The sequence below is a fragment of the Eurosta solidaginis genome, chromosome 2, assembly GCF_040869045.1.
Source record: "Eurosta solidaginis isolate ZX-2024a chromosome 2, ASM4086904v1, whole genome shotgun sequence".
Classification (NCBI taxonomy): Eukaryota; Metazoa; Arthropoda; class Insecta; order Diptera; family Tephritidae; genus Eurosta; species Eurosta solidaginis.
In genome coordinates this window covers 168,539,069-169,115,784 of record NC_090320.1, presented here as the reverse complement: position 1 = coordinate 169,115,784, position 576,716 = coordinate 168,539,069, and the positions used below count along the sequence as shown (strand labels likewise).

The 576,716-nt window shown below is 38.3% G+C and overlaps 3 protein-coding genes and 2 pseudogenes across 4 annotated transcripts; 2 read left to right on the top strand and 3 right to left on the bottom strand.

Moving 5' to 3' along the window:
- Nucleotides 1-94,497: 94,497 nt before the first annotated feature.
- LOC137240318 (acylphosphatase-2) lies at nucleotides 94,498-554,181 on the top strand. Of its 2 annotated transcripts, XM_067766383.1 has the most exons (4): nucleotides 94,498-94,855; nucleotides 252,669-253,108; nucleotides 270,343-270,469; nucleotides 553,979-554,181. In XM_067766383.1, the coding sequence occupies exons 2-4, from the start codon at nucleotides 252,889-252,891 to the stop codon at nucleotides 554,091-554,093; spliced, it is 462 nt and encodes a 153-aa protein (XP_067622484.1). In that variant the 5' UTR covers nucleotides 94,498-94,855; nucleotides 252,669-252,888; the 3' UTR covers nucleotides 554,094-554,181. The 2 variants fall into 2 exon arrangements, with proteins under 2 accessions (XP_067622484.1, XP_067622485.1); XM_067766384.1 differs by lacking the exon at nucleotides 252,669-253,108 and having other exon boundaries at nucleotides 94,506-94,855; nucleotides 553,979-554,177.
- Nucleotides 284,114-285,154, top strand: LOC137242453 (uncharacterized). The gene is made up of 3 exons (XM_067769734.1): nucleotides 284,114-284,296; nucleotides 284,385-284,565; nucleotides 284,624-285,154. Coding segments are annotated over exons 1-3 (690 nt in total). The 5' UTR covers nucleotides 284,114-284,294; the 3' UTR covers nucleotides 285,131-285,154.
- LOC137242452 (putative nuclease HARBI1) lies at nucleotides 286,870-288,084 on the bottom strand. The gene is made up of 3 exons (XM_067769733.1): nucleotides 287,957-288,084; nucleotides 287,459-287,891; nucleotides 286,870-287,395 (listed from the first exon to the last, which is right to left on the bottom strand). Exons 1-3 carry the CDS (start codon nucleotides 288,073-288,075, stop codon nucleotides 286,874-286,876), a joined length of 1,074 nt encoding a protein of 357 aa, XP_067625834.1. The 5' UTR covers nucleotides 288,076-288,084; the 3' UTR covers nucleotides 286,870-286,873.
- Nucleotides 456,458-458,797, bottom strand: LOC137240007 (tRNA-dihydrouridine(20a/20b) synthase [NAD(P)+]-like; annotated as a pseudogene).
- On the bottom strand, nucleotides 461,639-478,769 carry LOC137240003 (uncharacterized; annotated as a pseudogene).
- Nucleotides 554,182-576,716: the final 22,535 nt, after the last annotated feature.

Genomic DNA, 576,716 nt, shown 5'->3' with positions numbered 1-576,716 from the left:
TCGACGAAGAACTCTAACATTACTTCAATATAGCGGTGGTCTGAAAAGGAATGTTCCTCAAGAACACGCCATTTTTTAACCCACCCATAAACGCTTTCGCTACAAATAGTGAGGTCAATAACCTCTCTACGGTTTTTAGTAATAAAAGTTGGTTCATTACCTACATTGCAAACTACAAGGTTAGTTGTTAAAAGGTACTCAAAAAGTGACTCACCCCGAGTGTTTATGTCGGAACTACCCCACTGCACGTGGTGGGCGTTTGCGTCTGTCCCAATTAACAGATGGCTTGAGTCGGCCACCAGATCCTTTACCGTCTTTTGCGGAGGAGGTTCCTCTGCGTCGTACGGCATATAAACGGAGGCTAGCGTTAATTGGGTGCCTCCGCTTGACAAACTGGCCGCTGTGACGTCACCATTGCTATAATTAGGCAAGAGAAAGATATTTAGCTCAGACTTTACTAAAATGCATGTTCTCACTTTACCTTCATCTGCAGCTCGGATGAGCTTAAACCCAGTGGCCCCCAATCCGCAAATCCTTGAGTTGTTCACCCAGGGTTCTTGGATAAGGACCACTTCGACGTCGCCTTTAGAAAGGCGACTGATGAGAGCAGCCGAGGCTGCCTTACTTTTGTGCAGGTTTATCTGGAGCAACCTCAGCATGAGCTTGCTCAGACTCCCCTGCCTCCATCACCGTGATGTTGGGATCCTCTCCGTCGCTATCCAGCAGAGCATCCTCCATCGACAAATTGCCCAGAGCCCCTGCGCAATTTGACGTGGCGGAAACCAGGCTTTCGGCGTCGGAGATTTCCGCTTCCACTTCGGGTGCCTCAATGTCCGTGTCCAAAGAGGCACTCGAAAGGGATGCGCGCTGTGCGTCCCCACGGTATACGTGAATTACGACCTCCCCGAGGCCGTAAAACACTCTTCCTTTGCTCCGTCTAAGGGGCTCGAGAGCTTCCTTATTCAGGGCTAACACGACCTGTCTCCTAGGTCCTTCAGCGTCCTCGACTTGGATGACACTCCAGTCCTGCGTTGGGAGAGCCGGGTTCATCAGTTGCAGCATCCTGAGAATTCTCTCAGGTTCTGCTGGAACCGCTGGAACCCATGCCCTGGCCCTTGGCCGAGCCGGAATGTCCTTCCAGTCAACGACCTCGATAATCGCCCCGGGATAGACTTGTCCCAGCTTTGCGGCTGCTGCCTTGTACAGCGCAACAGACCTTGCGTCCTCGCAAGCGAGTACCTTGATTTGGCCCTGGTACCATCCTGCATCAGAACCTCGCGGCGGACTACCCGGAGACTCCATCAGCACGTCGAGAACGGCGTTGCCGATTTCATTCCGGACGTACGGCCACTGGTCTTTAGGGATTGCACCACGGTCATTCCCTCGGTCCAGGATTCCCATAAGGATCCGGCCCTTGGCTACCTCGGCAAAGCTGGGTTTGGCTACCGCGGGGTGATTCTGGTGCCTTTTCGGCGGTGGTTTGATATCCTCATCGGACCTTTGACGTTTATATGGGGTTGCGCTTGTTGGCAGAGAACCCCGAAAATTCGGCAGTAGAGCTCGCGCCCTTTCCACCGAATTCCTGGCGCTCTCTGACAGCGTTTCCAGCGGAACACCCTCATACCTTGACAGGACTTTTGCAGCCCTTCTTTTGTTCCTGTGGAACGATCCCTTGTGGGAATCTTCTTGAGAAGGGGTCCGACCCGTAGTTGCCCTCGCGGTCGTACCCCCGGATGATGTCTTCATTATGGCTCCTTTCTCCTTTGGCTCAGTGTGACCAGATCGTGGGACCCCTGTCACAGCCGTGGGGAGAACAGTCGCCATACCGGCGTCAGACGGGCGCCCAGCATCAGCAGGCGCGTCAGTGTTCGCCGTTGCCAGCGCAACTACCTTCGCCGCCATACTGGTGCTTGCCCCCGTCCGATCACCTAAGACTGTGTTGACTGAGGTTGCCCTCTTGTCGTCCATGGGGAGCCGACCCGTCGTTTCCAACGCAGTCGCTCCCCCGGTTAAAGTAGCTGTTGCGGCCCCGTTTTCCCTTGGCTCGGAGTGGCCAGGTCCAGAGAACCCTGCCACAGCCGTGGGAAAAAAAGGTTGCCGTTCCGGCGCTTGGTCGGTGTCCGACAACAGCAGGCGCGTCAGGGTTCGCCGTTACCAGCGCAACTCCCTTCGCCGCCATACTATTGCCGCCCCCCACCAAGTCGCTCTTCACTTTAGCGTTGGTAGCATTGGTAGCCCTCCCTCGTTCACTAGGGCGTATGGATGCCAATGCTGTTGTCCTTCTCCCTGTGGAGGAGAAAGGATTATCATTTGCTTGTTTATTTTTATTTTTGTTGTTCATCTTGTTCGTACGACCCCTTGCTAGACGAGGCCAGCTTAGGGTCACCTTATTGAAAGGGGGAAAAGTGTCGTCCGCCGCGGCAGAGCCCCTTACCGCGGTAAGACCATTTTTACTCTCTGAGGCGGCCCGGTGTCAGAGAGGCTCCGTACAAATACAGCCAGATTAACCTCCCGGCTGCAAACCATCCAATGGGCACGGTGCCGCATAACACCCTGGATTGGGAGGGGACAGATCTTGGTCATCGCTCACCCCAGGACTAGGCCACCGCAGCCATGGAGATCCATGTGAACCTGCATCCTACTGGGTGGCATAGTCCCGTGGTCAGCGACTAAGCCCTCGCATCGCGGCAAGATGTCTGCCCTTCGCGAGGGATTACCTTATGTTACTCCCGTTTTTGTATTAACACCTCTATATTTTACTTAGTAACTTTAGTTTTTTACAATTTATCGCGTGTTCAATTGGTGCCGGCTCAATTCTAACCGAACTGCTGAATCTTAACTGAACTTTTTATCAAAAGTGCTGACGCTTCCAAAAGCCATGTCAGCACTTTTTCGCATATCGGCACAATGGCGTGATGCCATGTGTTATTATAAGGGTTGAACTTGAGGTGGAGTTGCCTGCTTTTTTAACGCACTTAACGTTGACACTACATCATCCCCCTTTGGAAAAGAAGAATTTGACAAGGTAATTACTCTTGCACATTCTTCTTTATCCTTTAACATATTGTTGCAGTGTTTTGAATGAACGGTTTTGACCCGGGATTCGTTCACTGACCACAGTGCAACTTTTTAAAAAAAAATAGATTTAAAATTCAGGCTAGAATAATGAAATATGTAAAAAGGTAAGTTTAAAATATTTAAAATTTATATTATTTTGTTTGAAATGAGTGAAATGTTTGAAAAGTTAGTTTTTTCAGATTTTGATAAGTTAAAAAGTCTGTTTGAAGTGAGCCGTTTAAAAAAAAATTTTTTTTAAGTATACTTATTGTAATTTACTTATATGTATACGCTTAACGTAAGTAAATTTAATCTATTAAGCATTTCTGGTAACATATATATATTTTTTTGTTATATCAAAAATTAACATTAAAAAAAATTTTTTTTACTTCATTTGTGTGTTCTTAAAATATATTTATATTTAAATATTAATTACACCTATGGATTTAATTAATTTTTTTGGACACGATTTTTGTGTACAGATTTATTAATTTTATTAATTTCATCGAAAATCTTTATATTTGGTGCATCAATATTCTTTACAATGTAGGGACATTAATTTCTAATGGTCTAGACGTTTTATCGTATAATTCTTTATTTCTAATTTTGTGTTTATTAATCAAATTTGTTGCCATCTTATGAGATTTTTGCATTTTGTTCTTTAGTATAATTTTCTACATTAAAAATCGGATCGATTTGTTCCTTTTGTAATTCATGTGGCATTGTAGATTTTCTGCCAAATTTTAATTCCAAAGGAGTAAATTTATTATCAAAAACCGAACAACTTGTAGTATTATGTAAAAATGTAAAGTATTTCAAATATGTATCCCAATCTGAATAAGTTTCATTTAGATATGCACGTAAATATTCGTTAAAGGCTCTATGATTTCTTTCAACAGTACCAACAGTTTCATGGCGGTAAGCTGTTGAGGAATCATGATTAATTTTTAAAAGTTTTGTTAATTCCGAGAATAATTCATTTTTGTATTCCGTTCCTAAATCTGATCTAATGGCTTTCATTGTACAATATATGATATGAAGCTTTCAAATATAGCACGTGCTATAGTGTTTGCTGATTTATCTGGAACGGCTACCGTTACCAGGTATTTGGAAAAGTCACAAATCATAGTAACAGCTAACTTCGTAATTGAAAAATTATTGAAAAATATATCATTGTTTGGCCATTCTAATTGTTTAATATTGTGATTGTCGGCTGCTTTTTCAAGTTTCGAAAGTAACTCATCTAAATTCGTTATTTCGTTAACATTCACGAGATTAAGTATATTTTATATTTTTTATGTTTTAAATGCGCATAAATTTGTAAATTGGAGATCTCCTTATTTTTATAGTATTGTATGGTTGATTTTACTCGCGGTATTTTTTTTGACAAATCGTATGAAAATTTTTCATAAACTTGTACTTTATTATCGTTAGAAGTCGAATCAGTTAAACTTATTTTTTCGTTTTGAAATTCTTCCTGTTTAGTTTGTGATCGCGTTTTAACGGCTAAAACGCGGCTATACGCGGAAGAGCATCAGCCACAACATTGGATTTTCCTTTAATATATTCAATTGCACAGTTATATTCTGATAAATCTAATCTGATTCTAGAGAGTTTCAAGGAAGGATCTTTCATATTAAATAAATAAACTAATGGTATATGGTCAGATTTTACCGTCAAATGTGTACCGTAAACATACGGCCGAAAATGTTTAATAGCAAAATGAATTGCGAAAAGTTCTAACTTTATGATTGCCTCTCTCTGTTTATTTGAAAGATTTTGATGCAAAGCAAATCGGTAAATCATTATCTCCATGTTTTTGGCTTAATATAGTGCCACAACCACTCTTAGCAGCATCTGCATGATAATAAATTCTTTGGAAAAATCAGGGTATTGTAAAAGTTGAGGAGACATTAATGAAAATCTTAGTTTTTTGAAAGCATTTTCGCAAGCATCATCCCAAACAAATTCAACTTTTTTCCGACTTAGACGATTTAAAGGAGCTGCCAGTGACGCGAAGTTAGGTATAGAATGCCTGTAATAGTTTGCAAATGCAACGAACCGCCTTACAGCGTATTTGTCTCTAGGCTTAGTTTATTATACTCAGTTGAGCAGAGCTCACAGAGTATATTAAGTTTGATTGGATAACGGTTGGTTGTACATATATAAAGGAATCGAAATAGATATAGACTTCCATATATCAAAATAATCAGGATCGAAAAAAAATTTGATTGAGCCATGTCCGTCCGTCCGTCCGTCCGTCCGTCCGTCCGTCCGTTAACACGATAACTTGAGTAAATTTTGAGGTATCTTGATGAAATTTGGTATGTAGGTTCCTGAGCACTCATCTCAGATCGCTATTTAAAATGAACGATATCAGACTATAACCACGCCCACTTTTTCGATATCGAAAATTTCGAAAAACCGAAAAAGTGCGATAATTCTTTACAAAAGACAGATAAAGCGTCGAAACTTGGTAGATGGGTTGAGCTTATGAAGCAGAATAGAAAATTAGTAAAATTTTGGACAATAGGCGTGGCACCGCCCACTTTTAAAAGAAGGTAATTTAAAATTTTTGCAAGCTGTAATTTGGCAACCATTGAAGATATCATGATGAAATTTGGCAGGAACGTTACCCCTATTACTATATGTACGCGTAATAAAAATTAGCAAAATCGGAGAAGGACCACGCCCACTTTTAAAAAAAAAATTTTTTTTAAGTAAAATTTTAACAAAAAATTTAATATCTTTACAGTATATAAGTAAATTATGTCAACATTCAACTCCAGTAATGATATGGTGCAACAAAATACAAAAATAAAAGAAAATTTCAAAATGGGCGTGGCTCCGCCCTTTTTCATTTAATTTGTCTAGGATACTTTTAACGCCATAAGTCGAACAAAAATTAACCAATCCTTTTGAAATTTGGTGGGGGCATAGATTTTATGACGTTAACTGTTTTCTGTGAAAATGGGCGAAATCGGTTGATTTCACGCTCAGTTTTTATACACAGTCGTCCGTTTGTCCTTCCGCATGGCCGTTAACACGATAACTTGAGCAAAAATCGACATATCTTTAATGAACTTAGTTCACGTGCTTACTTGAACTCACTTTATCTTGGTATGAAAAATGAACGAAATCCGACTATGACCACGCCCACTTTTTCGATATCGAAAATTACGAAAAATGAAAAAAAAAAATGCCATAATTCTATACCAAATACGAAAAAAAGGATGAAACATGGTAAGGTAATTGGATTGTTTTATTGACGCGAAATATAACTTTAGAAAAAACTTTATAAAATGGTTGTAACACCTACCATATTAAGTAGAAGAAAATGAAAATGTTCTGCAGGGCGAAATAAAAAACCCTTAAAATCTTGGCAGATATTACATATATAAATAAATTAGCGGTATCCAACAGATGATGTTTTGGGTCACCCTGGTTCACATTTTGGTCGATATCTGGAAAACGCCTTCACATATACAACTACCACCACTCCCTTTTAAAACTCTCATTAATACCTTTAATTTTATACCCATATCGTACAAACTCATTCTAGAGTCACCCCTGGTCCACCTTTATGGCGATATCTCGAAAAGGCGTCCACCTATAGAACTAAGCCCCACGCCCTTTTAAAATACTCATTAACACCTTTCATTTGATACCCATATCGTACAAACAAAGTCTAGAGTCACCCCTGGTCCACCTTTATTGCGATACCTCGAAAAGGCATCCACCTATGGAACTAAGGCCCACTCCCTTTTAAAATACTCATTAACACCTTTCATTTGATACCCATATCGTACAAACGCATTCTAGAGTCACCCCTGGATCACCTTTATGGCGATATTTCGAAAATGCGACCACCTATACAACAACCACCACTCCCTTTTAAAACTCTCATTAATACCTTTAATTTTATACCCATATCGTACAAACTTATTCTAGAGTTACCCCTGGTCCACCTTTATGGCGATATCTCGAAAAGGCGTCCACCTATAGAACTAAGCCCCACGCCCTTTTAAAATACTCATTAACGCCTTTCATTTGATACCCATATCGTACAAACAAAGTCTAGAGTCACCCCTGGTCCACCTTTATTGCGATACCTCGAAAAGGCGTCCACCTATAGAACTAAGGCCCACTCCCTTTTAAAATACTCATTAACTCCTTTCGTTTGATACCCATATTGCACAAACGAATTCTAGAGTCACCCCTGGCCCACCTTTATGGCGATATCGCGAAACGGCGTCCACCTATGGAACAAGATTACTCCATTTTAAAATACTCATTAAAACCTTTCTTTTGATACCCGTATTGTACAAACAAATTCTAGGGTCACCCCTGGTCCACCTTTATGGCGATATCTCGAAACGGCGTCCACCTATGGAACTAATGATTACTCCCTTTTATAATACTCATTAACACCTTTCATTTGATACCCATATCGTACAAACACATTCTAGAGTCACCCCTGGTCCACCTTTGTGGCAATATCTCGAAACGGCGTCCACCTATGGAACTAAGGATTACTCCCTTTTAAAATACTCATTAACACCTTTCATTTGATATCCATATCGTAGAAACGCATTCTAGAGTCAACCCTGATCCACCTTTATGGCTATATCCCTAAATGGCGTCCACCTATAGAACTATGGCCCAATCCCTCATAAAATACTTTTTAATGCCTTTCATTTGATACACATGTCATATAAACACATTCCAGGGTTTCCCTCGGTTCATTTTCCTACATGGTTATTGTTCGATAAGAAGCTTTTTTCTTATTAATTTAAAATATTTAAGGGCGAGTGCAAAGAACGTATTACCAAATTTATAAAAAGTTATGTATCCAAAGATGGTGGAAAGAACAAAATGAGCCCGAGAGTTTATTATTCAGATCTTTTTATACAAAATGTAGAGAGCTTAATTAACAGCTAACTTAGTTAATACAGAGGTGTAATAAATCTTAGTAGAAATTGAGCAACTATGCTAATGCTAAGTTCACACTAATCTATAGTATTACAAAATTCAAATAAAGATAATCAAGAAATTTAACATTGTATGTACATATGTATCTGTAAGGATAAAAATGAAAGTAAATATATCTCAACTTAAATATCTGACTGAACATCCTGGCCGCCTTGAAAGATCCCTTTCAAGATAGTAATAGTGCAAGTTTGTGTATGGGCCGACGGATGAGACCCCTTGCAGTTTTTACGTTGACGACTCGTACACGTTGATCCTTTCCTGGAATTGCTTCAGTTACTCGCCCCATTACCCAACGTTGAGGAGGGACATTTTCTTCATGTACTAAGACAAGTGCGCCCTTAACGATATTATCGCTTGCGGTGGTCCACTTATTGCGCCTCTGTAGCTCATTTAAATAGTCGGTTGACCATTGCTGCCAAAATCGCTGTTTAATGGCACTGATTCGAACATAATGGTCTAGTTGGCTGATTTCCTTGCTTGTTGCTTGACGCTCTGGAAGAGACTTAAGTGAGCTCCCAATCAAGAAGTGACCAGGCGTGAGTGCTTCCATGTCGCTAGGATCGGAAGAGAGTGGCGAGATGGGTCGCGAATTGAGTATGGCTTCTATTTCAATCATGGCTGTTGTCAACTCCTCAAAGGTTAGACGTGCATTCCTAACAGTGCGAATTAAATGGCCCTTAGCAGACTTTACCGCGGCCTCCCACAAGCCGCCAAAATGAGGTGCCCGCGGTGGTATGAAACGAAAGTTGATGAATTCATTGGAACAAAATTGAGTTATGAAGTCCTTATTCTTCGGATTGAAAAGGAAAGACTTTAGTTCTGCCAACTGGTTACAAGCACCAACGAAATTAGTGGCATTGTCGCAAAAAATGTCAGTTGGTAGACCTCTTCTACCGATAAGGCGTTTCAACGATGCAATAAAAGCTTCAGTGGTCAAGTCCGAGACGACCTCAATATGTACAGCCTTGGATGATAGACACACGAAAATCGCAACATAAGTTTTGTAGGGTATCTTGCCACGAATTCGCAAATAGGTATTAATTGGTCCACAAAAATCAACTGCGCATCGAGAGAATGGGCGAGCAGGGTTGAGACGTTCGACCGGAAGGTTGCCCATCACCTGTTGCAACAGGCGGGGTTTGTAGCGAACGCAATGAGTGCATGATCTTACGATACGGCGTGTGAGATTTCTTGCGTTGACAATCCAAAATCGCAGTCGAATAAGTGCCACTAAAGCCTTTGCACCGGCATGGTAATTCGTAATGTGCAAATGACGAACATATCCTTCAACAAACTCGCTAGTGCTAGGTAAAAGTATTGGATGTTTTTGATCATACCTGACTCCTGCAAGTTCAAGGCGACCACCCACCCGTAATAAATCAAAGCCGTCAGTAGGCTCCAAAAATGGGTTTAGAAATTTTAATGAGCTTTGGAGGTCTAACTTCTTTTGTATTCGTCGGATATCCTCTTCAAAATAATGTTGCTGCAAATTCCACACAATGCATAAAAGCGCCGTTTCCAATTCCTGAGGGGCGAGAGAGTGCATGTCAAAATCATGTAGTTTACGTAAGCCCATTCTATGTACCCTTGAATAAAATCGAAACATCCACGCAACGATGCGTAGAATTTTCATATGCGAGCTATATCTTTTTATAACCTCCAGGATGTAGTTGAACCTTGTCGCTATTTGGAACACCGACTTTCTTTTTTCTTTATCTACTTCTGCGTAGTCAACTTTATCGATTTTGGTTTGGGGCCAGTGCTCCTTACTATGGGATAAAAATGGCGGACCCTGATACCATATTGAATTAGCGAGCTCTAAGCAAGTTGAGCCTCTCGAAACAATGTCAGCCGGGTTGCTACTTGTTGGAACATGCCTCCAGTGGCATGCCGCTGTCAGATCTTGAATTTCTGATATCCTATTACCAACAAATGCCGATAATGTAGACGAATGTTGCTTTAACCAGTAGAGAACTATTTGGGAATCTGTCCATAAGTACACTTCTGTCGTATATTTACCCGAGCATGATTTGATTTTATTGTAAAGTTGCGATAGCAGATGTGCTCCACAAAGTTCAAGCTTTGGCAATGACTTCTTTTTAGTAGGGGCAACTCTGGATTTTGCTGTGAGAAGTTTAACGCAAGTGACGTTATGAGAGTTGATTACTCGTAGGTAAATACAACAGCCGTATGCCCGTATGGAGGCATCACAGAATCCGTGTACCTGTACGGAAACTGCATTCTCTGCCAAACAGTATCGAGGGACTTTCAATGACGGAAGTAGTGCTAAATCCTGTACAAAATTTTTCCATGCGGTATGCAAGTTTTGGGGAATAGATTCATCCCAATCAATCTTTAATAGCCAAAGTTCTTGCAGAATAGTTTTTGCTACGATAACGAGAGGGGATAACAAACCAAGAGGGTCAAAAAGTGACGATGCTAGCGATAAAATTTTTCGTTTCGTACATTTGTTATCCACAGTCGATTTCGCTTTGAACGAAAACATAAACAAATCAGTACCTTGATCCCATTGTATGCCTAGGGCGCTTGTTACGAAGGATTCCTCTATGTTTAAATCCTTGACGGTTTTTTCCTCTCTGAAGCTTTGATGATTGGAATGCCATTTCGCTAATTCCATACAACCGCCTTTTAGAATTGCAGTAACTTCCTTCTTAATTTGAGCTAGTTGCTTCGGGGTTTCCGCCCCACCCAGAAAATCATCGACATAAAACGAAGATTTTATAACCTTCGACCCAAGACCGAACTCCGATTCATATTGATCAGCTAGGTACTGAAGACTTCGCACTGCAAGGAAAGGTGCAGCTGCTGTACCATACGTCACAGTATTTAACTTAAAGGTTTTAACTGGTTCATCCTCAGAATTTCTCCAAAGAATATATTGAAAACAATGATCGCGTGGATCTACAAGCACTTGGCGGTACATTTTGACAATGTCAGCTGTGATAGCGTAGCGAAAAAGGCGAAACTGAACGAGTAACATGTATAACTCGGTTTGAGTAGTTGGCCCTACCAACAATAAGTCATTTAGAGATTTTTGAGATGTTGTTGGACACGATGCGTCAAAAACAACTCTTAATTTTGTTGACGTGCTTGTAGGCTTTAGCACACAATGATGAGGAATGTAATAATGCGGTTCATCAAGCTTCGGTGACTTCACTATGCTCATATGTCCTAATTCTTCGTATTCCTTCAAAAATGACGCATATTGGTATTTAATTTGCAAATCTTTAGATAAACGGCGCTCCATTGCTTTCAATCTCCTCAATGCAGTATCATATGAGAAGCCGAGAGAAGAAGGGTTATCCTTAAAGGGTAATCTTACAATAACTCTACCATCGGTGTCTCGAGAAACTGTTTCCAAATAAATTTTTTCACAGACTGTCTGCTCATCTGTCATTCTTTTTGATTTATCATCTGTATCTTCAATTTTCCAAAGATACTCCAAGTTACGGTCAACTCTTTCGTCATATGTGAGTAAGCATGTTGGCGTAGATGATTTGCGTGGAACTGAAGGTTCGTATCGGCCAGAAACGACCCACCCTAACAGAGTCTTTTGTAGGGACGCAAATTTTCTCCGAGTTTAATTTGGCCAACTGACAAGATTTCAAAGAAGCTTTCTGTTCCTAGCAAAAGATTAATGCGTTTTGACTTGAAAAATTCTTCATCGGCCAGTTGGGTATTTGGAGGCAAATTCCACGTAGAAATGTCAATTTGAGATTCTGGCTGATACGAGATATGGGAAGTAACGCAAAAGGAAAGTTGTAGTTGTAACTGATTGAAACGAGATTTGACTGAAGTAGATATTTTATGCTTAATGTTTGTCCGTGACTCCCCTATGCTACTAATTTGTATGGAGTGTTTTTCTCTTGGCAAGCGCAACTTCTGTGCAAATTCCTCAGTAATGAGATTAATTTGTGAACAAGAATCGAGTAATGCCCTGCCTAATTGATAACCACCAGCTGAATCTCTCACGAGTACAAGTGCTGTTGCGAGAATCACTTGTTCCGCCGAGGATTGCCCACAATGAGTGTGAACTGTAGCGGCGGTACTGGCACTGACTTCATTTGACGCGACAAACGGTGATGACGATGACAACGAAGAGGGTGGTGCAGCAACAAGTGATTGATTGCGATGTAAGAGTGTATGGTGAGCCTGAGCGCACAGCTTGCACTTGAATGTAGAAGTGCAGTTTGTTACCTTATGATTTTTCGATAAGCAGTTTATGCATAGAGCGACGCGCTTAGCAAATGCAAAACGTTCAGCGACATCCATTTGTTTAAAACGGGGACATTGGTTTAGAGTGTGCTCAGCCTTAGAGCAGAGAGAACATACACGCTTTGAGCAAGAAATTGAAAAGCTATGTTTTTGCATTTTGATTTTGCTGCTACCTTTTTTATTATCGGTTTTACGATTTTCGAAGCAAAGAGAATGAGATGTGTCAATTGACTCTAAAAACTGGCAGCGCCTTTCTAACACCTTTGCGCAGCTTTCCCAGGAGGGTAGTTTTTGGAAGTCCAAAGACTCCTTCCATTTGCTTTGAGACTCTTCATCTACCTTTTCCATAGCTAAGTAGATGAGCATTGCATTGCATATATCTGTATGATTTCCCAAAGATAATAGTGAACTATAGAGCGCAGAAACATTGTCGAGAAGACTTCGTAGTTCACTGGCATTTGGCTTTGACATTGAACTGAGTTGAAATAATGAAGTGATGTTTTCCATGAAAATTAAAGTATTGTTGTCATATCGAACCCTTAGTCTTTCAAGAGCCTTTGGATAGTTTTCATTAGTTACTTGGAAAGCGTTGATAGTCTCTAAAGCTGCACCTTTGAGGCACTTGCGCAAGTGGTTGAATTTCTCAACATTTGACAAACTAATCTCGCGATCGATAATTTGCTTGAATGAAGTGATGAAATTTTTGTAATTAGAATATTTTCCGTCGAAAGTCGGTAATTCTAAGGCAGGTAATTTTTTTGCATGTGGCACAGGATATGAAAAGGTTGTATCTGATACAGTGATGTTGTGCACATCTTCCCCTAACTGCGATTGAATTTCGAGTTTAATTGACACATACAGATCTTCAATTTCACCCCGTGCATTATCCTCTGGCTCTAGTTTTTCAATATTCGATTGAATAGCTAGGATTTGTTTAAAATACGACTCTAATATTCCTAGGCGGCATTTCAACTCCGCTGTTGAGAGAGTCTTCCCTTCTCCTCTGCCATTTGCATCAATAATGGTTTTTATACGCGAAATATTTCTCTTGGTTGTTGTGCGTAGACTTTTGTATTCTTCCAGACTTGTAGCCATAATGGCTTAGTACCGCGAGTAATGAAATCAGGGAATATAGCGACAGGAATATAAGCGACAGAAATAAATGAATGATCCTACTATCAATGTGATGCAGGTGGCAGATCTGACCTCTTGAATACAGTGCAATGCTCCGATGAGCTTTCCGCTAGTATAATGTATAATTTGTTTCGATAAGAACTTACTTGTATAAATAGTCCTGGACCTTTGCACGAAAATGTTGCTATGTGTATACTGCGATGCAAATGTTACGATGAAATGTTGCGATGTAAAGGTTGTGCCTGTTGTCGAAGGTTAACTCTAGATCGCAGGATTTGAATGTTGGTATCGATTGGTTGATAGATGTCCAAAGTTGATTCCTTTGTATCGTTGATGTTGCGAAAAAACGTAAGGTGTTCAAATAGTGCCTATTTATGCTGTCTCATTTTTCGTCGTGACCTTCAATCGACTTCTGCGAATCTGGACAATTTATTATTTTGCACTGCTCCACGTTTGGGCGCCAATGTTCGATAAGAAGCTTTTTTCTTATTAATTTAAAATATTTAAGGGCGAGTGCAAAGAACGTATTACCAAATTTATAAAAAGTTATGTATCCAAAGATGGTGGAAAGAACAAAATGAGCCAGATCTTTTTATACAAAATGTAGAGAGCTTAATTAACAGCTAACTTAGTTAATACAGAGGTGTAATAAATCTTAGTAGAAATTGAGCAACTATGCTAATGCTAAGTTCACACTTATCTATAGTATTACAAAATTCAAATAAAGATAATCAAGAAATTTAACATTGTATGTACATATGTATCTGTAAGGATAAAAATGAAAGTAAATATATCTCAACTTAAATATCTGACTGAACAGTTATTTTCCCTTATGTTGTCACCATAGCTCTCAACTGAGTATGTAATGTTCGGTTACACCCGAACTTAACCTTCCTTACTTGTTTTTTAATTGCGTCAGTTTTTGAGTAATCTGGCAGCAGGCCATTTTTTTTTAAGGTACATTTATGGCCTAAAAACGTTACTTCGGAACGAAGGAAATTGCATTTATTGGGATTTAACTTTAAATTGAATTTTCTACAAGTTTCGAAAACTTGAGTGAAAAAGAGTTTGGTGCTATATTTAAACCGAAAGGTAAAACTTTCCAACGAAAAGCTCCCCGATCTGTACTGAAAGATGTAACGTCTCTAGAATTGACATTAAGTGGTATTTGGTGAAAACCAGAAAAAAGATCTAAGTTGAAAAATATTTGGCTCTGCCAATATTGTCGAGTATATCATCTACATGTGCCAAATGAAATTTGTCTGCGATAAGCTTTTTGTTGACTGTTCTGAAGTCAACGGACATACGATAAGACTTTTGGCTTGTAGGATCTTTTTTCGGTACCAAAATTAAAAGACTGTTATAATTAGAAAAGCTGGGTTCTATTAAATAATTTCGCATTAAATTTTCGACTTGTTTATTAATTTCTTCGCATTGTGTATATGGTAAACGATAATTTTTTTATATAGACTGGATTTTTATCAGTTAAACGTAGTTTTTGTTCGTAAAAGTTATTTAAGGTCATGCGATCAGTTTTTAAAGCATCGGCATATTTAAAGCATAAATCTAGTAATTGTTTTTGGGCATAATCTGGCATTTGATTTTTCAAAATTTTCGTTAATTCCTCTAAGCGTTTTTGATCCTTTGAAGGACCAGGGGTGACTCTAGAATCTCTTTGTACGATATGGGTATGAAATGAAAGGTGTTAATGAGTATTTTATAAGGGAGTGTGCCTTAGTTCTATAGGTGGGAGCCTTTGGAGATATCGCCATAAAGGTGGACCAGAGGTGACTCTAGAATGTGTTGTAGGATTTGGGTATCAAACGAAAGGTGTTAATGAGTATTTTAAAAGGGAATGGGCCTTAGTTCTATAGGTGGACGTCTTTTCGAGACATAGCCATAAAGGTGGACCAGGGGTGATTCTAGAATGTGTTTGTTCGATATGGGTATCAAATGAAAGGTGTTAATGAGTATTTTAAAAGGCAGTGGGCCTTAGTTCTATAGGTGGACGCCTTTTCGAGATATCGCCATAAAGGTGGACCAGGGATGACTCTAAAATATGTTTTTACGTTATGGGTATCAAATTAAAGGTATTAATGAGGGTTTTAAAGGGAGTGGCCCTTAGTTTTATATGTGAAGGCGTTTTCGAGATATCGACCAAAATCTAGACCAGGGTGACCCAGAACACAATCTGTTCGTTACCGCAAATTTATTTATATATTTAATACCACGTACAGTATTCCAGCCAAGATTTTAAGGGCTTTTGATTTCGCCCTGCATAATTTTTCATTTTCTTCTACTTAATATGGTAGGTGTCACACCCATTTTAAAAAGTTTTTTCTAAAGTTATATTTTGCGTCAATAAACCAATCCAATTACCATGTTCCATCCCCTTTTTAATATTTGCTAATTATGGTATTTTTTAATTTTTTGTTATTTTCGATATCGAAAAAGTGGGCGTGGTCATAGTCCGATTTCGGCGATTTTTTATACCGAGATAAAGTGAGTTCAGATAAGTACGTGAACTAAGTTTAGTAAATATATATCAATTTTTGCTCAAGTTATCATGTTAACGGCCAAGCGGAAGGACAGGCGGTCGACTGTGTATAAAAACTGGGCGTGGTTTCAACCGATTTCATCCATTTTCACAGAAAATAGTTACCGTCATAGAATCTACGCACCTACCATATTTCACAAGGATTGGTAAATTTTTGTTTGACTTATGGCATTAAAAGTATTCTAGACTAATTAAATGAAAAATGTACTCAAGTTGTCGTGTTTACGGACGGACGGACGGACATGGCTAAATGAATTTCTTTTTTCGCCCATATCATTTTGATATATAGAAGTCTATATCTATCTCGATTAGTTTATGCCGTTACGGATTGCCGTTATGCGATCAAAGTTAATATACTCTGTGAGCTCTGCTCAGCTGAGTATACAAATTTTGTTTTGAACTTAGCAAAAAAAATTATTTAATTCCATAAAAACAAATGTTTTAAACATTGAAACAACAAAAAAAAATTTTAATTATTTTACTACAAGCAATAGCATCGTTTGTAGTTACCGAAAAAGTGATTTTAATGTTTAAAAAATTTGTTTTTATGACATTCTAAATTTTGTTTTGCTAAGTTGAAGAAAGATTTTTTTTTGATATTTCCGTATACTACAAATGATTAAAAACACATTTCAAAACGTGTAAGGTTGCAAATTTTTCTACCACACCTTTCTGGGCATGCAGCCCCACACACGCACATACAAAGATATAAAAGAAAACTGAATTTAATTTATTTAGATTTTTTTATTTAATGTTTATCTTTAATCCTTTTTCTTTTACATTTAGTTTATCTTACACCTTTTAGTTTTACTACATAGCTTTAATATTTATATCTATAAATTATATTAACACTTTAGTTCTTTCAGTTTTTGTATTAACTTATCTATACTTTAGTATTAACACTTCTATAATATAGCATTACCTTATGTTACTCCCGTTTTTGTATTAACACCTCTATATTTTACTTAGTAACTTTAGTTTTTTGCAATTTATCGCGTGTTCAATTGGTGCCGGCTCAATTCTAACTGAACTGCTGAATCTTAACTGAACTTTTTATCAAAAGTGCTGACGCTTCCAAAAGCCATGTCAGCACTTTTTCGCATATCGGCACAATGGCGTGATGCCATGTGTTATTATAAGGGTTGAACTTGAGGTGGAGTTGCCAGCTTTTTTAACGCACTTAACGTTGACACTACATCATCCCCCTTTGGAAAAGAAGAATTTGACAAGGTAATTACTCTTGCACATTCTTCTTTATCCTTTAACATATTGTTGCAGTGTTTTGAATGAACGGTTTTGACCCGGGATTCGTTCACTGACCACAGTGCAACTTTTTAAAAAAAATAGATTTAAAATTCAGGCTAGAATAATGAAATATGTAAAAAAGGTAAGCTTAAAATATTTAAAATTTATATTATTTTGTTTGAAATGAGTGAAATGTTTGAAAAGTTAGTTTTTTCAGATCTTGATAAGTTAAAAAGTCTGTTTGAAGTGAGCCGTTTAAAAAAAATTTTTTTTTAAGTATACTTATTGTAATTTACTTATATGTATACGCTTAACGTAAGTAAATTTAATCTATTAAGCATTTCTGGTAACATATATATATTTTTTTGTTATATCAAAAATTAACATTAAACATTTTTTTTACTTCATTTGTGTGTTCTTAAAATATATTTATATTTAAATATTAATTACACCTATGGATTAAATTAATTTTTCTGGACACGATTTTTGTGTACAGTTTTATCAATTTTATTAATTTCGTCGAAAATCTTTATATTTTGTGCATCAATATTCTTTACAATGTAGGGACATTAATTTCTATTGGTCTAGACTTTTTATCGTATAATTCTTTATTTCTAATTTTGTGTTTATTAATCAAATTTGTTGCCATCTTATGAGATTTTTGCATTTTGTTCTTTAGTATAATTTTCTACATTAAAAATCGGATCGATTTGTTCCTTTTGTAATTCATGTGGCATTGTAGATTTTCTGCCAAATTTTAATTCGAAAGGAGTAAATTTATTATCAAAAACCGAACAACTTGTAGTATTATGTAAAAATGTTAAGTTTTTCAAATATGTATCCCAATCTGAATATGTTTCATTTAGATATGCACGTAAATATTCGTTAAAGACTCTATGATTTCTTTCAACAGTACCAACAGTTTCATGGTGGTAAGTTGTTGAGGAATCATGATTAATTTTTAAAAGTTTTGTTAATTCCGAGAATAATTCATTTTTGTATTCCGTTCCTAAATCGGATACAATATGTTGATATGAAGCTTTCAAATATAGCACGTGCTACAGTTTTTGCTGATGTATCTGGAACGGCTACCGTTACCAGGTATTTCCTCTGCGAAGACAGTCACCTTGTAGCTGTGCAGGGGCTTATGCCGATCGCATTTGATACTAATTGGTCAGATGGGAGCGGCGCAACCGCGCTCACCTGACAGATATGGTCGAATGCTATCGGTAACCAGGAACTGTCACCTCCTAATCCAGGGTGTCATGCGTCACCGTGCCCATTGGACTGGTTTGCAGCCAGGAGGTCCACAACACCGGCTGTATTATAACGGCGCCTCCCCAACACCGGGCCACCTTGGGGAGTAACCATGGCCTTACCGCGTCAAGGGGCTCTGCCGCGGCGGACCAACCCAGTTCCCCACTTAAATAATTGACAACTACGCTTGCCACGTCAAGCATGTTGTCGTACGACAAGAATGGATAAACAAACAAATAAAAAGAACAAAAAAACAAACAACAACAGCAACGCAATAAAGAAAACGGGCTCCAATAAGAGCAGCGGGCAAAGCAGTAGCAGGCCACGCAGATACTCCAGGAAATTCCTGGACAGCCTCTCTAGAGAGGAGGCAATGCTCTTTTTAGAGCATATGAGGGACGATGAATCTCCCTCCACCTGCGCTGGAGTGCGCAGAGAACCGGCTCTTAAACCCGCAAACCCTAAGGGCAATACAGAAACCCAAGGAAAGCAACGCGGGCCAGAAGAGCATAGTAAGCAAAATGCGACGAAACCCGCGATCCCCAGAGGCATCTCGGCCACTGGTGAGCAGCGCGGGCACATCAAAAAAGGGGAGCAGGAGGGGCAGGCGTCCAGGAACAAACCGCGGACCATGGAGGGCCCAGTACCACCATAGAGCAGCGCGGGTCCCCCAACTAGGCGTAGCTCCGACGGTACCTCTAAACAAATGAGCGAAGGTAGCAAAAACAACCATAGCAGACCCTCTATGGAGCCAAGTAAACATGGGCGCTCACCGTCGAGGCAAGATTCTGGAAGCAGCTCACAAGGCAGCTGCGACAGGTCCCAGAAAGGGAGCGACACCGAGCGAAACCGGGAAGAGTGGAAGCGGCCCAACAGAAGGCATAACAGGGGCAGGCAACCTGCACTACCACCACCGGGCAGACCAGGATCGCTTACAGAAAAATGGCGCCTGGGACTAAGTGGGTCTGGTACAAAATGGTATCTCCGATACCTTGAGGAGGGCCTGTCGCCCAGGGAAGCAAGAGCCAGGGCAGACGAGCACAGGCATAAACCAGCCCACGAGAACAGTACAGCGACCGCCGAACGGAGAAACAGAGTCGGAAGTAAAGAACAGCCAGCGGCAGCTGGCCAGCATACACCCGCTCCCGCTGATAAGCGTAGGATCGGGCAGATCACACCGGAGGAAACTCCCAGCTCAAAGAGGCAACGGGCCCATGCTCCGCAGAACACGGCAACCATGCGCCGGGAGAATTTGAACAGGGCGACTGGGAGACCCGCTGAAGTGGCACCAAGACAGCAGAGCTACTCGGATGCCCTCAGGGGTACCCGAGTGGCTGTGCTGCCCAGGAACTACCCGGCGGATGCCCTAAGTCAGGAGGACCTGACAAATCTCCAGGAGCTAATTATGGATGGAGTGTTCAGGGGGTGTGGGCATGCTCTAGTATTTTGCGGGGTGTACTTCCGAGCAGGGCTCCTCCTCGTTGACTGCGAGGACGAGAAAACCGCAAAGTGGCTCGAGGAAGTAGTGCCAACACTCGAGGGGTGGACAGGGGCACAATTATGCACAAGGCGCGGGGATGACATACCGCCCACGCATAACGTGACAATGTTCCTCCCCAGGAGTGCGGACCGCCCCAGAGAATTTGCGATCCGGCTCCTCGCTAACCAGAACGAGGGCCTTAAGACGCAGAGGTGGCGCGTTATAAATAACAGCGCGGAAGAAACGGGCCTACGTCTCGACGTGGGCATTGATGAAGAATCCTACCAGCTCACACGTAGGAATGGATTCAAGCTGCACTACAGGTACGGCTTGATCCAAGTAAGACCCTGGAGGCAGAAGCTACCAGGGAATAGTGAGCGGCAGGAAGACAAGGCGGTCGAGGACGCCGACATAGGCAAGATGTCGGACGAGGACATGTCAGATGCGAGCACCGACACCATCAAGGCTCGTGTGACTACAAACTCTCGTACCGCAGCGAGTATAAGCGATAGGCCGCGGAACAAACGGAACGACAAATACCCACCACACAGGAGCTCATTGAGGGCTTGGACCTCCAAGAGCTGGCACTGGACAAGCGGGAGGACAGCGAAAGCGGGCTGTCGGATTACGACGACCCGATGAGGCCGGCCGGGCCAAAATAACCGGCTTAAGCATACAGATAGCCCAGATCAACCTCCACCACGCCATTGCAGCTTCGGCTGTACTGGCGAGGAGGTTTGCCTAGGATGATCTGGGCATAGCCCTCATACAGGAACCTTGGGCATACAAGGGACAGGTGAGGGGCCTTAATGTAAGTAACAGTAGAGTAATTTGGGATCTCTCCCAGCAGAGACCTAGAGCATGTGTAATGCTTAAAGCAGATATTAACTATTTTTGTATTACAGAGTTTTTAAGTCGAGATCTGGTGGCGGTACAAATAGATGCGGAAGTCAATGGTGAAGACTCCAGCATTGTGCTAGCCGCAGCCTACTTCCCGGGGGACGATAACATGGTCCCCCCAGATAACGTACAGAAGCTGGTAGCTCACTGCAGGAGAGCGAAACTTCATCTAATCATAGGAAGCGATGCTAACTCCCACAATACGGAATGGGGCAGCAGTGATACCAACCAAAGGGGTGAGTGTTTGCTAGAATATATAGCCAGTAATGATTTAAGCATATACAACGTCGGGAGTAAACCGACGTTTGTTACGAGAGCTAGGGCAGAAGTCCTTGATATAACGCTCGGCAACAAGCTAACTGAGAATATGATCTCGAGATGGAGGGTCTCAGAAGAACCCTCCCTTTTGGACCATAGAATCATAAGGTTTGAGCTGGGCGCTATGTCGGGGCAAACCAACCCTAGAAGAAATCCCAGGAAAACAGACTGGGACAGCTATAAAAGTATTATAGAAGCTAACATAGATAGCCTTAAGAGTAAAGGCAGAAGTACCAATTGTACCGAGTTAGAGAGCAGGGTGGAAAGGGCAAATCAAATAATGATAGATGCCTATAACTCCAGTTGCCGGGTCTCCTTGATTAAAGGTAAGAAGGCAACCCCCTGGTGGTCTTATGACCTGACGTTGCTAAGGAGGAAAATCAGGAAACTCTTTAACGAGGCAAGGAGAACCGGCAACTGGGAGGAATACACCCAGAATCTGACTAAGTACAATAAGGAGATAAGAAAAGCAAAAAGGGAAAGTTTTAGGAATTTCTGTGAGGGAATTTCCAGCACGCCTGCAGCGGCAAGGCTACACAAGGCCCTAGCCAAAGAGCAGAGACAGACAAACCTAGCAATCAGACTCCCAGACGGTAACTATACCGAAACGGGGGAAGAGCGAGCAAAGGCCTTGCTGCAAGCGCATTTTCCTGAGGCCTCACCGCAAGTACCGGAACCTGTGTTCCCCAGAGTTAGACCAACCCCATCAGACTGGCAACTAGCAAACTCCCTCTTTTGTGAGGCCAGAGTCAGATGGGCAGTGGAATCTTTTGAGAAATACAAATCTCCGGGGGTGGATGGCATCTACCCGGCGCTAATGCAGCAAGGGACACAGATAATCCCACATCTCGCCAGGATCATGAGAGATAGCCTGGCACTGGGATATATACCCACGATGTGGAGAAGAGCAAGAGTAGTATTCATACCAAAAGTAGGTAAAAAGGACTATTCACAAGCGAAGTCCTTCAGACCAATAAGTCTAACCTCCTTTGTCTTGAAGGCAATGGAAAAGATAATAGACCGAGAAATCAGGTCGAACGCCCTCAAGAGCTGGCCCCTACATTATAGCCAGCATGCCTACAGAGCGGGTAGGTCCACGGATACAGCTCTGTACCAGTTATCATCTGAAATACAGAGGGCGTTCGAAACAGGGGAAACAGTGCTTTGCGCTTTCCTTGATATCGAGGGTGCCTTTGACAACACATCTCACGAAAGCGTAAACATAGCACTGCAGAGAAGAGGAGTTCAGTTGCCTATCCAGAGATGGATTGACAATCTACTCCGTACAAGAATCGCTGAAGCTCAAGTAGGCAGCAGCGCAGTTAAGATTATTACCACAAGAGGGTGCCCCCAGGGAGGTGTCCTGTCACCCTTTTTGTGGAGCCTAGTAGTGGATGAACTCCTGCAAAAGCTATCAGACAGTGGCATAAGATGCCAAGGATATGCTGACGACATCGTCATAATTGCAAGGGGTAAATTCGAGAGTACGCTCTGTGATATAATACAAAGAGCATTGAACATTACAAGGGAATGGTGCGCCAATGTGGGTCTTAACATCAACCCATCTAAGACAACCATCATCCCCTTCACCAGAAGAAGGGTCCTACCAGCCCTGAGAGCAATAACAATAGATGGCGTGGAACTAGAATATGGAACCGCAGTGAAATACTTGGGGATCATGTTTGACACCAAGCTCTTATGGAAACAACACTTCGACTCCATGAAGACTAGGGCCACAAGGACCATCATGGTATGCAAACGTCTAGCAGGCAAATCATGGGGCTGCAGCCCACACGTGTTAAGATGGATGTATACCATGATAGTAAAACCTATGATAACATATGGCTCAATAGCCTGGGCATCAAGAACAACTCGGGCGACGACGAGGCAAGCACTGTCGAAACTTCAGCGACTGGCATGCGTGTCCATCACGGGAGCTATGCGCACATGCCCCACAACAGCGCTGGAAGCTATCCTCGATCTAACCCCGCTGCATTTATCGATAGAGCAGTCAGCCAAGCGAGCCCTCCTTAATATCGTCAAGGAGGGCTCGGGCAAAGGTAGAGTCATATCGTCTCGGAACATGGAGGAATTGAGAGAGAAGTTCCCAATCTCTCAACTCCCGAGGGATGATATCCTCAGGCAGATAGTATATGAGAAAAGATATAAAGTAGAACTGGGAGACAAGGGTACGTGGGAAGAAAACAGAATTGAGAGCATTCAGCAGCTAAATAGTATAGTATGGTATACCGATGGCTCGAAGACCCCAGAGGGGATTGGATCTGGAGTCGTTGGACCCAGAGCCAAGATATCAATACCCCTGGGAGCATACCCGAGCATTTTTCAAGCGGAGGTATTCGCCATAAGCCAGTGCGCGGACCTGAACCTTCAGCGAAAATACTCCAATGAGAAAATTGCCATACTCAGTGACAGCCAGGCCGCCCTCAAGGCCATCTCGGCATTTGAAATAAAATCAGCACTAGTCCTTGAGTGCGTGGAAAGGCTGAATCAACTAGGAGCACACAATGAACTACTGTTGGCCTGGGTTCCTGGGCACAGGGGAGTCCAGGGAAACGAGCAGGCGGACAGCCTGGCCAGAGAGGCAGCAACGATACGACCTATTGGTCCTGAACATAATGCGTCCTACAGATGGCAATCTCGATAGTTGCACAGATTTTCGAATTTACAAAAAACTTTTTCTATTAATTATCAACAAATAGAGTAATATTTGTTAACAAAGATAGGCCTATGCACTGCGGCTGATCAATACGAATCGATTCATATAACTTTTATATGATTTTACGTATGCTAAGTATGCGAAACAGCCTGTCAATTGATTGTATGGAAATTTTGTTACCGTATTAATATATAGATAGTAGAGTAATATACGGCCTATGCAATATTTCGACCTAAAATCGAAAACGTTTTTGGGTCGTTTTTTTTTCGTTTAATATACAACGTGAAATTTTCCGATTCAATCAAGTTGCATTTAAATAATAATAAACTAAGTTGAAATAAAAGATAATATAATAAAATAAAATAAGAAATATCAAAATAAATTAGCATAAAAGACAATATACAAATTTTAATGTAATATCTTTGTAGCAAATTTAATATACAACGTGATAAAAGATAATATTATAAAATAAAATAAGAAATATCAAAATAAATTAGCATAAAAGACAATATACAAATTTTAATGTAATATCTTTGTAGCAAATTTATTTATTTTTTGTTCACTATAAGACGTGCTATATCTAAAATGAGCATAAAATCTGGAAATGCAAAAAACATTTGGGTCAAATTTGCAATTAATTGTTATAAATAAATAAATTAAGTGAGTTTGAACAGAAGTTGACTCATTATTTCTGATTTCATTTTTTTTAAAGCACCTAAAATGAAAAACAAAAAATCTCTTAAATAAAGACCTATGCTTTTACGTGTAAGTAAAATTTGTCCAAAAAAATAGGCCGGTTAAGTTATTACTTCTCTTTAAAGTATTTTTGTGCGCTAACAATTATTTTGGATCACTTTTTAAAGATTTTGGTACAAACTAATATAGGTAATTGGAAACAATGGGAAACAATATTTTATTTCAACAGAAAATGAGCGAAGCAGTAGTTCTCTCTCCGTTTGGCGTGTACAAATATATACATATGTAGAGATGAAACATTTGAGCAACGGAACATTTGAGAATTTGGAGCTATGTGCTCAGGGGGGTTTGTGAACATAATGCGTCCTACAGATGGCAATTTCGATAGTTGCACAGATTTTCGAATTTACAAAAAACTTTTTCTATTAATTATAAACAAATAGAGTAATATTTGTTAACAAAGATAGGCCTGTGCATTGCGGCTGATCAATACGAATCGATTTATATAACTTTTATATGATTTTACGTATGCTAAGTATGCGAAACAGCCTGTCAATTGATTGTATGGAAATTTTGTTACCGTATTAATATATAGATAGTGGGTAATATACTGCCTATGCAATATTTCGACCTAAAATCGAAAACGTTTTTGGGTCGTTTTTTTTTCGTTTAAACAAATGGAGTAATATTTGTTAACAAAGATAGGCCTATGCACTGCGGCTGATCAATACGAATCGATTCATATAACTTTTATATGATTTTACGTATGCTAAGTATGCGAAACAGCCTGTCAATTGATTGTATGGAAATTTTGTTAGCGTATTAATATATAGATTATTAAGAATTTATGAGCTTAAAACCGGCTTATAATAATTGAATATTCATTTTTTCTAAGAGAAACTGAAAAGAAAAGATAACATATTGCGATGGTACCATTTCGAAAATCGCCACAAATTCATCGTCAGGCAATTTCGTAATGTTATCAAAGGTTTCACCGGTTTTTAATGGCGTGTTCAATTTATATATTTATAGCATGTACTAACGCGTGTGTGAATATGTATATAGCATATATACATATATATATGTAGCAAGCATGCGTATTTATGTATTTACGTATTTACGTATATATATGGCAGCTACTTTCGTACAAAGCTTTCGATGGTGATTCGGAACAAGTTTTGTTTATTTGAATTCAGATTTAGGTTATTCTTATTTTAATTAATATTACTAAATATAGCAATAAAATCATTAGAAATGAAATGTTCTTATGTGTAATTTATACAAATAAAAAAAAACTACTTAAGTTTAAAAATATATTTATCCGGCTTTTATTTTGGTGTGATGCCATGTGTTATTATAAGGGTTGCACTTGAGGGGGAGTTGCCAGCTTTTTTAACGCACGTAACGTTGACACTACAAATGATGTAAGGCATTATAACTTATTTTTTCTGCTTAAAACATAATACATTATGCTTTTTAGCTCACAACAAAAAAAATATTTTACTACAATCAATAACGTTGTTTGCAGGTGTCGAAAAGGTGGTTTAAATGCTTAAAACATTTGTTTTCATGACATTTTAAACATTTTTTTTTTGCTAAATTGAAGAAAAAAGGATCAAAAACGCATTTCAAAACGATTTAACGCAGTATAACTAATTTTTGCTGTTTAAAACATAATACATTATGTTTTCTGGGTAACGAAAAAAAAGTTTTAAAAACTAAAATTCACTACAATCGTTTTCGCCGTTTGTAGTAATAGGCATGTGAAAAATTGTTGGTTTTTTTCAAAGCGGGTGCCAGCGCAAAATTTTTTTTTGTCTACGTCGTTTGTAGTAATAGAATTGTGAAAAAAAATTGTTTTTTTCAAGGCGGGTTCCAGCGTGACGGAGCTGACTAAATGACCATAATTTTAAATCTGGATTTCTCTTAGAGGTTGGAAATTTGTTAAACAAAGATAATAACGACTTAGAAAGAAATTGTAAAAATTTGTGTGAATTTTATAATACAGATCTCGAGGGAACAGAACTTTTTATGGAAATATGTGACTGCAAAATATTATTCAGCAGTAGAAAAAAATTTAACCTAAAACTCCGTTACTTACTTTTATAATCTCGTATGGAGAAAATGTTTTTCCAAACTTGCGAGTTGGACTTCAAATACTCTTGACTATCTTAGTATGAAAATTTTTCCCCGGGCGCAAGAAAACCTCACTACGCCACTGTGGTAGTTAATACGTTTTGCTGTGGTGAGTGGTGAATGTGTCCTACTAGAATTTTCTGAAACTTTCCTCACACTCTTTTTCGTGCATGGAATATATAGCTCAGCGTGCTAAAAGCGTACTGATGATGAAGGCTTAGCACCTTTCGAAATGTATATATCTGCGCAGCTATGGCAGGTTGTCTGAACATGGGCATATATTTTTGTTTGTTTGGGGTTGCTTTGTTAATATTCATTTATTTAGTTATATTTACGTAAGCAAAGTTCTGCTTGAGTCTTAAGATAGAAATATCGGGGTCGTACTGACATAAAAGGATAATGCTGGCTAATATTTATTGTTAACGACATTTCCAATGCTTGAAACACAATGCCGAGCGACGACGATATACGCCGCGTCGGGCGATGACATTTTTCAAATTACGGCCAGCCATTTCGTCTACTTAAAACACAATGACGGGCGAAAATTACGCCGTTTATTCAGAGTGACCATTATTTAGAAATAAAGATGAAAAAAATTAAAACTTTTTTAATTCTTTGCTTTAGCACTTGACTGCTAAAACACGCCCAAAATGTTAAAAGCTGTATTAATCCGGAGGGCGAACATTAATATTATAGCCCTTTAATTTAAAAAACAGTTTACATGTATACGGCGCACGTTACGTACGTTTTCATAAGCTTGCATGAGGTTAAATTTTTGACAGCGCACGTACCCGGTTAGTTGAAAACATTGATTGAAAAAACCTAAATTTAGCAAATGTTTGTGCTAATTACCTTTTAGTTTTTAATAATATTAATCAATAGTTGGTTGTTTTTAATAATGATACCGAAACACATCTTTCGATATCCCTCCCAATTTTTTTGAGAGTGCTACCAAAGTAAAATAAAGAATTATATGTAAAACAAAAACAAAAAATTAGTTTTCGGATATTATGTTTTCTTTTCTATACTTAAAAAAATTCACCACCAGCAACCCGTGTGATGTTTGTCGTCATCGCCCGGCGGCGAACATAGAAATAAATCTATCGTCGCAAAATGACGTCGCGTAACTTTCGCTCTTTGCTTTCATTGTGTTCACCTTCATGTACCCTGCAGTCAAACCATTTAGTTGTATACTAGAATAATACTAGTTTGCCAAAAATCCCACCTAGTATGAGTTCTGTCTTTTTTCCATATTAGCAACTGGTATTTTTAACACGGAGATGTCCTACGAAATATCAATTGCCAGCCTCTGCATCAGCATCATATCAATTGATAAACTAGTCATTATATATACCAACATCATACCCGATGATATACTAGTCAGCATACCCATCAGACTCATACCAATTGCCATACTAGTCAGTGTATTCAACATCAACATACCAGTTGGCATACTACTCAGTCTATGCATCATTGTAATAACAGTTGATATACTAGTCGATATTTGCATCAGCATCCTACTATTTAATATACTAGTCTCAGTTGGGATGAAAAATTACTTGATAAATTGGCTAAAATTTCTGTTATTCATTATATTTCATATATATAAAAGGTATGTATATATATACATATAACTGTAAAATTTATCACTTCAATACATTATACTTTGGAATAAATTTTAATAAAAATACGTACATATATATGAAAACTAAAAAGTAACGGAATAACACATGAATGTGACGCAATCTCAAGACGCAGGGCTAAGTTTATGGGTTCACCATGGCCAGAACATTCCCACATTAAATCCCTCAAGCCAAGATGGCAATCTCGATAGTTGCACAGATTTTCGAATTTACAAAAAACTTTTTCTATTAATTATCAACAAATAGAGTAATATTTGTTAACAAAGATAGGCCTATGCACTGCGGCTGATCAATACGAATCGATTCATATAACTTTTATATGATTTTACGTATGCTAAGTATGCGAAACAGCCTGTCAATTGATTGTGAACATAATGCGTCCTACAGATGGCAATCTCGATAGTTGCACAGATTTTCGAATTTACAAAAAACTTTTTCTATTAATTATCAACAAATAGAGTAATATTTGTTAACAAAGATAGGCCTATGCACTGCGGCTGATCAACACGAATCGATTCATATAACTTTTATATGATTTTACGTATGCTAAGTATGCGAAACAGCCTGTCAATTGATTGTATGGAAATTTTGTTACCGTATTAATATATAGATAGTAGAGTAATATACGGCCTATGCAATATGTCGACCTAAAATCGAAAACGTTTTTGGGTCGTTTTTTTTCGTTTAATATACAACGTGAAATTTTCCGATTCAATCAAGTTGCATTTAAATAATAATAAACTAAGTTGAAATAAAAGATAATATAATAAAATAAAATAAGAAATATCAAAATAAATTAGCATAAAAGACAATATACAAATTTTAATGTAATATCTTTGTAGCAAATTTAATATACAACGTGATAAAAGATAATATTATAAAATAAAATAAGAAATATCAAAATAAATTAGCATAAAAGACAATATACAAATTTTAATGTAATATCTTTGTAGCAAATTTATTTATTTTTTGTTCACTATAAGACGTGCTATATCTAAAATGAGCATAAAATCTGGAAATGCAAAAAACATTTGGGTAAAATTTGCAATTAATTGTTATAAATAAATAAATTAAGTGAGTTTGAACAGAAGTTGACTCATTATTTCTGATTTCATTTTTTTTAAAGCACCTAAAATGAAAAACAAAAAATCTCTTAAATAAAGACCTATGCTTTTACGTGTAAGTAAAATTTGTCCAAAAAAATAGGCCGGTTAAGTTGTTACTTCTCTTTAAAGTATTTTTGTGCGCTAACAATTATTTTGGATCAATTTTTTAAAGATTTTAGTACCAACTAATATAGGTAATTGGAAACAATGGGAAACAATATTTTATTTCAACAGAAAATGAGCGAAGCAGTAGTTCTCTCTCCGTTTGGCGTGTACAAATATATACATATGTAGAGATGAAACATTTGAGCAACGGAACATTTGAGAATTTGGAGCTATGTGCTCAGGGGGGTTTGTGAACATAATGCGTCCTACAGATGGCAATTTCGTTAGTTGCACAGATTTTCGAATTTACAAAAAACTTTTTCTATTAATTATAAACAAATAGAGTAATATTTGTTAACAAAGATAGGCCTGTGCATTGCGGCTGATCAATACGAATCGATTTATATAACTTTTATATGATTTTACGTACGCTAAGTATGCGAAACAGCCTGTCAATTGATTGTATGGAAATTTTGTTACCGTATTAATATATAGATAGTGGGTAATATACTGCCTATGCAATATTTCGACCTAAAATCGAAAACGTTTTTGGGTCGTTTTTTTTTTTTTCGTTTAATATACAACGTGAAATTTTCCGATTCAATCAAGTTGCATTTAAATAATAATAAACTAAGTTGAAATAAAAGATAATATAATAAAATAAAATAAGAAATATCAAGATAAATTAGCATAAAAGACAATATACAAATTTTAATGTAATATCTTTGTAGGAAATTTAATATACAACGTGATAAAAGATAATATTATAAAATAAAATAAGAAATATCAAAATAAATTAGCATAAAAGACAATATACAAATTTTAATGTAATATTTTTGTAGCAAATTTATTTATTTTTTGTTCACTATATCTATATCTAAAATAAGCATAAAATATGGAAATGCAAAAAACATTTGGGTCAAATTTGCAATTAATTGTTATAAATAAATAAATTAAGTGAGTTTGAACAGAAGTTGACTCAGTATTTCTGATTTCATTTTTTTTAAAGCACCTAAAATGAAAAACAAAAAATCTGTTAAATAAAGACCTATGCTTATACGTGTAAGTAAAATTTTTCCAAAAAAATAGGCCGGTTAAGTTATTACTTCTCTTTAAATTTTTTTGTGCGCTAACAATTATTTTAGAACAATTTTTTAAGGATTTTGATACAAACCAATATAGGTAATTGGAAACAATGGGACACAATATTTTATTTCAACAGAAAATGAGCGAAGCAGTAGTTCTCTCACCGTTTGGCGTGTACAAATATATACATATGTAGAGAGGAAACATTTGAGCAACGGAACAATTGAGAATTTGGAGCTATGTACTCAGGGGGGTTTGTGAACATAATGCGTCCTACAGATGGCAATCTCGATAGTTGCACAGATTTTCGAATTTACAAAAAACTTTTTCTATTAATTATAAACAAATGGAGTAATATTTGTTAACAAAGATAGGCCTATGCACTGCGGCTGATCAATACGAATCGATTCATATAACTTTTATATGATTTTACGTATGCTAAGTATGCGAAACAGCCTGTCAATTGATTGTATGGAAATTTTGTTAGCGTATTAATATATAGATTATTAAGAATTTATGAGCTTAAAACCGGCTTATAATAATTGAATATTCATTTTTTCTAAGAGAAACTGAAAAGAAAAGATAACATATTGCGATGGTACCATTTCGAAAATCGCCACAAATTCATCGTCAGGCAATTTCGTAATGTTATCAAAGGTTTCACCGGTTTTTAATGGCGTGTTCAATTTATATATTTATAGCATGTACTAACGCGTGTGTGAATATGTATGTAGCATATATACATATATATATGTAGCAAGCATGCGTATTTATGTATTTACGTATTTACGTATATATATGGCAGCTACTTTCGTACAAAGCTTTCGATGGTGATTCGGAACAAGTTTTGTTTATTTGAATTCAGATTTAGGTTATTCTTATTTTAATTAATATTACTAAATATAGCAATAAAATCATTAGAAATGAAATGTTCTTATGTGTAATTTATACAAATAAAAAAAAAAACTACTTAAGTTTAAAAATATATTTATCCGGCTTTTATTTTGGCGTGATGCCATGTGTTATTATAAGGGTTGCACTTGAGGGGGAGTAGCCAGCTTTTTTAACGCACGTAACGTTGACACTACAAATGATGTAAGGCATTATAACTTATTTTTTCTGCTTAAAACATAATACATTATACTTTTTAGCTCACAACAAAAATAATATTTTACTACAATCAATAACGTTGTTTGCAGGTGTCGAAAAGGTGGTTTCAATCCTTAAAACATTTGTTTTCATGACATTTTAAACATTTTTTTTTTTGCTAAATTGAAGAAAAAAGGATCAAAAACGCATTTCAAAACGATTTAACGCAGTATAACTAATTTTTGCTGTTTAAAACATAATACATTATGTTTTCTGGGTAACGAAAAAAAAGTTTTAAAAACTAAAATTCACTACAATCGTTTTCGCCGTTTGTAGTAATAGGCATGTGAAAAATTGTTGGTTTTTTTCAAAGCGGGTGCCAGCGCAAAATTTTTTTTTGTCTACGTCGTTTGTAGTAATAGAATTGTGAAAAAAAAATTGTTTTTTTCAAGGCGGGTTCCAGCGTGACGGAGCTGACTAAATGACCATAATTTTAAATCTGGATTTCTCTTAGAGGTTGGAAATTTGTTAAACAAAGATAATAACGACTTAGAAAGAAATTGTAAAAATTTGTGTGAATTTTATAATACAGATCTCGAGGGAACAGAACTTTTTATGGAAATATGTGACTGCAAAATATTATTCAGCAGTAGAAAAAAATTTAACCTAAAACTCCGTTACTTACTTTTATAATCTCGTATGGAGAAAATGTTTTTCCAAACTTGCGAGTTGGACTTCAAATACTCTTGACTATCTTAGTATGAAAATTTTTCCCCGGGCGCGAGAAAACCTCACTACGCCACTGTGGTAGTTAATACGTTTTGCTGTGGTGAGTGGTGAATGTGTCCTACTAGAATTTTCTGAAACTTTCCTCACACTCTTTTTCGTGCATGGAATATATAGCTCAGCGTGCTAAAAGCGTACTGATGATGAAGGCTTAGCACCTTTCGAAATGTATCTATCTGCGCAGCTATGGCAGGTTGTCTGAACATGGGCATATATTTTTGTTTGTTTGGGGTTGCTTTGTTAATATTCATTTATTTAGTTATATTTACGTAAGCAAAGTTCTGCTTGAGTCTTAAGATAGAAATATCGGGGTCGTACTGACATAAAAGGATATTGCTGGCTAATATTTATTGTTAACGACATTTCCAATGCTTGAAACACAATGCCGAGCGACGACGATATACGCCGCGTCGGGCGATGACATTTTTCAAATTACGGCCAGCCATTTCGTCTACTTAAAACACAATGCCGGGCGAAAATTACGCCGTTTATTCAGAGTGACCATTATTTAGAAATAAAGATGAAAAAAATTAAAACTTTTTTAATTCTTTGCTTTAGCACTTGACTGCTAAAACACGCCCAAAATGTTAAAAGCTGTATTAATCCGGAGGGCGAACATTAATATTATAGCCCTTTAATTTAAAAAACAGTTTACATGTATACGGCGCACGTTACGTACGTTTTCATAAGCTTGCATGAGGTTAAATTTTTGACAGCGCACGTACCCGGTTAGTTGAAAACATTGATTGAAAAAACCTAAATTTAGCAAATGTTTGTGCTAATTACCTTTTAGTTTTTAATAATATTAATCAATAGTTGGTTGTTTTTAATAATGATACCGAAACACATCTTTCGATATCCCTCCCAATTTTTTTGAGAGTGCTACCAAAGTAAAATAAAGAATTATATGTAAAACAAAAACAAAAAATTAGTTTTCGGATATTATGTTTTCTTTTCTATACTTAAAAAAATTCACCACCAGCAACCCGTGTGATGTTTGTCGTCATCGCCCGGCGGCGAACATAGAAATAAATCTATCGTCGCAAAATGACGTCGCGTAACTTTCGCTCTTTGCTTTCATTGTGTTCACCTTCATGTACCCTGCAGTCAAACCATCTAGTTGTATACTAGAATAATACTAGTTTGCCAAAAATCCCAACTAGTATGAGTTCTGTCTTTTTTCCATATTAGCAACTGGTATTTTTAACACGGAGATGTCCTACGAAATATCAATTGCCAGCCTCTGCATCAGCATCATATCAATTGATAAACTAGTCATTATATATACCAACATCATACCAGATGATATACTAGTCAGCATACCCATCAGACTCATACCAATTGCCATACTAGTCAGTGTATTCAACATCAACATACCAGTTGGCATACTACTCAGTCTATGCATCATTGTAATAACAGTTGATATACTAGTCGATATTTGCATCAGCATCCTACTATTTAATATACTAGTCTCAGTTGGGATGAAAAATTACTTGATAAATTGGCTAAAATTTCTGTTATTCATTATATTTCATATATATAAAAGGTATGTATATATATACATATAACTGTAAAATTTATCACTTCAATACATTATACTTTGGAATAAATTTTAATAAAAATACGTACATATATATGAAAACTAAAAAGTAACGGAATAACACATGAATGTGACGCAATCTCAAGACGCAGGGATAAGTTTATGGGTTCACCATGGCCAGAACATTCCCACATTAAATCCCTCAAGCCAAGAGAAATGCTAGGGTACATCATGGAAGTCGGATGGGATGAGGTGCTGACCAATGGTCGCAGTGCAATCCTCAATAAATTATCTATCTATCTAACGGAGAAGGAAAGAACCAGTAGTGGTTGACTGTGTCAAAACAGGCCAAGCTCCGTCCTGTTATGAGTGTTAATGGAGTTCAGAATGGTGGTAGTGATATGCACTTTACGGAAGTCATGCTGATGGCTGGATAACCGAACAATTTCATTTAATTGAGGAAATCATAACGGCGTTAAACGTTTCCGTTACTGATTAAAGGGATAATATCGGTACATACTGGCTGGGTTTCCGGTCATTCTCTGTTATTCTGGAAAGGCATAGGCTTTTAACGACAAGAAGAAAAAATATCCTAGGCTACTGATGCCCTCATGTTCAAGGTATTTTGGCATCGGTATAGGCCTTCCTTCTGAAACTATTGATATGGAAGGTTTGGCCTTTTCAATAACTTCTTTAACCTATTTTGCGGTAACGGTGAGGGTTGACTCGTCATGCTTGTGTTTATGTGCCCGTTGATTTGGACGATATCTAGCATTGTCAACTGAAGTATGCATTGCAAATTGGCTACAGAAAGCACTCGTGCATTTCTTTGAGCCGACAGACGAAATTCTAGTCAAATGAATTATTTAAATACTAACTAGTATTAATTACACCACAAAGTTATAGTCAATGAACCATTCTAAAACTGACCAGTATGATAACCGCCACAAAATTCTAGTCAATTAACTACTCATACCCTAACTAGTATGAATAACACCACAAAATTATAGTCAATGAACTATTCAAAAGCTGACTAGTATGAATAAACACACAAAATTCTAGTCAATGAACTAGAATGTTTGCTGACTACTTTGGCTTTTGACTGCAGGAAAGTAAGGAAGTCTGAGTTCGAGTGAAACCGAACATTACATACACAGCTATACACTTGAAATGCTGTTGTTGTTTGTTTTGTATGCTTAATAGTGTTACAAGGCTGCGCAATAATATATATACATATGGTTCTATTCTGAACTAATTTTTCTTCGAGTTATGGCTCCCGAAACATAAAAAAATTGCTTAGTTATAAAAGGGGCGGTGACACGCCCATGTTTTAAAATTTGAAGTTTTTCCTATTTATTTTTGTAAATCCACTTGCGGAATGAAATACCATTGACATAAAGCTCTTTTTTGCAAAGATATAGCTTATTTTATTCGTCCACGACCCTTTTAAAAATCTTTTATATAAAAGTGGGCGTGGTCCTTAACCGATTTCGTTAATTTTTCTTCAATGCATTCCTTATAGTAAGGGTAACCGCTCTGCTGAATTTTGTTACGATAGGTCCAACGATTTTTGATTTATGATTAATAGTATTTGTAAAATTGATTTTATCACAAGTGGGTGATGCCACGCCCATTACAAATTTTTTTTTTTCAAATTTTTATCAAGAGTCTCAATATCAGTCGACACGTTAAATTTCAACATTACTAAATAATCAGGTTTTTTGCATTTTCCAAAATGTTATATATGTAAAAAATGGGCGTGGTTATCATCCGATTTCGCTCTTTTTCAATATTATGGGTACAGATAAGCTCGTGTACCAAATTTGGTGAAGATATCTCAATATTTACCCAAGTTAACGTGGTAATGGACAGACGGACGGACGGACATGGCTCAATAAATTTTTTTTTTTCGATACTGATGATTTTGATATATGGAAGTCTATATCTATCTCGATTCCTTTATACTTGTGCAACCAACCGTTATCCAAACAAAGTTATAATACCCTGTGTACAAGTACAGCTGCGTATAATAAACATAATACCCACACTAACAGTAAAAGTAGGTGGGATTTTTATTTCATATCATTGCGCAGTTTCTTGAATTTACATATGTACCTGTGTATTAGAGGTTTACGCCGGTCACTTAATTGGCGGCGGCAGCGTGGCCGGCGCATCGACAAAGTGATCGGCGTAAACCTCTTAATTGAATGGCTGGACTTCAGAGTATCACATTAAAAAAAAAAAAAATAAATATAAGGCGCGATAACCTCCGAAGAGATCTAAGGCCGAGCTTCTCTTCCAATTTGCGTCGTGCTCCTCTTGATTTTTCCCTACAAATTGGCCGGACGGGACCTACATGTTTTATGCCGACTCCGAACGGCATCTGCAAGGCAGATGAGTTTTCACTGAGAGCTGTTCATGGCAGAAATACAATCGGAGCGCTTGCCAGAAACTGCCGAGGGGCGACCCCGCTTAGAAAAATTTCTTCTAATTGAAAAATCTTATTTCTAAAATTTTGATGTTGCTTTGCCCGGGAGTTGAACCCAGGGCATACGGTGTGATAGGCGGAGCACGCTACCATCACACATATGGAAACATACTGCTGACGTCAATGGTATGTTTGACGATCTGGAACAATATCATTAACTTGCGGATGAGCATCTAGTGGAGGTTTACGCCGATCACTTTATCGGCGGCGGCAGCGTAGGCTCTATTATATACCGGCGGTGGCGGCTTGATTTTTCTATTTAAAAAAATAATATTTAGGAAAGGTTTTGTTTTGTTTGTATGTATTTAAGGAAATCAACGTTTTGGCCATTTCGGAAAGATCCGGAGTTTTTGCCTCAAAATCTCGCAGATCGTTCAAAAATTTTCAGGAGTAGCTTCTTGCGGGGGGATTGTCCCTTGTTTACTTACTCCATAGAGGCTTCGAATCTAACACCGGTCTTTGGAATTGGTACTGCAGCGTCTGCTGAAAAGAAATAGGGATACATAAAAGGATCACACTTTTGTTGTTGTTGTCCCATCCAATAGGTGCGACCGATCACAAATTGTCATCAATGTCCTCTAACGGGAGTCCAAGGAAACTTGCTGTTTTAACAGTTGTGGACCATAATGGAAGGGATGTTAGAGGCGTTGGTTCCAAAATATAGTTAAAGAGATGGTTGGTGTCATGTGGGGACATATTACAAGCAGGACATATATTTTGTATGTCGGGGTTGATCCTGGATAGGTAAGAGTTTTACCTGTTACAGTATCCAGATCGAAATTGAGCTAGAGTGACTCGCGTTTCCCTAGGGAGAGTGCGTTCCGCCTCTGCTAGTTTTGGATATTGTTCTTTGAGTACAGTATTCACCGGGCAATTCCTGGCATAGAGTTCCGACGCCTGTTTTTGGATTTCACTGAGGACCTGCTTGTGTTTTAGCTTCATACGGCTGTGTTCTAAGGTGCCGTTTTTCCTCATATTGCTTACTTAAATGACTCCCTATGCCCCTGGGCGGTGTAGGCTCATCAATCAGATGTTTGCTGGGATGCCCAGGTTTCAGGGTATTCAACAGAAACTGTTTGGTTAGCAATTCATTACTCCCCCCCCCCCCCCCCCCCCCTAATGGGGAGTATTTCCGCCTCATTACGTAGATGGTGTCTGGGGACATAAGAAGACAACCCGTGACGGTTCTGAGGGAAGTATTTTGGCAGGCCTGTATCTCCTTTCAGTAATTAGTACTTAGGCTTGCAGACCATATCGGGGACGCGTAGCTTGCAATCGGCTGGCCAATTGCTTTCTAAGTGGTAATGAGCGTTTCTTTATCATTAATCCGATTATTTTCTTGCCAAGCTCATCGATCTGTGTGCCTGGCCACAGCCATTATTGTGCAATCATCGGCGTAGGAAACGATAGGGACCCCTTCTGGTGACGAACATATCTTTGATATGTTACTAGAAATTAAACAAAAGTGGAGATTGGACACCACCCTGTGGCACCTCTTGTTTAATTCTTCTTGGTTTGGATGTTGCGTTCCTGAATTGCGCCAATGCCTGCCGATCAGACAGATAATTTGCGGTCCACCTTTTAAGAAATGGAAGAATGGTAGACCCTTCCAGGTCCTGCAGTAACGTGCCGTTTTTAGCATCGGCATGGCTATGCCGTCTGGGCCCACTGCTTTATATGGTTTAGCATGACCGATAGCATCCTCAACCTCTTTGGCGGTGATGGCAATTTGGGACGCTCTGAATATATGTTTATGTGCGCGTCTGTTAGCCTGCCGTTTAACTTTTCCAACCGTAGAATGCATTATATATTGTCGGCAGAAAGCGCTCGCGCATTTTTTCGCATCTGACAACACCTTATCCCCAAAGGCGATGGAAATTTTGTAATTGTGTTTAGACGGATTCGATATGAACTTTACGGTGGACCAAAGCTTAACCACACCAGCAGAGAGGTTACAATCCCTTAAATTCTCCCCCCTTTTCGCCCGCTTGTGTTCATCCACAAGCAATCTGATGCGTTGGTTTATACCCCTTATTTGAGGGTGGCCAGGATCGAGCTGTCTTATAAGGTCACATTCTCTCGCTAAATTTGCGGCCTCCGCCGGAAAATGAGGCTCGATTTCGGGAATTCTTCCGGTGGGAATAAAAGGATCCGAGGCGGATTCAATGACCTTGCGGAAAGCACGATTCCCTTCGCGAGCATCAGTCGGGGTAGGGAGGGCAGCAAAGCGATTTAAAGTTTATGAAAGTGCAGTTTTCGGTGACGATGAAGTCGGCGGTTCGCTTCCCAAGGCAGCCGGTTCTATGTACCGAACCGACTCGGGATTTTTACCGACCAGGGGCTGTCATTTCAGCGTAACCCCATTTAATTTGTCACATTTTTGTCTGTATATCTCGTGAAAAGAGTAGTTTCTCCTGGGGTTAACTCCTAGAATCGTCGCGAACACAATTTCTTTAAATCATTTGTGGTTCGTTGGCGGTCACGCACAAAGGCGACTTACGGTTGCTATTAGTGGTCTATTAATACTCATGGCTCTCGTGGCACCGTGCGCATCCGGTTTTTTCGAGCTACAATTCCCGATGATTAAGAGCTACAATTCCCGATGTGCGAACAGTAGCAATCCCGACCACCAGTCGCTGCCACGCCTCCTGACCCTCACACTATATGCCAGGACAGAAGCTATAGGCGTGCGACTTCGAACTTACATGTACCTTCGTCGACGTCACTTTTAGAAGCTCTAGGTGTAGCTCTGCAGACTTTCTGTTCACATTTGTAACAGGAGCCGTCACGTGTAGGTCATGTTTAAACATGGTTGATACGCTAAATCCAGTGTGATTCACTCCAAGGTACTAGTTCGTAATAGGGCCGCCAACTTTAGGAAATGTCAAACCGGGAGGCTTGAGTGATGAATGAAGAACTGTGAAAATAAAAATAAAGATTTCGGACGCTATTTTATAGTTAAGCAAATAAAGTGATTGGCGGCCACAGTGGTGTGATGGTAGCGTGCTCCGCCTACCACACCGTATGCTCTGGGTTCGCACCCCGGTCAAAGCAAATTCAAAATTTTAGAAATAAGGTTTTTCAATTAGAAGAAATTTATTCTAAGCAGGGTCGCCCCTCGACAGTGTTTGGCAAGCGCTCCGAGTGTATTTCTGCCATGAAAAGCTCTCAGTGAAAACTCATCTGCGTTGCAGATGCCGTTCGGAGTCGGCCAACTTGTAGGGAAATCAAGAGGAGCACGACGCAAATTGGAAGAGAAGCTCGGCCGTAGATCTCTTCGGAGGTAATCGCGCCTTACATTTATTTATTTTTTATTTAAATAAAGCGATTTTTGAAACTTTTTCATACGTGTTGAAGATGTATGCAACTTAAGCGTGAGCTGAGAATCATTTCAAAGGAGAATTTAAACCACTGGAGCCTACTAAAGGATTTTGCATCGCTGATTTCGCTTATTCTTTCAGCCAATCGGGATATAAAAATCGGCACCTTTTTCGGGTAACTTGCTTGTTTAACAACTTGAAGAGAATTTGAAATTATGTTCGACATTTTGGAAAATTTTATTTAAATTCCTTGTTCTTTATTAATTTTTTGAAAAATTTATGCGAAGTGAGTATATAAATTTATTATATAACTTTTCTATAAGTGTTTTGTTTTAATAACTTGGTGAATTCGGTGATGCGAAATCCGTGTTAAGCTGGCATTGAAAGCGGCTGTTTCCTCAAATAACTTTAGAAAGGTTAGAATATGTTAAATTTCGCAATTAGATTTTTATAACTGGCAGTGATGCGCATCCCTTGATACCCCTTTCGACCATATCTGACCAATTTTCGAGATGAACAATAAATGGCCTAGACAGTCTTAAGACTAGAAAATATAGTAATCCGCCGGACGCCGTCGTCGCCGCCACCGCGCCGATATTTTTGACATTCGGCGGCGGCGTGCGAAAAACGTTGCAAATCGGCGGCGGATACGGCGTTTAGCGGCGGTGTACATATATATTAACATAAATTAATGGTACAATTAAAAATGATTAAATACAAATGTATATATTAAATTCGATCATACATAAGTATGTGAACAAATTGGCCTCTCTTCGCTACACTTCACAATCCAAAATAAAAAGGTTTATAGTTTTAGTTTTTTTTTTTCAACAACGTTATAAATTCACTATTTTTATTATTTAATCATTAGTAATTGACTTTGACAAATATATTTGAATTTTGTTAAAATATTCACTTTTTACAAACTGTAAAATATAGACACAAGTATTTTATATAAATATGTAAGAGAACGCGTTCGCGATTGCCCGTTGATAGTACAAGACTGCCGATTCTAAAATTGTTTGATGGTGATGGCCCCTCGTCGGTGTTGCCGCCTTCCAGTTCGCCGCGCACGGCTGCGCGTGAGGGTGGCGTGCGCCGCAGATTAATTTTGGGATGTAAGCGGCTTAAACATCCTGCCCGCCCTGCAGGGCGCGGATGGTCGTATCTAAGGCGCGACCAGCATTGCGCTGCTGGAATTGCGCCGCTTGTAGGCCTTGTGGGGTACGCTTGGCTGTCTTTGAATGTTTGGGGGTTGCCGCTGTTTTGTTTGCAGGGCACGCCTTTTGGGCCCTGCAGGCGCAGGTTGGTTCCCTCTCTCCGCGTTGCTTTTTCTTGGGTTTCGGCTTCCTCTACGGCTGGGTGTTTGTCTTCCTCTGTGCTGGGGCTTTGTGCTGCCAACGTCGACCTTTCGGTTCCTCATGTAAGAGGGTGTGGTGTGCCAGGCCACAAATTTTGCACGCCCCTCGGGAGTTACATTCCCCCATTGTATGCGTGGGGGCTAAGCAATTAAAACAATTGGCCTTGGCCCTGGCCACTGTTGCAAGCTGCGGCGGCCGCATCGTCTTAAAGGCCGGGCAGGTCCGCAGCGCGTGGTAGCGGTGGCAGAGCCTACACTGAAGGCTGTTGTCGGTCTCTGCCGTGGGAGCCGGTGGGCATGCTGAAAGTAAAGAACAGAGAGAGAAACGAGAAGTAGTTGGATACAGCAGATGGTAAGCGGAAAGTTAATACTGAAAGCTAGTTATCCGAGGAAAACGTATATAAGTTATAGCGCTGTGCGCGAAGAGTACTCCATTGGAACAAAGCATAGTTTTACTAAGGGGCGCTTGACGAACGCATTTTGGGTGCGAACCTCTACAACTAGGGCCAGGGCCGAGGCGAACGTTCTCGATTCGTCCAAGACGCCACTCGTTGGGTGGGAGTGAATATTCTTTGAGTGCGACGAGGTCGCCTGGTGAGGGGTTTCGCTGTGGCGTTTGCATTTATAACGCTTCTGAAGGTCCTTCAGATAATCTTCTTTCCAGCGTCGACTGAATTGGTGTTGAAGCGATTTGAGTTGTTCCCATCGATTTATCCAGGAGAGGTCTTCCGCGTTCTGCCAACGAATCGGGCGAATGCTGCTTCGGTGGTGAGGTCCGAGCATAGCTCGGTGTACTGCCTTTGTGGAAAAACAGAAAAATATAGCCACGTACCCTTTTATGATAGTGGTCGACCTCAGAACCGATGCTTTAATTTGGAATGGACCTGCAAAGTCTACTCAAGTGGTAGCGCTGCCATTATTTGCGTGCGCGTTTCCTGTTTGAAAAGCGTGCACGATTTGCATTGGAAAATGCATTTCTTACTTAGAGGCTTTAGTTTTGGTACGTAGTACTCTTGCCTCACCATTTGGAGCATTAACCGTATTTCCGCATGAAGCAGGCGGTGCAAGGCATAGTCTTGAATTCGGAGGAAGGATTACTGGATGCTTCACATTGTATGGTAATGTAGAATACTCCAATCTGCCACCGATACGCCGCCCCCATCGAGAAGGGGGGTTAAGAGCCAGAAGGGAACTCTTTTTGCTAATTGGAATTTTGTTTTGTAGGGCACTCTTTTCCACCCCGAAATGGCGAGATTGTGCCATTGCCACAAGCCGCGTTTTCACATGTTGCAACTCTTTGTACGTCATATGGGGATTATGTGTTGTTGCAACCGATTTTGATTTGTCGCAGGCGTTGTTCACAAAGCGGAACACGTATGCAATCACACGGAGAGCTCGAGAGTATGGGGAGAAGCGTTGAAGAATATCGTCCTCTTCCTCGAGTGCGTGATATGCTTCGACCTTGCGTTTCTCGGGTGGATAAGCGCTACCTGCTTTCGGCTTTGGTCATGCCGAAATGTGGCAAGAAAGCCATTGTGTTCCGTGCCACCAAAGGGAGGAGCCTAACAAATCATGCGGCTTGCAACCACGTGTGCCAAGATTAGCAGGGTGTTCTTGGCTAGATACATCGCCAGGTGCCGCTAGGATGATATTCTCGAATTTGAGTGGTACGATTGGCCACATAAATCTTCCAGGTCGATGGAGATTTTTCTAGCCATGCTAGTACAATCTCAGAATCTGACCATAAGAATGTATTGCATGCTTGTAAGTCGAGCAGTTTTCGAACAGTTGAAGCCAGTTTGGTGAGTAGGACTGGACCACATAGCTCTAAGCGGGATAAGCTTACAGTTTTTATGGGGGCAACTTTGCCTTTCGCAACCAAAAGAAAAGATTTTATTTGGTTGCCCACATGTGTGCGGATGTAAATCGCTGCGCAATATCCTTTTTCCGAAGCATCACAAAACCCGTGGATTTTGGTATCTTGCCCTGGAACGACATTAACCCATCGAGAGATTTCTATGTGGCAGATAGCTGGCAGATTTTCTGCGAAATGTTGCCATTTTGATAATGTTGCGGGCTTGGAGCTTTCATCCTAATCGCTGCCATCCAGCCAGATTTCTTGGATAACCATCGTGGCTTGGATCATAACTGGCGACAGCCATCCTGCCGGGTCAAAAAGTTTTGAAACAAAAGATAAAATTTGTCGCTTTGTGACCGTATTTTGGGTGCGTTCCGGCAGAATGGTGTATGAAAATTTGTCCGTGAACGCGTTCCATCGAATGCCAAGAGTTTTGGTATTAGAAGTGCTCTCAAATTTCAAGAATTTGGAGTCTAGAAGATCCTCCTTTGGAAACTGTCCCAATATGGCCTGGTGATTAACCGTTAATTTCTTTAGTATGAAACCGGCTGATTTTAGGGCTTTTATCACTTGAACGAGTGATGGTATGACTTCCTGATAGGATGTCGTCGACATACGTTTGCGTCTTGATAATTATTGCTGCCAACGGGAATGTCACTTTCGTGTCATCGGATGTAACCGTTTTTAGATTGAAATCGCTAACAATGGAGTTAGCCGATTCGCGAAACAGGATTCGCTGAAAATCTTGGATGTCCTCGCGCATGAGGATCTGACGGTATATTTTTTCAATGTCTCATTGAACACATACTTATGCATGCGCCACTGTAGCATGAGATCTGGTTGGAGAGTTGGACCAGTGTATAAAACATCATTCAGGGATTTGCCTGACCCAGACTTTTTTGAGGAGTTGAAAATCACACGAACTTTGGTGGTGACCTTATCTGATTTCACTACCGTATGATGTGGCAAGTAAAATGAGAAAACCTTACCATTCGAAGTTATTTCGCATGAGTCGGTAGATTCCATGTGATCAAGGACGAGATATTCTTGCAACACATTGTTGTACATTGCACCTAACTCCCCCTTTTTCTGAAGCGTTCGCTTCATACTGAAAAGCTGCTGTAGCGCAGCCGGCGGGATTTGCCAAGAGAGAGTTTTTCAGGAAACTCTTCCTTAAATGGAAGTCGCACAATTTATCGACCGTTTGGAGCACGTGTCGTGGTTGTTGCATATATCTGCTCACACGCTTGATCCTCGGGGGATATCTGTGGAGGTTGTGGAACTTCCGCTTCTTCCCAAAATTTTCTCAGTTGAGAACTGAATGTATCGTTTGCACTTGGACTTGTGTCGAGAATGACACAACATTTTCAGTTATTGGACCACTGAGAATCCAACAAAAAATTGTTTCTTGCGCAAGTATGCTACCGCATACCTTTTTTATACCTTCCAGCAGAATTTGTGGAAGTATGTCGCTGCCTATGACCATGTCAGTCTGACCTGGTATGTGGTTGGGATCAGCGAGCTCAAGGACTTTGAACTGCTCCCAGCTTTTGCGACTAATGGTGGATGTTGGCAGATTCTTTGTAAGTTGCGGCAACATAATGGCAGGAGCCTTTATCCTTTTCATGGCCATGGATGCAACCAGTGTCAAAGAATAAAGCTTGGAGGACTTTTGTACGACTTGTCCACACATGCCAGGTATTTCGAACTATGAATATTCGAATGGTAGTTTAAGCCGTTGTTGAACTTTCGAGGAAATGAAACTTCTTTCCGAGCCCTGATCGATAAGGGCCCTCAGTTGAAATAATTCGCAATCGTGATAGACTGCGACCATAGCAGTAGGAAAGACAATTGGGTTATCATTGGCTGCATGCATTGATTGAATGGGTGCATGTTTTGAACAACACATTAACTCGTTAGAATCGGAGCTATTGTCGAGCGTTTGTCGAACGGGAGATGTCGACTTGGCAGTTGTGTGCTGCATGTTTGATGCATTCGTTAGTGGGGTGGAACGAAGAGCTTGTGTTTTCGCATTCAACAGCGTGTGGTGCCGTTGATGACATGTCGAACATGAACACTTGCTAGTGCACTCATTGGTGATATGAGTGGTGTTAAGGCAGTTTGTGCACAACTTAGCTTGTTTTACGAATTATGTCCGGTTTTGCACAGACATTCTCTTGAATTGTGAACAGAATCCAGTAAGGTGCGGGGAGTTGCAATAATGGCAAGTTTTCTTTTTAGATTCTGCCAGAAGGGTTTGCGTCCTGTTGAAGGACCTGTTTTCCGCAGAATTTTGATGAGCGACTGATCTTAGTTTGCTTTGGCTTGGTTGAAGCCTATTGACCTTTCAACGACTTCATATCTCGAGGTGAGAAAGTCGTTCATTTGTGACAATGGGGGTAAATCTCTTCGCAAAGAGAGAGATTGTTCCCAAAGTGACAGGGTTGTTTCGAGGAGCTTTGATGAACAAATGTACACCAGAATCGGATCCCAACTGTCTGTCTTAACCCCATGGAAGTGAACGACTGATAGGAAGTTGTTGATTGTGTTTTGCAATCACTGAAGTTTCTCACTGCTTTCGGATTGAATAGTGGCAAGAGTCAATAAGGATTTGATCTGGTTGTCAACCAGGATACGCTTGTTTTCGTATCGTGACCGTAAAGCTTCCCAGGCAAGGTCAAAGTTATCATCGCTCAACGGATATTGCTTGACGATGGAGCCGGCTTTGCCTTGCGTTTTGTACCGGAGATGGTACAATTTCTGAGCACGGGAGAGCCTTGGGTGGTTAAGGTACACCGCAGTGAACATATCACGAAAAGCGCCCATTCTTCTTAGGCACCATAAAAGGTCTCCGTGTCGCATGCTGGGACGTTGAGGTAAATATTTGCATCAGCCGAGGGTTGCTCCACGCGGAGTGGTGGACTCGGCGTTGCCATCACTTTGATCAACGAAAGCTGATCGGCAATATTTGCTTTGGTCATTTCATACGTATCAAGGCAAGCACATTGTTTGCCTTGTACTGAACTCTTGAAGCCTTCAGGGAAACTTTCGTCTGGTTTCGAAAATACCAGATCGTAAACCGATTGTAGCCGTGCCCAATAATCATCTAGTGATTTGTCTTTGATCATGAGATGCGACTCAGTGTGGTCTTGAATCGGTGCCTCGTTAAATTTTGCACAGTATCTCATGAGACTGTCATTTTCCGCGATGCACTTTTACGCGGATATGTCAACTGATTTGGATATTGTGCGGGGGAAGGTTGCCCTTTCCTTGGCCGTTTCTTCTTTTGGGCCATCTTTTGGTTTTGTCCCGGTTTCAGAATTTTTGGGGGACTAGAGGCATTATAAGCAAACTTTTGGGTTTTCACCAAAAAAAAACCGAATAAATTATTTATACGTTCAGGGAACGTTCGCGAAATTCGAAGATAGAACTGCTCTTCGTGCCACAGAAATTTAAAATGGAAATTTAAATTGGTAGCGGTGTTTCCTTTTTTTTTTTTTTTGTTTTTGAAAAATAGAGTCAAACACAAGCACGGACAACGGACTTTCCTTAAATGATTTATGTATGTATGTTTTGTAAAAACAAACAAACAAAAGTTAAAAAAAAATCACAAACAAATTTCACTTATATATACGTGTGGAAAAAAACGTGTGTTTGTAAATTACTGGTATATATATGTATATATATTAGAAAATAATAATATGTACTTTGAAGTTTGTATGAATATTTTTTGGGAAGTTCTTATAGGGACGAAAATATCTCAAACTTAGTTTTGTACGCTAGAATAAGTACAAATGTGGATGCGTAATACACAATCGTATGTATATATTGTAACCAATTTAGTGAAATTCCGCTTATTCCAAATCTTCTGCTAACGTTCGAATCGCTAAACTGTTGAATAAATAACTCCAATATTCAATAATGCAAAAATGGTCTTTATTAGACTACTTTGAAAGTACTTCACAACCAATAGCGTGCTTAAATCAAACTGATTACGGACAACTCAGCTTCTGCTGCCTTTATACTCTCTGCCCAAATGTGTAGACGTTTCTTCTTCTAGAATCCTCTACCTGGTCACCAGCCATACGCGCGTGGTTTGGTAGTGTGTAACCATATGCGTGTGTATATGTGAGAGAAGTAGTAGCTGATGATGACCAGGGATGTTAATGGATTTTTTCATTTTGTGCCAAACGAGGTAAAAAAATGTACCCAATCATCCAACAATGTAACAAAAGTTTTCGGATGCGAATTTGAACAAAACTACAGTTATAATCTGCTTCTTTATCCAAAAACTGTTTTTAGTCAGGAAACTCTTTGAGTTCTACCTCAGTTAACAAAAGGCTTTTTTTCGTATCTATATTATGACAACTACTCTTAGCTGATTTCATCGAGTCTTTAGGTTTTATTAAATTCGAAACTGTGTTTATTTGAAGTATATTTCTGCACTTAATTTTAATTAAATTTTGTATATCCTTTCTACGTTTGTGGATGAATGTGGAATCGACAATATGCCTAGAGCTATTCTATAAATATTGGAAAACATTTGCGCGATTAATTCATTTTTAAATGATCTTAATTCTGCCCAAAAGCTGCATATATTTAAATTTTTAAATTTCTAAATCTCTCATTCTCTGCTAAAGCTCTAAATTCGGAATTAATTTTCTCTATTTTATAAAATTCAGATCTCGGAAACAAGTCCATAACAATAGGCACAATACTATTTGTTTCGCCGCTTAAAATACTTTCTGGTCAAAGCTTTGCAGCCCACAACAAAGTTGTATCATTTAAATTTACTTTTTTTAATAAGGTACTACGAATTTGTATATAAAATTGTTTAGCACAGCTCTTAAATATGTGTACGTCATCTTTTTTGAAAAGGTTGTTTGATAGAATAATATCCACATTAACACCTGTCTTATACTTACGAACGTTTTCCAATAATTAAATACAACTACGATTTTTAAGGTTTTAATGATCTGAGTAAGAATACTTTTAATCAGCGAAATTACAGAAGTATCTATATTTGGTTTTTAAATATCAATTTTTCCAAGCGCGTCTTCTTGTTCTCGGTGGTTCACTAAACTCTACAGGTTGCCGTCTTACTCAGCAGGGCTGTATTTTTAAGATGGTGGGAGCGTTGCCATCTGAGGTGACATACCGAAGTAAACTTAATCTGGGGTTAAGTGATTTTCGTCTGAATCAATATTTAACATCCAAATAGGACTGGAGTCTAAATAAGATTTTTTTATAAAATTTTTAATTTGGTAATAGGTAAGTAAATGTATGCGAATATCTTCAGACTGCATTTCTATATTCACATTATTTATTTCATTTAAAATATAAGAAAGAAATTTAAAATATACTTTATAAATAGGACATTGAAACATTTCAGATATAAAATTAATATTTTGATTACTGCTTTTTTTTCAAATACGTAAAGTTTTTGAAAAATCTCAGATATAAAATTAATATTTTGATTACTGCTTTTTTCAAATACGTAAAGTTTTAAATAATACCTGAGGGTATCCAATTGCTCAAGAATTCTATCTATGACTGCTTGTCCAGAAAGCCACCTTGTGGGGGCGTACTTTAGTATAACATGCATTTATCTACCGAAATGTTCTTGAAAACTCTGAAAGTCTGCCATCCTAAAGGGAGTTTATCCAAAAATCATAGTTTGCATTTTTCTTAAATTTATCAATTTTGTTGGGAAATACATTACAAGCGGCCATGAAGCGAAATTTAAAAAGTAACAAACATGCAGATTTGGAACAACTTGATTCAGCATTGCTTGCACTCCGCTTTTTGCTCCCATCATAACCGAGCACTTGTCGGCAGTGAAGCCAATAATTTTTTTAAGTGGTATTGAATGGTCTTTCAAAGATTTAATAATGGCATTAAAAATACCCTCCGTGCAACTATCGGTCAATGGTATGAAATCTAAAAATCTATCAATGCACTTTTTATCAAAAATTCGAATCGAAACTGACAGATTTTTTGATATACATATATCAGTCGTTTCACCTATTATTAGAGAGTAATAATTCTTCTGACAAAAAGCAATTATTGATTTATAATTTTCTGGTCCTGTTATTTGAGTTACTATTTCCTGTGCTTTAATTCTATTGATGTAAAATTTGTTCACAATTTTAGAATCAGTTATGCCATTTTTCATAAGCATATTTAAATGATCCATAATTGCAAATAGCAAATTGGGCTCGGCAACAAAACAACTTAACTATCTATATATTTTCCTCGACAAATTTTTAATTTTTTTGTACATTCAGAGCTGCTTTGCAAATGACTTGAAGTGTTGGGCGGTGTTTTACAAAAATGTACCAAATATGTCAATGTAGTAAAATGTACCAAAAAAGTACAAATATACCATGATTATCATCACTGAGCTGATGATGACATGCGTATGCTGCTTGTATGTATGTGTGTACATGATGATTAATTTATTTACGTACATACAAGTGTGGCAGCTTGCTATATTGTTGTTGTGGCTTTATTTACTTAGTATCAGATTAGTGATGTGAGTATCACTTAGTTTTACTAATATTCGTCACAATATGTTTGTTTGTGCGAACGTATGCACGTGAATCAAAGAAGCTGCTCTATTTTTGTTTACAAACATAGTTTGTTTTGATTTGCTTCTTCGTCGCTTTATGTTGCGTTTTTGTAGTGAAGCTGAGAGTGCAGTGAAGAAAGATGAGGAAATTACAAATGTGAGAGAGGTTGAGAAATTTGAGCAGCAGTACACACTCTTTTTGCTAATGTGCTATACGTGCTGGGACAATGTCGCTGGAAGAGCGACTTGAACGTGTGAGTAAGCACGTATGATGTTCTCAGAGTAGAGAAATAAAAATGCTGGAAAAGCAAATTGAAATTATTTGTACATGTATGTAAGTATGTACATACGTATGAATATTATAATTTTTTATATATGCTCCCAAGCAAGAAAAAATGACTTGGAAGTAAAGTTGAACTGTATCGCCAAGTTCAACGATCTGTGCGAACAGCGGCGTAAATTCAGCTGTAGAAGAAATTTTGCTGATATTGTTCTTGCACAGTGGGTTTTAGTAGGCAAGTAAATTGCCATTTTTGTTGGTTGAATACCACTGAAATTTTGTACATATCTATATGTATTGTAACGAATTTGCTTGCAAATCCTCTTATTTGCAATCCTCTGCTGAGTTCGAATCACTAAACTGTTGAATAAATAACTCCAATATTGAATGATGGAAAAATGACCTTTATTAAGTACTTCACAATAACACTTATACTTTGCTACTCGCTGGCTTAATAACCAAACTGATTGGTAACTCAAATGAAACTCTACTATTGCCCGCCAGATCGCGTGCTTAATCAAACTGATTGATAGCTCAACTCAAACTGAATTACAGCGCCTCTACATCTGTTGCCCTTTATACCCTTTGGTTTCCTCGTTCGCAATTTTCCAGAATCTACTAGCATTGTCCATAGCTCTCAAACTTCTCAGCTATATGCATGTGTTTGCGCACTGACTCTCCGCTGCTCGTATTCGTACATGGTACATATGTGTAGACGCATTTATTTATTCGTTTATGTAGATACATAAAGATTGATTTATTGATGTGAATGTTTGTAGTTTACAGTCTCTTGTGCGCACATAGGCGTATAAGTAAATGCATCTGTGTGTGACATCTCTCGGCTGCCTTATATATGTGTATACATGATTTGATTATTGACGTAAATATCGCTTAGCATGGCCTTAGTGATGGTATAGCTTAGTGATGCTAATATCCGTGACACTGCCCTCCACCTAAGTCTGATCGTCCCGATCAGACAAATCTCTCGATCTAAACGCTGCTAATCTCTCCAAATTAACCACTTTCATTTTGGTTCGTGGTTTGGTAGTGGTTTGTATGCGGTACACTACATCGTTGATCCGTTTCACAACTTTGTATGGACCTTCCCAGTTACACTGCAATTTTGGTGACAAACCTTTCTTTCGTTGTGGGTTGTATAGCAGCACCAAATCTCCTTCCTCTAACCCTTCCGAATTAATTGCTTTATCGTACCTCGCTTTCATCTTGTCACTCATAATCTTTGCTCGTTGCCTTACCAGATTGTGTATCTCTCTCAGCTCTTCTTCCAAGACACCAGTGGATTTCTTGACATTCCTCTCCGCATCGGCATCTATCCCATACTTCAAATCAGCTGGCAGTCGAAGGTCATTGCCAAAAATTACCTTTGCGGGAGTTTGGCCCGTTGTGTCATGTACTGCCGATCGGTAGGCCATCAAGAATAATGATATGTGTGTATCCCAGTCCTTATGGTACTTGTCTACTACTCTCCTTAAATGCTCCTCCAATGTTCTATTGAAACGTTCCACCATACCATCGGACTGAGGATGCAATGCAGTTGTCCGTGTTTTCCGAATGCCCAACTTCTTGCACATTTCTTGGAACACAGCTGATTCAAAATTCCTGCCTTGGTCAGAATGTAACTCCATTGGTACACAATACCTTGCAACCCATTCGTTTTTTAACCACTTCTGCTACTGTTTCTGCTTCTTGGTTTGGGATTGGGTATACCTCTGGCCATTTACTGAAATAATCCATAACCACCAGTACGTATTTCTTTCCGCGGTTGCTAGTAGGAAATGGACCTGCGACATCCATGGCGATCCTTTCAAATGGTGCACCTGAAATATACTGCTTCATCTGGCCATGACTTCGGGTTTTCGGCCCTTTCGCTCTGTTGCATACCTCGCAATTGGCAATCCACTCGGTGACCGACTGACGGCAACCAACCCAATAGAATCTCTGCTTAATTTTCTCGAGTGTCTTCGTGATTCCAAGATGACCTCCACTTGGACCATTGTGCAGCTCGCTGAGCACGTCAGGAATCCTCTTTCTGGGAACAACTATCAGTTTCTTCTTGCACTGACCATCCTCACTCTCCCATACTCGATGCACGCAACCGGATATCAATTCTAAACTGTTCCACTGTGCCCAATATGACTTCGCAATGGGACTCTCTGCTGACATCTCCTCTCTGCTTGGTCTTTCGTTTCGTTCGAGCCCTTGCATAACATGTGACAGATCTGTATCTTCTAGCTGACACTTTCTTAGTTGTTCCTTGTCCCATTCATCCGTACACGTTATAGTCATTAGCCGGACATCTATAAAGTCTTCTTTAGCCTCGGCCTTTGAGCAGTGCTTGCATTCCAGACTAAATGGTCTTCGTGACATTGCATCAGCATTTCCATGGGTACTACCTTTTCGATGCTCAATGGAAAAGTCATAGCTTTGTAGTCGCTCGATCCACCGTGCCAATTGTCCTTCCGGATTACGGAACTGCAGAAGCCATTTCAACGCTGCGTGATCTGTCCTGACACGGAATCGCTGGCCGTAGAGGTATTTGTGAAAATGTTTAATGCACTACACCAACGCCAACAGCTCTCTCCGTGTAACGCAATAGTTCCTCTCTGGTTTTCCAATTGAACGGCTGTAATATGCAACTATTTGAGCCAATAACTTCTCTCAGTGTGAAATATTATTTAATTTTATTCTTTCGCATTTTCATTATTGCTATTAATGCTATTTTCTTAACAGGAGTTTTAAAAGTGAATAGAGTAATTATTCTAGTACAGACGTATATTCTTTAATTTTCGGAAATTTCGGGGGTGGGGGGCGGGTTTGAACCTCAAACCCGTCCCCCCCTGAATACGCGCCTGCCTGGAGTAGTAAATATAAACGAAATGATAAGTTGTATTTCAACTTTAATGTCTAAGAAAGATTCTAGCTATTAGTCGTTAAAAGATGGACAAATTAAACTAGTGATACACAACGTAGATTCTTATAGGAAAGTTGCTAAATAATTAAATACTAGCAGTTAAGTTATCATACGTATCAACCGAAACAAGAAAGGTCATATAGAGTAGTACTAAAGGGATTACGCTCGAGACTGCTGTTATTAATACCAAACAACGTATATATACAATATTAAATAATAAAAGCCAAATCAATATATTTCAAACCGAATAACAGAAAATGTGGAACTTAAGACATAAATTAAAAGCTCAGTAGAACTCGGCCTTGCAGTTGAAAAGTTTACTTCATTAATACATGAAGCAGCTTTTTCATATTCCCAAAATAATCACACTAACGACATAACACGATCTCCAACTTGTATGCATGTATCTGCAGATATCAGAGCATTGATTCGATACAAGAGAAGGTTACGAAAGAAGTGGCAAAATAATAGAAGTGGTAAAAATTGAAGAATTTTAGAAATAAATCAATTTCAGTGTATATTGAAAATTTAAATTATAATAGCAACGATGATTATAAAATATGGAAAGCTACAAAATACCTTGAATGCCCAAAAAGAGAAATTTACCCTTGAAAGGTGTATGGTGTAGAACTGATAAGAGCAAGGCAGATGCATAAGCGAAATATTTGGGAAATACTTTCACACCCTTTACAATTGGTAATAGCAACGATTCTGACGTACTTCAATTTCTTGATGTCCCATATCAATTATCATTACCAATCAAACATATTACTCCCAAAGAAATCCGTAAGGGAATCGATGCTAAAGTATCTAAGTGCTTACCAAAAAAAGGTATTATGTTTTTGACACTAATATACAATTCTATATTAAGGTTAAACCATTTCCCTACACAGTGAAAATTTGTGGACATTGTTATGGTTCCCAAACCCAATAAACCAAAAAACGAAATACCTTGTATAAGCCTATCAGTTTACTGGCACTATTCTCAAAAATATTTCGAAGAATATTTCTACTAAGAATTTGGCAAATACTAAAAGAAAATAACGTAATACCTGAACACCAATTTGGTTTTTGGCGATATCATGGTACACCTGAACGACGCCACCGAGTTGTAAATTTCATCGTTGACTGCTTAGAACGGAAAGATTACAGTCCAGCAGTTTTTCTGGACATACAACAAGCGTTTGATAAATTTTGGCATCATGGTCTGTTATATAAACTGGAAAAAATTGTCTCCTGAAGTCGGATCTCACTAACAGATCATTTATGTGAAAGTAAATGATGAAACCGTGGTGTGATGGTAGCGTGCTCCGCCTATCACACCGTATGCCCTGGGTTCAACTCCCGGGCAAAGCAACATCAAAAATTTAGAAATAAAGTTTTTCAATTAGAAGAAAATTTGTCTAAGCGGGGTCGCCCCTCGGCAGTGTTTGGCAAGCGCTCCGGGTGTATTTCTGCCATGAAAAGCTCTCAGTGAAAACTCATCTGCCTTGCAGATGCCGTTCGGAGTCGGCATAAAACATGTAGGTCCCCTCCGGCCAATTTGTAGGGAAAATCAAGAGGAGCACGACGCAAATTGGAAGAGAAGCTCGGCCTTAGATCTCTTCGGAGGTTATCGCGCCTTACATTTATTTTTTATCTTTAAATGATGAAACCTCTACAATAACATACATCAAAGCTGGTGTACCGCAAAGAAGCGTACTCGGACCTCTTCTTTATACCATTTTTACATCAGACATGCCTGAAACTGAAAACGTATTTATTGCTACATATGCTGACGATACCCCGTTACTCGCATCAAACCACTTTACAATCGAAGCTACGAACTTAGTGCAGAAAGAACTGGATGAGATTCAGGCTTGGTTAAACCATTGGAAAATGAAGGTTAATACAAACAAATCTGTACATGTCCTATTTACATCAAGGCGAAATGACTGTCCTCTTTGTCTGATGAATGGAAATACGATTCCAAAACGCGACAGCGTAAAATATTTAGGATTGCATTTACAAAAAGCGACTAACATGAAAGTGTCATATTCAAGCCAAAAATCAACAATTGAAAAATAAAACTAAAAAACTATATTGGTTACTTGGGCGTAATCCAACTCGTATAGAGTCGAGACTAAACTTTGATTGTATAAATCTTTCAGGGCCGTACCGGAGGTGATTAGCGTTACAAAAAAATAAATATTCTTATATCACTACATGTGACTAGTAAATTAATAACTAAAACCCAATGTCAATGTCAGAAACATTATAACTTCAAATTTTCTTGCACATATTGTGAGTTTCTTGTGTCTCTCATTCTAGAAAAGTTTTTTTCTACTTTTCCTACTCGCAAAATCATCGATTGTTTTTGAAAAATGAATTTTCTGAGCTCTTTCATTTTCGATAGATAGGACTGCCCATCGAGCTTCGCAAATAATTTTTGATCAAGTTTAATTTTGAAAACGATCGTTCAGCGGTGGCAGTTGTTGCTGGGATGGTCATGAACATTATGCGAGCAGTACACACATCTGAAAAATTTTATATAAATGAACTGTTTTCAATTACAAGAAAATCTGCCATCTCTTTCATTGTTTTCATTTGACTTATTTTTGAATTGAACGCAGCTTTCATTGACATCAACTGAGCTGGAAACAATGGGTGATCTGGAATATTTTGAACGAATTTTTCTGCCTCTACTCTTATTTCGGATTCAGTTGAAGTAGCAATGAATTGACGTTGTACAACTCTATACATATCCAGAACCATAGTCCTTCAAATCTGTGTTTAAACTGTGAGCAAATCGTATCAACCATTAGATAGAAAATTGAAACCTTGAACAATTTTTCAGGATGAGTGAGTCTTTCATATTCGCGGAGCTCATCAAAAAATTTTTTGATTTTTCTTTTTATTTTTTCATCAAATTTGTTACTGATACTTAATTTCGCGCACAATTCAGAAGCTTCTAAAACCAATTGGTTAAAAGAATGACGAATGTCGATGACTTCTGAGAAAGCATTTTCCAGGTAGTCTTTAACTGTAAAAAGGTCAAGTTCTTTTGACTGAAGAGCTTTAGATGCAAGATTTACTTTTCGTAGGAATCTGCATTGGATTGTCAGCAGCAATACAAAGCAAAATCAAACTTTTCTAATTTTTTGTTTAATTTAGTGTATACATTTTTCGGTGAAACTTTTAAGACCCGGGGGTTTGGGGGCCCCTCGGAGCTGGGGGCCCTGGTGCACCGCACCGCTTGAACCAGTCTCGGTACGGCCCTGAAAGCTTTATTATGGCATACAGCTTTGGGGCACAGCCTCTACTTTATATATAGAAATCCTACCACGGTATCAGTTTAAAATTTTAAAAATAATTACAAATGCTCTCTGGTTCATTACCAATAAAGCAATCCATTCAGACCTGAATATTCCTTTTATAAAAAATTAAATTAAAAGATTCAGTAGAGCATATTTACGCGGAATCAGCTATCATGAAAACCTAATGGCAATCACATTACTAGATCAAAGTAACGAAATCATCAGACTCAAAAGACAGCATGTTTTAGACCAACCCTTCCTAATTAAGGGAAAAAGTCTTTGTGTGATACTAAAACTACATAAGTATATTATTATTGACCTCACTGGAGATCAATAATATACATAAGTCTAATTTCAAAAATGTTAAATAATTTGTTTATTGTTCTTAGAATAGATTGCAAATATAAATATGTTAAAAAAAATAATAATAATTTGATGTAAAATCCCAGCTGTTGAGTGGATCAAAAATATTCAACGGTGCGCACAGTGGCCAATTTGGCTTCGCTAGCGGCATTTAATTAAAATTTTCAAATTTGAAAAACCGTTAATTTTTTTTTAACAATCGATAACAAATACATTCACTAGATTTGTATCGATTTTTAAAAGCTCAGCTTACAGCTGATGAACAGCTGTGAGCTGTCAAAGTCAGCACATGTTTCTGCAAGTGTTGTGCAAAATATTTCCGCCTTTTTGATCATCGTTTTCGTATTCGTGTTAAACTTGCAAATTTTATTATTTTCATTAAAAGTTTTGTTATATACTAACGCCAAGGTATGTATTATATAAAAAAAACTGTGGTTGTGATCTGTGTATACTTATGTTATTTATAAAACGTAATCGTGTTTAAGTGTATTAGCAACTCGCCCATTGTAACGTACACCTGTTTTTCGTGGAGTAGAACTTTCAAAATTCACCTAGATTCAGTGTAATTTTAAATTTTCCTATATGTGTAAACCATTGTGTGTCCAAAATGAACTGCGAGTACCTGCGAGCCTTCAATTTATTGTACTTTTTAGGCAAAATGTCTGTGTCAAAACGCACCCTTTTTTAATATGGCATGAAGAAGCGTTCCCCACCAAGAAGTTTCTCGCCGTAGAAAATTATGTTTTTGGTGCCGTTTTGAGTAAAATTACCTATACTCAGAAGAAGCAGTGCAAAAATGGAAAGAAACTGCGCAATTTTGTTAGTAGGCTTATCCAAAAGTGGAAGGCCTGTGGCAGAAGTAAGGTGTTTTTCGAAAAAATTAATCAAGAATGGCTAGATACACCATTGGTATTGTTGGGAAAAAAAGCAAATGAAAATATTGGACGGCCGGAAAAAGAGCTTTCCAAGTGCTGCAGAAAAACGCAAGTCAATAAGATGTCAGGGCTTACAGAGGAAGTGTCATGTGAAGGATTGTTGGTAGCTGCAAGCTGCAGTTTATATAAAGCTGGAAAGCGCAGTGCTTCCAAAGTTGTAGAAATGGTAAATGGCGATGAGGAGTTTAGCTGAAAGGTAATACAAAATATAAACAAACCAAAGCCCCTTCCATCTAAATTTTCGGACGATAAAGCGCTTGCGCTATTTGTAGATCTTGGACATACCAGATACACTTGGAACTTGAATAAGAAAGCAGCAAAAAACCAAAACGCCGATATATATCCATGCTACGAAAAATTACGCTTCGCCAAAAAAAAGTGCTATCCTAGTGACATTACAGTCACTGATTATTATGCTGAAGTGCCACTACAAAGTCTTGTGGACCATACAATAAACAGGATCATGGAAGCACACTCTGAAAGTTTTGAAATCCCATCTAGAAGTAATAATAACACCCATTTAACTGCTGTCTACAAATGGGGTTGTGATGGCAGCAGCGGTCATTCCACATATAGGCAAAAATTTAACGACTGCGAAGGAAACATGAGAGACCAATATTTATTTTCAATTTGTATTGTACCACTGCAAGTGCAGTACGGACCACCAGTTTTATGGAAAAACAATCGACCTCTTCTACACGATACTGTCGACCAATCAAAATACTTTGCGACAAGGAAACGGCGGACCTGAAATTGAAAATATTAAGAGCCAAATATTAAATATTGTACCAACATATGTAAACTCATTGATTATTGATCACCAATTTCACATGACCATGCTTGATGGTAAAACTTTCAGCGTCATTTCAGAATCTTCTTCGCAAATATGCGGAATCTGCAAGGCAACACCAAAAAATATGAATGACTTAAATTTGGTGAAGAGCTTTCCAATTAAAGTGAACCTCTTTCAATATGGGCTATCCAGTCTCCACGCCTGGATAAGGTTTTTTGAATGTATTTTGCACATATCCTGTAGAATACCAATAAAAAAGTGGCAAACTCGTGGTGCTGGCAAGGATATTGTTGGACAAAATAAAAAAAATATACAGCAGAAGCTACGAGAAGAAATGCATTTGTTGGTCGACATACCAATGGCTGTTACTGGAAATACCAACAACGGGAATACGGCAAGAAGGTTCTTTCAACAACCAGATTTAGCCGCTCGTATAACTGGGATGAACGAAAATTTAATATATCGATTCAGCGTCGTCTTACGAGCACTTGCATGTGGATACGATATAAACACGGAGGCATTCAGACTTTACGCAATGGAAACTGCCGAAATTTCTGTTACTTTATACCCTTGGTTTTACATGCTCTCGTCTGTTCACAGAATTTTAATTCATGGAGCAGACATAATCAATCATTTTTCGGTTCCAATTGGTATGATATCCGAGGAAGCGCTTGAAGCCAGAAATAAAGATTATCGGAACATCCGTGAAAATAATACCAGAAAAAATACAATGGAAGATATAATTAACGCTCTTTTTGTTTCTTCCGATCCGTTAATATCTTCATTGTCCAACGGCTCATCAATTTCCTATTCCAGAAATATTAGTTTCCATAAGGAAGTTAAAAGCTTGCTTATAATGCATCATTTTGAAGATGATTTCTCTGAATCTGATACTGAAGAATCTGATTAATATTTCTTTTATAATATGGTTTCTCTTTGAGTTGACAATTTTTTTCTTATTTTATATATGAATATATGGTGGAAAATGTTTATTGAATTAAAAACAAATTATAAAATCTGAATTGAGAAAAAAAAAATTTTGAAGATAACTTCTTTACTTTGGAAGCTATGAATAAAATGCCGCTAGCGAAGCCAAATTGGCCACTGTGGTGCGTTCAGAAAATTATAGTTGATCGACGCTTGTGTTTGCTGAAAGTGCCCAATAAATTGAATTTTTTCCTTTTATCTCTATTCCTAAAAAGCCGATTTTTGGACTCAGAAGTGACTGCTGTCACCACCAGGGCCGTAGAGAGAAAATCCGGGCCCGGGACTAAACAATTTACGGGCCCCTATAAAAAATCCACTAATACATTTGATTAACTTGAATTAATGACATCTCATTCATTAATCATTATTGATGCATTACATCAAAACAAATTTTTGCCCCGTCAATTAAATGATTTTTGGACTAAGAGCTTAAAATGAAATTAACGCAGAATATTTACTATTTATACAGTTTTATTGTAACGTAGAAATAAAATTCTCTTTTAACAGCCACATATTGTTTCAATAATCTTTTCTAGTTATTTGGTAACATTTTAATACATTTCTGATAAATTTAATGATGATTATAAATTTTAATTATTCAATATAGAAAGTTCGGATAAAGTTAAAGTTAAAGTTAAAGTTAAAGTTAAAGCTAAAGTGAATGTTAAAGTTAAAGCGAAAGTTAAATTTAAAGATAAAAATAAAGTTAAAGTGAAAGTGAAAGTTAAAGTTAAAGTTACAGTTAAAGTTAAAGTTAAAGTTAAAGTTAAACTTAAAGTTAAAGTTAAAGTTAAAGTTAAAGCTAAAGTTAAAGTTAAGGTCAAAGTTAAAGTTAAAGTCAAAGTTAAAGCTAAAGTTAAAGTTAAGGTTAAATTTAAAGTTAAAGTTAAGGTTAAAGTTAAAGTTGAAGTTAAAGTTAAAGTAAAAGTTAAAGTTATAGTTAAATTTAAAGTTAAAGTTAAGTTAAAGTTAAAGTGAATGTTAAAGTTAAAGCGAAAGTTAAAGTTAAAGTTAAAAATAAAGTTAAAGTTAAAATGAAAGTTAAAGTTAAAGTTAAAGTTAAAATTAAAGTTAAAGTCAAAGTCAAAGTTAAAGTTAAGGTTAAAGTTAAAGTTAAATTTAAAGTTAAAGTTACTGTTAAAGTTAAAGTTAAAATTAAAGTTAAAGTGAATGTTAAGGTTAAAGTTAAAGTTAAAGTTAAAGTTAAATTTAAAGTGAATGTTAAAGTTAAAGTTAAAAATAAAGTTAAAGTTAAAGTGAATGTTAAAGTTAATGTGAAAGTTAAAGTTAAGGTGAAAGTTAAATATTAACTTCTCATTTATTCAATAAAAGTAAAAAATTTGTTTTCTTATCGGTCACCACGCTTAAAAATGTTAACTTGAATTAATATCAAAGACAAAACTTGAATTAATATCAAAGAAAACAAAATGTTGCATTATAATTGCATAAGTTGATAATATGCAATAGCTTTACCGCGGCAGTCCCCGAGTGCCACACTTCCTTTTTTTTTGAGGATGTCGCATCGTTGTGGAGTGCTGCTGAAAATAGTAAAACATTTTTGTACAACTCCGAAGAAAGTAATTGCAGCCATACAACATTCTGCAGCATCAACACCACATAAATTGAGACTGTGGGATGCACAAGGCGAGTAATCAGCATTCGAGTTTTTGAGAATATGACGTGTAAGCTCCTTTCATATTGGCAGCGTTATCGTACCCTTTGTGCACGACAATCTTTCAATGGGATTTCATGTTTACCTAGAGTATGGCAAATTAGATCAGCGACTTTCTGACCAGTTTTTTGGTTACAATTCACGAAAGCCAAAAACCGTTCTTGAATTGTAAAATTTGGTGCTTTCGAATTGAAATGGAGTTAGCGCAAAATGAATGTAGTCAACGTGACTAGCATCAGGCATAGCATCACCGATAATAGCAAAATACTTAGCTTTCTTGCCTAGATCTAATATAGTTTCCCTAACGTGCTTTGCAAAAATTTCTATAAACTCGTTCTGAATGTCTGGGGAAAGATAGTGAACTTGTAAACGCTTGTGCTGCTGTTGTCAAATCCTTACTTTCTCCAAATGATCTCTAAGTATTGGATATGGGCTTATGAGATCTTAGACGCCCAAAAAATGTCCATCGTTTCGTTCACCAAGATATATACTTTCTCCTTTGAAAATTTACCAACGCACTCTTTGGTACTCTGTTTTAAGCGCGCGTGCGACCCTTCCTCACCGTACGACCATCGAAATCAAACTAAAAGAGCCGTCGTTGATTTTCGCGAAGTAGCCATTGTGCTATCGCTTATCGTATACATATATGGTCGCTTACAAGCCAACCTAATAAAACCGCACTGCGTTTTTTTAGCGCACACAAACAACCGGCGTTTTTTTGCCCCAACCCGAATAAGCATGCGTTGCGACAATGTTAAGCATGTGTGCAAACGTGAAATCTAAATGTCGCGCAGAACAAAAATTGGAAATCGAGTTAGATTTTCACGCAGCAAATTCAATTTGAGTTGCTCTCATACAAGTTGTATGTGCATGAGAAATTTTTGGACAGAAAATGACTTGCGTGCGTTTATATTAGGTTGGCTTGTTAGCAGGTGCTAAGCTCACGCCCACCCCGGATCATAAAGTTAAAGTTAAAGTGAATGTTAAAGTTAAAGCGAAAGTTAAAGTTAAAAATAAAGTTAAAGTTAAAGTTAAAGTTAAGGTTAAGGTTAAAGTTAAAGTTAAAATTAAATTTAAAATTAAAGTTAAATTTAAAGTTAAAGTTAAAGTTAAATTTAAAGTTAAAGTTAAATTTAAAGTTAAATTTAAAGTTAAAGTTAAAGTTAAAGTTAAAATTAAAGTTGAAGTTAAATTTAAAGTTAAAGTTAAAGTTTTTTTTTTTTTGGTGTTTCGTGGAAGGAGGAAATGCTTTATGCACTGACCGGGATATTTAAGCCTCACTGCGAGACTCTCCGAGTGTAGGAATCCCTTCTTCCATGAAGGCCTACCCACTAAAAACTAACCTCCCACGGCCCGCGCAAATCCCCGTACCTGGGACCGCGTTTAGCATTACTTCGGGTACGGGTGCGCGCTACGTGAGCTCTATGGCTACTCTCACGCTAATGGGGTAGGCATCCGTCTTCTCGTTTACTGGTAAGTATATGTCTCACATATGTGCTGACCGTATCCCATCTGTCTCTTCGACAGGTCATGTTATTAATGACACTGCCCGGGGATAGGTCGCCAAGTACCTCTTCTATCCCCCTTCGCTGATGGGAGAAGTGCCTGCATTCGAAGAAGGTGTGGCGTACATCATCTATTTTCCCACAAAACAGGCAGCTCGGGCTATCAACCTTACCCATTCTGTGTAGGTATTTGCGGAAGTAACCGTGTCCCGTTAGAAACTGGGTCAGGTGAAAGTCTACCTCTCCGTGCGGTCGCTTCAACCATGGATTCAGTTCAGGGATTAGTTCCCTAGTCCACTTTCCTACGATGCTGTTGCTCCATTGATCTTGCCAGCGTCGGATCGATTCTTCTCGCGCCTGCATGGCAACGGCAGCTCTACTTGCTTGCGATCCGTTGTCATATATTGTTTTTCTTTCCTCAACGAGAAGATATATCGGTATGGTTCCCGCAACGACCGGGACAGCTTCAGCTGATACCGTGCGGTAAGCCGAAGATATTCGCAGCGCCCCTCTGCGTTGGACCGAGGTGAGGGCGACTCAGTTCTTCCGGTATTTCATTGCGTTCGCCCAGATTTCTGCACCATATAAGAGTATAGAATCCAAGGCTGATGCAAGCAACTTCCCTGTGCATGGCTTTGGGCCACCTGTGTTTGCCATTAATCTACTCAACTGCGCTATTATGCGCGCAGCTCTTTCGCAGGCCCCTCGTATGTGATCCGAGAAGTTGAGTCTGCTGTCTAACCTCACTCCCAGATATTTCGTTGAAGCGAGTGTTTCTATTGGCTGTTCCCCAACCATCATGTTCCTGGTAGTGGGAATACGTCTCTTTGTGAGGATGACGATCTCCGTTTTGGCTGTTGCTAACTGGAGACCGTGCTCAGCCATCCACCTATTTACATTACGCATGACCTGGTTTAATTTTAGCTGTGCCAGCTCGCAGTTTGGTGCTGTTATCACAGCTGCCACGTTGTCTGCAAAGGCAACGAGGAAGGTGCTTTCTGGCATGTCTAATCGAAGAAGACTGTCGTAAGTTATATTCCAGAGATCGGGACCTAGTACCGAACCCTGGGCTGCTCCACCTGTTATTTTTACCTTTTTTTGACCGTGAGTACTTTCATATATTAGATACCTCTCTCTTAGGTAGTCCCTAAAAATTTCTAATAAATATTGCGGTACTTTGAAAGTGCTTTCTAGTGCCTCAAGCATGTCCTCCCACCTAGCTGAGTTAAAAGCGTTTTTGACGTCCAGCGTGACCAGCAACACTATAGGTCTTGCTCTGTGGCACGCTGTCTCGGCTTTCTTGACTGCGTCTATAACTTCTGCTATGGCATCGATTTTGGAGTGCCCCCTCCGAAAACCATGCTGTCTGTGCGACAGTCCTCCGGCGTCCTGTAACGCTCTGGTGAGGCGTTGCTTTAGGAGACGCTCCATCAATTTCCCTGCTGTGTCCAACATACATAGGGGACGGTAGGATGATGGAGAGTTGGGATCTCCTTTCCCTTTTGGAATGAGACCTAGTCCTGCTGTTTTCCATATGGTGGGGAAAGTTCTTTCTTCGAGACATTTGTTGTACATGTGCAACATAAGTTCTGGGCAGTTATTTGCAGCTAGTCTAATTGCCTCCGCGGGTATTCCGTCGGGCCCAGATGCTTTCCTAGGTTTCATAGTTCGCACGGCAGTTTTAAGCTCTTCTTCTTGGAATGGTTCTACGTTGCGATTTTCATGGGTAACGTACCCGCCCTCCCTAGGCCGTTGGGTGGGAAACAGGCCATCCACAATGTTCCTTATTTGATTTTCGTCCATCAGCTGGTTTGGCGGACGGAACTTCTTCATTACTATCTTATATCCCTGCCCCCAGGGGTCTCGATCCACTTCCTCGCAAAGCGCTTTGCAGCACTTAAGCTTGCTTTGCTTAATGGCAGCACTAAGAGCTTTCTTCGCTCCTTTGTACGCTACCGACTTTTCTAGAGCCTCAGGCCTGCCGCGCGCGCGAGTTGCTAGCCTTCGCATCCTGTGGCATATTTTCCGTAGCTCTGCGATTTCGCTATTCCACCAGTATACCTGCTTTTTACCCCTCCACACTCCCCTCCGTGGCATAGAGAGGTTGCAAGCGTGGCGAAGACAGCTCATTGTCTTTTCAACCGTCTCTTCCGTCGGACTGGAGTTGTTGATTATCCGTCGGGCATCCCCCAGTACTGATGTGGAGAACGTGGCAGAGTCGACCTTGGATGCGTCCCATGCTTTTGTTCTGCGTGGCCCGTTCGGGATCTGCCTCTGACCGGGATCGTTTAGGTGGAACGTGATGTAGTTGTGATCGCTGCCAGTCAGATAAAGTTAAAGTTAAAGTTAAAGTGAATGTTAAAGTTAAAGCGAAAGTTAAAGTTAAAGTTAAAAATAAAGTTAAAGTTAAAAAGAAAGTTAAAGTTAAAGTTAAAGTTTTTTTTTTTTTTTTTTTTTTTGTGTTTCGTGGAAGGAGGAAATGCTTTATGCACTGACCGGGATATTTAAGCCTCACTGCGAGACTCTCCGGGTGTAGGACTCCCTTCTTCCATGAAGGCCTACCCACTAAAACCTAACCTCCCACGGCCCGCGCTAATCCCCGTACCTGGGACCGCGTTTAGCATTACTTCGGGTACGGGTGCGCGCTACGTGAGCTCTGTGGCTACTCTCACGCTAATGGGCTAGGCATCCGTCTTCTCGTTTACTGGTAAGTATATGCCTCACATATGTGCTGACCGTATCCCATCTGTCTCTTCGACAGGTCATGTTATTAATGACACTGCCCGGGGATAGGTCGCCAAGTACATCTTCTACCCTCCTTCGCTGATGGGAGAAGTGCCTGCATTCGAAGAAGGTGTGGCGTACATCGTCTATTTCCCCACAGTACAGGCAGCTCGGGCTATCAACCTTACCCATTCTGTGTAGGTATTTGCGGAAGTAACCATGTCCCGTTAGAAACTGGGTCAGGTAAAAGTCTACCTCTCCGTGCGGTCGCTTCAACCATGGATTCAGTTCAGGGATTAGTTCCCTAGTCCACTTTCCTACGATGCTGTTGCTCCACTGATCTTGCCAACGTCGGATCGATTCTTCTCGCGCCTGCATGGCAACAGCAGCTCTACTTGCTTGCGATCCGTTGTCATATATTGTTTTTCTTTCCTCAACGAGAAGATATATCGGTATGGTTCCCGCAACGACCAGGACAGCTTCAGCTGATACCGTGCGGTAAGCCGAAGATATTCGCAGCGCCCCTCTGCGTTGGACCGAGGTGAGGGCGACTCGGTTATTCCGGTATTTCATTGCGTTCGCCCAGATTTCTGCACCATATAAGAGTATGGAATCCGAGGCTGATGCAAGCAACTTCCTTGTGCATGGCTTTGGGCCACCTGTGTTTGCCATTAATCTACTCAACTGCGCTATTATGCGCGCAGCTCTTTCGCAGGCCCCTCGTGTGTGATCCGAGAAGTTGAGTTTGCTGTCTAACCTCACTCACAGATATTTCGTTGAAGCGAGTGTTTCTATTGGCTGGTCCCCACCCATCATGTTCCTGGTAGTGGGAATACGTCTCTTTGTGAGGATGACGATCTCCGTTTTGGCTGTTGCTAACTGGAGACCGTGCTCAGCCATCCACCTATTTACATTACGCATGACCTGGTTTAATTTTAGCTGTGCCAGCTCGCAGCTTGGTGCTGTTATCACAGCTGCCACGTCGTCTGCAAAGGCAACGAGGAAGGTGCTTTCTGGCATGTCTAATCGAAGAAGACTGTCGTAAGTTATATTCCAGAGATCGGGACCTAGTACCGAACCCTGGGCTGCTCCACCTGTTATTTTTACCTTTTTTTGACCGTTAGTACTTTCATATATTAGATACCTACCTCTTAGGTAGTCCCTTAAAATTTCTAATAAATATTGCGGTACTTTGAAAGTGCTTTCTAGTGCCTCAAGCATGTCCTCCCACCTAGCTGAGTTAAAAGCGTTTTTGACGTCCAGCGTGGCCAGCAACACTATAGGTCTTGCTCTGTGGCACGCTGTCTCGGCTTTCTTGACTGCGTCTATAACTTCTGCTATGGCATCGATTGTGGAGTGCCCCCTCCGAAAACCATGCTGTCTGGGCGACAGTCCTCCGGCGTCCTGTAACGCTCTGGTGAGGCGTTGCTTCAGGATACTCTCCATCAATTTCCCTGCTGTGTCCAACATACATAGGGGACGGTAGGATGATGGAGAGTTGGGATCTCCTTTCCCTTTTGGAATGAGAATCAGTCGTGCTGTCTTCCATATGGTGGGGAAAGTTCTTTCTTCGAGACATTTGTTGTACATGTGCAACATAAGTTCTGGGCAGTCGTTTGCAGCTAGTCTAATTGCCTCCGCGGGTATTCCGTCGGGCCCAGATGCTTTCTTAGGTTTCATAGTTCGCACGGCAGTTTTAAGCTCTTCTTCTTGGAATGGTTCCACGTCGCGATCTTCATGGGTAACGTACCCGCCCTCCCTAGGCAGTTGGGTGGGAAACAGGCCATCCAAAATGTTCCTTATTTGGTTCTCGTCCATCAGCTGGTTTGGCGGACGGAACTTCTTCATTACTATCTTATATCCCTGCCCCCATGGGTCTCGATCCACTTCCTCGCAAAGCGCTTTCCAGCACTTAAGCTTGCTTTGCTTAATGGCAGCACTAAGAGCTTTCTTCGCTCCTTTGTACGCTTCCGACTTTTCTAGAGCCTCAGGCCTGCCGCGCGCGCGTGTTGCTAGCCTCCGCATCCTGTGGCATATTTTCCGCAGCTCCGCGATTTCGCTATTCCACCAGTATACCTGATTTTTACCCCTCCACACTCCCCTCCGTGGCATAGAGAGGTTGCAAGCGTGGCGAAGACAGCTCATTGTCTTTTCAACCGTCTCCTCCGTCGGACTGGAGTTGTTGATTATCCGTCGTGCATCCCCCAGTACTGATGCGGAGAACGTGGCAGAGTCGACCTTGGATGCGTCCCATGCTTTTGTTCTGCGTGGCCCGTTCGGAATCTGCCTCTGACCGGGATCGTTTAGGTGGAAAGTGATGTAGTTGTGATCGCTGCCAGTCAGATCCTCTATGACTCTCCATCCAGCAGCGGTCAGCAGCAGGCTTTCTGACACTAGTGTTACATCGGGGATCGAGTATCCAAAGCCTGGCCGTCGGTATGTAGGGGTCGTACCAGTGTTAAGCACGTTCAAACCGAGCCTGGCTGCCATCTCAAGGACTAACCTTCCACGGGTGTTAGTCTGCGGCATTCCCCATTCGACGGCTCTTGCGTTAAAGTCTCCCGCCACAACCAGGTTACTAGTTAAGTCCCTCAGGTCGTCTTCAATAAGTTTAAGCTTGTCCCTGAACGTTTGAATGGGATCATTCGGGGACAAGTAGCAGCTTACTATTGTGGTATTATTCGTAGTTAGGCGGACGTAGCCTTGTCCGGCAACACGGTTCACAATATTGACGTTTGCATCTGTCATCCAGATTGCGGCGGTGCCGGTGTTGTCTATATGCCAATCATTTCGGGCTCTATAGGGTTCGCTGATGATAACGCTGTTAGCTTTATGATCTAAGACCAACTGTTGTAGTAGCTCATCAGCAAGTCTGCTCCGGTTTAGGTTGCCTTGGATAAAACTAATCACTATTGGATTGAGACTTTGGCCTTTGCAACAGCGAGTGCCGCTCTGAAGATGCTGCATGCTCCAGATCCAGGGACATGATCGAGCTTCTGTGTATTACACAGGTAACATTTTGGAGCTGCGGTACAGGCCGAAGCTTTGTGGCCGTTTTGCCACAAAGTTAAGGTTAAAGTTAAAGTTAAAGTTAAATTTAAAGTTAAAGTTACTGTTAAAGTTAAAGTTAAAATTAATGTTAAAGTGAATGTTAAGGTTAAAGTTAAAGTTAAAGTTAAAGTTAAAGCCAAAGTTAAATTTAAAGTGAATGTTAAAGTTAAAAATAAAGTTAAAGTTAAAGTGAATGTTAAAGTTAAAGTGAAAGTTAAAGTGAAAAATAAAGTTAAAGTTAAAGTGAAAGTTAAATATTAACTTCTCATTTATTCAATAAAAGTAAAAAATTTGTTTTCTTATCGGTCACCACGCTTAAAAATGTTAACTCGAATTAATATCAAAGACAAAACTTGAATTAATATCAATGAAAACAAAATGTTGCATAAATATTATAATTGCATAAGTTGATAATATGCAATAGCTTTACCGCGGCAGTTTTTGAGAATGTGACGTGTAAGCTGCTTTCATATTGGCACCGTTATCGTACCCTTTGTGCACGACAATCTTTCAATGGGATTTCATGTTTACCTAGAGTATGGCAAATTAGATCAGCGATTTTCTGACCAGTTTTTTGGTTACAATTCACGAAAGCCAAAAACCGTTCTTGAATTGTAAAATTTGTTGCTTTCGAATTGAAATGGAGTTAGCGCAAAATGAATGTAGTCAACGTGACTAGCATCAGGGATAGCATCAACGATAATAGCAAAATACTTAGCTTTCTTGCCTAGATCTAATATAGTTTCCCTCACGTGCTTTGCAAAAATTTCTATAAACTCATTCTGAATGTCTGGGGAAAGATAGTGAACTTGTAAACGCTTGTGCTCCTGTTGTCAAATCCTTACTTTCTCCAAATGATCTCTAAGTATTGGATCATATTGGTTTATGAGATCTTAGATGCCCAAAAAATGTCCATCGTTTCGTTCACCAAGATATATACTTTCTCCTTTGAAAATTTACCAACGCACTCTTTGGTACTCTGTTTGAAGCGCGCGTGCGACACTTATTTACCGTACGACCATCGAAATCAAACTAAAAGAGCTGTCGTTGATTTTCACGAAGTAGCCATTGTGCTATCGCTTATCGTATACATATATGGTCGCTTACGAGCCAACCTAATAAAACCGCACTGCGTTTTTTTAGCGCACGCAAACAACCGGCGTTTTTTTGCCCCAACCCAAATAAGCATGCGTTGCGACAATGTTAAGCATGTGTGCAAACGTGAAATCTAAATGTCACGCAGAACAAAAATTGGAAATCGAGTTAGATTTTCACGCAGCAAACTAAATTTGAGTTGCTCTCATACAAGTTGTATGTGCATGAGACATTTTTGACAGAAAATGACTTGCGTGCGTTTATATTAGGTTAGCTTGTTAGCAGGTGCTAAGCTCACGCCCACCCCGGATCATAAAGTTAAAGTTAAAGTTAAAGTGAATGTTAAAGTTAAAGCGAAAGTTAAAGTTAAAAATAAAGTTAAAGTGAAAGTTAAAGTTAAAGTTAAAGTTAAAGTTAAGGTTAAAGTTAAAGTTAAAGTTAAAATTAAAATTAAAGTTAAATTTAAAGTTAAAGTTAAAGTTAAATTTAAAGTTAAAGTTAAAGTTAAAGTTAAAGTTAAAGTTAAAGTTCAAGTTCAAGTTAAAGATAAATTTAAAGTTAAATTTAAAGTTAAAGTTAAAGTTAAAGCTAAAGTGAATGTTAAAGTTAAAGCGAAAGTTAAATTTAAAGATAAAAATAAAGTTAAAGTGAAAGTGAAAGTTAAAGTTAAAGTTACAGTTAAAGTTAAAGTTAAAGTTAAAGTTAAAGTTAAAGTTAAAGCTAAAGTGAATGTTAAAGTTAAAGCGAAAGTTAAAATTAAAAATAAAGTTAAAGTTAAAGTGAAAGTTAAAGTTAAAGTTAAAGTTAAGGTTAAAGTTAAAATTAAAGTTAAAGTTAAATTTAAAGTTAAAGTCAAAATTAAAGTTAAATTTAAAGTTAAAGTTAAAGTTCAAGTTAAAGTTAAAGTTAAAGTTAAATTTAAGGTTAAAGTTAAAGTTAAAGTTAAAGTTAAAGTTAAGGTTAAGGTTAAAGTTAAAGTGAATGTTAAAGTTAAAGCGAAAGTTAAAGTTAAAGATAAAAATAAAGTTAAAGTTAAACTGAAAGTTAAAGTTACAGGAAGGTGCTTTCTGGCATGTCTAATCGAAGAAGACTGTCGTAAGTTATATTCCAGAGATCGGGACCTAGTACCGAACCCTGGGCTGCTCCACCTGTTATTTTTACCTTTTTTTGACCGTTAGTACTTTCATATATTAGATACCTACCTCTTAGGTAGTCCCTTAAAATTTCTAATAAATATTGCGGTACTTTGAAAGTGCTTTCTAGTGCCTCAAGCATGTCCTCCCACCTAGCTGAGTTAAAAGCGTTTTTGACGTCCAGCGTGGCCAGCAACACTATAGGTCTTGCTCTGTGGCACGCTGTCTCGGCTTTCTTGACTGCGTCTATAACTTCTGCTATGGCATCGATTGTGGAGTGCCCCCTCCGAAAACCATGCTGTCTGGGCGACAGTCCTCCGGCGTCCTGTAACGCTCTGGTGAGGCGTTGCTTCAGGATACTCTCCATCAATTTCCCTGCTGTGTCCAACATACATAGGGGACGGTAGGATGATGGAGAGTTGGGATCTCCTTTCCCTTTTGGAATGAGAATCAGTCGTGCTGTCTTCCATATGGTGGGGAAAGTTCTTTCTTCGAGACATTTGTTGTACATGTGCAACATAAGTTCTGGGCAGTCGTTTGCAGCTAGTCTAATTGCCTCCGCGGGTATTCCGTCGGGCCCAGATGCTTTCTTAGGTTTCATAGTTCGCACGGCAGTTTTAAGCTCTTCTTCTTGGAATGGTTCCACGTCGCGATCTTCATGGGTAACGTACCCGCCCTCCCTAGGCAGTTGGGTGGGAAACAGGCCATCCAAAATGTTCCTTATTTGGTTCTCGTCCATCAGCTGGTTTGGCGGACGGAACTTCTTCATTACTATCTTATATCCCTGCCCCCATGGGTCTCGATCCACTTCCTCGCAAAGCGCTTTCCAGCACTTAAGCTTGCTTTGCTTAATGGCAGCACTAAGAGCTTTCTTCGCTCCTTTGTACGCTTCCGACTTTTCTAGAGCCTCAGGCCTGCCGCGCGCGCGTGTTGCTAGCCTCCGCATCCTGTGGCATATTTTCCGCAGCTCCGCGATTTCGCTATTCCACCAGTATACCTGATTTTTACCCCTCCACACTCCCCTCCGTGGCATAGAGAGGTTGCAAGCGTGGCGAAGACAGCTCATTGTCTTTTCAACCGTCTCCTCCGTCGGACTGGAGTTGTTGATTATCCGTCGTGCATCCCCCAGTACTGATGCGGAGAACGTGGCAGAGTCGACCTTGGATGCGTCCCATGCTTTTGTTCTGCGTGGCCCGTTCGGAATCTGCCTCTGACCGGGATCGTTTAGGTGGAAAGTGATGTAGTTGTGATCGCTGCCAGTCAGATCCTCTATGACTCTCCATCCAGCAGCGGTCAGCAGCAGGCTTTCTGACACTAGTGTTACATCGGGGATCGAGTATCCAAAGCCTGGCCGTCGGTATGTAGGGGTCGTACCAGTGTTAAGCACGTTCAAACCGAGCCTGGCTGCCATCTCAAGGACTAACCTTCCACGGGTGTTAGTCTGCGGCATTCCCCATTCGACGGCTCTTGCGTTAAAGTCTCCCGCCACAACCAGGTTACTAGTTAAGTCCCTCAGGTCGTCTTCAATAAGTTTAAGCTTGTCCCTGAACGTTTGAATGGGATCATTCGGGGACAAGTAGCAGCTTACTATTGTGGTATTATTCGTAGTTAGGCGGACGTAGCCTTGTCCGGCAACACGGTTCACAATATTGACGTTTGCATCTGTCATCCAGATTGCGGCGGTGCCGGTGTTGTCTATATGCCAATCATTTCGGGCTCTATAGGGTTCGCTGATGATAACGCTGTTAGCTTTATGATCTAAGACCAACTGTTGTAGTAGCTCATCAGCAAGTCTGCTCCGGTTTAGGTTGCCTTGGATAAAACTAATCACTATTGGATTGAGACTTTGGCCTTTGCAACAGCGAGTGCCGCTCTGAAGATGCTGCATGCTCCAGATCCAGGGACATGATCGAGCTTCTGTGTATTACACAGGTAACATTTTGGAGCTGCGGTACAGGCCGAAGCTTTGTGGCCGTTTTGCCACAAAGTTAAGGTTAAAGTTAAAGTTAAAGTTAAATTTAAAGTTAAAGTTACTGTTAAAGTTAAAGTTAAAATTAATGTTAAAGTGAATGTTAAGGTTAAAGTTAAAGTTAAAGTTAAAGTTAAAGCCAAAGTTAAATTTAAAGTGAATGTTAAAGTTAAAAATAAAGTTAAAGTTAAAGTGAATGTTAAAGTTAAAGTGAAAGTTAAAGTGAAAAATAAAGTTAAAGTTAAAGTGAAAGTTAAATATTAACTTCTCATTTATTCAATAAAAGTAAAAAATTTGTTTTCTTATCGGTCACCACGCTTAAAAATGTTAACTCGAATTAATATCAAAGACAAAACTTGAATTAATATCAATGAAAACAAAATGTTGCATAAATATTATAATTGCATAAGTTGATAATATGCAATAGCTTTACCGCGGCAGTCCCCGAGTGCCACACGTCCTTTTTTTTTGAGGATGTCGCATCGTTGTGGAGTGCTGCTGAAAATAGTAAAACATTTTTGTACAACTCCGAAGAAAGTAATTGCAGCCGTACAACATTCTGCAGCATCAACACCACATAAATTGAGACTGTGGGATGCACAAGGCGAGTAATCAGCATTTGAGTTTTTGAGAATGTGACGTGTAAGCTGCTTTCATATTGGCACCGTTATCGTACCCTTTGTGCACGACAATCTTTCAATGGGATTTCATGTTTACCTAGAGTATGGCAAATTAGATCAGCGATTTTCTGACCAGTTTTTTGGTTACAATTCACGAAAGCCAAAAACCGTTCTTGAATTGTAAAATTTGTTGCTTTCGAATTGAAATGGAGTTAGCGCAAAATGAATGTAGTCAACGTGACTAGCATCAGGGATAGCATCAACGATAATAGCAAAATACTTAGCTTTCTTGCCTAGATCTAATATAGTTTCCCTCACGTGCTTTGCAAAAATTTCTATAAACTCATTCTGAATGTCTGGGGAAAGATAGTGAACTTGTAAACGCTTGTGCTCCTGTTGTCAAATCCTTACTTTCTCCAAATGATCTCTAAGTATTGGATCATATTGGTTTATGAGATCTTAGATGCCCAAAAAATGTCCATCGTTTCGTTCACCAAGATATATACTTTCTCCTTTGAAAATTTACCAACGCACTCTTTGGTACTCTGTTTGAAGCGCGCGTGCGACACTTATTTACCGTACGACCATCGAAATCAAACTAAAAGAGCTGTCGTTGATTTTCACGAAGTAGCCATTGTGCTATCGCTTATCGTATACATATATGGTCGCTTACGAGCCAACCTAATAAAACCGCACTGCGTTTTTTTAGCGCACGCAAACAACCGGCGTTTTTTTGCCCCAACCCAAATAAGCATGCGTTGCGACAATGTTAAGCATGTGTGCAAACGTGAAATCTAAATGTCACGCAGAACAAAAATTGGAAATCGAGTTAGATTTTCACGCAGCAAACTAAATTTGAGTTGCTCTCATACAAGTTGTATGTGCATGAGACATTTTTGACAGAAAATGACTTGCGTGCGTTTATATTAGGTTGGCTTGTTAGCAGGTGCTAAGCTCACGCCCACCCCGGATCATAAAGTTAAAGTTAAAGTTAAAGTGAATGTTAAAGTTAAAGCGAAAGTTAAAGTTAAAAATAAAGTTAAAGTGAAAGTTAAAGTTAAAGTTAAAGTTAAAGTTAAGGTTAAAGTTAAAGTTAAAGTTAAAGTTAAAATTAAAGTTAAATTTAAAGTTAAAGTTAAAGTTAAATTTAAAGTTAAAGTTAAAGTTAAAGTTAAAGTTAAAGTTAAAGTTAAAGTTCAAGTTCAAGTTAAAGATAAATTTAAAGTTAAATTTAAAGTTAAAGTTAAAGTTAAAGCTAAAGTGAATGTTAAAGTTAAAGCGAAAGTTAAATTTAAAGATAAAAATAAAGTTAAAGTGAAAGTGAAAGTTAAAGTTAAAGTTACAGTTAAAGTTAAAGTTAAAGTTAAAGTTAAAGTTAAAGTTAAAGCTAAAGTGAATGTTAAAGTTAAAGCGAAAGTTAAAATTAAAAATAAAGTTAAAGTTAAAGTGAAAGTTAAAGTTAAAGTTAAAGTTAAGGTTAAAGTTAAAATTAAAGTTAAAGTTAAATTTAAAGTTAAAGTCAAAATTAAAGTTAAATTTAAAGTTAAAGTTAAAGTTCAAGTTAAAGTTAAAGTTAAAGTTAAATTTAAGGTTAAAGTTAAAGTTAAAGTTAAAGTTAAAGTTAAGGTTAAGGTTAAAGTTAAAGTGAATGTTAAAGTTAAAGCGAAAGTTAAAGTTAAAGATAAAAATAAAGTTAAAGTTAAACTGAAAGTTAAAGTTACAGTTAAAGTTAAAGTTAAAGGTAAAGGTAAAGTTAAAGTTAAAGTTAAAGCTAAAGTTAAAGTTAAGGTTAAAGTTAAAGTCAAAGTTAAAGCTAAAGTTAAAGTTAAGGTTAAAGTCAAAGTTAAAGTTAAAGTTAAAGTGAATGTTAAAGTTAAAGCCAAAGTTAAAGTTAAAGTTAAAAATAAAGTTAAAGTTAAAATGAAAGTTAAAGTTAAAGTCAAAGTTATAGTTAAAGTTAAAGTCAAAGTTAAAGTTAAAGTTAAAGCTAAAGTTAAATTTAAAGTGAATGTTAAAGTTAAAGTTAAAAATAAAGTTAAAGTTAAAGTTAAAGCTAAGGTTAAAATAAAAGTTAAAGTTAAAGTTAAATTTAAAGTTAAAGTTACTGTTAAAGTTAAAGTTAAAATTAAAGTTAAAGTGAATGTTAAGGTTAAAGTTAAAGTTAAATTTAAAGTGAATGTTAAAGTTAAAGTTAAAAATAAAGTTAAAGTTAAAGTTAAAGTGAATGTTAAAGTTAAAGTGAAAGTTAAAGTTAAAGTGAAAAATAAAGTTAAAGTTAAAGTGAAAGTTAAATATTAGCTTCTCATTTATTCAATAAAAGTAAAAAATTTGTTTTCTTATCGGTCACCACGCTTAAAAATGTTAACTTGAATTAATATCAAAGACAAAACTTGAATTAATATCAAAGAAAACAAAATGTTGCATAAATATTATAATTGCATAAGTTGATAATATGCAATAGCTTTACCGCGGCAGTCCCCGAGTGCCACACGTCCTTTTTTTTTTTTTGAGGATGTCGTATCGTTGTGGAGTGCTGCTGAAAATAGTAAAACATTTTTGTACAACTCCGAAGAAAGTAATTGCAGCCGTACAACATTCTGCAGCATCAACACCACATAAATTGAGACTGTGGGATGCACAAGGCGAGTAATCAGCATTCGAGTTTTTGAGAATGTGACGTGTAAGCTCCTTTCATATTGGCACCGTTATCGTACCCTTTGTGCACGACAATCTTTCAATGGGATTTCATGTTTTTCTAGAGTATGGCAAACTAGATCAGCGATTTTCTGACCAGTTTTTTGGTTACAATTCACGAAAGCCAAAAACCGTTCTTGAATTGTAAAATGTGTTGCTTTCGAATTGAAATGGAGTTAGCGCAAAATGAATGTAGCCAACGTGACTAGCATTCTTGCCTAGATCTTATATAGTTTCCCTCACGTGCTTTGCAAAAATTTCTATAAACTCGTTCTGAATGTCTGGGGAAAGATAGTGAACTTGTAAACGCTTGTGCTGATGTTGTCAAATCCTTACTTTCTCCAAATGATCTCTAAGTATTGGATCATATTGGCTTATGAGATCTTAGATGCCCAAAAAATTTCCATCGTTTCGTTCACCAAGATATATACTTTCTCCTTTGAAAGCTAGGCCTCTTTCACCCAAAAATAAAATAGTGTCCAAAATTCTATATAAAATTTTTTTCCACTTTTGAGTTTCAGTGATTAGCTGGTTATTGATAAGTGTATCAATTGTAGCCTCCTTTTGAATTAGATTTTGCAAAGCTCGCCATTGAATATAACATTTAATGTGGTCTTGAGTATTTTCGTATGATGGCAGTTTAACGTATAGCTTCTTCCATACTTGGAATTTGGAATATCCGCAGAACAAATTTTAGGTGGAATTAAAGTATTGGTGCTTAATAGACGACATGGTAGGTGATAAAAAGCATTGCTTCTGGCACTCCACACTAACTAGTCACGCTCCACTTTCTTTCCATTTGGCAAGATTCTGTTTAACAACGAGATAGGAAATGCCTCGTCATCACAATCATATGGAAAAATAACAGGACACTTTTGATGACCTCGACGAATTATTTCGTTGACTTCTTCAGATCGCTAAAACTCATTATTCATGGTACCGATATCGAAGTAGTTTGAATAATCTGAACTTTGATACAGATTTGGTGGTATTGTTGGAAGACTTTTTGAAGATGAACCTTTATTAGGGTCACTACGAAAACTTTACGATTTCGGATTCATGTAACCATACATTTTTATACCCAGCCACTCCCACTTTTTCTATATCGAAAATTTCGAAAAACCGAAAAAGTGCGATAATTCATTACCAAAGACGGATAAAGCGATGAAACTTGGTAGGTGCGTTGACTTTATGACGCAAAATAGAAAATTAGAAAAATTTTGGACAATGGGCGTGGCACCACCCACTTTTAAAAGAAGGTAATTTAAAAGTTTTGCAAGCTGTAATTTGGCAGTCGTTGAAGATATCATGATGGAATTTGGTAGGCACGTTACTCCTATTACTGTATGTCTGCTAAATAAAAATTAGCGAAATCGGAAGACGAACACGCCCACTTTGAAAAAAATTTGTTTTAAGTCAAATTTTAACAAAAAATTTAATATATTTACAGTATAAAAGTAAATTATGTCAACATTCGACTCCAGTAATGATATGGTGCAACAAAATGCAAAGATAAAAGAAAATTTTAAAATGGGCGTAACTCCGCACTTTTTCATTTAATTCATCTAGAATACTTTTAATGCCATAAGTCGAACAAAAATTCACCAATCCTTGTGATATTTGGTAGGGACATAGATCCTATGACGATAACTGTTTTTGTGAAAATGGGCGAAATCGGTTGAAGCCACGCCCAGTTTTTATACACATTCGACCGTCTGTCCTTCCGCTCGACCGTTGAACACGATAACTTGCGCAAAAAACGATATGTCTTAACTAAACTTAGTTCACGTACTTATCTAAAGTCACTTTATCTTGGTGTAAAATATCGCCGAAATCCGACTATGACTACGCCCACTTTTCCGATATCGAAAACTACGAAAAATGAAAAAAATTCCATAATTATGTCCCAAATATGAAAAAAGAGATGAAGCATGGTAATTGGATTGGTTTATTGACGCAAAATATAACTTTAGAAAAAACTTTGTAAAATGGGTGTGACACCTACCATATTAAGTAGAAGAAAATGAAAAAGTTCTGCAGGACGAAATCAAAAGCCCTTGTGTAACGACAGCCTGTCTCCATACTGGCTTAAATGAGTGGCAGAGTGTATATGCGTCTATGTGTTTATGTGTTTAGTGTCCAGGTCCGTGCCTTAGCCGCAATGTTGCCATTAAAATAATATTAACATAATAATATTAACATTGACATTGTACCTATAGTGAACACAATGTTGCAACGGAAATAAGATGTTGCGCTGGGCATCATGTTGTTATAATAAGTAAAATTTCACCATGTTGCTAACAACCTAGCAGCCTTGACGAATGATATGTAACTATGTGTTTGTTCTGTTCGGTATTATGTATGTGGATGGGTATTTGTGCAAGACTATGAGCGTGTGGCACGAACCAAATGTATCTGTGTAGGTGTTCGTTGTGTGGAGCGGTGAGCGTATGAATATATGAGTGCATGATTGTATAAATGGAAAATACGGGAAAGCCGAAAAGAAAGTTTGACATGTAATGGTAAAAATTTTCCGTTTCTGGGTAACGTTCCTTACCAAGGCGGTATCTATAAGAAGGGGCAAAATGAGCCAACGGGCCAAAGTATTATTTCATCAGTGCCAGTGAGTGTAAGTGGAAAGTGGTTAACAAAAAAAAATAAAAATTTTTCAATAAGTTTTTAGTGCGCGCCTCAAACCGAAAAAGCCTGTTTACTAAATTTTGTAGCGAAGTAACTTTTTTTAATTGTGTAGTGCGCGGTGAAAAGTGTTTCGCGACCGCTAGAACCAGGCAAATCTGGTTTGCCATCTAGCCCCCGATCCTGACCGTTGCAGCAGAAATAAATTAGACCACAAAGGCTATCGCCACCGCTAAAACCAGGTAAGTCTGATGGTTTTCACTGCCCTTGGATTTTTTTTGCCTTCCTCCAACCAGGCATGCCCACTGGGAAGCTGGCTTCTATATAGCCAATTTTCCAAGCAAGCCAAAAGCAAACTTGCATGCATGTATGCACGCCTTCATACAGATATATGTATGTCGGTGAGTATTTAATCACGCAGACAACAAAAAAAAAGGAAAATAAAAATAAAATAAATTTAATGGTAGAAATGCTGCAAGACTAACGTTTTTTTTTGTATCTTAACAGGGCACTGCCTGCTGGAAAGAAGCCGCTGAGAGAATTTAAAGTTTCGTTTTACGGCTTAAAAAGGCAAATTAGCGGCATCAAACTCCCGCGGTACTCCACGTCTACAACCACGTATACAACAACAACCACATCACCGGTTGAATTGGCTACATACCGCCCGGCAAGTACCCACACGCACTACACTATATTTTTAATTTGGTGGCACACACCACAACAACAACCACTACAGCACCTTTTTGGTATCGGAAATATCTTGTCACCACAACAACAACTACAACAACACTACCCTTTTGGCCTCTTAGCCGACGACAAAACGCCCAACAACAAACACATCGTCTTTTTGAAATTGGCGACATCCCGCCCAACAAAAGAAAAAAATACAGCATCATTTTGGTATTGGCGGCGCAATGCCAACAACAGTCATTACACCACTTTAATATAGACCACATATATACTTTTTTTCATCGGCGGCGCAACGCCAATTACAAGCACGACCACTTATTTTCTATTGGCAATTACAATTTTCACCAGCCACCACACATCATTATTTTATTTTGGCATCGGCGACGCAACACCAACAACAGACACATATTGTATCAGCAGATATCGCCACAAAAACAACAATACCAGCCACACATCCACCGACCAGTTCCACAGAATTAATTGTTACCAGCTCGTCAAGCCACTAGAGGCCAGCAACCAAATCACCAAGAATAGGGCAAGGTTATTAAAATATGCACATATTATACACAAGTGAGGATTTAGCGAAAACAACACTGCCAACAGGAAGAGCAGTCTAAAAGCGGGATTGGCGGAGATCACCAACAACAACAACACACCACAACGGCAGCAGCAGAAATAATCGTTAAACCTTAATGTCAGTAATTTTTCTATTGTTTCGAAACAAATTGGCTTTTTTTGTATTTTTTCTGGCTTATATCTTTTTTTTATAAGTATGTTTACTCACATAGGTATTTCCTTTTTTTTTTGATGTAGAATTTCTGGTAGGAAAAAGGGTTGGGCAAAAACAAAGGCTTGTGGTTATTAGCCCAAAAATTTTGCTAAGTAATTTGGGCTACGGTGTAACATTACTAATATTTTACTAATATTTCACTTTGTTTTATTTTTATTTTTTCATTTCACTCTTTTTGAAGTTTCTTTGATTAATTTTTCATTTGCATTTTTTTCGCTATTTTTGACATTCATTTGGATTCTTTTAGTTTTGATTTTCGCATTCCTTTTGTGGATAGTTACTATATTCAAAGTAAACCGATCTTTATCGTTGTGCTCTGCTTATAGTTCCACTTCCGTACATGCTTTTTGTTCCTTTTCGGTTAGACCGCAACTAACTCGAAATTATGGAACTTTGAATATTCCTTTTTTTTATTGCATCGGCACATATTACACTTATATATATTTGCCAGAACGCTTCCGGCAAACTTACCCTTACCCTTCCCGCATTTAACACTACTGGCTTGCATACAAGCACCCACATTAAATCCTTTTTTCTTATCTTGATAATTTTTTTCTTTGACTTTTACACACGTTTGGTTTTTTTGACATTGTCATCACGCTACAAATTTATTACTACCTCATATACGCTCATTATCCAAGATCGTAAGCGATCGATCTGGATCCGCGTTCGAACATATGTATGTTTGAGTTTTTTGTTTCAGCTACTCAACTGCAGCGGCGCCGTTGGATGAGAAGAGTAACTTGGTGAGTGTTTTGAGTGAAACATTAAAATTTATCAAAATACACCTGTTTAGTTGTATGTACATGTGTTAGCACAGATTCCTGCTCTTGCAAAAATAGAACAGGAATTAGCAAATCAGAAAAATAAAAACAGATTGCAACGAACATATGTACATGCATGAAAAACGTCACAAACGTACATTTGCACTTATATACATACCTTTTGTTTTCATATACACATAAATTCTTTTACTTTGATGACCTACTTTTGATGTGTACATAATTGATCTTATGTTTACTTGAGCGGTTGCGGTAGATCAGGGATTAGGGTACTTAATTTTTTTTTTGTTCGTCCTTTTATTTTACTTTATTTTATTTGAATTTGTATCTTTAGAATTTAGAATTAGCTCCTATTAATAATATTCCATTAGGGTGGCCCTAAAAGTTTAAATTTTTTTATTTGAGGCCAGACACTTTATCTATTAGTCGTAGGTATTTTTTTATAGAATTGAATTTGAAATGTATCTACTTCTTCTTGCACTCTTATGAATTTTTAATGTTCGCCAGTAATAAAATTTAGCATTAAGTTTGAGCAATTTTTTTATTGTTAATTTGAGTAAACTTTTGAAACCCTTGGAAAATTATTTTGTAGTAAACTTTGAGTTTAAAGTTTTATTGAAATTATTGAACTGGTCGTAGAGTGTTAGTCGGTAATTTGTAAACCAAAAATTTTGTAAATAAATTATAAGAATTATGTTCGGATGAAATTTTAATACATTCATTATGCAGGGCTAAAGTTTTAAGTTGGTGTTGGTGCTGCGCTTGTGCGCGGAAAGGTTAGGTGAAAGTGAGTGTTTAGGGAAAATGACTGAGTGACAGGGGACAGACTCATGTCAGGTTTGGGGGCACTGTAAGTAGATAGGAGTCAGCACAGTGCCCACGGTGCGGTGCAAGTTGCACTGCAGAGGGAGGGTAGATTCCACCTGACAGGACAGGCCTTCATCCTTTTCCCCCTCTTAACGTTTCCCTCACGTATGTTTCGATCTTTTTCAGCTTTCCCTTCTTTTTCTCATCATGCAGGTATGAACCACTATTTTGTTCATGTGGCTGCGGGTGAGGACGGTGGTGAAATGCCCCGCCCAAGACGACGAGCTAGCCTGGGCCCGCAAGCATACCTGCTTGCCGCCGCTCCTCTGCTGATAGGGATTAGCTGAGTGTCCATGTCAAGGTTCCTTTGTTGAAAGTGGTAACTGGTATGACACTTAGCTAGCGACAGACTTAGGTAGGAGATCGTGGCGAGCTGTTCAAGCTACCTTACCGGGAGTCCAGCACTGCCGGTAAGTGAGGTTTACAGTCGTCGCCACGATATTTAGGAGTAGGAGGTGTGGCATCCACTCATAGGAATAAGTTCGTGAACGTGAAGTGCCACACTTCCACGGACAGCACGATTGACCAGACTTCAAATACATAGAGACGGACTAACCACCTTCGCCGAACCTTCGCCAAGGCAGCACCACAGACACCAATACAAATACATTAAATTTAATTGGTAACTTTTGATTTCAAATTCAAAATTTAATATTCTTGAAGTTTCGAGATTATTCAAAAACTTTTTTTTTACTGAATATTTCTTAGGAGGAAACAAACATCTTGCTTGAATTGCGTTTTTTTCGAAAATTTACATCCAACTAGCTCACCCACACAAACATAGTGTTAGAGATTGGTTTTAGTTTTAGTTAAATTTTGTTTTCAGTTTTATCCCTGAGGTATTTTTTTTTTTGGATTCTGGGTCAGACCCTTAAATCGTCAAACCTAGATCACTAGGTATCAAAAACATTATTCGCATTTAATTTTTGATCCCTGAGTTATTTTGTTTTTGGTTTTGGATCATATTTTTGGGTTGGATACGAGACATTTAAGGCAGAAAAAAAAAAAAGGTTTGTCTTGCGACGCATACACACAAAAGCCAACATATAATTTGAATGCTCCCTTTTGCAAGTCCTAAGTTTCTATGTTTCGATTAGCATATACATAATATTTTACACCCAAACAAACCTTGTTTTAATTCTCACACACACACACACACGCACATAGCCCCTGAATTTAACTTCAGTTTTAATAAAATTTTTTTATATACTTAAGCATTTTTGTTTTTGATACTAGCGTGTAAGTTTTTTTTTTCCTCATACGCATAAACCCATAAATCACTTGAATTACCATACACATACATACATACACACAAACATATCACTTAATAATTGAATTGAATTTTTATATACATACATATATTGTAATTTTTATATCCATTATTTAATATCCTTTATTTATATATTTATACCTTTCATGAAAATGAAATGGTATATTAATTTCGTCACGAAACCGAAAATTGTAAGTCCTTAAAAGAAATAGATAGACCCACCATTGAGTATACCGAAATAATCAGGTTGAAGAGCTGAGTTGATTTAGCCATGTCCGTCTGTCCGTCTGTCTGTTTGTATGCAAACTAGTCCCTCAATTTTTGAGATATCTTGATAAAATTTGGTGAGCGGGTGTATTTGGGTGTCCGATTAGACATTTGTCGGAACCGACCGGATCGGACCACTATAGCATATATCCTCCATACAACCGATTTTTCAGAAAAAGAGGATTTTTGTAATATCTTACCCAATTTAACAGGTTGAAGCTTCAAACTTCACCATATAATTTCGTATATTGCACGTATTGTTGCCTGAAAAAATTGATGAGATCGGTCGTATATATAGTATATATCCCCCACAACCGATTGTTCAGATAAGGAACTTTTCGTAATTACTGCCCTATTTTAAGAGCTAGAGGCTTCAAATTTCAACGAATGCTTACGTATATAGCATATATTGTTGTCTGAAAAAATCATTGAGATCGGTGGTATATATAGTATATATCTCACACAACCGATTGTTCAGATAAGAAACTGTGCGCAATTTCTGCCCCTTTTTAACAGCTAGATGCTTCAAATTTCACCATATGCCTACGTATATAGCATATATTGTTGTCTGAAAAAATCATAGAGATCGGTGGTATATATATTATATACCCCATATAAACTCTAATTTTTGCCCCCTTTTTACGGCTAGAAGCTTCAAAATTCATCAAATTTCATCAAATAGTTACGTTTACGTCATATATTGTTGAAATACGTGATTCGTAGTCATAGTGTTTACACGCAGACCACAAAAAACCTGAAACTTTGCATCCTCACACAAAGTACCTACCTGTTTTTTATTTTATATTTATCTTAAAAATCGTTAAGGTATGTAGATCTGTTCACTATATATTTCTTATCTTATACATCCGATTATTCGGAGATTACGAGCGGAATAAGATTATTGTTCAGCCCCATTCATGAAAGGTATGAAGTCTTCGGCACAGCCGATTCTTTTATTTTATTTTTTTTTTAATTTTTGACATAAATCTATTGTTCAGACAGTGAATGTCTGATAAAGAGACAGAGAACCGCGTAATTGGGGGATTGGGGATTTTAAATTCCGATAGGCGTATTACGAGAAGTCACACTCGAGCGCTTGAAAATCAAATCGTGGGTTCAGTTTTCAACCAGATCGACACTGGTATTCCGAGGGCCGTCGACTTTGTGCCCACAAACTATTTTAATAGGTGCGCGTCGCGGATCTTCGGATCTTTTGGCCCTGAACGCCAGATTAGGATCTCTGTCGCGAACGGGGTGTCAGTCAGTGAGGCTGAAAATTCATTGAACTTTTCCCAGAAGATCGATTTGGTGTGCCAAATGTCGGATAGCGGAGATGAGGGTGCCCGAGGGGGCGATGTTCCAGTGATGGGCGCACCAGTAGGGGATCCCAGAGGTCTTAATGCCCCTCTTCCTGAAGCCACCCGCCAAGACACCAATGTCGAACAGCTGAGCCGAATGATGGCTATGATGGCGCAACAACAAGACTTGGTTGTGCAAATGGCAGGGGAGGTCAGGAGCATTAAGACCAATGTTGATATCCTTGATGGTCACGTAGCGGATATGGAGGCTTCTGCGCAACCTTCGGGACATCGGTCCGCCGTGGCATCAACGCCACAACCTCAAAACCAGAGGGGGGAAACTACTGTTCGTGACGGTACGCCGAATACCAATCGGACTGCCGAGCGGGACGGTGGTAACCCTCCAAGGTGGAAAAAATTAGATTTGGACAAGTGGCACATCAAATTCGATGGGACAAACAAGGGAATGAGCGTCGAAAGCTTCGTATTCCGGGCAGAGAGAATGCGGGAACAACACAACATCTCCTACTACCAGTTGTTCACGGACTTTCATTGTCTGGTTTCCGGCGGTGCCTTGAAGTGGTATTGGCAGGTGCTCGAAGACCATTCCGATGATCCCGATTTTGGGTATTTTGGTCTGAAAGCAGAACTGCTAAGTCACTTCAAGTCCGCCGAGTCCGACTATGAAATAATCCGTGAAATAATGGAACGAAAACAGCAGCCCGCAGAAGCTTTCGACGACTTTTATAGCGAAGTCCACAACCTGACGTTCCGTTTGCGGAAGAGGATCCCTGAGAGGGAATTGGTTGGCATAATTAGGGGAAATCTTAAACCGTACCTAGCCAACCTGACCTTCGCCATTAAAATGGACTCGTTGGCTGAGTGTAAGAGAGCGGAAAAACTCATTAGGGAAAATAAGAACCGGTCCAGACCAGTTAATGAGATAGGGTTCGAACAGCCAGATATACTGGGAGAGATGAAGTTAGAAGCTTTTGATAGGAAGCCTCAGCGCCCACCCCAACACCAATCCCAATCCTTACCCCAACACCAAACCACAGCCAAAAACCCGGCAGAAGCACAAAAACCAAATAAATGTTCGTCCTCGTTCTACAATATGGTCTGTTTTGCGTGTGGAAGTGATTCGTCCTTTTGCGTGTTTAAGCCCAAACAGGGAAACCCGAGGCTGGTGGAGTTGACCGGGGAACCCAGCCAGGAGTTAGGCAACCCGGCAGACCTGAAATGAAAATTTTGAAGAAAGAAGAAATAGAACAGAGAGAGAAGGTTAGGAAACCACAAGGGACGGTGGAAAAACGCGAGGTAAAGAGTTTACACCAAAGCAAGATAGAGTATGAAGAAGCAAGAAGAAGGATATTTTGTGAAACCATAAGTACTAATAGGAAAAAGAGAAATTTTGAGAAGATTCATAAGATGAGGGAGAAAAGGAGATATTTTAAGAAGTTGCGCAGCAAAATTGTCGCTACAATTGTCACTGTAAAAGGTGACAATAGATTTTTCGCCAAAAACGCGATAGGAGGTAGGGAAGTTTTAGCTCTCTTGGACTCAGGGGCGAGTGCCAGCTGTTTAGGGAAAGGTTCAGCGGCACTCCTGTGCGGTAAAGAGGCCTTGATTGTGCCAATCAGGGGCCAAAATATACGCACCGCGAACGGGGAGGAAACCGCCGGGGTAGGGGTCATAAAGTTACCAGTCGAGTGGGATAATACGACCAGCGAATTAGAATTTTTGATAGTTCCTGATCTGCAACAGGAAGTATATTTTGGGATAGATTTTTGGCAGGCTTTCGGTATGAGTGTTGTGAGTAAGGGTGTGAGTGGTAGTGTGAATGGTGCCAGTGTGGCGGAGCTCGTGCCCGCCGAGGGTGACTTGTCTTTCGATGCTGTGCAGCACGTTTTGACGCCCGAGCAAAATAATAGGTTGGAGCGTGTCAAAGCCCAGTTCCCGTCCTTCGCGGTATTAGGGTTAGGCCAAATAGATAAGGAGGAACACGTCATCGAGGTGGTTGACGAGAATCTGCCAGTAAAGCAGCGCCATTACCCGATTTCACTAGCTATTCAAAAACTCATATACGCAGAGTTAGATCGAATGTTGGACATGGGAGTCATCGAGGAGTCCAACAGCAGCTGGAATTCGCCGGCATCACTGGTAATAAATGGGACGAAAAACCGCTTGTGCCTTGACGCTCGCAAAGTCAACGAACGGACAATTAAGGATGCCTACCCCTTACCCCACATTGATGGAACCCTCAGCCGACTACAAAATACACGATTTATTTCCGCGATAGATTTGAAGGACGCTTTCTGGCAGATTCTTCTGGAGAAGAAGTCAAGAGAAAAGACTGCTTTTACTGTCCCTGGCCGACCCCTTTACCAATTTACCGTCATGCCTTTCGGGTTGTGCAATGTAGCACAACGAATGTGTCGTCTCATGGACAAGGTCATTCCGGCGGCTTTACGTGTTTTTGTTTACCTTGACGATTTATTAGTTTGTTCTGTAGATTTCGAGTCCCATATGTGTCTGTTGGAGAAGGTCGCTCGGTGTCTTCGCGAGGATATGTTAACAATTAATGTCGAAAAGAGCAAGTTTTGTTTCAAAGAAGTTCGATATCTAGGGTACGTAGTCGGGGATGGTTGTATTAGGACAGACGCCAATAAAGTGGTGGCTGTGAGGGACTATCCAGTTCCGAAAACCCCGAAGCAACTACGACGGTTCCTGGGTATGTCGGGCTGGTACCGACGTTTCATACAGGACTATGCGACTATTGCAGCCCCGCTGCACGACTGCCTCAAGAAAGACAAAATCAAAAAGTTTGCAATGACGGAAGAAGCAATAAAATAATTTGAAATGTTAAAGCAGAGTTTGGTTTCTGCTCCGGTGCTCACACATCCTGACTTTAAGCGTCGTTTTTATATTCAATGTGATGCATCAACGGATGGAGTGGGAGGGGTTTTGTTCCAACTAGACTATGACCAGAACGAAAGACCGATTGCCTACGTTTCGGCAAAACTAAATAAAGCGCAGAAGAACTACAGCATAACAGAACTAGAATGCTATGCTGCGATCGTGAGTGTTAAAAGATTCCGACCTTATGTAGAAGGAACCCCGTTCACCATCATAACTGATCATGCCAGCCTCAAATGGCTCATGAATCAGAAAGATCTTTCTGGGAGGTTGGCAAGGTGGAGTTTGAAACTCCAGGGTTATGATTTCGACATCCAACATCGAAAAAGTGCGCAAAACGTGGTTCCCGACACACTCTCAGGAATGCACATGGACGAAATACAGACGAACGACAGAGCCATAGACGTGTGTCTCGAGTCACCGTGCTTCGAGTCGGAGGAGTATACGGAGTTAAAAAAACGGTGACCGAGAACAAGGACAAACTACCCGACCTATGTGTATCGGACGGTTACGTGTATAAACGGACGCAATTCGACCGGGGGGACGATCTTCTAGCGGACCAGACCTGGGAGCTCTGGGTTCCGTCGGGGTTGCGACCGGGGCTTTTTGAGGCGTCTCAGAGCTCACCGTCTGCTGGTCATGGTGGCATCCACAAGACACTGTCCCGACTACGTCAAAAATATTATTGGCCAGGAATGGTCACCGACGTATGCGCACATGTAAAAGACTTCGAAACCTGCAAAACTAACAAAACTCAAAACGTTTTCAAACAACCGATGATGGGTAAACAAAAGCTCACAGAGCGACCTTTCCAACGTTTGTTCATTGATTTTATGGGTCCGTATCCGCGTACTGTAGATGGTAACGTGTATGTCTTTGTTTGTCTAGATCACTTTACTAAGTTTGTGTTTTTAAAACCTATGAGGGCCACTTCAGCTGAGGTTATAAAATTTTTAGAGAAAGAAGTCTTTCACGTATTTGGTGTGCCCGAATATGTCCATTCGGACAACGGCAAACAATTCGTCTCGGAAATATTCAAAGAGTTTTTGGAGAAATACGGCACGACACACGTGAGAACTGCATTTTATTCACCTCAGGGTAAAGCTGCGGAAAGAGTCAACCGATCTGTGCTGCAGATAATTAGGTCCTTCATAAAGGACAACCAAAAGAACTGGGACAAATGCGTCAGCGATGCCGCATTTGCACTACGCAGCGTTACTCACTCAGCCATCAACATGTCACTATACTATGCCACTTTCGGTGTGCCTATGATACGGCATGCTGCATCATATGAACTATACCGAAAGTTGACGGCGTTGAAGGATGGTGACGTGGAGATAGATACGGCTGGTGATAAAATGCAACTCATAAGAGAGAGAATTATGAAGGAGCTGAAGCTGGCCCACGATAGAAGTCAAAAGGTCTACGACACCAGGAGTAAGGATATAAAGTTTCAGATTGGACAAGTGGTATATCGCCGCAACTTCAAACAAAGCTCCCAAGTTGATAATTACAACGCTAAATTAGCACCAAAACAAGTCAAATGTATTGTTTTAAACGTTATAGGGAATTCTATGTATGAACTTGGCGATAGTAGTGGGAAAAAGATCGGCGTATACCACGCTAAAGACATTTTTGCAAAATAGTTTAATGTTTTTTGTAGTAGTTAGTACTCTTGTTCTATGTTATTTATTTATTTATCGACGTATTGTATTTATTAATTTATTGACGTATGTGATTATATTATTAAATTATTTTTATTTATTTTTTTTTACCTTTTTATTTATTTGATTATTTTTGCATTTATTTATTTGTTTAATTTTATTTATTTATTCATTTTACCTACTTGACTATTTGATCTGTGATATTTTTTTTTATACATTTTTTTGCCATCTGATATTTTATTTTATACATTTTTTTTTAATTGTTCTGCTAACTGTGATATTTTATTTTATTTTACTTAATTTTTTTATTTATTTTTTTATTTTATCTGCGATATTTTATTTACTATTAGATATGTAGAGTAGTATCTGTAATATACGTTTAAGTAGTTGCATTAGCCCAGTGATTAAGTTCGTAGTTAAACAGAACAAAAATTTAAAGGCGTGAAGAGAAATAGGCCCGGCATTGAGTCGTGGGTCGAGGCCACACGTTGGACGCGAGAAATAATACTTGCCAGGCTGCGTTTAAGCTTTTCTACGCACACGCTCCATAGTGCGGGCACCATCGGCGGTTGGGCGCCGTTGTTACGTGGCTGATTGTTTGGATGGCGAGGAGCGGCGGCAAGCAGGTATGCTTTCGGGCCCAGGCTAGCTCGTCGTCTTGGGCGGGGTATTTCACCACCGTCCTCACCCACAGCCACATGAACAAAAAAAGGGTTCATACCTGCATGTGTTTAGAAAGGGAAGCTGAAACAGATATAAATAGGCGTGAGGGGCAAAGTTATAGAGGGGAAAGCATAAGGGGCAGAAAAAGGTGAAGGCATGTCTTGTTAGGTGGAGTCTACCCTCCCTCTGCAGTGCAATCTGCGCCGCACCGTGGGCACTGTGCTGACTCCTATTTACTTACAGTGCCCCCAAACCTGACATGAGTCTGTCCCCTGTCACTCAGTCATTTTCCCTAAACACTCACCTTCACCTAACCTTTCCGCGCACAAGCGTAGCACCAACACCAACTTAAAACTTTAGCCCTGCATAATGAATGTATTAAAATTTCATCCAAACATAATTCTTATAATTTATTTACAAAATTTTTGGTTTACAAATTACCGACTAACACTCTACTACCAGTTCAATAATTTCAATAAAATTTTAAAATCAAAGTTTACTACAAAATAATTTTCTAAGGGTTTCAAAAGTTTACTCAAAGTAACAATAAAAAAATTGCTCAAACTTAATGCTAAATTTTATTACTGGCGAACATTAAAAATTCATAAGAGTGCAAGAAGAAGTAGATACATTTCAAATTCAATTCTATAAAAAAATACCTACGACTAATAGACAAAGTGTCTGGCCTCAAAAAAAAAAAATTTAAACTTTTAGGGCCACCCTAATGCAATATTATTAATAGGAGCTAATTCTAAATTCTAAAGATACAAATTCAAATAAAGTAAAATAAAAGGGCGAACAAAAAAAAAATCAAGTACCCTAATCCCTGATCTACCGCAACCGCTCAAGTAAACATAAGATCAATTATGTACACATCAAAAGTAGGTCATCAAAGTAAAAGAATTTATGTGTATATGAAAACAAAAGGTATGTATGTAAGTGCAAATGTACGTTTGTGACGTTTTTCATGCATGTACATATGTTCGTTGCAATCTGTTTTTATTTTTCTGATTTGCTAATTCCTGTTCTATTTTTGCAAGAGCAGGAGTCTGTGCTAACACATGTACATACAACTAAACAGGTGTATTTTGATAAATTTTAATGTTTCACTCAAAACACTGCCCAAGTTACTCTTCTCATCCAACGGCGCCGCTGCATTTGTGTAGCTGAAACAAAAAACTCAAACATACATGTATACATATGACCACGTTCGAATGCGGATCCAGATCGATCGCTTACGATCTTGGATAATGAGCGTATATGAGGTAGTAATAAATTTGTAGCGTGATGACAATGTCAAAAAAACCAAACGTGTGTAAAAGTCAAAGAAAAAAATTATCAAGATAAGAAAAAAGGATTTAATGTGGATGCTTGTATGCAAGCCCGTAGTGTTAAATGCGGGAAGGGTAAGGGTAAGTTTGCCGGAAGCGTTCTGGCAAATATATGTAAGTGTAATATGTGCCGATGCAATCAAAAAAAAGGAATATTCAAAGTTCCATAATTTCGAGTTAGTTGCGGTCTAACCGAAAAGGAACAAAAAGCATGTACGGAAGTGGAACTATAGGCAGAGCACAACGCTAAAGATCGGTGTACTTTGAATATAGTAACTATCCACAAAAGGAATGCAAAAATCAAAACTAAAAGAATCCAAATGAATGTCAAAAATAGCGAAAAAAATGCAAATGAAAAATTAATCAAGGAAACTTCAAAAAGAGTGAAATGAAAAAATAAAAATAAAACAAAGTGAAATATTAGTAAAATATTAGTAATATTACACCGTAGCCCAAATTACTTAGCAAAATTTTTGGGCTAATAACCACAAGCCTTTGTTTTTGCCCAACCCTTTTTCCTACCAGAAATTCTACATCAAAAAAAAGGAAATACCTATGTGAGTAAACCTACTTATAAAAAAAAAGATATAAGCCAGAAAAAATACAAAAAAAGCCAATTTGTTTCGAAACAATAGAAAAATTACTGACATTAAGGTTTAACGATTATTTCTGCTGCTGCCGTTGTGGTGTGTTGTTGTTGTTGGTGATCTCCGCCAATCCCGCTTTTAGGCTGCTCTTCCTGTTGGCAGTGTTGTTTTCGCTAAATCCTCACTTGTGTATAATATGTGCATATTTTAATAACCTTGCCCTATTCTTGGTGATTTGGTTGCTGGCCTCTAGTGGCTTGACGAGCTGGTAACAATTAATTCTGTGGAACTGGTCGGTGGATGTGTGGCTGGTATTGTTGTTTTTGTGGCGATATCTGCTGATACAATATGTGGCTGTTGTTGGTGTTGCGTCGCCGATACCAAAATAAAATAATGATGTGTGGTGGCTGGTGAAAATTGTAATTGCCAATAGAAAATAAGTGGTCGTGCTTGGAATTGGCGTTGCGCCGCCGATGAAAAAAAGTATATATGTGGTCTATATTAAAGTGGTGTAATGACTGTTGTTGGCATTGCGCCGCCAATACCAAAATGATGCTGTATTTTTTTCTTTTGTTGGGCGGGATGTCGCCAATTTCAAAAAGACGATGTGTTTGTTGTTGGGCGTTTTGTCGTCGGCTAAGAGGCCAAAAGGGTAGTGTTGTTGTAGTTGTTGTTGTGGTGACAAGATATTGCCGATACCAAAAAGGTGCTGTAGTGGTTTTTGTTGTGGTGTGTGCCACCAAATTAAAAATATAGTGTAGTGCGTGTGGGTACTTGCCGGGCGGTATGTAGCCAATTCAACCGGTGATGTGGTTGTTGTTGTATACGTGGTTGTAGACGTGGAATACCGTCGGGAGTTTGATGCCGCTAATTTGCCTTTTTAAGCCGTAAAACGAAACTTTAAATCCTCTCAGCGGCTTCTTTCCAGCAGGGAGTGCCCTGTTAAGATACAAAAAAAAAACGTTAGTCTTGCAGCATTTCTAGCATTAAATTTATTTTATTTTTATTTTCCTTCTTTTTGTTGTCTGCGTGATTAAATACTCACCGACATACATATATCTGTATGAAGGCGTGCATACATGCATGCAAGTTTGCTCTTGGCTTGCTTGGAAAATTGGCTATATAGAAGCCAGCTTCCCAGTGGGCATGCCAGGTTGGAGGAAGGCAAAAAAAATCCAAGGGCAGTGAAAACCATCAGACTTGCCTGGTTTTAGCGGTGGCGATAGTCTTTGTGGTCTAATTTATTTCTGCTGCAACGGTCAGGATCGGGGGTTAGCTGGCAAACCAGATTTGCCTGGTTCTAGCGGTCGCGAGACACTTTTCACCGCGCACTACACAATTAAAAAAAGGTTCTTCGCTACAAAATTTAGTAAACAGGCTTTTTCGGTTTGAGGCGCGCACTAAAAACTTATTGAAAAATTTTTATTATTTTTTTTTTTTTTGTTAACCACTTTCCACTTACACTCATTGGCACTGATGAAATAATACTTTGGCCCGTTGGCTCATTTTGCCCCTTCTTATAGCTACCGCCGTGGTAAGGAACGTTACCCAGAAACGGAAAATTTTTACCATTACATGTCAAACTTTCTTTTCGCCTTTCCCGTATTTTCCATCTATACAATCATGCACTCATACATTCATACGCTCACCGCTCCACACAACGAACACCTACACAGATACATTTGGTTCGTGCCTTGACCGCTCACACTGATGCACTCACACGCTCATAGCCTTGCACAAATACCCATCCACATACATAATACCGAACAGAACAAACACATAATTACATATCATTCGTCAAGGCTGCTAGGTTGTTAGCAACATGGTGTAATTTTACTTATTATAACAACATGATGCCAAGCGCAACGTCTTATTTCCGTGGCAACATTGTGTTCACTATAGGTTCAATGTTGTCAATGTTAATATTATTATGTTAATATTATTTTAATGGCAACATTGCGGCTAAGGAACGGACCTGGACACAAAACACATAAACACTTGGCAGGAATACTGTTCGTGGTATGACATACATACATAAATTAGCGGTACCCGACAGAAGATGTTCTGGGTCACCCTGGTCCACATTTTGGTCGATATCTCGAACACGCCTTCACATATACATCTAAGGGCTACTCCCTTTTAAAACCCTAATTAATACTATACTTTTAATTTGATAGCCATATCGTATAAACACATTCTAGAGTCATACAATTGCGATATCTCGAAAAGACGTCCACCTATAGAACTAAGGCCCACTACGTTTTAAATAATCATTGATACACATGTCATTTTCCCTTATTTGATCTCCAAAGCTCTCAGCTGAGTATGTAATGTTCGGTTACACCCGAACTTAGCCTTCCTTACTTGTTGTTTGATGTTTTTATTGTCTCCTCAGGCCCAGGCAAAAAATCATTATCAATATTCGTTGCTTTTGAAATTCGGCTTAAAATTTGCACATGGAACAACTAAAGACTCTCCTGAATTTAAAAAAAATATCTTAGTACTTCTAAATCGCGGGCCCCCTGAGAAACACATTTTTGTTTGATGTTTTTATTGTCTCCTCAGGCCCAGGCAAAAAATCATTATCAATATTCGTTGCTTTTGAAATTCGGCTTAAAATTTGCAAAGACTCTCCTGAATTTAAAAAAATATCTTAGTACCTCTAAATCGCGGGCCCCTGAGAAAAACATTTTTGTTTGATGTTTTTATTGTCTCCTCATGCCCAGGCAAAAAATTATTATCAATATCCGTTGCTTTTGAAATTCGGCTTAAAATTTACACATGGAACAACTAAAGAATTAAAAAAAATTCTTAGTACCTCTAAATCGCGGCCCCCCTGAGAAACCCCGGGCCCGGGGGAATCTCCCTCACCCTCTCGTCGGGCCTGGTCACCATACAACGAATTTCTAGTAAATGAATCATACCGAAGCTGTGACCATAATCTTAAAAAATGTCCAAATAAATTAAGAACTCTGTGTTTGTGTAAAAGCTAATAAATAAAGAAATACCCGATGTGCTGTTACCCTTAGCAAATCAATTTCGAATGCAAATCGTCTCTTATCGTCGTGTTTGAAGCGAATACACTAAGTTAATGCCAAGTAGTCGGCAGAATAAAAAGCGAAGGCCACGCAATTTTGTTCTTTTTTTCAACATTTTGGTTTAATAAAAAATCCAATAAGCTATTAATATATCGTCGTGTTTAAATTTAATATATAATTAGAAGTGCCTAGTAAATTAGACAGAGAGATATATTATATTGTATTTGATTCCTATATGTATACCTATACAAACTTGCATACATATATAATTATAAAAACAATAAATTAAATATAAGAACTTAGTCATGGGTATTCCTGAGATTCGAATGCTGATTTCAGTGGAGTTTGAAATATTTGGCCACGTTCAAGGTAAGCATTAATAATATTCAATATTCTATTCTGAGTATGTCAAAAATTATCTGCAGTTTACACCTTTTGTACTAAAATATTTTATAGATTCTGTTTTTAGAAAACCGCAAACGTTTAATGTGTCTATGAAAACTTTTTATGCATGGCAATTGCACAAAAATCAATTTAAACATATACATTCATAAAACTTGTTCGGATTTGTGTTTTTTGTATGATCTGTAGTAACTTTATTTGTTTCCGTTTTATTGAATGTATTTGCTGTTAATTAAATTTCAGTTCTTTCACACTAAGTATTATCACAATAAAGCATCATTATCAACTGTTTTTCACCTTTATTAGAAAAATATATAGTTCTAAAGAAAATAATTCGACCAAAATTTATACGATAAGTCAGTTCTTTTTTCGAGTTTTGCCTCCCGATATGCTAGAAACTTGTTTTTAAAAAATTATTGGCATTATGTTCTCTTGAGAATCTTTTAAAAATCTTTTACATAGAAGTGGGATTCGTCCCTAACCAATTTTGTCCATTTTTAACACAGAAATATTTACCATTATAAGGAAAATAAGCCTACGATCTGTGTCGCAATAAATTTATTTCACGGTGGTTTGTTGTTTCAGGCATATAATCTATGGCTCACGCTTAAGGTCCTCAGTTCAAGTCCCGAGCAAAGCAAAATTAAAAATTTAGGGAAACATTTTTGAAATTAGAACAAAGGTTTTCCGATTAGGGTCGCATTCGGCAGTGGTTTGGCAACCACTCCGAACATATTTCTGCCATGAAAAGCTTCCCAGCTTTTTGGAGTAGTCATTCAAAATTTTGATTTTAAAAAATTTTGAAAAATGGTCCGCCAACTTGTAAATTTTAAGAAGAATGTCAGTTTAAATTTGGTGAGGAGATTTTACTTACATTCACTTTATCAAAATTCCCAAAATCGGTTGGCAACCGAAAATTCGATACAGAAATTTCGGTAGTTCGTTACCAAAGATAGATAAAGTGCTAGGACTTGATATGTTGGTTGAATTATGACAGAAAACAGAAATTTTGAAGAATGGAGGTGACACTGCCCACATTTATAATTAGAAAATTTAAAAGTTAAGTCGAAATTTATTTAAATCATGGAAATTTAGCGTAGCCTTTCCTACATTTCTAAGAAGACAATTGAAATTAGAAAAAAGGTTTTCCGATTAGGTTCGCCCTCGGCAGTGGTTTGGCAACCACTCCGAGTATATTTCTACCATGAAAAGCTTCCCAGCTTTTTGGAGTAGTCATTCAAAATTTTGATCCCATTCCTCTAATCGGCGGCGGGAAGAGAAGCTCCGCCCAAATATGCTCAGGCGTGAGTTGCGCCAAGTATTTATTTATATATATTTTATTTTTCAACCTATTTTGAGAATAATATTGGTGATGAATTTTGTGATGTGTCTCTTGCTAAACGACCTACAAACTTACGCACTAAATTTGTTTATTGTAGGTGTATTATTTACTGAATTATAACGTTTATTGTATTCTTCAAAATTGTATATAATAAAAAGTGGGTGTGTCGATCGTCCGATTTTGCTCATTTTCAAAATTTACTCAAGTAAGTTGGTGGCCGCCGCACATAGGTAGATTTTCAAGTTTTAGGCGGCCAAAAATATTTGATTGCCTACACTCAAAAAAAAACAAGAATTTTCGTACTTGAATCAAGTACAAATCAAGAATTTTGGTCAGAAAAGTAGGGTAATACCGATAATTCTCATCCGAAGTACTAAATTCTTATTTCAAGAATTTTTTTTAAGACCGAAAATTCTCCTTTTAAAACCGTGTTTGTCCATATTTAAGAACGTTTCGGGGTTTTTCAAGAAAAAATACGTCTTAAAACAAAACTAAAAATTCTTAAATCAAAATCGTTGGAATCTCAATCTGAATCTTATTTGTTCTTAAATTAAATCCTTCAATTCTAGAATAAAGAACACTATGCTCTTAAAACAGGAATATTTCGTTCTTATATTGAACAAGAAACGGTCTTGAATCGAAATTTATCGAATTTGAAACAAGAAAATTTGTTCTTATTTTAAGAAGAATTTTTAATTAAAAGAAGAATATTTATTCTTAAATTAAGTCCCTGAATTCCTGAAAAGAGAATGTTATATTCTTAAAACAGGAATAATTCGTTCTTGAATTGAATGCCAAATGGTCTTGAAACAAGATTGAGCGAAGTTGATCCAAGAAAACTTGTTCTTATTTTAAGAATAATTCGGAATTAAAAGCAGAATATTTATTCCTGGATCAAATCCTTGAATTCCTAAAAGAAGATTTTTATATTCTTAAAATAAGAATATTTAATTCTTCAACTGAACACAAAATACCTTGTAGGAAAAATTAAAACGATGTTTAGTTTTTTTAATTTTTTAATTCACAACCAACTTAGAATTCACATTAATCTTGTGCACGTACACATAAAATACAATATATACGATTATACACAAAAATAGCAGCCTAAATTATTATCATATTTATTTTATTCTTATATATTTTCGTTGATACTAAAAGAAACTTTTATGAAAATTATAATAGTTTTTGCAGCTATTTTTTACACACAGATTTGTATCTATTTACACATATACTTTTATATATATTTCATTCTAACATATGACTGTACATTATTTGTAGGATATATATCTAAAGGTGGACTTGTGAACCCTTCAATTGGTTTTAAATACATTTTATCAATTAAAGAACCTATTTCATAGGACCTTTAATGTCTTTCAAATATTTCACTTCTAATTTTTGACATAGTATAAAAGCATTTTCTTCATGTATAACTAAACATTTAATGTTGTACAATTCAAAGCTTATGCGATTTAAAGATAAAGTATATAGATAAATAGTAGTTCGATTTATACCGTGTTCCCTTAAAAACTAGGTCGTTACAAACATTACATTTTTTTAAATCAATATTCACTAATTCGTTTATTTCATAAGAAAAATCATCTTTGATTAAATTTGACACCATCGTGGGAGAATAAGTTAAAATTGGTTCAATGAATTGATCATAGTCAATTAAAAATGTGGAAAACTTTAACCCTGCCTTAATTGCTAAAGTATAAGGCGTATTCATCTTAAGTTTGTGATATGGCAGTAAATTTTGGCTTCTTTGTGTTTGGCTTCAAACCTCATTGTCCATAAGTACTTTAATGGGCCACATTTTTTGATTGCTGTTGAATAATGAACAAGGAAGTGAGAGAACCAAAAAGTCTTAGATATATGGTATGATGCTTTTCAACTAACATTTGTAAATTCTTCAAGTCAACACTTACATATGTAACTCGGTTTTAAAATTAAATCAATAATATCTAATAAAATTAAAAAAAATTGCCAATATTCATTGTTTAGAGGTATTAAATTTCCAATCATAAACGGCAAAAATGTAAAAAACAGATTATTTCACTGGCTGTCATTTTTAGGTTGAATGCTTTTAATCTAGAAAAATCCAAAGGTATGGAAAAATGTCCAACCTCTGTTTCTCCAAATTGAAAAAAAGATTCTTTCTGCCATTAATATCATTCAAGGAAAGAATATTTGAATTAACTAAAGCAAGCAATACGTTACAAACATCGTAAACACATACTCCTTCGTACAAATCATGCATCATATCGAAGCAAAAATTATCCATTACATTGAAATTGTCCAATTTATTAAATACACAAACATTTTTCAATCCCGTTTCTTGAAAATTATTTTCCAGTAAATCATTTCATACTATTTTCATTTCGTAAAAACTCAGTAACTTAACCAACATCATTTTGCATTTGTTCTCTAGTTTTTGAACAGGCACGACAATATCTTTTTGAATTGAAAGATTGTACGAACCCCATTATATTGTTGACAGCTGTTTGAGCGACTGTCGTAGTCGCCAACAGCCAACCCTTCTATTTAATAGAAATTAGGCTTAAGGAAACCTAAACCTGAATTTACCTGAATTTTATATTGAATTTATTGATATATGTACCTTTTACGTATAAGTACGCATTCTGAATTATTTGCACGTACAAATACGTAATATCATATATTACGTACATATTTATTAAACTTAAGAATTTGAAATGTTTGTATTTTACGCTAACACGCGAGCGTATTTCACCTCTCTGGCAGCCCCAACAATGGGTTGACAGATGTGACTATGTACGTACATACATACATTTATATTATTGTTTTTGACATTTCTTTTTATTTTTACTTATTCGCAAATTTTGACCATCCCGGTGTGACTTGAACAAAATTGTAGTAAATTTTATACATAAAGATATCGTGAAGTTCTTTTAGCAATTGTCCAACTGAATAAATGCAGAAATAAACAAGTGCAAAGTTGTTATTAATGCAAAGCAGTTTGTGCAGATGTATAGCCGCTAGGTTTGTAGTGATCACCGCCGCCTCTAGCAACCACATCGCCACCGCCACCATAACCAGATCATCGCCAACACCAACCACCATCATAACCTCACCACAGCTATATCCCACAAGCAGAAAAAGCAGGTAAATTGTGTATTGCCAGCTCCCCTAAACAGTGGTCCTTCGACGCCACTAGGGAAACCAGCGCAGGAAAAACAAAAAATACCCATTTGCCAAAAAACCGTGAGTATTAAATGACATTTGAATACACCCTAAACACGGAAAAATATACATAAAAGAGAAAAATCAAGGCAATTTTCATTTTCGAGGATTAGAATTTCCCGCCAATAATCCTCATTTCCCGCCAATTTTCTCAAGTTCCCACTAAAATTGCACATACCATTTCGTATATATATATATATATATATACATATAGCAATAACCCCATATTGCAAAACTCAGTACGGTATATGTGCAAAGCAAAATAAGAAAAACTCAGTAGTTAGCTACAGTGGGCACACTTGCTAAAAGCACCCCTTATATTTTAATGCGACAAATCTCTTAATAATTTAAAATTTCCTCATTTTAAATTAAAATATCTCTTGTCGTTAATTAAATATATTGCACAACCTCTGCTAACTTCTGATTTATCCCCATTGAATTAAAAAAAAAAAAAAAAACGCAAGCAAATTTTCTCGGTTTCCTCATTTGCGTATACAAGAAAGCGACATAAGCGGTGAAACAAAATCTCATACAGTGGTACAAGAGTGGTTCAGTGCGTACACTAGCGTTTGAAAAATATATCTCTCTTGTGTAAAGCTAAAAAATTTTCCCGAGTAATTTAGTATTTCACTCTGTATCCCCATTTATACAGTCCACAAAAATATCGATAGTGAAAATCTTAAAAAATAATTACCCATATTTACATATATATATATTTGTATTTTTCCCACGTATATTTAACCCTCACGCATATATACATATTAAATACAGTGCACCGCGGCACAGTGGTCAACTTTGTCTCGTCATACCCTCAAATTTCAAATTAATTAAAACCTCTTTACTTCGGAAATTTGTCCCCCTCTCCCTATTAGGTTTTACACATACTCAAACCCCTCAAATAAATTTAACTAAAAAACTCTTTTTGGTTTTGAAAAGTATTCTCTCTTGCTATTTAACGTGAATATTTAAACGTAACTCCCTCACATAGTTAAAAGCAAATACTCTCTCTTCAAAAAAAAAAAAAAGTTTTCTCTCTGAAGTTAAATTTTTTGTTAATTCTCAACTCTAAGCGACATAAAATAAAGCTTAAAAATGAGTGACGATGAAACCAAAAAAGGTGGCTCCAAAACGCAAGGAGTTAAAAAATTTTAAATCTCGTCTGCCCCCAAAAAATTTACATCCGAAACGGACAATTTTTTGGAATATTGTGCTCGGTTTAGGTCGACGTCGCTCCAAGACAACACGGAGTCCTCACTCAAAATAAAAAACGCCAATATAGACAAATTTTGGAATAGAGTCCAAACAGTCTTCGATAAGATTGTCGAAACCCCAGATCAGGACCTGCCCGAAGATTTTCCAACATCTGCTAATAGCATATACAGGTCCTGTCTCATAGCATACGAAGACACAAAAGCCCAGATAGAAGACCAGCTTCACTTGCTTAAACAAGCAAATGCCCCCGCTCCCCCTACCGTCACACCAGCTCCATCTGACAACTCCGGTATTTCGCTAAAAATCCCTCCCTGCGATACCGAAATATTTTATGGTGGTTATGAAAAATGGCCCTCATTTCGTGACATGTTCACAGCCGTTTATATTAACCACCCGAAACTCACCCAAGCGCAAAAATTGTATCACCTCAGATACAAAACCCAAGGAAAGGCAGCTCAAATAGTCAACCAATTTCCCTTGACTGACGACAACTTTGCCTTAGCGTGGGAAGCCCTAAAGTCCCGATACGAGAACAGACGAGTTCTCGTAGATAACCAAATACGGGCCCTGATGAACTTAACAACTATCACTACCGAAAACAGTGAAGACATTCAAAGGTTGCAATCGTCGGTAAATAATTGCCTTCAAATTCTCGCCACGCAACAAGTCTCCACAGATAACTGGGACCCCATACTTATTTATCTGGTTACCTCTAAACTCCCAGAAAATACAGTCACGTTGTGGGAGCAATCTCTAACCTCAAGAAGAGAACTTCCCAACTGGTCCCAAATGGACCAGTTCCTCACAACGCGATACGAAGTGGTAGAAAGAGTTGATCAATGGCGCCCAAGTAAAAGTAAATTCACTCCTCCTCAAACTAGGCCGCCATTTAAACCCCAACAGTCGCATCCCTTTCAAAATAGATCGACCTCCCACACCCAATCTCATATGACAGAGCAGCGAACAATGTACAAGTGCGCTATGTGTAAAACCTCATCTCACCCCCTTATAAGTTGCTTCAAATTTAAGAAGCTGTCGACCTCTGATCGCAGAAGGTTTGTGAGAGAAAACAATATGTGTTTCAATTGCCTCTCTCAGTCACACATATTGAAAGACTGTTCCAGTACTCAAACTTGCACTCAATGTCAAGATCGGCACAACTCAGTTCTCCACGAAGACACATCTCAAGTGCCGAAAAGACAACCCTCACGATTGCAAAGGACAGCCTCACAAGCCACCACCACGAATTCCACAGTCTCACCCGGTAATACTCCCGATCAAGCCAATGCTCTGGATGAAAGCCCTTCATGCTCGCAGAAAAGCCAAGTGCAATCGTTTTATTCCGAAAACGATTGTGAAATAATTTTACCCACGGCTATCGTTCCCGTAGAGCATAAAGGAGAAATTTTTAAACTACGAGCTCTTGTGGATCAGGGATCTGAACGAACCTTTATCTCTACCAGAGCCCAAGATAGACTCAAACTCCCATTCAAACCCTCTAGATTTGAAATATCAGGGATGGGCGGCAAGGTAGTTCAGACCTCAAACAAATTGTGCTCTCTGACTTTGGTATCCCCCGATTTCAAAACCAGAATAAGTGCAGAGGCAATAGTATTACCCCGGCTAACAAAAATGCTCCCCTCGCTTAAGCTCACTAGCGAGCTTCAAGCAAAATGGGCACACCTCAACCTCGCAGACTCGAACTGTCACTCCCCCTCGCAAATAGATCTCGTCCTAGGCAGTGATGTAATACCGCAAATCATCCAAAATGGCGTTGAGAAACTTTCCCCCCATCTTCTAGCGCAGAAAACCATTTTTGGATGGATTCTGAGCGGTAGAGCTCCTGTGTTGGTAAACGCTTTCTGTATGCAAGTGTCAGAAGTGTCGAACGAAGATCTTCACTCGCTATTGCGTAAATTCTGGGAATTGGAGGAAGTTCCCACCAAACCCCAAATAATCCCAGAAGACGAGTTTTGCGAAAATTTCTATGCAGCCACAACCTCACGCGATGATAACGGTCGTTATATCGTAAGGCTGCCGTTTAAACCCAGCTTCCCAGAGTCAATCTCATTATCCCACTCTCGGTCTTCAGCTCTAAGCCAGTTTCTTGGAATGGAGAGAAGTCTGCAGAAGAAAGGGGATTTAAAGACTCAATATGATAGTGTTCTAGAAGAATACCTCACCCTCGATCATATGGAGGAAACCGGCTCCTATGAAAAATTTGACGGAGGAAAATGCCTCTCATTTTATCTTCCTCATCACGCAGTTGTCAAACCCGAGAAAAAGACATCAAAGGTGCGGGTCGTGTTTAACGCCTCAAAGAAGTCGGCATCTGGACATGCGCTCAACGACGTTCTGTATACCGGCCCTACCCTCCAGCCCGATCTGATGCTTCTGATTCTCAAGTGGCGTACCTACCAATTTGTTTTTAACGGAGACGTAGAAAAAATGTATCGTCAAATCATAATGCATGAAGACGACAGAGACTATCAGAGGATAGTCTTTCGCTCATCTCCGAGCGACCCCATAAAAGACTATCGTCTGAAAACAGTCACATTTGGTGTGAACTGTGCCCCCTACCTCGCCATACGTACTCTTCACCAACTGGCCAAAGATGTAAAGGAAACTTTCCCCAAAGCCGTCCCTGTTTTGACGAAAGAAACATATGTAGATGACATTCTCTCTGGCAGCCATGAAATTCTCTCTGCTGAAACATCTCTCTCCCAAGTCATCCAAGTGTTAGCGTCAGCAGGATTTCCATTACGGAAAATAACGGCCAATCACCCCAGTATAATAAAAAACATCAAAGAAGAGGACTTGCTAGATACCAATCTTTTGGAATTCGAGAAAGCAAGCAACACCAAAACTCTCGGCATACAGTGGAACGCTCTGACCGACACGTTTTCGTATACAGTGGACTCAATACCCCTCTCGTCCGCTAATACAAAACGACAAATTCTCTCCTCGGTCGCAAAACTTTTTGACCCCGCAGGGTGGCTTACGCCGATTATGATTCAGGCCAAGATTTTACTCCAAGAGCTATGGATAGACGGAACTGGCTGGGACGAACCAGTGAAGCCCCTCCGCTTCATTAAATGGACGCAGTTCGCAAAAAATTTACCCAACATCTCAGAGATAAAGCTACCTCGATGGGTTGACTATATGCCGAACCAGCATGTTGAACTGCATGGTTTCTGCGATGCGTCAGAAAAGGCATATTGCGCCACTATATATCTGCGAACAACCCACGGTGCCACCACGTCGTCCCACCTTCTGGTCGCTAAAAGCAAGGTTGCCCCTCTTCGCACTACCAGTCTTCCAAGACTAGAACTATGTGCAGCTCTACTCCTTGCCCGACTAATCGCCGTCGTACAATCCCATCTCGAGCTCTCTCTTAAAAATCTTTACATGTGGTCTGACTCGGAAATTGTGTTAGCATGGCTCGAAAAGCCTCCCCACGCTTGGAAAACTTTCGTATCCCATCGAACAGCTGAAATTATGGATCTCGTCGGAAGCGCCTCCTGGAAGCATGTAGGCAGTCGCGACAATCCAGCAGATATGGGCACACGAGGATGCAAACCCATGGACCTGGCAAATTCTTCGCTGTGGTGGAATGGCCCTGCGTGGCTGACCCAGCCCCCCGAAGCTTGGCCAAACCCATCTACCCGCAGCATCAACCCGCCTGAAATGCGCCGAGTCGAAGCACTATACTCAGCTGAAGATGACCCCGATGTATTGGATCGATTTTCGTCATTTCCTCGCGCCCTCAGGGTCATGGCATATGCCTTCAGGTTCATTAATAATCTCAAGGACCGAATTCGAGGCATTAAACCCGCTTACACTCCCTCTCTGTCTCATGAAGATCTCCGCAAAGCGAAAAATAAACTTGTGACGTTAACACAAACCCGATATTTTCCTCGCGAAAGAGCATGCTTGGAAAATGCAAAACCCATTGATCAAAGAAGCTCTCTACTAACCCTCAACCCATACCTCGATGAAAACGGGCTCCTCAGGGTTCATGGTAGACTAGTTCATTCGACGTTGACTTACAATGAAAAACATCCCGTTATTATCCCAGAAAAATCAAGATTCGCTGTCCTCTATATACAGTACCTCCATGAACTTCTTCTCCATGCCGAAATACGTCTCATGCAGCAATGCCTCAGACAGGATCTCTATATTCCACGACCTAAACCACTCATAAAGAGATGCATACATCAGTGCAAAACTTGTACCCTCCACAAGCAGCAAATGCGATCGCAAATCATGGCGGCTTTGCCCCCGAAACGATGCACATATGCTCCGCCTTTCACCACTACCGGTGTCGACTTTGCGGGGCCTTTTCAAATAAAAGCCTCCTTGCTAAGGTCTCACACCTTACTGAAAGGCTACGTGGCCGTTTTTGTCTGTTTCGTGACAAAAGCTGTCCACCTTGAGCTGTGCTCGGACCTAACAACAAATGCCTTTCTCGCAGCATTCGCTCGCTTCGTCGGACGTCGTGGATATCCTGCCACAGTGATGAGTGACAACGGCAAAACGTTTATTGGAGCTAAAAGAGCGACGGAAAAAGAGTTCGTTGACTTCATGAAAACTGCCTCTCAAGAAGTAATCGCAAAATACTCTCCCCAGGGCATTAATTGGAAATTCATTCCACCCGGAGCTCCCCACATGGGCGGCTTGTGGGAGTCTGCAGTGAAGAGTTTCAAACTGCACTTCAAGAGGACTGCAGGAACCCACAAGTTCACATTTGAAGAATTTACCACCCTCTTGGTAAGAATTGAAGCCGTATTAAACTCTCGTCCTATCTCACCTTTATCCCAAGATCCCACAGAGTTTACCGCGCTGACCCCCGGCCACTTTCTCCGAGGTAGCCCCCTCCTCGCTATCCCTGAAGTGGATCACGCGGATTTATCTCTTATAAACCGATGGGACAGGGTAAAAAGCTTACATCATCAATTCAGCAAAAGGTGGAAGGAAGACTACCTAAAGGATCTCCAGAAAAGGCAGAAGTGGAAAAATCCACAACCCCAACCCAAGGTCGGTGAGTGTGTCTGCATTCACGACGACTCACTTCCCCCGACTGAATGGCGCCTTGGACGTATTGAAAAAGTATATCCCGGACCTGACGGCCATATACGTGTTGTTGACGTTCGTACTCAAACCGGCACCCTCACACGACCACTTGTCAAGCTCTGTTTCCTCCCTCAGATTGAAAGCCCACCCTCTCGGGCAAACCCGGAGAATTCGTAGCTACTCTCAAACCACCTCTGACCACTCTTACCACATCACCGTCTCCAATATGTCGTATTTTGCAACATAATGCCAGCTGAAATCCCCTGTATCAGTATTTCTCTCCACTAAAATACTTTTACAACTGTAATTACAGATCGCTATGGATCGTGCAAATCAGTCGTCGTCACGAAGACCAGTGCGGTCGGAGATCGTTGCTCCCAACCGCGCCAATGAATCACGCAGCTCGACACTTATAACGGATTACCGACGGTGCCGCATATGCACCCGTCAGCACGCTCTTCGGAACTGCGTCATATTCAAAAAAATGAAACCACCCCAGAGATGGATGCTTGCACGAGCCCATGAGTTTTGCCTGAATTGCTTGGCATTATCTCACATCACCAGCGAGTGCAGCTCATACGACAGATGCCGGATCTGTGGAGCGCGACATCACTCCCTACTCCATCGGCGGGACGCTACCCCAAGCGCCCAGCGCGCCATCCAGGCACCCCGGCCTGGCAGATCCGCCGTACCGGCACCCCCTGCCGCCACCGGGCAACCCCGTTCTCGCCCGGGAAACAACATTCCCTCAGCAGCACCCAGCATCGCACGACGCACCATTCGATGCACCGCACAAGGGCTGCAAACCGCCAACGCTAGAGGAAGAGTGTCCCAAATCCTCGTTCGAGATGCATTGCGGACCCTTAAGGAGCTACAGGAGGCTCTAGCCGCTGAACGCGCCTAGGGCGGGGATGATGTTTGAGCGACTGTCGTAGTCGCCAACAGCCAACCCTTCTATTTAATAGAAATTAGGCTTAAGGAAACCTAAACCTGAATTTACCTGAATTTTATATTGAATTTATTGATATATGTACCTTTTACGTATAAGTACGCATTCTGAATTATTTGCACGTACAAATACGTAATATCATATATTACGTACATATTTATTAAACTTAAGAATTTGAAATGTTTGTATTTTACGCTAACACGCGAGCGTATTTCACCTCTCTGGCAACCCCAACAATGGGTTGACAGATGTGACTATGTACGTACATACATACATTTATATTATTGTTTTTGACATTTCTTTTTATTTTTACTTATTCGCAAATTTTGACCATCCCGGTGTGACTTGAACAAAATTGTAGTAAATTTTATACATAAAGATATCGTGAAGTTCTTTTAGCAATTGTCCAACTGAATAAATGCAGAAATAAACAAGTGCAAAGTTGTTATTAATGCAAAGCAGTTTGTGCAGATGTATAGCCGCTAGGTTTGTAGTGATCACCGCCGCCTCTAGCAACCACATCGCCACCGCCACCATAACCAGATCATCGCCAACACCAACCACCATCATAACCTCACCACAGCTATATCCCACAAGCAGAAAAAGCAGGTAAATTGTGTATTGCCAGCTCCCCTAAACAACAGCCAAGTTATCAATTACCACTAATGCCAAAACAAAATGAACTTTTGTTATTTCCTTTCCTATGCTAATGTCTATTCCATCTTCTAAGCGCTTTGGCTCTTCCACCAAATGATGAAAGGAGCGTTCATTCCCATACAATTTTAAATGTGAACTTGAAATAAATACAGCTGGAAAAATGTATTGAAGCTGGGATAAGAGATATTGCGGCATTGAAGGGAAATTTATATAGCAGCCAAAAATTGACAGTGTGTGACTTCCAAGTGGGTTATTGACTTGAAAATCGTCGAAGTATATGACAAATGGAATAACTATGGCATTACGAAATTTTTGAATTTTATATTTAAAAATACTTGCATTTATATAATTGCATATACTGCTTTGTAGTAAATTCTCTTGGGTATTTTTTATTGTTTTATCCAAAATTGTTGGAATTTGGAAAATTGATTTAAAAATGAAATCTAACGAGAGAATACATATATCATAGGTTTTGACACCTAAAGTGGGGTTACCTTGTGAGATTATTGTAGATATTTTTTTATCAATTGAAAACAGCTTAGGATGTTCAAAAATATTAAATTGTTTTAATATATTGAAAATCCTATGCTCACTTCGTATTTCTTCAAAAGGATCCTTGCAAAATTGTAAAAGTAATTTAAGCTCAGTAGAAATTTCATTTACATTAAATTGTGCTTCTATTCCTAATGCGATAGAACTTAAAAGTGAGGATATTTTACTTTGTATATTAATTACTTGCTTACCTGGCATAAAATTTTGATCGTACAAAATTAAACAAAGTTGCAAAGCCTTTTTTTCAAATCGTTTACATTTTGAAATACTGACGATTTTACATTCAATTTTGCATTTAAAATAGTTCCTGCCTGTTCAACAATTTGCGGTTGATCTACCAAAATATTTCAATGATATACATTTACTGATGGCGAAGATATATTTACTTTGTTTGACTTACAATGTAATTTATGTTTGTTTTCTAAATGTTTGCGAAAATAAGAAAAATTTGTAAAAGTTTGATTACAGTTGTTCTGAATGCATTGTAGTTTTAACAATTTTCTTTTTAACAAGTGACATTTTTTAAAATGGTTAATCAAAATTGCAGGTTCCGCAAAAGTTTTAAAACATAGAAATCAAATATATATTTTTTGTTTTTGTTTTAATCACATACAAGCAAATAAACACCCTTTTGTTATTATACTCAGTTGAGCAGAGCTCACAGAGTATATTAAGTTTGATTGGATAACGGTTGGTTGTACAGGTATAAAGGAATCGAGATAGATATAGACCTCCATATATCAAAATCATCAGGATCGAAAAAAAATTTGATTGAGCCATGTCCGTCCGTCCATCCGTCCGACCGTTAACACGACAACTTGAGTAAATTTTGAGGTATCTTGATGAAATTTGGTATGTAGGTTCCTGAGCACTCATCTCAGATCGCTATTTAAAATGAACGATATCGGACTATAACCACGCCCACTTTTTCGATATCGAAAATTTTGAAAAACCGATTATTGTAGATATTTTTTTATCAATTGAAAACAGCTTAGGATTTTCAAAAATATTAAATTGTTTTAATATATTGAAAATCCTATGCTCACTTCGTATTTCTTCAAAAGGATCCTTGCAAAATTGTAAAAGTAATTTAAGCTCAGTAGAAATTTCATTTACATTAAATTGTGCTTCTATTCCTAATGCGATAGAACTGAAAAGTGAAGATATTTTACTTTGTATATTAATTACTTGCTTCCTTGGCATAAAATTTTGATCGTACAAAATTAAACAAAGTTGTAAAGCCTTTTTTTCAAATCATTTACATTTTGTAAATACTGACGATTTTTCATTCAATTTCGCATTTAAAATAGTTCCTGCCTGTTCAACAATTTGCGGTTGATCTACCAAAATATTTGAATGATATACATTTACTGATGGCGAAGATATATTTACTTTGTTTGAATTACAATGTAATTTATGTTTGTTTTCTAAATGTTTGCGAAAATAAGAAAAATTTGTAAAAGTTTGATTACAGTTGTTCTGAATGCATTGTAGTTTTTACAATTTTCTTTTTAACAAGTGACATTTTTTAAAATGGTTAATCAAAATTGCAGGTTCCGCAAAAGTTTTAAAACATAGAAATCGAATATACATTTTTTGTTATACTCAGTTGAGCAGAGCTCACAGAGTATATTAAGTTTGATTGGATAACGGTTGGTTGTACATATATAAAGGAATCGAGATAGATATAGACTTCCATATATCAAAATAATCAGGATCGAAAAAAAATTTGATTGAGCCATGTCCGTCCGTCCGTCCGTCCGTCCGTCCGTTAACACGATAACTTGAGTAAATTTTGAGGTAACTTGATGAAATTTGGTATGTAGGTTCCTGAGCACTTATCTCAGATCGCTATTTAAAATCAACGATATCGGACGATAACCACGCCCACTTTTTCGATATCGAAAATTTCGTAAAACCGAAAAAGTGCGATAGATCATTACCAAAGACAGATAAAGCGACGAAACTTGGTAGATGAGTTGAATTTATGACGCAGAATAGAAAATTAGTAAAATTTTGGACAATGGGCGTGGCACCGCCCACTTTTAAAAGAAGGTAATTTAAAATTTTTGCAAGCTGTAATTTGTCAGTCATTGAAGATATCATGATGAAATTTGGCAGGGACGTTACTCCTATTACTATATGTACGCCTAATAAAAATTAGCAAAATCGGAGAAAGACCACGCCCACTTTTAAAAAAAAATTTTTTTTAAAGTAAAATTTTAACAAAAAATTTAATATCTTTACAGTATATAAGTAAATTATGTCAACATTCAACTCCAGTAATAACATGGTACAACAAAATACAAAAATAAAAGAAAATTTCAAAATGGGCGTGGCTCCGCCCTTTTTCATTTAATTTGTCTAGGATACTTTTAACGCCATAAGTCGAACAAAAATTAACCAATCCTTTTGAAATTTGGTAGGGGCATAGATTTTATGATGTTAACTGTTTTCTGTGAAAACGGGCGAAATCGGTTGATGCCACGCCCAGTTTTTATACACAGTCGTCCGTCTGTCCTTCCGCATGGCCATTAACACGATAACTTGAGTAAATTTTGAGGTATCTTGATGAAATTTGGTATGTAGGTTCCTGAGCACTCACCTCAGATCGCTATTTAAAATGAACAATATCGGACTATAACCACGCCCACTTTTTCGATATCGAAAATTTCGTAAAACCGAAAAAGTGCGATAATTCATTACCAAAGACAGATAAAGCGACGAAACTTGGTAGATGAGTTGAATTTATGACGCAGAGTGGAAAATAATAAAATTTTGGACAATGGGCGTGGCACCGCCCACTTTTAAAAGAAGGTAATTTAAAACTTTTGCAAGCTGTAATTTGTCAGTCGTTGAAGATATCATGATGAAATTTGGCAGGGACGTTACTCCTATTACTATATGTACGCCTAATAAAAATTAGCAAAATCGGAGAAGGACCACGCCTACATTTAAAAAAAAATTTTTTTTTAAGTAAAATTTTAACAAAAAATTTAATATCTTTACAGTATAAAGTAAATTATGTCAACATACAACTCCAGTAATGACATGGTGCAACAAAATACAAAAATAAAAGAAAATTTCAAAATGGGCGTGGCTCCGCCCTTTTTCATTTAATTTGTCTAGGATACTTTTAACGCCATAATTCGAACAAAAATTAACCAATCCTTTTGAAATTTGGTACGGGCATAGAGTTTATGATGATAACTGATTTCTGTGAAAACGGGCGAAATCGGTTGATGCCACGCCCAGTTTTTATACACTGTCGTTCGTCTGTCCTTCCGCATGGCCGTTAACACGATAACTTCAGCAAAAATAGACATATCTTTAATGAACTTAGTTCAGGTACTTACTTGAACTCACTTTATTTTGGTATGAAAAATGAACGAAATCCGACAATGACCACGCCCACTTTTTCGATATCGAAAATTACGAAAAATGAAAAAAATGCCATAATTCTATACCAAATACGAAAAAAGGGATGAAACATGGTGAGGTAATTGGATTGGTTTATTGACACGAAATATAACTTTAGAAAAAACTTTATAAAATGGTTGTGTATTAAGTAGAAGAAAATGAAAAAGTTCCGCAGGGCGAAATAAAAAACCCTTAAAATCTTGGCAGGTATTACATATATAAATAAATTAGCGGTATCCAACAGATGATGTTCTGGGTCACCCTGGTCCACATTTTGGTCGCGATCTGGAAAAAGCCTTCACATATACAACTACCACCACTCCCTTTTAAAACTCTCATTAATACCTTTAATTTGATACCCATATCGTACAAACACATTCTAGAGTCACCCCTGGTCCACCTTTATGGCGGTATTTCGAAACGGCGTCCACCTATAGAACTGAGGCCCAATCCCTTTTAAAATACTCATTAACACCTTTCTTTTGATACCCATATTGTACAAACAAATTCTAGGGTCACCCCTGGTCTACCTTTATGGCGATATCTCGAAACGGCGTCCACCTATGGAACTAAGGATTACTCCCTTTTAAAATACTCATTAACACCTTTCTTTTAATACCTATATTGTACAAACAAATTCTAGGGTCACCCCTGGTCCACCTTTATGGCGGTATCTCGAAACGGCGTCCACCTATGGAACTAAGGATTACTCCCTTTTAAAATACTCATTAACACCTTTCATTTGATACCCATATCGTACAAACGCATTCTAGAGTCAACCCTGATCCACCTTTATGGCTATATCCCTAAATGGCGTCCACCTATAGAACTATGGCCCACTCCTTCATGAAATACTCTTTAACACCTTTCATTTAATACCCATATCGTACAAACGCATTCTAGAGTCACCCCTGGTCCACCTTTATAGCGATATCTCGAAAACGCGACCACCTATACAACAACCACCACTCCCTTTTAAAACCCTCAATACCTTTAATTTGATACCCATATCGTACAAAGACATTCTAGAGTCACCCCTGGTCCACCTTTATGGCGATATTTCGAAACGGCGTCCACCTATAGAACTAAGGCCCACTCCCTTTTAAAATACTCATTAACACCATTCGTTTGATGCCCATATTGTACAAACAAACTCTAGGGTATCCCCTGGTCCACCTTTGTGGCGATATCTCGAAACGGCGTCCACCTATGGAACTAAGGATTACTCCCTTTTAAAATACTCATTAATACCTTTAATTTGATACCCATATTGTACAAACAAATTCTAGGGTCACCCCTGGTCCACCTTTATGGTGATATCTCGAAACTGCGTCCACCTATGGAACTAAGGATTACTCCCTTTTAAAATACTCATTAACACCTTTCATTTGATACCCATATCGTACAAACGCATTCTAGAGTCACCCCTGGTCCACCTTTATGGCCATATCTCGAAAAGGCGACCACCTATACAACTACCACCACTCCCTTTTAAACCCCTCATTAATACCTTTAATTTGATACCCATATCGTACAAACAAATTCTAGGGTCACACCTGGTACACCTTTATGGCGATATCTCGAAACGGTGTCCACCTCTGGAACTAAGCATCACTCCCTTTTAAAATACTCATTAACACCTTTCTTTTGATACCCATATTATACAAACAAATTCTAGGGTCACCCCTGGTCCACCTTTATGGCGATATCTCGAAACGGCGTCCACCTATAGAACTAAGGATTACTCCCTTTTAAAATACTCATTAACATCTTTCGTTTGATACCCATATTGTACAAACGCATTCTAGGGTCACACCTGGTCCACCTTTATGGCGATATCTCGAAACGGCGTCCACCTATGGAACTAAGCATCACTCCCTTTTAAAATACTCATTAACACCTTTCTTTTGATACCAATATTGTACAAACAAATTCTAGGGTCACACCTGGTCCACCTTTGTGGCGATATCTCGAAACGGCGTCTACCTGTGGAACTAAGGATTACTCCCTTTTAAAATAATTATTAACACCTTTCTTTTGATACCCATATTGTACAAACAAATTCTAGGGTCACCTCTGGTCCACCTTTATGGCGATATCCCGAAAAGGCGACCACCTATACAACTACCACCACTCCCTTTTAAAACCCTCCTTAATACCTTTAATTTGATACGCATATCGTACAAACAAATTCTAGGGTCGCCCCTGGTCCACCTTTATAGCGATATCTCGAAACGGCGTCCACCTATGGAACTAAGGATTACTCCCTTTTAAAATACTCATTAACACCTTTCTTTTGATACCCATATTGTACAAACAAATTCTAGGGTCACCCCTGGTCCACCTTTATGGCGGTATCTCGAAACGGCGTCCACCTATGGAACTAAGGATATATCCCTTTTAATATACTCATTAACATCTTTCATTTGATACCCATATCGTACAAACGCTTTCTAGAGTCAACCCTGATCCACCTTTATGGCTATATCCCTAAATAGCGTCCACCTATAGAACTATGGCCCACTCCCTCATAAAATACTCTTTAAGACCTTTCATTTGATATCCTATTGTACAAACAAATTCTAAAGTCAACCCTGATCCACCTTTATGGCGATATCCCTAAATGGCGTCCACCTATAGAACTATGGCCCACTCCTTCATAAAATACTCTTTAATGCCTTTCATTTGATACACATGTCATACAAACACATTCCAGGGTTTCCCTCGGTTCATTTTCCTACATGGTTATTTTCCCTTATATTGTCACCATAGCTCTCAACTGAGTATGTAATGTTCGGTTACACCCGAACTTAACCTTCCTTACTTGTTTTTGTTTTAATCACATACAAGCAAATAAACACCCTTTTGTTATTATACTCAGTTGAGCAGAGCTCACAGAGTATATTAAGTTTGATTGGATAACGGTTAGTTGTACAGGTATAAAGGAATCGAGATAGATATAGACCTCCATATATCAAAATCATCAGGATCGAAAAAAAATTTGATTGAGCCATGTCCGTCCGTCCATCCGTCCGTCCGTTAACACGATAACTTGAATAAATTTTGAGGTATCTTGATGAAATTTGGTATGTAGGTTCCTGAGCACTCATCTCAGATCGCTATTTAAAATGAACGATATCGGACTATAACCACGCCCACTTTTTCGCTATCGAAATTTTTGAAAAACCGAAAAAGTGCAATAATTCATTACCAAAGACAGATAAAGCAATGAAATTTGGTAGGTGAGTTGACTTAGGACGCAGAATAGAAAATTTCTAAAACTTTGGACAATGGGCGTGGCACCGCCCACTTTTAAAAAAAGGTAATTTAAAAGTTTTGCAAGCTGTAATTTGGCAGTCGTAGAAGATATCATGCTGAAATTTGGCAGTAATGTTACTCCTATTACTATATGTACGCTTAATAAAAATTAGCAAAATCGGAGAAGGATCACGCCCACTTTAAAAAAAAAATTTTTTTAAAGTAAAATTTTAACAAAAATTTAATATTTTTACAGTATATAAGTAAATTATGTCAACATTCAACTCCAGTAATGATATGGTGCAACAAAATACAAAAATAAAAGAAAATGTTAAAAGGGGCGCGGCTCCGCCCTTTTTCATTTAATTTGTCTAGGTTGTAGCGCAGGCCTTTCCTTCACATTGGCTAAAAGTGGCACGCAACATGTACACACAACCGCATACTGCCCACAACAGTGTTGCAGAAGTGCTGGCAACAGTGTGTAAGTAGTGTGGGCATGCATCATGTAGCGAAATTTTGTGCGCGGATGAGTATGTGAGTGGTTGCTACGGTATACGTGCGAGTGTGTGCTACCGTTTGCGTGTGGGTGAGCATGTACGTGTGAATACGGGAAAGCCGAAAGTAAGTTGCATAAGTGTTGGTGAAAATTTTTCATTTCTAACTTAACTTTCTATAGGCCGGGATTGGCTATAAAAGGGGGTGAAACAAGACAACGGGCCAAAGTTGAAAGTAAACTGTGCCGTGAAGTGCTAAAGTGCTTAGTGGAAATCGTTGATTGTCCTTAAAAAAAAAAACAAAAACAAAAAAAAAGGAACAAACTAGAAGTTGTCCGCGAATATATTGCGAGTGCGGTCCTTAAAGTAAATTGAAATTTAGACCAAAGCTTTGCGTCTCACGGGATTGCGGGTTACATCTCCCCCAGATTTGTGTAACCTCGGCAACTTGCCTGAGTACAAGGTAAGTTTAAACAATTGTGCTTCTGTAGACAATAGATATTTCCCTTGGCTTACGAACGGGGGTCTGGGATTCTCCATGCCCCTTCGCAAGCAAGGCAAATAAAAGGTTTCATTGCCCCAATCCTTGCCGCCATATAGGCTCACAGCTGTGCGGTTATGGATATTTGGGCAAACAAACAATAGACAAGAAAATGTGATTTGTAGCATGCGCATGCGCAAGATAATTCACTATGAGCTATTTCTAATGATTTTTCATTTTGGTTTTGTTATATTTTTTTTGTTAGATCGCACCACCGAAGAAAACACCACACACACTGCAAACCATCACTTGCTTAGCACGGAGCACATACCCAAACAGTATCACCAACTAGATCTCACCAAAGCCACAAGCCTAATGGTAATTTGATGCCACCAAACCTGAAGTAAATACGCCCAGTTCCAGTAAAACAAGGCAAAACCAATAAGTACCACACGACTAAACAAAAATTCTACCACGCCATCACCACTACCAAAAAACCTAAGTTGGAAGAAAGCCCAACAACCTTGAGGCAAAAGAAGCGACAGACGCCCGATAGGCAGCGGCAACTGCAGCACCATCACCACAACAACAACACCAAGGGACATCAAACCTTGGAAATTGGTCCGGAACCCAAATAAGCCAGCTCGAAAGATTTTTGTTGATGTTTGTATAATTCATTGTATTATATGTACACTTGGATTATCGCTTAGGATAGGACAGAGGGGTACGAAACCTCACTTTCTTTTATTTTTTTATGTCTAATTTAGAACTTTCTTCTTTTGGTATTTGAGCAAAATTCAAGTGGCTTTTTGCGTTAGGGTACCTTTTCTAGGAAAACTCTACGATTTTTTTTACACTTTTCTTCATTTAATTTTTGCTTTTGCATTTTTTTTTTTATTATTTTGTTTGGGTTTCTTTTACACCATTTTTTTTTTTAAGTTTCCGCATTCCGTTGAGAACTGCTGTAAAAATTCTTGCAGTATTTCTCCTTACTATCCACTAACCACTAAGCAGCAATTCCTACTTTTTAGCGAATAATTACTGGGATTTGCTTCCCTCGCACTTTCGTGCATAAGCACATGGCTTAGGCCCAATTAATCAACCGGGTCTTGGGCCAATTGTGGCCTGCCCTTTTTATGCCCTTACAAGTCTTTTTTGTATACCACTATCTCATCATAAATTTTACTAATGTTTTGTTACCTTTTTTTGGATTGACTTGGTACTCGTAGCACTTTTGCTCCCGGGCTCCGCCCAGCCATTGATAAATGCAGAAACCTCGGTCCCGTTGGGCATTACCAGCTACACAACTCATAGATTTTTTTTTTTGGTTCACCTTTTTATTTTTATGCATGTCTTGTTAAGCACTTTCCGATCGCATGCATTGAGGTCCACCGTGTAGAATATCATGAGTTAAATGATAGGTAATGGAGCGCAGTGACCACGCTCAAAAGAGGAATGTATGTAAAGCATATATGTTTTTGAGTTCTTTTTTTTCAGCAACAGGTACTCAAGAGCGACGGTACCGGAGCAACGGAGTGACCAGGTGAGTGCTAATATATCATACCAAGAGACATATATACAAATATGTATGTACATATATTAATAATTGCGCTCCTAACCCGCCGCTAACTTGTTGAACGATTTAGTAGCGAGGAAAATAAGAGGAAAATATATGTACATGCATAATTGCTCATACATTAACTTAGAGTTGGAGTGAGTGAATCTTTTTAGTCCTCCTTTATGCCCTTTTCCATCCTCTCAAAACCAGTTTTTTTTCCATAATAAATTCCGCTAGTAAATTGTGATAGGTCAGGGATTGTTCGCGAAGACAAGCTTAGGGCGTTTAAGCAAACGTGCTACAGCTTAGCGAGTATCTCGTAAGCGTTTTGATATGTGCAAACAGAACATTAAGGTGGGTCGCCGCGCACCGTCAACGATAGCATTCTTTTGAGTTTTTTTGGAGTTTGCATTATTCATTACTAAATCTTACCAAGTAAATTTTTTTTAGCTCGATTCCAGGTCTTATAGGCATGTCAAATTTTTTTTGTAGACAAGCTATTTTCTTGTTTTGGAGTATAGTTTTAAAATTTGTAATCTCTAAGTTTGTCCAATTGTTCAATCTTATTTTGTTTTTACTGAATTCTATTAATTTGAAATATTTTGTTATTTTCATGCAGGATAAGAGCATATATAAGTAGAGCTGAATTTATGAAGTTTAATATTAGGTTTTTCGGTCACATAATTAGTATTTTTCTTATTTTTTGGAGTTTTTATCTACTGTTCTAGTAATTTTTTTTATTATTTAACTTCTAGCAATTGGGATAGTAGAAATAGTAGGGCATATACATAGATATAAGAAAAGGAAAAATATTGTTTGTAAATAAAAAAAAAAAAAAGTGAATGATTGAAAATAGGTTGAGCAATTAATCATTAAACATGCAGGGCTAGGTTGGAATATTTTGGTGTGGGTGGTGCTTCTGTGCGCGCCGAGGTAGATGAAGGTGAGTACAAACGTGACTGAATGACGGAGGGACATGTTTCAGATTCGGGGCACTGTAAGAAGCAAGAGTCACCACAGTGCCCATGGCTTCGCGCAAGTTGCGCTGAAGAGGGTGAGAGGACTCCACCTGACAGGACAGGCCGTATCCTTGTTATTATATTCCCTTTCTATTAGATCCCCCCCTTAGAATTTTCCACCGAATTCCAGATCATGTTTCCTTCTCTGTATCCTTTCCAACAAATGCAGGTATGAACCTATTTTTTATTCATGCGGCTGTGAGCGGGGATGGTGGAAAGACTCCGCCCAGAACGACGAGCTAGCTGGGGCCCGCGAGCATACCTGCTTGCCGCCACTCCTTACCAAACAAACGTGCAGCTACGTGACAATGGCGCCCAACGTAATAGCCCAGAAATCCTTTCAATACTTACCACTTCTACGTTTCACTTTTATCTTCTATCATATATCTCCTAACTCTTTTTCAATTGCCATAATTTATCATTTCTTTATTCTCTTATTTCCATATCTTTATTTCCTTCTCTTGACATTGGACAAGGGCCGTCAAGATGACAGCGTCACTGGGGTTCACCTTGGTGACTAATGTTATCACGGCAAACGTGTGAGAGTTAGCTAAGTAACCATGTCAGGGTTCCTTTTCTTTTTGCTTCGGCAGTTTGGTTAAGTGGTACCTGACATGGCATTGCGCTAAGAGGAATAGTTTGGTAGGTGATCGTGGCGAGCTGTTCAAGCTTCCTTACTGGTAATCCAGCATTACCGGTAAGTGAGGTTTACAGTAAGTCGCCACGACAGAAGTAGGGAAGTGTAGCATCCACTCTCGGAAATCAGTTGACGGGCGTGAAGTGCCACACTTCAGCGGACAGTACGGAGACTGACGCAGGACAGGACTTTAGACAGATACGAACACCTTCGCATGCCTTCATCAAACCATCGCCAAGGCAACACCAAACACACCCAAAGCAACTAATAAGAATTTTTGATTTTTTTTTAAGGGCTTTTAACCTAGAAGTTGTAATAGGTCGACCTCTTCGCTTAAATGCCAGTTATTTAATTCTAGTAGAAAATCTATGCAATTTCATGATTAGCTCCCCTGTTGGAATCTAGAACCATTTTTAAATATATCTATTATACTTATCCTTTTCTTTACTTAATTAGCTAGTAGTATTCTAGTGTTTTTAAAAAGAAAAAAAAAAACAGAAAAACAAGAAAAAAAATTTTTTTTTATAGTTTTCACGGATAATATATACATTCACATATACGATTTGAATTTGAAGTTTTATAGTTGCATGCATTTTTTTAAGCAAACCCGTTGATACACAAATGATCATAGAAAGAGCCAATATAGCAAATACTTTCTAAATACATACGCCGTCAGTCCTCCGAATTTCACTTTCGGTGATTTTGAAGTTTTTGCTCGAATTTGTGCTGACTCATTTGTGTAACTAGAGTTATTTTTTTGTTGCAGCTAAGTTGGAATATACCTACATACATGTAGATATATGTATATGTACATTAGATGCAGTTGTACACATATAAGCTCGTTTATATTAATAAATACTTATATATACCTACATATTATTTCTGAATACATAGTTTTCTTGAATTTTTTATACTTTAGAAACAAAACCTTTTTTCTTAGAATATATTTAGTTATACCACGACGGTTGATTTGCCAGTGGGGTTGGTTTCATATGTTCCAGTGATCAGCTTTCTCCATCGTTTTTACAACATTATCTTGGGGAGTTTCCTCGTTCATAGGTGGGAGGAGAATAACAGTTCTTCACCTAGGGAGAGTTTATGGAACAAGAGGTGGTAGAAGAGATAGTGCCAGGCGGTCTGGGCATTTTAGATATAAATCGTAGGGTTACGAGGAGTGCGGCCAGGGCTCTGCAAAATCAGATCGCTGGGTCCATATTTACACAAATCGATACGGGGATACCACACCCCGTCGACTTCGTGCCAATCGATCTCCTCAATAGGTGCACTGCCAAGGATCAAGATCACAAACGAGTTTTCATGTAACACCACTAACAACAGTATCAGCTTTTCGCAAAAGACCGAGGAGATAGCAGCCATGGCAGATTCAGATGAGAGAGAAAGGAACGGTGCTGCATCCAACCGTTCGTTGACGTCGGGTACGGGGGCCGTAGGTGGAAAACCGAGTTCATCGGATACCCGTGTGGAACCGCTGAGCCAAATAATGGCGATGATGGCGCAGCAGCAGGATTTGCTAACGAAGTACGTGGACGAGGTTAACCACTTACGAGCCAGCGTGGCCGACCTCAACAAGCGCGCGTCTGGAGTAGGAGCATCAGCCCAGGTACCACAGGACCGACCCAGAAACACGTCTACACCAGAAATAAACAACGCGAGATATAATGGCATGGGGCAGTTCGGCGATGCAGAGAGGACGCAAGGCGAAAACCTGTCGCACTCTAGTGATTTTAGGCGCTGGAAGAAAGTCGACCTTGAGAAGTGGCATATCAAGTGCGACGGTTCCAGCAAAGGCATGAGTATGGAGAGCTTCATTTTTGGCCTTGAGAAAATGCGTGAACAGAACGCTATCACGTATAAGCAGCTGTTCACGGATTTTCACTGTCTGGTAACCGGCGGTGCCTTGAAATGGTATTGGCAGGTACTCGAAGATAATGCAGAAAATCCCGACTTTGGATATCAGGAACTAAAAGGCGAGCTGCTATGCCACTTTAAGACCGCTGAGACAGACTATGAGATCATACGCGAAATAATTGAGCGGAAACAACAGCCGAATGAGAACTTTGATGAATTTTACGGCGAAATCCACAATTTAACCTTTCGTCTGAGGAAACGTATCCCGGAAAAGGAACTGATTGGCATTGTCAGAGGAAACCTTAAGCCCTACCTGGCCCATATGACATTTACGGCCAAGATAGAAACCTTGGCTGAATTGAAAGTTGAATGCAAAAGGGCAGAAAAGCTTATCAAAGGAAATAGGAGTAGAGCCAAACCAGTTAGCGAGATTAATTTTGGCGAGAGTGAGTTGCTAGGAAATAGTGTTGAGGGAAAACCCCATATGGGAAAGTACAAACTCCATCTCAAAATCAGGATAGAAACGATGTGTTCCCGTCCTTTTGTGGTAACTCGTGTAAGTCCGCTTTGAAATCCTTTTGTCCTTCACATTTCCATCTCATGTTGTGTTTCGCTTGTGGCATGCCGGTGGATCACTTCGGGAAAAATCCGGCAGAAGCCAACAAGGACACTAGATGTAAGTCCTCGTTTCACAACATGGTGTGTTTTTCCTGTGAAAGTGACTCGTCGTTTTGTGTTTACAAATCAGATAAGGGAAACTAAAGGCTGGCAGAGATTTCCGGGAGCTCGTGTGAGGAGCAGGGAAACCCGGAAACAGCTTAAGCATTTTGAAAAATGAAAACTCAGATAGAAGTAAAATCAAAGAAATGGAAAAGAAAAAATTAGGTAAGAGTTTACATCAGCGTAAGATAGAATATGAAGAAGCACGTAGGAGAATTTTTAATGAAGAAATAATAGCTAAAAAGAAAAATAGGAATTACTTTAAGATTGAGAAAATGAGAGAAAAGAAAAGAAGTTTTAAAAGAATTAGGAATAAGGTTGTTTCAACTATAGTAACACTGAAAGGGGATAATCGCTTCTTTGCAAAAACGAAGATAGGAGATCTTGAGGTGCTAGCGTTGCTTGATTCAGGGGCAGGTGCCAGTTGTATTGGTAGAAATTCAGATGCGTTATTGCGGGGTAAGGAGAACCTGATAATGCCAATCAAAATGTTAGGATGGCGAATGGTGGAGAAACCGCGGTCACGGGGGTCATAACGTTGCCGGTTTTGTGGGATGATACAGTCAGGGACTTAGAATTTTTAATCGTACCCGATCTTCAGCAAGAGGTGTATCTTGGTGTTGATTTTTGGCAGGCGTTTGGGATGGATGTGGTCAGTAGGGGTATGAATGTGAAGAGGAATGAGTCTGATGTTGCAGAGCTCGTGCCCGCCGAGGGTGATCTGTCGTTTGACGCGGTGCAACACGAACTTTCCAACGAAGAAACCGTAGCCTTGGAGCGAGTAAAAGCCCAATTCCCATCATTTTCAGTCTTAGGGCTTGGAAAAACCGATGTAGAGGAGCATGTAATCGAAGTTATTGACGAGAACTTACCCGTGAAGCAACGATTCTACCCAATCTCGCCGGCCATACAGAAATTGATATACGCAGAACTCGATCGAATGCTGGAGATGGGAGTGATCGAAGAGAGCAACAGTAGTTGGAGTTCGCCGGTCTCCCTAGTAGTGAAAGGAACGAAAAATAGATTATGTTTAGATGCAAGAAAAGTGAATGCGCGTACAATTAAGGATGCTTACCCGTTACCGCATATGGATGGAATCTTGAGTAGGTTGCAAACAACGCGATATATTTCGGCCATAGATTTAAAGGACGCTTTTTGGCAGATACCGCTTGAGCAGAAATCCCGAGAAAAGACAGCGGTTACGGTACCTGGTGGGCCTCTATATCATTTTAAAGTTATGCCTTTTGGGTTGTGTAACGCGGCACAAAGAATATGCCGAATTATTGATAAAGTTATTCCTGCCTCTTTGCGTGAATCAGTGTTTGTATACTTAGATGATTTGCTCGTGTGTTTTGTTGATTTTCCGTCTCATTTGTGTCTGCTAGAAAAGGTCGCTAAGTGTTTACGAGATTCAAAACTTACGATTAATATTGAAAAGAGTAAATTTTGTTTCAAAGAGGTTAGGTATTTAGGATACGTAGTGGGCAACGGTTGCATTCGTACAGATGCCAGTAAGGTGACTGCCATGAGGGACTTCCCGGAGCCAAAAACGCCGAAACAGCTTAGGCGGTTCCTAGGGATGACTGGCTGGTACCGCAGATTTATTCAGAACTGCGCAACGATTGCAGCACCGCTGCACGACTGTCTCACTAAAGAACGAATTAAGAAATTGACTATGACAGACGATGCTAGGAGGGCTTTTGAGCGTTTGAAAGAGAGCTTGATATCCGCTCCGGTACTCACTCACCCGGATTTCAACAGAAGATTCTATATACAATGTGACGCATCAACCGACGGAGTAGGTGGTGTGCTGTTCCAACTGGAGGACGACGGGAACGAGCGACCAATCTCGTATATGTCAGCTAAGCTCAACAAGGCTCATCGCAACTACAGCATCACCGAGCTCGAGTGCTATGCGGCAGTGCTGAGTGTAAAGCGTTTCCGGCCATATGTCGAAGGATTACCCTTCACAGTTCTAACGGACCATGCGCGCCTGAAGTGGTTGATGAACCAGAAGGATTTAGCTGGACGGCTCGCACGGTGGAGTCTTAGGCTGCAAGGATTTGACTTCGACATACAACACCGCAAAGGAGCACAAAACATTGTACCAGATGCGCTATCTCGTATGGATATGGAGAAAATCACCATCAACAGCCGACTGTTAGACGTCGACATGGGTTCACCCTGCTTCAAAACTGACGAATATGAAGAGTTGAAGAAGACAGTAAAGAACAACAGCGACCGACTACCAGAACTATGTATCTCGGACGGATATGTTTATAGACGGACGCAATTCTTAAGGGGGGACGATCTTCAGGAGGACCAGGCCTGGAAACTTTGGGTTCCAACTGAGCTTAGACAGGGCTTGGTGGAAGCTTCCCATGGCTCACCATCAGCAGGGCATTGTGGGATACATAAAACTTTGTCAAGGATACGACAAAAATATTATTGGCTTGGTATGGTGACCGATGTGCAAGTACATTTAAAAGGGTGTGAAACCTGTAAAGTAAGCAAAACACAAAATTATTTCCATAAACCGCCTATGGGACAACAACATTTAACTGAGCGACCTTTTCAGCGTTTGTTTATTGATTTTATGGGTCCTTATCCACGTACGTCAGAGGGTAATATGTTTGTTTTTGTGTGTCTAGACCACGTCACTAAATTTGTGTTTTTAAAACCTATGCGAAAAGCCACTTCAGCCGACGTCATTAAACTTTTAGAAAAGGATGTATTCCATGTATTCGGGGTGCCTGAATACATACATTCAGATAATGGGAAACAGTTTGTTTCCGAATTGTTTTCTTCCTTCCTAGGAAAATATGGGACAAAACACATTAGAACTGCATTTTATTCCCCGCAAGGAAATTCTGCTGAGAGAGTCTTATAGGCATGTCAAATTTTTTTTTGTAGACAAGCTACTTTCTTGTTTTGGAGTATAGTTTTAAAATTTGTAATCTCTAAGTTTGTCCAATTGTTCAATCTTATTTTGTTTTTACTGAATTCTATTAATTTGAAATATTTTGTTATTTTCATGTAGGATAAGAGCATATATAAGTAGAGCTGAATTTATGAAGCTTAATATTAGGTTTTTCGGTCACATAATTAGTATTTTTCTTATTTTTTGGAGTTTTTATCTACTGTTCTAGTAATTTTTTTATTATTTAACTTCTAGCAATTGGGATAGTAGAAATAGTAGGGCATAGACATAGATATAAGAAAAGGAAAAATATTGTTTGTAAATAAAAAAAAAAAAAAAAAAATGTGAATGATTGAAAATAGGTTGAGCAATTAATCATTAAACATGCAGGGCTAGGTTGGAATATTTTGGTGTGGGTGTTGCCTCTGTGCGCGCCGAGGTAGATGAAGGTGAGTACAAACGTGACTGAATGACCGACGGACATGAGTCAGGTGTCAGGTTCGGGGGCACTGTAAGAAGCACGAGTCACCACAGTGCCCATGGCTTCGCGCAAGTTGCGCTGAAGAGGGTGGGAGGACTCCACCTGACAGGACAGGCCGTATCCTTGTTATTATATTCCCTTTCTATTAGATCCCCCCCTTAGAATTTTCCACCGAATTCCAGATCATGTTTCCTTCTCTGTATCCTTTCCAACAAATGCAGGTATGAACCTATTTTTTGTTCATGCGGCTGTGAGTGGGGGTGGTGGAAAGACTCCGCCCAGGACGACGAGCTAGCTGGGGCCCGCGAGCATACCTGCTTGCCGCCACTCCTTACCAAACAAACGTGCAGCTACGTGGCAATGGCGCCCAACGTAATAGCCCAGAAATCCTTTCAATACTTACCACTTCTACGTTTCACTTTTATCTTGTTTGGTTGATTTTCCGACAGGGTGGATAAATGATGTATATTGGAACGATTTTCCGTCATCCCTTGTCAAATTTGGTTTTGAGACAAACCGGTTTCGGCGTTGTGCCATCATCAGTGTCGATTTTCGTTCTGATCTGTTGTTGTCATTTGTCCTGTATTTATAGTTCGTAGGTATATGAGCAGGTATTGTCAAATTGATGCTTGTGTATATTTATTTATGTGTATGTGCTGTGTGTTCGTTCAGAACCGAGGATGGTTTACTAATCAATTTGTGTGGCTGACTGGGGTAGGTAGAAATCTGTGATTTTAGTCGTTTGACCTTCTTTGTCGGTTTTTTGTTTTGGTGTGTTAATTGTTTTGTGTTTATTTGTTGTTGTGTGTTTGTCTGTTGTACCTGTGTGATTAAGTTGTTTCCTGTAAACAAGTTTTAAAGGCTCGAATATTGTGTCAGAAATTGTGTTTATCTGTTCGTTTATTATTCTACCGTCGAATGTTTTCTGTTTGTAGATTTCCATGTTTTCGAGTACGTTGAGACGTCGGCCCTTTTCCTGTATGTGAAGGACCCTAACTGTTTTATTGATGATTTTCTTCCTTCCTAGGAAAATATGGGACAAAACACATTAGAACGGCATTTTATTCCCCGCAAGGAAATTCTGCTGAGAGAGTAAATCGGTCAGTTTTGCAAATTGTGAGGTCGTATGTAAAGGAAAACCAAAGGAATTGGGACAAGCATATCAGCGATGCAGCCTTCGCACTTCGTAGTGCAGTACACACCAGCATCCCCATATTTCACCGCATTTGGTATCCCTATGATACAGTATGCTGCATCATACGGGTTATACCGCAAGCTTGGCGCGCTTAAAGATGCTGACTGTGAAATCTTGACGACCGATGAAAAGATGCAAATGATTAGGGACAAGATCATGAAGGAGCTGAAGGTGGCCCATGAGAAGAACGCTAAGGTTTATGACACTAGATCTAGAGAAGTACGTTTCAAAATAGGACAAGTGGTATATCGCCGAAACTTCAAGCAAAGCTCGCAGATAGAAAATTATAATGCTAAACTAGCTCCAAAGCATGTTAAATGCATAGTATTGAAGACCATTGGAAATTCAATGTACGAGCTAGGCGATATGAATGGCAAAAGGATCGGCGTATATCACGCGAAAGATATATTTGTAGTATAATAGCCTTGTTGTCGTTATTGTTATAGATGGATCGAGGTGTAGATGTCGTTTCGTGTTCAAAGTTTTTTTAGACTTAGTAATTATTATTTATATCGATACTGAACTAATTTACTGATACATTTTTTATCTGTGATATTTTCTCATGTAACTCGCAATTTTCGATCTGTGATATATTTCTTCTTTGACCTTTCGATTCATTATTTATTTACGAATTTTTGTTATTATTTATTTATTAACTTATTTTTTATTTAATTATTTATTAATCAATTATTTATTTATTTTTTTTTTATAACTTTTCTAGACGACAGGCATATCATAGCTTGAATAGTAGATTTAGATACATCTGTGATATAGTTATAAGTATCTTTCTTTATCAGTGCTGGCATCATTCAGTTACAGTAGATTAGTTTAGAATACATGTTAGTAATGAAACCCCCAGACGGCTATATGTGGTAGAATGACGTTATACCCTCAAGAAGGAAATACCAACCCAGAAGGCAAAGTTTTACTGCCCGGCTTTATTCGTGGGTCGAGGCCACACGTGGGTTTAACAAGGCGTACCGAAAGGCTGCGTTGGAACTTTCTTTACGCACACTCTCCATAGTGCGGGCACCATCGGCGGTCGCGAGCTTGTAGCGCAGGCCTTTCCTTCACATTGGCTAAAAGTGGCACGCAACATGTACACACAACCGCATACTGCCCACAACAGTGTTGCAGAAGTGCTGGCAACATTGTTTAAGTAGTGTGGGCATCATGTAGCGAAATTTTGTGCGCGGATGAGTATGTGAGTGGATGCTACGGTATACGTGCGAGTGTGTGCTACCGTTTGCGTGTGGGTGAGTATGTACGTGTGAATACGGGAAAGCCGAAAGTAAGTTGCATAAGTGTTGGTGAAAATTTTTAATTTCTAACTTAACTTTCTATAGGCCGGGATTGGCTATAAAAGGGGGTGAAACAAGACAACGGGCCAAAGTTGAAAGTAAACTGTGCCGTGAAGTGCTAAAGTGCTTAGTGGAAATCGTTGATTGTTCTTAAAAAAAAAAAAGAAAAACGAAACAAGAAAAAAGGAACCAACTTGAAGTTGTGCGCGAATATATTGCGAGTGCGGTCCTTAAAGTAAATTGAAATTTAGGCCAAAGTTTTGCGTCTCACGGGATTGCGGGATACATCTCCCCCAGATTGTGCTTCTGTAGACAATAGATATTTCCCTTGGCTTCCGAACGGGGGTTTGGGATTCTCCATGCTCCGTCGTTAAAGCAAGGCAAATAAAAGGTTTCATTGCCCCAATCCTTGCCGTCAGATAGGCTCACAGCTGTGCGGTTATGGATATTTGGGCAAACAAACAATAGACAAGAAAATGTGATTTGTAGCATGCCCATGCGCAAGATTATTCACTATGAGCTATTTCTAATGATTTTTCATTTTGGTTTTGTTATATTTTTTTTTGTTAGATCGCACCACCGAAGAAAACACCACACACACTGCACACCATCACTTGCTTAGCACTGAGCACATACCCAAACAGTATCACCAACTAAATCTCACCAAAGCCACAAGCCTAATGGTAATTTGATGCCACCAAACCTGAAGTAAATACGCCCAGCTCCAGTAAAACAAGGCAAAACCAATAAGTACCACACGACTAAACAAAACTTCTACCACGCCATCACCACTACCAAGAAACCTAACTTGGAAGAAAGCCCAACAACCTTGAGGCAAAAGAAGCGACAGACGCCCGATAGGCAGCGGCAACTGCAGCTACAGTAACAACCCCCGTCACCATCACCACAACAACAACACCAAGGGACATCAAACATTGGAAATTGGTCCGGAACCCAAATAAGCCAGCTCGAAAGATTTTTGTTGATGTTTGTATAATTTATTGTATTATATGTACACTTGGATTATCACTTAGGATAGGACAGAGGGGTACGAATCCTCACTTTCTTTTATTTTTTTTTTTATGTCTAATATAGAACTTTCTTCTTTTGGTATTTGAGCAAAATTCAAGTAGCTTTTGCGTTAGGGTACTTTTTCTAGGAAAACTCTACGATTTTTTTACACTTTTCTTCATTTAATTTTTGCTTTTGCTTTTTTTTTATTATTTTTTTTTTTGGTTTCTTTTACACCATTTTTTTTCTAAGTTTTCACATTCCGTTGAGAACTGCTGTAAAAATTCTTGTAGTATTTCTCCTTACTATCCACTAAGCAGCAATTCCTACTTTTTAGCGAATAATTACTGGGATTTGCTTCCCTCGCACTTTCCTGCATAAGCACATGGCTTAGGCCCAATTAATCAACCGGGCCTTGGGCCAATTGTGGCCTGTAAGCAGGGTCAAAATCTCATCGCGAGATCTGCCTTTTTATACCCTTGCAAGTCTTTTTTGTATACCACTTTCTCATCATAAATTTTACTAATGTTTTGTTACCTTTTTTTTTGGATTGACTTGGTACTCGTAGCACTTTTGCTCCCGGGCTCCGCCCAGCCATTCATAAACGCAGAAACTTCGGTCCCTGAGCCCCATTGGGCATTACCAGCTACAAAACTCATAGATTTTTTTTTCACCTTTTTATTTTTTATGCAAGTTTTGTTAAGCACTTTCCGATCGCATGCATTGAGGTCCACGGTAGAATATCAAGAGTTAAATGATAGGTAATGGAGTGCAGTGACCACGCTCAAAAGAGGAATATATGTAAAGCAAATATGTTTTTGAGTTCTTTTTTTTAAGCAACAGGTACTCAATAGCGACGGTACCGGAGCAACGGAGTGACCAGGTGAGTGCTAATATATCATACCAAGAGACATATATGCACATATGTATGTACATATATTAATAATTGCGCTCCTAACCCGCCGCTAACTTGTTGAATGATTTAGTAGCGAGAAAAATAAGAGGAAAATATATGTACATTAGGGTGCGCCTTAGCTATATGGGAGAAAAAAAAATATAGCGTACAGGGCATAACACCCCCCCCCCCCCCCCCCCCCAAAAGTTGCATTCGAGTATAATATTATGTTCTGCAAAAAATTTTGGCGATGGATTATGGGAAGACGTGCCGCAACGAGGGTTAAGTTTGCAAGATTCATAAAAATTGCAATATAAACCAATAATACTACAGTGGTAATTTTATGAGCGATTTTATTTCTAAAATTTATAAGAAAAGGTATTTGCATTTTGAAAAAGAATAGCGAGTTTAATAAATTCATTTTGTTCATACAGTTTTTTATACATATAGGCATTTACACATAGTACATAATGCTCTTACTGCTAAAGTGTCGACTTTTTTGCGTCAGGGTAAAGTTTCCTATAAGCAGCTACAGTTTGAACAATATATTGCTTTTCTTCCTCATTTTTTGAAAGTACGTTATTAAATCTTCCATAAGCTTCACTGCTCTTTCTGCCGTATCATTAACAACATTTATTTTATTAACTATGTTTAATCCGATATTGTAAGACGACTCATCTTTCCATTCTGCAGGATTTTTTGCTAAAAAATCTGTTGGTATTCCGCATCTTTTAAAGAAAGTTTTGGTCTTTTGTGAAATGAAGTCTTCAATACTTTTGTCGGAATATAGGCTATAATCCTGTGAAGGTACTATCAACTTTTTTTCCTCGGTATCGTTAGCATTTTTCAAAGCGGTCACCATACGTTTTTTTATGTCATTGTTGATTTGTGGGTCAAAAAAGACAAATCCAGCAGCTTCTGCAGTTAAATACCATAAATGGTTACAAAATTTGCAGTTCCTGACTAGCCCTTTCATCTATGTATCTGTAAGCATACAAGTTCTTGATCAAAGCTAAATCTTGCCTCGGAGCTTCTGCAGAAACGGGTGCTCTTGTCCAGGCTCTCAAATAAACTTTTGCAACGAATATACAAATGTCCCGAATTCCATCTTCCTCATATTTGCTTAAATTAAACTCCTCCCGAAATAAAAATATTTTTAAGCAATAAATTGCCTTAGCCATCCACCTGGCATGATGAAATGCTCCAGGTGCCCGAAATACGAACTGGGATATCGTACCACCAAGAAAAACTACAACTAGCTGGATTAATTCTTTATAATCCTTTCGTGGTTGATTTTCATTGAGATTCTGCAAGGCGAATTCTATAATTTCTGATGCGTCCACAAGTGTATCTTTCACATAGTTATCCTCAACACCACATTTGAAATTCATTTGATTTATTTTCTGCCAACTCTGTTTAAATCTGTGAAATATTTGAACACCAGGACCAGAAGACACTTGCATTTTTTGTTCAAACATGCTCCGCAAAATTATTTCCAGAATGTGATGTCGGCAGGGGAAATATAAAAGGTCTCTCTCTAATTTTTGCTCTAAAATTATACACGCCCCTTGGAAACGTCCCATATTGGACGCTGTAGTATCGCAGCAGAGGGCTTGCACTTTTTCAAGAAGGCCCCATTCGCTGAGCAAGTTGTATATGGCTGACGCTTGTTGCTTTCCCATGCCTGCAGAAATAGCTGGGATTCCAAGCAATTGTTCAGTACCATTGAATGATATCACTACCGGTAGCCGATCAACGTTCTCTGAGTTGATCAAAGATGGTAAAATTTTACCATCCCAATGAACCATCACTGCAGTTATTTCCTGGTTTTTGAAGGCGCGATAAATTTTTTGGGCGGATTCAACTCGATATCGAAAACGACACCGTCGAAGGGAGGTTCCGTTTATAATAAGGTCGTTAGCGTCATGTTTTAAAGCTTTAGCAGTTGCTATTAGTATTCGTACCGCATCACGATCACTTACTTTGCATTTATCCAGAACTGTGACAAGCTCGGGTGTAATAAAGTTGATTCGCGCCCGACTTTTCTTTACATTACTGGGACCCGGCAAATCGTCGAAATCTTTGGATAAATCTTCATCATCTTGCTCATTTTCACTACTTTCATCTTCAGTTAACGTGCATACGGGATTTTTATACTCGCCTATTAAACAACAAAACAAAAAGAAAAAAATGTATACTTTTTGCAACACACTTGACACAAACAATAAAAACATGGCAAAACTAAAATTTTTACGCTAAACAACGTCAAACTCGAATCGTATTAAATTATATATCTTACCATGGATGTTAGCAACATATTCGGCGCTTTTACGTTTTCCTACAGCTTCGCGAAGGAGTTTCCTCTTTTCTTTTTCCAACAAGACGCGATCTGAACCAATCATTGAACCGGGTCTCCCTTCCTGCCTTTGGCTTAGAAGAAATAATTTATCTTCCTCAATCGTAATTAGTTGTAGGGCATCAGCGTGGGCAATGTCAAAAAGGTTATTAAAAGTTGAAACAAAATCTTGCTCCCGAGTTTCCTGCATTGTTGTCCGGCGATTAGAGCTCTTCAGCAACCCCTTCCATTCCTGATACAAGCCTTCAAGTTTTAAAACACTTTTGTCCACATTCTTCGTTGGTATTGGTGCTTTAGCCTAAAAAACTTCCACTTCTTTAATAACGAGGTAAGCAGCACCACGGAGACTTAATTTTACTTTACGAAGGTTATAAAAAAGCGAAAAACTTGTTGGTTGGATGGTAACTTAGCACCGACAATTTGGCTTTCATCATAGTCAAGGAGATATAACTTTTCTTGTGTCCTGGTTTGCATTTTTAACTTAATTTAATTTAATTGTCTTATTTAAATTACACGAGGTAGCACACTTTAAACTTCTTGATAAACCAAATAATTATCACGTCTGTATAAGTCAAGTTTGCAGCTCCAAAGTGATTTTTGGTACATTTTTTGATCTCTTTGGTACCCAATTTTTGATCTCTTTGGACACTTTGGAGCTTGCACTAATTTTAAACACTTTTTAGTTTTTATTTTTATTAAACACTTTATCACTTATTTCACTACTGCTTAAATGCCTACATTTTGGCCGCGCTTAAGTAGTTTCTTACCGACGACCTGTTCAGGTGTTTCGCGACACGATTTGGCTTCGGTTAAACCAAAGTTCGGCACGGAGAAAAAGTACTTAAGCGTGGTCTCGAATTGGTAGCAGATTAGTTGCAAGCTGCCAGCCACCGCTGTGCGAGCTACATACATGTAGGTTTGTGTGTCAATGCAATGCCTGCATATGGTTCCTGATTATGAATATTCATGTATGTCTGTGTATGTATTATGTATACTCTAATGCAACTTCGCAGAAGGTTGTACTACGCAGAAGGACTTGGCATGGCGTAGCCCAGGGTTGTTTTTAAAATAAAATTTGAAATTTTGCACATACGCGGTTTTGCACCCACAGCAGTGGTACTCAAATGAAAGGTAATTCAATTACCTATCCAATGCAAAAAAAGTTTTGAAAATCGGTTCAATAATACTGAAGATATTGTGATTTTAAAAAATTTTTTATGAATCTTGCAAACTTAACCCTCGTTGCGCCACGTCTTCCCATTATCCAATCGCCAAAATTTTTTGCAGAACATAATATTATACTCGAATGCAACTTTTGTGGGGGTGTTATGCCCTGTACGCTATATTTTTTTCTCCCATATAGCTAAGGCGCACCCTTTGCTCATACATTAACTTAGAGTCGGAGTGAGTGAATCTTTTTAGTCCTCCTTTATGCTCTTTTCCATCCACTCAAAACCAGTTTTTTTTTCATAATAAATTCCGCTAGTAAATTGTGATAGGTCAGGGATTGCTCGCGAAGACAAGCTTAGGGCGTTTAAGCAAACGTGCTACAGCTTAGCGAGTATCTCATAAGCGTTTTGATACGTGCAAACAGAGCATTAAGGTGGGTCGCCGCGCACCGTCAACGATAGCATTCTTTTGAGTTTTTTTGGAGTTTGCATTATTCATTACTAAATCTTACCAAGTCAATTTTTTTAGCTCGATTCCAGGTCTTATAGGCATATCAAATTTTTTTTGTAGACAAGCTACTTTCTTGTTTTGGAGTATAGTTTTAAAATTTGTAATCTCTAAGTTTGTTCAATCTTATTTTGTTTTTACTGAATTCTATTCATTTGAAATATTTTGTTATTTTCATGTAGGATAAGAGCATATATAAGTAGAGCTGAATTTATGAAGTTTAATATTAGGTTTTTCGGTCACATAATTAGTATTTTTCTTATTTTTTGGAGTTTTAATCTACTGTTCTAGTATTTTTTTTATTATTTAACTTCTAGCAATTGGGATAGTAGAAATAGTAGGGCATAGACATAGATATAATGAAAAATATTGTTTGTAAATAAAAAAAAAATGAATGATTGAAAATAGGTTGAGCAATTAATCAATAAACATGCAGGGCTAGGTTGGAATATTTTGGTGTGGGTGTTGCCTCTGTGCGCGCCGAGGTAGACGAAGGTGAGTACAAACGTGAATGAATGACGGACGGACATGTGTCAGGATCGGGGGCACTGTAAGAAGCAGGAGTCACCACAGTGCCCATGGCTTAGCGCAAGTTGCGCTGAAGAGGGTGGGAGGACTCCACCTGACAGGACAGGCCGTATCCTTGTTATTATATTCCCTTTCTATTAGATCCCCCCTTAGAATTTTCCACCGAATTCCAGATCATGTTTCCTTCTCTGTATCCTTTTCAACAAATGCAGGTATGAACCTATTTTTTGTTCATGCGGCTGTGAGTGGGGGTGGTGGAAAGACTCCGCCCAGGACGACGAGCTAGCTGGGGCCCGCGAGCATACCTGCTTGCCGCCACTCCTTACCAAACAAACGTGCAGCTACATGAGAAGGATACTTTGAATGCCTTAAGTCGAACAAAAATTTACCAATCCTTATGAAATTTGGTAGGGGCATAGATTTTATGACGTTAACTGTTTTCTGTGAAAATGGGCGAAATCGGTTGAAGCCACGCCCAGTTTTTATACACAGTCGTCCGTCTGTCCTTCCGCATGGCCATTAACACGATAACTAGAGCAAAAATCGACATATCTTTACTGAACTTAGCTCACGTAATTATCTGAACGCACTTTATCTTGGTGTAAAAAATGAACGAAATCCGACTATGATCACGCCCACTTTTTCAATATCGAAAATTACGAAAAATGAAAAAATGCCATAATTCTATACCAAATACGAAAAAAGGAATGAAACATGATAATTGGATTGGTTTATTGACGCGAAATATAACTTTAGAAAAAACTTTGTAAAATGGTTGTGACACCTACCATATTAAGTAGAAGAAAATGAAAAAGTTCTGCAGGGCGAAATAAAAAACCCTTGAAATCTTGGCAGGTATTACATATATAAATAAATTAGCGGTATCCAACAGATGATGTTCTGGGTCACCCTGGTCCACATTTTGGTCGATATCTGGAAAACGCCTTCACATATACAACTACCATCACTCCTTTTTAAAACTCTCATTAATACCTTTAATTTGATACCAATATCGTACAAACACATTCTATAGTCACCCCTGGTCCACCTTTATGGCGATATCTCGAAAAGGGGTCCACCTATAGAGCTAAGCCCCACGCCCTTTTAAAATACTCATTAACACCTTTCTTTTGATACCCATATCGTACAAACAAAGTCTAGAGTCACCCCTGGTCCACCTATATGGCGATATAAAGAAAAGGCGTCCACCTATAGAACTAAGGTCCACTCCCTTTTAAAATACCCATTAACACCTTTCGTTTGATACCCATATTGTACAAACGTATTCTAGAGTCACCCCTGGTCCACCTTTATGGCGATATCTCGAAAAGGCGACCACCTATACAACTACCACCACTCCCTTTTAAAACCCTCAATAATACCTTTAATTTGATACCCATATCGTACAAACACATTCTAGGGTCACCCCTGGTCCACCTTTATGGCGATATTTCGAAACGGCGTCCACCTATAGAACTAAGGCCCACTCCCTTTTAAAATACTCATTAAACCTTTCGTTTGATACCCATATTGTACAAACGCATTCTAGAGTCACCCCTGGTCCACCTTTATGGTGATATCTCGAAAAAGCGACCACCTATACAACTACCACCACTCCCTTTTAAAACCCTCATTAATACCTTTAATTTGATACCCATATCGTACAAACAAATTCTAAGGTCACTCCTGGTCCACCTTTATGGCGATATCTCGAAACGGCGTCCACCTATGGAACTAAGGATCACTCCCTCTTAAAATACTCATTAGCACCTTTTTTTTTGATACCCATATTGTACAAACAAATTCTAGGGTCACCCCGGGTCCACCTTTATGGAGATATCTCGAAACGGCGTCCACCTATGGAACTAAGTATTACTCCCTTTTAAAATACTCATTAACACCTTTCATTTGATACCCATATCGTACAAACAAATTCTAGAGTCAACCCTGATCCACCTTTATGGCGATATCCCTAAATGGCGTCCACCTATAGAACTATGGCCCATTCCCTCATAAAATACTCTTTAATGCCTTTCAGTTGAAACACATGTCATACAAACACATTCCAGGGTTTCCCTCGGTTCATTTTCCTACATAGTTATTTTCCCTTATGTTGTCACCATAGCTCTCAACTGAATATGTAATGTTCGGTTACACCCGAACTTAACCTTCCTTACTTGTTTTTTAATCATTCTTAAAAAATTTTAACAGTTTTTCAATCATTTCATAAAAAATTTTAATAGTGCTAAAGCATTGAAAGCAAATATACATTTTCTCTTTGTCATTTTTTTAATCATTCTTCAAAAAGTTTAATAGCGATGTAATATTTGGAGATTTGAAATCATACTTTGTGTGAATTTCAAAAAAATATTTTTGAAAAAAGAGCCAGGGCTCCTGACAAGCTTGTGGATATGTTAGGTCCATGACATGAAAAATTTTAAAACAAGAGTCAAGCCTCTCAATGAACGAATTAAACTTAAGCAAATTATTATCAAAATACACAAAAAAAACCGTTATATTGGTATCTGAAAGCCCTTCCACGATCAAAAACAGTTGTATAGTTAAACCTGCAGAATAGTATTTGTTTATTACTGCATTGACTTGTCGTTGGTAATCGTTTAAAGTTGTGAAACGCAAAACTAAACTTTCTTGGGAATCGACAATAGTTACTTTTTTCGTCTTTTTACCGCTTTCACTTTTGAATCTGAAACGTAATACTGAATTAAGAAGAATCTTAAACAAATAGTTCTATATATCTATAAAAAGGAAATACATATATTCAATTTTTATATTGAATGAAAATTTTATTGAATATACACACCTTTATTATCTGCTGATTTCGCCGTAACAATATTCGTTCGTTGTGTTTTTCTCGTAGTGACTAAACATTTTTGTTTTAAATGTCTCCCATTTAGAAAGCAATAAATGTGTTTTTTCTGGATATATAAACTGAAAATCGATTTCAATCTGTAAATTTTTAAATGGAAAATCAGTTAAGTATGTAAATGGTTTGCAGACTTATATTTATACAGACAGTTAGGAAAAAAGAATCATCTTACCAAATCAACAGCTTGTGCATTTGCAAATTTAGACCAAGCCTGAAAGAAAGCAGATGAACTCATATTATGTAAATCCCGCTGCCTTATGTGAATTTTTTTTCCATTTTTCGCATACTTGGACCCAATCCGCACAGTCTCTGTTTAAAGAAGTTTTGTATGTTTCGGAAACTGATTCATCAACTTCTGGAATTTAGGCAATAGTTTGGGAACAACAATTTTCATCAGGGCTCTCAGACAACTCGGATGAACTTTCAATTTTACGTCATTTCGATTTTAGGTTTTTGTATTTTGAATACAATTTACCAGATGGATTGTTTTTTCCTTGCCTTGGAATGAAATAATAATCATGTAAGACATAATATTAATTAGAAGAAAACTTTACTTAAGCTCAGTTATGAAATCACATATCTGACTTTAGTTTTTATTCAGTTTAAGAGATAAAATATACTAGAAAGAAATAATGTCTGTATACACCTGGTTTATTAATTCGTTAGTTTATTTACTATTCGATTTTTTTATAAAATCAAAGTACCCATAAAAATACTACCGACTAGCGAATTAACGAGCCAGTTGGGAAGTGCGCTAATGTTTAACGAAATAAGTTCATAACTTGAACAAAGCGCATATTTTTATAAAACACAGTTTGTGTACATTAGAGTGATTAAATTAATTCGTCTTTTCAGGAGATTCTTTTTATCGGCCATTCCATAACTTACTCAGCACCTAAAAAAAAATGGGGCATAGTCATAGTCAAGATAAAGTAGGTGCTAAAGTTAGTTGCAGCTTTTTGCCATAATTTCCTATAAGCTATCTTTCAAAAAAGCTACAACTAACTTTTTATCTTGACTATGACTATGCCTCAAGGTGCCTCCAATTTATCTAATTTATGAATATTGTAACGAATTTACTGCAAATCCTCTTATTTGCAACCCTCTGCTAAGTTCGAATCACTAAACTGTTGAATAAATAACTCCAATATGTAATAATGCAAAATGGCCTTTATTAAAGTACTTCACAATAACGCTCAAACTGTGCAACGAATAGCTTGCTTAATAACCAAACTGATTGATACCTCAAATAAAAATCTACTATTCAAAATAATACTGCTCTTGCTCGCTAGATAGCGTCTTAATCGAAATCTCAAATCAAACTGAATTCCAGCGCCTCTCCAATTGCCGCCTTTTATACTCTCGGATTTCAACGTTCGCATCTTCTAGGCGCTTCCAGTATCTACTAGTCCAGCAGCTCTCAAACTTCTCAGCTGTAACTACAATTGCACGATTTTATAGTTTTTTTCTCATTGCATACTTTCAGGAGTATCTTAGATATATGCATGTGTTTGTGCATTGACTCTCCGCTGCTCGTATACGTACATGGTACATATGTGTAGACGCAATTATTGTTTCGTTTATGTAGATACATAATGATTGATCTATGGATGTGAATTCACGTCACTGCTTAGCATCGGCTTAGAGACGATAGCATCGCTCAGTGCTGCTAACATTCGTTACACTGCCCTCCACCCGTCCCGATCAGACAAATCTCTCGATCTATACGCGGGAAGCCTGCTTAGCAATCCATCAATGTTTGGGATCGGACATGCATCCTTAACAGTCACCTCGTTTACTATTCCCGAATCTAGACAGAAACGAACTTTTCCAGGCTTCACGATCAAAACCACCGGCGAAGACCAAGACGAGTATGGAGCATCCTCTATAACACCTAATTCTATCATTCGATCGATTTCTTTGCACAATAATTTCTCCATAGCCGGTGATATTGGGTAGTGCTTTTGTTTTATTGGCTTGGCATCACCCGTATCAATGACATGCTCAATAACTGTGGTGAGACCAAGCCCATCACGCTCATAATTGGGAAAGAAATCGATAACTACTTGTAGTTGTTGCTGTTGTTGGGTAGTAAGAGCTATGGAAATAGACTCGTCGTCCGGTTTAATACACTCCAAGCTTCCTATATCTGAGTTTACTTTTATACTAATGTCGTCTATTTTCTGACGTTGGCCATCAGCCGTTCTTACAAAGCTTTTAAGCGGTCGAGTCCGCAAACTTGCTTTTGTTGTCAGTAGTTCCTTCGCTAGTTTTCCACCAATGACGCTTTTATTGGCACCACTGCCCAATAATGCCAGGACTGACCTACCCTCAATTTCTAACCTAACGTATGGTCTACACTCAGAGAAAAAATCGTTCTAAAACGAACGAAACAAGTTCAAAATCAAGAACATTCGTTGACAAAAGTTGGTTAAGTATGTTTTTTCTTAACTCGTGACCGATGGGCTTGTTTTAAGAACAGTTTTCCAAGCACACCGTTCGTATTTTATGACCAGTTTGGTATTGATGTGTGAACCTTCTGTGCTCATTTCAAGCACTATTTGGGCTTGATTTAACATTTTTCTTTCTCACGCTTCGAGAATGATTTGGGGTCGATTTAACATTTTTCGGTCTCAATTCAAGAACGGTTCGTGCTTGATCTTTGGTGGCAGGGGAAGTATTTTTTTCAATAGGTACCCATTTATTTTTTATTAATAATAATATTTTTGTCATAATTAAAAAATATTTATAACAAACAAATTTTTATTAAATTCCAAAATTTTACGAAAAAATGCATAATATGATGCATTTTTTCATGTTCCTCTTATTGAGAAATTATTCTTATTTGAAGACGTAATCTGCATATATACTTAAAACATTTCATAACAAGTTTGAGAATTATCTGTGCATAAGTGAATGGAAAAATAATTGAACGAAAAATAAAAGTTAAAAAAATTGTTTTAAACAATTCTTCAGTTCGATGGTGATCGAACTCGCGCCACGCGATCGCAACCACAACATCATAACCGCTGGGCCACTACGACCGCTTTATAGCTTTTGTCAAATGTTGTATTTAACATCGTCGTGCAGACGAATTGTACCGTTTCTTTTTTCTTTAACTTAATTTAAGAACATTGTTCTCATTATTAGGACATTTGTTCATATTTTAAGACCAGTCCTTCTCTTTTCAAGAAAATGGTGTCAGTTCAAGCACAAGGTTGTTGTTTTAAGAACTGGTCATTCGTTTTTCAAGAACCAAAAAGTAAGAACATGAAAAGCTTGAATTGAGTCCGGTGGTGCTGGATTTTAGAACGGAGTTTTTCTCTGAGTGTAGTATCGCAATTTTCTGAGTCGCCTTCTTTTGGACCAAAAATCCCTTATACGCATAGTTGATCGCGATCTAGGTAGTCGTATGTTTGGAAATAATTCGGCGCGTCGCTTCTGATACTCCCTCCATCTGACATGAAATGGTATCAATGGTCTAAATTTGGGGCTTTCTACGGTCTGCTCAGAGTTATCCGGAAATTTTGACAGTACCTTTAGGCGATTTGGTTCCGAGGCTGATTGGGTTGTGGATATCCGCGACCACGGATATCCGCTTTCGCGTTTCCCGCTGCCTTTTGGCAATTCGGACAGTTGGGTTTGTAAGTATTTATGATCCCGCAACCGTAACAAAATATTCGTCGTGTCGTGCTTGTGCAGTCTTGGTATCTATGACCTATTTTATCACAGTTCCAACACTTGTATTTGGATGTATCTACTTCCGATATAATCACAGCTCCTTCGTCATATCCCTTGTGTTCATCGCCTGTTTCGAACAAGTCAACTACTTGTCTTTTCGGTAATTCACGACGAGTATTATTAAAATTTGCGAAGAAATTTTCATGCTTATGGAATTTTTTGCGAAGCATCGCTACATCCTCGATTTCTAAATGGAGCAGTTCATGCCTAAGCTCCGGCTTAAGGTTTCCTAACATAGTTTCTATTAACTCGTTATCTGACATTGGAATACGCAATCGATCATTCATTGACAACATATCGTCCAGGAATTGATCAAAGGACTCATGTGGCTTTTGCTTTCGTCGCCGCATGTTCTCCTTGCGATCAAAGTCATTGAGATGGTCTTTGTATTTCTGTCTGAGTCCTTCACAAAGTTGGTTCCAGGTGATTTTGTCTAACTGACGGTGGCAACGCCAAAACCACGCTTGTGCATTACCGCTAAACAGCATGTGGGCATGTTGGCACAAAAGATCGAAGTCGCCATTTAGGGACTGTCTCGCCAAGGAATTTACACTGTAGATAAAGTCCTCTACCGACATTTCACCTGCCGTTCCGGTGAAACGGAAGTGCCAGCTAGAAATAATTTTAGTCACTTGGGCAGTCGGGGTATCCCACGAACGCGCATCTGACTGACGTGTATTTGCTTGTGATCGTTCGTTGCTAAGTGACGTATTTCGTGGCCCGTCTGGATGTGGAGCTGTTCGGGATGGTTCGGTGTTTCCCCCAACATTTAAGTTAGCCAGCAACGTGCTTAGCTCGTTTCCTATCTGTGCCGTTATTTGTTCGCGAAAATCGCTTAAGGATTCCCGAATAAGCTGACGTGTTCGTGCTTCTTCTTCGACGACTCGTAAACTGGGAGGAGTAGGATTAGTATGGTTTCTGGCTCTAGGAGAGTCAAGGGTATGGTGTCCCGCTCTAGGAGAGTAAATGGGTATTGTTTCGCGCTCTAGGAGAGTAAAGGGTGTTTAGGGTGACGGATCGAGTCATTATTCGAGACCTGCCGCCTCCATGATTTCTGTTATGTGATTCGTTCGACATACTTCCCTGTCCGGTGATTGAATTGGACGGATTACCGTCAGCAACCCCCGACGTATCTATATTCTCGTTCTCCTGTGCTCCTAATTCCAACAAATTCTCGCAACTGTGTCGGGCCGACATAATGGGTCGAAATGGTTAAATTTGGGATATATCACGAAAATGAGTGTGTTTATATATTTAGAAAAATTAAAACTCAACTACTAAGCTCTAAAGCTAGCTTAGCCTCTGCAAATTTTAGCAAAACATCAATATGTTAAATGACCTAAAGAAAAATAAAATAAAGCTGTTTTGTATTTGTAATAACGTGTTTGCAAAGTCGAACAAAATTCGTTCTCCTAACTTCTTTGGTTTTTTTACCGAAACTCAAATATAAATTGTGTGATTACGAGGACTTACATATATAAATAGAAAATATAAAGATATAGACACTTGTCCGGTGAGACAATTTTATTTAGCTAACAGATATATGTAGGACACGAAAAAAAAATCAAACTTTACAACGAAAATTTGTGTATTATTAACATTCGCTAACAACGGTATGTCGCGAGTAATTTTCCGAAATCATCCAGAAAAAAAAATCTCAAGCGAATACCTGCTCAAAAAAACAACAAATGTGTAATTTAAAAAAAAATTTATATTATCAAATAGCTGTGTAATAAGTATGTACTGTAGCATCGCGAGTAACTTTACGGATTTATCCAGAAATTAAAATCTCAAGCGATTTGAAAAGAAATTAGCAAAAAAAATTTAAATGGTGTATAGCGAGTAATCAGTCGAAATAATCCAATTGAAAAAGGTCTCTAGCTACACATCGTATAATATTTGTATAAATGATTGAAATAAATACATATATATATATATATATATATGTAAAGGATATGCTTTCGACGTTGTATCGCGAGTATTTTATTGAATCAATAAACAAAAAAATCAAAATCCTAAACGCCACATTATTCCTGGTTCGCAACCGAAATCTGCCAGTTGGCGACATTCCAAGTTATGAACATAACACGTTTAAATTCCAATTTATTGAAGATGGTGAAATAAGAAGGAAAAAAAAATGTAATGGAATCTTACTCCTCGTCGGCCCCATGGTTGGGCGCCAATTTATTTTATGTAACGAACCAGTCGGTCCATGTTGCCCAACACTTAGCCGACCTTCCTTATCACGGAATGAACAGCCAGCCTTACTACAACAAAAGACCAAAAGGACCTTAATAGGCAGTGCCACAGTACGGGGTCGAACCATGGATTGCCTATCCGACCGTTTAGGTATAGAGTTCAAGGAGCATACTCTGTTTAATGTCAACCAGCTATGCTTCAGCGAATGGGGTGGGGTTCTTGCTCCTACACTGACTTTTGGGTCGGCACAAGAAAATAAATAATAAACAGATATTCTTACTTTGCGTAGTTCGCAGATGAAAGGGGTAGTTTGGACCTACGAGGAAAGTTTTCTTCTCAAATACGGGAAATACCACAAAGAAAACTAAAACAGAACTAAACTGACCTACAACTACCGTTAAAGGACACATATCTGATATCAAAATACTCACTCACCGGATGTCTAGGAGGGCTTCCGCTGTCATTTGCCTCTCCGTCTCTTTACCCACCCTGCCTGCTAAGAGTACTCTTACCATGTCACTCTTAGCCCATTTTCCGTATATTGCCTCTCACACAATTAAATAAAATCTACTCCATCGTTATCTTATGTTAACAAATTCAAAATGATATTTTATTCATATTTACTTAGTTTTAAGTTGATTACCTTTCCTAAATAGCGATTTTTACATTTGTATGTGCATGCAACCATTTACATACATTTTCCATTTACGTATTTCATATTCTTTTTAATGTTGGTTAAAAACTATAGAAACCTAATTTAGCACTACAACCAAGCTATCGAACGCTGATCTAAACCAAATACGATAACAACATGTTCATAAGCATGCTCTCAATTCGCTCTTACATTCCACAATATTACCATCGAAAATGTGGAACATAAGTAGATAGTAAATTCTGACTATTAACTCATTTCTTTATAAACATTTTTAAATGGAAATATTTAAATATTACATAATCTAGGCGATATTATTTCATATTAAATTAAAATGTATATGTTCGTAGGCCTAACTTCTGACCCTGATTAAGAGGCGAGAGAGTTTAAACATGAAACGACAAAATGTATAAACCCATATAGTCGTGTTAATATATATGCATGTACATACATATGTACATAAACTAGTGTGTATACATAAATGTATTATCAATAGCAAATGCGATTGTCCACATCAAACAAAGTTATTAAATTCAAAATATGTTTATTGGAGCAAAATACATATGGACTTTCTCTATATCAGCTAAAATTTGCAATAAAGCGAAAACCTTGCTTTCATAAAGAAAAATAACGTTAATCCAAAATTTTATTTATTTAGATGAAAAAAAAAATAAATAAATTTTGGAAAAGAGAAAAAAAAATTATAAATGGAAAAATTTTAGTAAATAAAAATTTCCTACTCACATTAATTTCCGGTTTCCGGTTCCTCCGTCCACTGGCCAGCTGTCGGGGATTCGTAGACCTTTAAAAGTTTCGAAATCTTTTCACAAATAATCCTACAGTCCCTTTTCAAAATTAATACAAAAAAAAAAAAAATTCTTTTTGTATTATCTTATTTTTTTTTCTTCTTTTTGGTATGTATATGTGTATGTCCATACACATATAATTATATGGTTATTCGTTTAATTACTTAAACGCACTTTCCACTTTAACCCTTGAAGTATTAGTACCAAAGCTTTTTTTTTGTCAAATATTTAAGTAATTATTTCCGATTTTCAAATTCTACTTCATTTCACAAAATTTTCCTAACCCTTTCTCCTGCCTTACCAACACTATCACTTAAATAAATTTATAATTTATTTAATAATTTGGGAAAAATTTAAACAACGTGACATCAGGACGGACAAGGCGACAACTGTTTCGATTATACCTTGTAAATCTCTTCAAAGCCTTTTCTCCCGGGAGTGGGAGTCGAACTCGCACCCCTACGATAGTTGAAATGGTTGTAAACGCATTCAGCTACGTCATGCCTGTTGTGAAGTCTTTCCCAATTGCCTTCTTTTTTTGCATATTTTATTCTTTTGCACATTGCATACTTCGTATGCAATTATGTGTTAAAGCTATGCTTGGTACGGCGGTTTTCAAAGAAACTTTGGTTTTGTTGCTGTTTTTCGTTCTATTTATAGAACTACAACGAATTAACCAATTTTGTCTGTTTGTATGATTTTTAATAATCGGGGATTGCCCATATTGCTTTTTTTAAATGTATGAAAACATTTATTTGAAGCAATTTTTTTAATTTTATAATTTATTTAATAATTTGGGAAAAATTTAAACAACGTGACATCAGGACGGACAAGGCGACAACTGTTTCGATTATACCTTGTAAATCTCTTCAAAGCCTTTTCTCCCGGGAGTGGGAGTCGAACTCGCACCCCTACGATAGTTGAAATGGTTGTAAACGCATTCAGCTACGTCATGCCTGTTGTGAAGTCTTTCCCAATTGCCTTCTTTTTTTGCATATTTTATTCTTTTGCACATTGCATACTTCGTATGCAATTATGTGTTAAAGCTATGCTTGGTACGGCGGTTTTCAAAGAAACTTTGGTTTTGTTGCTGTTTTTCGTTCTATTTATAGAACTACAACGAATTAACCAATTTTGTCTGTTTGTATGATTTTTAATAATCGGGGATTGCCCATATTGCTTTTTTTAAATGTATGAAAACATTTATTTGAAGCAATTTTTTTAATTTTATAATTTATTTAATAATTTGGGAAAAATTTAAACAACGTGACATCAGGACGGACAAGGCGACAACTGTTTCGATTCTACCTTGTAAATCTCTTCAAAGCCTTTTCTCCCGGGAGTGGGAGTCGAACTCGCACCCCTACGATAGTTGAAATGGTTGTAAACGCATTCAGCTACGTCATGCCTGTTGTGAAGTCTTTCCCAATTGCCTTCTTTTTTTGCATATTTTATTCTTTTGCACATTGCATACTTCGTATGCAATTATGTGTTAAAGCTATGCTTGGTACGGCGGTTTTCAAAGAAACTTTGGTTTTGTTGCTGTTTTTCGTTCTATTTATAGAACTACAACGAATTAACCAATTTTGTCTGTTTGTATGATTTTTAATAATCGGGGATTGCCCATATTGCTTTTTTTAAATGTATGAAAACATTTATTTGAAGCAATTTTTTTAATTTTATAATTTATTTAATAATTTGGGAAAAATTTAAACAACGTGACATCAGGACGGACAAGGCGACAACTGTTTCGATTATACCTTGTAAATCTCTTCAAAGCCTTTTCTCCCGGGAGTGGGAGTCGAACTCGCACCCCTACGATAGTTGAAATGGTTGTAAACGCATTCAGCTACGTCATGCCTGTTGTGAAGTCTTTCCCAATTGCCTTCTTTTTTTGCATATTTTATTCTTTTGCACATTGCATACTTCGTATGCAATTATGTGTTAAAGCTATGCTTGGTACGGCGGTTTTCAAAGAAACTTTGGTTTTGTTGCTGTTTTTCGTTCTATTTATAGAACTACAACGAATTAACCAATTTTGTCTGTTTGTATGATTTTTAATAATCGGGGATTGCCCATATTGCTTTTTTTAAATGTATGAAAACATTTATTTGAAGCAATTTTTTTAATTTTATAATTTATTTAATAATTTGGGAAAAATTTAAACAACGTGACATCAGGACGGACAAGGCGACAACTGTTTCGATTATACCTTGTAAATCTCTTCAAAGCCTTTTCTCCCGGGAGTGGGAGTCGAACTCGCACCCCTACGATAGTTGAAATGGTTGTAAACGCATTCAGCTACGTCATGCCTGTTGTGAAGTCTTTCCCAATTGCCTTCTTTTTTTGCATATTTTATTCTTTTGCACATTGCATACTTCGTATGCAATTATGTGTTAAAGCTATGCTTGGTACGGCGGTTTTCAAAGAAACTTTGGTTTTGTTGCTGTTTTTCGTTCTATTTATAGAACTACAACGAATTAACCAATTTTGTCTGTTTGTATGATTTTTAATAATCGGGGATTGCCCATATTGCTTTTTTTAAATGTATGAAAACATTTATTTGAAGCAATTTTTTTAATTTTATAATTTATTTAATAATTTGGGAAAAATTTAAACAACGTGACATCAGGACGGACAAGGCGACAACTGTTTCGATTATACCTTGTAAATCTCTTCAAAGCCTTTTCTCCCGGGAGTGGGAGTCGAACTCGCACCCCTACGATAGTTGAAATGGTTGTAAACGCATTCAGCTACGTCATGCCTGTTGTGAAGTCTTTCCCAATTGCCTTCTTTTTTTGCATATTTTATTCTTTTGCACATTGCATACTTCGTATGCAATTATGTGTTAAAGCTATGCTTGGTACGGCGGTTTTCAAAGAAACTTTGGTTTTGTTGCTGTTTTTCGTTCTATTTATAGAACTACAACGAATTAACCAATTTTGTCTGTTTGTATGATTTTTAATAATCGGGGATTGCCCATATTGCTTTTTTTAAATGTATGAAAACATTTATTTGAAGCAATTTTTTTAATTTTATAATTTATTTAATAATTTGGGAAAAATTTAAACAACGTGACATCAGGACGGACAAGGCGACAACTGTTTCGATTATACCTTGTAAATCTCTTCAAAGCCTTTTCTCCCGGGAGTGGGAGTCGAACTCGCACCCCTACGATAGTTGAAATGGTTGTAAACGCATTCAGCTACGTCATGCCTGTTGTGAAGTCTTTCCCAATAAATAAATTTAATTTTTTAATAAATTCATAATTTTCGGCTTGTATCCTTTCGACTTTGTATATCCTTGCTGGTGCTGAACCTGGTCCGTACTGATCTTTCGTCCAAATGGCATAATATGTAGATTTATTAATTTTCGATTTCCAACTTTAAACAATTTTCTTTACTTTTCAGAATGGTGATCTTCTAAAACTTTTATAGTTCAACTGTGACATTTCTTTCTCTTCCCTTATTCAAATTTATTTAACCCTTTTGTGTCCTTTACGGATCTTGTTTAAGCCCAGTCACTGAATAAAATATATGTTTTTCATCCGACGATATTTCGAATATCTTTGGTGAAATAAGATTTGTACCATCAATCACATAACGCAATTGGACTTAAAGTCCTGACACATTTTCGTCAATTTAAAGATTTTTGTGTTTAAAACCACTTGTAATATTTAATCACCATTATTTGGGATTCGCTGCTTTTGCTATGGAGATTTTGCCTGCGAATTTATTGATTTCCATAACTATTTCTTCATTTCCGTGTACTTTTATAAATAGGGAATAGAATCCTTTTTGGCAGGATTAATTATATATTATTTTTAAACTGTCACTTCATTTGGTCATTCATCGACAATCTTTGAACCTTTTTACAAGTCCTAACAGACTTCTGTCGTAAATTAAAAGTGAAACTTCTAATTTTGGTATGCCACACACCAGTTCGTTTAAATGTATATCTTTTTTTTTTTCTACGTTCAAACTCTTGGCGAATTATCACTATATTTTTATTTTTTTTTCTGTTCGTGCGACTCGCGCCATTATAATCGAAATTCGAAATTTTCTTTTTTTTTTGTTTTTGCTTTCGCGGCACAATTTTATATAATATAATTTATGTACACATTTTAAAGTTTATAAGTCATTGTCCAATAATTTTCAAGTCGGACTCTAAGTCCTGACCGTCTTGATTGCGAATTTGTCCGGCACTGACTTCTTCTCATTTGTCTCCCTTAGTTGAAGCTGCTATTTTCATTGGAATTGCATTAGTGATCACCTGATTATTGTTTTCGAACTAACTCCTTCTCTATTCACTTCCTTTTGGGCCGAACCTACTGGGTCATTCCCCCTTCCGGTACCAAAAATCATACGATATCTGCTTATAGTTCGAATACACACCTAACCAAACACATGTATACTTGTCAGTCTTATTTCGTCTCACACTGTTCCTTGTTGAAGTGCCAATAGGGCTTAATGTTGCTATGGCTGAGACGGCGTATGTCAGCAATATTGATGGCGCTGTTAACTCGTATCTGTGCATGTTTGCTTATGGGTGATGTTAACTCGCCCTCACACAAACTCGCAATGACGTGCAATGTGACCTGGGTTGCCGCACTTGAAACATTTATTAACTGCGGCATTCTTCTGTTGAGATCCCTTCAGTGCTTCCAAAATTGTGTCTACCCACTCTGGCCTTTCTACTTCCACACGTCGTGCTTTGAAAACAGGCTTACACAGAAGCGACGCTGTTTCCTGAATCAGAGCTTGTGACACCGTTTCTGCGAATGTTGGCTTTGGGTTTGCGTATGTAGCTCGCTTTGTTTCGGCGTCCCGTATGCCATTTATAAAGCTCTGAATCTTTACCCTTTCGGTGTATTCCACGGGTGCGTCCGCATTTGCCAAATGTGCCAACCTTTCAACATCCGAGGCAAACTCCTGCAAAGTCTCATTCGCTCTTTGGTGACGGTTTTGCAACTCAATTTGGAATATCTGTTTTCTATGCTCGCTTCCATAACGTCTCTCGACAGCGACCATCAATGCTTCATATCTGTTCCGTTCGTACTCTGGAATAGTCTGTAAGATTTCGGCAGCTGGTCCTTTCAATGCTACGAAGAGTGCAGCAACTTTATCTTCAGCATTCCAGTTGTTCACTGTTGCGGTCTTCTCAAACTGTAGCTTAAAGACCTGGAAAGGAACAGAACCGTCAAAGGATGGTGTTTTTTACCTTCGTATTGCTTGCTGAAATAACTGGGCGATTTAGTTGCAGCTCCTGTATACGACCTTTTAAAGCATCTACCTCAGCCTCGATTTTGTTCTCAAACCGCATTATTTTTTCGTCCATACGGGCTTCTAGTTGTACAGAGATCTGCGATGATAGCTGTGCTCAAATTTGTCCCGACATTTCGGATATACGTGCCTCCTGTGCTTCAATCCTGGATGCTATTTGTGACGACATTTCGGATATACGTGCCTCCTGTGTTTCAATCCTGGATGTTATTTGTTACGACATTTAGGATATACGTGTCTCCAGTGATTCCATTTGGGATACCATATATGTCTTCTGTTCTGCCAGTTGAGTTTCCATCTTGGATGTTATACGTGTCTCTTGGGATTCCATCTGTGATGACATATACGTTTTCTGTTCTTCTAGTTGAGATGACATATACGTTTTCTGTTCTTCTAGATGAGATGACATATACGTTTTCTGCTCTTCTAGTTGAGATGACATATACGTTTTCTGTTCTTCTAGTTGAGATGACATTGTCGATGTTTGAGCAGATATTGCAGCCAAAATCATGTTCAAGTCTGTGCTCGTAACTGTCTGCGATGTTTCGTTTTTCTCTCCAATTTTTGTTGTTGTCTCGTCCCCATCAGGATAAAAGACATACTCGTTCACATCAATTCCTTCTGCTTCCATTGCCTCTCGTAGCCGTGCCTGAAGTTCGAGTTTAACGCCGCTTGTATTCAATCCACGGCTCTCCAACTACTTCTTCAGTTGCTGGATCATCAATTCACTGAACTTTGCCATATCCTTGTTGTCCTCTGGAATTTATTCAACAATTCCTCTTCTGACACCAATTGTAACGAATTTACTGAAAATCCTCTTATTTGCAACCCTCTGCTAAGTTCGAATCACTGTTGATAAATAACTCCAATATGTAATAATGCAAAATGGCCTTTATTAAAGTATTTCACAATAACGCTCAAACTGTGCAACGAATAGCTTGCTTAATAACCAAACTGATTGATAGCTCAAATGAAACTCTACTATTCAAAATAATACTGTTCTTGCTCGCTAGATAGCGTTTTAATCGAAATCTCAAATCAAACTGAATTCCAGCGCCTCTCCAATTGCCGCCTTTTATACTCTCGGATTTCAACGTTCGCATCTTCTAGGCGCTTCCAGAATCTACTAGTCTAGCAGCTCTCAAACTTCTCAGCTGTAACTACAATTGCACGATTTTATAGTTTTTTTCTCATTGCATACTTTCAGGAGTATCTCAGATATATGCATGTGTTTGTGCATTGACTCTCCGCTGCTCGTATACGTACTGGTACATATGTGTAGACGCAATTATTGTTTCGTTTATGTAGATACATAATGATTGATCTATGGATGTGAATTCACGTCAATGCTTAGCATCGGCTTAGAGACGATAGCATCGCTCAGTGCTGCTAACATTCGTTACAATATGTTGCAGGTAATGGCATTCTTAATCAATGTGTATTTTTTTGTTTTTTTTTTTTTGGTTTCAAAAAAACTATTCAAATAAAAGATATGGAAAATCGAATTTTTGACTTTAATTCCCATAACCTACAACGTATTCAAAAATTAAAAAAATTTGAGAAACAATTTTTTATGTGTTAAGTTCATAATGAAATGATCGATAGGTTTTCAGGGCGCACTTCGACATACCACGAAATTTTTGAGAAAATTTTTAAACACCCTAATATATTGGATATTTTACCTGCACATTAACTTCATTGGGAAAGATGGAACATATTTCTTCTACTATAAAGGGAAAGTCCTTCAATCTGAGACTTATATCATTTCCAATAACCTCTTCCAATATTATGTGAATACGATCATCTCTTTGGGCATTTGTGAGGATTTTATTTCTACATTCAGACTGAAGAATATTTTGGCCTCTAACTTAAATTTTTAACAAGCTAGTCAAATCCTGTTGATAGAATAGGTCAATATACTGCGGAATACAGCTTGTTTTAAAATTATGTAAACGTTTTTCATATTAAAAATTCCTTCATAAATTTGAGTAATATCACACTTTTTATAAGTTATGTTGATCTTCGAGTCGAGGGATATTTATTGAATGAAGATCTCGAGTTTTATGAAGGTTGTGGCCATAACCTTGCAGTGGTTCACAAAAGTTACCTTTTAATATGTTCGTATACAATTTTCACAAAAAAGGGGGGTTTACATTTACCTTTTTGAGGATGTGGTTTGTGTTTTGCCCTGCAGTTTCAAGCCAAGGACCCACGTTAGATGGTACAGAAATTGCATCGTCGTCTATTCCATACTACAAAACATAGAAAAATTAACAAATACTTATTTTAAGTGGTAAAAATTAAAACTGCATGTATACAATACCTCTCGTTTCTTCCACATAAAAAGTTTATCTAGGAATTCAATGCGAAGGCTTAGATGTGGTATGGCTTCCTTTATGTCTTCACTCCGGATATACTGAAAGCTTTTCAAAGTAACATGTGTACCTAAAATATATTTAAACGTGTGAAAAGTATCTGTCAGCCTATTCAAAACTTTTATGCTAAATTTTTTTACAAAGTTTCAAACTTACGACACTATTTAACGTTATTTCGATTTAGTTGATTTTACAACACCAACAACACTTCTAAGCCTCCCCAATTTAGGCCTAGCGCTTAATTCACAAAGTTAAATCGTTGCGTAAATTTAAAACTTTGTAGAAAAATTGGACATTAATGTAAAAAATCCGACACATTTGTATACATTTACATATACACATATCGCTAAAAATGTAAAACCGCCTATAATTTTTATAAACTTGAACAGTTTTGCACTTTCACCGACGATATGAATATATAAATATTCATACATGTGTAAAAGCCCACTTTAATATAATAAAAATTACTTAGGTACATACCTGTTAAATACGGCAGAACGTCTGGCAAATTAAATCCGTTTAATATTTTTACCAAACCGTCTGTGTCCGCTTGTTCAATTCCACTCATTATTATATTTTTTATTTATGGCACAATAAAAAATAAACGCACTTGGCACGCGACAAAAGAAAACTAAAATTTCCTGCATCATTTTGCTTTCACTGCGACTTCGCCAATTGCATATATTAGATTGATACGAATCTTTTGCTTGCGCTCTCATACTTTCGCTCTCACGAGGGATTTATCTTCTAGTTGTTGCTGGCAACAATCACAGATAAATCCCTCGCGCCAGCTGAAGCGGGTGCCAGAACAAAAAATGTGCCAGCCAAAACGAAAAACGTGCCAAAAATTTTGGTAAACTTTAGTTTGACCTACAACTGTAGAATAGCGTTCAAAAATTATGGGAAAAAGGATAAAAATACTTGTTTTAGAGTAAGTATTATTAGGTCGAAGGCGGATTGTAAATATTATTTCCCATTCAAAAGTTATCACTAAAAATAGGTTTTGTAAATATGAACTCCCGATGCAACCAGTCAATTTTGATCACAGAACCTGGAACGCCAGACATGTAGGACAAGCCTTATCCATTAAATAATGTTAACTATTATATCATAGGTCCGATTTACTGAAATTTCAAAAGAATATATGGTTTTCACTGCGAGTTAAATGCGTTACAATATTTGACTAATTAATTTAATCGAAATGTAAATTTTACTTAGATTTGTTTATATTTAACTCCAACTAGTCGTATTATTGTAAAATAACTTTAAGGAAATAAATATTTTACGACTATCATTTTATTAAATGATTGAAACTATAATCGCCGAAATTTATGTCAAAAATCCCCATTTTCAGATCTATTCATTTTTGTTTGGAGTGGCATCTTTGACAAATGTTATAAAAAATGTGCATTTTGACAGCGCTCTCTCGAAACAAAGAGTTGCAAATCCATTCATCTATGCCAATTGCATAAAAGCTCAAAAGCAACTACGATTGCTTAGCCGGTAAACGTTTATGAATTCCGTTTCTTGCGAGCAGACGCAACCGCATATGAAATATGTGTGTATGTATGTAGCTGTGTCGCTGCTTTCAAAATTATACCAACAAAAGTATGCAGTCCAAGCGTCAGATACCCATCAAAATTTGCTCCATATTTTCATTTGAACAAAAGGCTCACAACATTGGGACGAAAATTTGTTAGGAGCTCATTTGTATGCAATATTCTTTATATTACACCCAATTTTTGTGTGATTTCATCAGGCATAGAATTAAAATCTATCTCTGGGGGACAAGTCTTTGAATAAAGCTGATATTACATCGATTACCTTGTGGTTGTCGAAAATCTGGGCAAAGGATATGATACCTCATTCGACTTAATTCTAGCCTCCTAAATGTAGATATGTCCTAAAATGTGTCGGATTGACTCTAGTTTATGAGATATTGGTGTTTGAAAATATTCTGAAATTTTTACATATTTGGCAATAACTCGCTCGGGTTTGAAGTGATGTTGCTAAAGTTTTGCAAACTACTTCATTTGAATATTTTCTACATTGTTTCCAAAATCACTGAAATCGGTTTTCTGAGCATGTTAAGAAAAAATTTGTGTGGACTTTACCTGCGCGAGTAAATAACCAGTGCGTTATTAAATAAAAAGAGCGACCGATTTCACTGACAGAATTTATTCGAATGTCTTACAACTATACAATGTATAAATGCTATGTCAAAACTGAAGTTAAGAATTAGAAGTCAAAAGAAAATAAGTGAGAAACGGAATTTAAGATGCAGTTGGATTGTAGAGTTACCGTATCCAATTTATTTAACATACTCCAGCCCAATCCAAATGCATTTACAATATATATATAAAAAAAGAACACCAAAAATTTATATAAATTTTAAATTTAATAAATTACATGATTTTTCGTGTTTTTCCCTTGGAAGGATTTTAGTGAACACATCGGCTGCATTATCTTCAGATGCTATGTAGTCTGCTTCAATAGACACATCATTGAGGTTTTCCCGAATGTAGTGGTATCTGATGTCAATGTGTTTGCTTCGACTTTGTACACGATTATTTTTGATCATAAAAATGGCGCTTTGGTTGTCACAATAAATCTTGGTCGGTTTATTCAAATATTCATTGAAACCCATTTCTTTGAGTAGACTACGGATGAACACAATTTCTTTGACACCTTGATTTGCCGCCACATACTCGGCCTCCATTGAACTCAATGCGACCATTGATTGTGTTTTGGATTCCCATGCCACTAAACCACCAGCCATAAAAATAGCGTAACCAGTGTATGATCTTCGATCGGTGGAATCCGTACCCCAATCAGAATCTGTAAAACATAGAAACTCGTCCTGATTATGACAATAAGAGATTATACCTTTTGAAGTTCTTTTCAAATATCTGAGCACATGTTTAGCTGCCTGAAAATGCTCTTGGTGCGGATGCGAATTGAACTGTGAAAGCTTCGAAATTACGTGTGTAATGCCCGGACGCGATATTACGGACAAATACATAAGACCACCAATAAAACTTTGGTGCTCTGTGACCACAAGCTTCTGACATTCTTTTTCGCATTTTTGTAAAACCACGCCGTTTGCCCTTGGCGTTGTCGCCGCTTTGCAATCACTCATATTCCATCGTTTGAGTAATTCTATTGCATATTTAGCTTGGTGTATGCTGATATCGCCCCGACAGTCGTTTCTTCCAATTTCCATACCAAGATAAAATGATATTGGCCCACGATCATCAGCTTCAACATGCCGGTTGAAATACCCGATTAAAAGCTGCATTTCTGCTTCGGTTGATGCTGCCACCATCATATCGTTCACATATATTGCGATAAAACTCAACGTACCATTTTTTCGTTTAAAGTATACACAGCTATCTGTTTCACATCTTTTAAAACGCATAGATATCAAAATTTCCGCCACCTTTTTGTTCCATTCACGACCAGCTTGCTTTAGCCCATATAAGGCTTTCTGAAGCTTACACACTTTGTTGCGATTATTACGATCTTCAAATTCTGGTGGCTGACGCATGTACACTTCCTCTTCCAAATCACCATTAAAATAAGCTGCCATTATGTCAACATGATTTACCAACAAATTATATTTTGATGCCAATGCCAGCAGCAACCGGATCGCCGAATGACGCAGTACGGGTGAAACTGTTTCTTTGTAATCCACACTATAAACTTGTGAACATCCTTGAGCCACTAGCCTCGCCTTATACTTTTCGATTGATCCATCAGATTTCTTTTTAACGGAAAATACCCACCTAGAGCCAATAACATTAACACCTTCAGGCTTGTCAACCAAGGACCATGTTTGGTTTTTAATTAAAGAATTATATTCAGCATTCATTGCTCTTTTCCAAGATTCAGCCGCATCAGATTGTAATGCCTCCTCTACCGATTGTGGAAATTCTGATGATGAACTCAACTTTTGCTGTCTCGTATGACTTCGTGTTTGCCGACGATTCGTGCCAGCTTCCATTTGAGCTACTTCCAATTTAAGCTCTGGATCCAACTTGCAATCACTACACACACCGCTTGATGCCTTATTTTCGCGTTTTTCCATTTCACCAGAAACATCCACTACTTCGACCTTTTCCTCTTTATTTTCTAGTTCGATTGGTATACCGACACAAAATGTATCTGCTTCTTCTTCTTAATTTTTTCGTTCCTCCAACTTTCCAAATTAATCGTCGAAAAATGTGACATCTCTAGCCTTTATTACTTGCCGCTTTGACGAAATATAAAGTCTGTAACCTTTTGTTGCTGTCTCGTACCCAACAAATTTGTACACATCACCCTTATTCCCTTCTGCTCGAGATACGATTTAAATTGTAAATTGATGTATTCCTTCCCATTGTCTGTCCGTAATGACTTTACTTTATGATCACTCATATTTTCTGCCATCACCACAAAATTTTTAAAGGCTGTGAATGTCTCAGATTTTTGTTTCAAAAAATATACCGATATAAAGCGCGAGTAGTCATCAGTAAATGTAATGAAATAGAATGAACCTCCCAGTGATTTCACATTAAAAGGCCCGCATAAATCACTGTGTACTAACTCAATTGTCTGTTTGGTCTTTACTTGCGAATAACATTTATATGACTTTGAATGGATTTTGCATAAGGCACAGGTGACACACTCGAAGTTTGCAGGTATATTTATTTCTAAGCCGTTAACCATATTTTTTCAGATAATTTCCTAAGGTCCTTTGCATTTAAATGTCCATAGCGCGAATGCCATTTTTGAAAGTCATTTTTCGTCTGCACACTTTTACAATGTTCCAATTGTTTTTCACTTCCAAACGCTGCCAAAAATAAACCGTCTTTTTCTTTTGCCATAAGTAATTTTTGCCCTTTTTTGTTTTTTAGCAACACTTTCATTAAGAGAAATTTCATTACCCGCTTTAAGCACTCTCCTCATCGACAGAAAATTACAATGCAAGTTCGGAACGAACAATACATTTAAGAGTCATTTTTGAATATTCTGATTGCAATTGTATTAAGCCCTTTCCCTCTGAGTACAGGCAATCTCCAGGAGCTAACACAACTTTTTGTTTCCAGCTCTCAATCGTGTCAAACATCTCTTTATTTGTGCACATATGTGAAGTTGCACCGCTGTCTAAAACCCAGGTGTAGCTACATACGACGCCTGTAGCCGCGCCAAATGCCGACGATGCCGTCTCTGTCGCCTCTGCTGCCTGTGGACACTGTGAACGTATGTGTCCCTTCTGATGACATTTATAACATTCTATGTTATTTTTCCCGTTGTTGTGGTGTCGCGCGATATTACCGTTTGACTGCGATTTAGGCCTTTTGTTGTAGCCTCTATTTTTAAAACGGTTGTACTTGTTGTTGCGATTTTTTTCATATTCATTGTTCGATGTACTTGCCCATAAAAGCCGATCATCTTTCCCATCACTTTTAACACCTTGCATTCGTTCCTCTTCTAGAATCTTCGAAACGAGTTGATCATACTTAGGTAACTCATCTCGGCTTTCTATTGCAATTACAAAGTTCTCCATTTCCTCTGGAAAAGCACTTAACAACAATACCGATACGAAGTCATCATTTAATTCAATGTTCATGCCTTTTAGGTCATCAATTATTCCACAAAATTCACCGATTTGACTCGAAATTTTTTCTGTCGATTTAATTTTATAAGGCACAAGCTGTTTAAAGGAATTAACCTTTCGACATGCTGTATTAGCTTTATACATATTGCTTAATATGTCCCAGGCTTCCTTTGCCATCACACAATTTTTAATGTGAATCAACTCACTAGATTTCACACTTAAATTTATGGTTGCAAGTGCCTTTTGATCTGCCGCTATCCATTTAGCCTTTTTGGTTTCATCACCTTCCGGACACTTGGACACCACTGCGCTCCATAACTCCAAAGTTATCAAAAGGCTTTTTGCTTGCACCGACCATGTCGAGTAATTATATATATATATATATGGCGATAATTATCGCCACACAGTTTTTCAATATTTGAAACCGAAAACATTTTCATATCATACATTAGATATATTTATTTAACTTTAAATTCGATAAACTTATTACGCACTTGGGTAGACACCGTTACCTGGGCCCATAACCTGTGTTAAGAAAAAAATGTGTGTGGGCTTTACCTGCGCGAGTAAATAACCAGTGCGTTATTAAATAAAAAGAACGACCGATCTCACTGACAGAATTTATTCGAATGTCTTACAACTATACAATGTATAAATGCTATGTCAAAACTGAAGTTAAGAATTAGAAGTCAAAAGAAAATAAGTGAGAAACGGAATTTAAGATGCAGTTGGATTGTAGAGTTACCGTATCCAATTTATTTAACCGACCACATAGTAGCTTCTAACGGGGTTATAGAATCATAAATCGGACACAATCTTGCAAACATGGATCGTTATTAATCGAACTTTAGTTTTTTACGTGTAATGCCGCCCCAGTGTTGCTATATTGGCTTCAGTTTTTGAGATTAAGTATTTGAAATATGTTGAAATTTTAACATTTTTATTAATAACTCCTCCCATTTCGAAGTTGTATTGCTCAAAGTTTGCACAGTACTTTATTTTAAGATTATATACATTACTTACGAAAATCACCTAAATCAGTTTACAAGAATATATACACCTATTGAAAAAATGTCAAAATTATATCATACTTTCAAATACAAATACTGAAAACTAGTGCCAATCTGACAAATTTAGAAGTCTCGAATTAAATGGGATCCAATTTCAAAACCTATTTCCAAAAAAAGGTTAAAAATCCGGAGCAATGTTAATTTTTTGTTAAGATCGCTCACACAATTTTTGGATGGGTATTTGTATGTACCAATGTCGCTTCTTGTAAAATTATAACAACAAGAACACAGATGTGAGTACAGCCGAGCGAGCAAAAGCCGAGTGCTAAATTGCCCATCCATCTTATTTTAAGAAATTTGGAAACTTATATCAAGAATATTTATTATGTTCTTGATATGAGTACGACTTCGTTTTGTTTTAAGCTGATTTCTTCTTAATATGAGAAGCTTATTCTTATATTAAGACTTCTTCGTCTTGATTACTATAATCAAGAATGGAAAAATCTTATTTTAAGAATATTTAAGACCGAATCATTCTTAAAATTTTAAGAATTAAAAAGGATAGAATTAAATATAATAATTTGTGTAATTAATCGGTTATATTAAAAAAAATAGATATGTATTACACTGTGTAACACTAAAAACACCTGCGACATTGACTCTAAAACAGCTAGCTACCGCTAAGCTCCCAAACTTTCAGAGTTACTTGTTATACTCAGCTGAGCAGAGCTCACAGAGTATATTAACTTTGATTGGATAACGGTTGGTTGTACAGATATAAAGGAATCGAGATAGATATAGACTTCCATATATCAAAATCATCAGTATCGAAAAAAATTTGATTGAGCAATGTCCGTCCGTGCGTCCGTCCGTCCGTCTGCCCGTTAACACGATAACTTGAGTAAATTTTGAGGTATCTTGATGAAATTTGGTATATAGGTTCCTGGGCAATCATCTCAGATAGCTATTTAAAATTAACTATATCGGACTATAACCACGCCCACTTTTTCTATATCGAAAATTTCGAAAAACCGAAAAAGTGCGATAATTCATTACCAAAGACAGATAAAGTGATGAAACTCGGTAGGTGAGTTGAACTTATGACGCAGAATAGAAAATTATTAAAATTTTGGACAATGGGCGTGACACCGCCCACTTTTAAAAGAAGGTAATTTAAAAGTTTTGCAAGCTGTAATTTGGCCGTCGTTGGAGATATGATGAAATTTGGCTGGAACGTTACTCCTATTACTACATGTATGCTTAGTAAAAATTAGCAAAATCGAAGAACGACTACGCCCACTTTAAAAAAAATTTTTTTAAAGTCAATTTAAAAAAAAAAATTTTATATCTTTACAGTATATAAGTAAATTATGTCAACATTCAACTCCAGTAATGATATGGTGCAACAAAATACAAAAATAAAAGAAAATTTCAGAATGGGCGTGGCTCCGCCCTTTTTCATTTAATTAGTCAAGGATACTTTTAATGACATAAGTGGAACAAAATATTACCAATCCTTGTGAAATTTGGTAGGGGCTTCGATTCTAGGACGATAACTGTTTTCTGTGAAAAAGGGTGAAATCGGTTGAAGCCATGCCCAGTTTTTATACACAGTCGACCGCGTGTCCATCCGCTCGGCCGTTAACACGATAACTTGAGCAAAAATAGATATAACTTTACTACACTCAGTTCACGTACTTATCTGAACTCACTTTGTATTGCTATAAAAAATGGCCGAAATCCGACTATATACCCGACAGATGATGTTCTGGGTCACCATGGTTCACATTTTGGTCGATATCTCGAAAACGCCTTCACATATACAACTACCACCACTCCCTTCTAAAACCCTCATTAATAACTTAAATTTGATACCATATCGTACAAAAACATTATAGAGTCAACCCTGGTCCACCTTTATGGCGATATCTTGAAAAGGCGTCCACCTATAGAACTAGGCGTCCACTTATAAAACTAAGGCCCACTCCCTTTTAAAATACTCATTAACACCTTTCATTTGATACCCATGTCGTACAAACAAATTTTAGAGCAACCCCTGGTCCACCTTTATGGCGATATCTCGGAAAGGCGTCCACCTATAGAACTTAGGCCCACTCCCTTTTAAAATACTCATTAACACCTTTCATTTTATACCCATATTGTACAAACAAATTCTAGAGTCGCCCCTGGCCCACCTTTATGGCGATATCCCGAAAAGGCGTCCACCCATAGAACTAAGGCCCACTCATTTTAAAATATGCATTTACACCTTTCGTTTGATACCCATATCGTACAAACGCATTCTAGAGTCACCCCTGGTCCACGTTTATGGCGATATCTCGAAAAGGCGTCCACCTATAGAACTAAGGCCCACTCCCTTTTAAAATACTCATTAACACCTTTCATTTGATACCCATATCTTACAAATAAATTCTAGAGTCTCCCCTGGTCCACGTTTATGGCGATATCTCGAAAAAGTGTCCACCTATAGAACTAAGGCCCACGCCCTTTTATAGTACTCATTAGCACCTTTCATTTGATACCCATATCGTACAAACAAATTCTAGAGTCACCCCTGGACCACCTTTATAGCGATATCTCGAAAAGGCGTTCACCTATAGAACTAAGGCACTTACTTACTTAAGTCGCTCCTTCGCTCCGCCAACCGGCGCCAATTGGTCACACCAAGGGAGTTTAAATCGTTTTCCACCTGGTCCTTCCAACGGAGTAAGGGCCGCCCCCTACCTCTGCTTCCATAGGCGGGTTCCGATAGAAACACTTTCTTGGCCGGAGCATCAACTTTCATTCGCATAACATGGCCTAGCCAGCGCAGCCGCTGCGTTTTAATTCGCTGGACTATGTTGATGTCTGCGTATAGCTCGTACAGCTCATCATTAAATCTTCTTCGGTACTCGCCATCGCCTACGCGTAGAGGTCCATAAATCTTTCGAAGAATTTTCCTGTCGAACTCTCACAAAGCCGTTTCATCTGCTGTTGTCATGGTCCATGCTTGTGCCCCATATAGCAGAACGGGTACGATAAGTGACTTGTAGAGTATGATTTTCGTTCGCCGAGGGAGGACTTAACTTTTCAATTGCCTACCTAGTCCAAAGTAGCATTTATTGGCAAGATTGATTCTTCGCTGGATTTCAGTGCTGATGTTGTTGCTAGTGTTGATGCTGGTTCCCAAATAAACGAAGTCTTTTACTATTTCGAAATTATGGCTGCCAACAGTAGCGTGGTTGCCAAGGCGCATATGCGCTGACTCTTTGCTCGATGACAGCAGGTACTTCGTTTTGTCCTCATTCACCATCAAACCCCTCTTTACCGCTTCTTTTTCCAGTTTGGAGTAAGCAGAACTAACAGCGCGGGTTTTAGGCCGATGATATCAATGTCATCAGCATATGCCAGTAATTGCACGCTTTTGTAGTATATTGTTCCAGTGCGGTTAAGTTCTGCAGCTAGTATAATTTTCTCCAGCATCAATTTAAAGAAATCGCACGATAGGGGGTCACCCTGTCTGAAACCTCCTTTAGTTTCGAACGGCTCGGAGAGGTCCTTCCCAATTCTGACTGAGCTGATGGTGTTGCTCAAAGTCATTTTGCACAGCCGTATAAGTTTTGCGGGGAAACCAAATTCAGACATAGCGGCATATAGGCAGCTCGTTTTCGTGCTGTCGAAGGCGGCTTTAAAGTCGACGAAGAGGTGATGTGTGTCGATTCTCTTTTCACGGGTTTTTTCCAAGATTTGGCGCATTGTGAAAATCTGGTCGATGGTAGATTTACCAGGTCTGAAGCCGCACTGATAAGGTCCAATCAGCCGGTTCACGGTGGGCTTCAATCTTTCGCACAATACACTTGAAAGGACCTTATATGCGATATTAAGAAGGCTGATTCCACGATAGTTGGTGCATTTTGCAGTATCCCACTTCTTGTGGACTGGGCAAAGAATATTTAGATTCCAACCGTCGGGCATACTTTCGTCCGCCCATATTTTGCTAAGAAGCTGCTGCATGGGCCTTACCAACTCCTCGCCGCCGCACTTGAATAGCTCCACAGGCAATCCATCAGCGCCCACTGCCTTGTTGTTTATCAATCTGGTTATTGCTTTTCTAACTTCGTCATAATCGGGCGGGGGGACATATATTCCATCATCATCGATTGCGGGAGCGGGTTCTTCATCTCTGCGCGGTGAATTGCTGCCTCCATTTAGGAGAGCAGAGAAGTATTCTCTCCAAAATCTAAGCACTCTCTGGACATCAGTTACAAGGTCGCCGTTTTCATTCCTACAGGAGTTTTCCCCGGTCTAAAAACCTCCCGTCTGTCGCCGTATTTTTTGGTAGAATTTTCGGGCGTTATTCCTGGTTCTTTCGGTTGCAACGCGGCATTCTTCATCATACCAGTTGTTTTTTCGTGGCTGCCGGTAACCAATTTTTCCCTCGGCGGCAGTACGAAGTGCTTTGGAGATATGCTCCCACTGCTCCTATATTCCTTCAGGATGAGTTGTGCTCTCAGAGAGCAGGTGTGAGAGTCGAGTTGTGAAATCATTGGCAGTCTGTTGTGATTGAAGCTTTTCGACGTCTAGCTTTCCCTGTGTTTTTTGTTCCTTGGTTTTAGCCGCGTTGAGGCGGGTGCGTATTTTGGCTGCAACGAGATAATGGTCCGAGTCGATGTTAGGTCCTCGGGTCGTGCGCACATCTAAAACACTGGATGCATGCCGTCCGTCTATCACAACGTGATCGATCTGATTGCGAGTATTTCGATCAGGAGACAGCCATGCAGCAAGATGTATCTTTTTATGCATGAACCTCGTGCTGGTTATGACAATGTTTCGAGCACCGGCAAAGTCAATCAGCCTCAGTCCGTTAGAAGAAGTTTCATTCTGTAGGCTGAACTTCCCGACTGTAGGGCCAAAAACACCTTCTTTGCCCACCCTGGCGTTAAAGTCGCCAACCACGACTTTTATATCATGACGGGGGCAGCGCTCGTATGTGCGTTCTAATTGTTCATAAAAAGTGTCTTTCACCTCATCGTCTTTCTCCTCTGTCGGCGCATGGGCGCAGATGAATGATATATTAAAAAATTTTGCTTTTATCCGGATAGCGGCGAGACGCTCGTCCACAGGCGTGAACGCCAGCACTTGGCGACAAAGTCTCTCTCCCACCACGAATCCGACGCCGAAACTTCGCTTATTCGTATGGCCACTCCAATATATGTCACAATTTTTGATCTTCTTTCTTCCTTGCTTCGTGCAACGCATTTCTTGGATGGCGGTGATGTCAGATTTTGCTTTGACGAGGACATCAACCAGCCGGGCATCTGCACCAATCCCATTCAGGGAGCGGACGTTCCAGGAGCATGCCCTCAGTTCATTGTCCTTCAAACGTTTGCCATGGTCGTCATCAATAGAGAGTTTATTTATCCGAGGCTTGTTGTTATATTTCATTGGAGTACGGTTTTACGTGGCGGGTCCCAAGCCCAGCGCACAACCCGCTCAGCGGGGGTGAAAATATTACTTGGCAGGTTTATATAGCGAGCCGCTTGCTCCAAGACAGACGCCCGCTTGCAGCCGCACCTAGAGGTGGACAGACGCTGCCGATGAGATCTCCCCCGGCTAGCCCTTAAACCGATTATGTCAGAGTTGCCTAGCCAGGTTGTCGCCTTCTTACATTAGCTCTACCCAGAGGATACTTGGCCGCAAGCGACCGGCAGTAGTGAGCTGCTTGAACCGCATGCAAAAGAACCGCTCTGGCCATTCCCAGGTGAATGGCGGTAAGAAGCTTTCCCCACTTTCGTGGACTTCTACACACGGCCCTTTTAAAATACACATTAACACCTTTCATTTCATACCCATACCGTACAAACAAATTCTAGAGTCACTCCTGGTCCACCTTTATGGCGATATCTGGAAAAGGCGTCCCCTATAGAACTAAGCACACGCCCTTTTAAAATACTCATTAACACCTTTCATTTGATACCCATATCGTACAAACAAATTCTAGAGTCAGCCCTGGTCCACCTTTATGGCGATATCCCTAAATGGCGTCCACCTATAGAACTATGGCCCACTCCCTCTTAAAATAATCTTTAATACCTTCCATTTAATACACATGTCATACAAACACATTCCAGGGTTACCCTAGGCTCATTTTCCTACATGGTGATTTTCCCTTATTTTGTCTCCATAACTCTCTGCTGAGTATGTAATGTTCTGTTACACTCGAACTTAGCCTTCCTTACTTGTTTTTGTGTCATTTTACTTTATGACCCACTTAAATTTGCTTATGTTTACAACATTTCAATGGTTAATTCACGTTAAATTGTTGTGTGGCCGTAATTTATGATATAATGATAATTTTGTGCCAAAAAGGAATGCATTTATTTATGTAATTTTTATGTTCTTTCGTTTTATTTGTTTACATGTGTACATATTATGTTACGAATACTTAACGAAAATTACGAGCAAAGTGGAATGCTTTTATTTCTTTAAGTGTATGCTATTGTAATTAGATTTTCTAGTTAAACTATTTTGTTTAGTAATAATTTAGATTTATAGTAGTTTAAGCCTATTTTTATGAATTATTATTTTCTTATCTCTATTTGTGCTATCGCTATTTTCTGTTCTAGGAATTAACGTAAAATTGTTATTCTTATCAATATTTTTTACTCTATGGGATCCTTTATACCTATTATCTAACTTATGACCGGTTTCATATCTAACTACGCGTCATAGACGCGTACAAGATATTTCATGTAGTTATAATTCCTCTACGCTTCAAGATCTGCATACGTAGCTACTTCAAAGCGTCGCTACAAATAGAAAAATATTTCAAATTAAACAAATTAATTTATGCTCTATATTTGCCATTATACAAAAGTTGATTGTGTATAAAATTAAAAAGGAAAGTTTTTACAACCGCGCATAAGTGAAAACAAGAAATTTCAAATCAAAACGGTTTTCAACTACAATTTCTGATTGTATCGGTCAACATAAACATGTCCAGCGACGAAGAATTGGTATTGGTAAATTTCCTCCGTCGCAGAAAGGAAAAGAAAGCAAAGAGAAAATATTGGGCACATCTATATATTCTGAAAATGTTTAATTGTGGATTGTTTGTATGTTCAAAGGAGTTGTCTCAGGATGATACAAAGTTCCGGACATTTTATCGCGTGTCAAAAGCTATATTAAAGTATTTGGTTATGCTCGTTGGTGCTTCCATACTGAAGCAAAACACCAATATGCGTGAAAGTGTCGCTCCTGAAGAACGGCTTATGGTAACATTAAGATAGATTAGATTAGATTAGATTTATTCATTTTCTTTCAAATCAAAATAATTTTTTACATGTTTACATATATAAAATTGCCACTTAAATGAATACATTGAAATTGAAAGAAAAGTAAGGCATTCTGTAAAGTTATCTAAAACTTTAGTTTTGAATGCCATCTCAAAAAAATTAATAAATATATACAAATGTGTGTGGGGTGAAAATAGTTAATAAGTTGAAGTTAAAGTTACAAAATGTAAAATAAAATGTATAACAATAGAAAATAAAAATGTTGAAATTAAATTACTAAGTGGTAGAATTCAGCAAAGTTTTGATGTCGTCGTGTGACTGCTCTAATAAAAATGATTTGACATGTTTTAAAAATTCGCGCATATTTCTAATGAAACGTATAGACGCAGGTAGCGTATTGAAAGCTTTACAAGATACGATAGTAAAAAAGTTATTATAATGGGTAGTACGAGATGTGGGAACAACAACAAGTCCGAGTGAGTTTTGCCTCAAATTATAATTATCCGTGACTAGGCTGTGTAAATACCCACAACGAATAAAGAATATTTTTAAAGTCTTGTAATAGTACATGTGTTTTACTGGAAGAATTTTCAGCTCTCTAAACAACTCCATGCTGTGGTGGAAACGGTTCACATTACATATTTTCCTTATGACACATTTTTGAATAGTAAGAAGTTGCTGGATTTTACTGTAAGACGCACCACCCCAGCATATGCCATATTGAAGCTTAGAGTGAACCAAAGCGTAATAAAGCGTCTTCAGCGTTGCGTTTGAACATATATTCCTTAGACTATAAAAATAGCGCACAGTAGATCGCATGTATGCCTTCAGGCGAGAAATATGTGTTGACCAACTTAAGGATTGGTCCACAGAAACACCCAGATATTGGTAGGTATCAACTCTTTCAATTGGGAAACACTTATCGCTACAATTTGTTTCATGATTAAACGATGTACCAGAGCACGACATATTGCTAAGGGAGAAACGTCTGCAGTCAGTGGCGTGGAATATAATGGCAATATCAGGTGAGGTTCTTGGATGTAAATTGAAATACATCAGTTTAGTTTTATTGCCGAAGATCAGTTTATGTTTAGCAAACCACACTCTCAACAAATGAGCATCGAAGTTGACGCCTGCTACCAAATCCAGATAGTTCGATGAACTATAGGCTATAGCAAGGTCGTCTGCAAAAGCGGTAACCTTGCCATAGAACGGCAAAGAAAATAAAGAATTCGAATAAACAAGGAACAGTATTGGACCTAGAACAGACCCTTGGGGTACTCCTAAGGTAGTTGTCACAGAATTGCTTAAACAATTGCCAACCTTTACTTTCTGCACTCTTCCTGATAAATATGATTTGAGCCAATTGTACATAAAGCCACGAAAGCCTATGCAATACAATTTATCTAACAGTATTTGGTCATCGGGTCATTTGGGCATCTTCTGTTGAGAGTCCAGATCTAAATCCGTATTGCATCGAGCTGAAAAAATGTTTGTTGTTAAGAAAAGAAAGAATTCTACTGTTAACAAGCTTTTCAAAAGTTTTGGAAATAGAAGAAAGTAAAGAGATTGGTCGGTAATTGTTTATATCTTTTTTGTTCCCCTTTTTATATAAAGGAATGACAACAGCACATTTTAAATCAGTAGGAAAAGTTCCAGAGTACACGCTTTTGTTAAACAAATAAATTAAAATGTCAACCAAATTTAAAGCGACTTTTTTCAAAACCTGATTTGAAACACCATCAGAGCCACAATATCTGGAGTTGTCCAACGATTTTACTACCTTCAGTAATTCAGTGCCAGTAAAAGGTTCAAAGAAAAAACTACTACCTAAATTTGAAATATCTGAGTTATTCATTGAAAGTTCGTAGGTATAAGTAGTTATATAAGTTTGCCCGATTGCTGAAAAGTGACTATTAAAAAGGTTTGCTACAGTTGTGGGATCAGAAATATTTAGGCCACTATTACATAAAACAATTGATGAGTCAATTGATTTAGGACTCCGATTTAAACGGCTGTTTATAACATTCCATTCCTTTTTTGGGTTTCCAAACGACGACCTGAATTCATTTCGATAGAAACTGTCGCGTTCCAATCGTACTTCTTTTCTTAACCTTCTACAAAGATCTCTATGTCGACTACGAAGCCTTGTATTCGAAGGATTTTTAGTGCTCTTTCTTCCAAGCTTGTTTTTAAGGCGAATCTTTTTCATCAACTGCTTACTTATCCAAGGCTTTAACCTTATATCAGATCTAGGTGAAGTGACGGAGAAGGTTGCAGCCTGAATGTGGCTTATAAAAGTATTTAAAAAAATTTGGTATGCATTCGATACGTCTTTCTCAGCAAAAACTTTTCCCCAGGACTCAAACCGTAAGCTTTGATTAAGAAAACCGAAATTAATCTTGGTTAATTTTGAACTCGTGTTACTTCTATTTATGCTTTTTTCCATGCAATATTTATTACTATACCAGTCATAGTATGATCTGTAATTTTAAAGTCAAGGTTTATGCCGGAAATATTTTTAAAAGTACTACAGCTGCTGCGACCAAAAACATGGTTGATGCAGCTTCCAGAAACACTACGAGTAGTTACATTTAAGAATGATGTTAAACCATGATTAGCCATAAGCGTTAGGTAGTTATCAGTTGTATCACTCAGTCTGAGGATATCCAAATTAAAGTCACCTAAAATAATGAAATTGCCTGAATTCTCGCTACAAAGAAGAGTTGAAAACTCTTCCAAAAATGTCTGTGCAGAAACCGAATATAATCTATAGACACACATGAAATTAAAAACTTTGTCAGATATGATTAAGGAGATCTTTAATATATCTGCGCTTGTAATGTTATACTCGACATATTCACACTCGTAAATATTTCGAACAAAAACTCCAACACCACCTGCAGAATATTGGTCATTAGTGTTAGCAAAAAAAGTATAGCCAGGTATCGTAAAGTCTCGTATTTCATGAGAGTATATCCATATTTCAGAAACAAAAATTAAATCGGGTTTGTTTTTAAACAACTCAAAATGACAGACCAAAAGATCAAAATTTTTCCGAAGACTGCGTATATTTTGGTGAATAACAACAAAAGAGTCACTAGTACTACCCAATAAATTTAAATCATTAATAGGCGTGTTTATGGGATCGCTGTCATTATATAGGAAATTTAAAAATACCATTAATTTTGATGATAAATAATTATATGAATCTAAGTTATTTTTGACAAATCGTCAAAGGTTCTTAAAGCAACAGCCTCGCCATTATCAGCCTTTTTTATCATGATTTTTCCATTTTTCAGCCACAGATACTTATAACTTTTTGCTTTTTTTGTTTTTTTATGTGTATAACATTCATACGGAATTGAATTGTGTAGAGCCTCATTTTCGGGAAAGATTCAGTAACGGTATGCAGAATCCAACTGTTGAGCGAGCGATTGGATTTGATCGCGGTGAAAGCTCTGGGCCGTCACTATCAGTAAATAGCACATAAACGCCTAGGTCATTTAAGTTGCCGTGTAGAGTTGCGACGCGAAATCTCTTGCAGCACTTGGGGGAAAGTATAAAGAAACACCTTTGATGATGTAGAACGCAATTGGCCTACCGATCTGAATAACACGAACTCCTCCTTGTTTAGGATTGCAATGATATGCTAAAGAAGCTGCCGCTGAAATTTTGCAAACCGGGATTTCCCGACCGAAACCCGTTTTATCCAGATAAATACGTGCTGGCCCGCAAAGGTTTCCAAACACAGCTGGCTTAAACCGCATTTCTAAACATTGTAAACATTGCAGAAAAGCTGAGCCCGAGACTATCTCGCTTTTCATAATCTGGTGAAAGTACTTTCAATAGTGCTTAGTCCCTCAAAAAACTTCCGGGACCTTGTGTGAGTTCCTTGTCACCTTGTCACGTGCTCAGCTTCGATCTGGATACTGTTACAGCATAAATTCTTACTTATCCAGAATCACCCCGACATGCGTCATGTACATATATCTTGCATACGGTAGGTTCCCGCATGACATATACCACCGAATCAACTGTAATGTGGAACCGACAACTCTAAGAGAAATTTCTTTGTCGTCCAACTCTGTTGAAACTCCTAGTATTAGGTCTAGCTAAAAAGGGCTCATCCCTTGAAGCTTGCTCCTTAGACGTCCCAATTAGACTGGGCGAGATTAAGAGAAGCCGAAAGTTGCACATGATCAACCAAGCGGGAAAGGCGTGGGTTCAAGCGCGGGGCTGTAAAGTGTCGAAGATTATATGTAGGCCTTACAACCTTAGGCTAACAAAGTTGCTTCTATCATTAAAAAGAGAGGACTGCAGAATCATGACGGGTATTCTGACTGGACACTGCCTTCTGGCGTCACTTGCCTATAAATTAGGCTTGGTCAATGATAGCAGATGTAGGAAGTGCGGGTTGGAGGAGAAAACGATTGAGCACGTTCTATGCTCGTGCCCTGCGCTTGCCAGGCTAAGACTCCAGCTATTAGGAATGATACAGCTGTCAGATATAGAAGCAGCAAGTGGCTTAAGTCCTAGAAAGCTTCTAGTATTTGCAAAGAGGATGGAGTTATTTTATAACATAGGTCCCGGTTTTTAATAGGGTTTTTCAGTTTGGTTGTTAAAAAAAACTTCTGGTAACACTACGGACTCATCCAGTCTATGTGAGGTCCTTATGGACCGGCCAGTTCAACCAAACATAACCTAACCTAGTATTAGGTGTTGCTGCAACAATAACAACCCTTTTCTGCTGACAAATTCGATTGATTATAGGAAAACTTTCTGAGTCGGAGCTTTTCATTAGAAGAGCTACTCTACAACTGATTATCTTTGAATTGGGGCCACTACTGAGTTGGTGGCGAACCTGTTTTAAGTTCGTGGTCTAAATTCTTTATAACTTTTTGTTTAGGCATCTGGTTACAAAATGCACGTTCAATGCGCTCGCTTTATATTTTCAAAGAGGAGAACGTACAATCGGAGTAATTGTTGAAGAAACAACAAAAGCTATATGGAATTAATTAAGAGAATATTATATGACGTTGCCAAAAGTGGAAAATTATGGCGGGACGGTTCTCTGATTTATGGCAGTCTCCAAATTGCTTAGGAGCTATCGACGGAAAGCATATGCGAATTCAAAAATATCCAAATTAGGGTCCAGCTAATTTAAATTACAAAAACTACCATTCAGTAATATTGCTTGCCTGTGGCGATGCCGATGGGATATTTACATCAATAGAATGCGGATCTGCAGGAAGTAACAGGGAGTTTTTGGAATTTCGACGTTTGGACGTTCGTTAGAAAGTTACAATAATATACCACCGCCAAAGGAACTACCGCATGATGAGAGTGGAAATAAGTTTCCATATTATTTCGTAGCAGATGGCGCTTTTCTTTTAAGGAGCACTGTTATGTGGCCTTATCCGGAAAGAAACATCGTCAACAAGATGCGCATATTTAATTATATACTAAGTATCGGTAGGAAGAACATAGAGTGCAATTTCGGGATGATGGTAAAGAAATTTAGAGTTTTCTCAACACGTATGCGATGCCAGAAGTACGCAACAATCATTTCAATTATCCAAATTGCGTTCCTTGCATATTTTATTGTTTTTGCACAGTACATGTTTTGTATGTAATCATGTGCTGAAGTTATGCTTGTTGGTAAGGCGGTTTCAAAGAAACTGGTATTGTTTTTGTTTTTGTTCTATTTATAGAACTGAAAAGAATTAACTAATGTTGTCTAATTGTATGAATTAAGCGGGGTTGCCCTTATTGCTTTTAAATGTATGAAGACATTTATTTATTTGAAGCAACTTTTACTTTATAGTTTACTAGCAGACCCGGCAGACGTTGTTGTGCCCTAAATTTGGTCTGTCTGCATACATTTTTATAAGCTTTATCCATCTAACTCTGCCCTCCCTCTCTTCACTTTTCCTTAATCCTAAAGCAATCATCACAGCTTTAATTTGTTATCCATATTGCATAAACACATTCTAGGGGTACGCGGGTCCACGGTTTGGCCTATATCTCGAGACCTTAGTCACCATTGGGTATAAATATTACCCTGTACTAAAGCACTCATCAACAGCTTTCATTTGATATCCATATTGTATAAACACTGTCTAGGCGCCCAGGGGTATGAATTTACCCTCTATTAAAGCACTCGTCAACAGATTTCATTTCTTATCCATATTCTATAAACACATCCTTGGGGGACCTGGGTCCACGTTTTGGCTTATATCTCGAGACCCTAGTCACCCAGGGGTAAGAAAATTACTCCGAATAAAAGTATTCATAAATAGCTTCCATTTGATACCCATATTGAACAAACACATCCCAGGATCTCCCAGGTCCACGTTTTGATCTCAAAACCCTATCCAGAACGGTATGAAAAGTATCCTATGTCCGGCTCCTGGTTCTAAGCTACCTCTCCGCCAATTTTCAGCCAAATCGGTTCATCCGATCTTGAGTTATAAATAGTGTGTTTACAATGATGTACAAGGTCCCAAATTGAATCAGGCCTAAGTTAGGAGAGGTGACCCTAGAGGAGAAACCTTGTAAAAAATATCTAGGAATCATCCTAGACAGTAAGCTGTCATGGAATCTCAACGTGGAGGAGAGGGTGAAGAAGGCCTCAACGGCACTTTATGCATGTAAAAGAATGCTGGGGTGTACGTGGGGCTTATCGCCCTCTCTTTCTCATGGGGTTTTTACAGCGATTGTAAGCCCCATTCTATACTATGGAGTTACTGTTTGGTGGAAAGCCACACAAAAACAACCTACCTCAAAAATTAGAGGGGGTATCCAGACTATCAATGCTTAGCATTACGGGAACCCTGAAAACAACCCCGATGGCTGCACCGTATGCCATTCTGCACATTCCACCTGTAGACCTGGTAGCAAAGAACATAGCGTTAACAACTGCAACCAGTCTCGGTGCCTCGGGGCAGCTTGAGCGCCGACCATACGGCCATAGTAGTATAACGTCATCAACCACAAGACGAACAGACTACCTGGTTCCCTATTTGCAATTCGAGAGCGATCTGAAGGCCACAATAGAGGTGGACGGTTGGCGCAAGGGTGCTCAAATGGCGGACGAGGCGATACAAGTGTACACGGATGGTTCCAAAGTAGTGGAGGGAGTAGTGTCTGCGGTATACTATGCTGACCCGGAAATAAACAGGCCCTACAGACTGCCGGATTACCATAACAAAAGCAGTAGAAACCTGGAAGTAAACAGCTTAAGCTGCAAACGTGTTAACTTTTACATTGACTGTGAAGCAGCAATTAAGGCAATAATCTCGCATAGTACAGCCTCTAAATGCATGTTAGAGTGTAAGCAGTCCCTGGAGATAATCGGGACAGGGAGAAGCATACATCTATATTGGGTCCCAGGGCATATGGGAATAGATGGGAATGAAAAAGGGGATGAACTAGCTAAAAAGGGCTCATCCCTTGAAGCTTGCTCCGTAGACGTCCCAATTAGACTGGGCGAAATTAAGCGAAGGCGACAGGTGCACATGATCGGCCAAGCGGGAAAGGCGTAGGTTCAAGCGCGGGGCTGTAAAGTGTCGAAGATTATGTGTAGGTCTTACAACCTTAGACTAACAAAGTTGCTTCTATCTATAAAAAGAGAGGACTGTAGACTCATGACGGGTATTCTGACTGGACGCTGCCTTCTGGCGTCACATGCCTTTAAATTAGGCTTGGTCAGTGATAGCAGATGCAGGAAGTGCGGGCTGGAGGAGAAAACTATCGAGCACGTTCTGTACTCGTACCTGCGCTTATCAGGCTAAGACTCCAGCTATTAGGAGTAATACAGCTGTCAGATCTAGAAGCAGCAAGTCCTAGGAAGCTTCTAGTATTTGCCAAGAGGACGGAGTTATTTTATAACATAGGTCCTGGTTTTTGTTAGCGGTTTTCAGTTTGGTCGTTAAAACAAACTTCTGGTAACACTACGGACTCATTCAGTCTATGTGAGGTCCTCATGAACCGGCCAGTTCAACCTAACCGAACTTACTTCCTTGAGTGTACATGTATTCAAACTAGCATCCACTTGTAACACTGGTACTTTTTCGTTCACTATTGTATCGTCCAAAACATGACTATTTCTGCCTAGTAACATACATATGAGATCGGCCCACAGAAAACATACCCATTCTAACCTCTGTATATAACTAAATAATAGTATAATTATATAATAAATAATATACAAAAACCCAAGTTTACTCGTTTCTGTAGAAGGCTCTTTCGTTTTCATAATAAATTGCTTCAAATAGTATTGAAATATAGGTTGGAACATCATCTGGCGAAGCAGCTGGGGTGCAGACTTCTAAATTTTGGTCATTAGACGTTGCTGGATCAAACAGTTCGCGCCTGACATATTGTGGTCTTTGATCATTTAAATGCTCCTCTATCAGTAAGCATACTTTAGCACCGCCCCATCGACTTCGTCTCGGGATGTTTTTCTTCTTTTCTACGCACTAAATATTGGGTCAAAGACCCGTTCCTCATGAGGACACCATCGCTGTTATTGTTGTGTTAACGATAAATACAGTCCCCGAAGGTTTTGGGGAGTGTTATCGATGTTGATGGTACTTTGACGGATATAGTAGATCCGATACATTCCGGTAACACAGCACCATTAAGATACTAGCCCGACCATCTCGGAAACGATTTATATGACCACATTAAACCTTCTGACAATAACGCCCTCCACATCCCCTAGTTCCAAGAGGAACTTGGGGTCGCCAGAACCTTGGTTGTTAATGAAACATGATTCGCCGCAGGTAGGTGAGGTTGAAAATTGGGTTGGAGAAGCTATATGTTGCGCTGCCAACCCCTTGAGAGGGTTGCGCTACACAACCCCTTGAATCAATTTGGTATTTGAGTCGCCTCTTACGACAGGCATACCTGCCGCGGGTATATTCTAAGCCTCCTAACCCGCTGGGGGCTCACAATCGCTGTAGTTGTCGTCAGCATTTGATCCATTTTCAATTTCTTCCAAATATTGTTCTTCCATTTCTGATATTATAACGTTGCTGGTATCCTCAGAATGATGCACTGGTTTAACATATGGAAGAATGAATTGCATAATGTCGTGCAAATAGTAAGGCCTCTTCGCTTTAGCAGAAGATCCACTAGAAGATGGCGTGAGACTTCTTGCAAAGCCATTTCGCAAGTTCTTCCACTTTTCTTTGCAATCAGGCTCTGCAAGGGAATGTGTAATAAGTTTAGATATATTTACCCATATTCTTTGTTTTTATTTATAAAAAGAAATCCAACAACTACACACCTGACCAATTCATTTCCACACCAATTGCTGCGCAGGCTCTTTCTGTAACATCTTTCTTCGAATATTCTGCTAAATTGTTTTTGTATAGGCAAGGATAATTCTCAACCAGTTGAATCAATTTAGTCGCGTCGACCATTTTATATTTTTTATATGAAATAAAATCAACATATATTTTATTTTGGATAAGACAAGTGTGATAACTTCTGCATAGATGTCCAAATTACAAATAGAACCGATCACCTGATTTTTAATTGGCTATCGTGGTGTCATTCTGTAGCTCTTCCTATCACTCGCTGAAGATAGCCGGCCCTATGCGCAGCCATATTTAACATCCTGTCAAAACGCTAAAAAGGAACCATCTTGAACATTCTGTCGGGCAGTTGACAGATAACATATCACACTTGTTTTATCCACAATGATATATTTATAGCAACAGAAGCACAGCACACAAGTTTGCAAAAAAAAAATTGTAAACAAACATCTACTTCTCGCCTCGTGTGCACCTTGCCTAAGTCATATAGATTTATTATATCCTTAATGTGACATTTCTAACAAATAAACCTTTTGAATTGTTATTTTATTTCATTTAAGCCAGACTAAAATTAAAACATTTAGAATAAGATGATAGTTACAGTCATCATCGGATGGAAATCGACACTGCTCTAAAAGGAGAGGGTTTCCGAGCATATTACATACAAAAACATTTTTTTAGATGCAGTTGTTGCAAAAGCAAGGTAGTTACGTAATAGTTAAGCCAATGGATAAAAAATGGTAAGGTGGATGCAATTTTTTCTATATACTTTTTATATCATTTTTCATCTCTTGTTTGTCATGCTCTTTCATGATCTTGTTTGTCATGCTATTTATTCCACCCACCGGCCACCAAAAACAGGATCCTCATGATATTTATGAGGAATTCCTTTAATTTTTCTACATTTGTCACCTGCATAACTTCTGGAGTTAATGCAATTGTTAAATTTTTGAGAACTTTGGTACCTATTTCCTTAAATTGGCCTACTGCAGTATAATTATCTTTAAACAATTTGTCTCCTAAGAAAAACTGTATTTTTACAAGTTGTTGATTGCCGGCTTTTTTGGTCTAGTAAAGACTTGTCCTAAGTCAATCTTATCCTCAAAAATTATGTTGTTTGTATCTATAATGCGACATGGTTCTCTTTGTGACTCTTAATTTCTTCATTTCTATTATTGTTATTATTATTATTATTACTTTCGCGGAGGAAAAAATTGGTTACCAGCGGCCACGGAAAAACAACTGGTACGGTGAAGAATGCCCCGTTGCAACCGAAAGAAAGACGTCCCTACAGGGCTACGTTAAAAGCGAGCGCGACAAGAGGAGTGTGTGAACGCTATCGCGAGTTAAAAAGGGAAGCGATACGCCTTTCCAAGAAGAAAAAAGCAGAGGCAGAAAGGCGTGAGTGCGAGGAGCTTGAGCTGCTAACCACCAGGAATAACGCCCGAAAATTTTACCAAAAAATTCGGCTACAGACGGAAGGTCTTAAGACCGGGGAAAACTCCTGTAAGAACGAAAACGGCGACCTTGTAACTGATGTCCACGAAGTATTTAGATTATGCGGGGAACATGTCTCTGCTCTCCTATATGGAGACAGCGATTTACCGCACAAGCATGACGAACCCGATCCCGCAATCGATGATGATGGAATAAATGTCCCCCACCCGATTAAGACGAAGTCAGAATAGCAATAAGCAGATTGAAAAAGAACAAGGCCGCGGGCGCTGATAGATTGCCTGCGGAGCTATTCAAATACGGCGGCGAGGAGTTGGTAAGGCGCCTGCATCAGCTTCTTCGCAAAATATGGGCGACCGAGTGCATGCCCGACGTTTGGAATCTAAGTGTTCTTTGCCCAGTCCACAAGAAGGGGATACTGCAAACTGCACCAACTATCGCGGAATAAGCCTTCTTAATATCGCATATAAGGTCCTGTCAAGTGTATTGCGCGAGAGATTGAAGCGCACCGTGAATCGGCTGATTCGACCTTATCAGTGCGGCTTCAGACCTGGTAAATCTACTATCGACCAGATTTTTACAATTCACCAAATCTTGGGAAAAAACCTCGAAAAAAGGATCGACACACATCACCTCTTCGTCGATTTTAAAGCCGCCTTCGACAGCCTCTATGTCTTAATTTGGTTTCCCCGCAAAACTTATACGGCTGTGCAAAATGACGTTGAGCAACATCATCAGCTAAGTCAGAATTGGGAAGGACCTCTCCGAGCCGTTCGAAACTAAACGAGGTTTCAGACAGGGTCACTCCTATCGTGCGATTTCTTTAATTTGATGCTGAAGAAAATTTTACCAGCTGCATAACTTGACTACTCTGGAACAATATTCTATAAAAGCGTGCTATTACTGGCATATGCTGATGACATTGATATCATCGGCCTAAATACCCGCGCCGTTAGTTCTGCTTACTCCAAACCGGAAAAAGAAGCGGTAAAGATGGGGTTGGTGGTGAATGAGGAGAAAACGAAGTACCTGCTGTCATCGAGCAAAGAGTCAGCGCATATGCGGCTTGGTAACCACGCTACTGTTGGCAGCCATAGTTTCGAAATAGTAAAAGACTTCGTTTATTTTGGAACCAGCATCAACACAAACAACAACATCTGCTCTGAAATCCAGCGAAGAGTCACTCTTGCCAATAAATGCTACTTTGGGCTTGGTAGGAAATTGAAAAGTAGAGTTCTCTCTCGGCAAACGAAAATCATACTCTACAAGTCATTTATCGTACCCGTCCTGCTACATGTTGCAGAAGCATGAGCCATGACAGCATCAGATGAAGCAGCAATGGGAGTGTTCGATAGAAAAGTTCTTCCAAAGATTTTTGGACCTCTACGCGTTGGCGATGGCGAGTACTGAAGAAGATTTAACGATGATGTGTACGAGCTATAGGCAGACATCAATATAGTCCAGCGAATTAAAACGCAGCGGCTTCGCTGGCTAGGCCATGTTATGCGAATGAAAGATGACGGTCCGGTTAAGAAAGTGTTTCTATCGGAACCCGCCTATGGAAGCAGAGGTAGAGGGCGGCCCCCACTCGGTTGGAAGACCAGGTGGATTTAAGCTCCCTTGGTGTGACCAATTAGCGCCGGTTCGCAGAGAGAAGGAGCGACTGGCGCGCCTTGTTGGACGGCCATAACCATTTAAACGGCTAAGCGCCAATTAAGTAAGAATTATTATTATTATTGCCTGGTGTTCTGGTTTCTGATCTACTTTGGTAGCCTCTGTAGCTGTTATTTCGGTATCTTCTACGGAAACTACCGCGGTACAGTACCGAAATTGGGTTACCTTAACCTCAGTACCACTGTTTGTGAATTTTGGTATTGCTATTGCTTCATGATTATCTTTGATTTGTTCAAAGATATCAGGACCATTCAAAAAAATTACGCAAATTCTTTGTTTACCATCGAACTTAGACAGCGCTGATGAAGCTGTATCTACTATTGATTGAGGCATTTTGAGTGTTACTCTTTGTAAAGGTTCATTTTCAAAAATCGGATTGAGTTTGCTATAATAAGGTACTAAAGTCGGTGCTCAAATGAATGAGAATTTAGATACGATCTTCAATGCTTTTCAGCTGTTTCAATTTATTTTTTATATAGTTTTTGAGTATTATAGCTATTGCAATGATCAATAGCACAAATACGCAAATCAAAACAGTCAACCAAATATCTGAAATATTTGCGATATTTGTTGTTCCTACTTCATTCAGTTGGTGGCCCATATTTAACTATTCTATTCTTTGAATTTCCAGAGTTTTCTTTTCCTGTCTCATATCCGGCTATTGCTATCATAATGCCGTTTGCCAATTTTTTCCACCCAGACATTTTGTAAAGAAAATAAACATTTCCTTTAATCTGTTTCTTTGAAAAACAAAGGACTAATTTAAGCTTTAATAAAATGTCTTTGTTTCTATTCCTTATTCTATTATTACTGAATCTAGGCATTCCAATTTACTTTAAAAACTTTTATTTTACGTTAATATTTTTAACATTTAAGTATAATTTATTATTTTTTTTTTCTTATTTAATTAACTTTACAAAATATTGTTTAAAAATTAATTTCTATGCTATTTTTATTTCTGTCATTTTCCTTTCTATGCCATTTTTCACACTTTTTTTTTTTAGTGTGTGCCATTTTTCAAAGCTGGCATCAAACTCTTATTTTGTTATTTCTGTCATCTTAGAAAGTTCCTTAATTTACCCTAATCAGAAAAATATCTGCTAATTGGTGGGCAACCATTTGGTTGCCAAAGTGAAGCTAGGTTATACTAGGTTCAAACACACACAAAATTGGCAATTTATACTATTTGGGCAATTTATTACGCAATTTATCATATAATAAATTGTAATAATAAATTGCCAATTGAAAAAAAATTGCGTACTAAATTGTTTCAAACTGCAAATACAACCTTGTAAAGTGTGTTTATTGAGTAGATTTCAACGTCAGTTGCGCATGGCTGAACTATATGGTTGGCTCATCTCATCAGCTGATTTTATGTCTTTCATTTCACTGCAGTAGGGATTGTCAAAAGAAGATGGCAAACTCAAAATGAAACCAAAACATTGAACACATTTTCTTGCAACACACAAAAATTTCAAAGTTTTATGTTTTCATTCGATTTTTTGACAATCTGAACAAAGGTATCTTCTTGCTGTAGAGATGAGCCAACCAGCTATCAAATTACTATTGTGTAAGCTAAATCGAGTTGTATGAACAGCACTCAATTCAAATCGAAATTTCCTCAATTTATTTTTCTGTTTGAACATAGTATTATACTTATTAATTTAATTATTAACTTAACTTAATTGCTGCCAGTCGTGTCCATTGACCATTCATCACCATACACAAACTCTTCGTAATTGACATTGCTTTGCGTATCCTCTTGATTTATCATCCATTGTTCAACCCATCGGTTGATTTTTCGCCAAGCTTTTTCAGCTGATGAAATGAAACCAAAATGACGAAGCCCTCAAAGAAGTCATCAGCTGTATCATCTGAGTGTGCTTTCGAAATTACTTGATAAGTAGGTAGAAATACTTCAAAACTAATACGTTCATCGGATTTAAGTTGATGTTTGCATTTCTTTACATCCGATTCGGTGGGATTTTGGCCGATTGCACGCAAACATTCACCAGCTTGACTCAATTTAATTTTACCATCGCCACGGTTGTCAACGAGATTGAAGGCCTATTGGAATTCGTCCAATTGATTTATTATTGATCCTGCTTAGGGTTTTCAGCAGTCTGCTTCTAAAATAGCAGTCTGCGTTTTTCCAAAGCTGACAGGATCTCAGTAGTCTGCTGCGTGTAAGAATAGCAGTCTCTTTATTATGATCGGGGACGGATCGCCACGTAATATATAAAATACTTTTGTCCTTTTTGTGCTGCCATGATTTCAACACACTGCTGCAAAAGAGCGGTCCGCTTATTTAATCAAGGCAAGCTGGCAGGATCGCCATGAAATAAATAAAATACAATTATTGTAATGTTGGGTTTCGTTGTCGAACCAAATTGGCTCTTTTATACAAATATTTCCTATATACTAAAATACCTATTTACATTAATACTTATTAACTAAATGTACATAAATTCCTATATGCAAGTGAGCATATAGGGTCAGTATACAAGAAAATAAACTATTTAGATATATATACCCATACGTATATATATATATATACATATATGTACCCAGTTCGTCAGTCAATATGTGAATCATATATGCAAGCGCGGTTGCCACACCATTTTTTCATTTGGGACAAAAATTCATCGGAAAAAAGGACCAAATCTCAAAGAAATGGACCGAACTTTACTTACTTACTTAATTGGCGCTTAACCGTCTAAACGGTTATGGCCGTCCAACAAGGCGCGCCAGTCGCTCCTTCGCTCCGCCAACCGGCGCCAATTGGTCACACCAAGGGAGTTTAAATCGTTTTCCACCTGGTCCTTCCAACGGAGTGGGGGCCGCCCTCTACCTCTGCTTCCATAGGCGGGTTCCGATAGAAACACTTTCTTGGCCGGAGCATCATCTTTCATTCGCATAACATGGCCTAGCCAGCGCAGCCGCTGCGTTTTAATTCGCTGGACTATGTTGATGTCTGCGTATAGCTCGTACAGCTCATCATTAAATCTTCTTCGGTACTCGCCATCGCCAACGCGTAGAGGTCCATAAATCTTTCGAAGAACTTTTCTCTCGAACACTCCCAAAGCCGCTTCATCTGCTGTTGTCATGGTCCATGCTTCTGCCCCATATAGCAGGACGGGTACGGTAAGTGACTTGTAGAGTATGATTTTCGTTCGCCGAGAGAGGACTTTACTTTTCAATTGCCTACCTAGTCCAAAGTAGCATTTATTGGCAAGATTGATTCTTCGCTGGATTTCAGTGCTGATGTTGTTGCTAATGTTGATGCTGGTTCCCAAATAAACGAAGTCTTTTACTATTTCGAAATTATGGCTGCCAACAGTAGCGTGGTTGCCAAGGCGCATATGCGCTGACTCTTTGCTCGATGACAGCAGGTACTTCGTTTTGTCCTCATTCACCATCAAACCCATCTTTACCGCTTCTTTTTCCAGCTTGGAGTAAGCAGAACTAACAGCGCGGGTGTTTAGGCCGATGATATCAATGTCATCAGCATATGCCAGTAATTGCACGCTTTTATAGTATATTGTTCCAGTTCGGTGGACCGAACTTTGGTATTCTTTAATTGGTTTACGAACAGTTCGGCAATTCACAAATGTGTCGAATTCGTTGTAAAATCTTAAATTTCAGGAACCGTGGAATTCCTACAAAAAATTTTGATTAAACGAATATAAGACTTTGTGAGTTGCCTAAATTTGTATATGTTAGGAATAACAAAAATTTGCACAAACGAAACTAAAATGTACTTTTAGGTATTACGTTTCTACATTTCTAGGATTAGTATGCATTGGTAAAGTAAAATATCACACACACTTTCGTTTTTAAACGGTTTTATTTAGGTTGACTTAACAGGCTGGCTGGCACGAATTTTGTAATTGAAATTTAAGTAACTTCCCGATAAGCTACAAGCTTTAAACTTGGAATATAGTTCAGAACCCGATGACAATGCAATAATAAGAAAAATAATTGCCGCTAGGTGACACAAGGATCGAGATATTCACAAAAATCGTATTTGTGGTCCGATTTAGCTCATATTTGGAACACATATTACATACGAGAATAGAAAGCGACCTATGAAAAAAATCCCCGCTAAGTGGCGCAAAGATCGAGATATTCAAAAAAGTCGTATTTGTGGTCCGATTTGGTCCATATTTGGAACACATAATATATACATGAATAGAAAGCGACCTATGATGTCAAATTTGGCTCATATTTGGAACAAATATTACATGCAGTCCGGTAGAAATGACATCAAAATATCTTGGAGTTGGAGGAGGGACAAGCATACGTGGCGCAGAGTCGAGTAAAGTTTTTGGAAGGATTATGTATTGAGGAATTAGATTGTAACAAATTTTCAGGAAAGTCCTTTCAGTAATGATTCACTAAATGAACTAAATAGATTGAGAAATAATAGGCAACTAAATAAAGACTAAAAACTTGAAAATAAAATAATTTAAAAAAATTTTTAAGTTAAACGGTTTTATTGAAAAAAATACTTACATGAAGTAATAATAATACTAAAAGCTAGAAAATTATTAGGTAGGTCCTAGGTACTAGTCATCACCCTCCTGATCAATATAGGGCGTTGAGCAGACAATTAAATAAAAGCGTTGGACGCGTAAATTTATATTGATAGTCATATATAAGACCAACTGAACCCTAATCACATTTTTAGAAATTTCACGCATCTAACGCTTTTATTTAATTGTCTGCTCAACGCCCTAGATTGATGAGGAGTGTGATGACTAGTACCTGGGACCTTTCTTACTTACTTAGCTTAATTGGCGCTTAACCGTGTAAACGGTTATGGCCGTCCAACATAGCGCGCCAGTCGCTCCGCCAACCGGCACCAATTGGGTACACCAAGGGAGTTTAACTCTTTTTCCACCTGATCCTTCCAACGGAGTGTGGGCCGCTCTCTACCTCTGCTTCCATAGGCAGGTTCCGATATAAACACTTTCTTGGCCGGAGCATCATCTTTCATTCGCATAACATGGCCTAGCCAGCGCAGCCGCTGCGTTTTAATTCGCTGGACTTTGTTGATGTCTGCGTATAGCTCGTAAATCTTCTTCGGTACTCGCCATCGCCAACGCGGAGAGGTCCATAAATCCATAAATCTTACTTCCGTTTTATTTATATAAAAATGCTATTTTTAAACTGCCCCAGAGCATAAAATCAGTTCTAAGAGTTAAAAAAAATGTTTTCGATAGCTGGGTATTTAAATTTTGTTTAATGAAAAGCAAATTTAATTCTTTACTCTTCCGTTACGCTTCAATTTTCCCATCTATGGCCTAGGTTCAGTAAAATCGTGGTTGGAAAGGTAAAATTTTTTACATATATTTTTTTTTAGAGAAAAATGTACATTTTAAAACTCACATTTATGGAATCTAGCCACAGTTCTCTGATTAACCATTGAAAAGTCTAAAACGTATAAACTGTGTAGCAATGGAACTTTTTCACACTTAACTTATAAAAATAAAATGAAATTAGTTATCATTGTTATTATCAAAGGTTCTGGGGTTCTGCTCTCCCTGCCTTACTTCCAATAAAAATATTTCTTGGTATTCTAAATTATGCACACTGAAATTTTTTAAATATCCAATAATTTGATGAAATCATTGTGCCTAGAATTACTCAAAATGTACTTCACATTGACATTGACAACTTTTTCTGATTGAAATCTTTAGTGCAGGCCGGAAATTTATATCTATAAACTGTTAATTCTGTAGGTTAGGTTAGGTTGAACCGGAAGGTAAATAAAGACCTCACATAAACTGAATGTGTCCACAGTGTTACCAGAATTTGTTTGACGACCAAACGGAAGAACCCCAATTAGGTGCCAGGACATATGTTATAGAATAACTCCGTCCTCTTGGCAAATAACAGCAGTTTTCAAGACCCAGCTTAATTGCTGCCTCAAGATATGGCAACTCTGCCGCCCCTAATAGCTGGGGCCTTGACCTGGCGAGCGCAGGTCATGAACACAGAACGTGCTCAACCGTTTCTTCCTGCAGCTCACACTTGGAGGCCTAACTTATAAGCATGTGACGCCAGAAGGCAGTGTCCAGTTAGTATGCCCATCGTGAGCCTTAGGTCTTCTCTCTTCAGAGATATGAGCCACTTTGTGAGTCTAATATCGTAGGTTTTGCACATGATCTTAGAAATTTTGCAGCCCCGCGCTTTTGTCCTTGCCTTTCCTGCTTGATGGATCATATGCAACTCCTGTCTACTTTTGATTTCTCCCACATGGATTGAGGCGTCTATCGTCGACTCAGCGATTGTTGCACCATCCTTTGCCAACTCATCGGCCTTTTGGTTACCTTCTATCCCTTTATGACAAGGAACCGAGTAACCCACAGTCGGAAAGTTCAGCCTACACAATGAAACTTCTCCTAATGGACTCAGGCTGATTGACTTTGCCAGTGTTCGAAACATGGTCATATCCAGCACGAGGTTCATGCATAAAAAGATACATCAAGCTACATGTCTGTCTCCGGATCGAAATACCCCCAATCAGGTAAACCACGTTGTGACAGACGGACGGCATGCTTCCATTGTTTTAGATATGCGCACGATCCGAGGACCTAACATCGACCCGGACCATTTTCTCGCCGCAGCCAAAATACGCACCCACCCCTAAACCAAAAAACAAAAAACGCAAGGAATTGTAGACGTCGAAAGACTGCAATCGCAACAGACTGCCAACGATTTCGCAACCCGTCTCTCACACCTGCTCTCTGAGAGCACAATTCAACCCGACCGAATGCAGGAGAAGTGGCAGCATATCTCCAAAGCACTTCGTTATCGGCGACCAACGAAAAACAACTGGTACGTTGAAGAATGCCGCGTTGCAACCGAAAGAAAGACACTGCCTACAGGGCTACGTTAAAACCGAGCGCAACAAGAGGAGTGTGTGAACGCTATCGCGAGTTGAAAAGGCAAGCGAGACATCTTTTTAGAAAACAAAGCAGAGGCAGAAAGGCGTGAGCGCGAGGAGCACAGACGGCAGGTTTTATGACCGGGGCAAACTCTTGTAAGAACGAAAACGGCGACCTTGTAATTGTTATCCAGAGAGTATATTGAATATGGAGGGAACATTTCTCTCTGTACTCCTTAATGGAGACAGCGATTTACTGCACAGGGATGACGAACCCGATCGTGAAATCGGTGATGATGGAATAAATGCACCCCCCCCCCCCCCCCCCCCCCGTTTATGGCGAAGTCACAATAGCAATAACCAATTTGAAAAAGAACAAGGCCGCGGGTGATGATCGATTGCCTGCGGAGCTATTCAAATACGGCGTGAGGAGTTGGTAAGGCGCATGCATCAGCTTTTCCGCAAAATATGGGTGGACGTGTGCATGCCCGATGACTGGAATCTAAGTGTTCTTTGTCCAGTCCACAAGAAGGGTGATACTGCAAACTGCACCAACTATCGCGGAATCAGATTTTCACTTATGCCCCAAATCTTGGAAAAACCCGGCGAAAAAAGAATCGACACACATCACCTCTTCGTCGATTTTAAAGCCGCCTTCGACAGCACGAAAAGGAGGTGCCTAAATGCCGTTAATTTGGTTTCCCCGCAAAACTTATACGGCTGTGCAAAATGACGTTGAGCAGCATCATCAGCTCATTCAGAATTGGGAAGACCTCTCCGAGCCGTTCGAAACTAAACGAGCCTTCAGACAGGGTTACCCCATATCGTGCGATTTCTTTAATTTGGTACTGGAGAAAATGATACTACCTGCAGAACTTGACTACTCTGGAACAATATTCTATAAAAGCGTGCAATTACTGGCATATGCTGATGACATTGATTTCATCGGCCTAAACACCCGCGCCGTTAGTTCTGCGGTAAAGATGGGGTTGGTGGTGAATGAGGACAAAACAAAGTACCTGCTGTCATCGCGCGCAGAGTCAGCGCATATGCGCCTTGGCAACCACGCTACTGTTGGCAGCCATAATTTCGAAATAGTAAAAGACTTTGTTTATTTGGGAACCCGCATCAACACTAACAACAACATCTGCTCTGAAATCCAGCGAAGAATCACTCTTGCCAATAAATGCTACTTTGGACTAGGTAGGAAATTGAAAAGTAAAGTCCTCTCTCAGCAAACGAAAATCATACTCTACAAGCCACTTATCGTACCCGTCCTGCTATATGGTGCAGAAGCATGGACCATGACAGCATCAGATGAAGCGGCTATGGGAGTGTTCGAAAGAAAAGTTCTTCGAAAGGTTTATGGACCTCTACGCTTTGGCGATGGCGAGTACCGAAGAAGAGGGGGCCCACGATTTAGAGGTACTATGACATTTTTTTTTAATTCAGGAGCGGGATGGTGGCAGAGTCAGACGGAAATAGCTTATTACATGTATGCAGATAGGCCAAATTTAGGGCAGGACAACGTCTGCCGGGTCTTCTAGTTTTATATATTTTTTCATGGCAGCCGTAAATGTGTTTTTTCACGAATTTTCTTTATGAAATTTATTCGTAATTTGTGAAACTGTCCTCATAGCGAGTTAGTTTTATCATCACAAAACTGTTATTTTTTAAACTGAAATAAATAGTCCGAACAAAATGATTACAAGTGATCAATATTTTTCGTAAATAAAGTTTAAATCATCGCGTACATTTATCAAAATAGTTGCAAAGGGGTTCAGTGAGCTTTTCTGAAAGGAAATAAAAGAAAGGGAAGTACAGAAGAGGAAAGAAAAGAAAGAAGAGAAACTGAGAAACAGATCGAGTTAGATGTAGATATGCAGATAGAGATAGATGGAGCGGAGGAGTAAGGAGAGGGAGGTAGAGAGAAAAGAAGGTTGGGAAAAGCGGAGGTGGAGAAAAAGGCCCGGAAAGGGAAAAGGCAGAGAAGATAGTGAATAAAAGGATAGAGAAAATGGGGAGAGAGTAAGAATAAAAATTTCATAAAAGTTATGCAGCTAGATGAAAGTTAGAGTAGAACAAAAAAAATGTGTCGCTGCTAAACGCAAAACTCGAGAACGGTTGGACAGCTTTATTTCTGTTTTTAGAATATTCCTTGAGTGATTCTCACGGAGAGAAAATTCTTTCCAAGAAAACGCAAAGCTCGTGAACGGTTGGACAGATTTATTTCTGTTTTTAGAATATTCCTTGAGATAAGAGTTAAAACTTCTTAAGAGATATGCAGATAGGCCAAGGTTAGGGAATGCAACGTCTGCGGGGTCTGCTAGTATATATATAAATGTGAATGTTAGTACAAAAGCGCGATTGATTAAATAATACTTATATTATGTAAAAACAGTAGAAAAACAAGTAAAGAAGTCTAAGTTCGGTTGAAACCGAACATTACATACCCAGCTGTACACTTGAAATTCGGTTGTGGTGTGTGTGCTTGTGACGGACTTTTCCTTTGACTTTGCCGGGGTTGGCCTCAGTCCGTCCAGGGTTCCTGAAAGTATAAATTCCTACCGGTCCTTCTAAAATGTTAACCCTGTTTATTTCGTATAAAAAACGTTATAAAAGTATGTATTTAATAAAAATTATATTTCTACTCCTATCTGATTCCCTTGCTTTGCAAGAGGTGACTGAGGTAATAACGCCCTCGGCCAACGTCTGCGGTCGAATGGAGTAATAAAGCCTCCAGACGAATATACTTTTAGTACAAATGAAGTAAAAAACCTTCAGGTGTACTCTTGGTCGGTAGTCATAGAACCTACAGACTCGTATGCCTGTCTCCTAATCTCTCAATTTTAATGCGAACTCGTCGCCCTTATATACTAATTTTTGCACTCAGGCAAACGGTTATTTTATAATAACAACTTCTAACTAATAGTATTAACAATATAAAACAACTGTTATTCCGGTGAATATTTCCTTCCCATGAATTTCCACGCACCATAATGCTCCTTATTGAATACAATGCCTTTGTACTTGCTCATACCGTGCTTTCCAGCCTTTGCTTTAACTATTATGTGTTTGTACATTTGTTTGTGGTCACCTGATTCTAATGTTGTGTTTTGCTTTGCGCAATGCTTCTACCGTCTGTTGTATGGCGTGCGTTGATGTGTTGTATGCTAGTGCGTTAATATGTATAGCGAAATTTCAATTAGTGGCAGCGCTTACTTTGACGACTTGCTGCTGATCTCCGTTCACTTAAGTTATTATGTATGTTGTAGTTGTAGCTGGGTGTATTGGATTTTGAGTGTGCAAAGGGTTGATTGACCGCTGCATTTTTATGTTTTGTGCGTATATACCTCCCTTCCAAATATTCAATGCATGCTAGGGTGATCCTATATTTAAAATTTATGTTTGCGAAAATGTTAATATTTTGCTTGCGTGCAAAAGTGCGCAAGTCTAATTTGTCCTTCAATTTAATAATTATCAATTCAATGTACAACAGAATATATGTATTTAGGGTGTGATTCATAAAGGTATACATATGTATATTTCTGGTGCTTCATATAAAATGCATAAGTGATAAATTCAAATATTATTATATATTTCAAGTTATTTCAAAATGTATGTTCTTTAGAAAAATGTATGGATATGTGTATGTTGTTAGGATACAAAGGCCTCGGCTTTGGGGTCCTCACATGCTTAATAGTGTTATAGGGCTGCGCAATAAAACATATACATATGGCTCTATTCTGAACTAATTTTCGTTTAAAAGAAGCAATAAGAATACAGAAGCTAACACCAATGACCTTGGGCGGGTAATAATGCAGTGTGCCTTCAGATATGGGGATTTCCCTACTGTTTATTTTAAAATAAAGATATAATAGAACAATGAAAATACGATTGGTACAACACTATTTTCGCTAAGGTTTAACTTATTATTTTTGCCTACGACCCTTTTTAAAGTCATTTATATAAAAGAACATTTGACTACATATCATATCTTTCCTCTCAGATAGTTGCCAATAGAATGATTATAACATTCAATATCAAGCACCCCACGCTTTTTACTGTGAATTAAATTATTCTGTTAATAACTTAAATTTTATTATAATTTTATTTTGAGGTGATTAACTATAAACGATTGTTTGGCCTTCTACTACTATTATATAAACTCTTTTTAATTGAAAATTATTTTCTATTTTTTAGTTCGGTTTGCTATAAAAGCGTTTTTTTTAGTTTTTTTTAAGTATTATTTATTTTTAATTTTTTAGTTCAAGTAATTTTAAAAGTTTTAGTCGAGAGTGATGAAACCTCAAAACGCCAGCCCCACGGCACCGAAAAGGGCCAAGACGCAGGGAGGCTGCACGCGGTCTTTCGCCGAAGTTGCCAAGGGGTCCGCAGATCATTGGCATTATAGACGAGAGCAGGGAAGATGGCAGGATCCCGAAACAACAGTGGAAGTGGATCGAGGCCGCGCTCGCTACGGTGGCCGTTAAGGTTAAAAAGTCCACCGCCATCTAACACCGATGCAGGGTGGTTCCAGGGCAATGTCAAACTAATTGCTTGTGTCGACGTCAGGTCGGTCAACCTCTATAGAACCGCCGTCATGCTGATAGGGGTTGTATATCCGGGCGCGCGCCTCAAGGTAGTGGGGGCGCGTGATATCCCCTCACGACCAAGGGCTAGAGCCTGGGTTCCAGTGACGCCAACGGACCCAGCTGACATCCTGTAGCTGCTCCAGGAGTACAACCCGCCACAGATCTGGAAGTCAACCCGGATAAAACCGAGCTTGTTCTCTTCACGAGGAGATACAAAGCACCAAATCTTACATCGCCAAGAATTGGGGGTACGTTCTTAGCGTTTAGCGATCAAGTCAAGTATTTGGGAGTCATTCTGGACAGGAAGCTATTATGAAGTGGCCATATAGTGGAGCGATCCAAGAAGGCAGCAGCAGAGCTATTCACCTGCAAGAGGGCAATTGGAACCTCCTGGGGATTCTCCCCTAAATTGACCTACTGTATTTACATAGCCATTGTGCGCCTGATTCTTCTTTATGGTACCTTGGTCTGGTGGCCTCTAAAAGTACCTATCTTAAAATGCTTCAAAAGGTGCAACGGAGTTCGGAGCTCTGCATTGTCTGGGCTCTCGGCTCCACTCCAGATTCCGTTACATACATACATGGATACATAGATACATAGATAGATACAGGCCAAGCTAATAAAAGCGTGTTAAAAAGGGCTCCAGTATGCTCTTTCGTAGATGTGCCATGCATTCACTTCTATCATTAATAAAGGAATGCGTGTTTCGCATTATGTGCAAGGTTTCAAATCTATGGCCATTTGGGGTGGTCATAAGTTCAATTGACCTTATGTCCGTTTACCTTATGTCACCCCACCATAACATTATTGCATTGTCATCGAGCCTTGATACGTGTGCAAAGTATCGCCATTCAAAGTGGTAATAAGGCCAATTGACTTTATGGCCGTTGACCTTATGTCACCACACCATCACATTAATGCATTGTCATCGACCCTTGATACGTGTGCAAAGTTTCAATCAAACTTATGGCCATTCAAAGAGGTAATAAGGCCAATTGACCTTATGTCACCACACCATCACATTAATGCATTGTCATCGAGCCTTGATATGTGTGCAAAGTTTCAAATTAATCAGACTTCTAGAAACCGGTGAAAATTAAGCTAAAAGATACCGTCACATACAGGCCAAGCTAATAAAAGCGTGTTAAAAATGCAATTTAATGGTATCGTTGCCCAATTATATGGGCATGTATGTGGAATAAAAGTATTAATAGATGTGCAAATTGTAAGTGAAAGTGGCAAAATTTGCAAAGTTTAACAACAAATAACTGTTAAACTATAAGCCTGCAAACTTTAAAATATATAAGTATTTTTGTGATCGGAAGAACTCCCTCTTTCATTTGATATCAAGTTCCGGTAGGTGCTAAACTAAATTCATGCCAAGGCTCTTCTTCCAGGTCCACCGTTAATATTCGTCTCCACTCAAGCTGAAAATACGTCTTTTGACGAACATAGTTGCAACCTTTGTCGCATTCGTGTATGTTCTGTACATGCTGCTACCCTCTACAGCTGTTAATGTCACCTAAACTAGGGCTGCCAGACGTCCCGGTTTTCCGGGACATGTCCCGGTTTTAGGCCATTTGTCCCGGTGTCCCCGTCCAACCCTAAAATGTCCCGGTTTTCGTTTAGGTGTCCCGGATTTTAAATCTAATCGATTATAAATAGCCATGAAATCTACCAACTATTTGGTTTGCTTATAATGTGCGCTACAACTAGTCTGAATACAATACCAACGACCGACTTTAATTGTAAAATTCTAACATCGCTAGATAGTTGCACATTGCATAGTACTCATATGTATATCGATTATCGATGTAAAGCGTTCTTCCTAATTAGCTAACATAACTAAAGAAAAGGAGAGAAAAAAAAATTTACTTAAAATAGTTCAATATTTATATGTGATACCTGGTCATAATGCTAATGCGGAACAAATTTTTTCTCTTATTTCATATCAATGGACAAAGGACAGAAATTCGTTGAATATCAGTACCTTATACAGTATTATTCAATGCAAATTCAACTTAAGACTGACTTGCACAGAATTTTACAATTATATTAAAAATAAGCCAGAAGTTTTGGAACAAGTTCTGCGCAACGAAAAATATATGATTGTTTAATTTTTAAAATGTTCCATTGTATTTAGCATACATATATAGGTACATATGGAACTATTTATTTATACGACCCACTTTAAAAGTAAGGCGGCCGTCGTGGTGTCATAGTAGCGTGCTCCGCCTACCACACCAAGGATCCTGGGTTCACGCCCCGGGCAAAGCAACACCAAAAATTTTTAAAGCAAGATTTTACAATTAGAACAACATTTTTCTAAGCTGGGTCGTCGCTCGGCAGTGTTTGGCAAACACTCCGAGTGTATTTCTGCCATGACAAGCTATCAGTGAAAACTCATCTGCTTGCAGATGCCGTTCGGAGTCGGCATAAAACAAGCAGGTCCCGTCCCGCTGATTTGTAGGATAAATTAAAAGGATCACGACGCAAATTGGAAGAGGAGCTTGGCCTAAAATATCTTCGGAAGTTAACGCGTCTTACATTTATTTATATTTTTTTACTTTAGACCAGGAGGACCTGGCAGCCCTACCTAAACTCATGCCGCTCCCGAGGGGATATGTACAAAAATATATATGTATGTTCAAACAAAAACGAAAAGTACAAACAAGGTGTATGCCATCGTTTAAGGTGCAATTTATATGAGCGAAAATGCCTTACATGGTCTGGCTAATTTGTAAGGAGTTAAATGTTCGTTCATATAAATTGCCTTGAAAACCTATCAATCGCTTACATTTTGGCGACCTGTAAAGTGAAAGTTTCTGATTAACCCAGATTTATATTACGAATTCTAGTTCAGCAACTCAAAATCCAAAGCACGATTGATTTTTAACAGAAAATAAGCCTCTATTTTTATTTTATAATAATCAAAAAACGTGTAGCATTATGCGTCATGCCCACCTATGCAATACATTTGCGGCATTACGCATCATGAACTTCTATGCCAATACATTTTAGTAATAGCATAATCATATTACAATATCATACGCCATAAATTACATTGACCTAACACAGCGGTTAGCTAACATCAATGGAATGCCGAATATGAACCCCTTCTCAGTTCACACATAACAAATTATGCTTATCGTCAATGTTAGTTTGTCACCAAAATATTTACATACAACCAATAATGTGAATTAACCAAATATTCACATTTCACATGAATATCGATCTGCTGACTTTGCATACAAATCTAGATGTATGCATACCATGCATACAAATCTACATGTATGCATACCATGTATACAAATCTACATGTATGCATACCTCTATTACAAATGTACATATTTTTAGTTTGTTAGTATTAAAATAATTATGAATGTGTAGGTTAAGAAATTACCTATACAACCATTTCACATGAATATCGATCTGCTGACTTTGCATACAAATCTAAATGTATGCATACCATGCATACAAATCTGCATGTATGCATACCATGCATACGAATCTACATGTATGCATACCATGTATACAAATCTACATGTATGCATACCCCTATTACAAATGCACATGTTTTTAGTTTGTTAGTATTAAAATAATTATGAATGTGTAGGTTAAGAAATTACCTATAAAAGAGAAAGAATTTCTTTAATATGTAAAATGAATCATCATCAGACTACCAACGTCGAAACATTCTTTTTATTTAATAGTAACATTTCATGGCGATCCTGCCAGTTCAGATCAAATCAGCACCACTGCTAAAAACGATCTGACTGGAAAAGATCCTGCCAGTTCAATCTATTAATTAAAAAGTTGCTTATCAAGTAACACTAAAAAAAAGATTTTATCGGTAAAGATCCTGCCAGTTTGAAAAAGCAGGCCATTAAAGAAAGCCTGCAAAGTTGGCAAAACAAATACTTTGGAAGGAGCAAAGGATAAATAACGCATATGAATACCCAAATTGCAAACACAAACCACAGGAATTATGTTCAACCACCTAATAAAATGCATTAACGTTAAACAATCAACATACGAGCAATTTTGACAGGCGATATTTACATCTTTTACGACGCATATAAGGGTGGAATAAATCTGAGTAATTTAGCGGCAAAACAGGATACAACTAGCAGCATGACTGGAGAGCGGGCATAAATCAAGTGGAATATCTACAGTAACAATAGATCAGCACTAAGAATGGTAGCGTAAAATATAAAGATTGGTAACCAGCAACATTCTAACTGGCAGCAATTTAGATTAAAGTAGGTATACAATTTTAGAAACAAATTGGGCGGCCTTTACGGATGCTAAACTATGAGCAAAAACGAAAGTTTTTGCTTAGGCATTTTTTTTAAATATGGTAGGATGAACTAATTTTTTTTACAAAAAGTTTGATGTCAGCTTTGAAAATGACACAAACTAAACCTAACGAAAAAAATAGGGAAAAAGATTGAAGCCCAATGTGGCGTAGAAAAAAATAATAATAACAAGAAAAAATACTCTGAAAAAAAAATTTTTCAATTTTAAGAAATGTTACAATATTAACTTTAGGAAAATTTTTTTAAGAAAATCAAAAATTTTAGAAAATTTTGAACAGTAGTTTCTATAACATTAATTAAATAAGGAAAAATAATATTAACAAAATTATTCTTAGATCTTTATAATGCCAAATAAATCAGGCAAAAATGGCATAAAAACAAATTTTTAAAATATTGTGTAAATTGAAAAAAAATTACATTAAAATGCTAAAATTAAACAAACTTTTCCAACAAAATTTTTCTTAAACTTTTATGTCAACTAAATAAGGAAAAATAATAAAAGTAAAATAGAATGCATAGGATAAAGAATAAAATCAAAAATTTTATTAAAAATTAAATTTAGTTCATTTCTCACAAAAGCAGAAAAATAATTATAGAAAGTTTGAACATGGCTTGGTGGACAAAAATAGCCCAAGGCATTATGATAGCCATAACTGGCTACGAGGTAGGAAAAGGAAACTCCGAAACGTCAGAGAACAGGATAGCAAAATATGAACCACCAGCCGAGGTAGAAAAAAAATCACCCCAAAAATTCCAAATATTTGGCTAGGCGCAATGATTTGCGTACTCGGGCTATTGATCATTGCAATGGCCACAATACTAAGAAAATATATGAAAATCAAATATAGGCAAATGATAACGTGCAACAGCGCGTCTAAAAATTTTTTTTTTCTTCTACCCAAGTTTCCAAACTCAAAGCTGAGGAAGAGCAATAAACAATTGAAGTAAAATCTGAAATAGTAAGTTCAAAATGTCACAATCGACAGTAAAGGCAGCCCTGCCTAAAGCGAACAGCAAATCAAAAATTTGCATAACACCTCTGAATGATCCTGACAAAAATAGTCATGAAGCAATAGAAAATTCTAGGACAGTGGAAATAAGCAAACCCTAAGAATACAAAAATTTTAAAAACCAGCTCATAACAACAAGCATGAAGAAAAAGTCACAACGAGAACCTATATATATATATATATATATATATTAAAGCGCAAAAAAATAGTTAGCAGATGCTATCTGTGTTTTAATTTAAAAGGGATACATGATAAGCAAAACTCCACTATAATCTATAAGTTTTCTAGTTTTCATGTTTGAGATAAATTGTTTTTTATTTTCAAAATAAGAACGCCGATAAAATTTTTTAATAAGGAAATCTACTTTTTATCCTTTTAATGAACTCGTGAAAGATTTAAACTCTACATTCCACACTGTCTAAGAACTTCCTTTTCAAGTTTTTGGTACGTGTCTTACAGCGACTCCGAACGATATCTGGCAAATGAATTTTTGGAGGTAATATTTCATAACACTTTCTGGGCTGGCCGAACCACTGTCGATGAGTGACCCCCGTTTAAATAAATTTTGAAATTGGTTATTATGAATATAAAGTCATATGGTATCTTTTTATAAGTCCAAGCAATTTTATATTTGCAATAAAACTTATAATAAGGGTATACCATGATACAAAAAATGGAAGTAGTTCCATTTAGTGTGACGTTAGCCACTTGACTTTTGCGGGGACAATGACAATTTCACTAAAAGCAAGCTACCAGATCGAAAAATGTTACGAATTTTTCTAATTTTGATGGATTTTATATTAACGGATAGGACTAAATTACTTTCATAGTTATTTTAATAAAAAAGAAAAAAACAACAAAAATGAGCCGCATTCGTTGGAAATATTTTAATACGAAATATCAGCCTAGAAAAGAAGGTTTTGAATAAGTTTTTCGAGCTCCCGAAAATTACTTCGGTGAAAGAAACATGGTTTGAAGCATACAAAGCAAGGGAATATAGCTTTCTTAAGTGTCCGTACGTTTGCTCAGAACACGTTGAAAAAACATATACGTTTGTCAATCGATTGTCCAAAGGAGGTCCTTATAAACCGACAGCACAATTTCTAAAGAGTTTAGCATACTTAAATGCAATTTTTATAAAATGAAATGTTGATAAATTGGCTATAAGTCCAGATTTTTTATTTACTGTATAATTCAAGCGTAGCGCTTGAGGAGGGAATTGTTAAACCATTTTTTAGGGAGAACATTGCCCTGCAGCTCTACAGGTTAGCCACTAGTTATGAGAGTTCTTTCAAAAATCCCCAAATACGACAAAAAAATTTGAGTGGAACTACCTTCTTTTTTATACCATGAGTTATACTATGGTACACCAATCCTCGTTATTATAACAGTTTATATAAGGCGGATTTTGGATGGGCTATATATAAAAAAAAATAATAATAATAAATGTAAAGCGCGAAACCTCCGAATATATTTTAGGTCGAGCTTCTCTACCAATTTGCGTCGTGCTCCTTTTAAATTTTTTCTACAAATTGTGGAGACAGGAACTACTTTTTTTATGCCGTCTCCGACGGCATCTGCAAAGCAAATGAGTTTCCACTGAGAGCTTTTTATGGCAGAAATACACTCGGAGTGCTTTCCAAAGACTTCCGAGGTGCGACCCGCTTGTAAACATTTTCTTCTAACTGAAAAACTTGTTTCTAAAATTTAGATGTTAACTTTCCCGGGGCGTGATACCAGGATCTTCTTCTTATTCAAAAGGTTTTAATACAGCAAGTATTTTCTTTTAATAAGGCCTTATGTAAATAAGCCGTATGCCGTTTTCACACAGAAATTTAATCGAATCACAATCCTATTTAATTATAATTGTTTGTATGTTTAATTGTGTGTTCAATTTTACTTAAGATTTTTAAGAATTAATGAGCTTAACAGCGATAAATGATAATTGTTATTCAATTATTATTTTTGGTTTTATTGGGAAAAACTGAAAAGAAGGAAACGTTTACTGGCATATTGCGATGGTACCATTTCAAAAACCGCCACGTCATCATCGTCAGGCAATTTCGTAATATTTGTTTATTTCAACAGGTTTTACCAGGGCTGAAATCACAATCGCCTAACCATTGGGCTATTGTGTTGTATTTGCTTTCTTGGCTTATTTCAGTTTTATCCCATTTTCACGCTCTCGCAAAATTTAAGAAATTCTGTCTCTATATTAATTTGTACTAGGCGTGCTTTTTATACCCAGCTGTACTTGTACACATGGTATTATAACTTTGATTGGATAACGGTTGGTTGTACAGCTATAAAGGAACCGAGATAGATACAGACTTCCATATATCAAATTCATCAGTATCGTCTGTCCGTCCGTTATCACGATAACTTGAGTAAATATTGAGATATCTTCACCAAATTTGGTACACGAGCTTATCTGGACTCAGAATAGATTGGTATTGAAAATGAGCGAAATCGGATGATAACCACGCCGACTTTTTATATATATAACATTTTGGAAAACACAAAAACCTGATTATTTAGTAAATAATACACCTAGAATGTTGAAATTTGACGTGTGGACTGATATATAGGACTCTTGATATAAAATTTGAAAAAATTTTGTAAAATGGGCGTGGCACCACCCACTTGTGATCAATTTTACAAATGTTATTAATCCTAAATCAAAATCGTTAAACCTATCGTAACAAAATTCGGCAGAATGCTTTGAAGAAAAATTAGCGAAATCGTTAACGACCACGCCCACTTTTATATAAAAGATTCGTGGACGAATAAAATAAACTATATCTTTGCAAAAAAGAGCTTTATATCAATCGTATTTCATTTCCCAAGTAGATTCATAACAATAAATAGGAAAAACCTCAAATTTAAAAAAATGGGCGTGGCACCGCCCTTTTATGACTAAAAAATTTTCTATGTTTCGGGAGCTATAACTCGAAGAAAAATTAGTTCAGAATAGAACCATATGTATATGTATTGTGACGAATATTAGTGACACTAAGTGATACTCACATCACTAATCTGATACTAAGTAATAAAGCCACAACAACAATAAAGTAAGCAGTCACTTGCATCTACATAAACGATTCAATCATTATGTCTACACATATGAACGTACACGCAGCGGAGAGAAACGCACAAACACATGCATATATCTTATCTGAGATGCTCACAAAAGTAGGCAATCATTTGTGCAAGTATCACTCACATATACACGCGCATATGAGAAGCTATAACGTGCATCTGTAGTTATAGCTTGTAATTTTAAATCTGGTAACTAAGTTAAATTCTAGCGCCTAGAAGTTTGCGAACGAGAAATCACAGAGTATAAAAGGAGGTAAAGCTGAGAATCAGGAATAAGTTTGATTTAAGCACGCTATCTGTTGAGAAGTAGAAGTGTTATTGTGAAGTACCTTAATAAAGTACATTTTGCATTATTGAATAGTGGAGTTATTTATTCAACAGTTTAGTGATTTGAACGTTAATAGAAAGTTGCAAGTAAGCGGAATTTCCCAAAATTCGTTACAATTGGTGTCAGAAGAGAAATTGTCGAATAAATTCCGAAGATTGCGAATACAACTTGGATATGGCAAAGCTGAGTGAATTAAAGATCCAGCGACTGAAGAAGGAGTTGGAGTGCCGTGGATGGAATACAACCGACAATAAGATCGAACTTCAAGCACAGCTACGAGACGGTACGGCGTCAGAAGGAATTAATATGGACGATGATGTCTTTCATCCTGATTGGGACGAGACAACAACAAAAATTGAAGAGAAAAACGAAACATCGCAGACAGTTACGAGCACAGGTAGGTAGGTAGGTTGAACTGGCCGGTCCATGAGGACCTCACATAGACTGATTGAGTCCGTAGTGTTACCAGAAGTTTGTTTTAACGACCAAACTGAAAAACCCTATCAAAAACCAGGACCTATGTTATAAAATAACTCCGTCCTCTTGGCAAATACTAGAAGCTTCCTAGGACTTAAGCCACTTGCTGCTTATAGATCTGACAGCTGTATCACTCCTAATAGCTGGAGTCTTAGCCTGGCAAGTGCAGGGCACGAGCACAGAACGTGCTCGATCGTTTCCTCCTCCAACCCGCACTTCCTACACCTGCTATCACTGACCAAGCCTAATTTAAAGGCATGCGACGCCAGAAGGCAGTGTCCAGTCAGAATACCCGTCATGAGTCTACAGTCCTCTCTTTTTAATGATAGAAGCAACTGTGTTAGTCTAAGGTTGTAAGACCTACACATAATCTTCGACACTTTACAGCCCGCGCTTGAACCCACGCCTTTTCTGCTTGGTCGATCATGTGCACCTCTCGCATTCGCTTAATCTCGCCCAATCTAATTGGGACGTCTACGGAGCAAGCTTCAAGGGATGCGCCCTTTTTAGCTAATTCGTCCGCTTTTTCATTCCCATCTATTCCCATATGCCCTGGGACCCAATATAGATGTATGCTTCTCCCTGTCCCGATTCTCTCCAGAGACTGCTTACACTCTAACACGCATTTAGATGCTGTGCTATGCGAGATTATTGCCTTAATTGCTGCTTGACTGTCAATATAAAAGTTAACACGGTTGCAGCTTAAGCTATTCTCTTCCAGGGTTTCTACTGCTTTGGTTACGGCTAATATTTCCGCTTGGAAAACGCTACAGTAATCCGGAAGCCTGTAGGATCTGCTTAATTCCGGATCAGCGGAGTATACCGCAGACCCTACTCCTTCCACTATTTTGGAACCATCGGTGTACACATGTATCGCCTCGTCCGCCATTTGCGCACCCTTGCGCCAACCGTCCACCTCTATTGTGGCCTTAAGATCTCCCTCAAAGTGCAGGTAGGGAATCATGTAGTCTGTTCGTCTTGTGACTGAGGACGCTATACTACTATGGCCATATGGTCGGCGCTCAAGCTGCCCCGAAGCATCGAGCCTGGTTGCGGTCGTTAACGCTTTGTTCTTTGCTACCAGGTCTACAGGTGGAATGTGCAGAATGGCATACAGTGCAGCCGTCGGGGTTGTTTTCAGGGCTCCCGTAATGCAAAGCATCGATAGTCTGCATACCCCCTCTAATTTTTTGAGGTATGTTGTTTTTTGTGTGGCTTTCCACCAAACAAGAACTCCATAGTATAGAATAGGGCTTACAACCGCTGTAAAAACCCAATGAGAAAGAGAGGGCGATAGGCTCCACGTACACCCCAGCATTCTTTTACATGCAAAGAGTGCCGTTGAGGCCTTCTTGACCCTCTCCTCCAAGTTGAGCTTCCATGACAGCTTACTGTCTAGGATGATTCCTAGATATTTTGTGCAAGGTTTCTCCTGTAAGGTCACCGCTCCTAACTTAGGCCTGGTCCAATTTGGGACCTTGTACCTCTTTGTAAACAAGACCATATCCGTCTTCTCCGCATTGACTTTCAGCCCGACATTAGATGCCCAGGTATGAATATCCCGAAGCGCCCGATCCATCAAAGAACTAATCGTTGGAAGGCATTTTCCACTTATGACAATTGCAACGTCATCTGCGTAAGCCGTAAGTTTTACGGGTCCCTCATCGAATTGCCTGAGCAGTTGGTTGATGACCAGTGTCCACAGCAGAGGTGATAGCACCCCTCCCTGCGGCGTGCCCCTGTCCACTGATTTCGTGGCCTCGTACAATCCCCATTGTGATGTAATCTTTCTGCAATTTAACATGCAGCCGATCCATCTGATTAAGGCAGGATGTACTTTAATGTAATTAAGACCATCCATAATCGCCCATTTTGCAACATTATTGAAAGCCCCGGCAATGTCCAAGAAGACTCCTAGAGCATACTCCTTATATTCCAGGGATTTCTCTATGCTTATTACCACCCTATGCAATGCGGTGTCTACCGACTTGCCTTTGGTGTACGCATGATGTGTTGTGGAGAGCAGCTTTTCATCCACGTTGGACTTTATGTACACATCTATCAGCCTCTCAAAGGTTTTGAGCAGAAATGATGTTAAGCTAATGGGTCTATAGTCTTTGGGATACACGTGACCGATCTTCCCCGCCTTTGGTAGAAAAGCTACACGAGCAGTTCTCCAAGAATGCGGTACATGATTCAGTCTTATGCACCCATCGAATATTATTTTAAGCCATTCCACGACCGCCCTACTTGAGACTTGTAGCATGGCCGGGAATATACCATCTGGGCCCGGCGATTTAAACTTAGAAAACGTCTTCACTGCCCACTCGATCTTGGTATAGGTCACCAAGCCCGGCACCACTAGCTCCGTGATCGAAGTGTGAGTGATGTCTGCTGGTTCTTCTAAACCGTCTCCCGATGGGAAATGTGTATCGAGAAGCACCTCAAGGGATTCCTCACTATCACGTGATCATTCCCCGTTCTCTTTCTTTATTAGTCCCTGGACTATGTTTCCCTTTGCTAGGACTTTTTTCAACCGTGCTGTTTCACTGGAGCACTCTATGTCCGTACAGAAACTTTTCCAAGAGTTTCTCTTCGCCCTGGTAATTTCACGCTTGTAGATCCTCAGTAGATCCCTGTACTCGTCCCGACACGCTTCGCTTTCCGCGGTCTTTGCGAGTTTAAACATTTCTTTTACCTGTCTTCTTAGAAGACTCAGCTCATTGCTCCACCATGGCGGCTTTGCTTTTCCTCTGAATCTACTTAGAGGGCAAGCTTTGTTATACGCAGTCATAAGCGTCCTTGTTAGGAATTCATTCGACTCCTCCAGTTCCTCTACATTAGCAACCTCTTTGGGTTGTCCCAGTTTCGTTTCTACATGTTTCTGGAATTTAGTCCAATTCGTTGCCCTAGGGTTTCTAAAGGTTCCTCCCTTCTCTACCCTCTTTAGTGGGATGCTGAAGCTTATATACGCATGGTCGGAGAAGGATGGTCTATCGAGAACCATCCAATCATACCTTGATATATCACGCTCGGAGCTCAATGTAATATCCAGAACATTGCTGGATGTTGGACCAATGTATGTAGGAACATTTCCCCTGTTGGCTATCTGCAAATTGGTTTGCAGGATGTAACAAAATAGAGATTCGCCTCTCTCGTTCGTATCTGCTCCTCCCCACGCATTGTGGTGCGCATTTGCATCTGCGCCTATGACCAACCGCACTTTGCGCCCTTCCTCCTGTACTATCCTTTTGCACTCCATCGGTGGAACCTCCGCAGCATGGGCCATGTAGCAGGACGCCAGGATAAATGCCTGCTTATTCTTTTGCTCAACGGCCACCGCTACGAGATCCTCGGTGGTGTAATTAGGCAGCATATATGAATGCAGCTGTTTCCTTACCATTACTACAGCTCGCACCCGTCCTTCCGTTTGTGCGTAGTAAACGCCAAACCCGCGCGCGCTAAGTCCAGAAACCTTTCCTCCCGATGAGAGCCACGGCTCCTGGATCAGCGTCACGTCAAACGAACCTTCCTCAAGGGTTAGGAGGAGTTCGCTCGACGCCACTTTACTGTGTTGGAGGTTTATCTGTAGGACTCGCAGCACCATTGGGCTGTTTGTCCCCCTCCAGCACCTTAGTCTTGACGTCGTCGTCCTCCTCTTGCCCTTTTGGTTTAGACTATTCGAGGCCCCCTTCAGCCCCTCGTGAATGTTGTGCCGTGTGTTCCTCTGTGCGAGTCACAGCACCATTTAGCGGTTGGTCCTCTTCTAGCACGTTCGTGGTGACGTCGGGGACCTCCACCTGTCTTTTTTCCCTTAGGCTTCTGAGGTCCTTTTCGACTTCGCCCACTTCCAGCGTGTTAGGATTTTTATCCTCGGGACTTCTTTTCCTGAGTCGCATGTAAATTTTGCCAGTGCCAAAGGACATTTTGCCAAGCTGCGTGTACAAAATATCCTCCGCCTGCTTTGGAAGATGTAGAACTGACCATCCTCGGTAGGCCGAGATACAGTAAGTACCTTCCAATCCTGTGTCGGTATGTTCGGATTCTGATTCTGCAGAAGTCGCAGTGTATCCTCCGACTTCATCACGCATGGTATCCATACCTTAACTTTTGGTACCGTGGGGATTTGCGCTTTATCCACCACCTCAAACCGCGCATTCGTGCCTTGCCTTTGGAGGTTTGGAACGACTTCCTCCAGCCACCGCAAGCTCGCGATGTTGTCGCACGCTATCATCTTCACACCATTATACCATCCCCCCGAATCAAAGGTTGGAAGGGGCTTACTTGGTTGTTCCCGCATCATCTTAAGCATTAAGCTAATAAGTTCCCTTTCCACAGATCTCCACCTTTCAGTAGTCATTTGTCCGAACGGACTGCTACGATCAACCAGCGCCACAGTCAGTGACTGCTTTGCCACATCACTCATCTTCTCGGGAAAAGTAGGAGTCTTAGTGTTATCTCCCTTTGGAACCTCCGAGAACACCGGAGTCTTCGCGTTAACTCCCTTTAGCGCCTCCGAGAAAGCCGGAGTCTTAGCGTTATCTCCCTTTGGCTTATCTCCTACTTCCGTAGTTGGAACTTCCCTCTGACTGGCAGCTTTCGAGGTAGTTGCTACCTCGCTATTGGAACCCATCTGTCTTACAGCTTTGGGCCTACTTGTCTTGTCTATGCGACTGCCCTGCCTCGCGGCTCTAGGACTGGGTCCTTTCTGCCTCTTGGAAGCAGGCTTGTCACCTTCTGCCGAACGTTGCCTCTTCATTCTGCCATTCGACGCTTCTTCCTCCTCGTACCGGTTGCAGAACCGAGGGTTTCTCGCAGCAAACCTTTTGAACTGCCTTCGACCTACTTCTACCGCTTCATGGGCCCATTCCAAGCGCTCGATCTCCACTTCTGTTGGGTCGACCACTGCTCCCAAGCGTTGTACAATTCTTAGTGCTGCACGGTACTGCGAGAGAGCTCTTTTACTTCCTCTGCTCCGTACCCTTCTCCACTCTTCTACTCCGTTTTCATTTGTGTGCTTCTCCAACACGGAGTTCATTGAATCAGCACTACTCTCGCTCCCCGAGTCCGACGCATCGCTTAATTCGTATTTGTCGTCCTTGGATTGCGACTCAGTCCTCCTCTTTACATCCTCCTTATTACATTCAGGTAATGAGTTGTTCATCTTGGTCGTACGACCTGCCCGACAAGGCGGGCTCAGCGGTCCAGTATTATATACGGGGAAAGAACCGTCCGCCACAGCAGCGCCCCTTACTGCGGTAAGGCCATAACTACTTCCCGAGATGGCCCGGTATCGGGAAGGCTCCGTTCGAATACAGCCGAATTTATCCCCTGGCTGCAAATGGTCCAATAGGCACGGTCCGCATAACACCCTGGATTAGGGGGTTGGCAGTTCTTGGTCACCGACATCCCGCCGCCCTCCTATGAGGCGAAACGGCGTAGATGTCAGTCCTAAACAGCTCCGCCTCATAGTCGGGCGCTATGGAGTTCGGCTAAGCCCTCACACCAACGACAAGGTGCCTACCCTAGTGAGGGCACATACTTGAACATGATTTTGCCTGCAAAATCTGCTCAAACATCGACAATGGCATCTCAACTGGAATCACAGGAGACACGTATAATAGCCAAGATGGAAGCTCAACTGGAAGAACAGAAGACATATATGGCATCCAAGATGGAAAATCAACTGGAAGAACAGAAGACATATATAGCATCCCAACTGGAATCACAGAAGGCACGTGTTTCAGAAATGACGTCGCAAAAGTCATCTGAACTGGAAGACCAAAAGACATATATGATATCTCAATTGGAAGCGCAAGAAGGATTGATCGGCGCTCTAGAGAGACGATACGGAACCGAGCATAGGAGACAGATATACCAAATGGAGTTACTGAGCCGCTTCCAGAAGCCTGGTGAAACATTGCAAGAGTTTGCGTCGGATGTTGAAAGGCTGGCACATTTAGCGAATGCGGACGCACCCGTGGAATACACCGAAAGGGTAAAAATCCTGAGCTTTATAAATGGCATACGGGACGTGGATATGAAATGAGCTACATATGCGAATCCAAAACCTACATTCGCAGAAAGTGTAACACATGCTCTGATTCAGGAAAAAACGTCGCTTCTGTGTAAGCCAGTTTTCAAAGCACACCGTGTGGAAGTGGAAAGGTCAGACTGGGTGAACACAATATTGGAGGCGCTGAGAGGATCACAACAGGAAAATGACGGAGTTATGAAGTGTTTCAAGTGCGGTAACCCCGGTCACATTGCTCGTCATTGCAGAACCGGTCCTGATAGTTCCAGCATGGGTGGTCTTAATAACAAAGCTGGAGGGGATGTACAAGAGCGAGCAAAATGTAGAGATCGAGAGCTACCTCCAGCTATTGAATGTCCTGTGATATCTGTGTCGTAAATTGGAAGGAAATCAAGCAGTCTTACCGTCAGAGGGAATGTGGATGGCAAAGAACGTGTACTGACTGTAGATACGGGCGCATCTCATTCCTTATTCCGATCTGATTTGGTCAATAGGAGAGTAAACCCATTACCTGGAGCAAGGATGCGTACGGTTACTGGCGAGTATAATCAATTCCAGGGAGAAGTGATCTGTGAAGTCTTAATTGGGAAGGTCATAGTTATACACAAATTCATTGTGGCGGAGATTGTTGATGAAGTCATATTGGGAGTGGACTTCTTAGTTGACCACGACATCAGGATCGACATGCAAAGAAGGAATATGCGCTATAAGAGCCAGGATATACCACTTAACTTTAGTTTGGAAAAAGGGTTCAGCAGTAATCGAGTACTGGTGGAGAAGACTCGACAAAGACCACGAAAGTCAAAGGTAAAGGCTGATGGATCGAATGGGCCAAATAAAGCGAAATCAAAAGTACCTGCGAGAGAAACATTGGCATTGACATTGTTTGTATGAAAACTATTCCCTCAGTTTTTGAGGGTGTATTTAGGTGTCCGATTAGATATTTTTCGGAACCGGCCGGATCGGACCACTATAGCATATATCCTCCATACAACCGATTTTTCATAAAAAGAGGATTTTTGTCATATCTTCCTCAATTTATCAGATCGAAGCTTCAAACTTCACCGTATGCTTTCGTATATTGCAGATATTGTTGTCTGAAAAAATGTATGAGATCGGTCGTATATATAGCATATTTCCCCCATAACCGATTGTTCAGATAAGAAACTTTTCGTAATTACTGCCCCGTTTTAAGAGCTAGAGGCTTTAAATTTCAACGAATGCTTACGTATATGACATATATTGTTGTCTGAAAAAATCATAGAGATCGGTGGTACTTATATATATGGTGGTATATATAGTATATATATTTAGTAAAACTCAATATTTTAAAGTTACTAATATTTATTGAGTAGAGATTCTATTAGCGAACAATGTCATGGCAAAATGTCAAAACTAAGTGTAGGTAAACGCTAATGAAATTATTGCAGTATTAATTGTTGTAGAATGCAAGTTATGATACAAAATGTTTTGTTATTACAATTCAAATAATAGTATAATTGATAAATCAAAATTAAATGATGTGGGTACGCCACATTACTCCCCTCTTAGATGCCAGGCCCAGTTGCGACGAAAGCCGGTTTCAGCCTATCGATCGTGATTTTGACATGTTTTCCGTTTATTTCCACAGTGTAATACTTTGAAGACCTACGTAGAACTTTATAGGGACCTTTGTACGGTGGCGAGAGCGATGGTCGAATAGAGTCATCTCGAATAAAGACTTGCTCGCATGTTTCCAGCGACCGATGTACAAAAACTTTTGGTGTTGAATGCCACGCTGCGTCTACAGGTTTTAGATCGTGCATTACCCGTCGAAGTGTAGCAAGCATCTCATGTTCGCTGTTTACTGGTTTGCTCTTTACCCAGAACTCTGAAAGTAGCCGAAGTGTGGTTCCGTAAACTAGCTCAGCGGGGCAAGCCATTAAGTCGTTTTTAAACGTTGACCGCAGTCCTAATAAAATTAAGGGCAGATATGCCGTCCAATGCTCGTGCTTATGGCATAGTATGGCCGCTTTAAGTGTACGGTGCCATCTCTCTACCATACCATTTGCTTGAGGATGGTAAGGCGTCGTGCGTAGATGATTCACTCCTAAGCGTTTCAGGAGTTCTTGAAAAAGAGCGCTTTCGAACTGCCTGCCCAAATCCGACGTAATATTTTTAGGTACACCAAAGCGGGAAATCCATTCGCTTAGCAATGACTTCGCTACTGTTGGTGCTGTGATGTCTGGGATGGGAATGGCGTCAGGCCATCTCGTAAATCTATGGATCACTGTAAGGCAATATCGGTTGCCATCACATAACGGGAATGGTCCGACGATGTCAATATGAACATGAGAAAAACGCTGCTCTGGCATTTTCAGTTGCTGTAGTCTTGCTCTGTTGTGGCGAACAATCTTTGACCGTTGGCAGTGGATACAATTGCGTGCGAACTCTCTACTGTCGCGCTGAATGGAAGGCCAAACGAACCGTTCAGACATAAGGCGTGCAGTAACTCTTGTGCCTGGGTGTGATAATCCATGAATCGAACGCAAGACATTTAACCTGAATTTCTTCGTAATGAATGGTCTCGCCATGTCGGTCGAAAAATCGCAATATATTTTTTTTGAACTAAACGGGATACTAAACTGTTTTAGCTTGAGTGAATGAGATTTTGCACCTGACAGCATTGAAGAAGTTCATCATCTGTTTCTTGGTTCGTAGATAATTGGTTATAGTCAATGGGCTTGTAATCGATTAAATCTATGCGCGGCATCAAATCGGCAACTGCGTTGTTTTCTCCCTTAACGTGACGAATGTCAGTAGTTATTTGTGAGATGAAATCAAGCTGCCTAACTTGACGATCAGATGCCCTCTCGGGGCGCTGATGAAATGCGTACACTAATGGTTTATGATCGGTATAAACGTGGCACTCTCTGCCTTCCACCATGTACCGAAAATGACGAAGGGACAAATACAACGCTGTAAGCTCGCGATCATACGTGCTATACCGCAACTCGGCTTTTGAAAATTTTCTAGAGAAAAATCCGAGTGGTTGTATGTGGCCGCCCACTACCTGATTCAATACAGCTCCTGCGGCGAAATTTGAGGCGTCTACCCATAATGATAATGCGGCGTGAGGGACAGGATGAGCAAGCATAACACAATCCGCCAGTTGCTGTTTGCATGCTTCGAAATTGCGAGAAGCTTCTTCGGTCCACATTAGTATTGTAGAGTCGTTACGCTTGTTTGCACCTACCATGTCGAACAGAGGACCTTGTATGTCCATTGCCCGTAGAAGAAAGCGCCGGTAGAAGTTTAGCATTGCAAGAAATCGCTTTAACTCTTTCGCTACGGTTGGTCCTTTGAATTTTAATAGAGTCTCTACGCGACTTTTCAGTGGCCGTGTGCCATCCTTTGTAATAGAGTGACCCAAAAGCTCAAGTGTTGAAACGCCAAGCTCCGATTTGGCTACGTTGATTGTGAGATTATGCTCGCGCAGTCGTTTAAATACCTGCTTCAAATGGTCGCGGTGTTCGTCAGACGATTTTGAAGCAACACAAACATCATCGAGATATGTGAAAACAAAGTTGAGGCCACGAAATACTTCATTTATTAAGCGTTGAAATGTTTGGGCTGCATTTCGCAGGCCGAATGTCATCTTTGTAAACTCGTATAAGCCAAATGGTGTGGTAATGGCCGTTTTGCAGATATCATCAGGGTGTACAGGCACCTGATGAAATGCCTTTTGTAGGTTTTTTTTCGAAAAAATTGTATTACCTGTTAATACATTTGCGAACTCCTGTAGAAACGGGAGAGGGTATCGGTCCGGTATCGTTTGTGCATTTAGCAAACGATAATCGCCGCAAGGTCTCCATGTGCCATCAGCTTTTCGCACCATATGGAGTGGACTAGCCCAACTACTGCTTGACGGACGGCAGATTCCAAGTTTCAAAAGAGAGTCGAATTCAGCGCGCGCAGCTGCTAGTTTTTCGGGTGATAGTCGGCGTGGGCGTGAAAAGACTGGCTGACCTTTCGTTATAATTCTATGTACAACAGATGAATTTGTAGACGCACCCATTGGACACGGCCGAGTTATGTCCACAAATTCTTGCAAAACATCAGCAAAGTTTGATTCCATGTTAACTGTTTTAACACTCAACGTGAGCGTTCTGTAAACTGCGCATATTGATTTTAACTCGGTTTTACTGTCTCTTAAGCAACCACCCTTTAAGTCGACTAATATGCCATAGTTACTCAAAAAATCTGCACCGATAATGGCATGGGATACGTCTGCTATCAGGAAATTCCAAACGAATTCTCGTCTTAAATTTAAACTTAATTTTAAAAGGGCCCACCATAAACTTCAATGGGTGAGCCATTGGCAGCAAACAATTTCAATTCGGTGGTGTTGACTCTAGCTGTCTTCGTATTTGGCGGTATCACTGACACATCAGCGCCAGTATCAATAAGAAATTCAATTTTGGATAATGGATCAAAATACGAAGCCGGAAGTTGTTGGCGATTTCAGGTTGTTTGCCGAGACCTGAAAACGCTGCAGCTGAGCAACCTCATTGATTTGTCGGCTTTTTTATCGAAGGTGCATGGTTGACGGCACTTCGTTGCTTTGTCTGAAAATGTTCGGTGGTACCAACAAAAGTTTTCTGAAGAGGATTGTTGATCGTTGAGTCGCGCCTTTTTCGTTCGTGAACGATGGCGACGATCCTTCAAGCTCAAATGCTTTTCAACCTTTCGAGCTAACTCAGCAATTTCACTTTTGAGGTTAGAAATGTCTGTATGTGTGGACACAGCATCCACGTGACCGCTTTTCCAACCAATGGACTCTACAATGGAGTCGGCAATTTTAGTTTTTTCGTCGAGTGGCACTTTTGCAGCAATTACAGCTGCTTGCACATACGGTGGGAGGCGCGTTACCCACAAGTCGTGCAACAAACTGTCGTTTAGAGTGGTTCCGGCAACACGCCTCATTTCACTAAACAGCTCACTAGGTTTGCGGTCACCAAGTGGCATGTCTTTCAGCACCTTTTGCAGGTTTATGTATTTAAATTTCTCAACTGCCGGCGCTGCTTCGATTGTTGGTTTGAGCTCAAGTAATTTGTTAGGTGGCAGGCTCGCTAATACGATATGAAATTTTCTGGTATCAGAATACACGAGTGATGCATGAAACCAGAACTCCAGGGCGTAGAAGTAGGCTTCGATGTTATCTTCCTTCATGTGTGGCAAGGGAATACGTGGCACTGTGCTAAAATTTTCGGTAAGATTGTTATTATCCCCACCGCTGCCACCAACTTGCATGCTGTCGTTTAATGGCATGTTGAGGGAAAATCCAAATGAGGAATTGCCGGCGGTATCAAGTGCACCTAATTAGTGAGGTTACGTTGCTCCGCTACACTAAGGCACTCAAGTAAAAAATGCGATATTCGTACAAAGATTGCAAGAAAAAGAACTCACCAACGTTCTACTAAAAAATTCAGATCAAATAAAGGTTTTGCTTTTAAACACGCGTGCCGGTAATTCAATGGCCGAATCGAATAAGAAAAATTTACAAAAACAATGAAAGAGTAATTAGCGAACAATGTAATGGCAAAATGTCAAAACTAAGTGTATGTAAACGCTAATGAAATTATTGCAGTATTAAGTGTTGTAGAATGCAAGTTATGATACAAAATGTTTTGTTATTACAATTCAAATAATAGAATAATTGATAAATTAAAATTAAATGATGTGGGTACACCACATATATATAGCATATATATATATTTTCGCAATTTCAGCCCCATTTAACAGCTAGAAGCTTCAAATTTCACCAAATGCTTACGTATATAGCATATATTGTTGTCTGAAAAATTCATAGAGTTCGGTGGTATATATAGTATATATCTCATACAACCGATTGTTCAGATAAGAACCTTTTCTCAACTTCTGCCCCATTTTACCAGCTAGAAGCTTAAAATTTCAGCAAATGCTTACGTATATAGCATATAATGCTCTCTGAAAAAATCATAGAAATCGGTGGTATGTATATTATATACCCAATATAAACTGTCATTTTTGCCACTTTTTTACGGCTATACGCTTCAAATTTCATCACATTTCGTCAAAAACTAACGTTTACGTCATATATTGTTGAAACAGACCACAAAAAACGTGAAACGGTGCGTCCTCACACAAAGTACCTACCTATTTTTATACTTTTCATGAGAATGAAATGGTTTAATTTCGTCACGAATCCCAAATTTGAAAGTCCTTAAAGGAAAATAGATAGACCCACCATTAAGTATGCCGAAATAATCAGGATTAAGAGCTGAGTTGATTTAGCCATGTCCGTCTGTCCATCTGTCTGTTCGTATGCAAACTAGTCTCGCAATTTTTGAGATATCTTGATAAAGTTTGGTGAGAGGGTGTATTTAGGTGCCCGATTAAACATTTGTCGAAACCGGCCGGATCGGACCACTATAGCTTATATCCTCCATACAACCGATTTTTCAGAAAAAGAGGATTTTTGTCATATCTTCCCCAATTTATCAAATTGAAGCTTCAAACTTCACCATATGCTTTCGTATATTGCACATATTTTTGTCTGAAAAAATGGATGAGATCGGTCATATATATAGCATATATCCTAGACAACCGATTCTTCAGATAAGAAACTTTTCTTATTTACTGCCCCATTTTAAGAGCTAGAGGCTTTAAATTTCAATGAATGCCTACGTATATAACATATATTGTTATCTGAAAAAATCATAGAGATCGGTTACATATATAGTATATATGGTGGTATATATAGTATATATATAGGTTATACATATATTTTCGCAATTTCAGCGCAACTTTAACAGCTAGAAGCTTCAAATTTCACCAAATGCTTACGAATATAGCATATGTTATTGTCTGAAAAAATCATAGAGATCGGTGGTATGTATAGTATATATCTCATACAACCCATTGTTCACATAAGAAACTTTTCACAATTTCTGCCCCATTTTACAGCTAGAAGCTTCAAGTTTCCCCAAATGCTTACGTATGTATATAGCATGTATTGCTCTCTGAAAAAATTATAGAGATCGGTGGTATATATATGTGGGGTTGAAGAAAACCACTCTACAAATTAACACTGTATTATTACTGAGCTAAATAGCTATGAAATGAAGGTTCAATCGTAAACTATGAAGGAGAGAGAGTTGATTTATAGACGGGCAGCCAAGTAAACGTAGTTTTGAACTGAGCAAACTTTGTTTTATATTTGAAATCTTTCTTTGGAAAATTATTAAAAAATAAATTCATCTTTAAATAAATTTTTCAATATTCAATAAACTGTTTAAAATTATTGAATTAACGGGAAAAAACCAATAGTGGATACAAATATCCCACATATTTATTGGCTCAACCAATAGCGCACACGTGAATAAAAATTTTGCTGCAATGGCTAGTTTGCAAACAATTGAATTTGTGCAAGAGAAGTTACATACAAGCAAAAAGGATAGTATTTCCGCTGTTCATAAATTTGTATTTGAATCAGAAGGAGATAGATCAAATAGAGAACGTTTGCGTGAATTCATAGGATTTCAATTCGACGAGCATGACGATCGCTACAAGCAAAAGCTGGTGTATATTGAGAACAATTTGACCGAGGACGATTTAGTTTCAATTTGTAACATATTGGGCTTAAGTAGCAATTTAGTTGATGTGAAGCTGCATATTTTTCGGAATTTGCAGACCGCAACATTCCTATCTACAGCAGCAGAGGATAACCAGAATAACGACGACGAAAATAGCGAAAATGATAATGACGATATGCGTAGTTTTGATGAACCAAATAATATCAATTTTGAAAATAGACCGAATGCACGAAGCAGCGAGAATATGCAAATGGGATGGAGGAATATTGAAAATTTCGAAGAAAACGACGTATTGAATGCAAGAGTGGTTACAAGAACCACCTCATGTTTAGAACCGACACAAATGTCGCGATTTTCAATCAACTTTAGAGACGTGGAAGACTCTGTTCGACATTTTGATGGAAGCGGATGTATTTCTATAGAGGTATGGTTAAATGATTTCGAGGAAATGGCAATTTTGATGGGTTGGGAAGAGTTGCAAAAGTTCATATTTGCAAAGAAGTCATTACGAGCACTGGCTAAACTATTTATCCAAAGCGAACGAGGATTAACGTCATGGCAAAAACTGAAATTGGCGTTAGTAGATGAATTTAAAACTGTGGTAAACAGTGCAAATATACACAAACAACTGACCGGAAGGAACATGAAATCTGAAGAGAGTGTACAAGAGTATTTTTTGTGTATGAAAGAGCTCGCACTGCGTGGTAATCTTGAAGAAAATTCCTTAATGCAGTATGTTATTGAAGGTATTCGCGATGTAAGTATAAACAAAACTGTTTTATATGGCGCACACAACCTAAAAGAATTCAAAGAAAAAATCAGAATCTACAAATCAATGCGAAAGAATAGTAAGAAAAACAATGAGTTCAAAACAGATGAAAGGGAAGTCTTTAAAAATGAAAAAGATAGATTTACTTGCTATAATTGAAAGTGTGTGAAAGGCACACGAGTGTTGACTGCAAAGACAAAAATAAAGGTACGAAATCTTTCCATTGCAAAAAATTTGGACACATTTCAAGAAATTGTCCAGATTCTGAAGTACAAAATATCAAAAGCAATGCGCGATACCTGTGTACTAAAAATAATATTATGAACAAGTTTGTGAATATTGGAAATCAGAAATATGTTGCTCTGTTTGACACAGGCAGCAGGCAGTAAGTTTAACATAATAACCGATCGTGTTTATAATTCCTTGGGTAAACCAGTGTTGGAACAAACACACATTTGTTTGGTAGGTTTTGGCGAACGAAAATATGAAAACAAAATTAAACCTTTAGGGAAACTGAGAATTGAATATTTTGTGTAAATTTTTTGGTAGTATCTAACAGATGTATGGACGTTGAGGTAGTAATTGGAGAAGAATTTTGTTCTCAAGCAGAAATGCATATAAATAGTGGTGGACTTTTTATAAAGAAAAACACCGTTGGAAGCGAATTGGTATTTCCTATGAAGAATGTAGAGCTAACAACTGATGAGATCGACATTGATGGGAGTGTCAGTATGTTAGTGAAAGAAGTAGTACGTGATTTAGTGTATAATTACAAAGCGGAGAAATGTAAGTCAACTAACGTTGAAATGAAAATTGTACTACGGAATGAAACACCCATATCGTTTAGACCGCGGCGACTTCCATTAACACAAAGATCAGTAGTAGATGATCAAACAGAGCAGTGGTTGAAAGATGGTGTCATCGAAAGTTCGGAGTCTGAGTTTTGTAGTCCTGTAGTTCTGGTTCGAAAACGAGACGGCGGTCATCGGTTGTGCATAGACTATGGGCAGATTAATAAAGTTATCATCAAAGATCGTTTTCCATTGCCTTTGATTGAGGACCAGTTAGACTGTTTGCAAAAGGCGAAAATATTCAGCACTATTGACCTAAAAAATGGGTTCTTCCATGTCCCTGTGTCTAGGTCTAGTCGAAAATATACATCTTTTGTGACGCATGGTGGTCAATATCAATTCTGTAAAGTACCATTTGGTTTATCTAACTCTCCGGGTGTTTTCCAAAGACACGTAAACGCAGTTTTTCGTGATCTTACTCGACGTGGAATTGCTCTGCCGTATATAGACGATATATTTATACCAGCCGAAAATGAACACGAAGCTTTGTGCAATTTAAAAATAGTGTTGAAGCAATGTCAAGATTATGGACTTGTGTTAAATTTGAAAAAATGTCATTTCTTGAAAAAGCGAGTAGAATTTCTTGGCCATGTTATTGAAAGTCAAAAGATTTCTCCGTCTCCATCCAAAGTTGAGGCTTTGATTAAGTTTGCATTGCCGAAAAGTTTAAAGCAATTGCAAAGTTTCTTGGGTCTCGCGGGGTATTTTAGAAAATTTTTACCTTCATTTTCTTTAATCGCGAAACCATTGACTGATTTGACTAAACAAGGTAAGAAGTTTGAAATGGGCGCCGAACAAATTTTAGCATTTGATACGATTAAGAAAATACTAAACTGAAGGTCATACTGATGCCTCTATTGACGGTTATGGTGCAGTACTTTTTCAAAGATTTTCTGATGACAACCAGTTACACCCTCTTTACTATATGAGCAAAAAGACTTCCGATGCAGAACGAAAATATTCAAGTTACGAATTAGAAATTTTAGCTGTTATAGAAGTGCTTAAAAAGTTTCGAGTGTACTTGCTGGGTTTGCATTTTAAATTAGTTACTGACTGTAACGCTTTCACAAAAACGTTACAGAAAAAGGATTTGAGTACTAGAGTAGCTCGTTGGATATTATTTCTTGAAGAATATGATTATCAAGTAGAGCATCGAAGTGGTCTTCAAATGAGGCACGTAGATGCCTTAAGTCGTTATTCAATCATGATGGTAACAGATTCTAATTTCTTAGTTTCTATACGTAGAGCGCAACAGCAAGATGAGGACCTAAGAACTATTTCTGGAATTATAAAAGAAAAACAAACATACAATGATTACTTTGAGAAAGGAGGTATTATTCATAAGCTTGTTGACGATACCGAGTTAGTTGTGGTACCGAAATGCATGCAACGAGACGTAATCAGACGTGCTCACGAAAAAGGTCACTTTGCTGTAAAAAAGACGAAAGAGTTAATTTGCCGAGAATTTTTCATTCCGAAACTTGAAGAAAAGATTCGGGCACACATTACCAATTGTGTTTCATGTATTGTTTCGAATCGGAAAATAGGTAAGCAAGAAGGAAAATTGCACCCCATTCAAAAAGAATCATTACCACTTCAAACATACCACATCGATTTTCTTGGTCCTTTGGAGTCTACAAATAAATCTTATAAGTACATATTCGCCGTAATCGATTCTTTTACGAAATTTGTGTGGTTGTATCCAACAAAAACCACATCAGCACGAGAAGCAATTAACCGTTTGAGATGACAAAGTACAACGTTTGGTAGTCCTGTTCCGATTATCTCGGACCGAGGCTCCACATTTACATCCTATGATTTTCGGAGCTACTGTGAAGCAGAAAATATTCAGCATTCGACAATAACAACTGGTCTACCTCGTGTCAATGGTCAGGTAGAGCGGTTAATGGGTGTTATCACCAGCGTTTTAGCGAAGCTGAGCCAAAACGACTCTACAAAGTGGTATAAGTTTTTAGACAGGGTACAGCAAGTCATTAACTCTACATTCAATCGAAGTATTGACATGACACCGTTTGAGCTGTTAATAGGCGTGAAGATGCGAACAATCGACGACTTTAATATTAAAAACTTATAGAAGAAGAAATACGACTAAAATACCAAGAACAAAGAGATGAATTAAGGCAACATGCAAAAAAGCAAATTTTGAAGATACAAGATGAAAACAGAAAAACTTACAACCTTAGACGCAAAGAAGCTTACAAATATGCGCTTGACGAATTAGTTGCTGTAAAGCGGACGCAGTTTGGTGGAGGACTCAAACTAAGAGCAAAATATTTCGGTCCTTATCGTATTGTAAAGATAAAGCCGAACGATTCTTACGACGTTGTTAAAGCTGGAAAGTGCGAAGGTCCAAATCGAACTTCCACTTGCGCCGAATTCATGAAGCCATGGGTGAATTATGGTAAAGACGATGACGAGGCATTCGAGGTCGAATGCACAGCAGAATGACCGAATTGTGGGGTTGAAGAAAACCACTCTACAAATTAACACTGTATTATTACTGAACTAAATAGCTATGAAATGAAGGTTCAATCGTAAACTATGAAGGAGAGAGAGTTGATTTATAGACGGGCAGCCAAGTAAACGTAGTTTTGAACTGAGCAAACTTTGTTTTATATTTGAAATCTTTCTTTGGAAAATTATTAAAAAATATATTCATCTTTAAATAAATTTTTCGATATTCAATAAACTGTTTAAATTTATTGAATTAACGGGAAAAAACCAATAGTGGATACAAATATCCCACATATATTATATACCCCATATAAACTGTTATTGTAAGGGTAAAATCCCCCAAAGCATCTTTTATAAACCATCTGGCAACATCGTTGCTCACAATGACAAATGCAATTGTGAATAACATAAAAAAATGAATAAAACACATCGTAATATATTCTCAGCTATTATAAGGTAGCATGTAAGAAATAATGAGATATATGTGTGGGGTGAAACATGAAAATGACGATTGGCAATGATGGCTTGCCATTTTTCATGTTTCACTGCCATTAATATACTTTCGGCATTGATAGACGCCCATCGTAGCTTTTGTAAATCGGTTGTGCTCCCAAAATAATTTAATTAAATAAAAAGAAAAGAAGTTGTATTGTCACAGCAAGTGAACAGTCTTTTTTAATGTCGTATAAAGTGTGGCGTAAGAGACCGCCACGTAGACTTGAAATTGAACAAAAAGCGAGTATCATAAGGCGGCGCCCTCCAAGGCATAAAACTGCACATTTGGGATAACATCAATAAGGCGTACCACATCAGGTAATTTGGAGGCGATATGGTGACCGTGAGGCTGGAGCCTCGGGCAATTCAATTTTGGCATCGTGACGAACCGGATGTCTTGGCTTGGCAGTAGTGGTGAGTGGAAAATTGGTGTGCGAATTCAAGTGCGTGGTGTTTTATATAAAATTTAATAAAATCAGTAAAGTTTATTTAACAATTATCTAATTGAAATTCATTAAATCTACGCCTCCTAAAACAAATTTAACAATTTTCTAAATCAAATTCATTAAATCTACGGTTCCTAAAACAAATTTAACAATTTTTTAATTCAAATTCATTAAATCTATGATCCCTAACACAAATTTATTAATTTTCAAAATCAAGTTCATTAAATCTACAATTTTTAAATCAAATTTAATAAAAATGCAACTTCTAAATCTAATTTAACCAAAGTAATAAAGCAAATTTAATAATTTTCTAAATCAAAAGCTACAATTGTTTGTAAATTGTCGAGCTCGAGGCCATACAATATTAAATAACAAACAAAGAAAACTGTTTATTTGTATATGTTATATATTGTCGTTTTTTATTTATCGATATTTCGACTTCAATTAGAAGTCATCTTCAGGACTAGAAATACAAAAATACAAGTATTATAATAAAAAACATAAAAGTACATGTATACATTTGACTTACATCGTTGGATGTACCAGATCGACTAATTTAAAATTTGATATGACAAAAACGAAAATAAACATAAAAAGTAAACAAATAAAGAACCGTAATTATAAACAAAATTCTTAACTAACAACAATATAGCATAAAAAGTTAAACTGTGAGCGACACCCATAGCATAAGTATGTATTAAATTCCCACCAGGTAAATGTTGTTGTATAACACTCTCAGCATTAATTTTTGCAATTTTGCTTTGCCAATTGTCGGTATGCGTGAGCGCATTGGTCTGTGTCTGACTTAAAATTCATTCTTTTATCGTTGGGTGTGCCGATGATGTGAAGCATCTCCAAAATATAGCGTTTCGTATAATGTTTTTCTTGTTGTAGAATTTCTACCTCATCGAAATCCGGAGAGTGTCCAGTTGTTTTGCAATGCTGAGTGAGGGCCGTTTTGTTATCATTAGTGTGGTCCCTATTTTTTATGTTTGATTTGTGAGCGGAAATCCTTGTCTTTAGTTTGGATTTAGTTGTCCCCACATATACCTTATTGCATACGTGGGACCCGTCGCCGTTGCATTTAATTTTATATATAACGTCAGATTTCTCATATTTTTTCGATTTTGCTTTTTGTATTTGTAAATATTTTTTGTAAAGTGTTGTTATATGTGAAGGCAATTTGAAATTTTTCCCTGTCGTACAAATTCGAATGCTTTATCCTATTCGACAAACCTGGTACAAAAGTGGTGGATTTATATATTTTATCTGGTTTGGCTTTCTTGTCTCTAGTCGTCTTGAAATGGCTATGTATGAATTGTTTTATAAGTTGAGCAGGAAATTCATTATTTTCAAGAACTTTTTGAATTATTTCAATATTTTTCTTATGGTACATCGCGTCACTAATTGTGAGAACACGTCTTACGAAATTTTTGGCCGTATTTACAATTGCAGACTTGTCGTGTTTCGAATAAAAGTTTAATAATCTACCGGAGGCAGTAGGCTTTCTATACCAATCGAACGTAAGGTGGTTGTTGTTTTTTATTACCAGAGTGTCCAGAAATGGCAATTCTCCATCTTTCTCAACTTCTAACGTAAATTTTATAGATCTGTTGTATTCATTTAAGTTAGCCAGCATTTTCTCAATATGGTCCGTTCTTGCAATGGCAAACAGATCGTCTACATATTTAGTGAGGAGGCGTGGTTTATATGGTGTATCTTCCTCAAATTTAGTTAGCAGTTCTTCCATCACAATATCTGCTATGACCGGAGATGCCGGTGACCCCATAGGCATTCCTGCACGTTGTTCATAAATCTTATTGTTGTAGTTGAAGTACCTGTTTTCTTTAATACAAAATCGTACTACCTCAAGGAAGAGATCTTTGGTTAGATTTGTATGCTTTTTAATTTGGTTCCATTTGGACGAAATGATTTCCAAAGCATGGTCTACTGGAATGCTAGGGAATAATGAGACAACATCGAACGAAACTAGGCTCTCATCATCAAAGACATATGTATCCTTAATTTTATTTGTAAACTCAACGGAATCTTTTACATTGTATTTTGATTCTTTTGTTACATTCATCAAAATATTTACAACGAATTTACATAGGTTGTACGAAGGCGAATTGATGGAAGAACATATAGGCCTCAATGGGATACCTTCTTTATGAATCTTCGGTAGACCATACAGTCTTGGTGCATTAGCGGTCTTACTCAAGAGTCGGTATTTTTCTTTCAAGTCTATCATATTGTTTTTAAAGAGCTTTTCCACGATCGCATTGTTTCTGTCTTGGAGCTTGGTAGTTGGATCTCGTTTTAATACTCGATATGTGGAAATGTCATTGACGATGCGTTGTAATTTTGTTTCGTAATCGCCCCTTTGCATTAAAACTGTCGCACTTCCTTTGTTCGCGTTTAGAACTAACAATTCTTTATTATTTCTAAGAAATATTTTTGTCGACTGTAGGGTATCTAGAACAAACCTGTCCCTCGCGCTAATGTCTGCTTTGTTTTGGTGATCTCGTATAATTGTTGTAAAATTATTTCTCTCTATTTCTTGCTGTTCTTTGTCTTTGATTGTATGTATGCAATCTTCGCCATCTGCTATAATTTGAAAAAGGGGGAGGCTATTCTTTGTTGTTGGTAAAGAGTATTTTGGGCCTAGTGAGAGAATCCACTGAACGTCTGGTGGTATGGTAGTACTTGTTGTATTATGAAACCACTGCGGTACGTTTTTTATGTTAAGTAATTGTTTTTGTTTTTCCCTAAGCTTCTCATATTTGTTCGTTTGTGTTTTCTTTATTTTTGCGGTAATATTTTGAGCTAACACTTTTTCGCTCTCGAAAAACATGTTGGAATCATCCTCACTAAGTTTTTGTTGTAATTTATAATTTAATGTATTTACCTCTTTTATTTTTTGTTGTTGTAGTTCATGTTTTATTTGTATTATGATATTCAGGAGCTAGAAATTCTACAACAAGAAAAACATTATACGAAACGCTATATTTTGGAGATGCTTCACATCATCGGCACACCCAACGATAAAAGAATGAATTTTAAGTCAGACACAGACCAATGCGCTCACGCATACCGACAATTGGCAAAGCAAAATTGCAAAAATTAATGCTGAGAGTGTTATACAACAACATTTACCTGGTGGGAATTTAATACATACTTATGCTATGGGTGTCGCTCACAGTTTAACTTTTTATGCTATATTGTTGTTAGTTAAGAATTTTGTTTATAATTACGGTTCTTTATTTGTTTACTTTTTATGTTTATTTTCGTTTTTGTCATATCAAATTTTAAATTAGTCGATCTGGTACATCCAACGAGGTATTTCTAGTCCTGAAGATGACTTCTAATTGAAGTCGAAATATCGATAAATAAAAAACGACAATATATAACATATACAAATAAACAGTTTTCTTTGTTTGTTATTTAATATTGTATGGCCTCGAGCTCGACAATTTACAAACATTTTTACAAACTAAAGGCCAAAAAACCAACAAAAAAATTAAAAGCTACAATTCTAATAAAGCTACAATTTCTAAACCAAATTCAATATATAACTACAATTTCTAAAGAAAACTTAACAATCGTCTAAATCAAATTCATTAAAACTACAACTTCTAAATAAAATTTATTAAAACTACAATTTCTAAACCAAATTTAACCAAACTACTAACTTCTAAAAGCAAATTTAATAAGACTACAATTCATAAATCTATTTCACCAAAGTAAAGTAGTAACCTTGGTAAAACCAGCGGGGCTGTACTTAAAGCCACGCCACGCCACACATAACGGGACGCGAAAAACCACTCCACCGAATAAAACGCCATTTTGTCACCACACCAGCAGCAGCAACAACACCAGCAGCGATTCAGGTCTGCCAGCGCAGCAGCAGCAGTAACGGAAACTAGCAGTAGCGACAATTAAGTATATACATATGTATGTATGTATTTAAAATTTTTTTGCTTACGGTTTTTTTTTAAACACATATATGTACGTATATAAAACATTAATATTCCCATTAAATGCAATGCGTTCGCTTTTCATATAATATACTTGGATTGTTTCAATAGCATATAAACTTTGTATTTTTGATATTACGGTGGTTTTCGAAAAACCAATTAATTTTTTATAAACGGCAGTTCGTTAAAAACCAATTAAGATTTTTTTATACATGCGGTGGTTCCGTTAAAAACCAATTAATTTTTTTTTTGATATATGCGGTGGTTCCGTTAAAAACCAAATAACTTTTTTAATACATGCGGTGGTTCCGTGAAAAAACAACTAAAATTGTTTTGATATAAGCGGTGGTTCCGTGAAAAACCCAATTTTTTTGAATAAAGCGGTGCGTCCGTGATTATCACATTTTTGAGATTTTTTTATAACAATTCATACCTATATACTTTTGTGACATTTTAAATTCAATTACTTTTTACATATTTTTCATACAAATACTGCAGTTTTAATTAATTCTTCCAATAAATAGTTAAATACCCCTTTAGTGACTATTCACCTGCAAATCAGTTCCCCTTTATACATTTTTTTTCTTCTCTCTTTTTCCTCAATATTTCAGCTTAAATATAAATTAAGACATTAAAATAAGTACTTGATTAATTTCATAGTTTGAACTGAATTATTTGTGCTATTCTGATAACTACATATGTACCTTAGAAGTGATAAGCAAGAGCAAAAAAATTCACTCAGAATCCGATTCCGATAATTCAGCCTCAAGCTACGAAAGTTTAGCTTCATCCTCGACCGAAGAACTCACAAACCAGGAAAATAGATTTTCTTTGTCAACAGATTTTCCAGGCTTCGAAAATTCTTCCATTAAAAATTCAACTTCTAATTTAGATTCAAATCTTAACGATTCAAATAGTGCAAAACTAACTTCAACTTTTTACTTTAAAATCAGATTTTAACGATCCAAATAGTACAAACGTGGCCTCACCTTCTGCTAATTCAGCTCCAGATCTTAACGATCAAATCCTGGCAACACCTGAGGAAAAGAGAATTTTTATTAACACATGTGCTAATTCTATTAGAGAAAACTACAGTGGTGATCCTCTTGCACTTGATTCTTTTGTAGACAAAATTGCATTACTTGAACAATTCGCTACTGCAAATTTAACTGATACTTTTATAGCGTTCTTAAAATCAAAACTAGAGGGTAAAGACCGTGAAGCAATACCAAGACAAGTAAATTCAGTTAATGAAATTAAAACAGCTCTACGTAGTAGGATCAAACCGGACAACTCGAAAGTTGTAGCAGGAAAAATTGCAGCGTTGCACGTTAATAACAATGATTATACAGATTTTGCCCAAAAAGTTGAAGATTTAGCTGACTCACTTGAGCGGTCTCTTATTATTTGAGGGATCACTCAAGCGAAAGCTCATGAAATGGCAGTCGAACAAACTGTTAAGGTGTGTCGTTTAAACGCAAAATCCAATTTAGTCAAAACCATTTTAGCCTCAACGGCATTTACTGATCCGAAAGACGTAGTAGCGAAATTAATTGTAGAACAAAATAACGAAGTAACTGAACGTCAGGTTTTAGCTTTTCGATCACGTGGTAACAATACATTCAGAAATTCACGTGGTAGTTATCGAGGTTTTTACCCAAACCGCGGCTATACTGGTTATAGAAATAATAATAGTTCATTTTCATACAATAGTAACTGTAACGGCAACAATAATCAAAGATATAGGAATTATAACGGAAATAGATACCAGAATAATAACAATAATAATACGCGTTCAAATACAAATCCTAATTCAAACAATAGTAACAATAGAGGTAACAATGCGAGATCAGCCAATGGTAGAGGTAGAAACGCAAACGTTCGCGCTTTAAACGCGAGTGCCCCTCAGGAGCGAACACTGGGGGAGGACGAAATAAGCCAGTAAGCGAATTTCCCTCACCAATAGGCATCTATTGTTTAAATATAAATTATTCAGATTTCATAGAACTTAACAAGTCACAAAAATTTTGTTCTTTCCTAGTAGACACCCAAGCCGACATTTCGCTAATAAAAATATCATGTTTAGACAGAAATATTTCCTTAAATACGAACGACATTATTAATATTACCGGTGTCACTTCAAACTCAGTTTCGACTTTGTAAAATTACCGTAAATTTAAATTTTTCAAACCATTAAACATACTTTACATGTAGCAAATGCATTATTAATAAAAGAAAAGAAATAGTATTTCCTTTTGGGTAGGCAATGAAAAAGTCGCGATACCAATCCTGCACGGAACAGAAAGCGACAGTTGTATCATTCCTCCAAGATGCGAAATATTCAGACTTTTTGATTTAGGAGATTCACCCGAACCACTTTTCGTGGACTCGCAGGAAATTGAAAAGGGCGTTTTCACAGCTAGGTGCATTGTTAATTCCAGTAACCCAAAAATTAAAGTCATAAATATCACGGATGATATAAAGTATGTGAAAAGAAAAAGTATTCGGACAGAAAAACTTTCAAATTATAATGTTTATACAATTAACAAGACAGAAACAGAAGACAAATGTACGAAAAAACTGACTTCAATTTAAAAAAATCAAATACCTCAATATGATTATGCCGACATTTTCGCTCTTGACACGGACAAAATGACTTTAAACAACTTCTACGAGCAAACATTAAGATTAACAGACAACGAGCCGGTATATGTTAAAAACTATCGATTGCCATACTCTCAACGCGAAGAAATAAATCGCCAAGTAAATAAATTGTTAGACAACGATTTAATTGAACCCAGTTATTCGAATTACAATAGTCCTTTGATTGTGGTTCCAAAGAAAGATACTAATGGTCAAAAAGCTTATCGTATGTGCGTAGATTTTCGCGCAGTAAGTAAAAAACTCATTGCTGATAAATTTCCACTAGCTAGAGTTGACGATATCTTAGATAATCTCGGTAGGGCAAAGTATTTTTCCACATTAGATCTTTTTTCAGGATTTCATCAAATCCCCTTGCATCCTGACTCACGTGACATTACTTCTTTCATCACCTCGGTCGGTGCATTTAGATGGAAAGTGCTTCCATTCGGTTTAAACATAGCACCAAATTCATTCTCACGAATGATGACAATAGCTTTTTCGGGTATACCACCCAACGTCGCATTTCTGTACGTCGACGATATAATCGTCATCGGTTGTAGTGAAGCACACCACATTAAAAATCTTTCAAAAGTTTTCGATACTTGTAGATCTTTCAATCTCAAGCTTAACCCAAATAAATGCATCTTTTTACGACCAGAAGTTACATTTTTAGGTCACAAATATTCAGCCAAAGGTTTGTTGCCAGACGGCTCCAAACGCAATTAAAAAGTATACAAAACCGACTGATAAAGACGCGGTACGACGATTCGTCGCGTTTGCAAATTATTACAGACGGGTTTTACCAAATTTTGCGTCTCTGGCAGCGCCTCTGAATCGATTAAGCGGAAAAAGAGTTGAAGTTGTATGGGATGTAGAGTGCGAAAGAGCATTTTTATCTTTGAAAGCAGCGTTACTTTCACCAAAATTACTTCAATATCCAGATTTTACTAAACAATTCATTATTACAGTTGATGCTTCCACAACTGGATGTGGCGCTATTTTGAGTCAAGAACAGCAAGGTAGTGATTTACCAATTTGTTTCGCTTCTAAAGCATTTAATGGAATTAAAGCTTTTAGCTATTTACTTTGCAATCAAGAAATTTCGACCATACGTTTATGGCACCCATTTTATTGTAAAGTCAGATCATGGACCTCTAGTATACTTATTCAATATGAAAGACCCATCTTCAAAACTTTCAAGAATAAGACTAGAACTAGCTGAATATAATTTCACTATTGTATATATTAAGGATAAATCAAACGTTGGTGCTGATGCACTATCGCGTATCACTATAGATGAGATTAAAGAAGCTAACAAACAAATTTTAGCAGTACAGACAAGATCAATAACAAAACGGCAAAGCGACAATAACCTTCCTATTAAAACAGACAAAAACGGCGAAAAACAACTTAATTTACATGTTTACGACAAATTTTCATTTAATTTTTCGAAAAAAGTTCCACGAATAAGATCTGCAATTACGTACGATAAAAATAATAAAACAACAAATTTAAGAATTTTTGCGCATATTAAACATAAGAAACTCGAGTTACTTAGTTTTGACCTTGTTAACGGAATAATGACTTTAGAGAAATTACTTTCGAGGCTTGAATCAGAAGCCGGCAAACGCAAAATTAAGCAAATTGAATGGCCTAAAAACGATATTTTGTTCGAACATTATACTATTACAAATTTCAAAAATATTGGAAATAAAATTTTAAAATCATTAGAAATTATACTAACAGATCCAGTGGAGACAGTAACAGATGAGGATACAAAATTAAAACTAATGAAAATTTACCATAATGATCCAAGTTCTGGTGGACATTGCGGAATGAAAAGACTTTACGCAAAACTGCGAACAAAATTTTATTGGAAGAACATGACTCGTGATATATCGAAATATATCAAAAATTGTAAAGATTGTCTTTTAAACAAGGTTAAACCTAAAACAAAAGAAAAACTTCTGTTAACACCAACTCCTTGTAAACCATTTGATATACTAGTATTTGACACAATAGGACCCCTACCTGAGTCCAAATATGGTAACAAGTTCGCACTTACCATGATTTGCGACATGACTAAATACCTGGTAACAGTCGATGTGCCAGACAAATCGGCAAAAACAATCGCTTCAGCAATCTTTAAAGGCTTAATTTTGACATACGGCACAATGAATGCCATAAAATCAGATTTAGGTACAGAATTTAAAAATTAATTATTTGAAGAATTAACTAAACTTCTAAATATTGAACATAATTTTTCAACTGCATACCATCACAAAACTGTTGGCACGATTGAACGTAATCATAGAGTTTTTAATGAATACTTACGTGCATATTTAAAAGATACTTTTTCTGATTGGGATGTTTATTTAAAATACTTTACTTTCCTACACAATACTACGAGTAGCACAGTTTTCGGCAATCAATTTTCGCCTTTCGAGTTAGTCTTTGGGAAAAAGGCAACTTTGCCTAATGAATTTACCCAATTTATAATGTCGAAAACTATGCCAAAGAAGTTAAGTTTAGGATGCAGAAAAGGCACAAAATGGCACAAAATCTAATTAATAAAAATAAATTACAAAGTAAAAATCTGTACGATAAACCGGCACGACCTTTAATTGTAAAAAACGGAGATAAAGTACTTTTACAGAAAGAACCACATCATAAACACGAAAATATTTATCAACGTCCGTTTATTATAACCAAAATTAACGAACCTAACGTAACTATTTTCGATGAAGTTAAAAACAAAGTAAAAGTAGTACATAAAAACCGCCTAAGTAAAGTAAATTAACATTACTTCAATACTTTTACTTTAAATTTGATTGAAACACAAATCCAACATTTTTTTTACTAGCATTTAAGCAGCCACGAAGGCTCAAAAACTGTTAAAACAAAAAAAATACATAAAAAGAAAATAACACAAATTTTGTATATTAAAAAAAAAAATCATAAAAATTGTTCATAACTTATAACAAAATCGTATTTCTTAAGTTACAAACAAAAAAAGGAAAACAAAACATATTTCAAAAGCAGCAAAGATTAAAAATGTAAAACTTTAACAAATTTAAGTTAAATATATATTAAAATATAAATATTTACAAGAGAAAAAAGAACAAACAACATACTTTACTAAATTAAAATCAAATTAATACTGCTAGGTTTCATTCAAGCTTCTTCTAATAAACTACCAAAATGTAACTAAAGTTCGAGTATTTAACTTCTAAGTTTTTTTCAATTAATAATAAAAATGTTTCCGAACCAACGAATTCAAAAGGGGAGGAACACCCTAATGTAAATATATTCGTTTGTCCGCAACGATTTTTATAAGTTTATGGATAAGAAGAATGTGACAAAACTGATCATTTTGTCAATTCTTCTTTTCCCCAAAAAGGGTGATGTAAGGGTAAAATCCCCCAAAGGATCTTTTATAAACCATCTGGCAACATCGCTTGCCATTTTTCATGTTTCACCGCCATTAATATACTTTCGGCATTGATAAACGCCCAACGTAGCTTTTGTAAATCGGTTGTGCTCCCAAAATAATTTAGTTAAATAAAAAGAATAGAAGTTGTATTGTCACAGCAAGTGAACAGTGTTTTTTAATGCTGTATAAAGTGTGGCGTAGGAGACCGCCACGTAGACTTAAAATTGAGCAAAAGGCGAGTTTCACCGCCATTAATATACTTTCGGCATTGATAGACGCCCAACGTAGCTTTTGTAAATCGGTTGTGCTCCCAAAATAATTTAATTAAATAAAAAGAAAAGAAGTTGTATTGTCACAGCAAGTGAATAGTGTTTTTTAATGCCGTATAAAGTGTGGCGTAGGAGACCGCCACGTAGACGAGTATCATAAGGCGACGCCCTCCAAGGCATAAAACTGCACATTTGTGGTAATTATCAATAAGACGTACCACATCGGGAAAGTTGGAGGCGATATCATTCTTGCCCCTTTTTTACGGCTACAAGCTTCAAATTTCATCGAAAACTAACGTTCACGTCATATATTGTTGAAATACGTGATTCGTAGTCATAGTTTTTACATGAGGACCACAAAAAACGTGAAACTGTGCATCCTCACACAAATTACCTACCTATTTTTTATTTTATATTTATCTTAAAAATCGCTTAGGTATGGACACATTTTCACTATATATTTCTTATCTTATACAGCCGATTATTTGGAGATTATGAATGGGATAAGATTATTGTTCAACCCCATTCATGAAAGGTATGAAGTCTTCGGCACAGCCGAAGACAGTCCCATCCTTACTTGTTGTTATTGATATTGTACCACTCCTCTTCACTGCAGAAGATTGTTTGTGTACTATATACAGTACAAATTAATATAAAGGCAGAATGTCTCAAATTGTGTGAGAGCGTGAAAATGGGATAAAACTGAAATAAGCCAAGAGAGCAAATGCAACACAATAGCCCAATGGTTAGGCGATTCTGATTGCAGCAGATTGACCGCGGTTCGATTCCTGGTAAAACCTGTTGAAATAAATAAATATTACGAAATTGCCTGACGATGCTGGCGTAGCGGTTTTCGAAATGGTACCATCGCAATATGCCAGAAAATGTTTCCTTCTTTTCAGTTTCTCACAATAGAACCAAAAATATTAATTGGAAAACAATTATCATTTATCGGTGTTAAGCTCATTAATTCTTAAAAATCTTAAGTAACATTGAACACACCATTAAACACACAAACATATAACTATATAAACTGAGCACGAGTTTAAATATAGTACACAAACAATCTTCTGCAGTGAAGAGGAGTGGTACAATACCAATAACAAAAAGCACGCTTAATACAAATTAATATAGAGACAGAATGTTTCAAATTGTGCGAGAGCGTAAAAATGGGATAAAACTGAAATAAGCCAAGAAAGCAAATACAACACAATAGCCCAATGGTTAGGCGATTGTGATTTCAGCAGTTTGACCGCGGTTCGATTCCTGGTAAAACTTGTTGAAATAAATTAACATTACGAAATTGCCTGGCGATGATGACGTGGCGGTTTTCGAAATGGTACCATCGCAATATGCCAGTAAATATTTCCATCTTTTCAGTTTTTCCCAATAAAACTAAAAATGAAAATTGAATAACAATTATCATTTATCGATGTAATACTATGTTCAAACAGAAAAGTAAATTGAGGCAATTTCGATTTAGATTTAGTGGTGTTCATACAACTCAATTTAGCTTACACAATAGTAATTTGATAGCTGGTTGACTTATCTCTACAGGAACAACATACCTTTGCTCAGACTGTCAAAATGTACGTATTGGTATAAGGCGAATGGAATGGAATGCAAACATAAAACTTCGAAATTTTTGTGTGTTGTAAGAAAATGTGTTCAATGTTTTGGTTTCATTTTGAGTTTGCTATCTTCTTTTGAGAATCCCTACTCCAGTGAAATGAAGAAAAGAAAATCAGCTGATGAGATGAAGCAACCATCATGCTGGAATTATAGAAGGTGGCGGATGTAAGCAGTTTCTCGCTCTAACGCCGTCATCTTGAACGCCCTTAGAAATATGAATGTGGTCGCTTTACAAAACTCCTTTTTTATTCAGAGGAAAAAATGTATGTAAAACTATACAAATCGGTTTTTCTGAAGAAATATACAACGGCATCACTTTTTTTCTCAAATTCCGCTTTGTCTTGACTTTTCTGTCATTCAAACGTGTGACAATTCTATTTAATGATTTTGTTTATTTGAACAAAATTATTAAAAATCGCATATTTTCTGCATTTAATAATGGTAAGATGTTGCAATATTAATATAAACTCGATGATTAATGTTTTAAATATATTTTTGCATCTTTCCTTGTAGGTTTCGCCTTGCATACAATGAACGGAGTGTTATACCCATTATGTAATGATAGAAGGTGGCAGAAGATTAACAACCGACAATATTGAAAGTAGCACTGATGGTTTAACAAGAATAAGTAGCTCTGAAAATGAACTGGAAACTTCTGCAACTACGTCAGCAGCAAATGCGACATCTGAGTCTTTTGCGATTAATAAAATAACCGTTAAACCTGCGGCAACACTAATGCCGGATAGCGTAATAAGAGTTAAGGAGCAAGCTCTTGAAGATGGCGAACTAACGGATAAATGTTGAAACGAAATTGCAAAGGCTAAAGAAGCACTAGCTCCTGCCGTAGAAAGTCAACAAAAAATGTGCTAGGTATACATATTAAAACAGAACAAACAGATAAAAATATAGCAGCTGCAGACCAGAGCACAACTGCAATAACACCAACTTCTGCCACGTTTGGAGAAGGAGCAACTATAGCGCCAGTTGTACCTCTTCTACCACCTACTTCTGCTTCCAATAAAAACACAGAAACTGCCGAACATGACGAAACATTACCAGAGACAATATTAACATAGAGATATTGCAGGGACGAAAAATAGTGTGAAGCAAGCTTCACAAAATTCTAGTAGGCCACATTCACCACTTACCACAGTAGAATTTGTTAAACTACCACTGTCTGTATTTATTATTTAACAATTATGTGTACACTTTCTATTCAGCTAATGTGTTCAGAATTCACATTTTTACACTCCAAACCTACAATCGGTGTATTTTGTGTGCTTAATTATGTTAAAAATCGTTTAAAACTTGTGGTGTGGTGGAAGTGGCCTACTAGAATTTTGTGAAGCTCCGCTGTTTCCACTGAAGTTCGTGCATGCAACATCTTTATCTTCAAAAATGTTTGACATTACCAGTTGATGATCTATTACAAAATGTTGATGATATCACTGCAGCTGAATTACAAGCGCCTGTACCAGCAGCAGTAGCTCCTCCAACCCCAGTAATTAAAGCCATACCAAATAATGAATTCAAAGTAAAAAGTGAACCAACTCTTAACGAAGTAGCGCCCGAACCAACACAATCAGCGAACATACCACACAACTTTTTTGCTGATTTACTTGTTGATCATGCTGCAGAGCGTCTTGAAGATGTTGTAAATAATGATTTAGAAAGAAAATTTAGCGAGCGTTTGAAAGAATTAGAACAATGTGAATCCATTACAATAAGGCACATATAAAGCATAAAAATAAGAAAAAGAAATCACACAAACGTTCACATGTCGAAGCTATGGATAGGGAAGAATCTCCAGATGGTAAGCACAAGCGCAGCAAGAGACGTGAAATTGAGAATGCCCACCCACTTTCGCTACAATCACCTATGCGTATACGCGATAAAAGCGAGTTTTCAAATGTGCCACTTGAGACAATTAATTTAGTTGAGGACGATGAACCGACAACAAGTAGTGCAGCAGCTACTGCATCCGCTAAAACTAAACAAAATACAAACTGGGCTTCTAAAGGTCGCTTGCGCATGAAATCTGAATTTGCCACATTCCCCATATAATCGCCCACAATTGAAGAGGTCACACCTGATATTAGTTTGCCAGTGTGTGAAAGTAGGCTCTTCCAGCGTCACACTAATGTAAATAGAAATGGGCTCATTATTGATATGACTGCACCATTGGGTTTTAAACCCATTAAATGTGGGTCCGAATTATAATAGGCTGAACTTAAACTTACTTAAATTTGTAATTTTTTTGCCATCAACACATAGATAAAATGTGGATTGGATCAAGAGCCCACCACCGAACAGTACTGGTAGCGCTAGACTTATTGCTGTTATACACTAAATCACGGAACGACGCTGCAAGACTTGGAAGGGTCCACCATTCCTATAGTCTCAAAAGGTGGACTTCAAATTATCCCTCCTGGACGGCAGGCAACAGTCCAGTTCAGGAACGTAACATCTAAGACCAGAAGAATTAAACAAAAGCACCCACAGGGTGCTGCTCTATCTCCGCTTTTGTTTAACTTTTATATATCGAAGCCCTCTCGCCACCTGAAGGAGTTACCATTGTATCCTACGCCGATGACTGCCCGATAATGGCTAAAGATCCCGGCCTACCTATTGATGAGCTATGCAACAAAATAAACGACAATCCCCCCGCCTTTCCAGTTTCATCGCCTCGCTAAACCTGACATTGTCAACTACCACATCTTCGGCAACGAACTGTCTTAAATAAATAAATAAATGTTTACTGATAAGCTTTTCATGGCAGAAATTCCCTCTAAGTGCTTGCCAAATCACTGCCGAGGGGATGACCCCGCTTAGAAAAATTTTCTTCTAATTGAAAGAAACTTGTTTCTAAAATTTTAATGTTGTCTTGCCTGGGGCGTGAACACAGGATCTTCGATGAGGTGAGCGAAGCAAGCTACTACCATACCACGGCATCCGATGCTTATTAAAAAAATGTCAAATACTACAAAAAAATTATCTTATAACTTTAAACGAGCAATTCTTGTTTGTTTGTATAGCCGAACGATCTCGGGAACGGCTCCACCGATTTAAATGAAATTTGGCACAGAAAAAAAAAAATTGCACGAAATATGCCGATATGGGTATCAAATGAAAGGTATTTCACTCCGCATTACAATGGTGACATTTTTGAGTAGGGTTGCCATTTAGGGTTGCCACCTATTCGAAATTAAAAAAAAATTGCATGAGATATGCCGATATGGCTATCAAAGGAAAGGTATTTCACTCCGCATTACAATGGGGACATTTTTGAGTAGGGTTGCCATTTAGGGTTGCCACCCATTCGAAATTAAAAAAAATACATGAGAGATGCCGATATGGGTATCAAACGAAAGGTACTTCACTCCGCATTACAAAGGGGACATTTTTGAGTAGGGTTGCCATTTAAGGTTGCCACCTATTCGAAATTAAAAAAAAAAAAAACAGAAACGTTGCCAGCACAACGAAACGTTGCCGGACAAAGCTCGGTCGCCCAGGTACTAGCTTTTTATAAGCTTTTATTTACTTTCACTTTTGTTGTCTGTAATGGAATCTTGCAAGTTAAATTTGATACACTTCCCGGTGTCCGATTGAGCTGAAATTTTGCACACATGTATAACTCCGATGACAATGCAATATTACTTTGTTAGAATTCGATAAATTAATCGATAACACAATTATCGGTAAAGATTTGTATTTACTTTGGCATAACAGCCTAAGTCCCATACAAACACGCCGGTACCTATCCGTGGATTGTGATATTTGGACGTGGTGAATCACGTGTCACGCGTGGTGAATCTCATCGCTTGCGAAAAGCGGAGACACAACCCTCTGTTGTATTTCTGTGTATAACCAACATAGCTGAATTTTTAAGGCTGTTTAACCCTGTAATCTTTTCTGTAATTTATTTTGCTTTTGGAAAAATTACCTATTTGAAAAAAGCTGGCTGAAAAATATTGGCATAACAGCTTAAGTTAAATCAAGAATGGAAAATCTTTGAAAAATTTGAGCAGACGTGGCAATTTCGCGCGTCCTTTGAACGAAATATTGACAATCTGCTGATCATCGCTAAGAAATTAGCGACATTCCATCAACTAAGCAGCACTTTAGCAATACTACTGTTATTATTTGGCCGCTCAAATTCAAAATCTGAACTACCAGCGCTACCGTCAACAGCTCAGTGTCATCACTGCCAGTAGCGCCAATAACACCAAACTCGTGCCTGACACACAAAAGTCGTTTCACTCAATAGCGCAAGTAAAATGTACTACGCACTCACTACTAAGAAGCGTCAAAAATTCGCTTGGAGTAATTTCGTCAATGAGCTACCATTGAGCTGGCACCGCATTGGCGCTGGCGCCATGCAATTTACATCACTAAAATTGCGCGAATGCCCAGGCTCATGACTTCAATACTTATATTTACAATGCTTTAAACTTTAAATACACCTCTGAAGTTGCTGCGCATAAAATGTGTACTAATAAATTCCAATACGCATTATACGCAGATGTAACTGATTATGTGTTTTTGTTTCACCCCCTATACTTATATTTAAAGCTTTTATAAGAACAAGCTTCTATTACTTGTTAATAAAACGAACTAAAAAGTAAAAAATAAAATTAAAGAAAAAAAAACTTTTTTAAAAATAAGCTTTTATTATTTTGGTTAATAAAATTAACTAAAAAGTAAACAATAAATTGACTCTAAAGAAATATAACACTTTATAAGTTCATTGTAAGCTTAAACGATAATTAGGCTTTTTCGTCTGCGACAAAAAAATTCTATATTGTACATAATTATATATTTTTAACATTAAAACTTTACACCTAAATTATTAAATCTTACAGTTTATATCACAGTCCTAATTGTTCTAATAAAAGCGTGTTACATTGCGATAGCAAGCAAAGGAGATCCTAAATGTTCTTAATTATACCATCAAAATTTAACACGTTTTTTATTAGAACAATTAGGACTGTGATATAAACTGTAAGATTTAATAATTTAGGTGTAAAGTTTTAATGTTAAAAATATATAATTATGTACAATATAGAATTTTTTTGTCGCAGACGAAAAAGCCTAATTATCGTTTAAGCTTACAATGAACTTATAAAATGTTATATTTCTTTAGAGTCAATTTATTGTTTACTTTTTAGTTAATTTTATTAACCAAAATAATAAAAGCTTATTTTTAAAAAAGTTTTTTTTTCTTTAATTTTATTAAATGTTTAAAACTCGAATATCTCAAAACGTAAGTTTGTTGAATTAATAAATGTTTCGCTTGTTATCTATAATCAATATTCAGCAACCTAAATAGACACCGTCTCGGTCATGGTGAAGATAAGCCTTTCAGGTGTCCCTTTAGTCCCCGAAGATTCCGTTGCAGCGAATCTTTGTCCACACATAAAACAAGTCACGAAAGACTCGAACGACAGCCTTGCGAAATTTCTGGTAAAAGTGTATGAAAATCTTAATTAAATAAGCTTCAACTTATTCATAGTAACGAAAATTCGCATAAGGGTGAATTTTTTTGCCTTATCGCACTTACCTAAATTTATTTCAACCATTACTTAATTCTGTTATTATCAAACAGCTTATAAGTACTAACAAGTCACCTGTATCTTAATCGTTATTATTGTCATAACGCCATATATTGCAAATTTGGATGTAAAGTAATTTTTTCTAACGTTAAATTTACCTAAAACTTTATCAAATCGCCAATTTGATGTGTCAAATTAGTGTTTTTTTTTCTTAAAATTTCGCAACCTACATAGATACATGGAAATGATTACTTTACCTTTGAATAAATTCGTTTCTACTAAGCGCCAATCCTAATTTTAGATAGCTTGGTATCTTTGCATTTTTTTCTCTGATTCTCTACCTAACCCACGCAGCGCTTGATTTTCCTTTTAAATTTAATTTTAATTTAAGCGGTAAAACGCATTGGAATTCATACTTTTTCTCAATATAAAAAAAAATTGCTAATGATTGTTAAGCAGAAACAAAACATGTTTTTTTTATTTAGATTATATTTAAAATCATTTCTTTACTTTGCAATCCAATTATAACATTAAATAAAAAAGTATTAAAATAAGTACTATTTTAAAAATCGTGCCCTCTTTTATGCCCCGTTCTGTTGTATTTCCAAAATACAAACTGGAGCTCACTGGAGCTAAGGGCGTTCGATATGACAGCTGTCAAATCTTCCGCCACCTTCTATCATTACATTATACCAACCATATAGTGGAGCCACATGATCCAAGTAACAGATCTTGCATTAAAGGCAACAACAAAAAGTAAAACTTCTGCTGTGAGATCACGCTTTTGAAGTATGTTTGAAATGAAGTAAAATGCAATAAAGAGGACAACAAAAAACAAATTTGACTTAGATTCTTATTGATATTTTTTCTATAAGGAAATTTTAATTTAAATTATAAATTTACATATCAAAAAACTTCGATAAAAAGTTAACAAAACTCAAAATTGCGAAAGATTAATGTCCTTTCCTCCACAGTAGGAGTCGTCAGTATTGGGCGCCGTCAGTCGTCAATATGATTCACGTATCCAGGTCGAAGCTGTGCGAAAGTGACTCTCTGGAGATTCTGCTTTCCTCAACTGCAAGTTTCGGTTATTGGACCTGAGAACGAATTTCGGCGGGCATTTATCGTCATAGGACTTACAGATTTTTTGAATATGACTCTGAGAGCCTTCCTTATGCTCTTTTGGTTCATAAGGCTTCTTGTGTGACGGATTTCTTCGTATTGCTTGCAGAAGTGACTTCTTACGTCCCTGGGAGGTGGGACTCTTCCATCAGTTGTCTGTTAGGATGGCCAAGTTTCTGAGCTTTCAACAGAAATTATTTGTTCCTCGTTTCGTTTCTCTCCTTTGTGGGGACTATTCCGCCTCTGTGAGCGCGGTGTTTTGACAGGCCTGCCTCCAGTGTGTTTCTTTTACACAGCACTGCTACAGCATTTCTTTGTCTTTGCCCGAAGTGCTGCCATCGAGGGACTTGAGGACTTTGCTATGGCTGTTAACTTGAGTAACAATTGCGGCTACATGGTCGCCAAAATGTAGGTCATTATCGAAGTCACACTCCTAAATTTCGGGCGTGGGGAGTTAGAAGCGTAATGCCATCGACGTGGATGTCTAATGTTTCCAAAACTTGTGGACCCATGTCGTGAATATGGTCGCTGAAGAATTGGCTAAGGGGATAGCTGTTAATTTTACAGCATAGCTCATTAATGGCCACGACCTGTAGCCATTATTGTGCAGTCATCGATGCAATGGTAACTTGTTCGAGTGGAAAAGGGCGCTTCGATGTAATAATTAAACAACTTTGCGGCAACTCTTAGTTGATTTTTCTTGGTTTTGGTGTTACGTGTCTGAACTGGAACGATACCTGCCGACCACGCAGATTATTTACGGTAAAACTTTTGAGACTAAGTGGAAGGGTAGACTCTGCCCAAATAAATGGATGGAACTGTCCTTTTCATTGGAATTTACACATCCCTTCACAAAGCACTGCATTTTGATACAAGACCCGATTTCAAAATAACAATCGCAACGAAAAATTAAATTTTTACGAAATTTAAATTTGTGACCGTTTAGAAAACACGTCAAAATTTAAAGAAAAATTATAATTAAGGAAACCGAAAAACTTCAAAAGCGTTACGTCATTTGACAGTAACTTTTTTCCAAAATTAAATTACAAGTACACGGTTGTGGCATTATACTAGGTTCAAACACACACCAAATTGGCAATTTATACTATTTGGGCAATTTATTACGCAATTTGTCATATAATAGATTGTAATAATAAATTGCCAATTTAAAAAAAATTGCGTAATAAATTGTTTCAAACTGCAAATGCAACATTGTAAAGTGTGTTTATTGAGTATATTTTAACGTCAGTTACGCATGGCTGAACTATGTGGTTGGCTCATCTCATCAGCTGATTTTATGTCTTTCATTTCACTGGAGTATGGATTGTCAAAAGAAGATGGCAAACTCAAAATGAAACCAAAACATTGAACACATTTTCTTACAACTCACAAAAATTTCAAATTTTTATGTTTTCATTCCATTTCATTCGCCTAATAATGTGCGTGTTCATTTTGACAGTCTGAACAAAGGTATGTTCTTGCTGTAGAGATGAGCCAACCAGCTATCAAATTACTATTGTGTAAGCTAAATTGAGTTGTATGAACAGCACTCAATTCAAATCGAAATTTCCTCAATTTATTTTTCTGTTTGAACATAGTATTACGGAATCTTTAGTCATGCGTTCATGGTTGAGCCATGCGTAACTGACGTTCAAATCTACTCAATAAACACACTTTACAAGGTTGCATTTGCAGTTTTAAACAATCTATTACGGTTTTTTTTTTAAATTGGCAATTTATTATTACAATTTATTACATGATAAATTGCGTAATAAGTTTCCCAAAGGGTATAAATTGCCAATTTGGTGTGTGTTTGTAGATAGTATTAGGCTCATTAATTCTTAAAATTCTATTTAATGAAATAGTTAAGTTTCCCTTTTAATACAGGACCTTTTGCTTCATTAAGCGAATATCTGTCAGCAGCCCCAAAAAAATATTTCGTTTTTACATAAAAATAGTTAAAATGGAAAGCAACCATTTCCTTCTTAACTATTAACACAATCAAAATAAAATGCATGCTCAACTACACACAGATGTTGCACCTAACCAAATATGTGCCTATTTTCGAAAAAGCCATAATGTCTTTTGCAGCAAATGCAGCGAAATTTAAATTTTTAATTTTTTCGTTTTTTTTTCATAAATTTTTAAAAATTATTTATTTTTGATTGTCATTTGCTACATTGACAATACAATTCGAAACACCAAGCAAAGCCGACTTGATTTTTCACTCGATTAAGCACTCAATAAAGCAATAATGAGATAATAAAGAATTTGTATTTTGTATGGAAGATTGAATTCAATTAGGGCTTTGATGTAGAAAACTCGACTAATTATTTCATTAAGCCTCTGTGTGAAATTGGTATTACTTTTGTTGGTCCATAAGCCTTATAATAAAGTTGTTATATTCTTACATTATGGCTTATAATAATTCTTTACGTAAGTTTTACTTTAAATGAGCTATAAACCTTACACACAACAGTATCAACAGTGTCTTTCAAATAAATATTATGCCGGTTGACATAAGAACACAAAAACAAGGAGTTATCCTATTCGAATGGATGCGATTTTCATAGGGTCGAGTCCGTCGTTTTATGTAGCATATATGTATGAATGCATAGCTCTTTTGTCTACATGTGGACTTACAAAACAAGTAAAATTTTTCTCAAATCAAAAATTCAATTTCTCCCGGAAGCCGTTTCAAAGCAGGTGAAATAGTCATACAATCGAGTGGCAAACACACGGAACGTAAATGATATTAGGTTGATGTTGACTTAATAAAGTTACTACGCCTCGATTTCTGCCTACCATAATGCCAACATTATCTGTTCTTTAGCCCCTAAATTTTTTTAAATCTAGCCCAAATTCATTCAATGTTCTCAAAATTGAATCTTCATAAAACTGTTTATCAAGATTTTCTATAATTTTACAAAAAATGTAAAAAGAGCTAAACGATTTCTAAAAAAGCTGAAAAAAGCTTAAAGCTACTACTATGTACAAACACACACCAAATTGGCAATAATATTTGGGCAATTTATTACGCAATTTATCATATAATAAATTGTAATACCAAATTGCCAATTTAAAACAAGTAAGGAAGGATAAGTTCAGGTGTAACCGAACATTACAAACTCAGCTTAGAGCTTTGGAGACAAAATAAGGGAAAATCACCATGACATGGGTATCAAATGAAAGGTGTTAATGCGTATTTTAAAAGGGAGTGCGCCTTAGTTCTATAGGTGGACGCATTTTCGAGATATCGCCATAAAGGTGAACCAGGGGTGACTCTATAATGTGTTTGTACGATATGGGTATCAAAATAAAAGTATTAATGAGGGTTTTAAAAGGGAGTGAACCTTAGTTGTATATGTGAAGGCGGTTTCGAGATATCGGACCAGGGTGACTCAGAACATCGTCTGTCGGGTACCGCTAATTTATTTATATATGTAATACAACGAACAGTATTCCTGTCATGCATCCGAGGGCTTTGGATTTCGTTCTGCAGAACTTTTTCATTTTCTTCTATTTGATATGGTAGATGTCACACCCATTTTACAAAGTTTTTTCTGAAGTTATATTTTGCGTCAAAAACCAATCCAATCACCATGGTTCATCCCCTTTTTCGTATTTGGTATAGAATTATGGAATTTTTTTCATTTTTCGAAATTTTCGATATTGAAAAAGGGGCGTGGTCATAGTCGGATTTCGTTCATTTTAAATAGCGATATGAGATGAGTGCCCAGGAACTTACATACAGACGGACGCACGGACATGGCTAAATGAATTTATTTTTCGCCCAGATCATTTTGATATATAGAAGCCTATATCTATCTCGATTAGTTTATGCTGTTACGGGGCACCATTATGTGAACAAAATTAATATACGTTGATTTTTTTGTTTCTTATCTTATACAGCCGATTATTTGGATATTATGAATGGGATAAGTTTATTTTTCAGCCCCATTCATGAAAGGTATGAAGTCTTCGGCACAGCCGAAGACAGTCCCATCCTTACTTATTGTTATTGATATTGTACCACTCCTCTTCACTGCAGAAGATTGTTTGTGTACTATATACAGTACAAATTAATATAGAGTCAGAATGTCTCAAATTGTGTGAGAGCGTGAAAATGGGATAAAACTGAAATAAGCCAAGAAAGCAAATACAACACAATAGCCCAATGGTTAGGCGATTGTGATTTCAGCAGTTTGACCGCGGTTCGATTCCAGGTAAAACTTGTTGAAATAAATTAACATTACGAAATTGCCTGACGATGATGACGTCACTGTTTTCGAAATGGTACCATCGCAATATGCCAGTAAATATTTCTATCTTTTCAGTTTTTCCCAATAAAACTAAAAATGAAAATTGAATAACAATTATTATTTATCGATGTAATACTATGTTCAAACAGAAAAGTAAATTGAGGCAATTTCGATTTAGATTTAGTGGTGTTCATACAACTCAATTTAGCTTACACAATAGTAATTTGATAGCTGGTTGACTCATCTCTACAGGAACAACATACCTTTGCTCAGACTGTCAAAATGTGCGTATTGGTATAAGGCGAATGGAATGGAATGAAAACATAAAACTTTGAAATTTTTGTGTGTTGTAAGAAAATGTGTTCAATGTTTTGGTTTCATTTTGAGTTTGCCATCTTCTTTTGAGAATCCCTACTCCAGTGAAATGAAGAAAAGAAAATCAGCTGATGAGATGAGGCAACCATCATGATGGAATTATAGAAGGTGGCGGATGTAAGCAGTTTCTCGCTCTAACGCCGCCATCTTGAACGCCCTTAGAAATATGAATGTGGTCGCTTTACAAAACTCCTTTTTTATTCAGAGGAATAAATGTATGTAAAACTATACAAATCGGTTTTTCTGAAGAAATATACAACGGAATCACTTTATTTCTCAAATTCCGCTTTGTCTTGACCTTTCTGTAATTCAAACGTGTGACAATTCTATTTAATGATTTTGTTTATTTGAACACAATTATTAAAAATCGTATATTTTCTGCATTTAATAATGGTAAGATGTTGCAATATTAATATAAACTCGATGATTAATGTTTTAAATATATTTTTGCATCTTTCCTTGTAGGTTTCGCCTTGCATACAATGAACGGAGTGTTATACCCATAATGTAATGACAGAAGGTGGCGGAAGAATAACAACCGACAATATTGAAAGTAGCACTGATGGTTTAACAAGAATAAGTAGCTCTGAAAATGAACTGGAAACTTCTGCAACTACGTCAGCAGCAAATGCGACATCTGAGTCTTTTGCGATTAATAAAATAACCGTAAAACCTGCGGCAACACTAATGCCGGATAGCGTAATAAGAGTTAAGAAGCAAGCTCTTGAAGATGGCGAACTAACGGATGAATGTTGAAACGAAATTGCAAAGACTAAGGAAGCACAAGCTCCTGCCGTAGAAAGTCAACATGAAAATGTGCTAGGTATACATATTAAAACAGAACAAACAGATAAAAATATAGCAGCTGCAGACCAGAGCACAACTGCAATAACACCAACTTCTGCCACGTTTGGAGAAGGAGCAACTATAGCGCCAGTTGTACCTCTTCTACCACCTACTTCTGCTTCCAATAAAAACACAGAAACTGCCGAACATGACGAAACATTACCAGAGACAATATTAACATAGAGATATTGCAGGGACGAAAGATAGTGTGAAGCAAGCTTCACAAAATTCTAGTAGGTCACATTCACCACTTACCACAGTAGAATTTGTTAAACTACCACTGTCTGTATTTATTATTTAACAATTATGTGTACACTTTCTATTCAGCTAATGTGTTCAGAATTCACATTTTTACACTCCAAACCTACAATCGGTGTATTTTGTGTGCTTAATTATGTTAAAAATCGTTTAAAACTTGTGGTGTGGTGGAAGTGACCTACTAGAATTTTGTGAAGCTCCGCTGTTTCCACTGAAGTTCGTGCATGCAACATCTTTATCTTCAAAAATGTTTGACATTACCAGTTGATGATCTATTACAAAATGCTGATGATATCACTGCAGCTGAATTACAAGCGCCTGTACCAGCAGCAGTAGCTACTCCAACCCCAGTAATTAAAGCCATACCAAATAATGAATTCAAAGTAAAAAGTGAACCAACTCTTAACGAAGTAGCGCCCGAACCAACACAATCAGCGAACATACCACACAACTTTTTTGCTGATTTACTTGTTGATCATGCTGCAGAGCGTCTTGAAGATGTGTTAAATAATGATTTAGAAAGAAAATTTAGCGAGCGTTTGAAAGAATTAGAACAACGTGAATCCATTACAATAAGGCACATATAAAGCATAAAAATAAGAAAAAGAAATCACACAAACGTGCACATGTCGAAGCTATGGATAGGGAAGAATCTCCAGATGGTAAGCACAAGCGCAGCAAGAGACGTAAAATTGAGAATGCCCACCCACTTTCGCTACAATCACCTATGCGTATACGCGATAAAAGCGAGTTTGCAAATGTGCCACTTGAGACAATTAATTTAGTTGAGGACGATGAACCGACAACAAGTAGTGCAGCAGCTACTGCATCCGCTAAAACTAAACAAAATACCAACTGGGCTTCTAAAGGTCGCTTGCGCATGAAATCTGAATTTGCCACATTCCCCATATAATCGCCCACAATTGAAGAGGTCACACCTGATATTAGTTTGCCAGTGCGTGAAAGTGGGTTCTTCCAGCGCTGCACTAATGTAAATAGAAATGGGCTCATTATTGATATGACTGCACCATTGGGTTTTAAACCCATTAAATGTGGGTCCGAATTATAATAGGCTAAACTTAAACATACTTAAATTTGTAATTTTTTTGCCATCAACACATAAATAAAATGTGGATTGGATCAAGAGCCCACCACCAAACAGTACTGGTAGCGCTAGACTTATTGCTGTTATACACTAAATCACGGAACGACGCTGCAAGACTTGGAAGGGTCCACCATTCCTATAGTCTCAAAAGGTGGACTTCAAATTATCCCTCCTGGACGGCAGGCAACCGTCCAGTTCAGGAACGTAACATCTAAGCCCAGAAGAATTAAACAAAAGCACCCACAGGGTGCTGCTCTCTCTCCGCTTTTGTTTAACTTTTATATATCGAAGCCCTCCGCCACCTGAAGTAGTTACCATTATATCCTAGGCCGATGACTGCCCGATAATGGCTAAATATCCTGGCCTACCTATTGATGAGCTATGCAACAAAATAAACGACAATCCCCCCCGCCTTTCCAGTTTCATCGCCTAGCTAAACCTGACATTGTCAACTACCACATTTTCGGCAACGAACTGTCTTAAATAAATAAATAAATGTTTACTGATAAGCTTTTCATGGCAGAAATTCCCTCTAAGTGCTTGCCAAATCACTGCCGAGGGGTTGACCCCGCTTAGAAAAATTTTCTTCTAATTGAAAGAAACTTGTTTCTAAAATTTTAATGTTGTCTTGCCTGGGGCGTGAACACAGGATCTTCGATGAGGTAGGCAAAGCAAAGCGGCGGCCGATGCTTATTAAAAAAATGTCAAATACTACAAAAAAAAATTATCTTATAACTTTAAACGAGCGATTCTTGTTTGTTTGTATAGCCGAACGATCTCGGGAACGGCTCCACCGATTTAAATGAAATTTGGCACAGAAAAAAAAAATTGCACGAAATATGCCGATATGGGTATCAAATGAAAGGTATTTCACTCCGCATTACAATGGGGACATTTTTGAGTAGGGTTGCCATTTAGGGTTGCCACCTATTCGAAATTAAAAAAAAATTGCATGAGATATGCCGATATGGCTATCAAAGGAAAGGTATTTCACTCCGCATTACAATGGGTACATTTTTGAGTAGGGTTGCCATTTAGGGTTGCCACCTATTCCAAATATAAAAGAAATGCATGAGAGATGCCGATATGGGTATCAAACGAAAGGTACTTCACTCCGCATTACAATGGGGACATTTTTGAGTAGGGTTGCCATTTAAGGTTGCCACCTTTTCGAAATTAAAAAAAAAACAGAAACGTTGCCAGCACAAAGCTCGGTCGCCCAGGTACTAGCACTTTAAAAGTTTAAAACTCGAATATCTCAAAACGTAAGTTTGTTGAATTAATAAATATTTCGCTTGTTATCTATAAACAATACTCAGCAACCTAAATAGACACCGTCTCGGTCATGGTGAAGATAAGTCTTTCAGGTGTCCCTTTAGTCCCCGAAGATTCCGTTGCAGCGAATCTTTGTCCACACATAAAACAAGTCACGAAAGACTCGAACGACAGCCTTGTGCAATTTGTGGTAAAAGTGTATGAAAATATTAATTAAATTATCTTCAACTTATTCATAGTAACGAAAATTCGCATAAGGGTTAATTTTTTTGCCTTATCGCACTTACCTAAATTTATTTCAATCATTACTTAATTCTGTTATTATCAAACAGGTTATAAGTACTAACAAGTCACCTGTATCTTAATCGTTATTATTGTCATAACGCCATATATTGCAAATTTGGATGTAAAGTAATTTTTTCTAACGTTAAATTTACCTAAAACTTTATCAAATCGCCAATTTGATGGGTCAATTAGTGTTTTTTTTCTTAAAATTTCGCAACCTACATAGATACATGGAAATGATTACTGTACCTTTGAATAAATTCGTTTCTACTAAGCGCCAATTCCAATTTTAGATAGCTTGGTATCTTTGCATTTTGTTCTCTGATTCTCTACCTAACCAACGCAGCGCTTGATTTTCCTTTTAAATTTAATTTTAATTTAAGCGGTAAAACGCATTGGAATTCATACTTTTTCTCAATATAAAAAAAAATTGCTAATGATTGTTAAGCAGAAACAAAACATGTTTTTTTTTATTTAGATTATATTTAAAATCGTTTCTTTACTTTGCAATCCAATTCTAACATTTAATAAAAAAGTTTTAAAATAAGTACTATTTTTAAAATCGTGCCGTCTTTTATGCCCCGTTCTGTTGTACTTCCAAAATACAAACTGGAGCTAAGGGCGTTCGATATGACAGCTGTCAAATCTTCCGCCACCTTCCATCATTACATTATGCCAACCATATAGTTGAGCCACATGATCCAAGTAACAGATCTTGCATTAAAGGCAACAACACTGTGACGTCACGCTTTTGAAGTATGTTTGAAATGAAGTAAAAGGCAATAAAGAGGACAACAAAGAACAAATTCATTTGACTTAGATTTTTATTGATATTTTTTGTATTAGGAAATTTAAATTTAAATTATAAATTTACAGATCAAAAAACTTCGATAAAAAGTTAACAAAACTCAAAATTGCGAAAGATTAATGTTCTTTCCTCCACAGTAGGAGTCGCCAGTATTGGGCGCCGTCGGTCGTCAATATGATTCACGTATCCAGATCGAAGCTGTGCGAAAGTGACTCTCTGGAGATTCTGCTTTCCTCAACTGCAAGTTTCGGTTATTGTACTCTGAGAACGAATTTCGGCGGGCATTTATCGTCATAGGACTTACCGATTCTTTGAATATGACTCTGAGGGCCTTCCTTATGCTCTTTTGGTTCATAAGGCTTCTTGTGTGACGGATTTCTTCGTAGGGCTTGCAGAAGTGACTTCTTACGTCCCTGGGAGGTGGGGCTCCTCCATCAGTTGTCTGTTAGGATGGCCAAGTTTCTGAGCTTTCAACAGAAATTATTTGTTCCTCGTTTCGTTTCTCTCCTTTGTGGGGACCATTCCGCCTCTGTGAGCGCGGTGTTTTGACAGGCCTGCCTCCAGTGTGTTTCTTTTACACAGCACTGCTACAGCATTTCTTTGTCTTTGCCCGAAGTGCTGCCATCGAGGGACTTGAGGACTTTGCTATGGCTGTTAACTTGAGATACAATTGCGGCTACATGATCGCCAAAATGTAGGTCATTATCGAAGTCACACTCCAAAATTTCGGGCGTGGGACAGTTAGAAGCGTAATGCCATCGACGTGGATGTCTAATATTTCCAAAACTTGTCGACCCATGTCGTGAATATGGTCGCTGAAGAATTGGCTAAGGGGATAGCTGTTAATTTTACAGCATAGCTCATTAATGGCCATGACCTGTTGCCATTATTGTGCAGTAATCGCACAGTGTTTCGTGTAGAACAAGCTAGCTAGACAAAATTATTTTATGAGATTTTCCGTTTCATATGCAGTAATTTATTACAACTACGTCATTTTTTCAGCCATAGGTTCTTTTTTTTATTTTTTTCCAAAATTTTACTTCATATGCATACATTTGCTTGTTTCATATACAGTAACTCATGTGAATAAGTGACATAGATCCAAAAAATTTAAAGGACTTAAGAATATTACTTTATTGTACTTAAATTCAATGGACTACAAATCTCAATACTCTAAAAAATTCTAAAAATTCGGAAAAAAAATTAAAACTTTTTATAAAAATTCGTCGAATTTTTCAAGCATTTTTTAAATATAATTTAGTTTTTGTTATAGATCGTGACAAATTTTCTTATGGGATTTAGTTAAAATAAATTTGCGAAAGCGAAAATTGTAAGAATTGTGCAAAAATGGTGTCTACTTATTATTTGAGTGACTGTACATATTTTGTATTTATTTGAGTATTTATCCTGGCACTACAATTTTTACAAAATTATTTTATAGTACCAGTCAGGAATGTAAAAGTGAATTACAATAATAATAATAACAATGTAAATAATTAAATTAATTATGTGAAAATTACTTATTACAAAAACTTAAAAGTAAAGTATCATACAAAGTACAAAAACAATAGATTTAAATTAAATAAAACCTGATCCAACAAAAAGTTATAGAGTAGGTTATCTTTTATAATTATGTTATTATTCGCTATTATCACTTTCATTCGATGAGTCACTTGTGGAATAGTCATGAGCATCAGCAACACTACTGTAAAAGCTTGAAGCAACTGGGGTATTTATTGACTCCTCAACATTATCGGGGGACAGTAAGTTTAAGACTTCTGAAGTCAGACTTTTAAATTTTTTCTTAGGTATCTCCCTAAAACTGTTAACTAAAGGATCCGATGTTATAAGCAACATATTCATAAGATCTCTATTCGTGGCTTCACGCAACTGCTTTTGTATGTTATCATCCCTGAATCGTCTCAAATCTTTGTTACGGGCTTTTTGTGCTTCCTCAGAAAGTTGACCAATAGGTAAAATTGCTGATTTTATAATATCAGTACTATGCACTAAGATTTTATGAACTGTAGCAGGTATATTAAACCATGGATAGAGATCTATGTATAGTTTTTAAGTCTCGACCGCAAATTTTTCAAATCTTTGGATATTTATATTGTACCCAGATGCTAATGCGGGAAGGAGAGTGTCGAATCTTTTGATGAGCGTAACATCCAGTCCCGTAATCTCAGCACCAGCCTCAAATTTTCGAAAAACCTACGAGCAGTGTTGCCGTCATTAGTATTGCCGAAACCTGGTTTTGGTTTATCTACTATCAATCCAAGTTTTGCAGTATTTATATTACATTCAGGTATTGGCGTAGATGCTACCAAATGGGGTTGTTTTGTGTAGCGTTCCTGTGTGGTTTTACCTGCATTAGGATTGCTTTGTATGTACCTGTTTTTATGCCTTGGTGACTGGTGCGGTAGGTTGTGGCAGGTTGAAGTCAGTGATCTTCGCCTTTTTGCTTTTGGTGTGCCCTTGTTGACCTTGCGCGTTAATTTTTGTGTGCTTTATGACTACGTGTTTGTTCCCTGTACCTGGGAATTGGTTTTGCCGTTTGTAGATCAGCTTTAAAGGTTCAAATATCTCGTCGGAGCTGGTACGTACATACATCCTATTTTATATGTAGACATAACTAAATCTACAAAAAAAAAAAATTAAAAATAGATGTGCGACTATAACATATGTAAAATTTAGCCCGGATGTCCGCGGATGTATGTAACTTTTTTGTCCCTAAATTTAAAAATATAGAGAAAAAATACCTTTTCTTCTTAATAATGGAATGTTAAATATATTTAAAATACTCTAATTGCGAAATAATTACTATTAAAAAAATTTACTTACCTTAGAGCTTAGAATCCATCAAAAAAATTATATAAAAGTTTTCACTTAAAAGAAATATGAAGCTTAATATTCAACAAGAATTTTGCAAATTAATCAATGCATTTTACGGCCACTCCTGCCTTCTTACTTCAATTACTCAATATATATGAGCAAAAATATCAAAAAAAAGCAAAAATCCCGTTATTTTGTTAGTTTTCTTTCATTCCACTTTTCTTGGAATAAGAACTTTGTTTTTGTCCAGCTAGCTTGTTCTACACGAAACACTGTGCATCGGCGTGGAAAGCAATGGTAACTTGTTCGAGTGGAAAAGGGCGCTTCGATGTAATAAATAAACAACTTTGCGGCAATTCTTAGTTGATTTTTCTTGGTTTTGGTGTTACGGGTCTGAACTGGAACGATATCTGCCGACCACGCAGATTATTTACGGTAAAACTTTTGAGACTAAGTGGAAGGGTAGACTCTGTCCAAATAAATGGACGGAACTGTCCTTTTCATTGGAATTTACACATCCCTTCACAAAGCACTGCATTTTGATACAAGACCCGATTTGAAAATAACAATCGTAACGAAAAATTAAATTTTTACGAAATTTAAATTTGTGACCGTTTAGAAAACACGTCAAAATTTAAAGAAAAATTATAATTAAGGAAACCGAAAAACTTCAAAAGCGTTACGTCATTTGACAGTAACTTTTTTCCAAAATTAAATTACAAATACACGGTTGTGGCATTACGGGATCTTTAGTCATTCATTCATGGTTGAGCCATGCGTAACTGACGTTTAAATCTACTCAATAAACACACTTTACAAGGTTGCATTTGCAGTTTTAAACAATCTATTACGGTTTTTTTTTTTTACTAAGTTGCCCAAAGGGTATAAATTGCCAATTTGGTGTGTTTGTAGATAGTATTAGGCTCATTAATTCTTAAAATTCTATTTAATGAAATAGTTAAGTTTCTCTTTTAATACAGGACCTTTTGCTTCAGTAAGCGAATATCTGTCAGCAGCCCCAAAAAAATATTTCGTTTTTACAAAAAAATAGTTAAAATGGAAAGCAATCATTTCCTTCTTAACTATAAACACAATCAAAATAAAATCCATAATGTCTTTTGCAGCAAATTAAAATTAAATTTTGAATCTTTTCGTTTTTTTTTCATAAATTATTAAAAATAATTTATTTTTGATTGTCATTTGCTACATTGACAATACAATTCGAAACACCAAGCAAAGCCGACTGGATTTTTCACTCGATTAAGCACTCAATAAAGCAATAATGAGATAATAAATAATTTGTATTTTGTATGGAAGATTGACTTCAATTAGGGCTTTAATGTAGCAAACTCGACTAATTATTTCATTAAGCCTCTGTGTGAAATTGGTATTACTTTTGTTGGTCCATAAGCCTTATAATAAAGTTGTTATATTCTTACCTTATGGCTTATAATAATTCTTTACGTAAGTTTTACTTTAAATGAGCTATAAACCTTACACACAACAGTATCAACAGTATCTTTCAAATAAATATTATGCCGGTTGACATAAGAACAGAAAAACAAGGAGTTATCCTATTCGCGTGGATGTGATTTTCATAGGGTCGAGTCCGTCGTGTAATGTAGCATATATGTATGATTGCATAGCTCTTTTGTCTACATGTGGACTTACAAAACAAGTAAAATTTTTCTCAAATCAAAAATTCAATTTCTCCCGGAAGCCGTTTCGAAGCAGGTGAAATAGTCATACAATCGAGTGGCAAACACACGGAACGTAAATGATATTAGGTTGATGTTGACTTAATAAAGTTACTACGCCTCGATTTCTGCCTACCATAATGCCAACATTATCTGTTCTTATGGCTTATAATAATTCTTTACGTAAGTTTTACTTTAAATGAGCTATAAACCTTACACACAACAGTATCAACAGTATCTTTCAAATAAATATTATGCCGGTTGACATAAGAACAGAAAAACAAGGAGTTATCCTATTCGCGTGGATGTGATTTTCATAGGGTCGAGTCCGTCGTGTAATGTATCATATATGTATGATTGCATAGCTCTTTTGTCTACATGTGGACTTACAAAACAAGTAAAATTTTTCTCAATTCAAAAATTCAATTTCTCCCGGAAGCCGTTTCGAAGCAGGTGAAATAGTCATACAATCGAGTGGCAAACACACGGAACGTAAATGATATTAGGTTGATGTTGACTTAATAAAGTTACTACGCCTCGATTTCTGCCTACCATAATGCCAACATTATCTGTTCTTTAGCCCCTAAAATTTTTAAATCTAGCCCAAATTCATTCAATGTTCTCAAAATTGAATCTACATAAAACTGTTTATTAAGATTTTCTATAACTTTACAAAAAATGTAAAAAGAGCTAAACGATTTCTAAAAAAGCTTAAAGCTACTACTATGTACAAACACACACCAAATTGGCAATAATATTTGGGCAATTTATTACGCAATTTATCATATAATAAATTGTAATACTAAATTGCCAGGCTAAGTTCAGGTATATTACATACTCAACTTAGAGCTTTGGAGACAAAATAAGGGAAAATCACCATGACATGGGAATCAAATGAAAGGTGTTAATGCGTATTTTAAAAGGGATTGGGCCTTAGTTCTATAGGTGGACGCATTTTCCAGATATCGCCATAAAGGTGAACCAGGGGTGACTCTATAATGTGTTTGTATGATATGGGTATCAAATTAAAGGCACTAATTAGGGTTTTAAAAGGGAGCGGCCCTTAGTTGTATATGTGAAGGCGGTTTCGAGATATCGGACCAGGGTGACCCAGAACATCGTCTGTCGGGTACCGCTAATTTATTTATATATGTAATACAACGAACAGTATTCCTGTCATGCATCCAAGGGCTTTGGATTTCGTCTTGCAGAACTTTTTCATTTTCTTCTATTTGATATGGTAGATGTCACACCCATTTTACAAAGTTTTTTCTGAAGTTATATTTTGCGTCAAAAACCAATCCAATCACCATGTTTCATCCCCTTTTTCGTATTTGGTATAGAATTACGGAATTTTTTTAATTTTTCGAAATTTTCGATATTGAAAAAGGGGCGTGGTCATAGTCGGATTTCGCCCATTTTTAATACCAAGATAAAGTGAGTTCAGATAAGTACATGGACTAAGTTTAGGAAAGATATATCGCTTTTTGGTAAAGTTATCGTGTAACGGCCGAGCGGAATGACACACGGTCGACTGTGTATAAAATCTGGCCGTGGCTTCAACAGATTTCTCCAGTTTTCAAAGAAAACAGTTATCGTCATAGAAGCTATGCCCTTACCAAATTTCACTAGGATTGGTAAATTTTTGTTCGACTTACGGCATTAAAAGTATTCTAGACAAATTAAATGAAAAAGGGTGGAGCCACGCCCATTTTGAAATTTTCTTTTATTTTTATATTTTGTTGCACCATATCATTACTGGAGTTGAATGTTGCATAATCTACTCATATACTGTAAAGATATTAAATTTTTTGTTAAAATTTGATTTTTAAAATTATTTTTTTTAAAGTGGGCGTGTTCGTTATCCGATTTTGCTAATTTTTATTTAGCACTCATATAGTAATAGGAGTAACGTTCCTGCCAAATTTCATCATGATATCTTCAAACGAAATGCCAAATTACGACTCACAAAACTTTTAAATTACCTTCTTTTAAAAGTGGGCGATGCCACGCCAGTGGCACAAAATTTTACTAGCATTCTATTCTGCGTTATAAGTTCAACACACCTACCAAGTTTCATCGGTTTATCCGTCCTTGGTAATGAATTATCGCAATTTTTCGTTTTTTCGAAATTTTCAATATCTAAAAAGTGGGCGTGGTTATGGTCCGATTTCGTTCATTTTAAATGGAGATGAGTGTCCTGGAAGGCATGTACCAAATTTCATCAACATACCTTAAAATTTACTCAAGTTATCGTGTTTAGGGACGGACGGACACGGCTAAATGAATTTCTTTTTTCGCCCAGATCATCAATTCACAATTTATTAATAATAACTTCCGACTATTCACGTGCGCATACAAATTTCTTCTCCGAAATCGCTGTTGAATAAGCGCAATTTATGTTGTCAAAATCTTCTTTGAAATTGACAGCATCTTCTAATCGTTGTTGTATCCTCAGTCCTTCCAGTTTCAGTCGGGTTTTTGTTCTTCTTTCTACGTCTAGTATTCGTACATTTGTAAAGTCCGCTGAATGTTTGTTGTTTGTAAGGTGGTCAGCTACAGCTGTATTCGTTTTATTATTTATCGCTTCTGCTTTGTGCTCATTTACTCGAATTCCCAATGCACGTTTTGTAGTACCAATGTATATTTTGTTGCAGTTTTCGCCAATTTTACCATTGCAATTTATTTCTTATATGACATTGTTGTGTTGCTCTTTGTCTATTTTGTCTTTTGTTTGTGTAAATATTTTATTTTATTTTTTTTCAATGTTGTTTGTTTATATGTTATAATTTAATGTTATATGAATGTAAGTGAAATTTGAATGTGAAATTGTTGAATATTTTGTAATTGTTTTATGTTTTGTCATATAAACTAGGCTCCCTGAAGAAGGTGCAAAATAGCACCGAAATGCATAGGAGAAAAAGGAAAACTCAGCGTTTTGCCTTATAATTTGAAATCGGCCGTAAAGCTCAATAAATATCAACACATAAATTCAAAATATTGGCCCAACAACAAAAAAAATCAACAAAAATTACAACATCGGAGAGCTAAACCGAAGCAAAATACTTTGACAAAAACAACATAAGCGATACACAATGAAACCTTTCTTTAGACATATCACTTTAAAATATGACAACGACACCTGCTACATGATAAAACAATACAATAACTTCCACAAAAAACTTGCAAAGCAACAACAACGACTCAAGTTTTTACTGAACTGCAAAGATTATGGTATTACACCCCCACATCTGAAAGGTAAAACAAGTAAATTAATACATTGCTTCAAACTAGACACCACCAAAAATGAGTTGGGTAAGTTAGAACTCCAATTTTTAACAAAAATTTTGAATTTAGAGATAAGAGAAGCCAACATACAACTTAAGCTCCAAAAAAACGTCATCACACATATTAAAAATACTTATTTCAAAAACTTGAAGAATGTGAATTTAAGCAAATAATAGAACACCAAACAATTTTCTACAAAACCACGATAACTGCCACGGGAAAAAACCTAGACAAAAACTAAAATCCCAAATCAGTAGAAGTGTAGAAAAATATGGGCTAAGAACCAACGGGGATTGGTTTATAAATCTAACAAATATTGACGTACCCGACGAGTGCCGGTGGGTACTCTCAATGGGGAAAAAATTCGCCCCACCTGTTACTAGAGACACATTTTCTCCGATACATTTAATTGCAGACCTTGAACAAGCAATACAGACGATGGAATATTCGCTTCCCAAGGCAGTCGGTTCTATGTACCGGAGCGACTCGGGATTTTTCCCGACCAAGGACTGTCATTTCAGTTTGACCCCATTTAATTTTTTTCGTTCCTCCCACAAATTGTCATCCTCCCAGCAGCTCCTTGCAGCAGGACTGCTACATATTCTCTTACTCCGGGAAGGTATCGAACCCAATCCGGGTCCGTCTCCTGACCCCGGTCCTGAGAAATGGTTTTGCTGCATTTGCCAGAAAATAATCTTTTTAGGACGGTCATACTCTGTTCAGTGTGTCTCGTGCAAGGGATGGTTGCACCGGCAGGTTGTTCTGGGCTTGATCCCAAAACCCGACGTCCACGTAACTTTTATAAATCTTTTGTGGCTCCTTGCTGCTCACGCCCAAGGGCGTCCCGTAGTCTACGCCTAAGCGCCCCTCCACTACCTTCCAGCAGCCTCGCTGCTCAGCAAGCCACAACAAGTACTCGCTGCTGCTCGCGCCCCACGGCGCCAACAACTCAAACAGCTGATCCAACTCAGAACTACTACCTTCGTAGTAGAGCTGGTAGCAATGCTGAGCATCAGCCCCTGCCCCCATCTTCTTCTCCCCCCCTCTTTTCTGGCAGCAATCGTGCAGGTCAGGGAAACAGACTCTTAGTCCCTACCTCCGTTTGCACCGTCTGCCAGCACAGAATATATAGGTTTGCGACATCCGCTCAATGCAACTCCTGCCTTGGATGGTGCCACTTTCCTAGATGTTCTGGTCTCCGCGACGGCAACCCCTCGACGGGTTTCATCGCGCCATGTTGCCAGGTCGCTAACCCAAATCATTCGGGTACCCCAATGCTTGCCCAAGGGCGCCCAGTCCCAAGGCCACAACAGCAGTTGCGTCCTGGCCTTCCACAACCTAGGCGTAGTCACCCGTCACTTACCCCTAGAGTGGCGGCGTCACCCCTCATGCACTTCAGAATTCTGCAGTTAAACTGTAATGGACTAACTGGGAAGATTACGGTGATAGTCGATTTCATGAAGCGGCACAGCATCCGCATTGCTGCGATTCAAGAGACTAAACTCACAGCAAGATCTGCATTGCAGACCTGCTCTGGGTATAATGTCCACAGGAAGGACCGCGAGAGCGGAAATGGAGGCGGCCTCGCGTTTATTATACACCACTCTGTGCAATATCATATATTTGAACCTGGCATCGACCGCAGGGACAATGTCTTAGAACGTCAAGGCCTATCTGTCCGGTCAGGCGTGCAAATCTAGAAATCATCAACATCTACATCCCTCCTGTCACCTGTTGCCCTAGGGGATACCGCCCTAAAATCGAGGCCTTACTCACTGGCAACAATCGCATTATCTAAGCGATTTCAATGCCCATCACGACCTATGGCATTCACACTTGTGGGCGGACAGTAGGGGTGAGATGTTGGCGGATCAAATAGAAGAAACGACGTTCTGCACAATAAACGGAGACGCCCCCACACGTATAGTAGGAAGCTGTCATAGCTCGCCAGATATCTCAATCGTGAGCGCAGAACTCGTAAACTGCGTCTACTGGCAGCCGATGGTAACATTGGCATCCGACCACCTGCCCATACTTATTTCGTTCGAGCGTACCGCCGACTTTATCGTCACCGAAAAACGCACTTTCATAAACTTCAAAAAAGGAAAGTGGGAAGAATATAAATCTGCAACAGACGGCAGCTTTGCTGCCCTCCCTATCCCGACTGATGCCCGCCAAGGGGAGCGTGCCTTCCGTAAGGTCATTGAATCCGCCTCGGCACATTTCATTCCCGCCGGGAGAATTCCCGAAATCCGGCCCCACTTCCCGGCGGAGGCCGCGAGCTTAGCGACGGAACACGACCTTATAAGACAGCTTGATCCAGGCGACCCCCAAATAAGGGATATAAACCAACGCATAAGATTGCTTGTGGACGAACACAAGCGGGCGAAATGGGAAGAGCACCTAAGAGGTTTTAACCTCTCTACCGGTGTAGGGAAAATTTGGTCCACCGTAAAGTCCCTATCGAATCCGACTAAGCACAAAGACAAAGTTTCCATCGCCTTTGGCGATAAGGTGCTGTCGGATGCGGAAAAATGCGCGAGCGCTTTCTGCCGACAATATATAATGCATCCTACGGTCGACAAAGATAGACGGAGAGCCAATAGATACGCACATAAACAAAAATTCAGCGCGTCACCAATCACCATCACCGCTAGAGAGGTTGAGGACGCCATTGGTCGCGCTAAACCATCCAAAGCAGTGGGCCCAGACGGCATAGCCATGCCGATGCTTAAAAACCTAGGGAAAGAGGGTTTCAAATATTTAGCGCATGTCTTCAACCTGTCCCTCTCCACCTTTGCCATACCCGAGAAATGGAAAATGGCCAAGGTGGTCCCGCTACTAAAGCCTGGGAAACCAGCTAACGTAGGTGAGTCATATCGTCCGATATCTCTCCTATCTCCAGTGGCAAAGACGCTTGAAGCCACTTTGTTCCCTTATTTCCAAGCACATTTGCAGCTAGCCCCTCATCAGCATGGCTTCAGAAAACTCTATAGCACTACCTCCGCGCTAAATGTCATTATCACCCAGATAAATTGCGGTTTGAATCAATACCCCCACCATAGAACAGTACTCGCAGCGCTAGACCTATCAAAAGCCTTTGATACGGTCAACCATGGCTCATTACTGCAAGACCTGGAAGGGTCTACCCTTCCCCCATGTCTTAAAAGGTGGACCGCAAATTATCTGGGTGGTCGGCAGGCATCGGTGCAATTCAGAAACGAAACATCAAAACCAAGGAGAATTAAACAAAGGGTGCCACAGGGTGGTGTCCTATCCGCACTTTTGTTTAATTTCTACATATCTAAGCTACCTTCACCACCGGAAGGAGTCACAATCGTTTCCTACGCCGATGACTGCACAATAATGGCCACAGGCCCAGGCCCAGAGATCGATGAGCTATGCAATAAAATAAACGGCTATCTCCCTGATCTCTCCAGTTTTTTCGCCTCGCGAAACCTGGCATTGTCACCGACTAAATCTTCCGCGACCTTATTTACAACATGGACGCCCCAAATGTCGACCATATTGAACATCAACGTCGATGGCACTACGCTACCGACTGTCCTACACCCCAAAATCTTGGGTGTGACGTTTGATCAGGATCTACATTTTGGTGCGCACGCAACCGCAATTGTTCCGAGAATTCAGAGCCGTAATAAAATCCTCAAATCCCTTGCTGGCAGTACCTGGGGAAAAGATAAAGGAACGCTCATGACCACATACAAAGCAATTAGCCAGCCGATTACGTGCTACGCGTCACCCATATGGTCGCCAAGCCTAAAAACTACCCACTGGAAGAAACTACAGGCCTGACAAAATACTGCTCCCAGAATCGCCACGGGCTGTCTTCTTATGTCCCCAGAACACCATCTGCATAATGAGGCGAGAATACTCCCCATCAGGGAGAGAAATGAGATGCTGACCAAACAGTTTCTGTTGAATACCCAGAAACCTGGGCATCCCAACAGACATCTGATCGACGAACCAGCACCGCCTAGGGGCCTAAGGAGTCATCTCCGTAAGCATTTTGAGGAAATACGGCACCTGAGAACCCAGCCGTATGAAGCGAAAAAACACAAGAAGGTCCTTGGTGAACTCCATAGACAGGCGTCGGACCTTTATGTCGGGAATTGCCCGGTGAATCCAGTACTTGAAGAAAAATATCCAGAACTCGCGGAAGAGGAACGCATACTCCCCAGGGAAACGCGTGTCACTCTTGCTCAACTTCGTTCTGGATACTGTAATCAGGTTAAACTCTTACCTATCCAAAATCAACCCCGACATACAAAATGTATGCCCCGCTTGCAATGTGTCCCCACATGACACCAACCATCTCTTTAATTGTAATGTGGAACCAACGCCTCTAACACCCCTTTCCTTATGGTCCACCCCTGTTGAAACGGCAAGTTTCCTTGGACTCCCGTTAGAGGATATTGATGACAATTTGTGATCGGTCACGGCTATTGGGTGGGGCGAGCATTGCTACAACAACAACAACAACAACGATGGAATATTATAGACAAAAGGACACCATCAGATGTAAGTTTGCTACCAAGATCAACACCTTTAAAAATAAAATAAAGAACCGCCCAAAGGAGAAAATTATAATAAAATGGTTTAGGAACACAAAAGAATTATTAAAACACCGCAAAGACTCTGTAGTAGTTTCTAATGCTGATAAGGGAAACAAAACAGTAATGATGTACAAGACAGACTACAAACAAAAAATTAAAAAACTACTAAACGGTAAGACAACTTACAAAACCATACGGACGGATCCAACACATCAGTTACAAAGGAAAAACAATAACATCGTGAACGATATCTATAAACAAAAGAACATAAACCTCAAACCGAAGACACAACTCGCGTTCACTGCAGCAGTAGCACCTAGACTGTATGGCCTCCCAAAGATACATAAAGAAAATACGCCCCTTCGTCCGATATCGTCGTCCGTCAATGTACCTTGCTACAACCTTTCGAAATAAATAGGCCACACACTGAAAGAAATCGTATCAAAAAGGTATAACGTCCAAAATGCGTTCCAAGTGAAAGGAAAATTAAAAAATATAGAGATGGAAGATGACGAAATCCTGGTATCGTTTGATGTGATATCTGTCTTTACCAATATACCCACACAATTAGCAATCCACACCATTATGCAACAATGGAAAACATTAGAGGAACACACAACACTAATCAGACCTCAGTTTCAAAAAATTTTAAAGTTTTGCCTATGCGACAACAATTTATGTACGATGGAGCCCTTTATCAACAAGTTTTTGGTATGCCAATGGGAAATCCCTTATCACCCACGGTGACAGATATCATGTTAGATACAATTATAGACGACAGCATTATTGAACTGAAATCACGTGACATATATATGAAATACATAGACAAATATGTAGACGATATATTAGCTATTGTAAAAATCCAAGACGTGGAAGACATTCTCAAAACACTGAACGCACAACATAAAAAATCCAGTTCACGACAGAATAAGAAAAGAACCAAAAATTAGACTTCTTAGACATCGAAATTATAAGAGAAAACAACAAACGAACTGGTACTGTAAATCCATAGCTTCCTTCAGAATGATAAATAACCATTCCATGGACCCAGAATAAAAATACCGCCGTAAACCTCATTAACAAAATTTTCACTTTAAGCGACCAGGAGTTCAGAATAATCAACGAGAGGAAAATAAAAAATATCCTTTTCAAAAATGGATACCCTAATACAGTGAATGAAATGTGTGTACAAAGAACAATTAATAAATTAGAACAGGAACACAGAACTATGGAAAAAAACAAGAACGGGAAAATAAAGTTTACACAGCAGTCACATATATACCCGGCTTAACGGACAACAAAACATTTAACAAAATTATGAACAACAACACAAGCTTTGCATACAAATCGCACTGTACCCTAAATAAAATATCTACACAAGCAAAAGACAAGACAAAGAACAACAACACAAAGTCATATAAGAAATAAAATGCAATGGAAAAGTTGGCGAAAACTGCAACAAAATATACATTGGTACAACAAAACGTGCATTGGGAATTCGAGCCAATGAGCACAAAACAGACGCGAGAAATAATAAAGCGAATACAGCTTAAGCTGACCACCTTACAAACAACAAACATTCAGCGGACTTTACAAATGTACGAATACTAGACGTAGAAAGAAGAACAAAAACCCGACTGACACTGGAAGGACTGAGGATACAACAATGAATAAAAGATGCTGTCAATTTCAAAGAAGATGTGGACAACATAAATTGCGCTTGTTCAATAGCGATTTCGGAGAAGAAACATGTATGCGTACGGAAATAGTCGGAAGTTATTATTAATAAATTGTGAATTGTTTTCAATGTTGTTTGTTTATATGTTATAATTTAATGTTATATGTATGTAAGTGAAATTTTAATGTGAAATTGTTAAATATTTTGTAATTGTTTTATGTTTTGTCAAATAAACTAGGCTCCCTGAAGAAGGTGCAAAATAGCACCGAAATGCATAGGAAAAAAAGGAAAACTCAGCGTTTTGTCTTATAATTTGAAATCGGCTGTAAAGCTCAATAAATAACTTATCTTGTTTGGTTGATTTTCCGACAGGGTGGATAAATGATGTATATTGGAACGATTTTCCGTCATCCCTTGTCAAATTTGGTTTTGAGACAAACCGGTTTCGGCGTTGTGCCATCATCAGTGTCGATTTTCGTTCTGATCTGTTGTTGTCGTTTGTCCTGTATTTATAGTTCGTAGGTATATGAGCAGGTATTGTCAAATTGATACTTGTGTATATTTAGTTATGTGTATGTGCTGTGTGTTCCTTCAGAACCGAGGGTGGTTTACTAATCGATTTGTGTGGCTGACTGGGGTAGGTAGAAATCAGTGATTTTAGTCGTTTGACCTTCTTTGTCGGTTTTTTGTTTTGGTGTGTTAATTGTGTTTATTTGTTGTTGTGTGTTTGTCTGTTGTACCTGTGTGATTAAGTTGTTTCCTGTAAACAAGTTTTAAAGGCTCGAATATTGTGTCAGAAATTGTGTTTATCTCTTCGTTTATTATTCTATCGTCGAATGTTTTCTGTTTGTAGATTTCCATGTTTTCGAGTACGTTGAGACGTCGGCCCTTTTCCTGTATGTGAAGAACCCTAACTGTTTTATTGATGTTTGCTGGGGAACATTCATTCTCGACCATGTGATTCGCGAAGTTAGACTCGGGTATAATGTTTGGATTCCTTTTTTTTTGTTGTAATCTCTAATATGTTCTCTGAACCTCGTTCTTATTTGCCGTCCTGTTTGTCCTATGTAACTATGCTGGCATCAGCAGGTAAGCTTGTATACGCCGTGGCTGCTAAACGGATCCTCTGAGTTAATGTTAGTTCTTAGTTTTCGCCCTAGATTGTTCGATGTTTTGAATGCTGTGCTAATGTTATATTTTTTAAAGAAGTTTGCCAATTTATATGTTGCTTTTCCAGTATATTTCATAGTCGTCCAGCTATTATTTTCCTTTTCATTATTTCTTTTTGGTTCTCCATTTGTCCTTCTGAGCTTATCTACTAGTGCTTTTTTATATCCGTTGTTTGCGGCGATATTATATATGACCTCAAGTTCTCTCTTATATGTCTCTTGTGTAAGAGATGTTCTTTCAAGTCTATGTACCAAGTGCCTTAATGCTGCATTTTTATGCTGTTGAGGGTGATTTGAGGTATTGTGTATTATTGTGTCGGTGGCCGTTGACTTTCTATATATGTCATAGTTAAATCTTTTGGCTTCTTTATCAATATTTATCGTGAGGTCTAGATAGTTGATTCCTCCGTCTTTTTCGGTTTCCATTGTAAATTTTATATTTCCGTGCTGCTTGTTGAGGTAATCCAGTACAAGCTCTTCGTTATTAGTAGTTAAAACGCATATTATGTCATCCACGTATCTAGCATTAAATGACACGCCTAATTTGGACTTCAGCTCCTTTATGTACTTTTCTTCCAGATTTTGCATGAACACTTCCATAAGAATTGCTGATGTGGGGCTTCCCATTCCAAGACCGTTTGTTTGTCTATATATTTTATTGTTGAATTGAAAATAGTTTTGACGTAAAGTGGTTCTTAGCGAATTTGTGATTTGCATACTTTTCACTTTGTTTTTTGTGTTATGAACTATGGTTGAGCTAACTATGTCCAAAGTCTCCGATAGTGGTATAGATGGGTATAAATCTTTTATGTCAAAAGATACCAATTTGCTGTTTCTTGTTAGCTCTACGGTCTCGAGTCTCTCTATTAGTTCTGTTGTGTTAGCTATTGCATATTCGTTCCTTAGCTCCAGAGTATCTATCAATATCGTTTTTAAATATTTGGACAGTTTGTAACATGGTGGTCAACACATAAATTTAAAATATTGGCCCAACAAGAAACAAAAAAATCAACGTATATCAATTTTGTTCACATAATGGTACCCCGTAACGGCACAAACTAATCGAGATAGATATAGGCTTCTATATATCAAAATGATCTGGGCGAAAAATAAATTCATTTAGCCATGTCCGTCCGTCCGTCTGTATGTAAGTTCCTGGGCACTCATCTCATATCGCTATTTAAAATGAACGAAATCGGACTATAACCACGCCCACTTTATCGATATCGAAAATTTTGAAAAATGAAAAAATGCCATAATTCTATACCAAATACAAAAAAAGGGATGAAACATGGTGATTGGATTGGTTTTTTGACGCAAAATATAACTTCAGAAAAAACTTTGTAAAATGGGTGTGACACCTACCATGTTAAGTAGAAGCAAATGAAAAAGTCTTGCAGGGCGAAATCAAAAGCCCTTGGAATCATGGCAGGAATACGGTTCGTGGTATTACATATCTAATAAATTAGCGGTACCCGACAGATGATATTCTAGGTCACCCTGGTCCACATTTTGGTCGATATCTCGAAAACGCCTTCACATATAAAACTAAGGGCCACTCCCTTTTAAAACACTCACTAATACCTTTAATTTGATACCCATATCGTACAAACACATTATAGAGTCACCCCGGTCCACCTTTATGGCGATATCTCGAAAAGGCGTCCACCTATAGAACTAAGGCCCACTCCCTTTTAAAATATTCTTTAATACTTTTCATTTGATATCCATGTCATAGAAACACATTCCAGGGTTACCCTAGGTTAATTTTCCTACATGGTGATTTTGCCTTATTTGACAAAGGATGATGGAAAATCGTCCAATAAAACGTCACCATTGGTCTAAAATTTCGTACTCTTATCGGACTCATAATTAAAAGCGCTTCGAAAATATTTCAGGCGTAAATTTAAAAAAATGATAAGGAAGTGCGTTCAAATTTAACCAAATTTTCATATTTAAAAAAATATTCAAATGAAACGAATTGACAGCTGAAGAAAGATAGCAAAGGCAAATTTCTCAACTTTTTAGTATTACTATTTGTATGTATCCATGAAAAATACAATTTTGTCTCCAAAGCTTTCAGCTGAGTATGTAATGTTCGGTTACACCCGAACTTAGCCTTCCTTACTTGTTTTCACTGGAGTAGGGATAGTCAAAAGAAGATGGCAAACTCAAAATGAAACCAAACCATTGAACACAATTTCTTACAACACACAAAAATTTCACAGTTTTATGTTTTCATTCCATTCCATTCGCCCAATGCCAATACCCGAAATTTGACAGTCTGAACAAAGATATGTTGTTGCCGTAGAGATGAGCCAAGAAGCTATAAAATTACTATTGTGTAAGCTAAATTGAGTTGTATGAACACCACTCAAATTAAGTCGAAATTGCCTCAATTTGTTTTTCTGTTTGAACATAGTATTAATCGCAACTTTTCAAGTTAACGAAGAAAAAAAGCTAAATCTAGCTTGAAAAAAGCTAAAATGGCAATACTGGTTATAATATTACTATTCAATATTTTCTCATTATCGGCAACTTTTCTTACAGGTCGCGCATTCCATTTACACACAGAAAATCCATTTATATAAGAATTTGTCATTTCGTTAATATGTTTGTATGAATTAAGGATTTCCCTAATTGCCTTTTAAATGTCTAAAGCTTTTATTTGAAGCAATTTTTATATTTGAATTTATTTAATAATTTTGGAAAAATGTAGCATAAAATACATGTAATCGAAATACATAACTGTTGCTTGTCCGCCCTTATGTCACATTGTTAGAAGTTTTTCCCAAATTATTAAAGAAATAAAAATTGCTTCAAATAAATGTTTTCATACATTAAAAATGCAACGACGACAATCCCCGCTTAATTCATAAAAATAGACAACATTGGTTAATTCTTTTGTTATGGTATTGCATTTTCGGTGGAAGCAGTAAGGAAGGCGGTCGGCATGATGTGGTGGTGCACAGTGGCTAGTCATTGTCGGCTGGGACGGGTCCTTGCCAACCTTACTGTTCCTGTGCCATAAACAGAAAAAAGTTCCTATCATGCCTATCAAAACTGAAAGCTGTCAAAATCAAAAACCCTGACAGAAGCGCAGAGACCGACTCAAAACGCTTATAGATTGAAACTAAAACAACATCCCGGTCGCGGGTGTTGTTGCGACGCCCGGTGCATATACCCACCCTCAAATCCATGGCCACCGACGCACCTGTATTTCGGTGGCCCCTTACCTTTGTTACCCTATGCCTTCTAAATAAATATGGAAGTCAGCATTCCCATTTATAGTACAATTTATTTAAGATACATTAAGAAAAAAAATGGTTACAAAATTTATTTCAATCTTTCATCTATTCTACTAGCGAAACAGAGGATAATTCTTATTGTACGCTTTTAGCTGTAGATTTTAGTTGTAAGCTCATTGGTAAGTACAGTTATTAATAATTAATAAAGGGGCGGAAGAGTAGAAAACAAAAAAAAATTGTTGTATCTTAGTTTATTTTATTTTATTATAGTTTATTTTATTTTAGTTTACTTTATTTTATTTTTGTTTATTTTATTTTAGCTTATCTCAGTTTATTTTATTGTAGTTTATGCTTTCTCTTGAAGAATTAGTTTAATTTTACTGGGTCTTCTTTTCTTTTATTTTTATTGTTATTATTTCTAGACTTTATTATCATATCCAAGTTTATTTTATTATAATTTATTTCAATTTTTTTCTTTTTTTTTTTTTTGTATATTTTGCTTAATTTTATTGAACTGGATTTTAATTTTATTCTATCCGCAAAGAAAATGTGTCTGAACTTATTCTCCTAATTATTTAGAATGTAACATTTATTTGTATCGGTATCAAGTTTCAGAAACTGTCTTTAAATTGCCTACTTTTACTATTAGTTATAATAAGGTTTGCATGTATATGAACATATGCACTTTTATGTATGTAATTTCATGTAGGTATGCATATCCGTATATATGCGAACAACGCAAGTGCTATAGATTTTAAGCTTATTTACGCTTCTTATGCTTCTCAAAAACATTTAAGTACTGTTTTTATTCCTAATCTACGTTTAAAGTTCGTATGTATTTACGCACGAATAGGCTTATCATGCTTCAGCCGCTGACATTAATTCTTTAACTATGCTAACCTTAGTTTAAAACTGAATAATCCGAGATTTCAAATTGGTTATGCCTCTAGTTATTTACGCTTTTATAATGACCCTAGTTCCCGCCTTTAACTTTTATGCATGAAAACTCTTAAATGGAGTTCATACCCACCCAGCATCTGGATGACGAATTTACTTCCGTATGAATACGCCTTGATTATTCCTTGCAGCTAAATATCGATTTAGTTGAACAATTTGAACCAACTATTGATTGAAAATCCGATTGCCTTCTTATGCTCACACTTCTCAATAAATGAATTAAAAAATAATAATTATGGCTATACAAAAATATGTTTAGACCTAAAGGAATGTGGATGCTGTTCTTAGACTACGATGTCCGATAGCATTTATGTCGACGCGTCTTCAAAAAGAGGGAAAAAAGAAAAAAAAAAGGGTTACAGTCTAAGAAACCGTGGTACGGAAGCTCCGAGGTGGTTGAACCGCTGGTAATTTAAGCTCAATATGCTCCGGATTCAACATCCCACATGGGCCATGCTTGTTAAAACATCACACTACCATTATTTAAGAGGGTGACCATAGACAATGTTGGATGTTGTAGTCGCGAGTGAACCTCGTTCAAGTTAACTATCGCCAATTACCTGAGGTTTTAATTAGCTCACCTTCGAGCTTCCTGACACTTTCATCCGCTGAGGAAATATGTTTATAATATAATATTGGATTACGCACTAAATATGATGGAAAAATGAATCGTAAGCATATTCCCAAATGATTTCAAAACACATTTTATAAGATTGATAATTGTGGTTGAATACGAAAAAAAAATATTGTGTAAGCTAATGGAATGTCATAGCAAATATGATGATAAAACGAATAAAGGGGAAAAGAAAATGTGGCTTGCAAATGGTCATTCAGGAATATTCCCAACCAGGGTACACCCTTCTCCCGACGGTACATTGATTTTCGAATACAAGGAGCACTTTACATCTGAGCGTTTTTAATCCACTTCCTGATACACTTCCAAAATGCTGACTGGGTATAACTGGCAAGTATTCCCCCCCCCCCCCCTTTACAGCTCATGTAGATACATAATTTTAAGTATATCTTAAGTACTATTACCTACTCAATCTATCATAAGTAATTAAATTTAAAGGTCGGAAAAAAGTTGGTTGTCCGTAGCCGGAACGAACTCACCCAAGTCAGGTTGCAGGCCCTTGGTGTTGGCTCTGCCGTTGTCGTTGTCGTTGCAGGTTGGTGTTGGTACTGTTGGTGGTTGTTGCGCTCTGGTCCGAGGTAATCGTGTTAACCTGGTGGTGATAAAACTTCGTGCTGACCCTTACGATCTGGGTGACTTGGTAATTTTTGCGTTAAGTGTATTACGCGGCGGCGTACTGCTGGCCCTGGAGGCGGAATGGGTGTCGAACGTTTTCCGAAGGTGGTAGTGTACTTCGTAGGCGTAGAGAAAGGGGTTTATCTTCGGATAGCAATGGTTCGCATCAACATTTAACTTAGTGCCGTCCGCATCCGAATCGGAATCACTAGAACTTTCCGCACTAAGTGTGACTGTGAAACGCCGACCTACTTCACTGGATATTATATACGTTGAGCTTGTGTCAACACGACACAACCGTGATAAGGTTTATTACCACCTGTGTGTTCTTATAGTAGTTGGGCTAAGGAATCGGCCTGCAATTCCTCGTTGCAGTCTTTTGATTCTTCCACAATACTCGCTTGAATATGTGCACAGCCGGCTAGGGTGTTTTGCGATTAGTTAAATATAAGTGGGGATGTGCAGTTGAAGTAGCAATAATGTTAATAAAGCAGTTGGCGTCTTGCTGTTGAAGTTGTGTCAACAGCTCTTACACGATCCTTTTTATAATCGCCGGGCCGCCACAAATTTCAGCTGAAGCCAATCACAATTTTCCGGAAACTCACCTGAATATAAGTGGGGATGTGTAGTTAATGTAGCAATAATGTTAATGAAGTAGTTGGCGCCTTGCTATTGAAGTTGTGCCAACTAGAGTTGTGCTTTTTCGTTCATTTCAGAGATTCGAATCTTTCGTTCTTTTTCTGATGAACGAACAAGTTGTTCTTTTTGTTCATTTGTTCTTTTTTTTTTCAAGCAAATTTGTTCACTGCTGCTCGCCCCCGCGGAAAAAGCCAACAAGTATAGATTGGGGTGTGTATGCAGCAATGCTTTGTGTAGGTATATTTAAATGTAATATGAATAAATAAGTTAGTATATATCTATGTATAATAAACTTCAAAAAAAAAAGTTACAAATTTCGGAAGATACAGGAAATTGAAAGAGTACAGGCACAAATTGTAAATATGAACTTTTCAAGTTTAATAAATGTAATAATTAGTTTCTTACAAAACATGTTTTTCATAAATTGTCCATACATATATTGTTGTAGCAGTGCCACACACAAAGTTGACCACACATATCTTTGTGTAAGTGGCATCATCGACATTCGTGCTCATTGTGAATTTCTGCGTATGTATGTATGAATTTACGTATGTATGTTCGCGAACGAGATGAGAGAAAGAATAACATTAGATAAAATGAACTAAAAGAACAAATAGAACCGAAATCGAAGATCTAGTTCACTTGTTCAGTTGAGAGACCCGGTCAATTGAACAAGTTCAGAACGAAACAACCCAACCCTAGTGCCAACAGATGGTACACGATCCGTTTTATAATCGCCGGGCCGCCACAAATTTCAGCTGAAGCCAATCACACTTTTCCGGAAACTCGTGGCAATTTTCGCTAGTGATGGTCGGTCTGTTTTTTTTCTTCTTTTCGATACTTTTGTAACGCCACTTTCGCCCCATCGCCAGTCACTAGGTGTGTTCGCGCGAACAGTGGACCGTAACCGTAGACCATAACAGCAGACCGTAACACTTTATATTTCTTTAAATAAAACAAAGCAAAGTACAGTTTCTTTGAATCCAGCCAACAATAAAAAGCATAAATATGATACATGAAATATGCAATGAAGGCGATTGGGATAAGTTTACAACAACTAAGGCATGACGTTAGTGAATGCTTTTGTAGTACTACAACCATCGTCAGGGCCAGAATTGAGGTATTTGCCGCCCTAGGCTTTTTATTTTTCTGCGCCACCTCCCCCACTTTTTAAAAATTCTCTTGGATATGTATATGAAATAAAAGAAATCGTAACAAATAATATCTACATACTTTTAGCTGCTACTTTTTTATTTATATTAATAATTCCATGTACATACATATGTATATGCTTAACAAATTTTGATCTTTGGATTAAAATACACTTATTCACAATAATTTGCGTCGAACCTTATTTTTTGCAAATTCTTCTATCAACTTATCACAATCAAGTTTTACACATAATGAAGATTCAATTGCAAGTAAAGCCGTAGCCAACATTCGGTTTTCTGTTATGAACGTAAGTAATTTTTTATTCTTCGTAAACATGAAAAAGATCTTTCGGCACTGCAGTTTCTTACTGCAGTGCATACAAGTATTCTAAAAGCTATTTCGACGTTTGGAAACATCATTTGAAGATCATTTTTCCGCAAAAATTGTAGCATTTCTGTTGGTGAAAAATTAGATATCGGCGAAGAAGGCGTGAAGACATGGCGATACAGGAATTTTTTAGTTGTTGTTCGAACGGTTCGAACTGGGAAATTCTAGTAACAAACGCTGAAATGGAAGTTTCGCAAGTTGCTACCTTTTCATGCTGGCATTATGTAGTCGCTTGTTTCTAGTGATGAACAAGGTCACGTGATCCGTTGTTGCACAGAGTAGCAGACGACATGTTAAACGTTCTGTTGCACACACTTTAAAAATTTTCGCGCCTTTATCTGAATGCTTACGACTGATGATCCATGAAATGAATGAACAAATTCCTTATATTATATTATTGATATATGTAGGTACATGTTTTTCATATTATTTTCCTTTATTTGAGATATAAATGATTATCCAATATAATTTTTTTCCTTACACATTTGATTTCCAAATCATAAATTATTCTGTCGTTAGGTTCTAAAAATTGTTCGCCCCCTAAATGGCGACCCCAAAACTTTGCCGCTTAGGCTACAGCCTAGTCAGCCCAGTGGTAAGTGCAGCCCTAACCATCGTTAATGTGGGTTCGATTCCCACTGCCGGGAGAAAAGGCTTTGAAGAGATTCACAAGGTATAATCAAAACAGCTGTCGCTTAGTTCGTCCTGATGGCACATTATTTAAATTTTGCCCAAATTATTAAATAAATTTATTAGTTTATTCACAAAATCAAAATAAAGGATCAAATATTCATTATTTTAAATCAATTGTTATTAATGAAATGAAATTAGGAATGTTATAATAATTTGTTAAATGCAAGACAAATTTAGTAACTGGGGAGTCCCGTTATTGCTTTTGATGTGGGTAACCGCTTTTTTAAAACAACTTTTAATTTACTAAATAATTTGCCCTGATGTCCCGTTTATTTAATTTCTTAATAAAGTTAAAAGTATAAACAATTTTTGTTGTTATATCGGCCTACTGAATTGTAAGATTGCGGGTTCGAATCGAGCTCAAGGCCTAACAATAATTATTTTATCTTATTATTTTTATGATACATTTTTTCTTAATTGAAAAAATGTTTTAAATCAGAATAGAAGAAAGAAAAAATTTTAGACAACTGCCAAAAATGCTAAATTCCTTCATCGGCAATGTTTAGGCGCCGCTGCAACGGATCTATACAACGAGCATTTTGCAGTAGTCTAAATTTTTTCTTTCTTCCACTCTAATTTAAACAATTTTTTCATTTAAAAAAAAAATAATTATAACAATAATAAGATAAAATAATTAATGTTAGGCCTTGAACTCGATTCGACCCAGCGGTAAAAATATCATATATGTATGAAAGAAATCAAGTTTGTGAAAAGAAGAAAGACAGCTCAAAGGGAATTTATTTAGACTAAGCTGTAACTAGTTCCATCAACAAAACTTTCCGCGTGTAAATGCAGACTTACTCGCATAGTCTGGAATCCATTAAGCTGTAAACACAATACCGAGTGTCGACAATTTTCGCCGGGCGCTAACATTTCTCTAATTACGCGCAGATGTTTCGCCTACTCAAAACACAATACCGGGTCAATTTTTCTGACGCTTTCTATTCAGAGTGGCGGCATTCAGAAATAAAAATGAAAACAGTTAAAACTTTTTAATTCTTTGCATTAGCGCTTGACTGCCAAAACACGCCCAAAATGCTAAAAGATGTATCGAAAGACACGTTTGATTCCCAGGAATCATAATCCGGTGGGCGAAGATTTATTTTACAGCCCTTTCATTTTAAAAATACAGTTAACAAATATACGGCGCACGTTTCCATAAGCTTAATATTAGTTTCAAGTTTTAAAAGCTCACGTAGGGTTAGTTGAGACATTGACTGAAAAACTAAAATTTAGCAAATGCTTGTGCTAATTACCCCTTCATTTTTAATAATATTAATCTATAGTATTTTCTTCCAATTTCCCATGTGCACGTTTGAAAGGCCTGCCAAAAAATGTTTGGTATGGGGAAAATTTTTATGGTCAACTCCATTTAAAGAAATTCTTGTAGGCCAGTACACAACCCCTACTCCACCGTGGCTTCCAATTATTTTATATTGTCTAAAACTACAAATATATTAGTTTTTCACGCATAAATAACGAGATATTTTGATTATGTTTCAATTATTGTAGGCTGTTACTTCACCAAATATGCAAGGCAGCTATGCACTAAAGCAGGAATCAAAGGATGGATTAAGAACTCCAAGCAAGGAACTATCCTGGGGAAAATGCAAGGCACGAAAGAAGAAATTGATAAGATGTAAGTGATACACCAATTGTCACATTGATAATGCCAATGCGTAATTTATATCGAGCATTCAAGGGTAAATGGCGAATTTCTGCCACTTTCCTGACTAATTTTGAGTGGTAATGTATTTAAAATATGTCACATGCAATATGCAGAGGAAGAGGATTTGTAAATTATTGTATATTGGAACCATGTTAAAATATGACACTCTGGCATCATTGCCATGAAATAAGTCCAATTTCACATCGTTTCTGCAACAGATGTCGCAGTGCTGTGAAAGCCATAGTAAATTTTACCAAGTAGCGCAACTAACAGCTGATCGGTTAAATTCGCACATTCACACGCACAGTTCTCGACTCAGTGTCAAAAAAAAAACTTTATATTATTTAGCTTAAATTTTAAAGTGAGATAATCCTTACCAATTTATATATATATAGAATATATAAGCAGTTTTTGTTGTTATTATAAGAATAATTTTATTTATATTTGAGGTTTTATCATTTATTTTTGGACTATATTTTAACAATTTCATGCGTTTTTAAAGCATTTTCGTGCATATAAATACAACCATATACGTTTTGACATTACATTTCATACACGTTCGTATTTGCCATTCTCATTGTATCTAAATTCGTAAACAATGACTGCGGATATTCTGTGTGATTTTTCGAAAAATTGTATTATTTTTGTGAAATTTTATTATATTATCTGTGGTATTGTGGTGGTCAAAAAGCTTTGATGCAAAAATACTTAGACGGCCCATACATGACACAAAAACCATGCGCAAATATAAAACGACGAAATTTGTGCAAATGAAAATTTTGACATACACGGCTCAAAAACGCTGCGCAATATTCATTTTTAAAGTAGCGCAACAAATGAAACATGTGTTTTAATTGTATAAAAAAGGCACTAATTGTATAAAAAATCACTATTTATTTTCCACAGTGCTGGTAATTCACGGCATAATTCGAAAAACTCGCACCAGAAGCGTTTATTTTCCATTGTACTTATAAAAATATATACATATTTAAATTGCATGACCAGCTCAACTCATTGCAGCACTGCGCAATATTCATTTTTCAACTAGCGCAACAAATGAAACATGTGTTCTAATTGTATAAAAAGTTATTTTGTATTATTAAATTTGTGTGAATTCCTGTTACAAGCTAGAGATGGTCCTTACGCCTTCGATATTAACATTTTTAAGCAATAATTACTGATGTTATATTATCAGGAACCACAGGTAAACTGTGTAAGATTCACCACACACGAAGAAAAAAGCATGTGCAATATTTGCAGACATGCGTAAATATCAACATCGTTTTGATTTTAGCGCAGTTCTCTGCGCAAATAGCGCAACCAGTGCACACACCGGGCAAATCCTTGGTAATTGGCACAAGGATACTTGAGCCGTGTAATTGGCGTATTAGCCTCACAACGCGACAATGCATTTCGTAATGGTTAAGTACTTATATGTATATGTATTTGATGTGGTAGCTTGCATTTGAGAACACGGTTGCCACTTCAGTCCATTCCCTTCCACCCCTATATGGTGCGCTGGTCCCTTTTTCTCAATTTGGGTCTTTTTCGGCACGGTTTTGGTACTTTTATTTCTTTTTCACTGAAACAAAAATTCAAAACACTGCTAAAAAAATTGCCGCAAATCTATTAACCACATATATTTTTCAATTTACTCCAATGGAATTCTTACCACGAAAATTGCTCTGTCAATAAAATGTAGCAGAACAATGACAACTCACTTGGGAGATAATTTAGGCGAGGCATTAAAAAAGAAGTGTTGAATGTTCGGACAAACACATTGTCACTTGTTTTAGTGTTTAGATATTTCGATCGGTATTCAATTATTATACAGTTGAAACTTTTAAGACGCTTAATTTTTAGTCTGAGCTCAAAACTCACACTTACTGAATCTAGGCTCTGATATGAAGTTTAAACTGTGACTGAAAATGAAAGCATCTATAAAAATAGCATAACACAATTTTAGTTTTATTTACGAATTATTGAGTTTGCCACAACACAAATTTTTTAGCCGTTGCTTACTAAAACCTAACTGCGCTATACATTTTATTTCATTGCAATCAAGCAAAACTAGGTTCACAACGTTAGATTGGTGAAAGACATAGTCTTACCCTAAAAATTTGAAAATGTGATACCTAAAGGTACATTTTATTTTTGTTTGTGCAGTTTGAACTAAAGCGAAGTGTCTCCTTTATTAAAATTTTATATAAGACACCCCTGAAAAATCCTACAATTTTCGCTTTTTACAACAAATACGATACTCTATTAACTTGCCGAATTGTTTGTATACCAATATAAAATAAAACTAAAATTTGGTCCTTTTTTTTTGAGTTCTGGTCCTTTTTTCGATAAATTTTGGTGTCAAATGACAACATGGTGTGGCAACCGTGTTTGAGAATGCACGTGGTAAGGTTACATTTTTCCGATCTTAATTTTTTTAAATAATGAAATAGTAGTATGCAAGCGACCGCCATAGTAGTAGACATGTACATGAATATTATGAACAAAGTTTAAAGCTAAAAAAATGTCTTTGAAATATAATCTAAGAGAAGATGGACACGAGGCGTAGCTTCATAGACGCGTATTAGGCACAGCATAAGCAATCTTGAGGTGTAGAAAGATCTTAGCTGCATGCCATATTTTGCAGGAGTCTACGAAGCTACGCCTCTTGTGTATCTTGCCTAAGTTCAACTTTTTAGGAGATCTAACATTTTTAATTAATATTGATAAATAACACCTAAAGCAAATATGCTTAAGGTGACTTTTGCGTCGTTTTGGCACTTGCGTTGCGTCTACATCTGACTTTGAACACACGTGCTTTAATTGCTTCAATCCATAAGCAACGCAACGCCAACGTCAAAGCAACACACAAATAATTAAACTTACGTTCTTCTTGAAGTTTCTTGCATTAAAAAAAAAAAAAACGATTTTCTATCGCCGTTCAACTAAATAAAAAACATAACTTTGTATTCATGTCGATTTCGTGATCGATCAGGAGAGACGGTGGAACATATCTTCCTGAAACGTGACGCAATCTGATGAGGGCACAATAGATCAACGGTCGCAGTGCAATCCCCAATAAATTTTCTATCTATCTTCATGTTATAAAAATAGTTGTATTTCATTTTCCTCATGTGACGGGGGAACTTTTAACGTCCGTTATTTTAAAGTAACCCTTATTTGACGAATCACTGAACGATTTCTTTCAAATAAGGTGTTTGTTAGCGTTCACGGAAGATGGTGAAAACGGCTCCTGGAATTATTAGCTTATATAGCCAAAGAACGTTATGCATAAGCAAAATTTATTCAGCACAAAACGAATAGAGAAAATTTAAAATACAATGCATATTTATTAAATGCATGCAATTTATGAAATCATTTTTACTATATAAAATTAATTTGACATATCAGATTTGTCAATATTATTTTAGTCCTGCTACTTTTAACACATTTATAATATTTAAGAAGAACATTTAAGAAGTAAAAAACATAACTAATGCTTACATTAATACGTGTTTCATTTATTTTCATTGAGGAATAAGTTCGTAAAAATAAAAAGCACGTTTTTATAAAGTGCATGTGAAGCTCCATAGATAAAATGAGTAATCGAAGGAACATTGGTTTATATATTATATTTTTAAAATGAAAATCTCTTGCTAAAAAAGTAATAGAATGAACATTGGTTTGTACATCACATTTATAAATGAAAATCTCCTGCAAAAAAGGAGCAAAACTTAACTACATTTTTTCACTTTCGTACCTTACTACACTCCCTTTTGTGATTAAGGATTTCAGGGGGATTCAAGGGGTTGTGTAGCGCAATATATAGCTTCTCCAACCCAATTGTCAACCTCACCTTCGAGCGGCGAATCCCGTTTCACTAACAGACGAGGCTCTGGCGACCCCAAGCTCCTCATGGAACTTGGGGGTGGGGAGGGAGGGATGGCCTGAAGGTTCAATGTGGCCATATAAATCGTTCCCGAGATGGTCGGGCTAGCACCTTAATGGTGCTGTGTTACCGGAGCGTATCGGATCTGTATACGACAAAGGACCATCACATCGATAACACTCCCCAAAGCCTTCGGGGTGTAACCTAATCGCTACAACAACAACAACATTAAGGATTTCAGGCAAATTTTGAAAAAACTCCGAGCATCAATTCCTTCATTATATGACATTCGACTGCCTTGTCCACTGCCTTCCACTCTATTCGCAACATAAGCTCTATTTAAGCTGCCAAACGATATAGTAAACAATGGTGAAAGTTGTAATAGCTGAATGGTTATAGCAGCGGCACTTAACGTTGCCGATGAAGGTATTTAGCAGTTCCCGAAATGGATCTATACAACGAGCTTTGGCAGTTTTCTAAATTTCTTTTTTCTTCTATTCTAATTTAAAAAAAAAATTCATTCAAGGAAAAATATATCCCAGCAATAATAATGATAAAATAATTTTTGTTAGGCCTTGAGCTCGATTCGAACCCGCGATCTTACAAATCAGTAGGCCGATATAAGAACAAAAATTGTTAATACATCCCAGAGCACGGAGAAAAAGTGTCAATAAATATGACACTATGGCATCACTGCCATGAAACAAGTCCAATTTTCACATCGTTTCTCCAACAGATGTCGCAGCGCTGTGAAAATCAATTGGCAAGAAACAGGATTGAAGTAGAAATAATGAAGACAAACTAACAACCGCGGTGATAGCTGAATGGTTATAGCAGCTACCGCTAACGTTACCCATGAAGGAATTTAGCAGTTCCCGAAATGGATCTATACAACTATCTTTGGCAGTTGTCTAAAAACTTTTTCTTTCTTCTATTCTAATTTTAAAAAATTTTATTTATGGAATTATATCGAGCCATAACCGAGATTTTTTGGTTTTGATGGAAACCGAAAGGCCATTACCATATGCACCAGCTTTAAGTCCTACGAAGTACTGATACGAGGTTATAGATAAGGCAATTTTGGCTCAAGTGCACAAAATACTTTGTTAATATTTTTTTGTGCTCGCAATGTGTAGGTTAAGCCTTTTTTTTCGAGAAAATGTTGCCATTTTAATACAAAGTTTTTACATTTTGGTGTGCATGTTTCGTAATTTACGTCTTTTTAATTTAAATATGGACTTCTTGCAAACACAGGGGATTATTTTTAGATTAAAATTTTTGTTAATAAGGATTATAGTGAATATAGAAATTATTGTTGCAGATTTCAAATAAAGTTGCACTAGTTCCATACAGCAACACCGATTCTTCAGAGGAAATAGTTGAAGAAGATACTTGTGTTGGAAACGAGGTAGGAGGATTCCGAAACCACTACACAAAAGACTTCTACTTCAGTTTATACAGGAGCTTACAAAGAATTTCACCGTTAAATTATTCAGATTTAAAATCACTTTGTGATAAAAATATAATTCCCGAAATTTTCCACAGAGAGTACCTCAACTAAAACACAACTCTTTTATCACAAATACATTAGCAGATACTGATGTAGAAGACGGCAATGTGAAATGAATAGATTGTACCTTAGTTATATAGTTTTTATTTAAAAATACTTAGTTTAGTTGTAAATTTAAAATATTTGTTAATCAGTTTGCATATCTAAATCTAAATAAATATGAAGTCCGTCTGAAATCATGATGCAATTACAAGGTGACTGACGTTGGTAGCTTCTCTTTCTAATCCGCCATCTTGAACTCCCACTCTGAAACTCAATTTGCCTCTTTGCTAAACTAATGTTTCATTCAGAAGATAAATTCTATTAAAAACCATACAAATCAATTTTTCTGGAGAAGTATGCAACGGCATCACTTTTTTTCTCCAATTCTATTTTGTGTTGACTTTTCTATCATTCAAACTTGTGACAATTCTCAAAAAAATAATTGTTTATTCAGCAAAAGGATTGAAATATTAACTAATTTTCGGTGTTAAATGATGGTAATATGTTTTATAATTTTAATAATAGCGATATATATTGTTTTAAAAATGTTTTCACAGCTTTATTTACAGGTCTTGGTGTGGATAATGCTTGAGATCAGACGTCGTGCAAACAGACGGGCACATAAACACCAACACGACGTGCCACGCATTGCCATCACCTCCACAGAGATTGAAGAAGCCATCGAATAGGCCCAAACGTTATAGCCATGTCTATAATAAAACACCTTTGCGATGAGAGTGTAGGCTACCAACCTTGCGTTGAATTCGATTACCATTCCCAACAGTGGAAAATGGCAGGAGTAATGCTATACGACAGCATGGCTCTCTTAATACACGTCCAATGGGAATGGTGTCAAAAGACGTGTTTTGGTCCGAGGACCACTAATCCGAAATCGAAAAACAAAAATTTTCAGTAGTTCAAAACATATTAACGAAAAACCGAAAAATGACCCCGGGTCTCTCCGAAACCGGTGGTGTTATTCATATTTTTTTGTGCTGAGCACCTTTCTGCGTTCTGCGGTCCACCAAAGGGCTTGGATCAAAACTAAATCCGTGCAAATCCCTTTGCATACAAAATATTTTCCTGTGTACAATATTACAACAGCCACATCAAAATTTTAAATTTCAAATGCAAATATATCCTCACAGAAGCTAAACTTTAATATTCGCGATCCTATGTCCAAAACGCAATGATAATTCCAATACTAAAGCCTGGGAAGCCAGCTAATAAAGGTGAGTCATATCGACGGATATCACTCCTTTTGCCAGTTGCGAAGACAGGGGAACCCGTCCTTCTTCCTCATTTCACTGCGAATTTTCGCTTAGCCTCCCATCAGCATGGCTTCCGCAAAATGCATAGCACTACCGCCGCGCTAAACGCCATAAACACCCAGATAAATAACGGACTGAACTAGAAATAACCCCATCAACCACGGCACGTCACTCCAAGACATAGAATGTTCACTCCTTCCCCTTTGTCTTAAAAGATGGACCGCAAATTATCTGAATGGTCAGCAAGCGGCGGTTCAATTACGGGATACACAACCGCAGCAAAATCCTCAAGTCGCTTGCCGGCGGCACTCGGGAAAGAGAGAAAGAAACGTTGCTAACCAGTAAAAAGCAATCGTGTGCTACGCGTTTGGTAGCCTTTTCCTAAAAACACACACTGGAAAAGATGCAGACCTGTCAAAATGCTTTACTCATAACTGCCACAGCATAACGAAATGCGGACAGTTTTTGCTTAGTTGTCACAAACCTGGACACCCTAGCAAACAATTGCTTGATCTAGCCCCGCCTGAAAGAGGCTTAAGAGGAATATCTCCATAGCTCTATGATGAGATCCGGCACCAGCCAACACAGTCGTTTGATCCGGACGAGCATAAGCAGACAAAATCCACACAGAATTGGTAAACGCTTTTGCCACGATGCGCCCGGCGAACCACGTTATCAATATACACTATCTTACCCTTTCAAAAGAAGAGAGCAGCAGAGAGAGGTGCCGCATCAGGCACCACCATCACGAAGGCTTTGAAAAATGAATTATGAATCAGCTTATTAAAATCGGGAAGAGACTTTTGCCCCCTAAATACAGACCCAGCGTGGCGGCAAAGTATCTTACCACAAATCTGACATAAAATCTGCGTTTTCAATTGAATGGCGATAGTGTGAAAACATTTACCAACCATGTTGTGGCACCATTCGCGATAATGGTCCGAATATTTAAGGTGTATGACCTCAAATCGTATGCCTTAAAATAATATCCGCGGTAAGCACCAAAAAGAGTTGCGTTATCTCAGGTTTTGTTTCATTTCAGTGTCGTTTTATGAGACCAGTCATAAGCCCAGTACGGGGAATTCTAAGTTGAAAGTATTAAGCGGAAAGTAAGATTTGACGCACGGTCCAAACCTCGTGTCGTCTGTTGGCCTATAGAATATACCCGACTACGGAAGCGCTACTTAGGAGTGACTACCGGATTGTAATTTATTAATTGTAATTTAATACATGCGCTATATAAAGTAGCACACGCATTATTATGCTCGTCAAATGCTATTCGCCCGCAGGACGATGTCCCGGTCAATCTAATGAGAAATTGAAGCAGCTAGTTTCATATCTTCACAATAAGCGAAAGTTTCGTTAGATGTGTAGTATGATGCCCGATGCTATTTTTGACTTTGGACCCCTGCCCACAGTTGCCCTATAAGCATATTGATTGGAGGATAAATATATTAATAACCCTTTTCAACACAGAATTTCGCATAATGATAAATTAGCGGGACCTGCATGCTGTATGCCAACTCTCAAATACCCTCAAAGCATTTATCAAACCATTGCGTCGTTAAGTAAAAATTTGTTTCTAAAGTACTTTGAACTGGCTGTAGAATAATTTCCGGTCACTTTAACCTTTATCCACTTATTTTTGCAAACAAATTACAAAATATGAGTTTCGCTACCATTTTGAATTAAGTGCTTTGTTAAAAAAAAAAGTGCTGTATTTAATACTATTTCAGAAAACGGCCTCTTTTGTTCTTCCCCTTTTTCTTATCATTCGCTTTGTATGGGAGTTTTCAAAATGAGCTGTCACTACATATACCACCTTGTCTTTATTACATAATGGTCTGAAATCTGAATAAAAACATTGTAATGCATCACCAACCACTGTTTTTAATGTTTTAAAACGTGTATTTTTAATATTTTTATTTTGACTTAACCGACACTTTCAAGTAATGAAATCTTTTTTTTTTTGGAAAGCAAGAGCGTAAGCGACAAATACGACGTTCTTATTAAGGAAATGTAAAAAAATCTCACATCAGTATACGTCAATTATATAGTCTTATATACACACCAACTCTCACGTTACTATCTAAAGTAATCGTAATATTAATAAAAAACAAGTAAGGAAGGTTAAGTTCGGGTGTAACCGAACATTACATACTCAGTTGAGAGCTATGGTGACAGCATAAGGGAAAATAACCATGTAGCAAAATGAACCGAGGGAAACCCTGGAATGTGCTTGTATGACATGTGTATCAAATGAAAGGCATTAAAGAGTATTTTATGAGGGAGTGGGCCATAGTTCTATAGGTGGACGCCAATTAGGGATATAGCCATAAAGGTGGATCAGGGTTGACTCTAGAATGCGTTTGTACGATATGGGTATCAAATTAAAGGTATTAATGAGGGTTTTAAAAGGGAGTGGTGGTTGTTGTATAGGTGGTCGCCTTTTCGAGATATCGCCATAAAGGTGGACCAGGGGTGACTCTAGAATACGTTTGTACGATATGGGTATCAAATGAAAGGTGTTAATGAGTATTTTAAAAGGGAGTAATCCTTAGTTCCATAGGTGGACGCCGTTTCGAGATATCGCCACAAAGGTGGACCAGGGGCGACCCTAGAATTTGTTTGTACAATATGGGCATCAAACGAATGGTGTTAATGAGTATTTTAAAAGGGAGTGAGCCTTAGTTCTATAGGTGGATGCCGTTTCGAGATATCGCCATAAAGGTGGACCAGGGGTGACTCTAGAATGCGTTTGTACGATATGGGTATCAAATGAAAGGTGTTAATGAGTATTTTAAAAGGGAGTAATCCTTAGTTCCATAGGTGGACGCCGTTTCGAAATATCGCCATAAAGGTGGACCAGGGGTGACTCTAGAATGCGTTTGTACGACATGGGTATCAAAAGAAAGGTGTTAATGAGCATTTTAAAAGGGAGTAATCCTTAGTTCCATAGGTGGACGCCATTTCGAGATATCGCCATAAAGGTAGACCAGGGGTGACCCTAGAATTTGTTTGCACAATATGGGCATCAAACGAAAGGTGTTATTGAGTATTTTAAAACGGAGTGGGCCTTAGTTCTATAAGTGGACGCCGTTTCGAAATATCGCCATAAAGGTGGACCAGGGGTGACTCTAGAATGTGTTTGTACGATATGGGTATCAAATGAAAGGTGTTAATGAGTATTTTAAAAGGCAGTAATCCTTAGTTCCATAGGTGGACGCCATTTCGAGATATCGCCATAAAGGTAGACCAGGGGTGACCCTAGAATTTGTTTGCACAATATGGGCATCAAACGAAAGGTGTTATTGAGTATTTTAAAACGGAGTGGGCCTTAGTTCTATAAGTGGACGCCGTTTCGAAATATCGCCATAAAGGTGGACCAGGGGTGACTCTAGAATGTGTTTGTACGATATGGGTATCAAATGAAAGGTGTTAATGAGTATTTTAAAAGGGAGTAATCCTTAGTTCCATAGGTGGACGCCATTTCGAGATATCGCCATAAAGGTAGACCAGGGGTGACCCTAGAATTTGTTTGCACAATATGGGCATCAAACGAAAGGTGTTATTGAGTATTTTAAAACGGAGTGGGCCTTAGTTCTATAAGTGGACGCCGTTTCGAAATATCGCCATAAAGGTGGACCAGGGGTGACTCTAGAATGTGTTTGTACGATATGGGTATCAAATGAAAGGTGTTAATGAGTATTTTAAAAGGCAGTAATCCTTAGTTCCATAGGTGGACGCCGTTTCGAGATATCGCCATAAAGGTAGACCAGGGGTGACCCTAGAATTTGTTTGCACAATATGGGCATCAAACGAAAGGTGTTATTGAGTATTTTAAAACGGAGTGGGCCTTAGTTCTATAAGTGGACGCCGTTTCGAAATATCGCCATAAAGGTGGACCAGGGGTGACTCTAGAATGTGTTTGTACGATATGGGTATCAAATGAAAGGTGTTAATGAGTATTTTAAAAGGGAGTAATCCTTAGTTCCATAGGTGGACGCCATTTCGAGATATCGCCATAAAGGTAGACCAGGGGTGACCCTAGAATTTGTTTGCACAATATGGGCATCAAACGAAAGGTGTTATTGAGTATTTTAAAACGGAGTGGGCCTTAGTTCTATAAGTGGACGCCGTTTCGAAATATCGCCATAAAGGTGGACCAGGGGTGACTCTAGAATGTGTTTGTACGATATGGGTATCAAATGAAAGGTGTTAATGAGTATTTTAAAAGGGAGTAATCCTTAGTTCCATAGGTGGACGCCATTTCGAGATATCGCCATAAAGGTAGACCAGGGGTGACCCTAGAATTTGTTTGCACAATATGGGCATCAAACGAAAGGTGTTATTGAGTATTTTAAAACGGAGTGGGCCTTAGTTCTATAAGTGGACGCCGTTTCGAAATATCGCCATAAAGGTGGACCAGGGGTGACTCTAGAATGTGTTTGTACGATATGGGTATCAAATGAAAGGTGTTAATGAGTATTTTAAAAGGCAGTAATCCTTAGTTCCATAGGTGGACGCCGTTTCGAGATATCGCCATAAAGGTGGGCCAGGGGTAACTCTAGAATTCGTTTGTGCAATATGGGTATCAAACGAAAGGAGTTAATGAGTATTTTAAAAGGGAGTGGGCCTTAGTTCTATAGGTGGACGCCGTTTCGAGGTATCGCAATAAAGGTGGACCAGGGGTGACTCTAGACTTTGTTTGCACGATATGGGTATCAAATGAAAGGTGTTAATGCGTATTTTTAAAAGGGAGTGGGCCTTAGTTCTATAGGTGGACGCCTTTTCGAGATATCGCCATAAAGGTGGACCAGGGGTGACTCTAGAATGAGTTTGTACGATATGGGTATCAAATTAAAGGTATTAATGACAGTTTTAAAAGGGAGTGGTGGTAGTTGTATATGTGAAGGCGTTTTCCAGATATCGACCAAAATGTGGACCAGGGTGACCCAGAACATCATCTGCTGGATACCGCTAATTTATTTATATATGTAATACCTGCCAAGATTTTAAGTGTTTTTTATTTCGCCCTGCAGAACTTTTTCATTTTCTTCTACTTAATATGGTAGGTGTCACAACCATTTTATAAAGTTTTTTCTAAAGTTATATTTCGCGTCAATAAAACAATCCAATTACCTTACCATGTTTCATCCCTTTTTTCGTATTTGGTATAGAATTATGACATTTTTTTCATTTTTCGTAATTTTCGATATCGAAAAAGTGGGCGTGGTCATAGTCGGATTTCGTTCATTTTCCATACCAAGATAAAGTGAGTTCAAGTAAGGACGTGAACTAAGTTCATTAAAGATATGTCGATTTTTGCTCAAGTTATCGTGTTAACGGCCATGCGGAAGGACAGACGGACGACTGTGTATAAAAACTGGGCGTGGCATCAACCGATTTCGCCCATTTTCACAGAAAACAGTTAACGTCATAAAATCTATGCCCCTACCAAATTTCAAAAGGATTGGTTAATTTTTGTTCGACTTATGGCGTTAAAAGAATCCTAGACAAATTAAATGAAAAAGGGCGGAGCCACGCCCATTTTGAAATTTTCTTTTATTTTTGTATTTTGTTGCACCATATCATTACTGGAGTTGAATGTTGACATAATTTACTTATATACTGTAAAGATATTAAATTTTTTGTTAAAATTTTACTTTAAAAAAATTTTTTTTTTTAAGTGGGCGTGGTCCTTCTCCAATTTTGCTAATTTTTATTAACCGTACATATAGTAATAGGAGTAACGTTCCTGCCAAATTTCATAATGATATCTTCAACGACTTCCAAATTACAGCTTGCAAAACTTTTAAATTACCTTCTTTTAAAAGTGGGCGGTGCCACGCCCATTGTCCAAAATTTTAATAATTTTCTATTCTGCGTCATAAGTTCAACTCACCTACCGAGTTTCATCACTTTATCTGTCTTTGGTAATGAATTATCGCACTTTTTCGGTTTTTCGAAATTTTCGATATCGAAAAAGTGGGCGTGGTTATAGTCCGATATCGTTCATTTTAAATAGCGATCTGAGATGAGTGCTCAGGAACCTACATACCAAATTTCATCAAGATACCTCAAAATTTACTCAAGTTATCGTGTTAACGGACGGACGGACGGACGGACGGACATGGCTCAATCAAATTTTTTTTCGATCCTGATTATTTTGATATATGGAAGTCTATATCTATCTCGATTCCTTTATATATGTACAACCAACCGTTATGCAATCAAACTTAATATACTCTGTGAGCTCTGCTCAACTGAGTATAAAAAGCGTCTACTGAATGATTTTGTTTATGTCGGTTAAACCTTTCTGCGGTAATGGCTCAATATCATAACAATAATCGGGCCTGTTCTGGATTTCGATTCCGACCAATTTATTCGAAATCGAAATGGATTGGTGTTCTGAATATCGATTCCGACCATACTTGGTCGATTTGAAAAGTTTTGCCTCTGAGCAGTCGGAATCGAAAGTAATTAGCCTATTAAGCACAGATAATTAAATTATTTTTCCCACAAATAAGTTTTATTAAATTATTCATTTTATTTGGATGATTTATAACAAATTTTTGCTGGGCAATTTATTTATTTAGTATAACAAATCTTAATTTGAAAATTCCTATCAAAATTTTTTCAAGCTTAACAAAGCGATCATGGTCGAAACGAAACCGACGTGTTCTCAATTTCACTACAGAGCATGCGCAGTAATAATCGAAAAGTTCATTATTGCCATGCCTAAGGAATTAATAGTCGAATGAAGTATTTGAAGCACATTACAACGTAGAATATTTTTCGCTAGTTAATATTCATTTCTTTCCTCAGAATACATGGGAAGATATGAAAATATAATATAAACTATTTATAAAAACAATTGTTCACTGTTAGAATAGCAGAATTTACGAAAATATTTTTTTAGAGCGAATATTTTTGTTAGCATCTGTGACTTATGGCAACCCCTTTTTACTTAGAACAGCTGATTTCTTTTGTCAACAAACATATTTAATTTCGGCAAAATAGAAGATGCAAGCAAAAGTTAAATTTTATTAATTATTTGTATACGTACGAAAAGGAACCAAAATGTAAGTACTCAATTGACGCATTTTAATATATTTTATTGAATTATGACAAATACTTACATATGTATGTATGTACACACATATATTTAAGGGGGAATAAGCGTAACGCAAAACAAGAGCAAATCATTCTATCTTTTATGCAAGCTGAGGAAGATATTGCTAGAGGCTACACGAAAGGTGACAGAGTGGAGATAGAGCAAAAATGGGCCGATCTTGCTAAGTCCCTCAATGCTGTCGGGCCACCCTGCAAAGATTTGGCTGGCTGGAAAAAGGTAATCAAAACTAACAAAATTTGGTCTTCCTTTTGGTATATTTTATTTTTCTTTACAGTCTTGGATTGATTGGAAAGGCGGCATAAAAAAGAAACTTTCTGACAACCGTCGCGAAGTGAACGCCACTGGTGGTGGACCATACTTTCAGCAGCCTATTTCACCCAGTGAAGAAGCAATTGTGGTGCTTTGCAATTTGTTTAAATCGGTGGAGGGTACGAGTGGCGTCAGACGCTTTGGACTCTCACGAGTTAAAAAAATAGTTAGCAGTGAGGAGGCAACCAATGACGATGTTAAAAGCATAACTGATGAAAGCTGTGCCAGTACGGCCGAACCTGCTGCTGAAACTGAGCTACCAAGTACATCGCGTCAACGTCGGCGACCTGTTGACACATTTGAAAAAGTGTGCGCTGAACAAAATCTTTTGTTAAAACGAATTGCCGATGCATTCGACAAACTGCTTTTGCATAAAAAAACTGAACTAGAATTGAAAGAGGCCAGAGAAAAGGAGAAAAAGAGGCACCATGAAAGAATGGAGGAAATAGAGCAGCAGAAGTTGGATACTTAAAAAAAGTTTCTATAATTTGTATTTGTGCAATGAAGGTATGTATTTGAATCTCAATCTCTATATGTACAAAATTTAAAAAAAAACTAGTTGTTAAAATTGTTTACTAGATGCATGTACATAGTATATGTATTTTTAAAAATATATACGTATCTACATACTTTGTATAAACTTTTTTTTTTCATTTTTAAAAAGGACTCTCAATCAGAACTTTAAGGGCACCAAGTGGTACGATATGGAATTGTAACTGCATATGCCAATCGCCAAAGTCTTTTCCATGCGCGTCGTGTGGTGGGTTTTTATCTGTAGGTCCTCTCCATTTTGGTGGCTCCTCGAACCCCTGGTTATGGTGGAATGGTGCGCAATGAGATCACCAATAATTATGCGATCATTTTCCCCTTAGCAGCGCACATCTGTCAGGATGACAACTACTTAGGCAGGTGATATTTTATATTTGGAGGTCTGTATCGCCTAACCGGATGGAAATGCCTTGCCATTCTAAGGAGTTATTCCTTTGTTGTTGTAGCGACAAAGACACTCCCCGAAGGCCTTGGGGAGTGTTATCAAGTTGACGGTCCTTTGCCGGATGCAGATCCGGTACGTTCCGGTACCAAGCCCGACCAATTCGGGAACGATTGGTTATGAACACATGCGACCTTCTAGGCCATTCTTCCCTCCAACCCCTAGATCCATAAGGAGTTCGGGGTGGCCAGAGCCTCGGCTGTTAATGAAACAGGATACGCCACGAATAGGTGAGGTTGACAATTGGGTTTGGAGAAGCTATGTATTGCGCTGGCAACCTGAAAGGGTTACGCTACACAGCCCCTTGAATCTGATATATTAGTAGCCTCCTACGACAGGCATACCTATCGCGGGTATATTCTAACCCCCTAACCTGTGCCTGATATCAGGATCAAATAGATTGTATCGCACGGAGTGATGTGTAATTAGGGCTAGGTCTATTAGGTGAGGTAAAGTCCAGTGGAAACTCTTTCATCTTTCCACGAATAAACAGGGCATATATTTAAAGGCAGACGCAGCAGGTGTAGTTTAGAGTTTTAGCCTGTAACAGGAGATTTAGGATCGTTAAAGCTGTATGGATGACAATATGAGGGATTAAAACAGAGTCTTGTTAGTGAGAAGAACCGGCTATCGTAATAGCGGGACCTAACATATAGGTTTATGCTTAGTAAGCGGCGCTTATATGGTCACTAGACAGGCTCGTTCATCTCTTCGGGCGCAAAAAGAAACAATCACCGAAAGTATGAGACATCCAGTCATTGTATTTCGCAGGGTTGGAAAAGCACCTCACATTTGTCCAGAGCTTGTTTCCTTCTCAGCAGAGGGAGAGGAGCAAGTCGGACAAAGAGAAAAACTAAGGAATTTAAAAAATAACCGAAGCTCGTTTCGTTATTTTATTTTAATATTATGATAATATAAAAATGACTGATTTAGTACAGATCAGATAGAAATGGAAATGGAGTTGGTGATGTAGAGGTAGAGGTAGATGTAGAGGTCGAGGAAGAGGTAGAGGGAGAAGGAGAGGTAGAGGTAGAGGGAGAAGTAGAAGTAGATATAGAGGTAGAGGTTTAGGTAGAGGTAGAGTGAGAAGGAGAGGTAGATGTAGAGGTAGAAGGCGAGGTAGGGGAGAAGGAGAGGTAGAGGAAGATGTAGAGGTAGAGGGAGAGGTAGAGGTATAGGGAGGAGAGGTAGAGGGAGAGTCTTTCGGCCAGGAGTTTATATATATTACACAAGGAAAGTTCGAGCAACTTCATTTCTGACTTCCACTCCATCTATGTCGGCTTGAGGAATGGTTTCACCCTCGTTTTCGTCGTCAGGATTTCTATGCTGAATTTCTTCATCCCTTCCATCATCTTCGTAGACAGGAATGTTGCGCTTGCGGCAAATGTTGTGCAGCGCACAACAAACATTAATAATTTGCCCTACAAATCGTGGTTCATAATGCAGAGTTCCTTGCAAGCATCGGAACCGGCTTTTTAACACGCCTATTGTGCGTTCAACCATATTGCGCGCCGCAGCATGCTTCTTGTTATATTTATGTTCCATTGATCCATACTGTGGGCTCCTATATGGTGTCAATATACAATGCTCCAAGGCATAACCAGAATCCGCCAAAATCCAAGTATTTGGAGCACTATTATTTCTATAGAACTGCCTTACTTCACTTTGATTCCATATGAAGGAATCATGACACGACCCCGGGTGACTTGCATCTACAGCTAGTATTTCCATGTTATAATTGCAAACCTGGCAATACAAATACTACGCATTACTGATGAAACCCAAATCTGTAAGTATTCTATAACTTACCACCATAACATTTATACTAAAATAACCCTTTCTATTAAAAAATAGGGATTCGTCCATCGTAGGCTTTACTATTTTTACATGTGTGCCATCTATGCAACCAATGACACCGGGAAAATTAAATGTTCTATAAAAGTATTCCTTAGACAGATCCATTTCCGCTGTAGACATCTTCAGCTGAATGTTATCTTCACATATACAGTTTTCTAATTCCTCTATAGTAGAGTGCAAAATTTTTGAAAAGGTGCTTCTGCCAATGTTCATATCTTGGTCTTTGGCTATACCCAGTTGGTATGATCCCGTTGCTAAAAACCGGAGTGTAGCCGCTAATTGTGTGGTTGGTGAAATAAAGCGATGGCGTTCTGCCAACATATTGCCTATTTTACTAAGGATCATTTGGAAAATGTCCTTATCTACGCGGTAGGACTCTATAAATCTAAAAATACGGATACATATGTTTACATACCCGTTGATCCAACCACTTTATTTAAAAAAACTTACTTGGAATCCAGCTGCCGTAATATGTTCACTTGCGATCTAAGCTGTCGATTTTTACGTTTTTTATGCACCACTGCACGTCTTCTTGCCTCTGCATTTCCGAAAACCATTGGTGCTGGCATTTTGTTCAAATTTTTACACAATTTTAATTTAACTAAAACCAAAATAAATGAAAACAGCTGTTTCGCTTGGTTATCGACTCGAAATGAAAACGATTCGAAATCGACTTCGAATCGATTTCTTTCAATCGGAATTGAGAACACCAAAAAGAAATCGACTCGGAATCAGCCTCGTTTTACTTTTCAAAACGATGTTACGGTCTGCTGCTACGGTCTACGGCTACGACCCACTTGGGAGCGTGTTCACGCGAACACACCTAGCGATGTGGCGAAAGTGGCGATAAAAAAAAAAAAAATATCGAAGACAAGAAAAAAGACAGACCGGCCATCACTACGAAAAAATTCTTTCCTTTTTAGCACGAGGTTCCAGCAGCGTAAAGTTCTATTCTATGAAATAATCCGTTACTGGCGCAAGGAAGATTGGAAGAGCAAAAGAAAATATACACAAATACATACTGCGAAGGCTGATGCACAATAAAAGCGGGAACTATTTTGTGGAATTGCTGCTATGTATTGAGAAGTTTAAATAATTCAACTACGCCAATAATTACTTATAAAAGTTATGGTGATCAACGCCAATCAACTAAACCTTAAAACTGCATGTGTTACATATGCACATATTTGTTGAACGTAGAATCAGTCATAAACCAACAATACGGAATCGCGTTAAACAATTGTCGCGGCGCCCTGCTGTTTTAGCAAGTTGGGTGGATCATCATCATACATATATCATTACGTTTATATAGTACATCACTGGTTTCTTGGCTCAGCGTAATAGTGTCTTTATAGATTGCAACAAAGTGGCGTATCACGGGCATAAACAAGAAATAACAGCAGCGTCTTGCTCCTTGTCTTCCCAACGCTTGCGACGACGTGTACGAGATTCAACGCCCTGCCACCATCGTACTTGTATACGCAAAGTGGCTAAAATTCCAAATCTCAGCGCTAAAAATCTTATAATAATCACAAAATTTGGTACTTGCATGATTGGATTAGTACCACAATTACAACCAAGACTCCAACATCTGAAACATCAGCTGGAGGCGCAGCAAAAGAAGCAAACATCAAGGTATAAATTTAGATGTAATTACCCTACAAAAAAATTCTGGTCACGAAACTTACCCACGCCATGCAAATGTGACTAAGAACATAACCTATGACTTTATAGTAACGGGTCAAACGGCGTGGAATGACTAGAGCATTTTTGCAGGGTAGTTAAACGAACTTCCAAGTGGTACTTAGAGGGTTTCATATAGCCCGGGTAAACCATTCGACAAGGATCGAATTTTTTTGTCAAAATTACGACATTCCTTTTTTTTGAATTATAAACATACAAGATGAACAGATAGTTTAACGTACTATAGAAGAAAAGTTACATATAAATGATTGCCACTATGTAACTTTAGCTTGTAATATCTATCTAACCAAAAGAATTACCACATGAACGCGTATGTTTTGCAACTTAACAAGATATTAAGGAATGTAACCACCGTTCAATATATTTACAGATTTTAAAGGTTTGTTCACAAATAAACAGGCAGTTTTCTCTCAGCCAGGTCAAGCAGCATCTACCTGTTAGAACGCTAACCCTAATTCCAACATACGCCGTTTATTTGTGAATGCATCTTAGACACATTATATTGAACAAAACTCTTTAGATATAACTAAAATTGTATTCAGCAATTCACGAGCATAATTCCATTTATCTAATACCTACCTAAGCATTAGATTTAAAAAAAAATAAAAATTTAAAAGACATACCCTTTTCTTTATCATTTTAAGAATATATTTTGGCGCTTTAAAATGTTTGAAGTTAGCTCACGCCATCACGTGAAACGTTTTAGCGATTCATTTTGGAGATCACCCATAAAATGTTAGGAAAAAACAAGGAAATTTTATGCACGAATCGGCTAGAAGATTTAAACTTTCTTTTCTTATATCATTCAAGTACAATATATATATATATATATATATATATATCTACACATATGAATTACTATTGCTAGCAATATTGTTCGAACCGCCAGAAGAAGGTAATATACGTGCATATAATGCATAGCGCTACATAAAATTTATCTTTATTGCTTTTGTAACAAATTTTCTCAGTACATATTACATATTATTATTATCATTATAATATGCGCGTTATACCAAATTGATATTTAGTTACACTCAAAAAAATTAAGTTTTATTATTAGTGATTTTGGGCCAGAGTATAGTTTTTATTAATTTTTCCAAAAGGAGCTTTTCGGCCGATAAATAAAAAGACAAAAACTTTTGTTTTTTCTTATTCTCCTACGCGTTTCGATGTTTTTTATAACATCTTCATCAGGGAGTCTGGTTTATTCTAATAATTCTAATATTCGTTTTATGTTTTATTAGAATAAACCAGACTCCCTGATGAAGATGTTATAAAAAACATCGAAACGCGTAGGAGAATAAGAAAAAACAAAAGTTTTTGTCTTTTTATTTATCGGCCGAAAAGCTCCTTTTGGAAAAATTAATAAAAATAAGTTTTACCACAAAGCATATAATAAGTGATTATTGTAACAACGTACTAATGTAAGGGCAAAATGAGTAAGGGGCTAAACCATACAACACTAAAATAGTATGTGCATAGATCAAGTATGTATGTATGTAACTTATATACACTCGCAACCAACAACACCAACACAATCACCAACCCCCTACGTTAATAACCAAAACTAGCTAGAACTTTATATATATTTTTTTATAATGAATTGTGAATAAATATTGTAATTAAAATGGGAATGTTGACTACCCTATTCTTTTAGAAGGCACTTAGGGCATACAGGTAAGGGGCCACCGAAATTTTAGGTGCTTCGGTGGCCATGGTTATTTGATGGTGGGATAAAAGCACCGGGCGTCGCAACACCACCCGCGGCGCCCCCTATATATATTCGGCCCTTTTATTTGTTTTTTTAGTTTGATTTTCAACGTTGGTAACCGGCCATGTCCGGTTCGGTAATTTTTTTTTGCGCCAGTTTTTTTTGAATTTTAGATTTTTGAATTTTTTTGAATGTTAACGGTCTGTCCGTGACATCCGGTTCAGCCGGATGTCGTTTTAATTTGAATTATAAGCGTTTTGAGTCGGTCTCTGCGCTCCTGTCAGTTTGTTTTGAATTTGACAGCTGCTCGTTTTGATAGGCATGATATGACCATTTTTTCTGTTTATGGCGCAGGAACAGTAAGGTTGGCAAGGACCCGCCCCAGCCGACAATGACTAGCCACTGTGCACCAACACATCATGCCGGCCGCCTTCCTTACTGCTTCCATCGTAAATGCGATTTCCATAACAGATGGCGCCCAACGCTCTGGCGTCCGAGGCACTGTCGCGATGACAGTTGCTGAGGGCGCCATAACAGATGGCGCCCAACGTGGTTCCTGAGGCGCCGGGTGCGAGGGTCACTCCTGGTCAACTTGTGAAGTTGACCATCCCACCAGTCCGGGGTGAGCAGCCGCAGGAGCAGCCACCTGCGTTGCGGTGGGATGGTTCGACGGATCAGGGTGTCCGGAGTGATCATCGTCTCCGGTAGCTGAGGGATCCACGCGACTTTACGTCAAGTCTCCGGATTTTTTTTTATTCCACCCGATGAGGCAGTGCTGCGCACGCACTTAAGTTTTTTGTAGATCTTGGGGTTTTTTTTTTATTTTCCCGGAATGTTGTCCGTTAGTCGGTTTGGTAATAATATGTCCGCTAACTTGGTTTTTTTTGTAAAGTAGTTTTTTTTTAGTTTATTTGCCGAATTTTGTGTTGTTAGTGTGAGTGCGTGTATGTATGTGGAAAAAGAACCCCAGCTCATCCCACGCCCCAGGTGGTAGTTTAGAATACCACCTGGACTGTGACGGGTTGAGCTGGGATTCAGAGTGGCACTCCCTCCTGTCCCACCAGACTGGGGGAGCGGTTCCGAAACCGCTCCACCCATTGCGGCGGAGGCAGGAGGGGTGTCCAGCAAGGATGGACGGGAGGCCTCAACACCCCCAACCAGTCCCAGGGGCAAGCCCCTGGAGACTGCCCCTGCGTTGCGGCTGGGCGTGTTGAGACCAACCCGTGTGTGTCTGGAGTGACCCTAGTGGCCCCAACCAGTCTCGGAGGGGGGCCTTAAGACCCCCTCGCATTGCGGTTGGGAGCACTAGGGGCAAGTATGAATGGATTTATGTTTTTTTTATTAGCCTGTATCCCGAGTGCCTTCGGAAGGGGGATGTCAGCATTCCCAATGATTTCACGACCTATATCTAAAATATTTAATCGCTTCTTTTCCAGCTTTTGGAAGTTTCAATTTTTTTTTTAAATATAAATTTACATACATAATCCTTTTTTGTATCACTAAGCGCCTTACGGGCATAAGTTTTTTTGCTGGACCAATTTTTTTTGAACATGTCGCGCGACCAGTCATTCGGGCAACCGGGCCGGAATACCCCGTTTGGGAGTGCAGGGAATCCCCGGAGAAACCAGAACCGGGGCGGTAATACAAATAGAGGGGCCTTCTCACAGGCCAGGCGTCCCTTGGTGGTGCACACCCCAGTGGGCGGACAATACGGAGACCCCGCGTTATTAAACGTGGGCTCGGACCTGAATTGCCCTCGCGAAAAACTGGACATACCTGTAAGCACCAGTCATGTGAACGGGCACGATATCTCGGGGCTAATGCCCAATGCGGCGATCAACGCACCCGAAGGAGCTGGTGCTTTACCACCAAACCAGGAGATGGGAAATTTCGGAGACGCTACAAGCGATCGGACCTTAGGAATGCAGGACGAAGCCACTCGTGGAGGCTCGTGGCTGGACGTGCTACACCAACTGTTTCAGGCTTCGCAGGAGGAAATGCGGAGAGAGATGGGCTCAATTAGAGCCAACATGGCCCAGCTCAACGCCGCTCTCGAATCCACGCAGCAAGCAAACCAGCAACACAGGAATGCAAGTAGGATGGACCGGAACCCATTGCCATCGGTAGTACCTCCAATGTACCCGACTCCAAGCAGCATAGCAGTAAAACCGCAGGAGTGGAAAATCGCATTCGACGGCACTGGGAGCGTAGCCGATTTCCTCTTCAAATTGAACACCTTGTGTGAGCGCACACAATGCCCTGACGAACAAATAATGGCCAGTTTCCACTTATTCCTTTCGGGACGAGCCGAAGAATGGTACTGGCTGTTCACAAAACAAAACCCAAATGCGACATATGCCTTTTTGTGCTACTCGTTGAAAAGAGAGTTTGGCACTTTGAAAACGGACCACGAGATCATGATGGAGATCTCCATGCGGAAGCAAAAAGCAAGTGAGTGTTATGACGTGTTTCACGCGGACATAATCTCCTTGAACGCGCGCTTAAGGGAGCCAATGTCAGAGCTTCTACTGATTGACATAATAAAAAGGAACGTCAACAGTAGCCTTAAGCTAATGCTTTTTAATGCGGACGTAAGGACCCTCCATGATCTACGCGATGTAGCACGCAGAGGTGAACAAGTGCTGAAAGAGAGCAAGCTGCTGGGAGCCATTTACCCAGGACGGCATGTAAGCGAGGCACGCGTGACAACCCCGGACATGAAGATGGAAGGCGAGGACGGCGAGATAGATCCGCAGATAGAGGCGCTGGAATATAGACGCAGCAGAAGACCGGACTACTCGGGAATCCAATGCTGGAATTGCCAGGGAATGGGGCACTCCTATATATATTGTGAGGAACCCATAAAAAGTCCTTTTTGTTTTAAATGCGGGTATAAGGGTGTATTCACTCCTAAATGCCCTAGGGACCATCGCAGGCAGGGAAACCAGTACCCGAGCGAGAAGGCGGGGGAACCTCGTTCGGCTTCATAGCTCCCACATCAGCCAGTGCTCGAGGCGTCGTCCCTTGCGCTGAACCAGAGGGCGAATCTCTGCATGGAGGTGGTGAGCTTCCGAGGTGCAGTAGTACCCTGGCAGAAGAGCCCTCAAAAGTAATAATAACTTACCCTGACATTACGGACAGTTCGAATAGTTCTGAAGCCGAGAGTCAAACGTCTTCATCCGCGATGAGCGAGCCGATTAGAATTCTGCGACGCCAGCATAGGGATGTCGCTTGCCAGACGCAACTTTCACCAGACCTAGAAGAAAGGGAACATAGGTACGAACACATAAGACATACCATTTTTGAACACTACCCGGTATCGGAAAATATTTTGAAATGTAGGAAGAGATACCACAGGAGAGTACAGGAGCGTAGACTGCTGCAAGCCATCACGTTAACGCTTACAGAGGATGAAAGGCCTTTAGTAAAGGCTAGAATTAAGGATAGTTTCCTTGTAGGGCTGTTGGACTCGGGAGCCAACGTCTCCATCTTAGGGAAAAACGGAGTAGAATTCCAAGAGGATAACGGCTTTGAACATCAGCCCAGCGTGCGTTCGTATATACCGCGGGCGGCAACAAGCAAAAAATTTTAGGCTCAGTATCTCTACCGGTCACCTTTAAAAATATCACAAAGGTTATTCGTTTTTACCTTGTCTCCTCACTTCTCCAAGAAACATACTTCGGGGTAGATTTTTGGAGAGCATTTGCGTTAGCTCCCGAAATATTCCCAAGCGTAGAGTGTTTAGAGGTTAGACTTGAGAAGGAAGAAGAACTTAACCTGCACGAATTGTCACCAGAACGAAAATCAGAATTGCAAAAGGTCATCGAGACGTTCCCTTCGTACGAGAAATTAGGCCTAGGACAAACCAAATTAGTGGAGCATCACATCGACACCGGTGATGCTGTACCTATAAAAAGCAAACATTTCCCTCTTTCGCCACCGAGGCAAGCCGAAGCTTTTAGAGAACTAGACAGGTTACTCGAATTAGGAGTTATAGAATAATCCAACTCCCCGTGGTGTAGTCCTGTAGTACTGGTCCGGAAACCAGGTAAAGTTAGGCTGTGCATAGATTCCAGGAAGGTCAACGCGGTTACTAAGAAAGATTCGTACCCCCTGCCTCATATCAACGGCTTATTGCGCAGACTGAAGGATACGCATTTTATTAGTGGCATTGATCTGAAGGACGCGTTCTTCCAGATCAAATTGACAGAGTCCTCTAAGGAAAAAACAGCATTCGCAGTTCCGGGAGGCCTCTGTACCACTTCAAAGTAATGCCATTTGGTCTGTGCAATGGACCGCAGACTATGAGTAGGCTGATGGACAAGGCAATCCCTTCGCGCCTGCGAGAGAATGTCTTTGTCTACCTGGACGATCTGATGGTATGTAGCACTAATTTTGAGGATCACCTGAAATTGCTAGCGGAAGTGGCCCAATGTTTGAGAAACGCAGGGCTGACAATAAACGTGGATAAAAGTAAATTTTGTCAGAAGGAAATACGCTACTTAGGATACTTGATAGGCAGCGGGTGTCTGAAAGTGGATCCGGGAAAAGTAGAAGCAATGCAAAACTTCCCGATCCCTAAATCCCCTCGGCAAGTGCGTAGGTTTGTGGGCATGGCGAATTGGTACCGAGCGTTTATTACCAATTTTGCTGACTTGGTAGGTCCCTTGACCGACTGTCTTCGTAAGTCAGCAGGCCCGTTCAAGCTTACCTCTGAAGCTATAGACACTGTGCACCAACACATCATGCCGGCCGCCTTCCTTACTGCTTCCATCGTAAATGCGATTTCCATAACAGATGGCGCCCAACGCTCTGGCGTCCGAGGCACTGTCGCGATGACAGTTGCTGAGGGCGCCATAACAGATGGCGCCTAACGTGGTTCCTGAGGCGCCGGGTGCGAGGGTCACTCCTGGTCAACTTGTGAAGTTGACCATCCCACCAGTCCGGGGTGAGCAGCCGCAGGAGCAGCCACCTGCGTTGCGGTGGGATGGTTCGACGGATCAGGGTGTCCGGAGTGATCATCGTCTCCGGTAGCTGAGGGATCCACGCGACTTTACGTCAAGTCTCCGGATTTTTTTTTATTCCACCCGATGAGGCAGTGCTGCGCACGCACTTAAGTTTTTTGTAGATCTTGGGGTTTTTTTTTTATTTTCCCGGAATGTTGTCCGTTAGTCGGTTTGGTAATAATATGTCCGCTAACTTGGTTTTTTTTGTAAAGTAGTTTTTTTTTAGTTTATTTGCCGAATTTTGTGTTGTTAGTGTGAGTGCGTGTATGTATGTGGAAAAAGAACCCCAGCTCATCCCACGCCCCAGGTGGTAGTTTAGAATACCACCTGGACTGTGACGGGTTGAGCTGGGATTCAGAGTGGCACTCCCTCCTGTCCCACCAGACTGGGGGAGCGGTTCCGAAACCGCTCCACCCATTGCGGCGGAGGCAGGAGGGGTGTCCAGCAAGGATGGACGGGAGGCCTCAACACCCCCAACCAGTCCCAGGGGCAAGCCCCTGGAGACTGCCCCTGCGTTGCGGCTGGGCGTGTTGAGACCAACCCGTGTGTGTCTGGAGTGACCCTAGTGGCCCCAACCAGTCTCGGAGGGGGGCCTTAAGACCCCCTCGCATTGCGGTTGGGAGCACTAGGGGCAAGTATGAATGGATTTATGTTTTTTTTATTAGCCTGTATCCCGAGTGCCTTCGGAAGGGGGATGTCAGCATTCCCAATGATTTCACGACCTATATCTAAAATATTTAATCGCTTCTTTTCCAGCTTTTGGAAGTTTCAATTTTTTTTTTAAATATAAATTTACATACATAATCCTTTTTTGTATCACTAAGCGCCTTACGGGCATAAGTTTTTTTGCTGGACCAATTTTTTTTGAACATGTCGCGCGACCAGTCATTCGGGCAACCGGGCCGGAATACCCCGTTTGGGAGTGCAGGGAATCCCCGGAGAAACCAGAACCGGGGCGGTAATACAAATAGAGGGGCCTTCTCACAGGCCAGGCGTCCCTTGGTGGTGCACACCCCAGTGGGCGGACAATACGGAGACCCCGCGTTATTAAACGTGGGCTCGGACCTGAATTGCCCTCGCGAAAAACTGGACATACCTGTAAGCACCAGTCATGTGAACGGGCACGATATCTCGGGGCTAATGCCCAATGCGGCGATCTACGCACCCGAAGGAGCTGGTGCTTTACCACCAAACCAGGAGATGGGAAATTTCGGAGACGCTACAAGCGATCGGACCTTAGGAATGCAGGACGAAGCCACTCGTGGAGGCTCGTGGCTGGACGTGCTACACCAACTGTTTCAGGCTTCGCAGGAGGAAATGCGGAGAGAGATGGGCTCAATTAGAGCCAACATGGCCCAGCTCAACGCCGCTCTCGAATCCACAAGCAAACCAGCAACACAGGAATGCAAGTAGGATGGACCGGAACCCATTGCCATCGGTAGTACCTCCAATGTACCCGACTCCAAGCAGCATAGCAGTAAAACCGCAGGAGTGGAAAATCGCATTCGACGGCACTGGGAGCGTAGCCGATTTCCTCTTCAAATTGAACACCTTGTGTGAGCGCACACAATGCCCTGACGAACAAATAATGGCCAGTTTCCACTTATTCCTTTCGGGACGAGCCGAAGAATGGTACTGGCTGTTCACAAAACAAAACCCAAATGCGACATATGCCTTTTTGTGCTACTCGTTGAAAAGAGAGTTTGGCACTTTGAAAACGGACCACGAGATCATGATGGAGATCTCCATGCGGAAGCAAAAAGCAAGTGAGTGTTATGACGTGTTTCACGCGGACATAATCTCCTTGAACGCGCGCTTAAGGGAGCCAATGTCAGAGCTTCTACTGATTGACATAATAAAAAGGAACGTCAACAGTAGCCTTAAGCTAATGCTTTTTAATGCGGACGTAAGGACCCTCCATGATCTACGCGATGTAGCACGCAGAGGTGAACAAGTGCTGAAAGAGAGCAAGCTGCTGGGAGCCATTTACCCAGGACGGCATGTAAGCGAGGCACGCGTGACAACCCCGGACATGAAGATGGAAGGCGAGGACGGCGAGATAGATCCGCAGATAGAGGCGCTGGAATATAGACGCAGCAGAAGACCGGACTACTCGGGAATCCAATGCTGGAATTGCCAGGGAATGGGGCACTCCTATATATATTGTGAGGAACCCATAAAAAGTCCTTTTTGTTTTAAATGCGGGTATAAGGGTGTATTCACTCCTAAATGCCCTAGGGACCATCGCAGGCAGGGAAACCAGTACCCGAGCGAGAAGGCGGGGGAACCTCGTTCGGCTTCATAGCTCCCACATCAGCCAGTGCTCGAGGCGTCGTCCCTTGCGCTGAACCAGAGGGCGAATCTCTGCATGGAGGTGGTGAGCTTCCGAGGTGCAGTAGTACCCTAGCAGAAGAGCCCTCAAAAGTAATAATAACTTACCCTGACAGTACGGACAGTTCGAATAGTTCTGAAGCCGAGAGTCAAACGTCTTCATCCGCGATGAGCGAGCCGATTAGAATTCTGCGACGCCAGCATAGGGATGTCGCTTGCCAGACGCAACTTTCACCAGACCTTGAAGAAAGGGAACATAGGTACGAACACATAAGACATACCATTTTTGAACACTACCCGGTATCGGAAAATATTTTGAAATGTAGGAAGAGATACCACAGGAGAGTACAGGAGCGTAGACTGCTGCAAGCCATCACGTTAACGCTTACAGAGGATGAAAGGCCTTTAGTAAAGGCTAGAATTAAGGATAGTTTCCTTGTAGGGCTGTTGGACTCGGGAGCCAACGTCTCCATCTTAGGGAAAAACGGAGTAGAATTCCAAGAGGATAACGGCTTTGAACATCAGCCCAGCGTGCGTTCGTATATACCGCGGGCGGCAACAAGCAAAAAATTTTAGGCTCAGTATCTCTACCGGTCACCTTTAAAAATATCACAAAGGTTATTCGTTTTTACCTTGTCTCCTCACTTCTCCAAGAAACATACTTCGGGGTAGATTTTTGGAGAGCATTTGCGTTAGCTCCCGAAATATTCCCAAGCGTAGAGTGTTTAGAGGTTAGACTTGAGAAGGAAGAAGAACTTAACCTGCACGAATTGTCACCAGAACGAAAATCAGAATTGCAAAAGGTCATCGAGACGTTCCCTTCGTACGAGAAATTAGGCCTAGGACAAACCAAATTAGTGGAGCATCACATCGACACCGGTGATGCTGTACCTATAAAAAGCAAACATTTCCCTCTTTCGCCACCGAGGCAAGCCGAAGCTTTTAGAGAACTAGACAGGTTACTCGAATTAGGAGTTATAGAATAATCCAACTCCCCGTGGTGTAGTCCTGTAGTACTGGTCCGGAAACCAGGTAAAGTTAGGCTGTGCATAGATTCCAGGAAGGTCAACGCGGTTACTAAGAAAGATTCGTACCCCCTGCCTCATATCAACGGCTTATTGCGCAGACTGAAGGATACGCATTTTATTAGTGGCATTGATCTGAAGGACGCGTTCTTCCAGATCAAATTGACAGAGTCCTCTAAGGAAAAAACAGCATTCGCAGTTCCGGGAGGCCTCTGTACCACTTCAAAGTAATGCCATTTGGTCTGTGCAATGGACCGCAGACTATGAGTAGGCTGATGGACAAGGCAATCCCTTCGCGCCTGCGAGAGAATGTCTTTGTCTACCTGGACGATCTGATGGTATGTAGCACTAATTTTGAGGATCACCTGAAATTGCTAGCGGAAGTGGCCCAATGTTTGAGAAACGCAGGGCTGACAATAAACGTGGATAAAAGTAAATTTTGTCAGAAGGAAATACGCTACTTAGGATACTTGATAGGCAGCGGGTGTCTGAAAGTGGATCCGGGAAAAGTAGAAGCAATGCAAAACTTCCCGATCCCTAAATCCCCTCGGCAAGTGCGTAGGTTTGTGGGCATGGCGAATTGGTACCGAGCGTTTATTACCAATTTTGCTGACTTGGTAGGTCCCTTGACCGACTGTCTTCGTAAGTCAGCAGGCCCGTTCAAGCTTACCTCTGAAGCTATAGAGGCCTTCGAAAAGCTAAAGGTAGCTTTGAGTTCCGCCCCTGTTTTGGCCCAACCAGACTTTTCAAGGGAATTCGTAATACAATGTGACGCTTCCAAAGTAGGTGTTGGCGGAGTGTTGTTCCAGGTCGATGATGAGGGCGCTGAGCATCCAATCGCATTCGTGTCGAAAAAGCTGAATAATGCTCAACGCAATTATACAGTAACCGAGCTGGAATGTCTTGCAGCCATAATCAGCGTGAAGCGTTTCCGACCCTATGTCGAAGGATTACCTTTTCGGATTATTACGGACCACTCCAGTCTCAAGTGGTTGATGACACAGAAAGACTTAAGCGGGAGGTTAGCGAGATGGTCACTCTTACTGCAAAGATACGACTTTAGAATGGAACATCGTAAGAGCACCCTGAATGTAGTACCAGACGCACTGTCGCGTTTTGATACTGACGAGTTAACTTTCACTACCACACCCGGAGAAATAGATTTAGTCTCTCCCGAATTTAGCAGCAACGAGTATTTAGACTTAATTCGGACCGTCACCGAAAACGAGGAATCACTTCCGGATTTACGAGTTGTGGACGGTGTAATTTTCAAAAGAGTTAAGTTTCGTAAGGGGATGGAAGGGGAAGAAGACTCGCTGTGGCGTTTATGGTTGCCAAAAGGGTTGACTGAGGAAGCAGTGAGATTAGCACATGACGCTAACCGGAGTTACCATGGCGGATGGCAGAAAACCTTGGAACGTGTTAGGCAGAAGTACTTCTGGCCGCAGCAGGCTAAGGACGTCAGGGACTACGTCCAGCGTTGTGACACCTGCAAAACGGTAAAACCCACCAATCAGCAGTCGAGACCACCTATAGGGAGTACCTTTGAATCCGAAAGGTCATTTCAGCGGTTATATTGCGACTTTCTAGGGCCGTATCCGAGATCTAAGCGGCGAAATCAATTTCTTTTCATAGTGCTAGACCATTTTTCAAAATACATTTGGCTAAAGCCCATGCAAAGAGCCACCACTGTTAACGTTATAAATTACTTCGCCTCCGAAATTTTTCCGACTGTAGGGGTTCCTGAATTTATCCATAGTGACAATGGTAAACAGTTTATCTCGAAGGAAATGAACCAATTTTTATTAAATTACGGGGTGACGCACGTGAGGATGGGGCTATATTCTCCCCAAGCGAACGCATCCGAACGCGTCAATAGAGGAATTGTTTCTAAGATTAGGATTTTCCTGAAGGATAAGCCTGACCACACCGATTGGGATAAGCATATACCCGAAATTTTATCAGTCTTGAGAAGTGACTTTCATACGGCGATTCAGTGTTCTCCATACTTTGCATTATATGGCCAAAATATGGTCCAGCATGCCGCAACGTACAAAATTTTAGCGAAGCTCGGTAGCCTTCGGGAAGACCAAGTTACGATAGTAAGCCGAACTGACAAGTTGACTAATATCCGTGAGCAAATCCGTAAAAATTTAGATCAGCCTAAGGATAGGGGAGTAACCACCTATAACAAGCGCTCTAGGCAAGTCAACTACAAGGAAGGTCAGGAAGTTTTTCGAAGAAACTTTGCCTTAAGTAACTTTAAACAGGGTATTAACGCCAAATTCCTGCCGAAATACCTTAAGTGTCGTGTGCTTCGAAAAATAGGCAATGCACTGTATGATCTCGAAGACCTACACGGGAAATTGATAGGTCGCTTTCACGCTTCGGACATTCGTCCGCAATGAACCAGAAAACGTTTCCTTGCTAAATTACAATTTGATTTTTTTTATATACCTACCAATTGGACCCTTTTTTGTCTGGGCGTTTTGGCGGTCGGGGACATCTCGCCCAGTATTCTCCCCGAGCAATGACCTCATAGGTTGTTCACACGCGTACTCACCGAGGACCGTGAACACCCTCGCAGTCCACGCTTAGGTCGGACTAGCCTTTCGGAGTTTGGACGAGTTCTCCAGATCAAAATGTCTACCTTTTTTTTTGCTTTGCCTTCCTGTGGGAGCGATACCCACTGGAACCATCTTTCGGAGTTTTGACGAGTTCTCCATAACAAAATGTCTAATTGCCGCAAAGCCCTTATAACTAGGAAACAAAAATTACTCCCAACTTGACTTAATTTTTTTTTGATAGACCTATGTTGCCCGGCTAGCTTCGTAGGAGGACTTTGAGACTCTTATTTCAGGGGTGAGTCGTGCCCCACGTTGCTTGTCGTCGGAGATCCCAGATGATCCGGTTTCCTGTTCGCTTCATCGTCAGGTCTTCAAAGCGAAGCAGGTTTGTTACGGTCTGCTGCTACGGTCTACGGCTACGACCCACTTGGGAGCGTGTTCACGCGAACACACCTAGCGATGTGGCGAAAGTGGCGATAAAAAAAAAAAAATATCGAAGACAAGAAAAAAGACAGACCGGCCATCACTACGAAAAAATTCTTTCCTTTTTAGCACGAGGTTCCAGCAGCGTAAAGTTCTATTCTATGAAATAATCCTTTACTGGTGCAAGGAAGATTGGAAGAGCAAAAGAAAATATACACAAATACATACTGCGAAGGCTGATGCACAATAAAAGCGGGAACTATTTTGTGGAATTGATGATATGTATTGAAAAGTTTAAATAATTCAACTACGCCAATAATTACTTATAAAAGTTATGGTGATCAACGCCAATCAACTAAACCTTAAAACTGCATGTGTTACATATGCACATATTTGTTGAACGTAGAATCAGTCATAAACCAACAATACGGAATCGCGTTAAACAATTGCCGCGGCGCCCTGCTGTTCTAGCAAGTTGGGTGGATCATCATCATACATATGTCATTACGTTTATATAGTACATCACTGGTTTCTTGGCTCAGCGTAATAGTGTCTTTATAGATTGCAACAAAGTGGCGTATCACGGGCATAAACAAGAAATAACAGCAGCGTCTTGCTCCTCGTCTTCCCAACGCTTGCGACGACGTGTACGAGATTCAACGCCCTGCCACCATCGTACTTGTATACGCAAAGTGGCTAAAATTCCAAATCCCAGCGCTAAAAATCTTATAATAATCACAAAATTTGGTACTTGCATGATTGGATTAGTACCACAATTACAACCAAGACTCCAACATCTGAAACATCAGCTGGAGGCGCAGCAAAAGAAGCAAACATCAAGGTATAAATTTAGATGTAATTACCCTACAAAAAAATTCTGGTCACGAAACTTACCCACGCCATGCAAATGTGACTAAGAACATAACCTATGACTTTATAGTAACGGGTCAAACGGCGTGGAATGACTAGAGCATTTTTGCAGGGTAGTTAAACGAACTTCCAAGTGGTACTTAGAGGGTTTCATATAGCCCGGGTAAACCATTCGACAAGGATCGAATTTTTTTGTCAAAATTACGACATTCCTTTTTTTTGAATTATAAACATACAAGATGAACAGATAGTTTAACGTACTATAGAAGAAAAGTTACATATAAATGATTGCCACTATGTAACTTTAGCTTGTAATATCTATCTAACCAAAAGAATTACCACATGAACGCGTATGTTTTGCAACTTAACAAGATATTAAGGAATGTAACCACCGTTCAATATATTTACACATTTTAAAGGTTTGTTCACAAATAAACAGGCAGTTTTGTCTCAGCCAGGTCAAGCAGCATCTACCTGTTAGAACGCTAACCCTAATTCCAACATACGCCGTTTATTTGTGAATGCATCTTAGACACATTATATTGAACAAAACTCTTTAGATATAACTAAAATTGTATTCAGCAATTCACGAGCATAATTCCATTTATCTAATACCTACCTAAGCATTAGATTTAAAAAAAAATAAAAATTTAAAAGGCATACCCTTTTCTTTATCATTTTAAGAATATATTTTGGCGCTTTAAAATGTTTGAAGTTAGCTCACGCCATCACGTGAAACGTTTTAGCGATTCATTTTGGAGCTCACCCATAAAATGTTAGGAAAAAACAAGGAAATTTTATGCACGAATCGGCTAGAAGATTTAAACTTTCTTTTCTTATATCATTCAAGTACAATATATATATATATATATATATATATCTACACATATGAATTATTATTGCTAGCAATATTGTTCGAACCGCCAGAAGAAGGTAATATACGTGCATATAATGCATAGCGCTACATAAAATTTATCTTTATTGCTTTTGTAACAAATTTTCTCAGTACATATTACATATTATTATTATCATTATAATATGCGCGTTATACCAAATTGATATTTAGTTACACTCAAAAAAATTAAGTTTTACCACAAAGCATATAATAAGTGATTATTGTAACAACGTACTAATGTAAGGGCAAAATGAGTAAGGGGCTAAACCATACAACACTAAAATAGTATGTGCATAGATCAAGTATGTATGTATGTAACTTATATACACTCGCAACCAACAACACCAACACAATCACCAACCCCCTACGTTAATAACCAAAACTAGCTAGAACTTTATATATATTTTTTTATAATGAATTGTGAATAAATATTGTAATTAAAATGGGAATGTTGACTACCCTATTCTTTTAGAAGGCACTTAGGGCATACAGGTAAGGGGCCACCGAAATTTTAGGTGCGTCGGTGGCCATGGTTATTTGAGGGTGGGATAAAAGCACCGGGCGTCGCAACACCACCCGCGGCGCCCCTATATATATTCGGCCCTTTTATTTGTTTTTTAGTTTGATTTTCAACGTTGGTAACCGGCCATGTCCGGTTCGGTAATTTTTTTTTGCGCCAGTTTTTTTTGAATTTTAGATTTTTGAATTTTTTTGAATGTTAACGGTCTGTCCGTGACATCCGGTTCAGCCGGATGTCGTTTTAATTTGAATTATAAGCGTTTTGAGTCGGTCTCTGCGCTCCTGTCAGTTTGTTTTGAATTTGACAGCTGCTCGTTTTGATAGGCATGATATGACCATTTTTTCTGTTTATGGCGCAGGAACAGTAAGGTTGGCAAGGACCCGCCCCAGCCGACAATGACTAGCCACTGTGCACCAACACATCATGCCGACCGCCTTCCTTACTGCTTCCATCGTAAATGCGTTTCCATAACAACGAGTCGGAATTCAGAACAGGCCTGAATGATAAAATAATTATTTTTTAGGCCTTGAGCTCGATTCAAACCCGCGATTTTATAATTTATATTAATAATTAAGGGTTTCTTTAAAATTTGCAATAGTAAAATGATGAAAAATTTTATCGCGGGTTCGAATCGAGCTCAAGGCCTAACAATAATTTTTTATCATTATTATTGTTATGATAAATTTTTTCTTAATTGAAAAAATTTTTTAAATTAGAATAGAAGAAAGAAAAAATTTTATACAACTGCCAAAGCTCGTTGTATAGATCCATTTCGGGAACTGCTAAATTCCTTCATCGGCAACGTTTAGGCGCCGCTGCTATAACCATTCAGCCATCACAGCGGTTTTTTGTTTGTCTTCATTAATCCTACTTCCATTCTGGTTCGTGCCACTTGATATTCACAACACTGGGACATCTTTTGCAGAATAGCTGTGAAAATTGGACTTGTTTGTTGGCAATGCTGCCATAGTGTCATATTTTATTGACACTTTTTTCCCCGTGCTCTGGGATGTATTAACAATTTTTGTTGTTATATCGGCCTACTGATTTTAAGATCGCGGGTTCGAATCGAGCTCAAGGCCTAACAATAATTTTTTATCATTATTATTGTTATGATAAATTTTTTCTTAATTGAAAAAATTTTATCATTTTTTTGTCATTCAATTTTGTTAATATTGTGATTGTCAGCATTGCGTTTCAGCCTCAAAAGTATCTCATCTAAATTTGCTATTTTGTTAACAGTCTTAAAATTATGTAGCTCGAGCTTTTTATGTTTTAAGTGTGTACATATTTTCATATTATTAATATCAAAATTCTTAACATAATTGATATTCGAATTTATTATCGGTAGTTTTTTTTTTTTTTTTTTTGAAAAATTATAAGCAACTTTGTCATAAACTTGTAATGCTTCTGTCTGTATTTGTCGGTTATCATTTTGTATCTGTATCTTCTAATTTTGTTTTGCCATTGGTCTTGTTTGTACTGCCAATATATGTTTCGTCTAATATTTTAACTCATCTATAGTTGTAAGAGAAAGGCATCTGCACATACATTTGTTTTGCCTTTTATATACTGTCAAATAGGCGAATAAATCATACACGTATTTAAGAATTTAATATTGATTATTTAATAAAATTATTTAAAGAAATATAATTTTAATTTAATTTAGAAATTTATAAGAAAGAAACCAAACTTCAATTTTACGTCCGCTTGCTTCATTCGTTAGTTTTGTTCCATTTTGTTCTTAAGCAATAGCAAGGTTGCCACCTGTAGCTGACAACTCGGACCTTCCTGATAGATAGTCACTCCGGGACGATTGGTATGCTGGACCCCATTTCTTTTGCTCGCTACGTATAAGCTCATATACTTCATTGGATCTGAATTCATTGGAAAGTTCTTCGCCAGTAGCATCCTCATTTTGTATAGCCTGTATGAGTCTATTGGTGGCAACATCTGGTAGTTTATATCTAAAGACAAAGCTATTGGGACTTTGTTGGTAGTAGCGTTACTTTGTGAATTGATGCACCATTGAAGCTGGTACAGTGCAGTGCGTCTTCCCAATTCTTCTCGTTCTTACTACTGCACTTTAGTGAAGCCAAAATTGTTTTGTTTACACATTCAGCTTGACCATTGGCGTGGGGCGTGCGCACTGCTGTCTTTGCGTGATGGATGCCGTAGTCTTTTGCGAATTTACTAAACTCCTTAGAGATAAAAGCTGCCCTCTATCCGTTATTAAACTCTTGGTCGTCCATAAGTGGTCATGTATTCACGCAATGTTGTGAGCACTGGAGCTGTCATCGCGTTTCGTAATGCTTTCAATACCACATACTTCGTAAACGCACATACAATTACCAAAACGTATGAATTTCCACGCTTACCTTTCACAAATGGTCCGAGATGGTCCAGGTGTACCATCTGGAAAGGAATCGGAACCACTTCCGTCAGATGGTGTTGCGCATCTCCTTTTCCGCCCTTGACTTTATTTAAAAAACATTCCGGAGAAGCGGAACCAAAAATATTTGCTCAACCATTCAATGGTCTTCTCTGGATCGCAAATTATCTGCATGGTCGGCAGGCATCGGTGCAATTTAGAAACGAAACATCAAAACCAAGGAGAATTAAACAAGGGGTGCCACAGGGTGGTGTCCTATCCCCACTTTTGTTTAATTTCTGCATATCTAAGCTACCTTCACCACCGGAAGCAGTCACAATCGTTTCCTACGCCGATGACTGCACAATAATGGCCACAGGCCCAGGGCCAAAGATCGATGCGCTATGCAATAAAATAAACGGCTACCTCCCTGATCTATCCAGTTTCTTCGCCTCGCGAAACCTGGCATTATCACCGACTAAATCTTCCGCGACCTTATTTACAACATGGACGTCCGAAATGTCGACCATTTTGAACATCCACGTCGATGGCACTACGCTACCGACTGTCCTACACCCCAAAATCTTGGGTGTGACGTTTGATCAGGATCTACATTTTGGTGAGCACGCAGCCGCAATCGTTCCGAGAATTCAGAGCCGTAACAAAATCCTCAAATCCCGCGCTGGCAGTACCTGGGGAAAAGATAAAGAAACGCTCATGACTACAAACAAAGCAATTAGCCAGCCGATTACGTGCCACGCGTCACCCATATGGTCGCCAAGCCTAAAAATTACTCACTGGAAGAAACTACAGGCCTGCCAAAATACTGCTCTCAGAATCGCCACGGGCTGTCTTCTTATGTCCCCAGAACACCATCTGCATAATGGGGCGAGAATACTCCCCATCAGGGAGAGAAATGAGATGCTGACCAAACAGTTCCTGTTGAATACCCAGAAACCTCAGCATCCCAACAGACATCTGATTGATGAACCAACACCGCCTAGGGGCTTAAGGAGTCATCTTCGTGAGCATTCTGAGGAAATACGGCACCTGAGAACCCAGCCGTATGAACCGAAAAAACCCAAGCAGGTCCTTGGCGAACTCCATAAACAGGCGTCGGACCTTTATTGCGGGAATTGCCCGGTGAATCCAGTACTTAAAGAAAAGTATCCAAAACTCGCGGAAGAGGAACGCATACTCCCCAGGGAAACGCGTGTCACTCTTGCTCAACTTCGTTCTGGATACTGTAACAGGTTAAACTCTTACCTATCCAGAATCAACCCCGACATACAAAATGTATGCCCCGCTTGCAATGTGTCCTCACATGACACCAACCATCTCTTTAATTGTAATGTGGAACCAACGCCTCTAACACCCCCTTCCTTATGATCCACCCCTGTTGAAACGGCAAGTTTCCTTGGACTCCCGTTAGAGGATATTGATGACAATTTGTGATCGGTCGCGGATATTAGGTGGGGCGAAGCATTGCTACAACAACAACAACAACTCTCTACTCCGAAATTACCTGCTTCGTCATGCCAAGACCGTGTGACTCGCCATTTCACCCCTTGCGGCACCAATAACAATTTGTTGCTGCCTAGCTTACGGTAAAGTCTAGCACCCTCGACGACGTAATCATCTTTAATTTGTTTCACATTATTTCCAGACTTCCCATTGAGAATTTCAATGATATACTTTAGTTTCTGGTCCTGCCGTTGCATTGCAGCCACCCAATCATCTGATATGCTAACCCCTGTATAAACCGAAATAGCCACTGTCATTGCCTCACATGATGGCAGAGACGGACATCTACTGGGTCCACCAGCTAAAGCGTTTTTCGTAATTTTTTCTGTAATTTCAGCCACCACCTGGCTATTCGTGGAATCAATGGTGTCGTTGCCTTTGTGGATGCAAACGCGTTGCAATCCGTAACCACCTTAAAATGTTGCCCCATTAAATATGTTCGACATCGCTGTAACGTGTCTACTATGGCCAGAACTTCCAGCTAATAGCTTGCATAATTTCGCTCAGCGTCGTTGCACTGCCTGCTGAAATAAAAAACAGGCCTCCATTGGTATTTCTCGTTTTGCATTGAAACGCCTGATAAACCTAAAGCGCTTGCGTTGGTATGTACTTCGTGCGGTTTTGTTGCATCGTACATCGCCAAAACTGGTTTCATGGTAATAGCCGTTTTCAAAAAAAAAGGCCCTGATTTGTGAATCCTGCCACACAAAATTACTGTTTTTACGCAACAATGCTTTTAAAGGTCGTGCCAATATAGCGTAGTTCGGCGCAAACTTTCGAAAATATCAAGTAACACCCAGAAACTGACGAACTGCTGTCGAATTCGTTGGCATAGGAAACTCTTAGTTTTATTTTCACCTTGTCTGATACCATTTTTGTCGATAATATGTCAAAAAAATTGGACTTTCTTTGCCAAAATCGTGCTTTTAGATGAACGTAATTTTAAGCCTTTGCGTCGTATGACCTCAAGCGATTGCTGTAGAACTTCCAACCCTTCGTTAAAAGTTTGCGTCGCAATAATTACTTCGTCAACATAGTTTTTTACTTTATCTCAATGTTTAATTTTTTTAATAACTTTAACGATTACCTCTTGGAAAACCATGGGCGCCTTAACTAATCCAAAGGGCCTAACATTGTGCTCGAACAGCCCTTCGTGTGTCAAAAATGCCGTGTATTGTTTGGATTCCTCTGCAATTGGAATCTGGTAATACCCCGATGTCATGTCCAGGTTTGTGAAAAACTCGATACCTGCCAATCGTGCTAGTTGTTCTTCAACAACCGGCATTAAATAATTTTTCTTCACAGTCACCTCATTAAGTGCTCGAAAATCAATGCACATCCCATCTTCTCCATTCGATTTCTTAACCAACAAAACCGATGCTGCATGAGGAGAACTACTCGGTCGTATAATACCATTATCTTACAACTTCAGTAAAATATTTGATAGTGCTGGCCTTTGCGCAAATGGAACCTGATATCGTTTGCCCAAAATGGTTTTACTCGTTGTAACCTCAATCGACATTTGGGTATTTTTGCACCGCCCAATTTCTTGAATATCTTCTGAAAAGCAGTCTTGATACGTTAGTAAAAGATTTGATACCTCACCTTTCTCCTTGCTCGATATCTGACTCGATAAGTTGAACTCATTTTCGATTCAATTTATTTGTAGTATGTCGTAATAATTTGCTAAGCGATAGCCGTAGTCCTTCAGAGCGTCACGACCCGTCACGATAGAATGTCGTATGGTATCATATCATCACCCACTAGATACAATGTTACCAGTCGTTGAACCATGTACCATCCATGTACCTCTAATTTTTTTGATGCGTGTACCTCACATCCACCGAACCCAATGAAAAGTTTATCTGTATGTTGTGTGTGCATACCCTCTTCTGCTGTTGTTCGAATTGTTATGGTCCACTTGGGAGATTCACCCTTGGAACGTACCCGTTGGCTAGTGATAGGGAAAAGGTTAGGATTCACCCTCACTCATGTCTGCCTGGGGTGGTTAAAACAATTTTTTGTTAATTTCGCGCAGGTGGCATCGCGAAAGAATCCAATGGTGTGGGAAAATTCCCAATAACGGCAACCACCATAGCGTAACTATACAAGGTGAAAGCTGACTTGTAGTTTTTATATGACTTGACACATTAACTTTCAGCGCGGTACGATTTTGACATTAGTCCATCGGTTCACAAAAACAAAGTATATGGAACTTTTAATGATGGCTGCAGGAATGTCACCGCGACTACCACCTTATATGGTTCCACCATGGCAACCACAGTTAAATCATGCGATTTAAAGGCGCCGTTCCACTGCGCAGTCGCAATAATGGAATGGAATTTTTCTAGAATGCCATGGCGTGGTTGGCCATTTTGGGCAGAAAAACAAAAAAGTTTTGCAAGCATGGTGGTCGCGAAAGGTTGTACCTCTTCCTCCGCAAAAAAGCGGACAAAAAAATTTAACTGGACATTGATGTCGCGAATGCAGTATTGAATTTAAATATAGAAAAAAAAGAAAAAGTACGTTGAGTGTGGCCGGCTGCAAAAAGATTATTGCTCCCGGAAAATAAAGTATATGGCAAGAGTGGTGATCGGGTGGCCGAAATTTTAAAGCAAACGTTTTATTATAAACGGCTAAAATTTGATATCATATTCGCAACAAATTAATAAGTGGTGCTAAACGTTTTTTCATAACCACTTATTTTTCGCTAACACTGGCTAAAGAAAGCGTCTTCGAAAGGAAGGAATTGCAGGCGTCATGGTCAGTTGGAATCCAAAAACGTTGGCAAATTGTTCAAGATAAATTGATATTAAATAGAAATGTGATTGTGTTGAAAACAGAGTGGCCAGTCGTTTAAAGCGAAATTAAGTTTAGTGTTTGAAGAAGTATCAAAGTAGTATTTATTAGTTTTACACAAAACTGTGAAAGTGGATTGCGAAGAAACACAGATTCGCAAAAGTAACGTGTGCACTATAGCGACAGCTGGTGTAGCCGAGAAATTCTGTCAGCGTATTGGGCCCATGAGTAGCTACACAGCAGGACCAGTTCCGGAACATCTGTTATCGACCGATATAAACTTGACATTTAGTTAGATAATTCATTTGGCGCGGAAATTCGATGGTACACAAAAGGAAAATTCCCACCTGCGCTAACAAAAACAAGTCGACACTTGGAAACGATAAATCACATATCAAGTTGGACAGTGTACATACCTATCGCATTGCCTGCTTAAATATTCATAGTACACAATAATTAATTGCGTTTGCTACACATTGCAGCTCCTGGCCTTGACATATTTTGTTATTTTGCAAATAATTAAAATTTTGACTACTTGTGTTGAGCCGGTTTTAAAAGTATACCCCTTACCATTGCAAAAGCATTGAAGGTTGAAAGTGCAAGCTAATATAACCACTGTCAGCACAACAACGAAAAGGTCGCTGCATATAGGCCCACTGGATTAACCCTACATCAACAGCGCCACCAACACACGCAGCACCATCGACAGCGCCAACCACCTCGCTCAGCCACTATCAATAACACCATCACCACCACCAATATCTCAGGGATGCATCTTAACGCTTAGCTAATCGTTTATCAAAAAATTTCCACCGTTTCCGTTGAAACACTTCGAAATATTATCGATAAAGAAATTATCAAGATAAATTGTATCTCGTTTTTAACCGAAACGAAAAGCTTTCGTTGACGATAAAAACGTTAACAGAAACGTGATACTTTATGTTTGAATTGTGCTGGCAATGCTATAGCCATGGTGAAGCCGTAAGGTGGTAACAGCGAGCGGACATACACACACAAACTCCATGTAATTTGTTTGTGTAATTCGTTGGTGGTAATGTCAAAAATACTCTAAGAAATGTTCGTACTGTCAAAATTCATGAGAAAAGTTGCAATCAGCTTGGCTAATGCTTTCACATTTAATGACTCCGCCATCAATCAGCTTTGCCAGCATAGTTTGAAATTAATAATCAACATAAACGATTTGATTTCGTTTTGATATGGCAGAAAACGAAACAAAATCATTTCGTTAATTTGACGTTCTTAACGTTAATAAGCGAAGCGAAATGACTTTGTTTCGTTTATTAACGATAATTATCGTAACGAAATGATATCGGTTCGTTGGTTAAGCATGCCTGCAATATCTAACCACCACCAGCAACGCCAACTGCGCCAACCACCACCAACAGCGCCTACCATTACAACGCGCCAACCACCATCGCAAGTGCAACCACAACCACTTCGACAGCGCCAACCACGAGCGCAACAACCACCAGACGTACCACCACCACCCGTTGCAACGAACGCAGCAGGGCCGCCGACATAAGCCTGCTGCAGCACCACCAGCCTTAGTAACAACAACAGCAGGGCCGCCGAACATAGGCCTGCTGCAAAACCACCAGCCTTAGTAACAACAACAGCAGGGCCGCCGAACATAGGCCTTCTGCAACACCACCAGCATTAGTAACAACAACAGCAGGGCCGCCGAACATAGGTCTGCTGCAACACCACCGGCATTCGTAACAACAACAGCAGGGCCTGCTTCTGAACCAACCACAACAACAACGACGTTCGAAACACGGTAAGTTCATTCCGTAATACGGGCAAACTAAGAATGTGAAAATTTATTAGTTTTTTTTATTTATAAGCGAATAAGTAATTGTATACGGCAATACGGCATTCTTTATAAGAAACATATATTTTAAATAGCGATGCATAAAAGATTACATTTATATTTCCCTCAACACTTGCAGCGGACCGCAACACAGTAAAACAAAAAAACAATTTTTGTATCCAGCGTATGTGATGTAAGAGGACGATACACCTTTCCAAGCCTGTCATGGTAAAGCTCGTTTTCAATAGAGTTAGAAATTCAAAGCCCTTAGCACGAACACTATTCCGCTGAGTTAATTGATTGTGCTCTAAAACTGGTAGGGATTCCCAGATTTCAAGACCCTATCGACAATTTAATACATGTTGAAAGAAGATTTTATTAAAGCCGAACAACATCACATAAGCAGGGAGCGGTTGTTTATAATTACTGCACTTTATGCTGCTTCAAGTTAATTTTGTTGCGATAGGTGATATTTTATGAATCTCCTCCATTATTACCATTTATGAAATTTAAGAATATGCAATTACATTTTAGCTGCACAGACAAGTGCTTCCGGTTTAGCTGGAAAATTCGCCAAGACTTACCTCAGGTATTGTCAAACGCGTAACTCTGAATAGTGGGATAAATATCTTTGTTTTGCTTCTGAGTCTAAGCCATTGAATCTCTTAGAATGTAGATTTTCTCCCAGCATAGCGATAAATTTAATAACAAAGCTGGTGACTGAGTAAGCAATAATATATGTATACGATAAGACCAATAATAATACTTTATTTTTTTTTTATCTTATGCCTCATAAAGGTATAAACAAAGGTTGCAAGTAAAACCGATTAGTTACTTTTAGTGAACTTTTGTACTGCAACGGCATAAAATTAAACCAATTTAAGTAAATTAACCTAAAATAAAATAAAATTTTATTAAATAGAACTACGACACACTGAATTAAGCTAAATGAAATAAAGGCACTCGCAATAAAATTAGTTAAATCTTCAGAAAACCATAGATTACAATAGAGTCAACTAAAATAAAATAAGCTAAGGTAGTATCTATAGGATAAAATTAGATAATAACAAATATATTTTACTACATACTACATATTTGGTAATACATAAAATTGAAAATTTTCCTTTTGCCTTAGGGTTCACTTATCATATTTTTGAATAAGCCTTAGTATAGGTTTAGTTGTATTGCATTTATTGCCATGTCTACACACAGTTGTGGGAATCAACTACGATTATATCAGAACATTTGTCTTACAAAATCAATATCAAAACGGACTAATCAATTTTCTCAGGTTACACCTTTTTGTCCTTTTTTCTCATTAAGCCTTTTTATTCACTAATAAGACGTGAAGATTGACCATTCCTTAGTATAAATCTTCAGAAATTTGCCTAATACTGTTTAAGTATATGCATTCTGACTAAGTTTTCCAATTATAATGAATTTTAAATAAATATTGTACTATAAATGGGAATGCTGATTTTCCGTGTTATTTAGAAGGCACGTAGGTATACAGGTAACGGGCCACCGAAAAAATTAGGTGCGTCGGTGGCCATGGTTTTGAGGGTGGGTCAAGTACCGGGCGTCGCAACAACACCCGCGGCGCCCCTTTGTATATTCGGACTTTTATTTTTATTTCTTTCTGATTTTCAGCTTTTTTTTTTGGTTTCCGCGTTGCAACCGGTCGTATCGGGTGTGAAATTTTCTTTTTTTGTTTCAGTTATTTTAAAATTTCAGTTAGTAGCTTTCAGTCATAGTAAATTTAAATTCCAGTCTTATTTTCGGTTAATTTCTTTGCGTTAGATTTTTTTTTGAATTTTGAATCTGAATGTTGTAACGGTCTGTCCGTGGCATCCGGTTCCCTCGGATGTCGTTTTATTTGAATTATAAGCGTTTTGAGTTGTCTCTGCGCTTCTGTCAGTTTTGAAAGGCATGATAGGAATTTTTCTGTTCATGGCGCAAGGACAGCAAGGTTGGCAAGAACCCAGCCCAGCCGACATGACTAGTCACAGTGCACCACAATATCATGCCGACTGTCTTCCTTGCTGCTCCCATATAAAATGCCATTTCATAACAAAATTAAGGAACAAACGCTACCTGTATCGATGAAGGCCTCAAACTGTTTACCATCAACAATAAATGCCTTTGTCACTGGTTTGTCTCCGATGTTATCATTGTCGATAGCCATCACTGTCAGTTTCGCCTTACAATCTTTCGCGTTATGACCTATTTTGGAGCATGAGATACATTTTGGTTTACGTTGCGGCCGTGTACATTTAGCCGATATGTGCCCAAAATCGTTGCAGTGTAACATTTGATTTGACCTGTAGGCTTTACGTTGGTTTTCTGCTCCGCCTTCGGTGAGAACTCTTTAAACTTCTTAGCGCTGCCAACAAATCACTGCATGTTTTAAGTTTGATTGCCCCTAACGTCTTTGACAGTGAAACACCTCCTAGTCCACTAATAATAAGCGTAATAATTGACTCTTCGTCAATAGCACCTTGCCGACCCAACGTTACAATTGTATAAAAAAGGACGTGTGACACTCGGGGACTGCCGCGGTAAAGCTATTGCATATTATCAACTTATGCAATTATAATATTTATGCAACATTTTGTTTTCTTTGATATTAATTCAAGTTTTGTCTTTGATACTAATTCAAGTTAGCCTTTTTAAGCGTGGTGGCCGATAAGAAAACAAATTTTTTACTTTTATTGAATAAATGAGAAGTTAATATTTAACTTTAACTTTAACTTTATTTTTAACTTTTACTTTAACTTTAACATTCACTTTAACTTTAACTTAAACTTTAACTTCAACTTTAACTTTAATATTTACTTTAACTTTAATTTTAACTTTAGCTTTAACTTTAACTTTGACTTTGACTTTAACTTTAACTTTTATTTTAACTTTATTTTTATCTTTAACTTTAACTTTCGCTTTAACTTTAACATTTACTTTAACTTTAACTTTAACTTTAACTTTAAATTTAACTTTAACTTTAACTTTAACTTTATTTTTAACTTTAGCTTTAACTTTCGCTTTAACTTTAACATTCACTTTAACTTTAACTCTAACTTTAACTTTAACTTCAACTTTAACTTTAACCTTAACTTTAACTTTAACCTTAACTTTAACTTTAACTTTAACCTTAACTTTAACTTTCACTTTAACTTTAACTTTATTTTTAACTTTAACTTTAACTTTCGCTTTAACTTTAACATTCACTTTAACTTTAGTTTTAACTTTAACCTTAACTTTAACTTAAACTTTGACTTTAACTTTTACTTTTACTTTAACTTTAACCATAACTTTAACTTTAACTTTAACTTGAACTTTAACTTTGACTTTAACTTTAGCTTTAACTTTAACTTTATTTTTAACTTTAACTTTATCTTTAACTTTAACTTTAAATTTAGCTTTAACTTTAACTTTAACTTTAACTTTAACTTTAACTTTAATTTTAACTTTGTTTTTAACTTGAAATTTAACTTTAACTTCAACTTTAACTTTAATTTTAACTTTATTTTTAACTTTAACTTTCGCTTTAACTTTAACATTCACTTTAACTTTATGATCCGGGGTGGGCGTGAGCTTAGCACCTGCTAACAAGCCAACCTAATATAAACGCACGCAAGTCATTTTCTGTCAAAAATGTCTCATGCACATACAACTTGTGTGAGAGCAACGCAAATTGAATTTGCTGCGTGAAAACCTAACTGGATTTCCATTTTTTTCTGCGTGACATTTAGATTTGACGTTTGCACAAATGCTTTACATTGTCGCAACGCATGCTTATTTGGGTTAGGGCAAAAAACGCCGGTTGTTTGCGTGCGCTAAAAAAACGCAGTGCGGTTTGATTAGGTTGGCTTGTAAGCGTCCATATATGTATACGATAAGCGATAGCACAATGGCTACTTCGTGAAAATCAAGGACAGCTCTTTTAGTTTGATCATTGTTTACTATATGGTTTGGCAGCTTAAATAGAGCTTATGTTGCGAATAGAGTGGAAGGCAGTGAACTAGGCAGTCGAATGTCATATAATGAAGGAATTGATGTTCGGATTTTTTTCAAAATTTGCCCGAAAGCCTGAATCACAAAAGGGAGTGTAGTTAAGTACGAAAATGGTAAAATTTAGTTAGGTTTTGCTCCTGTTTTAGCAGGAGATTTTCATTTTAAAAATGTAATGTACAAACCAATGTTCATTCTATTACTTTTTTAGCAGGAGATTTTCATTCTAAAAATGTAATATATAAACCAATGATCCTTCTATTACTCATTTTATCTATGGAGCTTCACATGCACTTTATAAAAACGGGCTTTTTATTTTTACGAACTTATTCCTCAATGAATATAAATGAAACACCTATTAATGTAAGCATTAATCATGTTTCTTACTTCTTAAATGTTCTTCTTAAATATTATAAATGTGTTAAAATTAGCAGGACTGAAATAATATTGACAAATCTGATATGTCAAACTAATTTTATATAATACAAATGATTTCACAAATTGCATGCATTTTATACATATGCATTATATTTTAAATTTTCTCTAATTATTCGTTTTGTGCTGACTAAATTTTGCTTATGCATAACTTTCTTTGGGTATATAAGCTAACAATTCCAGGGGCCGTTTTCACCATCTTCGGTGAACGCTAACAAACACTTTATTTGAAAGGAATCGTTCCATGATTCGTACGTTAAAAGTTCCCCTGTCACATGAGGAAAAATGAAATACAACTATTTTTATAACATGAAGATAGATAGAAAATTTATTGGGGATTGCACTGTGACCGTGGATCTATTGTGCCCTCATCAGATTGCGTCACGTTTCAGGAGGATATGTTCCACCGTCTCTCCTGATCGATCACGAAATCGACATGAATACAAAATTATGTTTTTATTTAGTTGAACGGCGATAGAAAATCGGTTTTTTTTTCTAAAATGCAAGAAACTTCAAGAAGAACGTAAGTTTTTAATTATTGGTGTGTTGCTTTGACGTTGGCGTTGCGTTGCTTATGGATTGAAGCAACTAAAGCACGTGTGTTCAAAGTCAGATGTAGACGCAACGCAAGTGCCAAAACGACGCAAAAGTCACCTTAAGCGTATTTGCTTTAGGTGTTATTTATCAATATTAATTAAAAATGTTAGATCTCCTAAAAAGTTGAACTTAGACAAGATACAATACACAAGAGGCGTAGCTTCGTAGACTCCTGCAAAATATGGCATGCAGCTTAGATCTTTCTACACCTCAAGATTGCTTATGCTGTGCCTAATACGCGTCTATGAAGCTACGCCTCCTGTCCATCTTCTCTTAGATTATATTTCAAAGACATTTTTAGCTTTAAACTTTGTTCATAATATTCATGTACATGTCTACTACAATGGCAGTCGCTTGCATACTACTATTTCATTATTTAAAAAAAAATTTAGTTCGGAAAAATTCAACCTTATAACGTGCATTCCCAACCACGGTTGCCACACCATGTTGTCATTTGGGACCATAATTTATCGAAAAAAGGACCAGACCTCAAAAAAAAGGACCAAATTTTAGTTTTATTTTATTGGTATACAAACAATTCGGCAAGTTACTAGAGTATCGTATTTTTTGTAAAAAGCGAAAATTGTAGGATGTTTCAGGGGGTCCTATATAAAATTTTAATAAAAGAGACACTTGGCTTTAGTTCAAACTGCACAAACAAAAATAAAGTGTACCTTTAGGTATCACATTTTCAAATTTTTAGGATAAGACTATGTCTTTCACCAATATAACGTTGTGAACCTAGTTTTGCTTGATTGCAATGAAATAAAATGTATAGCGCAGTTAGGTTTTAGTAAGGAACGGTTAAAAAATTTGCGGTGGCAAACTCAATAAATCGTAAATGAAACTAAGCAATTGTGTTAATGCTATTTTTATAGATGCTTTCATTTTCACTCACAGTTTAAACTTCATACCAGAGCCTAGATTCAGTAAGTGTGAGTTTTGAACTCAGGCTAAAAATGAAGCGTCTTAAAAGTTTCAACTGTATAATAATTGAACACCGATCGGAATATCTAAACACTAAAACAAGTATTTGTCTGATAAGTGCGTTGTTTCATCAAAAATTAATGACAATGTGTTTGTCCGAACATTCAACACTTCATTTTTAATGCCTCGTCTAAATTATCTCCCAAGTGAAATGTCATTGTTCTGCTACATTTTATTGATAGAGCAATTTTCTTGGTAAGAATTCCATTGGAATAAATTGAAAATTATACGTGGTTAATAGATTTTCGGCAATTTTTTAGCAGTGTTTTGAATTTTTGTTTCAGTGAAAAAGAAATAAAAGTACCAAAACCGTGCCGAAAAAGAACCAAAATTGAGAAAAAGTGACCAGGGGACCATATAAGGGGGAAGGGAATGGACTGTAGTGGCAACCGTGTTCTCAAATGCAAGCTTCCACATCAAAGTATAAAATTTCAAAAAAATAATACATTTTTTCGAAAAATCACATAGAATACCGCAGTCATTGTTTACGAATTTAGAAACAATGAGAATGGCAAATACGAACGTATATGAAATGTAATGTCAAAACGTATATGCACATGGTTGTATTTATATGCACGAAAATGCTTTAAAATCGCATGAAATGTTAAATTAAAGTTCAAAAATAAATGATAAAAACTTTAACATAAATAAAAAGATTCTTTTAATAACAACAAAAACGTCTTATATATTCTATATATATATCAATTGGTAAAAAATATCTCACTTTAAATTTTAAGCTAAATAATCTAAAGCTTTTTTTTGAAACTGAGTCGAGAACTGTGCGAATTTCACCGATCAGCTGTTAGTTGCTCTACTTGGTAAAATTTACTATGAGTTTGATTTTGATGGTCGTACGATGAGGACGTGTCGCACGCGCGCTTAAAACAGAGTACCAAAGAGTACGTGTGACACATGTTAACCGTTCAAGCATTGAAATCAAACTAAATAAATAAATAATTTTGCTTTCGTAATCTAAAGCTTTTTTTTGAAACTGAGTCGAGAACTGTGCGAATTTCACCGATCAGCTGTTAGTTGCTCTACTTGGTAAAATTTACTATGAGTTTGATTTTGATGGTCGTACGGTGAGGACGTGTCGCACGCGCGCTTAAAACAGAGTACCAAAGAGTACGTGTGACACATGTTAACCGTTCAAGCATTGAAATCAAACTAAATAAATAAATAATTTTGCTTTCGTGCTCGCTACGCGTTCGTGTTTACTAACGCATTCTCAATTTGGTAACCGTGTAAATGTAGTGGTGCCCACCGCTGTTTATGGTAGAGATCCAATTGATGTATTTGGCCTGTTGCTAACACCGAACCTTTACGAACCTTTTCGAGCCTTTTCGGATCTTTTTTTACAAATATCCGTTACGGTTTTTTTGATTTAGTCGCCAAGCCCGCGATAAAATCTATAAAATAGCTTAATAATATTCAATAAAATTGTCTGTGTTTCTACGCTTTCGCTTTGCGATCATTTTAAGCATCTCTGCTGCATTTACTGTAGTCGTAAAATCAATATAAAATGCGTTCACAAATTCCAGCCATGTGCCGTAAACTGGTTGGGCGTCTAGCCACATTTTTGTCATACCCTTAAGTTTATGTTGGATCGCAATTAATACCATAATTTCTTGCCATTTGTGGCTCTGTTTTAGCTGCTCTACCTTGCTAATAAACTGTTGTGGTGTTATCGAACTTTTAATTGGATCAAAATCCGGTATAACACCCACCATATCTTGAATCATCATATGTTTTACCAAGGGCACTATATTTTGTCCATTACCTGAATTAACAATTCATTAATTTGTTGTGCCGACTCCCTCGTTGTGTTGTTACTAGAAACCTGACCATTTACATTCATTGTATTGATGGCTGTTGTTAAATTTAACAAAACATCTTTGAGTCCATCAATTTGCGTTTGTAAATCATTCACGTTCTAACATGAGCTTTCTTCTAATTCTTCTTGGTCGATTTCATCACTTCGTAGCAACTCTTGAAGTTTCGCCACTTTATGCCGGTCATCGTCACTCCATTAGCCCTCTGAAGTGCGTTTAATTACGTTACTTTCAACGATGTAAATTTCAACATTTTAAATTTTATTATTATTTATTAAATATATTTTATTTAATTTCGTTTGTGCAATAGCGTACTGCACGTCTAGAATCTTCCACCAAATTTATGTCTCCTTACAGGCTACATATGTGCCTTTACTCTTTGCTTCGTATCGTCATACAATAGGCGTGTTTTTTTTTTACACGCGTATACGTTTCGTTTGCGCGTGAAAAAACGCCTATCCTCGCTTAGATAATGCTTAGGAGACCCATCTAGCGGCAGTGGTTAAGCGACTAGCTACAGCTACAGGGTGTACCGAAAAGCGGAAACACGACCCTCTGTTGTATTTCTGTGTATAACATATAGCTGAATCAGTTGTGATAGATAGTGGACGCGCATAGAATACGTGGAATTAGTGCAGAGGGTGAAACATGGACACATATTCAGTTACATCTCAGTATAATGCGTATTGAAATTTAGTAGTACTAATTTTATGCGTAGCAATTTCAGAGCTATATTTAAAGTTTGTCGCTTAGCAGTCCATATAAAGTTTAAGCGTAAACGTATATAGACGTGAAAAAAAACACAGCTAATATTGTTTCTGATTTTGCTTTTCTTTTCAACGTCGTTTTTATTTGAACTGATCAAATAACACTCCTGCTTGCTGCCGTTTGTCGTTGCAAATAAAAACAAAAAAAAAAAAAAACAACAATGTCTTGGCTGTCGCAACCTTGCCTTGCTGTTTCTCTTAGCTTGTTTTTATACTCAGCTTAGCAGATCTCACAGAGTATATAAATTTTGTTCGCATAACGGTAATCCGTAATGGAATAAACTAATCGAGATAGATATAGACTTCTATATATCAAAATGATCTGGGCGAAAAAAGAAATTCATTTAGCCATGTCCGTTCGTCCGTCTGTCCGTTAGCACGATAACTTGAGTAAATTTTGAGATATCTTGATGAAGTTGTGTATGTAGGTTCCTGGGCACTCATCTCAGATCGCTATTTAAAATACACGAAATCGGACTATAACCACTCCCACTTTTTCGATATCGAAAATTTCGAAAAACAGAAAAAACGCGATAATTTATTACCAAAGACGGATAAAGTGATGAAACTTGGTAGGTGGGTTATTCTTATGACGCAGGATAGAAAATTAGTAAAAGTTTGGACAATGGGCGTGGCACCGCCCACTTTTAAAAGAAGATATTTTAAAAGTTTCAGAAGCTGTAATTTGGCAGTCGTTGAAGATATCATGATGAAATTTGGCAAAAACATTACTCCTATTACACTATATATATGCTTAATAAAAATGAGCAAAATCGGATGACGAACACGCCCACTTTAAAAAAAATTTTTTTTTTTTAAGTTAAATTTTAACAAAAAATTTAATATCTTTACAATATGTAACTAATTATGTCAACATTCAACTCCAGTAATGATATGGTGTAACAAAATACAAAAATAAAATAAAATTTGAAAATGGGCGTGTCTCCGCCATAAGTCGAACAAAGATTTACCAATCCTTGTAAAATTTGGTGGGGACATAGATTCTATGACGGCAACTGTTTTCTGTAAAAATGGACGAAATCGGTTGAAGCCATGCCCAGTTTTTATACACAGTCGACGGTCTGTCCTTCCGCTCGGCTTTTAACATGATAACTTGAGCAAAAATCGATATATCTTCACTAAACTTAGGTCACGTACTTATCTGAACTCACTTTATCTCGGTATAAAAAATGGCCGAAATCCGACTATGACCATGAAAACAATGCCATTATTCTTTACCAAATATGAAAAAAGTGAGGAAACATGGTAATTTGATTGGTTTATTGACGCAAAATATAACGACTATGGCGTTAGGGGTAAGGAAGTTTAATTAGCCCTTATCTTATGAATATGCAGTGTAAACGAAAACTCACCGACGTTTAACGCACGTACGTACGTAGCCCGGAACGAAGAAATCAAAAGAATTTTGATTTTTTCCGAAAAAACGTGTCAGCTGACCGCTCTCTCACTAGACAGAGTAAACTTTTGTGCGCTAATTTTTGACCGTTTGCAGTTTTATGCAAAAACACCTAATTAAAGTTTGAAAAATTGTGGAAATAATTCGAAATAATTATGTAAAAGTGCAGATAATAAGTACGTAATCTATTTATACATATTTAATATTAATTCCAGCCTTTTACAACATCAGAAATTAAAATAGAAAAAGTTGATGTTTCCATATGCATGCATTTAAAAAGGCATGGCAATATTTTTTTCGTTACCACTACGGGCATACATTTCACTCATACGGCAGTTACCCACCGACGTGTGCCGGACGTAAAGACGTTTGTCGTACGAAGCACGTTTGACCGAACTCTTAAGCCCGTAGGAATCAATGTGTACGCCTGTGTACATGTACATAACATATTTGTGTGTGTATTGTTTGCAGATAAGCACTGTTGCCATTGACCATTTTGCATGTATGCTTATGGAAACATCAACTTTTTCAATTTAATTTTTGATATTGTAAAAGGCCGGAATACATATTAAATAAGTATAAATAGATTAAATATTTATAATCAGCACTTTTACATAATTATTTCGAATTATTTCCACAATTTTTCAAACTTTAATTAGGCGTTTTTGCATAAAATTGCAAACGGTCAAAAATTAGCGCACAAAAGTTTACTAGGCAACTCTGTCTAGTGAGAGAGCGATCAGCTGACACGTTCTTACGGAAAAAATCAAAATTTATTTTGATTTCTACGTTCCGGGCTACGTACGTACGGGCGTTGCACGTCGGTGAGTTTTCGTTTACATTGCACACTCATAAGATAGGTCGTGTCAGCTGACACGTTTTTTCTACGTACGTTCGTGGGTAATGCGGCAGTTACCCACCGACGTGTGCCGTACGTAAAGACGTTTGTCGTACGAAGCACGTTTGACCGAACTTTCAAGCCCGTAGGAATCAATGTATGCGTCTGTGTACATGTACATAACATATTTGTGTGTGTATTGTTTATAGATAAGCATTGCCATTGACCATTTTGCATACCCTAGCGGGTAAGGGGGCCAGAATATACCCGCGGTAGGTATGCCTGTCGTAAGAGGCGACTAAAATACCAGATTCAAGGGGTGTGTAGCGTCAACCTCACCTATCCGCGGCGAATCCTGTTTCACTAACAGACGAGGCTCTGGCGACCCCAAGCTCCTCATGGATCTTGGGGGTGGGGAGGGAGGGGATGGCCTGAAGGTTTAATGTGGCCACATAAAAAGTTCCCGAGATGGTCGGGCTAGCACCTTAATGGTGCTGTGGTACCGGAGCGTACCGGATCTGCATCCGGAAAAGGACCATCACATCGATAACACTCCCCAAAGCCTTCGGGGAGCAACCTTATCGATACAACAACAACAACAACAACAACCATTTTGCATGTATGCTTATGGAAACATCAACTTTTTCCAATTTAATTTTTGATATTGTCAAAGGCCGGAATACATATTAAATAGGTATAAATAGATTAAATATTTATAATCAGCACTTTTACATAATTATTTCGAATTATTTCCACAATTTTTCAAACTTTAATTAGGCGTTTTTGCATAAAATTGGAAACGGTCAAAAATTAGCGCACAAAAGTTTACTATGTAACTCTGTCTAGTGAGAGAGCGATCAGCTGACACGTTCTTACGGAAAAAATCAAAATTGTTTTGATTTCTACGTTCCGGGCTACGTTCGTACGGGCGTTGCACGTCGGTGAGTTTTCGTTTACATTGCACACTCATAAGATAGGTCGTGTCAGCTGACACGTTTTTTCTACGTACGTTCGTGGGTAACTACGGCTTCAAACGTATGTACGTACGGTATACGTATACGTACGTTGCACACGTCGGTGGGTAACTACAGCTTTAGAGTCTCTGCTCTATGTACGTTTACTTCGTTATTTGTTCTGTTCTACAGCCGTAAATTTTCTATACACCTACTATATATGTGTATACCCTGCAAAAATCGTTGCATCATGTGGCCCACTAGAGTACTTACCATTATACACCACTGTAATGCAGCAATGGTCCAACTCATGTTTCTACACGAACATATTATAAGCCGATCATTGCTCGTTTTTAACGATTGTAATCACTACACGATGTTTATTGGACTGCGGGTACTACATGGATTACTTTGATGCAATGCTGAGCTGGAGTATATGGTCCAGTCCTAGGACATCGCAATGTTAATTGGACCATATTTTTTGTATGAATTGTGGGTAATTTTGGAGCACTCGCTTGGTCCATGGCGAGTACTCCATACATGCATGCATGGAGTACTCGCGATTTTTGCAGGGATATAAACATCGATGTTTCCCCTATTAATATCGATGTTAACATCGATGTTTTGCTAGACGATACATCGGATAAAAAATCGAGAAACATCGACATCGTCCATTCCTAACTATTTATAGAGAAAAACGCGCTTTCGAAATATGGGTTTGCATCATTAGTTTACTTTGCGGAACTACATAATTTTCTGGTTTGCTAAAATGAGCATTTATGGCCATATTTTAAAACAGGGTATATTTGTTATTCCCGACGCGTTTCGACGTTACCTTACGTCTTCTTCTTTGGGGATATTAATATTCACATTAATAATTATTTATTTCAGGTACTAATATAATTTTTGCACAACATTATTAACATAGGTACATTAAAATGACATTTGTTTATTTTTTACCTATTTTCTGTTGGTAGCACCTGGGTTCTTTCGTATTCATTGCGTTGTTGGTAAGTTATATATGAACTGTGCATAAGTTAAATGTGCGTATTTGTTAATCTTTAGTTTGCTTTTATACAGGAAGCAATGCCTCCCATAAAATTGAAAAGTAAAATTTGGAAATATTTTTCCAAAATTGATGATAAAGAGGCTGTGTGTAAATTATGCAATAAGAACTTAAAAACATCAGGCAATACATCTAATATTTGTGGTCATTTGCACAAAGTACATTCATTTGAAGCTCATTCAAATGCTAACAGCTGCGTAGATGTCAATCCTCGAGCAGTTCTGAGAGCGGTATACCTATACTTGTATCGAAAAATTCAGTTGCTGGTACTAGTACATCACACACACTTGGTCATAGTAAAGTCAAAAAGTTTACACAGCCGAATGTTGATGACTTCATTAACAAAATAAAAAGCATAACCACACATGATGGAGTAAAGTCCAATAAAATTACCGATGCTATAGCAAATTTTATAATCATTGACAACAGACCATTTTCCACTGTGGAAGGTAAAGGCTTTACGCAGTTAATGAATGAAGTTTGTCCGCTATACAAAGTACCATGTCGAAAGACTATAAAATCTAGGATTAATGATAAATACGAGGCAATGAGTAATTTTTTAAAGCGTATATAAATAATGCTGAAAACTATTGTACTACCTATGATATTTGGACAGAGACAATGCAGAATAAATCATTTGTAGGTGTTAAAATACATTTTTTTGATAAGCTTAGATTCCTCAGCGGGAATTTTTGAACTGACAGAACGCCATACATCTGCATATATAAGAGAAAAGCTTACAGATATTTTCACAGAGTGGAACATTTCTATAGACAAAGTTGCGGCAATCATTACGGATAATGACTACACGGTGATGAAAGTCAATCGTGAAATGTTTGGAGAAAAAATCATTATTCCTTGCTTTGTTCACAAGATTAATTTAGTCGTAACTAAATCTATTGACGAGTCAAGGGACTGCGCCGATTTGATAAATAAAGTTCGAGAAATTGTAAAGTTCATAAAAAAGAGTGTTAGTGCAAGCGACGAAATAAGAAAACGACAAAAGGAGATGGGGTTAAAAGAAGGCCAAATCAAAAAATTGATACTGGATGTTCGCACACGTTGGAACTCGTGCTTTTACATGTTGCAGCGGTTCATTGAATTGGCGCCCATTGTAGGTGCACTACTTTTGACTAGACCCATAGTTCCCGCAATGATATCAAATCACGAAGTAGACTGCCTTAAAGAAATTTTAGAATTACATTCTCCATTGGAAAAACTACAAAGGAAGTTTCTGGAGACAGCTACGTTACGGTGAGCAAAGTCATTCCATTAGTAAATTGCGTCAACGAAGTCATTGAAAATATTAAACCGAAAAATACAACAATTTTGAATTTCAAAGAGGAAATTAAAAATAATTTACTGATTTGGTACATTCTGCAATTCCTGCGATTTCAACTGCTCTAGATCCTAGATTCAAGTTTATGCATTTCAAAAATGCCTTGGCCAAAGCTAAAGTAATTAACTATTTAAATAAATATGTGCGCGAATACAGCGAACCTGTAGCTGATTGTGAAATATCTGATGGATCTGATAATGATGACATACCTCCCCATCGTCGCCACATCTGTGCCAAGTGAACGGCTGTTCTCAGAAGCTGCCGAAACCCTCACTGAGGATAGGAATAGGCTTTTGGGAAGTAGATTGTCAAAGCTTATTTTCCTAAACTCGATCTCAAAACTTTTTCTGTAATTAGACAAATAACATTTGTACCTGTGTATCACAATCACATTGATGAGTGCAATTAATGTTAAAGTTCCTTGAAGGAGATTCCTAAAAATACATATTGTAGCAACACTATACATTATAAGTATTGAAGTGTGTATTCACCATTATATTTTTTTGTACTATTATTCATAGGGTCACCCTGTGTAAGCATTCCAAGTAAACAAATGTTTTTGCAAAAACTTCATGCAAACTTAAATCATAACATAAAGAAATGCTATACGTTCCAATAGAATTGACAAGAGTATAAAATTTCGATCTTCACAGTAAATGTTACTTTGTGATGAATTGTGCACTTGGGTGGTATGTTATATATATACATATATGTTGTGTATACATGTTAATTTCTATATTCATTTGATATGTTGTAGGCACATTGCTACCATTACAAGGCGAACGGCGCAAAGCCGGTTACTTGGAAAGTAGCAATGGACTGCAATGTAATAGTTCTATTGCTACCACTACAAGCGAACGGGCAAAACCGGTCACTTGGAACATAGCAATAGACTACAATATATATTTTATTGTTGTTGTACGGGACAAGGCAAACAGTGAAAAAATGGTCACTTGAACGGTACTTGAATCCTTTTTGTATATTTGTAAATTAGTTACAGCGGTGAACCCTAATTTAATATAAATATGACATTTTTGTATATTTTGTCCATTTAGGTTAATTACCTCCGTAAAAACCCTGACATTTTGAAATAAACATTCAAACACAATTTTCTCTTCTTCTTCTTCCATCGTGAGAGAAATCATTTGGTATAACTCTGATTGTGTTCATACTACACAATCGAAGAACCCAAACATAAACTTTTATTATAAATTGGCCCCCAACCGCGTGGCGATTATTTTGCGTGGCAAACTCCATTCTTTTATTGCCTTTAAATCGTGGCCAACGTTTCGAGTGGCTTCTTCACTCCTATTCGCCGAAGCGAACGAATTGCGAAACTTTCAAAAAACTCCAATATGGCGACCTTCACTACAGAACAAATTGAACGACTTATACAAACCGTCAGTAATTTTATTTCTCGTCCTGGTTCTTTCTCTAATTGTACCGCACGTTTTAGCGGCGAACGTAATTCAATAAAAGTAGAGGAATTTATTGCTGCCACCTCCCCATTTAAGTTGGTGGAAAAAATAAACGATGCGGATGCGATTAGCGGTATGCCCATGGTTCTTGAAGGTGATGCAGCAGAATGGTGGCGTGGGGTGAAATCGAAAGCCGAAGCTTTTGATGATGTTATACGAATGTTACGTGAAGCACTCGCTCCTCCTAGGTTATCGTGGCGTATATACGTTGAAATTTTTGATAGCAAGCAGCAGAAACATGAGTCGACGGATGTCTTTATTACGAAAAAACGTGCACTTTTCTCCCAATTAAATAATGTGCCAGCCGAAGCTCACCAAAAAGATATTTTGTTTAGGTTACTACACGTACAAATCCGTGATAGGGTAAACCGTTCGAAAATAAACAGTTGTGATGAGTTGCTAAAAGAAGCCCACGAAGCCGAGTTATTCTGGCAAGAACGTAGGCAAAAGACATCAAACGATAGCTACGCCACTAGTTCAAACAACTCACCACGTTGTAATTATTGCCGTAAGATAGGTCATAGCATGGATGTATGTGTGTATGAAAAGGAAAAACGAGGAAGTGAAAGAAACGCATGCTGCTAACGTGGCACAATCTGTAGCTTTAAAGCCCAAGTTTGCTTGCTATGGATGCAATGCTCCTGGTGTAACGCGTGCCAATTGCACGAGTTGCAAACAAAAACCCAAAGCAACGCCTAGCACAGTCACTTTTAACTCCTTGTCTACTTCGATTGGAACTGAAATCCCATCACAAACGTCAAACATTTTCGTGTACCTGGAGAGGCATATTTTCACCCTTATCGCGAGTTTTGTTTTCCCCCGAAAATATTCAAAGTTTTTGTTCACCCTATCGCAGAGGATGGCGAAAAAATTTTTCGTGTTCGAAAAAGATTTCACCTTATCGGCAACTCTTTGTTCGGGCGAAATGAACAGCGGGAAAACCGAAATTTGTTCACTTATATTTTACAGACGAACGAGAGGAAAAGAAAATGTTAAGTAATTTTTTATTTTGAAATTTAATACTCTTATAATTACCTTTATTATTAGAAATAAATCAATAAATAATGCACAATTGGAAGCTGAGTGCAAAAAGTGAAATTCCTGTATTGCTAAGTATGTAAATTCTATTTTTTATACAACGTATCAGTCGGCCAAGTTATCCATTGTGGACAAAGCGACGGTTCTAAAATGTTGGAACACCTCACTGAAACAAGATTGGCTACGACCCGTTTCGTCCTTTGCAACGCCTTTCCCTATGCGAAAAAACGAATACATGTACTCAACTTTTCAATTGGTGGAACTCCAAATTTTTGCTTCAATTGTGGCAAGGAGTTGGCAAGAAAATCTAGCCAATATCAGAATGCCGGCTTGTTTAGCCTGTAATATTGGCGAAAGCTAATTGAAAAAAAATTAGCTTGTTATTCAAAAGTGCTGACAATAGTAATTTTTAGCTTACAGTGAATCAATTAGCTCCAAAGGGTTAGAACTGTGCCTTTATTGCCTACGAATCGATTTCAATTTATATTCTCCCCGCCCTCAATCAATACCAACCTTAGTGCAATACTAAACATTTTTATAAATTTTTTATTTCTATTTTTATTGTATTTTAAGTAAATATATACTTGGTTACAAAATTTACACAATTGTAAGTAAATTATTTGTTCACTGCTAATTCACAATAGAGCATCAGCTGTTTCGAAGTGAACTTTTGTTCGCCCGAAATTGCCGATAGGCGGAAAAAGTTTACCCGAACAAAAGAAGTGAAGGCGAACACTTTTCCGCGTGAACTTCGCGATAAGGGTGTTTGATTCTGGCGCTCGAACAAGCGTAGCGAGCACAAATCTGAAACGTATAATGGATTTCAAGGGATGTGCATTTGCATCTGTTAAGAGTGGCATTACACTTGCCGACGGAAGTACATCTTTTCAGAAATGCCTATCTACAGTATGCAAAATTGTTTTAGGTGGAAGAAAACTGAACATTATATTTATTATTTTGCCCAATGCCAAAGGTAATCGAATTCTCATTGGCGCTGACTTTATGGAATAGGCTGAAATCGTATTGAACATGGGCCAGCGTTACTGGTACTTTGAAAGTGATCCATCTACCCATTTCGATTTCGCAGATTCTGAACCAATGGAACTAAACCTATTAGAAACAGTCAAGGTTAGCACAACAGCGTGTAAACGTAAAGCTGAAGCTGAAATTCCCTACAATATTGACACATCGAAAGTTTATTGTCTGACTTTGAATTATACGGGCCAGAGTTGCCGAATGATTACTCTCCACGTGTCATTCAAGACATATTTAGAGATGCTATCCCGCCGGAATTGGTAACGCCTGAGTGACCTAAACGTGGTGACCTGTTTACTGGTGTCTACAAGTTGACTGATTTATTTTCCATTGATTTTGAGTTCGGTAAAGAAATGGACGGAACTGAACTGAAGCTATCAGAGAAGACGCGGCTGGAAAAGCTTTTGCGTACGCATTCAAATATATTTGGAACATTGTGTAGCCAACGCAATATGCACAGCATTTCATAGACACTGGAGATCATGCGCCAATAGCTTCGCCACCGTATCGTTTGTCTTTTCCAAAATTACGCGAACTAAAATGGGTTCAACTCCCGGGCAAAGCAACATCAAAATTTTAGAAATAAGATTTTTCAATTAGAAGAAAATTTTTCTAAGCGGGGTCGCCCCTCGGCAGTGTCTGGCAAGCGCTCCGATTGTATTTCTGCCATGAAAAGCTCTCAGTGAAAACTCATCTGCCTTGCAGATGCCGTTCGGAGTCGGCATAAAACATGTAGGTCCCGTCCAGCCAATTTGTAGGGAAAAATCAAGAGGAGCACGACGCAAATTGGAAGAGAAGCTCGGCCTTAGATCTCTTCGGAGGTTATCGCGCCTTACATTTATTTTTTTTTTTTTTATTTAAAATGCGAAATAACGAAGATGCTTGAAAACGACATCGTCGAGGAAGCAAATTCGCTTCCCAAGGCAGTCGGTTCTATGTACCGCAGCGACTCGGGACTTTTCCCGAGCAAGGACTGTCATTTTAGTGTGACCCCATTTAATTTGTTGCGTCCCTCCTACAAATTGTCATCCTCCCAGCAGTTCCCTGCAGCAGGACTGCACCATATTCTCTTACATCGGGAAGGCATCGAATCCAATCCGGGTCCGTCTCCTGACCCCGGTCCTGAGAAATGGTGTTGCTGCATCTGCCGGAAAAGAATCTTTTTAGGACGGTCATACTCTGTTCAGTGTGTATCGTGCAAGGGATCGTTGAATCGGACAGGTTGTTCTGGGCTTGATCCCAAAACCCGACGTCCACGTAACTTTTATAAATCTTTTGTGGCTTCTTGCTGTTCACGCCCAAAGGCGTCCCGTAGTCTACGCCTAAGCGCCCCCTACTACCTTCCAGCAGCCCCGCTGCTCAACAAGCCACAACAAGTATCCGCTGCTGCTCGCGCCCCACGGCGCCAACAACTCAAACAGCTGCTACCACTCATAACTACTACCTTCGTAGTAGAGTCGGTAGCAACGCTGAGCATCAGCTCCTGCCCCGTCTTCTCCCCTCCTCTTTACCGGCAGCAATCGTGCAGGTCAGGGAAACAGACTCTTAGTCCCTACCTCCGTTTGCACCGTTTGCCAGCACAGAATATATAGGTTTGCGACATCCGCCCAATGCAGCTCCTGCCTTGGGTGGTGCCACTTTATCCGCGACGGCAACCCCCCGACGGGTTTCATCGCGCCATGTTGCCAGGTCGCAAACCCAAATCATCCGGGTAACCCAGGCGTAGTCACCCGTCACTTACCCCCAGAGTGGCGGCGTCTCCCCTTATGCACTTCAGAATTCTGCAGTTAAACTGTAATGGACTAACTGGGAAGATTACGGAGATAGTAGATTTCATGAAGCGGCACAAAATCCGCATTGCTGCGATTTAAGAGACTAAACTGACAGCAAGATCTGCATTGCAGACCTGCTCTGGGTATAATGTCCACAGGAAAGACCGCGAGAGCGGAAATGGAGGTGGCCTTGCGTTTATCATACACCACTCTGTGCAATATTATATATTTGATCCTGGCATCGACCGCAGGGACAATGTCTTAGAACGTCAAGGCTTATCTGTCCGGTCCGGCGATGCAAACCTAGAAATCATCACCATCTACATCCCTCCTGCCACCTGTTGCCCCAGTGGATACCGCCCTAATATAAGAGCCTTACTCACTGGCAACAATCGCATTATCTTAGGCGATTTCAATGCCCATCATGATCTATGGCATTCAAACTTGCGGGCGGACAGTAGGGGTGAGATGTTGGCGGATCAAATAGAAGAAACGAAGTTCTGCACAATAAACGGAGACGCCCCCACACGTATGTTAGGAAGCTGTCACAGTTCGCCAGATATCTCAATCGTGAGCGCAGAACTCGTAAACTGCGTCAACTGGCAGCCGATGGTAACATTGGCATCCGACCACCTGCCCATACTTATTTCGCTCGAGCGTACCGCCGACTTCATCGTCACCGAAAAACGCACTTTCATGAACTTCAAAAAAGGAAAGTGGGAAGAATATAAGTCTTTTACAGACAACCGCTTTGCTGCCCTCCCTATCCCGACTGCTGCCCGCCAAGGGGAGCGTGCCTTCCGTAAGGTCATTAAATCCGCCTCGGCACGTTTCATTCCCGCCGGGAGAATTCCCGAAATCCGGCCCCACTTCCCGGCGGAGGCCGCAAACTTAGCGAGAGAACGTGACCTTATAAGACAGCTTGATCCAGGCGACCCCCAAATAAGGGATATAAACCAACGCATCAGATTGCTTGTGGACGAACACAATCGGGCGAAATGGGAAGAGCACCTAAGAGGTTGTAACCTCTCTACCGGTGTGGGTAAACTTTGGTCCACCGTAAAGTCCCTATCGAATCCGACTAAGCACAAAGACAAAGTTTCCGTCGCCTTTGGCGACAAAGTGCTGGCAGATGCGAAAAAATGCGCGAGCGCTTTCTGCCGACAATATATACTGCATCCTACGGTCGACAAAGATAGACGGAGAGCCAATAGACACGCACATAAACACAAATTCAGCACGTCACCAATCACCATCACCGCTAAAGAGGTTGAGGACGCCATTGGTCGTGTTAACCATCCAAAGCAGTGGGCCCAGACAGCATAGCCATGCCGATGCTTAAAAGCCTAGGGAAAGAGGGTTTCAAATATTTAGCGCATGTTCTTCAACCTGTCTTTTTTCACCTTTGTCATACCCGAGAAATGGAAAATGGCCAAGGTGATCCCGCTACTAAAGCCTGGGAAACCAGCTAACATAGGTGAGTCCTATCGTCCGATACCTCTCCTATCGCCAGTGGCAAAAACGCTTGAAGCCATTTTGCTCCCTTTATTCCAAGCAAGTTTGCAGCTAGCCTCACATCAGCATGGCTTCAGAAAACTCCAAAGCACTACCACCGCGCTAAATGCCATTGGCACCCAGATAAATTGCGGTTTAAATCAATACCCCCACCATAGAACAGTACTCGTAGCGCTAGACCTATCAAAAGCTTTTGATACGGTCAACCATGGCTCGTTACTGCAAGACCTGCAAGGGTCTATCCTTCCCCCATGTCTTAAAAGGTGGACCGCAAATTATCTGGTTGGTCGGCAGGCATCGGTGCAATTTAGAAACGAAACATCAAAACCAAGGAGAATTAAACAAGGGGTGCCACAGGGTGGTGTCCTATCCCCACTTTTGTTTAATTTCTACATATCTAAGCTACCTTCACCACCGGAAGGAGTCACAGTCGTTTCCTACGCCGATGACTGCACAATAATGGCCACAGGCCCAGGCCCAAAGATCGATGCGCTATGCAGTAAAATAAACGGCTGCCTCCCTGATCTCTCCAGTTTTTTCGCCTCGCGAAACCTGGCATTATCACCGACTAAATCTTCCGCGACCTTATTTACAACATGGACGTCCCAAATGTCGACCATTTTGAACATCCACGTCGATGGCACTACGCTACCGACTGTCCTACACCCCAAAATCTTGGGTGTGACGTTCGATCAGGATCTACATTTTGGTGAGCACGCAGCCGCAATCGTTCCGAGAATTCAGAGCCGTAACAAAATCCTCAAATCCCTCGCTGGCAGTACCTGGGGAAAAGATAAAGAAACGCTCATGACTACATACAAAGCAATTAGGCAGCCGATTACGTGCTACGCGTCACCCATATGGTCGCCAAGCCTAAAAATTACTCACTGGAAGAAACTACAGGCCTGCCAGAATCGCCACGGGCTGTATTCTTATGTCCCCAGAACACCATCTGCATAATGAGGCGAGAATACTCCCCATCAGGGAAAGAAATGAGATGCTGACCAAACAGTTCCTGTTGAATACCCAGAAACCTGAGCATCCCAACAGACATCTGATTGATGAACCAGCACCGCCTAGGGGCTTAAGGATTCATCTCCGTAAGCATTTTGAGGAAATACGGCACCTGAGAACCCAGACGTATGAAGCGAAAAAATACAAGCAGGTCCTTGGTGAACTCCATAAACAGGCGTCGGACCTTTATGCCGGGAATTGCCCGGTGAATCCAGTACTTAAAGAAAATTATCCAAAACTCGCGGAAGAGGAACGCATACTCCCCAGGGAAACGCGTGTCACTCTTGATAAACTTCGTTCTGGATACTGTAACAGGTTAAACTCTTACCTATCCAAAATCAACCCCGACATACAAAATTGTATGCCCCGCTTGCAATGTGTCCCCACATGACACCAACCATCTCTTTAATTGTAATGTGGAACCAACGCCTCTAACACCCCTTTCCTTATGGTCCACCCCTGTTGAAACGGCAAGTTTCCTTGGACTCCCGTTAGAGGATATTGATGACAATTTGTGATCGGTCGCGGCTATTAGGTGGGGCGAAGCATTGCTACAACAACAACAACAAGGAAGCGAATTAAACATGGTCTTCGCCGGTTGTAATGGTACCCAAAAACGATGGAGGTACATGCGTATGTGTCGACTACCGGAAAATTAATTCGATAACTACTCCAGACCGTTACCCCTTACCACGTATGGATGACTTACTCCACTTCGCAAAAAGTACAAAATTTATGACAACGTTGGATCTCCAATGCGGATATTTTCAAATAGCTGTTGCTGAGAAGGACTGAGATAAGGCATGTCTTATAACGCCATTTGGTACAAATAGATTTAAGCGAATGCCTTTTGGTCTTCGAAATGCTCCCGCAACCTTTCAACGACTCATCGATCGCTTCAAGACCACCGTTCCAAATGTGCAAATACTTGCGTACCTGGATGACATAATTATCAGTTCATCCACGTTCTCGGATCCCTTGAAAGATTTGAATACAGTACTTGAGAAGCTTGAAAAGTTTAAGCTACGCGTAAGTCTTAATAAATGTAGATTCTGTTTCTCAGAAGTAAAATATCTGGGTCATGTACTCACAACAGAAGGTATCAAAGTCGATGCAGATAAATCGTCAGCTATTGTGCTAAGAAAGGAGCCACGATAACTTAAAGGAACTAATATCATTCATACAAACGTGTTCCTGGTATCGCCGTTTTATTGATCGTTTTGCAGAAGTCATTAAACCACTCACAGAACTAATGAAAAAGAACCATGTATGGCAATGGCGTACACCACAAATTGAAGCGTTTAATCAGCTAAAACAGTTGCTGGTAAACCCTCCTATTTTAAAGCAAGCTGAAGATAATATTCCCTTTGTAATAAAAAACGATGCGAGTGCTTACGTATTAGGTGCAGTATTACTCCAAGGAGAGAAAGAAAACGTACATCCCATCGAGTACGCCAGTCGGAACGGAACTATTCCACAACGGAGCGCGAAGCTCTTGCTATCGTATGGGCCTGTTCAAAATTCCGAGGATATATTGAAGGTGCTGAGATTCACTTAAAGATGGACCACCAGCCTCTGAAATGGTTATTGAACATGAAATCACCTACTGGTCGCTTTGCAAGATCGGCGTTACAGATTCAATCGTATAATTTTAAAATAGAGTATACCCCAGGCAAAAGCAACTCCTTAGCTGATATGCTCTCGAGACCGACGTGTGATACAGATGATCACCAATCATTAAATTGTATATGTGCTTTCTATACAGATTTACCTCACAAGACATCTAGCGAACTACGAAATGAGCAGTTAAAAGATGATTACCTAATGAAAGTCATACATTCTTTAGAGAAGGGCGATAAAGATATTGCCTTATGGAGCAATCGTGGTTACCTCCTCAACGACGGAGTATTATATCGTTATGCAAATGACGATTCCGAAGAGGCACAACTGGTAATACCGGCGCATGAACGCGCAAATATCCTGGAAGAATAACATGACAAAAGTACTGCTGGTCATTATAGAGCCGAGGAAACAATTGACAGAAGCTAAACGTTACTTTTGGCAAGGGATGCGTGCCGAAATAACTAAGCATGTGAGAACCTGTGTTGAATGCCAACGTTATAAAGCAACAAACATGAAACCTATGGGTTTACTCCAAACCACGAATAGTAAACAAAGATTTGAAGTTGTTGCTATCGATCTTTTCGGCCCGTTGCCAAAAACAGATGATGGATATCAGTGGATATTCGTGGTAGAAGACGTCGCCACTAGGTGGGTTGAATTATTCCCAATGAAAGAAGCCACAGCAGAAGCTTGTGCAGTAACGGTAATTAATGAAATTTTTCTTCGGTACGGTGTAGCAAGACGACTTAAGAGCGAAAATGTTGTACAATTTGTCCCGTCAATCATGCAAAACATAGCATACGTTATGGGAGTAAAACAGCTCTTCACACCTGTTTATCACCCTGAAGCAAACCCAGGTGAAAGGAAAAATAGGGACCTCAAAGCCCAGTTAAGTATATTTGTACAAAACGAACACAAAGCTTGGAACTGCAACTTATCCGCTATCCGTTTCGCATTGAAGACCACTAAGTGCCAGTCAACTTGTTACTCCGCAGCATACCTCACTTTTGGAAGAGAACTTAGAACGTTTGACGATGTAGAGCATGACAACAAAGCAGTAATTGAAAGCGATAATTTTATACCTCAGATTACGCCATATATGAATAGATTGGTTGACGCCTTTCAAAACGCAAAAGAAGTCGAACAACAAATGCAAGATCGCAACAAAAATTATGTTGATAAGAGAAGAAGGGCACAAGAAGATATTGATGTGGGATCTGAAGTTTTAGTAACTACACACGTACTGAGTCAGGCAGAGAAAGGATTAACTTCAAAATTCGTACCAAAACGTGATGGTCCATATGTTATTGTCCGAAAGGCAGGCACATCAATTTACGAAATTGTAAGTACATCAGAACCAAGCGTACCACTAGGAGCGTACCACGCATCGGCCTTGACGCTATATAGAGGCAACGAAGAGAATAGAGATCTAAAACCAATACAACCAATTCGGAAGAGAGGAAGACCCAGGAAATCCTAAGCAAATTTTATGATGTTTGAAGAATGTATCCACCCAACATCAAGGCGGAGGATGTAGCAACACTATACATTAGTATTGAAGTGTGTATTCACCATTATATTTTTTGTACTATTATTCATAGGGTCACCCTGTGTAAGCATTCCAAGTAAACAAATGTTTTTGCAAAAACTTCATGCAAACTTAAATCATAACATAAAGAAATGCTATAAATTCCAATAGAATTGACAAGAGTATAAAATTTCGATCTTCACAGTAAATGTTTTACTTTGTGATGAACTGTGCACTTGGGTGGTATGTTATATATATACATATATGTTGTGTATACATGTTAATTTCTATATTCATTTGATATGTTGTAGGCACATTGCTACCATTACAAGGCGAACAGCGCAAAGCCGGTCACTTGGAAAATAGCAATGGACTGCAATGTAATAGTTCTATTGCTACCACTACAAGACGAACGGCGCAAAGCCGGTCACTTGGAACATAGCAATAGACTACAATGTATATTTTATTGTTGTTGTACGGGACTAGGCGAACAGTGAAAAACTGGTCACTTGAACGGTACTTGAATTCTTTTTGTATATTTGGAAGTTAGTTACAGCGGTGAACCCTAATTTAATGTAAATATGACATTTTTGTATATTTTGTCCATTTAGGTTAATTACCTACGTAAAAGCCCTGACATTTTGAAGTAAACATTCAAACACAATTTTCTCTTCTTCTTCTTCATCGTGAGAGAAATCATTTGGTATAACTCTGATTGTGTTCATACTAAACAATCGAAGAACCCTAACATAACATTTATTATAATATGTATATAAAAACGTTCCTATTTTATTAAGAATGTGTGTGTTGTTTTTAAACTCATTGGCTTGTAAGTATTGATAATTTTACACCGACATTTACGTTACACTAATGGGCGAGCTAGTATGGAAAAACCCGTACTTTCAAAGTTAAAAAGAAACTTCAGGCAATACTTTATATCGGTTGTTTGATTTAAAATTAAAACATGGGAAAAACATCGATGTTTAGACCGATGTTTTTTAATCGATGTTTTTTTGGCGATTTGCATTCCTAGTCGCTATTTAATGCTAATAGCTGTGGATATTCTTGAGCTGCAATCAACCACGAACGTACGTACAAAAAACGTGTCAGCTGACACAACTTATCTTATGAATGTGCAATGTAAACGAAAACTAACCGACGTGCAACGCACGTACGTACGTAGCCAGGGACGTAGAAATCAAAACAATTATTCACCCCTATTACGGTTGTCAATATCAACCATCACTTCGTATCATGGTTCAACTATATACAGGTTGGCTCATCTGTAAAGCAACAAAATATGTCTGTTCAAATTGTCAAAATCTGTGTATTGGTGTTGGTGCGAATGGTATGGAATGGAAACATAAAACTTAGCAGTTTTTGTATGTGTAAGTAAAATGTTGTCATTTGAGTTTGTTGTCATTTTGAGTTTGCCATCTCCTTTTGACAATCCCTTCGACCATGCAATGACATAAATAAAATCAGCTGATGAGATGAGCCAACCTGTACATAATTGAACCATGCTTCGTATCGTCGTCGACATCACGTCGTATCAATATCAATTACACGTCAATGCATTATTGGTATTAACTACGGCAATCTATTGATGTCGACGGGATATCGACAAAAATACGATCCCTATATTTTTGACAGCTGTTTATTTACAATTTGTATTGAGTTAATTTTTTTTTAGTGAACAATTTGTTGATCTGAATAACTGCTGAAATCTATTAGTGCATAATTAAGCATTAAGGGAAAAATACACACAAGGAATTTGTTTACGAACTTTAGTGAATATATTGTAGATGATTGGATTTCTCTTTAGTACACCATTAGCAACTCCCTACCTCCCAGGGCGTGGTGCACTAATGGAAAACTTAATCGAATTCGGGAGGGGTATCAAAATACCCGAATTGAACTCGGTATTAATAATCTGAAGGCGGAAATAAAAAATCCTTGAAATTTCACAAAAACCTTTTAATGAACCACCTGAAAGCTTGCAGCTTTTTTTGCAAATATTTCCTAGCACAAGTAAAATTTTTATATTCCGACTTCGGATTATTAAAATCGAGGTCAATACGTGTCTTTTGGTACCTCTCCTGAATTTTTTGGGCGTGTTTTAGCAGTCGGCCGCTGCTCTAGAACATTACCACAATTCTACTAAACTGACTGTTGTTGGTTATTTTGACAATTTTCTGAAATTGACTAAAAAATTAATAAATAAGAAGCATAAAAATCATAAAAAACCTTATTTTTTGAATTTTTAATAGTTGAATTCTGTATTGCCGCACTTGTCGTCACCAAAAACTGTGTCGAAAAACTTTGTGTCGCGTCACGTCAATACAACTTCAATATTGTTTTAAGGCTCCATTACAGATACTTAGCATAGACTTGACTTGGTTTGAGAACTGTCACTTACAGTTCTGTTAAATGAACATTGATGTTACTGATTACTCAAAACGGGAAAATTTTAGAATAGCACCCTCCAATTCGGGGTAAAACTTGGTATCAACCGAAAGAGGGAGTTGTCCCGATCACAAATATATATATTTTAAAGTGCGCAAACTTATAATTTAAAAGTTATTTGTTGTTAAAATTTGCAAATTTAGCAAATTTCTATAGCACATTAAATTACAATTTACATATCTTTCAAAACGTTAATCCACATACATATCTATATAAATTGGCAACGATAAACTTAAATTGCATTTTTGTATATTTCACATTTCATTTTTGCATTGTTTTTACTTATTATAAATGTTTTTATTAAATCAATCGCGCTTTTGTAGCAACATGCACATTTATATATATATTTTATTGATGACATTACAAAGCTGTGCTGCCACATAAACAAAAAAAAACAAATATAAATATTACCTTACCACCTTTCAGTTAATAAAGAAAAAGGAAAATATATATTTTTACTACTCATTTTGAGAAGTTGAAACACCTTTCCGCGTAGGCGGCCTTCGGCCGCGCTTATAAAAAATAACCCTGGGCTACGCCATGCCAAGTCCGGATGTGTGGTATAACCGTGGCTACCGCCGCAGAAGGTTGTGCTACCCGGACTTGGCATGGCGTAGCCCAGGGTTATTTTCTATAAGTGCGGCCGAAGGCCGCCTATGCAGAAAGGTGTTCTACGCTGAATTACTGTGCATGGCGCAGCCGGTGTTGGATCGGCTAACATAACAATAAACAAATTTTCGGTAAATAAAGACTAGAAAAGTTAAAGATATATATACATCAGATGAAAGGTATTTTTATAAGTTATTTTTAGATTCTGCACTTGTTCCGTTTTTTAGATGTGGCAGCACAGATATGTAATGTCATAAAATATATATACGTGTACACATATAAAAGTTGTATAGAAATTTGCAAACTTTAACAACAAATAACTTTTAAATTATAAGTTTGCGCACTTTAAAATATATATATTTGTGATCGGGAGAACTCCCTCTTTCATTTGATACCAAGTTAAACCCCGAACTCGGGGGGTGCTAAACTAAATCGCTGCCCTCAAAACTTAGCAACACTTAACTTGACTTAGAAGTCTGTTGAATTTTGATTTTCTATGTAAGTTCTAAGTGACGTTTATATTTTGAGATGCTATTTGTTTGTTTCCATTTCATTTTGACATTTTGTCATACAAATTGACATTTATTTATTATGATGCCAGATTGTATGCGCTAAGTGGAGTTTAATCGTGGCAAGTTGCCAAGTTTACGCCAAGTCGAGTCAAGTCTATGCTAAGTATCAGTAATGGAGCCTTTAGTCAATACTAAAAAAGCGTCAACACCTATCAATAGTTATCGACGTTGACAACGCCGATACCAATTCATGAGCGTCCACCGTAATAGGGGTGATTGATTTTTTCCGTAAGAACGTGTCAGCTGACCACTCCCTCACTAGACAGAGTTGCCTAGTAAACTTTTGTGCTCTAATTTTTGGCCGTTTGTAGTTTTATGCAAAAACACCTAATTAAAGTTTGAAAAATTGTGAAAATAATTCGAAATAATTATGTAAAAGTGCAGATGTTATCTATTTATAGTTATTTAATATTGTAACGAATTTACTGCAATTCCTCTTATTTGCAACCCTCTGCTAAGTTCGAATCACTAAACTGTTGAGTAAATAACTCCATTATTGAATAATGGAGAAATGGCCTTTATTAAAGTACTTCACAATAACACTTATACTTTGCAACTAGCTTGCTTAATAACCAAACTGACTGAAACTCTTCTATTGCCCGACAGATTGCGTGCTTAATCAAAAACTGCCCATAGCGCCTCTACCGCTGATGCTTTTATACTCTGTGATTTCCTCGTGGCATCTTCTAGGCGCTTCCAGAATTATTTAGTTAGTTATAAATTTCTCAGCTACAACTACAGATGTATAATTCTTATAGCTTCTCTCATACCCCATGCACTTGTATGTGTGAGCGATACTTCCACAATCACAATTGCATACCTTTAGGAGCATTTCAGATAAGACATCTGCATGTGCTTGTGCGTTGCTCTCAGCTGCGTGTACCTACATATGTGTAGACATAATGATTGATTCGTTTATGTAGATACATAATGATTGATCTATGGATGTGCATGTAAGGTGCTGCTTAGCATCGGCTTAGAGATGACAGGACCCCTTAGTTTTGCTAATATTCGTAACACTGCCCTCCACCTAAGCCTGATCGTCCCGATCAGACAAATCTCTCGATCTAAACGCTGGTTTGTATGCGGTAGATGGTGTCACTGATCTTCTTCACAACTTTGTACGGGCCTTCGCAACTGCGCCGAAATTTGGATAAAACACATTTCCGCCGGTGAGGATTGTATAGCAGTACCAGGTCTCCCTCCAAGAAACCTTCCGAATTAAAGTTCTTGTCATGCCAGTGTTTGATCTTACTACTCAGTACCCTGGGCCGTTCCCTCACACTCTGTTGTTTGGCCAATGAACTACTTCGTAGAGCTTCCGCTTGACGGATTGACTTCGCATAACCAGTATCGTCATGACGTTTCACAACAGTAGTGCGCGCTAGCTTGAAACCACCCTTGTATTCTTTCTGGAAAACTCTTTCAGTCGTCTTAGTGCGTCCATTAGGGTGTGTCAATGCCAGTGTTTTTCTCGCAGAAACTTTTGCTTTCGTTTTATTTGGCCCATTCGATCCATCAACCTTTGCTCCATCTACTTTCCTTGACTTTCGTGGTCTCTGTCGAATCTCCTCCACCAGCACTGGCTTACTGCTGAACCCTTTTTCCAAATTGAAGTTAAGTGGCACATCTTGGTTCTCAAAACGCATCACCCTTCTCTGCATATCGATCTTGATTTCATGGTCAACCAAGAAATCCACTCCGAATATAACTTCATCAACAATCTCCGCCACAACGAATTTTTGTAAAACCATGACCTTCCCAATTAAGACTTCACAGATCATTTCTCCCCGGACTTGCTTATACTCGCCAGTGACCGTACGCAACCTTGCTCCAGGTAATGATTTTACTCTCCTGTAGACCAAATCAGATCGAATCAAGGAATGAGATGCGCCCTTATCTACAGTCAGTACACGTTCTTTACCATCCACATTCCCTCTGACGTTAAGACTGCTCGATTTTCTACCAATTTGCAACACAGATATCACAGGGCTTTCAATAGCTGGATCTAGCTCTCGATCTCTACATCTGACTCGCTCTTGCTCATCCCTTCCAGTTTTGTTATTAAGACCACCCATGCTGTTGAAACCACTAGGATCAAGATCGCAATGACGTGTAATGTGACCGGGCTTCCCGCATTTCAAGCATTTGATAACTTTTTCACTCTGCTTTTGCGATCTTTTCAGCGCCTCTAATATTCGTCTACACACTCTGGCCTTTCTACTTCCACACGGCGTGCTTTGAAAATTGGCTTACACAGAAGCGACCCTGTTTCCTGAATCAGAGCTTGTGATACCGTTTCTGCGAATATTGGCTTTGCGTTTGCGAATGTAGCTCGCTTTGTTTTGACGTCCCGTATGCCATTTATAAAGCTCTGAATCTTCACCCTTTCAGTGTATTCCATGGGTGCGTCCGCATTCGCTAAATGTGCCAGCCTTTCAACATCCGACGCAAACTATTGCAATGTCTCACTAGGCTTCTGGAAGCGGTTTAGTAACTCCATTTAGTATATCTGTCTCCTATGCTCAGTTCCGTATCGTCTATCTAGAGCACCCATCAATGTTTCATAACAGTTCCGTTCGCCCTCTGGAATGGTTTGTAAAATCTCAGCTGCAGGCCCTTTCAATGCCACGAAAAGTGCATCAACTTGATCTTCAGCATTCCAGTTGTTCACTATTGCGGTCTTCTCAAATTGTAGCTTAAATACCTGGAAAGGAACAGAACCGTCAAAGGATGGTGTTTTTACCTTTGGATTACTCGTTGAAACTGCTGGGCGATTTAGTTGTAACTGCTCCATACGACCATTCAAATCATCGACTTCTGCCAGAAATTGAGCGATTTTTGCACCCTGCGCTTCCAGTTTTGATGATACCCTTGCTTCCTATTCTGACAGTTGCGAGGATATGCGAGTTTCTTGTGCTTTCAACTGCTCAGCCATATATGTCTTCTGTTCTTCTAACTGTGTTTCCATCTTGGATGTAATCTGTGTCGGCATTTCTGAAATACGCGTTTCTTGTGCTTCAATCTTCGATGTTATTTCTGACGACATTTCTGCAATACGTGTCTTCTGTTCTTCCATCTTGGATGTTATACGGTTCTCCTGGGATTCTAGTTGAGATGCCACTGTCGATGTTTGAGCAGATATTGCAGCTAAAATCATGTTCAAATCTGTGCTCGTAACTGTCTGCGAAGTTTCATTTTTCTCTTCAAGTTTTGTTGTCTTTCGACATCAAGATGAAAGACATACTCTTCCACGCTAATTCCTTCTGCTTACATAGCCTCTCGTAGTCGTGCCTGAAGCTCGAGTTTAATGCCGGTTGTATTCAATCCACGGCTCTTCAACTCCTTCTTCAGTTGCTGGATCTTCAATTCACTGAACTTTGCCATGTCCTTGTTGTCCTCTGGATTTTTTTTCCTCTTCTCACACCAATCGTAAAGAATTTACTGCAATTCCTCTTATATGCAACCCCCTACTAAGTTCGAATCACTAAACTGTTGAATAAATAACTCCAGTATTGAATAATGGAAAAAATGGCCTTTATTAAAGAACTTCACAATAACACTTATACTTTGCAACTAGCTTGCTTAATAACCAAACTGACTGAAACTCTTCTATTGCCCGACAGATTGCGTGCTTAATCAAAAACTGCCCATAGCGCCTCTACCGCTGATGCTTTTATACTCTGTGATTTCCTCGTGGCATCTTCTAGGCGCTTCCAGAATTATTTAGTTTATTATAAATTTCTCAGCTACAACTACAGATGTATAATTCTTAAAGCTTCTCTCATACCCCATGCGCTTGTATGTGTGAGCGACACTTCCACAATCACAATTCCATACCTTTAGGAGCATTTCAGAAAAGATATCTGCATGTGCTTGTGCGTTGCTCTCAGCTGCGTGTACCTATATATGTGTAGACTAAATGATTGATTCGTTTATGTAGATACATAATGATTGATCTATGGATGTGCATGTAAGGCACTGCTTAGCATCGGCTTAGAGATGGCAGCACCCCTTAGTTTTGTTAATATTCGTAACAATATTAATTCCAGCCTTTTACAACATCAAGAATTAAAATAGAAAAACTTGATGTTTTCATAAGCATGCATTCAAACAAGTCAATGGCAACATTTTTTTCGTTGCCACTACGGGCATAAATTTCACTCAAATGTGTGTACGTACGGCATACGTGTACGTACGTTACACACGTCGATGTGTAACTGCTGCTTTATTCCACTCTGACTTTGTCGAATAGCCGAATAAATCATACACGTAGTTAAGAATTTAATATTTATTATTTAATGAAATTATTTAAAGAAATATAATTGTAATTTATTTAGAAATTTATAAGAAAGAAACCTAACATCAATTTTACCTCCGCTTGCTATGGTTGCACGATTCGACTCCCCGTTTTCATTCATTCGTTAGTCTTGTTATACCTTTCATGAAAATGAAATGGTATATTAATTTCGTCACGAAACCGAAAATTGTAAGTCCTTAAAGGAAAATAGATAGACCCACCATTAAGTATACCGAAATAATCAGGTTGAAGAGCTGAGTTGATTTAGCCATGTCCGTCTGTCCGTCTGTCTGTTTGTATGCAAACTAGTCCCTCAATTTTTGAGATATCTTGATAAAATTTGGTGAGCGGGTGGGTGTCCGATTAGACATTTGTCGGAACCGACCGGATCGGACCACTATAGCATATATCCTCCATACAACCGATTTTTCAGAAAAAGAGGATTTTTGTAATATCTTACCCAATTTAACAAATTGAAGCTTCAAACTTCACCATATACTTTCGTATATTGCACGTACTGTTGCCTGAAAAAATTGATGAGATCGGTCGTATATAGTATATATCCCCCACAACCGATTGTTCAGATAAGGAACTTTTCGTAATTACTGCCCTATTATATATAGTATATATATATATATATTTTCGCAAATTTATGCCCCATTTTAACATCTAGAAGCTTCAAATTTCACAGAATACTTACGTATATAGCATATATTGTTGTCTGAAAAAATCATAGAGATCGGTTGTATATATAGTATATATCTCATACAACCGATTGTTCAGATAAGAAACTTTTCGCAATTTTTACCCCATTTTAACAGCTATAAGCTTAAAATTTCACCGATTGCTTACGTATATAGCATATATTGTTGTCTGAAAAAATCATAGAGATCGGTTGTATATATAGTATATATCTCATACAACCGATAGTTCAGATAAGAAACTTTTCGCAATTTCTACCCCATTTTAACAGCTATAAGCTTCAAATTTCACCGATTGCTTACGTATATAGCATATATTGTTGTCTGAAAAAATCATAGAGATCGGTTGTATATATAGTATATATCTCATACAACCGATTGTTCAGATAAGAAACTTTTCGCAATTTTTACCCCATTTTAACAGCTATAAGCTTAAAATTTCACCGATTGCTTACGTATATAGCATATATTGTTGTCTGAAAAAATCATAGAGATCGGTTGTATATATAGTATATATCTCATACAACCGATAGTTCAGATAAGAAACTTTTCGCAATTTCTACCCCATTTTAACAGCTATAAGCTTCAAATTTCACCGATTGCTTACGTATATAGCATATATTGTTGTCTGAAAAAATCATAGAGATCGGTTGTATATATAGTATATATCTCATACAACCGATTGTTCAGATAAGAAACTGTGCGCAATTTCTGCCCCATTTTAGCAGCTAGAAGCTTCAAATTTCACCAAATGCTTACGTATATAGCATATATTGTTATCTGAAAAAATCATAGAGATCGGTTGTATATATATTATATACCCCATATAAACTGTATTTTTTTGCCCCTTTTTTACGGCTACAAGCTTCAAAATTCATCAAATTTCATCAAATAGTTACGTTTACGTCATATATTGTTGAAATACGTGATTCGTAGTCATAGTTTTAACACGCAGACCACAAAAAACCTGAAACTTTGCATCCTCACACAAAGTACCTACCTATTTTTATACCTTTCATGAAAATGAAATGGTATATTAATTTCGTCACGAAACCCAAAATTGTAAGTCCTTAAAGGAAAATAGATAGACCCAACATTAAGTATACCGAAATAATCAGGTTGAAGAGGTGAGTTGATTTAGCCATGTCCGTCTGCCCGTCTGTCTGTTTGTATGCAAACTAGTCCCTCAATTTTTGAGATATCTTGATAAAATTTGGTGAGCGGGTGTATTTGGGTGTCCGATTAGACATTTGTCGGAACCGGCCGGATCGGACCACAATAGCATATATCCTCCATACAACCGATTTTTCAGAAAAAGAGGATTTTTGTCATATCTTACTCAATTTAACAGATTAAAGCTTCAAACTTCACCATATAATTTCGTATATTGCACATATTGTTGCCTGAAAAAATTGATGAGATCGGTCGTATATATAGTATATATCCCCCACAACCGATTGTTCATATAAGAAACTTTTCGTAATTACTGCCCTATTTTAAGAGCTAGAGGCTTCAAATTTCAACGAATGCTTACGTATATAGCATATATTGTTGCCTGAGAAAATCATAAAGATCGGTGGTATATATAGTATATATATGGTGGAATATATAGAGTATATATATATATATTTTCGCAATTTTAGCCCCATTTTAACAGCTTGAAGCTTCAAATTTCACCGAATGCTTACGTATATGGCATATATTGTTGTCTGAAAAAATCATAGAGATCGGTTGTATATATAGTACATATCTCATTCAACCGATTGTTCAGATAAGAAACTTTTCGCAATTTCTACCCCATTTTAACAGCTATAAGCTTCAAATTTCACCGATTGCTTACGTATATAGTTTATATTGCTGTGTCAAAAAATCATAGAGATCGGTGATATATATAATATATATATGATGGTATATATAGTATATATATAGTATATATATTTTTTTTTGCGATTTCTGCCCCATTTTAACAGCTAGAAGCTTCAAATTTCACCAAATGCTTACCTGTATAGCATATATTGATGTCTGAAAAAATCATTGAGATCGGTGGTATACATAGTATATATCTCATACAACCGATTGTTCAGATAAGAAACTTTGCGCAATTTCTGCCCCGTTTTAACAGCTAGAAGCTTCAAATTTCACCAAATGCTTACGCATATAGCATATATTGTTGTCTGAAAAAATCATAGAGATCGGTGGTATATATATTATATACTTCATATAAACTGTCATTTTTGTCCCTTTTTTACGGCTAGAGGCTTCAAAATTCATCAAATTTCATCAAATAGTTACGTTTAGGTCATATATTTTTGAAATACGTGATTCGTAGTCATAGTTTTTACATGCAGACCACAAAAAACGTGAAGCTTTGCATCCTCACACAAAGTACCTACCTATTTTTTATTTTATATTTATCTTAAAAATTGTTAATTTTATATTTATCTTAAACATTGTTTAGATGTGTTCAAATTTCACCAAATGCTTACGTGTATAGCATATACTGTTGTCTGAAAAAATCATAGAGACCGGTGGTATATATAGTATATATCTCATACAACCGATGGTTGAGATAAGAAACTTTGCGCAATTTCTTCCCCATTTTAACAGCTAGAAGCCTCAAATTTCACCAAATGCTTACGTGTATAGCATATATTGTTGTCTGAAAAAATCATTGAGATCGGTGGTATATATAGTATATATCTCATACAACCGATTGTTCAGATAAGAAACTTTGCGCAGTTTCTGCCCCATTTTAGCAGCTGGAAGCTTCAAATTTCACAGAATACTTACGTATATAGCATATATTGTTGTCTGAAAAAATCATAGAGATCGGTTGTATATATAGTATATATCTCATACAACCGATTGTTCAGATAAGAAACTTTTCGCAATTTCTACCCCATTTTACCAGCTATAAGCTTCAAATTTCACCGATTGCTTACGTATATAGCATATATTGTTGTCTGAAAAAATCATAGAGATCGGTTGTATATATAGTATATATCTCATACAACCGATTGTTCAGATAAAAAACTTTTCGCAATTTCTACCCCATTTTAACAGCTATAAGCTTCAAATTTCACCGATTGCTTACGTATATAGCATATATTGTTGTCTGAAAAAATCATAGAGATCGGTTGTATATATAGTATATATCTCATACAACCGATTGTTCAGATAAGAAACTTTTCGCAATTTCTACCCCATTTTAACAGCTATAAGCTTCAAATTTCACCGATTGCTTACGTATATAGCATATATTGTTATCTGAAAAAATCATAGAGATCGGTTGTATATATATTATATACCCCATATAAACTGTATTTTTTTGCCCCTTTTTTACGGCTACAAGCTTCAAAATTCATCAAATTTCATCAAATAGTTACTTTTACGTCATATATTGTTGAAATACGTGATTCGTAGTCATAGTTTTTACACGCAGACCACAAAAAACCTGAAACTTTGCATCCTCACACAAAGTACCTACCTATTTTTATACCTTTCATGAAAATGAAATGGTATATTAATTTCGTCACGAAACCCAAAATTTTAAGTCCTTAAAGGAAAATAGATAGACCCAACATTAAGTATACCGAAATAATCAGGTTGAAGAGCTGAGTTGATTTAGCCATGTCCGTCTGTCTGTTTGTATGCAAACTAGTCCTTCAATTTTTGAGATATCTTGATAAAATTTGGTGAGCGGGTGTATTTGGGTGTCCGATTAGACATTTGTCGGAACCGGCCGGATCGGACCACTATAGCATATATCCTCCATACAACCGATTTTTTAGAAAAAGAGGATTTTTGTAATATCTTACCCAATTTAACAGATTGAAGCTTCAAACTTCACCATATACTTTCGTATATTGCACGTATTGTTGCCTGGAAAAATTGATGAGATCGGTCGTATATATAGTATATATCCCCCACAACCGATTGTTCAGATAAGGAACTTTTCGTAATTACTGCCCTATTTTAAGAGCTAGAGGCTTCAAATTTCAACGAATGCTTACGTATATAGCATATATTGTTGTCTGAAAAAATCATAAAGATCGGTGGTATATATAGTATATATATGGTGGTATATATAGTATATATATATAGTATATATATATATATATTTTCGCAAATTTTAGCCCAATTTTAACAGCTAGAAGCTTCAAATTTCACAGAATACTTAGGTATATAGCATATATTGTTGTCTGAAAAAATCATAGAGATCGGTTGTATATATAGTATATATCTCATACAACCGATTGTTCAGATAAGAAACTTTTCGCAATTTCTACCCCATTTTACCAGCTATAAGCTTCAAATTTCACCGATTGCTTACGTATATAGCATATATTGTTGTCTGAAAAAATCATAGAGATCGGTTGTATATATAGTATATATCTCATACAACCGATTGTTCAGATAAGAAACTTTTCGCAATTTCTACCCCATTTTAACAGCTATAAGCTTCAAATTTCACCGATTGCTTACGTATATAGTATGTATTGTTGTGTGAAAAAATCATAGAGATCGGTGATATATACAATATATATATGATGGTATATATAGTATATATATATAGTATATATATATAGTATATATATATTTTTTTTGCGATTTCGGCCTCATTTTAACAGCTATAAGCTTCAAATTTCACCAAATGCTTACGTGTATAGCATATATTGATGTCTGAAAAAATCATAGAGATCGGTGGTATATATATTATATACTTCATATAAACTGTCATTTTTGCCCCTTTTTTATGGCTAGAAGCTTCAAAATTCATCAAATTTCATCAAATAGTTACGTTTACGTCATATATTTTTGAAAGACGTGATTCTTAGTCATAGTTTTTACATGCAGACCACAAAAAACGTGAAGCTTTGCATCCTCACACAGATTACCTACCTATTTTTATACTCAGTTGAGCAGAGCTCACAGAGTATATTAAGTTTGATTGGATAACGGTTGGTTGTACATATATAAAGGAATCGAGATAGATATAGACTTCCATATATCAAGATAATCAGGATCGAAAAAAAATTTGATTGAGCCATGTCCGTCCGTCCGTCCGTCCGTCCGTCCGTCCGTTAACACGATAACTGGAGTAAATTTCGAGGTATCTTGATGAAATTTGGTATGTAGATTTCTGAGCACTCATTTCAGATCGCTATTTAAAATGAACGATATCGGACTATAACCACGCCCACTTTTTCGATATCGAAAATTTCGAAAAACCGAAAAAGTGCGATAATTCATTACAAAAGACAGATAAAGCGACGAAATTTGGTAGATGAGTTGAACATATGACGCAGAATAGAAAATTAGTAAAATTTTGGACAATGGGCGTGGCACCGCCCACTTTTAAAAGAAGGTAATTTAGAAGTTTTGCAAGCTGTAATTTGGCAGTCGTTGAAGATATCATGATGAACTTTGGCAGGAACGTTACTGCTATTACTGTATGTATGCTTAATAAAAATTAGCAAAATCGGAGAAGGACCACGCCTACTTTTAAAAAAAAATTTTTTTTAAAGTAAAATTTTAACAAAAAATTTAATATCTTTACAGTATATAAGTAAATTATGTCAACATTCAACTCTAATAATGATATAGTGCAACAAAATACAAAAATAAAAGAAAATTTCAAAATGGGCGTGGCTCCGCTCTTTTTCATTTAATTTGTCTAGGATACTTTTAACGCCATAATTCGAACAAAAATTAACCAATCCTTTTGAAATTTGGTAGGGCATAGATTTTATGACGTTAACTGTTTTCTGTGAAAATGGGCGAAATCCGTTGATGCCACGCCCAGTTTTTATACACAGTCGTCCGTCTGTCCTTCCGCATGGCCGTTAACACGATAAGTTGAGCAAAAATCGGCATATCTTTAATGAACTTAGTTCACATGCTTACTTGAACTCACTTTATCTTGGTATGAAAAATGAACGAAATCCGACTATGACCACGCCCACTTTTTCGATATCGAAAATTACGAAAAATGAAAAAAATGCCATAATTCTATACCAAATACGAAAAAAGGGATGAAACATGGTAAGGTAATTGGATTGTTTTATTGACGCGAAATATAACTTTAGAAAAAACTTTATAAAATGGTTGTGACACCTACCATATTAAGTAGAAGAAAATGAAGAAGTTCTGCAGGGCGAAATAAAAAACCCTTAAAATCTTGGCAGGTACTACATATATAAATAAATTAGCGGTATCCAACAGATGATGTTCTGGGCCACCCTGGTCCACATTTTGGTCGATATCTGGAAAATGCCTTCACATATACAACTACCACCACTCCCTTTTAAAACTCTCATTAATACCTTTAATTTGATACCCATATCGTACAAACTTATTCTAGAGTCACCCCTGGTCCACCTTTATGGCGATATCTCGAAAAGGCGTCCACCTATAGAACTAAGTCCCACGCCCTTTTAAAATACTCATTAACACCTTTCATTTGATTCCCATATTGTACAAACAAATTCTAGGGTCACCCCTGGTCCACCTTTATGGCGATATCTCGAAACGGCGTCCACCTATGGAACTAAGGATTAAAAAAAAATAAATGTAAGGCGCGATAACCTCCGAAGAGATCTGAGGCCGAGCTTCTCTTCCAATTTGCGTCGTGCTCCTCTTGATTTTCCCTACAAATTGGCCGGACGGGACCTACATGATTTTATGCCGACTCCGAACGGCATCTGCAAGGCAGATGAGTTTTCACTGAGAGCTTTTCATGGCAGAAATACACCCGGAGCGCTTGCCAAACACTGCCGAGGGGCGACCCCGCTTAAAAAAATTTTCTTCTAATTGAAAAACCTTATTTCTAAAATTTTTGATGTTGCTTTGCCAGGGGTTTGAACCCAGGGCATCCGGTGTGGTAGGCGGAGCACGCTACCATCACACCACGGTGGCCGCCGGAACTAAGGATTACTCCCTTTTAAAATACTCATTAACACCTTTCATTTGATACCCATATCGTACAAACGCATTCTAGAGTCACCCCTGGTCCACCTTTATGGCGATATCTCGAAAAGGCGACCACCTATACAACAACCATCACTCCCTTTCAAAACTCTCATTAATACCTTTAATTTGATACCCATATCGTACAAACACATTCTAGAGTCAACCCTGGTCCACCTTTATGGCGATATTTCGAAACGGCATCCACCTATAGAACGAAGGCCCACTCCCTTTTAAAAATACTCATTAACACCTTTCATTTGATACCCATATCGTACAAACAAAGTCTAGAGTCATCCCTGGTCCACCTTTATTGCGATACCTCGAAAAGGCGTACACCTATAGAACTAAGGCCCACTCCCTTTTAAAATACTCATTAACACCTTTATTTTGATACCCATATTGTACAAACAAATTCTAGGGTCACCCCTGGTCCACCTTTATGGCGATATCTCGAAACGGCGTCCACCTATGGAACTAAGGATTACTCCCTTTTAAAATACTCATTAACACCTTTCTTTTGATACCCATATTGTACAAACAAATTCTCGGGTCACCCCTGGTCCACCTTTATGGCGATATCTCGAAACGGCGTCCACCTATGGAACTAAGGATTACTCCCTTTTAAAATACTCATTAACACCTTTCATTTGGTACCCATATCGTACAAACGCATTCTAGAGTCACCCCTGGTCCACCTTTATGGCGATATCTCGAAAAGGCGACCACCTATACAACAACCACCACTCCCTTTTAAAACCCTCATTAATACCTTTAATTTGATACCCATATCGTACAAACACATTCTAGAGTCACCCCTGGTCCACCTTTATGGCGATATTTCGAAACGGCATCCACCTATAGAACTAAGGCGCACTCCCTTTTAAAATACTCATTAACACCATTCGTTTGATGCCCATATTGAACAAACAAATTCTAGGGTCACCCCTGGTCCACCTTTATGGCGATATCTCGAAACGGCGTCCACCTATGGTACTAAGGATTACTCCCTTTTAAAATACTCATTAACACCTTTCATTTGATACCCATATCGTACAAACGCATTCTAGAGTCACCCCTGGTCCACCTTTATGGCGATATCTCGAAAAGGCGACCACCTATACAACAACCACCACTCCCTTTTAAAGCCCTCATTAATACCTATAATTTGATACCCATCTCGTACAAACACATTCTAGAGTCACCCCTGGTCCACCTTTGTGGCGATATCTCGAAACGGTGTCCACCTATGGAACTAAGGATTACTCCCTTTTAAAATACTCATTAACACCTTTCATTTGATACCCATATCGTACAAACGCATTCTAGTGTCAACCCTGATCCACCTTTATGGCTATATCCCTAAATGGCGTCCACCTATAGAACTATGGCCCACTCCCTCATAAAATACTCTTTAATGCCTTTCATTTGATACACATGTCATACAAACATATTCCAGGGTTTCACTCGGTTCATTTTCCTACATGGTTATTTTCCCTTATGTTGTCACCATAGCTCTCAACTGAGTATGTAATGTTCGGTTACACCCGAACTTAACCTTCCTTACTTGTTTATTTTATATTTATCTTAAAAATCGTTTAGATATGTTCAAATTTCACCAAATGTTTACGTGTATAGCATATACTGTTGTCTGAAAAAATTATAGAGACCGGTGGTATATATAGTATATATCTCATACAACCGATTGTTGAGATAAGAAACTTTGCGCAATTTCTTCCCCATTTTAACAGCTAGAAGCTTCAAATTTCACCAAATGCTTACGTGTATAGCATATATTGTTGTCTGAAAAAATCATTGAGATCGGTGGTATATATAGTATATATCTCATACAACCGATTGTTCAGATAAGATACTGTGCGCAATTTCTGCCCCATTTTAGCAGCTAGAAGCTTCAAATTTCACCAAATGCTTACGTATATAGCATATATTGTTATCTGAAAAAATCATAGAGATCGGTTGTATATATATTATATACCCCATATAAACTGTATTTTTTGCCCCTTTTTTACGGCTACAAGCTTCAAAATTCATCAAATTTCATCAAATAGTTACGTTTACGTCATATATTGTTGAAATACGTGATTCGTAGTCATAGTTTTTACACGCAGACCACAAAAACCTGAAACTTTGCATCCTCACACAAAGTACCTACCTATTTTTATACCTTTCATGAAAATGAAATGGTATATTAATTTCGTCACGAAACCCAAAATTGTAAGTCCTTAAAGGAAAATAGATAGACCCAACATTAAGTATACCGAAATAATCAGGTTGAAGAGCTGAGTTGATTACCCCATGTCCGTCTGTCCGTCTGTCCGTCTGCCTGTTTGTATGCAAACTAGTCCCTCAATTTTTGAGATATCGTGATAAAATTTGGTGAGCGGGTGTATTTGGGTGTCCGCTTAGACATTTGTCGGAACCGGCCGGATCGGACCACAATAGCATATATCCTCCATACAACCGATTTTTCAGAAAAAGAGGATTTTTGTCATATCTTACTCAATTTAAGAGATTAAAGCTTCAAACTTCACCATATAATTTCGTATATTGCACATATTGTTGCCTGAAAAAATTGATGAGATCGGTCGTATATATAGTATATATCCCCCACAACAGATTGTTCAGATAAGAAACTTTTCGTAATTATTGCCCTATTTTAAGAGCTAGAGGCTTCAAATTTCAACGAATGCTTACGTATATAGCATATATTGTTGCCTGAGAAAATCATAAAGATCGGTGGTATATATAGTATATATATGGTGGAATATATAGAGTATATATATATAGTATATATATATATATTTTCGCAATTTTAGCCCCATTTTAACAGCTTGAAGCTTCAAATTTCACCGAATGCTTACGTATATGGCATATATTGTTGTCTGAAAAAATCATAGAGATCGGTTGTATATATAGTATATATCTCATTCAACCGATTGTTCAGATAAGAAACTTTTCGCAATTTCTACCCCATTTTAACAGCTATAAGCTTCAAAATTCACCGATTGCTTACGTATATAGTTTATACTGCTGTGTCAAAAAATCATAGAGATCGGTGATATATATAATATATATATGATGGTATATATAGTATATATATAGTATATATATATTTTTTTTGCGATTTCTGCCCCATTTTAACAGCTAGAAGCTTCAAATTTCACCAAATGCTTAAGTGTATAGCATATATTGATGTCTGAAAAAATCATTGAGATCGGTGGTATACATAGTATATATCTCATACAACCGATTGTTTAGATAAGAAACTTTGCGCAATTTCTGCCCCGTTTTAACAGCTAGAAGCTTCAAATTTCACCAAATGCTTACGCATATAGCATATATTGTTGTCTGAAAAAATCATAGAGATCGGTGGTATATATGTTATATACTTCATATAAACTTTCATTTTTGGCCCTTTTTTACGGCTAAAAGCTTCAAAATTCTTCAAATTTCATCAAATAGTTACGTTTAGGTCATATATTTTTGAAATACGTGATTCGTAGTCATAGTTTTTACATGCAGACCACAAAAAACGTGAAGCTTTGCATCCTCACACAAAGTACCTACCTATTTTTATACCTTTCATGAAAATGAAATGGTATATTAATTTCGTCACGAAACCCAAAATTGTAAGTCCTTAAAGGAAAATAGATAGACCCAACATTAAGTATACCGAAATAATCAGGTTGAAGAGCTGAGTTGATTTAGCCATGTCCGTCTGTCCGTCTGCCTGTTTGTATGCAAACTAGTCCCTCAATTTTTGAGATATCTTGATAAAATTTGGTGAGCGGGTGTATTTGGGTGTCCGATTAGACATTTGTCGGAACCGGCCGGATCGGACCACAATAGCATATATCCTCCATACAACCGATGTTTCAGAAAAAGAGGATTGCTGTCATATCTTACTCAATTTAAGAGATTAAAGCTTCAAACTTCACCATATAATTTCGTATATTGCACATATTGTTGCCTGAAAAAATTGATGAGATCGGTCGTATATATAGTATATATCCCCCACAACCGATTGTTCAGATAAGGAACTTTTCGCAATTTGTACCCCATTTTAACAGCTATAAGCTTCAAATTTCACCGATTGCTTACGTATATAGTATATATTGCTGTGTCAAAAAATCATAGAGATCGGTGATATATATAATATATATATGATGGTATATATAGTATATATATAGTATATATATATTTTTTTTGCGATTTCTGCCCCATTTTAACAGCTAGAAGCTTCTAATTTCACCTAATGCTTAAGTGTATAGCATATATTGATGTCTGAAAAAATCATTGAGATCGGTGGTATACATAGTATATATCTCATACAACCGATTGTTGAGGTAAGAAACTTTGCGCAATTTCTTCCCCATTTTAACAGCTAGAAGCTTCAAATTTCACCAAATGCTTACGTGTATAGCATATATTGTTGTCTGAAAAAATCATTGAGATCGGTGGTATATATAGTATATATCTCATACAACCGATTGTTCAGATAAGAAACTTTGCGCAGTTTCTGCCCCATTTTAGCAGCAAGAAGCTTCAAATTTCACCAAATGCTTACCTATATAGCATATATTGTTATCTGAAAAAATCATAGAGATCGGTTGTATATATATTATATACACCATATAAACTGTATTTTTTTCCCCTTTTTTACGGCTAGAATCTTCAAAATTCATCAAATTTCATCATTTAGTTACGTTTACGTCATATATTGTTGAAATACGTGATTCGTAGTCATAGTTTTTACACGCAGACCACAAAAAACCTGAAACTTTGCATCCTCACACAAAGTACCTACCTATTTTTATACCTTTCATGAAAATGAAATGGTATATTAATTTCGTCACGAAACCGAAAATTGTAAGTCCTTAAAGGAAAATAGATAGACCCACCATTAAGTATACCGAAATAATCAGGTTGAAGAGCTGAGTTGATTTAGCCATGTCCGTGTGTCCGTCTATCCGTCTGTCCGTCTGTCTGTTTGTATGCAAACTAGTCCCTCAATTTTTGAGATATCTTGATAAAATTTGGTGAGCGGGTGTATTTGGGTGTCCCATTAGACATTTGTCGGAACCGACCGGATCGGCCACTATAGCATATATCCTCCATACAACCGATTTTTCAGAAAAAGAGGATTTTTGTAATATCTTACCCAATTTAACAGATTGAAGCTTCAAACTTCACCATATACTTTCGTATATTGCACGTATTGTTGCCTGAAAAAATTTATGAGATCGGTCGTATATATAGTATATATCCCCCACAACCGATTGTTCAGATAAGGAACTTTTCGTAATTACTGTCCTATTTTAAGAGCTAGAGGCTTCAAATTTCAACGAATGCTTACGTATATAGCATATATTGTTGTCTGAAAAAATCATAAAGATCGGTGGTATATATAGTAAATATATGGTGGAATATATAGAGTATATATATAGTATATATATATACATATTTTCGCAATTTTTGCCCCATTTTAACAGCTTGAAGCTTCAAATTTCACCGAATGCTTACGATATATTGTTGTCTGAAAAAATCATAGAGATCGGTTGTATATATAGTATATATCTCATTCAACCGATTGTTCAGATAAGAAACTTTTCGCAATTTCTACCCCATTTTAACAGCTATAAGCTTCAAATTTCACCGATTGCTTATGTGTATAGCATATATTGATGTCTGAAAAATCATTGAGATCGGTGGTATACATAGTATATATCTCATACAACCGATTGTTCAGATAAGAAACTTTGCGCAATTTCTGCCCCGTTTTAACAGCTAGAAGCTTCAAATTTCACCAAATGCTTATGTGTATAGCATATATTGATGTCTGAAAAAATCATTGAGATCGGTGGTATACATAGTATATATCTCATACAACCGATTGTTCAGATAAGAAACTTTGCGCAATTTCTGCCCCGTTTTAACTGCTAGAAGCTTCAAATTTCACCAAATGCTTACGCATATAGCATATATTGTTGTCTGAAAAAATCATAGAGATCGGTGGTAGATATATTATATACTTCATATAAACTGTCATTTTTGGCCTTTTTTTACGGCTAGAAGCTTCAAAATTCATCAAATTTCATCAAATGGTTACGTTTAGGTCATACATTTTTGAAATACGTGATTTGTAGTCATAGTTTTTACATGCAGACCACAAAAAACGTGAAGCTTTGCATCCTCACACAAAGTACCTACCTATTTTTTATTTTATATTTATCTTAAAAATTGTTTATTTTATATTTATGTTAAAAATTGTTTAGATATGTTCAAATTTCACAAAATGTTTACGTGTATAGCATATACTGTTGTCTGAAAAAATCATACAGACCGGTGGTATATATAGTATATATCTCATACAACCGATTGTTGAGATAAGAAACTTTGCGCAATTTCTTCCCCATTTTAACAGCTAGAGGCTTCAAATTTCACCAAATGCTTACGTATATAGCATATATTGTTGTCCGCAAAAATCATTGAGATCGGTGGTATATATAGTATATATCTCATACAACCGATTGTTCAGATAAGAAACTTTGCGCAGTTTCTGCCCCATTTTAGCAGCTGGAAGCTTCAAATTTCACCACATGCTTACGTATATAGCATATATTGTTATCTGAAAAAATCATAGAGATCGGTTGTATATATATTATATACCACATATAAACTGTATTTTTTTGCACCTTTTTTACGGCTACAAGCTTCAAAATTCATCAAATTTCATCAAATAGTTACGTTTACGTCATATATTGTTGAAATACGTGATTCGTAGTCATAGTTTTTACACGCAGACCACAAAAAACCTGAAACTTTGCATCCTCACACAAAGTACCTACCTATTTTTATACCTTTCATGAAAATGAAATGGTATATTAATTTCGTCACGAAACCCAAAATTGTAAGTCCTTAAAGGAAAATAGATAGACCCAACATTAAGTATACCGAAATAATCAGGTTGAAGAGCTGAGTTGATTTAGCCATGTCCGTCTGTCCGTCTGTCTGTTTGTATGCAAAATAGTCCCTCAATTTTTGAGATATCTTGATAAAATTTGGTGAGCGGGTGTATTTGGGTGTCCGATTAGACATTTGTCGGAACCGGCCGGATCGGACCACAATAGCATATATCCTCCATACAACCGTTTTTTCAGAAAAAGAGGATTTTTGTCATATCTTACTCAATTTAACAGATTAAAGCTTCGAACTTCACCATATAATTTCGTATATTGTACATATTGTTGCCTGAAAAAATTGATGAGATCGGTCGTATATATAGTATATATCCCCCACAACAGATTGTTCAGATAAGAAACTTTTCGTAATTACTGCCCTATTTTAAGAGCTAGAGGCTTCAAATTTCAACGAATGCTTACGTATATAGCATACATTGTTGTCTGAAAAAATCATAAAGATCGGTGGTATATATAGTATATATATGGTGGTATATATAGTATATATATAAATATTTTCGCAATTTTAGCCCCATTTTAACAGCTAGAAGCTTCAAATTTCACCGAATGCTTACGCATATAGCATGTATTTTTGTCTGAAAAAATCATAGAGATCGGTGGTATATATATTATATACTTCATATAAACTGTCATTTTTGCCCTTTTTTACGGCTAGAAGCTTCAAAATTCATCAAATTTCATCAAATAGTTACGTTTAGGTCATATATTTTTGAAATACGTGATTCGTAGTCATAGTTTTTACATGCAGACCACAAAAAACGTGAATCTTTGCATCTTCACACAAAGTACCTACCTATTTTTTATTTTATATTTATCTTAAAAATTGTTTATTTTATATTTATCTTAAAAAATTTTTAGATATGTTCAAATTTCACCAAATGTTTACGTGTATAGCATATACTGTTGTCTGAAAAAATCATAGAGACCGGTGGTATATATAGTATATATCTCATACAACCGATTGTTGAGATAAGAAACTTTGCGCAATTTCTTCCCCATTTTAACAGCTAGAAGCTTCAAATTTCACCAAATGCTCGGTAGTATATATAGTATATATCCCCCACAACCGATTGTTCAGATAAGAAACTTTTCGTAATTACTGCCCTATTTTAAGAGCTAGAGGATTCAAATTTCAACGAATGCTTACGTATATAGCATGTATGGTTGCCTGAGAAAATCATAAGGATCGGTGGTATATATAGTATATATATGGTGGAATGAATAGAGTATATATATATAGTATATATATATATATTTTCGCAATTTTAGCCCCATTTTAACAGCTTGAAGCTTCAAATTTCACCGAATGCTTACGTATATGGCATATATTGTTGTCTGAAAAAATCATAGAGATCGGTTGTATATATAGTATATATCTCATTCAACCGATTGTTCAGATAAGAAACTTTTCGCAATTTCTACCCCATTTTAACAGCTATAAGCTTCAAATTTCACCGATTGCTTACGTATATAGTTTATATTGCTGTGTCAAAAAATCATAGAGATCGGTGATATATATAATATATATATGATGGTATATATAGTATATATATAGTATATATATATTTTTTTTGCGATTTCTGCCCCATTATACCGGCTAGAAGCTTCAAATTTCACCAAATGATTACGTGTATAGCATATATTGATGTCTGAAAAAATCATTGAGATCGGTGGTATGCATAGTACATATCTCATACAACCGATTGTTCAGATAAGAAACTTTGCGCAATTGCTGCCCCGTTTTAACAGCTAGAAGCTTCAAATTCCACCAAATGCTTACGCATATAGCATATATTGTTGTCTGAAAAAATCATAGAGATCGGTGGTATATATATTATATACTTCATATAAACTGTCATTTTTGGCCCTTTTTTACGGCTAGAAGCTTCAAAATTCATCAAATTTCATCAAATAGTTACGTTTAGGTCATATATTTTAGAAATACGTGATTCGTAGTCATAGTTTTTACATGCAGACCACAAAAAACGTGAAGCTTTGCATCCTCACACAAAGTACCTACCTATTTTTTATTTTATATTTATCTTAAAAATTGTTTATATTATATTTATCTTAAAAATTGTTTAGATATGTTCAAATTTCACCAAATGTTTACGTGTATAGCATATACTGTTGTCTGAAAAAATCATAGAGACCGGTGGTATATAAAGTATATATCTCATACAACCGATTGTTGAGATAAGAAACTTTGCGCAATTTCTTCCCCATTTTAACAGCTAGAAGCTTCAAATTTCACCAAATGCTTACGTGTATAGCATATATTGTTGTCTGAAAAAATTATTGAGATCGGTGGTATATATATTATATCTCATACAACCGATTGTTCAGATAAGAAACTTTGCGCAGTTTCTGCCCCATTTTAGCAGCTGGTAGCTTCAAATTTCACCACATGCTTACGTATATAGCATATATTGTTATCTGAAAAAATCATAGAGATCGGTTGTATATATATTATATACCCCATATAAACTATATTTTTTTTCCCCTTTTTTACGGCTACAAGCTTCAAAATTCATCAAATTTCATCAAATAGTTACGTTTACGTCATATATTGTTGAAATACGTGATTCGTAGTCATAGTTTTTACACGCAGACCACAAAAAACCTGAAACATTGCATCCTCACACAAAGTACCTACCTATTTTTATACCTTTCATGAAAATGAAATGATATATTAATTTCGTCACGAAACCCAAAATTGTAAGTCCTTAAAGGAAAATAGATAGACCCAACATTAAGTATACCGAAATAATCAGGTTGGAGAGCTGAGTTGATTTAGCCATGTCCGTCTGTCCGTCTGTCTGTTTGTATGCAAACTAGTCCCTCAATTTTTGAGATATCTTGATAAAATTTGGTGAGCGGGTGTATTTGGGTGTCCGATTAGACATTTGTCGGAACCGGCCGGATCGGACCACAATAGCATATATCCTCCATACAAGCGATTTTTCAGAAAAAGAGGATTTTTGTCATATCTTACTCAATTTAACAGATTAAAGCTTCAAACTTCACCATATAATTTCGTATATTGCACATATTGTTGCCTGAAAAAATTGATGAGATCGGTCGTATATATAATATATATCCCCCACAACAGATTGTTCAGATAAGAAACTTTTTCCCCCAGCGGGTTAGGGGGGGTCAGAATATACCCGCGGTAGGTATGCCTGTCGTAAGAGGCGACTAAAATACCAGATTCAAGGGGCTGTTTAGCGCAACCCTGCAGGTTGCCAGCGCAACATATAGCTTCTCCAAACCCAATTGTCAACCTCACCTATCCGCGGCGAATCCTGTTTCACTAACAGACGAGGCTCTGGCGACGCTAAGCTCCTTATGGAACTTGGGGTTGGGAGGGAGGGGATGGCCTGAAGGTTTAATGTGGCCACATAAATCGTTCCCGAGATGGTCGGGCCAGCACCTTAATGGTGCTGTGGTACCGGAGCGTACCGGATCTGTATCCGGCAAAGGACATCACATCGATAACACTCCCCAAAGCCTTCGGGGAGCAACCTTATCGCTACAACAACAACAACAACAACATAAGAAACTTTTCGTAATTACTGCCTTATTTTAAGAGCTAGAGGCTTCAAATTTCAACTAATGCTTACGTATATAGCATATACTGTTGTCTGAAAAAATCATAGAGACCAGTGGTATATATAGTATATATCTCATACAACCGATTGTTGAGATAAGAAACTTTGCGCAATTTCTTCCCCATTTTAACAGCTAGAAGCTTCAAATTTCACCAAATGCTCGGTAGTATATATAGTATATATCCCCCACAACCGATTGTTCAGATAAGAAACTTTTCGTAATTACTGCCCTATTTTAAGAGCTAGAGGCTTCAAATTTCAACGAATGCTTACGTATATAGCATATATGGTTGCCTGAGAAAATCATAAAGATCGGTGGTATATATAGTATATATATGGTGGAATGAATAGAATATATATATAGTATATATATATATATTTTCGCAATTTTAGCCCCATTTTAACAGCTTGAAGCTTCAAATTTCACCGAATGCTTACGTATATGGCATATATTGTTGTCTGAAAAAATCATAGAGATCGGTTGTATATATAGTATATATCTCATTCAACCGATTGTTCAGATAAGAAACTTTTCGCAATTTCTATCCCATTTTAACAGCTATAAGCTTCAAATTTCACCGATTGCTTACGTATATAGTTTATATTGCTGTGTCAAAAAATCATAGAGATCGGTGATATATATAATATATATATGATGGTATATATAGTATATATATAGTATATATATATTTTTTTTGCGATTTCTGCCCCATTATACCGGCTAGAAGCTTCAAATTTCACCAAATGATTACGTGTATAGCATATATTGATGTCTGAAAAAATCATTGAGATCGGTGGTATGCATAGTATATATCTCATACAATCGATTGTTCAGATAAGAAACTTTGCGCAATTGCTGCCCCGTTTTAACAGCTAGAAGCTTCAAATTCCACCAAATGCTTACGCATATAGCATATATTGTTGTCTGAAAAAATCATAGAGATCGGTGGTATATATTATATACTTCATATAAACTGTCATTTTGGCCCTTTTTTACGGCTAGAAGCTTCAAAATTCATCAAATTTCATCAAATAGTTACGTTTAGGTCATATATTTTAGAAATACGTGATTCGTAGTCATAGTTTTTACATGCAGACCACAAAAAACGTGAAGCTTTGCATCCTCACACAAAGTACCTACCTATTTTTTATTTTATATTTATCTTAAAAATTGTTTATATTATATTTATCTTAAAAATTGTTTAGATATGTTCAAATTTCACCAAATGTTTACGTGTATAGCATATACTGTTGTCTGAAAAAATCATAGAGACCGGTGGTATATATAGTATATATCTCATACAACCGATTGTTGAGATAAGAAACTTTGCGCAATTTCTTCCCCATTTTAACAGCTAGAAGCTTCAAATTTCACCAAATGCTTACGTGTATAGCATATATTGTTATCTGAAAAAATCATAGAGATCGGTTGTATATATATTATATACCCCATAAAAACTGTATTTTTTTGCCCCTTTTTATATGGTATATATAGTATATATCTCATACAACCGATTGTTCAGATAAGAAACTTTGCGCAGTTTCTGCCCCATTTTAGCAGCTGGTAGCTTCGAATTTCACCACATGCTTACGTATATAGCATATATTGTTATCTGAAAAAATCATAGAGATCGGTTGTATATATATTATATACCCCATATAAACTGTATTTTTTTGCCCCTTTTTACGGCTACAAGCTTCAAAATTCATCAAATTTCATCAAATAGTTACGTTTACGTCATATATTGTTGAAATACGTGATTCGTAGTCATAGTTTTTACACGCAGACCACAAAAAACCTGAAACATTGCATCCTCACACAAAGTACCTACCTATTTTTATACCTTTCATGAAAATGAAATGGTATATTAATTTCGTCACGAAACCCAAAATTGTAAGTCCTTAAAGGAAAATAGATAGACCCAACATTAAGTATACCGAAATAATCAGGTTGAAGAGCTGAGTTGATTTAGCCATGTCCGTCTGTCCGTCTGTCCGTCTGTCTGTTTGTATGCAAACTAGTCCCTCAATTTTTGAGATATCTTGATAAAATTTGGTGAGCGGGTGTATTTGGGTGTCCGATTAGACATTTGTCGGAACCGGCCGGAGCGGACCACAATAGCATATATCCTCCATACAACCGATTTTTCAGAAAAAGAGGATTTTTGTCATATCTTACTCAATTTAACAGATTAAAGCTTCAAACTTTACCATATAATTTCGTATATTGCACATATTGTTGCCTGAAAAAATTGATGAGATCGGTCGTATATATAGTATATATCCCCCACAACAGATTGTTCAGATAAGAAACTTTTCGTAATTACTGCCTTATTTTAAGAGCTAGAGGCTTCAAATTTCAACTAATGCTTACGTATATAGCATACATAATCATAAAGATCGGTGGTATATATAGTACATATATGGTGGTATATATAGTATATATATATACTTTTTCGGAATTTTAGCCCCATTTTAACAGCTAGAACCTTCAAATTTCACCGAATGCTTACGTATATGGCATATATTGTTGTCTGAAAAAATCATAGAGATCGGTTGTATATATAGTATATATCTCATTCAACCGATTTTTCAGATAAGAAACTTTTCGCAATTTCTACCCCATTTTAACAGCTATAAGCTTCAAATTTCACCGATTGCTTACGTATATAGTATATATTGCTGTGTCAAAAAATCATGGAGATCGGTGATATATATAATATATATATGATGGTATATATAGTATATATATAGTATATATATATTTTTTTTGCGATTTCTGCCCCATTTTAACAGCTAGAAGCTTCAAATTTCACCAAATGCTTAAGTGTATAGCATATATTGATGTCTGAAAAAATCATTGAGATCGGTAGTATATATAGTATATATCTCATACAACCGATTGTTGAGATAAGAAACTTTGCGCAATTTCTTCCCCATTTTAACAGCTAGAAGCTTCAAATTTCACCAAATGCTTACGTGTATAGTAATAGTGGAAAAAGGGTTCCGAGGAAATAAAACACACGACCGTTTAGTTTAAGCACGTTTAATGTAATGTATGATGGATAAAATCTTATGTACATATTAAGTGAATATTAGGTGGCCTGATATAGCGGCACAAATGAGAGAAGATTTGGAAAAGAACTGTTATGTAGTTGAGTTGCTAATATAGGGTCTTTAATTGGTATGCTCTAACAATCTCCCACTCAACTCAAATACATAAATACATGTCATAACATATAATAGACATATAATCGATTTAAATTCGAATAATAACAAAAATATTTTCAAGTTACAATTTTAAGTTAAGTAATTTACAACAATTCGTATGTTTGTTCTTAGGTAAACATTTTGTTAACAAGTCGGCAACATTTTCTGCCGATGGCACATACATTATATCAATATCATTTGACTCATATTTTTCTCTAAGATAATGGTATTTAATATCTATATGTTTACTTCTCTTCTTAGTAACTGGATTACGAACAAGAAATTCTGCTCCCTGGTTATCGCTGTTAATGACCGTTGCAGATTTACAATACTCTGTTAAGCCAAGCTCTGTTAACAGATGACGATAAAAAATTACCTCCTTAGCCCCCTCGCACATGGCTACATATTCAGCCTCTGTTGAGCTAAGTGAAACGCTATTTTGCTTTTTTGATTCCCAAGCAATCGGCCCCCCAGCAAGAAAAACAATGTAACCGCTATAAGATTTTCGGTCAACAATGTTGGATCCCCAGTCAGCATCAGTGAAGCAAGAAAGTGTTCGATCCATTCTGCTGTATGTAAAATTCGCATTAGCCGTATATTTGAGGTAACGAAGAATGTGATTTGCTGCTATAAAGTGCTGCTTATGTGGATGGTTATTAAATTGCGACAGTTTAGATAACGTATGACTAATATCCGGCCTTGATATCACCACCAGGTACATTAAACCACCAATAAGCGACTGAAAAGTTTTTTCATCATAAACCTCTTTACAATTTTCATTCGTGCATTTCTCTAATTCAGTTCCAATAACAAAAGGCGTTGAGCTTGGTTTACACTCTGTCATATTCCAAGTTTTCAGAAGTTCAGTTGTATATTTTCTTTGATGAACAGTAATTGGACCTCTCAAACCATCTCTTTCTATTTCCATTCCAAGGTAGAATGAAATTGGGCCACGGTCCATAATATCAACAAACATTTTTAATTGCGTTATTACGTCACTCATTGTTGATTGATTTGAGCATGCTAACATCATGTCATCAAGATATAAAGCCACAATAACAATTTCTCCATTTTTCGACATAATATAAACACAATTGTCTGACAAACATTTATGGAAACCTATACTACACAAAATTTCATTAAACTTCTTATTCCACTGTCTGCCTGCTTGCTTAAGCCCATACAGCGATTTCTTCAATTTGCAAACTTTATTTGGCTGAACTTTCTGTACGAACATTTCGGGTTGGTACATATATATCTCTTCGTTAAGAGAACCATTTAAATAAGCAGCGACTATATAAATATGATTTACAAGTAATTTATACTGTACCGCAATAGCTAAAATTAATCTTATTGTGGAATGTCTTACGACAGGTGCATACGTTTCGTGGTAGTCAACGTTGCGCTTCTGAAAACAACCTTGCGCAACTAAACGCGCTTTATATTTTTCGACGCTACCATCACACCTCCGCTTCGTTGAAAAAACCCATTTATTGCCAATGACATTTTTACCTTCGGGCTTCTCAACTAAATGCCATGTTTCATTCTTAATTAAAGAGTCGTACTCTGATTTCATGGCTTCCCACCATTTCTCTTTATTTGGACTTTCAAGTGCATCTTTGACTGAAATTGGATCGCAAACAATTGCATTTACGACTTCGTGAGCGGCGTTTTCGTCCATCACAAAGACTTTTCTTGGTCTACCAACCCTTCCAGTTCTATTCAATTTCGGCCTGCCTCTTTTCCTCTTTCCATCAACGTTTGTCGCCTCTGCTTCATCTGATGTACCCTCTTGAGCTTCATTATGAATATTTCCCGTGCATTCGTCATTTCCATCACTTGTATTGCTAGGTATCATTTCATTATTTCCGCCTTGAATACATTCCGATTGTCTATTTTGACTTTCATCTACACTAACAATGTCTTGGCTACGGTCTCGTATATGCACATATTCGTCTACAACAACAGGTGTAGTAAAGCTTTCATCATCAGAAGCTGACGTTGGATAATCCAGAGACAATTGACTTTGTGGGAGAGATTTCTCGAAAAATTTAACATCACGAGAAGTCACTATTACTCTGCGCTCGCTATCATATAATCTGTATGCTTTACTTTGGTTCGAATAACCAACAAAAATCAATTTACGCCCTTTTGGCTCAAATTTCGTTACATTATGCTGCTTTTGTAATGCGACTGCATCACAACCAAACGTTTTTAGATGTTAAACCGATGGTTTCCAACCAAACCAGCATTCGTATGGTGTTTTGCCTTGCAAAACTTTTGTAGGAGCGCGATTTCTTAAATAAGTTGCCGTATTCACTGCCTCAGACCATAGACTTTTAGGCAATTTTGACTCTTCTAGCATACAACGACTCATTTCAACTAATGTTCTATTTGCCCTTTCAGCAATCCCATTTTGCTGGGGTGTGTATGCTACGGTCGTTTGGTGAACTATTCCATTTTGCTTCAAAAATAAATTAAACTCAGAGCTTAGGTATTCCCTACCATTGTCGCTACGCAAAATTTTGATTTTACAACCAGTTTCATTTTCAGCTTTTAATTTGAATTCTTTAAACGCATTCAGTGCGTCTGATTTATGCTTCAAAAAATACGTACTTACGTACCGTGTAAAGTCATCAATAAAAGTAATAAAGTATACCGATCCACCCTGCGAAGTATTTCGCATCGGCCCACAAATATCCGTATGTATTACTGCTAATTTACTTTTACTTAGAACAGTGCGGTATGAACAAAATGGTTTACATGAAATTTTGCTTAAGCGCAAGTTGCACAAGATAAATCTTTGGGCATTTTAACATCTAACCCGCGAACCATTTCTTTACTGGACAATGCATATAAGTCACGCGCATTCAGATGACCATATCGTCGATGCCATAAATCAAAATCATTGGGTTTCTCACAACTCATATACGCATATTCTTTTTGTATAAATTTAGCAACAAATATACCATAGCGCTTCTCAGCTAAAAAAATCAAATAACCGTGTTTTGTATAAGCACAAGCTGTGTTCTCAGTGAATTTTACTGAGTTTCCATTACAAATAATTTTGCCTACAGACAAAAAATTAGATTTTAACTCAGGCACAAAGAGTACTTCGGTTAGTATAATGTCAGCGTGAACTGATTAAGATGCACATTACCTATACCTTTTGCTAAAACGCTTTCTCCAGATGCTAATATTACCTTCTGAGAATGCTCTCTGTACGACGAAAATTCACTTTTGTTGTTGCATATATGCGACGATGCTCCACTGTCAAGAATCCACTCCTTGGTATTGCCTGTTGAGTTGCTGCCATATGAGCCGAACACTACTTCCGTATTTGCTGATGCACTTTTGCACTGTGATCGCACACGCCCTCGCTTACCACATCCATAGCACTTTATGTTGTTATTGTTCCTACTATTCCACGGCTTTCGCTTTGACTGGCGCTTGTTATACCTTTCATGAAAATGAAATGGTATATTAATTTCGTCACGAAACCGAAAATTGTAAGTCCTTAAAGGAAAATAGATAGACCCACCATTAAGTATACCGAAATAATCAGGTTGAAGAGCTGAGTTGTTTTAGCCATGTCCGTCTGTCCGTCTGTCCGTCTGTCTGTTTGTATGCAAACTAGTCCCTCAATTTTTGAGATATCTTGATAAAATTTGGTGAGCAGGTGTATTTGGGTGTCCGATTAGACATTTGTCGGAACCGACCGGATCGGACCACTATAGCATATATCCTCCATACAACCGATTTTTCAGAAAAAGAGGATTTTTGTAATATCTTACCCAATTTAACAGATTGAAGCTTCAAACTTCACCATATACTTTCGTATATTGAACATATTGTTGCCTGAAAAAATTTATGAGATCGGTCGTATATATAGTATATATCCCCCACAACCGATTGTTCAGATAAGGAACTTTTCGTAATTACTGCCCTATTTTAAGAGCTAGAGGCTTCAAATTTCAGCGAATGCTTACGTATATAGCATATATTGTTGTCTGAAAAAATCATAAAGATCGGTGGTATATATAGTATATATATGGTGGTATATATAGTATATATATATAGTATATATATATATATTTTCGCAAATTTTAGCCCCATTTTAACAGCTAGAAGCTTCAAATTTCACCGAATATTTACTTATATAGCATATATTGTTGTCTGAAAAAATCATAGAGATCGGTTGTATATATAGTATATATCTCATACAACCGATTGTTCAGATAAGAAACTTTTCGCAATTTCTACCCCATTTTAACAGCTATAAGCTTCAAATTTCACCGATTGCTTACGTATATAGCATATATTGTTGCCTGAAAAAATCATAGAGATCGGTTGTATATATAGTGTATATCTCATACAACCGATTGTTCAGATAAGAAACTTTTCGCAATTTCTACCCCATTTTAACAGCTATAAGCTTCAAATTTCACTGATTGCTTACGTATATAGCATATATTGTTGTCTGAAAAAATCATAGAGATCGGTTCTATATATAGTATATATCTCATACAACCGATTGTTCAGATAAGAAACTTTTCGCAATTTCTACCCCATTTTAACAGCTAGAAGCTTCAAATTTCACCAACTGCTTACGTGTATAGCATATATTGATGTCTGAAAAAATCATTGAGATCGGTGATATACATAGTATATATCTCATACAACCGATTGTTCAGATAAGAAACTTTGCGCAATTTCTGCCCCGTTTTAACAGTTAGAAGCTTCAAATTTCACAAAATGCTTTCGTATATAGCATATATTGTTGTCTGAAAAAATCATAGAGATCGGTGGTATATATATTATATACTTCATATAAACTGTCATATTGACCCCTTTTTTACGGCTAGAAGCTTCAAGATTCATCAAATTTCATCAAATAGTTACGTTTACGTCATATATTTTTGAAATACGTGATTCGTAGCCTTAGTTTTTACATGCAGACCACAAAAAACGTGAAGCTTTGCATCCTCACACAGATTAACTACCTATTTTTATACCTTTCATGAAAATGAAATGGTATATTAATTTCGTCACGAAACCGAAAATTGTAAGTCCTTAAAGGAAAATAGATAGACCCACCATTAAGTATACCGAAATAATCAGGTTGAAGAGCTGAGTTGTTTTAGCCATGTCCGTCTGTCCGTCTGTCCGTCTGTCCGTCTGTCTGTTTGTATGCAAACTAGTCCCTCAATTTTTGAGATATCTTGATAAAATTTGGTGAGCAGGTGTATTTGGGTGTCCGATTAGACATTTGTCGGAACCGACCGGATCGGACCACTATAGCATATATCCTCCATACAACCGATTTTTCAGAAAAAGAGGATTTTTGTAATATCTTACCCAATTTAACAGATTGAAGCTTCAAACTTCACCATATACTTTCGTATATTGAACATATTGTTGCCTGAAAAAATTTATGAGATCGGTCGTATATATAGTATATATCCCCCACAACCGATTGTTCAGATAAGGAACTTTTCGTAATTACTGCCCTATTTTAAGAGCTAGAGGCTTCAAATTTCAGCGAATGCTTACGTATATAGCATATATTGTTGTCTGAAAAAATCATAAAGATCGGTGGTATATATAGTATATATATGGTGGTATATATAGTATATATATATAGTATATATATATATATTTTCGCAAATTTTAGCCCCATTTTAACAGCTAGAAGCTTCAAATTTCACCGAATATTTACTTATATAGCATATATTGTTGTCTGAAAAAATCATAGAGATCGGTTGTATATATAGTATATATCTCATACAACCGATTGTTCAGATAAGAAACTTTTCGCAATTTCTACCCCATTTTAACAGCTATAAGCTTCAAATTTCACCGATTGCTTACGTATATAGCATATATTGTTGCCTGAAAAAATCATAGAGATCGGTTGTATATATAGTGTATATCTCATACAACCGATTGTTCAGATAAGAAACTTTTCGCAATTTCTACCCCATTTTAACAGCTATAAGCTTCAAATTTCACTGATTGCTTACGTATATAGCATATATTGTTGTCTGAAAAAATCATAGAGATCGGTTCTATATATAGTATATATCTCATACAACCGATTGTTCAGATAAGAAACTTTTCGCAATTTCTACCCCATTTTAACAGCTAGAAGCTTCAAATTTCACCAACTGCTTACGTGTATAGCATATATTGATGTCTGAAAAAATCATTGAGATCGGTGATATACATAGTATATATCTCATACAACCGATTGTTCAGATAAGAAACTTTGCGCAATTTCTGCCCCGTTTTAACAGTTAGAAGCTTCAAATTTCACAAAATGCTTTCGTATATAGCATATATTGTTGTCTGAAAAAATCATAGAGATCGGTGGTATATATATTATATACTTCATATAAACTGTCATATTGACCCCTTTTTTACGGCTAGAAGCTTCAAGATTCATCAAATTTCATCAAATAGTTACGTTTACGTCATATATTTTTGAAATACGTGATTCGTAGCCTTAGTTTTTACATGCAGACCACAAAAAACGTGAAGCTTTGCATCCTCACACAGATTACCTACCTATTTTTTATTTTATATTTATCTTAAAAATCGTTTAGATATGTTCAAATTTCACCAAATGCTTACGTTTATAGCATATATTGTTGTCTGAGAAAGTCATAGATACCGGTGGTATATATAGTATATATCCCATACAACCGATTGTTCAGATAAGAAACTTTGCGCAATTTCTTCCCCATTTTAACAGTTATAAGCTTCAAATTTCACCGATTGCTTACGTATATAGTATGTATTGTTGTGTCAAAAAATCATACAGATCGGTGATATATATAATATATATATGATGGTATATATAGTATATATATATAGTATATATATATTTTTTTTACGATTTCGGCCCCATTTTAACAGCTAGAAGCTTCAAATTTCACCAACTGCTTACGTGTATAGCATATATTGATGTCTGAAAAAATCATTGAGATCGGTGGTACACATAGTATATATCTCATACAACCGATTGTTCAGATAAGAAACTTTGCGCAATTTCTGCCCCGTTTTAACAGTTAGAAGCTTCAAATTTCACAAAATGCTTACGTATATAGCATATATTGTTGTCTGAAAAAATCATAGAGATCGGTCGTATATATATTATATACTTCATACAAACTGTCATTTTGACCCCTTTTTTACGGCTAGAATCTTCAAAATTCATCAAATTTCATCAAATAGTTAAGTTTTCGTCATATATTTTTGAAATACGTGATTCGTAGTCATAGTTTTTACACGCAGACCACAAAAAACCTGAAACTTTGCATCCTCACACAAAGTACCTACCTGTTTTTATACCTTTCATGAAAATGAAATGGTATATTAATTTCGTCACGAAACCGAAAATTGTAAGTCCTTAAAGGAAAATAGATAGACCCACCATTAAGTATACCGAAATAATCAGGTTGAAGAGCTGAGTTGTTTTAGCCATGTCCGTCTGTCCGTCTGTCCGTCTGTCCGTCTGTCTGTTTGTATGCAAACTAGTCCCTCAATTTTTGAGATATCTTGATAAAATTTGGTGAGCAGGTGTATTTGGGTGTCCGATTAGACATTTGTCGGAACCGACCGGATCGGACCACTATAGCATATATCCTCCATACAACCGATTTTTCAGAAAAAGAGGATTTTTGTAATATCTTACCCAATTTAACAGATTGAAGCTTCAAACTTCACCATATACTTTCGTATATTGAACATATTGTTGCCTGAAAAAATTTATGAGATCGGTCGTATATATAGTATATATCCCCCACAACCGATTGTTCAGATAAGGAACTTTTCGTAATTACTGCCCTATTTTAAGAGCTAGAGGCTTCAAATTTCAGCGAATGCTTACGTATATAGCATATATTGTTGTCTGAAAAAATCATAAAGATCGGTGGTATATATAGTATATATATGGTGGTATATATAGTATATGTATATAGTATATATATATATATTTTCGCAAATTTTAGCCCCATTTTAACAGCTAGAAGCTTCAAATTTCACCGAATATTTACTTATATAGCATATATTGTTGTCTGAAAAAATCATAGAGATCGGTTGTATATATAGTATATATCTCATACAACCGATTGTTCAGATAAGAAACTTTTCGCAATTTCTACCCCATTTTAACAGCTATAAGCTTCAAATTTCACCGATTGCTTACGTATATAGCATATATTGTTGCCTGAAAAAATCATAGAGATCGGTTGTATATATAGTGTATATCTCATACAACCGATTGTTCAGATAAGAAACTTTTCGCAATTTCTACCCCATTTTAACAGCTATAAGCTTCAAATTTCACTGATTGCTTACGTATATAGCATATATTGTTGTCTGAAAAAATCATAGGGATCGGTTCTATATATAGTATATATCTCATACAACCGATTGTTCAGATAAGAAACTTTTCGCAATTTCTACCCCATTTTAACAGCTAGAAGCTTCAAATTTCACCAACTGCTTACGTGTATAGCATATATTGATGTCTGAAAAAATCATTGAGATCGGTGATATACATAGTATATATCTCATACAACCGATTGTTCAGATAAGAAACTTTGCGCAATTTCTGCCCCGTTTTAACAGTTAGAAGCTTCAAATTTCACAAAATGCTTTCGTATATAGCATATATTGTTGTCTGAAAAAATCATAGAGATCGGTGGTATATATATTATATACTTCATATAAACTGTCATATTGACCCCTTTTTTACGGCTAGAAGCTTCAAGATTCATCAAATTTCATCAAATAGTTACGTTTACGTCATATATTTTTGAAATACGTGATTCGTAGCCTTAGTTTTTACATGCAGACCACAAAAAACGTGAAGCTTTGCATCCTCACACAGATTACCTACCTATTTTTTATTTTATATTTATCTTAAAAATCGTTTAGATATGTTCAAATTTCACCAAATGCTTACGTGTATAGCATATATTGTTGTCTGAGAAAGTCATAGATACCGGTGGTATATATAGTATATATCCCAAACAACCGATTGTTCAGATAAGAAACTTTGCGCAATTTCTTCCCCATTTTAACAGTTATAAGCTTCAAATTTGACCGATTGCTTACGTATATAGTATGTATTGTTGTGTCAAAAAATCATACAGATCGGTGATATATATAATATATATATGATGGTATATATAGTATATATATATAGTATATATATATTTTTTTTACGATTTCGGCCCCATTTTAACAGCTAGAAGCTTCAAATTTCACCAACTGCTTACGTGTATAGCATATATTGATGTCTGAAAAAATCATTGAGATCGGTGGTACACATAGTATATATCTCATACAACCGATTGTTCAGATAAGAAACTTTGCGCAATTTCTGCCCCGTTTTAACAGTTAGAAGCTTCAAATTTCACAAAATGCTTACGTATATAGCATATATTGTTGTCTGAAAAAATCATAGAGATCGGTCGTATATATATTATATACTTCATACAAACTGTCATTTTGACCCCTTTTTTACGGCTAGAATCTTCAAAATTCATCAAATTTCATCAAATAGTTAAGTTTTCGTCATATATTTTTGAAATACGTGATTCGTAGTCATAGTTTTTACACGCAGACCACAAAAAACCTGAAACTTTGCATCCTCACACAAAGTACCTACCTGTTTTTTATTTTATATTTATCTTAAAAATCGTTAAGGTATGTAGATCTGTTCACTATATATTTCTTATCTTATACATCCGATTATTCGGAGATTACGAACGGGAAAAGATTATTGTTCAGCCCCATTCATGAAAGGTATGAAGTCTTCGGCACAGCCGAAGACAGTCCCGTTCTTACTTGTTTATTTTATATTTATCTTAAAAATCGTTTAGATATGTTCAAATTTCACCAAATGCTTACGTGTATAGCATATATTGTTGTCTGAGAAAGTCATAGATACCGGTGGTATATATAGTATATATCCCATACAACCGATTGTTCAGATAAGAAACTTTGCGCAATTTCTTCCCCATTTTAACAGTTATAAGCTTCAAATTTCACCGATTGCTTACGTATATAGTATGTATTCTTGTGTCAAAAAATCATACAGATCGGTGATATATATAATATATATATGATGGTATATATAGTATATATATATAGTATATATATATTTTTTTTACGATTTCGGCCCCATTTTAACAGCTAGAAGCTTCAAATTTCACCAACTGCTTACGTGTATAGCATATATTGATGTCTGAAAAAATCATTGAGATCGGTGGTACACATAGTATATATCTCATACAACCGATTGTTCAGATAAGAAACTTTGCGCAATTTCTGCCCCGTTTTAACAGTTAGAAGCTTCAAATTTCACAAAATGCTTACGTATATAGCATATATTGTTGTCTGAAAAAATCATAGAGATCGGTCGTATATATATTATATACTTCATACAAACTGTCATTTTGACCCCTTTTTTACGGCTAGAATCTTCAAAATTCATCAAATTTCATCAAATAGTTAAGTTTTCGTCATATATTTTTGAAATACGTGATTCGTAGTCATAGTTTTTACACGCAGACCACAAAAAACCTGAAACTTTGCATCCTCACACAAAGTACCTACCTGTTTTTATACCTTTCATGAAAATGAAATGGTATATTAATTTCGTCACGAAACCGAAAATTGTAAGTCCTTAAAGGAAAATAGATAGACCCACCATTAAGTATATCGAAATAATCAGGTTGAAGAGCTGAGTTGTTTTAGCCATGTCCGTCTGTCCGTCTGTCCGTCTGTCCGTCTGTCTGTTTGTATGCAAACTAGTCCCTCAATTTTTGAGATATCTTGATAAAATTTGGTGAGCAGGTGTATTTGGGTGTCCGATTAGACATTTGTCGGAACCGACCGGATCGGACCACTATAGCATATATCCTCCATACAACCGATTTTTCAGAAAAAGAGGATTTTTGTAATATCTTACCCAATTTAACAGATTGAAGCTTCAAACTTCACCATATACTTTCGTATATTGAACATATTGTTGCCTGAAAAAATTTATGAGATCGGTCGTATATATAGTATATATCCCCCACAACCGATTGTTCAGATAAGGAACTTTTCGTAATTACTGCCCTATTTTAAGAGCTAGAGGCTTCAAATTTCAGCGAATGCTTACGTATATAGCATATATTGTTGTCTGAAAAAATCATAAAGATCGGTGGTATATATAGTATATATATGGTGGTATATATAGTATATATATATAGTATATATATATATATTTTCGCAAATTTTAGCCCCATTTTAACAGCTAGAAGCTTCAAATTTCACCGAATATTTACTTATATAGCATATATTGTTGTCTGAAAAAATCATAGAGATCGGTTGTATATATAGTATATATCTCATACAACCGATTGTTCAGATAAGAAACTTTTCGCAATTTCTACCCCATTTTAACAGCTATAAGCTTCAAATTTCACCGATTGCTTACGTATATAGCATATATTGTTGCCTGAAAAAATCATAGAGATCGGTTGTATATATAGTGTATATCTCATACAACCGATTGTTCAGATAAGAAACTTTTCGCAATTTCTACCCCATTTTAACAGCTATAAGCTTCAAATTTCACTGATTGCTTACGTATATAGCATATATTGTTGTCTGAAAAAATCATAGAGATCGGTTCTATATATAGTATATATCTCATACAACCGATTGTTCAGATAAGAAACTTTTCGCAATTTCTACCCCATTTTAACAGCTAGAAGCTTCAAATTTCACCAACTGCTTACGTGTATAGCATATATTGATGTCTGAAAAAATCATTGAGATCGGTGATATACATAGTATATATCTCATACAACCGATTGTTCAGATAAGAAACTTTGCGCAATTTCTGCCCCGTTTTAACAGTTAGAAGCTTCAAATTTCACAAAATGCTTTCGTATATAGCATATATTGTTGTCTGAAAAAATCATAGAGATCGGTGGTATATATATTATATACTTCATATAAACTGTCATATTGACCCCTTTTTTACGGCTAGAAGCTTCAAGATTCATCAAATTTCATCAAATAGTTACGTTTACGTCATATATTTTTGAAATACGTGATTCGTAGCCTTAGTTTTTACATGCAGACCACAAAAAACGTGAAGCTTTGCATCCTCACACAGATTACCTACCTATTTTTATACCTTTCATGAAAATGAAATGGTATATTAATTTCGTCACGAAACCGAAAATTGTAAGTCCTTAAAGGAAAATAGATAGACCCACCATTAAGTATACCGAAATAATCAGGTTGAAGAGCTGAGTTGATTTAGCCATGTCCGTCTGTCCGTCTGTCCGTCTGTCCGTCTGTCCGTCTGTCTGTTTGTATGCAAACTAGTCCCTCAATTTTTGAGATATCTTGATAAAATTTGGTGAGCAGGTGTATTTGGGTGTCCGATTAGACATTTGTCGGAACCGACCGGATCGGACCACTATAGCATATATCCTCCATACAACCGATTTTTCAGAAAAAGAGGATTTTTGTAATATCTTACCCAATTTAACAGATTGAAGCTTCAAACTTCACCATATACTTTCGTATATTGAACATATTGTTGCCTGAAAAAATTTATGAGATCGGTCGTATATATAGTATATATCCCCCACAACCGATTGTTCAGATAAGGAACTTTTCGTAATTACTGCTCTATTTTAAGAGCTAGAGGCTTCAAATTTCAGCGAATGCTTACGTATATAGCATATATTGTTGTCTGAAAAAATCATAAAGATCGGTGGTATATATAGTATATATATGGTGGTATATATAGTATATATATATAGTATATATATATATATTTTCGCAAATTTTAGCCCCATTTTAACAGCTAGAAGCTTCAAATTTCACCGAATATTTACTTATATAGCATATATTGTTGTCTGAAAAAATCATAGAGATCGGTTGTATATATAGTATATATCTCATACAACCGATTGTTCAGATAAGAAACTTTTCGCAATTTCTACCCCATTTTAACAGCTATAAGCTTCAAATTTCACCGATTGCTTACGTATATAGCATATATTGTTGCCTGAAAAAATCATAGAGATCGGTTGTATATATAGTGTATATCTCATACAACCGATTGTTCAGATAAGAAACTTTTCGCAATTTCTACCCCATTTTAACAGCTATAAGCTTCAAATTTCACTGATTGCTTACGTATATAGCATATATTGTTGTCTGAAAAAATCATAGAGATCGGTTCTATATATAGTATATATCTCATACAACCGATTGTTCAGATAAGAAACTTTTCGCAATTTCTACCCCATTTTAACAGCTAGAAGCTTCAAATTTCACCAACTGCTTACGTGTATAGCATATATTGATGTCTGAAAAAATCATTGAGATCGGTGATATACATAGTATATATCTCATACAACCGATTGTTCAGATAAGAAACTTTGCGCAATTTCTGCCCCGTTTTAACAGTTAGAAGCTTCAAATTTCACAAAATGCTTTCGTATATAGCATATATTGTTGTCTGAAAAAATCATAGAGATCGGTGGTATATATATTATATACTTCATATAAACTGTCATATTGACCCCTTTTTTACGGCTAGAAGCTTCAAGATTCATCAAATTTCATCAAATAGTTACGTTTACGTCATATATTTTTGAAATACGTGATTCGTAGCCTTAGTTTTTACATGCAGACCACAAAAAACGTGAAGCTTTGCATCCTCACACAGATTACCTACCTATTTTTATACCTTTCATGAAAATGAAATGGTATATTAATTTCGTCACGAAACCGAAAATTGTAAGTCCTTAAAGGAAAATAGATAGACCCATTAAGTATACCGAAATAATCAGGTTGAAGAGCTGAGTTGTTTTAGCCATGTCCGTCTGTCCGTCTGTCCGTCTGTCCGTCTGTCTGTTTGTATGCAAACTAGTCCCTCAATTTTTGAGATATCTTGATAAAATTTGGTGAGCAGGTGTATTTGGGTGTCCGATTAGACATTTGTCGGAACCGACCGGATCGGACCACTATAGCATATATCCTCCATACAACCGATTTTTCAGAAAAAGAGGATTTTTGTAATATCTTACCCAATTTAACAGATTGAAGCTTCAAACTTCACCATATACTTTCGTATATTGAACATATTGTTGCCTGAAAAAATTTATGAGATCGGTCGTATATATAGTATATATCCCCCACAACCGATTGTTCAGATAAGGAACTTTTCGTAATTACTGCCCTATTTTAAGAGCTAGAGGCTTCAAATTTCAGCGAATGCTTACGTATATAGCATATATTGTTGTCTGAAAAAATCATAAAGATCGGTGGTATATATAGTATATATATGGTGGTATATATAGTATATATATATAGTATATATATATATATTTTCGCAAATTTTAGCCCCATTTTAACAGCTAGAAGCTTCAAATTTCACCGAATATTTACTTATATAGCATATATTGTTGTCTGAAAAAATCATAGAGATCGGTTGTATATATAGTATATATCTCATACAACCGATTGTTCAGATAAGAAACTTTTCGCAATTTCTACCCCATTTTAACAGCTATAAGCTTCAAATTTCACCGATTGCTTACGTATATAGCATATATTGTTGCCTGAAAAAATCATAGAGATCGGTTGTATATATAGTGTATATCTCATACAACCGATTGTTCAGATAAGAAACTTTTCGCAATTTCTACCCCATTTTAACAGCTATAAGCTTCAAATTTCACTGATTGCTTACGTATATAGCATATATTGTTGTCTGAAAAAATCATAGAGATCGGTTCTATATATAGTATATATCTCATACAACCGATTGTTCAGATAAGAAACTTTTCGCAATTTCTACCCCATTTTAACAGCTAGAAGCTTCAAATTTCACCAACTGCTTACGTGTATAGCATATATTGATGTCTGAAAAAATCATTGAGATCGGTGATATACATAGTATATATCTCATACAACCGATTGTTCAGATAAGAAACTTTGCGCAATTTCTGCCCCGTTTTAACAGTTAGAAGCTTCAAATTTCACAAAATGCTTTCGTATATAGCATATATTGTTGTCTGAAAAAATCATAGAGATCGGTGGTATATATATTATATACTTCATATAAACTGTCATATTGACCCCTTTTTTACGGCTAGAAGCTTCAAGATTCATCAAATTTCATCAAATAGTTACGTTTACGTCATATATTTTTGAAATACGTGATTCGTAGCCTTAGTTTTTACATGCAGACCACAAAAAACGTGAAGCTTTGCATCCTCACACAGATTACCTACCTATTTTTTATTTTATATTTATCTTAAAAATCGTTTAGATATGTTCAAATTTCACCAAATGCTTACGTGTATAGCATATATTGTTGTCTGAGAAAGTCATAGATACCGGTGGTATATATAGTATATATCCCATACAACCGATTGTTCAGATAAGAAACTTTGCGCAATTTCTTCCCCATTTTAACAGTTATAAGCTTCAAATTTCACCGATTGCTTACGTATATAGTATGTATTGTTGTGTCAAAAAATCATACAGATCGGTGATATATATAATATATATATGATGGTATATATAGTATATATATATAGTATATATATATTTTTTTTACGATTTCGGCCCCATTTTAACAGCTAGAAGCTTCAAATTTCACCAACTGCTTACGTGTATAGCATATATTGATGTCTGAAAAAATCATTGAGATCGGTGGTACACATAGTATATATCTCATACAACCGATTGTTCAGATAAGAAACTTTGCGCAATTTCTGCCCCGTTTTAACAGTTAGAAGCTTCAAATTTCACAAAATGCTTTCGTATATAGCATATATTGTTGTCTGAAAAAATCATAGAGATCGGTCGTATATATATTATATACTTCATACAAACTGTCATTTTGACCCCTTTTTTACGGCTAGAATCTTCAAAATTCATCAAATTTCATCAAATAGTTAAGTTTTCGTCATATATTTTTGAAATACGTGATTCGTAGTCATAGTTTTTACACGCAGACCACAAAAAACCTGAAACTTTGCATCCTCACACAAAGTACCTACCTGTTTTTATACCTTTCATGAAAATGAAATGGTATATTAATTTCGTCACGAAACCGAAAATTGTAAGTCCTTAAAGGAAAATAGATAGACCCACCATTAAGTATACCGAAATAATCAGGTTGAAGAGCTGAGTTGTTTTAGCCATGTCCGTCTGTCCGTCTGTCCGTCTGTCCGTCTGTCTGTTTGTATGCAAACTAGTCCCTCAATTTTTGAGATATCTTGATAAAATTTGGTGAGCAGGTGTATTTGGGTGTCCGATTAGACATTTGTCGGAACCGACCGGATCGGACCACTATAGCATATATCCTCCATACAACCGATTTTTCAGAAAAAGAGGATTTTTGTAATATCTTACCCAATTTAACAGATTGAAGCTTCAAACTTCACCATATACTTTCGTATATTGAACATATTGTTGCCTGAAAAAATTTATGAGATCGGTCGTATATATAGTATATATCCCCCACAACCGATTGTTCAGATAAGGAACTTTTCGTAATTACTGCTCTATTTTAAGAGCTAGAGGCTTCAAATTTCAGCGAATGCTTACGTATATAGCATATATTGTTGTCTGAAAAAATCATAAAGATCGGTGGTATATATAGTATATATATGGTGGTATATATAGTATATATTGTAACGAATTTGCTTGCAAATCCTCTTATTTGCAATCCTCTGCTAAGTTCGAATCACTAAACTGTTGAATAAATAACTCCAATATTGAATAATGGAAAAATGGCCTTTATTAAAATGCTTCACAATAACACTCAAACTGTGCAAGGAATAGCTTAATAACCAAACTGATAGCTCAAATGAAACTCCACTAATCAAAATAATACTGGTATTGCTCGCTAGATATCTTCTTGGTCGTAATTGCTGATCAACTCAAATCAAACTGAATTACTTCTTACTCGCCTGCACTGCTTTTATAGTTTACGCTGCATACTTCTAGGCTCTTCGATTTCCAGAAGTTACTAGTTGTTTCGGCTACAAAATCGCCAGCCACAACTACGTGCACAAATTATTGCTCTCTCTTGTGACAACTCAGATAAGATATATGCATGTATTTGTGCATTGCCGCTCAGATGTTCGTATACGTACATATGTGTAGACGCAATTATTTATTCGTTTATGTAGATACATAATGATGAATTATTGATGTGCATTCACGTCACTGGTTAGCATCGGCTTAGAGACGATAGCATCGCTCAGTGCTGCTAACATTCGTTACACTGCCCTCCACCTAAGTCTGATCGTCCCGATCAGACAAATCTCTCGATCTAAACGCCGCTAGCATCTCCAAATGAACCACCTTTCTATTTCGTGGTTTCCCAATGGTTTGTATGCGGTAGATGGAATTACTGATCTTCTTCACAACCTTGTACGGGCCTTCCCAAATGCACCGAATTTTGGCTGGAACACCTTTCCGCCGGTGAGGGCTGTTTAACAGTACCAAACCTCCCGCCAAGAAACCTTCCGAATTAAAGTTCTTGTCATGCCAGTGTTTTTGTCGCAGGTACTTTTGATTTCGCTTTGTTTGGCCCATTCGTTTCATCAACCTTTACCTTTGACTTTCGTGGCCTTTGTCGACTTTTCTCCACCAGTACTCGATTACTGCTGAAACCTTTTTCCAAACTGAAGTTAATTGGCACATCCTGGTTCTTATAAAGCATCACCCTTTTCGGCATATCGATCTTGATGTCATGGTCAACCAAGAAGTCCACTCCCAATATGACTTCATCAACGATCTCCGCCACAACGAATTTGTGTAAAACCATGACCTTCCCAATCAGTACTTCACATATCACTTCTCCCTGGACTTGGTTATACTCGCCTGTGACCGTACGCAACCTTGCTCCAGGTAACGGTTTAACTCTCCTGTTGACTAATTCAGATCGAATCAAGGAATGAGATGCGCCCGTATCTACAGTCAGTACACGCTCCTCGCCATCGACATTGCCTCTGACGGTAAGACTGCTCGATTTTCTACCAATTTGCAACACAGATATCATAGGACATTCAATAGCCGGGGCAAGTTTTCGTTCTTTACATTCGACACGCTCTTGCTCATCTCCTCCAGCTTTGCGTTTACGCCCACCCACATTGTTGGAACTATTAAGGCCAAGATCGCAATGACGTGCAATGTGACCGGACTTCCCGCATTTGAAGCATTTGATAACTTTTTCACTCCGCTTTTGCGATCCTTTCAGCGCCTCCAATATTGCGTCTACCCACTCTGGCCTTTCTACTTCCACACGGCGTGCTTTGAAAACTGGCTTACACAGAAGCGACGCTGTTTCCTGAATCAGGGCTTGTGACACCGTTTCTGCGAATGTTGGCTTTGGGTTTGCGTATGTAGCCCGCTTCGTTTCCACATCCCTTATGCCATTTATAAAACTCTGGATTTTTACCCTCTCGGTGTATTCCACGGGTGCGTCCGCATTTGCGAGATGAGCCAACCTTTCAACATCCGAGGCAAACTCCTGCAAAGTCTCATTCGCTCTTTGGTGACGGTTTTGCAACTCAATTTGGAATATCTGTTTCCTATGCTCGCTTCCGTAACGTCTCTCGACAGCGGCCATCAATGCTTCATAGTTGTTCCGCTCTCCTTCGGGAATCGTCTGTAGGATTTCGGCTGCTGGCCCCTTCAATGCCACGAACAGTGCAGCAACTTTATCTTCAGCGTTCCATTGGTTCACTGCTGCGGTCTTCTCAAACTGTAGCTTAAAGACCTGAAAAGGAACAGAACCGTCAAAAGATGGAGTTTTTACCTTTGTATTACTCGCTGAAGCAGCCGGCCGATTAAGTTGCAATTCCTGTATACGACCTCTCAACGCATCCACCTCTGCCTCGAATTTTTCTTCAAACTGCATTATTTTTTCGTCCATGCGCGCTTCGAGTTTTGATGATATACGCGCCTCTTGTGCTTCTAGTTGTACTGTTATGCGTGCCTCTTGTTCTTTCAGTTGGGTTGCCATATATGTCTTTTGTTCTTCCAGCTGTGATGACATATTTGTGGATATTTGTGATGATATTTCTGTTATACGTGCCTCTTGTGCTTCCATCTTGGATGTTAAAAGTGTCTCCTGCGATTCTAGTTGTGATGCCATATATGTCTTCTGTTCTTCCAGTTGAGATGACACTGTCGATGTTTGAGCAGATATTGCAGCTAAAATCATGTTCAAATCTGTACTGGTAACCGTCTGCGGTGTTTCGTTCTTCTCTTCAATTTTTGTTGTCTCCTCGCCATCAAGATGAAAGACATGCTCTTCCACATCAATTCCTTCTGCTTCCATTGCTTCTCGTAGCCGTGCCTGAAGTTCGAGTTTAACGCCGCTTGTATTCAATCCACGGCTCTCCAACTCCTTCTTCAGTTGCGGGATCTTCAATTCACTTAACTTTGCCATGTCCTTGTTGTCCTCCGGAATTTATTCAACAATTCCTCTTCTGACACCAATTGTAACGAATTTGCTTGCAAATCCTCTTATTTGCAATCCTCTGCTAAGTTCGAATCACTAAACTGTTGAATAAATAACTCCAATATTGAATAATGGAAAAATGGCCTTTATTAAAATGCTTCACAATAACACTCAAACTGTGCAAGGAATAGCTTAATAACCAAACTGATAGCTCAAATGAAACTCCACTAATCAAAATAATACTGGTATTGCTCGCTAGATATCTTCTTGGTCGTAATTGCTGATCAACTCAAATCAAACTGAATTACTTCTTACTCGCCTGCACTGCTTTTATAGTTTACGCTGCATACTTCTAGGCTCTTCGATTTCCAGAAGTTACTAGTTGTTTCGGCTACAAAATCGCCAGCCACAACTACGTGCACAAATTATTGCTCTCTCTTGTGACAACTCAGATAAGATATATGCATGTATTTGTGCATTGCCGCTCAGATGTTCGTATACGTACATATGTGTAGACTCAATTATTTATTCGTTTATGTAGATACATAATGATGAATTATTGATGTGCATTCACGTCACTGGTTAGCATCGGCTTAGAGACGATAGCATCGCTCAGTGCTGCTAACATTCGTTACAATATATATAGTATATATATATATATTTTCGCAAATTTTAGCCCCATTTTAACAGCTAGAAGCTTCAAATTTCACCGAATATTTACTTATATAGCATATATTGTTGTCTGAAAAAATCATAGAGATCGGTTGTATATATAGTATATATCTCATACAACCGATTGTTCAGATAAGAAACTTTTCGCAATTTCTACCCCATTTTAACAGCTATAAGCTTCAAATTTCACCGATTGCTTACGTATATAGCATATATTGTTGCCTGAAAAAATCATAGAGATCGGTTGTATATATAGTGTATATCTCATACAACCGATTGTTCAGATAAGAAACTTTTCGCAATTTCTACCCCATTTTAACAGCTATAAGCTTCAAATTTCACCGATTGCTTACGTATATAGCATATATTGTTGCCTGAAAAAATCATAGAGATCGGTTGTATATATAGTGTATATCTCATACAACCGATTGTTCAGATAAGAAACTTTTCGCAATTTCTACCCCATTTTAACAGCTAGAAGCTTCAAATTTCACCAACTGCTTACGTGTATAGCATATATTGATGTCTGAAAAAATCATTGAGATCGGTGATATACATAGTATATATCTCATACAACCGATTGTTCAGATAAGAAACTTTGCGCAATTTCTGCCCCGTTTTAACAGTTAGAAGCTTCAAATTTCACAAAATGCTTTCGTATATAGCATATATTGTTGTCTGAAAAAATCATAGAGATCGGTGGTATATATATTATATACTTCATATAAACTGTCATATTGACCCCTTTTTTACGGCTAGAAGCTTCAAGATTCATCAAATTTCATCAAATAGTTACGTTTACGTCATATATTTTTGAAATACGTGATTCGTAGCCTTAGTTTTTACATGCAGACCACAAAAAACGTGAAGCTTTGCATCCTCACACAGATTACCTACCTATTTTTATACCTTTCATGAAAATGAAATGGTATATTAATTTCGTCACGAAACCGAAAATTGTAAGTCCTTAAAGGAAAATAGATAGACCCACCATTAAGTATACCGAAATAATCAGGTTGAAGAGCTGAGTTGTTTTAGCCATGTCCGTCTGTCCGTCTGTCCGTCTGTCCGTCTGTCTGTTTGTATGCAAACTAGTCCCTCAATTTTTGAGATATCTTGATAAAATTTGGTGAGCAGGTGTATTTGGGTGTCCGATTAGACATTTGTCGGAACCGACCGGATCGGACCACTATAGCATATATCCTCCATACAACCGATTTTTCAGAAAAAGAGGATTTTTGTAATATCTTACCCAATTTAACAGATTGAAGCTTCAAACTTCACCATATACTTTCGTATATTGAATATATTGTTGCCTGAAAAAATTTATGAGATCGGTCGTATATATAGTATATATCCCCCACAACCGATTGTTCAGATAAGGAACTTTTCGTAATTACTGCCCTATTTTAAGAGCTAGAGGCTTCAAATTTCAGCGAATGCTTACGTATATAGCATATATTGTTGTCTGAAAAAATCATAAAGATCGGTGGTATATATAGTATATATATGGTGGTATATATAGTATATATATATAGTATATATATATATATTTTCGCAAATTTTAGCCCCATTTTAACAGCTAGAAGCTTCAAATTTCACCGAATATTTACTTATATAGCATATATTGTTGTCTGAAAAAATCACAGAGATCGGTTGTATATATAGTATATATCTCATACAACCGATTGTTCAGATAAGAAACTTTTCGCAATTTCTACCCCATTTTAACAGCTATAAGCTTCAAATTTCACCGATTGCTTACGTATATAGCATATATTGTTGCCTGAAAAAATCATAGAGATCGGTTGTATATATAGTGTATATCTCATACAACCGATTGTTCAGATAAGAAACTTTTCGCAATTTCTACCCCATTTTAACAGCTATAAGCTTCAAATTTCACTGATTGCTTACGTATATAGCATATATTGTTGTCTGAAAAAATCATAGAGATCGGTTCTATATATAGTATATATCTCATACAACCGATTGTTCAGATGAGAAACTTTTCGCAATTTCTACCCCATTTTAACAGCTAGAAGCTTCAAATTTCACCAACTGCTTACGTGTATAGCATATATTGATGTCTGAAAAAATCATTGAGATCGGTGATATACATAGTATATATCTCATACAACCGATTGTTCAGATAAGAAACTTTGCGCAATTTCTGCCCCGTTTTAACAGTTAGAAGCTTCAAATTTCACAAAATGCTTTCGTATATAGCATATATTGTTGTCTGAAAAAATCATAGAGATCGGTGGTATATATATTATATACTTCATATAAACTGTCATATTGACCCCTTTTTTACGGCTAGAAGCTTCAAGATTCATCAAATTTCATCAAATAGTTACGTTTACGTCATATATTTTTGAAATACGTGATTCGTAGCCTTAGTTTTTACATGCAGACCACAAAAAACGTGAAGCTTTGCATCCTCACACAGATTACCTACCTATTTTTATACCTTTCATGAAAATGAAATGGTATATTAATTTCGTCACGAAACCGAAAATTGTAAGTCCTTAAAGGAAAATAGATAGACCCACCATTAAGTATACCGAAATAATCAGGTTGAAGAGCTGAGTTGTTTTAGCCATGTCCGTCTGTCCGTCTGTCCGTCTGTCCGTCTGTCCGTCTGTCTGTTTGTATGCAAACTAGTCCCTCAATTTTTGAGATATCTTGATAAAATTTGGTGAGCAGGTGTATTTGGGTGTCCGATTAGACATTTGTCGGAACCGACCGGATCGGACCACTATAGCATATATCCTCCATACAACCGATTTTTCAGAAAAAGAGGATTTTTGTAATATCTTACCCAATTTAACAGATTGAAGCTTCAAACTTCACCATATACTTTCGTATATTGAACATATTGTTGCCTGAAAAAATTTATGAGATCGGTCGTATATATAGTATATATCCCCCACAACCGATTGTTCAGATAAGGAACTTTTCGTAATTACTGCCCTATTTTAAGAGCTAGAGGCTTCAAATTTCAGCGAATGCTTACGTATATAGCATATATTGTTGTCTGAAAAAATCATAAAGATCGGTGGTATATATAGTATATATATGGTGGTATATATAGTATATATATATAGTATATATATATATATTTTCGCAAATTTTAGCCCCATTTTAACAGCTAGAAGCTTCAAATTTCACCGAATATTTACTTATATAGCATATATTGTTGTCTGAAAAAATCATAGAGATCGGTTGTATATATAGTATATATCTCATACAACCGATTGTTCAGATAAGAAACTTTTCGCAATTTCTACCCCATTTTAACAGCTATAAGCTTCAAATTTCACCGATTGCTTACGTATATAGCATATATTGTTGCCTGAAAAAATCATAGAGATCGGTTGTATATATAGTGTATATCTCATACAACCGATTGTTCAGATAAGAAACTTTTCGCAATTTCTACCCCATTTTAACAGCTATAAGCTTCAAATTTCACTGATTGCTTACGTATATAGCATATATTGTTGTCTGAAAAAATCATAGAGATCGGTTCTATATATAGTATATATCTCATACAACCGATTGTTCAGATAAGAAACTTTTCGCAATTTCTACCCCATTTTAACAGCTAGAAGCTTCAAATTTCACCAACTGCTTACGTGTATAGCATATATAGATGTCTGAAAAAATCATTGAGATCGGTGATATACATAGTATATATCTCATACAACCGATTGTTCAGATAAGAAACTTTGCGCAATTTCTGCCCCGTTTTAACAGTTAGAAGCTTCAAATTTCACAAAATGCTTTCGTATATAGCATATATTGTTGTCTGAAAAAATCATAGAGATCGGTGGTATATATATTATATACTTCATATAAACTGTCATATTGACCCCTTTTTTACGGCTAGAAGCTTCAAGATTCATCAAATTTCATCAAATAGTTACGTTTACGTCATATATTTTTGAAATACGTGATTCGTAGCCTTAGTTTTTACATGCAGACCACAAAAAACGTGAAGCTTTGCATCCTCACACAGATTACCTACCTATTTTTTATTTTATATTTATCTTAAAAATCGTTTAGATATGTTCAAATTTCACCAAATGCTTACGTTTATAGCATATATTGTTGTCTGAGAAAGTCATAGATACCGGTGGTATATATAGTATATATCCCATACAACCGATTGTTCAGATAAGAAACTTTGCGCAATTTCTTCCCCATTTTAACAGTTATAAGCTTCAAATTTCACCGATTGCTTACGTATATAGTATGTATTGTTGTGTCAAAAAATCATACAGATCGGTGATATATATAATATATATATGATGGTATATATAGTATATATATATAGTATATATATATTTTTTTTACGATTTCGGCCCCATTTTAACAGCTAGAAGCTTCAAATTTCACCAACTGCTTACGTGTATAGCATATATTGATGTCTGAAAAAATCATTGAGATCGGTGGTACACATAGTATATATCTCATACAACCGATTGTTCAGATAAGAAACTTTGCGCAATTTCTGCCCCGTTTTAACAGTTAGAAGCTTCAAATTTCACAAAATGCTTACGTATATAGCATATATTGTTGTCTGAAAAAATCATAGAGATCGGTCGTATATATATTATATACTTCATACAAACTGTCATTTTGACCCCTTTTTTACGGCTAGAATCTTCAAAATTCATCAAATTTCATCAAATAGTTAAGTTTTCGTCATATATTTTTGAAATACGTGATTCGTAGTCATAGTTTTTACACGCAGACCACAAAAAACCTGAAACTTTGCATCCTCACACAAAGTACCTACCTGTTTTTATACCTTTCATGAAAATGAAATGGTATATTAATTTCGTCACGAAACCGAAAATTGTAAGTCCTTAAAGGAAAATAGATAGACCCACCATTAAGTATACCGAAATAATCAGGTTGAAGAGCTGAGTTGTTTTAGCCATGTCCGTCTGTCCGTCTGTCCGTCTGTCTGTTTGTATGCAAACTAGTCCCTCAATTTTTGAGATATCTTGATAAAATTTGGTGAGCAGGTGTATTTGGGTGTCCGATTAGACATTTGTCGGAACCGACCGGATCGGACCACTATAGCATATATCCTCCATACAACCGATTTTTCAGAAAAAGAGGATTTTTGTAATATCTTACCCAATTTAACAGATTGAAGCTTCAAACTTCACCATATACTTTCGTATATTGAACATATTGTTGCCTGAAAAAATTTATGAGATCGGTCGTATATATAGTATATATCCCCCACAACCGATTGTTCAGATAAGGAACTTTTCGTAATTACTGCCCTATTTTAAGAGCTAGAGGCTTCAAATTTCAGCGAATGCTTACGTATATAGCATATATTGTTGTCTGAAAAAATCATAAAGATCGGTGGTATATATAGTATATATATGGTGGTATATATAGTATATGTATATAGTATATATATATATATTTTCGCAAATTTTAGCCCCATTTTAACAGCTAGAAGCTTCAAATTTCACCGAATATTTACTTATATAGCATATATTGTTGTCTGAAAAAATCATAGAGATCGGTTGTATATATAGTATATATCTCATACAACCGATTGTTCAGATAAGAAACTTTTCGCAATTTCTACCCCATTTTAACAGCTATAAGCTTCAAATTTCACCGATTGCTTACGTATATAGCATATATTGTTGCCTGAAAAAATCATAGAGATCGGTTGTATATATAGTGTATATCTCATACAACCGATTGTTCAGATAAGAAACTTTTCGCAATTTCTACCCCATTTTAACAGCTATAAGCTTCAAATTTCACTGATTGCTTACGTATATAGCATATATTGTTGTCTGAAAAAATCATAGGGATCGGTTCTATATATAGTATATATCTCATACAACCGATTGTTCAGATAAGAAACTTTTCGCAATTTCTACCCCATTTTAACAGCTAGAAGCTTCAAATTTCACCAACTGCTTACGTGTATAGCATATATTGATGTCTGAAAAAATCATTGAGATCGGTGATATACATAGTATATATCTCATACAACCGATTGTTCAGATAAGAAACTTTGCGCAATTTCTGCCCCGTTTTAACAGCTAGAAGCTTCAAATTTCACAAAATGGTTTCGTATATAGCATATATTGTTGTCTGAAAAAATCATAGAGATCGGTGGTATATATATTATATACTTCATATAAACTGTCATATTGACCCCTTTTTTACGGCTAGAAGCTTCAAGATTCATCAAATTTCATCAAATAGTTACGTTTACGTCATATATTTTTGAAATACGTGATTCGTAGCCTTAGTTTTTACATGCAGACCACAAAAAACGTGAAGCTTTGCATCCTCACACAGATTACCTACCTATTTTTTATTTTATATTTATCTTAAAAATCGTTTAGATATGTTCAAATTTCACCAAATGCTTACGTGTATAGCATATATTGTTGTCTGAGAAAGTCATAGATACCGGTGGTATATATAGTATATATCCCATACAACCGATTGTTCAGATAAGAAACTTTGCGCAATTTCTTCCCCATTTTAACAGTTATAAGCTTCAAATTTGACCGATTGCTTACGTATATAGTATGTATTGTTGTGTCAAAAAATCATACAGATCGGTGATATATATAATATATATATGATGGTATATATAGTATATATATATAGTATATATATATTTTTTTTACGATTTCGGCCCCATTTTAACAGCTAGAAGCTTCAAATTTCACCAACTGCTTACGTGTATAGCATATATTGATGTCTGAAAAAATCATTGAGATCGGTGGTACACATAGTATATATCTCATACAACCGATTGTTCAGATAAGAAACTTTGCGCAATTTCTGCCCCGTTTTAACAGTTAGAAGCTTCAAATTTCACAAAATGCTTACGTATATAGCATATATTGTTGTCTGAAAAAATCATAGAGATCGGTCGTATATATATTATATACTTCATACAAACTGTCATTTTGACCCCTTTTTTACGGCTAGAATCTTCAAAATTCATCAAATTTCATCAAATAGTTAAGTTTTCGTCATATATTTTTGAAATACGTGATTCGTAGTCATAGTTTTTACACGCAGACCACAAAAAACCTGAAACTTTGCATCCTCACACAAAGTACCTACCTGTTTTTTATTTTATATTTATCTTAAAAATCGTTAAGGTATGTAGATCTGTTCACTATATATTTCTTATCTTATACATCCGATTATTCGGAGATTACGAACGGGAAAAGATTATTGTTCAGCCCCATTCATGAAAGGTATGAAGTCTTCGGCACAGCCGAAGACAGTCCCGTTCTTACTTGTTTATTTTATATTTATCTTAAAAATCGTTTAGATATGTTCAAATTTCACCAAATGCTTACGTGTATAGCATATATTGTTGTCTGAGAAAGTCATAGATACCGGTGGTATATATAGTATATATCCCATACAACCGATTGTTCAGATAAGAAACTTTGCGCAATTTCTTCCCCATTTTAACAGTTATAAGCTTCAAATTTGACCGATTGCTTACGTATATAGTATGTATTGTTGTGTCAAAAAATCATACAGATCGGTGATATATATAATATATATATGATGGTATATATAGTATATATATATAGTATATATATATTTTTTTTACGATTTCGGCCCCATTTTAACAGCTAGAAGCTTCAAATTTCCCCAACTGCTTACGTGTATAGCATATATTGATGTCTGAAAAAATCATTGAGATCGGTGGTACACATAGTATATATCTCATACAACCGATTGTTCAGATAAGAAACTTTGCGCAATTTCTGCCCCGTTTTAACAGTTAGAAGCTTCAAATTTCACAAAATGCTTACGTATATAGCATATATTGTTGTCTGAAAAAATCATAGAGATCGGTCGTATATATATTATATACTTCATACAAACTGTCATTTTGACCCCTTTTTTACGGCTAGAATCTTCAAAATTCATCAAATTTCATCAAATAGTTAAGTTTTCGTCATATATTTTTGAAATACGTGATTCGTAGTCATAGTTTTTACACGCAGACCACAAAAAACCTGAAACTTTGCATCCTCACACAAAGTACCTACCTGTTTTTTATTTTATATTTATCTTAAAAATCGTTAAGGTATGTAGATCTGTTCACTATATATTTCTTATCTTATACATCCGATTATTCGGAGATTACGAACGGGAAAAGATTATTGTTCAGCCCCATTCATGAAAGGTATGAAGTCTTCGGCACAGCCGAAGACAGTCCCGTTCTTACTTGTTTTATATTTATCTTAAAAATCGTTAAGGTATGTAGATCTGTTCACTATATATTTCTTATCTTATACATCCGATTATTCGGAGATTACGAACGGGAAAAGATTATTGTTCAGCCCCATTCATGAAAGGTATGAAGTCTTCGGCACAGCCGAAGACAGTCCCGTTCTTACTTGTTTATTTTATATTTATCTTAAAAATCGTTTAGATATGTTCAAATTTCACCAAATGCTTACGTGTATAGCATATATTGTTGTCTGAGAAAGTCATAGATACCGGTGGTATATATAGTATATATCCCATACAACCGATTGTTCAGATAAGAAACTTTGCGCAATTTCTTCCCCATTTTAACAGTTATAAGCTTCAAATTTCACCGATTGCTTACGTATATAGTATGTATTGTTGTGTCAAAAAATCATACAGATCGGTGATATATATAATATATATATGATGGTATATATAGTATATATATATAGTATATATATATTTTTTTTACGATTTCGGCCCCATTTTAACAGCTAGAAGCTTCAAATTTCACCAACTGCTTACGTGTATAGCATATATTGATGTCTGAAAAAATCATTGAGATCGGTGGTACACATAGTATATATCTCATACAACCGATTGTTCAGATAAGAAACTTTGCGCAATTTCTGCCCCGTTTTAACAGTTAGAAGCTTCAAATTTCACAAAATGCTTACGTATATAGCATATATTGTTGTCTGAAAAAATCATAGAGATCGGTCGTATATATATTATATACTTCATACAAACTGTCATTTTGACCCCTTTTTTACGGCTAGAATCTTCAAAATTCATCAAATTTCATCAAATAGTTAAGTTTTCGTCATATATTTTTGAAATACGTGATTCGTAGTCATAGTTTTTACACGCAGACCACAAAAAACCTGAAACTTTGCATCCTCACACAAAGTACCTACCTGTTTTTTATTTTATATTTATCTTAAAAATCGTTAAGGTATGTAGATCTGTTCACTATATATTTCTTATCTTATACATCCGATTATTCGGAGATTACGAACGGGAAAAGATTATTGTTCAGCCCCATTCATGAAAGGTATGAAGTCTTCGGCACAGCCGAAGACAGTCCCGTTCTTACTTGTTTTATATTTATCTTAAAAATCGTTAAGGTATGTAGATCTGTTCACTATATATTTCTTATCTTATACATCCGATTATTCGGAGATTACGAACGGGAAAAGATTATTGTTCAGCCCCATTCATGAAAGGTATGAAGTCTTCGGCACAGCCGAAGACAGTCCCGTTCTTACTTGTTTTTCTTGTCGTCTACTGCGTACACCACTTGCTCACCTTCACTAACCTTTCCTTTACGCCGTTATTCTTCTTCGAAGATTTTCATTTTTAAATTGTCCACCTTGGGTAATTCATCACGACTTTCAATGGCGACGACGAAATTCTCCATATCATCCGGAAGGCTGCAAAGTAGCATTATGCTGAGGATGTCGTCGGGAATTGAAACGTCTATTTCCTTCAAGCTTTCTGCTATTAAGCGAAATTTATTTACTTGACTGCCGTAACTTTGATTGCGCTCAAATTGAAATCGAACCAACTTCTTAAATAGATTCACTTTTCGTGCTGGCCCTTTCGCTCGATAAGTTTCGGATAACTTCAGCCACGCACCTTTCGCTGTCACACACGATTTCAGATGCAACAACTCTGATGGTTTCACGCAAAGTGTTATTGTCGCTAGCGCCTTTTTATCATCCGCCGACCAAGCTGCTTTCTGTTCTGTCGTTGCTGTGCTGCTACTTAAATTTTCAATGACGTACCATAAGTCTAATGTCACCAAAAGACTTTTCATTTGGACGGACCAAACTGCATAATTTTCGCCATTCAATTTATCAACTTGCGATATTGCACTCGCCATTTTATCGACCAACGATATTCACATATATTTAAACTAATTATTTATTTTTTGCACAACGTGTATTTTATGATGGAGCCTTACTCTGGGCCCATAACCAATAATAGTGGAAAAAGGGTTCCGGTGAAATAAAACACACGACCGTTTAGTTTAAGCACGTTTAATGTAATGTATGATGGATAAAATCTTATGTACATATTAAGTGAATATTAGGTGGCCTGATATAGCGGCACAAATGAGAAAAGATTTGGAAAAGAACTGTTATGTAGTTGAGTTGCTAATATAGGGTCTTTAATTGGTATGCTCTAACATATAGCTTTTATTGTTGTCTGAAAAAATCATTGAGATCGGTGGTATATATAGTATATATCTCATACAACCGATTGTTCAGATAAGAAACTTTGCGCAGTTTCTGCCCCATTTTAGCAGCTGGTAGCTTCAAATTTCACCACATGCTTACGTATATAGCATATATTGTTATCTGAAAAAATCATAGAGATCGGTTTTATATATATTATATACCCCATATAAACTGTATTTTTTTGCCCCTTTTTTACGGCTACAAGCTTCAAAATTCATCACATAGTTACGTTTACGTCATATATTGTTGAAATACGTGATTCGTAGTCATAGTTTTTACACGCAGACCACAAAAACCTGAAACTTTGCATCCTCACACAAAGTACCTACCTATTTTTTATTTTATATTTATCTTAAAAATCGTTTAGGTATGTAGAACTGTTCAGTATATATTTCTTATCTTATACATCCGATTATTGGGAGATTACGAACGGCATAAGATTATTGTTCAGCCCCATTCATGAAAGGTATGAAGTCTTCGGCACAGCCGAAGACAGTCCCGTCCTTAATTGTTTATTTTATATTTATCTTAAAAATCGTTTAGGTATGTAGAACTGTTCATTATATATTTCTTATCTTATACATCCGATTATTCAGAGATTACGAACGGCATAAGATTATTGTTCAGCCCCATTCATGAAAGGTATGAAGTCTTCGGCACAGCCGAAGAAAGTCCCGTCCTTACTTGTTCGACTTTGTTCTTAAGCAATAGCAAGGTTGCCATCTGAGGTTGACAATACTCTTTAGTAAAATTGTGCTGTAATAACTCTAAACGTATTCTAGAGAGTTTTGACGAAAGATCTTTCATATTAAATAAATAAACTAACCTCCGCGTCTTTGCCACATGGCATAGCATACTTTCAAGTTGCTTCTATTTTGTAATCGTCAGGTAACAAACCCTTTGCTGAGCATTTATGCCCCAGAAATGATCTAAGGGTTAAGCCGCAAATTTAACTTTTTCTATGTCCAAAAACTCGCTCTAAAATTTTTAAATGATAGGTCTTCCTACATCCACTGATTATAATAGCGTCTATATACATAAAGGCTTGGTTAGGTGCAATGCCGGAACATGCTATTGACACCATTACTGAAAACGTGTCAAAAAAATTTAAGGCGCGATAACCTCCGAAGATATTTTAGGACGAGGTTCTCTTCCAATTTGCGTGGTGCTTCTTTTAGTTTTTCCTACAAGTTGGCGGGCGGGACCAACTTGTTTTATGCCGACTCCGAACGGCATCTGCAAGGGAGATGAGTTTTAACTGAGAAGCTTTTCATGCAGAAATACACTCGGAGTGCTTTCCAAACACTGCCGAGGGCGACCCCGCTTACAAAAAATTTAGTCCAAATGGTAAAACTTTCCAACTAAACGATCAACGATATGTACTAAATGATATAATATCTCTTGAATCCTTATGTAATGGAATTTGGTGGAAGCCCAAAAAAGGATCCAAAGTTGAAAAACAATTGGCTCGACTATCCAAAATATCATCTACGCGTGCCAACGGAACTCTATCTGCCATAAGTTTCTTGTTGACTGCTCTAAAGGGTATGCAAATTCGATGTGCTTTTTTCCAGTTGGGTTCATTTTCGGTACTAAAATCAATGGGGTGTTATAATTTGAGGAACCTCCTTTAATCAAATCATTTTTTAGCAAATTATCCACCTGTTTATTTATTTCAGTACGCTGTGAATACGGAAATCTAACATTTTTTACACTATTGTCTTGTCCCGTAAGACTTGGTTTTCTTCAAAAGCGGTGCCGCTTTAATACGACCGCTAAAGAGCGACAGGTATGCTCACCGTTTTCAACGGTACCGCTTTGGTGGAAACTACGAACAATTACGGCTGACGACCCGCAAAATTTAGTTTTTCATTTTCGCATGTTTTTTTTTAGTTTCTTTATTATTATTTTTAAATGCGTATGAGCGAAGAAGCATATTTTCCATAAAATTATCTTCAAAAATTATGTTTATTTTAATTTTTTTTAAATATCTGACTATATGTTCACCGCTTTGAGTATAGCGGCGGGAAAAAATTAACGGGTTTGTACCGTCAAGACGGCCGTTATATTTATTGCCCCGCCGCTATTTTACGTTACGGTAAACTTCGCCGTCTTCTTACTTCCCACATAATTACTTTCACATTGCAACGTTTTTGACAACGTACTCTACCGTTATGTAACGGCCGCTTTATAGCTGCACAACCTTCAAGGAGACTAAGCCTTTAGGCTTAGTTTAGGTTAGGTTAGGTGGTAGCTGCCCTGATAAGGATAGCTCACTTGGACAACACGAAGGTCCGTTGTGATACCACGTACACCAAAAATAACGTTGACTTAGATCTAGCTACTTAGAGAATCGTTGGGTAGCAACGATAACGCTCCGAATGATACCGATCTCAACTTTGGATAAATCCTCGGGAGATCCAAGTGAGTCGCGACCGAAGTACTTTCGCCTAGTTCTGGCAAAAGCTGGGCAATCAAGCATAAAGTGATTTGGTGATTCCACCTAATCATCCTCCATACAGCTGCAGCAGGATGGAGTTTCCAGTATATTGAGATGTACCGCATGGATACCCATGGGACCCAGTGCCCTGTAAAAACCCCAATGACCATTGATAGGTGATCCTTAGTGAACCCAATTATTTCAGCAGACCTCCTGCCATACACTTTCGGCCAGAAATATCTTGCTACCCTGCAAGACGTGGTGTCCGCCTAACGTTTGCTGAGCTGACTCGAGGCCCATCTATTGAGGAGCAATCCACAGGTGGCCAGCGGGATCCCGAAATCCCTACAGCCATCTTCATCCGGTTCAGTTGTACCGATGCGGGCTAAGAGATCCGCTTGACAGTTACACGGGATATCACTAAGGCCCGGGACCCAGATAATCTTAATTGTAAAATAATTCGATGCAATCGCAAGCGAGGTCAGGCACTCCCAGACCACCCTCTATCGCACTGTAGTTGGGCTCAAAGCCTTGATAGCCGCTTGGCTATCAGAGTAGATGTTAAATTCCCTAACCGTAGTAGCACTGGATAGCATTGCATCCACCGCATCCGTAACCGCAGCAACTTCCGCTTGAAATAAACTGCAGTGATCAGCCAACTTAAACTTGCGGCTTACATTTAGCTCTTGACAAAAGACCCCCCCCCCCCCCCCCCCCACCAACCTTTCCATATAGCTTCGACCGATCCGTGAACAAGTGAACCGGTCCCATGCCCCAGATAATTCCTCTTCCCCACTCCTCTCTCGGTGGAATTACTGGGGTGAAGGTTGTATAGTTATCGGCATACAATAATCCGTTCTGTCCGGGATAAAGTGGAAACTGGTAAGAAGGCTAGAGTGTCCGCGGTCAGAAAGCCCATATGCCTTATCACGAAGCCTGACCAACGACCTTGCCGCGGCCGCCTTTCCCGCAATGTTCAGCATGACGTTCAGTGCCAAGGTAGGTGTTGTTCTGAGAGCGCCACTGATACCGACCAGCGCCGTACGTTGCACTGACACCAACATTTTGGAGGTGCTCGCCGTGTCCAGTGCTTTTCACCAGACCAGCACCCCATATAGCAGAATCGGTTTGACCACCATCTCATAAAGCCAGTGTACTACTCCTGGCAAGAGTCCCCATCTCTTTCCGATAGCCCCTCTGCGGCAGTACAAGGCAATGGACAGTTTCCTGTCCAAAACAATCCCCAAATATTTAACCCTATCAGAAAGTACCAACAGTACCCCTCCAATCGAGCGAGTTCTGAAATCGGGCATTTTATATCTCCTTGTAAAAAGAACCAATTCCGTTTTCCTGGTTGACCGCCAATCCACATGATTCAGCCCACCTAGCCACAGTATCCAGGTAGCCCTGCAGACATCGCGCACGGTGCACAGAAATTTGCCTCTGACTAGGCTAGCGAGGTCATCTGCATAGGCAACCACCCGACAACCATTGGCTCCCAGCCCCACAGGAAGCTCGTTGACTACCTCAACCCAGAGGAGAGGAGATAGGACACCCCCCTGTGACGTGCCCCTGCACACCTTCCGCTTAATTATGGTCCCTCCCAACTCCGCTGCGATAATTCCGTCGCATAGAAGTTTGCTAATAAATTCAACTAGAGCCGCCTCGACTCCTAAACCCACAAGAGCTCCCAGAGCATACTATTTGTGTTCTAGGGACCCCTCTATTTGCTTTACAATCGAATGGAGAGCCGTTTCCGTCGATCTGCCCTTGCAGTACGCATGCTGTGAAGCTGAGAGTAGGTACAGGTCAATCGAGTGTCTAAAGAAAAAACGACGAGAGACTGATTGGCCTGAAATCCTTAGGTGATACATGAGAGCTTCTGCCGGCCTTCGTAATGAAAACAACCCTAACCGTGTGCCAAGACTTCGGGATATAGTTAAGCCTGAGGCAGTTAGTATAGATGATGGCCAACCAGCGGCAGGAAATCCCCAAAGACTTTTGAAGTTGCGCAGGAATGATTCCATCCGAGCCCGGAGACTTATAGGGCTTGAGCGACTCTATAGCCCAGGTTATTTGACTTTCCCGTATTGGAATGGCAGGCACTTCTGCATGGCCAACGACCGCCGACCATGCAGGCGAAGATCCCTGCGCAACTGGGACATCGGTAAAATGATTGCCCAGTAAAAGCTGTATGGACTCCTCGCTACTTAACGACCAGTTCCCACCATCATCTCTCAGATACCCCAGGGGAGTCGGACTCCTAGAGAGTATTTTTCTAAGCCTCGCGTATTCATTTCAGCCTTCTACGTTTCCGCAGAAGCTTCGCCATGCATCTCGCTTGGCTATCCTTATTTCATATTTGTAAATCCCCAGACTTACCTTATAGAGCTCCCAGTCCGAGGGTAATTTACTCCTCCTGGCTCTGTTGAAGAGCCGCCGACTGGACGCTCTTAGGTGGTCAAGAGAATCCGACCACCAGGGCGGCTGGCCCTTCTCCCTGTAAGTTTCCAATGGACAGGATAGCTGAAAGGCGCTAATACATGCCGAGGTGAAGTTTTCTACCAGAACGTCTATCTCAGATTCGGACAGGTCCGAACAAACGGTAGGCGCCTCAGGCAATAGCTCTCCAAGCTTCCTACAATACAAGTCCCAGTTAGTACTTTAGGGTTCCTAAAATATATTTTACCGGGACGTTCTTCGTTCATCGAGACCTGAATACATCGATGATCAGAGAAGGAGTGCTCGTTGAGAATCCTCCAGCCAGATATCCGACCTTCCAGTTCTCTACTAACCAGCGGTGATTTCGCCCAGTATCGCAGGTGGTGGTCCCGCTACGTCCCCGTGGGGCATGTACGCTGAGACCACCCACATTTCATTACTTCCTCGCTCGAGACAGACCGTGGTTACGTCAGCATTGCTGAAATTAGAGAGAATAAAAGCTTTAATCTCTTTTTAACAAGCACACAGGATCTAGGCCTACTTGCCTCCCCATGCATCAAGGTGTTGAATTTTCCAGCCCATAATCCAGAAATCTTACTGCCGTTGCTACTCAGCCACGGCTCCTGGACAATGACTATATCCACTCCGCCTTTTTCAAGGCAGAGCAACAAATTTGCGGAAGCCGCCTTAGAGTGCTGAATGTTGATTTGACGGATTTCCTTCAAAACCGCTCTTCTTCCGCACCCCATCCTTGGCGGATTCGTGTTAGTCGTGTCCATTCTAAAAAGTCCCCCCTCAAGGCCGCTATCCGGAGCCGATTGTGTAGTCGCCCTTCAACGGTCTCGTGGTTATCTATGCTACGCGGGGAGGCCACGCGAGGGTTGGCGCATTACCTTATGAGTAATGCGTTCAGAGCCACACCGGACGCCAAGCGGGAAAATTTTCAACCGCACCTACACCACCAACTTAACGGCGACGGAGCCGGAACGTACCTTGAGGCCCGCCACGGTTTTGACGGGACGTGGGCAGGTACATAATTAGCCTACCAGCTATTTCGGTAGGGTTTCACCCCGACGTACTGAGGTGGCAGAATACCGCACCTACCAGCCGAAAGTCATCAAGTCAAAATTTAATATCAATAATCAAAAGCCCTAACCAATCAAGTTCGTCATCGTTGTGTACCAATCTTGACTCTTAAAAAGGCCTCCCTCCCCTGAGCTCGGCACAATGACTCAGGGGTGCGGTTTTTATCGAGTTGTCCTCTCTAAATCCGACATTATCAGTAGAAGCAGGGGCACCTCGTGCAGGACGTGATAACAAATCACGCGTGACATTCGTCACTATGGGCGGTCTAAGACTGATAACAGTCCCTGATCCAGAGCCTGGAACCACTTATGATATCCAAGCCAAGTATCTTAGCCCCCCTAAAGTCTTAATTTTTGTTGGTAAAAATTATTAATCGTCATTAAGTCTATTTTTAGGGCAAAAATATCATAATATTTCATTGCGCCTGCTCCCTCAGTGTTCGCTCCTAAGGGGCTTCGGCATTTAAAGAACGAACATTGGCTGAATTTCTTTTATTTGAACGCTGATTATTTGCATTGCTGTTATTTGCAGACCGATTGTTATTTCTATTGTAATTGTTATTGTAATTATTAGACCTAGGTAATAACATCTAAAATTACCTCGAAAATTATTAGATCTGAGACCGATACCCTAACCCCTGCTGCTCTTTTACCTCCTGTTCACGCTCAATAATCATTATAACAACAACATCCTTTGAACCCTTAAGTGTTGTTGATGCACTGATGGACTTCACCATATCTGAAGGGCTGTTCAACCTACAAGCAGTTGCAGTTTGCTCAACCGCCATCCCATGAGCTTTTACCTGTGTCATACCTTCAATGATCAAAGATCGTTCTAGCGGATCAGAAAGACTTGTTTTGAAAATGCAGAAAAATTATTATTATTTACCCTTAAGGCCGGAATTTTACCCGCAATAAATTTCGAGTTATCTAGCTTCTTTAATCTGGCTAATCGAAGCTGCTTTGCCTTCGATTTTCGATTTTAAAAATGCTATAAATGTAAAAATTAAAGATGTATCAGATAAATATTCTATTAAATAATTTTTATCTATAAACGAGGCAAGTGATAACGGATGGCCACTTTAGTTTTCTGGAATAATTGAAGCACAAGTACTAATGAATGATTTCTTTTGCTCAGGCGTTGCCATATTTAAATCGGTAAGATAAAAGTAGAATAATAAGTAAAGTAAGAATTAGAATTTGAAGTACTAGACGATGAAGTTTGCGTTAGTTGTGGCAAAACACTTTTAATGCTTTCTGGCCGATGGATTAATCAAATTCTTTTCCGAATTGTCTTAGCCATATCGCCTCCTGAACTGTCGCCGGCATAGCCATGTATTCTGCCTCAGTTGTGGATAATGCCACTGTGGGTTGCCTTTTACTACCCCAAGATATAGCCCCACCAGATAATGTAAATACATATCCACCACATGAACGGCGTTTGTAGATGTCGGAAACCCAGTCAGCATCTGAATACCCCACGAGATCTTCTGATCTGCAGAAAGATAATTTCTATCTAATAGTACCTCTTATATACCTGAAAATGCGTTTAACAGCGATCCGTTGACGGCGTACACGATATCCGGTCGAGTACCTTGAGCCAAATACAACAAGCACCCTACCGCCTCTTGATAAGGCACTTTTACCAGCTCCTCTGCACCCAGCTCGGCCGATAGTTTTTGATTAACATCGCTCAGTGTTGATACCAGTTTCGAATCCGCCATACCAAATATGTTTAAAATCTCTTTTGCGTATTTTTGTTGGTCTAAATAAATTCCGTTTTCATCATATGTAATATTAAAAACCAAGGCAACTTTTAGCCGCACCTAAATGTTTCATTTTAAATTTAGTAGTCAGCTCCTTTACAAATTGGTCTTGGACTAAAGGGTCATCCCAAAACATCAAAATATTGTCGGCATATATAGCGAGTATCAGTTTCACGTCTCGTTTAAAATAGACATACGAATCGGTTTTGGATTTCTGCAAGCCCAAAGATTGCAAAGTTTTATCAAGCCACATTTTCCACTCTCTACCACTCTGTTTTAATCCGTAAACAGCCTTTTGAAGTTTGCGAATTTGTCCACTGTATTCGCCGCAGCCGTCGGGGAGCTCCATGTCAATGTCATCTGATAATTCGCTCTGCAGGTATGCAGTCACAGCATCTAACTGGTAGATTTTTAGACACAAACGGCTAGTGTTATCAAGTATCGTATCGAAGTATACCGCACCACAGGTGAAAAAGTCTCAGAGACGTCATTATGAAATTCCTATGTAAAATCACTCCCTGATTCCGAAAATCAAGCTTATTTGCAATTCTATGGTAACGTTTTTGAGATATTTACGAATAACCGTTTTTCAAAACCAAAAAAAAAAAAAATAGGTCCACTTAATCATATATATCTCAAGGCCGAATTGAGCAATTCCAGGACGGTTTCAAGCCTTTAAAAGGTAATAAAATTTGTTATAAACTGCGCATACAAGACTTTTGCTAGGCCCTGCAGATTCAAAGATAACGAACAATCATTTCGGATTTTTTAAATTTTTTTTGTAAAAATATAAAAAAAACTTTATTTTTTTGTAGATTTTTTTTTTCTCTCTAAGCTCTGTTTTATTATAAAAAATAAGCTTCAACCAAATCGATGAACTAATACAAAAGTTATAAGCATTCATACAAATATATCCATATAGTAAAACTTAAGTACCCTACAAATAATAGCCTATGTACATATGATTCTGTCTTAACTCTATGTTCTTATTTTATAATTGAAAAAGTTATGTGTCTTTCTTTGACGCTTGTTTAGATTAGGATTGGTTTCTCTTATGAGAAACCCACAGTAGTCCCCAATCATAGCGACATCCCAGAATCCTTGATACCCACTTTCAATCATTTTCATTTGCTGGTGAAACCTTTCGCCATGCTCGTCACTTTCGTCGCCAAGATGTTGCGAGAAAAATTTAAATGGGAGTGTAGAAAATGAGTTTTTAAAGACATATTTACTCCTGAAAGAAAATAAAAAAGTATATTGGATAAATGCATAAGTGACCCATTAGTATACAATTTTCTTAGGCTGGATTTATCATTCAATTCAAAACAAATTTTTTGTTTACATTTTTCTCGTTCTAGTTTGTTCGGAACTGGACGATGAATTCAGATTTAGGGCTATATATTCTCATGTAAATTTAAAAATTTTCATACAAATTTTTTGTTTATCAGGCTGATAGGTTTTAAAGTTAACTAACAAAGCGGTCTTAAATATATTTTTTTATTTACCCATTTCCGCATAGTTTTTGATTAAGTCGTTCACTAACATCTCGTAGTTAGGACCTTTTCAAAAGAATGCCACGCTGCTGCCTCCACTGGTGACAATAGTTCTTTGAAATCGTCATTAGTCATAATATTCCTTATTTGCGGTCCCACAAAAATCCCTTGCTTTATTTTTGCTTCTGAAATCTCTGGCAAGATTGTCTTCAAATGATGAAAAGCTTCGCCTTCTTTGTCAAAAGCCTTGACAAAGTTTTTGATAAGGCCGAGCATGATGTGGAGCGGAGGTAGATTCTTTATAAGTGGGCAGTATTTATGTTATCCACCCCAACTTGAAACTCGATTCGTTGTGGCCAATCCTTTATGATGTAGTGGTCTTGACGAGCTCGGCTATCCCATTTGCATAGAAAGCAACAGTATTTTGTGTATCCACTTTGTAGACCGCATAGCATTCCAACGACTTTAAGATCGGCATATATTTTCCAATCATGTTCTTCGTATGTGATTAATTTGAGGAATTTTTGTATTATCACATACGTTTCCTTCGTGTTTACTGCATGCGTGATCGGGATATATATATGCAATAATACGGCCTTTAAACTTAATTTATTTCCACCTATGAACAATCGCCACTCTGTTGAATCTTATGGTTCACCAAACTGTTTGAATAGACCAACAACAACAACAATAGACCAGCAATGTCTTTGCAGTAACAAACACTGTCCTCCTTCGTGTATTACTTGGGAAATTTTTCGTGACAAGTTCTATAATATGTTACGTGCAATTCGGCCTTTTCCTTAGAAAATTCCAAATCCCTTATCCAAACATTGAGTTGTACTTGTGACAAAGAGTTTCTTTCGTTTTCCGTTTGAAATCCAGTACAACATGATGCCGCGTAATCAGATACTGCTGTTGACAATGAAACTGGAGCCGGTACTAAAGTTAAATTTGATTCTGGCAATGTAGCTTACGTTGAATTTAGTTCTGGTAATGACACAGTAGATACACTGAAAGAAATGGTGCTAGTAAAATCAAAATATCGGTTCCGTTCTTCTTGGCTTAACGGGGATTCCGTGAAATTTATCGAATTATGGTTAATTCGACCGAGTTCTTTGTCAAACGAACAATTAAGTTTAGTCATTTCAACAGAAAAGAAATTGTCGCTCTTAAATTAACAAAATTCTGTAAAATTGACAGATTCCTGGTCAATCTAACTGATTTTTCTATTAATACAACTGACATTCATTCATTTCAACGGCGATCAACTGTCAATACATTAGCAAATTTCAAAGTGAATTTTACGCTCACTGCGCTCTCTACTTTGTACTTATGAAGATGGTGCCACTTGTTAAAAAAAAAACACCAAAATAAGAAAGCCAGCAAATCGAAAAACACACAAAATGGGAAAACAACAAAAAACTAGTTTTTCAGTTATTAATACAAAACGAAAAACCCTTTTTTGAATTTACTGTGCAAAAATTATGAGATACCGGGACACCTATATATCGGGTACAATTTTGCAACTTCTCCTCCAAACGAAATGCAAAATTGCGCCCTCTTGTAGCAAAAGCTTTGTTTGAACGAACAGGATTTTTAAAAAACTAGTAACATTTTGTTCAAGCTTTTACGAATTTTCACTCACGCCAACGAATTGAATAAGATAATAAATAGCATCCTTTTTTAATGCTGATGTTTCCGACAACATAAAAGTTTGAGTTGTTTTAGAATCGTTTCAACTTAAAGTGTTACCAAAATTAAACTTGCCGAATTACATGTAAAGTTACTCCAGTGGTGAATGACCTTCCTGCGATTTGATTCTTTACTTTTCTATAACTTACAAGTACTCTTCTTAAAATGTTACGTCAAATATTTATACTACAAGTTTTGTTCGAAACAATCAAGTGTGGCAACTACATGCGAGAGAAGAAATTGAGAATGAGCTGAGCTGCAACTGAAAGAATTAGAATCAGTTTTGTGACTACTATTTTCATTTCTATTTGCAAAGCGAAGTTCAAAACTATAAGATTAAATAAATTATAAAATATAAAATTTGGTGAAAGTGCGTTTAATAAAACAAAATAATAAAGTGTATAATGTTTAATGTGTGCCAGCATATTTGATGTAAGTGCCACCGTGGTGTGATGGTAGCGTGCACCGCCTGCTACACCGTATGCCCTGGGTTCGCACCCCGGGCAAAGCAACATCAAAATTTTAGAAATAAGGTTTTTCAATTAGAAGAAAATTTTTCTAAGCGGGGTCGCCCCTCGGCAGTGTTTGGCAAGCGCTCCGAGTGTACTTCTGCCATGAAAAGCTCTCAGTGAAAACTCATCTGCCTTGCAGATGCCGTTCGGAGTCGGCATAAAATATGTAGGTCCCGTCCACCCAATTTGTAGGGAAAATCAAGAGGGGCACGACGGAAATTGGAAGAGAAGCTCGGCCTTAGATCTCTTCGGAGGTTATCGCGCCTTACATTTATTTATTTATTTATATATATGGCAAAATGGGTACTTTCGTACAAAGCTGTCACAACAACTTTTTTTGTTCATTTGACTACAAAACGGTCAATTACGAATCAACGATTTGTGCGCAGTTGATTCAACATCTTGTTGCGATGGATAACAGTTAACAGAAATTTCGGTTGAATTGGCCTGTATTTCGGTTGATTTTACCAGTCTTTTTCTTTCAGTGTGCGACTTTCCAACCCCAAGTACTTTTGTAGTACAAATTCTTTTCATCGAGTGCGGACGTGTATTTTATTCGCTCTTCTTTAAAACTGAATTTCTGTGATATTGTTGTATATCTGTGTGATATTATTATAAATAACAAGTTAAGCTAAGAAAGTGTCAACATTTGTTGCTTAATTAGGGGACTCTATTGTGTTACACTTGCAATAATTTTGAAGTAATAAATTCTAATTTTATCGACAATAAACATTTCATTTGCTTGCTAAAAATAATTTTCTACATACACACATTCATACATATATCTGTTCGGTGTGTCCACCCCCTGCTGGCCTAAAGCGTCGTCAAAGCAAAGGTTCACCAGTAGAAAAAAATCCCAAATTGGATGAGAGTGGGATTTTTTCTGTAGTTAATGCTACGCTACGGGAGTTAAAGGAGAAGTTTCCAGCAACAATCGGAAAAGCTGCAGTCTATATTTGAGAGCTTATCAGATAAAAAAAACTGAGTTGGAGAACAAGTTTATAAAGAGAATTGACAGTGAGGTTGCTGCTTTGGTTACTAAAGACAAAGAATCGGAGCAGCGAATAGTTGCATTGAAGGCTGAAGCGAATGGCATCAAAACAGATTTTCAACAATTTAAGAGCGAATTAAAGAGTGCAAAATAATACAAACGTACTTCTGAGTTTGCCGCTGATGCTGTAATTTTTGGAGTGCCGTATGCTGAAGGAAAAACTTGAAGTGTATTTTCAATTAAGTCTGCATCTCTATCGACTTCCACTCCCCTCAGATTCGTGATATTTTCCGCACTGCCCGTTCTGGGAGCAGAGAAAATAGTGCTGTGATAGTTAAATTTCACAGCCCGTATGACCGGCAACGAACGTTGTGCGCTTTTGGTGAGCATCACAAAAAAACGAAATCACCAATATCTGTGGAAGTTGCTGATCTTCACGTCTTCTTTCGTATATTTGAGAGTCTGTCATTAGTCAATGGAAAAATATTTCAAGCGGCGGTGCGGCTGCGGAGAGAAGGTAAATAAATTCATCCTTCACGTTAAGAGGCGAAATATACGTTCCATCAAACAATGACTCCCAGCCTGTCAAAATTTCTTCACTTGATGAGTTGCATTGTTTCTAAAACATTTATATATGCTGGTGTGTATGCGTTAGGTTATTTTATAAGTTTATTTATGTATTTTTCTTTTCTTCCCCTAAATTGGCTATCTAAAATAATTTCAAAATACTTCTCTATACTTCTTCTATACTAATTTCTTATACTCGTTTTTTTATATTTTTTGATCTGTTAATTTATGTAACTTAAATTAACGTTTACGCATATTTTGCTTCATATACAAATTTATAATTCAATTGTAATACCTGGTTGTTGAACTCTTAAAAGATTTCATTATCTTAACGTAGTAATGTGATTAAGTGATTTGAGTTGGAAAATGCCACTCTAATCATAAGAATTTCAGAACGAACTTTCTGACAAGGACCTAAATCTCGATACGTCTTTCACTACCACTATTGGGCCTGAATGGGATCAAATCCAGGATAATTTTATATGTTCCTTTCTTCCAAAGCAGCCAACAAATGGTCGTGTTACAAAAAGGACTATGCTGTCCACTGCATCGTCGCTCTTCGACCCTCTCGGGCTTCTAGCACCAATTGTTGTCAAGGCTAAAATTCTTCTTCAAGCGATATGGCTGTTGAAATTCGAATCGGACGAGTCCAGGGTGGCCCCTACCAAACGACAGTCACTATCAAAACTGGAGCTTTGTGGTGTACTACTACTCTCCCGACTCTTAACGAAAATTAAGTTTTTGATTTCTAATTATAATTTTGATACCTCTCAGCTTTCGTTGGCAACAGAGTATCGGAAATACAGCAGTTAACATTGGATGCTCATTGGAGACATGTAGCAATGGAAAGCAATCCAGCTGGCATTGTGCCCGCAGCAAGCACACCGGTTGAACTTGCAAACTCAATTTGGTCCACAGGTCTTGCTAAGTAAGAAAGAATATATAAACAAATTGCTTTGTGAACAACATAAAAATATCGATATGGGAGTTGTAAATGCGGAATTACGGAAATCGGTATTTAAGATAACTTTAACCAATAACTACATCCTTGATACTCTCGATAGGTACAATCCGCATGCTAAAGAAAGTAGGATCGTAGCATGGATGTTTCGTTTTATCACAAAACTTAAGAAACCAGTAACAAATATTACTAGTGGACCTCTCACTTCCGATGGAACATTCAACAGCAACCCTTCGCCGAAGATATACGACACTTGCAGAACGAGACAATGACACATGGTACACTAGGGAATTTAAACCCGTTCTTGCAGACGACTGAAAGATTTGAACTCCTGAAAGTTGGCGGACGACTTGAGTTAGCGAACATTCCAGAATCCCAAAAATATCGGATTTTGTTGCCAAGTAAATGTGAATTCGTCACACTATACGTTCGACATCTTGACATCAAAAATTACCATGCAGGACCAAAAGCGCTGGTATCTTCAATTCGATCCCAGTTTTGGATCTTCAACGCCCGCGACTTCGCTAGACGGATTGTTCGATCATGCTTCCATTGCGTCCGATACAAGCTGAAACTACTTCAGCATATGATGGGCACACTTCCCGTTGAACGATTGACACGATCACGTCCATTTTCTCATTGCGACGTCGACTTTTTTGGACCTTTCAACGTTTACCTTCGAAATAGAGGCAAGGTACCCTATAAAGCCTACCTAGCTGTCTTCGTTTGCTTCGCAACAAAGGCGGTGCACATCGAGGTCGTTTCACACTTGTTTCCGGCTGCATTCCTGGCACCGCTTTAAATGGATTATTCAAAGAAGAGCCCTTCCGTCAGACATATTTTGCAACAATGCGGCCAATTTCGTTAGAGCTTGCGGCAAACTAGCTGAATTGAAAGCATTTATCTGCAGAGAAGAGGATCAAGATATAATAACTAATTTTTGCTCTAAAGAAATTATAAATTTTCACTTTATAGGAGGAGGCTCCTCATTTTGGTGGCTGCAGTGAAATCAACCAAAGGCCACCTGAACCGGAGCGTCATGAATGCCAGGCTAACATATGAGGAGCTCACTACAATATTGGTGGGAAAAGAAGCCGATCTTAAGTCGTGGCCCATATCACCAAGCAGTGGCGTAGAGAGGTTTTCTTGCGGCCGGGGAAAACTATTTTTTTTTTGGGCCTCCCCCTACTTTACTAAAACAATATAATAATTGTTTTTGTTTTTATCGGCCTATTGATAAATCATTCAAGGTTCGAATCGAGCTCAAGGCCAGAACAATAATTTTTTCTAATGATAATTATGGTTATTTTTTAATTTTTCTAAATTTGAAAAATTGTATTTTGTTTTTGGAATAGTAAGTAGAAAATTTTTCAGACAACCTGCCATAGCTACGCAGATAGATCCATTTCGAAGGGTGCTAAGCCTTCATCATCAGTACGCTTTAGGCATGCTGCGCTAACCATTTAGCTATACAGCGGTGGTTTGTTTGACTGGCAAATTTGCTACTTCTATTCCTTTTTACCAACTATATTTATTCAGTGTTGCGCCATCTGGTGCAAATCACTGATAATGCTGGATTTTTGTTTATTGTCAATTACTTTGTTTGAAATTCCCAAGGGCTCGATTCGAACCTTGAATGATTTATCAATAGGCCGATAAAAACAAAAACAATTGTTAATAAACCATGAGCACTTGGGAATTTCAAACAAAGTAATTGACAATAAAAAAAATCCAGCATTATCAGTGATTTGCACCAGATGGCGAAACACTGAATAAATATAGTTGGTAAAAAGGAATAGAAGTAGCAAATTTGCCAGTCAAACAAACCACCGCTGTATAGCTAAATGGTTAGCGCAGCATGCCTAAAGCGTACTGATGATGAAGGCTTAGCACCCTTCGAAATGGATCTATCTGCGCAGCTATGGCAGGTTGTCTGAAAAATTTTCTACTTACTATTCCAAAAACAAAATACAATTTTTTAAATTTAGAAAAATTAAAAAATAACAATAATTATCATTAGAAAAAAATTATTTTTCTGGCCTTGAGCCCGATTCGAACCTTGAAAACAATATAATTTTATATATTCAAAAAATACTAAACCAATAAAGTCGTAAGCTGAAGCATGATAAAAATATTACAAGTTAAAACCGATGAGAGTAAAATGACGTTTAAAAAAATAGTAAAGGTGCGTGCGCTAATCGCTCGCTTGAACATCTTGCCCCGCCTAGACGCGTTAGCCGGCTAATGTCAATCTGAGCTGCTCCAGCGCTCTGATGGCCTCGTTCATGAGGATATTTGCCACCTTGCCTCGGTGTGAAGCCGTCTGAAGGCCTGCTGCTGAGCACCGAACGGTCCGTGCTTTTGGGATCGTGACTGTGGTTGGATTGTAACGACTGTTGACGGCTTGTTGTTGTGGGCGTTGGCGGCGGCGGCGAGAGTTAGAGCGCGGTGCCGGTGTCGAGGGCACTTGAGCCGTTGGTGCGGCGTGGCTCGATGGTGTTGGTGTTGGTGGGGCCCGGTGGAGCATGGTGTGGTGTGGCAGTGCACAAATTCGGCACATAATGGGCGACGTACACTCACTCGTCGCGTGTGATAGCGCCAGACAATTGGTACAATACCCATGGGCTCATGCCAGGAGATACCGCTGCGACGGCTGCATGCCCCGAAAGAGTGGGCAAGTACGTAGCGCATGATGGCGAGCGCATACACGACATTGCATGAAGTTATTGTTGGAGTTGTTGTTTTGGCGCTCGGCGTGATTGCTAGCCACCACCACTTGAGAGCGTATCGACGTTCTTGGCCTTGGAGTTGGTGTTACATCCATGTTCGCCTGAAACGAGTCGTATTCATATGACTTTAGTGCGGGGTATATTGATGATTGTAACTATGAGATGGAGCGGGATTTTAATTGTTGTTTTTGAGATTAGGCGGATACGGTGATTTGCCGGGATAAGTCCTTAGGACTCAGCGGTCTTGTGAGTGGGGTGGTAACGAAAATCTACACGGTCGCTTGGGGGCTGGGCGGACTATCCGCCGGGGGCAGAAAACATAATTTTACTATCGGCCGTGTGAGAATGCCGGATTGGGTGCGCACCTCGACGACACGAATGTGGCCATCCGGGCCGGGGCGTGCTCGTTCGATGCGTCCGAGGCGCCATTCGGTTGGAGGAAGTGTATCGTCCTTGATGAGGACACACTCACCGACTTTTGGCTCAATGCGAGTGTCTTTCCAACGATATCGTTTATGGAGGTCCTTGAGGTAGTCCTCCTTCCATCGTCGACTGAACTGGTGATGGATAACCTTGACCTTTTCCCATCGGTTGAGCAGAGATAGGTTCTCATGGTCAGGTTCAGGAATCGCTAGTAAAGGGGTTCCCCTAAGGAAATGTCCGGGGGTGAGCGCGGTAAAGTCAGAGGGATCCTGAGATAGCGGGGAGATGGGGCGTGAATTTAACACGGCCTCTATTCGTATTAGCAGGGTGGTAAATTCCTCGAAAGTGAATTTGTGAGATCCGACTGACTTCTTGAGGTGTGTTTTAAACCTTTTGACCGCAGCTTCCCATAAGCCGCCCATATGAGGAGCGCTGGGGAGTATAAACTTCCATTTTATGCCTTGAGCGGCGTATTTTTTGACGATTTCTTGGGATACTTCGCTGGAGAAGGTCACAAATTCCTTTTCCGTAGCTCGTTTGGCACCTACAAAGGTTGTGCCATTATCGGTCATCATAGTTGCGGGATAGCCTCGACGTCCAACAAAACGGGCAAACGCAGCCAGAAAGGCCTCAGAGGTGAGATTTGAGCACAGCTCAAGGTGTACCGCTTTTGTCGTGAAGCAAACAAAAACGGCCACGTAACCTTTCACGAGGGTAGGCGATCTTAGCATGGATGCTTTTATCAAAAAAGGGCCAGCAAAATCAACACCCGTTGTGGTGAAGGGGGGAGCGAAAGTGCATCGTGCGGGTGGCAAGGCTGCCATTATTTGGGAGCGCATTTGCTGCTTGTGGACGGTGCATGTTTTACATTGAAAAATGCATTTTTTGATGAGTGGCTTGAGCCGAGGAATGTAAAATTCTTGTCTAATCGTTTGCTGCATGAGACGGACTTCGGCGTGCAAGAAAAGTTCATGCAGGAAGCGTAGGAAAAGCGCAGCACATCGGGATTTTTCCGGGATAATAATAGGGTGGCTTTCGTTGAAGGTTAGGGTTGAGTCAACTAGGCGACCGCGAACTCGGAGCAATCCATATTCATCCAAATATGGATTAAGGGTGAGAAGGGGGCTCCGTTTGTCTATAGGTTTCGAGGCTAACAACGAGGCCTTTTCCTTGGGGAAATATCGCGACTGAGTTAAGGCGATTAGCTTGAGTTTCGTGTTTCGGAAGTCGTCGTGTGTGAGGGTAAACGGGGAAGTTGGTATGTGGCCCGCGCGGGTTTTAAGGGTGCGTATGAAGTGCAACACGTGAGTTAAAACTCTCAGGGCACGCGGAAACGAGGAAAAGCGATCCAGAATGTCGGGTTCTTCTTCGCTGGCATGTAATGCTTCGATTCGGCGGACTTCGGGTGGACTTACGGAGGGGCGGCGCAAGTCTTTGGGCCATGATTCCGGGGGACTGATGAGCCATTCTGGGCCTTTCCACCACAGGGAGGAAGTTGCCAAATCGAGAGGTTTGCATCCTCTTGTGCCCATGTCGGCGGGGTTTTCGGAACTGCGTACATGTCGCCAAGTGGCGTTTCCAACCAGATCGATTATTTTCGCGGTTCGATTTGCTACGAAGGTTCTCCATGTATAGGGGGGCTTTTCGAGCCATGCGAGCACTATTTCGGAGTCCGACCACAGCGTCAAGGTAGGCGGACTGAGATTGAGTTGGGATTGAACGACGGAGACTAGTTTCGCTAGGAGCAGAGCTCCACACAATTCCAGCCGTGGCAAGCTAGTGGATTTTAGGGGTGCCACTTTGCTTTTAGAGACTAGGAGATGAGAAGTTGTGTTTTGTCCTACCGTCGTTCGGACATAAATGCTGGCGCAATAAGCTTTCTCAGACGCGTCGCAAAAGCCATGCAGCTCCGTGGGTTGGTCAGGGGAGTAATTGACCCAACGAGGAATTTGAACCCCTGTTATGGCGTGGAGGTTATGTGCGAACTGCGTCCACTTTGCGAGGCGGAGGGGTTTCACCTGTTCGTCCCAGTCAGTTCCATCAAGCCACAGCTCTTGCAAGAGAATTTTGGCTTGGATCATTATCGGCGTTAGCCATCCTGCGGGGTCGAAAAGTTTTGCGACGGAAGAGAGAATTTGTCGCTTTGTGCTCGCGGTGCTTACTGGGATGGATTCAACGGTGTACGAAAATGAGTCCTTTATTGCATTCCATTGAATCCCGAGCGTTTTCGTCGTACTTGCTTTTTCGAATTCGAGAAACTGGGAATCCAGCAAGTCTGCTGTGGGAATAGTTTCAATTATGTCAGGATGGTTTGCCGTGATTTTTCTAAGGGGGAAGCCTGCTGACGTAAGGGCTTGCCTGACTTGCGAGAGGGACTCTGAAGCTGAGAGGATGGAGTGCCCGCCAGAAAGTATGTCGTCTACATATGTCTCGTCTTTTAATATCTGAGATGCTTTAGGGAAGGTATTATTGACGTCTTTAGAGAGTTCGTGCAAGGAACGTATTGCAAGATAGGGAGCGCAATTAAGACCGAATGTGTCGGTTTTAAGCTTAAAATCTTGAATTGGACCATTGAGGGCTGAGCGAAAAATAATTTTTTGGTACTCTTGGTCCTCCTCATGTAAGAGAATTTGGCGGTACATTTTCTCTACATCGCCGTTGAAAACAAATTGGTACGTGCGCCACTTGAGTATTAATAGCATCAAATCGGGTTGTAGGGTGGGACCGGTATAGAGAACATCATTCAGAGAATTGCCGGAAGTTGATTTCTTTGATCCATTAAAGACCACACGTACCTTAGTAGTTCTTTTTTCGGGCTTTATAACCGCGTGATGGGGTAGGTAGAACGACAAGTATTTGTTGTCTGAGCATTTTTCGTAGGAAGTGGTTTCTTCCATATGACCTAGGGTGAGATATTCTAATAAGACTTGGTCATATTGGGATTTAAGTTCGCCTTTTTTGAGAAGATTTCTCTCCATGCTAAGAAATTGCTGGAGAGCTGAGGTTCGGGATCTACCTAAGGCTACCTGTTCTGGGAAACTGCGTCTAAAGGGGAGTCGCACTACATAGCGACCGTCATCTCTGCGAGTGGTGGTGGACTGATACAATTCTTCGCATATAGTGTCTTCAACATTAAGACACTTGGGGGTGGATACTTCTTCCAGTTCCCAGAATTTTCTGAGCTGCGAATCGAGGGAGTTCGATACTTCCTCCACCTGGGTTGAGAACGAAACTACTTTGCTAGGGACTTGACCACTAAGGATCCACCCAAATATGGTGTTTTGCGCTAGGAGGTTCGGGGAGATTTTCTCAACACCTTCTAGCATTATCTGCGGGATAAGGTCACTGCCAATGACTAAGTCAATCTGGGATGGGGAGTGGCAGTTTGCATCTGCGAGGGTTAGATGCGCCCATTTTTCACGCTGTGATAGGGTGGGATTGAATTTGGGTAACGCCTTGGTTAACTGGGGAAGGACAATAGCTTGTGCTCGGATCCTTGTGATTAAATCGTTCGAGACTAGAGTTAGAGCGCATAGTTTGTTCGATGTTTGAACCACTCTTCCACCCATGCCTGATATTTCGAAATTAGAAGCTCGGCATGGTAGACGCAGTTTTATTTGAGCTTTGGAGGAGATAAAGCTCCTTTCTGACCCTTGGTCAATTAGGGCTCTGAGTTTGAAGAGTTCACCTCGGTGTTCTACCGAGACGATTGCCGTCGGGAGTAGTACTTTACTTTCATTGTCCGAGTAGAAAGATTGTACGTGGGCATTTTTTGAACACGTGGGTTGGTCGCGATTGTCTTCCGGAGCGTGTGGAGTTGGGTGACTGACATCAGGGGGGGTGGTAGTTGCTACTTGGGCTGTGGCTTTATGCATTCTGGGTGTTGATGATGTGCTGGAGGACGCATCATCATGGAGAGCTGAGTTGTGACGTTGTCGGCAGTGCACACACTTGAATGTGCTTTTGCAATCCCTTAGAACGTGGGATTGGGATAAGCAGTTAAAGCACATGTGATTATCTCTCACGAACTTGTTCCGATCATGAACTGGCATTCTAGCGAATTTTGCACAGCTGTACAAGGGGTGCTCAGAGGTTTTGCAATATGCGCATTTGTACATTGTGCGGTGTTCTGTAGCATGGGATTGAATCCTCGGATTGGATTTTTCGTGATTGCTGCCTCTGAATGCATAATTATTTTGTTTAGAGTAGCTTGTGCTGGCGGGGGCCGATGTGAGTTTAGAGGGGCGCCATTGGTCTACTCTTTCTACCACCTCATAGCAAGTAGTCAGAAATTGGTTCATTTGGGACCAGTTGGGGAGATCTTTCCTGGAGGTTAGAGACTGTTCCCACAGGGTTACCGTGTTCTCCGGGAGTTTAGAGGTGACCAGATAAATGAGGATTGGATCCCAACTTTCTGTTGAAACTTGCTGGGTGGCGAGAATTTGGAGGCAATTATTCACGGATGATTGCAATTTCTGTATATCCTCGCTATTTTCAATGGGAATTGGTTTTAAATTCATAAGGGTTTTTATTTGGTTGTCGACCAAAACCCTGCGATTTTCATATCGCGACCTTAGGGCTTCCCACGCCAGTTCAAAGTTGGCATCACTGAGTGGGAACTGTTTGACTATTTCGCCGGCTTTGCCTTGTGTTTTATACCGGAGGTGGTATAATTTCTGGGCTTTTGTGAGTTTTGGGTGGTTAATATAGACCGCCGTGAACATGTCACGAAATGACGGCCATTGTTCATAACCCCCATAAAATACTTCTGTATCACAAGGCGGGATTTTTAAGCCGAAACCTATTCCATCTCTGGGAAGTGATGCAGTGGGGGCGGCTATGGGAGTGTTTGCTTGTTGGAGTAACATAAGTTGGTCCCCTATCTGGGCTTTCGTGTCCTCATACATAATTAGACATGACTGGTATTTATTAAACGCGACCGGTTTGAAGTCATCTGGGAGATCTAGGTCATCTGTATCTAATATCGCGTCATGGGAGGTTTGGACCCGGTTCCAAAACCTATCAATATTGGTGTCTTTAATTTTCAGTGACGATTCCGTATTTTCGTTAATAGGGGTGGACCTGAATCGAGCACAGTAGTCCGTGAAATTATCCGTTTCCGAGATGAATTTGTTTGCCGTGAACATTTGCTTATTTTTTTTTGTGGTTAGGCGCGTTTGGCGTTGATCTTTGGCGCTGCCTTGGGATTTCTCGTCGTCACTCATTGTGGGGCTTTTTGATTGGCTTCTTTGAGGGACACCTAACATAAGGTGAACGAGCGAGGGAGAGAGCCTGAGAGTGAGGGAGAGAGCCTGAGAGAGAGAGAGTGAGTTGACGACTTAAAGAACGATTTATCACCGCAATGCAAATTTCACGACAAGAGAAATAAACTTTTTGACCTTTTGAAATTATCTTTAATAACGCGAACCGTGAATTCGTACCACTGTACCCGCTTGAGAGAGCAACAAAATTAAAATTGTATCACCGTACCGCACTTTTATAAACGTGTGTATATATGAGTATATATGCGTATATATGAGTGAAAAAATAAAAATTTTTATTTTTTTTTTCCAAAGGGATATATAATTGTTATATATTTGAGGGATTTGTAATATTTGTGAGTATTTGAGAAGTTGAAAACGCTAGTTAAAGAAATTTGAAAAAGTGAGTGTTTTATAAATTTATTTTGGGTCCCTGTCTACCAGTTAATTATTACATATGCACATACATACATACGAATGAGAAACCGATAAGTATATTGGAAATGCACTGTTTTTGGGGTTGAACTGCCTTTCCTTTTTGCAATACGGGACTTATATATGTATTTAAGAAATATTAAAATTTATGATTGCAAAAAATTATTGGGAATAAATATGTATGTATTTATGAATCCTATTGGGAAATCCACAAATATCAAATTTTAATTAATAATGGGGAATATTAATTATTTCAGCGGGGATTACTACTTAGATTTGTGGATTATTATTTTAATAATTTAATTTTGTATGTATGAAGGGTAGAGGCAGAGAGGGGGCCAGTTAATCTTAATTTCTTTAATGCGTTTTATCCTCTGAGGGCAAATGAATAATTTTATACAATATTCAAATTGAGAAAACTCCCCAAATATTATCTTCTTAATTAGTTCGGGGCGTGAGTTGGGAATAAGAAATTTGATTTCTACTCACGATTTTTGGGATACTTTCTCTTTTAATTTTCCAACGCTGGGTCCAAAAATGGCGACGAAGGACCAAATCTACAGCTCCTCTGCTGTAGTTACCGGGAATACCTGCTCGGACGGCAATGCTGCAGCGGTGGGGAGCTTGAGAGCGGTGACGGTGGCGAATGGATGGCGGTGATGTGGTAGCTTATGAGAGCTGAGGGGAATCTTTAAGTGGGTAGTATCACGAAACCGCAAGTAAAATTGTCGGTGTGGAGCACTGAAGAATGTTCACGACTTCCAGAGCACTTTCTTAAATTTCGAAACACAACTACTTTTCATTTAGTTCACAATGGGTTTTTATTAAAAAATTTCGCTTTTCGGCACACCGAGCTGATTTGCACACAAAAAATTACGGAAAAAGTAAACTACTTTATTCGTGTGAAAAAGATATAATGAAAAATGTCAACATGATTGACAGCTGATGCTCGTTCAGGCGAGCGAGTAGCGCACGCGTTGCCAACCACGTATTGAATGTGTTGGGTGTGTTACAGTGGTATGGCGATTAAAAATAAAATTCAAAGGGTACAATTCAATAAAAGGTGCGTGCGCTAATCGCTCGCTTGAACACTTGTCTACTAAAATTTTTCACATCACAGGACTTGGCACTGATTTAATGTACATACGGCCATATTGTTAACGACGTGGATCTTGCACATAAAACAACAACTGGACAGCCACTTCGATGGCATAGTTACTACTGTGGAACCCCAACAACTTTTGGTTGTGACGTTCGAACACAGTCTCTGCTTCAATACAATGCATCCGAAATTGCCTACAATGCACAAGGATGCATCAAAATCTTCAAATCGCTGTAACGGAGAAAGTTGTAGGGCTGCCAGAACTTCCACGGAATATATTCTTAAGACGTCTGAGCACCGAGGCATTCCAAAAGACAATCTATTGATGTAGTTGTGCAGATAAGAAGTCATTTTCATAAGCTCTACGACGAGATCTGGTGTAGTTTGATCTAGAACAACACGAACGCAGAGTCTGTGATGTCCTTCTAAGTCAGGCTCCTGTCTTTGCAGATATCGCCGAAGAATAATGCACACTTCCGAAGGATATTCACGTTATTCTGCCCCAACTTCGATCTCTATGTATGGCCCCAGCCTGGTGTATAGCACAAATCATCTATTCGTCTGTAATGTGCAACAAAAATCTGTAATAGCATCTTCTTTTTGGTAAAACCATATTGAAACTGCTCGATTCCTTGGACCTCCATTAGAGGATTTTATTTAAAGTCTCTTGGGTTTTCTAGCCTATTAACCCAGGCGAAAGATTTTTACATCAAAAATAAGAACCATACATGGACATACACAGGGTAGCCATTTATGTTCTTTTCATGCTCTATAAATGTTCAAAATTTTCTGGGGTAGGAGTAACTCTATTAAGACTTTACTATTTACTTTGGCAACAATTTATTTTAGAAAATAAAATGCTATTAAATTCTATTAATATATTAATATATATAGTAGCGTTTTCTTTTCTGAAATAAATTGTTGCCTAAGTAAATGGTAAAGCCTTAATAGAGTTATTCCTACCCCGGAAAATTTTGAACATTTATAGTGCATGCAAAGAACAGAAATGTCTACCCCGTGTAATAACTGATTTTCACAAACGCGCTGTCAATGATAATAAAAATTCATTAACAATTATTTCCTTCATTTCAATTTTCTTCGCCTAAAACTATGTGAAGTTACGAAAATAAATTGTCACGATCAGATAGTTTAGCAGAATTGCACTGCCACACCGCCATTTTATGCAGGGTAAAAGTGTAACGCTTTTGCGTTGTGAGCAGGCAACAATTTCACAAAAGAACGAAATACCCCGTAAAGGCGTCATCTGCTTTTTAGAACAGAACATAATATATGTATTTACAACCATTACGCGGCGTACAAAAAGCGTAACACTTTTGCCAGAAAACAAAACGCTATAAGAGTTCTGTTCGATGCATTTTGTCGAACTTCTTCTCAGAAATATATAACTGATATCCAAAACGCGAGCTCGTAATTATCTTACTTCGTTTTCGTATTCATTGCTTTGCGCTAACAACTGACATAGTCAAAATGTACAGGCAGACACTAGTCAGTGATGACCATCGCAAGTTGCAATATATTATGTGAAGAAGCCCGCCAGATGATGATATTCAAACATTCCAGCTCAACACAGTTACATACGGAATGACATCTACGCAGTTTGCACTACCTCGCTGATCAATATGAGTCAACTTTCGTCTTCGGTTCAAATGTTGTCAAGCCATCCGTAACCGAATTGTAAAATTACGTGGATTTGAGTTGGCTAAATGGCACTCTAATCATGCGCATTTCAGAGACGAACTTTCTGACAAGGACCTAAATCTCAATACGTCTTTCACTACCACTATTGGTCCTGAATGGGATCAAATCCAGGATAATTTTATATGTTTCTTTCTTCCAAAGCAGCCAATAAATGGTCGTGTTACAGAAAGGACTATACTGTCCACTGCATCGTCGCTCTTCGACCCTCTCGGGCTTCTAGCACCAATTGTTGTCAAGGCTAGAATTCTTCTTCAAGCGATATAGCTGTTGAAATTCGAATCGGACGAGTCTGTTCCGCAGAACATTTTATCGGCTTGGCAAACCTTTCTTAACAATCTTTCGCCTCTTACTGCAATCAAGGTTCCAAAGTACTGTTTATCAACCAATATTCAGTCTCTGCAAATACATGGATTTTGTGATTCGTCGAATCGGGCTTATGGTTGTGGACCGCATTCTTGATTATGACGGCAATGTTCGCGTACGCCTTCTCACGGCGAAGTCCAGGGTGGCCCCTACCAAACGACAGTCACTATCAAAACTGGAGCTTTGTGGTGCACTACTACTCTCCCGACTCTTAACGAAAATTAAACTTTTGATTTCTAATTATAATTTTGATACCTCTCAGCTTTCGGTGGCAACAGAGTATCGAAAATACAGCAGTTAACATTGGATGCTCATTGGAGACATGTACCAATGGAAAGAAATCCAGCTGGCATTGTGTCGGGAGCAAGCACACCGGTTGAACTTGCAAGCTCAATTTGGTTCACAGGTCCAGCTTTTCTTACTGAATATAAACAAATTGCTTTGTGGATAACATTGAGATATCGACATGGGAGTTGTAAATGCGGAAATCGGTATTTAAGATAACTGTAAACAATAACTACATCCTTGATACTCTCGATAGGTACAGTCCCCATGCTAAAGAAAATCGTGGCATGGATGTTTCGTTTTATCACAAAACTTAAGAAACCAGTTACAAATATTACTAGTGGACCTCTTATTTCCGATGGAACATTCAACAGCAACACTTCTCCGAAGATATACACACCTGCGGAACGAGACAATGACACATGGTACACTAGGTAATTTAAACCCGTTCTTGCAGACGACTCAAGGATTTGAACTCCTGAAAGCTGGCGGACGACTTGAGTTAGCGAACATCCCAGAATCCCAAAAACATCCGATTTTGTTGCCAAGTAAATGTGAATTCGTCACACTATACGTTCGATATTTTGACATCAAAAATTTCCATGCAGGACCAAAAGCGCTGGTATCTTTAATTCGATCACAATTTTGGATCGTCAACGCCCGCGCCCTCGCTAGACGGATTGTTCGATCATGCTTCCATTGCGTCCGATACAAGCCGAAACTTCTTCAACATATGATGGGCAGCCTTCCCGTTGAACGATTGACACCATCGCGTCCATTTTCTCATTGCGACGTCGATGTTTTTGGACCTTTCAACGTTTACCTTCGAAATAGAGGCAAGGTACCCTATAAAGCCTACGTAGCTGTCTTCGTTTGCTTCGCAACAAAGGCGGTGTACATCGAGGTCGTTTCATACTTGTTTACGGCTGCATTTTTTTTGGGCCTCCCCCCTACATTACTAAAACAATATAATTTTATATATTCAAGAATTAATAAACCAATAAAATGTTGTATCTTGGATCGATTTTCCGTCATCCCTTGTCAAACTTGGTTTTGAGACAAACCGGGTTCGGCGTTGTGCCACCATCAGTGTCGATTTTCTTTCTGATCTGCTGTTGTCGTCTGTGCTGTATTTATAGTTCGTAGGTACATGAGCAGGTATTGTCAAGATTGATGCTTGTGTATATTTAGTTATGTTCATGTGCTGTGTGTTCATTAAGAACCGAGGGTGGTTTACAAATCGATTTGTGTGGCTGACTGGGGTAGGCAAAAATCCGTGATTTTAGTCGTTTGACCTTCATTGTGGGTTTGTTGTTTTGGTGTGTTAATTGTTTTGTGCTTATTTGTTGTTGTGTGTTTGTCTGTTGTACCTGTGTGGTTACTTTGTTTCTTGTAAAAAAATTTTAAAGGCTCGAATATTGTGTCAGAAATTGTGTTTATCTGTACGTTTATTATTCTACCGTCGAATGTTTTCTGTTTGTAGATTTCCATGTTTTCGAGTACGTTGAGACGTCGGCCCTTTGCTTGTATGTGAAGAACCCTAACTGTTTTATCAATGTTTGCTGGGGAAAATTCATTCTCAACCATGTGATTCGCGAAGTTAGACCCCTGTATAATGTTTGGATTCCGTATTTTTTGTTGTAATCTCCGATATGTTCTCTGAACCTCGTTCTTATTTGCCGTCCTGTTTGTCCTATGTAACTATGCTGGTATCCGCAGGTAAGCTTGCATACGCCGTGGCTGCTAAACGGATCCTCTGAGTTAGTGTTAGTTCTTAGTTTTCGCCCTAGATTGTTCGATGTTTTGAATGCTGTGTTAATGTTGTATGTTTTAAAGAAGTTTGCCAATTTTTATGCTGCTTTTCCAGTATATGTCATAGCCGTCCAGCTATTATTTTCTTTTTATTATTTCTTTTTGGTTCTCCATTTGTCCTTCTGAGCTTATCTATTAGTGCTTTTTTATATCCGCTGTTTGCAGCGATATTATATATGACCTCAAGTTCTCTCTTATATGCCTCTTGTGTAAGAGGTGTTCTTTCAAGGTGTTGTATATTATTGTGTCGGTGACCGTTGGCTTTCTATATATGTCATAGTTAAATCTTTTGGCTTCTTTATTAATATTTATCGTGAGGTCTAGATAGTTGATTACTCCGTCTTTTTCGGTTTCCATTGTAAATTCTATATTTCGGTGCTACTTTTTGAGGTACTCCAGTACAAGATCTTCGTTATAAGTACTTAAAACGCATATTATGTCATCCACGTATCTAGCATAAAATGGCACGCCTAATTTGGACTTCATCTCGTGTATGTACTTTTCTTCCAGATTTTGCATGAACACTTCCATTAAGAATTGCTGATGTGGGGCTTCCCATTCCAAGACCGTTTGTTTGTCTATATATTTTAGTGTTGAATTGAAAATAGTTTTGACGTAAAGTGGTTCTTAGCGTATTTGTGATTTGCATACTTTTCACTTTGTTTTTTGTATTATGACCTATTGTTGAGCTAACTATGTCCAAAGTCTCCGACAGTGGTATAGATGGGTATAAATCTTTTATGCCAAAACATACCAATTTGCTGTTCCTTGTTAGCTGTACGGTCTCAAGTCTCTCTCTTAGCAATTGTTTTTGTTTTTATCGTCTCTCTCTTAGTTCTGTTGTGTTAGCTATTGCATATTCGTTCCTTAGCTCCAGAGTATCTTTCAATATCGTTTAAATATTTGGACAGTTTGTAACATGGTGCCGATTTAAAATTAATGATGGGCCTCATTGGCGTGTTCGGCTTGTGTATTTTTGGTAGCCGGTTTTTGGTTGGAGTGGCGAGTCCCAACAGACTCCAATTAGCGCCCATGCGCCGTCTTGATACCACAAACTCGTGAGATAACCAATGAAAGGGTGTTGTAAGAATACTAATAAAGGGCTTTCCAACAAACTTTATTCTGCTTCGACAGTGTGCTGAGCTTTCGCACAGCAGATACTCAACCGTTTCCTCCGCCTCCGGACGCTTGCAGCTGCGACAGGAGGTATTGCAATCAGTGGAGGAGCTGACGGGTTCATTTGGACCAATCTATGTGCCATGTTAGAATCTACTATATTTGTTGCATTATTTATAGCAACTTTGATTTGTTTTTGGTATTCATCTGTGGGATCCTCTCTCATTCTACGACATTTCATTTCCTCTATGAGATCTTCGGTTTTGGATATATATTGTTCTTTTTCGATTAGCACAGTGGTGTTTCCTTTGTCCGCTTTCGTTAGGACAATATTGTTTTTCCTTAGTTTATGCCGTAGATTCTTTATTGTTTTCTCCTCTGTATTCGATTTTTGTCCTTCCTGTGCTTTCACTTCCTTTTTATGATTTCCCTGCACTTGTGTCTTGCGTTCTCCTGTTCTTCCTGTGGTATCAATGATATTGCGATCTCCGCATCAACAATCGCTTGCTCCGTTTTTCTTACTGTATTTTGGTCCATGATATTGTGCTTCAGGCCCTTTTCGGGAAGTTGTGCCTCTTCTTTGGTAATGGCCACTGTTGTGAGGTTAACAAACTTGTCATGGAACTGGTGAGTTTATTGGTTTTGGTTACCCTCTCGTAGTCCTGCCAGCTTGTTCAATTTTCGGTTCAGCGACCTGTATTTTTGTTGTAGTTCCTGATCGACCTCTGTCTTAATGCGATCGAAACATTCCATTAATGCAGTCGTAGGTAGTTGTTCTGCCAATCTTAAATGGATAGACAATAACTCGGCATTTATCTCATCCTTTTTCGAGTATAAGCTTTCCAACTCATATTTTAAAAAATCCTTTTCCGCTTTTCTAACTGTTTTCCTGCTAGATTTGGTATTTGCTTTTATTGTTATTTAAGTGAATTTTGGAGTAACATTCAATCCCAGGCATTGTTTGTTGAACCATATGTTCGCCTTTGCTTTATATATTTTCAGCAGGCGTCGCTTGTAAATTTTTAGTATTCCGTTCGCGTTCAAGTTAAAAGCCTGACAAGCAATAACTGACTTATCTTGTTTTGTTGATTTTCCGACAGGGTGGTTAAATGATATATATTGGAACGATTTTCCGTCATCCCTTGTTAAATTTGGTTTTGGGACAAACCGGTTTCGGCATTGTGCCATCATCAGTGTCGATTTCCGTTCTGATCTGTTGTTGTCGCTTGTGCTGTATTTATAATTCGTAGGTACATGAGCAGGCATTGTCAAGATTGATGCTTGTGTATATTTAGTTATGTTCATGTGCTGTGTGTTCATTAAGAACCGAGGGTGGTTTATAAATCGATTTGTGTGGCTGACTGGGGTAGGCAAAAATCCGTGATTTTATTCGTTTGACCTTCTTTGTGGGTTTGTTGTTTTGGTGTGTTAATTGTTTTGTGTGTATTTGTTGTTGTGTGTTTGTCTGTTGTACCTGTGTGATTACTTTCTTTCTTGTAAGCAAGTTTTAAAGGCTCGAATATTGTGTCAGAAATTGTGTTTATCTGTTCGTTTATTATTCTACCGTGGAATGCTTTCTGTTTGTAGATTTCCATATTTTCGAGTACGTTGAGACGTCGGCATTTTGCTTGTATGTGAAGAACCCTAACTGTTTTATCAATGTTTGCTGGGGAACATTCATTCTCGACCATGTGATTCGCGAAGTTAGACTCGGGTATAATGTTTGGATTCCGTATTTTTTTGTTGTAATCTCTGATATGTTCTCTGAACCTCGTTCTTATTTGCCGTCCTGTTTGTCCTATGTAACTATGCTGGCATCATCAGGTAAGCTTGTATACGCCGTGGCTGCTAAACGGATCCTCTGAGTTAGTGTTAGTTCTTAGTTTTCGCCCTAGATTGATCGAGGTTTTGAATGCTGTGTTAATGTTGTATTTCTAAAGAAGTTTGCGAATTTATATTGTAACGAATTTGCTGCAATTCCCCTTATTTGCAATCTTCTGCCAACGCTCGTATCGCTAAACTGTTGAATAAATAACTCCAATATTGAATAATGGAAAAATGGCCTTTATTAAAGTACTTCACAATAACACATACTTTGCAACGAATAGCTTGCTTAATAACCAAACTGATTGATAGCTCAAATGAAACTCTTCTTGCTTCTACTGTTGCCGCCCTTTTATACTGTCCGATTTCCTTGATGCATATTTCTAGGCATTTCTAATTCCAGAACTTACTAGTTAGTTATAAATTTCTCAGCTACAACTACAGATGTATAATTTTTATAGTTTCTCTCATACCCCATGCATTTGTATGTGTGAGCGACACTTCCACAATTACAATTGCATACCTTTAGGAGCACCTCAGATAAGATATCTGCATGTGTCTGTGCGTTGTCTCTCCGCTGCCTGTACGTGTATGTGTAGACACAATGATTGAATTATTGATGTGAATTCACGTCACTGCCCAGCATCGGCTTATAGATAGCAGTACCCCTTAGTGTTGCTAATATTCGTAACAATATGTTGCTTTTCCAGTATATGTCATAGTCGTGCAGCTGTTATTTTCCTTTTCATTATTTCTTTTTGGTTCTCCATTTGTCCTTCTGAGCTTATCTACTAGTGCATTTTTATATCCGCTGTTTGCGGCGATATTACATATGACCTCAAGTTCCCTCTTATATGCCTCTTGTGTAAGAGGTGTTCTTTCAAGTCTATGTACCAAGTGCCTTAATGCTGCATTTTTATGCTGTTGAGGGTGATTTGAGGTATTGTGTATTATTGTGTCGGTGGCCGTTGACTTTCTATATATGTCATAGTTAAACCTTTTGGCTTCTTTATCAATATTTATCGTGAGGTCTAGATAGTTAATTCCTCCGTCTTTTTCGGTTTCCATTGTAAATTTTATATTTCCGTGCTGCTTGTTGAGGTACTCCAGTACAAGCTCTTCGTTATTAGTAGTTAAAACGCATATTATGTCATCCACGTATCTAGCATAAAATGACACGCCTAATTTGGACTTCAGCTCCTGTATGTATTTTTCTTCCAGATTTTGCATGAACACTTCCATAAGAATTGCTGATGTGGGGCTTCCCATTCCAAGACCGTTTGTTTGTCTATATATTTTATTGTTGAATTGAAAATAGTTTTGACGTAAAGTGGTTCTTAGCGTATTTGTGATTTGCATACTTTTCACTTTGTTTTTTGTGTTATGAACTATGGTTGAGCTAACTATATCCAAAGTCTCCGATAGTGGTATAGATGGGTATACATCTTTTATGTCAAAAGATACCAATTTGCTGTTTCTTGTTAGCTCTACGGTCTCGAGTCTCTCTATTAGTTCTGTTGTGTTAGCTATTGCATATTCGTTCCTTAGCTCCAAAGTATCTTTCAATATCGTTTTTAAATATTTGGACAGTTTGTAACATGGTGCCGATTTAAAATTAATGATGGGCCTCATTGGCGTGTCCGGCTTGTGGATTTTTGGTAGTGCAATCAGTGGAGGAGCTGACAGGTTCATTTGGACCAGTCTATGTGCTCGGCCTTAGATCTCTTCGGAGGTTATCGCCCCTCACATTTATTTTTTTTTTATGTGCCATGTTACAATCTACTATATTTGCTGCATTTTTTATAGCAACTTTGATTTTTTCTTGGTATTCATCTGTGGGATCCTCTCTCATTCTACGACATTTCATTTCCTCTATGAGATCTTCGGTTTTGGATATATATTGTTTTCTTCGATTAGCACGGTGGTGTTTCCTTTGCACGCTTTCGTTGAGACAATATTGTTTTTCCTTAGTTTATGTCGTAGATTCTTTATTGTTTTCTCCTCTGTATTCGATTTTTGTCCTTCCTGTGCTTTCACCTCCTTTTTTATGATTTCCCTGCACATGTGTCTTGCGTGCTCCAGTTCTTCCTATGGTATCAATGATATTGCGATCTCCGCATCTACAATCGCTTGCTCTGTTTTTCTTACTGTATTTTGGTCCATGTCATTGCGCTTCAGGCCCTTTTCGAGAAGTTGTACCTCTTCTTTGGTAATGGCCACTGTTGTGAGGTTAACGAACTTGTCATGGAACTGGTGAGTTTTTTGGTTTTGGTTACCCTCTCGTCGTCCTGCCAGCTTGTCCAATTTTCGGTTCAGCGACCTGTATTTTTGTTGTATTTCCTGATCTACCTCTGTCTTAATGCGATCGAAACATTCCATTAATGCAGTCGTAGGTAGTTGTTCTGCCAATCTTAAATGGATAGACAATAACTCGGCATTTATCTCATCCTTTTTCGGGTATAAGCTTTCCAACTCATATTTTAAAAAATCCTTTTCCGCTTTTCTAACTGTTCTCCTGCTAGATTTGGTTTTTGCCTTTATCGTTATATTAGTCAATTTTACCCATTCAATTCCAGGCATTGTTTGTTGAACCAAATGCTCGCCTTTGCTTTATATATTTTCAGTAGGCGTCGCTTGTAAATTTTTAATAGTCCGTTCGCGTTCAAGTTAAAAGCCTGACAAGCAATAACTGACTTATTTTGTTTTGTTGATTTTCCAAGAGGGTGGTTAAATGATGCATATTGGAACGATTTTCCGTCATCCCTTGTCAAATTTAGTTTTGAGACAAACCGCTTTCGGCGTTGTTCCATCATCAGTGTCGATTTCCGTTCTGATCTGTTGTTGTCGTTTGTCCTGTATTTACAGTTCGTAGGTACATGACCAGGTATTGTCAAGATTGATGCTTGTGTATATTTAGTTATGTGCATGTGCTGTGTGTTCATTCAGAGCCGAGTGTGGTTTACTAATCGATATGTGTGGCTGACTGGGGTAGGTAAAAATCCGTGATTTTAGTAGTTTGACCTTCTTTGTGGGTTTGTTGTTTTGGTGTGTTTATTGTTTTGTGTTTATTTGTTGTTGTGTGTTTGTCTGTTGTACCTGTGTGATTACTTTGTTTCTTGTAAAAAAGTTTTAAAGGCTCGAATATTGTGTCAGAAATTGTGTTTATCTGTTCGTTTATTATTCTAGCGTCGAATGTTTTCTGTTTGTAGATTTCCACGTTTTCGAGTACGATGAGACGTCGGCATTTTGCTTGTGTGTGAAGAACCCTAACTGTTTTATTGATGTTTGCTGGGGAACATTCATTCTCGACCGTGCGATTCACGAACTTAGACTCGGGAATAATGTTTGGATTCCGTATTTTTTTGTTGTAATCTCTGATATGTTCTCTGAACCTCGTTCTTATTTGCCGTCCTGTTTGTCCTATGTAACTATGCTGGCATCCGCAGGTAAGCTTGTATACGCCGTGTCTGCTAAACTGATACTCTGAGTTAGTGTTAGTTCTTAGTTTTCGCCCTAGATTGTTCGATGTTTTGAATGCTGTGTTAATGTTGTATTTTTTAAAGAAGTATGCCAATTTATATGTTGCTTTTCCATTATATGTCCTAGTCGTCCAGCTATTATTTTCGCTTTCATTATTTCTTTTTTGTTCTCCATTTGTCCTTCTGAGCTTATCTATTAGTGCTTTTTTATATCGGTTGTTTGCAGTGATATTATATATGACCTCAAGTTCTCTCTTATATGCCTCTTGTATAAGAGGTGTTCTTTCAAGTCTATGTACCAAGTGCCTTAATGCTGCATTTTTATGCTGTTGGGGGTGATTTGAGGTATAGTGTATTATTAGGTGTATTTTTTTTTCAAGCGAGCTTGAAGAAAACGCTTCAACTAGCTAAACAGTTTCATTATGCCAAAACCATACAGATGGTGGAGGTTGATCAGCTAATTGCTACTTTTTTTCGCTGCTATGGCATTTCTACCTCTAGCGCAGTATGATTTTGACACTCAACCAGAGAATTACAAAAACAAAATACATGAAATGCGTGTGTTTGTTTGTATGTATGTCATCCTGACGCCACGCTGTTATTTTGTTATTTTTGTTTATCTGCACATTCTTGGGTTCATTTCATTCGCTCGTTCACAATAGTGCCCTATTTTTCAATATGCAACACTATCAATCAGGTTGACAATTACCTAAGCGGTTTCAATTGAAAGCGCTTAGCCAACTCAACTCGATTACTTTTTATTTGTTGCTTTCCATGCAATTCGGTAAGCTATCTAGTGTTTTAATTGTGCTAGTTAGCAACGAAATACAGCAATTATATCAGTGGCTGTTGGCTTTTTTATATGTCATAGTTAAATCTTTTGGCTTCTTTATCAATATTTATCGTGATGTCTAGATAGTTGATTACTCCATCTTTTTCGGTTTCCATTGTAAATTTTATAAAATCGTTCCAATATACATCATTTAACCACCCTGTCAGAAAATCAACAAAACAAATTAAGCATTTAGTGCTTGTCAGGCTTTTAACTTGAACGCGAACGGACCACTAAAAATTTACAAGCGACGCCTACTGAAAATAAATAAAGCAAAGGCGAGCATTTGGTTCAACAAACAATGCCTGGAATTGAATGTTACTCCAAAATTCGCTAAAATAACAATAAAGGCAAATACCAAATCTAGCAGGAAAACAGTTAGAAAAGTGGAAAAGGATTTTTTAAAATATGAGATGGAAAGCTTATACTCGAAAAAGGATAAGATAAATGCCGAGTTATTGTCTATCCATTTAAGATTGGCAGAACAACTACCTACGACTGCATTAATGGAATGTTTCGATCGCATTAACACAGAGGTCGATCAGGAACTACAACAAAAATACAGGTCGCTGAACCGAAAATTGGACAAGCTGGCAGGACGACGATAGGGTAACCAAAACTAAAAAACTCACCAGTTTCATGACAAGCTCGTTAACCTCACAACAGTGGCCATTACCAAAGAAGAGGCACAACTTCTCGAAAAGCGCCTGAAGCACAATATCATGGACCAAAATACAGTAAGAAAAACAGAGCAAGCGATTGTAGATGCGGAGATCGCAATATCATTGATACCACAGGAAGAATATGATCACGCAAGACACATGTGCAGGGAAATCATAAAAAAGGAGGCGAATGCACAGGAAATACAAAAATCGAATACAGAGGAGAAAACAATAAAGAATCTACGGCATAAACTAAGGAAAAATCATATTGTCAAAACTAAAGCGGACAAAGTAAACACCACTGTGCTAATAGAAAAAGAACAATATATATCCAAAACCGCAGATCTCATAGAGGAAATGAAATGTCGTAGAATGAGAGAGGATCCCACAAATGAATACCAAGATCAAATCAAAGTTGCTATAAAAAATGCAGCAAATATAGTAGATTATAACATGGCACATAGATGGGTCCAAATGAACCCGTCAGCTCTTCCACTGATTGCGCTACCAAAAATCCACAAGCCGGACACGCCAATGAGGCCCATCATTAATTCTAAATCGGCACCATGTTACAAACTGTCCAAATATTTAAAAACGATATTCAAAGATACTCTGGAGATAAGGAACGGATATGCAATAGCTAACACAACAGAACTAATAGGGAGACTTGAGACCGTAGAGCTAACAAGGAACAGTAAATTGGTATCTTTTGACATAGAAGATTTATACCCATCTATACCACTGTCGGAGACTTTGGACATAGTTAGCTCAACAATATTTCATAACACAAAAAACAAAGTGAAAGGTATGCAAATCACAAATACGCTAAGAACCACTTTACGTCAAAACTATTTTCAATTCAACAATAAAATATATAGACAAACAAACGGTTTTGGAATGGGAAGCCCCACATCAGCAATTCTTATGGAAGTGTTCATGCAAAATCTGGAAGAAAAGTACATACAGGAGATGAAGTCCAAATTAGGCGTGCCATTTTATGCTAGATACGTGGATGATATAATATGCGTTTTAACCACTAATAACGAAGATCTTGTACTGGAGTACCGCAACAAGCAGCACCGAAATATAAAATTTGCAATGGAAACCGAAAAGGACGGAGTAATCAACTATCTAAATCTCACGATAAATATTGATAAAGAAGCCAAAATATTTAACTATAACATATATAGAAAACCAACGGCCACCGACACAATACTTCAAATCACCTCCCACAGCATAAAAATGCAGCATTAAGGCACTTGGTACATAGACTTGAAAGAACACCTCTTACACAAGAGGAATATAAAAGAGAACTTGAGGTTATATATAATATCGCTGCTAACAACGGATATAAAAAAGCACTAATAGATAAGCTCAGAAGGACAAATGGAGAACCAAAAAGAAATAATGAAAAGGAAAATAATAGCTGGACGACTAGGACATATACTGGAAAAGCAACATATAAATTGGCAAACTTCTTTAAAAAATACAACATTAACACAGCATTCAAAACATCGAACAATCTAGGGCGAAAACTAAGAACTAACACTAACTCCATTTAGCAGCCACGGCGTATACAAGCTTACCTGCGGATGCCAGCATTGTTACATAGGACAAACAGGACGGCAAATAAGAACGAGGTTCAGAGAACATATCAGAGATTACAACAAAAAATACGGAATCCAAACATTATACCCGAGTCTAACTTCGCGAATCACATGGTCGAAATTAAATGTTCCCCAGCAAACATCAATAAAACAGTTAGGGTTCTTCACATACAAGCATAAGGCCGACGTCTCAACGTACTCGAAAACATGGAAGTCAACATCAATCTTGACAATACCTGCTCATGTACCTACGAACTATAAATACAGGGCAAATGACAACAACAGATCAGAACGAAAATCGATACTGATGATGGCACAACGTCGAAACCGGTTTGTCTCAAAATCAAATTTGACAAGGGACGACGGAAAATCGTTCCAATATACATCATTTAACCACCCTGTCGGAAAATCAACAAAACTAAATAAACCAATATAGTCGTAAACTGAAGCATGATAAAAATATTACAAGTTAAAACCGGTGAGAGTGAAATGACGTTTAAAAAAATTTAAAATTCTCACGGCTCTCATATTTTCTTATTTTATTTTGATTTTGTTTTCATTACAATAAAATTAATATAAACAAGCATTACACTTTTATTTTATTATTTTAAATATTTTTGCGTTAGGCTCAAAATTTTTTATGAAAACCCCCGAGTTCTTTATTGTGGGATTGTAATCATTTTGGTGCAAAAGCCATCATAACAATGGGAAAGTCATTATACCTCGTCCTGAAATATAGGAAACATTGACTTCGTTGCTGAAGGACAACAACGGAGAGAGCGTCGTTCCCCATCTTAAAAAGCCTCCTGGAGGAGGAACTTAGTTTTGTCCGGCAGCTTCATGGCTCTGCAAATGCAGACTGGAATCAACAAAAAAAAACTATGCTGCAAAATAAACAGTTATATCCCTTGTCTCCTAAAATGTTTCACATCACAGGACTTGGCACTGATTTAATGTACATACGGCCATATTGTTAGCGACGTGGACCTTGCACATAACACAACAACTGGACAGCCACTTCGCTGGCATAGTTATTACTGTGGAACCCCAACAACTTTTGGTTGGGACGTTCGAACACAGTCTCTGCTTCAACACAATGCATCCGAAAGTGCCTACAATGCACAAGGATGCATCAAAATCCCCAAATCGCTGTAACGGAGAAAGTTGCAGGGCTACCAAATTTCCCACATAGAACTTCCACGGAATATATTCTTAAGACGTCTGAGCACCAAGGCATCCCAAAAGATAATTGATTGATGTAGTTGTGCCTCCAAGGCAGATAAGAAGTCATTTGCATAAGCTCTACGAAGAGATCTGGTGTAGTTTGATCTAGAACAATACGAACGCAGAGTCTTTGGTGTCCTTCAAAGTCAGGCTCCTGTCTTTGCAGATATCGCCGAAGAATAATGCACACTTCCGAAGGATATGCACGTTATTCTGCCCCAACTTCGATCTCTATGTATAGCCCCAGCCTGGTGTAAAGCACAAATCATCTATTCGTCTGTAATGAGGAACAAAAATCTGTAATAGCATCTTCTTTTTGGTAAAACCATATTGGAACTGCTCGATTGTTACATACATACATATATCTTGCATGCATTCTAAACGTTTCTCACACTGCAGTGCATTCGAAGCTCTGCTTATGTCGTAAGTATGAATGTGTTTATAATAAGCAATGTCAACATAATTACGTTCCCACAGGCAGGCAAGCAAGCGAAGCGCGTGCGATATATGAGCCACGCGTATGCAATATGTATGTACGTATGTTTAGTAAATAGGAACTTTAGTACATTAGAATTTGTTTAGAATATTTTAGTATAAATAAGCCGAAATTTTTTGAATAAAGTAAACTCAATCTTGGTGCCGCTTCAATGGCACTTCCCTAATTCATTTTCTTATTATTGGCAACCTACATGTCGATCCTGCCATACTGCTGAAAATAAACCGGCAGTCTCCTTATCATCCTTTGAGCTGCTGAATTAAATCGGCAGCCTCCCTTGTCTGCTGCTTGAAATATAGGCAGGCTTCCTCTAAAAAGCCTTAAACTTTTGAAAGGATCCTGCAAAACCTGAAGCAGGACAACCACCTTATCATTGGGAGAGATTCCAATGCAGGAAATTGCAATTGGATTAAAGGCGAGGAGAACCTTTTTACGAAATATTTTTGGAAAAGGTTTACTTTCTGCAAAGGAGTCCAAAGCATCAACTTTGAAAAGGCGAATAGTATAGTCAATGCAAAGAGGCGGATCACAGCGACAGTGGCAACAAGGGTGCAATTCAAATTTTAAAAATTCTCGAATACCACAAAGGAAAGAAGGAAAAATATTTTTGGTCTTTAACACTGATTGCATTCTCGTTATTAAATCAAATGTTTGAAACTGCAAGACCCCTACCGCCACCAACACGACCACCGCCGACGCATAACGAAGTGGAATAAACCTTATGCGATATACAACTTGTTGGAGGTTGACCGGGTCCGCGAAGACCAAATCAAAAATAGCATTCTAATTACTGTGTCGGACGATTGTTGGAATAAGCAGATACAGCAGATTATGTATTTATTATTTAGGTATTTTTAAGGTTATAATCGAAACGTTTGGCAACCTAACGGCTGCCAGTTTACGGGCAGAAAGTAGATTTTTGCCAATAAATTTAAGAATTTTTTCCCCCTCTAACTTTTTTTTCAAATGAATGATATAAGTAGTCAAGAAGAATTTGACGCTATATTCTTGCGCTGTAGCAAATTAATTGAGGAAGAGGAAAACAAATTAGAAAAAGTAGTAGCAAAAGCAGTAGAAGTAAAAGCAGTAGAAATTATTAAACAGGGCCCTAAGGCAATTACCATAGAAGAATATAGGCGTAGAAATCAGCAACCAAAAAAAAAATAGAGGAACCAAAGATTCCAAAACCAACCAAAAACAAGAAGAAGAGATGGAGATGGATCGACAGTCGATCATACATATCAATATGTTCCTGATGATGACTTCAGATTGAAGTTGAAATATCGACCAAATAAATTATAAATGAATATGAACAAAAAAATAAGTTTTATTCATCTTGAAGCCTTTTAGCTCAATAAATCTAACAATTTACAATATTCAAAGCTATTAACTGGTATTAAAAATATAAGTGTATTAATAAAAATAAACCATACTAAGATTTACTGTGTTGAAACACCTCACGACAATACTACAATCTTTGAACAATATAGGAAAAACTATACAAGGGGTGTATAGCAAGTTGATAGCTAATCATCAGCTAGAAGCACAACAAATTTTTTCCAATGTCGGGGATAAATTGGTATCCCCACTGAGTAAATACAACATTGAGGCATTAGTCCCAACGTCTTTTGAAAAAGAAATAGAAATAAATTTTGCTGTGCTATTGCCAGAGACTCAACCCAATTTAGGGGAAGCCCTAAAAATTTAAATTACTGATAGATTTGCAAACAGAAAGCGACAAAATGCCACAGACAAACGTAGAATTCATTAAAACTGCATCATCGATCTTACCAGATTTCGATGGAAAATCTGAAAACGTATCCAGTTTTCTAGATGCCCTTGATATCCTCGAGCAAATCAAGGATAATCACGAGGCTATCGCGGTATCCATGATAAAGACAAAATTAAAAGGTACAGCTAGAAATATAATAAGCACTGAATCTTCCATTGAGGAAATAAAACAAAGATTGATTTAAAAAATCAAGGGTGAATCAGTAAAAGTTTTGACAGCAAAGTTCCTGAACATCCAACAACGCAGTAAAACTGCAAACCGATACAATGCTGAAATTGAAAAGCTCACAAAATTGTTGGAAGGCGCTTACATATATGACGGACTAACACCAGAGTTGGCAACCAAGTATGCTACACATTCAGCTGTGAAAGCTATGTGTAAAAACTGCTCCAACGACAAGGTAAAAACAATTTTGCAAGCTGGAACGTTCACAACAATGAACGAAGCCATGTCAAAATTTACTAACAGTTGCACAGAAGTAACTGGAAATCCAAATTCTCTACTACATATTCGCCAACAAGTTCATTTCCGAGGTAACTTCCGCAGGAGTTACCAAAACAATAATTATAGAGGAAATTATAGACGTTCTTTCAATACCTATAACAATAATAACAATAATAATAATAACAGACAAAATAACCAAAGATCTGGTCGAAATTTCGGATCGCGAGGAAATACCCGCAATAACACCAGAAATGTTACACAGCAGGAAAACCAACAAACTCCACCTCAATAAATAAAAAATTATATGTTTTCAATTTACACCTTAATAGCTACATATCTTCCAGAACAACTCTGTATGATCCCATATCAACCCTCCTAATCAATACGGGAGCGGATATTTCAATAATAAAAAAGGGTCAAATTGACAGTAATGGCACGAAAAATAATTCTCAAAAAACAGATGTAAGAGGAATTGGTCAAGGTATAACAAGCACTATTGACACGGTACAAAACAATTTCCCAATACCATGCGATGGAATATTAGGCCGACTTTTTACTTAATTGGCGCTTAACCGTCTAAACGGTTATGGCCGTCCAACAAGGCGCGTCAGTCGCTCCTTCGCTCCGCCAACCGGCGCCAATTGGTCACACCAAGGGAGTTTAAATCGTTTTCCTTCCAACGGAGTGGGGGCCGCCCTCTAACTCTGCTTCCATAGGCGGGTTCCGATAGAAACACTTTCTTGGCCGGAGCATCATCTTTCATCCGCATAACATGGCCTAGCCAGCGCAGCCACTGCGTTTTAATTCGCTGGACTTTGTTAATGTCTACGTATAGCTCGTACAGCTCATCATTAAATCGTCTTCGGTACTCGCCATCGCCAACGCGTAGAGGTCCATAAATCTTTCGAAGAACTTTTCTCTCGAACACTCCCAAAGCCGCTTCATCTGCTGATGTCATGGTCCATGCTTCTGCTCCATATAGCAGGACGGGTACGATAAGTGACTTGTAGAGTATGATTTTCGTTCGCCGAGAGAGGGCTTTACTTTTCAATTGCCTCCCTAGTCCAAAGTAAAATTTATTGGCAAGAATGATTCTTCGCTGGATTTCACTGCTGATGTTGTTGCTAGTGTTGATACTGGTTCCCAAATAAACGAAGTCTTTTACTATTTCGAAATTATGGTTACCAACAGTAGCGTGGTTGCCAAGGCGCGTATGCGCTGACTCTTTGCTCGATGACAGCAGGTACTTCGTTTTGTCCTCATTCACCATCAAACCCATCTTTACCGCTTCTTTTTCCAGTTTGGAGTAAGAAGAACTAACAGCGCGGGTGTTTAGGCCGATGATATCAATGTCATCAGCATATGCCAGTAATTGCACGCTTTTTTAGCATATTGTTCCAGTGCGGTTAAGTTCTGCAGCTAGTATAATTTTCTCCAGCATCAAATTAAAAAAATCGCACGATAGGTGATCAGCCTGTGTGAAAACTCGTTTAGTTTCGAACGGCTCGGAGAGGTCCTTCCCAATTCTGACTGAGCTGATGGTGTTGCTCAACGTCATTTTGCACAGCCGTATAAGTTTTGCGGGGAAACCAAATTCAGACATATCGGCATATAGGCAGCTCCTTTTCGTGCTGTCGAATGCGGCTTTAAAGCCGACGAAGAGGTGAGGTGTGTCGATTCTCTTTTCACGGGTTTTTTCCAATATTTGGCGCATTGTGAAAATCTGGTCGATGGTAGATTTACCAGGTCTGAAGCCGCACTTATAAGGTCCAATCAGCCGGTTCACGGTGGGCTTCAATCTTTCGCACAATACACTTGAAAGGACCTTATATGCGATATTAAGAAGGCTGATTCCACGATAGTTGATGCATTTTGCAGTATCCCCCTTCTTGTGGACTGGGCAAAGAACACTTAGATTCCAACAGTCGGGCATGCACTCGTCTGCCCATATTTTGCTAAGAAGCTGCTGCATGCGCCTTACCAACTCCTCGCCGCCGTACTTGAATAGCTCCCCAGGCAATCCATCAGCGCCCACGGCCTTATTGTTTATTTATATTAGGATTAGATTTCATTAAAAAATATAATTGCATTTCGGATTATCAAACAGAAGGGGACACTCTAATATTGAGACCATAAGACTACCCAGAAAACATAATAATTCAGATGACTAACAAACCAACAATCAATAGTATTTCAATTCCCGCACGATCAGAAGTAGTTAGACAAATTCAAATTATAAATAATAATTCAGATTTACTAATTCAACAACAAGAATTGTCTGAAGGTATTTTTATTGCAAACACACTAGCAAATTCACAACAAACATTTGTTAGAATTATAAATACAACAAATAAAAAGGCAACACTTCAAGATTTTAATATACGTACAGAAAATTTGAATGATTATATAATAGTTAAAAATAATAAACTCGAAAATGAGGCCAACAATAAAGAAAAATTAGAAAGATTAAATGAAAATTTTCAAAACTTTGCAAATAAATCACTTAATGCATTATGTGCAGAATTCATTGACATTTTTTCATTGGAAACAGAACAAATTACCACTAATAATTTTTACAAACAAAAACTTCATATGAAAGACAATAACCCAGTCTACGTAAAAAATTATAGAATACCAGAAGCTCATAAGAGTGAAATTAATAAAGAAGTAAAAAAATTAATTAAAGATGACATAATAGAACCTTCAATTTCAGAATTTAATAGTTCAATTTTATTAGTACCGAAAAAATCACTCCCGTATAACCAAGAAAAAAGATGGAGAATGGTTGTAGATTACAGACAGGTAAATAAAAAATTAACTTCAGATAAATTCCCTTTACCAAGAATTGATGACATACTAGATCAATTAGGAAGAGTTAAATATTTTTCATGCTTAGATTTAATGTCTGGATTTCACCAGATTGAACTCTGCGAGGAGTCCAGAGATATCACATCCTTTACAGCAGATAACGGTACTTATCGTTTTAAAAGATTACCGTATGTCCTTAAGTAGCACCGAACTCATTCCAGAGAATGATGACATTAGCATTTGCAGGCTTAGAACCTTCACAAGCATTTCTATACACGGACGATTTAGTCGTATTAGGATGCTCCGAAAATCATATGATTAAAAATTTACGAGATGTTTTCGCAACTTTTAGGAGATATAATTTAAAATTACATCCGGATAAATGTTTATTTTTCAACCAAGAAGTAACTTACCTTGGTCATAAGTGCACAAGCAAAGGAATTTTGCCAGACCCCAGTAAATTCGAAACTGTTAAAAATTTCCCAACCCCTAAAAATGCGGATGAGGCGAAAAGATTCGTCGCATTTTGCAATTGTTACAGAAGATTTATTCGAAATTTTGCAGAATATTCTAGAACAATAACAAGAATTTGCAAGAAAAATGTAGTTTTCGACTGGACAGAGGATTGCAAAAAATCCTTTGACTACTTGAAAGCTGCGTTAATAAGCCCTAATATCCTACAATATCCCGATTTCAATAAACAAATTTGTATAACAACTGACGCACGTGGGTATGCTTGCAGAGCATTGTTAAGCCAAGAGTATGAAGGAAAACAATTGCCAATTGCCTATGCATCAAGATCATTTACTAAAGGAGAAATTAATAAAGCAACAATTGAGAAAGAATTAGCGGCCATTCATTGGGCCATAACATATTTTAGACCATACGTTTACGGTAGAAAATTTTTAGTCAAAACAGGCCACAAACCCTTAACATTCCTATTTTCGATAAAAAATCCATCATCAAAGTTAACTAGAATCAGATTAGTTTTGGAAGAATATGATTTCGAGGTGGAGAATATCGCAGGTAAAGAAAACTATGTAGCCGACGCATTATTACGCATAGATATTAAAGACCTAAAACAAATATCGGTAGAAGCGTGTAAAATATTAAAAGTTACGACTAGATCGGAAACTAACAAAAATTATAACAATAAAGATACCGGTAGTAAAAATGAAGAAACAAAAAGTCACAAAGAGAACCCAATAATATTTGAAGCGCTAAATAAATGTGCAGTAAAGAGACTAGTCCAGCCCCTTTTCGATCCTCTGAAATTACGTTTCAAAAAAGGAAAGAAAATTTGTAGCAAAATTAATATAAAAAACCTAACTGTTGACGCGAAGATTGACTTGGGTGAATTCTTTGGCAGGCTTATGGAAGAAGCCTGCAGTTTAGGAATTGGAAAAATACAGTTGTCCTTAGGAGACAAATTGTTTAAAAATAATTATACCCGGGTAGACACATTTAACGAAATTGTTACCAAAGTTCTCAAAATTTTAATTATAGCAGCAACTCCAGGAGTTATGCATGTGACAAGTAATGAAGAAATTAAAGAAATTTTTCACAAATTTCATGACTATCCTGTTTTTGGTGGCCACCTAGGAATAAATCGCATGACAAATAAAATAAAACAAAACTACTACTGGAAAGGAATGAAAAACTATATCAGAAAATATATCAAAAAATGCGTTCATTGTAATAAAAACAAAATAATTAAAAACTTGAAAGAGCCTATGATTATAACCGAAACGCCCAAAACAGCGTTCGACATAGTACAAATAGATACGATTGGCCCACTTCCCAGGTCGGAAAATGGAAATGAATATGCAGTTACTATAGTATGTGACCTGACTAAGTATTTAGTTGCAATAACAATACCCAGCAAACATGCAAAAACAATAGCCAAAGCGATATTTGAAAATTGTATCCTAATTTATGGTTGCATGAAGACAATTATAACAGATATGGGAAGCGAATATAAAAATAGTTTATTTGAGGAATTATGCAAGCTTTTAAAAATACACCATAAAACTTCAACACCTTACCACCATCACTTTACCTTACTTATCTTTTACACCTTACCACCAACTTTAGGCACAGTTGAACGTAGTCATAGAACATTCAATGAATATGTACGTTCCTACATATCCATTGACAAAAACGATTGGGATGAATACCTTAAATATTTTTCGTATTGTTATAACACAACGCCATCTACAGTTCATAATTATTGTCCATACGAATTAGTATTTGGTAAAAAACCCCCAGACTTACGAATTTTTACAAGAAAATGCGGTAAGCCCGTTATACAATTATGAGGCTTACGACAAAGAAATTAAATATAGGTTACAAATAGCGCAAGATAGAGCTTATAAATTAGCAAAAGGGTCTAAGGAAAAACAAAAAATTAGTTATGATAGGAAAACACAATATAAAGAAATAAATTTAGGAGATTTAGTATTAGTCAGAGACGAAGCAGGTCATAGGTTAGATAGTAGGATAAAGGGCCCTTTAAAGTAGTAAATATCTATAAAAACAATAATTTTACATTAATTCCCTATAAGGTAGAAAATATTAATAAGAAAAATTATTTTACATTAATTCCCTATAATGTAGAAAATAGAAACGTAGAAAACATAAATCAGAATAGTAATTATCCTCTATGCAATAAAAATAAGAAAATCATAGTACATAAAATAGGCTTAAACTCATAGAATAGGAGCACTTTAATTTTTTAAACACAGAGAAAATTTTTATCCTATCCAAAAGAAAAATACAATAATAAAACAAACAAAAGTTCTGAATGACATAAATCATCTAATAGCCCAATTGAAAATCTAGTAAACAAAACAAAAAATTTGTAACATAAGTAATAAACTAAACCAAAGAACAAAAAGAAAAAAATATATATAAACTCAAGGACGCCACCCTGACAAAAATACCGCACTAGTTAAACAATTAAAAAGGAAAAAAGCCTTTTTTTACAAAACCAACCCACTTATTAATAAACAAAACACTTGAGACTTTGTCATAAATTTAATTGAAATAGAATGACTATACACTCAATGTAACATCATCCTCTATAAATTGGTGGTGTTACATACATATATCTTGAATGCATTCTAAACGTTTCTCACGCTGCAGTGCATTCGACACTCTGCTTATGTCGTAAGTATGAATGTATTTATAATAAGCAATGTCAACATAATTCGTTCCCACAGGCAGGCAAGCAAGCGAAGCGCGTGCGATATATGAGCCACGCTTATGCACCAGCGACCATGCGAACGGTTGCTATGTAAAACGTTTATATCGCTCATGCAATATGTATGTACGTATGTTTAGTATATAGGAACTTTAGTACATAAGAATTTGTTTAGAATATTTTAGTATAAATAACCCGAAATTTTGTGAATAAAGTGAATTCAATCTTGGTGCCGCTTCAATGGCACTTCCCTAATTAATTTTCTTATTATTGGAAACCTACACGATTCCTTGGACCTTCGTTAGAGGATTTTATTTAAAGTTTCCTGGGTTTTCTAACCTCTTAACCCTGGCGAGGGATCTTTACATCAAAAATAAGAACCATACATGGACCGAGGAAGAAGACTACGCCGCCTAATTCTGACATCGTCATCACATATGTGCGCTGCTCTCTGCATGTCTTACTTAATTGGCGCTTTACCGTTTTAACGGCTATGGCCGTCCAACAAGGCGCGCCAGTCGCTCCTTCTCTCTGCCAACCAGCGCCAATTGGTCACACCAAGGGAGTTTAAATCGTTTTCCTCCTGACCCTTCCAACGGAATGGAGGCCGTCCTCTACCTCTGCTTACATAGGCGGGTTCCGAAAGAAACACTTTCTTGGCTGGAGCGTCAGCTTCCATTCGCATAATATGGCCTAGCCAGCACAGCCGATGCATTTTTATTCACTGGGCTATGTTAATGTCTGCGTATAGCTTGTACAGTTCATCGTTAAATCGTTTTATCTTCTTCGATACACGCCATCGCCAATGCGTAGAAATCCATGAATCTTTCGAAGATCTTTTCTCTCGAACACTACCAAAGCCACTTCATCTGCTGTTTTCATGGTCCATGCTTCTGCACGGGTGCGATAAGTGACTTGTATAGTATAATTTGCTTTTCAATTGCCTATCTAGTCCAAAGTAGCATTTATTGGCAAGAGTGATTCTTCGCTGGATTTCAGAGCTGATGTTGTTGCTAGTGTTGATGCTGGTTCTCAAATAAACGAAGTCTTTTACTATTTCGAAATTATGGCTGCCAACAATAGCATTTCATAAAAATGAAATCGGGATGTCCCACTTAACGCCAAAGGAGGGAGAAAGGTGTCGGAAAAATTCAGCCTCCACAAATTAATATCACCCAATTTTACTAGGTGAATCGTCCAGCTGCGAAAGCCTGCAACATCTCTAATGATGGAAGTACGCTAGATGCTGGTATGAGCAAATCATGACCATGCATGGTTAAATCGTGCAAGTTTAAAAATAAAATATTATAATTAAAAAAAAAATGTTTAAGTTAAGCGGTTTTATTGAAAACAATACTTACATTAAGTAGTTATAATAATAAAAGATAGCAAATAATTAGGTAGGTCCTAGGTACTAGTCATCACACTCCTCATCAATCGAGGGCGTTGATCAGACAATTAAATAAAAGCGTTGGACACGTCAAATTTCTATTGAGTCATAAGTAAGACCAACTGAACCTTAATCAGGTTTGCCACGCCTCACATTTTTAGAAATTTCACTCGCGCAACGCTTTTATTTAATTGTCTGATCAACGCCCTAGATTGATGAGGAGTGTGATGACTAGTACCTAGGACCTACCTAATTATTTTCTATCTTTTAGTATTATTACTACTTAATGTAAGTATTGTTTTCAATAAAACCGTTTAATTAAAAAATTTTTTTTAATTATTTTATTTTATATCTTTTAGTATTATTATTACTTAATGTAAGTATTGCTTTCAATAAAACCGTTTAACTTAAAAATTGTTTTTATTTATTTTATTATACTGAAATTTCACTAGCAAAATTTTAGCTTATGTGCTCCAAAGTATTTTGACGTCACTTCAACCGGGAAATGAATTTTTTACAGAAATTTCATTAACAAAATTTGAACTGATGTGCTCCAAAGTATTTTGATGTGACTTCTACCGGAGTGTATATAATACTTGTTCAAAGAGCCAAATCGGACAGACAAGTACGAGTTTTTTGAATATCTCAATTTTTGCGACACCTAGCCCTAATTTTTTTTTCTAAAGCGGTTTCTATTTCTGTATGTCAAATATGATTTCCAAATGTGAGCCAAATCGGACCACAAAAACGATTTTTGTGAATATCTCGATGCTTGCGCCGCCTAGCGGCGATTTTTTTCATAGGACGCTTTCTATTCTTGTATGTATTATGTGTTCAAAATATGAGCGAAATCGGACTACAAATACGATTTTTGTGAACATCTCGATCTTGCGCCACCTAGCGGCAATTTTTTTCTTATTATTGCATTGTCATCGGGTTCTAAACTTTATTCCATGTTTCAAACTTGTAGCTTATCGGGAAGTTACTTAAATTTTAATTACAAAATTCGCGCTGGCCGGCCAGCCGTGCAGCCTGTCAAGTCAACCTAAATAAAACCGTTTAAAAATAAAGCAAACTATAAAACCGAACTAAAAAAATGCATACCAAATTTTCGATCTATTTTGTTTTAATTTTTTATCGGACATTTGTAAAAGTCAAATATGCTAAAATTTTTGTGTGTATCCATTGGTTTGGCATTTCCGCAAAGTTTTTGAGAGAGACTTAAAATTTTTTTTTAAATCAAAAAAATATTTACGGCCGCCGAGAAGAGAGAATGGTTTTACCTTCCCATATTTTTATCATGGCCTGAAGATATTATCTATAATAGACTCAAATAAATAAATAATAATATGATTGTAATGGGCCCCATCGGGGCAGGGGGTCAGATATACCCGCGGTAGGTATGTCTGTCGTAAGAGGCGACTAAAATACCAGATACAAGGGGCTGTGTAGCGCAACCCTTCAGGTTGCCAGCGCAATATATAGCTTCTCCAAAACCAATTGTCAACCTCACCTATCCGCGGCGAATCCTGTTTCACTAACAGACGAGGCTCTGGCGACCACAAGCTCCTCATGGAACTTGGGGAGGGGAGGGAGGGGTGGCCTGAAGGTTTAATGTGGCTATATAAATCGTTCCCGAGATGGTCGGGCTAGCACCTTAATGGTGCTGTGTTACCGGAGCGTACCGGATTTGTATCCGGCAAATTACCATCACATCGATAACTCTCCCCAAAGCCTTCGGGAAGTAACTTTATCGCTACAACAACAACAACAACATGATTGTAATACATTAGTTAAATTAATATTTATGTTAATTTTGCTTGCCTTTGAGGAAGCAAATATGTATGTATATCAATGATATCATCAAAATTTATCATTTCAAATTTTTCTTATTCCACACTTAATAATTTGAGGTCACTTAGGCGACCTAGCCCCATCGTTGATCGTAAATATGTCAAAATCAGTTTTAATTTAATTTACTTAATTTCTTTTCTACTCCGAAGTAATATTTTGCAGTCACATATTTCCATAAAAAGTTCTGTTCCATCGAAATCTGTATTATAAAATTCACCCAAGTTCTTACAATTGAGGGGATGTGTGGAATAACGGTATAACTCAATAATCAACCTTTTGAGAGAAGTGAAAAAAACTTAACAATACAGGTAAAAATAAACCAAAACAATTGGTAAAAATAAATTTATAATAATCCTACTTGGCAAGATTTTTGATAGTATGACTCTTTGATAAGAAAAAGTAATAAATTTTATATATACATAATTTTATTAGAAAATGTATGATTTCTTTTTTTTTGAGTTATACCGTTATTCCATAGATCGAATATCAAATATTTTGATTGAGATATTTTGTTTAACAAAATAGTAGATACATTAATAACCATTGTTAAATACATTATATTCTATTATTTAGAAATGCTTTTAACTACATATTTGTTATTTCTTTTTGGTATTTTTAGCAATCCTTTTTTTACTAATTTTATCATCTTTAACCTTTTTTCTCTTTTTAACAATGGAGTTCACTGTCTGTTTAGCCGTTTTTGAAACCACTTCAATTCTTTTATTTTTCAGTTCTTTCTGATCCACGACATTGAATATATTTTCACTACTGCAAAATTTTATTAGGGAGTAATACCGTTTTTCCATAAATTAAGCTAATATCCTTGTTTAAATATCACTGTTATTTTCTAAAATTAATATGGTATGTGTATGTAATCGTGCTCTTTTTATTTAGTTGTGTTTAAGTGAGTTGTGCTCACTTAAATATCAAATTATATTCCTGTCCTTAATTGACCTTCTGTCACCTAACTCCACCGGTGACTTGCGATCACTTCTCCAAGTGACTTGCGTTCACTTCACTAGTTATGACTTGCGTTCATACAACCCTGGCGGTAGAGTAGACTGGAGTTGCCATCCAGTGCTTCCAGTCAATCCATGCTATAAATACAAGTGCAATGCATTAACTCTTTCTCTTGTTTACGTGGAACGCTAAACACATATCATCAACCAATATCATCTACATTTATCAAATCTTCATCGGATCATCAAGTACGGAACGAGTACGCACATCATCACCTACGCCAACTCCAGGAAAAAGAAAAGGAAGTATTCACCCACAACCGTAAGTTATATCTTTAAATATAAACTCATTCGCGATAGCACTTGCGCTGCATTAATCCCCTAACTCAATCTAACCCTTGCGCGGTCACCATCATACTCGCGTGAGATTGGTTCTCTAATCTCACCTAGCCCTTGCGCGGTCGCAAGACGGATTAAATACCGAGTTCTATTCTTCAGCTTAACTAATCAAGTTTCATTCAGCTAAATTTTCTTTCCATTGTGGAATTAGTTATCTTTTAAATCATCATATTTGCTGTGTGAAGTATCAGCCTTGAAAATTCAATTGTTAGTTTTAAGTATTAAATTCAATAAAAGAATTAGATTTGAATTAAAATCCATTTGCATCAATGCGTTAGACAAGTTGATTTATGGAAAAACCGTGTAGCTCGACTTATACCATTATTCCACACATCCCCTCAATTTCTTTCTAAGTTGTTATTATCCTTGTTTAACAAATTTCCAACGTCTAAGAGAAATTCAAATTTAAAATTAAATTCATTTAGTCGCGCAATTCTTGTACGTATTTCTATTTGGAGACGATCAAACGCGAGAAATTTCACATTCTGCTGAAAGACCAACATCTCTAGCCCATTCTCCGGCCATTTCGTGGCGCCTTCTTTCTTACACGGTTTACTATATCAGTATCCAATTTTTCACAAAGAGACTTCGCTTTTTCTATTGCTTCTTCACAGAGAGTTTCTCGAATTTCGGATAGTTCAGTCAGTAGTGATTTAAAATCATGATACGTTTCTCTAAAATTCATCCCCGGATTTAGTAATCTGAGCTGCACACGATCAATCCTGCTTAAGATTTCATACCAGAAATGAACTAATGTTATGAAACTAAAATTTAGTATATTTTGCAACTGAACTCTAGCTTCGTTTCTGGTGTCACTTGTGGTGTTAGTGTCCTCTGCTAATTGTTCTAAGTGTTTTACTACATTCTCTAGCCCCTCGACGATAACGCTAAACGCTTGTATTCTGGCGATCCATGGTGTTTCAGATTTACGTTTGAGAGGTTTTGTTAAAGCATTTTTTAATAATTCCCATAGTAACTACTACTACGCCACTGTCACCAATCTCTTCCAATCCCAGCGATTACGAAGCGTTGACTCCCGGTCAGTTCATAACAGGCACTGCGTTAAAGGGCCTTCCGGAGGGAACAATCACAGAAAACATTAACCATGTGGATAGATGGGAACAAATAAAGACTATCAAAAATTTATTTTGGAAAAGGTGGTCGCACGACTACATAAGCGAACTTCAATCACGAACAAAGTGGAACACCGAACATGAAAAAATCGCCAAATGTGCAATGGTTCTCATACACGAGGACAATGTACCACCGCAACGATGGCTATTGGATCGCATTATAGACGTTGTTCCGGCAAGGGATGAAAGAGTCAGAGTAGTAGATGTGCGAACACCAAAAGGAATTATTCGTCGAATAATCAACAAGATTGCAATATTACCAATTTGAAAGTTCTTCCAACGGGAACGGGATATTGGGTCACCTAAAGACACACACTGCATGTTGCCGTAGGTCAGGAACACTTGCAAATGCATTTACTTTAAACGCAATCATTACCTTACCATTTAATAATGTGCATAACTGTCGCATTGGCATTTCAACATTAGAGCATGCACTTATAACACAAACAGACATGTATGTACCCACATAATTAATATACACAAACGCATGTATACCTATAAATGTAGGTACCCTGAAAACTATAGCGACAGATTTTGTCATTTTGGGCCGTGAACCAATGACATTTTTCATATAGATGCGTTTAACACAAGCTTATGCGTGACAGTAACAGCGCCACAATCAATGATGCAAGATGGCGTATTTGTAAACAAAAGTCAGCTGATGTTTATTTTCGCCAAATGTGTAAATTTGTTTATCTACAAAAAGTGTAACGCTTTTGCGTTGCGGGCAGGCAACAATTTTCACAAAAGAACGAAATACCCCGTAAGGCTTTACCTGCTTTTTAGACTTAACTTTCTTAATCATTTCATTTTACCTCTCTTGGCAAAATAATGAATTTAATACTTGTTAAAATTATACTTCTTTCATATATATGTATATATTATCGTTATATATAAATTATACGCGTTCATCAACTTCAAAAAGGGAAAGGGGAAAAGAGATATTAACCATGAATTCTTAATAATAAGTATAAATTGAACACACCATTAAAACAAACAAACATAAATATGTAAAACTGAGCCCAAGTTTACAAAGCTTCTCATTCGCAAAGAAAAAGAAACTTTACAAAAACAAATCTATATACACACAAAATTAATAGAGGCAGAATGTCTCAGTTGTATTGTTAGTGTAGAAATAAGATAAACTGAATTAAGCAAGGAGACAAATACAAGCACGATAGCCTAGTGGTTAAGGCAACTGCAATTTCACCGTGTGACTCGCGGTTCGAATCTCGGTGAGACCTTTGATAACATTACGAAATTGCCTGACGATGAATTTGTGACGATTTTCGAAATGGTACCATCGCAATATGCCAGTAAATGTTTCTTCCTTTCTTTTCAGTGTCTCTTAGAAAAACATAATAATTGAATATTCAATTATTATAAGCCGGTTTTAAGCTCATGAATTCTTAATAATAAGTATAAATTGAACACATCATTAAAACAAACAAACATAAATATTGCAACGAATTTACTGCAAATCCTCTTTTTTGCAACCTTCTGCTAAGTTCGAATCACTAAACTGTTGAATAAATAACTACAATATTTAATAATGCAAAATGGCCTTTATTAAAGTACTTCACAATAACACTCACTGATTTTAAAATAATACTGCTATTGATCGCTAGATAGCGTCTTAAATCCAACTGATTATCGCGCCTCTACTGTTGCTGCCTTTTATACTCTCTTATTTCCTCGTTCGCATCTTCTAGGCGCTTCCATTTCCAGAATCTACTAGTTGGCCATCAGCTATCAAATTTCTCAGCTGTAACTACAGATGCACGATATATAGCTTCTCTCATTGCATACTTTCGGGAGTATCTCAGATATGTGGTTGCGCGTTGCTTCTCCGCTGCGCGTAATGATTGATTGGTTTATGTAGATACAAGTGACTGTCTGCTTTATTGTTGTTGTGACTTCATTTACTTAGCATCAGACTAGGGTTGTGAGTATCATTTAGTGTCACTAATATTCGTCACAATATGTAAAACTGAGCCCGAGTTTAAAAAGCTTCTCATTCGCAACGAAAAAGAAACTTTACAAAAACAAATCTACACACACACAAAATTAATAGAGGCAGAATGTCTCATTTGAGTTAGTGTAGAAATAAGATAAACTGAATTAGGTTAGGTTAGGTTAGGGTGGCTGCCCGAGGGCACACTTAGGCCAGTAGTACTAGGCCCGTTGTGATACCACGAAAAACACCGTTACCTTTCCTCTTCGAACCATTTTGAGGACCAGATGAAAGCTACCAGGTCCTTGACGTCATGCTCCACAACCTGACTCATAGTATCAAGAAATGGAGCTCCCAGAAAGCGCTGCCGTGCTCCGCTTAGCGCTGGGCAGTTGCAAATGAGGTGAACCACCGTTTCCTCCTCCTCATCTTCTTTACAACTCCTGCAGCAACGACGATAAGGCGCTCCTAGCCTTTCTGCATGCCTACCTATGAGGCATTGACCCGTTAGTGCCCCCCACAAGTGTGGAAATTGTATCCCTTCTTAGGTTGTACACGTGACGGGACCTTTTAGGATCCCATTTAGGCCAGGTTTCTTTCGATGTTCGACATCCCGGTGTTTGAAGCCATCTTTCGTCAGCTTGACGGTGGATGTGCTCTTTTAGCATTAGCTTGCATGTGGACAGGGGCATACCTAAGCGTTCTTGTCCAGGAAGAACCTGCTTGGTTGTACCCTGCCTAGCGAGTTCATCTGCAACGCAGTTTCCCTCGATATCCCTATGTCCAGGGACCCATGTGAGTTGTACACGGTTCTGTTGAGCCATCTCTTGAAGAGATCGGCGACAGTTTAGTGCTAGTTCAGAATTGAACGAGTGGGAGCCCAGAGATTTTATGGCAGCTTGGCTGTCGCTGAAGATAAAAATTTCTTTGTCGACCATGTATGTCCCTATCCTAGCTGCGGCTTCCATTATGGCTGCAACTTCTGCCTGGAATACACTGCAGTGGTCGGGTAGTCTGAATGAGAGCTGGAGGTCAAGGTCCCTTGAGCATACTCCACCCCCAACTCTCCCGTTTAGCTTGGAGCCGTCCGTGTATATGGAAATGCTGTTGCTCATAGCAAGGCACTTATCCGACTCCGTCCAGTCATCCCTGCTGGGTATGTTTATCTTAAAGTTGGTTTCCGCAACTGTTGTGGTCACACAGCGATCCGTGCTAGGAGGGAGAAAACTGTATTTGTTTAGTATACTTGAGTGTCCTGTGGTCCTGCTGTTCCAGCACGACAACTCCCTTAGACGCAGGGCTGACGTTGCCGCTGCTCGATGACCAGCCAGATCCAATAAAAAGATGTCAAGAATGACCTGAAGAGCTTCGCTAGGCGTTGTTCTTAGAGCCTCGCTTATGCTTATCATGCTGGATCTGTGGACTTTACCCAACAAGTTTAGGTTTGACGCCTTGCTCAAGGCTGGCCACCATACGACTACCCCATACAGCAGTATGGGTCTGATAATCGCGGTATAAATCCATCTGCATATGTTGGGGGTGAGTCCCCATTTTTTCCCAATGGCTCTTTTACACGTATATAATGCAATGTACGCTTTCTTTTGTCGCTGGATAACGTTGTCCTTCCAGTTCAGCTTTTTGTCTAAAACTACGCCTAGAAATTTGGCTTTATCTGCCAGGCTTATGCGCACCCCATTTAGTTCTGGTAGGTTCAACGATGGTATTTTGTATCGTTTGGTATATAAGACAAGCTCTACTTTATCGGAGTTGACGCTGAGTCCACATCGGGAAGCCCACAAGGAAACCTCTCGCAATGCTACCTGCATCAAGTCGCACAAAGTTTGAGGGAACTTGCCTTTGTAGATAATCGCTAGGTCATCAGCATATGCCACGACCTTCCCGCTCCCCCAACTAGCGGGGGTGGGGGGGGGGGGGGGGGGGGGACCTAGCGATTATCTACAGAATTAAGCAAGGAGACAAATACAAGCAGGGATAGCCTAGTGGTTAAGGCAATTGCAGTTTCACCGTGTGACTTGCGGTTCGAATTTCGGTGAGACCTTTGATAACATTACGGAATTGCAAGACGATTAATTTGTGGCGATTTTCGAAATGGTACCATCGCAATATGCCAGTAAATGTTCCTTCCTTTCTTTTCAGTTTCTCTTAGAAAAACATAATAATTGAATATCCAATTATTATAATCCGGTGTTAAGCTCATGAATTCTTAATAATAAGTATAAATTGAACACACCATTAAAACAAACAAACATAAATATGTAAAACTGAGCCCGAGTTACAAAGCTTCTCATTCGCAACGAAAAAGAAACTTTACAAAAACAAATTTACATAAACACAAAATTAATAGAGGCAGAATGTCTCAGTTGTGTTGTTAGTGTAGAAATAAGATAAACTGAATTAAGCAAGGAGACAAATTCAAGCAGGATAGCCTAGTGGTTAAGGCAACTGTAGTTTCACCGTGTGATTCGCGGTTCGAATCTCGGTGAGACCTTTGATAACATTTCGAAGTTGCCTGACGATGAATTTGCGGCGATTTTCGAAATGGTACCATCGCAATATGCCAGTAAATGTTACATCCTTTCTTTTCAGTTTCTCTTAGACAAACATGATAATTGAATATTGAATTAATATAAGCCGGTGTTAAGCTCATGAATTCTTATAATAAGGACTGCTATACGATTCTGTGCGGAGCTAAGTCATAACGTCCTCAAAAAATTTAAATATTCGTTGCTTGCTCGTAAAATTGTTGACTCCAAACTCAGCTTCCTTTTCATATGATTGCTCCACATAAATGTAAGATGGTGGTGAAAACATTGAATATGTATGTGATCACCAGCATGTGTGGCAATATACAACCATTGCTGCACACATTTCATCGATGTTTCGGCTTCCCATAGTGTTCGTTAGAATATGTGAGATTTGAAAGTAAACCTCGTGCTGCCATTACAGCATCAGCCTGTGTTTGCGCATGCAAATTTTTAGCGTCTTGCCAGGTGCGAACATTGCCATTAACAATAAGTGGTTTTTGAGATTTCTTTACTTCAGACATAGCGTTAATACTAAGAGGATCTGATACCTTCTGCCACATGTTTCGTTCATGCAATGTCAAAAATGTGTCACCACATTTTTCTAGTTGACGTGCCAGTTCCACGATCTACAGATTGCTCTCCACTGCCATTTAATCAGCGTAATTTTATCGATATGCTAAAGTTTTTTAGTAGCACACGCCTTGTAGTTTCTACAATATATTTCACCAGTTCTGGATGTCTCAGCAGACCACATCCATATGCTTTAGAAATTGCCCATGATTGCGGATAGCCCCAATTCAAAACCATGCCAACAACATATGGATATATTAAATGGGCTGGTAAGGAGAATTCATGGGCATCGCACGCAACGAATTGTGATATACAAGGAACGTCCTCTAAACTTGTGTTAAATTCATTATCACGTGCCTTTTTACTGTTTTTAAATGAATTAGCAATGATTATTGGTGTCAATACCAATTTCACACCATGTTGACGAAGAAGCCGCCTGAATGCCAATTGCTATATCGCACCATTGGCGCGCTGACCTTTTAAATCCATGTGATGTGTTCTTTTCAGTGTTAGACACATTTAGAATATATATATTTGGCCTTTGTTCATATTATTGCAAGTTAAATTCGCAGATAATAACATTTATTTACATTTTCCAATTTTGGTTATGCTCTTTATTTCGACGCTCAACTTGTAAACAAATTTCAAATTCTTCTTCTTATGATTTGTTGGCAACAAAATTTGAGAGTTGGCTACTTTTCAATATCAGATGGCGCTAGTGTCGCTCAATCTACCAATCTCCATAAAAATATGTGCTTTCTACTCATAATGCATAAGTTTGTGTTAAACTCATTTATATGAAAGACTGCTTATGTGACGGAGCTATTAGGCTGCGCATATAAAAGAGTTTTCAAGCGCATATAAACACACTGCATTGCCAATAAAGGCCGTGACACAATGCCATTTTTCATATAGATGCGTTTAATACAAGCTTATGCGTGACAGTAACAGCGCCACAATCAATGATGCAAGATGGCGTATTTGTAAACAAAAGTCAGCTGATGTTTATTTTCGCTAAATGTGTAAATTTGGGGGACCAAAGATAATATAATTTAAATTTTAAGATTTTATAAAGAAGAACAAAGAACAACAAAATTGGTTTTAATTTAAAAATGAAAACAGTTTTTCAATCACACATTGAAATAATTTTTGAATTAACTTTCTTAATCTTTTCATTTTACATCTGTTCATACTTGTTAAAATTATACTTCTTTCATGCTAATATATATTATCATTATATATAAAATTATACGCTTTCGTCAACTTCAGAAAGGGAAAATGGGAAGATTAAAAAACGTTCACAATCGTTTCGCTACCCTCCCGATCCCGACTGATACCCATCAAGGGGAGCGTGCATTGCGCAAGGTCATCGAACTCGCGTCGACTCGTTTTATTCCCGCCGGAAGGATCCCGGAAATCCGGCCACACTTTCCAGTGGATGCCGCCACTCTAGTGAGAGAATAAGAGACATTAACCAACCAACTATGGTCCATAGTGTACCTATACAAGTGTGTCAACTAAGCGTTAAACGTCAAAACTACAAACAGCCTCGCTCATCTGATGCAAATCCCAGGTCTAAAGTTGCATTTTTGGTACGTAAGAGTACTTCAAGCTGAGTTGCATTTGATAGTTTAATAAAACTTTGTAGTATTAACAGATGAAATAGTTGCATATATTTCCGCGGAAATAAGAATACTAGAAAATGTGTAGCTTGAAACAATGCGGAAACATACGGAAATCAAAATTTATTTAAATTAGGGTCAAAATATAAAGCGCCACACGTGTAACATGGAAAAATTTCACTTCTAAGGCTGTTTATACAAATGCATAAGGGCAAAATTATATAAACGCTTCGGTCGCTTCAAAGCAAAGATAACGTACAGCGTTTCATTGTTTTTCGTATGGCGTTGTCAAAGCGTAGGCACGCACCCAAAGCATTTATGTAAATTTTTCGAGACTTCGCCCGACAGATGAATTAATGAATGCAGCACTATCAAAGCGTCTGTGTAAATTAGTTAGGCTTTCACGCAGCAAATTCAATTTGAGTTGCTCTCATACAAGTTGCATGTGCATTAGACATTTTGGACAGAAAATGACTTGCGTGCGTTTATATTAGGTTGGCTTGTTAATTTTTGTAGCTGTGAAAGTCTCCTGCAAATAAATTGGTGCTGTAAGTGCAAACAAATCAAACTCCTATATGATACTACTTTATTTTCTATGTATTTTTCTTGTATTTTCTATTATGTTTTTTGTCGAGGGAGCCAATAAGGTTTCAGTACTGGTGTAATTGTGTGAGCTATATTTAAAAAAAACTAACGAAATACAAGAAAAATACAACGTAGTTCATTAAAAACAAGCAACCAGTTTGTATTTCGATAGGGTTTTCGACATTAGGCCGTCTTTTATTTATTTTTTTCTGACAAATGAAAATTTTGTTTTTAGTTTCAAAATTTTGTGCATAAAAATGCAACTTAATTTAAACTGTAAATTGTGTGTGCAAATGAGTTTTCAATAAGTGTACATTTTGCAGTTTTTCATAGTTAAGGAATTGGCCTCCAGATTCTTGTGTTACACAAATATAGTGAACTTGAGGACAGAAATTCAAATTAAAAAGTTTTTCACAATAATTTGGAAAAATCTACGTTTTCTCTGCTTTTTACACTTAAAGGAGCAACACTCCGTAATAAATTAAACTTTTAATGAAAATCAGTAACTCTGAACTGAACACTTTTCGCCATGATATAAAATTAAAATGCTGTGGAACAGGAGCAACATTTTTGTGACTACATAAACCCTATTTCAATCTTTTACGTCTCTGCACAGAACACTAATTGACCGTTCTCAACCGAAATAAAAATGGCAACCCAGATTTTCCCATTATGTTCAATTAAGCGAGTGTCTGTCAGAAAGAAGTCAACACACTTGTATTTGTACACTATGCTATGGTCTACCCTTTTGAACCCAACCAAGCACAACGGCAAAATATCATCGCAATCAGCGATAAAGTGCTGTTAGGTTCGAAGAAATGCGCGAGCGCTTTCTGACGACAATAAGTAATGCATTCTATGTATTTAATTAGCGAGCTTTGCTCATATTGCTTTATACAATGGTTTTTGTAATTGATATTAGATAAAAATTGTAAGTTTACAAACGGCGATGGTTACTAGCGTTGAACTCGAATCTCCAACATTCACATCGGTGCAGCCTTTAGCTGCTAAGCCATATGAAGCTCAGCTCCCGAAAAGCTAGCTGATGAAGAAGTGGAATTCAGAAACATGTCCTAGTAACCATCGCCGTTTGTAAACTTACAATTTTTCTCTAATATCAATTACAAAAATGCATTCTATGCTTGACAAGGTCAGACGGCGAGCCAACAGACGCGTGCACAAACATAAACCCAGCCTATCCCCAATTATCATGACCTCCAAAGAGGTTGAAGATGCTATCGTTCATGCTAAACCATCTACAGAAGTAGTATTAGAGGGATTTAATTATCTAGCGCATGTCTTCAACATGTCCTTGTCCACCTTCGTCATCCCCACAAAATGTCCAGGGTGCTTTCGCTGTTAAAGCCTGGGAAACCAGCTAACATAGGAGATTCTTATCGTCCGATATCTCTCCTATCGCCAGTAGCCAAGACACTTGAAGCCATTCTGCAAAATGTCGAACATCCACGTCAATGGCACTACGCTACCGACTGTCTTACACCCCAAAATCTTGGATGGACGTTTGATCAAGATCTACATTTTGGTGACATAAATCTGCAACTGTATCTTAAATCCAGAGCCGTTTTAAATTCTCTAATCTCTTGCCCGCAGAACTTGGGGTGAAGACAAAGAAACGCTCATTACCACTTACAAGGCCGATTGCATTCTACGCATCCCCGAAATGGTCCCCAACTCTAAATTTTACTCACAGGAAGAAAATATAGGCCTGCCAAAATTCTTCCCTCAGAACCGCTACGTCCCCAGAACACCACCTACACAATGAGGCGGGAGTACTCCCTATTAGGGAGAGAAATGAAATGCTGAACAAACAGTTTCTGTTGAATACCCAGAAACCTGGGCATCAAAACAGACATCTGATTGATGAGGCTACACCTCACAGGGGCTTAAGCATTATGAGGATATAGCGCACCTGAGAACACAGCCAAAAAGCACAAGCAGGTCCTCAGTGATATATATGCCAGGAATTTCCCGACGAATCCAGTTCTTAAATAAAAATACCCAGAACTCACAGAAAAGGAACGCACTCTCCCTAGGGAAACGCGCGCCACTGTAGCTCAACTTCAATCTGCGTACTGTAACAGGTTAAACTCTTACCCATCCAGAATCAACCCCGACATAGAAAATATATGTCCCGCTTGCAATGTGTCCCTACATGACACCAACCATCTCTTCAATTGTAATTTGGAACCAACGCCTCTAACACCCCTAACAGTAACACTATGGTCCACCCCCTGTTGAAACTGTATGTTTTCTTGCATTCCCGTTAGAGTATACTGATGATCAGCCGGGCCAATTGGGTGGGGCGAAGCACTACTACAACAACAACAACCGCCACATTGAACCTTCTACTCTTTAGGTGCCAATAATATAGGTCATAATTTTTAAGGGGATTTTTCAGATTAGGAGAACAAACGTTTTTAACACAATTGACACGATCAACAAATTTAAGACAGGTTCTGTAAAAAACTTCGTTTTACACGATATTTATTATTTACATAAGTTTATCACCTATTTTATACATATTTTTATTCGCTCAATCATTAATTAATTATCACTCTAGTAGTGTGAAAAAGCTGCCTTCTAATTGAAAATCATTTTCGTCGTTAGGTGCCGACGCCTTATCTTTGAATTCATTGAAAAATTTCCCATCCGCATTCTCATTCCAAGTCAGCATATATGATGATTTATTAACTTTCACCCCGCCATACTTTAGTTGAGGATATATACACTTAGCATATTCCAAGGGACTACTATACGATTCTGTGTGTGGCTTTAAGCCATAACGTTCCTCAAAAAATTCCAATATTTGTTGCTTGCTCGTAAAATTGTTAAACTCCAAGCTGAACTTCGTTTTCATATGACTGCTCCACATAAATGTAAGATGGTGATGAAAACATTGAATATGTATGTATGTGATCAGTGATCACCAGCACGTGTGGCAATATCCAACCATTGCTGAACACATTCCCTCGATGCTTCGGCTTCCACGCAGTGTACGTTAAAAAGTGTAGGATTTGAAAGTAAATCTCGTGCTGCCATTACAGCATCAGCCTGTGTTTGTGCATGCAAATTTTTATCGTCTTGGCAGGTGCGAACATTGCCCTTAACAATAAGTGGTTTTTGGATGGATTTCTTTACTTCAGGCATAGCGTTAATGTTACGATCTGATACCTTCTGCCACATGTTTCGTCCATGTAATGTCAAAAATGTTGCACCACATTTTTCTAATTGACGAGTCAGTTCCACTGTAGGTCGTAAGGATTGCTCTCCACTGCAATTTAATCAGCGTAATTTTACCAATATGCTAAAGTTATTTGGTAGCGCATGCCTTATAGTTTCTACAATATCTTTCACCAGTTCTGGATGTCTCAGCAGACCACAGCCATATGCTTTAGAAATTGCCCATGATTGCGGATAGCCCCAATTCAAAACCATGCCATCAACATACGGATATATTAACTTTGTAAATCCATGTGGTGTGTTCTTTTCAGTGTTAAAAATATTTAAAATATATATATTTGGCCTTTGTTCATATTATTGCAAGTTAAATTCGCAGATAATAACATTTATTTACATTTTCCAATTTCGGTTACGCTCTTTATTTCGACGCTCAACTTGTAAACATTTGTCAAATTCTTCTTATGATTTGTTGGCAACAAAATTTGAGAGTTGGCTACTGTTCTCCATAAAAATACATGCAATCTACTCATAATACATACGCTTGTGTTAAACTCATCTATATGAAAAACTGCTTATGTGGCGGAGCTATTTGTTATTCAATCCTTCGCTTGTGTACGCATATGAATATACAAATATTTATCATACTCCTATATAACTAGAACTACTCTAAATTTCTTATTATATTGAATAAACTAGTCTACAGTGAACTACCTAGAGGCATTGTTTTATTGAGCTATTTTGCTTTGAATTTAGAGCAAAACTCAGTCCCTGATTTTCAATTTATTCCGCGGTAAGAAAAAAGAGTCTCATCTTACAGCTATGTTTGGGTTTACTGGTCTGTAAATTACTAATTATTATATTTTTTGTTGTCTCAAGATCGAGTTTGTTATATTTGTAAAATTTATATTTTAAAAGCTATTCAAGGGGTTGCCAGCGCAATATATAGCTTCTCCAAACCAATTGTCAACCTCACCTACCCACGGCGAATCCTGTTTCATTGACAGACAAGGCTCTGGCGACCCATAGTTCTAATGGAACAAGGGGGTGGGGAGGGAGTGATGGTCTGAAGGTTTAATGTGGTAATATAAATCGTTTCCGAGATGGTCGGCCTAGTAGCTTAATGATGCTTTGTTACCGGAGCGTACCGGATTTATATCCGGCAAATGACCATCAATTTCGATACTACTGCCCAAAGCGTTTGGGAAATGTCTTTATCGTCAATACAATCGACCTCAAGGCCTTACAATAATTATTTTTCGTTATTGTTGTTATGATACATTTACATCATCATTATTTCTATTTATATTCTGTTTCTTGCCTCGATTCGATCCCGCTGTCTTACAAAAAAGTGGGCCGATATATTAACAAAAATTGTTAATACATTCCAGAGCTCGGGGAAAAGGTGTCAATAAATATGACACTATGGCATCATAGCCATAAAACAAGTCCAATATTCACATCGTTTCTGCAACAGATGTCGCAGCGCTGTGAAAATCATTTGGCAAGAAACAGGATAGAAGTAGAAATAAGGAAGACAACTTACTTGACTTATAAATTGCTACTTCTATTCCTCTTTACCAACTATATTTAATCAGCGTTGCGCCATCTGTTGCAAATCACTGATAATGCTGGATTATTAAAATTATGTCAAAATTCAACTCCAGTAATGATATGGTGCAACAAAATACAAAAATAAAAGAAAAGTTTCAAAATGGGCGTGGCTCCGCCCCTTTTCATTTAATTTGTCTAGAATACATTTAATGCCATAAGTCGAACAAAAATTTACCAATCCTTGTGAAATTTGGTAAGGGCATAGCTTCTATGACGATAACTGCTTCTGTGAAAATGGGCGAAATCGGTTGAAGCCACGCCCAGTTTTTATACACAGTCGACCGTCTGTCCTTCCGCTCGGCCGTTAACATGATATCTTGACCAAAAATCGATATACTTATCTTTACAAAATTTAGTTCACGTAATTATCTGAACTCACTTTGTCTTGGTATTAAAAATGAACAAAATCCGACTAATATCACGCCCACTTTTTCGATATCGAAAAATTAAAAAAATGCCAATATTCTATACCAAATACGAAAAAGGGGATGAAACATGGTGAATATAACTTCAGAAAAAACTTTGTATAATGGGTGTGACATCTACCATATTAAGTTGAAGAAAATGAAAAAGTTCTGCAGGGCGAAATCCAAGACCCTTGGAATCATGAAAGGAATACTGTTCGTGGTATTACATATATAAATAAGTTAGCGGTACCCGACAGATGATGTTCTGGGTCACCTAGTCCGATATTTCGAAAACGCCTTCACATATACAACTAAGGTTCACTCCCTTTTAAAACCCTCATTAAAACCTTTAATTTGATACCCATATCGTACAAACACATTATAAAGTCAGCCCTGGTCTACCTTTATGGCGATATCTCGAAAATGCGTCCACCTATAGAACTAAGGCCCACTCCCTTTTACAATACTCATTAACACCTTTCATTTGATACCCATATCGTACAAACACATTCTAGAGTCACCCCTGGTCCACCTTTATGGCGATTTCTCGAAAAGGCGCCCACTTATAGAACTATGGCCCACTCCCTTTTAAAATAATCTTTATTACTTTCCATTTGATACCAATGTCATACAAACACATTCCAGGGTTACCCAGGTTCATTTTCCTACATGGTGATTTTCTCTTATTTTGTCTCCAAAGCTCTCAGCTGAGTATGTAATGTTCGGTTACACCCGAACTTAGCCTTCCTTACTTGTTCTTTTATCGGTTTATTGATAAAGGATTGAAGGTTAGATTCGAGCTCAAGGCCAGAACAATTCTTTTTTTTTTAATTTTTCTATAATTGAAAAATAGTATTTTTGTTTTTGGAATAGTAAGTAGAAAATGTTTCAGACAACCTGCCATAGCTGCGCAGATAGATCCCTTTCGAAGGGTGCTAAGCGTTCATCATCAGTACGCTTTAGGCATACTGCGCTAACCATTTAGCTATACAGCGGTAGTTTGTTTGAGTGATACATTGCTACTTCTATCCTCTTTACCAATTGTACTTAATCAGCGTTGCGCCATCTGTTGCAAATCACTGATAATGCTGGATTTATTTATATTCAATTACTTTGTTTGACATTCCCATGTGCTCTTGGTTTATTAACAAGTGTCTTTGTTTCGTGTCGTGCTGGCTATGTGATGAGCTTGCTCATATGAAGTGCGCTAGTTTGACGGCAAGGTCATGCGTTGGTCGTGCTTGAAATGCGGATCCACGGAAGTGGATATTTTTAAGCTTTTCAAACATTCGGGTATGGCATTTGCTAAATCGGTGAAGAACTTTCTACATTGGGGGATAAATTTAAGTATTATGAAAACTTGCTTAAAACTTTTAAATGTATAACCGATTTACCTTCTAATGCTAATAGTGACAACCGTGGAAGTAAACGAAAACGGACTGATGTCTGGGCTGGCGTACTGACCCTTGACCCCGTTTAAAACATCCCGAACCCAATCGTTCCCACACCTAGCTCCCTTGAATTAATAAACTTAGCATCCCCATTTGTATGAATTAAGCGGGGACCGCCCTCATTGCTTTTAAATGTATGAAAAAATTTATTTGAAGCAATTTTTAATTTATAATTTCATTTAATAATTTGGGAAAAATTTAAACAACGTGACATCAGGAGGGACCAGGCGACAGCTGTTTCGATTATACCTTGTAAATCTCTTCAAAGCCTTTTCTCCCGGGAGTAGGATTTCAACCCTACGATGGTTGAAGTGTTACAAACGCATTCAGCCACGTAATGCTTATCCAAGTCCACTTACAGAGGAGCATTCAACATCAAGGGCACCTCCAACAAAACCAACAGCTAAAAAAATATTGAACCTGCAATCCGTTCTCAGTCGACTTAGCCTGGAACTAGGAAGTTAGTTGTAATCCCTCCTAAAAAATCCAAAATCCAAGGTCAGCCATAACAACGCAAAATTGTATATTTCCAAAATGGATTGGTATATTAATAGTCCTATGCATGAGTAAATAGCGAATTAATGGTGACTTATAACCATAAAGCCATAACCAGATAAAACAGCTGATCACACCTACCTTATGGAAATCAATGTAATCTAGTTAGCGTTATGGTATGGCACCATTAATCGAGCTGATCGAGCTGTCTTATCTGGTTATGGCTTTATGGTTATAAGTCACCATTAATTCGTCCTTATAGCCCGAGTTAAAGTTGACATAGTCATAACGCCATAGTCATAACCATATTTTTACTTATCCATATCAAATTGGCATCAGTTATTGGTGCTTAATCTAAAAATCGTGAAAATTTCATAAAAATGACGAAAACGCAAAACGGTACAAACATATACCACAAAACATAAGTCTCTTAGTCAAAACGTATCCAAAACAATAAATTCTCCAACTCAAATATTTTTAGGTTATGGATATGGCGAAAAACCAATTGGTTGGCTATGATATGGCTGTCGCTTTCACGAATAACACTCAGAAGATTGCGCATACACGAGTTCAAAATACGTCACACTTGACTGCTTGAGCGAATGAAAGAAAGAAAAAAACCAGAGCCAAAGGAAAATGACGTAAAAATTGCCCATAAAAAACAGCTGATCTTCTGTTTACATGCGTAATGCGCAATGTTTTGTGTCTGATTTGTGCTCGCTTTAGCGTTATGGTATGGCACCATTAATCAATTACATTTCTTGTGTTCCAATGGTACATGAGCCAGATACGGATAGAGATTTAACATGCAAATGCAACAACAATGTGATCCATATGGAACACGAGGATTGATTTCGTCACAAATCACCTTCCCAGATTTCGCATTCACGAGTTTAAAATTGCTTCGTTCTGCGCATTTACGTCACAGTTGATCCTTGAGCGAACAGCTGATATGCTGTTTTATAGTCTTTCATACAAAATATAAAGCCATGTTTTGTTTCCTATTTTAATGAATAATTGTTCAACTAAAAGTTTTTTAAACGTAAATGTAATGGAAAAATGTATCGTTCTTATCGGTCAACTCTAACTTTAACATATCTGAACACGATTTGCCAAACGTTTTGTGTATTTTTGGGCAGAGTGCCGATATAATGTTGTTTAAACGTTTTTGTTTTTGTATTCAATAATCGAATGTATCTAAATTTAATTTTTGTTGTCACACTTATACTGCTACAATCTCAAAAATTGTATAGGCTGTCTTGTTTTGATTTCGAATCCAAAACACATTACGAGAATTTTCTATTAGTAATATAGGAGTATTACATATATGAGTATTGTACATTTATTCAATCCATTTCCTATACCATGTTACAGAATATCCACACGAGAACGCGAGGAAAGGGAATACAAAAAAGTGGAACAAGTGCAGAATACATACATTTGTCAAAAAAAAAAAAATAAATAAAAAATCGGACTTTATAGAGATTTTTATGCTGATTCTAACGGTATATTTCCTTTTTGGTGCAAATGAATGGATTGGGGGTAATTCCATGTCAAAAGGCGAATTTTTCAAATCAAAATATCTCCGAAACTAGTGGATGGATTTCAAAAATTAAAAATCGAGAAATAACTTATAAAAATACCTTTCATCTGATGTATATATATCTTTAAATTTTCTAGTCTTTATTTACCAAAAATTTGAAAAAGGCCTTTTTTGGTGGAAATTTTTTAAATTTTTTTTTTTTTTCAAAAAAGGCTTAACTAAAACTATTAAAAACTAGTCTTATCTATTCCTATATTAAACACAGCTTCCTTTTAACCTAGTTAACTTAGTCTACAAATTTTAAACATATAAATTAAATTAGCTTTCTTATAACTTTCTTATAACTAAGTGTACTTAGTCTTAGTTATTATAATCTTAACTATGCTACATTACTTACAAATCTAACTCTATATCATAATCATCGTCATCTTCTTCCCTAACTGTAGGACTCTTTCGAGGATCATATTATATGATCATTTCAAAAAATTTTTTAGTAATATCCACGTGCGGGAATTACAACTTTTAAAAAACATATATTTTGCTAAATAGCCAAAAAAAAACCTCTTTCTTCCTATGATACTGCGGCAAGGAATGTTTCGCATGGCGCCACGGGCCTTCAATGATATTTGTGTGTTGGCGGGATTCGGGATCTTTAAAATTTTTAGAATGGTTCATTCTAAAATGCGTATAGTCTTCGTCAGATAGATAATCGTATGCCCTCAAAAAAAGAAAAAACATTATATTGCTAAAATTATATATATAACGAATCAAAGCCAACCTTCCAGAAATCGGACACAATCATTGTGTTTGGCAAAATCCAATCTTTAATTATTTCCAACAAGGTGTCTTTATCCCTTCATTCCACGGGCACAAGGAAACAATTGTTTGACCCCCTCTCAACCCCGCCAAACACCCATTGCCCTTCGACTCGATGACCCCTGTGGTACTTCCGGCGTCCGAATTTGCTTTCGTCTATTCCGGCGACTACTCCCAATCCACCAATCTTCTCTTTGTGCAAGACCATCCCGTCATACACGACCTCGCGGCAAAAACTGCTCCAATCAACAGCGGTATGACGGGATAGCTCCAGCTCCTCCATAATAAAATCTTGCTGGACATTCTTGCACCACAAGTAACAAAACGCCAAAACTTTGAATATTGGAAGTTTGGCTTTATCGAAAAAAGAGCCGTTTCTTAGCGATATTCGAACGTCGCACTTTTTCGGTTTCTTCCCCTTTGTCTCCTTCCAGCATCTATAGTAAAATTATATAAAAAAGATATGTTAAAATTTTAAATTTTATTCTTTTTTAAAGTCAAGATCAAAAAATAGACACCGAAAAAACTGATTTTTACATACAGCATTCCCGTATATGCTTTCTGCGTAGACCACACTTTCAAAAAATAACCCCTAGCCGATCCAAAACCGTCTACGCCATGCACAGTAATTCTGCGTAGAACACCCTTAGCCGATCCAACACCGGCTGCGCCATGCACAGTAATTCTGCGTAGAACACCTTTCTACATAGGCGGCTTTCGGCCCCGCTTATAAAATATAACCCTGGGCTACGCCATGCCAAGTCCGGGTGTGTGGTATAACCGTGGCTACCGCCACGGTGATGTTCTTCTGCGTAGGCGGCCTTCGGCCGCACTTAAAAAAAAATAACCCTTAGCCGATCGAACACCGACTACGCCATGCACAGTAATTATCCTTAACCGACCCGACACCGGCAACAAGAAAACTAAAATAAAAACTCACCTCCAAACAAACCTGTCAATGTTCTGGGCGCACTCGACCAATTCCATTTCACAGCCCTCTGCACAAAAATATGTACCTTCATAAGGCACCAAACACCACTCCTGAAGATCTGCTAGTGCATCTCTTGTTAATGGGCCACTTTCGTTACAACCGAAGATTTTAAAATTTTTTAATAAGTTTAAGTTATCCATGTTATCACGCACAATTAAATTCCACTTTTGATAATAACGGGCTTTTTACAGTTACAGAGTTGCCAAGAAAATACATAACAATAAACATAGGAGTTATAAGGTAATATCAGCTCGTTCACGAATGCAAAATTTTAAATAGTTTACCTTTGACGTATATTTTAGCAATAAAAAATTAGCAATGTTATACATTATGTATTTTTGCACTTAATTAATACAATGCATGAACCCATACATACATAAATAACATCATATATATACCAACATGGATAAAAATAATTGAACTCATATGACATCTTCTTTGTTTTTCGCCCCTAAATAATTAAGTTGTACCTTCTAATATAAAGATATGTATACAAATTAAAGGTAATGAAATTATCTTCAACACGATAGTATTAAAGTTTTGTCAATAACACATTTTTTCGACTTATTATTCGATTTATGATAAGTTGGCAATCATTTTCCCATAAAAACATAATTTTATTATAGAAATTTCTTCTAAATATAGATATTTTTTTATATCAAACAAAACCCTATTTTATTACCTATCTAAAGACATTAAACTTTTCAAGATTGACTCAATAGTTTCAAAGATATTTTGTTTTAAAAAAATGTAAAATTTACCTTTTGGCGTGGAATTACCCCTATAGTTATTATTTGCACCAAAAAAAAAAAAAAATTATACGGTTGAACTCACCAAAAACACCACTACCGATACTCATATAAATTTGTTTAATTTGACAAATGTATGTATTCTGCACTTAAGCCTTATTATCTATTAGCCCTGTTGCAATCAGAACTGAATGCTGGGAATTTGATGCTACATAAAATAGTATTCCACGTCCGACACACTCTAAATACAACACCGTATGCCCTGGGTTCACACCCCGGGCAAACCAACATCAAAATTTTTGAAATAAGGTTTTTCAATTAGAAGACAATTTTTCTAAGCGGGGTCGCCCCTCGGCAGTGTTTGGCAAGCGCTCCGGGTGTATTTCTGCCATGAAAAGCTCTCACTGAAAACTCATCTGCCTTGCAGTTGCCGTTCAGAGTCGGCATTAAACATGTAGGCCCCGTCCGGCCAATTTGTCGGGAAAACCAAGAGGAGCACGACGCAAATTGGAAGAGAAGCTCGGCCTTAGATCTCTTCGGAGGTCATCGCGCTTTACATTTATTTTTATTAGGAGAAGCGTTAAACAATATGTCGTGGACGTATTTCCTCCGCCACGACTAATGAATTTACATACGACATCAAAAATTACTCGTGAGTAAGACGCATCGTTTTTGGATCCTAAAAAATATCTACGATAAAAGTACTTACTTACTTAACTTATTTAATTGGCGCTCAACCGTCTAAACGGTTATGGCCGTCCAACAAGGCGCGCCAGTCGCTCCTTCGCTCCGCCAACCGGCGCCAATTGGTCACACCAAGAGAGTTTAAATCGTTTTCCACCTGGTCCTTCCAACGGAGTGGGGGCCGCCCTCTACCTCTGCTTCCATAGGCGGGTTCCGATAGAAATACTTTCTTGGCCGGAGCATAATCTTTCATTCGCATAACATGGGCTAGCCAGCGCAGCCGCTGTGTTTTAATTCGCTGGACTATGTTGATGTCTGCATATAGCTCGTACAGCTCATCATTAAATCTTCTTCAGTACTCGCCATCGCCAACGCGTAGAGGTCCATAAATCTTTCGAAGAACTTTTCTCTCGAACACTCCCAAAGCCGCTTCATCTGCTGTTGTCATGGTCCATGCTTCTGCCCCATATAGCAGAACGGGTACGATAAGTGACTTGTAGAGTATGATTTTCGTTCGCCGAGAGAGGACTTTACTTTTCAATTGCCTACCTAGTCCAAAGTAGCATTTATTGGCAAGATTGATTCTTCGCTGGATTTCAGTGCTGATGTTGTTGCTAGTGTTGATGCTGGTTCCCAAATAAACGAAGTCTTTTACTATTTCGAAATTATGGCTGCCAACAGTAGCGTGGTTGCCAAGGCGCATATGCGCTGACTCCTTGCTCGATGACAGCAGGTACTTCGTTTTGTCCTCATTCACCATCAAACCCATCTTTACTGCTTCTTTTTCCAGTTTGGAGTAAGCAGAACTAACAGCGCGGGTGTTTAGGCCAATGATATCAATGTCATCAGCTTATGCCAGTAATTGCACGCTTTCATAGTATATTGTTCCAGTGCGGTTAAGTTCTGCAGCTAGTATAATTTTCTCCAGCATCAAATTAAAGAAATCGCACGATAGGGGGTCACCCTGTCTGAAACCTCGTTTAGTTTCGAACGGCTCGGAGAGGTCCTTCCCAATTCTGACTGAGCTGATGGTGTTGCTCAACGTCATTTTGCACAGCCGTATAAGTTTTGCGGGGAAACCAAATTCAGACATAGCGGCGAAGGCGGCTTTAAAGTCGACGAAGAGGTGATGTGTGTCGATTCTCTTTTCACAGGTTTTTTCCAAGATTTGGCGCATTGTGAAAATCTGGTCGATGGTAGATTTACCAGGTCTGAAGCCGCACTGATAAGGTCCAATCAGCCGGTTCACGGTGGGCTTCAATCTATCGCACAATACACTTGAAAGGACCTTATATGCGATATTAAGAAGGCTGATTCCACGATAGTTGGTGCATTTTGCAGTATCCCCCTTCTTGTGGACTGGGCAAAGAACACTTAGATTCCAACCGTCGGGCATGCTTTCGTCCGCCCATATTTTGCTAAGAAGCTGCTGCATGCGCCTTACCAACTCCTCGCCGCCGAACTTGAATAGCTCCGCAGGCAATCCATCAGCGCCCACGGCCTTGTTGTTTTTTTTTTTTTTATATTCCATCATCATCGATTGCGGGATCGGGTTCTTCATCTCTGCGCGGTGAATTGCTGCCTCCATTTAGGAGAGCAGAGAAGTATTCCCTCCATAATCTAAGCACTATCTGGACATCAGTTACAAGGTCGCCGTTTTCATTCCTACAGGAGTTTGCCCCGGTCTTAAAACCTTCCGTCTGTCGCCGTATTTTTTGGTAGAATTTTCGGGCGTTATTCCTGGTGGCTAGCAGCTCAAGCTCCTCGCACTCACGCCTTTCTGCTTCTGCTTTTTTCTTCCTGAAAAGGCGTCTCGCTTCTCTTTTCAACTCACGATAGCGTTCACACACTCCTCTTGTCGCGCTCGCTTTTAACGTAGCCCTGTAGGCAGCGTCTTTTCTTTCGGTTGCAACGCGGCATTCTTCATCATACCAGTTGTTTTTTCGGGGCCGCCGGTAACCAATTTTTTCCTCGGCGGCAGTACGAAGTGCTTTGGATATATGCTCCCACTGCTCCTGTATCCTTCAGGATGAGTTGTGCCCTCAGAGAGCAGGTGTGAGAGTCGAGTTGCGAAATCATTGGCAGTCTATTGTGATTGAAGCTTTTCGACGTCTAGCTTTCCTTGTGTTTTTGTTCCTTGTTTTTAGTCGCGTTGAGGCGGGTGCGTATTTTGGCTGCAACGAGATAATGGTCCGAATCGATGTTAGGTCCTCGGATCGTGCGCACATCTAAAACACTGGAGGCATGCCGTCCGTCTATCACAACGTGATCGATCTGATTGCGAGTATTTCGATCAGGAGACAGCCATGTAGCTTGATGTATCTTTTTATGCATGAACCTCGTGCTGGATACGACCATGTTTCGAGCACCGGCAAAGTCAATCAGCCTCAGTCCGTTAGGAGAAGTTTCATTGTGTAGGCTGAACGTTCCGACTGTAGGGCCAAAAACACCTTCTTTGCCCACCCTGGCGTTAAAGTCGCCAAGCACGACTTTTATATCATGACGGGGGCAGCGCTCATATGTGCGTTCTAATTGTTCATAAAAAGTGTCTTTCACCTCATCGTCTTTCTCCTCTGTCGGCGCATGGGCGCAGATGAATGATATATTTAAAAATTTTGCTTTTATTCGGATAGCGGCGAGACGCTCGTCCACAGGCGTGAACGCCAGCACTTGGCGACAAAGTCTCTTTCCCACCACGAATCCGACGCCGAAACTGCGCTTATTCGCATGGCCACTCCAATATATGTCACAATTTTTGATCTTCTTTCTTCCTTGCTTCGTCCAACGCATTTCTTGGATGGCGGTGACGTCAGATTTTGCTTTGACGAGGACATCAACCAGCCGGGCATCTGCACCAATCCCATTCAGGGAGCGGACGTTCCAGGTGCATGCCCTTAATTCATTGTCCTTCAAACGTTTGCTATGGTCGTCATCAATAGAGAGTGTATTTATCGGAGGCTTGTTGTTATATTTCATTGGAGTATGGTTTTACGTGGCGGGTCCCAAGCCCAGCGCACAACCCGCTCAGCGGGGGTGAAAATATTACTTGGCACGTTTATATAGCGAGCCGCCTGCTCCAAAACAGACGCCCGCTTGCAGCCGCACCTAGAGGTGTACAGACGCTGCCGATGAGATCTCCCCCGGCTAGCCCTTAAACCGATTATGTCAGAGTGGCCTAGCCAGGTAGTCGCCTTCTCACATTAGGTCACCCAGAGGATACTTGGCCGCAAGCGACCGGCAGTAGTGAGCTGCTTGATAAAAGTATTCACATTTAAAAAAAAAAAATAATATATTTAATTTGAATAAATGTATTTAAACTTATTAAGTTATTTTTTTAAATTAAAATAAAGAATCTCGAAGTACTTTTCTCGAAGCTGAGTCACTTTCACTGGAATTTTTTTAATTTAATTTAATTTAATTTATTTGGATTAAAGTCGACACAGACACAATGCGGCCGACTACTAAGATATATAAAACATAAAATTAATGTTACAATTAAAAATAATTAAATTCAACCATACATATGAAAGAAAGTACAAAATATCAGGCCAGACGTGACAGTATTGAATTATGCAACTCGGAAAATAAACATTCAAAACTGATGCAGTTAAACAATTTGTTGTAGTGCGAACGCCAGCTTCGCAGTGGATTATTTTTTGAAAAATCTTGTCGGCAAAGTGGTAAATAAAAAGGCACAAAATGCCTAGACGTTCTACCAGGAACAGCAAAATTTAGTCGACTAACAAGATCAAATGAGTCGATCTCGCCCATAATGAGCTTGTGAATGAACATTACCCCGAGTAAAGTTCTTCGATTTTCTAAAGTAGGCAGATTTAAAAGGAGAAGCCTATTTCACGTGGTGCGAATATAATGAATTGCTTCTATACTGACTCAATACGCTTTATAAAGTTTTGATACCCTGGGCACCAGACACACGAACAATACTCTAAGATTGGTCGTACCAACGATGTATAGAGGGTATTAGTCAGATACGGATCATCAAACTCCTTAGCCCATCGCTTCACAAAACCTAGTATACCCGTTGCTTTGCTTAACATTGATGAAATATGCGTATTAAAAGTCAGTTTAGGATCAAAAAGAACGCCTAGATCACTTACGACAGATATACGCTCCAAAGGCATGCTGTTTAACGTATACGATGTCAAACTTGGCTTCACTCGGTGAAATGTCATTAGTTTGCACTTCGAGCAATTCAAAACTAGTAAATTTGCAGTACACCAGCATTGAAATGAGTTCAGGTCTGCCTGAAGAAACTCCACACGGGAAGACTCCGAAGGCAAGTATGAGTAACAATGTTTAACATCATCCGCATACATAAGAGTTGGGGAATGTATGAGAGTTTGTGGGAAGTCATTTATAAACAAGGTAAAAGGTAACGGACCCAAATGACTACCCTGAGGCACACCAGACGTTACATCAAACAACCTAGAAAGACTGTTTTTAAACAAAACTTTTTGAGTCCGATTCGCGAGATAGCTTTCGAGCCCTGCAAGTAAATTCTTCGGAAATCCAAGTAAATCAAGTTTGTAAACTAAAAGCTCATGATTGACAGAGTCAAACGCTTTACTGAAGTCGGTATTGGTCACATCCGTTTACCTATTGTTTAAAAATCCATCTATTACAAAAGAAGTAAACTCTAGGAAGTTGGTAGTAGTTGATCTACGCGGCACAAAACCATACTGGCAGGGCAATAATATGGAGCTACACATGTGTTGAAGTTGACATGTACTTATTCGCTCAAATGTTTTGGGAATAGCTGAAAGCTTAGCTATACCTCTACAGTTCTCGATACTAGACCTACTACCTTTTTTGTGCAAAGGTATAATAAATGATTTCTTCCAAATCAATGGAAAAATGGCAGATTCCACAGATAATTGGAATAATTTATGTATCGGCTCAGATAAGTTAACTGCACAGTATTTAAGTACACAACTAGGAACACCATCAGGAACCGGAGAAAAAATCGGTTTCAAACCGAGAAGGCTCTGAAGAACAGTATTCTTATCAATTACTGGATTAGGAATGCAATTAAAACTTTCCAAGTTGTAGGAGTGTTGACCGGGTTGAAAACGTTTAGATGAGTAGGTCGACTTGAAGAATTCTGCAAATAATTCCACAATACCATTATCAGAACTAGCATTCTTGCAACCAAAAGAAAAGGTAGCTGGAAAACCAGATGTTTTCCTCTTGGAATTAACAAAACTGTAAAATCTTTTCGGATTTTTGAAAAATTGAAATTTACAACTGCTTAAGTACAACTTATAACATTTTTGGTTTAGACAATGAAAGTTGCAACGAGCAACCGAATATTTAGAAAAATCGGCAGAAGATCCTGATCTCTTGAAACGTTTATAAAGCCTAGATTTAACATTATTGAGTCGTATAAGTTGTCTTGCGAACCAAGGTGGTTTACTTGTTCCAGCACTAACACATCGAAGGGGAACACAGCTTTCCAGGAAGCCATCAAGAATACCGTAAAATAATGAAGTCGCTGAGTCGACGTCATTACTCGAATAAAGATCTGACCAGTCATGAGTAGCAATCAATTTGTAGAGCTTTATGAAGTCCGCCTTATAAAAGCATCTTGAGCGGGATCGAGATTTTAATTTTTAAAGCACAGCTCCTTAGGAGGCTGAACAATATCAATTGCTATTTCAAGCGTAGGATGTAAGGGATCTTCTGGAAAAGATAAAGGAGAAATACGATTGAGAGCAATACCCACTGATTCATCCACAAATACCAGGTCAAGAATTTTGTTTTTACAATTTAAAACATTGTTGATCTGTACGAGAGATGTATCTAAAATATTCTTAACGAAATCATGCTGACAGGTGGGAGTCAAAGTTTTTGAGTCGCTCAAGCTAATCCAATTTACCGAGGGTAAGTTAAAATCACCAAGAACAACTAAGCGATCTTTTTCTCGCAGCTGAGAGTACAAGTTTCGAATAGCTAAATTATGGCAATTGTAAACATACATACCCGACCGGGGCGGAATATATCAGCTACAAATATATAAGCTAAAACATCGCAGTGAAATCTTTACTGCTATAAACTCAATATCAAATGCGTTGTCCGACAACCGCAGCTCGGATGAAAGGCTTGAGTCCACAGCAATAAGAACACCGCCTGATCTAGATATACGATCACGCCGGTAAACGACGTAGTTACTTGAAAAAAGCTCAGCGTTAAAATTGTCAGGTTTTAACCAGGTCTCGGTGAAAGCAACAACCTGCGCTGTAAAAGTGAAACTGTTAAGAAAAAAGGTATTTAATTTAGACCGTAAACCACGAACATTTTGGTAATGAACGACTATAGAGAGTGAGTCGGTGACTACTTTTTTGCTGTACCCGCGGTTAAGGTCATAGAGTTTTTTGGCAGTATATTGGTATTTTTCTTGTACAAATGCACCACAGAATGCTCCGACCAAAAAGAACTGTCAAGAACACTATCAACATAAAGGTGCGGCACAGTTCTTTTAAAAGATGAAATTTCCCTTTCATATTTAAAGTTAAATTTGAAAACTTCTACACTAGAATTATTCATATTAAGTTTAGAGCATAAATAATTTGAAATATCGTCGACAGTCAATGAAGCATGCAACCGAGAAACAAAAATTGGTCTGCGAGGCGGAACGGCAGTCACCTCCCTAGGACCAACAGGTTGCACCGCGGAAACTGTCGAAGCAGAAATAGATGTTGACGTAGATGCAGAAGTTGATGTAGATGCAGGTGATGAGCCCACTTTCGAAGCAGAAATTGATGTTGAAGTTGATGTAGATGCAGAAGTTAATGTAGATGCAGAAGTTGACGTAGATGCAGCTGACGAACCAACTGTGGTCGACTTCTTACGACATTTGGTTTGCTAACACATGTACGTTTGCCTTTATTACCCTCACAATATACTGTGACTCAACAGCATACTTTGTGTTATTGGTTTTTGATGTAGTATTGTTTGTGGTTTTGTTGTGCGTGTCATTGTTATTATTATTTTTAACTAAACAAGAAGCATAGGTACTGGCTTTAGCGCGACCAATGCTGTTAGGTTTAGACACATGAGCAGAATTTATCTCATTAATATTGAGTGATGTTCTATGTATGTTAGAAAGTGTTGATGAAGCGCCATGAAGATGAGTGTCAGATAAAGAGCGAAAACGAAAGCTATTCAATGGCAATGGCTGTTTAACATGAAACTTCGCAAAATCTTCTCTCAAGACTTTCACATCCTTCGCTACAGCAGTGTTGTTCCCACAAAGGTATTTAAAATCAGAGCGAAGCTCTGCTTGCAAATCGCTAATTTGAGCACGAAATCGATGGCCTTCGTCAAGTGATAACTTCAGCACGGTTATGAGCTCTGCATTCTTAGCCTTAAGCAGGTTAATTTCACTCACTAAGGATACTAGTGTTTGTTCAATATTAACATTATTAACAACACTTCGCTAATTATCATTGTTTACAGTATCGACAATTGAGTCATTGCACAGCGCAGACAAATCAATTACTGTATTTTCAGTTGTATTTATTGTTGATGTAGCACTGACAGTGGGGGTGGCGAGCAAATAGAGCGACGTCGTTCACATGCACAAACCTTGCAATAGAAAGCACTATTGGTTTGACTCAAATAGTCGAGATCAGTAGGCAAAACACCGGTACAATGCAAATGAAACAGTTCACTGCACTGAGCGCATTGAATTTTAGGTTGACCGCGATCGACCCTATTTCCACAAATACATGGCATTTTGTATTAGGTATTCAACTAAAACAAAAACAATCAAAAATTATTTAATATTTACCAAACTACAAGCGAGCGCTTAGAAACACGTCCGAACAGCGCGAAGGTTGAAGGAATGGGAAGCTATTTCTTAGCCACTACTGCATCCTTCGGAAAATGGAAAAATTTCCATTTGTTTTCACTGGTTTTCTTGTTGTTATTACACCCAAATGCAGCACAACGCATTATTTAGGTATTTGGGCAACCTCAGACCGTGGACTTGCCAGATCCTAGCTTGGCAGGATCGTGGTAATTCGTCGATGAAAAGTAAATTTTCGGCGAAAATATATTGCATAGTGTATTCAAATAAAATGTTCAAATTATGAGAGCTGGCAACGCCCCGACCCCAAAAGTACCGACTTGCCACATCCTATCCTGGAAGAAACCCCTGGCAAGTCGGTTCAAAGAAGAAGCAATTGCACCAATATATGTTGCATAGTGTATTCAAATAAAATATTCAAATTATGAGAGCAGGCAACGCGCCGACCCCAAAAGTACCGACTTGCCACCTCCAATTTTGGAAGAAACCTTGGCAAGAAGGTTCAAAGGACAAGGTATGCTGGAACTATATTTTATTCCCAAGTCATACTTAGGGAGTTCACAAAGTGTACCATTGATGCTATTTCTACCTTCTTCTATTGATATAGCACACACGTGTGAACATCCTGTGCTATTTTATGCACTATTGTGTGTGCTATTCACCCAATTAATCAGCTGATAAGCAGAAGAGAAAATAATGCAGAATATAAATATAAACATAAAAATGCCTAGGAGGAGCGATAAAAGTAAAATAATAGCTGCCATTTGTCAAAAATATATATACGAAGTCATAATTGTGGAAGAGAGTAAGTAATCCAACACTTCCTTTGTGCTTTTTTTACGTGTTGATTGTAGGTGACGAAGACGAGCAGGAAGATATCGATGAAAGGTTCAGACTGAATATGCTGCTAAACAATCGCCGAGGTGTCCATTTAGGAATTCCTAAGTCAAACCAACGGGAACTGAATTTATTGGAGCATTTAGATGAAAATAGGTTTTGCCAAATGCTGCGCGTAAGCCAAACGGAGTTTGACCACCTTTTTAACTTAGTAAAATGTGATGATGTGTTTCGGAGTGATAACAATATAGTACAACTTCCGATTTAACTTCAGCTTAAAATCATACTTTATAGGTTGGGATCTTCAGGTGAAAGACTTTTGATCCGTAAAATGGCATCTTTGTTTAGTGTTGGAGATGGCGGTACTATGCAAATCGTAACTATGCTAGTTTTTCAATTTAAAGGGTAGATATGTATTCCGGCCTAATGAAAGGGAGCGTTTAAAGTTGATTGAAGCCGCAGAAAAAGAAATGTTTGGATGTGTTGGATACATTGATGGCTCCGAAATTAAATTGGCCGAAGCACCCGTAAGGCATCATGAGATCTTCTTTTCCCGTAAGCGCCAGTACTCCATCAAAATTCAAGTACTTTGTGATTATCGCTTACGCATAAGGCATTAGGTTCCCGGGTAATGTCCACTATGCAAAAATGTTTTCGGACTCTTTGCTCTCAAAACACCCACATAGGTTTTTGACGATATCGCAATGGATTGCTGGTGATAGTGCATATCCACTGAAATCATATCTACTGACCCCATTCCGCCAAAATAGTACAGAATACACTAGAGAGGAGAGAGAAATTGTTTCGGGGCTGTGAAAGAAAAATTCCCTAGCCTGAAAGAACTCAAGTTCAGATTGCACACAATACAACACAAAAGAGATTGCAATGATTGGATAATGGTATGCTGTATTTTGCACGACATTTTCATAAGCTTCAACAATGAGGATCAAGAATGTAGTTTAGAGCCAACTGCCAACTTATTACAGTTAACGAACCTTAGGGATAGTTTATTAAACTTTATTCAAAATCAACCCGGTAATTAATGCTACTATCAAAATCCTCCATCATCATCATGACAAAAAAAGCTGGTTACTCCAAATATTTTTACTTAAAGCAGGGCTTTCAACCCATATCCACTTGTAGCATTTTTGTTTTTTTTACCCTGAAGAATATGCACAGATACAATTCACACTCTGAATCTAAAAAAAATTTCATAGCACTCCCATATGCCCTCACATTCATATAAAAGTGCTTGAATTTCTAAAAGCGCAAAGAAAAATCACTTCCGTATGAAGCCAAGGCACTTCGGCATGATATTAAAATGTACACTAACAAATTGACTTCAAAAAGTTTTAAAAAAATTGTGTAGCACTGAAAAAAGGCTTTGAATGAATAACTTATACTTTTCAATCATTTGTGTGTTTTTTATTAATAAAAAGAGTTAAACTAAAAAATATTTTCATACGTATATGAGGACATAATTTAATGAAGTTCTTCATTTAAACTTGAATTTAAATTCCCCATAGCGAAACGCTCTTGCATTTAAATTTCAAGAATTTTCAACTTTTCTTGGCTTTGGAGTTGCATTTCTTTAAAATTTTTTTCATTTCGTGCCTGCCTTTCTTTTAGCTCAAATTCCCTTTGCTTAAGGGTAAATCCTTTTTCCCTTATGACCAACTCCTTCTCTCTTGCTATAGTTTCTGCCTCCAATTTCTGCATCTTGAATGCCATTGCTTCAGCTTGCACCTTCATAATGTCGGAAGCTGCTGGCCGGCTGTATATACCTTTACAGCTCATGCCTGCTGTTGGACTCTGGGAGCTCGTGGTTGGGGTCATGTCAGAAGAGCATACCGGAATATGAGAGCTTTCCGTAATCTGTACCGGCCTTTGCGATTCGGTTTCAATTAATTGGCCCTCTTCATTTAAATTTGCCATTGTGTCATCGATTACGGAAGACTCGCAAATCCCGCTTCCAAAAATTTCCTCCAGCTCGTAAAAAAATTTGCAAATTTTTAGCAAAGTGCCTTGGAAAAAAATGTTGGCTATTGAAATTCATCGGCAAAGAAATATTTTAAGAACATATATACCTTTAATGGTATCGCCGGTCATGCTCCTTGCTCCCGTCGATCCCTCCCATGCTTTGGCTTTATTGTAGCCCGACCTCATGTTCCGCACTTTTGCACGCACCAGCTTCCACTCCATTGTGACATCCTTCTCCTCGCAAAACCGCTTATAGTAAACTTGAGCGGACGGCTTCTGCAAAATAAACGTATGCACGTATGTATATATGTATATTTCCACATAATTTTATTTTACTTCTGTGCAAACAAAAACAAACCTCAAGTAGCATATTTTCCAGTAAAAATTCAATAAGACACTTCTCATCTGCCACCGTCCATCTGCGAGTTGGGTTGCAGCGAATGCGCTTGCTTTTGACCTGGAATCAAAAAGTGTTTAAAAAGCCAAATGAGTTTGCATTTAAAAAAATATTACTTACTTTATTATTTTGCTCTAATTCCATTCTTCTGTTTTATTAATTAATACTAGTAATTACTTCTGATTTCGGTCTTACACAAATTTTAAAAATGATAGTAAGCAAAATCAGCTGAGCGTATAGCATACACAAATAGCACACTAAACATACCTTTCAAGGTTGTATTGAAATAGGAATATTTGTGAATGTGAAACAAAAACAAAAGTTTTACAACTGTGTTAATGCAATAGCATGATTAAAGGAATACGATGAATAGTACATATTGTGAACTCCCTAACTATCTCGGTTTTTTTTGTGGATCCCTTCTTTGTGAGGCAGGGGTCAAAACCCCCATTTTCATAGGTTGATTCACATAATAGTCTACATACACAACAAAAGTGTACAAACTATTAATTTGTAAAATGTCATATAAACCATACCAAATATATTGGTAGTCTAAATTGGTGCATCACTGGTTCAATTTGTATAACAAGTTGCTTAACTACTTTATTTCCCACTATATATGAAAGAGTATTTTTTAAGAACCCGCTATTATCATGTAATTTGCAGAGGTGATCTTGGCAGGATAAAAACTTGCCAGCTTCTAAGTTCGCTAGTCTTCTATCAAGTGCTAAGTACCAGAACTCAAATTAAAGATTTTATATTTTTTTTGCGTAGGCTTTGCTAAATTTTGATGTTTGCACGATTTTTAAGCTAGTTTGAAGAAATTTTTTGACAATGAAAGTGTGTTCTTTGTGCAAATCCACTACTGGAGCGGCAGTGCTAGAATTCTCTGAAGAGTGCTCCTAAAACCTTTCCATAAGTGTATTGTTCAGGAAAACAAAAATGTTTAAGTATGGAGATCTTAAACTATCCACTGACAATGCGAAAAATAGTGTATACCATTCACAATGCCTGAATGAAATCGTGGTTATCAAAGCCAAATACAAAGAAGAGCTCATTAAATTTTGTACTTCCCATAAAGTGAGTAAAATATAATTTCTTCCAAAAGACCATTTTCAAGAAAGAAAAAAACATAAATACCTAATTGCTTTTGCAACCCGCTTTACGCTATCTATGTCTCTGTTATTGACTGTTTGGATTTGCAGAACTCGTATATGCCACTATTGATTTCAAATGACATTAATGCAGTAGCATCGGAACGAAAAATTTCAGGGGGGCGCTGCCCCAAAATTCTTGAACCGAACCTATTTTGTTCTATAGCTTCAATATCAAACAACATTAATATACATAGAGAATTAAAATTTTTATTATCATCACCCTCTTTTACCATTTCACAAATGTTACGTCTAACGTATCATATAAGGTGTGCTCGGCCAGAAAAGCCAGCGGAAATTCAGTACCAATTGGACCCATTTTTTCCTTGTCGCACAAACATATTATAGTCTGAAGGTTCGTGGTCTCAATTTTAAAATTTTTGCTACACATTTCCAAACACTTGCTTTCGTTCTTCGTTTATCATAATAAATTCTCGCATAATCTCGACGATATTCATTTCTCCTGCTGATTCTTTGTGCATATTTAGAATCATGATATGATGCAAACGTTTTTGTGTCATGTTCCTTAGATAGTTTTCCAAACGCCGTAAAGCACTGAATGATCTCTCCGCTGAAGCAGCCGAAGCCGGAATTGCCATTACCAGCATAATAAGCTTGACTATCTGCTCCGTTATGTTTTTGACAGTAGACGACCCTTTCGTTAATTTGGCTGCCAAAGAAGAACAAATAGTAATTGTTTTAACAATTGAAGTTGAAATTCGAAATTTTCAATGTCAATATCTTTGGCAAAACGCCCGAGTTTTTGCTGCAAAACAGAAGATTCTGCAACTTGACCACGTTCTGCATCGAGAAGAATTTCTTCAAGTTGACTCAGCACATGGAATTCTTCTTGATCGGAGCGGCGTTCTAGTTCGTTCACGAGCAGATCGAGAATTTCGTAAAATCCTTTTCTGTAAATCGTCTTCAAATTGAGATCAGCTGCTTCTGTTGTCTGTTAGTTATGCTCTGGTCGCTTGGGAATTTTTTTCCTTCGAGGCTGAAGGGGGAGGTTAAGCTCTAACGTCCTCGTTTCTTCCATTGTTTTGTCATAAATTTTATGATTCCACGTTTTCCTAATTATTTTTGCAGAGCGGAAGAACGATTTTTCGTAAATTTTCTTTCTTTTTGAAGATTCAAGAATAATATTGGAGGATTCTTTGACGAGGCATAGTGACTCTTGTAACGCGGCCACCGTGGTGTGATGGTAGCGTGCTCCGATAACCATACCGTATGCCCTGGGTTCACACCCCGGGCAAAGCAACATCAAAATTTTAGAAATACGGTTTTTCAATTAGAAGACAATTTTTCTAAGCGGGGTCGCCCCTCGGCAGGGTTTGGCAAGCGCTCCGGGTGTATTTCTGCCATGTAAAGCTCTCAGTGAAAACTCATCTGCCTTGCAGATGCCGTTCGGAGTCGGCATAAAACATGTAGGTATCGTCCGGCCAATTTGTATGAAAAATTAAAAGGAGCACGATGCAAATTGGAAAAGAAGCTCGGCCTGAAATCTCTTCGGAGGTTATCGCGCCTTAAATTTTTTTTGTAACGCGAGATCAACGGAATGGTTTGAACAGTGAACGTAAATTGATTTCGGCTGTTCATCCTTCAACATTTTTTGTACGCCTTTAAAACGACCGGACATACAGCGTGCACCAATAACAACGTAGATCGGAAAAAGGAAGCTTGAATCTCAACAAAGCATCTTTAATTGTGGCAGACAAAGTAGAGCCTTGAGAATTTTCCGGATTGTACAGTCCAACAAACATCTCGTATATTGTCAGTGTTTCAGGGGAAACAAATCGAATTCAAACTGAAAATTGCTTTGTCTCAGAAATGTCAGTTGTCCCGTCTGCAATAATGGAGAAGTAAGGAGACAACTTGATTTCCTTAACGACTCTTCTCAGCGAAGAATGAGCCATGATCTGTAATATTTCATTTTAAATATCAGGACTCAAATAATTGTCGCGTTTTTTAAACCAGGGATGAAGTTCTTGAATATCAGATGCTCTTTCTTGCAGCATGTCCATGAGATTACCTCCATCGCTTTCATGTCCTCTTATACCTATTCCAGATCGAGCTAAGAAACGAAGAGAGCTTATAATTGCCTCTAAACATTTTCTTGCGTCCTTTTGCGATTTCAATGAAGCTTCTTGTAATTGAGCATTAATAGGAACGGCAGTTTCTCTTTTTATTATTAAATCTGCGCACTTTTTATGGAAAACGCTCTTATGAAAATTTGGCGTTGGCATCTTTCCAGTTTCTAAATCCAACATTTAAAAACGCCAATTCTGCATCAGAATACCACAAATAGTTATTCTCGCCCACTAACTTGCACGCTTTTATGCAAGTGAAGGTTAGATTAGGTTGAACTGGCCGATCCATGAGGACCTCACATAGACTGATTGAGTCCGTAGTGTTACCAGAAGTTTGTTTTAACGAACAAACTGAAAAACCTTATCAAAAAACAGGACCTATGTTATAAAATAACTCCGTCCTCTTGGCAAATACTAGAAGCTTCCTAGGATTTAAGTAACTTGCAGATCTAGATCTGACAGCTGTATCACTCCTACTAGCTGGAGTCTTAGCCTGGCAAGTACAGGGCACGAGCACAGAACGTGCTCGATCGTTTCCTCCTCCAACCCGCACTTCCTACATCTGCTGTCACTGACCAAGCCTAATTTAAATGCATGTAACGCCAGAAGGCAGTGTCCAGTCCGAATACCCGTCATGATTATACAGTCCTCTCTTTTTAATGATACAAGCAACTTTGTTAGTCTAAGGTCGTAAGACCTACACATAATCTTCGACACTTTACAGCCCCGCGCTTGAACCCACGCCTTTCCCGCTTTGTCGATCATGTGCACCTCTCGCCTTCGCCCAATATCGCCCAGTCTAATTGGGACGTCTACGGAGCATACTTCAAGGGATGCGCCCTTTTAGCTAGTTCGTCCGCTTTTTCATTCCCATCTATTCCCATATGCCCTAGGACCCAATATAGATGTATGCTTCTCCCTGTTCCGATTCTTTCCAGAGACTGCTTACACTATAACACGCATTTAGATGCTGTGCTATGCGAGATTATTGCCTTAATTGCTGCTTGACTGTCGATATAAAAGTTAACACGGTTGCAGCTTAAGCTATTCTCTTCCAGGGTTTCTACTGCTTTGGTTACGGCTGATATTTCCGCTGGGACAATGCTACAGTAATCCGGTAGCCTGTAGGATCTGCTTATTTCCGGATCAGTACAATATACCGCAGACCCTACTCCTTCCACTACTTTAAAACCATCTGTGTACACGTGTATCACCTCATCCGCCATTGCGCAACCGTCCACCTCTATTGTGGCCTTAAGATCTCCCTCGACGCGCAGATAGGGAATCAGGTAGTATGTTCGTCTTGTGATTGATGACGCTATACTACTATGGCCATATGGTCGGCGCTCAAGCTGCCCCGAGTCAGCGAGCCTGGTTCCGGTTATTCATGCTTTGTTCTTTGCTACCAGGTCTACAGGTGGAATGTACAGAATGGCATACAGTGCAGCCGTCGGGGTTATTTTCAGGGCTCTCGTAATGCTAAGCATCGATAGTCTGCATACCCCCTCTAATTTTTTGAGGTATGTTGTTTTTTCCACCAAACAAGAACTCCATAGTATAGAATAGGGCTTACAATCGCTGTAAAAACGCAATGAGAAAGAGAGGGCGATAATCCCCACGTACACCCCAGCATTCTTTTACATGCATAGAGTACCGTTGAGGCCTTCTTCACCCTCTCCTCCATGTTGAGCTTCCTTACTGTCTAGGATGATTCCTAGATATTTTGTGCAAGATTTCTCCTGTAAAGTCACCCCTCCTAACTTAGGCCTGGTCCAATTTGGGACATTATACCTCTTTGTAAACAAGACCACATCCGTCTTCTCCGCATTGACTTTCAACCCTACATTAGATGCCCAGGTATGAATATCCCAAAGCGCCCGATCCATCAAAGAACTAATCGTTGGAAGGCACGTTCCACTTATGACAATTGTAACGTCATCTGCGGGTCCCTCATAGAATCGCCTGAGCAGTTGTTTGATGACCAGCGTCCACAGCAGAGGTGATAGCACCCCTCCCTGAGGCGTGTCCTTGTCCACTGATTACGTGGCCTCGTACAATCCCCATTGTGATGTAATCTTTCTGAAATTTAACATGCAGCCGATCCATCTGATTAAGGCAGGATTTACTTTAATGCAATTAAAACCATCCATAATCGCCCATTTTGCAACATTATTGAAAGCCCCGGCAATGCCCAAGAAGACTCCTAGAGCATACTCCTTATATTCCAGAGATTTGGTGTACGCATGCTGTGTTGTGGAGAGCAGCTTTTCATCCACATGTACACATCTATCAGCCTCTCAAAGGTTTTGAGCAGAAATGATGTTAAGCTAATGGATCTATAGTCTTTGGGATACACGTGACCGATCTTCCCCGCCTTTGGTAGGAAAGGTACAGGAGCAGTTCTCCAAGAGTGCGGTACATGATTCAGCCTTATGCACCCATTGAATATTATTTTAAGCCATTCCACGACCGCTATACTTGAAACTTGTAGCATGCCCGGGAATATACCGTCTGGGCACGGGATTTAAACTTAGAACACGTATTCACTGCCCACTCTATCTTGGTATCGGTCACCAAGCCTGGCACTACTAGATCCGTGATCGAAGTGTGAGTGATGTCTGCTGGCTCTTCTAAACCGTCACCCGATGGGAAATGTGTGTCGAGAAGCACCTCAAAGGCTTCCTCACTATTACGTGACCATTCCCCGTTCTCTTTCTTTATTAGTCTCTGGACTATGTTTCCCTTTGCTAGGACGTTTTTCAACCGTGCTGTTTCGCTGGAGCACCCTATGTCCGTACAGAAACTTTTCCATGAGTTTCTCTTCGCCCTGTTAATTCCACGCTTATAGATCCTCAGTAGATCCCTTTACTCGTCCAGACACGCTTCGCTTTCCGCGGTCTTTGCGAGCTTAAACATTTCTTTTATATGTCTTCTTAGAAGACTTAGCTCATTGCTCCACCATGGCGGCTTTGCTTTTCCTCTGAATCTTCTTAGAGGGCAAGCTTTGTTATACGCAGTCATAAGCGTCCTTGTTAGGAATTCATTCGACTCCTCCAGTTCCTCTACATTGGCAATCTCTTTGGGTTGTCCCAGTTTTGTTTCTAGATGTTTCTGGAATTTAGTCCAGTTCATTGACCTAGGGTTTCTAAAGGTTCCTCCCTTCTCTACCCTCTTTAGGGGGATGCTGAAGCTGATATACGCATGGTCGGAGAAGGATGGTCTATCAAGAACCATTCAATCATACCTTGATATATCACGCTCGGAGCTCAATGTAATATCCAGAACATTGCTGTATGTTGGACCAATGTATGTAGGGACATTTTCCCTGTTGGCTATCTGCAAATTGGTTTGCAGGATGTAACAAAATAGAGATTTGCCTCTCTCGTTCGTATCTGCTCCTCCCCACGCATTGTGGTGCGCATTTGCATCTGTGCCTATGACCACCCTTTGCGTCCTTCCTCCTGTACTAGCCTTTTGTAATGCCATCGGTGGAATCTCCGCAGCATGGGCCATGTAGCAGGACGCCAGGATAAATGTCTGCTTATTCTTTTGCTCAACGGCCACCGCTACGAGGTCCTCAGTGGTGTAATTAGGCGGCATATATGAATGCAGCTGTTTCCTTACCATTACTACAGCTCGCACCCGTCCTTCCGTTTGCGCTTAGTAAACGCCAAACCTGCGCGCACTAAGTTCAGAAACCTTTCCTCCCGATGAGAACCACGGCTCCTGGATCAGCGCCACGTCAAACGAACCCTCCTCAAGGGTGAAAAGGAGTTCGCTCGACGCCACTTTACTGTGTTGGAGGTTTATCTGTAGGACTCGCAGCACCATTGGGCTATTTTCCCCCCTCCCACACCTTCGTCTTGACGTTGCCGTCCTTTCCTTGCCCGTTTGGTTTAGAGTATTCGAGGCCCCCTTCAGCCTCTCGTGGCTGTTTTTCCAGGTGTTCATCTGTGCGAGTCGCAGCACCATTTGGCGGTTGGTCCTCTTCTAACACCTTCGTGATGACGTCGGGGACCTCCACCTGTCTTTTTTCCCTTAGGCTTTTGAGGTCCTTTTCGGCTTCGCCCACCTCTAGCGTGTTAGGGTTTTTATCCTCTGGACTTCTTTTCCTGAGTCGATTGTAAATTTTGCCAGTACCAAAGGACATTTTGCCAAGCTGCGTGTACAAAATATCCTGCTTGTTTATTTGGAAGATGTAGAACTGACCATCCTCGGTAGGCCGAGATACAGTAAGTACCTTCCAATTCTGTGTCGGTATGTTGGGATTCTGATTCTGCAGAAGTCGCCGTGTATCCTCCGACTTCATCACCCATGGGATCCATACCTTAACTTTTGGTGCCGTGGGGATTTGCGCTTTATCCAACACCTCAAACCGCGCGTTCGTGCCTTGCCTTTGGAGGTTTGGAATCACTTCCTCCAGCCACCGCAAGCTCGCGATGTTGTCGCACGCTATCATCTTCACACCATTATACCATCCCCCGAATTAAAGGTTGGAAGGGGCTTACTTGGTTGTTCCCGCATCATCTTAAGCATTAAGCTAATGAGCTCCCTCTCCACAGATCTCCACCTTTCAATAGTCATTTGTCCGAAAGGACTGCTACGATCAACCAGCGCCGTAGTCAGTGACTGCTTTGCCACATCGCTCATCTTATCGGGAAAAGCCAGAGTCTTAGTGTTATCTCCCTTTGGCACCACCGAGAAAGCCGGAGTCTTAGCGTTAACTCCCTTTAGCACCTCCGAGAAAGCCGGAGTCTTAGCATTATCTCCCTTTGGCTTATCTCCTAATTCCGTAGTTGGAACTCCCCTCTGACTCGCAGCTTTCGAGGTAGTTCCTACCTCGCTATAGGAGCCCATCTGTCTTACAGCCCTGGGCCTACTTGTCTTGTCTATGCGACTGCCCTGCCTCGCGGCACTAGGAATGGGTCCTTTCTGCAATGTTCGACAGATTTGTAGACACGACTTCTGGTAAAGACACACTTCATGACACGGTTGGGATGATCTACCAGTTTCATCCTATTTCCATAAACGAGTCTGAAAGAACGAGTATTTTCCTTATCCCAAGTAAAAAATGTTCCAATGTGGTTGGGTTATAACTGCCATGTTACGGAAGACACTAGCTTGATTCAGTGTGTTGACTATTTACCACCCATTAATGCTTCACTAACCTCCTATGCGGGTGTACGTGAAACTCTTCGAATTGCTGCTGAAAGAGCAGAAAAATGTGATCAAGAATATATAATCGTTACGTATTGTAATGAATTTAGGGAAACTCCGCTTATTTTACACCTTCTACTAACGTTCGTATCGCTAAACTGTTGGATAAAAAACTCATATTCAATAATGCAAAATGGCCTTTATTAGACTACTTTGAAAGTACTGGCTAAGGGGGTAGGCGATATAACATTTACCTTCCTTTTTTGGTGTATACGGCGGTAGCGTTTTGATGGTGGCGATATGGCGGCGGTGTGGTTGTCTACGGTGGGGGTGGCGGCGGCAATATGCCCTTTGTGCCAATTCTGTAGCGCTTTCTGCGTAGCGGCGGTGACCTAATGCGGTCCTTGTTTCCTGTCCTTCTTGGACAATAAATGTGGCACGCTAAGTGTGATCAAAAACGCTGCCAACTAATATCACTGCCGAACGTGGAAACTATGTATTTCGACCCGAAACCGTGAACTTTCGAATTAATTAAAAAGACACTTGTAAATTCAAGAAAAACTATTTCTTGCAATTAAAGGGGTTTTATTCAATTTTTGCTCGTCACACCGGGATGGGAAAAATTTCGAAGTGAATAAAAACAAGTAAGGAAGGCTAAGTTCGGGTGTAACCGAACATTACATACTCAGTTGAGAGCTATGGAGACAAAATAAGGGAAAATCACCATGTAGGAAAATGAACCTAGGGTAACCCTGGAATGTGTTTGTATGACATGCGTATCAAATGGCAGGTATTAAAGAGTATTTTAAGAGGGAAGGGGCCATAGTTCTATAGCTGGACGCCTTTTCGGGATATCGTTATAAAGGTGGACCAAGGGTGACTCTAGAATGCGTTTGTACAATAAGGGTATCAAACGAAAGGTGTTAATGAGTGTTTTAAAAGGGAGTGGATCTTAGTTCTATGGGTTGACGCCTTTTCGAGATATTGCCATAAAGGTGGACCAGGGGTGACTCTAGAATTTGTTTGTACGATATGGGTATCAAATGAAAGGTGTTGATGAGTACTTTAAAAGGGAGTGGGCCTTAGTTCTATACGTGGACGCCTTTTCGGGATATCGGTTTAAAGGTGGAGCAGGGGTGACTCTAGAATTAGTTTGTACGATATGGGTACCAAATAAAAGGTGTTAATGAGTATTTTAAAAGGGAGTGGGCCTTAGTTCTATGGGTGGACACCTTTTCGAGATATTGCCATAAAGGTGGACCAGGGGTGACTCTAGAATTAATTTGTACGATATGGGTATCAAATGAAAGGTGTTAATGAGTGTTTTAAAAGTGGGTGCGCCTTAGTTCTATGGGTGGACGCCTTTTCGAGATATCGCCATAAAGGTGGACCAGGGATGACTCTAGAATGCGTTTCTACGATATGGGTATCAAACGAAAGGTGTTAATGAGTATTTTAAAAGGGAGTGGGCCTTAGTTCTATGGGTGGACGCCTTTTTGAGATATCGATATAAAGGTGGACTTGGGGTGACTCTAGAATTTGTTTGTACGATATGGGTATCAAATGAAAGGTGTTAATGAGTATTTTAAAAGGGAGGGGGTCTTAGTTCTATAGGTGGACGCCTTTTCGAGATATCGCCATAAAGGTGGACCAGGGGTGACTTTAGAATTTTTTTACGATATGGGTATCAAATGAAAGGTGTTAACGAGTATTTTAAAAGGGAGTGGACCTTAATTCTATAGGTGGACGCCTTTTCGGGATATCGTTATAAAGGTGGACCAGGGTTGACTCTAGAATGTGTTTGTACATTATGGGTATCAAACGAAAGGTGAGTATTTTAAAAGGGAGTGGGCCTTAGTTCTATAGGTGGACGCCTTTGCGATATATCGCCATAAAAGTGGACCAGGGGTGACTCTAGAATGTGTTTGTACAATATGGGTGTCAAATTAAATGTACTAATAAGAATTTTAAAAGGGAGTGGTGGTAGTTGTATAAGTGAAGGCGTTTTCGAGAAATCGACCAAAATGTGGACCAGGGTGACCCAGAACATCATCTGTCGGGTACCGCTAATTTATTTATATACGTAATACCACGAAGCGTGCAATTACTGGCATATGCTGATGGCATTGATATCATCGGCCTAAACACCCGCGCTGTTAGTTCTGCTTACTCCAAGCTGGAAAAAGAAGCGGTAAAGATGGGTTTGATGGTGAATGAGGACAAAACGAAGTACCTGCTGTCATCGAGCAAAGAGTCAGCGCATATGCGCCTTGGCAACCACGCTACTGTTGGCAGCCATAATTTCGAAATAGTAAAAGACTTCGTTTATTTGGGAACCAGCATCAACACTAGCAACAACATCAGCACTGAAATCCAGCGAAGAATCAATCTTGCCAATAAATGATACTTTGGACTAGGTAGGCAATTGAAAAGTAAAGTCCTCTCTCGGCGAACGAAAATCATACTCTACAAGTCACTTATCGTACCCGTCCTCCTATATGGGGCAGAAGCATGGACCATGACAACAGCAGATGAAGCGGCTTTGGGAGTGTTCGAGAGAAAAGTTCTTCGAAAGATTTATGGACCTCTACGCGTTGGCGATGGCGAGTACCGAAGAAGATTTAATGATGAGCTGTACGAGCTATACGCAGACATCAACATAGTCCAGCGAATTAAAACGCAGCGGCTGCGCTGGCTAGGCCATGTTATGCGAATGAAAGATGATGCTCCGGCCAAGAAAGTGTTTCTATCGGAACTCGCCTATGGAAGCAGAGGTAGAGGGCGGCCCCCACTCCGTTGGAAGGACCAGGTGGAAAACGATTTAAACTCCCTTGGTGTGACCAATTGGCGCCGGTTGGCGGAGCGAAGGAGCGACTGGCGCGCCTTGTTGGACGGCCATAACCGTTTAGACGGTTAAGCGCCAATTAAGTAAGTAAGTAAGTAATACCACGAACAGTAATCCTGCCATGATTCCAAGGGCTTTTGATTTCGCCGTGCAGAACTTTTTCATTTTCTTCTACTTAATATGGTAGGTGTCACACCTATTTTACAAAGTTTTTTTCTAAAGTTATATTTTGCGTCAATAAACCAATTCAAGTACCATGTTTCAACCCTTTTTTCGTATTTGGTATAGAATTATGGCACTTTTTTCATTTTTCGTAATTTTCGATATCGAAAAAGTGGGCGTGGTCATAGTCAGATTTCGGCCATTTTTTATACCAATACAAAGTGTGTTCAGATAATTATGTGTACCGAGTGTAGTAAAGATATATCGATTTTTTCTCAAGTTATCGTGTTAATGGCCGAGCGGAAGGACAGACGGTCGACTGTGTATAAAAACTGGGCGTGGCTTCAACCGATTTCGCCCTTTTTCACAGAAAACAGTTATCGTCCTAGAATCTAAGCCGCTACCAAATTTTACAAGGATTGGTAAATTTTTGTTCGACTTATGGCATTAAATGTATCCCAGACAAATCAAATGAAAAAGGGCGGAGCCACGCCCATTTTGAAATTTTCTTTTATTTTTGTATTTTGTTGCACCATACAATACTGGAGTTGAATGTTGACATAATTTACTTATATACTGTAAAGATATTAAATTTTTTGTAAAAATTTCACTTTAAAAAAATTTTTTTTTAAAATTGGGCGTAGTCGTTCTCCGATTTTGCTAATTTTTATTAAGCATACATATAGTAATAGGAGTAACGTTCCTGCCAAATTTAATTATGATATCTTCAACAACTGCCAAATTACAGCTTGCAAAACTTCTAAATTACCTTCTTTTAAAAGTGGGCGGTGCCACGCCCATTGTCCAAAATTTTAGTTATTTTCTATTCATAAGCTGAACCCACCTACCAAGTTTCATCGCTTTATCCCTCTTTGGTAATGAATTATCGCAATTTTTCGATTTTTCGAAATTTTCGATATCGAAAAAGTGGGCGTGGTTATAGTCCGATATCGTTCATTTTAAATAGCGATCTGAGATGAGCGCTCAGGAACCTACATACCAAATTTCGTCAAGATATCTCAAAATTTACTCAAGTTATCGTGTTAACGGACAGACGGACGGACGGACGGACGGACATGGCTTAATCAAATTTTTTTTCGATACTGATGATTTTGATATATGGAAGTCTATATCTATCTCGATTCCTTTATACTTGTACAACCAACCGTTATCCAGCTCTGCTCAACTGAGTATAAAAATGTAAAAAGAAATGTCAAAACAAATACATATATATGAACATACGTACATGTCACTGTCAACTCATTAGTTGGGGTTGCCAGAGGGGCGAAATACAAATTGGTATAAAACTTACCTCAACTGATGAGTATAAGTGATGACTATTAATGATCATGATGGCTATACATATTCAATGTATAAATAATTCTAGTATACATTTTTACATGTATGTAGCTTACAAACAAAAGGTACATATAAATTCAATAATTCAATTAAAATTCATTTAAATTCATTTTGTTTGAAAGAAAAAATATGGTTGACTGCGGACGACTGCGGCAGTCGCTCAGCCATCGTCCCCGCCCTAGGCGCGTTCAGCGGCTAGAGCCTCCTGTAACTCCTTAGGGGCCCGCAATGCATCTCGCACGAGGATTTGGGACACATTTCCTCTAGCGTTGGCGGTCTGCAGCCCTTGTGCGGTGCATCGAATGGTGCGTCGTGCGATGCTGGGTTGTGCTGAGGGAATGTTGTTTCGCGGGCGAGAACGGGGTTGACCGGTGGCGGCAGGGGGTGCCGGTACGGCGGATCTGCCAGGCCGGGGTGCCTGGATGGCGCGTTGGGCGCTTGGGGTAGCGTCCCGCCGATGGAGTAGGGAGTGATGTCGCGCTCCACAGATCCGGCATCTGTCGTACGAGCTGCACTTCCTGGTGATGTGAGATAATGCCAAGCAATTCAGGCAAAACTTATGGGCTCGTGCAAGCATCCATCTCTGGGGTGGTTTCATTTTTTTTGAATATGACGCAGTTCCGAAGAGCGTGCTGACGTGTGCATATGCGGCACCGTCGGTAATCCGTTTTTAGTGTCTTGCTGCGTGATTCATTGGCGCGGTTGTGAGCAACGATCTCCGATCGCACTGGTCTTCGTGACGACGACTGATTTGCACGATCCATAGCGATCTGTAATTACAGTTGTAAAAGTATTTTAGTGGAGAGAAATACTGATACAGGGGATTTCAGCTGGCATTATGTTGCGAAATACGACATATTGGTGACGGTGATGTGGTAAGAGTGGACAGAGGTGGTTTGAGAGTAGCTACGAATTCTCCGGGGTTGCCCGAGAGGGTGGGCTTTCAGTCTGAGGGAGGAAACAGAGCTTGACAAGTGGTCGTGTGAGGGTGCCGGTTTGAGTATGAACGTCAACAACACGTATATGGCCGTCAGGTCCGGGATGTATTTTTTCAATACGTCCAAGGCGCCATTCAGTCGGGGGGAATGAGTCGTCGTGAATGCAGACACACTCACCGATCTTGGGTTTGGGTTGTGGATTTTTCCACTTCTGCCTTTTCTGGAGATCCTTTAGGTAGTCTTCCTTCCACCTTTTGCTGAATTGATGATGTAAGCTTCTTACCCTGTCCCATCGGTTTATAAGAGATAAATCCGCGTTATCCACTTCAGGGATAGCGAGGAGGGGGCCACTTATAAGAAAGTGGCCGGGGGTCAGCGTGGTAAACTCGGTGGGATCTTGGGATAAAGGTGAGATAGGACGAGAGTTCAACACGGCTTCTATTCTTACCAAGAGGGTGGTAAATTCTTCAAATGTGAACTTGTGGGCTCCTGCAGTCCTCTTGAAGTGCAGTTTGAAACTCTTTACTGCAGACTCCCACAAGCCGCCCATGTGGGGAGCTCCGGGCGGAATGAATTTCCAATTGATGCCCTGGGGAGAGTATTTCGCGATTATTTCTTGAGAGACAGTTTTCATGAAGTCAACGAACTCCTTTTCGGTCGCTATTTTAGCTCCAATAAACGTTTTGCCGTTGTCACTCATCATTGTGGCCGGATATCCACGACGTCCGACGAAGCGAGCAAATGCTGCGAGAAAGGCATTGGTTGTTAAGTCCGAGCACAGCTCAAGGTGGACAGCTTTTGTCACGAAACAGACAAAAACGGCCACGTAGCCCTTCAGTAAGGTGTGAAAAAGCCCAGCAAAGTCGACACAGGTAGTGGTAAAAGGCGGAGCGTATGTGCATCGTTCCGGGGGCAAGGCCGCCATGATTTGCGATCGCATTTGCTGCTTGTGGAGGGTACAAGTTTTGCACTGATGGATGCATCTCTTGATGAGGGGTTTGAGTCGTGGAATATAGAGATCCTGTCTGAGGCATTGCTGCATTAGACGTATTTCGGCGTGGAGGAGAAGTTCGCGGAGGTACTGTATATAGAGGACAGCGAATCTAGATTTTCCTGATATAATAACGGGATGTTTTTCATTGTAAGTCAACGTCGAATGCACTAATCTACCATGAACCCTGTGGATCCCGATTTCATCGAGGTATGGGTTGAGGGTTAGTAGAGAGCTTCTTTTATCAATGGGTTTTGCATTTTCCAAGCGTGCTCTTTCGCGAGGAAAATATTGGGTTTGCGTTAACGTCACAAGTTTATTTTTCGTTTTGCTGAGATCTGCATGAGACAGAGAGGGAGTGTAAGTGGGTTTAATGCCTCGAATTCGGTCCTGGAGATTATTAATAAACCTGAAGGCATATGCCATGACCCTGAGGGCGCGAGGAAAAGAGGAAAATCGATCCAATACATCGGGGTCATCTTCAGCTGAGTGTAGTGCTTCGACTCGACGCATTTCAGGCGGGTTGATGCTGGGGGTAGATGGTTTTGGCCAGGCTTCGGGGGGCTGGGTCAGCCACGCAGGGCTATTCCACCACAGCGAAGAATTTGCCAAGTCCATGGGTTTGCATCCTCTTGTGCCCATATCTGCTGGATTGTCGCGACTGCCTACATGCTTCCAGGAGGCGCTTCCGACGAGATCCATAATTTCAGCTGTTCGATTGGATACGAAAGTTTTCCAAGCGTGGGGAGGCTTTTCGAGCCATGTTAACACAATTTCCGAGTCAGACCACATGTAAAGATTTTTAAGAGAGAGCCAGAGATGGGATTGTACGACGGCGACTAGCCGGGCAAGGAGTAGAGCTGCACATAGTTCTAGTCTTGGAAGACTGGTAGTGCGAAGAAGGGCAACCTTGCCTTTAGCGACCAGAAGGTGAGACGACGTGGTGCCAACGTGGGTTGTTCGCAGATATATGGTGGCGCAATATGCCTTTTCTGACGCACCGCAGAAACCATGCAGTTCAACCTGCTGGTTCGGGATGTAGTCAACCCATCGAGGTATCTTTATATTTGAGATGTTGGGTAAATTTTTTGCGAACTGCGTCCATTTAATGAAGCGGAGGGGCTTCACTGTTTCGTCCCGTCTGTCCATAACTCTTGGAGTAAAATCTTGGCCTGAATCATAATCGGCGTAAGCCACCCTGCGGGGTCAAACTGTTTTGCGACCGAGGAGAGAATTTGTCGTTTTGTACTAGCGGACGAGAGGGGTATTGAGTCCACTGTATACGAAAACGTGTCGGCCAGGGCGTTCCACTATATGCCGAGAGTTTTGGTGTTGCTTGCTTTCTCGAATTCCAAAAGATTGGTGTCTAGCAAGTCCTCTTCTTTGATGTTTTTTATTATACTGGGTTGATTTGCCGTTATTTTCCGTAATGGAAATCCTGCTGACGCTAACACTTGGATGGCTTGGGAGAGAGATGTTTCAGCTGAGAGAATTTCACGGCTGCCAGAGAGAATGTCATCTACATATGTTTCTTTCGTCAAAACAGGGACGGCTTTGGGGAAAGTTTCTTCTACATCTTTGGCCAGTTGGTGAAGAGTACGTATGGCGAGGTAGGGGCACAGTTCACACCAAATGTGACTGTTTTCAGACGATAGTCTTTTATGGGGTCGCTCGGAGATGAGCGAAAGACGATCCTCTGATAGTCTCTGTCGTCTTCGTTCATTATAATTTGACGATACATTTTTTCTATGTCTCCGTTGAAAACAAACTGGTATGTCCGCCACTTGAGAATCAGAAGCATCAGATCGGGCTGGAGGGTAGGGCCGGTATAAAGAACGTCGTTAAGCACATGTCCAGATGCCGACTTCTTTGAGGCGTTAAACACGACCCGCACTTTTGATGTCTTTTTCTCGGGCTTAATAACTGCGTAATGGGGAAGATAAAATGAGACGCATTTACCTCCGTCAAATTTTTCATAGGAGCCGGTTTCCTCGATATGATCGAAGGTGAGGTATTCTTCTAGGACACTATCATATTGAGTCTTTAAATCCCCTTTCTTCTGAGACTTCTCTCCATTCCAAGAAACTGGCTTAGAGCTGAAGATCGAGAGTGGGATAATGAGATTGACTCTGGGAAGCTGGGTTTAAACGGCAGCCTTACGATGTAACGACCGTTATCATCGCGTGAGGTTGTGGCGGCGTAGAAATTCTCGCAAAACTCGTCTTCTGGGGTTATTTGGGGTTTGACGGGAACTTCCTCCAATTCCCAGAATTTTCGTAATAGAGAGTTAAGATCTTCGTTCGTCACTTCTGACACTTGCATGCAGAAAGTGTTGACCATCACAGGGGCTCTACCGCTCAGAATCCATCCAAAAATGGTTTTCTGCGCTAGAAGATGGGGGGAAGTTTCTCAACGCCATTTTGGATGATTTGCGGTATTACATCACTGCCTAGGACGAAATCTATTTGCGAGGGGGAGTGCCAGTTTGGGACCAGTTGGGAAGTTCTCTTCATGAGGTTAGAGATTGCTCCCACAACGTGACTGTATTTTCTGGGAGTTTAGAGGTAACCAGATAAATAAGTATGGGGTCCCAGTTATCTGTGGATACTTTTTGCGAAGCGAGAATTTGTAGGCAATTATTTACCGATGATTGCAACTTTTGTATATCCTCACTGTTTTCGGTAGTGATAGTTTTCAAGTTCATCAGGGCCCGTATTTGGTTATCTACGAGAACTCGTCTGTTCTCGTATCGGGACTTTAGGGCTTCCCACGCTAAGGCGAAGTTGGCGTCAGTCAAGGGGAATTTATTGACTATTTGAGCTGCCTTTCCTTGGGTTTTGTATCTGAGGTGATACAATTTTTACGCTTGGGAGAGTTTGGGATGGTTAATGTAAACGGCTGTGAACATGTCACGAAATGAGGGCCATTTTTCATAACCACCATAAAATATTTCGGTATCGCAGGGAGGGATTTTTAGCGAAATACCGGGGTTGTCAGATGGAGCTGGTGTGACGGTAGGGGGAGCGGGGGCATTTGCTTGTTTAAGCAACTGAAGCTGGTCTTCGATCTGGGCTTTTGTGTCTTCATACGCTATGAGACAGGCCCTGTATTTGCTATTAGCAGATTTTGGAAAATCTTCGGGCAGGTCCTGATCTGGGGTTTCGACAATTTTATCGAAAGCGTGTTGGACTCTATTCCAGAATTTTTCTATGTTTGAGTTTTTTATGTTAAGTGAGGACTCAGTGTTGTCTTGGAGCGACGTCGACCCAAACCGAGCACAATATTCCATAAAATTGTCCGTTTAGGATATAAATTTTTTGGGGGGCAGACGAGATTTTAAATATTTTAACTCCTTGAGTTTTGGAGCCACTTTGTTTGGTTTCATCGTCACTCATTTTTGAGCTTTGTTTTATGACGCTTAGAGTTGAGAATTAATAAAATTTAACTAAGAGAGAGAAAACAACTTTTTTTTTGAAGAGAGAGTATTTGATTTTAACTATGTGAGGGAGTTTCGTTTAAATATTCACGTTAAATAGCAAGAGGGAATAATTTTGAAAACCAAAAAAAAGTTTTTGAGTTAAATTTTATTTGAGGGGTTTGATTTGTGTAAAACCCAATAGAGAGAGGGGGACAAACTTCAAAAGTAAAGAGGTTTTAATTAATTTGAAATTTGAGGGTATGACGAGACAAAGTTGACCACTGTGCCGCGGTGCACTGCATTTAATGTATTTAATGTGTATATATGCGTGAGGGTTAAATATACGTGGGAAAAATACAAATATATATATATATATATATATATGGAAATGAGTAATATGAGTAATGGTTTTTTAAGATTTTCACTATCGATATTTTTTGTGGACTGTATAAGAGGGATACATAGTGAAAGTAATAATAACCACTGTTTCGGGGAAAATATAGCTTTACAAGAGAAACTAAATTTTTTAAATGCTAGTGTACGCACCGAACCACTCTTGTACCACTGTATGAGATTTTAATTTCACCGCTTATGTCGATTTGTGTAATTATAATTATATATAATTGCAACGTAAGAAAACTTTTTTTTCCAATATTTGTTAAAATGGGGGCAAATCAGACGCTTGCAGAGGTTTTGCAATATATTTAATTGCCGACTAGAGATATTTTAATTTAAAATGAAAAAATTTTCAAAATATTTAGAGATTTGTCGCAATTAAATTTGAGGGATAATTTTTGCAAGTGTACCCACTGTAGCTAAATATTCGAGTTTTTCGTATTTTGCTTTGCACATATACCGTACTGAGTTTTGCAATATGGGGTTATTGCTGTATATATATATATATATATATATATATATATACGAAGTGGTATGTGCTAGTTTTGGCGGGAAATGAGGATTTTTGGCGGGAAATAATAATCGCCGAAAAATTAAATTGCCTTAAATTTTCGTGATGGGGGTGTATTAAATCATTTAATACTCACGGTTTGAGATTTGGTACTTATTTTTTGTATAGCTGGTTTCAATAGTGGTGTCGAAGGACCACTGGCTAAAGGGGGTAGGCGATATAAAATTTGCCTTCCCTTTTTTGGTGTGTGTGGTTGTTGATACGGCGGTAGCGTTTTGATGGTGACGATATGGCGGCGGTGGCGGCGGCAATATGCCCTTTGTGCCAATTCTGTAGCGCTTTCTGCGTAGCGGCGGTGACCTAAAGCGGTCCTTGTTTTCTGTCCTTACTTGGACAATAAATGTGGCACGCTAAGTGTGATCAAAAACGCTGCAAATTAATATCACTGCCGAACGTGGAAACTATGTATTTCGACCCGAAACCGTGAACTTTCGAATTAATTAAAAAGACACTTGTAAATTCAAGAAAAACTATTTCTTGCAATTAAAGGGGTTTTATTCAATTTTTGCACGTCACCCCGGGATGGGAAAAATTTCGAAGTGAATAAAAAAAATGTAAAAAGAAATGTCAAAACAAATATATATATATGTACATACGTACATGTCACTGTCAACCCATCAGTTGGGGTTGCCAGAGGGGCGAAATACAAATTGGTATAAAACTTACCTCAACTGATGATTATAAGAGATGACTATTAAGGATCATGATAGCTATACATATTCAATCTATAAATAATTCTAGTATACATTTTTACATGTATGTAGCTTACAAATAAAAGGTACATATAAATTCAATAATTCAATTAAAATTCATGATAAATTCATTTAAATTCGTTTTGTTTGAAAGAAAAAATATGGTTGACTGCGGACGACTGCGGCAGTCGCTCAGCCAGCACAATAACACTTAACTTCACAACCAATAGCGTGCTCAAATCAAACTGAGCTTCTGACTACTCAGCTTGCGCTCTTTTATGCTCTCTGCTGCTTCATTCGCATATTTCTACTACAGTCTAGACGTTTTGCCTGCTAGAACTGCTGTACATATCTCCTATATACATATATATTTGTAGTTTATGCGTTTCTCATAGTCATATGCGTGTGTATGTGTAGCAACTCTTCGGCTGATTACTACATGCATTTGTGAGTATCTCTCTGCTGCTTGTATGTATGTGTGTACATGATGATGACTGTTTACGTACATACTGCTTAGTATCGGCTTAATGATGGTAGTATCGCTTAGTGATACTAATATTGGTCTCAATATAATTTGGCTATAGCGTGGCACAGGGGCGTAGCGAGGGAGGAAGAGATTTTGGGGTTTAAACCCCCCTTCCCAACGGATCTTTTGATTTTTTAGGTCGTTACAATTCATATAGTTGATGTTTTTATGTCTATATTAATAAATTTCTTTATAATTCTGCTACGTATTTACTTTGTTGGTGATATTATATTTTTAGTATGCAAACATATTGTTACGAATATTAGCAAAACTAAGGAGTGCTGCCATCTCTAAGCCGATGCTAAGCAGTGACGTGAATTCACATCCATAGATCAATCATTATGTATCTACATAAACGAAACAATTATTGCGTCTACACATATGTACCATGTACGTATACGAGCAGCGGAGGGTCAATGCACAAACACATGCATATATCTGAGATACTCCTATAAGTATGAAATGAGAAAAACTATAAAATTGTGCAATTGTAGTTACAGCTGAGAAGTTTGAGAGCTGCTGGACTAGTAGATTCTGGAAGCACCTAGAAGATGCGAAAGTTGAAATCAAAGAGCATAAAAGGCGGCAATTGTAGAGGCGCTGGAATTCAGTTTGATTTGAGATTTCGATTAATACTAGGTTCAAACACACACCAAATTGGCAATTTATACTATTTGGGGAATTTATTACGCAATTTGTCATATAATAAATTGCCAATTTAAAAAAAATTGCGTAATAAATTGTTTCTAACTGCAAATGCAACAATGCAAAGTGTGTTTATTGAGTATATTTAAACGTCAATTACGCATGGCTGAACTATATGGTTGGCTCATCTCATCAGCTGATTTTATGTCCTTCATTTCACTGGAGTAGGGATTGTCAAAGGAAGATGGCAAACTCAAAATGAATCCAAAACATTGAACACGTTTTCTTACAACACACAAAAATTTCAAAGTTTTATGTTTTCATTCCATTTCATTCGCCCTATACCAACACGCACATTTTGACAGTATGAACAAAGGTATGTTTTTGCTGTAGAGATGAGCCAACCAGCTATCAAATTACTATTGTGTAAGCTAAATCGAGTTGTATGAACAGCACTCAATTCAAATCGAAATTTCCTCAATTTATTTTTCTGTTTGAACATAGTATAAGACGCTAATTAGCGAGCAAGAGCAGTATTATTTGAGCTATCAATCAGTTTGGTTATTAAGCAAGCTATTCGTTGCACAGTTTGAGTGTTATTGTGAAGTACTTTAATAAAGGCCATTTCGCATTATTACATATTGGAGTTATTTATTCAACAGTTTAGTGATTCGAACCTAGCAAAAGGGCAAATAAGAGAATTGCAAGTAAATTCGTTGCAATTGGTGTCAGAAGAGGAATTGTTGAATAAATTCCGAAGATTGGGGATACAACTTGGACATGGCAAAGTTCAGTGAATTAAGATCCAGCAACTGAAAAAGGAGTTGGAGAACCGTGGATTAAATACAACCGGCAATAAGATCGAACTTCAAGCACGGCTACGAGAGGTAATGGAGTCGCAAGGAATTGATGTGGACGAGTTTGTCTTTTATCCTGATGGGGACTGTTTAGGGTTGGAACGCTTTACCTGGTGAGATGCGCCGGTGATGTGTTGTTGATATGGCGCCTCGATGATAGCGATGGTTGGGAATGGTAGCTGCGGTGGTGGCACGGTGATGTCGGATGCGGGTAGATGGATGTTGAACACGGCGGGGGTCTTTGCAATCTTTGTAACTCTGCAGCTGCACAAACTGCCTTTGGGTTGATACTAAAATTTTGGACTTTGCAATTTGGCAATTAATGGAGCACTCCAAGAGGAGAAAAGTGTTGCGTAGAAATCGACGGTCAAACCGAAACTGAGTTTCCGAATTAAAGATACACGTATTAACTTTAACGAGAATTAGTCTCCTTTTAATATAAACTTCAATTTTTTGCTGAATACAATTTTCAGTCACACACGAGTTGGTTGAATATTTCGAATTAATTGAAAAATGTAAAAAAGAAGAATGTCAACAAGTGTTTGACAGTGGATGCTCGTTCAGGCGAGCGAGTAGCGCACGCGTTGCCAACCACGTAGCGGAGGTTTTAGGTGTGTTCCCATGAGGGAGTCATTTAAGAACTACAAATTCAATGTATAAAGGGAAATTCAATATGTACAATAAATTCACGGTGCGTGCGCTAATCGCTCGCTTGAACATCCTGCCCCGCCTAGGCGCGTTAGCCGGCTAAGGTCACTTTGAGCTGCTCCAGAGCTCTGATGGCCTCGTTCATGAGAATGTTTGCCACTTTGCCTCGGTGTGAAGCCGTCTGAAGGCCTGCTGCTGAGCACCGAACGGTCCGTGCTTTTGGGATAGTGACGGTGGTCGGATTATAACGACTGTTGGCGGCTTGTTGTTGTGGGCGTTGGCGGCGGCGGCGGCGAGAGTTAGATCGTGGTGCTGGTGTCGGAGGCACTTGTGGTGCTGGTGGTGGTGGGGCCCGGTGGAGCATGGTGTGGTGTGGAAGTGCACAAATGCGGCACACAATACCCATGGGCTCGTGCCAGGAGGTATCGCTGCGATGGCTGCATGCCCCGAAAGAGCGGGCAATTACGTAGCGCATGAGAGCGAGCGCATACCCGGCATTGCATGTAATTATTGTTGGAGTTGTTGTTTTGGCGCTCGGCGTGATTGCTAGCCACCACCACCTGAGAGCGTATTGATGTTCGTGGTTTTGGAGTTGGTGTTACATCCATGTTCGCCTGAAACGAGTCGTATTCATATGACTTTAGTGAGGGGTATATTGATGATTGAGATGAAGCCGGATTTTAATTGTTGTTTTTGGGATTAGGCGGATACGGTGATTTAACGGGATAAATCTTTAGGACTCAGCGGTCTTGTGAGTGGGGTGGTAGCGAAAATCTACACGGTCGCTTGGGGACTGGGCGGACGATCCGCCGGAGGCAGAAAACATAGTTTTACTATCGGCCGTGTGAGAATGCCGGATTGGATGCGCACCTCGACGACACGAATGTGGCCATCCGGGCCGGGGCGTGCTCGTTCGATGCGTCCGAGGCGCCATTCGGTGGGAGGAAGTGTATCGTCCTTGATGAGGACACACTCCCCGACTTTTGGCTCAATGCGGGTGTCTTTCCAACGATACCGTTTGTGGAGGTCCTTGAGGTAATCCTCCTTCCATCGTCGACTAAACTGGTGATGGATCACCTTGACCTTTTCCCATCGGTTGAGCAGAGATAGGTTCTCATGATCGGGTTCAGGAATCGCTAATAAAGGGGTTCCCCGAAGGAAATCTCCCGGGGTGAGCGCGCTAAAGTCAGAGGGATCCTGAGATAGCGGGGAGATGGGGCGTGAGTTTAACATGGCCTCTATTCGTATTAACAGTGTGGTAAATTCCTCGAAAGTGAATTTGTGATATCCGACTGACTTCTTGAGGTGGGTTTTAAAACTTTTGACCGCAGCTTCCCATAAGCCGCCCATATGAGGAGCGCTGGGGGGTATAAACTTCCATTTTATGCCTTGAGCGGCGTATTTTTTGACGACTTCTTGGGATACTTCGTTGGAGAAGGCCGCAAATTCCTTTTCCGTAGCTCGTTTGGCACCTACAAAGGTTGTGCCATTATCGCTCATCATAGTTGCGGGATAGGCTCGACGTCCAACAAAACGGGCAAACGCAGCCAGAAAGGCCTCAGAGGTGAGATTTGAGCACAACTCGAGGTGTACCGCTTTTGTCGTGAAGCAAACAAAAACGGCCACGTACCCTTTCACGAGGGTAGGCGATCTTAGCATGGATGCTTTTATCAAAAAAGGGCCAGCAAAATCAACACCCGTTGTGGTGAAGGAGGGAGCGAAAGTGCATCGTTCGGGTGGCAAGGCTGCCATTATTTGGGAGCGCATTTGCTGCTTGTGGACGGTGCATGTTTTACATTGAAAAATGCATTTTTTGATGAGTGGCTTGAGCCGAGGAATGTAAAGTTCTTGTCTAATCGTTTGCTGCATGAGACGTACTTCGGCGTGCAACAAAAGTTCATGCAGGAAGCGAAGGAAAAGTGCAGCATATCGGGATTTTTCCGGGATAATAATGGGGTGGCTTTCGTTGTAGGTTAGTGTTGAGTTAACTAGGCGACCGCGGACTCGGAGCAATCCATCTTCATCCAAATATGGATTAAGGGTGAGAAGGGGGCTCCGTTTGTCTATAGGCTTCGAGGCTAACAACGATGCCTTTTCCCTGGGGAAATATCGCGACTGAGTTAAGGCGATTAGCTTGAGTTTCGTGTTTCGGAAGTCGTCGTGTGTAAGGGTTAACGGGAAAGTTGGTATGTGGCCCGTGCGGGTTTTAAGGGTGCGTATGAAGTGCAACACGTGAATTAAAACTCTCGGGGCACGTGTAAACGGGGAAAATCGATCCAGAATGTCGGGTTCTTCTTCGCTGGCATGTAATGCTTCGATTCGGCGGACTTCGGGTGGACTTACGGAGGGGCGGCGCAAGTCTTTGGGCCATGATTCCGGTGGACTGATGAGCCATTCTGGGCCTTTCCACCACAGGGAGGAAGCTGCCAAATCAAGAGGTGTCTTGGCCGGGCCACAGCTCAGGGATGGTGCCGGTCAAGATTTAATGTAGAAAAGAAGAAAAAGAGTTGGTATTAGTATTAATAATCACAAATAGTCTTTATTGAAGATAAAGATTAAACACAAAAATTTATATATATATATATTTGCAGGTTACCTTTTTGCTGAAGATGGAAACTGCGGCGGGATACGTCCTTTCTCCTTGATGTGTGAAAACAAGTGAAGTAAAAAATGTATTCAATACCGCTTGCCAGTCAAACTGTTTATTTATTCCAGCGATGTTCATTTGTATGGTTAACATAAACAGTTGGACTGGCACTGTAAACAATATAAGAAAAAGTGCGAGGGCGACGTTTTACGTTTTGAGTTTGGGCTGTTGGCCTAAACAAGAGGTTTGCATCCTCTTGTGCCCATGTCGGCGGGGTTTTCGGAACTGCGTACATGTCGCCAAGTGACGTTTCCAACCAGATCGATTATTTGCGCGGTTCGATTTGCTACGAAAGTTCTCCATGTATAGGAGGGCTTTTCTAGCCATGCGCGAACTATTTCGGAGTCCGACCACAGCGTCAAGGTATGTGGGCTCAGAGTGAGTTGGGATTGAACGACGGAGATTAGCTTCGCTAGGAGCAGAGCTCCACACAATTCCAACCGTGGCAAGCTGGTGGATTTTAGGGGTGCCACTTTGCTTTTAGAGACTAGGAGATGAGAGGTTGTGTTTTGTTTCACCGTCGTTCGGACATAAATGCTGGCGCAATAAGCTTTCTCCGACGCGTCGCAAAAGCCATGCAGCTCCATGGGTTGTTCAGGTGAGTAATTGACCCAACGAGGAATTTGAATCCCTGTTATGGCGTGGAGGTTATGTGCGAACTGTGTCCTCTTTACGAGGCGGAGGGGTTTCACATGTTTGTCCCAGTCAGTTCCGTCAAGCCACAGCTCTTGCAAGAGAATTTTAGCTTGAATCATTATCGGCGTTAGCCATCCTGCGGGGTCGAAAAGTTTTGCGACGGAGGAGAGAATTTGTCGCTTTGTGCTCGCGGTGGTTACTGGGATGGATTCAACTGTGTACGAAAATGAGTCCTTTATGTCATTCCATTGAATCCCGAGCGTTTTCGTCGTACTTGCTTTTTCGAACTCGAGAAACTGGGAATCCAGCAAGTCTGCTGTGGGAATGGTTTCAAATATTTCAGGATGGTTTGCCGTAATTTTTCTAAGGGGGAAGCCTGCTGACGTAAGGGCTTGCCTGACTTGTGAGAGGGACTCTGAAGCTGAGAGGATGGAGTGCCCGCCAGAAAGTATGTCGTCTACATATGTCTCGTCTTTTAATATCTGAGATGCTTTAGGGATGGTCTTATTAACGTCTTTAGAGAGCTCGTGCAAGGTACGTATTGCAAGATAGGGAGCGCAATTAAGACCGAATGTGACGGTTTTAAGCTTAAAATCTGGAATTGGACCATTGGGGGCTGAGCGAAAAATAATTTTTTGGTAATCTTGGTCCTCCTCATGTAAGGGAATTTGGCGGTACATTTTTTCTACATCGCCGTTGAAAACAAATTGGTACGTGCGCCACTTGAGTATTAATAGCATCAAATCGGGTTGTAGGGTGGGACCGGTATAGAGAACATCATTCAGAGAATTACCGGAAGTTGATTTCTTTGATCCATTAAAGACCACACGTACCTTGGTAGTTCTTTTTTCGGGCTTTATAACCGCGTGATGGGGTAGGTAGAACGACAAGTATTTGTTGTCTGAGCATTTTTCATAGGAAGTGGTTCCTTCCATATGACCTAGGGTGAGATATTCTAATAAGACTTGGTCACATTGGGATTTAAGCTCGCCTTTTTTGAGAAGATTTCTCTCCATGCTAAGAAATTGCTGGAGAGCTGAGGTTCGGGATCTACCTAAAGCTACCTGTTCTGGGAAACTGCGTCTAAAGGGGAGTCGCACTACATAGCGACCGTCATCTCTGCGAGTGGTGGTGGACTGGTACAATTCTTCGCATATAGTGTCTTCAACATTAAGATACTTGGGGGTGGATACTTCTTCCAGTTCCAGAGATTTTTTCAACACCTTATAGCATTATCTGCGGGATAAAGTCACTGCCAATGACTAAGTCAATCTGGGATGGAGAGTGGCAGTTTGTATCTGCGAGGGTCAGATGCGCCCATTTTTCACGATGTGCTTGGGTGGGATTAAATTTGGGTAACACCTTGGTTAACTGGGGTAGGAAAATAGCTTGTGCTTGGATCCTTGTGATTAAATCGTTCGAGACTAGAGTTAGAGCGCATAGTTTGTTCGATGTTTGAACCACTCTTCCACCCATGCCTGATATTTCGAAATTAGATGCTCGGCATGGTATACGCAGTTTTATTTGAGCTTTGGAGGAGATAAAGCTCCGTTCTGACCCCTGGTCAATTTTTGAACAGGTGGGTTGATCGCGGTTGTCTTCCGGAGAGTGGGGAGTTGGGTGACTGACATCAGGGGGGGGTGGTAGTTGCTACTTGGGCTGTGGCTTTATGCATTCTGGGTGTTGATGATGTGCTAGAGGTCGCATCATCATGGAGAGCTGAGTTGTGCCGTTGTCGGCAGTGAACACACTTGAATTTGCTTTTGCAATCTCTTAGAACGTGGGATTGGGATAGGCAATTAAAGCACATGTGATTGTCTCTCACGAACTTGTTCCGATCATGGACTGGCATTCTCGCGAATTTTGCACAGCTGTACAGGGGGTGCTCGGAGGTTTTGCAATATGCGCATTTGTACATTGCGCGGTGTTCTGTAGCATGGGATTGAATCCTCGGATTGGATTTTTCTAGATTGTTGCCTCTGAATGCGTAATTATTTTGTTTAGAGTAGCTTGTGCTAGCGGGGGCCGATGTGGGTTTAGAGGGGCGCCATTGGTCTACTCTTTCTACCACCTCATAGCGAATAGTCAGAAATTGGTTCATTTGGGACCAGTTGGGGAGATCTTTCCGGGAGGTTAGAGACTGTTCCCACAGGGTTACCGTGTTCTCCGGGAGTTTAGAGGTAACCAGATAAATGAGGATTGGATCCCAACTTTCTGTTGAAACTTGCTGGGTGGCGAGAATTTGGAGGCAATTATTTACGGACGATTGCAATTTCTATATATCCTTGCTATTTTCAATGGGAATTGGTTTTAAATTCATAAGGGTTTTTATTTGGTTGTCGACCAAAACCCTGCGATTTTCATATCGCGACCTTAGGGCTTCCCACGCCAGTTCAAAATTGGCATCACTGAGTGGGAACTGTTTGACTATTTCGCCGGCTTTGCCTTGTGTTTTATACCGGAGGTGGTATAATTTCTGGGCTTTTGTGAGTTTTGGGTGGTTAATATAGACCGCCGTGAACATGTCACGAAATGACGTCCATTGTTCATAACCCCCATAAAATACTTCTGTATCACAAGGCGGGATTTTTAAGCCGAAGCCTGTTCCATCTCTGGGAAGTGATGCGGTGGGGGCGGCTATGGGAGTATTTGCTTGTTGGAGCAACATAAGTTGGTCCCCTATCTGGGCTTTTGTGTCCTCATAGATAATTAGACATGGTCGGTATTTATTAAACGCGACCGGTTTAAAGTCATCTGGGAGATCTAAATCATCTGTATCTAATACCGCGTCATGGGAGGTTTGGACCCGGTCCCGAAACCTATCAATATTGGTATCTTTAATTTTCAGGGACAATTCCGAATTTTCGTTAATCGGGGTGGACCTGAATCGAGCACAGTAGTCCGTGAAATTATCCGTTTCCGAGATGAATTTGTTTGCCGTGAACATTTGCTTATTTTTTTTTTGTGGTTAGGTGCGTTTGGCGTTGATCTTTGGAGCTGCCTTGGGATTTCTCGTCGTCACTCATTGTGGGGCTTTTTGATTGGCTTCTTTGGTGGACACCTAACATAAAGCGAGCAAGCGAGGGGGAGAGCCTAAGAGTAAGGGAGAGCGCCGGAGAGAGAGAGTGAGTTGACGACTTAAAGAAAGATTTATAACCGCAATGCAAGTTTCACGACAAGAGAAATAAACTTTTTGACCTTTTGAAATTATATATTTAATAACGCGAACCGTGAATTCGTACCACTGTACCCGCTTGAGAGAGCAACAAAATTAAAATTGTATCACCGTACCGCACTTTTATAAACGTGTGTATATATGAGTATATATGCGTATTAAAGTATCTAGGGTATTTTTTTTATACTTTTGATCTGGGGAATTAATTCGTATGAGATTATCTCGAAATGAGGTTTTTTGGTTTTTTTTTTTTTTTTTTTTTTGTGTGACTTAGAGGAGTCTTATTTGCACTTCGATTTGTTGGACTGTAAAGGGGTTTTGATGCCAGAAAGCTGAGTAGCTTATCAAAATTATTATTGGAGATTGCGAATTTATAGCGTGCAAATTTTCTGCGAGACAAGTGCTATTACGCGCACTGCACCACTCTTGTACCACTGTGCACGAGATTATACTTTACCGCTTAGGTCGTTTACTTTGGTTTGTAAATCCGTATGTATGTATACGCGAGTATGGATATTGAAAAATATTTTTTATTTTTTTTGCATTTTGTATTAATTTAAATGGGGATAAATAAGAGACCTGTAGAGGTTTATGCTATGATAAAAAGCAAGGGAAGACACTGTATCGATTTAAGAGAGATTAAACAATTTAGGAGCGGTATACAAATGTAATACCGAAACCAAATATTTGAGTGGTAAAATCCATATACGTGCCCACTGTATCTAGCTTATAGAGTTTTTCTTATTACGTTTTGCGCATATACCGTACTGAGATTTAACAGGGGTTATTATGTATATATATATGTATATGAAATGAGATGTGCAATATTGGCGGGAAATTACAACTTTTGGCGGGAAATAATAAGTTTCGATACTCAAAATGCTTAATTTTTCTATCTACGTATAGATTTTCCGTGATGGGGTTGTATTGTATTTCATTTAATACTCACGGTTGGAGATTGGTACTTAATATTTTGTATGGCTGGTTCCAAGTGGCGTCGAAGAACCACTGTTTAGGGTTGGAACGCTTTACCTGGTGAGATGCGCCGGTCATGTGTGGTTGATGTGGCGCCTCGATGATAGCGATGGTTGGGAATGGTAGCTGCGGCGGTAGCACGGTGATGTCGGATACGGGTGGATGGATGTTGGACACGGCGGTGGTCCTTGCAATCTTTGTAACTCTGCAGCTGCACAAACTCTCTTTGGGTTGATACTAAAGTTTTGGACTTTGCAATTTGGCAATTAATGGAGCACTCCGAGAGGAGAAAAGTGTTGCGTAGAAATCGACGGTCAAACCGAAACTGAGTTTTCGAATTAAAGATACACGTATTAACTTTAACGAGAATTAGTCTCCTTTTAATATAAACTTCAATTTTTTGCTGAATACAATTTTCAGTCACACACGAGTTGGTTGAATATTTCGAATTAATTGAAAAATGTAAAAAAGAAGAATGTCAACAACTGTTTGACAGTGGATGCTCGTTCAGGCGAGCGAGTAGCGTACGCGTTTCCAACCACGTAGCGGAGGTTTTAGGTGTGTTCCCATGAGGGAGTCATTTAAGAACTACAAATTCAATGTATAAAGGGAAATTCAATATGTACAATAAATTCACGGTGCGTGCGCTAATCGCTCGCTTGAACAGGGACGAAACAACAACAAAAATTTAAGAGAAAAACGAAACATCGCAGACAGTTACCAGCACAGATTGTTTGCTGCACTCTTCGTAGCATTGAAAGGACCAACTTCCGAAATCTTACAGACTATTCCAGAGTACGAACGGAACAGTTATGACGCATTGATGGCTGCTGTAGAACGACGTTATGGAAGCGAGCACAGAAAACAGATATTCCAAATTGAGTTGCAAAACCGCTAACAAAAAGCAAATGAGACATTGCAGGAGCTTGCTTCAGATACTGAAAGATTGGCTCATCTTGCAAATGCGGACGCACCCGTGGAATACACTGAAAGGGTAAAAATCCAGAGATTTATAAATGGCATACGAGATGTGGAAACGAAGCGGGCTCACATATGCGAATCCAAAACTAACATTTGCTGAAACGGTATCACAAGCATTGACTCCGGAAACAGCCTCACTATTGAGTAAACTAGCATACAAAGCTCATCGTGTGGAAGTGGAAAGACCAGATTGGGTAAACACAATTTTGGAAGCACTGAAGGGATCACAACAGAAAAATGCCAGAGTTCTTAAATGTTTCAAGTGCGGCAATCCAGGTCATATTGCACCACATTGCAGCACAGGTCCCAATAGCTCCAACAATGTGGGTGCCCGTAAACGCAGAGCTGAAGGAGATGAGCAAATTTCCAAGTCCACTCAATCGTTAAACTAAATCGAGTCAGCCGCAAGGGGCGACAGCTGGCTCCCTCAATTGAATGCCCCATAATCTCTATCTCACAAATTGGAAGAAGGTCAAACAATCTTACTGTCGGAGGACATGTGCATGGAAAGGAGCGTTTACTGACTGTAGACACGGGTGCATCTTATTCCATCATTCGAGCGGATTTAGGCAACAAGAAGATAAGACCATTGCATGGAGCAAGATTGCGTACAGCCACTGGAGAAGACAGCACGGTTCTAGGAGAAGTATCATGTGAAGTCGCAATTGGGAACGTCACGGTAGTACACAATTTTATATTGGCAGAGATTGTTGATGAAATCATAATTGGAGTGGACTTCTTAATCGACCAGGGCATCAAGATCGACATGCAAAGCAAGATGATGCGATATAAGAACATGGATGTACATCCTAATTTCGGCTAGAGAGAGGCTACAGCAATAAACGAGTGCTGGTGGAAGAGAGTCAGCGAATACCACCAAAATCGGAAGCAGTCATCTGGGCAAAGTTTGATGGAGATTGTGGGACAAACAAATTGTGGGTTGTCGAAGCAGCAAACAAATCAGCACTGAACATACTTGTAGGAAAAACCCTGCCTATGACAAAACAAGATGGACGTATTCCGGTAAGAGTGCTCAATGAGTTCAAGTCACCACTCAAACTGACTAAAGGATCTATTTTGGGAAGATGCCAAGAGGCTGAAGTAGTTATTAACTGTGAACAGCTCCAGGAACACGTTTCAGCTAGTAATACTAATCTTTCAAATGATATCACGGCATGGACGCAGGGGCTAAAGGAAGCATATCAGAGTAAGGCAAAACAACTGCTCATAAAGTACGCGAACATATTTGACCAGGATGGTTCTAAACCAGGCCGCACCAACGTTGTGAAACATCAAATTGACTCTGGAGATGCGAGGCCGATCCGTCAAGCTCCACGTAGTGTTCCACTAGCGAAGCGGGAAGTTGTGAGTCAAATCATAAAACAAATGAGCGGCATGGCGTCATCGAACCATCAGCTAGTCCATGGAGCTCACCGGTAGTACTTGTAAAGAAGAAGGATGGAAAATGAGGTTTTGCGTTGGCTACCGGAACTTGAATGACGTAACGAAAAAGGATAGCTACCCATTGCCAAGAATTGACGACACTCTGGACTCGCTATCTGGTACGAAATGGTTTTCCACGCTGGACTTGAAAATCGGCTACTGGCAAGTGGAGGTGAAGTAGGAAGATAAAGAGAAAACAGCCTTCATTGTCCGTGATGGTCTTTGGCAATTTACAGTGATGCCTTTTGGACTTTGTAATGCACCAGCTACTTTTGAGAGACTCGTGGACCAGGTACTGAAAGGACTACATTGGAAAACGAGGATTCCTGAGTTGCTCAGCGAGCTGTATAATGGTCCAAGGGGAGGTCATCTTGGAATCACAAAGACGCTCGAGAAAATTAAGCAGAGATGCTATTGGGTTGGTTGCCGTCAGTCGGTCACCGAGTGGATTGCCAACTGGGAGGTATGCAACAGAGCGAAAGGACCCAAAACACGAAGTCATGGCTAGATGAAGCAGTATATTTCAGGTGCACCATTTGAAAGGATCGCTATGGATGTCGCATGTCCATTTCCTACTAGCAACCGTGGAAACAAATACGTACTGGTGGTTGTGGATTATTTCAGTAAATGGCCAGAGGTATACCCAATCCCAAACCAAGAAGCAGAAACAGTAGCAGAAGTGGTTAAAAACGAATGGGTTGCAAGGTATGGTGTACCAATGGAGTTACATTCTGACCAAGGCAGTAATTTTGAATCAGCTGTGTTCCAAGAAATGTGTAAATCATTGGGCATTCGAAAAACACGGACAACTGCATTGCATCCTCAGTCCGATGGTATAGTGGAACGTTTCAATAGAACCTTGGAGGAGCATTTAAGGAAAGTAGTAGACAAGTACCATAAGGAGTGGGATACCCGCATACCATTATTCTTGATGGCTTACCGATCAGCAGTGCATGAGACAACGTGCCAAACCCCTGCAAAAGTAATTTTTGGCAATGACCTTCGACTGCCAGCTGATTTCAAGTATGGGATAGGTGCCGATGCGGAGAGGAATGTCAAGAAATCCACTGGTGTCTTGGAAGAAGAGCTGAGAGAGATACACGATCTTGTAAGGCAACGAGCAAAGATTATGAGTGACAAGATGAAAGCGAGGTACGATAAAGCAATTAATTCGGAAGGGTTTCAGGAAGGAGATTTGGTGCTGCTATACAACCCACAACGGAAAAAAGTTTTGTCCCCGAAATTGCAGTGTAACTGGGAAGGCCCATACAAAGTTGTAAAACGGATCAACGATGTAGTGTACCGCATACAAACCATTGGCAAACCACGAACCAAAATGAAAGTGGTCCATTTGGAAAGGCTGGCAACGTTTAGATCGGGAGATTTGTCTAATCGGGACGATCAGACTTAAGTGGAGGGCAGTGTTACGAATATTAGCAAAACTATGGAGTGCTGCCATCTCTAAGCCGATGCTAAGCAGTGACGTGAATTCACATCCATAGATCAATCATTATGTATCTACATAAACGAAACAATAATTGCGTCTACACATATGTACCATGTACGTATACGAGCAGCGGACAGTCAATGCACAAACACATGCATATATCTGAGATACTCCTATAAGTATGCAATGAGAAAAACTATAAAATTGTGCAATTGTAGTTACAGCTGAGAAGTTTGAGAGCTGCTGGACTAGTAGATTCTGGAAGCGCCTAGAAGATGCGAAGGTTGAAATCAAAGAGTATAAAAGGCGGCAATTGTAGAGGCGCTGGAATTCAGTTTGATTTGAGATTTCGATTAAGACGCTATCTAGCGAGCAAGAGCAGTATTATTTGAGCTATCAATCAGTTTGGTTATTAAGCAAGCTTTTGTTGCACAGTTTGAGTGTTATTGTGAAGTACTTTAATAAAGGCCATTTCGCATTATTATATATTGGAGTTATTTATTCAACAGTTTAGTGATTCGAACTTAGCAAAAGGGCAAATAAGAGAATTGCAAGTAAATTCGTTACAATATGTATGTACGAAGTGAACACTTATATATTTTAATCATATTCTGTTCCATAATAATTCTGCAATTTATTAAATATACAAATGTACATGTTAACTTTTACTATAATTTCATAAAGAAGTTTCCTTGTAAGTTTGCCTAACGACCATCTACATACATATCAGAGAACAGCAAAAAAACAACACAACAATGTTCGATTACATTCCGCAACATGATCGTGTTCAATGATCCAACTTGCTTAAACGAACATAATCGACATTGATTTAAAATCAACCAACTTATTCCCTGCAAAAATCCCGACTACCCCATGCATGCATGTATGGAGTACTCGCTATGGACCAACCGAGTACCCAAAATTAACCACAATTCATACAAAAATATGGTCCAATTAACATTGCGATGTCCTAGGACTGGACCATATACTGCAGCTCCGCATTACATCAGAGTAATCCATAGAGTACCCACAGTCCAATAAACATCGTGTAGTGATTACAATCGTTAAAAACGAGCAATGATCGGCTTACAATATGCTCGTGTAGAAACATGAGTTGGTCCATTGCTGCATTACAGTGGAGTATAATGGTAAGTACTCCAGTGGACCACATGATCCAACGATTTTTGCAGGGTTGCATGCGTGAATATAATCAATTCAGGCGTTTGCTCGTTTGCCTCAACAGCGATTGCATTTATCGGAATGAAAAGGCAAATATTTTTAACATTTAAATAATGTTAAATTTACAGCATTTTTTTGAAGTACACATTTCCTATTTTGAAATACAATGCAAATTTGATATTACTTTCCATGTGGAAAACACATTATTATATTGTAATATCTAAATTTATTTTTATGCCAAAAACACATTTCAAAAATGTAAAATATAAATTATTTGATAAATGAAAAAATAATGAGTTTTTCACATCTTAAAATGTAAAAAACACATTAGTGATTTTTAAATTAAATTTTTTCTTTTCGACCAGTTTCTTTCTTTTGAATTTTATATACGTATACGTTATATCTCATGCATAGGCTCAAAGAGCATGAATTCTAGTTATTCCTGAAGAAGGTACCTCGGTGTTTTTTTTTTTTTCAATTTATCTATGATTAATATTGCAGGAATGCGATTCTGTGGCTTTTTCTAATGTTCACATGTTGTTGAAAATCTTGTGTACGCTTCTAGTAACAACGGCAGCGAAAGATATCTTTTTTAACTCTTAGGCTGATTAAAAACTATTTGGGAAACACGATGAGTGAAAATCGATTGAATGGCTGTGCATCACTAAGCATCCACCGTGATCAAATTGTTACCGTTGATGAAGTTTTAGATGAAATGGCAAAGAAAAGCCGACGCATGCGCTTAAGTTTTTAATGTAACATTTTTCATATTATATTCGCAATACACGTGGTTTAATGTTAAAGCTAAAGACAAAATTTTTTTATTATTTATTTAACTGACAAAAAAAAATTTATTTAACCGCCCTCCTCACCCCAACCCCGTTTGGTGTAAAGCGCACAAAAAATAAATTAGCTCGATCACCAGTGGACCTTACCCTTGAAGAAACCATCAATGCTGATGCAGCAAACACTTTGACAGGTACAACGCACTTCACAAATTCGATTTCAGCCAGGCAACTATGGGCTCTCAGTCACAGTATGCGAACTAAAGTATTATCTCACGTATTCCAACAGGCCGGACTTACAAACAGTGATGATACCTCATATGCATTGCAAAAGAGTCGAATCAAAAAAGACCGAAATAATCTGGAAAGCATAATTTCGGTTGTAAAAAAGTCAATAAATCAATATGCAAATAATAACAAGGACGTTTTGTTCAATATATCAACTTGTAGAGCAGCTTCGTCTGAAGTTGCAGACTTCCCTCTAAGCGTCGTACCACTGGGGAAAAAACAGAAGGCAACTTTTATGGAAAATGTTTCTGCGGTACCTGGTAGCTTTGAAAAACCGATTAAGCGGAATATAATTTCCAATTTTTCCCCTCAGTGTGCAAAAAAGAAAATTTGCATTAAAGATGGAAGCAATTCGGCTATGCTTAAGATGGAAAGAGATGTTTTTGGAAGTCTTTTGGGTATAGCTGCCGAAAAAAGTAGAATTTTGTCTCACCTTTCCACTAGCTCCACTACCTCCAGCATTATTTCAGTATTCGGGAGAAATGAATCGTACCGAAAAATCAGCGTTGGCAAAACTTTTGACATCTCGCGTCAACCCAGTGCGTCCACTTCTGTTAATGTGGATATAATCGACAGTTTCTCTTTTTTATATCATCTTGGAGCCTCACTCCCACAAAGATGCGGTAAGTTGGCGGAATGCATTTTGCAAAGGATATATAGCACTTCGCAAACAGAAATTCATCTAGCCTTCGATAAATACTTTCATCCATCTATCAAAGATCTTCAAAGGCAGACGCGTAAAGAATTTGACGTTCCATTCACTATACGTGGTCCGCTTAAAATACGTCCAAATGACTTTGTAGGTAACTTGAAAAATGTTTGTTTTAAAGAGTGCTTGGTGAGACTCTTAGCAACTCATTGGGAGAATGACGAAATGGCGGTTGTTTTACACCACAAGAAAGTATTCATAACAGTTGAGGAGCAGTGTTTTTCATTTTCTGTTTCAGACAACCATGTTGTTAAAAAAGTGGAAGGAAAAGAATGCCAGCACGAAGAAGCTGACATAAGAATAATGTTTCATATATCGAAATTGGCGCCCAACTCAAAAGTTCTCGTAAAAGCATCGGACACTGATGTTCTGATTATTTTACTAAGTAATTTATGCAAAGTTCCCGACAAGCAAATTTGGCTGGCTTGTCCTAAATAAAGGAAAACGAATCGCATCCTAGATCAAGAGTGCATAGATTGTTCGGAACTAGCGTACATTCTTGGTCATATATACATTGTGCTTAGCTCTGCCAGCATATCATGCTTTCACTGGATGTGATTATACAGCGTGGTTTTTTAATCGAGGCACCGCGACGCCTTTTAAAAGTTTAGAAGGTAATAAACTTTATCAAGAAGCGTTCGCTTCTCTGACTGATCCAACCGGTGTATGTGATGAAAAAAAAAGATGGAAGTTCTGCAAGAATTCACTAGTAATATGTATAATGTGAAATGCTGCGCCAGTGTCAACAATGCACGGTTACAAATTTTCCAAAGGATGTACGGAACAACAAAAGATAATGAGAAATTTATGAAGAAAATTAAGTGCATTGACCCAAGTACTATTTCACCATGTTGGAAATCCCTTAAGCAAAAATTATTAAGGACAGCTGGCTAAACGGGACTGAATCACCTTGTATTAAGTTTCCTGTGGAAGAATACGGTTGGTTTAATGATCACGGAATTTTTAAACCACGCTGGTTCGACGGTGAATCGGTACCTCTTGATGTTGCGAGGTGTTGATATTTTCTATAAACAGTTCGGAAGAAAATGTGGAGACTGAAGACTTCGATGAAATAGTGTTGTCCGGAGATAAATCTGGTATAGAATAAGTACTTTTTGCACAGTTAAAATAAAATAATGTTAATATATTCACTTTCCTTACTTCGCAAATGTGATCTTTATTGGTATTGCAGCTCGCTAGTCGAAAAGTGTTTGTCTTATAAATATACACAACTAAGGCGCAGACTAATGTAAACATTTTTTCTTTAATTTATGAATACACTAGCCTTTACCCGCGGCCCCGTCCGCAAGGAGAAAATGAAATATATGGGCTATTCACGTTAGCCTGCTTATCAAGTTAAAAATTGTTTCTGTCTAATGCATTTTATTTTTATAATTGGGTAAAAAAAGAACTAAATGAGCTGATAACCTGATAGGATCCCAAATGATCCAGAAATTATCCAGAAAAAGCCACGTAGTGACCCCGACGCTATCGCGGACGGATCCCTAAAACCGTGCAGAAATGCCCCGGAAGGGTCTCCAAAAGTTCCCGGAGTAGTCCCAAAAAAAACCCGAAATGCCAACGACACGATTCTAGACTTCTCAAGAGAACCACACAGAAATGATCCCTGCAGGGTCCCCAAATGATCCCAACATGGTCCCGATATGACATTGATGGATCCGGCAAACGATCAAGAATTGATGCCGGAAGGGTCTCCAAATGATCCCGAAATAATACAGAAAAAGCAATGGAATGGCCCCTAAAGGGTTCCCAAATGATCCCGAAATAGTCCAGAAAAAGTCCCGAGATTACCCTGATGGATTCCCGTACAGATCCCGAAATCCATCCAGAAGTGATACAGGAAGGGCCCCAAATGATCCCGTATTAGTCAAGAAAAAGATAAATAGTCCCGAAATGACCCTGACGCGATGCCGTATGGATCCCGAAAACCATCCAGAAATGAAACCAAAGGCTCCTCAAATGATCCCGTATTCGTCCCAAAAGAGTCCCGAAATGACCCCCATGGGATCCCGAACGGATACCGAAAACCATCTAGAAATGATGCCGGAAGGTACCCCAAATTATCACGAAATAGTCACGAAATGACCCTCACGGGATCCCCGACGGATCCCGAAAACTGTTCAGAAATGATGTCCCCAAATGATCCCCTAATAGTTCCGAAGTTACCCCGATGGGATCCTGGACGGATCCCGAAAACTGTCCAGAAATGATGCCGGAAATGTCCCCAAATGATCCCCTAATAGTACCGAAGTGACCCCGACGGGATTCTGGACGGATCCCGAAAACCATCCTGAAATAATGCCGAAAGGGTCGCCAAATGATCCCGTATTAGTCGAGAAAAAGTCTCGAAATGATCACGACGGGATCTCGGACGGATCCCCAAAACCATCTAGAAATGATTAAGGAAGGGACCCAAAATGATCCCGAAAAAGTCCTGAAATGACCCGACGGGATTCCGGACGGATAGCGAAAGCCATCCTAAAATGATGCCGAAAGGGTCCCCAAATGATCCCGTATTAGTCCTGAAATGACCCTGACGGGATCCTGGACGGATAGCGAAAACCATCTAGAAATGATGCCGAAAGGGTCCCCAAATGATCCCGTATTAGTCGAGAAAAAGTCCCGAAATGACCCCGATGCGATCCCGGACGGATCCCGAAAACCATCCAGAAATGATACCGAAAGGGACCCCAAATGATCCCGGAAATGACCCCGACGGTATCCCGGACGGATCCATTCAGGAATGATGCCGGAAGGGACCCCAAATTATCCCGAAAAAGTCCCGAAATGACCCCAACGGGATCCCGGACGGAAACCGAAAAACCATCCAGAAATGTTGCCGGTAGGTTTCCCAAATGATCCCGAAATAGTCCCGAAATGACCACGCAAATGATCCCGAAAATACCCCGACAGGATGCCGGACGGATCCCGAAACCAATCCAGAAATGATGCCGGAAGGGTCCCCAAATGATCGCGTATTGGTCCCAAAATGATCCCGGAATAGCCCCGGAAATGTCCCAAAATAACCCCGACGGGATCCCGGACGGATCCCGAAAACTATACAGAAATGATCCCAGAAGGGTCCCAAAATGATCCCAAAATAGTCCCGAAAAGGTCCCGAAATGACCCCGGCGGGATCCCGAAAACCATCCAGAAATGATCCCTGAAGGGTTTCGATATAACCCTAACGGAATTACAAATAAGGTGAAGCTAATTATAAAACCATGTTAATAAGGCAGCAGGCGCGTTGGAGCGAATGAAGAGTTATATAGAAACATACAGGTAAAGCTAATAAAAGCGTGCTAATAAAAACAATTGAAGGTGGGCGGATGGCCGGAGGAGAAGGAGAGGACCACTGATCGTTTTTCCAAAATTGTTGAGATCTCGGTCTGTATGTGCCAGATACCAAAAACTATTGATTTTGGAGAAAATTTATATTGAGTTATAACAATTTATAGATTTTACGCCATAGAAGGGGCGGCGAAGGGTGGGAGGGGGTGGAGGGTGTCACTGCTCACTTTGTAAGCCCTCGACTTATTTGACCCATTGAGTCTGTGATATTGGTGAAGGCCAGTATAAGTAAAGTTATAATGTGTAAAAATTATTAATAAGTAATTGTTCGAAGGGGTCGTGGCATCCCCACCACCTTTCCATGCTCGAAAAAAATTTCGCTAGTAGACTATTGTCTGTGTCCCAAATTTCATAAAAATCCGTGTAGCCGTTCTGGCGTGATTCATCCACAAAGACGAAAAAATATAATAATTAAATTATAACTGTTCCTAGGGGGCAGGGACCTCCCCATTTGAAAAATATATAGCTAGTAGATCCTTCTAGACCAGGGCTATTCAAAACTGAAAGTGCACCTGTATTAGTGAGAGCGCAATCGTAGCGATGATCGTGCGGGTGAATTGATTTTTCATTTAGTCGCTTACATGCCAACCTAATATAAACGCACGCAAGTCATTTTCTGTCAAAAATGGCTCATGCACATACAACTTGTATGAGAGCAACCCAAATTGAATTTGCTGCGTGAAAACCTAACTCGATTTCCAATTTTTGTTCCGCGTGACATTTAGTTTTTACGTTTGCACACATGCTTTACATTGTCGCAACGCATGCTTGTTTGGGTTAGGGCAAAAAACGCCGGTTGTTTAGATGCGAAGCGACAACTAAAGGCTCCATTACTGATACTTAGCATAGACTTGACTTGACTTGGCGTAAACTTGGCAACTTAGCCACGATTATACTCAACTGAGCGCATAAAATCTGGCATCATAATCAATAAATGTCAATTTGTATGACAAAATGTCAAAATGAAATGGAAACAAACAAATGGCATCTCAAAATATAAACGTCACTTAGAACTTACATAGAAAATCAAAATTCAACAGACTTCTAAGTCAACTTAAGTGTTGCTAAATTTTGAGTAATCAGTAACATGCAATGTTCATTTAACAAAACTGTAAGTGACAGTTCTCAAGTCAAGTCGAGTCTATGCTAAGTATCAGTAATGGAGCCGTAACTCAATTAACGACGACAGAGCGAATCATATGCGTGTGAATTGAGAGGGCACAATTGTGCTATGAAATGAATAGCCCTATTCTAGACTATTGGCTATATGCTGGGGTGGCCGTGAGCTTGGCACCTGCACGATAAGCAAGAGCACAATGGCTACTTCGTCAAAATCAACGACAGCTCTTTTAGTTTGATTTCGATGGTCGTACAGTGAAGAAGTGTTGCACGCGTGCTTAAAACAGAGTACCAAAGACTGCGTGTGACATGTGTTCTCCGTTCAAGCATTGAAACCAAACTAAATAAATAATTGATTTTGCTTTCGTGCTCGCTACGCGTTCGTGTTTACTAACACATTCTCAATTTGGTAACCCTGTAAATGTAGTGGTGCCCACCGCTGGCTATATGTGTGCCGAATTTCATCCGAAACCGTCCAGCCGTTCTTGCGTGATTGAGTCACAAAGCCAAACGTCTGGACAAACATCCAAACATCTAAACATCCAAACATCCAAACTTTCCCATTTGTAATATATATTAGATGTTGGTTATTTCGAAATGTTTGAAATATGCATTAATCATATACATATGTAATACTCCTATATTGCTAATAGAAATTGCATGCAATGAGTTTTGAATTCGAAATCAAAACAAGACAGCCTATAAAATTTTTGTAATTTTAGCAGCATAAGGGCGACAAGGAAAAATTTAAATTTAGGTACATTCGTTCATGATGGAACATGATGAAATGAATATTCAGGTGATCTCATCCCGTTGACGTTTTCCCTTATTCTGACAAGTTCGGCATGCATAATTTAAAGGGTTGTCTATCATACAGAACTGCTTTTGAGTTCTACTACGATCGTACTACATTTTACTATACGTTTAGAAATATTATAACTATGTAAGCCGTTACTAGAATTGTTTAGCCAAAAAGGTTAACGTAACTTTGTATTCTCTAACAGAATATAGACAAAATTTTGCAGAAAACTAATTTATTTGAAGAATTTGTACGAAAAATTAAACAATCTAAATTTATTACTTTTGAAATACGCGTAAATACTGGCATTTAGAGCTGCCGAAAAAGTGAGGTTATGATGTTGACATCATCTCTATTATTACATCATGATGATGGAATTATAGAAGGTGGCGGATGTAAGCAGATTCTCTCTCTAACGCCGCCATCTTGAAAGCCCTTAGAAATAAGAATGTGGTCGCTTTACAATTCAGAGGAAAAAATGTATGTAAAAATATACAAATCGTCTTTTCTGAAAAAATATACAACTGCATCACTTTTTTTCTGAAATTCCGTTTTGTGTTGACTTTTCTATCAATCAAATTCGTGATAAGATAATTTTGTTTACTGATAAGAACCGTTTTCACACTGGTGAGTTAACTCCAGTTTTACTTTAACTCAGTTGCAAGAGTTAACCAACAGTTCAATAAATTTCAATTTCACAATGAAGCCAAATAAAATCAGCTGATTTTAGTAATAAAGTATGGCAACGTTGTTTATTAGTTGAGAAAGAAGAATAATAATCAAAACAAAATAGCAAAATGTCTGACCAGAAACGCGCATCAAATTTTTCATCAGCAGAAATTGAAAATTTTTTATTCATGTTCGAAACAAAAAAAAAAGCATTATAGAATGCAAAAAAACCGACCGCGCTAGTATTGATATGAAGGAGCAGTGTTGAGATGAAATATCCATTCAAATTCAATGCCGAGTTTGGCACGGGACGCAAGTGAAAAGTTTAAATTATTCTGCTCCGCAGCCATTGCACCCAGGCTTTATGGGCTGCCAAAAATCCATAAACCCGATATGCCCCTACGTCCAATATCGTCCTCCGTAAATGTACCCTGCTACCAATTTTCTAAATATATAGGAGAAAAAATTCAAAATGTAACGTCAGAAGAATACAATATCAAGAATGTATTCAGATTAAAAGAAAGACTTCAAGATATACATGTAGATGAAGATGAAGTGTTAGTGTCCTTTGATGTAGTATCCCTGTTCACAAACATTCCCACCAATCTAGCCATAAACATAATCATGAGCAAATGGGACCAAATTAAGCCCACAACTAATATACCAAAGAACAAGTTTCATGACATACTAAAATTTTGTCTATTAGAAAATAACTATTTTATACACAATAATACAAACTACACACAAACTTTTGGTATGCCAATGGGCAACCCACTTTCCCCGACAATAGCTGACATAATTATGGATGATTTACTTGACAACACACTTAAGGCACTTAAGCAAAATCTTAACATCAGTATTAAATTTCTAGTCAAATATGTGGACGATATCTTCGCGATAGTAAAACAAAATGATTTGGAACAAATTTTAAATGCCCTTAACAGCTACCATAAAAACATTCAATTCACGTACGAAATGGAAAAAGATCGTACCATTCCCTTTCTGGACATAAGAATACATAACAACAAAGGAACCCTAATTTTTGATTGGTATACAAAACCATTATCATCCGGCCGTCTCATTAATTTTCATTCTTCACAGCCCCTAAAATATAAAATTAATACGGCAAAAAATATTATTAACAAGGTGCTAACAATAAGCGACAAACAATTTTGGAACAAAAATATTAGTAAAATGAACGAAATTTTAAGAAATAACAATTATCCGAGCACCCTAATAAAAAGCCTGACTGAACAAAAAGTAATTGAAATAAACAGCCAACAAAGTAAATCAACACGAGAAGAGGCAGAAACAAAACAATATTTCAGTGTAACATACATACCGAAACTCACAGAAAACTTTAGCAAAACACTCACCAACAACAAACTGAAAATATCATTAGGCTACAAATCAAACCAAACATTATCGACGATATTCACAAGAACAAAAAGCCCTATTGAAAAACTACAGCAAAGGAATGTAATCTACCAAATAACATGCAAAGGCAATGAAAACGAAGACTGCAACAAAATATACATCGGTCAGACGAAACGGGCGTTACAAGTTCGACTAACCGAACATACAGCTGATATAAAGAAAAAGAAGCAAAGCACAGCATTATCACAGCACACAACAGAAAACGACCATACAGCTGATTTAGCGAATATACGGATACTTGATAAAAACAAACAAGGAAAAACCAGACTAACATTGGAAAGCTTAAGAATTTTACAAAATAGAGACAAAACAATAAATAAAAAGGAAGATACCGATGACGTCGCCGCAGCCTACACTTTATGTCTATAGTCAAATTTATTAGTTTAGTATGACAAGGATACCACTAAAGAATGGTACAAATTTTTTAGAATAATTTAATATTTAAAACAATATAAATATGTAAGTGTGATAAATGTTTTATTAGGGTGTTACGTGTTTATTTGTGATTTGTGATATTTATCATGTATTCATGTGTATATAAAAATGTGATGTAATATTAGTTTTCATTTCGGTTTTTAACAATTTGCTTCAATGTTTTTTGTTGTTTTTCCTAAATAAACAGATATCCCCCTGAAGAAGCTAGAGAGACTAGCGAAACGTCGGGTAGAAAGATGAAATAAAGTTTTTATTTTGCATCTAAAATACATTGGTCAAAAAAGCCTAACCAAAATTTAATTCTATAAATAAATTGACCGGAAAAAGTCATTATTAGTTTATTATTATTTAAATGCAACTTGATTGAATCGGAAAATTTTATGTTGTATATTAAACGAAAAAAACGACCCAAAAACGTTTTCGATTTTAGGTCGAAATATTGCATAGGCAGTATATGTAATGTAATGTAATGTATTTATTTATTACGGCTTTCCTAAGCCTAACTTAAATCTATTTTACATGTTTATAATTATCTTCTGGACTATGCAATCTAGAATAGTTACATCTATGTCCTACCTTGGAGTACTATGGATGGGAGACTTCCAGATCATGCGAACAAAGCGTTGTGATTATGTAGTATGTAGGCATTTTACGCATGTTAGTAAAGCGCGAAGGCAACATCTGCACGGCGATGCACTGAGTTAATCGAGTGATGCGTTTCAGTATGTGCTTCGGCAACCTTTTTTGTATGCGCACAAGAGCTTGGAAGTCTTGGCGCTACGCAGCAGTATAGTTTCGCTGCACTTCTATCAATGCTATGGAAGTCCGCCTGTCCAGCACTAAATTGGTAGTGTTCTGCAATAATTGTACAATTTTTGTTTAAATTTATTGGAATGACATGATTTAATATCAATCGGTAGTTCGTTATATGATTTAAGACCTTTATAATACAGATTACATTTGTCTGCTTCAGTTTTATAAGCCGGCAGATTAAAATCATTTTTATTACGAGTATTTACAGAGTGCACATCTTTTACATATTTTATATTAGTCCTCAAATACGCAGGCAAAGTTCCTTCTATTATGTTTTTAATAAATTTTATGGTATAATAAAAAAGTTGCTGTCTAATGCTAAGCCAATTAAGAGAGCATAGCATGTCTCTGATAGGTGTATCATACCGTTTTTTGAGAATGAATCTCATAGCGCGGTTCTGTTGCTTTTGTAGCTTGTATATCTGACTATCTCGCAAGATGAAAAATATAGTTGGGCAATAAATAAAATTAGGTTCGATTATAGATCTGTAGACGATGATTTTATACCTTCTATTTAAATATTTGCAGGTTCGTTGTGTAAAATATAACTTTTTCGCTATTTTTCCTACCGTATAATCCACGTGCTCGTTGAAATTCAGCTTATCATCTATTTTTATTCCCAAGTATTTTATAATGCTGACTTTTTCAATTAGTTCGTTATTTATATTTAAGTTTTGTAGCTCATTGTTTTGAAAATTGCGTCTAGATATAACCATAAATTTCGTTTTATTGACATTCACTTTTAGTCTGTTTACGCATAACCAACCATATACGCTGTTAAGATCTTCTTGTAGCTTAGCATATATTTCAGTAATATTGTTCCCACTTATCATCAGCAATGTATCATCAGCAAACAATTTTATTTCACAGTGCTTAATGGAGCTAGTTATATCATTAATATATATATTGAACATTATGGGTGCCAGCACAGACCCTTGAGGTAGACCAACAGGTACCTCCCTTTTATCCGATACGGACGTTCCAATCACTGTTCTTTGGTATCTGTTAATTAGGAAGTCTTGAAACCATTTTAGTTCTATACCAGAAACGCCAATGCAAGAAAGCTTTTTCAGCATTAATTTTTGGTCGATCGTCTCGAATGCACGCTTTAAATCCAAAAACACAGCTAATATGTGTTTTTTCCTGCTTAAGTCTTCTTTCCAGTTAGCTAAAACCAAATTCAAAGCACTTTCACATGAATGTTTTTTTCGAAAACCAGATTGTTGAGGTATAATAATTACGTTATCTTCTAAATATTTTACCAGCTGATTTTTTACCACTGTTTCCAAAATTTTTTCATCACATTGTAACGTGTTAATAGGTCTTATCTCCTCAGCTTTGATGGTATTTTTCACTTTTTCTAATGGCACAACTATAGAAGATTTCCATAAACTAGGAACGAGACCTTTATCTAAGCTCTCATTAACAAGATGAGAATAGAAAAAACCTGTATACGTTATGGAATCTTTAACGACTCCTTCCGACACAAGTTTCTTCCCTCCAATTTTATTTTTAAACTTACTTACTATATCAACTATCTCTGAAGTGGAAACTTTCTGAAACTTAAAAACATTACGGCCATTTTGCTCATCTATAGTACCTTCATTACTAAAAGAAGTAGGAATATTCATGCTAATCTCCAATATACTATCAATGAAATAGTCATTCAAAGACTGCGCTATTTCATTTTCCTCTGTGTAGAGTTGGTCGTTTATTTTAATTTTTTTAATACCATTATTTTCTTTAACCATGCTTATGGAATTTTTCAAGTTTTTCCACATGACCTTACTATCACCAGCACTATGGTTGATTTTGTTTTCCATGTACTTGGCTTTTTTTATCTTAATTAGCCGTTTATATTGGCGTTTCGCAATATAATATTCACACCATTCTCCAGTGGATAGGCTGATCTTGTAAAGATTTAGCTTACCTTTATTTAAGTTAGCCAGCTCAAAATCATACCACTTGTTCATAAGTTTGACACTGACTTCTTTAGAGTATGTCAGGGTGGTCACTGCGCTTGATAGCGTATTACATAGGAATGTTGCCTTATTTTCGATGCTCAGATTTTCAAAGTCAGTGTAGTTAAGCTGTCGTAATTCATTAACAAAGCTCTCGCTTGTATAATTTTCCCAGGAAATTATTGTTCTCTTCGTTCTCATCTGAAATAGCTTATGTAATTTGATTTTGAATTTAATCGTTTCATGATCTGAAATCTGAAACTCTTCTAATTTTAAACATGATATAGAGCCACTATCTGTAAATAACAAGTCGATCAATGTATCTGTCTTATCGCCCTTTCGTGTATAAAAATCTATTCTTTGCTCCATAGCAAAGGATCGAAATAAGTCAACTAATTGTTTACTATAAGTTGTGCTCTTGTAAAGGTTTATTTTGAAATCGCCCACGAAGATAATATTATCCTGTGTTACGCAGTTATTATTTAAAATGTCGTATAAGTACGTTATAAATTCTGCATCACTTGAGCTCGGTGAGTGATATATCAGAGCTATTTGATATTGGGGGAAAATATTTTTAACTTTTAGTATGATACACCAGATGTTCTTGTTTAATGTTCTGTTGTAACTTATTGAGTATTCAATTGTTTCATTTATATATATTAGCACACCGCCTGTGTGCCTGCTGTGGGAATCGCACCGTACAAGTTTATATGTTTGTATCTGTAGCTCTTGATTCGTTATTTCTTCAGTCGAACAAGTCTCTGAACAAAATATTAAATGTGGTTTATGTACATCTATCAGACGCTCTAGTTCAGCTTTATTGGCGACGATACTACAAATATTTAAATATATACAACTTAGCTCCTCTGGTATTCGTTGCTAAACTCGTGCCTTATTTCTTGGCTGCGAATATTTTTTATACGCAGGACAATCTTTGCTGAAAGCGTAATGGCTAACATCGACCCACTATCTATATATTAATACGCTAACAAAATTTCCATACAATCAATTGACAGGCTGTTTCGCATACTTAGAATACGTAAAATCATCTAAAAGTTATATCGATTCGTATTGATCAGCCGCAGTGCATAGGCCTATTCTTATTAACAAATATTACTCTAATTGTTTATTATTAATAGAAAAATTTTTTGTAAATTCGAAAATCTGTGCAACTATCGAAATTGCCATCTGTAGGACGCATTATGTTCACAAACCCCCCCTGAGTACATAGCTCTAAATTCTCAATTGTTGCGTTGCTCAAATGTTTCATCTCTACATATGTATATATTTGTACACGCCAAACGGTGAGAGAACTACTGCTTCGCTCATTTTCTGTTGAAATAAAATATTGTTTCCTATTGTTTCCAATTACCTATATTGGTTTGTACCAAAATCCTTAAAAATTGTTCTAAAATAATTGTTAGCGCACAAAAAAAATTTAAAGAGAAGTAATAACTTAACCGGCCTATTTTTTTGGACAAATTTTACTTACACGTATAAGCCTAGGTCTTTATTTAACAGATTTTTTGTTTTTCATTTTAGGTGCTTTACAAAAAATGAAATCAGAAATAATGAGTCAACTTTTGTTCAAACTCATTAAATTTATTTATTTATAACAATTAATTGCAAATTTGACCCAAATGTTTTTTGCATTTCCAGATTTTATGCTTATTTTAGATATAGCACGTCTTATAATGAACAAAAAATAAATAAATTTGCTACAAATATATTACATTAAAATTTGTATATTGTATTTTATTTTAATTTATTTTGATATTTCTTATTCTATTTTATTATATTATCTTTTATTTCAACTTAGTTTATTATTATTTAAATGCAACTTGATTGAATCGGAAAATTTCACGTTGTATATTAAACGAAAAAAAACGACCCAAAAACGTTTTAGATTTTAGGTCGAAATATTGCATAGGCCGTATATTACTCTACTATATTTATTATTAGGTTAACTTTGTTCGATTATAATATGCCCATTACATTGATTCGAAAATATGCCCATTACATTGATTCGAAAATGTAAAATTTTTGGCTGAAAAACTTCACAAAGTTGAAACTGTATTCGTGGCCCACTTTATAAATTTTTAATTCGAAAAAAAAAACGGAATTTAAAACTACAGTGGAGACTCTGGAGGTTTAAATAGGAGATTTATTTAATCTTCTGAGTTAAAGCTCTAGGTGGAGATGTGCTATTAGACCTAAAAATTCCGCGTTCTTTGATGACCCCTAAAAGTATCAAATATTCTACGAAATCTTAAGGGGTGGCAACACGAATGTTTGGTTTTTACTTATTTAAAAGTACTCAACTATATCGTTACTGAGTTTTAAGTGATAAAGAGAGAGTTACACTCAAAATATGAAATAAATGGCTAAATTATGGCCTTCGTCATCCGCTGCCTCATTTCGAAAAAGTTCGTGTCAGGAGAAGGAGTAAAAAGAAAGTAAAATTTTGAAAATTTTTAAATGAAATTTAAAATTTAAAATTTTTATATTTTCAGGATAAGCAAAAAAAAAACTCATCACACACGCATACATTATTCTATATCATTTATATTATCATCAACATCAGATAAGTTTATATTTTATCCCACCCGTTCAAACAACTTACATTGGAAACCACCACAACTCCCACTCCTACTCCCACTCTTATCATCACTCCATACTCCTATTCCCACTACCACTCCTTTTAGCTTTCCTACTCCCACCCCTCCTACTCCGACTCCTATTTCCATTTTCTCTCCCACTCCTATAGGAGAGGAACAGGAGTGGGGTGGCATTGAGAGTAGGAGTATCATGGAAATAGGAGTGGGGGTAGGAGTGGGAGTAGGAGTAACAGAAGTGGGAGGTGGGGTAGGAATTGGAGTGGGACTGGGATAGGAACAGGAGTAGGAGTGGGGTAGGGGTAGGAGTAGAGTGGGGTTGTAGGAGTGGGATTGTGAGTGGGAGTAGTAGTAGCAGGAGTGGTAGTAGGAGTGGAAGTGGGAGTAGGCGTGGGATTGTAAGTGGAAGTGGGAGTAGACGAATTGGTAGGGGAATTGGAGTGCGGGTAGGAGTGGGAGCAGAGTAGGTGTAGTAGGAGTGGGAGTGGGGGTTGGTAGGGGCAAAAGGATGAGATTGAGAGTGGGAGTAGGAGTAGGAGTATCATGGGAATAGGAGTTGGGGTAAGAGTGGAAGTAAGAGTGGGGGTTGGATTGGGAATAGGAGTAGCAGGAGTTTGAGGGGAACAGGATTAGTAGTTGCTGGAGTAGGGGTGGGAAGAAAAAAACGGTGTTTTTTCAAAATGCTATAACTTTTTCAAAAATCTACCGTTTGGGATCATTTTTTTTTGTAAATATGTTTTTAAATGTACTTTTCGGAAAAAATACAAAAAAAAAATTTTAAGTTTTTTTTCAATTAAATAAAAAAAAAAATTCTCGGCCCACTCCGGGATTAGTGGGGATGATTGCAGAATTGATTGAAGTTTTTTATGAGAAAAAAAAAGGCGAAATTTGAAAAATCTCGAAAAACTGAAAAATTACAAAAAAAAAACTTTGAAAATTTTTTTGAATTTTTTCCGAAAGTACATTTAAAAACAAATGTTTAAAAAAAAGATCCCAAGCGGTAAAGTTTTGAAAAAGTTATAGCATTTTGAAAACAAAAACGGTGTTTTTTTTTTAAATTCATAACTTTTTTTGAGTTGGATGAAAAAATTTGAAAAACTTCTAAAAAAGGTCTTTCGTAAGCTAGAGAAAGAAGAAAAACTTTCAGCCAATTCTAAAGGGGTCGGGTTCAAAATTGGTCGAAATGGGATGGAATACCCCATATATACACATGCATTTTTTAAATTGGTTTTTATTTAAAATATTTGTATATATACGGGCGCCCACATTACTGCCCCACCCCTCCTTTATCGCAACTTATTCTCCTACTCGAACTCCCACTCCCACCGCGACTCCCACTGCAACTCCTGCTACTCTCGCTACCATGCCCATCCCCTGCTATTCCTACTCCCAATCCCACTCCCATCCCTACTACCATTCCTGCTACTCCTATTCATATTCCTACTCCCACTCCTACCCCCACTCCTGATACTACTACCCCTACTCCTACCTCCTCAATCACACTCCCAGTCCAACTCCAACTTCTGCTACTTCTATTTCGACTCCCAATCACACCCCAAATCCCACTCTTTTTCCCACTCCAACTCCTGCTACTCCTACTCCCAATCCCAATCCCACCCCCACTCCAACTCCTTTTCCCACTCTCACACCCACTCGCTGTCCACTCCCAATTTATGATCGGTCAAACTGTTTAGGATGCAACCCGATTTATACCTACACACATAAGTTGAATTTTAATTATATTTATATGCACATGCATTTTTTTAACTTGTACATATATGGGCGCTAACACTACTGCCCCACTTATACTCCTACTCTAACTCCCACTCCCACCTCCACTCCCAGTGCAACTCCTACTGCTCTCACTACCATGCCCACCCCACGCTACTCCTACTCCCAAACCCACTCCTACTCCTATTCCCACTTCCCCCTTCTACCACTATTGCTACTCCTATCCCCACTCCCACTCCTACCCCCACTCCTATTCTCCTCCCACTTCTGCTACTCCAACTCCAAATCCCACCCCCTCCTACTTGTACTCCTACAACTACTACTACTTTTACTCCTACTTCCTCTCCTACCTCCACTGCTAATCCCATGATACTCCTACTCTCAATCCAAACCTTTTGCCCCTGACAACATCCTAATCCTATTCCCACTCCCACTCTTTTCCACCCCCACTCTCACCCTCACCACCACTCCCACTCCTACTACACCTATTCTGCTCCCACTCCTATCCCCACTCCAATTCCCCTACCACTTCGTATACTCCTACTCCCACTTAAGGTCCCACTCCTACTACCACTCCCACTACCACTCCTGCTACACCTACTCCCACTCACAATCCCACTCCACTCCTATTCCTGTTCCTCTCCCAACCCCACTCCCATTCCTACCCCCACTCCCACTCCTGATACTCCTATTCCCACTCTTACTACCACTTCTACTCCCATTCCCAATAGCACTACCAATTATATCTCTATGCACATGCATTTTTTAAATTTGTTTTTTTTTTTAATATTTGTACATATACGGGCGCTCCCACTACTGCCCCACCCCTCCTTTATCACCACTTATACTCCTACTCGAACTCCCACGGTCACACCAACTGCAACTCCTGCTACTCTCACTACCATGCCCACCCCCTGCTACTCCTACTCGCAATCCAACTCCCACTCCTACTAACATTTCTACTACCAATCCTGCTACTCCAACTCCTATTCCTATTCCTACCCCCACTTCTATTTCCCTTCCATACCTGCTACTCCTACTCCCAATCCCACTCCCATTCCTGCTACTGCTACTACTACCCCACTACCTCCTCAATCACACCCCCACTCCCACTCCAACTTCTGCTACTCCTATTTCAACTCCCAATCCTACCCCCACCCCACTATTTCTCCCAAACCTACCCCACTCCCACTCCCACACCTGCTACTTTCAATCCCAATCCCATCCCCACTCCAACTCCTTTTCCCACTCTCACACCCACTCGCTGTCCACTCCCAATTTATAATCGGTCAAACTGTTTAGGATGCAACCCCATTTATAACTACATACATGAGTTGAATTTTAATTATATCTATATGCACATGCATTTTTTTAATTTGTACATATATGGGCGCTCGCACTACTGCCCCACCCGTCCTTTATCCCACTTATACTCCTACTCGAACTCCCACTCCCACCACCACTCCCCTGCTACTCCTACTCCCAATCCCCCTCCCACTCCCCCACTCCTACTACCACTATTGCTACTCTTATTCCCACTCCCACTCCTATCCCCACCCCTATTCCCCTCCCACTTCTACTACTCCTATTCCCACCCCCACTCCCCCTCCTTTTCCCACTCCAACTCCTGCTACCCCTACCCCTACTTCTATTCCTATTCCTACTTCCACTCCTACCCCTACTCCTTTTCCCACTCCGACTACTATTCCCACTCTATGATCAGTCAAAGCGTTGGGCTGCTCCAACTACTGCCCTCACCCCTTTTCTTTAACCCCACTTCCATTCCTGCTACTACTCTAACTCCCACTCTCCCGCTCACTCGCTGTCCCACTCCCACTTTATGATCGGTCAAACCGTTTAGGATACAACCCGGTTTATACCTACATACATATGTTGAATTTTGATTATATCTATATACACATGCATTTTTTAAATTTGTTTTTATTTAAAATATTTGTACATATGTGGGCGCTCCCACTCCTGCCCCACCCCTCATTTATCACCACTTATTCTCCTATTCCTTCTCCTACTCCTATTTTCCACTCCCACACCTTCTCCCACTCCACTCCCACCCGCACTCCCGCTACTCCTACTTCTACCTCCACTACTATTCCCGCTGCTACTCCCACTACTACCCCCATCCCCACGCCAACCCCCCACTCACACTCCTACTACTATTACAACTCCTACTCCTGCTACTCCCACTCCCAATTCCAATCCTACCCCACTCTATCACCCCCCTCGCCACTGCCACCCCCACTTTTACTCCTTTTCACACTCCCACTTTATGATCGGTTAAGACGTTTATATGGGCGCTCCAACTACTTCCGCCACCCCTTTCTTTATCCCCACTTCCATTCCTGCTCCTACTCTAACTACCGCTAAAACCGTTAGGATGCAACCCGGTTTATACCTACATACATAAGTTAAATTTTCATTATATCTATATACACATGCATTTTTTAAATTTGTTTTTATTTAAAATATTTGTACATATGTGGGCGCTCCCACTACTGCCCCACCCGTCCTTTATGACTCCTATTCCTTCTTATACTCCTAACTCCCACCCCCACTTCTACAATTATTCCCACTCACTATCACCACTCCCACTCCCAGTGGGCTAATACCAGAGGGTGCAAGTACTAGAGTGTACCGTATTCGTATTCGAAAAAGACCTGCCCATATCTGCTCCCACTTACAGTGGGCTAATACCAGAGGGTGCAAGTACCAGAGCGTACCGGATTCGTATTCGAAAAAGACCTGCCCATATCCGTAAAATTCTCCTAAACCTTCGCGGAGGATCAAGGGGTAAAAATTCGTTCCCGCCTGGCTAATACCAGAAGGAGCAAGTACCGGATTCATATTCGGCAAAGGATTACCCATATCCGTAAAACTCCCGTAAAATGTCGGGAGTAAGTTTTGTTGTTACAACAACAACCAGAAGGTGCAAGTATCGGATCGTACCGGATTCGTATTCGGTAAAGGCCTACCTTCGGGGAGTAATTTTTGTTGTTACAGGAACAACATCCCAGGTTCGTATCCTAGGGCAAGTAAAAAGGCTTTAGAAAATGTTTATTATTATGTTTTCAAATAACTTGAATGCATTACCAAGAAAGGAATTTTTCATAAATGCATTACTAAAAACTGAAGCATGTAAAAATTTTCACTACCTTTGCAGATTAGGCTCCATTATAGAACTGTGTTTTTCGACAATTATTACCGGATTATTTGAAATTATTTTCATGATCATTTCTGAAATATTTTCATGGGCATTTTGAAATTAATTTTGTTTCTTAATTTATTTTCAGTCATATATAATGCCACGACTTACAAGAAGAAGAGATAGGGATAGTAATAGGGAGAGACGTCCTAATGTTAATACATATCTCGCATTGGTTGATAGTTTTAAGGGTGCTTTGAACGATGTACCTCCTAATTTTATTAGCTTTGATATTGGAAATATGGATTTACGTTGTGAGCATTGTAATGCAATGCATTTCGAGAAAGAAATTACTGTAAGAAGCAGAAACTCCTTTTCGTTGAGTTGTCAAAAGGGAAAAGTAACTTTGGCACTGTTAACACAAAATCAGTTTTTCAATAATTTATATGAGGGTTTACGCTCCAATAACCTGGTTTTAAAGCGGAGATCAACAAATTACTTTGAAAATATACGTAGTTTCAATTCATCTTTTGCGTTGGTTAGTTCTGAAGCGGAAATAGCAGAGAATGTTACGCAAGGTGCTTATTATTTTAAAATTCACAATATCTTTTATCATAGAGCTGGCCCTTTAACGCATGAGCAAAATGCTAGGTCGAATCCCTGCTATGCTCAGTTATATTTCTATGATGTTGATACCGCAAATACTTTTAGACTGAGAGAACCATCAAATGGATTATGCGATAGAGGCTTGATGAGAGAAATATCTGCACAATTGAATCAAGTTAACCCTTTTCTTCGGTCTTTTATTTCCATGAAAGAACACTGTAGTAGACACTAAAATATATATAAGGAAATGTGTTTACTCATTTATAAGGAAATGTGTTTACTCATTACGGTTAATCGTGAGATGCCGAATATAGAGATGGGTAGATTTAATGATGCTCTTGCAACAGATGTTGCGGTGATATTTAGTACAACAGATGGTGAACCTCCATTTGATAGAAGGATGGTATCATTTTATAAAAGGAGTGGTACGGTAAAGAAAATTTCCGTTTTAGATTCATCTTTGGATCCGCTGGCCTATCCACTACTCTTTCCCAATGGAAACGCGGGATGGCATCCTGATATATTGCATAGCAGACGAAGTACGTCTACTTCAAGTCGAGCCAGAATTAAAACTACTGTGCTTGAGTTCGCGTCATTTCGACTTGCGATCAGAGACGAATTCAGTCTTCTACATCATTCTAAAAAGCTTTATCTACAGTGGATTGTAGATATGTATGTTCGAGTTGAGGGAACAAGACTTAACCTTTTAAGACTTAATCAAGAAAACCTGAGGTGTGATGTTTTGTATAACATAACAGATTATCTGATCACAAATCCTCATAGTAATGGACATGAAAATATTGGAAGAAGAATTATTCTGCCATCTTCATTCACCGGCTCTCCCAGAAACATGTACCAAAACTATTTGGACGCTATGAATATAGTCCGTTATTTTGGTAAACCATCTCTGTTTATTACAATGACATGCAATCCAAATTGGCCAGAAATTACCAGGAGTGTTGATTTCAATGAAACACCAAATTATCGCCCAGAAATTATAGTGCGCGTGTTCAGTGCGAAACTAAATGATTTAATAAGCACAATAACTACAAAAAAGTTTTCGGTACTGTTGCTGCTTATATTTATACAATAGAATTTCAAAAGAGAGGTTTGCCTCATGCGCACATATTGCTAACATTAGATGAAAGGGATAAACTTGAAGGTGTTAGTGATATAGACAAAGCCGTATGTGCGGAAATTCCTGACATTGAAATAAACCCAAAATTGCATGAATACGTTTCGAAACATATGATGCATGGGCCATGTGGTGCTTTGAATGTTAACGCAGTTTGCATGAGAAATGGTAATTTTTCCAAGAGTTTTCCCAAAAAAGTTTGCGAGTCCACACGAGCAGAGGTGAATGGGTTTCCAATGTATAGAAGACGTGGTAATGGTCTTAGTGTTGATATTCGTGGTGCGTCTCTTGATAACCGTTATGTTGTACCATATAATTCATATTTCCTTGCCAAATTTAATTGCCACATTAATGTTGAGGTTTGCTCAACGGCTAAAAGTGTGAAATACATTTATAAATATGTATATAAAGGATATGACAGTGCAACTGTCAGGTTAGCTACTGAACACGTTAATGCTGGTGAAGTAGACAATTGTGACGAGATTCAAAACTTTTTGAATGGACGTTACGTTGGTTCCACTGAAGCGGCTTGGCGAATTTTCCAATTCCCTATGCACTGTCAGTCCCATTCAGTAACGCGACTTGACGTTCACTTACCGCAAAGCCAAAACGTTGTGTTTACTAATGGTCAGGCACAAGCAGCTGTTCAGAATTTGAGAAAAACCAGGTTGTTGGCATTTTTTCATTTGAATATTGAAGATCCTTTGGAAAATTCATATAAATATTTAGAAATTCCATTGCATTATACTTGGGAAAATAAAACCAAGAAATGGAAAAAAGACAGCGAGGCGGTGATAAAACTATTGCTCGCATGTATGTAGTGTCGCCGAAGGAAATTGAACTCTTCCATTTACGTTTGCTCCTTTTACATGTAACTGGGCCAAAATCGTTTATGGACGTTCGAACATATAATGGGGTTATATATAATACATTTGTGGAAGCGTGTCGTGCTAGGGGAATTGCCTCAAATGATAACGAATGGCGCGAGTGCTTAGAAGAAGCGCGACAATTTCATTTTCCTAACCAAATGAGTCATTTATTTGCTGTGATATGTGCGCTAAATGTTCCAGCAAATGCTTTGGCGCTGTGGAATAAGTTTAAAAATTCACTTTATGAAGATTTCCTGAGAGAAAGCGATGGAACATTTTCATTTAATCGTGCACTATTAGAAATCGAAGATGTGCTACTTAGTCATAACGTGACATGTCACAGCCTTGGATTACCAGTGCCCACAGCAAATCCTGCTGTAACAAGTACAGATGTTCCTCAACCTGAAAATGAGCTAATTTTATTTGAAGACTATTACTCACGAGCAAACAACGAGCAACGTACAATAATAGACCGCGTTATCCAGGAAATACAGTCTCATGATACTGGCTCTAATGTGTTTTGCGTTACTGCTCATGCAGGTTGCGGTAAAACTTTTATGCAAACTGCTTTAATCACAGGTTGAATTCACTTAATCTTCCATGCTAATTTTGATTGGTGGAAGAACAGTGCACAATGTGTGTAAATTACCCGTTCCTGTTGTCGAAAATTCTGTACCGAATATCACCCCAAACAGTGCTCAAGGAAGATATATAAATTCAGCTGCGCTGATAATAATTGACGAAATTTCCATGTGCCCACTTTTAATTTTAAAGCTATAGATAGACTACTGCGTGATTTGTGTTCCGATGAAAATAATAAATGCAAGCTGTTTGCTGGGAAAACAACACTTTTTTGTGGCGATTTTATTACAAATTCGACCCGTTGTTCCTCATGGATCACGTGCTGTTTTGGTTGAAAACTGCATTATTAGTTGGAATGAATTTGCTTCTTTTCATCATGAAACATTAAACCAAAACATGATAGCATTACCACACGAGCTGCAGTTTGTAGAATTTTTAAAGCAAATTGGTGATGGTCAAACACCTTTATATACACAGTTTGGAGATAATGTCATTGAAATACCACAGCAATTAGTGGGAAATGAAGATAACCTAATTGCCGACGTATTTGGAAATATTGAAGAAAATTTATTGTCAGATCAAGTTGTGAGTTCTGTAATTTTAGCAGCAACCTATGAGGACTGCGCCCTGGTTAATAATGACATATTTAATCGCATACCTGGTTCATTCAAAACATATAATAGTTTTGGTAAAATTATTTGCGACGATGAAAGAGAAGTCAATAATTATCCCACTGAGTTTCTGAATTCCCTCAATGTGAGCGGACTTCCACCGCATAAGCTTTCACTGAAGCTTAATTGCGTCGTGCTGCTCATTCGAAACCTTAATACAAAGGATGCCTTAGTGAACGGGACACGAATTAGGGTTAAGTGCCTTCACAACAATGCCATTGATTGTGAAGTTTTAACCGGATATTCAAAAGGCAAACGAATTCTTATTCCGCGCATCAAATTAACTTATTCAGGAACCATATTACCCTTTAATTTTCAACGGACCCAGTTTCCAGTAATACCATCTTTCGCAATGACCATAAATAATTCGCAAGGTCAAACGTTTGAAAAAGTTGGAATTTTGTTGAGGCGGCCTGTATTTACACATTGGCAATTATACGTAGCTGCAAGTAGATTCAGGTCCTTTGACAGTCTAAAGTTTTATGTAAGCGAACATAATAATCAAGGTCACTTAGCTGGCGATGAAAGGGTATTCACGAAAAATATTGTTTTCCCCGAAGTTATAAATCCAAACTGCTAAATGTAAGCAATGCAAATCCATGAATTTAAATTCGCGTTAACTGAGAAAAGTTTTTAAAACATTTGCATGTAGACGAATTAATGTATCTAAGTCAAGATTTATGGCGTCTCTCCTTTACTCTTTTTCCCTTTTATTCTTACGAAATGGGCAGTACTCGAGGTTAGTTAAAATCAAGATATTCTTCAATACTGTGTAAAATTATTTAAATTTTTAATATTGCAGTTTTATATGCCATGGTGATAAGTGTATATATGCACTTAAAAATTTTATTTAATTACATTTGGTCTATTCACGAAAGCGTGCTTATCAGGTTATTTGCTTATGTGGTTATATTTTTCGCAAATAATTTTTAATCAAATAAATTGATAATCATGCTGACGAAAAGAGACCAGTAATGTTAAATATGTATATATTTGTTGTTGTGTTAAGTTTTTAATTTATTTATATTTACTTATTTTATTATTTGTGAGTTATATTTTTCGCAAATAATTTTTAATCAAATAAATTGATAATCATGCTGACGAAAAGAGACCAGTAATGTTAAATATGTATATATTTGTTGTTGTGTTAAGTTTTTAATTTATTTATATTTACTTATTTTATTATTTGTGAGTTACCTGTTACACTTTATTTTATCTGGAATATTTTATTTAAATTTTTTGTCATATATATGTATATATATATTATTTTTATATGTAGTTTATATGGGTGATATAGGCCTACTGGGGAACCGAGCACCCAAAACTAACTTCCGTAACGCGCCAACTGTATAGTCTTAGGTCAAAACCAAATTTTTAATGGAAACTTTAAGTAGGTTAGACCAGTTGGTTTTAAAAATAAAATAAAATATCAGAAAACATCTCAATATTACTCAATATTAATATGCAAATTAGACATCCCCACATTGGAATTCTCACATTAAATATCCGAGCATTAGAATTTTCATATTCCCACAATGATAATATTAAATCGCGGAAAAAATTTAAGTTCATTTATTGCGTTTTGAAATGAACTGCTTATTCCCTTCATTTAACTTTTTTGCACTTTAAGTACTTTATTTTTTTGCTTTTATTTTAAATTTGTTTAGAAAACTCTGCTTTCTTTTCCATTACATACTTTTTTATATTTTTATTTTATTTTTTATGATGGTATCCTCTATTCTATTCGAAGTTTTCGTTTTCGTTTACATATTACATATGTATTTATAATTAATTTAATTAATTATAATTTTATTTACAATTGTTTTTTTTTTTTTGTTTTTTTTTTTTTATCGGCCTATTGGTAAATCATTCAAGGTTCGAATCGAGCTCAAGGCCAGAACAATAATTTATTTCTAATGATAATTATTGTTATTTTTTAATTTTTCTAAATTTGAAAAATTGTATTTTGTTTTTGCGCTTTAGGCATGCTGCGCTAACCATTTAGCTACACAGCGGTGGTTTGTTTGACTGGCAAATTTGCTACTTCTATTCCTTTTTACCAACTATATTTATTCAGTGTTGCACCATCTGGTGCAAAGCACTGATAATGCTGGATTTTTGTTTATTGTCAATTACTTTGTTTGACATTCCCAAGTGCTCATGGCGAAGCGGGAAGTTGTGAGTCAATTCATACAAGAAATGAGCGACAGTGGCGTCATCGAACCATCAGCTAGTCCATGGAGCTCACCGGTAGTACTTGTAAAGAAGAAGGATGGAAAAGTGAGGTTTTGCGTGGACTACCGGAAGTTGAATGACGTAGCGAAAAAGGATAGCTACCCATTGCCAAGAATTGACGGCACTCTGGACTCGCTATCTGGTACGAAATGGTTTTCCACACTGGACTTGAAAAGCGGCTACTGGCAAATTGAGGTGAAGGGGGAAGATAAAGAGAAAACAGCCTTCATTATCGGTGATGGTCTTTGGCAATTTACAGTGATGCCTTTTGGACTTTGTAATGCACCAGCTACTATTGAGAGACTCATAGACCAGGTACTGAAAGGACTACATTGGAAAACATGCTTGGTGTACCTGGACGACATCATCGCATTGGGCAAGAATTTTGATGAACATCTTAAGAACTTGGAGGAAGTTTTCCAGAGAATAGCTGGCGCTGGTCTGAAGTTAAGTCCCAAAAAGTGTGCGCTGTTTAAAAAGGAAGTAAATTATTTGGGTCACAAGGTAACGACAGAGGGCATCAGTACTGCAAACGAAAAGATAGAGGCTGTAAAGGATTGGCCAAGACCACAGAACCTACATGAATTGAGAAATTTCCTTGGGCTGTGCACATATTACCGCCGATTTGTACCAAATTTTTCCAGCGTAGCCCATAGCCTCCATGAGCTTACCAGAAAAAAAAAGCTTATGAATGGAAGAAGGAGCAAGAAGTGGCTTTCCAAACATTGAAGGAGCGTTTATGCACTGCCCCAATGTTAGCATATCCGATTCCAGGAGCAACATTTATTCTAGATACAGATGCGAGTGGATATGCTATAGGAGGCGTTTTATCACAACTGGTCGATGGACAGGAGAAGGCAGTTGCATATTACAGCCGTTCGATTGGAAAACCAGAGAGGAACTACTGCGTTACGCGGAGAGAGCTGTTGGCATTGGTAGAGTGCATTAAACATTTTCACAAATACCTCTACGGCCAGCGATTCCGTGTCAGGACAGATCACGTAGCGTTAAAATGGCTTCTGCAGTTCCGTAATCCGGAAGAACAACTGGCACGGTGGATCGAGCGACTACAAAGCTATGACTTTTCCATTGAGCATCGGAAAGGTAGTACCCATGGAAATGCCGATGCAGTGTCACGAAGACCATGTAGTTGGGAATGCAAGCACTGTTCAAAGGCCGAGGCTAAAGAAGACATTATAGATGCCCGGCTAATGACTATAACGTGTACGGATGAATGGGACAAGGAACAACTAAGAAAGTGTCAGCTAGAAGATACAGATCTGTCACATGTTATGCAAGGGCTCGAATGAAACGAAAGACCAAGCAGAGAGGAGATGACAGCAGAGAGTCGTATTGCGAAGACATATTGGGCACAGTGCAACAGTTTAGAATTGATATCCGGTTACTTAAATCGAGTATGGGAGAGTGAGGATGGTCAATGCAAGAAGAAACTGATAGTTGTTCCCAGAAAGAGGATTCCTGACGTGCTCAGCGAGCTGCATAATGGTCCAAGTGGAGGTCATCTTGGAATCACGAAGACACTCGAGAAAATTAAGCAGAGATTCTATTGGGTTGGTTGCCGTCAGTCGGTCACCGAGTGGATTGCCAACTGCGAGGTATGCACCAGAGCGAAATGGCCCAAAACCCGAAGTCATGGCCAGATGAAGCAGTATATTTCGGGTGCACCATTTGAAAGGATCGCCTGGATGTCGCAGGTCCATTTCCTACTAACAACCGCGGAAACAAATACGTATTGGTGGTTATGGATTATTTCAATAAATGGCCAGAGGTATACCCAATCCCAAACCAAGAAGCAGAAACAGAAGCAGAAGTGGTTAAAAACGAATGGGTTGCAAGGTATGGTGTACCAATGGAGTTACATTCTGAGCAAGGCAGGAATTTTGAATCAGCTGTGTTCCAAGAAATATGCAAGAAGTTGGGCATTCGAAAAACACGGACAACTGCATTGCATCCTCAGTCCGATGGTATGGTGGAACGTTTCAATAGAACTTTGGAGGAACATTTAAGGAAAGTAGTAGACAAGAACCATAAGGACTGGGATACACACATATCATTATTCTTGATGGCCTACCGATCGGCAGTACATGACACAACGGGCCAAACTCCCGCAAAGGTAATTTTTGGCAATGACCTTCGACTGCCAGCTGATTTGAAGTATGGGATAGATGCCGATGCGGAGAGGAATGTCAAGAAATCCACTGGTGTCTTGGAAGAAGAGCTGAGCGAGATACACGATCTAGTAAGGCAACGAGCAAAGATTATGAGTGACAAGATGAGAGCGAGGTACGATAAAACAATTAATTCGGAAGGTTTTTAGGAAGGAGATTTGGTGCTGCTATACAACCCACAACGAAAAAAATGTTTGTCCCCGAAGTTGCAGTGTAACTGGGAAGGCCCATACAAAGTTGTAAAACGGATCAACGATGTAGTGTACCGCATTCAAACCATTGGCAAACCACGAACCAAAATGAAAGTGGTTCATTTGGAGAGGCTAACAGCGGTTAGATCGAGAGATTTGTCTGTTCGGGTCGATCAGACTTAGGTGGAGGGCAGTGTTACGAATATTTGCAACACTAAGGGGTACTGCCATCTCTAAGCCGATGCTAAGCAGTGACTGTACGCACATCAATAATTCAATCATTATGTCTACACATATGTACGTACGCGCAGCGAAGATGAGATGCCCAAACACATGCAGACATCTTATTGAGATGCTCCTAGGCAATTATAATTGTGGAAGTGTCGCTCACACATACAAGCGCATGGCGTGTGAGAGAAGCTATACAAATTATACATCTGTAGTCGTAGCTGAGAAACCAACTAGTAAGTTCTGGAATGGAAAAGCCTAGAAGTATGCAACTAGGAAATCAAAGAGCATAAAAATGCGAGAACAGTAGAGGCGAGAATTCAGTTTCATTTGAGCTATCAATCAGTTTGGTTATTAAGCCAGCTAGTTGCAAAGTATAAGTGTTATTGTGAAGTACTTTAATAAAGGCCATTTTGCATTATTAAATATTGGAGTTATTTATTCAACAGTTTAGTGATTCGAACTTAGCAGAGGGTTGCAAATAAGAGGATTTGCAAGTAAATTCGTTACAGTACGATATGGGTATCAAATGAAAGGTGTTTATGAGAATTTTAAAAGGGAGTGGGCCTTAGTTCTATAAGTGGATGCCTTTTCGGGATATCGTTATAAAGGTGGACCAGGGTTGACTCTAGAATGCTTTGGTACAATATGGGTATCAAACGAAAGGTGATAATGAGTATTTTAAAAGAGAGTGGGCCTTAGTTCTATAGGTGGACTCCTTTTCGAGATATCGCCATAAAGGTGACAAGGGGTGACTCTATAATGTGTTTGTACAATATGGGTATCAAATTAAAGATATTAGTGAGGGTTTTAAAAGGGAGTGGCGGTAGTTGTATATGTCAAGGCGTTTTCGAGATATCGACCAAAATGTGGACCAGGGTGACCCAGACCATCATCTGTCGGGTACCGATAATTTATTTATATATGTAATACCACGAACAGTATTCTTGCCAAGATTCCAATGGCTTTTGATCTCGCCCTGAAGAACTTTTTCATTTTCTTATACTTAATATGGTAAGTGCCACACCCATTTTACGAAGTTTTTTTCTAAAGTTATATTTTGCGTCAATAAACCAATCCAAATACCATGTTTCATCCCTTTTTTCGTATTTGGTATAGAATTATGGCATTTTTTCGTTTTTGGTAATTTTCGATATCGAAAAAGTGGGCGTGGTCATATTCGAATTTCGACCGTTTTTTATACCAATACATAGTGAGTTCAGATAAGTACTGAGTTAGTAAACTGAGTTTAGTAAAGATATATCAATTTTTGCTCAAGTTACCGTGTTAACGGCAGAGCGGAAGGTCAGACGGCCGACTGTGTATAAAAACTGGGCGTGGCTTCAACCGATTTCGCCCTTTTTACAGAAATAAGTTATTTTCCCAGAATCTAAGCCCCTACCAAATTTCAAAAGGATTGGTAAATTTTTGTTCGACTTATGGCATTAAAAGTATCCTAGGCAAATTAAATGAAAAAGGGCGGAGCCACGCCCATTTTGAAATTTTCTTTTATTTTTGCATTTTTTGCACCATATCATTACTGGAGTTGAATGTTGACATAATTTACATATATACTGTAAAGGTATTAAATTTTTTGTTAAAATTTGACTTAAAAAATTTTTTTTTAAAAGTGGGCGTGGTCGTTCTCCGATTTTGCTAATTTTTATTAAGCATACATATAGTAATAGGAGTAACGTTCCTGCCAAATTTCATCATGATATCTTCAACGACTGCCAAATTACAGCTTGCAAAAATTTTAAATTACCTTCTTTTAAAAGTGGGCGGTGCCACGCCCATTATCCAACATTTTAGAAATTTTCTATTCTGCGTCATAAGTTCAACTCACCTACCAAATATCATCGCTTTATCTGCTTTGGTAATGAATTATTGCACTTTTTCTGGGCGTGGTTATCGTCCGATATTTTTCATTTTAAATAGCGATCTGAGATGAGTGCTCAGGAACCTACATACCAAACTTCATCAAGATACCTCAAAATTTACTCAAGTTATCGTGTTAACCGACAGACGGACGGACGGACGGACGGACATGGCTCAATCAAATTTTTTTTCGATACTGATGATTTTGATATATGGAAGTCTATATATATTTCCATTCCTTTATACCTGTACAACCAACCGTTATCCAATCAAAGTTAATATACTCTGTGAGCTCTGCTCAACTGAATATAATAATAGTCGTTAGCTCAAGCTTATTATTTATTGTCTCTTTTACTCTTAATAACTTTGTAACTATTGTAAGGTAATTCACTCTAACGCATATGTAAATGTATGGTTCATCATGTCTCTTTAATAATAGATACTATTCGTTCTTACGCATGTGCAAACATGTATCGAGTGCTTTGTTAAAAATGTATGTGTACTGATATGTCAGACCAAAGACGATAAATATAATAAGAGCCGTCACTCGTTATTTTTTAGGCATTTACTTGATGTAAACTATGAGGTAGTTGCTACTTTTTTTTTGGACGAGATGTTTATAAATGTCTTCTATACATTTTCCTGGGGTATTTGTGTTTATTTTTCCGACTGTATTTAATTAATTATTTAATTCTCTTTCCAAAAAACACGTTTGCATAAATGACAACACCGTATGGATAAATGAAAGGCAATTCAAAACTGTCCCTCATAAAACAAAAGTAGCGACTACCTCACAGTTTACATCGAGTAAATGGCCAAAAAATAACGAGTGACGGCTCTTATTATATTTATTCTCTTTGGTCAGACAAGCTTCGAGGAAAGATGAGGTTGTTAAGTGAAATCGGACGAGTTATTTAGTTAGCAGTTATTTAATTTATGGGCTACAAATTCTCAGACGTAAGATTGTCCCGTCGCCTGCAACAAATATAAACATTTTTTTTCCTTCTTTCTTTTGGCCATATTAAACCAAAAACTGAGTAGAAAACTGGGTGAAATAATAAAGCTATAAAAAGAAGTTCTCGAAATAAACTAGAAAAGCTGTGTGGAAAATAATTGACGTAGGACACTGAATTGAAGCTAAGTAATTATATAAGACAATTGAAATAGTAAAGCTATAAAAAGGAGTGTTCGAAATAAAATAAAGAGCAGTGTAAAAACATGGAAGATCAAGATCTTTCAACTTATAGTATGATAGCAAAACTATGCGACACTGAACGAAATATTCATTGGGACAATGTGGTGGAAATTGTTGAATACACTTTGAATAATACCATTCACCGAACAATAAAGCAGCATCCAAGCATAATGCTGTTTGGTGTTAAACAACGAGGAAAAGTCGTAGATTTGCTTAGTGAAGAACTGATAGAAGAAGGAGCCAAACCCGCCCAACAAAGTCATAGAGAGATTAGAGCACAAGCTGCAGAAAATTTTGATTCAACGGCGGGTGTAAGTAGAATGTTAATTCCTAAATTTAAAGGACCCTATAAGATTTCAAAAGTTTTACGTAATGACCGATACGTTTTGGAGGATATGGAAGGTTTCCAACAGTCCAGGATACCATATAAAGGAGTCTGGGCTATTACAAATATACGACCATGGCTTAATAAAAGCACAAACTTAAAAAACACTCAAGATCAGGGGATCTAATGTTCAGAATGGTCGAATTGTAGCAAGTTAGCCCATTTATATGTTGTAGAAGCATGCATATACTATACGTATATAAATAAGTGGTACCACAGTGTTAATTTAAATAATAGTCGTTAGCTCAAGCTTCTTATTTATTGTCTCTTTTACTCTTAATAACTTTGTAACTATTGTAAGGTAATTCACTCTAACGCATATGTAAATGTATGGTTCATCATGTCTCTTTAATAATAGATGCTATTCGTTCTTACGCATGTGCAAACATATATCGAGTGCTTTGTTAAAAATGTATGTGTATTGATATGTCAGACAAGCTTCAAGGAAAGATGAGGAAATAAAGTTCAGTTGTTAAGTGAAATCGGACGAGCGCAGTTATTTAATTTATGGGCTACAAAACGTGCAAATTTTTTTCCTCCACGTGTATGAGAAAATAGAGATTACCCTTACTGCAAAATTTCAGACCGGTAAAAGATGTAGGCACCACCTTTCAACCGATTTGCCAAGGGTTTCTTCCAGGATAGGAGGTGGCAAATAGGTTCTTTTTGGGTCGGGGCGTTGCCTGCTTTCATAATTTGAATATTTTATTTGAATACACTATGCAACATATTTTGGTGCAATTGCTCCTTCTTTGAACCGACTTGCCAAGGGTTTCTTCCAGGATAGGAGGTGGCAAGTCGGTACTTTTGAGGTCGGGGCGTTGCCAGCTCTCATAATATGAAAATTTTATTTGAATACACTATGCAGCATATTTTCGCCGAAATTTAACTTTTCTCGACAAATTACCACGATCCTGCCAAGCTAGGATCTGGCAAGTCCACTGTTTGAGGTTGCCTCAAATACCAGTAAATAAGTTATACTGTTCCTATTTGAATACAACATGCAACATGTTTTTTTGCAGTGGTGTAGTGTTGCGTGGAATTCACCTCACCAACGTTCATATTTTACTGGCCCAAATAACCACTATGAGTTTATTCGCATTTGCCAAACCGCCCAATATATCGATTCGTCATACCACCCAGCTTATGTGCGGATCATATTGACAATATATAGGTAACTACAATAAAGTGCTGACAAACAATCATTTATTATGAAATCATGTATTTCTCAGTATGTAAACATTAATGTAATTATTTATGTCTAGGTTAAGAACTTTTGTATAAATAGAAATGAATTTCTTTAATAAACGAAGAATGATAATTTAACGCTACTCATCAGCATTTCTCTTCATTTACATTCAACATTTATTACATGGCGATCCTGCCAGTTCAATCCTTAAGCATGAAGTTGCTGATCTAGCAATGCAAAAATGTCCTACTGGAAGAGATCCTGCCAAGTTTCTTGAAAAGTAATGGCAACAAACTGGTTCGAAGCTAGAGGATATTCCATTCTATAACTGGTATAAACAAATACAACAAAAGCATTGGAAACCAGAAGAGATTTTATGAACTTTCAACAACCAGAAGAGATTTGATGGACTTTCATCAAAATAACAGCAACAGCAATTGGCAGCCTAAAAGATGTGGAATACAAAATTGACCAATAGACTGGCAGCAAAAAGGAAAGCAGTTAGCAGCATAGAGAAGTGGAATAAAAAATTTACAATTAGACTGGCAGCAAAAGAAAGAAGATTCAAGAACGACTGGCGGCTGTTAGCCTTAAATAAGTATATTCAAGATTTAGAATCAATTGAGCGGCCTTAACCATGAGCAAAAACTTTTGCTTTTGCTTAGGATTTTTTTTTAAAGTAGGACTTGTAATTAATTGAAAAAATATAATGTAAAAAGCTACCTTGTCAAAATATAAAGAAAAAAGTTTTGAAAAAAAAACAAGTAGCAAGAAAATTAAAATGTGTTATTAGAAAAAGAAAATTTCAAATATTAAAATCTAACACGCTATCATTGAAAATGGCATAGAAATTGATTTTTAATATTTTGTAAATTGAAAAAAAAAATTACATTAAAATGCTAAAAATCTTAAGCTAAACAAATTTTTCCAACAAAATTTTTCTTATACTTTTATAATGTCAACTAAATATGGAAAAAATAATAAAAGTAAAATGGAATGCATAGGATAAAGGATAAAATAAAAAAATTAGTTAAAAATTAAATTTAGCCCCTTTCTCACAAAAGTAGAAAAATAATATTTGAGAATTTCAGCATGGCTTGGTGGACAAAGATAGCACACGGCATAATGATAGCATTAGCCGGATATGAATTAGGAAAGGAAAATTCAGGAAACTCAGAAAATAAAGAAACAGAAAATAGAATATTAAAATATGAACCACCAGCTCAACCAGAAACAAAAGCTGCTCCAAACATTCCAGATGTTTGGCTAGCAGTTTTAATCTGCGTAATCGTACTATTGACCATTTCAATAGCTACGTTACTAAAAACCTATATGAAAATTAAATATAGGCAGCTGAAAACCGTACCAGACCGTATCTAAAATTCTTTTATCCAATTCAAGGAAGAGCAGTAGACAATTAAAAATAAACCTTCGTCACATAGTAAACCCTAAAATGTTCCAATCAACAATAAAGACAGTTTCATTACCCCTGTATAATTCAGCTGGGAAATCAAGAATTTGCACAAATTTCTTTAAAAGCTCCTGGTATCATTGAAGACAAAGATAATCAGGTAGTTCTTATGGATGTTATCAAGGCTGTCAAAGTAGAAAATTTATACCACAGCCCTGATAAAATTCGTGTCAGTGTATATATGCAAAATACAAAAACTATAAACCCACCCCTTAACAACAGCAAGAATGAAGGAAAGTAACGAAGAGAACCTTAAAATATATGTGAAACGCTATATAAATTTGCAACAACGAGACATGTCGGGCTCCTTTTCATAGAAAAATGGTAGCGTAAGACAAACAAGCAACCTGATTGTTAATGATAAGATGGACTTAGGACAATTGCTTATCAGGTTGTGCATGCAATTAAGGACTTCTACAGAATAAAAGCACAGTTGTCCTGAGGACGAATTGGTGAAAAATAATTTAATACATACTGCAGTAGGCGAATTTATAAATTAAAAAGCTACCCGAGTTCTCAAAGATCAAATAATTGCATTAACTCTAAAAGTTATGCAAGTGACAAATTGCGATAAAACACAAGAAATTCTTCATAAAATCATTACTATTCTGTCCTGGAGGCCGCCGCAGAAATCACATGACATATAAGATCAAAAATATTGCTGAAAAATGCGACAGACATAAAGATATGAAAATTTTTGCATCCACTGTACCTTCCTTCTTAACCATCACCTGAACTACTTCTACTACTATAAACTACCTTGCTCCTCCATCAATTACAGGTCTTCAATTTTCAGTATCATTAGTTACAGATTTTTTCTTAATTAAACTTCCAAATGAAATGAAATAACAATGAAAAATCTTTGTTTAATAGAAATAGTAAGGAAATCTAAATCATTTATTAGTTGATAGAAACACTACATTAGAGAGATAACTATAAGTTGCCTGGGTCTCATCTAAGAAAATCTCACTATTAAAGAGGTCATAATTTCATTTATTAGGAAAAATATTTTTACGTCAACCCCCGGTAGAATATAAAATATTAATAGGAAAAATATTTTTACTCTAACCCTCGGTAGAATAGGAAATTTAGTTAACTAGGGAAAAGGCCCCCGTAAGTTAAGTAATAAGAAAATTTATTTACCTTAACTTATCTACATAGAAAAATTTCGATAGGAAAATAGTTTTGCATAATTTACTAAATAGAATGATAGAACCAATAAGGATAAGAAACTAATTTAAACTAGTACAAAACCTTCAATAATAACCAAAATACGTTAATCAAAAATTTTCTAACTATACAAATAAGCATTCCACGTTACTCCCAATAAGCACCAAACAAAAAAAACCAACAATAAAGAAATGTTAACTCAATAAGTGCAAAAAAAAAAAAACATGATATGTACAAATATAAAATAAACGAGAATCAGCATAATATGCACTGTATGTAAAGCAAATGTAAACAAATAAAAGCAAAGAACAAATAAGCAAACAATTCATTACTTTTAGCATCAAGTTACCACTATGACATAAATTACAATGGAATGAAGACAAAACAAAAAGAATGTAAAATTTGGTAACACCAAGCAAGTTGACTGGGTCATTAAACGTAAATTTAAACAACACGGCACACTTATATCAATGACACTAGAGTGACCGTAAATAATTAAGCGCCAAATTATATACGTTGACTCTTGAAAGGCCGGTGGTATAGTGTTGTGTGGAATTTACCTCACTTCGAATGCGTTTAACGTTACAAATATACATACACACAAACGTTCATATTGTACTGACCCAGATAACAACTATAAGTTCATTCGCATTTGCCAAACCGCCCAATATATCGATTCGTCATACCAACCAGCCTTCTCAGGTTCAGCCACCACCCAACGTTGAGTTGCCAAAAAGCAGTGTTACTTAATTTCTTCAATGTATAAGTAAATTGTGTGTTTTGGTGAATTTTGTTGTTTTGGTGAGTTTTTTTGTGACTTTCGCTTACTGGATATCGAAATCATCTTACATACATTGCCACAACTTTTTCTCTAATGGAAAATCCCAAATTTAGAAGTCTGAGATGAGACTGAATTACCGAATTCAGCCATAAGTATACATATCTGAATAGATAACAGAAAGAAGTTTGCCTCTCTGCATTGGCCTCGAATACCGACCTCAAGCTATGTAAATTTGAGACGTATGCTTTACGAGCCATATTGCATTATAACGAGTACCCTTATTGTTTCTAAATTCCAAAATTTGTTTTCTTTCTCTTTATAGGGTAATCTGGCTTTCCAAAGAGGGCTCACCTGGATGTAAAATTGAGAAGTGTGTTCTGCGTAACAGTACAACCATAAATAAGCTGGACTACAAGGATTTTGCAATAAGATTTTAAATAAACATGTCGCAGATTATATCAAAAAAACTTATAGAATGACTTTCAGCTTCAACAAATAATAAATCGCTGTACTTCGAAAAAGGTACTCAAAACGATTTTTGGTTTCAGGATCACGAATCCAAGAGCGGAAATCCGATATTTTCTATAGCAGATATCGCGAAAAAAACATATGATGGTTTAGGTTAGGTTGAACTGGCCGGTCAATAAAAACCTCACATAGACTGAAAGTGTCCATAGTGTTACCAGAATTTGTTTAACGATCAAACACTAATTTCCCCAACAAGGTACCAGGACTTGTTTTTTGAAATAACTCAGTGCTATTGGCGAATAGTAAAAGCGTTCTAGGTCCTAGCTTAATAGCTGACCTGGCGAGCGCAAGACCTTAACACAGAACGTGCTCAACCGTTTATTCGTGCAGACGCACTTCCTACATCTGCCCATCTGCTGTTACTGGCCTAACTTATAAGCATGTGAAGCCAGAAGGCAGTGTCCAGTTGATATGCCCAAGGTGATCCTAAAGTCTTCTCGTTTAAAGATACAAACAACTTTGTCAGTCTATCAAAGTAGGATTTGCTCATGATCTTGGACTGACTATCTATATATATTGACGCAACTACAGCTTAAGCACGCTTCCTCTAAAATTTGTGGTGCTTTCTTCACGGCTACAATTTCCGCCTGAAAGACACTACAGTGATCTGGAAGCCTGCGGGATCTCGGTATACACGTGCATAGTGTGATCCGCCTTTCCAGCACCCTTGCGCCAACCCTCCGGCTCTATTTTGGCCCTAAGATGTCCTTCGAAGCTCAAGTACGGGATCATATAGCCCGTTCTCCCTATATTAGATGGCACTATGCTGCTACGACCATAAGACCTGTACTCAAGCTGCCCGAAGCATTGTTGCGGTTGCTAACGCTATAATTTTGTCAAATAGGTCTGCAGGCGGGATGTGCAGAATGGCATGCAATGCTGCTGTCGGGGTAGTTTTTAGATCTCGCTTTATGCTTAGCATTGATAATCTGCATACTCCCTCAAGTTTTTTGGAATACGTACTTTTTTGTGTGGATGTTTACCAAACAAGAACCCTATAGTTAAGTACGGGCAATAGATACCCAATGCACACATTGCCACCGAGGCTTTCTTCGCTCTCTCTTCAACACTGACTTTCCACCACAACTACTTAGTATAATTCCTAGCTATTTTGTGCTGCTTTTTTCTTGTAGGGTAACCCTTCCAAGCTTAGGCTTAGTTCAATTAGGGACCTTATTTTTCCTAGTAAATAATATTAGATCGGTTTTTTTCCGCTTTGCGGTTAGCCCGACTCCAGATACCCAGGCATGCACATCTTGAAGCGCCTGATCCATCAGAGAGATGATTGTTGGTAGACACCTACCGCTTATTATGACAGAAACTTCATCTGCATACGCCGTGGGTTTGGTGTATGCGACGCTACTCTGTTTACAGATTTTGTGGCCTCGCATAGACCCCATTGCGACATTTGTTAGAGCTGGATGTATTTCAATAGAGTTTATAGTGGGTATGATTGCTCGTTGCGAGACATTGTTGAAAACCCCACAATGTCCACCACAACACCTAGGACATATACAGCAGCGCTTTTTCTATATTCATGACCACCATATGCAATGCAGTATCGACTGTGAGAGCGTTATGCCAAAGAGAATAATGAATGCTTCATTCATGTTTGATTTTATATAAAGAAAAGATGTCAAACTAATAGGCCTGAAGTCTTTCGAGTGCAGATGACTTGTTCTTCCCGCTTTCGATATGAAATCTAATTGAGCCGCTATCCAAGACTGTCGGAGGCGATCAGTTTTATGCAACCCTCAAAGATTATATTAAGTCATTCTACAATCATTCCACCCGTAATCCGCAACATAGCAAGGAATATCCCATGTGGAAACGGCGATTTGAGCTTGCCGAACAGTTTTATCGCCTATTCAATTATGGTATTTTTCAAAAGCCCTGCTACTGCTTTCTCCGTACAGTGAAGTGTAGTTGTTGTTACATAACTCTTTCGTCTCCAGATGGGAAGTGTGTGTTAAGAAGCGCGTCAAGGGACTCTTCCCTACTATGTGATCATTCCTTGTCCTATTTTATCAGTCCATGGACTGTATTTCTCTTAGATATGACCTTCCCTAGCCTTGCCGTTTCACTATAGCATTCAATGTCCGCCCAGAAATGTTTATATAAAACCTTCTTTGACCAGCTGATTTCACGTTTGCAGATCCTCAACAGATCTCCGTACTCGTCCTAGCACTCCTCGATATCCGCTGCTATTGCCAGCTTAAAAATATCCTTTAAGAAGTCCCCAACTCCTTAATCCAGCATGGTGGCTGTGCCTTTCCCGTGAATCTTCTCAGAGGACAAGCTCTGTTGTACGCAGTTGTCAGCGCCTTTGACAAGAACTTTTTCCACTCTTCCAACTCCTCTGCGGTGGTAACTTCTTTAGGTTGCCCAAGTCTTGCTACTACATATTTATGGAGTTTGTATCAGCCTGTTTCCCTAGGATTTTTCTCCTATCCTTGTTAGAGGGATGCTGAAGCAGATATATGCAAGCTGAGCAGAGCTCAATGTGATATCAAGCACATTACTTGACGTTGGCCCAACATATGTAGGAACGCCAATAGCGACCTGTAGACTACTTTTCATTATATTAAAACAAGTAAGGAAGGTTAAGTTCGGGTGTAACCGAACATTACATACTCAGTTGAGAGCTATGGTGACAACATACGGGAAAATAACCATGTAGGAAAATGAACCGAGGGTAATCCTGGAATGTGTTTGTATGACATGTGTATCAAATGGAAGGTATTAAAGAGTATTTTATGAGGGAGTGGACCATAGTTCTATAGGTGAAAGCCATTTAGGGATATCGCCATAAAGGTGGATCAGGTTTGACTCTAGAATTTGTTTGTACGATATGGGTATCAAATGAAAGATGTTAATGAGTATTTTAAAAGGGGCTGGGCCTTAGTTCCATAGGTGGACGCCGTTTCGAGATATCGCTATAAAGGTGGACCAGGGGTGACTCTAGAATGGGTTTGTACAATATGGGTATCAAATGAAAGGTGTTAATGAGTATTTCAAAAGGGCGTGTGGTTTAGTTCCATAGGTGGACGCCTTTTCGAGATATCGCCATTAAGGTGGACCAGGGGTGACTCTAGAATGTGTTTGTACGATGAGGGTTTTAAAAGGGAGTGGTGGTAGTTGTATAGGTGGTCGCCTTTTCTGGATATCGGCATAAAGGTGAACCAGGGGTGACACTAGAATGCGTTTGTACAATATGGGTATCAAACGAAACGGGCTAATGATTTTTTTTGAAAGTGCGTTGGGCTTAGTTCTATAGGTGGGCACCTTTTCGAGTTATCGCCATAAAGGTGGACCAGGGGTGACTCTAGAATGTGTTTGTACGATATGGGTATCAAACTAAAGGTATTAATGAGGGTTTTAAAAGGGAGTGGTGGTAGTTGTATAGGTGGTGGCCTTTTCGAGATATCGGCATAAAGGTGGACAAGGGGTGACTCTAGAATGCGTTTGTACAATATGGGTATCAAACGAAAGGTGTTAATGCGTATTTTAAAAGGGAGTGGGTCTTAGTTCTATAGGTGGACGCCTTTTCGAGATATCGCCATGAAGGTGGACCAGGGGTGACTCTAGAATGCGTTTGTACAATATGGATATCAAACGAAAGGTGTTAATGAGTATTTTAAAAGGGAGTCGGCCTTAGTTCTATAGGTGAACGCCTTTTCGAGATATCGCCATAAAGGTGAACCAGGGGAGACTCTAAAATATGTTTGTACAATATGGGTATCAAACGAAAGGTGTTAATGAGTATTTTAAAAGGACGTGGGGCTTAGTTCTACAGGTGGGCGCTTTTTGGAGTTATCGCCATAAAAGTGGAGCAGGGGTGACTCTAGAATGTGTTTGTACGATATGGGTATTAAATTAAAGGTATTAATGAGGGTTTTAAAAGGGAGTGGTGGTAGTTGTATAGGTGGTCGCCTTTTCGAGATATCGGCATAAAGGTGGACCAGGGGTGACTCTAGAATGCGTTTGTACAATTTGGGTATCAAACGAAAGGTGTTAATGAGTATTTTAAAAGGGAGTGGGTCTTAGTTCTATAGGTGGACGCCTTTTCGAGATATCGCCATGAAGGTGGACCAGGGGTGACTCTAGAATGCGTTTGTACAATATGGATATCAAACGAAAGGTGTTAATGAGTATTTTAAAAGGGAGTCGGCCTTAGTTCTATAGGTGGACGCCTTTTCGAGATATCGCCATAAAGGTGAACCAGGGGTGACTCTAAAATATGTTTGTACAATATGGGTATCAAACGAAAGGTGTTAATGAGTATTTTAAAAGGGCGTGGGGCTTAGTTCTACAGGTGGGCGCTTTTTGGCGTTATCGCCATAAAGGTGGAGGAGGGGTGACTCTAGAATGTATTTGTACGATATGGGTATTAAATTAAAGGTATTAATGAGGGTTTTAAAAGGGAGTGGTGGTAGTTGTATAGGTGGTCGCCTTTTCGAGATATCGGCATAAAGGTGGACCAGGGGTGACTCTAGAATGCGTTTGTACAATATGGGTATCAAACGAAAGATGCTAATGAGTATTTTAAAAGGGAGTGGGTCTGAGTTCTATAGGTGGACGCCTTTTCGAGATATCGCCATAAAGGTGGACCATGGGTTAAAGGTGGACCAGGGGTGCTCTAGAATGCGTTTGTACAATATGGGTATCAAACGAAAGGTGTTAATGAGTTATTTAAAAGGGAGTGGGTCTGAGTTCTATAGGTGGACGCCTTTTCGAGTTATCGCCTTAAAGGTGGACCAGGGGTTACTCTAGAACGTGTTTGTACGATATGGGTATCAAATTAAAAATATTAATCAGGGTTTTAAAAGGGAGTGGTGGTAGCAGTATATGTGGTCGCCTTTTCGAGATATCGGCATAAAGGTGGACCAGGGGTGACTCTAAAATACGTTTGTACAATATGGGTATCAAACGAAAGGTGTTAATGAGTATTTTAAAAGGGAGTGGGTCTTAGTTCTATAGGTGGACGCCTTTTCGAGTTATCGCCATAAAGGTGGACCAGGGGTGACTCTAGAATGTGTCTGTACGATATGGGTATCAAATTAAAGGTATTAATGAGGGTTTTAAAAGGGAGTGGTGGTAGTTGTATAGGTGGTCGCCTTTTCGAGATATCGTCATAAAGGTGGACCAGGGGTGACTCTAGAATACGTTTGTACAATATGGATATCAAACGAAAGGTGTTAATGAGTATTTTAAAAGGGAATGGGCCTTAGTTCTATAGGTGGACGCCTTTTCGAGTTATCGCCATAAAGGTGGACCAAGGGTGACTCTAGAATACGTTTGTACAATATGGGTATCAAGTTAAAGGTGTTAATGAGTATTTTGAAAGGGAATGGGCCTTAGTTCTATAGGTGGACGCCTTTTCGAGTTATCGCCATAAAGGTGGACCAGGGGTGACTCCAGAATGTGTTTGTACGATATGGGTATTAAATTAAAGGTATTAATGATGGTTTTAAAAGGGAGTGGTGGTAGTTGTATAGGTGGTCGCCTTTTCGAGATATCGCCATAAAGGTGGACCAGGGGTGATTCTAGATTTTGTTTGTACGATATGGGTATCAAATGAAAGGTGTTAATGAGTCTTTTTAAAAGGGAGTGGACCTTAGTTCTATAGGTGGTCGCCTTTTCGAGATATCGCCATAAAGGTGGACCAGGGGTGACTCTAGAATATGTTTGTACGATATGGGTATCAAATGAAAAGTGTTAAAGAGTATTTTAAAAGGGCGTGGGGCTTAGTTCTATAGATGGACGCCGTTTCGAGATATCGCCATAAAGGTGGACCAGGGGTTAAAGGTGGACCAGGGGTGACTCTAGAATGCGTTTGTACAATATGGGTATCAAACGAAAGGTGTTAATGAGTATTTCAAAAGGGCGTGGGGCTTAGTTCTATAGGTGGACGCCTTTTCGAGATATCGCTATAAAGGTGGACCAGGGGTGACTCTAGACTTTGTTTGTACGATATGGATATCAAATGAAAGGTGTTAATAAATATTTGGAAAGGGAATGGGCCTTAGTTCTATAGGTGGAAGCCTTTTCGAGATATTTTTTATTTTTTTATTTATTTATTTATTATTTAAAGTCGACGACAAACTATGGTCGACTGCATAATATAAAACATATATAATTATACAACTCAAAAGATAAAATTTAAGATATATCGAGCTTTCAACAATGTTATATTACAAACAAAGAAATATTAATGAACATTACTATTTAATTTCAGAATATAATAATAATAAGAAATATGAGCAGAAATAAGATCTTATGCCGAAATCTTATACTGGCGGAATGCATCAGATTCCGCTCAGCATGATTTCGGAATGCAGTGGATTCCAATCTCCCTGTTGGAATGCAACAGATTCCAATCAGCATGTCATGGGAATCCGGCAGTGCTAAGAGTAGTGTAATGAGGATACGCCATCACAAGGCATAAAAAAGTAATATGACCTGTGTTGTTGGAATGCACCGGATTCCAATCAGCTCGATGCCTGACCCATAAGATTATACTGCCGGAATGCATACGATTCCGGTCAGTGACTCATGAAAAAGCATCTTTTTTACGTTGTTGGAATGCACCAGATTCCAATCAACACAGTACTGTCTTGTTCCTTCTTAATGATACATGTTGATAAATGTTCCTCCATCCTTAAGCGAGATAGTTCCTGTTTTTTATCGAAGGAATAAAATGCCGGCAAATTAAATTAGCTTGTATCTCTTAAATTAGATAGGCAAGTATTGCATTACGTATAGTGGCAAAAGTACATTCAAGACTTATGCAGCTATACAAGTCATTGTAGTGCGCGCACCAGATAAGAAGAGGATTATTTTTAGCAAAGTTTCGTCGACAAAGGGGTAAATAGAAAGGAACGTAGTGTCTGGATACTCTAGGGGGAACCGCAAAAAACAAGCGGCTGAGGAGGTCCGCGGAATCAATTTCTCCAATAATGAGCTTATGGATGAACAATACCCCCAGTAATATTCTCCGATTTTCCAGAGTGGGTAAGTTAATAAGAAGAAGTCTACTTCTGTATGGAGGAAGGTGGAGACTTGAGTCCCAATTAAGGCCGCGCAATGCAAATATCAAAAATTGCTTTTCAACTGACTCAAGACGCTTTATATGCTTTTGAGAAACAGGGGACCAAACGCATGAGCAATACTCGAGTATTGGACGAACCAGCGATGTGTAAAGAACCTTAGTGAGGTACGGATCATCGAACTCTTTAGCCCATCTTTTAACAAATCCAAGTAAACCCAACGCTTTGTTGGCTATAGATGAAATATGCATGTTAAAATTCAATTTCGGATCAAAAGGGACACCTAGATCATTTGCAATAGATATACGCTCCAAAGGCGTACCATCTATTACATAAGATTTCAATGCTGGCTTCACTCGGTGAAATGTCATATGCTTACATTTAGAGCAATTTAAAGCTAGTAAATTTGTTGTGCACCAACATTGGAACGAGTCCAAGTCGGCCTGAAGAAGATCCAAGGAACTCAAATCGGTAGGACAGTAAGTGTAGCAAAGTTTTACATCATCCGCATACATTATAGTATGGGAATATAATATTGTCTGTGGCAAGTCATTAATGAAAAGTGCAAAGAGCAAAGGGCCTAGATGACTTCCCTGGGGTACGCCGGAGGAAACTCCGAACGATTCCGACAGATTGCACTTGAACAGGACTTTTTGGGTCCGGTTAGAAAGATAGCTTTTCAGCCACATTAATAGGTGAAACGGAAAGCCCAGTAAATCAAGCTTATGAATAAGCAACTCGTGGTTGACGGTATCAAATGCTTTGCTGAAGTCCGTGTAGATGACATCCGTTTGCTTGTTCGCTATAAATCCTTCCATAACTATAGAGGTGAATACAAGCAAATTTGTAGTGGTAGACCTTTGACGAATAAAACCGTGTTGACATGGAGATAAAAGACTAGAACACTGATATTGCAGTTGATTGGTGACAATCTGTTCAAAGACTTTAGGAATGACTGAAAGTTTAGCAATACCCCTGTAGTTTTCAACTTTTGACCTACTACCTTTTTTATGCAGGGGTATAATAAAAGTCTGTTTCCAAAGTGTCGGGAATGACGCAGATCCCAGAGATAGCTCAAATAATTTTAAAATAGGCTCATACATGTTTTCGGCGCAGTACCTAAGCACGCAACTAGGAACACCGTCCGGTCCCGGAGAAAAGGTGGGCTTCAAAGATTGAAGACTCTGAAGAACAATATTACCATCAATAGCAGGATTCCTAATGTAATTCGAGCTATCTAAGCGATAGGGATATTGACCAGAATGAAAACCACTGGATGAATACGTGGACTTAAAGAACTCAGAAAATAGTTCAGCAACGTCGTCATCAGTGCAAGCTTTTTTACCTCCAAAGGTTAATGAGGAAGGATACCCAGAAGTTTTCCGCTTTGAATTTACGAAACTGTAAAACTTTTTTGGATTTCAAAAAAATTGGGCTTTACAACAACTCAAGTAATTTTTATAACAAAGCTGATTAAGACGGTGAAATTTAGAACGAGCTATTAGATATTTAGAGAGGTCTGCAGATGCTCCAGATTTCTTGAACCTCTTATAAAGCCTAGATTTGATGTTATTAAGTCTGATAAGTTGCCTTGAAAACCAAGGGGGCTTATTCGAACATAGGGTATAGCGAGTAGGAATGCAGGTATCAAAGAAGCTATCAAGCGTACTGTAAAATATAGAGATAGCCGAATCGACATCAGTGCAAGCATAGAGATCCGACCAATCATGGGAAGCCAACAGATCATTGAGCATAATGAAATTCGCTTTGTAGAAGCATCTAGATCGGGGACGAGACTGTACTTGAATCCTACGGGGTAGGCTGATATCAAGTGATATCTCTAGCGTAGGGTGAAGAGGGTCTTCTGGAAGGGATAAAGGTGGTATTTGCGTAAGGGCAGTACCCACCGAGCCATCCACAAATACTAAATCCAGCATTTTATTTCCACTATTTGGAACATTGTTAATCTGTAAAAGAGATGAGTCTAACAAGCAATTGAGAAACTCATGTTGAGCAGTGGGAGTTAAAAAGTTTGAATCACTTATATTAACCCAACTAATTGTTGGCAAGTTAAAGTCACCAACAACAACAAGTCGATCGTTATCTCCCAACTGCGAATGCAAATCACAGATGGCCGAGCATTGACTAGCATAAACATCCATATCCGAACGAGGTGGTATATACGAACAGCAAACAATTAAGCTATAGCTACCGAATGAAAGCCTAACTGCTATGAATTCGATATGAGAGATATTGTCCAGCGAAATCAACTCAGACGATAGGTTAGATTCAACAGCAATAAGGACACCTCCCGCTCTAGAGATGCGATCACGCCGATAAACAGCATATTTATTTGAAAAAACCTCAGAATTGTAATTATCAGGCTTTAACCAGGTCTCCGTAAAAGCTACAACTTGTGCAGAAAAGTTGAAAGAATTAAGGAAGAATGGAACAAGTTTTGATCGTAAACCACGAACATTTTGATAATTAATGAGAAGACGGGACAGATCAGCAATTACCTTTGTGTTGTTATTACTGTGTTCGTCATACCGTTTTTTGGCTGTAATAAAACAGGTTCGGCCCTCGCCTTTCTCGTGAACAAGTGAACCACAGTATGCTTGGGCCAAAAAGAGGAATCAAGTACCTTATCGAAATATTCATCTGAAAGGGATATTTTAAATGAGGAGATGTCTCTCTCATATTTAAAGTTAAATTTATACACATTGATGTTACTAGTGGGTGCAACACCAAGTTTAGAGCAAACGTAATGAGCAATGTCATTTTCGGTAAGCGAGGCGTGTAATCGGGACACAAATACAGCCCTACGAGGTGGCACGGCAGTCACCTGCAAAGGAGTAGCGGATAGCGCACCAGAGAGCTGGGAAGGTGCGGCCGTTATAGCGTTGGTTATCGAGCCCGTACTATTTTTTTCAGGTACACTTGTATCGCTAGCAACAACCCCAGTATCGGTAACTGTTATCGCTGGAGCTAAAGATACCGGTGGAGGTGTAGGATGAATTGGGTAGTCCAGCGAAATCAACATTGGTGACGTAAAACAAACAGCCGCAAAAGTACCACTATTAGTTCGTGCATCGTTTAATTTGCCATAGATCGTCTCACTGGAAGTCTCGACACAACCTTGTGTAGATTCTTGTAGAGATTCCTGAGCTGCATTGTTCATAACGTCTTTGGTTAGCCTGTTCGTATTAGTCAACGCGGTTGAAGGGACATTCGTAGGAGGACAGCTTTGCCCCTGACTCGAAGACAAGTTGGAGTCATTGTTGGGCATACATTTCTTTCGTTTTGGGGATTCAGATATCACTTTCAATTTTTTAAAGTGAGCCTCCATCGTTTTGAATCTTTCGTTAAGGTCACGAAACCCAATAAAAATGTTGTTGAACTCTTTCTGAGTTTGCCTCATAAAAGCTCGCATGTCATTTTCTACGGAACGACAATCATAACATGTCCAGTTCAGTCCAATTTTGCTGGATATTAGGTCAACCACCCGACCACCTATGTGAGAGAAACCAGCACATATAACATGAGCCATATTATCACAGAGCCAACAACAAACATAAGTATCACCACGGGAAATTTTCTTTTGATTGGTGCACTTCTTGACACAGCAATCCAACATAATTGCAAAGTTAAACAAACCCAAAAGAAAAATAGGCAAAAGAAACTATAAGTATAAGATAAATTGAAAAGCTGTTCAAAAAATTATGGGCAAGAGTTATTTTGGAGCACTGGATGCAAATCGCAAGACAGCGTATAGCTAGCAGCGAACACAACACAAAGCAAAAAGGGCACACAATGACTTGCTAATAGCAGCTACCAACAAAAAGGTATGCAGTTATCACAAATTTTCGTGAAAATCTATGATATATGAACACACAGACTGAATGTTTTTTTTTTTTTTTTTGAATGTTTAAATTGCACAAAAAGCCACTATATGTATTGCACTGTGTAAAGATTTAATACGAAATTAAACTTATAAACTGTTTTCTATTATATGAATAAATATTTATAAAAGACAAAACTTGTTTACAAAGTAAAGGTGGACCATGGGTTAAAGGTGGACCAGGGGTGACTCTAGAATGCGTTTGTACAATATGGGTATCAAACGAAAGGTGTTAATGAGTTATTTAAAAGGGAGTGGGTCGTAGTTCTATAGGTTCGAGTTATCGCCTTAAAGGTGGACCAGGGGTTACTCTAGAACGTGTTTGTACGATATGGGCATCAAATTAAAGGTATTAATCAGGGTTTTAAAAGGGAGTGGTGGTAGTTGTATAGGTGGTCGCCTTTTCGAGATATCGGCATAAAGGTGGACCAGGGGTGGCTCTAAAATACGTTTGTACAATATGGGTATCAAACGAAAGGTGTTAATGAGTATTTTAAAAGGGCGTGGGGCTTAGTTCTACAGGTGGGCGCTTTTTGGAGTTATCGCCATAAAGGTGGAGGAGGGGTGACTCTAGAATGTATTTGTACGATATGGGTATTAAATTAAAGGTATTAATGAGGGTTTTAAAAGGGAGTGGTGGTAGTTGTATAGGTGGTCGCCTTTTCAAGATATCGGCATAAAGGTGGACCAGGGGTGACTCTAGAATGCGTTTGTACAATATGGATATCAAACGAAAGGTGTTAATGAGTATTTTAAAAGGGAGTCGGCCTTAGTTCTATAGGTGGACGCCTTTTCGAGATATCGCCATAAAGGTGAACCAGGGGTGACTCTAAAATATGTTTGTACAATATGGGTATCAAACGAAAGGTGTTAATGAGTATTTTAAAAGGGCGTGGGGCTTAGTTCTACAGGTGGGCGCTTTTTGGAGTTATCGCCATAAAGGTGGAGGAGGGGTGACTCTAGAATGTATTTGTACGATATGGGTATTAAATTAAAGGTATTAATGAGGGTTTTAAAAGGGAGTGGTGGTAGTTGTATAGGTGGTCGCCTTTTCGAGATATCGGCATAAAGGTGGACCAGGGGTGACTCTAGAATGCGTTTGTACAATATGGGTATCAAACGAAAGATGTTAATGAGTATTTTAAAAGGGAGTGGGTCTTAGTTCTATAGGTGGACACCTTTTCGAGATATCGCCATAAAGGTGGACCATGGGTTAAAGGTGGACCAGGGGTGACTCTAGAATGCGTTTGTACAATATGGGTATCAAACGAAAGGTGTTAATGAGTTATTTAAAAGGGAGTGGGTCTGAGTTCTATAGGTGGACGCCTTTTCGAGTTATCGCCTTAAAGGTGGACCAGGGGTTACTCTAGAACGTGTTTGTACGATATGGGTATCAAATTAAAAATATTAATCAGGATTTTAAAAGGGAGTGGTGGTAGTTGTATAGGTGGTCGCCTTTTCGAGATATCGGCATAAAGGTGGACCAGGGGTGACTCTAAAATACGTTTGTACAATATGGGTATCAAACGAAAGGTGTTAATGAGTATTTTAAAAGGGAGTGGGTCTTAGTTCTATAGGTGGACGCCTTTTCGAGTTATCGCCATAAAGGTGGACCAGGGGTGACTCTAGAATTTGTTTGTACGATATGGGTATCAAATTAAAGGTATTAATGAGGGTTTTAAAAGGGAGTGGTGGTAGTTGTATAGGTGGTCGCCTTTTCGAGATATCGTCATAAAGGTGGACCAGGGGTGACTCTAGAATTTGTTTGTACGATATGGGTATCAAATGAAAGGTGTTTATGAGTATTTTAAAAGGGAGTGATCCTTAGTTCCATAGGTGGACGCCGTTTCGAGATATCTCCATAAAGGTGGACCAGGGGTTAAAGGTGGACCAGGGGTGAGTCTAGAATGCGTTTGTACAATATGGGTATCAAACGAAAGGTGTTAATGAGTATTTCAAAAGGGCGTGGGGCTTAGTTCTGTAGGTGGACGCCTTTTCGGGATATCGCCATAAAGGAGGACCAGGAGTGACTCTAGACTTTGTTTGTACAATATGGGCATCAAATGAAAGGTGTTAATAAGTATTTTGAAAGGGAATGGGCCTTAGTTCTATAGGTGGACGCCTTTTCGAGATATCGCCATAAAGGTGGACCAGAGGTGACTCTAGAATGTTCTTGTACGATATGGGTATCAAATTAAAGGTGTTAATGAGTATTTTGAAAGGGAATGGGCCTTAGTTCTATAGGTGGACGCCTTTTCGAGATATCGCCATAAAGGTGGACCAGGGGTGACTATAGAATACGTTTGTACAATATGGGTATCAAATTAAAGGTGTTAATGAGTATTTTGAAAGGGAATGGGCCTTAGTTCTATAGGTGGACGCCTTTTCGAGTTATCGCCATAAAGGTGGACCAGGGGTGACTCTTGAATGTGTTTGTACGATATGGGTATTAAATTAAAGGTATTAATGAGGGTTTTAAAAGGGAGTGGTGGTAGTTGTATAGGTGGTCGCCTTTTCGAGATATCGCCATAAAGGTGGACCAGGGGTGATTCTAGACTTTGTTTGTACGATATGGGTATCAAATAAAAGGTGTTAATGCGTCTTTTTAAAAGGGAGTGGACCTTAGTTCTATAGGTGGTCGCTTTTCGAGATATCGCCATAAAGGTGGACCAGGGGTGACTCTAGAATATGTTTGTACGATATGGGTATCAAATGAAAAGTGTTAAAAGAGTATTTTAAAAGGGCGTGGGGCTTAGTTCTATAGATGGACTCCGTTTCGAGATATCGCCATAAAGGTGGACCAGGGGTGACTCTAGAATGCGTTTGTACAATATGGGTATCAAACGAAAGGTGTTAATGAGTATTTCAAAAGGGCGTGGGGCTTAGTTCTATAGGTTCGAGTTATCGCCTTAAAGGTGGACCAGGGGTTACTCTAGAACGTGTTTGTACGATATGGGTATCAAATTAAAGGTATTAATCAGGGTTTTAAAAGGGAGTGGTGGTAGTTGTATAGGTGGACGCCTTTTCGAGATATCGCTATAAAGGTGGACCAGGGGTGACTCTAGACTTTGTTTGTACGATATGGGTATCAAATGAAAGGTGTTAATAAATATTTGGAAAGGGAATGGGCCTTAGTTCTATAGGTGGACGCCTCTTCGAGATAACGCCATAAAGTTGGACCATGGGTTAAAGGTGGACCAGGGGTGACTCTAGAATTTGTTTGTACAATATGGGTATCAAACGAAAGGTGTTAATGAGTTATTTAAAAGGGAGTGGGTCTTAGTCCTATAGGTTCGAGTTATCGCCTTAAAGGTGGACCAGGGGTTACTCTAGAACGTGTTTGTACGATATGGGTATCAAATTAAAGGTATTAATCAGGGTTTTAAAAGGGAGTGGTGGTAGTTGTATAGGTGGTCGCCTTTTCGAGATATCGGCATAAAGGTGGACCAGGGGTGGCTCTAAAATACGTTTGTACAATATGGGTATCAAACGAAAGGTGTAAATGAGTATTTTAAAAGGGAGTGGGTCTTAGTTCTATAGGTGGACGCCTTTTCGAGTTATCGCCATAAAGGTGGACCAGGGGTGACTCTAGAATGTGTCTGTACGATATGGGTATCAAATTAAAGGTATTAATGAGGGTTTTAAAAGGGAGTGGTAATAGTTGTATAGGTGGTCGCCTTTTCGAGATATCGTCATAAAGGTGTACCAGGGTTGACTCTAGAATTTGTTTGTACGATATCGGTATCAAATGAAAGGTGTTAATGAGTATTTTAAAAGGGAGTGATCCTTAGTTCCGTAGGTGGACGCCGTTTCGAGATATCGCCATAAAGGTGGTCCAGGGGTTAAAGGTGGACCAGGGGTGACTCTAGAATGCGTTTGTACAATATGGGTATCAAACGAAAGGTGTTAATGAGTATTTCAAAAGGGCGTTGGGCTTAGTTCTATAGGTGGACGCCTTTTCGAGATATCGCCATAAAGGTGGACCAGATGTGACTCTAGAATGTTCTTGTACGATATGGGTATCAAATGAAAGGTGTTAATGAGTATTTTGAAAGGGAGTCGGCCTTAGTTCTATAGGTGGGCGCTTTTTGGAGTTATCGCCATAAAGGTGGACCAGGGGTGACTCTAGAATGCGTTTGTACAATATGGGTATCAAATGAAAGGTGTTAATGAGTATTTCAAAAGGGCGTAGGGTTTAGTTCCATAGGTGGACGCCTTTTCGAGATATCGCTATTAAGGTGGACCAGGGGTGACTCTAGAATGTGTTTGTCCGATTTGGGTATCAAATTAAAGGTATTAATGAGGGTTTTAAAAGGGAGTGGTGGGAGTTGTATAGGTGGTCGCCTTTTCGAGATATCGGCATAAAGGTGGACCAGGGGTTACTCTAGAATGAATTTGTACAATATGGGTATCAAACGAAAGGGGCTAATGATTTTTTTTGAAAGTGCGTGGGGCTTAGTTCTATAGGTGGGCACCTTTTCGAGTTATCGCCATAAAGGTGGACCGGGGGTGACTCTAGAATGCGTTTGTACGATATGGGTATCAAATTAAAGGTATTAATGAGGGTTTTAAAAGGGAGTGGTGGTAGTTGAATAGGTGGTCGCCTTTTCGAGATATCGGCATAAAGGTGGACAAGGGGTGACTCTAGAATGCGTTTGTACAATATGGGTATCAAACGAAAGGTGTTAATGAGTATTTTAAAAGGGAGGGGGTCTTAGTTCTATAGGTGGACGCCTTTTCGAGATATCGCCATGAAGGTGGACCAGGGGTGACTCTAGAATGCGTTTGTACAATATGGATATCAAACGAAAAGTGTTAAAGAGTATTTTAAAAGGGAGTCGGCCTTAGTTCTATAGGTGGACGCCTTTTCGAGATATCGCCATAAAGGTGAACCAGGGGTGACTCTAAAATATGTTTGTACAATATGGGTATCAAACGAAAGGTGTTAATGAGTATTTTAAAAGGGCGTGGCGCTTAGTTCTACAGGTGGGCGCTTTTTGGAGTTATCGCCATAAAGGTGGAGCAGGGGTGACTCTAGAATGTGTTTGTACGATATGGGTATTAAATTAAAGGTATTAATGAGGGTTTTAAAAGGGAGTGGTGGTAGTTGTATAGGTGGTCGCCTTTTCGAGATATCGGCATAAAGGTGGACCAGGGGTGACTCTAGAATGCGTTTGTACAATATGGGTATCAAACGAAAGGGGCTAATGATTTTTTTTTTGAAAGTGCGTGGGGCTTAGTTCTATAGGTGGGCACCTTTTCGAGTTATCGCCATAAAGGTGGACCAGGGGTGACTCTAGAATGTGTTTGTACGATATGGGTATCAAATTAAAGGTATTAATGAGGGTTTTAAAAGGGAGTGGTGGCAGTTGTATAGGTGGTCGCCTTTTCGAGATATCGGCATAAAGGTGGACAAGGGGTGACTCTAGAATGCGTTTGTACAATATGGGTATCAAACGAAAGGTGTTAATGAGTGTTTTAAAAGGGAGTGGGTCTTAGTTCTATAGGTGGACGCCTTTTCGAGATATCGCCATGAAGGTGGACCAGGGGTGACTCTAGAATGCGTTTGTACAATATGGATATCAAACGAAAGGTGTTAATGAGTATTTTAAAAGGGAGTCGGCCTTAGTTCTATAGGTGGACGCCTTTTCGAGATATCGCCATAAAGGTGAACCAGGGGTGACTCTAAAATATGTTTGTACAATATGGGTATCAAACGAAAGGTGTTAATGAGTATTTTAAAAGGGCGTGGGGCTTAGTTCTACAGGTGGGCGCCTTTTGGAGTTATCGCCATAAAGGTGGAGCAGGGGTGACTCTAGAATATGTTTGTTCGATATGGGTATTAAATTAAAGGTATTAATGAGGGTTTTAAAAGGGAGTGGTGGTAGTTGTATAGGTGGTCGCATTTTCGAGATATCGGCATAAAGGTGGACCAGGGGTGACTCTAGAATGCGTTTGTACTATATGGGTATCAAACGAAAGGTGTTAATGAGTTATTTAAAAGGGAGTGGGTCTTAGTTCTATAGGTGGACGCCTTTTCGAGTTATCGCCTTAAAGGTGGACCAGGTGTTACTCTAGAACGTGTTTGTACGATATGGGTATCAAATTAAAGGTATAAATCAGGGTTTTAAAAGGGAGTGGTGGTAGTTGTATAGGTTGTCGCCTTTTCGAGATATCGGCATAAAGGTGGACAAGGGGTGACTCTAGAATGCGTTTGTACAATATGGGTATCAAACGAAATGTGTTAATGAGTATTTTAAAAGGGAGTGGGTCTTAGTTCTATAGGTGGACGCTTTTACGAGATATCGCCATGAAGGTGGACCAGGGGTGACTCTAGAATGCGTTTGTACAATATGGATATCAAACGAAAGATGTTAAAGAGTATTTTAAAAGGGAGTCGGCCTTAGTTCTATAGGTGAACGCCTTTTCGAGTTATCGCCATAAAGGTGGACCAGGGGTGACTCTAGAATGTGTCTGTGCGATATGGGTATCAAATTAAAGGTATTAATGAGGGTTTTAAAAGGGAGTGGTAATAGTTGTATAGGTGGTCGCCTTTTCGAGATATCGTCATAAAGGTGGACCAGGGTTGACTCTAGAATTTGTTTGTACGATATCGGTATCAAATGAAAGGTGTTAATGAGTATTTTAAAAGGGAGTGATCCTTAGTTCCGTAGGTGGACGCCGTTTCGAGATATCGCCATAAAGGTGGTCCAGGGGTTAAAGGTGGACCAGGGGTGACTCTAGAATGCGTTTGTACAATATGGGTATCAAACGAAAGGTGTTAATGAGTATTTCAAAAGGGCGTTGGGCTTAGTTCTATAGGTGGACGCCTTTTCGAGATATCGCCATAAAGGTGGACCAGATGTGACTCTAGAATGTTCTTGTACGATATGGGTATCAAATGAAAGGTGTTAATGAGTATTTTGAAAGGGAGTCGGCCTTAGTTCTATAGGTGGGCGCTTTTTGGAGTTATCGCCATAAAGGTGGACCAGGGGTGACTCTAGAATGCGTTTGTACAATATGGGTATCAAATGAAAGGTGTTAATGAGTATTTCAAAAGGGCGTAGGGTTTAGTTCCATAAGTGGACGCCTTTTCGAGATATCGCTATTAAGGTGGACCAGGGGTGACTCTAGAATGTGTTTGTCCGATTTGGGTATCAAATTAAAGGTATTAATGAGGGTTTTAAAAGGGAGTGGTGGGAGTTGTATAGGTGGTCGCCTTTTCGAGATATCGGCATAAAGGTGGACCAGGGGTTACTCTAGAATGAATTTGTACAATATGGGTATCAAACGAAAGGGGCTAATGATTTTTTTTGAAAGTGCGTGGGGCTTAGTTCTATAGGTCGGCACCTTTTCGAGTTATCGCCATAAAGGTGAACCGGGGGTGACTCTAGAATGCGTTTGTACGATATGGGTATCAAATTAAAGGTATTAATGAGGGTTTTAAAAGGGAGTGGTGGTAGTTGAATAGGTGGTCGCCTTTTCGAGATATCGGCATAAAGGTGGACAAGGGGTGACTCTAGAATGCGTTTGTACAATATGGGTATCAAACGAAAGGTGTTAATGAGTATTTTAAAAGGGAGTGGGTCTTAGTTCTATAGGTGGACGCCTTTTCGAGATATCGCCATGAAGGTGGACCAGGGGTGACTCTAGAATGCGTTTGTACAATATGGATATCAAACGAAAAGTGTTAAAGAGTATTTTAAAAGGGAGTCGGCCTTAGTTCTATAGGTGGACGCCTTTTCGAGATATCGCCATAAAGGTGAACCAGGGGTGACTCTAAAATATGTTTGTACAATATGGGTATCAAACGAAAGGTGTTAATGAGTATTTTAAAAGGGCGTGGGGCTTAGTTCTACAGGTGGGCGCTTTTTGGAGTTATCGCCATAAAGGTGGAGCAGGGGTGACTCTAGAATGTGTTTGTACGATATGGGTATTAAATTAAAGGTATTAATGAGGGTTTTAAAAGGGAGTGGTGGTAGTTGTATAGGTGGTCGCCTTTTCGAGATATCGGCATAAAGGTGGACCAGGGGTGACTCTAGAATGCGTTTGTACAATATGGGTATCAAACGAAAGGGGCTAATGATTTTTTTTTTTGAAAGTGCGTGGGGCTTAGTTCTATAGGTGGGCACCTTTTCGAGTTATCGCCATAAAGGTGGACCAGGGGTGACTCTAGAATGTGTTTGTACGATATGGGTATCAAATTAAAGGTATTAATGAGGGTTTTAAAAGGGAGTGGTGGCAGTTGTATAGGTGGTCGCCTTTTCGAGATATCGGCATAAAGGTGGACAAGGGGTGACTCTAGAATGCGTTTGTACAATATGGGTATCAAACGAAAGGTGTTAATGAGTGTTTTAAAAGGGAGTGGGTCTTAGTTCTATAGGTGGACGCCTTTTCGAGATATCGCCATGAAGGTGGACCAGGGGTGACTCTAGAATGCGTTTGTACAATATGGATATCAAACGAAAGGTGTTAATGAGTATTTTAAAAGGGAGTCGGCCTTAGTTCTATAGGTGGACGCCTTTTCGAGATATCGCCATAAAGGTGAACCAGGGGTGACTCTAAAATATGTTTGTACAATATGGGTATCAAACGAAAGGTGTTAATGAGTATTTTAAAAGGGCGTGGGGCTTAGTTCTACAGGTGGGCGCCTTTTGGAGTTATCGCCATAAAGGTGGAGCAGGGGTGACTCTAGAATATGTTTGTTCGATATGGGTATTAAATTAAAGGTATTAATGAGGGTTTTAAAAGGGAGTGGTGGTAGTTGTATAGGTGGTCGCATTTTCGAGATATCGGCATGAAGGTGGACCAGGGGTGACTCTAGAATGCGTTTGTACTATATGGGTATCAAACGAAAGGTGCTAATGAGTTATTTAAAAGGGAGTGGGTCTTAGTTCTATAGGTGGACGCCTTTTCGAGTTATCGCCTTAAAGGTGGACCAGGTGTTACTCTAGAACGTGTTTGTACGATATGGGTATCAAATTAAAGGTATAAATCAGGGTTTTAAAAGGGAGTGGTGGTAGTTGTATAGGTTGTCGCCTTTTCGAGATATCGGCATAAAGGTGGACAAGGGGTGACTCTAGAATGCGTTTGTACAATATGGGTATCAAACGAAATGTGTTAATGAGTATTTTAAAAGGGAGTGGGTCTTAGTTCTATAGGTGGACGCTTTTACGAGATATCGCCATGAAGGTGGACCAGGGGTGACTCTAGAATGCGTTTGTACAATATGGATATCAAACGAAAGATGTTAAAGAGTATTTTAAAAGGGAGTCGGCCTTAGTTCTATAGGTGAACGCCTTTTCGAGTTATCGCCATAAAGGTGGACCAGGGGTGACTCTAGAATGTGTCTGTGCGATATGGGTATCAAATTAAAGGTATTAATGAGGGTTTTAAAAGGGAGTGGTAATAGTTGTATAGGTGGTCGCCTTTTCGAGATATCGTCATAAAGGTGGACCAGGGTTGACTCTAGAATTTGTTTGTACGATATGGGTATCAAATGAAAGGTGTTAATGAGTATTTTAAAAGGGAGTGGGTCTTAGTTCTATAGGTGGACGCCTTTTCGAGTTATCGCCTTAAAGGTGGACCAGGTGTTACTCTAGAACGTGTTTGTACGATATGGGTATCAAATTAAAGGTATTAATCAGGGTTTTAAAAGGGAGTGGTGGCAGTTGTATAGGTGGTCGCCTTTTCGAGATATCGGCATAAAGGTGGACAAGGGGTGACTCTAGAATGTGTTTGTACGATATGGGTATTAAATTAAAGGTATTAATGAGGGTTTTAAAAGGGAGTGGTGGTAGTTGTATAGGTGGTCGCCTTTTCGAGATATCGGCATAAAGGTGGACCAGGGGTGACTCTAGAATGCGTTTGTACAATATGGGTATCAAACGAAAGGGGCTAATGATTTTTTTTTTGAAAGTGCGTGGGGCTTAGTTCTATAGGTGGGCACCTTTTCGAGTTATCGCCATAAAGGTGGACCAGGGGTGACTCTAGAATGCGTTTGTACTATATGGGTATCAAACGAAAGGTGTTAATGAGTTATTTAAAAGGGAGTGGGTCTTAGTTCTATAGGTGGACGCCTTTTCGAGTTATCGCCTTAAAGGTGGACCAGGTGTTACTCTAGAACGTGTTTGTACGATATGGGTATCAAATTAAAGGTATAAATCAGGGTTTTAAAAGGGAGTGGTGGTAGTTGTATAGGTTGTCGCCTTTTCGAGATATCGGCATAAAGGTGGACAAGGGGTGACTCTAGAATGCGTTTGTACAATATGGGTATCAAACGAAATGTGTTAATGAGTATTTTAAAAGGGAGTGGGTCTTAGTTCTATAGGTGGACGCTTTTACGAGATATCGCCATGAAGGTGGACCAGGGGTGACTCTAGAATGCGTTTGTACAATATGGATATCAAACGAAAGGTGTTAATGAGTATTTTAAAAGGGAGTCGGCCTTAGTTCTATAGGTGGACGCCTTTTCGAGATATCGCCATAAAGGTGAACCAGGGGTGACTCTAAAATATGTTTGTACAATATGGGTATCAAACGAAAGGTGTTAATGAGTATTTTAAAAGGGCGTGGGGCTTAGTTCTACAGGTGGGCGCCTTTTGGAGTTATCGCCATAAAGGTGGAGCAGGGGTGACTCTAGAATATGTTTGTTCGATATGGGTATTAAATTAAAGGTATTAATGAGGGTTTTAAAAGGGAGTGGTGGTAGTTGTATAGGTGGTCGCATTTTAGAGATATCGGCATAAAGGTGGACCAGGGGTGACTCTAGAATGCGTTTGTACTATATGGGTATCAAACGAAAGGTGTTAATGAGTTATTTAAAAGGGAGTGGGTCTTAGTTCTATAGGTGGACGCCTTTTCGAGTTATCGCCTTAAAGGTGGACCAGGTGTTACTCTAGAACGTGTTTGTACGATATGGGTATCAAATTAAAGGTATTAATCAGGGTTTTAAAAGGGAGTGGTGGTAGTTGTGTAGGTTGTCGCCTTTTCGAGATATCGGCATAAAGGTGGACAAGGGGTGACTCTAGAATGCGTTTGTACAATATGGGTATCAAACGAAAGGTGTTAATGAGTATTTTAAAAGGGAGTGGGTCTTAGTTCTATAGGTGGACGCTTTTACGAGATATCGCCATGAAGGTGGACCAGGGGTGACTCTAGAATGCGTTTGTACAATATGGATATCAAACGAAAGATGTTAAAGAGTATTTTAAAAGGGAGTCGGCCTTAGTTCTATAGGTGAACGCCTTTTCGAGTTATCGCCATAAAGGTGGACCAGGGGTGACTCTAGAATGTGTCTGTACGATATGGGTATCAAATTAAAGGTATTAATGAGGGTTTTAAAAGGGAGTGGTGGTAGTTGTATAGGTGGTCGCCTTTTCGAGATATCGTATAAAGGTGGACCAGGGGTGACTCTAGAATTTGTTTGTACGATATGGGTATCAAATGAAAGGTGTTAATGAGTATTTTAAAAGGGAGTGATCCTTAGTTCCATAGGTGGACGCCGTTTCGATATATCGCCACAAAGGTGGACCAGGGGTTAAAGGTGGACCAGGGGTGACTCTAGAATGCGTTTGTACAAT

Bases quoted from the DNA above. Each gene is read 5' to 3' on its own strand.
- LOC137240318 (XM_067766383.1), top strand. From the start codon at position 252,889: ATGAAACCTTTCTTTAGACATATCACTTTAAAATATGACAACGACACC. The intron at 253,109-270,342 runs GTAAGTTAGAAC...CAATTATTGTAG, and splicing joins CACCACCAAAAATGAGTTGG to GCTGTTACTTCACCAAATAT. The intron at 270,470-553,978 runs GTAAGTGATACA...TTCTCTTTATAG, and splicing joins AAAGAAGAAATTGATAAGAT to GGTAATCTGGCTTTCCAAAG.
- LOC137242453 (XM_067769734.1), top strand. The intron at 284,566-284,623 runs GTAATCAAAACT...TTTTCTTTACAG, and splicing joins ATTTGGCTGGCTGGAAAAAG to TCTTGGATTGATTGGAAAGG.
- LOC137242452 (XM_067769733.1), bottom strand. From the start codon at position 288,075: ATGCCAGCACCAATGGTTTTCGGAAATGCAGAGGCAAGAAGACGTGCA. The intron at 287,892-287,956 runs GTAAGTTTTTTT...CCGTATTTTTAG, and splicing joins TTACGGCAGCTGGATTCCAA to ATTTATAGAGTCCTACCGCG. The intron at 287,396-287,458 runs GTAAGTTATAGA...TTGTATTGCCAG, and splicing joins TTAGTATAAATGTTATGGTG to GTTTGCAATTATAACATGGA.